Raw genomic sequence first — 483,486 nt, 5'->3', positions numbered from 1 at the left:
CTCCCTCTCGCCTCACCCCACTCACCCTCTCGCCTCACCCCACTCACCCTCTCGCCTCACCCCACTCTCCCTCTCATCTCATCCCACTCTCCCTCTCGCCTCACCCCACTCACCCTCTCCCTCTCGCCTCACCCCACTCTCCCGCTCGCCTCACCCCTCTCACGCTCTCACTCACCCCACTCTCCCTCTCGCCTCACCCCACTCACCCTCTCACTCACCCCACTCTCCCTCTCGCCTCACCCCCTCTCCCTCTCGCCTCACCCCACTCACCCTCTCACTCACCCCACTCTCCCTCTCGCCTCACCCCACTCACCCTCTCGCCTCACCCCACTCACCCGCTCGCCTCACCCCACTCTCCCTCTCGCCTCACCCCACTCTCCCTCTTTACTCACCCCACTCTCCCTCTTGCCTCACCCCACTCACCCTCTCGCCTCACCCCACTCTCCCTCTCGCCTCACCCCACTCTCCCTCTCGCCTCACCCCACTCTCCCTCTCACTCACCCCACTCACCCTCTCACTCACCCCACTCTCGCCTCACCCCACTCTCCCTCTCGCCTCACCCCACTCACCCTCTCGCCTCACCCCACTCACCCTCTCGCCTCACCCCACTCTCCCTCTCATCTCACCCCACTCTCCCTCTCGCCTCACCCCACTCACCCTCTCACTCACCCCACTCTCCCTCTCGCCTCACCCCACTCTCCCGCTCGCCTCACCCCACTCACGCTCTCACTCACCCCACTCTCCCTCTCGCCTCACCCCACTCACCCTCTCACTCACCCCACTCTCCCTCTCGCCTCACCCCACTCTCCCTCTCGCCTCACCCCACTCACCCTCTCACTCACCCCACTCTCCCTCTCGCCTCACCCCACTCACCCTCTCGCCTCACCCCACTCACCCGCTCGCCTCACCCCACTCTCCCTCTCGCCTCACCCCACTCACCCTCTCGCCTCACTCCACTCTCCCTCTCGCCTCACCCCACTCACCCTCTCGCCTCACTCCACTCTGCCTCTCGCCTCACCCCACTCTCCCTCTCGCACTCACCCCACTCTCACTCTCGCCTCACCCCACTCACCCTCTCGCCTCACCTCACTCACCCTCTCACTCACCCCACTCACCCTCTCACTCACCCCACTCACCCTCTCGCCTCACCCCTCTCGCCTCACCCCACTCACCCTCTCGCCTCACCCCACTCACCCTCTCGCCTCACCCCACTCACCCTCTCGCCTCACCCCACTCACCCTCTCACTCACCCTACTCTCCCTCTCGCCTCACCCCACTCTCCCGCTCGCCTCACCCCACTCTGCCTCTCGCCTCACCCCACTCTCCCGCTCGCCTCACCCCACTCTCCCTCTCGCACTCACCCCACTCTCACTCTCGCCTCACCCCACTCACCCTCTCGCCTCACGTCACTCACCCTCTCGCCTCACCCCACTCACCCTCTCGCCTCACCTCACTCACCCTCTCGCCTCACCCCACTCACCCTCTCACTCACCCCACTCACCCTCTCGCCTCACACCACTCACCCTCTCGCCTCACCCCACTCACCCTCTCGCCTCACCTCACTCACCCTCTCACTCACCCCACTCACCCTCTCACTCACCCCACTCACCCTCTCGCCTCACCCCTCTCGCCTCACCCCACTCACGCTCTCGCCTCACCCCACTCACCCTCTCGCCTCACCCCACTCACCCTCTCAGTCACCCCACTCACCCTCTCGCCTCACCCCACTCACCCTCTCGCCTCACCTCACTCACCCTCTCCCTCACTCCACTCACCCTCTCACTCACCCCACTCTCCCTCTCGCCTCACCCCAATCTCCCTCTCGCCTCACCCCACTCAATTCAATTCAATTCAATTCAAATCGCTTTATTGGCATGACAAGTTACATCTTATGTTGCCAAAGCATCGAAAAACATTTATGGTTGAACACATAAACGCAGATCTATCCATACAGTGTATTAACAGATATATCCCTGAGTGTATAAATATACATTCGTATCATTTGTATGTACTCTTTTCTTAGATTTAATGGTTGTCCCTCTGTTTATGGCAAGCTGTAACATAGTGTGCCGCTAAGGTTACACAATTTCTCTGTTCCCCTAGTAGGTATGGGAGTTTTTGGTCGTCATTCAAATTTCTGTATTCAGGGCATATTTTTGTGAATTTTGGGTAGAAATTCTCCCTGATGCCCTGATATTTTCCACAAGCTGTGAGGACGTGCATCTCTGTCTCCACCACTCCCTGACTGCAGTGAGAGCATATCCTGTCCTCTCTTGGCAGCTGGGTCTGTCTGTGTCTGCCCTTTTCGATGGCCAGGCTATGTTCACTAAGTCTGTACATTGTCAAGGTTTTTCTCAGTTTGCTATCATTTACCATGGTCAGGTATTCAGCCATGTTGTATTGTCTGTTTAGGGCCAAATAGCAATTGAGCTTGTTTTGTGTTTTTGTTGTTTCTGCCCAATATGACAGATATTTTTCCTTTTGCTTAGTGACAATTGTGTTGGGTCGAGTTCTCTGTGCTACGATGTCACTGTCCTGGGGCTGGTTATTGTTAGTAGTGTTAGTAGTGACTTCACTGAGTCCCAGGACTAGTTGACTTAGGGTATTCTTCTTTATGGTCCTCTCTTGGCATTTCAGGGCTTCGTAATGATAGCAGTGGGGGTTGCTCATTTTTAGGTGTTTCCAAAATTTGGTGGCTCTTTTTTGGATAGTAATTATTAATGGAAATTGGCCTAGTTCTGCCCTGCATGCATTGTTTACGGTTTTCCTTTGAGTCCGGAGGATACTTTTACAGAATTCTACATGTAGGATCTCAATTGGGTGTTTGTCCCATTTTGCAAATTCTTATTGTGTTAGCGGTCCCCACACTTCACTGCCATAGAGTGCAATTGGTTCAATTACTGATTAAAACATTTTGAGCCAAATGCTAATTGGGATTTCTATTTGGATTGATTTTTCAATGGCATAGAAAGCCCTTCTAGCTTTCTCTTTCAGTTCATTCACAGCCAGATGAAAATTTCCCGTAGAACTGATTTTTAAGCCCAAGTATGTGTAGTTAGTGGTTTGTTCAATTTTAGTTGTTCCTTGTGTGAAATTTATTCTGGGTCCCTGATGTCTGGATCTTTGCTGGAACACAAGGACTTTGGTTTTTTGGGGGTTTATTGTCAGGGCCCAAGTCTGACAGAACGACTCTAGCAGATCCAGGTTCTGCTGTAGACCCTCCTTAGTTGGTGACAGCAGAACCAGGTCATCTGCATAGAGGAGGAATTTAACCTTGGATTCATATAGGGTGAGGCCGGGTGCTGTAGATTGTTCAAGTAGTTTTGCCAGTTCATTTATGTAAATATTAAAGAGTGTCAGTGAGATGGGCGAGCCCTGCGTCACACCATGCCCCTGTGGGAAGTATTTTGTTTGTTTGTCTCCAATTTTAACTGCACATTTATTGTTGGTATACATTGATTTAATTACATCATATGTTTTTCCCCCTACACCACTTTCAATAAGTTTCAAGAATAGACCGTTGTGCCAGATGGAATCGAAAGCCTTCTGGAAATCTATAAAGCAGGCAAAAATTTTGTTTTTATTTTGATGAACATGTTTGTCAATTAGGGTCTGTAGGGTGAAGATATGATCTGATGTTCTATAATTTGGTAGGAATCCAATTTGGCTTTTACTCAAGACATTGTGCTCCTCAAGGAAGTTTATAAGTCTTTTGTTTATGATACTACAGAATACCTTCCCCAGGTTACTGTTTACACAGATGCCTCGATAGTTATTTGGGTCAGCTTTGTCTCCACTTTTGTATATGGGCATTATGAGTCCTTTGTTCCAGATATCAGGGAAGTAACCGACACTCAGAACCAAGTTGAAGAGTTTTAGGATAGCCAATTTCATTTTATCGTCTGTGTGTTTAATCATTTCGCTTAGGATGCCGTCTGCACCGCAAGTTTTTCCTGGTCGCAGGTCCTTGGGTTTTTCAAATAGCTCTTTTACAGTTATTATGGGGTCGAGCGGGTTTTGGTTATCTTTTATGGCCAATTCGAGCTTTTCCAGTTTTTTGCATATTTGGTATTGCTCTGGGCTTAGTGTGTTTTTCTGGTATAATTTTTCAAAATGGTTTTCCCACGTGTCTCCGTTTTGAATGTCCTCTCACTCACCCCACTCTCCCTCTCGCCTCACCCCACTCACCCTCTCGCCTCACCCCACTCACCCTCTCGCCCCACCCCACTTACCCTCTCGCTCACCCCACTCTCCCTCTCGCCTCACCCCACTCTCCCTCTCGCCTCACCCCACTCTCCCTCTCGCCTCACCCCACTCTCCCTCTCGCCTCACCCCACTCTCCCTCTCGCCTCACCCCACTCTCCCTCTCGCCTCACCCCACACACCCTCTCGCCTCACCCCACTCACCCTCTCGCCTCACCCCACTCACCCTCTCGCCTCACCCCACTCACCCTCTCACTCACCCCACTCACCCTCTCACTCACCCCAGTCTCCATCTCGCCTCACCCCACTCACCCTCTCGCCTCACCCCACTCACCCTCTCGCCTCATCCCACTCAGTCTCTCGCCTCACCACACTCTTCCTCTCACTCACCCCACTCAGCTTCTCGCCTCACCCCACTCACCCTCTCACTCACCCCACTCTCCCTCACACACACCCCACTCACCCTCTCGCCTCACCCCACTCTCCCTCTCGCCTCACCCCACTCACCCTCTCGCCCCACCCCACTTACCCTCTCGCTCACCCCACTCTCCCTCTCGCCTCACCCCACTCTCCCTCTCGCCTGACCCCACTCACCCTCTCGCCTCACCCCACTCTCCCTCTCGCCTCACCCCACTCACCCTCTCGCCTCACCACACTCACCCTCTCGCCTCACCCCACTCTCCCTCTCGCCTCACCCCACTCTCCCTCTCACTCACCCCACTCTCCCTCTTGACTCACCCCACTCTCCCTCTCGCCTCACCCCACTCACCCTCTCGCGTCACCCCACTCACCCTCTCGCCTCACTCCACTCACCCTCTCGCCTCACCCCACTCTCCCTCTCACTCACCCCACTCACCCTCTCGCCTCACCCCACTCTCCCTCTCACTCACCCCACTCACCCTCTCGCCTCACCCCACTCACCCTCTCGCTCACCCCACTCACCCTCTCGCCTCACCCCACTCACCCTCTCGCCTCACCCCACTCACCCTCTCGCTCACCCCACTCACCCTCTCACCTCACCCCACTCACCCTCTCGACTCACCCCACTCACCCTCTCACCTCACCCCACTCACTCTCTCACCTCACCCCACTCTCCCTGTCGCCTCACTCCACTCACCCTCTCGCCTCACCCCACTCACCCTCTCGCTCACCCCACTCATCCTCTCACCTCACCCCACTCACCCTCTCGACTCACCCCACTCACCCTCTCACCTCACCACATTCACTCTCTCACCTCACCCCACTCTCCCTTTCGCCTCACTCCACTCACCCTCTCGCCTCACCCCACTCTCCCTCTCGCCTCACCCCACTCACGATCTCGCCTCACCCCACTCACCCTCTCGCCTCACCCCACTCTCCCTCTCGCCTCACCCCACTCTCCCTCTCGCATCACCCCACTCTCCCTCTCGCCTCACCCCACACACCCTCTCGCCTCACCCCACTCACCCTCTCGCCTCACCCCACTCACCCTCTCGCCTCACCCCACTCACCCTCTCACTCACCCCACTCACCCTGTCACTCACCCCACTCTCCATCTCGCCTCACCCCACTCACCCTCTCGCCTCACCACACTCACCCTCTCGCCTCACCCCACTCTCCCTCTCGCCTCACCCCACTCTCCCTCTCACTCACCCCACTCTCCATCTCGCCTCACCCCACTCACCCTCTCGCCTCACCACACTCACCGTCTCGCCTCACCCCACTCTCCCTCTCGCCGCACCCCTCTCTCCCTCTCACTCACCCCACTCTCCCTCTTGACTCACGCCACTCTCCCTCTCGCCTCACCCCACTCACCCTCTCGCCTCACCCCACTCACCCTCTCGCCTCACTCCACTCACCCTCTCGCCTCACCCCACTCTCCCTCTCACTCACCCCACTCACCCTCTCGCCTCACCCCACTCTCCCTCTCACTCACCCCACTCACCCTCTCGCCTCATCCCACTCACCCTCTCACTCACTCCACTCACCCTCACGCCTCACCCCACTCACCCTCTCACCTCACCCCACTCACCCTCTCGCTCACTCCACTCACCCTCTCACCTCACCCCACTCACCCTCTCGACTCACCCCACTCTCCCTCTCACTCACCCCACTCACCCTCTCGCCTCACCCCACTCTCCCTCTCACTCACACCACTCACCCTCTCGCCTCATCCCACTCACCCTCTCACTCACTCCACTCACCCTCTCGCCTCACCCCACTCACCCTCTCACCTCACCCCACTCTCCATCTCGCCTCACCCCAATCACCCTCTCGCCTCACCCCACTCAGCCTCTCGCCTCACTCCACTCACCCTCTCACTCACCCCACTCTCCCTCTCACACACCCCACTCACCCTCTCGCCTCACCCCACTCTCCCTCTCGCCTCACCCCACTCTCCCTCTCGCCTCACACCACTCACCCTCTCGCCTCACCCCACTCACCCTCTCGCCTCACCCCACTCACCCTCTCGCCTCAGCCCACTCTCCCTCTCGCCTCACCCCACTCACCCTCTCACTCACCCCACTCTCCCTCTCGCCTCACCCCACTCACCCTCTCGCCTCACCCCACTCTCGCCCTCTCGCCTCACCCCACTCTCCCGCTCGCCTCAGCCCACTCTCCCTCTCGCCTTACCCCACTCACCCTCTCGCCTCACCCCACTCTCCCTCTCGCCTCACCCCAGTCACCCTCTCGCCTCACCCCACTCTCCCTCTCACTCACCCCACTCTCCCTCTCACTCACCCCACTCTCCCTCTCACTCACCCCACTCTCCCTCTCGCCTCACCCCGCTCTCACTCTCACTCACCCCACTCTCCCTCTCGCCTCACCCCACTCACCCTCTCGCCTCACCCCACTCACCCTCTCGCCTCACCCCACTCACCCTCTCACTCACCCCACTCACCCTGTCACTCACCCCACTCTCCATCTCGCCTCACCCCACTCACCCTCTCGCCTCACCACACTCACCCTCTCGCCTCACCCCACTCTCCCTCTCGCCTCACCCCACTCTCCCTCTCACTCACCCCACTCTCCATCTCGCCTCACCCCACTCACCCTCTCGCCTCACCACACTCACCCTCTCGCCTCACCCCACTCTCCCTCTCGCCGCACCCCTCTCTCCCTCTCACTCACCCCACTCTCCCTCTTGACTCACGCCACTCTCCCTCTCGCCTCACCCCACTCACCCTCTCGCCTCACCCCACTCACCCTCTCGCCTCACTCCACTCACCCTCTCGCCTCACCCCACTCTCCCTCTCACTCACCCCACTCACCCTCTCGCCTCACCCCACTCTCCCTCTCACTCACCCCACTCACCCTCTCGCCTCATCCCACTCACCCTCTCACTCACTCCACTCACCCTCTCGCCTCACCCCACTCACCCTCTCACCTCACCCCACTCACCCTCTCGCTCACCCCACTCACCCTCTCACCTCACCCCACTCACCCTCTCGACTCACCCCACTCTCCCTCTCACTCACCCCACTCACCCTCTCGCCTCACCCCACTCTCCCTCTCACTCACACCACTCACCCTCTCGCCTCATCCCACTCACCCTCTCACTCACTCCACTCACCCTCTCGCCTCACCCCACTCACCCTCTCACCTCACCCCACTCTCCATCTCGCCTCACCCCAATCACCCTCTCGCCTCACCCCACTCAGCCTCTCGCCTCAACCCACTCACCCTCTCACTCACCCCACTCTCCCTCTCACACACCCCACTCACCCTCTCGCCTCACCCCACTCTCCCTCTCGCCTCACCCCACTCTCCCTCTCGCCTCACACCACTCACCCTCTCGCCTCACCCCACTCACCCTCTCGCCTCACCCCACTCACCCTCTCGCCTCAGCCCACTCTCCCTCTCGCCTCACCCCACTCACCCTCTCACTCACCCCACTCTCCCTCTCGCCTCACCCCACTCACCCTCTCGCCTCACCCCACTCTCGCCCTCTCGCCTCACCCCACTCTCCCGCTCGCCTCACCCCACTCTCCCTCTCGCCTTACCCCACTCACCCTCTCGCCTCACCCCACTCTCCCTCTCGCCTCACCCCAGTCACCCTCTCGCCTCACCCCACTCTCCCTCTCACTCACCCCACTCTCCCTCTCACTCACCCCACTCTCCCTCTCACTCACCCCACTCTCCCTCTCGCCTCACCCCGCTCTCACTCTCACTCACCCCACTCTCCCTCTCGCCTCACCCCACTCACCCTCTCGCCTCACCCCACTCACCCTCTCGCCTCAGCCCACTCTCCCTCTCGCCTCACCCCACTCATCCTCTCACTCACCCCACTCTCCCTCTCGCCTCACCCCACTCACCCTCTCGCCTCACCCCACTCTCCCTCTCACTCACCCTCTCGCCTCACCCCACTCTCCCTCTCGCCTCACCCCACTATCCCTCTCGCCTTACCCCACTCACCCTCTCGCCTCACCCCACTCTCCCACTCGCCTCACCCCACTCACCCTCTCGCCTCACCCCACTCTCCCTCTCACTCACCCCACTCTCCCTCTCACTCACCCCACTCTCCCTCTCACTCACCCCACTCTCCCTCTCGCCTCACACCACTCTCCCTCTCACTCACCCCACTCTCCCTCTCGCCTCACCCCACTCTCCCTCTCGCCTCCCCCCACTCTCCCTCTCACTCCCCCCACTCACCCTCTCGCCTCACCCCACTCACCCTCTCGCCTCACCCCACTCTCCCTCTCGCCTTACCCCACTCACCCTCTCACCTCACCCCACTCTCCCTCTCGCCTCACCCCACTCACCCTCTCGCCTCACCCCACTCTCCCTCTCACTCACCCCACTCTCCCTCTCACCTCACACCACTCTCCCTCTCACTCACCCCACTCTCCCTCTCGCCTCACCCCACTCTCCCTCTCGCCTCCCCCCACTCTCCCTCTCACTCCCCCCACTCACCCTCTCGCCTCACCCCACTCACCCTCTCGCCTCACCCCACTCACCCTCTCGCCTCACCCCACTATCCCTCTCGCCTCACCCCACTCTCCCTCTCGCCTCACCCGACTCTCCCTCTCTCCTCACCCCACTCTCCCTCTCGCCTCACCCCAATCACCCTTTCCCCTCACCCCACTCTCCCTCTCGCCGCACCCCACTCTCCCTCTCGCCTCACCCCACTCACCCTCTCACTCACCCCACTCACCCACTCGCCTCACCCCACTCACCCTCTCACCTCACCCCACTCACACTCTCGCCTCACCCCACTCACCCTCTCGCCTCACCCCACTCACCCTCTCGCCTCATCCCACTCACCCTCTCGCCTCACACCACTCACCCTCTCACTCACCCCACTCACCCTCTCGCCTCACCCCACTCACCCTCTCGCCTCACCCCACTCACCCTCTCGCCTCACCCCACTCACCCTCTCGCCTCACCCCACTCACCCTCTCGCCTCACCCCACTCACCCTCTCGTCACCCCACTCACCCTCTCGCCTCACCCCACTCACCCTCTCGCCTCACCCCACTCACCCTCTCCCTCACTCCACTCACCCTCTCGCCTCACCCCACTCTCCCTCTCGCCTCACCCCACTCTCCCTCTCGCCTCACCCCACTCTCCCTCTCACCTCACTCCACTCTCCCTCTCGCCTCACCCCACTCACCCTCTCACCTCACCCCACTCTCCCTCTCGCCTCACCCCATACTCCCTCGCGCCTCACCCCACTCACCCTCTCGCCTCACCCCACTCACCCTCTCGCCTCACACCACTCACCCTCTCGCTCACCCCACTCACCCTCTCGCCTCTCCCCACTCACCCTCTCGCCTCACCCCACTCTCCCTCTCCCTCACTCCACTCACCCTCTCGCCTCACCCCACTCTCCCTCTCGCCTCACCCCACTCTCCCTCTCGCCTCACCACACTCTCCCTCACATCTCACTCCCCTCTCCCTCTTCCCTCACCCCACTCTCCCTCTCACTCACCCCACTCTCCCTCTCGCCTCACCCCACTCACCCTCTCACCTCACCCCACTCTCCCTCTCGCCTCACCCCATACTCCCTCGCGCCTCACCCCACTCACCCTCTCGCCTCACCCCACACTCCCTCTCGCCTCACCCCACTCACCCTCTCGCCTCACCCCACTCTCCCTCTCACTCACCCCACTCTCCCTCTCGCCTCACCCCACTCTCCCTCTTGACTCACCCCACTCTCCCTCTTGCCTCACCCCGCTCACCCTGTCGCCTCACCCCACTCTCCCTCTCTCCTCACCCCACTCTCCCTCTCGCCTCACCCCACTCTCCCTCTCACTCACCCCACTCTCCCTCTCGCCTCACCCCACTCTCCCTCTCACTCACCCCACTCTCCCTCTCGCCTCACCCCACTTACCCTCTCGCCTCACCCCACTCTCCCTCTCGCCTCACCCCACTCACCCCCTCACTCACCCCACTCTCGCCTCACCCCACTCTCCCTCTCGCCTCACCCCACTCACCCTCTCGCCTCACCCCACTCACCCTCTCGCCTCACCCCACTCTCCCTCTCATCTCATCCCACTCTCCCTCTCGCCTCACCCCACTCACCCTCTCACTCATCCCACTCTCCCTCTCGCCTCACCCCACTCTGCCGCTCGCCTCACCCCACTCACGCTCTCACTCACCCCACTCTCCCTCTCGCCTCACACCACTCTCCCTCTCGCCTCACCCCTCTCTCCCTCTCACTCACCCCACTCTCCCTCTTGACTCACCCCACTCTCCCTCTCGCCTCACCCCACTCACCCTCTCGCCTCACCCCACTCACCCTCTCGCCTCACTCCACTCACCCTCTCGCCTCACCCCACTCGCCCTCTCACTCACCCCACTCACCCTCTCGCCTCTCCCCACTCTCCCTCTCACTCACCCCACTCACCATCTCGCCTCATCCCACTCACCCTCTCACTCACCCCACTCACCCTCTCGCCTCACCCCACTCACCCTCTCGCCTCACCCCACTCACCCTCTCGCTCACCCCACTCAGCCTCTCACCTCACCCCACTCACACTCTCGACTCACCCCACTCACCCTCTCACCTCACCCCACTCGCTCTCTCACCTCACCCCACTCTCCCTGTCGCCTCACTCCACTCACCCTCTCGCCTCACCCCACTCTCCCTCTCGCCTCACCCCACTCACCCTCTCGCCTCACCCCACTCACCCTCTCGCCTCACCCCACTCACCCTCTCGCCTCACCCCACTCTCCCTCTCACTTCACCCCACTCTCCCTCTCGCCTCACCCCACTCTCCCTCTCGCCTCACCCCACACACCCTCTCGCCTCACCCCACTCACCCTCTCGCCTCACCCCACTCACCCTCTCCCTCACCCCACTCACCCTCTCACTCACCCCACTCTCCATCTCGCCTCACCCCACTCACCCTCTCGCCTCACGCCACTCACCCTCTCGCCTCACCCCACTCACCCTCTCGCCTCACCCCACTCTCCCTCTCACTCACCCCACTCAGCCTCTCGCCTCACCCCACTCACCCTCTCACTCACCCCACTCTCCCTCTCACACACCCCACTCACCCTCTCGCCTCACCCCACTCTCCCTCTCGCCTCACCCCACTCTCCCTCTCGCCTCACCCCACTCTCCCTCTCGCCTCACCCCACTCACCCTCTCGCCTCACCCCACTTACCCTCTCGCCTCACCCCACTCACCCTCTCGCCTCAGCCCACTCTCCCTCTCGCCTCACCCCACTCACCCCCTCACTCACCCCACTCTCCCTCTCGCCTCACCCCACTCACCCTCTCGCCTCACCCCACGCTACCTCTCACTCACCCTCTCGCCTCACCCCACTCTCCCGCTCGCCTCACCGCACTCTCCCTCTCGCCTCACCCCACTCACCCTCTCGCCTCACCCCACTCTCCCTCTCACTCACTCCACTCTCCCTCTCACTCACCCCACTCTCCCTCTCACTCACCCCACTCTCCCTCTCGCCTCACCCCGCTCTCCCTCTCATTCATCCCACTCTCCCTCTCGCCTCACCCCACTCACCCTCTCGCCTCACCCCACTCACCCTCTCGCCTCAGCCCACTCTCCCTCTCGCCTCACCCCACTCACCCACTCACTCACCCCACTCTCCCTCTCGCCTCACCCCACTCACCCTCTCGCCTCACCCCACTCACCCTCTCGCCTCACCCCACTCTCCCTCTCACTCACCCTCTCGCCTCACCCCACTCTCCCTCTCGCCTCACCCCGCTCTCCCTCTCGCCTCACCCCACTCAATTCACAATTCAAATCGCTTTATTGGCATGATAAGTTACATCTTATGTTGCCAAAGCATCAAAATACATTTATGGTTTAGCACATAAACGCAGTTCCATTCATACAGTGTATAAACAGATATATCCCTGAGTGTATAAATATACATTCGCATTGTTTATATATATTCTTTTCTTAGTTTACTGGTTGTCCCTCTGTTCATGGCAAGCTGTAACATAGTGTGCCGCCAGTGTTATACAGCTTCTCTCCTCTCCCAGTAGGAATGGGAGTTTTTGGTTGTCATTCAGATTTCTGAAATCAGGGCATATTTGTGAGAATTTTTGGTAGAAATTCTCCCTGATGCCCTGATATTTTCCACAAGCTGTGAGGAAGTGCATCTCTGTCTCCACCACTCCCTGACTGCAGTGAGAGCATATCCTGTCCTCTCTTGGCAGCCTGGTCTGCCTGTGTCTGCCTTTTTCTCACTCTCCCTCTCGCCTCACCCCACTCACCATCTCGCCTCACCCCACTCTCCCTCTCACTCACCCCACTCTCCCTCTCACTCACCCCACTCTCCCTCTCACTCACCCCACTCTCCCTCTCGCCTCACACCACTCTCCCTCTCATTCACCCCACTCTCCCTCTCGCCTCACCCCACTCTCCCTCTCGCCTCACCCCACTCTCCCTCTCGCCTCACCCCACTCTCCCTCTCACTCACCCCACTCATCCTCGCGCCTCACCCCACTCACCCTCTCGCCTCACCCCACTCACCCTCTCGCCTCACCGCACTCTCCGTCTCGCCTCACCCCACTCTCCCTCTCGGCTCACCCGACTCTCCCTCTCTCCTCACCCCACTCTACCTCTCGCCTCACCCCATTCTCCCTCTCGCCTCACCCCACTCACCCTCTCCCCTCTCCCCACTCTCCCTCTCGCCTCACCCCACTCTCCCTCTCGCCTCACCCCACTCTCCCTCTCGCCTCACCCCACTCACCCTCACTCACCCCACTCACCCCCTCGCCTCACCCCACTCACTTTCTCGCCTCACCCCACTCACCCTCTCGCCTCACCCCACTCACACTCTCGCCTCACCCCACTCACCCTCTCGCCTCACCCCACTCACCCTCTCGCCTCACACCACTCACCCTCTCGCTCACCCCACTCACCCTCTCGCCTCACCCCACTCACCCTCTCGCCTCACCCCACTCACCCTCTCGCCTCACCCCACTCATTCTCTCGCCTCACCCCACTCACCCTCTTGCTCACCCCACTCAGCCTCTCGCCTCACCCCACTCACCCTCTCGCCTCACCCCACTCACCCTCTCCCTCACTCCACTCACCCTCTCGCCTCACCCCACTCTCCCTCTCGCCTCACCCCACTCTCCCTCTCGCCTCACCCCACTCTCCCTCTCGCCTCACTCCACTCTCCCTCTCGCCTCACCCCACTCTCCCTCTCACTCACCCCACTCTCCCTCTCGCCTCACCCCACTCACCCTCTCGCCTCACCCCACTCACCCTCTCGCCTCACCCCACTCTCCCTCTCACCTCACCCCACTCTCCCTCTCGCCTCACCCCACTCTCCCTCTCGCCTCACCCCACTCACCCTCTCACTCACCCCACTCTCGCCTCACCCCACTCTCCCTCTCGCCTCACCCCACTCACCCTCTCGCCTCACCCCACTCACCCTCTCGCCTCACCCCACTCTCCCTCTCATCTCATCCCACTCTCCCTCTCGCCTCACCCCACTCACCCTCTCCCTCTCGCCTCACCCCACTCTCCCGCTCGCCTCACCCCTCTCACGCTCTCACTCACCCCACTCTCCCTCTCGCCTCACCCCACTCACCCTCTCACTCACCCCACTCTCCCTCTCGCCTCACCCCCTCTCCCTCTCGCCTCACCCCACTCACCCTCTCACTCACCCCACTCTCCCTCTCGCCTCACCCCACTCACCCTCTCGCCTCACCCCACTCACCCGCTCGCCTCACCCCACTCTCCCTCTCGCCTCACCCCACTCTCCCTCTTGACTCACCCCACTCTCCCTCTTGCCTCACCCCACTCACCCTCTCGCCTCACCCCACTCTCCCTCTCGCCTCACCCCACTCTCCCTCTCGCCTCACCCCACTCTCCCTCTCACTCACCCCACTCACCCTCTCACTCACCCCACTCTCGCCTCACCCCACTCTCCCTCTCGCCTCACCCCACTCACCCTCTCGCCTCACCCCACTCACCCTCTCGCCTCACCCCACTCTCCCTCTCATCTCACCCCACTCTCCCTCTCGCCTCACCCCACTCACCCTCTCACTCACCCCACTCTCCCTCTCGCCTCACCCCACTCTCCCGCTCGCCTCACCCCACTCACGCTCTCACTCACCCCACTCTCCCTCTCGCCTCACCCCACTCACCCTCTCACTCACCCCACTCTCCCTCTCGCCTCACCCCACTCTCCCTCTCGCCTCACCCCACTCACCCTCTCACTCATCCCACTCTCCCTCTCGCCTCACCCCACTCACCCTCTCGCCTCACCCCACTCACCCGCTCGCCTCACCCCACTCTCCCTCTCGCCTCACCCCACTCACCCTCTCGCCTCACTCCACTCTCCCTCTCGCCTCACCCCACTCACCCTCTCGCCTCACTCCACTCTGCCTCTCGCCTCACCCCACTCTCCCTCTCGCACTCACCCCACTCTCACTCTCGCCTCACCCCACTCACCCTCTCGCCTCACCTCACTCACCCTCTCACTCACCCCACTCACCCTCTCACTCACCCCACTCACCCTCTCGCCTCACCCCTCTCGCCTCACCCCACTCACCCTCTCGCCTCACCCCACTCACCCTCTCGCCTCACCCCACTCACCCTCTGAGTCACCCCACTCACCCTCTCGCCTCACCCCACTCACCCTCTCGCCTCACCTCACTCACCCTCTCCCTCACTCCACTCACCCTCTGACTCACCCCACTCTCCCTCTCCCCTCACCCCAATCACCCTCTCGCCTCACCCCACTCAATTCAATTCAATTCAATTCAAATCGCTTTATTGGCATGACAAGTTACATCTTATGTTGCCAAAGCATCGAAAAACATTTATGGTTGAACACATAAATGCAGATCTATCCATACAGTGTATTAACAGATATATCCCTGAGTGTATAAATATACATTCGTATCATTTGTATATACTCTTTTCTTAGATTTAATGGTTGTCCCTCTGTTTATGGCAAGCTGTAACATAGTGTGCCGCTAAGGTTACACAATTTCTCTGTTCCCCTAGTAGGTATGGGAGTTTTTGGTCGTCATTCAAATTTCTGAATTCAGGGCATATTTTTGTGAATTTTGGGTAGAAATTCTCCCTGATGCCCTGATATTTTCCACAAGCTGTGAGGACGTGCATCTCTGTCTCCACCACTCCCTGACTGCAGTGAGAGCATATCCTGTCCTCTCTTGGCAGCTGGGTCTGTCTGTGTCTGCCTTTTTCGATGGCCAGGCTATGTTCACTAAGTCTGTACATTGTCAAGGTTTTTCTCAGTTTGCTATCCTTTACCATGGTTAGGTATTCAGCCATGTTGTATTGTCTGTTTAGGGCCAAGTAGCAATTGAGCTTGTTTTGTGTTTTTGTTGTTTCTGCCCAATATGACAGATATTTTTCCTTTTGCTTAGTGACAATTGTGTTGGGTCGAGTTCTCTGCGCTACGATGTCACTGTCCTGGGGCTGGTTATTGTTAGTAGTGTTAGTAGTGACTTCACTGAGTCCCAGGACTAGTTGACTTAGGGTATTCTTCTTTATGGTCCTCTCTTGGCATTTCAGGGCTTCGTAATGATAGCAGTGGGGGTTGCTCATTTTTTGGTGTTTCCAAAATTTGGTGGCTCTTTTTTGGATAGTAATTATTAATGGAAATTGGCCTAGTTCTGCCCTGCATGCATTGTTTACGGTTTTCCTTTGAGTCCGGAGGATACTTTTACAGAATTCTACATGTAGGATCTCAATTGGGTGTTTGTCCCATTTTGCAAATTCTTATTGTGTTAGCGGTCCCCACACTTCACTGCCATAGAGTGCAATTGGTTCAATTACTGATTGAAACATTTTGAGCCAAATGCTAATTGGGATTTCTATTTGGATTGATTTTTCAATGGCATAGAAAGCCCTTCTAGCTTTCTCTTTCAGTTCATTCACAGCCAGATGAAAATTTCCCGTAGAACTGATTTTTAAGCCCAAGTATGTGTAGTTAGTGGTTTGTTCAATTTTAGTTGTTCCTTGTGTGAAATTTATTCTGGGTCCCTGATGTCTGGATCTTTGCTGGAACACAAGGACTTTGGTTTTTTGGGGGTTTATTGTCAGGGCCCAAGTCTGACAGAACGACTCTAGCAGATCCAGGTTCTGCTGTAGACCCTCCTTAGTTGGTGACAGCAGAACCAGGTCATCTGCATAGAGGAGGAATTTAACCTTGGATTCATATAGGGTGAGGCCGGGTGCTGTAGATTGTTCAAGTAGTTTTGCCAGTTCATTTATGTAAATATTAAAGAGTGTCAGTGAGATGGGCGAGCCCTGCGTCACACCATGCCCCTGTGGGAAGTATTTTGTTTGTTTGTCTCCAATTTTAACTGCACATTTATTGTTTGTATACATTGATTTAATTACATCATATGTTTTTCCCCCTACACCACTTTCAATAAGTTTCAAGAATAGACCGTTGTGCCAGATGGAATCGAAAGCCTTCTGGAAATCTATAAAGCAGGCAAAAATTTTGTTTTTGTTTTGATGAACATGTTTGTCAATTAGGGTCTGTAGGGTGAAGATATGATCTGATGTTCTATAATTTGGTAGGAATCCAATTTGGCTTTTACTCAAGACATTGTGCTCCTCAAGGAAGTTTATAAGTCTTTTGTTTATGATACTACAGAATACCTTCCCCAGGTTACTGTTTACACAGATGCCTCGATAGTTATTTGGGTCAGCTTTGTCTCCACTTTTGTATATGGGCATTATGAGTCCTTTGTTCCAGATATCAGGGAAGTAACCGACACTCAGAACCAAGTTGAAGAGTTTTAGGATAGCCAATTTCATTTTATCATCCGTGTGTCTAATCATTTCGCTTAGGATGCCGTCTGCACCGCAAGTTTTTCCTGGTCGCAGGTCCTTGAGTTTTTCAAATAGCTCTTTTACAGTTATTATGGGGTCGAGCGGGTTTTGGTTATCTTTTATGGCCAATTCGAGCTTTTCCAGTTTTTTGCATATTTGGTATTGCTCTGGGCTTAGTGTGTTTTTCTGGTATAATTTTTCAAAATGGTTTTCCCACGTGTCTCCGTTTTGAATGTCCTCTCACTCACCCCACTCTCCCTCTCGCCTCACCCCACTCACCCTCTCACTCACCCCACTCTCCCTCTCGCCTCACCCCACTCACCCTCTCGCCTCACCCCGCTCACCCTCTCGCCTCACCCCGCTCACCCTCTCGCCTCACCCCGCTCACCCTCTCGCTCACCCCACTCTCCCTCTCGCCTCACCCCACTCTCCCTCTCGCCTCACCCCACTCACCCTCTCGCCTCACCCCACTCTCCCCTCACCCCACTCACCCTCTCGCCTCACCCCACTCACCCTCTCGCCTCACCCCACTCTCCCTCTCACTCACCCCACTCACCCTCTCGCCTCACCCCACTCACCCTCTCGCCTCACCCCACTCACCCTCTCGCCTCACCCCACTCACCCACTCGCCTCACCCCACTCACCCTCTCGCCTCACCCCACTCACCCTCTCGCCTCACCCCACTCACCCTCTCGCCTCACCCCACTCACCCTCTCGCCTCACCCCACTCACCCTCTCGCCTCACCCCACTCACCCTCTCGCCTCACCCCACTCACCCTCTCGCCTCACCCCACTCACCCTCTCGCCTCACCCCACTCAGCCTCTCGCCTCACCCCACTCAGCCTCTCGCCTCACCCCACTCACCCTCTCACTCACCCCACTCTCCCTCTCACACACCCCACTCACCCTCTCGCCTCACCCCACTCTCCCTCTCGCCTCGCCCCACTCTCCCTCTCGCCTCGCCCCACTCTCCCTCTCGCCTCGCCCCACTCTCCCTCTCGCCTCGCCCCACTCACCCTCTCGCCTCGCCCCACTCACCCTCTCGCCTCGCCCCACTCACCCTCTCGCCTCGCCCCACTCACCCTCTCGCCTCGCCCCACTCACCCTCTCGCCTCGCCCCACTCACCCTCTCGCCTCGCCCCACTCACCCTCTCGCCTCGCCCCACTCTCCCTCTCACACACCCCACTCTCCCTCTCGCCTCACCCCACTCTCCCTCTCGCCTCACCCCACTCTCCCTCTCGCCTCGCCCCACTCACCCTCTCGCCTCGCCCCACTCTCCCTCTCACACACCCCACTCTCCCTCTCGCCTCACCCCACTCTCCCTCTCGCCTCACCCCACTCACCCTCTCGCCTCACCCCACTCACCCTCTCGCCTCACCCCACTCACCCTCTCACTCACCCCACTCTCCCTCTCGCCTCACCCCACTCACCCTCTCGCCTCACCCCACTCTCGCTCTCGCCTCACCCCACTCACCCTCTCGCCTCACCCCACTCACCCTCTCGCCTCACCCCACTCACCCTCTCGCCTCACCCCACTCTCCCTCTCGCCTCACCCCACTCTCCCGCTCACCCACTTCACTCTCCCTCTCACTCACCTGCTCACACACCCTCTTACCTCACCCACCTCACTCTCCCTCTCACCCACACCGTTTGCAAACATGCCTTTTCATGAGTGCGCATGTGTGGACTTGACACCTGGTAGTATTTAGCTCAATTGTCTAGTAAAATATAAGAGCTCCAAACCAAACCTTTGCCTAAGGTCACTTGCTTAGTAGATTTACTGTGGGACGTACCCTAACCACTGCACCTTCAGGAGGAGGAGAAAACATTGGCAAAATCAAAAGATGCCTCTAAATGAACGCAAGTCCGTCTCAGTCTGCATGACCCTGTATAAGGAACTTGCAGAAATAAATAGAGTGGCCATAAGGCACAGCCGCTCTAAATTTATTTTTAGTGTTTAATCTTGCTGGCTTCACTTCTGCAAGGAAACCAGAACAGCTGGGCATCACGAGAAAGAGAGCGAGCGAGCGAGAGAGAGGGGCAAGGATCAAGGCAGGAGCATTTAACAGACATCTCCCAACAAGTGGATGCATTTTTTGATTTTTAGTTTAATTATTGAACCAAAACCTGAGGAAGGTTGACTCTGATGATAGAAAACAATCTTTACTGCAGCCTTGTGGGGAACCTGGAACCAAAACTTGTTTAAAGTCCCTTGCGCCACTTGAAAGTGGTGTTCGGTGAAGCAGCCTATCAAACGGTTTATATCTTATTATTATTGGTGGATACTCGTCCTCGGAGAAACTGCTTGAAATGTTTTGATTCTGTTTATAAGCTGCAAAAGCAACCAGCTAATCTATTTTCCTCTTTTATGAAATGGAATGCAGTTTCTTTCCTGTCTCTGTGGTCTGTAACTTTTTTTTTCTTATTTATAGATTTTTTTTGTCTCCGTTGTGAAACCCTATGATTGTCATCATGCCTCATGTTACCAACTGTATGCAGGAATCACCGGCAGTCAAGAGCCCACCCGCAGCGGTCAGCAAAGCTGGCCTGCTTCCCATCATCAGTCGCAACAAAAATCTGATCAAAGCCAAGAGCGAGGTCTTTCAGCAGCTGAAGGACGATTGCCTGAGAAAAGGTGTCTTGTTTGAAGATGAGCTATTCCCTGCCGACGACTCCTCCCTTTTTTACACCCAGGATCTGCCCTTCAAGCTGGAGTGGAAAAGACCCCCGGTGAGTGACATGCTGTTTCTTGGACGTACTCCAGTAGCACGGTCTGTGGTTAACTGTGTACCGAGCCTGTTGCAGTGCGCAGTCGTGGGTGCTTTATATTGGATTGCAATGTTTCTCTGGTGAAAGGTCCATTTGTTCGGATATTATTTACTCTTGTTCTAGGATTCCATAGGATATACAGCACAGAAACAGGCCATTCGGTCCAGCTGGTGTTTATGCTCCACACGGGTCTTTCCTCATCTAAATCTATCAGCATAACCCTCTATTCCCTTCTCCCTTATATGCTTGTCTAGCCTCCCCTTAAATGCAATTATACTATTCGCTTCAACCACTCCCTGTGGTAGCGAGTTCCACATTCTCACCACTCTTTGGGTAAAGAAGTTTCTTCTGAATTCCCTATTGGATTTCTTGGTGACTATCTTATATTGATGGCCTCTCGTTATGCTCTTCCCCACAAGTGGAAACACTCACTCTGTATCCACTCTATCAAAAATTTTCATAATTTTAAAGACCTCTATTAGGTCACTCCTCAACCTTTTTTCAAGAGAAAAGAGACCCAGCTTGTTCATCGTTTCCTGATAGGTATACCCTCGCATTTCTGGTATCATCCTTGTAAATCTTCTCTGCACCCTCTCCAGTGCCTCTATATCCTTTTTATAATATGGTGACCAGAATTGTACGCAGTACTCCAAGTGTGGTCTAACCAAGGTTCGATACAGGTTTAGCATAACTTCCCTACTTTTCAATTCTAACCCTCTAGAAATAAACCCTAGTGCTTGGTTTGCATTTTTTATGGCCTTGCTAACCTACGTCGCAACTTTTAGTGATGTTGATGACTTGAGGTCATCCAAAACTCACACCAAGTCCCATTCGCCTTCACCCCTATGCTCGCTGACCTACATTGGCTCCCGGTTAAGCAGTGCCTTGATTTTTAAATTCTTATCCTTGTTTTCAAATCCCTCCATGGCCTCAGCCCTCCCTATCTCTGTAATCTCCTTCAGCCCCACAACCCCCGAGATATCTGCGCTCCTCTAATTCTGCCCTCTTGAGCATCCCTGATTATAATCGCTCAACCATTGGTGGCCGTGCCTTCTGTTGCCTAGGCCCTAAGCTCTGGAATTCCCTGCCTAAACCTCTCCGTCTCGCTACCTCTCTTTCCTCCTTTAAGGCACTCCTTAAAACCTACCTCTTTCCTGACCTAATTCCTCCTGATGTGGCTCGGTGTCAAATTTTTTGTCTTATAATACTCCTGTGCAGTGCCTTGGGACGTTTTACTGCGTTAAAGGCGCTATATAAATACAAATTGTTGTTGTTCTCTTCCTCTCGATGTTTTAACATTTACTCGGTATTTGGGGGGTCTGCAGTATGTTGGCAGTGAGGTTAGATGCAGTTCTCCACCTGCAATCGCCCACATTGTTAGTTCTAGATCTTACCCGTCAGACTGTTTGGCTCTGATATTGGTGGGGAGGGTGAGGGGAATGTGGAGGCACTACCGATCTTAACACTAGGACCTCATTAGCATATTGTAAGGCCACCTCCCGGCTAGCAGCCAGACAGAGTGACAGCCTGGCCGGCAGGCGGGAGGATTCACTGACGGCTGAAAGGCTGCAGCCGGGAACTGTCCCCAAGGGGAAGAGAGTATCAGCTTCGGGCGGTGAGCAGGAGGTCTGGAGGGAGGCTGTCGATCGGGGTGAGGGCGGGTGGTGGTGGAGGCTGGAGATCGGGGCTGGGGCAAGTCAATGGATTCCTTGAGGGGCCTGGGGGGAAGCACTCCTAGCCCACAAGGAATGCTGAAAGAGACAGTTACCTTGGGGAACCAGCAGCTCCTGTCTTGGCTCAGCTATTTTTAAAATTCGTTTTATGGGATGTGGGTGTCGCTGGCAAGGCCAGCATTTATTGCCCATCCCTAGTTGCCCTTGAGAAGGTGGTGGTGAGCCGCCGCCTTGAACCGCTGCAGTCCGTGTGGTGATGGTACTCCCACAGTGCTGTTAGGTAGGAAGTTCCAGGATTTTGTCCCAGCGACGATGAAGGATCGGCGATATACTTCTAAGTCAGGATGGTGTGTGACTTGGAGGGGAACTTGGAGGTGGTGGTGTTCCCATGCGCCTGCTGCCCTTGTCCTTCTAGGTGGAAGAGGTCGCGGGTTTGGGAGGTGCTGCCGAAGGAGCCTTGGCGAGTTGCTGCAGTGCATCTTGTAGATGGTACACACTGCAGCCACGGTACGCCGGTGGTGGAGGGAGTGAATATTTAAGGTGGTGGATGGGGTGCCAATCAATCGGGCTGCTTTGTCCTGGATGGTGTCAAGCTTCTTGAGTGTTGTTCGAGCTGCACTCATCCAGGCAAGTGGAGAGTATTCCATCACACTCCTGACTTGAGCTGCTGAGAATCCCACAGTTCGGGCCTCCCCCTCACTTTCTGTGAAATTTAAGTATATTAATTAGGCCCCTCCTGCCTTTTACGGGAGCATCATCCATCGCCCGATTTTCTGCCTTTTAAAATTGAAAGGGGTGGGAATGGGCTCGGGTTGGGGATGGGTTGCCCAATCATGATATTTTAATCCCTCCCCCAACCTTCTCCCGCCCGTCGGGGAGGCGGGGGTTAAAATCGAGGCCTTTGTGTTTTTTTTATAAACTGGAGACCGAGACATCACAAAGCTATCTACTGGCACCTGATGGATTCCTGTCTAACAGGGAATAAACTCTCCACAATTGTTTATTGCCATTCCATCCTCCAAAAAATGTTTCCCTACTAAATGAAGGAGTTGAAATAAGTATGTGATAGCAGGCAGATTCAGTTATTTTGAGGAGATGGTGCATAGAGCAGATACATCTTGGATCTTTCTTGCTGAGAAAGTGCTGCAATTGAAATATTCACTGGTTTGGTGTTTTGTATCCTTAAGTATAATTATATGCTAATTGCTGCGGTACAATAGAGCTCTGGGTATTAAACTTACAGAATTTTGAGTCCGTTTTTTTTGTGTACATGACAAAATTAAGCAGTATCATTGAAATATAATATGTTGTGATATGCTTTGCTTCACTATTAATTCAGTGTGTAAGCATTCTAACAGGTCTATTTCTTCATACATGCACCTATCCCTATAATCACCAATCCCATCCCCAACCAGATATTTAATCTATAATGATTACATGGCAGCATTTGCAGGGATGAGTTGCTGATCTCCCCAAAAAACAACAAAGAAATCTCCCCCTTCCAGAGCTGTAAATGCAGGGGGTGCACTCTGAGCAGAAAAGGTCCACAAACTGAGAGATGGTAAGAAATATTCACTATAGCGATATTAATAATCAGAGTATTTACAGCACCCAAACAGGCCATTCGGCCCAAGAGATATTTACAAAATTCCTTCGCCTGCCATTTTAAAGAAGGCTTTCACCCATTTATTTCAGCCCTGGAGAGGCATTTGTAGAATTTTCCCCCTCCTGTTCCAAAGACGCTGACTCTTCCTGGTGTACAGATCCGCAGACACTGGCAGTCTGTACCCAAGGGCCATTCTTCAAGGCTGAGCTCAGGCAGCAGGTGCCAGCAGACTAATTAAATGTGGAGGCCATCGCAGCAGAGTCTAATTCTGTCCGATGTCTACACATGTACACACGGTACCTACCGCTTGTAAGAGGTGATCTCTGCCCCGGCCAGAAACAGGTCCAGCTTTCGCTTGATGGAATTAATCTTTACTCCATATACTTGCTATGGTAGTATGGCACATGCCACCATTTTTGTTCTCCTCCCTTTAGAGAATCATAGAATCATAAAATGGTTACAGCACGGAAGGAAGCCAATAGGCCCATCAAGCCCGTGCCAGCTCTCTGCAAGAGCACATCAGCTAGCCCCACTCCCCAGCCCTTTTCCCGTAGCCCTGATTTAAAATGGGATCTGGGCGTCGCTGGCAAGGCCAGCATTTATTGCCCATCCCTAGTTGTCCTTGAGATGAGCCGAAAAGCACTATATCAAGACAAGGTGCAACTTCAAACCAACAGCTAGTTATTCATGCAGTACATGAATGAATAGCATACCGTGTTCACAGTGAAATTGGAATATCTGCTATGTTTCTTGGTTATGAAAAATAATGAAGATGCAACTTTACTACCTCTTAAATGTAGGCTTGCTTTTCTAGCTAAGCTATTGAAAGCTAGCTGGTCCAGACTTTTAAAAGTTAGTAACTTCATATTGCTGCCCGCTAGGGCATAGCTCATCTGCTATCTGAGAGTCAGAGAGACAGAAACCAAGAGAACTCCCTTAAGTCTGTGAGACGGGGAGGGGCTCGTCCCACCAAGCTGTCAATCACAGTTGACATGTAAGCAGGAGGATCCCAAATGTCTGCCCAGCTATTCAAATGGAAAGGGATGTTATTTGACCACTCATGCATTGTAAAGAGTGTTCCACCTAAAATGGCCAGAAATATTTGCGATTGTACACAATGGCTCAAAATTTGCGATTGGAGGCTTCCCGTGGGCGGATGCCTCTGGCCTGTTAAAAAAAAAAAAAAAAAAAAAAAAAAAATCTTTGCATTTACCTGGTGGCCCGGGAGGTATGGAGACTGGCGATCCTAGAAACATAGAAACATAGAAGATAGGAGCAGGAGTAGGCCATTCAGCCCCTCGATCCTGCTCTGCCATTCAATGCGATCATGGCTGATCATCCAAATTCAGTACCCGGTCCCTGCTTTCTCCCCACACCCCTTGATCCTGGGCCTCTCCGGGTCCGCGCGGGCAGAGGCCCACGTATCCCAGGGACGCAGGCGGTTCGCAAGCACCCTTGTGACCACATGGGCCAGCCCAACCAATAAAAGAAGGGAATCCCCATTCATACTTATGGGGACTTTTTTGGTGCATTTTATCCCTAACTGCAAGTTCAAGCTGCAAGGTTAAAGTTACCTGAGCCCACGGCCCATCTCCCGACCATACCTGTTCTTTGTTCTCAGTGAGCTCTGGCTCTTCACTTAAACTTAGCTCCCAAATTCCCAGACCTCTCTGCTGTCAAGACTACGCTTCTCCACTAGACTAGTGATCTAGTGACTAGTGGATCGCGAGTGGAGCTCGGGACCAGGGATCGCGAGAATATCAGTGCTAATTTGATCCTGTGAGAGACAACATCATTCATGTCCGAGGCCGGGACCCAGGAGTGAGGACGAGCCTAGCAGCGAGGTCAAGGCCCAGGAGTGGCGCAGCGTGGACCAGCCGCGGGGTCGGGGCCCAGGGAAAGTGCGGCATGGGCCAACAGCGAGGTCAGGAGGACCACAATGCATCCTACGAAACGCAAGCAGAGAGGACCTGCAGGAAGGAGGGAGGAGGACAGTAGCAGTATGTTTGTGTGTGTGTGTGCTAGGCCGCTGTAGCAGAGCCTGGTCTCCAATCATCTTGGATCCCCTTGCCATTGGACCAAGACCTTCCTCTGTCAAGCCCATGTGGTAGCTGGTGTGCAATGGCCACCCCACGTTAAAATAATTCACACACAGGCATCTTCCACCCTTTAGCATCGAAGCTTTGAACACGCTCAATCAGCTCCGATGGACGGGTTACATTGTCCTCATGCCCAATACTCTGAGCTCCGACACGGCAAGAGAGCCCCAGTTGGGCAGAGGAAACGCTTCAAGGACACCCTCAAAGCCTCCTTGAAAAAGTGTAACATCCCCACCGACACCTGGGAATCCCTGGCCCAAGACCGCACAAAGTGGAGGAGAAGCATCTGGGAAGGTGCCGAACACCTCGAGTCTCTTTCCTGGGAGCAAGCGGAAGCCAAGCACAGGTAGCCAAGGAGCGCACGTCAACCCAAGCACCCCACCCACCTGCCCCTTCAACCACCGTCTGCCCACCTGCGACAGAGGCTGTAGGTTCCGCATTGGACTCATCAGTCACCTGCGAACTCATTTTTAATGTGGAAGCAAGTCATCCTCGGTTCCGAGGGACTGCCTAAGAAGAGTATGGGGATTCCAATAAGTATGAATGGAAATACACGAACACATGAAATACATTTTTAAAAATTTATTAAAATGCCATTTAATTAAATATGTTAAACAAAAATTTAATTTTTTGAATTTTTTTAAATATGTTTTAATGGGGCTAAAAATAAACTTACCTTATTGGACAGGGTTTTTAATGTATAAATGAGTGATAAAATTTTACTTTTCTATTTTTTAAAACTCTTATGCTGGTAAAAGCTTTTACCAGGCGTAAGAATTTCACAGGCATTCAGCGGGCGGAAGTTGGGCAAATAGCGCAACTCTCCACCTGCAGCCCGGGGATTCTTGACAGATCGCAAGTTCCGGGTTTTAGCGCATACACTTCGCATGCCTAAACCCGGAACTTGCACGGTCCTTACGGGCGCGTGCGCACCCGAAGGGGTTGCAAAATACATCCCTTCTGAATAGCTAATTAATACTCCAAATCACTCTGGTTACAAGCTGCTGGGTTCTTGTTGAGAGGACATTCTGAATTTAACATTACATAAGTATTAGAAGTTGAAAAATCCAGCTTAAGCAATGCAGGCAGTATCTCAATGGTATCCTGGATAAATGAAGAGAAGAGAATACCAATAACAGCTGCGCAGAACTGGAAGGAGTGGATAGTCCAATCACAGCCAAATCTTTCAGAATGCCCCCGTGGGGGAGGGAGAATGGGAGCTCATGTCCAGCTGCCACAAGATCCAAAAGATGTGATTAGACTCCTCGCCACTGTGAGACAAGGGCATCTTGGTTGCCATCTCTTAGGTCTCCCAATGCCATGCACAGATGCGGGACTTGTCCAGTGTTAATGTTACGAATTCAGGTTTGCTGTACATACCTTCTCACATTTAGTAGCATCAGTCACGCTCTTAAGTGATCTGAGAATCTTACTTTTATAGGAGTTGACGCGCATTGTCCTATATGTACTTGTACAATAGCATAACCATAGGGGCTGTAACAATGGAATTCCCTTGTAATCTGGACTGGTTACTTGTGTATTTTTTCAATTTCTCCTAATGCAGTCTGAGCAAATACTTGGTGAGATGAATTTTGATATAAATCATTAAACTGTTCTATTTCCTATCAGGCAAACATACAGAACAATAGTTATGATGAGATTAATTTATTTCCATCAATGCAACCTATATATGTGTAATAATATAAAAATAATGAACACGCTACTCGACCCTACTTCAGTGGGTCATTATGTTTGATTTACAGCTAGTTTAAGCTCCACATGTATTCCACCCTTCTCACAGACTCTTGCTTTATGACTGCCTCTACCTTTTGCAGCTTTATTTTCTTTAAAAACACAACTCTACTGTTAGCTTTTAGTCAAACTGACTCCCCCCCCCCCCCCCCCCCCCCCCCCGCTGAGCAGAATCCAAAGACCTAACTTGATAATGACCACTCCTGAGTTCAAATGAATAGAGTCTGCGCAGCAGCAATGAGTGTGAGTGATGACTGGGAATGTCAAACTATCTTTCATTGTCTCCAATATGCTGGGTCAGGCAATCCTTCTGCAACCTGATGTATACCTGCCAGCCCTGCTGTCCTGTGAATTTAACCCTTTGAGTGCTAAGTTTAGCTCTGTAGTAGCATTTTAAACATATATTACACCAAGGTAGCATATGGTAGGTAGCATATAACAAGGTAGTACATGGTAGCATAGTCTGAAATACTGAAACATAACAATCATGTTACAAAATATTCTTATATTGTATCTTTTCATATGCACTTTTAGCTGGGCCAGGGCACTAGGAATTTTAAAATGCAAGCCAGAAGATTGCATTAGTCCTTTTGACTTGAGAACCTATATGTAGAGTGAATACACAATTCTGTCTGGAGATATTACATGTTAATGGCACAAGTATTCTCTCCAAAATAACAACAGAAAATGCTGGAAAAACTCAGCAGGCCAGGCAACATCCGTGGAGAGAAAATAGAGTCAACGTTTTGGGTAAAAACCCTTTGTCAAGACTAAAGAAGCGCAGGAAATGAAATAGATTAAGAGGCCAGGCTGGGAGAGAACAAAAGAGAAGAAGAGACATTAAGAGGTATTCAAAATGAGACGAGATGGTGATAGGACTAGTGGAGACAAAAGACGGCTCTAGATTAGGTGTGAAATGCACTGGCAGAATGGGAGACAGCTGCCATGTGGGAGAGAGGAAAAAAAGAAAGAAAGGGGGGGGGGGTGGGGAAAGGCCAAAACAAAGGTGTGGATAAAAAATATAAGTAAAAATGTAATAGGGGCCGAGGTTATGACCTGAAATTGTTGAACTCGATATTGAGTCCGGAAGGCTGTAAAGTGCCTAATCGGAAGATGAGGTGCTGTTCCTCGAGTTTATGGTGAGCTTCCATGGAACAATGCAAGAGGCCGAGGACGGTGAGAACCAAGTGGGAATGGGGTGGTGAATTAAAATTACAGGCGACCGGAAGCTCGGGGTCACCCTTACGGACTGAACGGAGGTGTTCCGCAAAGCGTATTCTCTCCAGTCTGTGTGACATTTGATGGCACACAATGGATTATCAAAATATAGCATTGCACCAAGAGGGGTGGCCTGCCCTAACATAAAATCCCATTGGGCTTTGTCTTGAGGCTAACTTTAGCTACTTTTATATTGTGCAAGCCCCATTCTCATGTCACAAGCTCCCAATACGCAGGTCTCACACAGCTGCTTCCAGTCCAAAGGTAAATTTGCCAGGATTTACTCTTCGGTTATAACAACAGAAAATGCTGGAAAAACTCAGCAGGCCAGGCAACATCCATGGAGAGAGAAACAGAGTTAACGTTTCAGGGCGAAACCCTTCTTCAGAACTGAGGGGAAAAAAAGCAGGAAATGAGACAGATTGAAAAGCGGGTTTGGGGGCTGGGAAATGGGGGAGGGGATGAAAGAACAAAAGGGAAGGTCTGAGAGGTGAAGAGACATTAAGAGATATTCAAGGCGAGACGAGATGGTAATAGGACAGGTAAAGAGACAAAGGATGGCTCTAGATGAGGTGTGAAATGCGCTGGCAGAATGAAAGACAGCTGCCATGTGGGAGAGAAAAAAAAAGGAAAAGGCACAAACAAGAAGTGTGGATAAAAAATATATAATAAAAATGTAATAGGGGCCGAAGTTATGATCTGAAATTGTTGAACTCGACATTAAGTCCGGAAGGCTTTCCAGCGTTTTCTGTTGTTATTTCGGATTTCCAGCATCCGCAGTATTTTACTATCGATTTACTCTTCGGTTGCCAGCAGCTTTGAGAAACCCACATGTCAGAAGCTGGCGCTACTTATACCAGTCTAGGTCATGGTGTGGAGATGCCAGTGTTGGACTGGGGTGGACAAATGTAAGAAGTCACACAACACCAGGTTCAACACCAGGTTATAGTCCAACAGTTTTATTTGAAATCACAAGCTTTCGGAGCACTTCACCTGACGAAGGAGCAGCACTCCGAAAGCTTGTGATTTCAAATAAAACTGTTGGACTATAACCTGGTGTTGTGTGACTTCTTACAGTCTAGGTCAGGTTAAAAGCAGCTGTAGTAAGCAGGTCCTTTAGATGGCTTTGCATTTGCTGTCCACCAAGGGTAATAGAAATAATTAATAATGATTACCGAATAGTTGAGAAAGAGTTGAGTCTTCGAGGACACTTGCCTTTGTGGCAGGTCTGCATTTGACCTCGAACTATCAGAAACAGCCGAGAAAAGGCAGCTATACTGCAGCATTTCAACCCTCTAGCTGTACATTGTAGTACTGAGGACACAACTCCATGGAGCTAAGCACCCAAGTTATGGCTGTGTGGGGTATGAGTTAAAGGACTCTGAAAAAGGACTCAAATTTTGAAAGGCTTTGTTATTTTGGTCTCAGAAAAATAAAGTACCATTGAAAGTTAATTGCTGTGTTGCTCTTAGTTTGCGGTGTTATTTTGCTTCTAAATTTATAAATTACAATAAAATGCCTTTTGTAGTTTAGCTTGAAATGTATGGTACATCAGCATAGGGTTTTTCCTTGGCGCAAGCAGTGGTTTGGGGGGGAAGGGGTAGGGTGAGCATACCATACCTCTGTGCAGTATGTAATTTGAAATAAAGGGAATTGTTAGTGCTGTGGGCATTCTGACCTTTTCATTCCATGCATGGGGTGTAACCAGCTTCAGTTCATAGGCGATGCAGTGCTGCTATTGAAACTGGCCTGTTTCTGTAAGCACAAATGCTGAGCATTGGGAGAAGCCTGAATTGTAATAGGTTTAATCAACGAGAACAAGAGAAAAGTTTTTACAAAAACACAGACCTCTGACTCTATCCAGGGATTGAGAGGTGAGTGGATTGGAACTATGGGGAGAAATACAGTATCACCTGAGGTCACAAGCTCGACAACAGCCCCAGCCAGGGCCACAAGACCAACAGTCAATAGGCCTGTGTCTCTGTCGAAGCCTATAGTGTGTCACACACACAGCCCATTGAATGCAGCTTTAAACTTCAATGCCATTTGCTGAGGCAGACTGGGCCTCTTTCAGTTCTTTGGATACAAAAAAAAGGATGTTTATCTCTCTTTTTCTTTCTATTCTTCATCAATGTTATCAAAGCAACCGCTCTGACTGTTGTAACTCGGCAGTCCCTCGGCATGTAGGTTTTGTTCTTTCTCCATTGTACCTCGGCCAATGGCCTGAAGGAGATCGTTTTTTTTTTTACTTTAATCCACAGGTGTGACGTTGTTTGAAACCCATCCAATCAGGAATGAACAGCCTGGATTTATGCCAGGAGTTTGTGTCCTCTGAAGGTATTGTAACTTGCTGACTGACATCACCTGCTCCTGGGTGGGGTAGTTGCTGCCTTGCTAGCCCTCTAACTGCTGATAGAGATCGAAGTGAACATCTTTTGCTGGAAGCCATGCCATACACAGCATCGGGGCACTTCTGTGACCGTCTGGTGCGCGAGAGACAGAGGCGGGATGGGCAAGGGTCGATTCACATGCCCATCAAATTTTGTGAGCAGAACTTTGCGACGCTGAAGCAGGAGTGCCTGCACAAAAAGATTCTGTTTGAAGATGATATTTTTCCAGCCACGATCGAGTCCCTCGGGTATAAGGAACTAGGACAAAAGTCCACAAAAGTGAAGAACATATCGTGGAAAAGACCAAAGGTAGGGGATCCAAACAGAAGCTGTTTTCTAGTAGGTCTCCTGGCTAAAATGGATGGTGGGGCCCCTAAAATTACTGTAAGTGAAGGGCAATCTGTGCTCTGTGATAGGTGGGTGAGGGTGGGAGTAGTCGCATTTATTGTAAGTGAAGGGCAATCTGTGCTCTGTGATAGGTGGGTGAGGGTGGGAGTAGTCGCATTTATTGTAAGTGAAGGGCAATCTGTGCGCTGTGATAGGAGGGTGAGGGTGGGAGTACGCGCAGTTACTGTACGTAAAAACAACAGAAAATGCTGGAAAAACTCAGCAGGCCAGGCAACATCCGTGGAGAGAGAAATAGAGTCAATGTTTCGGGTCGAAGACCCTTCATCAGGACTGAGAAAAAAGCAGGAAATGAAACAGATTAAGAAGCAAGTTTGGGGGCTGGAAAATGGGGGAGGGGGGTGAAAGAACAAAAGGGAAGGTCTGGGGGGGGTGAAGAGACATTAAGAGATATTCAAGGCGAGACGAGATGGTAATAGGACAAGTAAAGAGTCAAAGGATGGCTCTAGATGAAGTGTGAAATGCGCTGGCAGGATGAAAGACAGCTGCCATGTGGGAGAGAAAAAAAAGGAAAAGGCGCAAACCAAAGGCGTGGATAAAAAATATATAAAAATATGATAGGAGCCGAGGTTATGATCTGAAATTGTTGAACTCGATATTGAGTCCGGAAGGCTGTAAAGTGCCTAATCGATTTTAACGCCCTGAAAAAGTTAGCGCCCCCATGCCCGAAATTGAATGGTAGCTCCCCAAGCAGGAGGCGGGGCGCTACTGGAAGTGCTCCCCTCCCTCTTGGGGCACTCCCATTGAATATTGCATGCTACAGGCAGCAGCATCTCGTGCGTTGACATGTGGCGCCGCGGTACTGCAGGCCTCCCTCCCCTGAGTAAAGGGGAGGGGCCTAGCGCAGCGCACACCAGGGCCCTGCTGGACCACCAGGGAGCGGGGTGTTGGCAAAAGAGCCCAGCACTCAAGAGGAGTGCCGGGCTGACTGATTGCGGCTGGCACCCCGCAGGAGGAGGCGAGAGGGGGCAGGTGCTGGCTGCTCGCCCAGAAAAAATGGCATCCCGGCACCTGCCCTTTAATTTGTGCCGCCCCAGCCACAAAAACGCCACCCGGACCCTGTCGGCTATAGCGTCCGGTGGTAGGTCAAGGGGCACGAGCCATGTTTGTGGCCGGGGGCGTGAGCGGGGCACCGTGCACGGTGATGACGTTATCGCCAGAGGTGGAGTGCCGCGGGGTGCTACCAGCTACTGCCACCGCTAACATCCCGCTGAATTTCATGGGAGGCGTTAACGGTGCCGCGCTCTGGTGCTAGGTGCTTTGCACCCCGTTAGTGCCCCCTCGGGGCGCTAATGGGAGGCGCAAAGGAACCATATTTTTCCCCCAAAATCTCTCTGCTCCACCACAGTTCCTAGATTTTTACTATTTATAAAATACTCTGATCTATTTTCTTAGGTCCAAGGTGAATGACCTCACACTTCCCCACATTGAGCTCCATCTGCTATAACTTTGCCCACTCACTGAATCTATCAATGTCCCTTTGAAACTTTCTGCACTATCTACTGTGCCACCTAACTTAGTGTTATCAGCAAACCTGGATATACAGCTCTCTATTCCTTTATCTAAGCCATTGATAAATATAGTGAAAAGCTGTGGCCCCTGTAAAGATCCCTGGGGGACACCGTTAGTCATATCCTGCCAATTTGAGTACATACCTATTATGGAAAAGCTTTTTTACGCAGCGAGTGGTGAGGACCTGGAACTCGCTGCCGACAGAAGTGGTGGAAGCGGACACACTTAATGTTTTCAAGGGGAGACTGGATAGGCACTTGAGGGAAATAAACTTGCAGGGCTACGGGGATAGAGCAGGGGAATGGGACTGACTCGATTGCTCTGCAAAGAGCCGGCATGGACTCGATGGGCCGAATGGCCTCCTTCTGTGCCGTTATGACTCTATGGGGGAGAAATTGGGTGAGTAGCGCCACTTGTTAGTGCCTAAAGAGGCAGGCAGTGGCTGTAGCGCCACTGGCTGCGCCTCCCGCGATATTGAGTTGGGGCGATAATGGTGGCGTTAGCCTTTTGCGCTGCGCCGCCACTGATGACGTCATCGGTGTGCGCAGCGCCCCATTCGCGATATTTGGTAGCGAATGCCGCAGTTGCGCCGTTCACTACCCGCGCCCAGTTCACGGGGCCTTACTGTGCCGGCAGCGGCACAAGTTAAGGTGGAGGTGCGGGGCGGCCGCCTTTTTCGGCGGCCGCCTGCCAGCACCTCCGTCCCCGGCCTCCTGACCCCCCCCCCCCCCCCCCCCCCCGTGGCATTGCCGGCTGTTTCCCGAGAACCCGGCACTTCTCAGTGCCGGGCTCTTTTGCCGGCACTCGCGAGCGGGGATCGCGCTGTTGCAGGCACCTCCCCCTTAACAGTGGGAGGAAGGCCTGCAGTACCGCAGCGTGCCGTACCGCAGCGTGTGGTGCTGCGGCACGTTGCGCTGCGATATTCAGTTTCAGCACCCTAAGAGGGACGCGGAGCGCCTCCAGCCTCGCCCCGTGTCCCTCGAGGGGCAATGAAACTGAATATCTGACGATCGCTAAAGCCTCGAACGCTGCGCTAAATCCTGCGCTCAGGCGACTTTTGCGCCACTTTGGCGCCCCAACCCAATTTCTAGGCCTATGACCCTTACACTCTGTCTCCTACCCCGAACCTATTCCCTACCCATGCCAATAGACTGCCTCCAATTCCATGTGCTCTAATTTTTGCTAACCGTCATTTATGCAGACCTTGGGCCAGAAATTCGTGACCAAATGCGTGAGTACGGTCTGGGTACTCGCGCATCTGGCCGTTGGAAATGCCGGCGTTCAGCATGCACAGCGCATGCGGGGAACGCCGGCATTTCCAGACCTCGGAACGAAGGGGTTCATAGGCACAGCGCGTGCGACTGCACAGGCAGCGCTTGCGCAGTGAACTTCGTCGATTTTATTCATGGATTCAGTGAGGGTAAGTCCTTACAAGTTACACTTGAAAAAAGCATGTGTAAAGTTGTTCCAAGGCTGCAGAGGAAGATATATTTTATCGTGGAGCTTCTGAAAGGCAATATTTTTGTTTGGGAAAGGGAGGGAAGTTATTTTAAGAAATTTTAAGTAAGTTTTAAAGTTTAAATTTTTTTTTTTAAACGGGTTTTCAGAACGGTAGGTAGAAGGAGCAATTGTGGCTGTGTGAATTGAATGTGAAAATGAGTGTTCTAAATTGAGTAATGTAACATTTCCAGCACTTTTAAGAAAGAAACTTTTCATCAGTAATAAGTAATTATGTATGTATGTTCGCATATATTCCTTTAAGTATATGTATGTATGTTTTATATTCCTTTACTTATGTGTATGAATGTATGTTTTTAATTATGATTTTCCAATAAGTTACTTTCTCTGAAAGTCATAATTAAATAATACATTCATACACATAAGTAAAGGAATATATACATAACACGCAAAGGAATATATACAGACATACATACTTTCAGAAGCTCCACGATAAGAAATATCTTCCTCCGCAGCCTCTGGAGCAACTGTACCCATGCTTTTTTCATGTGTAAGTTGTAAGGACTTGACCTCACTGAAAGCATGAATGAAAGCGGCGAATTTTACTGCGCACGCGCTGCCTGTGCAGTCGCACGCGTTCTGCCTCTGAACCCCTTCGTTCAGAGGACAGGAAATGCCGGTTTTCCCCACATGCACTGTGCATGCTGAAAACCGGCATTTCCTCTGGCCAGACGCGTAAGTACCCCGACCGTACTCGCACATTTGGAAGGGAATTACTGGGCCAACATTTTACATGTCAATAAAATGAAAAATTTAACAATTGCACGATTTGCCCCCTCGCATCTGCGACTGAGGGTCCAAGGAGGTGCATTGCGCAGGAGGTCATCGTCGTACGTATCCTCACACTGTTCCCTTTCGGGAACTGTATGAAGTGGTGGAAGGATTTATGGCCGTGATTAACGCTCATTCCGTGACCGTAACCATCTTTGAACCAGCCATTAGGGTGGTTAGTCCTATGGCGTGAGGGTTTTACGGGCTCCCACAACCCATCTGAGGGGGGGGGGCCACCCACAACCATGGACGCAAGTATCCCGCTGGATGTCCACCCAGAATTTATAGTTGGAGCGCCGACTCCACTTGCCGGGACTGTCTGGAGTGGGGTTCGAAACCCTACTCCTTCTGGCCCAGCGGCGGGGATGCTTACTGCTACGCAAAAGGCCCACTCCGCACAAAAGGTGACACCCATACGTTTCCTGCGCCTTTTCCCTCCCCGTGACTGGAGCCCTATGCTGCCACTTGAAAGGCCAAGCTATCATCTGCCCTTTTTGCGGCGCCTTTGACTTCTCATTACCAATGATGAGCAGGCGCTGCGCCTCCACCTCCTTGAGGAGATTGCTGAGGTCATCATCAGTTCAATTGTGAGTTCTTTTAATGCCGTGAATTGTGCTCATTCCAGCCATTTCACGTTGCTAATCGGATTGGGCCTTTGGCATAGCGGTAGGATCCCCGCCGCTGGGCCAGATCAGGGTAGGGTTTCGAACCCCGCTCCAGACAGTCCCGGCAAGTGGAGTCGGAGCTCCGGCTCTAAATTCTGGGTTGACATCCAGTGGGATATTTGCGTCCGTGGGTGTGGGTGGCCCCCCCTCCTTGTATAGCTTGTGGGAGCCCGTAAAACCCTCCCGCCATAGGACTAACCGCCCTAATGGCTGGTTCAAAGATGGTTACGGTCACGGAATGAGCGTTAATCATGGCCATAAATCCTTCCACCACTTCATACAGTTCCCCAAAGGGAACAGTGTGAAGACAAGTATGACGACGACATTGCTAAATAAATAAATGGAATTAAAAAAAATCTTTTAGGGCTTTTAAAAGTCTTTAAATTGCTTTAATTCTGTTTAAAACTACTTCAGATTCTTCAAAATAATGTAAACGTTTTTAAAAGTTTATAAAAGTTACCAAAAGCTTCAAAAAACTTCCAAAAACCTATTTAAACTGCTGCTTTGCATGTAAAAATGCTTAGCAGCTTGGCAGAAACATTGGGGGCGTGTCCTGTTAAACTGAGACCTCAAGGGGCGTGTCTCAGTTGCACAGCGCGCTCCAGGCTTCGCGCTGGCTGCACTCCTGGGCGGCGTGACGTCAAACGCTGCCCGGGATTCTTCAGATTCAAAATGGAATTCTAGGCGTCCCTGGAGGTGATCGGCAGGCGCGTCGGGTAAGTGCAAATCGGGACCTTGCACGCGCGGCAAGCCCCGTTCACGAATTTCTGGCCCCTTATCTGATGCCTTCTGGAAGTCCATATAAATAATGGCCCACAAATTCGGGTCGGGGGGCTTCCCGCGGGTGCAAGCCTCCGACCTGCACTTACCTTGCGCGCTGGCCGTTGAGCTGTGGGCCCCCTTGGAATTGCGATCCTGGGCCTCCTCCAACTGCCGGTGCGCAGTGCTAGCGTATCCCAGGGGCGCAGTTAGTTCGATGCATCCCCTGGGATCACGTGGGCCATGGAGAGCCAATGGTAGCAGGGAATGCTTCATTCATAAGTTTGACAGGAAGACCTGTCAAACCTATAAATACTATAAGCCCCAAAACATCACTAAATCTTCAAATAATTTTTTTTTTAAATCACATTTTTAAAATAAACTATAAATTACATGAAATAACTATTTTAAACAATAATTTAAATTTTTGAATTTTTTTTAATTTTCTAACGCGGCTAAAAATAAACTTACCTTTCTTTAAAGTATTTAAAAATAATAAACCTGTGGAAATTTTTTTTAAATTTTAATTAATTCACCACTTTGCTTGTAAAAAGCAGGCCTTGCAACTGCTTTTTACATGTCTAACTTCTGGAGACTTACCATCCCGGGAAAACCTGCAAAAAAAAGTAAGTTCGATGCGCACGCGCTGCCTCTCCTGCGCACGCGTTCCACCTCTTAATCCCTTCTTTCAGGGGAACGGAAGTGCCGGTTTCCTGCGCATGCGCAGTGCATGCACGAAACCGGTACTTCCATTGGGCTTACGGTTGAGTACCCCGTGCGTACTCACCCGTGGAGACCCGAATTTCTGGGCCAATATCCATAGACACTCCCTTGTCTACCATGTTAGGAACCTCCTCAAAAGATTCAACTAGGTTATTCAGACATGAGTTATCCGTAACAAATCCATGCTGGCTCTCTCTGATCAGTTCATATTTGTCCAAATACTCAGTCACTCTGACCCCTAATAACAGATTCTAGTAACTTCCCCACAATTGACGTTAAACTAATAGGTCTATAATTTCTCGGTTTTTCTCTCCCACACTTCTAAAATAATGGGGTAACATTGGCAATTTTCCAATTCAAGGGGAAAATTCCTGAATCAAGAGTTTTGGAAGATTGTACTCTGGAAAAACTGCACTCTGCACCTTGTTCTTCAGTGACGCTGAACCCCATGTCAGCTGTGGCTCATTGGGTAGCACTCTCGCCTCTGAGTCAGAAGGTTGTGTGTTCAAGTCCCACTCCAGAGACTTGAGCACAAAAATCTAGGCTGACAGTGCAGGACTGAGGGAATGCTGCACTGTCTGGGTGCCGTCTTTCGGATGAGATGTTAAACCGAGGCCCCATCTGCTCTCTCAGGTGGACGTAAAAGATCCCATGGCACTATTTCGAAGAAGAGCAGGGGTGTTATCCCCGGTGTCCTGGCCAATATTTATCCCTCAGTTATTATCACTAAATCACATTGCTGTTTGTGGGAGCTTGCTGTGCGCAAATTGGCTCTCCAGTTTCCTACATTACAATAGTGACTACACTTCAAAAGTATTTCATTGGCTGTAAAGCACTTTGGGATGTCCTAAAGTCATGAAAGGCGCTGTATAAATGCAAGTCTTTCTTTCTTTGTGCCTCATTCTTCAGTAATGCTGTATTATGCAACTCATTCTTCAGTATGACTGTTGTGAGCATTGTTCTTCAGTGAGTCTGCATTATGAACCCCATTCTTCACTGACACGATGGTATACCTCGTCCTTCAGTATCATTCTACTGTGTGCCTCATTCATCAGTGAGACTGTACCATGCGTCTCATTCTTCAGTAAGACCATACTATGCACCTAATTTTTCCAAAGATGCTGTAGCATGCATCATATTCTTTGATAAGACTCTATTGTGCTAGTTTAAATTGTAATGTTGGATAGTGTCTTTTTTTATTATTCATTCTCGGGGTGTGTGCATCGCTGGCAAGGCCGATATTTATTGTCCATTGCCCTTGAGAAGGTGGTGATGGGCCTTCTTCTTGTACCACATCAGTCTTTGTGGTGAAGGTGTCCCCACAATGCTGTTGGGTAGGGAGATTCAAAATTTTGAACCAGCAACAATGTAGGAATGGCAATATCTGTCAAAGTTGGGATGGTGTGTGACTTGGAGGGGAACTTGGAGGTGATGGTGTTCCCATGCAACTGCTGCTAATGTCCTGCTCGGTGGTAGAGGTCATGGCTGTCGAAGAAGTCTTGGCAAGTTGCTACAGTGCATTCTGTAGATAGTACAAGTGGCAACCAGGGTACATCGATGGTGGAAAGAGTGATTGCTTAAGCCAATGGATGGTGTGCTGATCAAGCAGGCTGCTTTGTCCTGGATGGTGTTGTGCTCCTTGAGTGTTGTTGGAGCTGCACTCATCCAGGCAAGTGGACAGTAGTCCATCACACTCCTGACTTCTGCCTTGTAGATGGTGGAGAGACTTTGGGGAGGCAGGAGGTGAGACACTCGCCGCAGAATACCCAGCCTCTGACCTGGTCTAGTAGCCACAATATTTATGTGGCTGTTCCAGTTAAGTTTCTGGTCAATGGTGATCCCCAGAATGTTGATGGTGAGGGACTCGGTGATGGTAATGCCATTGAATGTCATGGGGAGATGGTTATGCTCTCTCTTAGAGATTGCCATTGCCTGGTATTTATGTGACGCAAATGTTACTTGCCAGTTATGTTGTCCAGGTTTTGTTGCACACAGGCATGGACTGCTTCATTATCTGAGGAATTATGAATGGAACTGAACACTGTGCAATCATCAGTGAACACTTCTGGAAGAAGGTCATTGATGAAGCAGCTGAAGATAGTTGGACATAGGGCGCTGTTAGAAGGATCTTCTACAGCAATGTCCTGGGGCTGAGATAATTGGCCTGCAATGACCACAATCATCTTCCTTTGTGCTAGATATGTCTCCAGCCTATGGAGAGTTACTCCCTGATCCCTACTGACTTCAGTTTTACTAGGACTCCTTGGTGCTACACTCAGTCGATATCAAGGGCAGTATCACCTCACCTCTGGAATCAGCTCTGTTGTCCATGTTTGAGCCGAGGCTGTAATGAATCTGGAGCCTCATTGAACCAGAATTGGTCATTTGGCTTGAAGGTGATGGAGGAACGAGGGATCTGCCGGGTCATGAGGTTACAGCTTGTGGTGGTATACAATATGTTGAGTTACTCACCTTCCCCAAGAGATTAAATAAATACACTGGAGGGTCTGTGCTCAATGAGCTGAATGGCCTTGATTGTTTTGATATTTTCCTACATTCTAACATTGTTAAAATTTTGGATGTGGAAAGGAAAGGACAAGCTGGACTAACGTATGTTCATCGTGAGCTTGGTTCTGTTGAGCACATTATCTGTTCCTCATCCATTTTGTCCCTTTCCTTCCCTAGCCTTGAGCCTGTGACCTATAGGCCCCGGGTCAGTTCACCAGCCTGTGCAATTGTAATGTTACAGCAGGAGGCTGCTACTACCACATAATTATTTTGCATAGATTTTATACTTTTATTCACCTGTTAGGTCTGACTGAGATTCACTGTAATTAATGCCGAAATACAAGTCAATATTTGAGATAAATCAGGTTATTATATGGAAACACAAAGATGCAACAGAAAAGCTTAGATGTGCATCGTTTTAGGACAGGTAGGAGCCTGAAACTCCCTCATTCTATGTGCCACTGTCCAGCATTAATTTGAACGTTATACTCATTGCTAATCATGGCATGGACTTGTTAATGTTTGGTAAAATTTGTGTTTTTATTTGAACAGAAGTGGGTTGTGGTACCCTCTTCTGTCACAGCACAGACCTGGGTATGAATCCAGCTGTGGCTTCAGGTGGTCTCATCAACCACATTCTCAACCATGGATTTATTTTTGGGTCTGACTTTGGTTCATCACTTGTGGTCATTGCTAAATTACTGAATACTGGCTAATTGTAGTTTCCTTTAATGGGTACACATAAATCTCTTTGGCACTGAATTTCTTTGATGAGACCAATTGAAATTATCTGTTGAGTACAACAAGGTTGGTCTGTTTGGTAGGATCAGTAACATTCATCTACATGGCATCACCAATAGTATTGGTCTAGTCACTGATTCCAGTGGTATTAGTCTCATTAGTGAGTTATTAGTCTATTCTATAACATGAGTGGCATTCATCGTTAACACCAATCATATTGTTCTACTTGGTGACTCTAAGGGTATTGGTAAACAGTGCCAATAGCGGTCTTCAGATATAGCATTTGACATTTTAAATGATAATCTCAATGCCAGTAAGACCTAAGGCACACGAAAGTAGTGTAAAGAACAGGAGAAAGTAATTTGGTGGCCATGTTATTAATAGGGATGAATATTTTGCCAGAGCGGAGAGTGAAATGTTTGAGTAAAGAAAATATTTTCAGTTACTTTCAGGCCCAGCTAATTGTGTTTTGTTTTCTTGTCAGGAAATCTGTGAGAATCCAAAGTTCATCATTGGTGGAGCCTCAAGAACTGATATCTGTCAAGGAGATTTGGGTAAGCTCTTTCTTTAACTTATCTAAGCCTAGAAATTATTTGGGAGATAGTATGGGATCCATACTCAATGGCTTCTGCAACATAATTCATCTGCTATTTTAACTTGAACTGGTTAAGAACTTGGTTAGAATAGTGAACAGAAGAATATCATATGAATGCATTAAGACTGCCTCAGCTAATATCACCAGCAGTACTTGCTAGTCTCTAGTTGGTTGGTACTATCAGGGATCCAGTGTGCCAACCAGCCACCACCCAAAAGAAGGATTTTCATACGTGGGGAGCATATATGAGGTGCACTAAAAAGAATGACACTGCCTGAAAGTATAAAGAGATCCAGTGAGAAGGAAAGCCTTCCTTATTAATGTGGGGATGGCAGATTCAATCAAGATGGCCGTAGCAGTCAGATTGAAGAATCCTCTCTCAATGGTTTCCACGTGTAGCTCAGTTACCAAGTATTTCTGTAGAGACAGAAAAAAATGCAAAAGTTAGTTAGACATCACAAAGATAACCTGTTATGTTAAAGTGCGCATTATTCATATGTAGCTATTGAAAGGCAGGTAATTACATACATAAAGCAGGCAATTACAGATAACAGTTTTTTTTAATATTCATTCCTGGGATGTGGACGTTGTTAGCAAAGCCAACATTTATTGCTCATTCCTAATTGCCCTTGTGAAATATTATTCAGCTGTGGTATAAAATATCAGATGGAAAGGAAGACACTTACTGATTCATTGGCTGATGTGACTATTTTGGCCTCAGTCTCCATTCGGCAGACTTGGGTCCCCTAAGGTTTGTTAATTCTTATGGCCTAACCAACTGCAGTCCTCTTCACGTTGTAGTGAAGGTGGGGTTTTTGCTGTGTGATCTGTATGACTTTGTGGAATCAATTCTTCCCCTTTTTCTAGATTATAGAATCATAGAAATTTATGGTGCAGAAGGAGGCCATTCGACCCATTTTGTCTGTGCCGGCCAAAAAAGAGCTAATCCCACTTTCCAGTTCTTGGTCCGTAGCCTTGTAAATTCCAGCACTTCAAGTGCATATCGAAGTACTTTTTAAATGTGGTGAGCGTTTCTGCCTTTACCACCCTTTCAGGCAGTGAGTTCCAGACCCCCACCACCCTCTGGGTGAAAAAAGTTCTCCTCAACTCCCCTCTAATCCTGCTACCAATTACTTTAAATCTATGCCCCCTGGTTATTGATCTCTCTGCTAAGGGAAATAGGTCCTTCCTATTCACTCTATCTAGACCCCTCATAATTTTATACACCTCAATTAACTCTCTCCTCAGCCTCCTCGGTTCCAAAGAAAACAACCCCAGCCTATCCAAACTTTCCTCATAGCTAAAATTCTCCAGTTCTGGCAACATCCTCATAAATCTCCTCTGTACCCTCTCTAGTGCAATCACAACTTTCCTGTAATGTGGTGACCAGAAGATGGTGGGGAATTTTGTCCAGCTGATCTTCTCCCAAGCTTTCTTCCTGGCTTGTGGAATTGGGCAGGGGGAGGGAGTATTTCTGCCCTGAAAACATCTCCCTCCTCCTGGCCAACAACTCCTATGCAATGAAGAACGTTTCCATATCCATGAAATATCCATGCTGAGATTAGCTCCCAAGTTTCCGATCAGCATATCTAGATTACTGCACAGATGGCTTCTTACAGAGTTCTCTTCCTGCTGAGCTTACATTCCAGAGTAGCAGGTATTGTGTTGTTACGGCAGAAAGCTGTAGTTGCTATTCGGAAGAGAGAGAAGACATTAGGCCCAGAAAATCCTTCGCTTAGATTATTCCTACTTTCCCCTTTCTCGCCATATTCCTCAACTCTTTCTCTTCAGAAATGCATCTAATTGTTTCCTGAATCCACTTATATCCTCCATTTCAATAGCCTTCCCTGGTAACTTCTATAAGACTATTATCCTTTGAAGAAAAACATTGTGTCTGACTTCTCTTCTCCCTCCACAAATGGCGATCTATTGGTGGAGGCAGAAGGCATGGCTGAGGTACTAAATGAGCACTTTGCATTGGTGTTTACCAAGGAAGAGGACTATTGTAAATGAGAAGGTTGCCAGGATACTGGTTGAGATAAAAATAGATCAAGAGGAGGCTAGCAGTACTTAAAATGGATAATTCACTTGGTCCGGATGGGATACATCCTAGGTTGCTGAGGGAAGTAAGGGTAGAAATTGTGGAGGTGCTGGCCACCATCTTCCAATCCTCCTTGGATACAGGCCAGTCAGTGGCGGGGAAGCTTTTGGAAACAATAACCCGGGAGAAAATTAACAGCCTCCTGGACAAGCATGGACTAATAAAGGAGAGTCTGCATGGATTTGTTAAGGGCAAATTGTGTTTGACTAACTTGATTGGGTTTTTTGATGAGGTAACAGAGAGGGTGGATGAGGGCAGTGCAGTTGATGTTGTGTATATGGACTTTCAAAAGGCGTTTGATAAAGTACCACATGTTAGGTTTGCTAACAAAATTGAAATCTATGGGATTTATTATTGTTTCGTATGACGGGAAAAGCTTATACAGTAATGGGATGGTTAGTCTGGCTATCCATTCGATGGCCTCCTGAAATGCCAAGTGGAGAAATGATGTGCCTTCCACAACAGATCTTAGTGGGCAGGTTGATGTGATGTGTTCCATGGTCTAGGACTTTGCGTCGTCCCTCATCTTCCACTTGTGGAGCAGGTGGCCACATCGTCCATGCACTGTGCGGATTTGGTTGAGCGCTGTCCACTGTCTTCGAGGGAGTCCATGGGATAAAAGGGGCAGTAGCAGCATGGATACAAAATTGGCTAAGGGATAGAAAACAGAGAGTTGTGTGAATGGCTGTTTTGTGGACTGGAGGGAGGTATACAGGGGAGTTCCCCAAGGTTCAGTACTAGGACCACTGCTGTTTTTGATATACATTAATGACTTGGACTTGGGGATACAGTGCACAATTTTGAAATTTACAGAAGATACAAAACTTGGAAGTGTAATAAACAGTGAGGAAGATAGTAATAGACTTAAGAGGACATAGACAGGCTGATGGAATGGGCAGACACATGGCAGATGAAATTCAATGCAGAAAAGTGTGAGGTGATAGATTTTGGTAGGAAGAATGAGGAGAGACAATGCAGACTAAATGGTACAATTTTAAAGGGGTGCAAGAAGACAGAGACCTGGGGGTCTTTGTGCACAATTCTTTGAAGGTGGCAGGACAGGTTAGCAAAGCAGTTAATAAAGCATTTGGGATCCTGGGCTTTATAAATAGCGGTGCAGAGTACAAAAGCCTGGAAGTTATACTAAACCTTTATAAAACATGACTTCGACCCCAGGTGGAGTATTGTGTCCAATTCCGGGCATCACACTTTAGGAAGGACTTGTAGACTTGAAGGGGGTACAGAAGAGATTTACTAGAATGGTTCCAGGGATGAGGGTTTAAAGTTATGTGGATAGACTGGAGAAGCTTATGTAGTATCTGTCCCAGTTTCCTTTATCTCAGTACCTGCCCAAGTTTATCCCTTATTTTTTGCAGCACCTGCCCAAGGTCTCTGCTTGATATGTTGTGTTAAGAGACCACAGAAATGGGATCAAACCACTTTCATGACTCACACATGAGAACTGGCCAGTGGTGCCTGTGCAGCAGTATCTCAGTGCGAGTCACGAGAGATAGGAAAATTAAGGAAAAGTAGCACGGCTCTTGGAGGGTTAATAAGTGATAGAAGAGCAGAGGGTTTCTTCCATTCTCCATAGAACAATTGGTGGAGCTACTGTCTGCTGATGAGCATAAAATAACATTGTGTGAGCTAGGTGCTGGGCCTCGGGTCAGTGCTTTGGAACAATGCCCATTAGACGCAGCACTCCCGCAAGCTGCCGATCTTTGTAGGGGCTATTGTTTCAGCGAACCATGCCCTAACCATCAGACAATGTGCTGCTAGTTAGATTCTCTGTTCACACCAGCGATTGTGAATGAATCGCCCTTCAAAGCTGAGCATGCTCTGTACCATCAGCGGCAAAATGTAGTGCTTGTGTGTGGATGTGGAGTGAGAGCAAAATCGTGCTCGGGTGTGATTCCCCTCTCATAAGAAAGATTTACATTTATACTCACAACCTCAGGACATCTCCATCCGCTTTACACCCAGTGAAGTACTTTTGAAGTGTAGTCACTGACATGAATCTTGCCATTCATGTGAAAATGACTTATGTAATAACACTGGGCTGCCTGCTGGTGGCGCTGTCCAGGGAGAGTATAAATACTCAGGCATGGGCCCAGCTTGTGCAGGACATTCTTTAACAGGAACTAGTGAAGGACACAACTAGATCTCCATCTCTGAATGTCAAGATGGCGGCCAGCTCTCGCCGCTCGCTCCCGCAACCGGAGCGAAGTGTTCGGCGAGTCGGGCAGAGGCAGCGCAGTGCGGCGAGCAGCAGCAGCAGCCACGACGACCCGCTGGAGCACGTCGGCCGGCAGCTCCTCGGCGGGAAGCCATTCCTACTGGGAGGAGGGGAGCCGAGCATGGCGGCCAGAGGCCGAACCGTGAGAGGGAGAAGCAGGCCCTGGGCCATCGGACCGTGGAGCTGGCGACGGTGAGGAGGAGGCCGCGGCGACCGGAGCATTCACATCCCGACGATGTGTTCGGCGAGTCGGGCGGCGGCAGCACAGCGCAATGAGTAGCAGCAGCAGCCACGACGACCCGCTGCAGCACGTCGGCCGGCAGCTCCATGGCGGGAAGCTCGCAGTCCGACTGGGAGGAGGGGAGCCGGGCATGGCGGCCAGAGGTCGGATCGTGAGTGGGAGAAGCAGGCCACCACTTGGAGCCGGGAACAGTGAGGAGGAGGCCGCGGTGACGAGGGGGACGGAGCGGCTGAGGGACATCGTGCTCCCACTGCCACTGGAAGCCATTGTATTGACTTTCTGAACACGGCGCTGTAAGAATAGCTGACGTGTCCCTACGGGGAGTAAGCATTCCATTGTAATTGTACTTGTACTGGTTACATATGGCAAATTGAATTGAATTGAATTGAATGTTGAAAAACAGTTGATTAAAGCCTTGTTTAATACTCCGACCAAGTGCCTAGTAGTTTTCTTACGTCAGTCACAGTTGTAATGTAGGAAACACAACAGCTAATCTGCGCACAGCAAGGTCCCACAAACAGCAGTGTGATAATGACCAGAAAATCTGTTTTAGTGATGTTGGTTGAGGGATATATATTGGCCAGGAGACCGGAGAGAACTCCCCAGCTCTTCTTCCAGTAGTGCCATGGGATCTTTTAGTGAGGTACAAGAAAGGAGCGCAGTTGGTGTCCATGGAACTCTACCCCCAGCAAGATTCAGTGCCTGCAGAAGGGGAAGAAATTTGCAACAATAAAAACATATTTTAAAATAAATTTACTGTGGTCTGCTGGCCTAGTGGGTGAATAGGTACCATCTGGTACTGAACCATACAGACCAGGAAAGTCCCTGGTTCAATTCCTGGCCTATGCTGAGTCAGGTGATCTTACCTGGGGCAGGGGGTAACTACAGTTGATCTTGGTGCTCCGAGGTTTGAGAAGGGAAAAATCAACCAGGATTTCCGCATCTTGCGGCCGGGGTTCCTGCACCTGTTGCTAAGCAACAGGGAAGCCTGGCTCTGTTGCTGTGTACGGGGCTCTCGTACCTTTTACTATACCTCTCTGTAATCCAGACTTTATGATAAATCGGCACCATGCCGGTCCCGTCGGTGCCGGATAAAAAAAGAGTTTCCTGCAGCCTGCCAGCACTTACTGACAGGGCGTGCACGTGGCCACTTGGGCAAGGTGCTGGTGGACAGCTTTCCCTGTAGAACTGTGCTGCAGCATGAGTGAGTGCCTGCAGGAGAGGAGTGGGAAAAATTTAGGGGATTATATAGGGGCATGAGTTTCCATATTAAACCAAACGAAAAATAAACCAAGGCCCCTTCTGCCTGTTCAGGCGAATGTTAAAGATCCTGCAACACTTTTCAAAGAGGTACTGGATAATTATTTAAAGAACAAAATGACGTGGGGAGAAAGCAGGAACATTTAACTGAGCTGGGTCTAAATGTCTGAGGTAGGATTTCTGCGGCGGTTCTCCTGATTTCCCACCATAACTTCAAAGGAAGATTGTTGGAAACCCTGGAGAAACAGCATATACGGCCATTTCTCCGATCTTCCGCTGAAGTTACAATGGGAGAGTGGGAGAACCCCTGCGAAAATTCTGCCCTCTATATTTCAGTAGGAGTAGGGCATTCTCCCGTTAAACTGGCCAACATTCTTCCCTCCAGCACCAACAAAAAACAAATCAAATTAACTGACCATTCATTTCATTGCTCGTTGTTGGATCGTGCTGTGTGCAAACTGGCTGTTGCCCTTGCCTACATAACAACCGTGACTGAACTTCAAAAAGTAATTTGTGTGACGTGCTGAGACATTTCTCTGAGTTGTAATAAGTTGCTTTATTAATACAAGGCTTCCTTCCTTTTCTGCCGATACCACACTTCAGTGGCATCAAGTCTCTGCTTATTTTTTAAAGCATTGATTTGAATGTTTGCTTCTGTTAAATTTTTACACCTTGACACCTGTTTGATGCTGACATTTTATCCTATAATTCTACACGCTGAAATCTGATGGGATTATTTTCTGGAATGCCAATCCTCCAGAGACAGCTTTGATTTGCTGGCTGCTTTGTCCAAGGAATTGACCTTGTCGAGTTGCAGGAATTGTGACAAATTATGGGCTGGTGATGATATGAACCTGCTTATACTTCTGGAGCACTGAATTCAACATCAACAAAACCAGACAACAGGATATTAGTGTCCTGGTAAGTTGTAAAAGATAGAGACAGACAGCTGGGCTCTTTCACTTGCAGGACTGGTAATAACTCCGAAACATTGCTCTACACGAGGGGTGCTATGTAGTTTTTAATTGTTGAATGAGCTTTTGAAAACGGTGTGTTGTTTGAACATATTATTCAATAACCCAGGGTAAAACCCAGGATGTTAAAGCAATAGAGAGGGTACAGTGCAGATTCACTAGGATGCTGCCTGCTTTGAGGAAATATAAATACAGGAAACTTTCGTTTAACCGGAGGTTAAATGTCCGGAAAGCTCTATCTACCGGCAAAATTCAGGAGCCGTTTCCTATGAGTTTTTTTACTTCTCGATGCTTTTTTTTTCCAGTCAGGCTCTGCAAGGTCTAGCTGAAGCTGTTGCTTAGCTACAGAGATGCTTTTAAGCTGCGGCCGACTGTTTTGAAGCTGTTGCTAAGCAACAGGGTTTGTTGATTCACACGGAGCTCAAAAGCTCCATATGTTTTAACATTAGCGCTGGTTTCTACAGCAGTTTTGATGGTACAGCACCAGCTCGGTCCCGTCAGTGCCGGATACCAGAAAGTTTCCTGTACAAGGAAAACTTGAAAAAGCGAGACAGTTTTCATTCAAATGGAGGAGAACAATGGGAGTTTTGATAGCTGTTTAAAATTACAAAGATATGGGACAGAGTAGATAGAAACAGACTATTAACAGTAATTGAGGGGTCTAGAACAAGGGGACATAGATATAAGATTAAATATAAAAGGATTAGGACAGAGAGCAGGAGTTTTTTTATGCAGAGCTTGTGAGGCTGGGGAATGCACGGGTTAACGATTGAAGCAGATACCATGCCAACATTTAAGAATAAGTTAGAGAGGTGGCTGAAAGAAAAGGGAATACATGATTATGAGAACAGGACAGGTACTTGGGATTAGAACTGTTGCTTGTGTGGAGGATAAACACCAACACGGATGGTTGGGCTGAACAGCCTGTTTCTGTATTGTAACTTCTATGTAATGTAAAACAAAATACTCGGATTTCTGTCTCTGGCAATGGCCAAGACTTCCTAAAAATCACTCATTCTGTCCGAGACTCAAAACAGCTCACACATTCATTTTATCCTTTCGCTCTCTGTGCTAGCCTATCTCATGTTGTTTCTAATATTAGGAGAATGATCAGCCTTGCAAAGTCCAACAGATGAGATGTTAGTGCTGACTTTAAATGTCACAGCAATTCAAAGGCAGGGTGTCCTGTTTCTCTCACTTGGCGCAAGATGTTCGATAGTAGCCTTTAACTGGTTGTGGGGTAAATCTAAAGATGTGAAATCACTCTCCCGCTGGTTTGGTTTCACACTTCCATTTCAATGTTGAGAGCCTTCACCAAGCTCAGAATTTAACAAATTAAATTGATCCCTTACAGTTTCTCTCTTTCTATTGAAGGCCTTAACACCTGGAATACGGTTCCATGACTAATGAACGCCTTCCTGCATCTTATCTAAGTGGCCATTCTTCATGTGTGAGCCCAGACAATGAGTATCAGCATATTGTTTTACTGTGGGGGGTGCATGACATCTGAGCCCCATCCTTCCCTTATCCAATGTCAGCACATACAGGACTGGGATCGAAGCCAGCACAGAGAGGCACTTACCCAACGGCTCCCACCAGACTCTCCAGGAGGAATCGCTAGAATCATACAGCACAGGAGGAGGCCATTCGCCCATCGTGCCGGTACTGGCTTTCTGAAAGAGTTACCAATTAGTCCCACTTCCTTTTTAAGTATATATCCAATTCCCTTTTGAAAGTTACTATTGAATCTGTTTCCACCACCCTTTCAGGCAACGCATTCCAGATCATCATAACTTGCTGAGTAAAAAAATTCTCCTCATCTCCCTCCTGGTTCTTTTGCCAATTAACTTAAATCTGTGTCCTCTGGTTACCGACCCTCCTGGCAGTGGAAAGTTTCTCCCGATGTACTCTATCAAAACTCCTTATAATTTTGAACACCTCTATTAAATCTCCTCTTAAACCTTCTTTTCCCTAAGGAAAACAATCCCAGCTTCTCTAGTCTCTCCACATAATTGAAGTCCCTCATCCCTGGTACCATTCTAATATGACTAGATAATGATCAGGTGCTGGAATCCTGGGGTGAATTCTCTTCCCTGATCCAAGGGTGCCAATAGCAATTGTAGCACCCCGAATGTCATTCTTGCTGAGATCAGCTAACTCAAGCACAGACTGGCATCAAACCTCTGAGCTTTCTCATCCATGTTAAGGGTTCAATCCCCACTGTTTCTCTAATGAAACAAATAAAATAAACTTTAAAGGAAGTGTAATTTTTCTGCAAAAGTGATCCTCATAGCCTTTAACTTAAATGACCAATCCAGTGTTAATTGATTTCTAACAAAGTTTAGAGATCTCCTACAAAAGCAAAATACTGCGGATGCTGGAAATCTGAAATAAAAACAGAAAATGCTGGAAATACTCAGCAGGTCAGGCAGCATCCGTGGAGAGAGAAACAGAGTCAACGTTTCAGGTCGATGACGCTTCGTCAGAACTGGAAAGAGCTGGAGATGGAACAGGTTTTTAAGCAAGGGCAGGGAAAGGGGGGAGGGGAGGAAAGAACAAAAGGGAAGGTCTGTGATAGGATGGAAGGCCGGAGAGATTCAGAGACAAAAGGGATGATGGTGCAAGGGAAAAGGAGATGGTAATGGGACTAGTTAAGAAACAAAAGATGATTCTAGATGAAGTGTAAATGGCTCTGGCAGAAGGAGACACAGCTGCCATGTGAGAGAGAGAAAAGAAAATGGAAAAAAAAAGATTGGGGCAGAGGTTATGGCCTGAAATTGTTGAACTCGATGTGGAGTCCAGAAGGCGGTAAAGTGCCTAATCGAAAGATGAGGTGCTGTTCCTCGAGCTTGCGTTTAGCTTCATTGGAACAGTGTAAGAGGCTGAGGACGGTGAGGTCTGAGTGGGAGTGGAGCGGAGAATCAAAGTGACAGGCGACCGGAAGCTCGGAGTCACGCTTACGGACTGAACAGAGGTGTTCCACAAAACGGTCACCCAATCTGCGTCTCCCCAATGTAGAGGAGACCACATTGTGAGCAGCGAATACAGTATACTAAATTGCAAGAAGTACAAGTAAATCGCTGTTTCACCTGGAAGGTGTGTTTGGGGCCCTGGACAGTGGGACGGGAGGAGGTAAAAGGACACACTTCAGATAAGATACCGCAAAGAGCCAAGACTATTAAAGAAACAGCGGAAAACCCATTCCAGCTGTTTCTTTCCTGACATGCATCAGAAATTTACAAGGACTTTCAACCTACAAATTTCCCTCATCAAGCAACAATTAAACTCTGAATGGTTGTGAGCTACATATACTTACTGTAATTAATGATGTTGTATGGCCACTTAGTGCCCCCTCAGGGTAGTTCTTATCCATCTGTCTTCCTTCCCAGTGAAAGTGGAGGTGATAGAGCTCCCTGAAGGGGATCTGTAAACAAACGCACAGAGTCCCACCAAAGAGAGACACTTGCACAATGAGCACATCACACATTACTCAAAGTTGAAGTTATGGCACCTTGTCTAAGCAGAGTTGAGGTCGTTTTACCTTACTTCTACAATTTTCACCTGGCTTGATGGTAATGGTAGAGTGAGGGATATTGTTAAATCCGTGAATCTTGATGTATGGTGTCCTTCAATAAATAGACAGAGACTGCAGAGGAACAATCAACAGGTGTTTACTGGATGAGGGTTACTCTAAAACTAACAGTACAGATCCCTACTCAGGGTTTATATATATATGGTGTGGTCACTGCCGGTACTACAGTACACAGGAGCTGTAAAAAGTAGTTCTCCCCTTAAAGGTACATACACTACAATTCCTCCCCTTTTAGATTAACAGTACCATAACATTCATTTAACAATTAACACTTTTAACATGCAACATTAACTGAAAATAGTCCATTTATAAATTCAGTCTTTGGGGCGACTTCCTGATCCTTTCTGGATGAAAATGCTGGCAACAGTGAGTCGCCATGTGTTGGCCATCCCTTCACCGTCAAGTCATATACCCGAGACAGTGTCGGGTCATTTCGGGTCTCCTTCTCTATATCTGCGTTAGTTACTGGCAAGCGTTCAATTATAGTCGAATAAAATATTTCGACAGGGTCCACTGCTGGTGCTTCCTCCGCAGTAGGCAGTGGCAGGCGTGATAGCCCATCAGCGTTTCCATGCTGTTTCGTGCCCTTATACTCTATTTCATATTGGTTCGCCCCTAGAAAAAGGGACCATCTTTGTAGCCATTGCGCAGTCATCACCGGAACGCCCTTCTTTGGATTAAAGATGGAGACAAGTGGTTGGTGGTCAGTCAGCAAGGTGAACTTCTGCCCGTGCAGATAGTGGTTGAACTTTTTCACTCCCCACACTAGGCTGAGGGCCTCCCTGTCAATCTGGGTGTAGTTACGCTCAGCTGAGGTTAGTGACCGAGACACAAAGGCTACTGGCCTCTCCGAGCTGTCCGGGAATTTGTGCGACAGCACCGCTCCAATACCATAGGGTGATGCATCACACGCCAACCGAATTGGTAGTGCTGGGTTGAAATGAGCCAACACCTCTTTTGATGTGATCAATTCTTTGCACTTCTGGAAAGCTTGTTTACATTCGTCATTCCACTTCCATGGTACCCCCGTTTGCAGTAGGGTGTTCAGTGGGTGTAGTACTGTAGACAAATTCAGCAAGAACTTATGGTAGTAGTTCACCAGCCCGAGGAACGACCTCAGTTGTGACACATTTTCCGGTGCTGGAGCCTTGACTACTGCCTCAATCTTTTCAGGGGACTTATGTAACCCCTCTTCATCAATAACGTGGCCACAATACGAGATCTGCTTCTGGAAAAACTCGCATTTGTGGCGATTAGCTCGGAGCCCATATTCCTTCAATCTAGTGAGCACCTGCTCCAGGTTGGCGAGGTGATCACTGTAATTTTTGCCCGTGACCAGGATGTCGTCCAAATAACACTGGGTCCCTGGAATCCCTTGCAGGACTTGATCCATTGCCCTTTGCCAAATAGCCGGAGCTGATGCTACCCCGAACACCAGCCAGTTGTATTGGTAGAGACCTTTTATGAGTGTTGATCGTGAGGTACTGTTTCGAGGCTTCTTCTACCTCCATTTGCAGGAACGCCTGGGCCAGATCAATCTTAGTGAAGCGTTTTCCTCCAGATAGCGAGGCGAAAATATCTTCAATCCGCGAAAGCGGATATTGTACCATGTGAAGGACTGGGTTCACTGTCACCTTAAAGTCCCCACAGATGCAAACCTTCTTTGGTTCCCCAGGCGTATTACTCAACGGCCTCTTCATTACAGGAACGATGGGTATAGCCCACTCGCTCCAGTCCACTTTGGCAGTACTCCTGAACATTCCAAACCTTCCAGCTCTGCTTCGACGGCTGGGCGGATCGCATAAGGCACAGGTCTGGCCTTAAAAAACTTTGGGCTTGCATTTTCCTCTATTTTGATCGTTGCTGTTATGCCTTTTAGTGTTCTGAGTCCCTGCTGGAACACTTCTTGTGCATCAGTTAGCATTTTTGACAGTCGTCCAGGTGTGACGTCGTCATCCTTTTTGGCATCTACAGTCAGTGCTTGTATGGAATGCCAATCTAGCTGTATCTTCCGGATCCATTCACGTCCTAGTAGTGGTGGTCCTCCATCTGGCAATACATATAGGTCCATTTTTGGTGTTTCCTTGCCGTTATATATAACGTTCACCCTTATTTTTCCTTTGGGGTAGACTTTTTGCCCCATGTACATCTTCAAGACAATCTTTGTATCTCTCAAGGGTATATGTGAGAATAGCCGCTTGTAGTCCCTTCGGTTTATGACTGTTACGGCTGATCCTGTGTCCAATTCCATTTTCACTTGGACTCAGGCTATCTTGAGCGTGACCCAGATAGTTTGATGATCCTCCATTTTGATCACATTATGTAGTTTCAGACAACCCAGCTCCTTGCTTCCAGAGTCTGTATCACTTTTCTGTTCATCTGCACTACTCTCCGTCACCTTATGTACCTTCTTGTACTTCTCCTGTGGGGATTTCTTGCTGCTGGTTTTCTTTTCCGACCGGCAGACTCTTGCTATGTGTCCTAATTTTCCACACTGTCTGCACACTTGGTCCTTGAACCAGCAATCCTTATGGTCGTGTGTTGTTCTGCCGCAGCGATAGCACTTCACTGTTCCGTATGACATTTCATTTGTGCCATATTCTTGCGGTCTCCGTTGTATCTCTGCCGCGCCCCGTGCTGCTGCTTCGTGTGATACTGCCATGCTGAAAGCCTTGTCCAGCGTAAGATCCTTTTCTGATAGAAGCCGTTTCTGGGTTCCTTCACTTTGAAGCCCACACACAAACTTGTCCCTTAAAGTATCTGCTAGTCCCGTTCCAAACTGGCAGTGTTTTGATAGCTTGTGCAGTTCCGTTAAATACTCAGCATTACTTTCGTCTTTATGCTGGTTCCTTTTGTGAAACTTAAACCTTTCTGCTATCAGCAGCGGTGTGGGGTTTAAGTGGTCCTGTAGGATTGCCACTATGCTTTTAAGATCCTTTTCCACTGGCTTCTCTGGGGTTACTAGGTTTCGCAGTAAGCCATACGTTTTTGCACCCATGGAATTCAACAATACCAGTGCTTTCCTGGCATCTGGCACTTCATTCACCTTGCAGTACACTTCTATGCGTTCTACATATGTCGCCCAATCTTCGACTTCATTGTCGAACGCTGCGACACTGCCACTCTTCGGCATCCCTGGGTGTGGTTAGACTGGCTAAAAATGGCATCTCCCGCGCTCTCCCATCTTCTCCGCTAGTTCAAAATGTCGTCTCCCACGCTTTCCCTTCTTCTCCGCTGCGGCTCAAAAATGGCGTCTCCCGCGCTCTCCCTTCTTCTCCGCTGTGGCTCAAATGGCGTCTCCCGCGCTTTCGTTTCTTCCCCCACGGACGCTGCTCAGCCCTTAAACACCGACCGCGCTCTGCGCATTTTCCTGCGCACCTCTCTCGTTGACGCCGCTCGGTCCTGAACCCCGGCTGCGCCCTGTGCGCTTTACCCTCTTTTTTTTCCGTCGACACCGCTCGGTCTTCAACCCCGGCTGCGCCCTGTGCACTTTACCCTCTCTCTTACCCCGTCGGCGCTGCTCGGCCTTTTTCTGTGCCGTCGGTCGGCTCCAGCCGCCGCTGTCCGGGAAGGGTCTGCACCGTACCTGTTGCCAGCCCGTCTCGTTGGAGTCTCCGATGGATGGTCGACGCCCGTGCCTCTGGAATCGGCCTTCTTCTGCAGTGTTGCAGGTAGGTTCGAATCGACTCGTCGCCAATGTTAAATCCGTGAATCTTGATGTATGGTGTCCTTCAATAAATAGACAGAGACTGCAGAGGAACAATCAACAGGTGTTTACTGGATGAGGGTTACTCTAAAACTAACAGTACAGATCCCTACTCAGGGTTTATATACAGGTGTGGTCACTGCCGGTACTACAGTATACAGGAGCTGTAAAAAGTAGTTCTCCCCTTAAAGGTATATACACTATAGATATGCCAGGCCATGAGGTTACAGATTGTGGTGGTATACAATTCTGTTGCTGCTGATAGCCCACAGCGCCTCATGGATGCCCAGTTTTGTGCTGCTAGATCTGTTTTTAATCGATCCCATTTAGCACGGTGGTAGAAGCACACAACACGATGGAGGGTGTCCTCAGTGTAAAGATGGGACTTGGTCTCCACAAGGACTGTGCGGTGTTCACTCCTACCAGTACTGTCGTGGACTGATGCATCAGGGTTGACTGGGCTGGGTGTGCCTTCGTCGTGTCCTAACTCGATGGCTAGATCACAGCCGAGTGGTCCATACAGTTTTATTCTTCTTATTCTTTGTAGCGGTTTGATATAACTGAGAGGCCATTTCAGAGGGCAATTAAAAGCTAACCACGTTGGTGTGGGACTTGAGTCACAGATAGGCCAGACCAGGTACGGACGGCAGGTTTCCTTCCCTAAAAGACATTAGGAAATCTGTCTAACCTATTCTGAAATGTTAACATGGGAGTGTTTATTAGAACAGTAATTGATGGAAGATTTACGCTGCAACGAACCCATTCTGTACCTCACTTGGGAGTGCTTCATGATACAGTGTAGTAGCAGCTTAACAGTGGGCCGTATATTCCGATCCCTACGGGTGGGTACGCGCTGTGTACATACCCGTAGGGACATCGGAAATGCCAGCTTCAGGCATGCCAAGCGCATGCGCTGAAAACCGGCATTTCCGATCTGTCAAGAATGCTCTTGACAGATTGGATGCCTGCCCTGGAGAAGGGCCTCTGCGGGCGGATAGTTCCGCTCTTTGGAGAACGTCCGCCCGCAGAAAACCCTTAGAAATCTTACGTCTGGTAAAAGCAGGCATAAGGTCTGCTTTTACCAGCATAAGATTTTAAAAAGTTAAAAAAAAAAATTTCAATCATTTAAAAATACTTTTAAAAAAGTAAGTTTATTTTTAGCCCCGTAAAAAACTTTATTTTTTTCAAAAAATTAAATTTTTGTTTAAAATATTTAATTTATTGTAATTTCAACTCATTTTAAAAATGCGATTTAAAAAAAAAAAATGTATTTAATGTTTTACAGTGTTTTGGGGGTGATCTCCATTCATACACTTGACAGATAGACCTGTCAAATCTTTGATTGGCTCCCCACGGTCCACGTGATCCCACGGACGCTTGCGAACCGCATGCGACCCTGCGATACGTGGGCCCTGTGCACTTGGAGTTGGAGAGGCCCAGGAGCGGAAGTGTCCGGACCTCGGGAGCCCTCCGGTAAGTCTAGATTTTTTCCAGATCGGAGGCATCCGCACGCAGGACGCCTCCGATCGGAATATACGGCTCAGTGTATTTAACCTGCTCTGCACCTCATCTGAGAGTGCTTGACACACTAACAGTGAGTGTAAAAGGGAAGAAGTGATAATGTCCCATTCACAGCATTGACACTCCTCATTTTGTTAAGCACAATAAGTACCCTAAATGTGCATATTAAAAACCCATATTGCAGAATTCTTTCACTCCTCCATGTTATGTTCATTAATAACTAGTCGTTTTTATTAAGAACAGCTAGCTTTTGCTAGACACTTTATTGAGCACATGTGGACTAGGTACAGTATCTGTAGAGGTCTCCATCTTGACTGCTGCCTTGTGGGTAGCCTGGTGCATCGTGGGTAGCCCACTCTTATATACATACAGCACCACCTAGTGTACCATTCCAGAATGACAGGTTACTGATCATTACATCCCCCTTTCTTCGAGGTTAAACAAAATCAGTATCAATCAATAACATCATAAACATCTTCAACAGTCAATACATTTTCAATGTAGTTTTCTTTGTACTCAAAGATTAAATCTATCAGGCTTTTTTACTTCACGTGTGGATCTTCTCAGCACAGGTAAGTCTGATGTGTTTGCATGAGAGCCTGTATGTGTGTTTGTGTTAGATTGTTCTGGTGGTGAGTGACAAGATTCAGTTGCGGCATTGTCATCGATTTGCTCTTGGATAGTTTCTTGTGTTTTCAGGAGGGAACGGCGGTTCCTCCTGAGAATCTGTCCTTCCTCAGTTCTAACAGTGTATGACCTTGGTCCTACTTCCTCAAGAACTGTAGCTTTCCTGTTCCATGCATTTGGATCCTCACTCCTGACAACATCATCCCTTGTCAATGGTTTCAGAGTTTTGGATGACTTGTCATAGTATGATTTCTGTTTCAGCTTTAACAGTTGAAGTCTCTGTCTCAGTTCCTTACTCTGCTTTTCTTTTGCACAGCAGGGTAGCGTGGTACACAACTTGCGACCCATTAGGAGTTCAGCAGGTGAAGAACCAGAGTCTAACGGTGAGGCTCGGTAGCTCAGCAGGGCGAGATAAGGATCAGACTTGCTTTCTGTCGCTTTCTTCAGTAGCTGCTTGAGAACTTGAACACCTTTCTCTGCCTTACCATTTGACTGAGCATACAAAGGACTGGATGTGATGTGTTGAAAGTCATAATGTGCTGCAAACTGTTGCCACCCCTTACAGTTGAAGCACAGACCATTGTCGCTAATGGCAATCCTGGGAATTCCATGTCTGGCGAAGATGGATTTCACATGCATTATGACACTGCTTGCTGTGGTGCTTGAGAGCAGCGCCATCTCAGGATAGTTAGAATAGTAGTCAATCACTATTAGATAGTCTTTACCATTTAAATGAAAAAGGTCCATACCAACGTTTTGCCATGGTGCTGTTGGTATGTCAGCTACTATCATTGGTTCCTTTGCTTGTTTGTTTTGGTGTTTCTGACATGTCTCACACATTTGCCTATCATGTTCTCAATGTCCTGATTTATGCCAGGCCAATAAACAGTGTCTCTTGCTCTTTTGCATTTTTCAATTCCGAGGTGTCCCTCATGAATCCTTTTGAGCATGTCTTGACGTAGAGCCTGTGGAATGACTATTCTGTTCTGTTTTAGTAACAGTTCACTTGCGACACTCAATTCTGACCTTATGTGAAAATATTTTGGACAGGAACCTTTTGGCCAACCATGATTAATGTTCTCTATTACTGTTTGTAATACTGTATCTTTTACTGTTTCTTCTGCTATTTGCTTTGATTTTGTGTCTGACACGGGCAGCGCAGCAGTGACCATACTCACATGAACATCCACATCTTCTTCAGTAGAGCTCACATGACTCATTGTGGGTGCTCGGGATAGTGCATCTGCTAACACTATGTATTTGCCTGGTGTGTAGATCAGTTCAAAGTCATATCTTTGCAGCTTCATCATGAGTCGTTGAATCCTTGGAGACATCTCATTCAGGTTCTTTTTTATGATGGCAACCAGTGGGCTGTGGTCTGTCTCAACTGTGAAGGTGGGAAGTCCATATATGTAGCCATGAAACTTTTCTAGTCCAACTACCAAACCTAGACATTCCTTTTCAATCTGGGCGTATCGACACTCGGTATCAGTCATAGACCTGGAGGCATAGGCAACAGGCTTCCAATCTTCACCCACTGCTTGTAGCAAGACCGCACCTAGGCCATCTTTTGATGCATCCGTTGACACTTTGATTCTTTTTGTTGGGTCAAAGAAGGTGAGTACAGGTGTGGTTGTCAGCACTGTTTTGAGGTTTATCCACTCTTGTTCATGTCTTTCTGTCCATGCGAACTCATTTGTTTTACGTAGCAGGTCTCGCAGACAGGCTGTCTTGGCTGACAAGTTAGGAATGAACTTTCCAATGAAGTTTATCATCCCCATGATGCGTAGCACTCCTTTTTTGTCAGTGGGTCGGGGCATTTTGAGTATGGCGTTTACTTTTTCCATATCTGGCTCTATTCCTTTACCAGATAGATTATCTCCTAGGAAAGTGACTTCCTGGATGCCAAACTGACACTTGGCTTTGTTGAGCTTCAGTCCATTCCGGCGTATGCTCTGTCGCACTTTAGTCAGTCTCTCATTGTGTTCTTTCAATGTGGAGCCCCAGATGATGATGTCATCAACATAGACCCAAACTCCTTCCAGACCTTCAATTATGTGTTCCATCGCTCTATGAAAGATTTCAGATGCAGATATTATCCCGAAAGGCATTCTGAGGAAACAATACCTGCCAAATGGTGTGTTGAAGGTACAGTATTTGGTGCTCTCTTCATCCAGTTTTAGTTGCCAAAATCCTTGTGAGGCATCGAGCTTTGTGAAGTATCTGGCACCTGACATTTCACTGGTGATTTCTTCTCGCTTGGGAATCTGGTAGTGTTCACGTTTTATGTTTGCATTTAAGTCCTTTGGATCCATGCATATTCTTAGGTCATTGTTCTTTTTCTTTACACATACCATGGAGTTAACCCAGTCTGTTGGCTCTTCGACTTTCCTGATGACACCTAGTGTGGTCATTCTGTCCAGTTCTTTCTTGAGCCGGTCATGCAGGGGTGCTGGAACTCTTCGTGGAGCATGTACCACTGGCTGAGCATCCTCCTTTAGCTGGATCTTGTAAGTGAATGGTAGAACTCCAAATCCTTTGAACACATCCTGGAAATTACTCACTACAGAATCCACCGAGTCATCTGGTCTGCTTATGGCACAGTTTATACAGTAGACTCTCTTGACCAGTTCCAAGTCCTCACAAGCTTTGTCACCCAGTAGTGAATCAAGTCCTTCAGCCACAACAGAAAACATGAGATGATGCACTTTGTCTTTGACTGTCACTTTAAGTCTGCATACACCTAAGCTATCTATTTTCTGTCCATTATTGTCCTTCAGTAGTACTGACTTTTTCTGTATTTTGGGCTTTTCTTTCATATTTTTAATGTCACTCATACTGATTAAGTTTGCTTTTGCCCCAGTGTCTAGTTTCAATGTAACTAATGCTCCATTTACCTGCAGTGGGATCATCCATTTGTCCTCTTTTACTGCATTAACTTTATGTTCAGCATTGTTAATTCCTGAGGGCTGCACATTTTCTGTATCCTTTTTGATATTGTCACATGACACCATTCCTACAAAACATGTCTCACTTAAATCCGTGTCCTCAATTACATTAACTCGTTGCTCTTTCTTAGTTTTTACTTTTGAAAAGCATTGTTTGGCAAAGTGATTCTTTCCATGACATTTTGTGCACATTTTTCCAAACGCTGGACATTGTTTAACTGGTGTTTGTAACCACAGCGTTTACAATTAAAAATTCCTTCCTCCGATTGCTTTTCACTTCTGTTCTGCCCATGTTTCATCCCCTTGTAGGACACAGCACCGACAGCAGCACTTGCTGCAATCGCATCATCATTGATTTCACTGAAAGTCTTAGCATGCTTTTGAGCTAGCTCGCTAGCTTGGCATATTTTCACAGCAATTTCCAATGTTAGTTCGGTTTCTCTCAACAGACGTTCCCTGACTTTTTTTTATCATGAATACCAAACACAATCTGGTCATGAATCATGGATGCTTTCAGCTCAGAGAAATTACATGTCTGTGCTTTCAGTTTCAGATCAGTCAAAAAGCTATCAAAAGTCTCATTTTGCTGCTGTGTCCGAGAATGGAAGATGTACCTCTCATAGGTTTCATTCTTTTTGGTGGAACAATGTGTATCAAACTTCTTTAGCACATCGTCTAATTTTTCTCTGTTCTCCTCTGGATTAAATACAAATGTATTAAATACCTCTATCACCTGTGGGCCTGCAACCGTGAGCAGCAACGCTATTTTCCTTGTGTCTGGCTTCGTACCGTACCCGATGGCAGCAATGTAGAGTTCGAATTGTTGTTTAAAAGTCTGCCAATTGTAGTCGACATTTCCTGTGAGTTTCAAACGCTCTGGTGGCTTCAAATTCTCCATGTCGCATTGCACAATATTCAGCAGATCTTACCAATCCTGGTACCATGTTATGTTCATTAATAACTAGTCATTTTTATTAAGAACAGCTAGCTTTTGCTAGACACTTTATTGAGCACATGTGGACTAGGTACAGTATCTGTAGAGGCCTCCATCTTGACTGCTGCCTTGTGGGTAGCCTGGTGCATCGTGGGTAGCCCACTCTTATATACATACAGCACCACCTAGTGTACCATTCCAGAATGACAGGTTACTGATCATTACACTCCAGTTCAGTAAAGTTAGTGTTAAGTTCCATTCCCTTGCAGCTGCTGGTTCTGGGATGAGGTGCCTGACTCCCTGCGTCACTCATCACTGGGCAGGATCCTGCATGTGAAGGACCTGGCAGCCAGACATCACTGATTATTCATTACACTGAAGTTTCAGGGAAGACAGCTGGCACATTCTTGAACTGAGACCAAGAATGAGCCAATGGATATTTTTACAATGTAGGATAGAAGCCCTGGAAGGATTTCATGCCATCTAGAGCAAGAATGTAATGTCTTGGAAGAAGGGAGTGACTGATCTTGGAAGCATTGTTGCTGTATCATGGAATCTGGAGAGCAGGGGCAGTCTGCTCTGAATCCCATGTTACAACCCTACTGGGAAATGTTGCTGGTTTTAGAGGGTGCTGTTTCTTGCAACAAACCCACATATCGCTCTAATGTGGCTTTCACAAATAGCTTCGTGTCTTTAATTAAATCTTGAATTTCTGAATGGTTTGTTGGTACCGACAGGTGGAACACGTTCAGCATTCGATACGGTGCCACATAAAAGGTTGCTACACAAGATAAGGGCTCGTGTGGTTGGGGGTAATATATCAGCATGGATAGAGGATTGGTTAACGGACAAAAAACAGAGAGTAGGGTGAGAATAAAGGGAGGAGAGAAGGAGGTAAAAATGTCTTGATTGTGCATCATCCTTAAGTTATACAACTAAAAAATAAACCTCTGATTCTTTTGCCCAATTTCCTGGGACAGTGTAAAGGATGCATGAGTAATGGGACAGTGTAGAGGGTGCATGAGCAATGGGACAGTGTAGAGGGTGCATGAGTAATGGGACAGTGTAGAGGGTGCATGAGTAATGGGACAGTGTAGAGGGTGCATGAGTAATGGGACAGTGCAGAGGGCACAGGATTAATGGCACAGCATAAAGGGTACACAAGTAATGAAACTGTTTATAAGGTACACGTATACTAGAACAGTGTAGAGGGTACACTAGTATTAGGACAGTGTAGACAGTACATGAGTAATGAGACAGTGTAAAGGTACACAACTAATGAGACAATGTAAAGAGTACACAAGTAATTACATAGAATTACATAGAATATACAGCACAGAAACAGGCCATTCGGCCCAACTAGTGCATGCCAGCATTTATGCTCCACTCGAGCTAACTCTATCAGCATAACCCTCTATTCCCTTCTCCCTCATATGCTTATCTAACCGCCCCTTAAATGCATCTATACTATTCATTTCAACTACTCCTTGTGGTAGCGAGTTCCACATTCTCACCATCCTCTGGATAAAGAAGTTCCTTCTGAATTCCCTACTTGATTTCTTGGTGACGATCTTATATTGATGGCCTCTAGTTTTTCTCTTCCCCACAAGTGGAACACATTCAGTATTCAATAAGGTGCCACATAAAAGGTTGTTACTCAAGATAAGGGCTCATGGTGTTGGGGGTAATATATCAGCATGGATAGAGGATTGGTTAATGGACAGAAAACAGAGAGTAGGGATAAATGGGTAATTTTCAGATTGGCAGGCTGTAACTAGTGGGGTGCTGCAAGGATCAGCTATTTACAATTTATATTAATGACTTAGATGAAGGGACTGAGTGCAATGTATCCAAGTTTGTTGATGATAGCTGGGAAAGTAAGCTGTGAGGAGGAAACAGAGAGCCTGCAAAGGGATATAGACAAGTTAAGTGCATGGACAATAAGGTGGCAGATAGAGTATAATGTGGGGAAATGTGAGGTTATTCACTTTGGTAGGAAGAATAGAAAAACATAATTTTTTTAATGGTGAGAAACTATTAAATGCTGGTGTTCAAGAGAGATTTAGGTGTCCTCGTACAGCAAACATAGAGGCCGGAATTTTCGTTACCTTGGCGGATCTGGTGCGGACGGCGGCCACATCGGATCCTGACCCCGCTGCTGTCTCGATCCCGCTTTTGAAAATGAACTTATCTTAATGGGGCCTATTAAGCCTGCCAGCGCATTACCCAGCCCAATGAGATGGAGTGGGTCTGGTGACGTCATTCATGACGTGTTTTCAGCCGGGATCTTTAAAGGGTCCATGGCCACATTACATTTGAAGTTTCATCTAACATAGTGCTGTCAGTGTACGACAGCATTGGAGTGCTGCAAACACTGATGATGACTGCACAGAGGCAGAAGGCTAGAGACAGAGGGCTGCACCCAGGTTCTCCGATGACTCCCTGCAATATGCTCCATATGCAGGGAGGTCCTCTTCCCTTCCAATGGGCGGAAGAGACCTCCCCAGGAGACCAAGACAACCTGGTTGCAGATTGTAGAGGAAGTCACAAGCAGGGGTGTGGTCGGGAGGACCTGGGTGCAGTGCCACAAACGTTTAATGATCTCATTAGAGCAGGAAACGTTAGTACAGAGCCATACTCAACTGCATCCTGCTGTGCCTCTCATCACATCCCCATCACTCTGCCTTCCCTACCCTACTCCTGCACGTCCTTGCTCACACCAACATACCTTGCACCTCCACCTATCTCTCTCTCTTTATCAACATTACCACTTCCCCATCTCACTAGCCACCCCTCACACTCACCCTCATCCTAGTGCAATCATACCAACTAACAATACACCAGGGTAGCCACTTGGGTGTTTTATGTAATGTTTATATAAAGTTTCTATTAATGTGGTGTCAAACATCAAAATCTTTATTTTCAACACTTTCTGGTCTTGGACAGATTTGTGTGCACCTTTGGACGTGGGTTAGTGAGTTGCTGTGAATGGTGAGACATAATGGTACCCCATGCAATGGTGTTGAGCATGAAAGGAATGACTTGGTCATTGTAGGGATGCTTTATTGGGTTAGTGTGGGGTGGTACCAACCTGGTGCATCATGTGGCAGCCATATGGGTATACAGCATAAAGTTAACTAAATCTGGCCATGATGAGGCCATCCCTGGCCTCCCGGGCAGCAGTGTGCTCGGGTGCTGATGCCCTGTGTCCCGTGCAGCATCAGGTGATTGCGGAGAAGGTTGGTGTTGTTGTTGATGCTGCTGGTGTTGGGGCTCATCGTGGTCCGATTCTGCGGACCATGGTGAGACAGTATAAATGGCACCCATATTGATGGAATAGATGGCAGGTGAAGTACAGATGACTGAAGAATTCTGTCAATGGTAAGAGAGCTCTTCTAATTAGGTGAGACTGGATGGAGACTTTGCTGGAAGCACTTGCAGCCTGCAGAATCTGTGCTGGAAATGGACTGAGCTACAGCTTCTGCCTGAGGAAAGTGAACATCTGTCAGGTGGGAACTTTCACTGAACATTTCATGCTGTCAACTGGAGCAATGGCCACTGAACTTCCGCCTTAGGTTGACAGACGCGGTTCCCGAGCTGCATGAATCCCGTGGCCATGCAGGGAAATTTAAAAAGTAAGTGAAAAAAGGCTCTTAAGGGCCTGTTAAGTAACTGATAATCATCCCAATTGGATCCCCTGCCGCTGCCGGTCGGGTCGGCTCCACGATGACAGACGCGCCTGGAGGAAAGGCACATGGGAGCGAGATGACCGTGGGTTCCCGACCCGCTGTCAGAAATAACAACTTTCCCACCCGACCCGCCGCCGATTGCACCCGCTACCGACCCGGAAAATTCCGGCCAGAGAGTTAGCATGCAGGTACAGCAAGCAATTAGGAAAACAAATTGCATGTTGGCCTTTATTGCAAGGGGATTGGAGTACAAGATTAAGGAAGTCTTGCTACAATTGTACAGGGCTTTCGTGAGACCACGCCTGGAGTAGTGTGCACAGTTTTGGTCTCCTTATCTAAGGAAGGATATACTTGCCTTAGAGGCGGTGCAATGAAGGTTCACTAGGTTGATTCCTGGGATGAGAGGGTTGTTCTCTGATGAGAGATTGAGTAGATTGGGCCTATACTCTCTCGAGTTTAGAAGAATGAGAGGTGATCTCATTGAAACATGTAAGATTCTGAGGGGGATTGACAGGGTAGATGCTGAGAGGTTGTTTCCCCAGGCTGGAGAGTCTGGAACTAGGGGGCATCGTCTCCGGATAAGGGGTCGGCCATTTAAGACTGAAATGAGGAGGAATTTCTTTACTCAGAGGGTTGTGAATCTTTGGAATTCTCTACTCCAGAGGGTTGTGGATGCTGAATCATTGAGTATATGCAAGGCTGAGATAGATAGATTTTTGGACTCTAGGGGAATCAAGGGATATGGAGATCGGACAGGAAAGTGGAATTGAAGTCGAAGATCAACCATGGTCTTATTGAATGGCGGAGCAGGCTCGAAGGGCCATATGGCCTATTCTTGCTCCTAATTCTTATGTTCTCTCTGTGTCTTCTCTATATAAAGACCTCTATTAGGTCACCCCTCAGCCTTCTTTTGTCAAGAGAAAAGAGACACGGGCTGTTCATCCTTTCCTAATAGGTGTAACCTTGCAGTTCTAGTATCATCCTTGTAAATCTCTTTTTGCACCCCCTACAGTGCCTCTGTATCCTTTTTATAATATGGTGACCAGAACTGTACTCAGTACTCCCAAGTGTGGTCTAACCAAGGTTTGATACAAGTTTAGTATAACTTCTCTACTTCAATTCTATCCCTCTAGAAATAAACTCTAGTGTTTGGTTTGCTTTTGTTATGGCCTTATTGACCTGCATTACAACTTTTAGTGATTTGTGTATTTGTTCTCCAAGATCCCTTTGTTCCTCTACCCCCATTTAGATTCCTATTTTCCAAATAATATGTGACATCCTTATTTTTCTTACCAATATGTAATACCTCACACTTATCTATGTTGAAATTCATTTGCCAATTATATGCTCACTCTGCAAGTTTATTAATGAAACAGTTTAGAGGGTACACAAATAATGAGAGAGTGTAGACGGTACGCAAGTATTAGGACAGAGTAAGGAGTACATGAGTAATAGGACAGTGTAGAGGGTACACGATTCATGGACCCTTTACATTGTCCCATTAATCAAGTACCATCCACCTACTGAGCGATTGGAGATGCCTCAAACCAATGACATTCTAACAATAACAGTGCTCTTTGGCAATGGCCTTTCCATAAATGAGCCACTCCAACTTGTGTAGGATGGATGTTTGCCTTAACTTTCTCTTTCGCATTTGATGCAGACATAGATAAGCATACACAGGCTTGTACACAGTAATTGCTGTTTAAAGACTGGCAGACACATGATAGGGTTTCACTGTACATCTGCATATATCAGCAATATTGGAAGCACACTGTGGCTACTCCCCTCACATTCCCAGGTCCGAAGAATCATTCCATGGAAACACTTAGCATTCTCCTGTAACCAGACTCCAATCTGTCTGGTTCAGCTCACTGTCACCCATCAACTACATGTCTCGCCAGTGGTAGGCATTTTCTTCCTATATTTTGTGGGTGTGCATCAATCTTTATCTTATTTTCGCCCCATTTTTCTCCTGTCCTCTCCTTAAGGAACTGAACTCTTTATGGAGTACAGTTCCACAGGTACCTGTGTGAATCTAGCAGACACGTGTACAATCCAAGGCCTCCAAACCTCTGATCATTATAAATTACTGAACTGTAAAGGTTCACCATGTTGGCAGCTGCTTGGTGCCAGTGCCAGTATGTGTCGGAGGCTCAGTGGATTCCTGATCATGGCAGTCGGTGCATCTGTCTCTCTGCCCCTGACTCCTCTCTGCACCTTCCTCTAAATCCAAACATGCGCAATAAAACAGTGCTTAAAAATAAGATGTACATAATGTCATGCTCTGTCTCTAACACTATCCAACTTTTATTGGTGTCCTGCTTGTATAAATTGCACCATGGGATCTTTAATGTGCACCTGAAAAAGCTGATTGGTTTAACATTTCATCCAAAGGATGTGCATCTCAGTACTGTACTCGAAGGTCAGCCTATATTATGTGCTCAAGTCCTGCAGTAGTGCATGAATCCACTATGACAAATATGAAGTATTTGGGTCAAAGATTTAGCATGGTATTAGCTTCTTAATTCCTGTCACAGTACACAAGGGGTAAAAACCAACTTTACTCACAGAAAGAAGTCCTAGTTTATTCTGATGTAACAGTTGCAACAAATAGTCATTTTGTCTTAGCCAATTGGCTGAGGGAGGGGCCAAGCCATTCAATTCAAATGCAAACATTTGTGCAATTGATTCAAATATATATTTCCTTGGCTGTTCTTTAGAAAGAAAAAAAGACTTGCATTTATATAGCGCCTTTCATGACCTCAGGACGTCGCAAAGCGCTTTACAGCCAATGACATACTTTTAACGTGTAGTCACTGTTGTAATGTTACAGACAGTTATTTACCTTGACTTGGTCCTGGTCATTTTCTGGAAAGAATTTCTCAGCCTGACTGATTCTGGTTCAAATGGGAGAGTAAGCCTGAAGCCTTTGGAGAAATTTGGTAATGCCAAGTAGCTTCTGTGGATAGGCCATTGCTCTCCTGGCCAGCCTCTCACCTTCCACCCTCCGTAAACCTCAGCTCATCCAAAACTCTGCTGCCCGTATCCTAACTCACACCGTCCTACTCACCCATCACCCCTGTGCTCGCAGACCTACATTGGCTCCCAGTCCAACAACACCTCAAATTTTAAATTTTCATCCTTGTGTTCAAATTCCTTCTTATCTCTGTAATCTCCTCCAGCCTTATAACTGTCTGAGATCTCTGCGTTCCTGCAATTCTGGCCTCTTGAGCATCCCTGATTACCAACATCCCACCATTGGCAGCCGTGCCTTCAGCTGCCTAAGCCCCAAGCTCTGGAATTTCCTCCCTAAACCTTTCTGCCTCTCCACCTCTCTTTCTTCCTTAAAACCTAACTCTTTGACCAAGCTTTTGGTCACCTGTCATATCTCTTTATAGAATCATCGAAATTTACAGCACAGAAGGAGGTCATTCGATCCATCGTATCTGTGCCGGCCGAAAAAGAGCTATCCAGTCTAATCCCACTTTCCAGCTCTTGGTCCGTAGCCTTGTAGATTGTGGCACTTTAAGTGCATATCCAAGTAATTCTTAAATGTGGTGAGGGTCTCTGCCTCTACCACCCTTTCGGGCAGTGAGTTCCAGACCCCCACCACCCTCTGGGTGAAAAAGGTTCTCCTCAACTCCCCTCTAATCCTTCTACCAATTACTTTTAATCTATGCCCCTGGTTATTGACCCCTCTTCTAAGGGAAAATATGTCATTCCTATCCACTCTATCTAGGCCCCTCATAATTTTATACACCTCAATCAAGTCTCCCCTCAACCTCCTCGGTTCCAAAGAAAACAACCCCAGCCTATCCAGTCTTTCCTCATAGCTAAAATTCTCCAGACCTGGTAACATCCTTGTATATCTCCTTCTACCCTCTCTAGTGTAATCACATCTTTCCTGTAATATGGTGACCAGAATTGTACACAGTACTCTAGCTGTGGCCTAACTAGTGTTTTGGACAGTTCAAGCATAACCTCCCTGCTCTTATATTCTATGCCTCAGCTAATAAAGGAAAGTATCCCATATGCCTTCTTAACCACCTTATCTACCTTTAGGGATCTGTGAACATGCACGCCGAGGTTCCTCTGTTCCTCTACACTTCTCAGTGTCCTACCATTTATTGTGTATTCCCTTGCCTTGTTAGCCCTCCCCAAATGCATTACCTTGTAGGAATTGACGAATTCCTAACTAATAACTGAGGTCGACTCAGGAGATCAATCAAACAGGTCTTTAATGTAAAACTAAACGAGTTCAAACAGTTTGATGAGATCGATACAGGAGAGCCACGAAAACAGGTCTTAACAAGATGGAGATTCCACGAGGACTGCCTTGGCAGTCACGTGGTTTGTGACGTGACGTCATCGTGTTTGCCCGCGTTTTCCCGCGCTCTTAAAGGGGCCACGTCCCGTGCATACAAACACTATATACAAAACAAAGTAATGTCCAACACAATGGTACAGGCTTAGGCTGGTGTTAGAACATCGTTAAAGGGAATTATGTACAGTTGCCCAGAGTCATTCAGTGGCTCCGCCACATGCGCCCCCCCAGAATTCGATTTAACGGACAAAGTCAAACAGTGAGGGGGTCTGATGAGCCTGTCAGAACGACTCCTGTACTCCTGAGGTGGAGGCTGCTGGGCGGCTGGCGGTCTGGCGGGCGGTTGCGCTTGGTCTGCCGTAACGGCGATGGGTGGCCGACCTCGTCTTGGCGGTTGTGCTGTCTTGACGGGGCGGTCGAGGTCCAGATGTGCCGGCTTTAATCGATCGACTGAACTGTGGTCCGGTTTACCACCGACATCTACCTTGAAGGTTTTGTCCCCTGCCTCCAACACGCGGAAGGGACCAGTATATGGGGCCTTGAGTGGATCACTATGAGCACCGTGGCGAATAAAGACGGATTCTGCCTTGTGAAGCTCCGTTGGAACGTGTGAACTCTGCAGCCCGTGGTGCGAAGTGGGCACCGGTGCAAAACATCTGGCCGCCTCTTGGTGACTAGTAAGCTGGTCAGACGCAGACCAAGGCTTCGTCGATTCTGGTAGGAATCCCCTGGGACTCGCAGCGGTTGACCGTATACCAGCTCCACGGATGACGAGTGAAGGTCTTCTTTGGGGGCCGTGCGAAGGCCCAACAGGACCCACGGTAGCTTGTCTGCCCATCCAGCGTCCTGGAGGCTGGCCCTCAGGGCGGCTTTCAGTGACCAGTGGAAATGTTCAGAGACCATTCGCCTGTGGGTGGTAGGCTGTGGTGCGGTGTAATTTGACACCGAGTCCTTGGGCCACTGCATTCCAGAGTTCAGAGGAAAACTGTGGTCCTCTGTCTGAAGAAATATCAGCGGGCACTCCGAACCGGGCAACCCAGGTGGAAATGAACGCCCTGGCCACGTCCGCCAAAGTAGTGGATGATAGGGGAACCGCCTCTGGCCATCTGGTGGTGCGGTCAACCATGGTCAGGATGTGTGAAAAACCATGGGAGGGTGGGAGTGGACCCACCAAGTCCACATTGACATGGTCAAACCGTCGCTCCGGAACTGTGAAGGTGGCCAACGGAGCTTTGATGTGACGCTGTACTTTGGCTTTTTGGCAGACCGCGCAGGTGTTGGTCCAGTCGCAGACATCCTTGTGCAGGCTGTGCCATACGAATTTCGCTGACATCAGCTTCTGAGAGGCCTTCATTCCTGGGTGTGACAACCCATGTATGGCGTCAAACACTTTGCGGCGCCAGACAGCCGGTACGACAGGGCGAGGGTCCCGTACGGAGACGTCACACAAGAGCGTGGTACCTGCCGCATGGAACTTGACGTCGGCCAACTGGAGGCCAGTGACGGTGGTTCTGTAGGCCTGGACTTCTGGGTCCGAGGCTTGATCCGCTGCCATGAGGGTGTAATCGATGCCTAAATGAACCGTATTGACGGTCGCGCGGGAGAGGCAGTTGGCCACCAGGTTGTCCTTATCGGCCACGTGCTGTATAGCCGTGGTGAACTCGGATATGTAGGTCAGTTGACGTTGCTGTCGGAATGACCACGTGTCGGCGGTCTTGGCCATGGTGAAGGTGAGTGGCTTATGGTCCACGAAGGCGGTGAAGTGATGTCCTTCCAGGAGGAAGTGAAAATGGCGGATGGCCAGAAAAAGTGCGAGCGACTCCCGGTCAAACGTGCTATACGCTCTCATTCTGCCGTAGTTGATGGCTGAAGAATGCCAATGGCTGCCACGTCCCGTTCACCCACTGCTCTTGCACGGCGCCGATTGCGTAGTCTGACGCGTCGGTGGTGAGGGCGATGGTGGCTCCTGGCAGCGGGTGCGCCAGCATAGTCGCATTGGCCAAGGCGCTTTTGGTGTCGGCGAATGGCCGGGCCATGTCAACCGTCCAGTCTACCGTATCTTTGCCAGTCTTGCCCTTGAGGGCCTCGTACAAGGGTTGCATGAGTAGTGCTGCCTTAGGCACGAAACGGTGGTAAAAGTTTACCATGCCTAGGAATTCCTGCAGGGCCTTAATGGTTTGCGGGCATGGAAAGGACGTCAGCGCCTCGACCTTTGCTTGTAAAGGAACCGCTCCCTCTGAAATGATGCGATGCCCCAGGAAATCAATTTGTTGCAGGCCAAACTGACACTTGGCCGGGTTGATAATCAGGCCGTGTTGGCTGAGACATCGAAAAAGAGTGTGAAGGTGACAGATGTGTTCTTCTTTAGTGGGACTGGCAATGAGAATATCATCCAGGTAGACGAAGAGGAACTTGAGGTCCCACAGCACGGAGTCTATCAGCCGTTGGAAAGCCTGGGCGGCGTTCTTTAACCCAAACGGCATTCCTAAAAACTCAAAAAGGCCGAATGGGGTGATGACTGCAGTCTTCTGGACGTCTTGGGAATGAACGGGGCCCTAGTGGTAGCCCCGAACGAGGTCGACTTTCGAGAAGAGAGTGTTCCCTGCCAAATGGGCGGAGAAATCCTGGATGTGGGGGATCGGGTACCAATCAGGAGTGGTGGCGTCGTTTAGGCGTCGCTAGTCGCCGCATGGCCGCCATCCGCCGCCAGGCTTCGGGACGATGTGGAGGGGTGAAGACCAGGGACTATTCGACCGGCGAATAATCCCTAACTGTTCCATGGTCGCAAACTCCGCTTTTGCGACTGCCAGCTTGCCAGGCTCCAGGCGCCGGGCCCGCACGTAGACCGGGGTCCGTTGGTGGTGATGTGGTGTTCCATACCATGTTTTGTGGCTGTGGAGGAGAACGTGGGTCTGGTCAGGTCGGGGAATTCACCGAGCAGGCGAGCGAACTCACCCGGAGCCGGAAAAGCACAGGCGACGGTGCGCGACATAGTGTTACTGCGGTAACAAGGGATAGAATGAAAAGTTGCCACGTTGATCAACCGTCGGTTCCTCACGTCAACCAGGAGGCTGTTGGCGCACAGGAAATCCGCGCCGAGAATGTGTTGCGAAGCCTTGGCCGTCACAAACTCCCAGTAAAAACGTTGGCCCCCGAAACCCGCCGTCTGCCGAAGGTCCGTATCGCTCCGCCATTGGCCGCTTCAAGGGCGAGGCCGTGAATCCCGGTCTGCACATTGAGGGCGGACGCGGGTAATATGCTGCACTGTGCCCCGGTGTCGCACAGAAAACGACGCCCGGAGAGAGTATCGGTGATAAACAGCAACTTGCCCGCATTGCCGATTGTCATTGCGGCCACGGGGCGCCCGTTAGACCCGTTCCTCGGTGGTCGTAGTTTTTTTTGGGGGGAAGCTGCAGGGAGGGCGGCAATGTCTCGCTTTCGCGCCGAACTGCGCATGGTAGAAACACAGCCCAGCAGGCTGATGAGCTGGGGCTGCATCTGTGGGGGATGGGCGCCTCGTGGTGGCGCAGTTCTGCTGAGTAACCGTGAAAATTTTGTCCGCCTCTGCCGCGAGTGCTGCGCAGTCCTCCACTTTGGATCTGGCCAGGGCGGCTTGCACCTGTTCCGGTAGCTGGCTGAGGAATATTTCACGGAATAGGAAGCATTCCGGTTCGGAGCCAAGGAGTGTGAGCATTTGGCTCATTAACTCTGAATGCTTGGAGTCCCCGAGCCTGAGCATAGCGAGCAATCGACGGGCGCGCTCCGCTTTAGTGAGCCCGAAAACTTGCAGCAACCGCGCCTTGAGGGTTTCATACTTGCGCTCCATTGGAGGGTTCTCGAGGAGGCTGATGATCCACGAGGCGGTAGAGCTGTCAAGTGTGGAGACCACATAGAGATATTTGGTCTGATCCGCAGCGATGTCCCTCAGGGCGAATTGGGCCTCGACCTGAATGAACCATGAGGTCGCTTGCTGCTCCCAGAACTGCGGTAGCTTCAGCGAAACGGCGTTGGCCTCCATGCTGTGTCCTTTTCGTGAAAAACGTTGACAAAAAACGGGGTCACCAATGTAGGAATTGACGAATTCCTAACTAATAACTGAGGTCGACTCAGGAGATCAATCAAACAGGTCTTTAATGTAAAACTAAACGAGTTCAAACAGTTTGATGAGATCGATACAGGAGAGCCACGAAAACAGGTCTTAACAAGATGGAGATTCCACGAGGACTGCCTTGGCAGTCACGTGGTTTGTGACGTGACGTCATCGTGTTTGCCCGCGTTTTCCCGCGCTCTTAAAGGGGCCACGTCCCGTGCATACAAACACTATATACAAAACAAAGTAATGTCTAACAATGGTACAGGCTTAGGCTGGTGTTAGAACATCGTTAAAGGGAATTATGTACAGTTGCCCAGAGTCATTCAGTGGCTCCGCCACAACCTCACACTTCTCCAGATTGAATTCCATTTGCCACTTTTCTGCCCACCTGACCAGCCTATTGATATCTTCCTGCAGTCTACAGCTTTCTTGCTCATTATCAACCACACGACCAATTTTTGTATCACCTATAAACTTCCTAATCATGCCCCCCTACATTGAAGTTTAAATCATTGATGTATACCATAAAAAGGAACCTAGCACTGAGCTCTGTGGAACCCCACTAGAAACAGCTTTCCAGTCACAAAAACATCTGTCGACCATTACCCTTTGCTTCCTGCCACTGAACCAATTTTGCCACTTTCCCTTGGATCCCATGGGCCTTTACTTTTATGATCAGTCTGCCATGTGGGACCTTGTCAAAAGCCTTGCTAAAATCCATGTAGACTAGATCAAATGCACTACCCTCATCCACCCTCCATGTTACCACCTCAAAAAATTCAATCAAGTTAGCAGACACGACCTTCCCTTAACAAATCCATGCTAACTGTCCTTGATTAATCTGTGCCTTTCTAAATGGCGATTAATACCTCAGAATTTTTCCCAACAATTTGCCCACCACCGAAGTTAGGCTGACTGTTCTGTAATTACTCAGTCTATCCCTTTCTCCATTTTTGAACAATGGTACAACGTTAGCAGTCTTCCAGTCCTCTGGCACCACACCTGTAGCCAGAGAGGATTGTAAAATGATGGTCAGAGCCTCTGCTATTTCCTCCTTCGCTTCTCTTAACAGTTTGGGATACATTTCATCCAGACCTGGCGATGGATCTACTTTCAAAGAGGCTAAACCCCTTAATACTTCCTCTCTCACTATGTTTATCTCATCTAATATTTCACACTCCTCCTCCTTAACTACAATGTTTGTATTGTCCCTCTCTTTCTTTTGTGAAGACAGACACAAAGGGCAGGATTTTCATTGGGCCGTGGAGGCGGGATTGGAGGCGTGTGGGGGGGTTAAAATCCCAAAATCAGGGGGCACGAATCCATCCCGCCCCCAACCCGCCTCCATGCCAGTTTCAAAGGAGGCGGATACCTGACCTGTACTGGGACCCGCCTCCCCGAGGCAGGAAGGGGATTAGTGCCAATTAACTGCCTGTTAACAGGTAGTTAACGGGCAGTTTTTAGCTTAATCCCTATTTTCATTGTTGAAATGTGGGATTCCCGACGGTTCCAAACCACGCCAAGTTAGCGAGGCGGGCCATCGGGATGAAGGGCTTGGAGGGGTCGAGATGTCCGATGTTCAGGTGAGTGATGGGTGCATGAGTGCAGAGGTAAGTGTGTTTGGTGTGTTTAAAGTGTTTAAATAAGTTTTACTTACATTTACATACCTTTACAGCCTTACTTCCCTCAGGTCTTGGGAGTCCCTCATCTCATCGGCACAGAAAGCAGAATGGCCGCGATCTGTCAAAAGTTCCAGCATTCAGCTTTCTGTTCTGGGGAGCTCTCTAAATCATCCTGACAGGCAGGAATTAACTTGGAGTACAGATTGCCAGTGTTTGACCGCTTCAAACAGCTGTGAAACGCTAATATTTCATCTGTCAAAAGGTCTTGACAGATGAAATATCAATCTGTGACGTCACCTGTTGCCGGGTGGCCCTTAATTGGCCTGCTGAGCCCACTGGGTGGGCTCAACAAGGTCAATCAAGTCAAAATCGCGTGGGTTGGCTAGAACTAGATGGAGGCGGGACTACAACCCCGAAAGTTGTAGTCCTGCCTCCTACCCGACGACTCAATGAAAATCCAGCCCAAAGTATTTATTAAGAACCATACCCATGTCTTCCGGCTCCACACACAAGTTTCCTTTTTGGTCTCTCATCGGTCCTACTCTTTCTTTAGTTATCCTCTTGCTCTTTATGTAGCTCAGTGTCAAATTTTGTCTGATGCTGCTCCTGTGAAGCATCTTGGGTCATTTTTCTATATTAAAGGCACTATATAAATGCAAGTTGTTGTTGTGAGAGATAAAAAAAGAACTGTCACAAATTACCATGCAGTTTAGTGCAGCAGTCATCGCTGTTTATTATTTGCTAACTACTCAAGGAGATAGTTAATCTTAATAACTACTGTAAAATCTATGTAATGTTATAGCTGCTATTTATTTGTTCCTTTTCTGTTTAATATATTTGTTTGGCATTTAAAGCCTAAGTCACAGTTTAGTGCAATGTTACTCTGCCAACTTTCATTAACAAGCAAGATCATGTGATAAAAACAGTAAGCCGAACGAAGGTGAAGAGATTCATTTGTTTGATCCCTGGGCACGACACAAATTTACCTAGATATCCGAGCAAGTGAAGGCACTCTCTGGAACATAGGAAGCTGTCTGAGATGCTGACCCCCCATAAAAAACCTAGAGTAGAGAAAGTGATCCCCCCCACCCCGCAATAAAAACATAACGCCCACAACCTTCTGATTTAGAGATGAGGGTGCTACTAACTGAGACAAGCTGACTCATAAGCAGTGCTAATACTTACACCACATGTAGGTAACTAAGTAGCTGGAAGATAGTATAACTCAACTCATCATTAACTCCATGGAAATTTGATAAGCTGGTGTTATGATGTTATCCCCAAATTAGGAACAGTGTGGCTGTGATTATTATACAGTATTGTTATTTTAAACGAGGTTATGCAGTCATCAGTCTAAAAGATGGTAGTTTTGGAGTGGACAAAACTTTTCCAGTGTCCGCATCAAACAGGTTATTACGGTATGGGTTAGATGTTGGATACACTGGTCCGTCTAATAGACCCAGGTCTCGGGTTGGTGAGCCTGGGCCAACAGCGACCCGCAGTATTTTTGTGGAGCCAGGATTACTGCACAGAAATGAAACTATAATTAAGTTACTTACCTTGTGGGCAGACCCCACAAGATAAGGACCACTGGTTGGGCCACTCTAGACCTAGAAAAACTGAGTGGACGCTGTAATGATCAGTAACATGTCATTCTAGAATGGTACACTAGGTGGAACTGTATGTTTAGTAGTGGGCTACCCACAAGGCTGTAGTCAAGATGGATGCCTATACACTAGTCCACATGGCTGAATAAATGACTAGCTCAAGCTAGCTGTTCATAATGAAAACGTCTACTTATTTATGAACATAACATGGTACCAGGATTGGTAATATCTGCTGAATATTGTGAAACGCAACATGGAGAATTTGAAGCCATGGGAGGGTTTAAAACTCACGGGGAATGTCGACTGCAATTGGCGGATTTTCAAACAACAATTCGAACTCTACATTGCTGTCATTGGGTTTGGTACGAAGCCAGACGCAAGGAAAATAGCGTTGCTGCTCACGGTTGCAGGCCCACAGGCGGTAGAGGTATTTAATACATTTGTATTTGATCAAGAGGAGGACAGAGAAAAAATGGACGACGTGCTAAAGAAGTTTGATAAACATTGTTCTCCCAAAAAGAACGAGACCTATGAGAGGTACGTGTTTTGTTCACGGACATAGCAGCAAAATGAGACTTTTGATAGCTTTGTGACCGATCTGAAACTGAAAGCAGAGACATGTAATTTCTCTGAACTGAAATCATCCATGATTCATGACCAGATTGTGTTTGGTATTCATGATAAAAAGGTCAGGGAATGTTTGTTGCGAGAAACTGAACTAACATTGGAGAAAGCTGTGAAAATATGCCATGCCAGTGAGCTAGCTCAACAGCACACAAAGACTTTCAGTGAAATTAAAAATAATATGACTGTAATGAGTGACTGTGCTGCTGTCGGTGCTGTGTCCTACAAGGGGAAGAAACATGGGCAGAACAGAAATGCAAAGCAATCGGAGGATGGAATTTTTAATTGTAAATGCTGTGGTAACCAGCACCAGTCAAGACAATGCCCAGCGTTTGGGAAAATGTGCACAAAATGTAATGGAAAGAATCACTTTGCCAAACAATGCTTTTCAAAAGTAAAAACAAAGAAAGAACATAAAGATAATGCAGTAAAAGAGGACACTGATTTTTTGTAGGAATGGTGTCATGTGACAATATTGAAAAGGATACAGAAAATGTGCAGCCCTCAGGAATGGACAATGCTGAACATAAAGTTAATGCAGTAAAAGAGGACAAATGGATAATGCCACTGCAGGTAAATGGAGCATTAGTTACATTGAAACTAGACACTGGGGCAAAAGCAAACTTAATCAGTATGAGTGACATTAAAAATATGAAAGAAAAGCCCAAAATACAGAAAAAGTCAGTACTACTGAAGAACTATAATGGACAGAAAATAGATAGCTTAGGTGTATGCAGACTTAAAGTGACAGTCAAAGACAAAGTGCATCATCTCATGTTTTCTGTTGTGGCTGAAGGACTTGATTCACTACTAGGTGACAAAGCTTGTGAGGACTTAGAACTGGTCAAGAGAGTCTACCGTATAAACTGTGCCATAAGCAGACCAGATGACTCAGTGGATTCTGTAGTGAGTAATTTCCAGGATGTGTTCAAAGGATTTGGAGTTCTACCATTCACTTACAAGTTCCAGCTAAAGGAGGATGCTCAGCCAGTGGTACATGCTCCACGAAGAGTTCCAGCACCCCTGCATGACCGGCTCAAGAAAGAACTGGACAGAATGACCACACTAGGAGTCATCAGGAAAGTCGAAGAGCCAACAGACTGGGTTAACTCCATGGTATGTGTAAAGAAAAAGAACAATGATCTAAGAGTATGCATGGATCCAAAGGACTTAAATGCAAACATAAAACGTGAACACTACCAGATTCCCAAGCGAGAAGAAATCACCAGTGAAATGTCAGGTGCCAGATACTTCACAAAGCTCGATGCCTCAAGGATTTTGGCAACTAAAACTGGATGAAGAGAGCACCAAATACTGTACCTTCAACACACCATTTGGCAGGTATTGTTTCCTCAGAATGCCTTTCGGGATAATATCTGCATCTGAAATCTTTCATAGAGCGATGGAACACATAATTGAAAGTCTGGAAGGAGTTCGGGTCTATGCTGATGACATCATCATCTGGGGCTCCACACTGAAAGAACACAATGAGAGACTGTTACAGAGCATACGCCAGAATGGACTGAAGCTCAACAAAGCCAAGTGTCAGTTTTGCATCCAGGAAGTCACTTTCCTAGGAGATAATCTATCTGGTAAAGGAATAGAGCCAGATATGGAAAAAGTAAACGCCATACTCAACATGCCCCGACCCACTGACAAAAAAGGAGTGCTACGCATCATGGGGATGATAAACTTCATTGGAAAATTCATTCCTAACTTGTCAGCCAAGACAGCCTGTCTGCGAGACCTGCTACATAAAACAAATGAGTTAGCATGGACAGAAAGACATGAACAAGAGTGGATGAACCTCAAAACAGTGCTGACAACTACACCTGTACTCACCTTCTTTGACCCAACAAAGAGAATCAAAGTGTCAACGGATGCATCAAAAGATGGCCTTGGCGCGGTCTTGCTACAAGCAGAGCGTGAAGATTGGAAGCCTGTTGCCTATGCTTCCAGGTCTATGACTGATACTGAGTGTCGATATGCCCAGATTGAAAAGGAATTTCTAGGCTTGGTAGTTGGACTAGAAAAGTTCCATGGCTACATATATGGACTTCCCACCTTCACAGTTGAGACAGACCACTGCCCACTGGTTGCCATCATAAAAAAGAATCTGAATGAGATGTCTCCAAGGATTCAACGACTCATGATGAAGCTGCAAAGATATGACTTTGAACTGATCTACACACCAGGCAAACACATAATGTTAGCAGATGCACTATCCCGAGCACCCACAATTAGTCAATTGAGCTCTACTGAGGAAGACGTGGATGTTCATATGAGTATGGTCACTGCTGCACTGCCCATGTCAGACACAAAATCAAAGCAAATAGCAGAAGAAACAGTAAAAGATACAGGCCTAGAAATTCAGTATAGCCACTTTTGGGGCGGTAAAGTCGGGCGGGCGCTAAAGTTTGCGCCCGGCGCAAAGTCGATGGCACTTCGCCGATATTCAGTAGCTTCGCCCTAAGAGGTTGCTTGAGCGCTAAAACTGGCGATGCACGCCTATCTTTAGGCGCTAAGCCGGCGGTGCTGAGGGATAGCGCCGAGGCCGGGCGCAGTGCAGGTGCGGTCATTTCTTGATTGACAGCAGACACCGTGGCGCCAGCCAGCTCTTAAAGGGGGAAGGGTCGACTTGCTCTGCTGCAACGGCTTGCACACTGCAGCCTTCCAGCTAGGCCTGAACACTGCTGGTGATCAGAAGGAGCCATGGCAACGGTACAGAAGGCCCGTGAGCGTGCCCTGCGCTTCTCAGCCCATGACTTGAAGGTGATGGTGAGGGCCTTGGAGAAGAGACAGCACATCTTGTTCCCGGACACTGGCAGGAAGCCTCCCACCAGCGTCTATAGGAAAGCCTGGAGGGAGGTCGCCCGCTGGGTGTCGGCCACCGGCGATGTCCCCAGGGACAATGTCCAATGCCGGAAGAAGTTTAATGACCTGACCAGGATTGTCAGGGTGAGTACCCTGTCCAGTCTCCTCCTCATCCTTGCATGTACACCTGACATGATGGGCAAAGGGACCTGAAAGCCCTAATGGCCAGCCCTCAGCCAACAGCTATGGGACAGTCATGAACATCAATTGCACATTCTGCACTTTACACCATGGGAGGCAGTGCACACCACATCAGGGCTACACACTGGCCAAGCTATTCCACCATGGGAGGCAGCGCACACCACATCAGGGCTACACACTGGCCAAGCTATTCCACCATGGGAGGCAGCGCACACCACATCAGGGCTACACACCGTACTTACAGGCCGTCCTTTCTCTTGCAGGCAAAACTTGCCAACAACCGAAGGCACCAGGAGCAGACCGGGGGAGGCCACCCCCAGATCCAGGAGCTCACTCCCCTGGAGGAGCGCGTGAGTCGCCTCATGGGACCCTGGGTGATTGGGCCCGTCGCCTGTGGAGATGCCGACCCTCTTCTGGGCCACAATGGTATGGACATCACCTTTTGGACCTCTCTCGTCGCACTTGCGCATCCGATCTACCTCCTTTGCCATTGTCCGACCAATGCACTGAATGCCACCAGTCATGCCTCCCTCGCCGACGCCCTCTCCTCACTCTAAAGCTACTCTTGTGCCTTCCTGCTTTCAGCTGGTGACGAGGAGCTCCCTGAAGCTGCCAGTGACAGCCCCTCCGAGGAGGAGGAGGAACAGGAAGGTGGACCATCAGGGCAGCAGTCAGGTGTGGCTGCAGATGCCGAAGTAGTGGACACGTCTTCCCTGGAGGAGAGCCTGGAGGAAGTGTTGGAGGGGAGTGGAGCTGCTGGGACCAGTGGCGTCCAGCAACCCAGGAGGGCTGCGGTTGGTCCGCGGCCTTCCCCCCCAGAGGGGGGAAGGATCGGAGGGGAGTGCAGTTGCTGGGCCCAGTCGCCGCCGGCAACGTGGCAAGGCTCGGCCAGCTCTGCCCCCTGCTCCCCAGCGGGAGAGTCCGGACTCCAGTCCGGCCACATTCAACTCAGAGGAGGCGCGCCACCTCGATCAAATGGCCCAGGATTCGGATCGACGGCACACCGAGCTGATGGGGGTAGTGGCACGGATGCCTGAGGCCATCGAGTCCCTGGCTAGTAGTGTGCGCGAGTTCGGGGCCTCACATGCCGCGAGTGGCCGGCTGATCAGTGATGCCGTCCAGACAGTGGCTGCTCTGTTGCGGTCGCAGACCAGGGCAACAGGGGCACTGACTTCCGCCACACGCGCTGCGTCAGCCAGGCATCGCCTGGACACCCGCCGCGCTGCAGCAGCACAGCGGGCTGCCCTTCGGCAGATTGGTGCGCATGCTGCAGTGCAGGCCCGGGCGAGTGCCAGAGTGCCACATCACCAGCCAGGGCCGACCATCCGCCAGATTGCACACATTCCTCCAGCCGTCACCACCACTCCCCCAGTGGCGCCTCAACGGCAAGCGGCTGCGAATGATGTTGGCCAGGCACAGCTGCGCCAATCACCAGCCGGCCCCTCGAGGGGCAAACCCCGTCTAGGCCGCCCCCCAAGGGCATCTGCCGGAAGGACATCTGACCCTCAGGAGCCTTTCCCCAGCCTCACAGCAGCCACTGGGCAGAGCTTGCGGAGGAGCAGCAGGCCGGGCAGGGGCCCCAAAAGGCTCGACAAGGTCTCACCCTCGCGGCCCAATAAGTAGACTGTGTGGCCAAGTGTTATTTTATATGGCGATGCCTATGTTTCTTTTGGGGATGGTTGTTATGTTTCTGGGGATGTTTTTTGGGTTAAGGCCGAGGATGAAGGCCATTTTTGAACAAATGTTCAGTTATTCCTCCCCAGGTTGTGGGAGTGAGTCATTTGATGTACTGTTTTTTGGGGCCGTTGAATGTTTCTGGGTTTCATGTGGGAAGGGGTTTCATTGGTCTAAAATAAAGATTTCTCTTTATTCAGAGAGTGTCCATGTTTGTTGCTGTAAGTGTTTGTTGCCTTCGCCGGCTGAGGGCTTGCGGAGCGACTGCGTTCATGTTCCTTCATGGTCACAAGGCATTCCCTGACAGGGGGCTTAGAAGTGACGTTCAATAAGCCGCTGACGGACGGCCCTTGGACCTTCTCGCTCCCTCCTGGGATGGTACTCCTCCTCCTCCTCATGCTCCTCCTCCTGAGGTGGTGGTCCAACGTGAGGTGGCCGTGCCTGAGTCCTGCGGAGAGCCAGGTTGTGCAGCATGCAGCAAACAACGATGAATTGGGACACTTGGTCCGGGGAATACTGCAGAGATCCGCCGGAACGATCCAGGCAGCGGAACCGCTGCTTGAGGACGCCAATTGTTTGCTCGATTATGTTCCTGCTCGCTTGATGACTCTCGTTGTATGCCTCTTCAGCAGGGGTCCTGGGCGCGCGGAGCGGGGTCATGAGCCAGGTACACAAAGGATAGCCTTTGTCCCCGAGAAGCCATCCTCTTGGGGGAGGCTGTGCCTCGAACATGTCACGCACAGTTGTCTGCCGCAGGATAAAGGCATCGTGGCTGCTGCCTGGAAAGCGGGCATTGACAGCTAGGATGTGCTGCTTGTGGTCACACACCAGCTGCACATTGAGGGAATGGTAGCCCTTCCGGTTGCGGTAATCCTCGGCATGCTCCACAGGTGCCCGCAAAGCCACATGCGTACAGTCAATGGCACCCTGCACCAAGGGGAAGGCCGCGAATTTTGCAAATCCCAGTGCACGCTGATGCTGCCTCTCCAGGGCCATGGGGAAGGAGATGAATTGGCGTCTCCTTCTGAAAAGGGCATCAGTCACCTGGCGGATGCAGCAATGCACGGCGAACTGGGATCTGTTAGCAATGTCCCCAGCAGCGGATTGGAAGGAGCCGGTGGCATAGAAGTTCAAGGCCACCGTTACCTTCGCCTCCACCGACAGAGACGTCCTGCTCCTGAGCTTTGGACGCAGAGCTCTGCGAAGCAGATGGCAGATCTCTGCAACCACCTCCTTTCGGAATCTCAGCCTTTTTACACATCGCGCGCCACTCATGTTGAGGTAGGAGCGCTGCTGACGGTATGCCCTGACTGGGTAAGGCCTATGTTGCCGACGCCTGTTGCCCCCTCTGCGTCTAGCCAGGGCTGCCCCTCTCACACCGCGTCTGCGAGCCCTACGGACATGACGCTGAAACTCAGCGTTGGCACCCCATGCAGCCCCCATAATATGCTGCCAAACAGTCAAATATCCAAGAGGCCACTTGCAACGCTCTGGCCTGAAGCCAAAAATACCTGAGCTAGTGTTGACCCAAACCAGAAAGCTGTCTTCCTTGGTCTCTCTCCAGAAATCCGTTGCACAAGAGTGTTTGCTGCAAAATGCCTGCCCTTTATAGTGCAGGGTAAGTGCCCTTTAATTTATGCTCCCCGGGGCCCGCGTCGGCTCTGTTGCGTTCCACTAAACAAGCGTGCGGGCCGCCGGCCGCACAATGGGGCGGTCCCACTGAAGTTCTGGATCGGGGCGCGCAAAGGGCGTTGCACGAGGATATGACGTCATTTTCTGCGCGTGCAGGTGAGCGCGCGCTAAACTTTGCGCCGGCGCTAAATGTCTACTTAATTTGGGGCGAGGCGCAGATCATGCTGCGCCCGGACGCTACACGCATAGCGCCCGAAATTCACTTCTCTTAAGGCGCTAACGGCTGGCGCAAGCAACTGAATTTCTAGGCCACAGTGTTACAAACAGTAATAGAGAACATTCATCATGGTTGGCCAAAAGGTTCCTGTCCAAAGTACTATCACATCAGGTCAGAGTTAAGTGTCGCAAGTGGACTATTACTAAAACAGAACAGAATAGTCATTCCACAGGCTCTACGTCAAGACATGCTCAAAAGGATTCATGAGGGACACCTTGGAATTGAAAAATGCAAAAGGAGAGCAAGGGACACTGTTTATTGGCCTGGCATAAATAAGGACATTGAGAACATGATAGGCGAATGTGAGACATGTCAGAAACACCAAAACAAACAAGCAAAGGAACCAATGATAGTAGCTGACTTACCAACAGCACCATGGCAAAAGGTTGGTATGGACCTTTTTCATTTGAATGGTAAAGACTATCTAATAGTGATTGACTACTATTCTAACTATCCTGAGATGGCGCTGCTCTCAAGCACATCAGCAAGCAGTGTCATAATGCATGTTAAATCCATCTTCGCCAGATATGGAATTCCCAGGATTGCCGTTAGCGACAATGGTCCGTGCTTCAACTGTAAGGAGTGGCAACAGTTTGCAGCACATTATGACTTTCAGCACATCACATCCAGTCCTCTGTATGCTCAGTCGAATGGTAAGGCAGAGAAAGGTGTTCAAGTTCTCAAACAGCTACTGAAGAAAGCGACAGAAAGCAAGTCTGATCCTTATCTCGCCCTGCTGAGCTACCGAGCCTCCCCTTTAGACTGTGGTTCTTCACCTGCTGAACTCCTAATGAGTCGCAAGTTGCGCACCACACTACCCTGCTGTGCAAAATAAAAGCAGAGTAAGGAACTGAGACAGAGACTTCAACTGTTAAAGCTGAAACAGAAATCACACTATGACAAGTCATCCAAAACTCTGAAACCTTTGACAAGGGATGATGTTGTCAGGAGTGAGGATCCAAATGCATGGAACAGGAAAGCTACAGTTCTTGAGGAAGTAGGACCAAGGTCATACACTGTTAGAACTGAGGAAGGACAGATTCTCAGGAGGAACCGCCGTTCCCTCCTGAAAACACAAGAAACTATCCAAGAGCAAATCGATGACAATGCCGCAACTGAATCTTGTCACTCACCACCAGAACAATCTAACACAAACACACATACAGGCTCTCATGCAAACACATCAGACTTACCTGTGCTGAGAAGATCCACATATGAAGTAAAAAAGCCTGATAGACTTAATCTTTGAGTACAAAGAAAACTATAATAAAAGAATGAAAAGCTTAGAGTTCATAAAGTAAAGCTTTGAAAATGTGTTGACTGTTGTGAAGATGTTTATGTCGTTATGATTGATTGATATTGATTTTGTTTAACCTCTTAAGGAAGGGGGATGTAATGATCAGTAACATGTCATTCTAGAATGGTACACTAGGTGGAGCTGTATGTTTAGTAGTGGGCTACCCACAAGGCAGTAGTCAAGATGGATGCCTGTACACTAGTCCACATGGCTGAATAAATGACTAGCTCAAGCTAACTGTTCATAATGAAAACATCTACTTATTTATGAACATAACAGATGCCAGTTGCTAACAAATTTCCAAAGCAAGATGACTTGCCTATTACAGGCACCTAATGCCTGTTTCAGGTGGGTGCCCTGGACAATTGCAAGTTGCCAGGTTCCAATTTGGCAGCTGACATACTTCCGGGTAAGATCTGGCTTGAGAGATCATGACCTGAAATTCGTTCCAACTCTCTTTTTCTGCTCAAAAAAATAGGCACGATCATGTCTAATTTGTCCCCCATATCTTTCAGCATGTCTTCTAATACTCTATTCACAATTGATGCCAGGCTCGTTAACCTGTTGTTGGAGATGCTCGAGAGAAAAGCTTGGAGCTGTTGTCGCTGTGCCTGAAATAAGAGTTCTAGACGCAACGTCTTTCTCTCATAGATTTATTAGAGGGAATGATACTCACAGACAACACAAGCGATGATGCAAAGGCTGCGGAAGACCTCACGGTACAGTTGCTGAGCTCAATAGTAGGGTGGCCAATACTCGATCTTCCCGCTCAAACTGCCTAACTTCACATTACAATGGCACGGTTATTATACCTGCAGCTAAAGGCCATTACATCACCTATCTTTCATGACATTTACCCTTGGCTTACATAACTCTCATTAGGTCAGCATTCCAAAGACTTGTTGTCTCAGTGGTATCTGTGGGAGAAAGCTAATATGAACCATGCAAAGCAGTGAACAGCTGATTTGACTTTGGACATGTTCCAGATATTGCTCGTTTCAGCAGTTTCTGCAGAAACTGTCTTTCAGCCACAAAACGGAGTCCTTGATATGAGATGGAATCTAAACACAATCTCACATAGCATAGCTTCTCTAACATCTTCCCCACCTTATGTTCCTGGGTGGAGGGGTGGGGGCGGGGTCCACTCGCACTAGTTTGTTGACATCATATACCGATTTTTATCCATCCTTCCAGCGGCTTTTGCTTCATAGAGTCATAGATTCATAACAGCACAGAGGAGGCCATTCGGCCCATCGAGTCCCTGCCAGCTCTCTCTAGAGCAATCCAGTCAGTCCCATTCCCCCGCTCTATCCCCGTAGTCCTGCAAGTTTATTTCCCTCAAGTGCCTATTCAGTCTCCCCTTGAAAACATCGAGTGTGTCCGCTTCCATCGGAAGCGAATTCCAGGTCATCACCACTCGCTGTGTAAAAAAGTCTTTCCTCACATCTTCCCCTGTCTCTCTTGCCCAAAAACTTAAATCTGTGTCCCATAGTCCTTGTACCATCAACTAATGGGAACAGCCTTTCCCCGTCTAGCCCATCCAAACCCGTCATAATCTTGTACACCTCTATCAAATCACCCCTCAACCTCCTTTGCTCTAATGAAAACAAATCCAGCTTCTCCAACCTGTCCTTGTAGCTAAGATCCCCCATCCCCAGAACTATTCTGGTAAATCACCTCTGCACCCTCCCAAGGGCCTTCACATCCTTCCTAAAGTGTGATGACCAGAATTGGACACAATGGGCTAGATTTTCCTGGAGCCGTCAGGCAGGGTTTCAGGTGTGTGGGGGGGGGGGGAAATCCTGAATTCGGGGGTCCCGCCACCATCCTGCCCAAAACCCTGCCCCACGCAACTTTCGGGGTGGCGGGTACCCGCCCCGCACTGGGACCTGCCGAAACCAGGCGGGAAGGGATTAGTGCCAATTAACTGCCTGTTAACAGGTAGCTAACAGGCAATTTTAGCCTAATCCCTATTTTGAGGGGTTTGGTGTGGGATTCCCAACGGCTCCAAACCACGCCAGGTTAGAGCAGGCAGGCCGTCGGGTTGAAGGAGTTGGAGGGGTTGCGATGTCGGTGCTCAGGTGAGTGATGGGTGCATGAGTGCAAAGGTAAGTGTGTTTGGTGTGTCTAAAGTTTGTAAAGAACTTTTACTTACCTGTACTTACCTTAACAGCCTTTCTTCCTGTAGCCGTCGGGAGCCCATCACTCAGACAGAACTTAAAGCTGAACGGCTGCGATCTGTGAAAAGCGACAGCCTTCAGCTTTGAGTGCTGCTGAGATTTCTAACTGAGTCTGTGCAGAAGGACTCATGTTAGAAGTCAGACTGTCAGTGTTTCACAGCTTCAAATAGTTGTGAAATGCTGATATTTCATCTGTCAAGAACTCTTGACAGATGAAATTGCAGTCTGTGACGTCACCTGTTGCTGGGTGGCCCTTAATTGGCCTGCTGAGCCCACGTGGATTGGCCGGACGTTGAAGTAGGCGGGTCTAAAACCCAAAAGTTGAAGTCCCGCCTTCTTCCCGACAGGTTCGGGAAAATCGACCCCAATATTCCAGTTGTGGCCGAACCAGCACTTTATAAACGTTTAGCATAAACTTCTCTACTTTTGTACTCAATACCTCTATTTATGAAGCCCAAGATCCCATATGCTTTGCTCACCACTCTCTCAGTATGTCCCGCCACCTTCAGGGGCCTATGCACATTAACTCTCAGGTCCCTCTGTCCCTGCACACTCTTTAAAACTGTACCATTAAGTGTATATTGCCTCTCCCTGTTCCTTCTGTCAAAATGCATCACCTCACACTTCTCTGTATTAATTTCCATCTGCCACTTGTCTGCCCATTCTGCTAGCCTTTCTATGTTCTGTTGCAGTCGATTGGTATCATCCTCACTGTTTGCCACACCCCCAAGTTTGGTGTCATCGGCAAATTTAGAAATTCTACTTTATATTCCAATATCCAGGTCATTTATATATATCAAAAAAAGCAGTGGCCCCAGCACTGACCCTTGGGGAACACCACTGTCTACCGTCCTCCAGTCTGAAAAACAGCCATTTACCACAACTCGCTGTTTTCTGTCCTTGAGCCAATTCCTTATCCAAGCTGCCACTGACCCAACTATTCCATGAGCCTCAATTTTGTTAACCAGCCTTCTATGTGGTACTTTGTCAAATGCCTTCCTAAAATCCATGTAGACAACATCCATTGCATTCCATTCATCAATCCTCCCTGTTACTTCATCAAAAAATTCAATTAGATTAGTCAAACACGATCTGCCTTTTACAAATCCATGTTGGCTCTCCTTAATTAGCTTAAACCTCTCCAAGTGCCGGTTAATTTTTTCCTTGATTATTGTTCCTAAAACTTTATCTACCACTGATGTTAAACTGACCGGCCTGTAGTTACTAGGATTGTCCTTGCACCCTTTCTTGAACATTGGTGTCACATTTGCCATTTTCCAATCCTCAGGCACTTCCCCCGCATCTAGGGGAGATTGGAAAATTATGGCAAGCCCTTCCGCTGCCTCCTCCCCAATTCCCTTAGCAACCTTGTATTGCAAGCCATCTGGACCAGTCGACTTATCCTCTCCAAGCTTACCCAGCCTTTCTAGTACATCTGTCTATCAATTTTCATCCCTTCCATTGCTTCTACCTTTTCCACTTCTACCGATATTTTGTCAGCATCCACCTTCTTAGTAAACACCGATACAAAGTACTCATTGAGTATTCAAGCCGTGCCCTGTGCCTCTAAGCATATATCACTTTCTTTGTCCCTAATAGGCCCTACCATGCCCCTTACTTCCAGCTTACTGTTTACATGCCGGTTGAAGATTTTTGGGTTCCCTTTTATGTTAACTGCCATTCTACTCTCATATTCTCTCTTTGCCAGTCTTATTTTCATCTTCACTTCCCCTCTCAACTTATTGTATTTGGTCTGGTTCTCCCTTGAAGAATTTACCTGACATTCAGCATACACCCTCTCTTTTTTGTTTCATCACCTTCTCTATCTCCCTCGTCATCCAAGGAGCCCTTGCTTTGGTACCCTTACCCTTCCATCTTGTTGGAATGTACCTAGCCTGTACTTGGAACATCTCCTCCTTAAAGATCACACATTGTTCCGTTACAGTTTTTCCTGTCAGTCTTTGGTTCCATTTTACCCTGGCTAGATCCTTTCGCATCCCATTGAAGTTAGCCCTATTCCAGTTTAGAAGTTCCACTCTAGATTGTTCCTTGCTTCTTTCCATTGCCAATCTAAATCTTATGATACGATGACCACTCGTACCCAAGTGTTCTCCCACAGAGGCTTGGTCGACCTGGCCCACCTCATTCCCTAGCACCAGATCCAGCAATGCCTCCTTCCTAGTTGGGCCAAGAACATACTGGTCAAGGAAATTCTCCTGAACACATTTCAGAAATTCCTCACCCTCCTTTCCCTTTACCCTGTAGCATTATCCCAATCGATATTTGGGTAATTAAAGTCCCCCAATATCACCACTCTATAGCTCTTGCATATCTCTGTGATTTCCCTGCAGATTTGCTCCTCTACCTCCCTCACTATTTGGAGGCCTATAGAATACTCCCAATAGTGTGATCCAACCCTTTTTGCTCCCCAACTCTAACCAAATGGATTCTGTCCTTGTCCCCTCAAGAACATCCTCCCTTTCCAACACTACAGTGTCTTCCTTAATCAGCACTGCCACCCCACCTCCCTTTTTTCCTTCTCTAGCTTTTCTGAACACCTTGTACCCTTGAATATTAAGTGCCCAGTCTTCACTGTTTTTAAGCCACGTTTCCGTTATTGCCACAACATCATATTGCCACATGGCTAATTGTGCTTGTAGCTCACCAACCTTATTCACCACACTTTGTGCGTTTATGTACATGCATTCTAAACCCATTTTTGAATTTTTCATAGTCTTTCTTAGTCTGCTCCTATCTAATATGATACTACTTCCGCCTCTAGTACAGGTAGACTATCCTTTATCCGAAAACCTCGGGACCAGCCAAGTTTCGGATAAAGGAGAATTTCGGATTTCGGAAGGTGGGTCGGTGGGGGGTCATGCGCACGACTTACGCTGACGCTCAGCGTAAGTCAGTCGGGGTCGGCGGGGGTCGGGGCCGGCAGGGTACGCGGGGGGGGTCGGCGGTTGTCAGGGCTGGCGGGGTCCGCGGGGGGGTCGGCGGTTGTCGGGGCTGGCAGGGTCCGCGGGGGGGGTCGGCGGTTGTCGGGGCTGGCGGGGTCCGCGGGGGGGGTCGGTGGTTGTCGGGGCTGGCGGGGTCGGCGGTTGTCGGGGCTGGCGGGGTCCGCGGGGGGGTCGGCGGTTGTCGGGGCCGGCGGGGTCCGCGGGGGGGTCGGCGGTTGTCGGGGCCGGCGGGGTCCGCGGGGGGGTCGGCGGTTGTCGGGGCCGGCGGGGTCCGCGGGGGGGGTCGGCGGTTGTCGGGGCCGGCGGGGTCCGCGGGGGGGTCGGCGGTTGTCGGGGCTGGCGGGGTCGGCGGCTGGCGGTTGTCGGGGCTGGCGGGGGGGTCGGCGGGGGGTCGTGCGCACGAATTACCCTTTATCCGAACTTCCGCAACCGGAACCCTCTAAAAACCGAAGGTTTTTTCGTTCAGCGTAAGTCGTACGCACGACTTACGCTGAACGAAAAAACCTTCGGTTTTTAGAGGGTTTCGGTTTTCGGAAGTCCGGATAAAGGGTAGTCTACCTGTACTACTTTCTTCTCTAGTACTATCCAACACACACTCTGATGCACCTTATTCCTCTTTTCTACTTCTATATGCTGGTGCCCATCCCCCTGCCAAGCTGGTTTAAGCCCTCCCCAACAGCACTAGCAAACCTCCCCACGAGAATATTGGTCCCGGCTCTGTTGAGGTGTAACCCGTCCGGCTTATACAGGTCCCACCTTCCCCAGAAATGGTCCCAATGCCTCCGGAATCTAAAGCCCTCCCTCCTGCACTATCTGTTCTATCCTCCTATTCCTGTACTCACTAGCATGTGGCACTGGGAGTAATCTGGAGATTACTACCTTTGAGGTTCTGCTTTTTTATCTCTTTCCGAGCTCCCTATAGTCTGCCTGCAGGACCTCATCCCTCTTTCTGCCTATGTCGGTGGTGCCGATATGGACAATGACCTCTGGATGTTCACCCTCCCCCCTCAGAGTGTCCTGCAGCTACTCAGTGACATCTTTGACCCTGGCACCAGGGAGGCAACATACCATCCTGGAGTCACGTCTGCGTCCACAGAAACGCCTATCTGTTTCCCTAACCAATGAATCCCCTATCACTATTGCTCTTCCACTCTTCTTCCCCTCCCCCCTGTGCAGCTGATCCACCCGTGGTGCTGTGGCCTTGGCTCTGGCTGCTCTCCCCAGAGGAGCCATCACCCCCACCAGTTTCCAGAACTGTGAACTGGTTAGTGAGTGAGATGCACTCTAGGGATTTCTCTGTCTGGTGGTCACCCATTCCCTCTGCCTGCACATTCTGAGGCTGCGGGGTGACCACTTCTAGAAACATGCTTTCCAAGTATTTCTCAGCCTCACGGCTGTAGCGACTCCAGCTGCCGTTCAAGCTCCAAAATCCGGTGCTCGAGTTGCTGCAGTCGGCGACACCTACGGCACACGTGGTCGTCCAGGCTGCAAGAAGCATCCAGGATTTCCCACATGGCACAGGATGTGCAAATCACGGGACTGAGCTGCCCTGCCATGCCTCTATTTACCAAACTATGGAGGTAACTTAGCAGAAATAAGCATAAAACATAACAAGAAACAATCAACAGCTACCTACCAATCAGCACTTCCCTCTATTAGATAGGCTATGAACTACTTAGCAGAAATATACTCAAAACAGAACCAAAAAAAACTGACCACAAATACTCACCCTATACTCTGCTCTCAGCTCCCTTGTGCCAGCGACACCTGTGAATTCTGACACCACTCCTTCGTTGTGTCACTTGCCGACTGTTTCCCTCGCAGGTAGTCCGCTCACTCAGACTCCCAGGCCTCTGCTCCGCGCTGCTTTTATCCCCGGTCTCCGACTCCGTTCCTCACGCAGGACATGCTTTCCAAGTATTTCTCAGCCTCACAGATGCACTGTAGCGACTCCAGCTGCCGTTTAAGCTCCAAAATCCGGTGCTCGAGTTGCTGCAGTCGGCGACACTTACGGCACACGTGGTTGTCCAGGCTGCAAGAAGCGTCCAGGATTTCCCACATGGCACAGGATGTGCAAATCACGGGACTGAGCTGCCCTGTGATGTCACACCTTATTTTTTGGAAATCGTGGAAGACCCCGCCACCATAGCTGCTGTCAGCAATTAGGTCCTCGCTATTTAAAGTACTCTGCCGCTCTGGCTCTCCACTCCCACTCTGTTTAAAGTACTCTGCCGCTCTGTCTCTCCACTCCCGCTCTGTTTAAAGTACTCTGCCGCTCTGGCTCTCCACTCCCACTCTGTTTAAAGTACTCTGCCACTCTGTCTCTCCACTCCCGCTCTGTTTAAAGTACTCTGCCGCTCTGTCTCTCCACTCCCGCTCTGTTTAAAGTACTCTGCCGCTCTGTCTCTCCACTCCCACTCTGTTTAAAGTACTCTGCCACTCTGTCTCTCCACTCCCGCTCTGTTTAAAGTACTCTGCCGCTCTGGCTCTCTGTTTAAAGTACTCTGCTGATCTGGCTCTCCACTCGCGCTCTGTTTAAAGTACTCTGCCGCTCTGTCTCTCCACTCCCGCTCTCTTTAAAGTACTCTGGCTCTCTGCTCCCGCTCTGTTTAAAGTACTCTGCCGCTCTGGCTCTCCACTCCCACTCTGTTTAAAGTACTCTGCTGCTCTGGCTCCTTGCTCCCACTCTGTTTAAAGTACTCTGCCGCTCTGGCTCTCTGCTCCCGCTCTGTTTAAAGTACTCTGCCGCTCTGGCTCTTACGCTGTTTAAAGTAGAAATTCGTTTTGAAGCTAATTTCTACAAATCCTACCATATATCAAGAAATCGCCCCTAGGAATTATAAGATCCTCCAGCACTCCAGTTACTATTATCCATCTCGTGGATAATTCTGACTAAGTATTATATATTCCTAGCCCTCAACTGTTCCAATTTGGAACCCTGAATTTGGAATTTTTATTTCTATATTTTTCTCTACTTTCATTTCAATTCTTCTGATGGGTACCAATGTGTTTAACTCTATCCTGGTTGTTTCATTAATTTGTATGTAGAATATCGGTTTCTGTATGAAGCATTTGTAAGAGCCTTGCGTAATAAGTTTAAATTAGTAACGATGCAGTATATATTCTCACTCACCTGAGCCACATTTACCATTCCATATAGTGATGTCAGTGTGACTGAGCATATCTGGGACACATTCCATGGTGCATCTCTGTCATGCCTTCCACATACTGGTTGCCTCACCTGCAGCACATCACATATGCACACACAGTGGTATCCCCAGATCATGCCACACGAGACATCAGATACAAGCCATTCCTGACTTTCTGGCCTGTATATTAAAAGATCGGGTGGGGGAAGGGTAGATGGCCTGGGGGTATTTGATTAAAATCTCTTCCATTGTCGGGTAGTGGCCAGGTTGTGAAATATATTCTCCTCATTATTATAGACAAGGACTCAACCATCGCCGAGAACCATCTCTGAGAAAGCTATCAACGAACTATTCTTAACTGCACTGCCCTGACTTGCGTGCCTTGGGACGTTTTGCTACGTTAAAGGCGCTATATAAATGCAAGTTGTTGTTGTTGTAGATTGTATATTAATTGTAGATTGGTACCTTTTAGCGGGTCGTGCCCACATGTCCTTTTCCCTGATCCCTCATTTGGCACGGGTATGGTAGTGTCGTGGTTCTGTTACTCGACTAATAATCCACAGGCCTGGACTACTAATCTAGCAGTTCAAATCCCACCATTGAGAATTTGAATTCATTGTAAACATTTTGAAGTAAAAACCTAATATCAGTGAAAAGTGACTGAAGCTGTTGAATTGTCATAAAAACCCAATTGGTTCACTAATGTCCTTTAGGGAAGAAAACCTACCGGCCTTACCTGACCTGGGCTTTAGGTGACTCCAATTCCACACTAACACGGTTGACTCTTAACTGCTTCTCTGAAGTAGTTTACCAAGCCACTGAGTTGTATCACTACCTTTGCAGGGCAACTAAGGATGGGCATTAAATGCCAACCTTGGCAACAGTGCCCACATTTGAGAATGAATAAAAATTAATTTACAAATATCACCCGTGATCACTTAGAGTGCTGATTTTAGACCCCAGTTTTGTGATGCAATTTTCTTGCTTCCACCACATATCCTCACCAACTTCCGATGTCTAATTGACATGTACTATAGTACCACCTTATCATCTCATTTACAATAAGCTATATACAGCTAGTTATTGTAACTCCCATTAAAACACAGACCAGTAGTTTCATCACACTTTGGTCCTATGCATCATTAATACTTTTACTGAGTTTATTAAACCCTTCTTGGATCGCTTTATATTGTAGCACATTGACTATAGTCAGTATTGAATGAAGTCAGTCCTTTTCTTTTCTTGAGTGTGTGGGTGGCCTTCTCCTTACATTTTGCACAGGTCATATTGTAAGTCTGAGAGACCATTGTGTTCTTTAAGTACCCGTACAACTGTACATCCCTGATTTGGCATTGCTTACAAACAAGTGATGTCCAGGCTGAGGGGATTGACAGTGGAGGAAAAAGGGATTGTACTTGCATTCAGAGGTAACCGCCATGGCTCCCCCATCTTGAGCACTTGGTTATGGAAGCTGAGATAGGACACTGAGTGGGTTAAACCTGAGCCATTGAGAGGAGAAGCTTGACTCCACCTTGTGACCATGCTGTGAAAAGACATGACGCTTGGTGACGTTCCTCTGGTGTTTCTGTGGAACAATCGTTAGCACTCTAAACTGGAGTCCTAAAACCTAAAAAAACTAACCTAAAACATGATTTTTTTTTTTTACACATAGCACTGTAACCTAGCAAAAAGATCTTAAATTCTTAATTACTAGGGTAATAAAGGAATTAGAATCATGCCACCTAAAGGGGTTAATTACTCCTTAAAAATATAATTGGGGTGGAGTCAGCCATCCCAAAAGGACTTGCTGTACGCAAGCACATTTAAAGAAGCACTGCAGTGAATTGAAAAGTTCCAATTGATTTAAATCTCAATTTTCATCTACATAAGACGAGGCATGATTCTGTAATTCTCAAAATTCACTTTACTCTTTGATATGCCATCAATAACTCAAAGACAAGGATTCAACTGAAGGCTTTTAATCACTAAGAACATTGCAGCATTGCAGGTCTTCCTACATCGGGTTCGTCTGGTAGGAATGACTCATACAGCTCTTGAGACCTTTATATGGCAAAAGACAGGGGCGTAGCCAATACATACAATAGGAACAAAAGGGGGCGGTTCACACAATACAAGCAGGTAAAACACATGGGCTGATGAAGGCATATATTTCATCACACTCTTTGTGCATTTAATGGTGGTATAATGCTGTGGATTCATAAAATCTGCTGCAATCAATATAATGTAAATAAGCTTGAACAGAGATCACAGTACCCTAAAGTCACAGGTATGATTTGTCCAATCAATGTGTATATAAATTCTGCCAAATAAATTTCAGGCTAAATGGATCTAGGTTGCTTATCTTTAATTTGAAGTGTAGGGCCAATTTTCAAGCATTGTATTAGTAAAGGCACAGAAGTCCCAATTTCTAGAATTGCTACCTTAAGTGACAGTACCACAGGTATGCTGTATATAATTATACAAGAGAGGGGCACCAAAATGAAAGAAATGACATCCGTAGGATATAGAAACCTGATGAAAAGAAGCTATTAATTAGTTCATTAACTCTTGGACCATTAGACCTTTTTTTCCTTTTAGACTCCTCTCAAATCTGCTCTTCCACTTTGGATTTTTCTTTAGTTATCTGTCAATTGGCTTCACGATATTCATCGAACCTCTTGGTTACTCTCTCTGTAGACATCAATAGTCCCTGTACTATGAATCCATTAATTAGGCCTTTATATTTCTTAATTATTAGTTTTCTTTATATGTCTTCTTTAAAACCGTTTTAAAATAGGAGAGTAGCAGTCAGTTTCAGCAGTAGGCTCGAAGCACTTCCCCCTGCCTTTTTAATACTTTGAGGAAATGCTTTTCTCAAAAAGGCCCCACAGTGTGTGGAGAGTTTGAGTCGTGATTTCTGCAGCTGGGAATGTCTTTTCTGCACCAATGTTTTTGCCGTTCTGCCAACACAGACCTGGACTTGCTGCTCACTACGTCTGAGAGTGCGAGACCACCAGGAGGTTTTCAACCCTCCCCCACCCACAGCAAGGGATTCTCAGGAGCCGGTTTGGCCATTCCCTATGGGCATCCCCTTATATGCCATTGCCATACAGGAGGAGGGGCAGCACATGGTGGAACAAAGGAGAGTCAGGCAGCATTGAAGGAGGAAGTAACACACCAGATATCAGCCCCCCCCGCCCCCATTGAATATAGAAGTGACAAGTCATATGAGGATCTTACTGAGCAGATGTGTATGAGAAAAGTGTGCAGGAAATAGGGCAGCTCTGGCACGACTGCATGAGGACCTGCAGTCGAGGTCATCTGCCCACACTGCTCCCTCTGTGGCTATGAAGGTGACCACAGCACTCAACTTTTGTTGCACAGGCTCATTTCAGTGGTATCTCAGTAATATCAGCCAGGCTATAGTATCGGCACACATTCATCAGGTGACTGATGCAGGAGGGCTGGGGAATTGATTTGACACCACAACTTATCTCCTTCTCCCCCACTTTCCTGTTGTTTTCCTATTCTAATATTTCTCCTCGGTGCAAACTGCGGGCCAGTATCAGGAGAGGTGGTTGGCTGCTCATGATCTATAAAAGGCTCTTGGGACTTTGCTCCTGGCATGGAGCCACTGCTGGGGCATCGCTATAGCTTGTTTCCGGACAGTCTGGTGTCACCTCCTATGTTACACTGGTGAGGGAAAAGGATAGAGGCCTGGCATATGCTGCTGTGCTGAGAGATGGCAGTAGACAGGTTAACTCCAGCTGTCAGCATTCCACAAAGCCCTGGATCTGTGTTCCCACTGATCAGTGGGATGGCGAGTCTAATTGTAGCTATCAGACCTTTGAGAGCTAGCAGCTGTGAGGGTTTGGAATCTGTTATCCGGGTGCTGTCTCTCCTCTCCTCTATTTCCACCAGAGCTTTGGTCAGTGCCTCTGTGGAGGAGGAGGAGCACACTGGTCCTTGGCCATCATTACAGCCTTGGTCCAAACATGGGATAGATTCAGAACAGATCTAGCAGCTCGAAACTGGGCATCCATGAGGCGCTGTGGGCCATCAGCAGCAACAGAATTGTATTCCACCACAATTTGTAACGTCATGGCTCGACATATCCCTCATTCTACCATTAACATCAAGCCAAGGGACTAACCCTGGTTCAATGAAGTGTGTAGAAAAGCATGCCAGGAGCAGCACCAGGCGTACTTAAAAATGAGGTGCCAACCTGGTGAAGCTACAACACAGGACTACATGCATGCTAAACAGTGGAAGCAGCATGCTATGGACAAAGCAAAGCGATCCCACAACCAACAGATCAGATCAAAGCTCTCCTGTCCCACCATATCATGAATGGTGGTGGACAATTAAACAACTATCGGAGGAGAAGGCTCTATGAACATCCCCATCCTTAATGATGGTGGATACCCAGCATGTCAGTGCAAAAGACAAAGCTGAAGTGTTTGCAACCATCTTCAGCCAGAAGTGCCAAGTGGATGATCCATATCAGCCTCCTCCTGAGGTCCCCACCATCACAGAAACCAGTCTTCAGCCAATTCGATTCACTCCATGTGATAAAGAAACGGCTGAGCGCACTGGATACAGCAAAGGCTATGGGCCTCGCCAACATCCCGGCGGTAGTGCTGAAGACTTGTGCTCCAGAACTTGCCGTGCCTCTAGCCAAGCTGTTCCAGTATAGCTACAACATTGTCATCTACCTGACAAAGTGGAAAATTGGTCAGGTATGTCCTGTCCACGAAAAGCAGGATAAATCCAATCTGGCCAATTACTGCCCCATCAGCCTACTCTCAATCATCAGCAAAGTGAAAGAAGGTGTCGTCAATAGTGCTATTAAGAGGCACTTACTCACCAAAAACCTGCTCACCGATGCTCAGTTTGGGTTCCACCAGGACCACTCGGCTCCAGACCTCATTACAGCTTTGGTCCAAGCATGGATGAAAGAGCTGAATTCTAGAGGTGAGGTAAGAGTGACTGAGCTTGACATCAAGGCAGCATTTGACTGAGTGTGGCATCAAGGAGCCCCAATAAAATTGAAGTGAATGGAAATCGCTCCACTGGCTGGAGTCATATCTAGCCCAAAGGTAGTTATTGGAAGCCAATCACCACAGCCCCAGGAGATGGCTGCAGAAGTTCCTCAGGGCAGTGTCCAAGGCCTACCCATCTTCAGCTGCTTTAGCAATGACCTTCCCTCCATCATAAGGTCAGAAGTGGGGATGTTCGCTGATGATTACACAGTGTCCTGACTCCCTAAAGCCTTTCCACCATCTACAAGGCACAAGTCAGGAGTGTGATGGAATACTCTCCACTTGCCTGGATGAGTGCAGCTCCAACAACACTCAAGAAGCTCAACGCCATCCAGGACAATGCAGCCCACTTGATTGGCACCCCATCCACCACCTTAAACAGTCACTCCCTCCACCACCGGCGCACCGTGGCTGCAATGTGTACCATGTACAAGATGCACTGCAGCAACTCGCCAAGGGTTCTTCGACAGCACCTCCCAAACCCTAAACCTCTACCATCTGGAAGGTCAAGGGCCGCAGGTGCATGGGAAAACCACCACCTCCATGTTCCCCTCAAAGTCACATACAACCCTGACTTGGAAATATATCGCTGTTTTTTCATTGTCGCTGGGTCAAAATCCTGGAACTCCCTCCCTAACAGCACTGCAGGAGTACCTTCCCCTCACGGACTGCAGCAGTTTAAGAAGGCGGCTCACCACCGCCTTCTCAGTGCCTCGCCAGCGACGCCCACATCCCATGAATGAATAAAAAGCAAATGGACAAAAGAGCTGACTTCCAGAGGTGAGGTGATGACTACCCTTGACATCAAGGCAGCACTTGACAGAGTGTGGCACCAAGGAGCCCTAGGATAATTGAAGCCAATGGGGATCAAGGGGAAACCTCTCCACTGGCTGGAGTAGAGATGTTCGCTGGTGATTGCACAGTGTTCAGTCCCATGCGCAAGTCCTCAGATAATGAAGCAGTCCATGCCCGCATGCAGCAAGACCTGGACGACATTCAGGCTTGGACTGATGAGTGGTAAGTAACATTCGTGGCACACAAGTGCCAGGCAATGACCATCTCCAACAAGAGAGAGTCTAACCACCTCCCCATGACATTCAATGGCATTACCATCATCGAATCTTCCACCGTCAACATCCTGGGGATCACCATTGACCAGAAACTTAGCTGCACCAGCCACATAAATAATGTGGCTTCAAGAGCAGGTCAGAGGCTGGGTATTCTGTGATGAGTGACTCACATCCAGACTCCCCAAAGTATTTCCACGGCCTACAAGTCACAAGTCAGCAGTGTGATAGAATACTCCACTTTCTTGGATGAGTGCAGCTCCAACAACACTCAAGAAGCAGGACAAAGCAGCCCGCTTGATTGGCATCCATCCAACACCTTAAATATTCACTCCCTCCATCTCTGGCGCAATGTGGCTGCAGTGTGTAACATCTACAAGATGCAATGCAGCAACTCGCCAAGACTTCATCAACAGCACCTCCCAACCCGTGACCTCTACCACCTAGGAGGACAAGGGTAACAGGCACATGGGAACACCATCACTTCCAAGTTCCCTTTCAAGCCACACACCATCCTGGCTTGGAAATATATTGATGTTCCTTCATCGTCGTTGGGTCAAAATTCTGGAACTCTCTACTTAACAGCACTGTGGGAGTACCTTCACCCCAAGGACTGCGGCTCACCGCCTTCTCGAGGGCAATTAGGGACGGGCAATAAATGCTGGCCTTGCCAGCGATGCCCACATCCCGTAAAATAAACAACATTTCTTTGGTGGGGTGCTACTGCAGATTCCAGTAAACTTGCCATATGCTCCACTAATATCTGCAATGAGGAAAAAGCTTCCCTGATATTACTGAAAATGAGAGCTTAAGAGCCACGCCTGTCAGTTGCCACACATCCTCGGAGACTGACCTCAGAGTCATAAGAACATAAGACATAGGAGCAGAAGTGGGCCATTCGGCCCCTCGAGCCTGCTCCGCCATTCAATGAGATCATGGCTGATCTGATCTTGGCCTCAATTCCGCTTTTCTGCCTGTTTCCCATAATCCTTGACTCTTGTCGTTCAAAAATTTGTCTACCTCCGCCTTGAATATATTCAATGACTCAGCATCCACAGCTCTCTGGGGTAGAACCGACATTACCGAAACGGCTCTCATCAGAATAATAAAAAAAAAACGGCTGTCAAAGTCACAAATTACATCCTTTGTGACTGTGACAAAGGTAAACTATCCCTCCTCGTCCTTCTTGACTTGTCTGCCGCCTTTGACACGATTGACCACTCCATCCTTCTCCAACGCTTCTCCACTGTCGTCCAGCTGGGTGGGACTGCACTCGCCTGGTTCCATTCTTATCTATCTAATCATAGCCAGAGAATCACCTGCAACGGCTTCTCTTCCCGCTCCTGCACAGTTACCTCTGGTGTCCCCCAAGGATCTATCCTTGGCCCCCTCCTATTTCTCATCTACAGGTTGCCCCTTGGTGTCATCATCTGAAAACACAGTGTCAGTTTCCACATGTACGCTGACAACACCCAGCTCTACCTCATTACCTCTCAACCCCTCCACTGTCTCTAATTTGTCAGACTGCTTGTCCGACATCCAGTTCTGGATGAGCAAACATTTTCTCCAGTTAAATATTTGGAAGACCGAAGCCATTGTTTTCAGTCCCCGCCACAAACTCCGTTCCCTATCCACTGACTCCATCCCTCTCCCGAACATCTGTCTGAGGCTGAACCACACTGTTCGCAACCTTGGTGTCATATTTGACCCTGAAATGAGATTCCGACCACATATCTGCAGCATAACAAAGACCGCCTACTTCCACCTCTGTAACATCGCCAGTCTCTGCCCTTGCCTCAGCTCATCCGCTGCTGAAACCCTCATCCATGCCTTGGTTACCTCTAGACTTGGCTATTCCAACGCACTCTTGGCTGTCCTCCCACATTCCACCCTACGTAAACTTGAGGTCATCCAAAACTTGGCTGCCTGTGTCCTAACTCACACCAAGTCCCATTCGCCCATCACCCCAGTGCTCGCTGACCTACATTGGCTCCCGGTTAAGCAGCGCCTCGACTTAAAAATTCTCATCCTTGTTTTCAAATCCTTCCATGGCCTCGCCACTTCCTATCTCTGTAATCTCCTTCAGCCCCACAACCCCGCTGAGATTTCTGCCTTCTTGAGCATCCCTGATTATAATCGCTCAACCTTTGGTGGCCATGCCTTCTATTGCCTAGGCCCTAAGCTCTGGAATTCCCTGCCTAAACCTCTCCGTCTCGCTACCTCTCTTTCTTCCTTTAAGACGCTCCTTAAAACCTACCTCTTTGACCAAGCTTTTGGTCACCTGTCCTAATTTATCCTTATGTGGCTCGGTGTCAAATTTTTTGTCTTAAAATACTCCTGTGCAGCGCCTTGGGATGTTTTACTATGTTAAAGGCGCTATATAAATACAAGTTGTTGTTGTTGTAGAGAATTCCAAAGATTTACGACCCTCAGAGAAGAAATTCCTCCTCATCTCCATCTTAAATGGGCAACCCCTTATTCTGAAACTATGCCCCCTAGTTCTAGATTCCCCCACGAGGGGAAACATCCTCTCAGCATCCACCCTGTCAAGTCCCCTCAGAATCTTATGTTTCAATAAGAACATCTCTCATTCTTCTAAACCCCAATGAGTATAGGCCCAATCTGCTCAACCTTTCCTCATAAGACAACCCCTTCATCCCAGGAATTAACCTAGTGAACCTTCTCTGAACTGCCTCCAATGCAAGTATATCTCTCCTTAAATAAGGAGACCAAAACTGTTCACAGTACTCCAGATGTGGTCTCACCAACGCCCTGTACAGTTGTAGCAAGACTTCGCTACTTTTATACTCCATCCCCCTTGCAATAAAGGCCAATATTCCATTTGCCTTCCTAATTATTTGCTGTACCTGCATGCTAATTTTTTGTGTATCATGTACGAGGACACCCAAATCCCTCTGTACCGCAGCATTCTGTAGTCCCCCTCCATTTAAATAATATTTAACTTTTCTATTCTTCCTACCAAAGTGGATAACCTCACATTTTACTCCATCTGCCAAATTTTTGCCCACTCACTTAACCTATCTAAATTCCTTTGCAGACTCTTTGTGTTCTCCTCACAACTTGCTTTCCCACCTAGCTTTGTATCCCCCTGGAGTGGGAATTGAACCACACAACATTCGAACTTAGAGGCGAGTGTGCTACCAACTGAGCCACAGCTGACTCCCTTAGATTAACACTTAAAATTCCCTAACACACCAAATTACCGAGTTTAGTATTCTGTAGAAGCAGTACTCCGTAGAACTGGACTCTGTGCTACTTACTTCCATGTGTTAGCGAAAGCCACTTGGTTTTTATACCAGCAGAAATGCCAAAGCCCTGAGTCAGTCCCTGCTGACAGTAATTACCAGGTAGACAGTCCTAGCTAGCCACGTAATTAACTGTGCAACTGCCACTAGCAGGCAGCTTGATTACCACTGTGAAAGAAACTACAAGTTAAGGTTAAAGTTAAGTTAAATGTCAAATGTTAAATGCAAAACTTTACTAAATTTTAGAAAGAGATCCACCCTTAAACTTCCCTCACTCACCAAATTCCCAAGTTGAGTATTTAGAGGCAAGTCCAATCTTTCTGTCTAATCGTCACACTTCAGAGTATCACACTTTGTGGCACATGCAAATTTTTGTGTCCCAACAACAGAAAATACCTTCGAATTGACATCAGCATTCAAGATGTCCACAAGAGCAATTAACCTCTAACTGCCCTCAGCATTCAGGATGTCCCCAAGAGCAATTAACCTCTAACTGACCTCCGCACTCAGGATATTCCCAATAGCAATTAACCTCTAACTGTCCTCCGCATTCAGGATAGTCCCAAGAGCAATTAACCTCTTACTGACCTCAGCATTCAGGATATTCCCAGTAGTAATTAACTAGCCTCAGGACATTACAGAAATTGGACGTTAAAACGACAGGCCAGGTGGCATACAACTCCACTTTGACAGAGGAATAAAACACTGTGCATTACAATATATGGCTATCCTGTCCACATAAAACAGCAAATCCTCCAACTTACCATGAGCAGTGCTACAGGAGATCTGCCAGCTCCAAATATGTTGGCTAGAATGTGGATCTGTGGTTCAGTGATCAGAATGATGCATGTTAAAATCAGGGAATCTCCTCCCCCACCCCAACCCCATCTCCGCCATTAAAAAACTACAGAATATCGAAGCGCTAAGTCAGTGGCGAACTCAGAGTTGGATTGGAACATTAGAAGAAAGACCAAGGTCCATCTGGTTCATCTACCATCCTGGTAGTCGCATGATACAACGATAATGGAGTTGTTGACTAATCACAGCCATCAATGTCTATCAATGAGTCTACAACAGACCCAGACATGAGGTGAGGAAAACCTCAGTGGTGGAGAACTTTGGGAACCATAGGTCCAAAGTCACCTGTTCCTCCCAAACATGCTACACTTACCACACGTCATGTCTCAAATTACTCACATATTGTAGCGCTAAATGTTGGGATTGGAGTGATTGGAAGCTGATGATTTCTATTTTTAAACAGGTGACTGCTGGTTCCTGGCTGCCATTGCTTGTCTAACTCTAAATGAGAAACTGCTGTACCGGGTCATCCCTAGAGATCAACACTTCACAGAAAACTATGCTGGGATCTTCCATTTCCAGGTAGTCATTCTCCATGAAGAGTATCGGTTACAGAAGCAGCCGGGTTATGCTCAGGGTCGGGGGAGCAGTGTGTTACAGCACCGTCTGCCGGCTCCGCTACTGCCAGCTGTCTAGTCTGTGCTACTTGTGTATCCTTCATTCCGCAGCATGCAGCGGAAATCTGAAACTCTCTTCCCCAAAATGCTGATGAGGCTGGGGTCTATTGAACATTTCAAAACTGAGGTTGACAGATTTTGTTTAGTAAGAGTTTCAAGGGTTATGAAACCAAGGCAGGTAGATGGCCTTAAGATACAGATCAGCCATTATCTCAGTGAGTGGCGGGACAGGCTCGAGGGGCCGAATGGGCTCCTCCTGTTCCTATGTATTTCTGAATGGCACTGTCCTTTAGTATGAGGAGAATTTCATGGGTTAAAAATTATGTTCTGCCCCTACTCTGAGCTGCTGCCAGCACTTTAAAGGGCAAGACCTGTGACAACACATTGGGCAAATCGCTTCTGTTTCGGGGGTGGCAGAGAAGAGACCAGTCAGTGACGTCAGATGCTGTCTCGAATTGTCCTTCTGCATGGTGCAGTCCCGCCCTGTTACACTTCCACCTGCCGCCCTGCCACACTTCCACCTCTCGCCCTGTTACACTTCCACCTCTCGCCCTGTTACACTTCCACCTCTCGCCCTGTTACACTTCCACCTCTCGCCCTGTTACACTTCCACCTCCCGCCCTGTTACACTTCCACCTCTCGCCCTGTTACACTTCCACCTCTCGCCCTGTTACACTTCCACCTCTCGCCCTGTTACACTTCCGCCTCTCGCCCTGTTACGCTTCCGCCTCTCGCCATGTTACGCTTCCGCCTCTCGCCCTGTCACGCTTCGCCTCCCGCCCTGTCACGCTTCCACCTCCCGCCCTGTCACGCTTCCACCTCCCGCCCTGTCACGCTTCCACCTCCCGCCCTGTCACGCTTCCACCTCCCGCCCTGTCACGCTTCCACCTCCCGCCCTGTCACGCTTCCACCTCCCGCCCTGTCACGCTTCCACCTCCCGCCCTGTCACGCTTCCACCTCCCGCCCTGTCACGCTTCCACCTCCCGCCCTGTCACGCTTCCACCTCCCGCCCTGTCACGCTTCCACCTCCCGCCCTGTCACGCTTCCACCTCCCGCCCTGTCACGCTTCCACCTCCCGCCCTGTCAAACTTCCACCTCCCGCCCTGTCACGCTTCCACCTCCCGCCCTGTCACGCTTCCACCTCCCGCCCTGTCACGCTTCCACCTCCCGCCCTGTCACGCTTCCACCTCCCGCCCTGTCACGCTTCCACCTCCCGCCCTGTCACGCTTCCACCTCCCGCCCTGTCACGCTTCCACCTCCCGCCCTGTCACGCTTCCACCTCCCGCCCTGTCACGCTTCCACCTCCCGCCCTGTCACGCTTCCACCTCCCGCCCTGTCACGCTTCCACCTCCCGCCCTGTCACGCTTCCACCTCCCGCCCTGTCACGCTTCCACCTCCCGCCCTGTCACGCTTCCACCTCCCGCCCTGTCACGCTTCCACCTCCCGCCCTGTCACGCTTCCACCTCCCGCCCTGTCACGCTTCCACCTCCCGCCCTGTCACACTTCCACCTCCCGCCCTGTTACACTTCCACCTCTCGTCCTGTTACACTTCCACCTCCCGCCCTGTTAAACTTCCACCTCCCGCAATGTTACATTTCCACCTCCCGCCCTGCCACACTTCCACCTCCCGCCCTGTTACACTTCCACCTCTCGCCCTGTTACACTTCCACCTCTCGCCCTGTTACACTTACACCTCCCACCCTGTTACACTTCCACCCTTCGCCCTGTTACACTTCCACCTCTCGCCCTGCCACACTTCCACCTCTCGCCCTGTTACACTTCCACTTCATGCCCTGTTACACTTCCACCTCCCGCCCTGCCACACTTCCACCTCCCGCCCTGTTACACTTCCAGCTCCCGCTCTGTTACACTTCAACCTCTCGCCCTGTTACACTTCTACCTCTTGCCCTCTTACACTTCCACCTCTCGTCCTGTTACACTTCGACATCTCGCCCTGCCACACTTCCACCTCTCGCCCTGTTACACTTCCACCTCCCGCCCTGTTACACTTCCACCTCCCGCTCTGTTACACTTCAACCTCTCGCCCTGTTACACTTCTACCTCTCGCCCTGTTACACTTCCACCTCCCGCCCTGTTACACTTCCACCTCTCGCCCTGCCACACTTCCACCTCCCGCCCTGTTACACTTCCAACCCTCGCCCTGCCACACTTCCACCTTCCGCTCTGTTACACTTCCACCTCCTGCCCTGCCACACTTCCACCTCCCGCCCTGTTACACTTCCACCTCTCGCCCTGTTACACTTCCGCCTCTCGCCCTGTCACACTTCCACCTCTCGCCCTGTTACACTTCCACCTCTCGCCCTGTTACACTTCCGCCTCTCGCCCTGTTACACTTCCGCCTCTCGCCCTGTTACGCTTCCGCCTCTCGCCCTGTTACGCTTCCGCCTCTCGCCCTGTTACGCTTCCGCCTCTCGCCCTGTTACGCTTCCGCCTCTCGCCCTGTCACGCTTCGCCTCCCGCCCTGTCACGCTTCGCCTCCCGCCCTGTCACGCTTCCACCTCCCGCCCTGTCACGCTTCCACCTCCCGCCCTGTCACGCTTCCACCTCCCGCCCTGTCACGCTTCCACCTCCCGCCCTGTCACGCTTCCACCTCCCGCCCTGTCACGCTTCCACCTCCCGCCCTGTCACGCTTCCACCTCCCGCCCTGTCACGCTTCCACCTCCCGCCCTGTCACGCTTCCACCTCCCGCCCTGTCACGCTTCCACCTCCCGCCCTGTCACGCTTCCACCTCCCGCCCTGTCACGCTTCCACCTCCCGCCCTGTCACGCTTCCACCTCCCGCCCTGTCAAGCTTCCACCTCCCGCCCTGTCACGCTTCCACCTCCCGCCCTGTCACGCTTCCACCTCCCGCCCTGTCACGCTTCCACCTCCCGCCCTGTCACGCTTCCACCTCCCGCCCTGTCACGCTTCCACCTCCCGCCCTGTCACGCTTCCACCTCCCGCCCTGTCACGCTTCCACCTCCCGCCCTGTCACGCTTCCACCTCCCGCCCTGTCACGCTTCCACCTCCCGCCCTGTCACGCTTCCACCTCCCGCCCTGTCACGCTTCCACCTCCCGCCCTGTCACGCTTCCACCTCCCGCCCTGTCACGCTTCCACCTCCCGCCCTGTCACGCTTCCACCTCCCGCCCTGTCACACTTCCACCTCCCGCCCTGTCACACTTCCACCTCCCGCCCTGTCACACTTCCACCTCCCGCCCTGTAACACTTCCACCTCTCGCCCTGTAACACTTCCACCTCTCGCCCTGCCACACTTCCACCTCTCGCCCTGTTACACTTCCACCTCTCGCCCTGTTACACTTCCACCTCTCGCCCTGTAACACTTCCACCTCTCGCCCTGTTACACTTCCACCACTCGCCCTGCCACACTTCCACCTCTCCCTCTGCCACACTTCCACCTCTCGTCCTGTTACACTTCCACCTCCCGCCCTGTTACACTTCCACATCTCGCCCTGTTACACTTCCACCTCCCGCCCTGTTACACTTCCAACTCCCGCTCTCATACACTTCCACCTCCCGCCCTGTCACACTTCCACCTCCCGCCCTGTCACACTTCCACCTCCCGCCCTGTAACACTTCCACCTCTCGCCCTGTAACACTTCCACCTCTCGCCCTGCCACACTTCCACCTCTCGCCCTGTTACACTTCCACCTCTCGCCCTGTTACACTTCCACCTCTCGCCCTGTAACACTTCCACCTCTCGCCCTGTTACACTTCCACCACTCGCCCTGCCACACTTCCACCTCTCCCTCTGCCACACTTCCACCTCTCGTCCTGTTACACTTCCACCTCCCGCCCTGTTACACTTCCACATCTCGCCCTGTTACACTTCCACCTCCCGCCCTGTTACACTTCCAACTCCCGCTCTCATACACTTCCACCTCTCGCCCTGTTACACTTCCACCTCCCGCCCTGCCACACTTCCACCTCCCGCCCTGTTACACTTCCACCACTCGCCCTGTTACACTTCCACCTCCCACTCTGTTACACTTCCATCTCTCGCCCTGTTACACTTCCACCTCCCGCCCTGTTACACTTCCACCTCCCGCTCTGTTACACTTCCACCTCTCGCCCTTACACTTCCACCTCCCGCCCTGTTACACTTCCACCTCCCGCCCTGTTACACTTCCACCTCTCGCCCTGTTACACTTCCACATCTCGCCCTGTTACATTTCCACCTCTCGCCCTGTTACACTTCCACCTCCCGCCCTGTTACACTTCCACCTCTCGCCCTGTTACACTACCACCTCCCGCCCTGCTACACTTCCACCTCCCGCCCTGCTACACTTCCACCTCTCGCCCTGTTAAACTTCCACCTCCCGCAATGTTACATTTCCACCTCCCGCCCTGCCACACTTCCACCTCCCGCCCTGTTACACTTCCACCTCTCGCCCTGTTACACTTACACCTCCCACCCTGTTACACTTCCACCCTTCGCCCTGTTACACTTCCACCTCTCGCCCTGCCACACTTCCACCTCTCGCCCTGTTACACTTCCACTTCATGCCCTGTTACACTTCCACCTCCCGCCCTGCCACACTTCCACCTCCCGCCCTGTTACACTTCCAGCTCCCGCTCTGTTACACTTCAACCTCTCGCCCTGTTACACTTCTACCTCTTGCCCTCTTACACTTCCACCTCTCGTCCTGTTACACTTCGACATCTCGCCCTGCCACACTTCCACCTCTCGCCCTGTTACACTTCCACCTCCCGCCCTGTTACACTTCCACCTCCCGCCCTGTTACACTTCAACCTCTCGCCCTGTTACACTTCTACCTCTCGCCCTGTTACACTTCCACCTCCCGCCCTGTTACACTTCCACCTCTCGCCCTGCCACACTTCCACCTTCCGCTCTGTTACACTTCCACCTCCTGCCCTGCCACACTTCCACCTCCCGCCCTGTTACACTTCCACCTCTCACCCTGTTACACTTTCACCTCCCGCCCTGTTACACTTCCACCTCTCGCCCTGTTAGACTTCCACCTCTCGCCCTGTTACACTTCCACTTTCCGCCCTGTTACACTTCCACCTCCCGCTCTGTTACACTTCCACCTCTCGCCATTTTACACGTCCACCTCCCGCCCTGTTACACTTCCACCTCCCGCTATGTTGCACTTCCACCTCTCGCCCTGTTACACTTCCACCTCCCGCTCTGTTACACTTCCACCTCCTGCCCTGTTACAGTTCCACCTCCCGCTCTGTTACACTTCCATCTCTCGCCCTGTTACACTTCCACCTCCCGCCCTGTTACACTTCCACCTCCCGCTCTATTACACTTCCACCTCTCGCCCTGTTACACTTCCACGTCCCGCTCTGTTACACTTCCACCTCTCGCCCTGTTACACTTCCACATCTCTCCCTGTTACATTTCCACCTCTTGAGCTGTTACACTTCCACGTCTCACCCTGTTACACTTCCACCTCCCGTCCTGTTATACTTCCACCTCTTGCCCTGTTACACTTCCTCCTCTCGCCCTGCCACACTTCCACCTCCCGCCCTTTTACACTTCCACCTCCCGCCCTTTTACACTTCCACCTCCCGCCCCGTTACACTTCCACCTCTCGCCCTGCCACATTTCCACCTCCCGCCCTGTTACACTTCCACCTCTCGCCCTGTTACACTTCCACCTCTTGCTCTGTTACACTTCTACCTCCCGCCCTGCCACACTTCCACCTCTCACCCTGTTACACTTCCACCTCCCGCCCTGTTACACTTCCACCTCCTGCCCTGTTACACTTCCCTCCCTCACCCTGCCAGATTTCCACCTCCCGCCCTGCCACACTTCCACCTCCTGCCCTGTTACACTTCCCCCCCTCACCCTGCCGCATTTCCACCTCCCGCCCTGTTATACTTCCACCTCCTGCCCTGCCACACTTCCACCTCCCGCCCTGCCACACTTCCACCTCCCGCCCTGCCACACTTCCACCTCCCGCCCTGTTACACTTCCATCTCTCGCTCTGTTACACTTCCACCTCCCGCCCTGCCACACTTCCACCTCCCGCCCTGCCACACTTCCACCTCTCACCCTGTTACACTTCCATCTCTCGCTCTGTTACACTTCCACCTCCCGCCCTGCCACACTTCCGCCTCCCACCCTGTTACACTTCCACCTCTCGCCCTGTTACACTTCCACCTCTCGCCCTGCCACACTTCCACCTCCCGCCCTGTTACACTTCCACCTCCCGCCCTTTTACACTTCCACCTCTCGCCCTGTTACACTTCCACCTCCCGCCCTGTTACACTTCCACCTCCCGCCCTGTTACACTTCCACCTCCCGCCCTGTTACACTTCCACCTCCCGCCCTGTTACACTTCCACCTCTCGCCCTGTTACACTTCCACCTCCCGCCCTGTTACACTTCCACCTCTCGCCCTGTTACACTTCCACCTCTCGCCCTGTTACACTTCCACCTCTCGCCCTGTTACACTTCCACCTCTCGCCCTGTTACACTTCCACCTCTCGCCCTGTTACACTTCCACCTCTCGCCCTGTTACACTTCCACCTCTCGCCCTGTTACACTTCCACCTCTCGCCCTGTTACACTTCCACCTCTCGCCCTGTTACACTTCCACCTCTCGCCCTGTTACACTTCCACCTCTCGCCCTGTTACACTTCCACCTCCCGCCCTGTTACACTCCCAGCTCTCGCCCTGTTACACTTCCACCTCCCGCCCTGTTACACTTCCTCCTCTCGCCCTGTTACACTTCCACCTCTCGCCCTGTTACACTTCCACCTCCCGCCCTGCTACACTTCCACCTCCCGCCCTGCCACACTTCCGCCTCCCGCCCGTTACACTCCCAGCTCTCGCCCTGTTACACTTCCACCACCCGCACTGTTAAACTTCCACCTCCCGCACTTTTACACTTCCACCTCCTGCCCTGTTACACTTCCACCTCCCGCCCTGTTACACTTCCGCCTCCCGCCCTGTTACACTTCCGCCTCCCGCCCTGTTACACTTCCACCTCCCGCCCTGTTACACTTCCACCTCTCGCCCTGTTACACTTCCACCTCCCGCCCTGCCACACTTCCACCTCCCGCCCTGTTACACTTCCACCTCTCGCCCTGTTACACTTCCACCACCCGCCCTGTTACACTTCCACCTCCCGCCCTGTTACACTTCCTCCTCTCGCCCTGTTACACTTCCACCTCTCGCCCTGTTACACTTCCACCACCCGCCCTGCCACACTTCCACCTCCCGCCCTGTCACACCTCCTCCACTCGCCCTGTTACACTTCCACCTCTCGCCCTGTCACACTTCCTCCTCTCGCCCTGTTACACTTCCACCTCTCGCCCTGTCACACTTCCTCCTCTCGCCCTGTTACACTTCCACCTCTCGCCCTGCCACACTTCCACCTCCCGCCCTGTTACACTTCCACCTCCCACCCTGTTACACTTCCACCTCCCGCCCTGCCACACTTCCACCTCTCGCCCTGTTACACTTCCACCTCTCGCCCTGTTACACTTCCACCTCTCGCCCTGTTACACTTCCACCTCTCGCCCTGTTACACTTCCACCACTCGCCCTGTTACAGTTCCATCTCCTGCCCTGTTACACTTCCACCTCCCGCCCTGCCACACTTCCACCTCCTGCCCTGTTACACTTCCCCCCTCACCCTGCCGCATTTCCACCTCTCGCCCTGTTACACTTCCTCCTCTCGCCCTGTTACACTTCCTCCTCTCGCCCTGTCACACTTCCACCTCTCGCCCTGTTACACTTCCACCTCTCGCCCTGTTACACTTCCACCTCTCGCACTGTTACACTTCCTCCTCTCGCCCTGTTACTTCCACCTCTCGCCCTGTTACACTTCCACCTCTCGCCCTGTTACACTTCCACCTCTCGCCCTGTTACACTTCCACCTCTCGCCCTGTTACACTTCCACCTCTCGCACTGTTACACTTCCTCCTCTCGCCCTGTTACACTTCCACCTCTCGCCCTGTTACACTTCCACCACCCGCCCTGTTACACTTCCACCTCCCGCCCTGTTACACTTCCACCTCTCGCCCTGTTACACTTCCACCTCCCGCCCTGTTACACTTCCACCTCCCGCCCTGCCACACTTCCACCTCCCGCCCTTTTACACTTCCACCTCCCGCCCTGTTACACTTCCACCTCTCGCCCTGCCACACTTCCACCTCCCGCTCTGTTACACTTCCACCACTCGCCCTGTTACAGTTCCACCTCCCGCCCTGCCACACTTCCACCTCCCGCCCTGCCACACTTCCACCTCCCGCTCTGTTACACTTCCACCTCTCGCCCTGTTACACTTCCACCTCTCGCCCTGTTACACTTCCACCTCTCGCCCTGTTACACTTCCACCACTCGCCCTGTTACAGTTCCATCTCCTGCCCTGTTACACTTCCACCTCCCGCCCTGCCACACTTCCACCTCCTGCCCTGTTACACTTCCCCCCTCACCCTGCCGCATTTCCACCTCTCGCCCTGTTACACTTCCTCCTCTCGCCCTGTTACACTTCCTCCTCTCGCCCTGTCACACTTCCACCTCTCGCCCTGTTACACTTCCACCTCTCGCCCTGTTACACTTCCACCTCTCGCCCTGTTACACTTCCACCTCTCGCACTGTTACACTTCCTCCTCTCGCCCTGTTACTTCCACCTCTCGCCCTGTTACACTTCCACCTCTCGCCCTGTTACACTTCCACCTCTCGCCCTGTTACACTTCCACCTCTCGCCCTGTTACACTTCCACCTCTCGCACTGTTACACTTCCTCCTCTCGCCCTGTTACACTTCCACCTCTCGCCCTGTTACACTTCCACCACCCGCCCTGTTACACTTCCACCTCCCGCCCTGTTACACTTCCACCTCTCGCCCTGTTACACTTCCACCTCCCGCCCTGTTACACTTCCACCTCCCGCCCTGTTACACTTCCACCTCCCGCCCTGTTACACTTCCACCTCCCGCCCTGTTACACTTCCACCTCCCGCCCTGTTACACTTCCACCTCTCGCCCTGTTACACTTCCACCACCCGCCCTGTTACACTTCCACCTCCCGCCCTGTTACACTTCCACCTCCCGCCCTGTTACACTTCCACCTCCCGCCCTGTTACACTTCCACCTCCCGCCCTGTTACACTTCCACCTCCCGCCCTGTTACACTTCCACCTCCCGCCCTGTTACACTTCCACCTCTCGCCCTGTTACACTTCCACCTCTCGCCCTGTTACACTTCCACCACCCGCCCTGTTACACTTCCACCTCCCGCCCTGTTACACTTCCACCTCTCGCCCTGTTACACTTCCACCACCCGCCCTGTTACACTTCCACCTCCCGCCCTGTTACACTTCCACCTCTCGCCCTGTTACACTTCCACCACCCGCCCTGTTACACTTCCACCTCCCGCCCTGTTACACTTCCACCTCTCGCCCTGTTACACTTCCACCTCCCGCCCTGTTACACTTCCACCTCTCGCCCTGTTACACTTCCACCTCTCGCCCTGTTACACTTCCACCTCTCGCCCTGTTACACTTCCACCTCTCGCCCTGTTACACTTCCACCTCTCGCCCTGTTACACTTCCACCTCTCGCCCTGCCACACTTCCACCTCTCCCTCTGCCACACTTCCACCTCTCGCCCTGTTACACTTCCACGTCTCAGCCGGTTACACTTCCACCACCCGCCCTGTTACTTCCACCTCCCGCACTTTTACACTTCCACCTCTCGCCCTGCCACACTTCCACCTCTCGCCCTGTTACACTTCCCCCCCTCACCCTGCCAGATTTCCACCTCCCACCCTGTTACACTTCCACCACCCGCTCTGTTACACTTCCACCTCTCGCCCTGTTACACTTCCACCTCTCGCCCTGTTACACTTCCACCTCCCGCCCTGTTACACTTCCACCTCTTGCCCTGTTACACTTCCACCTCCCGCCCTGTTACACTTCCACCTCCCGCCCTGTTACACTTCCTCCTCTCGCCCTGTTACACTTCCACCTCTCGCCCTGTTACACTTCCACCTCTCGCCCTTACACTTCCACCTCCTGCCCTGTTACACTTCCACCTCCCGCCCTGTTACACTTCCACCTCTCGCCCTGTTACACTTCCACCTCCCGCCCTGTTACACTTCCACCTCCTGCACTTTTACACTTCCACCTCTCGCCCTGCCACACTTCCACCTCCCGCCCTGTTACACTTCCACGTCTCGCCCTGTTACACTTCCACCTCCTGCCCTGCCACACTTCCACCTCCCGCCCTGTTACACTTCCACCTCTCGCCCTGTTACACTTCTACCTCCCGCCCTGCCACACTTCCACCTCCCGCCCTGTTACACTTCCACCTCTCGCCCTGTTACACTTCCACCTCCCGCCCTGTTACACTTCCACCTCTCGCCCTGTTACACTTCCACCTCTCGCCCTGTTACACTTCCACCTCCCGCCCTGCCACACTTCCACCTCCCGCCCTGCCACACTTCCACCTCCCGCCCTGTTACACTTCCACCTCTCGCCCTGTTACACTTCCACCTCCCGCCCTGCCACACTTCCACCTCCCGCCCTGTTACACTTCCACCTCTCGCCCTGTTTCACTTCCACCTCCCGCCCTGCCTCACTGCTATCGGTTGGAACTCCCGTTCTGCCGCACCTTTAAGAGCCGAGTCGAAATCTGGGTGTGGATCTTCTTAAGCCTCAGTTGGAACCTGAAGTCTGAAAAAAATCGAATTTCTCTGCTGTTTGGTTAAGTGTCCTATTTATTAAACATTCTATTGAAATCCACCCTTAACCTTTACACAACTGCAGGACAATTACCTGCTCCATGGACAATTTTCAACAACCTTCAGCTCACATCTGATAAAACCCAGACTGCTCCAGTAAGCCTCATGGGTTGGTTTTCATCCTACCCCCGGGCATAAAGCAGGCATTGTGGATCAGCCACCCATTATAGAAACTGCCTGATTATCATAGCCGGCAGGGGTAAAATGGGACTTAGTGCCTTATTTGCTTTAACCGCCCAGGTATAGACAGGCGCTTCCCCGACTGCCGGAAATGGTGCATACGCTAAAGTCTGCTGGAAAGAACACCCACCCATTTTCCACTGCCGGCCACTCAATTTCCACCACTGCAATGCGTGGGTGGGAGGGGACAATTCGGGCTTCACTGACGTGGCTACTGAGGCACCTGTGGAACCGCATCCTGTCCAGTAGCTGGAGGGGAGGAACGGACGCAGCCTGACAGGTCTGTGCCGGTGTTTATGCTCCACACGAGCCTCCTCCCATCCCTCTTCAGTTCACCCGATCAACATGCCCTTCTATTCCTTTCTCCCTTATGTGTCTATCTAGATTCCCCTTAAATGCACCCTGCGCTATTCACTGCAACCACTCCCTGTGGTAGCGAGTTCCACATTCTCACCACTCTCTGGGCAAAGAAGTTTCTCCTGAATTTCCCATTGGATTTTTTTAGTGACTATCTTATATATTTATATTTCCTTTTGTGCATTCTGAATGCACTCGCTGGTGGTTGCAGTGGAGCAGCTTGGCATCACACCACACAACTAATGATGCTCAGGAGTAAGAGTGCTATCTCATGCTGTCAGACTATTAAATCTCTTTATTCCTGTTCTCACTTCACTGTTCATTGCAGTTCTGGCGTTTCGGTGACTGGGTGGACGTGACTATTGACGACCGAATTCCCACCTTCAACAACCAGTTGGTTTTCACTAAATCTGCCGAGCGGAATGAATTCTGGAGTGCACTGTTGGAGAAGGCCTATGCCAAGTGAGTACATGCTGTTGGGGTGAGCTCCACTCTCATGCCACTGGGTGCTATTTAGACTGGCTGGGTTGGAATACCTGACACTTGTATTGCTTGTTAAAACTCCCAGAGTGATTCAGTTAAACCCACGGCTCCATTGCTGTTCCTGAATTTCCAGGAACGTTGCTGGCTTTCCAGGATTTCACCCTGGTTCTCCACAATGTTGACTTTCAGATAAATCGGGTGAGCCCCCAATTGCATACAACCCACAGCAAAAACAAGCATCCTGTGCTGAAACTGAGGTTTAATACAACATGAACCAGGAATTCGGGGCAGCTTGTCTGAAATGAAAAGAATCAGGCTCAGCTGTGATACTGCCCAGAGACAATAGTCTATCTACACTCAGTCTCTGGAAGAACGGGTAAGGTTCTGGAGGGCGGAGGCTGCTTGTGGAACCCTATCCCAGCAAGGAGTCAGTCTGAGCAGGAGAGCAGAGGTAACTGTCCAAGAAGAAAATTGGCCTGTGCTTTCATCCACTGCCCTATTCACTCAGGCTGCATGGATCCTACGAAGCACTGAAGGGCGGCAGCACCACGGAGGCCATGGAGGATTTCACCGGTGGAGTTACCGAATTCTTTGAGATGAAGGGGGCCCCCAAGGATCTATTCAAGATCATGAAAAAGGCAACAGAGAGAGGTTCTCTCATGGGCTGCTCCATTGATGTAAGTGCGCCCTCCAGTGGCAAAACATTGGCATGCCAGCTCTTGACTGAATTATTTGAAGGAAATAGAATGACAAGTTACATTACATATACATATCTAAATGTTCATTCAAACTGGATAATGCCTACTCAGACAAGTGTTTCATACAAACTGCTCGAAATAGACAGATTGAAAAACATGGTGGGGCGTGACACCAGTCAGTGTACTGATATCATCCCATGGAGCAACTGAGAGACACCAGTTGGTACATTGATGTATCGTTGAGGGAAAGGGACTGAGGGACAGTAGTCAGTGTACAGATATCTCACTGATTAGAGAGTTAGGGAGGAGCAGTTTCCTCCCTGTGTTAGACCACTGACCCTGTAGCCTTGCCCATGTGAAATATCAGAACCTCCTCCCGTCCCCGTGTGATATCACACACCCTTCCGTCCCCGTGTGATATCACACACCCTCCTTCCGTCCCCGTGTGATATCACACACCCTCCCCCCTCCCCGTGTGATATCACACACGCTCCCTCTCCCCATGTGATATCACAGACCCCTCCCTCTCCCCGTGTGATATCACACACCCTCCTCCCCTCCCCGTGTGATATCACACATCCTCCCCCCTCCCCGTGTGACATCACAGACCCTCTCCCCCCTCGCCGTGTGATATCACACACCCCCCTCCCCGTGTGATATCACAGACCCTCTCCCCCCTCCCCATGTGATATCCCGTGTGATATCTCACACCCTACCCCCTCCCCGTGTGATATCACTCACGCTCCCCTCTCCCCATGTGATATCACACACCCTCCCCGTGTGATATCACACACCCTCCCCTCTCCCCGTGTGATATCACACACCCCTCTCCGTGTGATATCACACACCCTCCTCCCATTCCCGTGTGATATCACACACCCTCCCCCCTCCCTGTGTGATATCACACACCCTCCACTCTCCCCGTGTGATATCACACACACTCCCCTCTCCCTGTGTGATATCACGCACCCTCCCCCTCCCCGTGTGACATCACACACCCTCCCCTCTCCCTGTGTGATATCACACACCCTCCCCTCTCCCCGTGTGATATCACACACCCTCCCCTCTCCCCGTGTGATATCACACACCCTGCCCTCTCCCCATGTGCTTTCACACACCCTCTTCCCCTCCACGTGTGAAATCACAGACCCTCTCCCCCCTCCCCATGTGATATCACACACCATCCCCTCTCCCCGTGTGATATCACACACCCTGCCCCCTCCCCGTGTGATATCACCGACCCTCCCCTCCCCCCGTCTGATATCACACACCCTCCCCGTGTGATATCACACACCCTCCCCTCTCCTGGTCTGATATCACACACCCTCCCCCCTTCCCGTGTGATATCACACACCCTCCCCCCTTCCGGTGTGATATCACACACCCTCCCCTTTCCCCATGTGATATCACAGACCCTCCCCCCTCCCCGTGTGATATCACACACCCTCCCCCCTCTCCCCGTGTGATGTCACACACCCTCCCCCCTCCCCTCTCCCCGTGTGATATCACTGACCCACCCCTCTCCCCGTGTGATATCACTGACCCTCCCCTCTCCCCGTGTGATATCACACACCCTCCCCTCTCCCCGTGTGATATCACACACCCTCCCCTCTCCCCATGTGATATCACACACCCTCCCCTCTCCCCGTGTGATATCACACACCCTCCCCTCTCCCCGTGTGATATCACACACCTTCCCCTCTCCCTGTGTGATATCACACACCTTCCCCTCTCCCTGTGTGATATCACACACCCTCCCCCCTCCCCGTGTGATATCACGCACGCGCCCCCCTCCCCTCTTCCCGTGTGATATCACGCATCCTCCCCTCTCCCCGTGTGATAACACACACCCTCCCCTCTCCCCGTGTGATATCACTGACCCTCCCCTCTCCCCGTGTGAAATCACACACCCTCACCCCTCCCCGTGTGATATCACACACCCTCCCCCCTCCCTGTGTGACCCTCCCCTCTCCTCGTGTGATATCACACGCCCTCCCCTCTCCCCGTGTGATATCACACACCCTCCCCTCTCCCCGTGTGATATCACACACCCTCCCCTCTCCCCGTGTGATATCACACATCCTCCCCTCTCCCCGGGTGAGATCACACACCCTCCCATCTCCCCGTGTGAGATCACACACCCTCCCCTCTCCCCGTGTGAGATCACACACCCTCCCCTCTCCCCGTGTGATATCACATACCCTCCCCCCTCCCCGTGTGATATCACGCACCCTCCCCTCTCCCCGTGTGATATCACACACCCTCCCCTCTCCCCGTGTGAGATCACAGACCCTCACCCCTCCCCGTGTGATATCACACACCCTCCCCTCTCCCCGTGTGATATCACACACCCTCCCCTCTCCCCGTGTGATATCACACACCCTCCCCTCTCCCCGTGTGATATCACACACCCTCCCCTCTCCCCGTGTGATATCACACACCCTCCCCTCTCCCCCTGTGATATCGCACCCCCTCCCCCTCCCCGTGTGATATCACACACCCTCCCCTCTCACTGTGTGATATCACACACCCTCCCCTCTCCCCGTGTGATATCACACACCCTCCCCTCTCCCCGTGTGATATCACACACCCTCCCCCCTCCCCATGTGATATCACAAACCCTCCCCTCTCCCCGCGTGATATCACACACCCTCCCCCCCGTGTGATATCACCGACCCTCCCCTCTCCCCGTGTGCTATCACACACCCTCCCCTCTCCCCGTGTGATATCACACACCCTCCCCTCTCACCGTGTGATATCACACACCCTCCCCTCTCCCCGTGTGATATCACACACCCTCCCCTCTCCCCGTGTGATATCACACACCCTCCCCCCCTCCCCGTGTGATATCACAAACCCTCCCCTCTCCCCGCGTGATATCACACACCCTCCCCCCCCGTGTGATATCACACACCCTCCCCTCTCCCCGTGTGATATCACACACCCTCCCCTCTCCCCGTGTGATATCACGCACCCTCCCCTCTCCCCGTGTGATATCACGCACCCTCCCCTCTCCCCCTGTGATATCACGCCCCCTCCCCCTCCCCGTGTGATATCACACACCCTCCCCTCTCACCGTGTGATATCACACACCCTCCCCTCTCCCCGTGTGATATCACACACCCTCCCCTCTCCCCGTGTGATATCACACACCCTCCCCTCTCACCGTGTGATATCACACACCCTCCCCTCTCCCCGTGTGATATCACACACCCTCCCCTCTCCCCGTGTGATATCACACCCCCTCCCCCTCCCCGTGTGATATCACACACCCTCCCCCCTCCCCATGTGATATCACACACCCTCCCCCCCTCCCCGTCTGATATCACACACCCTCCCCTCTCCCCGTGTGATATCACACACCCTCCCCCTCCCTTCTCCCCGTGTGATATCACACACCCTCCCCTCGCCCTGTGTGACATCACACACCCTCACCCTCCCCATGTGATGTCACAGACCCTCCCATCTCCCCGTGTGATATCACAGAACCCTCTCCCCGTGTGATATCACAGAACCCTCTCCCCGTGTGATATCACATACCCTCCCCTCTCCCCATGTAATATCACAGACTCCTCCCCCCTCCCTTTCTGATATCACACACCCTCCCCCCTCCCCGTGTGATATCACAGCCTGTTATTTCTGCCACATTGTATATAAGAAACCACGTTTTGGTAAATGCTTGGTAATTACTGTTGGCGGACGAACACTTAGGGATTTCACCTGACAGCTTTCTGTGCACCATTTTAACACAGAAATGAACATGGTTTTAAATAGGTTAGCATCGCCTCTAGAAGTGTGGATATAGCGTTATGATACAAAGCTGGTCAGTGACCATCTAGTGAGGCCAGCAGCTCCTGTAAGTTTAAATATCTGATCCCTGCCTGTACCATTTATTCAGACCAATAATGAGACAGCTGTTGGAAGCAGTGGATTATGGGATTGATAATGATAATGCAAAGGCAGGCACCCAACGCGATTCGCTAGCTTTAATATTGGGCGTGGTTACTTTACAGTAGCCGAGGCGCCCAGTGTCCCGAGGGCTGGCGGTCAGGGCAAAAGACACTGCCACCCTGCACACAAGACTTATTTGGTCCCCCGACGTCTACCTAAATAATTGGCGGTCACATAACATGACTCCAGCAACACGGCACAGTCTTGAAACTGGTGCTGAAAGGGGAGGCCGTACTTGAACAAACCCTGATGTTCCTATCCTGTGGCTCCCTGCTGTCCCCACCCCCTGCTTTCCATCGCATGCCCGAAAATCACCTGGTGCTGAGTGGGCGGCCGGTATCTCCTGCCCGGCACCGGGCACTCCCAGCAAATCATGGGTCCAGAGCATCATAAAATGATGGGAATCAGCTGATGACACCAGGGTCAGCTCATTCACACAGCACCTGGCAGGGCCTGACCGGGGGCTGTTATCAGCCCCTATTATGTATCTATTTATAAAACTGGTTTATCTCTTTCTCTAACATCTTCTTTTAATTCTCCACCTTTTTCTCTTTCCAAGTCCCACTTGCACTCCTTCCCTCTTCTCTCTTTACCTATTTCTTTTTCTCTCTCTCATTCTCTTCTTCCTCCTCACTGACCTATAATCGCTCTCATGGTTTCTTTTCCTTTCTTGCGTCTCTTTCTCTTTTTCTCATACTCTTTTACTTTCACTGTCTATAACAGGTCGTACTAAGACTGACTTTCGTTCTGTCTCTCACTCTCTCATGTTATCTCTCTCTCACACTCTTTTGCTGTGTCACACTCGTGTGTTAGCTCTCGCCCTCATTCTCATGCTATCTCTCTCACACTTCCTCATGCTCTCTTTCACTCATGCTCACTCACTCTTCCTCTCTTTCTTCTTTCCCTCTCTTTCACTTATCCCATCTCACTCTCTTCTGGTGCCTCTTTCTCCCACTCCTGCTCTCTCCCTCACCAATGCTATCTCACTCTCACGTGCTTTATCTGTCTCTCTCCCATGCTACCTCTTTCTCTCAATTCAATTCAATTCAAATTGCTTTATTGGCATAACAAGATACGTCTTATGTTGGCAAAGCACAGAAATACATGTATGATTGATCACATAAACACCGATCTAGACATACAGTGTATAGACAAGTATACCCATGTATACATAGAAGATATGTGCACATATAATATGCATATAATCTTTTCTTAGATTTAATGTGTCACTGGTTGTCCCTCTGCTTGTGGCAAGCTGTAACATAGTTTGCCGCTATAGTTACACATTTTCTCTGTTCCCCCAATAGATATGGGAGTTTTTGGAGGTCATTCAAATTTTTGAATTCAGGGCATATTTTTGTGAATTTTGGGTAGAAATTCTCCCTCATGTCCTGATAGTTTCCGCAAGTTGTGAGGAAGTGCATCTCTGTCTCCACCACTCCCTGACTGCAGTGAGAGCATATCCTGTCCTCTCTTGGCAGCCGGGTCTGCCTGTGTCTGCCTTTTTCGATGGCCAGGCTATGCTCACTAAGTCTGTACATTGTCAAGGTTTTTCTCAGTTTGCTATCCTTTACCATGGTCAGGTATTCAGCTATGGTGTATTGTCTGTTTAGGGCCAAATAGCAATTGAGTTTGTTTTGGGATTTTGTTGTTTGTTTCTGTCCAATAGGTCAAGTATTTTTCCTTTTGTTTAGTGATAATTGTGTTGGGTTGAATTCTCTGTGCTAGGGTGTCACTGTCCTGGGGCTGGTTATTGTTATTAGTGTTGGTAGTTACTTCCAATGCTGCCTGTCTCTCTTTCTGTCTCTCTTGTGATCACTCTATTTCACTTCGGTGTTATCTCTCCCTGCCTTTCTTGTCCTGTTTTTCTCTCTCTCACATTCTTGTGTGCTGTCTCTCTCTCTCTCTCTCTCTCTCTCATACTGGCTCTCTCTTGTGTTGTCTCTCTCTCTCTCTCACTCTCTCACTCTCTCTCTCTCTCTCTCTGGCTATCTCTCTCTCTTTGTCTCTCTCTTTCACTCTCTGACTCTGTCTCTCTCTTTCTGTCTCTCTGCTGTTGCTCACTGCTCTCCTGCTGTGTGATATCCTGTGACGTTGTCTGATATTCCAGGATGGTATGTTTCATGGGACTGGTGTTATGGCGAAAGCACAGATCCAACAGTTTCTGTCTCGTGCTTCAGTTGTTCCGGATGAATCTAAGGCCAAAGTTGGTGATCAGAGCAAGAATGTGGATGACCTTCCTGTCAGGGTTTGTATGGCAATAGGGGGAGTGATGATTTGAGGCAACTAATGATTGCATTTGCAATGCATGCTGGCTAACTGGCGTGGCTAACTGTCCTGAATAATCAGGGACTCTGTACAGTTACACAACAAGCAACCCTCACCCTGCTGAATAAACAGGGTCTCTGTACAATTAAATAGTGAGTAATCCTTACCCTGCTGAATAATCAGGGACGCTGTACAGTTTCACAGCGAGTAGCCCTTACCCTGCTGAATAATCAGGAACTGTACAGTTACACAGTGAGTAACATTTACCCTGCTGAATAAGCAAGTGGATATAATTTCTCCATCCTCCGCCTGCTTCACGACGACATGCAAGCCGTCATCCTGACCAACGGTTCCACCACAGACCCAATTCATGTACGGACCAGGGTCAAGCAAGGCTGTGTCATCGCAACAATGCTCTTCTCGATCTTCCTTGCTGCATTGCTCCATCTCACCCTCAGTAAGCTTCCTGCTGGAGTGGAGCTAATTTACAGAACAAACGGGAAACTGTTCAACCTCCGTTGCCTCCAGTCCAAATCCAAGGTCGTCCCATCCTCTGTCATTGAATTACAGTATACAGACGACGCTTGCGTCTGCGCACACTTGGAGGTCGAACACCAAACCATTGTCAACACCTTCACAGAAGCGTACGAGAGTATGGGCCTTACACTAAACATCCGTAAGACAAAGGTCCTCTACCAATCCCTGCCACACAGTACTGTCCCTCGATTATCAAAATCCACAACAAGGCCTTGGACAACGTGGACCACTTTCCATACCTCTGGAGCCTACTGTCAACAAGGGCAGACGTCGATGACGAAGTCCAACACCGTCTTCAGTGTGCCAGTGCAGCCTTCGGTCGCCTGAGGAAGAGAGTGTTTGAAGACCAGGACCTCAAACCCGGCACCAAGCTCATGATCTACAGAACAGTAGTAATATCCGCCCTGCTGTATGCCTCAGAGACATGGACCATGTACAGCAGGCACCTCAAAGCACTGGAGAGATACCACCAACACTGCCTCCGCAAGATCCTGCAAATCCATTGGCAGGATAGGCGCACCAATGTCAGTGTTCTTGCTCAGGCCAACATCCCCAGCTTTGACCACGCTCAATCAGCTCCGATGGACGGGTCACATTGTCCGCATGCCCGATACGAGACTCCCAAAACAGGCGCTCTACTCGGAACTCCGACACAGGAAATGCTTCAATGACACCTTCAAAGCCTCCTTGAAAAAGTGCAATATCCCCACCCACACTGGGAATCCCTGGCCCAAGGGTGCAGGAACGGGAGGGCAAATTATTATTTAAATGGCAATAGATTGGGAGAGGGGGAAGTACAGAGAGACCTGGGTGTTCTTGTACACCAGTCACTGAAGGCGAGCATGCAGGTGCAACAGGCGGTCAAGAAGGCAAACGGTATGCTGGCCTTCATAGCAAAAGGGTTAGAATACAGGAACAGGGATACCTTGCTGCAGCTGTACAGGGCACTGGTGAGACCACACCTCGAGTACTGTGTACAGTTTTGGTCGCCTCATCTGAGGAAGGATGTTCTTGCCATGGAGGGGGTGCAGCGGCGATTCACCAGGCTGATACCAGGAATGGCGGGAATGACCTATGAGGAGAGACTATGTAGTTTAGGGATGTACACACTGGAGTTTAGAAGATTGAGAGGGGACCTCATAGAAGTGTATAAAATTCTGACAGGTCTAGACAGACTGGATGCAGAAGGAATGTTTCCCTTGGCGGGTGAGAACAGAACTAGAGGACATAATTTAAGGATAAGGGCTAAACCATTTAGGACAGAGATGAGGGGGAATTTCTTCACTCAGAGAGTGGTGAACCTGTGGAACTCATTGCCACAGAGGGCAGTGTACGCCAGCTCATTAAATATATTTAAGAGGGAATTAGATATATTTCTACGGGCAAAAGGGGTTAAGGGTTACGGAGAGAAGGCGGGGACGGGATACTGAATTAAAGGATCAGCCATGATCTCATTAAATGGCGGAGCAGGCACGAAGGGCCGAATGGCCTACTCCTGCTCCTATCTTCTATGTATCTATGTAAGACTGCACAAAGTGGAGGAGAAGCATCCGGGAAGGTGCCGAATACCTCGAGTTTCTTCGCTGGGAGCAAGCGAAAGCCAAGCGCAAGGAGCGCATGTCAACCCAAGCACCCCACCCACCCGCCCCTTCAACCACCGTCTGCCCCACCTGTGACAGAGACTGTAGGTCCCGCATTGGACCCATCAGTCACCTGAGAACTCATTTTCAGTGTGGAAGCAAGTCATCCTCGGTTCCGAGGGACTGCCTAAGAAGAAGACTGAATAAGTAAGTGGATAGAATTTCTTCCGCGGTTGTTCCAATCTAACGGCATAACTTCGGTGTAAGTTCAATGGAACCCCAGAGGAGTATCGGAAATGGCTAAAGTTATGACTGGAGATTGGGCGAACCCGTGTGGAAATTCTACCCCAGAAGCCCTGCACCGTTATACAGAAAGCACCGTGACCAATGCTTACAACTCAAATGTGTGGTGCTTTCTAAAATATTTGATCTGCAAAAATCATGGCTAGATCCTGAGCAGTTATTTAGATGCAAGATGATGGTGGTGGTATTCCAAATCGGTCTGGAACTGGAACATCGAAATGCCGTGCTGATACTGAGTGGGCACACAACTGGTGACAATTCAGTGCGTCTAATGAATCCCAATTAACGGCATTTTCTAACATGCATAAGATGACAGAGCCCCTTTAATCCTGCCAGCTAGTTTTACTTTGCCCCCCATTTTGACCGGGACATCTTGCAGCTGCGCCAGGCCCATTCGCATACAGCATGACAGCAGAAGCCTCCAACTCTGACAGCTGGCAGCTTGAGCTCTCGGCTGGGGTGGGCTAACCTTGCAAAGCACACACTCTCGCCCAAATACTGCTAAAGATGCGAATGCAATATTTACATCTGTCAACCTGCGCCGAGTTGCCATTTTATGCCTCACCTGGTTGGAGGCCTGTGCTGAGATATTTGAGGTAATCATTAACTCCATCAACCACTCGATTAAAATGATTGCCTTAGAATCTGACAGGGATTTGGGAGGAGACGTGGTGGATGGCCGATATATGTGCCTGTATTCACTGAGATTCCTGCGCAACAATGGGAATACCCGCATGCCAGCGCGATGCACGTTGCTTTCCTGCATGCAGGCTGCCTGATATAAATCACTGTGCTGTGAGAGAGTGTCTGAGTACTGTGTACTCACGCAGCACTTCAATGCAGTTATATGATTGGTGACGTAATAAAACTCACTACGCACTTGGTTTGAGCATAAAGCAAGGCTTTAATCAACTTGTTTCAGAACATGGAGGTCTAGTTGTACTTCACTAGTTCCTTGTCTTACAAAATGTCCCTGGAAAGCTGGGGCCGACGCCCGAGTATTTATACTCCTTCGACGGCGCCACCAGCTGGCCGTCCAGCGTTATTTCACGAGTAGTTTCTTGATGAATGATGAGATTTATAACAATTGGTTACTATTTAGTCTTGTTCCCTCGCACCCACCCCCCCATCCCAGACAAATTCAGAGTTGGTAGATTGGGGGGGGGGGTGGTTGCAGAAGCCAGGTGGGATCAGAGAAAAACTATGTCTCCTCCATGTTTCTCTTGCCCTTGCGCAGGGTGCTGACTCGCACTGACAAGGGGTACAGGTCCATGGGCACTGGCAGTTCAGATACAGGTCGATGGACACTGGTAGTTGGGGTACAGATTCATGGACACTGGCAGTTGGGGTGCGAGTCGTTGGGCGCTGGGGTACGGGTCCATTGACAGTGGCAATTGGGGTACAGATCCATGGGCGCTAGCAGCTGTGGTGCGAGTTGTTGGGTGCTAGCAGTTGGGGTACATATCCTTAGACACTGGCAGTTGGGGTGCGAGTTGTTGGGTGCTAGCAGTTGGGGTATGGGTCTATGGACACTGGCAGTTCAGATACGGGTCAATGGACACTGGTAGTTGAGGTACAGATGCATGGACACTGGCAGTTGGGGTGCAAGTCGTTGGGTGCTGGGGTACGGGTCCATTAACAGTGGCAATTGGGGTACAGACCATGGGCGCTAGCAGTTGGGGTGCGAGTTGTTGGGTGCTAGCAGTTGGGGTACATATCCTTAGACACTGGCATTTGGGGTGCGAGTCGTTGGGTGCTAGCAGTTGGGGTATGGGTCTATGGACACTGGCAGTTCTCTGGGAACTTGTCCAAGTGGATGTTTTACATGTATGGGCATAGACAGTGAAAGGCGGCTGGTTATTGAACTACGGGAGCATTTCAAACCAGTCCACCCCTGTCCTGACCTGACGTCCACATGTTATTGGGTAGCATTCAGAATCAGGAACCCTGGCTGATGCTTCCTGTCACTAACCCAGGGGCACTGAGACCGAATGGGAGCGGCCTGATCCTGTTCCAGCTGACATCAACTAACTCCATGCAGGGCAAGGATCAATATCGGCTCTCCTGGCTTGTACGGCCCAACTGCTTGTTGTATAAACTCCATGAGCAGTTTGGGGAGGAGGGGAGGGATGAAATTCCTGGAAAGGATGGGCAGTTCATACTGACTTTCTGTCATTACCCAAAAATGAGTTCATAGGCAGGGGGGCATAAGCCATGCCGCATCGCAAAAAGACTTTATCGCCCATCCTCTGCGGCAGCTAACTGTTAAGCAGTGCCATACCACCAGCACTGTCTCACTGACTGTCTTCTGTTTTGACAGTCATTCGTACCCCTCAAGTTTGAGACACGGACATCCAGCGGCTTGGTCAAAGGTCACGCTTACTCTGTAACCAGCGTGGACGAGGTAAGGTTCAAAACCTGGCCATTAAGCAATTTGAAATGAAAATTAATGGAGCATAACAGAGAGACTGACACAAGAGTAACAAGGGAAGAATTGCTGGACGGAGGCTGGAGTACAGGAAGTGATTGTGGGGGGATATTGGGATACAGAGAGTGATTACCGGGAGAATCATTGGATACAGGGAGTGATTACAGGGAATACTGGGATACAGCAAGTGATTACGGGGGAATCATGGGATACAGGGAGTGATTACAGGGAATACTGGGATACAGGGAGTGATTACAGGGAATACTGGGATACAGGGAGTGATTACAGGGGAATCATGGGATACAGGGAGTAATTACTGGGATACAGGGCATGATTACAGGGGAATACTGGGATCATTAGTCCAGTCCCCTGGATTACTAGTCCAGTAACATAAACACTATGCTACCATACTGGGACACATAGAGTGATTACAGGGAAAACTGGGATACAGGGATTAATTACAGGGATTACTGGGATATATGGAGTGATAAAAGTGAATAATGGGATACAGGGAATTATTACAAGGGGAATGCTGGGATACATTGTATTATTACAAGGGAATACTGGGATGCAGGGAGTGATTACAGGGAATACTGGGATGTATGTAGTGATAACAGGGGGAATCATGGGATACAGGGAGTGATTACTGGGACCAGCGTCCTGGCAAATCGAATACTAGGGTTGTAGATAGGGCTTTAAACTAAAAAAAGGGGGGTGGGAGGGGTCAGGTGAGGGAAAATTTAGAAATCTAAAGAGAAAGGTCAAGGCAATAGAGCAATCTAGCAATTTGGGTAAAATAAGCAGAGTGTGACAGGAAGGGACAGAAAGTTTAATGGTAGCAGTGCAGCAGAAAATAAGGTAAAAGCAGGGAATAATGGTAAAAGATTTAAATTAAAGGCTCTTTATCTGAATGCACAAAGCATTCGTAACAAGATAGATGAACTAGTGGCACAAATAGAGATAATGGGTTTGATCTAATAGCCATTACAGAGACATGGTTGCAAGGTGGCCAAGGTTGGGAACTAAATGTTCCAGGGTACTTGATGATTTGAAAAGACAGGCAGAGTGGAAAAGGAGGGGGAGTAGCCCTGATAATAAAGGATGACATAAGGACAGTAGCAAGAAATGATCTTGGCTCAGAAGATCAGGAAGTAGAATCAGTATGGGTGGCGATAAGGACTAACAAGGGGCAGAAAACACTGCTAGGAGTAATATATAGGCCCCCTAACAGTAGCTATATCAAGAAAAAGTAGGAGCTTGCAACAAAGGTAATACAATAATCTTGGGGGACTTTAATCTTCATATAGACAGGACAAACCAAATTGGCAAAGGTAGTCTGGAGGACGAGTTCATGGAATGCATTCGGGACAGTTTCCTAAAACAATGGCCTAGAAATTGGGTTTTGGCTTAGCCAGGGCTTTAGCGCTGGAAGTTAGTGCCGGCGCTAAGTCCCCCTGCGCGCGCCAAAAATTCAGTAGCGCCGCGCCCAAACGGCTGCCGGCGCTACTGAAGGGTCTTAGCGCCTGGAAAAGGGCGCTAACTGCCATTTAGCGCCGCAATTCCGGCGCTGCGGCACCCGATGCGGTGCGGCAGGCTGGGGAAGTGCAGGCCTCCTCCTTCCGTTAAGGAGGAGCTGCCTGCACCCGGCCGCGGCCCGCGTAAATCTGTTTAAAAATGAGCCCGGCACCTCGGACAAGTGCCGGGCTTGCATCTGTTCCGGGGGGGGGGCGGGGGGAGAAGTCCGGGGAGGGAGCTGCGGGCAGGCGGCCGGCGGGAAAGCGGCCGGCCGCCGCGGGGCCTTTAATGCGCCGGCGCAAACACATGTTGGACTCTGTTGCCAGAGTCTTAGTTGCGGCTGCCACGGGCGAGGCGGCCGCAACTGAATTTCGGCGCTGGGGCCCGTCGGCATGGCAACCGGGACGCTGCGCACACCCATGACGTCATCGGTGCCGGCGCAGCGCTACCGGTGCAACGCCGCTTTAGGGCCCCAGGGAATTTTTCAACTGGCCATAACTCTGGCGCTAGTCCCTCTAGCGCCTAAAAAGCGGCGCTAAGGCTAGTGAATTTCTAGGCCACTACGTCATGGAACCAACCAGGGAACAGGCTATTTTAGATTTTGTACTGTGTAATGAGACAGGGTTAATTAACAATTTCATAGTAAAGGATCCTCTGGGGCAGAGTGATCATAATATGATAGAATTTTACATTAATTTTGAGAGCGACTTGCCTAAGTCCAAAACTAGAGTCTTAAACTTAAATAAAGCCAATTACATAGGTATGAGGGGTGAGTTGGCTGTGGTAGATTGAAAAAATAGATTAAAAGCTATGGTGGTAGATAAGCAGTGGCTAGCATTTAAAGAAATATTTCATAATTCTCAACAAAAATACATTCCATTGAGAAACAAAAACTCCATGGGAAAAATGATCCAACCGTGGTTAACTAAAGAAGTTAAGGATAGCATTAGATTGAAAGAAGAAGCTTATAATGTTGCAAAGAATAATAGTGAGCCTGAGGATTGGGAGAGTTTCAGAAACCAGCAAAAGTTGATGACAAAATTGATAAAAAGGGAAAAAATAGAATGAGAGAAAACTAGCAAGAAATATAAAAGGTTGTAAGAGTTTCTACAAGTATGTAAAAAGGAAAAGGGTAGCAAAAGTAAACGGTTCCTTAGAGGCTGAGACAGGAGAAATTATTATGGGGAATAAGGAAATGGCAGAAACGTTAAACAAATATTTTGTATCTGTCTTCACAGTGGAAGACATAAAAAGCATACCAAAAATGGTGGGGAACCAAGTGTCTAATGAGGGTGAGGAACTTAACGTAATTAATATAAGTTGAGGAAAAAGTACTAGAGAAACTAATGGGACGAAAAGCCAACAAATCCCCTGGACCTGACTGGCTATATCCTAGGGTTCTAAAAGAGGTGGCTGAAGAGATAGTGGATACACTGGTTTTGATCTTCCAAAATTCCCTAGATTCTGGAATGGTCCCAACGGATTGGAAGGTCGCAAATGTAACACCGCTGTTCAAGAAAGGAAGGAGAGAAAAAACAAGGAACTACAAGCCAGTTAGCCTGACATCAGTCGTAGGGAAAATGCTGGAATCCATTGTTAAGGAAGTGGTATCAAGTCACTTAGAAAATCATAACATGATTAGGCAGAGTCAACATGGTTTTATGAAAGGGAAATCGTGTTTGACAAATTTATTAGAGTTTTTTGAGGATGTAACGAGTAGGGTAGATAAAGGGGAACCAATGGATGTAGTATATTTGGATTTCCAAAAGGCATTTGATAAGGTGCCACATAAAAAGGTTATTATACAAGATTAGGGCTCATGGGGTTGGGGGTAATAGAGTAGCATGGATAGAGGATTGGTTAACGGACAGAAAACAGAGAGTAGGGATAAATGGATTTTTTCAGGTTGGCAGGCTGTAACTAGTGGGGTGCCACAAGGATCAGTGTTGGGGCCTCAGCTATTTACAATCTATATTAATGACCTAGATGAAGGGACCGAGTGTAATGTATCCAAGTTTGCTGATGATACAAAGCTAGGTGGGACAGTAAGCTGTGAGGAGAACACAAGAGTCTGCAAAGGGATATAGATAGACTAAGTGAGTGGGCAGTAAGGTGGTTGATGGAGTATAATGTGAGGTTATTCACTTTGGTAGGAAGAATATAAAAACAGAATATTTTTTAAATGGTGAGCAACTTTCAAATGTAGGTGTTCAGAGAGATTTGGGTGTCCTCGTGCAAGAAACACAGAAAGCTAGCATGCAGGTACAGCAAGCAGTAAGGAAGGCAAATGGCATGTTGGCCTTTATTGCAAGGGGGTTGGAGTATAAGAGTAAGGAAGTCTTGCTACAATTGTACAGGGCCTTGGTGAGACCACACCTGGAGTACTGTGCACAGTTTTGGTCTCCTTATCTAAGGAAGGGCATACTTGCCTTGGAGGCGGTACAATGAAGGTTCACTAGACAGATGGGACGAGAGGGCTGTCCTATGATGCGAGATTGTGTAGAATGGGCCTATACTCTCTGGAGTTTAGAACAATGAGAGGTGATCTCATTGAAGCACAATATTCTGAGGGGGGTTGACAGGGTAGATGCTGAGAGGTTGTTTCCCCTGGCTGGTGTATCTAGAACTAGGGGGCGTAGCCTCAGGATAAGGGGTTGCCCATTTAAGACCGAGATGAGGAAGAATTTCTTCACTCAGCGGGTTGTGAATCTTTGGAATTTTCTGCCTCAGAGGGCTGTGAATGTTGAGTCTCTGAGTATATTCAACACTGAGATAGATAGATTTTTGAACTCTAGGGGAATCAAGGGATATGGAGATCGGGCGGGAAAGTGGAGTTGAGGTCGATGATCAGCCATGATCTTATTGAATGGCGGAGCAGGCTTGAGGGACCATATGGCCTACTCCTGCTCTTATTTCTTTTTTATGTTCTGATTACAGGGAAGACTGGGGCACAGGGAGTGATTACAGGGAACACTGGGATACAGGGATCGATTACAGGGCAAAACTGGGGTACAGGGAGTGATTACAGGGAACACTGGGATACAGGGATTGGTTACAGGGCAAAACTGGGGTACAGGGAGTGATTACAGGGAACACTGGGATACAGGGATTGGTTACAGGGCAAAACTGGGGTACAGGGAGTGATTACAGGGAACACTGGGATACAGGGATTGATTACAGGGCAAAACTGGGGTACAGGGAGTGATTACAGGGGAATACTGGGTTACAGGAAGTGACTACAGGGAATACCGGAATACAGGAGTGATTGCAGGGGAAAACTGGGATACAGGATTGAATCTAGGGGAATACTGGGATACAGGAAGTGATTACAGGGGAATACTGAGATACAGGGAGTGATTACAGGGAACTCTGGGATACAGGGAGCACTGGAATACAGAGGGGGATTACTGGGGAGTACAGGGAGTGATTATTGTGAATACTGAGATACCTGGAGTGAGTATGTGTTTGTATGTTTGTGTACAGTGTGCGTCTCTCAACATTGCGACCAGATTTTCAGGCACAGCAGGAAAGAAAGTCATTTTTCTGGTCTTTTAATTGCAATATTTTGAGTGTTTTAAAAAAAAAAATCTTCTCTGAGACTTGCTCTGTATTTTCTGTTTCTTTGAATGGTTTTCTATGGCAAAGTATAAGCCACATTAAATATTGAAAAGCTTCGCCGATTGCTGATTCTTAAACATGCTGTGCCTGATGTGCACGGATGATGGTTAAATGAGTTGAAACTTCAATTTTAAGACTCAAAAGAAGAAATATACGGTGTGGGTTTGGCGTTTCCTTGGGCCCTGATTGTTTGCGCATATTCTTTCCCATTTTAAGTTCGATGTATTCTAATGAGATTGGGAGGGTACTTGGGAGTAACATTAAATCGGCAAAATGGGCGCATTTTTGGGTCTAAATTCTGTCTTGTGCCCATGGAGGGACTGCCAGGCGACTGTGGTGATTAGTGTACTATTTGGGTTTGTATGTTTGTGTTTATTAATGTGTGTTTGTGTGTGATTTTTATCTATCAATAACAATGGTAATTTTGACAACAGGTCGCTTATAAAAGTCAGAAAGTGAAGTTGCTCCGTTTGAGGAATCCATGGGGCGCGGTGGAGTGGAATGGGTCCTGGAGTGACAAGTATGTTTTCCTTTTTCTAAACATTTAGAAATGTGCATATTGTGGGCCAGTTCGGCCCTTTTGTCTGTAATTAAAGCAATCGCTTTGCCCGACACCACTGTACCCAGGACTCCCAGGAGCTGACGTGTAATCTGTTCCCAGCTCAATGCCGATATACCGTTTCCTTGTAGCGTTGCCATCCATCTCCCTTCCTGTTGTGTATGTACCTTTAAGAGAAGAACTGATTCTATACTGCAGTACCGGCAGTGACCACCCCTGTATAAAAAGCCATAGCAGGCTTCTGTACTTCAGTCTTAAGTTACCCTCTGTTCAGTTTGCACAGCATTGTTGGCTGTGCAGCTGCAAGCACGAGCAGAGGGAGCAGCCAGACTTTGGAGAGTGGATTAAAGTGGTGGTCCCCTGACCAGGAAGAGGAGGAGAACGTTGGACCACCACCACCAACTCCACCATCATTACATCAACTGAGGTGCCTGGAGAGAGAGGACAGAGGAGGAGAAGGAGAAAGGAGGCCTACATCAACATCAACCAGGGGAGAGGCCTTTCTATCACTGCCTCCCCAATTTGGCCTCCACTTCAGGAGAGGGAGAGAGGGGAGAGAAACCAACTGCTTGAAAGGAGGGAAGAAAACTTCATCCGGAACATCTACAGGTGGGTGTTATTTGGGGCACTCTCCCAAGACTTTGTATTTTAGGTGGGGGGAGAAAAGAAGAAGCAAGGCCGGATCATCAAGGGGTGTAGTGTGTGTGTGTGTGTGCTCTTGTTAAAAGCTAGGCCACACACACCACTAATTAGCATCCCTTCTATTGCCTGCCCTGGGAGAGCTTGGAGCTGCCCAAGGTGAAGTCCTTAATTTAATTTAATTACATCGTTAAGACCTGTTGCAGGACTAAGCCTGGGCTTCTCCAGCTTTTCCAGGTGAAGACGTCTTCTCCCCCTGCCAGAAGACCACCATCACCAAAGACTTTTTCCATCGGAGAGTGCAACCCTGCCTACACCCACCCACCATCCTGAGTGGCAACACTGCCCTTTGCGGCCTCCCTCCTTCCCACCCCCCCACCTCTCTCTCTCTCTTTGTCTCTCTCTGCCTGTCTTTCTAAGGCACCTTAGTTTCATCTATTTTATTAATTGCCAATTGAGCAGAGGGGCGAGGGCTCCTCTCCCAATTTAAATCAATAAGGAGAGAGGTGTGTCCTCATTTTAATCAGCTCCCTCTGCTCAATAGAGGACAAAAAAAATATATATATATATACACCGAGGCCATTAACACCTTCAGGCCTGTGACTTGGGGTGAGGGTAGCCCTTAAAAAAAGCACCCCAGAATGGCGCCTGCATCTTCGCCGGTGGCGGGGCCAGCCGGGACCTATGCGAGAGTGGTAGCCACAGCCACAGCTGCTCCCGCTGTTCCTGCTGCCCCGTCACCTTTTCGATTAATAACGAAAAAGCTTGGGGTGAAGAGCGACACTCACCCCACTATGACCATCGAGGCCTGCGTTAAGGCCATGGCTGGGGTTGTCGGCCCCTCAGCCATCGTCGCGGCCTCGAAAATGTATGGGAAGGCTGTGTTCTTCCTGGGGTCGGAGCGGGCGGTGTCCCTGGCTGTCGCCAAGGGGCTCACCGTGGGCGGGACCTTCCTGCCGGTGGATCCTCTCGAGGCCACCGCGCAGAGGATCATTATTTCCAACGTCCCGCCCTATGTTCCTGGTGAGCTCCTCCTTCCCCATTTGCGACAACTTGGGGAGGTGAGGTCGGGGATCACGCCCATCCCGCTCGGCTTCCGGGAGGCCAGCCTTCGCCACGTCTTCTCCTTCCGGCGCCAACTGTTTATCCAGCTGGCGCGGGAGGAGGACACTGAAGGGGCGTTCGTCGTCCTCCACGAGGGGACCGCCTACCGCGCCTTTTGGACGTCGGACGGTGTGAGGTGCCATGCCTGCAGGGAGGTGGGGCACATCAGGAGGAACTGCCCTGCCTCCAAGGCCGCCGGATCATCTCGTGCGGCCGAGGCTGGCGCCGCCGCCGCCGCCCTTCCCCCCGGATCTGCCCGCGCGTCAAGTACGTCTGATGCGCGGTTGACGTCGGGGGCCGATGCCACCAAGGCCTCCGGCGGGGGGGAGGGAGCGTGTCCGGCCGGAAAGAAGGCGCGGGGAAAAAAGAAGCACCTTGGGGCAGGCCCCCCCGTGGATGGTGAGCCCTTGCCCCTTGAGCCCCTTACACCCGCGCTCCTCGCGGAGTTGATCAGGGCAGATGTGAGCGGGAGGGGCCCCGTGCCCGAGCCTGTGGCCGCAACCGCCGCAGCGGTAATGCCAATACCTGCGGCCGGGCTCGGGCCCGAGGAACCCGACAAACCTGCTCCGCCGGAGGGAGTCGAGGAGGAGGCCTTTGCAGACATGGAGGTCTCCCTCGCTCCCTCCGTGCTAAAAAGAAGGCGCGACCCCCTGGATGAGGAGGAGGACCGGGAGGAGGAAGGTCCCTCCGAGCAGGGGGAGTCGTCGCCCGCCGCGGGTACTGCGCCCCCCCGCCCCCCCAGCGCTGTCGTCATCACCAGCGATCGGCAGGGGTCGCCTGTCCCTCGGGAGGCTGAGGCAGATGTGTCTGTCCAGCACGTGCCTCCCGGGGATGGGGATGAGACCCTGCCCATGGGGGGGGTTGCGGAACAACCCGCGGCAGTAATTGAAGTTGACCTTTTATCGGTGTCGTTACCTCTCGCCGGGTCGGGCAGCCTGGGGGCTGGGTCGGGCGAGCTCGAGGATAATGAGCTCGCCCAATGCGACCCGGACGTCTCCCAGGGGATGCTCGTCCTGGTAGAGCTTTTAATTCAAAACCCCCCCGTCCGCTGGGTCGGAGGTTGGTGGCGGGGAGGAGGATGGCCCCCTGGCTGCGTCTCTGGTGCCGGACGTACTGGAGGAGCTGGAAATTGTTCTCTCCCCGGTTTCTCCGGTCGTTCCGGCGTCTGAGGCGGAGGGGAGCTCTGAACCGCCGCCGTCTTCTGGCCCGGCACCCCTAGAGGAGCCCAGGGAGAAATCCTCTGCCGCCGATCCTGGGGGTGGGATCCGGGCGGAGGCGGGGCTGGCTGGCGCGGCCGAGTCGTTCGCTTCGCACTGCGCGGCGGACGGGTCGGCCGCTGGTGACGACCCCCTGGAGGAGGATGGGGACTCGGTGATGGGCACGGAGGACGATTCGGACTCCAGCGCCGACGTGGCGATGGATGACCTCGTGCCCCTTGCCGAGTCTCCCCTCATTTCCGTAAGGGAACTCCGGGATTTTATGGCCACGTGCCTGGGTCAGCGCAATAAGGTCCGGCTGGCCCTCGACAGGTGGTCGGAGCTGGCGCTGCTCATCGATTCCGTCCGCGCCGCCGTTAAGATCTTGGGCGCGGACGAGGGTGTGAACCCGCTCGAGCTGCGTCGGCTCACAACGTTTCTCACTGGGCTGCTGAGGAAGTGGCGGCGGACCAGCGGCTGCGCTTCCTCGCCCCGTTAGGTGTAGGTAGAGGTTGCACTATGCTTCTGACATGAAGATAACCATAGCCAGCCTCAACATCAACGGCAGCAGGGAGGCGCGCCGCAGATTCAATAACTTCTCGGTCCTTCGGGACGGGAAGTATGCGGTGTGCTTCCTGCAAGAAACCCACACCGTTCCGGGAGACGAAGCCACGTGGCTCCTGGAGTGGCAAGGAGGGGTCAGCATGAGTCACCTCTCCAACAATTCCAGCGGGGTGGCTATCTTGCTGGCCCCGCATTTTCAGCCGGAGATCTTGGGGGTTAAGGAGCACGTGCCGGGCCGCTTGCTCCATGTCACTGTTCGCCTGGGGGGCGTGCCGCTCCATCTAGTGAACGTGTACGCCCCTCAGACCAGTGCGCAGCAAGTGCGCTTCTTCGAAGAAGTGTCCGCTCTCTTGGGCTCCATCGACGTGGGCGAGTGCGTCATCCTCGGGGGGGATTTTAACTGCACCCTCGAGGCGAGGGACCGTTCGGGTCCCCCGCGAAGCCCGGCGGCGATGGAGAAGTTGAGGGACCTGGTTGGGTCCTTCGACTTGGTGGACGTCTGGCGAAATCTCCACCCCGACTCCAGCGCCTTCACTAGCGTGAGGTCTGGGGGAGGAAGGTCCAGAATCGACCGCCTCTACATTTCCCGGGCGTTCGTCTCCTGCGTTCCGGCAGCTTCCATGCGGCCGGTGCCGTGCACGGACCACCACCTGGTGTGGGCGGAGCTCGCTCCGCTGCGCGTGCGGGGGGGGTCCGTGTACTGGCATTTTAACAACCTGCTGCTGGAGGACGCACGGTTCCGGGATTCGTTTCGTCGATTCTGGGCCGACTGGAGAAGGAAGCAGGGGGGCTTCCCCTCCTTGAGGCTATGGTGGGATGTGGGCAAGGCTCACATCCGTCTCTTCTGTCAGGAGTACGCGAAGGGGTCGACCAAGAGGCGGGAGGCCCGGGTCGGGCGGTTGGAGAAGGAGGTGCTCGACCTGGAGTCCCGTCTCGGTCAGGTCGTCGAGGACCCGGCCCTGCGGAAGGTGTACGAAGAGAAGAAGGGCGCGCTGAAGGACCTGCAGCTCGTCGGGTCCCGAGGCGCGTACGTGAGGTCGCGGATCCAGCTCCTGCGGGACCTGGACCGCGGCTCCCCCTTCTTCTACTCGCTGGAAAAAAGACGGGGGGTCCGTAAGCAGCTCTTGGGGCTGCTGGCCGACGACGGATCTCTGGTCTCGGATCCGGAGGGAATCAGCGCGGAGACCCGCGCCTATTACGGGGCTCTGTTCTCTCCGGATCCGTCCAGCGAGGATGCGCGCAGAGTTTTGTGGGAGGACCTGACGAAGGTTGGCCCGGAGGGCGCCGAAAAATTGGACGCTCCGCTAAGTCTGGCGGAGCTGACCGGCGCCCTCCGCCAGCTCTCTAGGGGAAAGTCCCCGGGGCTGGACGGGCTGACCGTGGAGTTCCACAGGGCGTTCTGGGACGTCTTGGGGGGCGACTACGCGCGGGTCCTGGGGGAAAGTTTGGCGACCGGGGAGATGCCCCTCTCTTGGCGCAGGGCGGTCATTGTCCTGCTGCCTAAGAAGGGCGATCTCCGCCTCCTTAAGAACTGGCGCCCGGTCTCCCTCCTCAGCACGGACTATAAAATCTTTGCCAGGGCCATGTCTGCTCGCCTTGGCACCGTGCTGGCCCACATGATCCACCCCGACCAGTCCTACATGGTCCCGGGCCGGACCATCCACGATAACATCCATCTGGTCCGGGACCTGGTCCACCACTCCCAGAGGGCTGGTCTGTCGGTCGCCTTCCTTTCCCTGGATCAGGAGAAGGCGTTCGACAGGGTGGATCACGAGTATCTCTTCGGGACTCTGCGCGCATTCGGGTTCGGGACGCATTTCGTCGCCCGGATCCGACTTCTGTACGCCGCCGCAGAGTGTCTGATTAAAGTTAACGGGTCCTTGACGGCGCCCCTTCGCTTCGGGAGGGGGGTGCGTCAGGGATGCCCCATGTCCGGTCAGTTATATGCCATTTGCGTGGAGCCTTTCCTGCGCCTCTTGCGGAAGAGGTTGACGGGACTGGCTCTGCAAGGGCCGGGCGTGGAGGTGGTCCTCTCGGCTTATGCCGATGACGTGCTCCTCACGGTCACGGATCCCGCTGACTTGCGGAGGATGCGGGAATGCCAGCAGATTTACTCGGACGCATCCTCCGCCAAGATCAACTGGGAGAAATGTTCCGGACTCCTGGTGGGTCAGTGGCGGGTGGACTCCCTGCCGGAGGAGTTCAGGCCTTTCGCCTGGAGCACCATGCACCTCCTCTATTTGGGAGTCTACCTTAGCCCTGCCGAGGACGCTTGGCCGGCGAACTGGCAAGAGCTGGAGGCCAAAGTCACCGCTCGCCTAGGACGCTGGACAGGACTGCTCCGAGTGTTGTCCTACAGGGGTCGAGCGCTGGTCATAAACCAGCTGGTGGCCGCCATGTTGTGGTACCGGTTGGTCACTTTGATCCCTCCCCCTGCGTTTGTCGCCAAGATTCAGAAGAAGCTCATCGACTTCTTCTGGGACAAAAGGAAGCACTGGGTCTCTGCCGCGGTTCTGTGTCTCCCGCTTAGGGAGGGCGGTCAGGCGCTGGTGTGCCTTCGCACCCAGGCTGCGACTTTCCGTCTTCAGACGCTGCAGAGATACCTGTACGTCGAGAATCCTCCGAGATGGTGTGCGCTGGCGACGTTTTTCTTCCGCCAGCTGCATGGCCTCAATTACGACACGCAGCTCCTGTTTGCGAAAGTGGGCAGCAGGCGTGCCGGCCTGCGGGAGCTGCCTGTCTTCTACCAGGAACTACTATGGGTTTGGAACTACGTCGCTTCCAGGCGGAGCTCTCCCCCGTCAGGAGCGGCGGCTCTCCTTCGGGAGCCGCTGCTCAGGAATCCGCACCTCCACGAACACGGGTTCGGGCGGCTGGCGGAGGGTAGGGCTGTGGCTGGCAAGGTGACCAGAGTCGGGGACCTGCTCGATGGCGGAGGAGCAGGCTGGATGGCGCCGGAGGAGCTGGCGCGGCGCCTGTCCTGGGCCAACGTCCAGCTCGCGGTCGAAACCATCGAATCGGTAAAAGCGGCACTGGGCCCCGACTCCACTAGGTGTATCGAGGCGGCTCAAGCACGTGGGGCGATCCCGTCCGAGCTTACCCCCGTTCGGACGGAATTCCTCATCGGCGCCCGGCCCCGAAACTCCCCTCGGGAACCGGCGCCTCACAACTTGAGCCGTCTCGAGGAAATACCCTCCGTGCCTTTTCATTCTGCGCGGAGGGGTTTCCTGTACGGGCTGCTCCTGCACACTCTCCACTTTGCCATCTTCGTCTACCGTCCGGACACGCCTTGGCGTGGCATTTTGCCGACCGGCGGTAGCGGAGGTCCCCAATGGAGGGCTCTCTATGCGGGAGTCCTCCCTTGTTCCATCGGGGACTTGGCCTGGAGGGTGTTGCATGGAGCGGTCCCGTGCAATAAGATTTTAAGTAGGTTCACGGACTCCCAGGCCGCCTGCATTTTTTGCGGCCTGGAGGAGTCCGTGTTTCACGTTTATATGGATTGTGAGAGGTTGCAGCCCCTCTTTCACTACTTGAAGGGGCTGCTCCTCGATTTTTGGTTGCACTTCAGTCCCACGCTCTTGATCTACGGTCACCCGGTGCGGAGGGGAGCGGACAGGTTGGAGGACCTCCTTGTGGGCCTGCTCCTGGGCCTGGCTAAAAGAGCCATCAATTGGTCCAGGCAGCGGGCGGTCGAGGGGGTCGTCCAGCCGGATTGCCTGCATCTCTTCCGCGGCCATGTTCGCGCCCGGGTGGCCCTGGAGATGGAGCACGCGGTGTCCGCCGGTGCGCTTGAGTATTTCCGCGACCGGTGGGCGCCGCGGGGACTGGAGTGCATCATCAACACGGAAAACCTAATTTTAATTTGATTTGTTAAGCTTTAGTTGAACTTTTGTTTATTTACAGTCGAATTGGTTTTTTTTTGGGTCCAAATAAAAGAGTACCCTCTGTTCAGTTTGCACAGCATTGTTGGCTGTGCAGCTGCAAGCACGAGCAGAGGGAGCAGCCAGACTTTGGAGAGTGGATTAAAGTGGTGGTCCCCTGACCAGGAAGAGGAGGAGAACGTTGGACCACCACCACCACCACCAACTCCACCATCATTACATCAACTGAGGTGCCTGGAGAGAGAGGACAGAGGAGGAGAAGGAGAAAGGAGGCCTACATCAACATCAACCAGGGGAGAGGCCTTTCTATCACTGCCTCCCCAAATTGGCCTCCACTTCAGGAGAGGGAGAGAAACCAACTGCTTGAAAGGAGGGAAGAAAACTTCATCCGGAACATCTACAGGTGGGTGTTATTTGGGGCACTCTCCCAAGATTTTGTATTTTAGGTGGGGGGAGAAAAGAAGAAGCAAGGCCGGATCATCAAGGGGTGTAGTGTGTGTGTGTGTGCTCTTGTTAAAAGCAAGGCCACACACACCACTAATTAGCATCCCTTCTATTGCCTGCCCTGGGAGAGCTTGGAGCTGCCCAAGGTGAAGTCCTTAATTTAATTTAATTACATCGTTAAGACCTGTTGCAGGACTAAGCCTGGGCTTCTCCAGCTTTTCCAGGTGAAGACGTCTTCTCCCCCTGCCAGAAGACCACCATCACCAAAGACTTTTTCCATCGGAGAGTGCAACCCTGCCAACACCCACCCACCATCCTGAGTGGCAACACTGCCCTTTGCGGCCTCCCTCCTTCCCACCCCCCCACCTCTCTCTCTCTCTCTTTGTCTCTCTCTGCCTGTCTTTCTAAGGCACCTTAGTTTCATCTATTTTATTAATTGCCAATTGAGCAGAGGGGAGAGGGCTCCTCTCCCAATTTAAATCAATAAGGAGAGAGGTGTGTCCTCATTTTAATCAGCTCCCTCTGCTCAATAGAGGACAAAAAAATATATATATACACCGAGGCCATTAACACCTTCAGGCCTGTGACTTGGGGTGAGTGTAGCCCTTAAAAAAAAAAAAAAAAAAAGCACCCCAGAATGGCGACTGCGTCTTCGCCGGTGGCGGGGCCAGCCGGGACCTATGTGAGAGTGGTAGCCACAGCCACAGCTGCTCCCGCTGTTCCTGCTGCCCCGTCACCTTTTCGATTAATAACAAAAAAGCTTGGGGTGAAGAGCTACACTCACCCCACTATGACCATCGAGGCCTGCGTCAAGGCCATGGCTGGGGTTGTCGGCCCCTCAGCCATTGTCGCGGCCTCGAAAATGTATGGGAAGGCTGTGTTCTTCCTGGGGTCGGAGCGGGCGGTGTCCCTGGCTGTCGCCAAGGGGCTCACCGTGGGCGGGACCTTCCTGCCGGTGGATCCTCTCGAGGCCACCGTGCAGAGGATCATTATTTCCAACGTCCCGCCCTATGTTCCTGGTGAGCTCCTCCTTCCCCATTTGCGACAACTTGGGGAGGTGAGGTCGGGGATCACACCCATCCCGCTCGGCTTCCGGGAGGCCAGCCTTCGCCACGTCTTCTCCTTCCGGCGCCAGCTGTTTATCCAGCTGGCGCGGGAGGAGGACACTGAAGGGGCGTTCGTCGTCCTCCACGAGGGGACCACCTACCGTGCCTTTTGGACGTCGGACGGTGTGAGGTGCCATGCCTGCAGGGAGGTGGGGCACATCAGGAGGAACTGCCCTGCCTCCAAGGCCGCCGGATCATCTCGTGCGGCCGAGGCTGGCGCCGCCGCCGCCGCCCTTCCCCCCGGATCTGCCCACGCGTCAAGTACGTCTGATGCGCGGTTGACGTCGGGGGCCGATGCCACCAAGGCCTCCGGCGGGGGGGAGGGAGCGTGTCCGGCCGGAAAGAAGGTGCGGGGAAAAAAGAAGCACCTTAGGGCAGGTCCCCCCGTGGATGGTGAGCCCTTGCCCCTTGAGCCCCTTACACCCGCGCTCCTCGCGGAGTTGATCAGGGCAGATGTGAGTGGGAGGGGCCTCGTGCCCGAGCCTGTGGCCGCAACTGCCGCAGCGGTAATGCCAATACCTGCGGCCGGGCTCGGGCCCGAGGAACCCGACAAACCTGCTCCGCCGGAGGGAGTCGAGGAGGAGGCCTTTGCAGACATGGAGGTCTCCCTCGCTCCCTCCGTGCTAAAAAGAAGGCGCGACCCCCTGGATGAGGAGGAGGACCGGGAGGAGGAAGGTCCCTCCGAGCAGGGGGAGTCGTCGCCCGCCGCGGGTACTGCGCCCCCCCCCCCCAGCGCTGTCGTCATCACCAGCGATCGGCAGGGGTCGCCTGTCCCTCGGGAGGCTGAGGCAGATGTGTCTGTCCAGCACATGCCTCCCGGGGATGGGGATGAGACCCTGCCCGTGGGGGGGGTTGCGGAACAACCCGCGGCAGTAATTGAAATTGACCTTTTATCGGTGCCGTTACCCCTCGCCGGGTCGGGCAACCTGGGGGCTGGGTCGGGCGAGCTCGAGGATAATGAGCTCGCCCAATGCGACCCGGATGTCTCCCAGGGGATGCTCGTCCTGGTAGAGCTTTTAATTCAAAACCCCCCGTCCGCTGGGTCGGAGGTTGGTGGCGGGGAGGAGGATGGCCCCCTGGCTGCGTCTCTGGTGCCGGACGTACTGGAGGAGCTGGAAATTGTTCTCTCCCCGGTTTCTCCGGTCGTTCCGGCGTCTGAGGCGGAGGGGAGCTCTGAACCGCAGCCGTCTTCTGGCCCGGCACCCCTAGAGGAGCCCAGGGAGAAATCCTCTGCCGCCGATCCTGGGGGTGGGATCCGGGCGGAGGCGGGGCTGGCTGGTGTGACCGAGCCGTTTGCTTCGCACTGCGCGGCGGACGGGTCGGCCGCTGGTGACGACCCCCTGGAGGAGGATGGGGACTCGGTGATGGGCACGGAGGACGATTCGGACTCCAGCGCCGACGTGGCGATGGATGACCTCGTGCCCCTTGCCGAGTCTCCCCTCATTTCCGTAAGGGAACTCCGGGATTTTATGGCCACGTGCCTGGGTCAGCGCAATAAGGTCCGGCTGGCCCTCGACAGGTGGTCGGAGCTGGCGCTGCTCATCGATTCCGTCCGCGCCGCCGTTAAGATCATGGGCGCGGACGAGGGTGTGAACCCGCTCGAGCTGCGTCGGCTCACAACATTTCTCACTGGGCTGCTGAGGAAGTGGCGGCTGACCAGCGGCTGCGCTTCCTCCCCCCGTTAGGTGTAGGTAGAGGTTGCACTATGCTTCTGACATGAAGATAACCATAGCCAGCCTCAACATCAACGGCAGCAGGGAGGCGCGCCGCAGATTCAATAACTTCTCGGTCCTTCGGGACGGGAAGTATGCGGTGTGCTTCCTGCAAGAAACCCACACCGTTCCGGGAGACGAAGCCATGTGGCTCCTGGAGTGGCAAGGAGGGGTCAGCATGAGTCACCTCTCCAACAATTCCAGCGGGGTGGCTATCTTGCTGGCCCCGCATTTTCAGCCGGAGATCTTGGGGGTCAAGGAGCACGTGCCGGGCCGCTTGCTCCATGTCACTGTTCGCCTGGGGGGCGTGCCGCTCCATCTAGTGAACGTGTACGCCCCTCAGACCAGTGCGCAGCAAGTGCGCTTCTTCGAAGAAGTGTCCGCTCTCTTGGGCTCCATCGACGTGGGCGAGTGCGTTATCCTCGGGGGGGATTTTAACTGCACCCTCGAGGCGAGGGACCGTTCGGGTCCCCCGCGAAGCCCGGCGGCGATGGAGAAGTTGAGGGACCTGGTTGGGTCCTTCGACTTGGTGGACGTCTGGCGAAATCTCCACCCCGACTCCAGCGCCTTCACTAGCGTGAGGTCTGGGGGAGGAAGGTCCAGAATCGACCGCCTCTACATTTCCCGGGCGTACGTCTCCTGCGTTCCGGCAGCTTCCATGCGGCCGGTGCCGTGCACGGACCACCACCTGGTGTGGGCGGAGCTCGCTCCGCTGCACGCGCGGGGGCGGTTCATGTACTGGCATTTTAACAACCTGCTGCTGGAGGACGCACGGTTCCGGGATTCGTTTCGTCGATTCTGGTCCGACTGGAGAAGGAAGCAGGGGGGCTTCCCCTCCTTGAGGCTATGGTGGGATGTGGGCAAGGCTCACATCCGTCTCTTCTGTCAGGAGTACGCGAAGGGGTCGACCAAGAGGCGGGAGGCCCGGGTCGGGCGGTTGGAGAAGGAGGTGCTCGACCTGGAGTCCCGTCTCGGTCAGGTCGTCGAGGACCCGGCCCTGCGGAAGGTGTACGAAGAGAAGAAGGGCGCGCTGAAGGACCTGCAGCTCGTCGGGTCCCGAGACGCGTACGTGAGGTCGCGGATCCAGCTCCTGCGGGACCTGGACCGCGGCTCCCCCTTCTTCTACTCGCTGGAAAAAAGACGGGGGGTCCGTAAGCAGCTCTTGGGGCTGCTGGCCGACGACGGATCTCTGGTCTCGGATCCGGAGGGAATCAGCGCGGAGACCCGTGCCTATTACGGGGCTCTGTTCTCTCCGGATCCGTCCAGCGAGGATGCGCGCAGAGTTTTGTGGGAGGACCTGACGAAGGTTGGCCCGGAGGGCGCCGAAAAATTGGACGCTCCGCTAAGTCTGGCGGAGCTGACCGGCGCCCTCCGCCAGCTCTCTAGGGGAAAGTCCCCGGGGCTGGACGGGCTGACCGTGGAGTTCCACAGGGCGTTCTGGGACGTCTTGGGGGGCGACTACGTGCGGGTCCTGGGGGAAAGTTTGGCGACCGAGGAGATGCCCCTCTCTTGGCGCATGGCGGTCATTGTCCTGCTGCCTAAGAAGGGCGATCTCCGCCTCCTTAAGAACTGGCGCCCGGTCTCTCTCCTCAGCACGGACTATAAAATCTTTGCCAGGGCCATGTCTGCTCGCCTTGGCACCGTGCTGGCCCACATGATCCACCCCGACCAGTCCTACACGGTCCCGGGCCGGACCATCCACGATAACATCCATCTGGTCCGGGACCTGGTCCACCACTCCCAGAGGGCTGGTCTGTCGGTCGCCTTCCTTTCCCTGGATCAGGAGAAGGCGTTCGACAGGGTGGATCACGAGTATCTCTTCGGGACTCTGCGCGCATTCGGGTTCGGGACGCATTTCGTCACCCGGATCCGACTTCTGTACGCCGCCGCGGAGTGTCTGATTAAAGTTAACGGGTCCTTGACGGCGCCCCTTCGCTTCGGGAGGGGGGTGCGTCAGGGATGCCCCATGTCCGGTCAGTTATATGCCATTTGCGTGGAGCCTTTCCTGCGCCTCTTGCGGAAGAGGTTGACGGGACTGGCTCTGCAAGGGCCGGGTGTGGAGGTGGTCCTCTCGGCTTACGCCGATGACGTGCTCCTCATGGTCACGGATCCCGCTGACTTGCGGAGGATGCGGGAATGCCAGCAGATTTACTCGGACGCATCCTCCGCCAAGATCAACTGGGAGAAATGTTCCGGACTCCTGGTGGGTCAGTGGCGGGTGGACTCCCTGCCGGAGGAGTTCAGGCCTTTCGCCTGGAGCACCACGCACCTCCTCTATTTGGGAGTCTACCTTAGCCCTGCCGAGGACGCTTGGCCGGCAAACTGGCAAGAGCTGGAGGCCAAAGTCACCGCTCGCCTAGGACGCTGGACAGGACTGCTCCGAGTGTTGTCCTACAGGGATCGAGCGCTGGTCATAAACCAGCTGGTGGCCGCCATGTTGTGGTACCGGTTGGTAACTTTGCTCCCTCCCCCTGCGTTTGTCGCCAAGATTCAGAAGAAGCTCATCGACTTCTTCTGGGACAAAAGGAAGCACTGGGTCTCTGCCGCAGTTCTGTGTCTCCCGCTTAGGGAGGGCGGTCAGGCGCTGGTGTGCCTTCGCACCCAGGCTGCGACTTTCCGTCTTCAGACGCTGCAGAGATACCTGTACGTCGAGAATCCTCCGAGATGGTGTGCGCTGGCGACGTTTTTCTTCCGCCAGCTGCATGGCCTCAATTACGACATGCAGCTCCTGTTTGCGAAAGTGGGCAGCAGGCATGCCGGCCTGCGGGAGCTGCCTGTCTTCTACCAGGAACTACTATGGGTTTGGAACTACGTCGCTTCCAGGCGGAGCTCTCCCCCGTCAGGAGCGGCGGCTCTCCTTCGGGAGCCGCTGCTCAGGAATCCGCACCTCCACGAACACGGGTTCGGGCGGCTGGCGGAGGGTAGGGCTGTGGCTGGCAAGGTGACCAGAGTCGGGGACCTGCTCGATGGCGGAGGAGCGGGCTGGATGGCGCCGGAGGAGCTGGCGCGGCGCCTGTCCTGGGCCAACGTTCGGCTCGCGGTCGAAACCATCGAATCGGTAAAAGCGGCACTGGGCCCCAACTCCACTAGGTGTATCGAGGCGGCTCAAGCACGTGGGGCAATCCCGTCCGAGCTTACCCCCGTTCGGACAGAATTCCTCATCGGCGCCCGGCCCCGAAACTCCCCTCGGGAACCGGCGCCTCACAACTTGAGCCGTCTCGAGGAAATACCCTCCGTGCCTTTTCATTCTGCGCGGAGGGGTTTCCTGTACGGGCTGCTCCTGCACACTCTCCACTTTGCCATCTTCGTCTACCGTCCGGACACGCCTTGGCGTGGCGTTTTGCCGACCGGCGGTAGCGGAGGTCCCCAATGGAGGGCTCTCTATGCGGGAGTCCTCCCTTGTTCCATCGGGGACTTGGCCTGGAGGGTGTTGCACGGAGCGGTCCCGTGCAATAAGGTTTTAAGTAGGTTCACGGACTCCCAGGCCGCCTGCATTTTTTGCGGCCTGGAGGAGTCCGTGTTTCACGTTTATATGGATTGTGAGAGGTTGCAGCCCCTCTTTCACTACTTGAAGGGGCTGCTCCTCTATTTTTGGTTGCACTTCAGTCCCACGCTCTTGATCTACGGTCACCCGGTGCGGAGGGGAGCGGACAGGTTGGAGGACCTCCTTGTGGGCCTGCTCCTGGGCCTGGCTAAAAGAGCCATCAATTGGTCCAGGCAGCGGGCGGTCGAGGGGGTCGTCCAGCCGGATTGCCTGCATCTCTTCCGCGGCCATGTTCATGCCCGGGTGGCCCTGGAGATGGAGCACGCGGTGTCCGCCGCTGCGCTTGAGTATTTCCGCGACCGATGGGCGCCGCGGGGACTGGAGTGCATCATCAACACAGAAAACCAAATTTTAATTTGATTTGTTAAGCTTTAGTTGAACTTTTGTTTATTTACAGTTGAATTGGGTTTTTTTTTTGGGTCCAAATAAAAGAGTACCCTCTGTTCAGTAAATACCTGTTGTTATTGTTCTCCTGCTGTCCGTGTATTATTGATACTCGGACACTACACTTCCCAGTTGCTCCCTCAGGCTGAACCAAATGACATGCAATCTAGGTGTCCATTCAACTCCGAACTGAGCTTCACACCCCATGTCCTATCTGTCCCCGAGACCCTAGCCCATAGTTTAATTATCTCCAGACTCCAATGGCCTCCAGAGCTTCACCTGACACCAACTCCAACTTGTCTAAAACTATGCTACCTGCAACCTGTTTCACAAATAGTCCTGTTCATTCAGCATAACTCTATTGGTGCGCTGTCCCCAAATGCCTGGTATTCCTCATTTACAAATCCCCCCCATGGCCACTGCTCCACACTGCCTCTGCATCCTCCTCCAGCTCCAGGTATCCGTTTGTCCCTCTGGACTCTGGCCTCGGTCTGCTTCGCCCTTGGTGACCGTGCCTTAAGTCACCTTGGACCTACTTTCTGGATCTCCCTCTCTAAACCCCTCCACCTTACGACTTCTCTCCATTACTGTAAAACCCCCCTCAAAATCCATCTCTCCAATTGTGCTTCCGGTCACCTCTCCTGCTCTTCTATTGCTGATTAAGATGCATTTCTCCTCTGTGAAGAACCTGGGGGTGTTTCCTGGGTTAAAGGTGTTGTTGTTAAATGCTAGTTGTTGTTTGCCAGAAACTGCCCAGGGAGGAATTCCCCTGCCTTTTCTGGGAAACATTACAGGCTACATTCAGTGTCCTCCTCCCTATTGCAGCTCAGATCAGGAGTCTGCATTCGCCCTCTCTCTACATTCAGTGCCCTCCTGCCTATTGCAGCTCAGATCAGGAGTCTGCATTCGCCCTCTCTCTATATTCAGTGTCCTCCTGCCTATTGTAGCTCAGATCAGGAGTCTGCATTCGCCCTCTCTCTATTGGCATGGCTCAGTAGTTCGCTCTTGCTCAATGCCACCGTGTCATCCCTGTTGAGTATTTTCCAGTCCCTCACTGCCAATCACAGTTGAAGCAATGAATGGAGGTGCTCCTTTGTGTAACTACACCATGCAAGTTTTGTACTGATGATGCAGACCAGGAAAGTCCCAGGCTTGATCCCCGGCCTATGCTGAGCCAGCTGACACCAGCAAGAATGGCAGTAGAAGCGCTACATTTGGCATCAGCCAGAGTTCCTGCTTCAGATCATTTTCCAGTGACCCCTGTGGAAATAGGACAGTAGAACCACAGAGGTTTACAGCACAGAAGGAGGCCATCGGGGAAGTGGAGAAAATTCCTAAAGGAAATTCATGCGGGCTCCTCCGCTGGCTCTGAGAGTTTATCCAGTAAGCAGCTGAGCCACACAGTCCAAGAAGGTCTCCGGTTCCGAGTTAGCTGATCTCAGCTGGGCCGCTAGGGATCTCAGCTGGGCTGCTAGGGATCTCAGCTGGGCCGCTAGGGATCTCAGCACCCCAGGTTAAGTTTGGGGTGGATGCAATAGATCGGTAGATCTCCCACTTCTGATCCGGTATTAGTAGCCCCTCCTGTGTGGATATCACCAGCAATAGCTTTTTCTTTGACAATTTCTGGTAAATAGGAAGAACACATGCAGGAAATTCAGGGTACACCCTGCCAATGAACACAATCCTATCTCGAAACACTGCAAGGAGGTGAATGGAGTAAATACTTCACCAGTTGGGACAAAACAGGACCTTGGAAAGTAGTAATGCAGTTATAAATCTAGGGTCTGTGCCTCTATGCAGTAGACCCCAGATAGCGTCCCTGCATTGCTGTCCTTTCAGTTTGTTGTGTGCATAGAAGACCTAAAGTGGAACTGGTTCTGCACTACCACATGTTCAGAAGATCTCTATGAGTAATATTTGGTTTTGAGTATGTGAGTAATATTTAACAGGATCTGAGATTAGTATTTAAACAAGATCTGAAATGAATATTAAACAGGATTTGAGAATATCTGAGTGAGTAAATTTAAACAGAGTCTGACTATCTGTGTATAATATTTAAACAGGGATAGACAGTATCATATTACAGAGTGTGACAGTATCTGTGAGTAATATTTAAACAGGGTCTTGACAGTATCTGTGAGCAATGTTTAAACAGGATCTGACAGTATCTGAGTGATATTTAAACACGGTCTGACAATATCTGTCATATTACAGAGTGCGACAATACCTGTGAGTAATATTTGAGCAGAGTCTGACAGTATCTGTGAGTAATATTTACAGGGTATGACTGTATGTGATTAATACTTAAAACAGAATATCAGAGTATATGCTTTCTGGCCTCAGAATAGGCAACAAACACTCTAAAACATTAATTCCAGGTATTGTAACATGAAAATAATTCTCTAGAGTAGTATTGGTAATTTAATGTTACAAATACTGTTTGTAGGGTAGTAGCTGTGTGTTACAATTGGCCGCATTGTCCCTGGGCTAGGGATGGGAAAAGCCAGGGTTGGCTGTCCAGTACCCATGTCCGTGCTTGAAAGTACATGATGTAATAAAACTCACTACGCACTTGGTTTGAGCATAAAGCAAGGCTTTAATCAACTTGTTTCAGAACATGGAGGTCTAGTTGTATTTCACTAGTTCCTTGTCTTACAAAATGTCCCTGGCAAGCTGGGGCCCACGCCCGAGTATTTATACTCCTTGGACGGCGCCACCAGCTGGCCGTCCAGCGTTATTTCATAAGCAGTTTCTTGATGATGTGATTTACAACAGTACATGTGTATGTTTTTTGGGGAAGGACATAATCAGGCTCATCTGTGATGCCCCCACATGGTTGTTAACACTCACTGTATGCACGTGGGTAATATACACCTCGCGCACATGAAACCATGCCCCAGCATGAGTTGTCGAGGAACGCAGAACATTACAATGGCAGTTCCTGGTTCCCATTTCCACGGAGGGAGGTGGAACAAGTGGAGGCAATGATTGGGTGCGTTTGCGGGATTTTCCCAGTTTGATGAAGGAATTTCCTTTCCGTCCCAGGGCCCGGGAGTGGTCCGAGATTGAGAAAACGCAAAGGCAGCGGCTGCAGCATCAAATGAAGGAAGACGGAGAGTTCTGGTGAGGATAAGTATCCTGCTTCCTGATTTTGAAATACTCTGGCGGGGAATCTCCTCGGAATGGCTCCCGCTCCCAACCCCCGCCACACCCCCCCCACCATAATTTCACTGAAAGCGAGGTGGAAACCCCATTAACGGGTAAACAGAGCTTTTGCCAAAGTTGCGTGAGTAGCTCCGAGGAAATTCCTGGCTTCTGTCACTTGTCGTGTTATATCTCCATTTAAGGCTCATAGATTTTGACGTTTCTCATTGTGTTGGCCCATTATGCTGGCATCTGGATGCTCCTCCCAATGATGGATTTCCAGTGGACTGGGACTTCTGTCCGCCCCTCTGATACCACCGCAACCCAGCGGGTCGAGGTTTTGCACCCACGCATGGCTGATTCCCGGCAGGACACCCACCACCCAGCCCATAAAGTCCTGGCTGTGCTGTAGGGGGCATTTAAGGGGGCAGAAGACCTCTGAAGGTCGGGGAATCAGCAGCCTTGTAGGCCTCAGTAGATTAATGGAAGTCCAGATTGCAGGGAGAGGAGGCCACTACAGGATCCCCTCCCTCCATTGGGGGGTCCTAATGGTCGTTACTGCTGCTTCCCGAGGCCTCCCACCATAGTTCACATGATGACCCTGGGAAACGTTATTAACATTGATCAATACCAGGAAGGTTTACAGGGGACTTGGGCCCTGCTCCCTCCTGCCATTTGCATGGGACAGGGGTGGCCAGCGGCAGCCCCAGCTGGGGCAGGGTGAGGGAAATTGAGATCAGGGCATGAGGCAGCGGTAGGCCACACTGCCTGCGTTTTCTTCCCATTGCTGCCGCTATGCCACCCGATTTCTAGCAGGATAGCGGAGGAAAATCCAGCCTCTGGTAGCGACATGCGTCATTCCCCACCACTGATCAACACAAAATATTAAACTTAACTCAGACTTTTATCATTCAATGCTTAAAATATTTTTAAAAAGTCAGGAATATGAGTGATTCCCAATGAATGATGGGATTTTCAACCATTGGACTGTACTTTCTTTGTGTTGCTGCCTGTAGGATGTCTTTCGATGATTTCAAGAAGAATTTCACAAAGCTGGAGATTTGTAACCTGACGCCAGATGCACTGGATGATGACAAGCTCCATAAGTGGACTGTGTCCCTCAATGAAGGACGGTGGGTTAGAGGCTGTTCAGCTGGGGGCTGCCGCAACTATCCAGGTGGGTCCTACCCCCCTCTATTGCCAATAGCGCTTCTTCGCTTCCATCTTTCTCTATCCCTTCTGTTTTATTCGTTCTCACTTTCTCCGTCTTCTTTCTCGCTCTGGTTTCTTTCTTTTTAAAATTTGTTCTTGGGATGTGGGGTGATATTGTCAAGATCGCATTTACTGCCCAGCCTTGGTTGCCCTGAGAAGGTGCTGCCACGATCATGTTTAATAGTGAATCTTCTTATTGCTGAACTTCATAGCAATTGAAAGAATTGGAAGGAAAGAGATATTAAGGGGAACTGATAGGGTAGATAGAGAGAAACTATTTCTGCTTGTTGGTGAGTCTAGGACTAAAAATTCAGGTGTGAAGTTAGGAAGCAGTTCTACACTCAAAGGGTGGTAGATGTTTGGAACTCTCTTCCGCAAATGACAATTGGTGCTAGGTCAATTGTGAATTTTAAATCTGAGACGGATAGATTTTTGTTAACCAGGGGTATTAAGGGATATGGTGCAAAGGCGGGTATATGGAGTTACGTCACTGATCAGCCATGAACAAATAGAATGGTGGAACAGGCTCAAGGGGATTAATGGCATACTTTGGTTCCTATGATTGTATACAACTGGGTACTTGCTAGGCCACTTCAGAGGGCATTAAGAAGCAACCACATAGTGTGCGACTGGCATCACTTGTAGGCCATACCTGGTAGGGGTGGCATGAAAATGTTGTGTTTTTACGACAATCTGAAGCTTTCATGGTTATTTTTCTGGTGCCAGCCCACAAATTACCAGGTTTATTACTTCTCGCTTTTGCTTTCTTCCTCCCTCCCTCTTTAATTTTTATTCTTTGTGTTCTTTCTCGGTCTCTTGTTCTCTCAATTTCTTTATTCCTTCTTTCCCTTCCTTTTCTTTAACTCTGTCTTTCTCTCCTTTCTAATAATACGGTAATCATGGGGAACTTTAATCTACATAGAGACTGGGCATACCAAATTTGCAGTAATAGTGTGGAGGACGAATTCATGGAATGTATGCAAAATAGTTTTCTAGATCAGTATGTTGAGGAACCAACTAGGGAACAGGCTATTTTAGATCTAGTATTGTGCAATGAGAAAGGGTTACTTAATAACCTTGTAGTAAAGGGGCCTTTAGGGAAGAGTGACCATAATATGATAGAATTTTATATTGAGTTTGAAAGTGATTTAGTTAAATCCGAAACTAGGGTCTTAAATCTAAACAAAGCAAACTATGTAGGTATGAGGGGCGAGTTGGCTAAGGTAGATTGGGAAACTACATTAAAAGGTATGACGGTAGAGAAGCAATGGCTAGCATTAAAAAAATTAATACATAATTTACAACAAATATGCATTCCTTTAAGGCACAAAAACCCCATAGTGGTCCAACTGTGGCTAACAAGAGAAGGTAAAGGTAGTATTAGATCAAAGAAAGAGGCTTATAATGTTGCCAAAAAGAATAGTAAGCCTGAGGATTGGGAGGATTTTAGAATTTAGCAGAGGAGGACCAAGAAATTGATAAAGGGAAAATAGAATATGAGAGTAAACTAGTGAGACATTAAAAACAGACAGTAAAAGCTTCTATAGGTATGTAAAAAGGAAAAGATGAGCGAAAGTAAATGTGGGTCCCTTACAGGCTGAGACAGGAGAAATGATAATGGGGAATAAAGAAATGGCAGAGAAATTAAACAAATACTTTGGGCTCAATTTTCCAACCTCGAGGAGGCGGGTTTGGAGGTGGGAGTGGTGGGAAAATTGCAGAATCGGGGGCAGGAACACATCCCGCCCCCAACCTGCCTCTGTGCCAATGTCCCAGGAGGCGGGTACCCGACCTGTGCAGGGAGCCGGCTCCCCGAGGCGGGAAGGGGATTAGTGCCAATTAACTGCCTGTTAACAGGTAGTTAACAGGCAGTTTTTTGCCTAATCCCTATTTTTAGCCCTGAAGTGTGGGCTGTCCGACGGCTCTGAACCACGCCAAGTTGGCGAGGCGGACCGTCGGTCTGAAGGGGTTGGAGGGGTCGAGATGTCCGTTGTGCAGGTGAGTGATGGGTGCATGTGTGCAGAGGTAAGTGTGTGAGGTAAGTGTAAAGTGTTTTAATAAGTTTTACTTACCTTTACTTTCTCCTGCAGGCTTCCTTCCTTCAGTTCTCGGGAGTCCCTCAGCTCACCGGCACAGAAAGCAGAATGGCCGCTGAACTGTCAAAAGCTGCAGCCTCTGCTTTCTGGTCTGGCGAGCTCTCTAACTGAGTCTGAGTAGAAGGACTCAAGTTAGAAGACAGATTGTCAGCGTTTGAGCTTCACAGAGCTGTCAAACGCTGATTTTTCATCTGTCAAAAGCTCTTGACAGATGAAATGTCAATCGCTGATGTCACCAGTAACCAGGTGTCCCTTAATTGGCCTGCTGAGCCTGCTGGGCAGGCTTAACAAAGTCAATCAAGGGAAAATAGCATGGGTTGGCCACAAGTCGATGCAGGCGGGACTACAACCCAAAAAGTGGGAGTCCCGCCTCCAAGAACTCCCCATTGACAAAATCGAGCCCTTTGTGTCTGTCTTCATGGAAGAAGACACAAAAAACTTCCTGGAAATAGTGGAGAACCAAGGTTCTAGCAAGAATGAGGAACTGAAAGAAATTAGTATTAGTAAAAAAAATAGCACTGGAGAAATTAATGGGACTGAAAGCCAATAAATCCCCTGGACCTGATGGCCTACATCCTAGGGTTTTGAAAGAGGTGACTATAGAGATAGTGGATGCATTGGTTTCCACTTTCCAAAATTCCATAAATTCTAGAACGGTTCCTGCAGATTGGTAGGTAGCAAATATAACTTCACTATTTAAGAAAGGCGGGAGAGAGAAAATGGGGAACTACAGACCAGTTAGTCTGACATCAGTAGTAGGGAAAATGCTAGAATATATTATTAAGGACATGGTAACAGGGCACTTAGAAACTAATAATAGGATTGGGCAGAGTCAACACGGATTTATGAAAGGGAAATCTTGTTTGACAAATTTGTTAGAGTTTTTTGAGGTTGTAACTAGCAGCATAGATAAGGGGGAACCAGTGGATGTGGTGTATTTGGATTTTCAGAAGGCATTCGATAAGGTGCCACAGAAGAGGTTATTAAACAAAGTTAGGGCTCATGGGATTGGGGATAATATACTAGCATGGATTGAGGATTGGTAATGGACAGAAAACAGAGTAGGATTGGCAGGCTGTAACTAGTTGGGTACTGCAAGGATCAGTGCTTGGGCCTCAGCTATTCACAACCTACATCAATGATTTGGATGAGGGGACCAAATGTAATATATCCAAGTTTGCTGATGATACAAAGCTGTGTGGGAATGTAAGTTGTGAGGTGAAGGTTTCAAGGGGATATAGACAGGCTAAGTGAGTGGGCAAAATCATGGCAAATAGAATATAATGTGGAGAAATGTGAAGTTACCCACTTTGGTAGGAAAAATAGAAAAGCAGAGTATTTTTTAAATGGTGAGAGATTGGGAAATGTTAGTGTTCAGAGGGACCTGGGTGTCCTTGTACACGAATCACTGAAAGTTAACATGCAGGTACAGCAAGCAATTAAGAAAGCAAATGGTACGTTGGCCTTTATTACAAGAGGATTTGAGTATAAGATTAAAGACGTCTTACTGCAATTATATAGGGCTTTGGTGAGACCACACCTGGAGTACTGTGTACAGTTTTGGTCTCCTTACCTAAGAAAGGATATACAGGAAACTTTCGATTTACCGGCACCTAAATAACCGGAAATCTCGGTTAACTGGCAAAATTCAGGAGTAGGTTCAGGTAAGTTTTACTTCTGCCTTCCTCGATCTGTTGCTGTGCAAGGGTGTGGCTGCAGCTGTTGCTAAGCTACAGATACGCTTGGAACTTGTGGCCATTGTTCTGAACCTGTTGCTAAGCAACAGGGTTTGTTGCTTTATACAGAGCTCTCAGCTCTCGTATCTTTTACTGTAGCTTTCGGTTATCCGGAATTTTTGATGAACCGGCACCACGTCGGTCCCGTCGGTGCCGGATTAAAAAAAAGTTTCCTGTACCTGCCATAGAGGGGGTGCAACGAAGGTTCACCAGACTGGTTCCTGGGATGGGGGGATTGTCCTATGAGGAGAGATTGAGTAGACTAGGCCTATATTCTCTAGAGTTTAGAAAAATGAGAGGTGATCTCATTGAAACATACAAAATTCTTAGAGGACTTGACAGGATAAATGCAGGGAGGATGATTTGCTTGGCTGGGGAGTCTAGAACCAGGGGTCACAGTCTCAGAATAAGGAGTTGGCTATTTAGGACTGAGATGAGGAGAAATTTCTTCACTCAGAGGTTGGTGAATCTTTGGAATTCTCTGCCCCAGAGGGCTGTGGATGCTCAGTCGTTGATTATATTCAAGATAGAGATCAATAGACTTTTGAATATTAAGGGAATCAAACGATATGGGGATAGCGCAGGAAAGTCGAGATGAGGTAGAAGATTAGCCATGATCTTATTGAATGGCGGAGGAGGCTCGAAGGGCCAAATGGCCGACTCCTGCTCCTATTTTTTATGTTCTTATGTTCTCTCGCTCTTCTCTCTCTGTGCTTACTTTCTCTCTTCCTTCTTTCTGTCTGTTTTTGCCTCTCTCTATCCCTTTGTTTTCTTTCTTTTTCTTTACTTTTAGACTCTGTAAGTACAGATCAGCCAAAGACAAATCTCTTTCCCTCCCATTCTTTCAATTAAGACACATTCTGGACAAACCCGCAGTACCGTCTGAAACTCTTTGAGGAGGATGATGATCCTGATGATGACAGCGTCCTCTGCACATTTGTCGTTGCTCTGATGCAAATGAATCGTCGGAAGGACCGCAAGATTGGGGTCAGCTTCCATACCATCGGATTTGCTATTTATGAGGTAAATTCTGAAGACAAGATTTGGGAAATTTGCAAAGCATTTGGAGATTGGGCTATGAAACACTAGTAACATTATGTCAGAGCACCGACCAAGTCATAATTTGACAATAATTAGGTAATTTCGGGCAGAAAGAGGAAGACAATGGCTGTTGTGCTCACATCTGTGTAGTAAGAAAGAAGTTACATTTATATCTCACTTTTCACTGTATGCCCTAAAGTCCTTAAAAACCAGTGAAGTACTTTTGAAGTGCAGTCACTGTTGTAGGGAAACGTAGCAGCCTATTTGCCACAAAGCAAGGTCCCACAAACAGCAACAAGATAAGTAACCTGATAATCTGTTTTAGTGATGTTGGCTGAGGGATAAGTGTTGGTCAGAACACAGGGAGATCTCAAAAAGTGCCATGGGTTTTCAAAGATCCACCAGAGAGGGTAGCTGGGACCTCAGTTTAACGTCTCATCTGAAAGACATCACTCCTGACAGTGCAGCATTCTGTCAGTGATGTGTGGTGTGCACTGAAGCGTCAGCCTAGATTATGTGCTCAAATCCCTGAACCCAGGACTTTCTGATGCAGAGGCGAGTGCTACCAAGGAAACCAAGGTTGACACCCAGTAGGAGGTAGTTGGCTTAAGGAAGGCGCATTGCAGGGCAAAATCTTGATTGTATATGGCCTGTGCTGTATGTGAAAGAGTATCAGATGTGGGTAGTACCAGCTGCCTCTAGGCCTTCGGCTACAGCAGTAGCAGGAAGACGATGTGCAGTATTTCTTGGGCCAGCGTGCAGTGGTCAGGAGCCTTGAAAAAGCACGCTCTGCCTGCAGTGGCCATGGTGAGTGGGAGGGCCCAACCTCAGGCATAGCGCTGTCAATGAGAGCGACGGCAGAGAGAGGCGTGGGAACAACCTCCAGCAATGGGTTGGGTTGCAGCTTGCCTGACAGCGTTTAAAGCATCACTTCAGCTCTTGGAGTGTACAGGAGACAATGGTTGTCGCTGCTGAGTGGGAGCGAAGAGGTTTCTGCTGTCCTTGCAAACTACCGCTTAATCTCCAACCTCCCTTTCCACTCCAACGTTCTTGAACGTGTTGCTGCCTTCAAAATCTGTACCATGTCTCCCGCAACTCCATGTTTGAACCCCTCCAATCAGGTTTTTGCCCCACCACAGCACTGAAACGGCCCTTAACAAAGTCACAAATGACATCCTCTGTGACTGTGGTAAACTATCCCTCTTCATCCTTCTTGACCTGTCTGCAGCCTTTGACACAGTTGACCACACCATCCTCCTCCAAAGCCTTTTCTCAGTTGTCCAGCTGGGTGGGACTGCCCTCGCCAGGTTCCACTCCTATCTATCCAGTCGTAGCCAGAGAATCTTCTACAATGGCTTCTCTTCCCTTACCCGCACTGTTACCTCTGGAGGTCCCCAAGGATCTATCCTTGGCCACCTCCTATTTCTCATCTACATGCTGCCCCTGGGCGACATCATCTGAAAATACATCATCAGATTCCATACGTACGCTGATGACACCCAGCTCTACCTCACCACCACCTCTTTCAACCCCTCCACTGCCTCTGATGAGCAGAAATTTCCTCTAATTAAACATTGGGAAGACCGAAGCTATTGTCTTCAGCCCCCGTCACAAACTTCTTTCCCTAGCTACCAATTCCATCCTCCTCCCTGGGCACTGTCTGAGGCAGAACCAGGCTATTCACAATCTACTATCTGACCCTGAGCTGAGCTTCATATCCTCTCCATCCTCTCCATCACCAAGACTGCCGACCTCCACCTCCATAATATCGCCCATCTCTGCCCCTGCCTCATATGCTGCTGAAACTCTCATCCCATGCCTTTGTTACCTCCAGACTTGACTATTCCAATGCACTCCTAGCCAGCCTCCATAAACCTGAGCTCATCCAAAACTCTGCTGCTCACATCCTGACTCACGCCAAGTTCTCCTCACTCATCACCCCTGTGCTTGCTGACCTACATTGGCTCCCGGTCCACCCTCAATTTTTTTTTATTCATGGGATGTGGGTGTCGCTGGCATTTTTTGCCCATCCCTAATTGCCCTTGAGAAGGTGGTGGTGAGCCGCCTTCTTGAAACGACTGAGTAGCTTGCTAGGCCACTTGAGAGAGCAGTTAAGAGTCAACCACATTGCTGTGGGTTTGGTGTCTCATATAGGCCAGACTGGGTAAGGACTGCAGATTTCTTTCCCGAAAGGACATTAGTGAAACAAATTGGTTTTTCCCACAATCTGATAGTTACGTGGTCACCATACTAGCTTTTTTTATTCCAGATTTATTTAATTAACTGAATTTAAATTCCGGATTATTAGTCCAGCCCTCTGGATTACTAGTCCAGTAACATAACCACTATGCTACTGTTTCCTCATTTCAAAATTCTCACCCTTGTGTTGAAATCCCTCCATGGCCTCACCCCTCCTTATCTCTGTAACCTCCTCCAGCCCTACAACCCTTTGAGATCTGTGCTCCTCCAATTCTGGCCTCTTGCGGATCTCTTATTTTCATCGCCCCACCATTGCCGGCTGTACCTTCAGCTGCCTAGACTCTAAGCTCTCGAATTCCCTCCCTAAATCTCTACCTCTCTCTCCTCCTTTAAGACGCTCATTAAAACCTACCTCTTTGACCAAGCTTTTGGTTACCAGTCCTAATATCTCCTTATGTGGTTCGGTGTCAAGTTTCATTTGATAATGCTCCTGTGAAGCGCCTTGGTACGTTTTATTATGTTAAAGGCGCTATATAAATGCGAGGTGTTGTTGTAACCAAAGATATCTGCCAAACAGAGACGGGAAGGACAGGAAGATAGAGTCTAAATTTAGTGCAAAGGGAATTAGCTTAGCAAAACTCTAAAGATACATAGACCAAACTATTCAGTTCAAAGAACAAGATATCATGGAAGCGTGCTACAGCGAACAAAAAACTGGCCTGTAGAGTAGAGTGAGGGCGTCAGTGGGCTGAACAAGCTTATTTCAGTTCAGCCTAGGATAAATTTTGATCTTCACTGCACAGGCGGTAATCTGGTGGAGTGGATCTCACTCCCGTTCCCAAGCCCACCTGATTTCCTTTCCATTGAGACCAGTGGTGAGTTCTACAATGGGCAGGTGATTCGCTCCACCACATTACCTCCCGTACAGTGCAGATGAAAATTTACTCCAGCAGACAGGGCAGATCTTTATCCCCTCTGGGCTGGATTTGAACCCATGCACCATCCAATATCTATCTTCTGCCTTATTCAAAGTGTTGAAAATCTTGGAGCCTTGGCGACCAATCTATAACACATATCATCTTATTTCTAGTTTTCTCTCCTGAAGGTGCTGACTTTTGCCGGGGTACATAAACCTATAGGCACTCCTGGTAACTTAGCCAAGGCCCGTTCCTCACATGTGAGCCTAGAGTGTGTCAGGAGGCAAAACCACTGTGGGGCTGGGGCATCACAGCTCAGCTTGATTCCGCCCTCACCCGGCATCTGCACATGTGCACCTTCTGACTGCGGTCACTGGATGGTGATCAGGAGTGGAGACTGAGCAATTTTATCTTGCTGAAACGATGCAGACACATAGTTGATTGACAAGTTGCTATCAATGCATGAATGTGTTGGTTTGTTTGGAGTTTGCTCTTTTAACAATTTTCTTTTCTTTGTAAAGGTGCCCAAAGAGGTAAATAAGGAAGCAGAGGATGGCCATGGATTGCCGTAACATGTTGTAATATTGGCTGTTACAAGTTTACTATACCATGTTTATTGTAATGTTTGCTGTGACTCATTTGCATTAAAACGTTTGCTGTGTCTTGTTTGCTGTGTACTGTCCTGTTCTGAAAGGGCTGCTCAGTGTTTTTTGCCATTACAATCTGGTTGGGCTTCAGCTACACAAACCTGCCCTGGTTGGAGATTATATTCCTGTTTTTGCTCCCCACTTTGGTTACTCTTTTGTGATCATTCTTCTGTGGAGCTGCCTGGAGAAATCCTGCTGTATAATTTTACATGGCGGACAGCAAATTATTCCTCTCAATAGGTCAATAATTTTGTTAACTTCATCATTGGTGCAGCTAAATGTAAAAATACAATTATATATGGACAGTCACAGAAACAGAGGTAGCAGCAGGAGATTAGCAGAATGTTTTAGAATGGTGATGCAGTTGGGCAGACACATGCAAAATGAAATTCAACTCTGATAAATGGGGACAGTATTGTACTGAGAAGTGAGCATCATAAGGAGACAATTGGGCTGAAATGACAGAAGGAGAGTTAGGAAGGGCTCTGGGATTGATGGTAGACTCAACACTTTGAATGTCTAGACCAGAGACAGATTAACCCTCAGACTACTAAAATACTGTCAGAGTCATCAGATTCGATACAATATAAATACTGACACTTGCAGCTGCAGTTCACAAGTTACAAAATATTTATTTATTCAGATATAAGGAACCTTAGAAGCAAAGCTAAGAAGAATCTTTAATAAACATAAATGCTCTCCACAGAAAAGAATACTCCAACGCCTTATTTCTTCGTGTATGTGCTACACGTTTGTGTTTTAATGTGTGGGATGGATTGTATTGAGCATGTGCAGGGGCCCCAACTGCCACTAGACTTCTTAATCTGGCTCTGATCTAGACAATGCAGTGCAGCAATTATCAAAACATATACAGGAAACTCTCGTTTAACCGCACCTAAATATCCGGAATTCTCTTTTAACCGGCAAAATTCATACTCTGAAAACAACACCTCAGAAATGTTGCTGAGACCGAGTCTCCCGCGGTGGCCGTGTTAGTCAGTGGGGGTAGTTCTCCAAACTGCCACTATTCGGCTTCTTGGTGCTGTCGGAAGTCCGAACACCTCAATAACAGGAGTCTGACTCTCCCGCGCTGCTGGTAGGCTCTTCCGATCCGCCATTTTTCTGTTTACTGCACATTTCTTGATTTTTTACATTTTTGTTTGTTAAAAATAGCCTCGGTAGATAACCCTCTCCGTCATCCGGAATTTTTAATCAACCGGCACCATCCCGGTCCCGTCGATGCCGGATACCAAAGAGTTTCCTGTAGTATGCCAGGACATGTTTAGCCAGGACAGTGGAGGACTCTTGAGAGGTTATGCTGAGGTTTTACAATTGACTGATCAGCTCAGAGTTGGAGTACTGTGTTCAGTTCTGGTCACCAAGCCATAACATCAAATTACATACATTTGGGTGGCAGAATTGGGAATGAGACCAATCCCAAGTGTAAAAAGGATGAGTTGTGAGGAAAGATCAAGGCAGCTTAATGTCTACAGTTGAGAGAGAAGGTTAGGGGAGGAAACCCTGAATATTATTGTAATATACCCCTATAACCATGAGCAATCCCTTCTCATCCTTTATATAAATCCATATGGATTCTGTTTGCATCTTAATATTAGTTATGTCCTTTTCTACTGCTATTATGTTATCTCGAATTATTACAGATAGCCCACCCCCTTATTCCTTCCTTACCCTTCCTAAATAAGTTATATCCTGCATTATGTAACTTCGAGTCTTGTTCTTTATGTAACCATGTTTCAGGTATTCCTACTACATCTGGTTCCTCTCCACAAATTATTGCTTCCTGTTCCCCCGTTTTGTTTCAGATGCTGTGCACATTGCTGTACAGGCAATTTAATTTGTTTTTAGTAATCGTCCCTCCCTCTTTATTTTTTAATTATGTTTTATAACTTTATTTTTTCCCTGACCGTTTATGTTCCCCTTATTCCTTTCCTTGGTCTGATCTTTACATAAGAACATAAGAAATAGGAGCAGGAATAGGCCACTCGGCCCCTCGAGCCTGCTCTGCCATTCAATAAGATCATGGCTGATCTTGGGCTCAAAGCCACTTCCCTGCCCGCTCCCCATAACCCTTCACTCCCTTATCTTGCAAAAATCTGTCTATCTCCACTTTAAATGTATTTAATGACCCAGCCTCCACGGCTCTCTGGGGCAGAGAATTCCACAGATTTACGACCCTCTGAGAGAAGAAATTCCTCCTCATCTCAGTTCTAAAAGTGCGACCCTTTATTCTGAAACTATGTCCCCGAGTTCTAGATTTCCCCACGAGGGGAAACATCCTCTCTGCATCTACCTTGTCGAGCCCCCTCAGTATCTTATATGTTTCAATAAGATCACCTCTCATTCTTCTAAATTCCAATGAGTATAGGCCCAACCTGCTCAACCTTTCTTCATAAGTCAACCCCCTCATCTCCGGAATCAACCAAGTGAATCGTCTCTGAGCTTTCTTCTCATCTCTTATTTTCTTTTATCTTCAGGCTATTTCTACGAGATCTCTCCCCCCATCTTCCTAGTTTAAAGTCCTATCCACAGCCCTGTTTATCCTTTCTGCTAGGACACTGGTCCCACTCTGGTTCAGGGGGAGCCCATCCCAGCTCCTTCCTGTTCCAGTGTCCCATGAAATGGAACCCCTCCTCCCCACACCTGTCTTTCAGCCATGCATTCACCATTTGAACTGTCTATCCCTATGCCAATTAGCACGTGACTTGGGTAGTCACTCGCGGGGTCCTGCTTTTTAATTTAGTTCCTAGCTCCTGATACCCCTTTATTAAATCTTCCTTTTAAACTCCCTGACTCCATCTATGGCCTTTAGCGGAAGTGCGTTCACATTCTTACAACCCGCTGTGTGAAGAACTTTTTCCTCGATTCGCTTTTAATTGGCTCAGTTTAAAGATTCTGTCCCCTTTTTCTTGTTTCTCCTGCCAGTGGGAAGAGTCATTCCCTATCCAACCCTGACAGTCCTCCCAGAACCCATGTACATTGTCCAGAATGGGAATGTTTGATTTTACTACGGGAACCGAGACGTATATAAGTTTATTCACTTGTTTCTTTTTCCTAGATGCAAGGCAATAAGCAACACCTTCCCAAAGATTTCTTCCTCTACAAGGCCTCTAAGTGCAGGTCTAAGTCGTATATTAACCTGCGGGAGGTATCGCAGCGTTTCAGCCTTCCCCCGGGGGAATACGTCATCGTCCCTTCCACGTACGATCCACACCAAGAGGGCGAGTTTGTCCTCAGGGTCTTCTCAGAAAAGCAGAACATATCAGAGTAAGTCGTCTCTCACTGGGTACGGGTGCAGATGGAGATCAGGGTAGTAAGCAGTGTGATAGTGAGTGAGAGCTACCTTGTCAGCAGTCCCCTCCTTGTGTTTAGCTGAAGTCCCCTCGGCCTGCTCAGACCGATATAAGAGAGCTCATTGCACTGTTCAAAAGAAGAGCAGGGAGTTTTCCCGATGTCCTGGCAAACATTCCTCCTTCAACCAACACCACCCAAAAATAAAAGATTAACTGGTTATTCATCTCTCTGCTGCTCTTGGGGTCTTGCTGTGCGCAGAATGGCTGCCATGTCTGCCTACATGAAAGCAGTCAGTGCACTTCAAAGCAGTTCATCATTTGTGAAGCAGATTGAGGCGTTTCTGAGATATGATACAGCATTCTATAAACGCAAATTTTAATTTCATTTAAATTTCTCTTTGCCGCTCTGTGTCCCTTTGGCAAAACATAAGTTACACATCGCCAGAATTATTCTCAAGGTGTCTTAAAGGGACGCTCTCACCATCAGTACCTCCTTTAAGAATTAGGCTGGTTTTTCTTTCCCTGTTAATTTTTAAATTATTATTAAACAGTGAGCCACAGCTACCCCTCATGGCTCAGTTGCTATAGGCTGTGAGCTGTATAAATCCAGAAGGTTTGTGGTTTAATCCCAGTCTCTGCTGAGTTACCAGATCTAAGCCGGACTAACAGCAGAGGCACAGTAAGTGGGCTCAGTTCCGCTGAACTAGAAATGGGAAAATTCAGCCAAGTCCCTGCTGCTGATCACTATCCAGTGACCCTGCTGCGAAGTGCCTATGTGTGCAAGTTGGTTGATCACAAGATTAGGCTCCACTGTGATGCCCACCACAATGGAATAGCCTGCGGACACTCACTATCGATGCTTACACATGAGGAATGGCCGCTTGGCTGTGGTCCTGGAGGAGGATGGCACTATGCTGCAGCGAGGAGTATATACAGGGCCCTGGTGAGAACACACTTGGAGTACTGTGTACAGTTTACCTAAGGAAGGATATACTTGCATTAGAGGGGGTGCATTGAAGATTTACTAGATTGATTCCTGGGAGCAGAGGGCTGTCCTCTGAGGAGAGATTAAGTAGAATGGGCCTATATTCTCTGGAGTTTAGAAGAATGAGAGGTGATCTCATTGAAATGTATGAAATTCTTACAGGGCTTGACAGGGTAGATACTGAGAGGTTGTTTGCCCTGGCTGGAGAGTCTAGAACCAGGGGTCATAGTCTCAGGAAAAGGGATCGGCCATTTAGGACTGAGATGAGGAGGAATTTTTTCAGTTAGAGGATTGAGAATCTTTGGAATTCTCTATCCTAGAGGGCTGTGGATGCTGAGTTGTTGAGTATATTCAAGACCGAGATCGTTAGATTTTTGGACTCTAGGGGAATCAAAGGATATGAGGATAGGGCGGGAAGTGGAGTTGAGGTAGAAGATCAGCCATGATCTTGTTGAATGGCGGAGAAGGCTCGAAGGCCCGTATGGCCTACTCCTGCTCCTATTTCTTATGTTCTTATGAGTCAGGGCCTTCAGGAAAGGTGAAATTGGAAGTGCAGGGCCAAAAGGAAATAAACAAGGGTAAATATAGTGCTGCCAGTGGGAACAGGAGTTGTAGAATCGACACTATGGTGTTCTAGCCCTGTCTCCAAACCGCTCATCCCTTCGAATGAGACTCCCTGCCAAGGGCACCCGTTTGGTGGATTTACCCCAGTGGATCTTGATGATCTCACAGTGGGCGGGTGGGGGGAACACAGTGGAGATTAGACTGGAGGGTTTTATAAATGCCGATAGTGTAAAGCAGCTGCGGGTTGTATCAGTAACTGGGAGCGTTTGAGCCGCGTGTGTTAATTCAGCTGCCTCACACATCCAGCTCAGGATCTTCTGCAAGGTAATTCCTCCAAGGTGCTCCTCATTGGCTCTGATGGATGTTGAGAGTAGAATTGACTAAAGTGGACTGGGAAAACAGATTAAAGTGTAAGACAGTACAAGAGCAGTGGTCTACATTCAAGGAGATATTTCACATCTTTCAAGAAAAATATATTCCACTGAGGAAAAAGGGGAGTAAAAGAAAAGACAGCCATCCGTGGCTTAGTAAAGTAATAAAGGATAGTACAAGGGCATAAAAAGTAGCCAAATCTAGTGGGAGGATAGAAGTTTGGGAAGCATTTAAAAGCCAGCAAAGAATAACTAAAAGATTAATTAAGAAAGGGAAGATAGATTATGAAAGTAAACTAGCAAAAAATATAAAAACAGATAGCAAGAGTTTCTACAGCTATATAAAAAGAAAAAGGGTGGCTAAAGTGAACATTGGTCCCTTAGAGGATGAGACCGGGAAACTAGTGGTGGGGAACATGGAGATGGCAAAGACGCTGAACAAATATTTTGTATCAGCCTTTACAGTAGAGGACACTAAAAATATCCCAACACTGGACAAACAGGGGGCAATGGGGGGGAGGAGCTAAACACGATTAAAATCACTAAGGAGGTGGTACTCGGTAAAATAATGGGACTAAAGGCAGATAAATCCCCCGGACCTGATGGCCTACATCCTAGGGTCTTGAGAGAAGTGGCGGTAGGGATTGTGGATGCATTGGTGATTATTTTCCAAAACTCCCTGGACTCAGGAAAGGTCCCGGCAGATTGGAAAACTGCTAATGTAACACCCTTATTTAAGAAGGGAAGTAGACAAAAAGCTGGAAACTATAGACCAGTTAGCCTAACATCTGTGGTTGGCAAAATGTTGGAGTCCATTATTAAGGAAACAGTAACAGAGCATTTGGATAAACATAATTTAATAGGACAGAGTCAGCATGGTTTTATGAAGGGGAAGTCATGTTTGACAAATTTGCTTGAATTCTTTGAGGACGTAACATACAGGGTGGATAAAGGGGAACTAGTGGATGTTCTGTATTTGGACTTCCAAAAGGCATTTGACAAGGTTCCACGCAAAAGATTACTGATCAAGATAAAAAATCACGGGATTGGGGGTAATATACTGGCATGGGTGGAAGATTGGCTATCTAACAGAAAACAAAGAGTTGGGATAAATGGTTCATTCTCGGGCTGGCAATCAGTAACTAGTGGTGTTCCGCAGGGGTCAATGCTGGGACCCCAACTCTTTACAATCTATATTAATGATTTGGAGGAAGGGACCGAGTGCAACATATCCAAGTTTGCCGACGATACAAAGATGGGAGGGAAAGCAGTGAGTGAGGAGGACATAAAAAACCTGCAAAAGGACATAGCCAGGCTAAGTGAGTAGGCAGAGATTTGGCAGATGCAATATAATATTGGAAAGTGTGAGGTTATGCACTTTGGCAGAAAAAATCAAAGAGCAAGTTATTATCTAAATGGAGAGAAACTGCAAAGTGCTACAGTACAAAGGGATCTGGGGGTCCTGGTGCATGAAACACAAAAAGTTAGTATGCAGGTGCAGCAGGTGATCAGGAAGGCCAATGGAATCTTGGCTTTTATTGCAAGGGGGATGGAGTATAAAAACAGGGAAGTTTTGCTGCAGTTATACAGGGTATTGGTGAGGCCACACCTGGAATACTGCGTGCAGTTTTGGTTTCCATATTTAAGAAAAGATATACTTGCTCTCGAGGCGGTTCAGAGAAGGTTCACTCGGTTGATTCCGGAGATGAGGGGGTTGACGTATGAGGAAAGGTTGAGTAGGTTGGGCCTCTACTCATTGGAATTCAGAAGAATGAGAGGCGATCTTATCGAAACATATAAGATTGTGAGGGGGATTGATCGGGTGGATGCGGTGAGGATGTTTCCACTGATGTGTGAGACTAGAACTAGGGGGCATAATCTTAGAATAAGGGGCTGCCCTTTCAAAACTGAGATGAGGAGAAACTTCTTCACTCAGAGGGTAGTAAATCTATGGAATTTGCTACCCCAGAGAGCTGTGGAAGCTGCAACATTAAATAGATTTAAAACGGAGATAGACAGTTTCCTAGCAGATAAGGGAATTAGGGGTTACGGGGAGAGGGCAGGGAAGTGGATGTGAGTCTAGGTTCGGATCAGCCATGATCCTATTGAATGGCGGAGCAGGCCCGAGGGGCCGTATGGCCTTCTCCTGCTTCTACTTCTTATGTTCTTATGTTCAAAATATTTTTTTAAATACATAAATCTGTAAAAAAAAAAAAAGCTCTCGGCCTCAAAAGAAAGATTAACTATAGTATTAAGTAAAGGTTTAAAGGTGTTTTAACTTATAATTCTGCTATATTGAAAAGTACTTCTTCACCTCTCTCTCCCCTGTACCACATCTGGTCTCCCCAGACAGCACGTCACCCAGGGGCTGGTCACCATGAGGCACATAGGATTGGCTCCCATTGGAAAAAACCCACTCTGCGGGCTTTCTGGTGGCGTGGCTGAAGTCAGCCTTGTGCTGCGGCACGGGCACAGGTGGCACTGGATCTGCCTGCCAAATAGTGCCTTTCGAAAGCATAAAATAGTTTAAATAAAAACCAAATCCGTGTGTCACTGCCTCTATTCTCAAACCACGCCACACGTAAACATGACGCCATCTGTGTTCAGGGCTGCACATTCAGAGATGTGTCCCACCTGGTCGCCAATCATGTGGAAAAAATGCCCACCAAGCCCCTCAAAGTAGAGCCAGGCCTTCCCATTTCACACTAATACAAAAGCAAAAATACTGCAGACGCTGGAAATTTGAAATCAAAACAGAAAATGCTGGAAATACTCAGCAGGTCAGGCAGCATCTGTAGAGAGAGAAACAGAGTTAACGAAGGGTCAATGACCTGAAACGTTAACTCTGTTTCTCTCTGCACAGATGCTGCCTGACCTGCTGCGTATTTCCAGCATTTTCTGCTTTTACTTCCCATTTCATAGCCTGGAGAATCAGGAGACGAGTTCCCAAAGATACAACAGGAGACAAAATGATAGAATTCAACGGTCTGAAATACTGATAGACAATATAAATCACTACCTGTAGAGTTTGATGATTGAAATGCTCGCTACTTGGATTGGTATGCTGCGTAAATAGAGTTCACACATTCAGTAGGGTTGCCAACTCTGGTGGGACGTATTCCTGGAGGATTCAACACATGACCACCTGCCTCCAGCCACCCTTCCCCCACATTCCTGCCATTGGTCGCCCAATACATCCATCCTTGTGGTCCGCCACCTTCCCACACCAATTGAAAAGTGAATGGATTCTTCATTACCCAATTGGATGGTTCTTGGCTGTCGGTCAAATGGCCCCTTTTCCCATGTCCATTATTTTTACAACTAATAGACAAAAGTGTCCAAAGAAAATTTAAAAAAACATAATTTTTTGATTGCCCCGATGATTCTTCTCCCGGGTTTGCTCGCAGCAGTGTCCTGAAGATTAATCTTTAATTCCTGGAGACTCCAGGGCAATCCTGGAGGGTTGGCAACCCTGCCATTCAGTAATGCTGCAGTCTTGTCATGTGTCAAGCTTGAGGCTTGAAGATTCTGTGACAGACCTCCCTGTTTAGCACTGATATCACCACTAGACCTTCGTAATTTATGTTGTCACCAGGTTTTTTTTTGTCTAAGCCGGGTTATCACAAAAGGCTTCCTGTCTTCAGAAATTTCTAGTAGCCAGTTTCACAATCACATGCTCTGGTTCAAAGCCTATTTTAAATTTGGATTCGGGCCTTCTTGTGAAAACTGGGAACATTCGCAAGCCTTCAGGATGTGACTAGTGGTGTCCTCCAGGGATCTGTACTGGGGCCACAGCTTTTCACTATATTTATAAATGACTTAGATGAAGGAATAGAGAGCCGTATATCCAAGCACTGATGAGACCAAGTTAGGTGGCACAGTAAATAGTGTAGATGGGAGCAGAAAGTTGCAAAGGGTCATTGATAGATTAAGTGAGTGGGCAAAACTGCGGCAGATGGAGTTCAATGTGAGGTGATGTGAGGTTATCCACTCTGGATCTAAGAAAGATAGTTTTGAGTATTTTCTAGATGGCGAGAAGCTATGAACTGTGGATGAGCAGAGAGATTTAGGGTCCAAGTACAGAAATCACTAAAAGCTAGTGGACAGGTACAAAAGAAATACAAAGGGATGGAAGTTATGTTACAGCTGCACAGGCCTCTGGTTAGACCCATCTGGAGCACTGCGTTCAGTTCTGGGCACCGCACCTCCAGAAGGATATACTGTATTGGCCTTGGAGGGGGTGCAGCACAGATTCACCAGAATGATACCGGGGCTAAAAAGGTTAAATTATGAGGACAGGCTGCACAGACTAGGCTTGTAATCCCTTGAGTATGGAAGTGTATGGAAGAGGTGATCTAATTGAGGTGTTTAAGATGATTAAAGAATTTGATAGAGGTAGATAGAGAGAAACTATTTGCATTTAGGGGTGATATCAGGAAGCACTTCTTCACACAAAGTGTAGTGTAAAACTAGAACTCTCTCCCTAAAAGGCTGTTGAGGCTGGGGATCAATTGAAAATTTCAAAACTGAGATTGATAGATTTTAGTTCGACAAGGGTATTAAGGGTTACAAAATCAAGGCGGGTAGATGGGGTTAAGGTACAGATTAGCCATGATCTAATTGAGTGGCAGGACAGGCTTGAGGGGCTGAATGGCCTATTCCTGTTCCAATGTCCAGCTTCAGTCCTTCCTGTGATTGTTCTGAAGCCTCTTGTTTAAATTAGGGTGGTCATCAGGCATTCCAACTTAAACTGGGATTCGAGCTTTCTTGTTTAAACTGGGATTGTCTTAATTATTTATATTTATTATATTTGTTCTGGGGATGTAGGTGACACTGGCAAGGCCTTGTTTATTGCCCATCCCTAGTTGCTCTAAGAAGATGGTGGGCCTTCTCCTATGAACATATTTTATTTGCACAACTGAGTGGCTTGCTAGACCACTTCAGAGAGCATTAAGAGTCAAACAGATACTGTGGGATTGGAGTCACATGTAGGCCAGACTGAGTAATGGTGCGAAGTTCCTTTCCCCGAAGGACATTAATAAACCAGTTGAGTCTTTATGACTATCCGGCAGCTTTCATAGTCAGTTATTCTGGTGCTAGCCCCCACATTGTCAGATTTATTACATTTAATTTCACAACTTGCCATGGTGGGATTTGAACCCACGACCTCTGGCATGCTAGTCCAGTACCATAACCGCGCCCAGTTAAACTGGGATTGTTAGCAAGTATTTCTGTTTACACATCTTCACATTTACACAAACTCATGTTTGCAAACTGGAGAAACCATTAGACAGCACAACCACTTCTCACCAGGCCTTCCAGGGACAACCTGAAGTTAAGTACAATGTACAATCGAAGGAATTTAGAAGAAAAAGTTTCATTTCCTATAATAAATGTTTGTGTGATTTATTTATTTCAGGGAAACTGCGAACCAGATCATAGCGAACAACCCTGAGGTTTGTACCATCTTTAATTCTCTTCACCTTTTTACTTTTGAGCACATTTATTATCATTTTTTATCTGTTAAGGTTTTACAAGAACCCTTCCAGCGCAACCTCTGCTCCTGAGAGGCTTAGTGACAGATCATGTTCTGATAAGTTCTGCCCCCTTTTTACTTCTGGAGTTATAGCCAGGAACTCCTTTGGGGCTTTTTCTGCTCCACTGTTTGAGTGGAATGTGGTTTCCAAAGTTACAGTGGCGGAGCGGGAGAAGCCCTAGGAAATTGTTGTGGTTAAGTGGCTTGTTTACTTCCCACGCGTGACACATTGCTGAATGGCAACTCTCCTGTAGTAGCTACACCTTCATACCCTCTTCATACTAAACAGGGTACTTGTAGTGTATGTGCCTTTAAGAGCCCCCTGTGTACTGTAATGCCGGTAATGGCCACTTGGGCTATATAAGCCTGTATATTGTGTTGTATCAGTTAGTTCCCCTCCAGACTTTGTTCAGTAAACACCTGTGAAACCAACTCCTGTCTTCAGTGTCTCTATTAACACACGGACACAACAGTGGCGACGAATTGGAAACGGACTTACCTGCAATTCGGCAGCACCTCAAGGACATCGATTCCTCTGACATCCAAAGTCGAAGCAAGGAAAAGAAAAAGCTGTGGTTTCACCAGCTAGCCGAGCTGGTGGCAGGTACTGCAATAATCCTTCCTGGGCGTCGGGCTGGGGCTCCAGCGGTTGGCTCTGCAGCGAAGGCAGAGGCAAGCAGTAACAGACGGGGAGGGAGCACTCGGGAGACGGCCGGCGCTGCAAGCAGGTCGGCGTTCAGACCTAGCAGAGAGAGTCCGGCGGGAACGAGTCTCCACCTGTAAATAAATAAAAAATAAAAATAAAAAAAACACGGAAAACAGCGTTGTCATCGGCAGCAGCGGCGGGGAAGCACGGGAAGCGCCATATCTTTTCTGCAGAAAAGAAAGAAAAGCGCAGGAAGCGCCATTTTTTTTCCAGGATGCCTAAGGCTGGCAATATTGATGCTTTTGATAACGATATAGAGGATTGGACCACATGTGTGGAAAGAGTGGAGGTATATTGTACCGCAAATGGAAGAGAAAATGATAAAAAAGCGTCAGTACTTCTAAATCTAATGGGCGCAAAGACATATGGGCTGTTACGAAACTTAATCACTCCAGCCAAACCAAAGGACAAGAATTTTAAAGAAATTGTTGATACCCTACAGGAGCACTTAAACCCAACACCGCTGCTGATAGCGGAACGATTCAAATTCTTCAGAAGGAATCAACACAAAAATGAAAGTAACGCTGATTACCTCACCGAATTAAGAAAGCTATCAAAGCACTGCCAATTCGGGGCAGGACTAGCAGATTACCTTCGAGACAAATTCGTCTGCGGTCTCCTAAGTGAAGGAACACAGAAAAGGCTGCTTTCTGAGAAAGATTTAACACTGGACAAGGCTTTCAGTATGGCTGTATCATACGAAGCAGCCGCAAGAGGAGCTGCAGAGATACAACAAAAGACACAAGACTTCGGCACCCATGAAATGACACAGGGTTTCGAGAGATGTTATCGCTGCGGCAGATCCACCCATGACCAGAGGGACTGCTGGTTCAAGGACAAAGCATGCAGGCAATGCGGAAAGATTGGACACATTGCACGGGTATGCCGATCTAGACAAAAAAAATCCACGGACAGGAAGAAAAAAATCAATAAAGAAAAGTACAGAAAGGTACAAATGATGACGGACAGTAGCTCCGAAGACCAGAAGAGCAATAGCGACTCCGAAAACAAGAGACTAAGCTGTCTCAAATTACATAATGTAATTGCCAAAGAAGATTACCAGACCATTTCGGTTACCCTCACGATAGCAGGGTCCCCAGTTAAAATGGAGCTAGATACAGGATCAGCTCTGACTGTCATAAATCGACGGGATTACGAGCGGCTATTTCCGCATATACCTTTAAAAGACACATCCATTATCTTGAAAACATATACGGGGCAGAAAGTATACCCCAAAGGAAAAATAAGGGTGCCTGTTGTATACAACGGCAAGGAAATACCAAAGTTGTATTTATACGTTCTACAAGATGGTGGTCCACCGCTGTTGGGCCGTGAATGGATCAGGAAAATACGTTTAGACTGGCACTCCATTCAAGCACTGACGGTGACCAGTAAGGAAAAAAATGATGATAACGTTATACCTGAACGATTAAAAGACATCTTGGCCAACGCCAAAGAAGTGTTTCAAGAGAAACTAGGAACCTTGAAAGGCATCACCGCCTCAATAAAAGTGGAAGATGCGGCAATTCCCAAATTTTTTAAGGCAAGACCGGTGCCATACGCAATTCGTCCAGCAGTCGAGGCAGAGCTGGAGAATTTGGAAAAGGCAGGCGTATTATCCAAAATAGATTGGAGCGAGTGGGCAACACCCATTGTCCCAGTCATGAAGAAAACTTTGAATAATGATAAATCTGAAGAACAGAGAAAAATTCGCATCTGTGGAGACTTCAAGGTGACTGTAAGCCCGGTCCTTCACATGGTACAGTATCCTCTTCTGAGGATAGAAGATATTTTCGCCTCACTATCCGGAGGGAAACGTTTCACCAAAATTGACTTGGCACAGGCATATCTACAGATGGAGGTTGAAGAGGCCTCTAAAAAGTATCTCACGATAAATACACACAAAGTCCTTTACCAGTACAATCGACTGGTTTTCGGAGTAGCATCCGCTCCAGCTGTCTGGCAAAGAGCTATGGAACAAGTCCTCCAAGGGATTCCGGGGACTCAATGCTACCTAGACGACATCCTTGTAACAGAAGAAAACGACAATGAGCTCCTTGCCAATTTGGAGCAGGTGTTCACTAGGCTGAGAGAACGGGGCCTACAAGCAAATCGCCCCAAGTGCGAATTTTTCCAGAATCAAATATCATATTGTGGCCACATTATTAATAAGGAAGGGTTGCATAAGTCACCTGAAAAAATTGAAGCGGCCATAAAAGCCCCAGCACCTGAAAATGTTTCACAATTAAGGTCGTTCCTGGGATTAATAAATTACTATCATAAATTTTTACCGAACTTATAAACTCTTCTGCACCCTCTTAATGAACTGCTACAAACAGGAGTAATTTGGAAATGGAGCAAAGACTGTAAACGTGCCTTCCATAAATGCAAAGACTTAATCACGTCCAAAGAAGTTTTGGCTCTTTACAACCCATCACTGCCAAGCAGACTGGCGTGCGATGCATCCCCTTACGGCGTAGGAGCGGTATTATCGCATAAATTCCCTGATGGCTCGGAACGGCCGATAGCTTTTGCGTCACGCTCATTGAACTCAGCTGAGCGTAACTATGCCCAAATCGACAGGGAAGCACTCAGCCTGGTATGGGGAGTGAAGAAATTCAACCATTACCTACACGGACAAAAATTTACCTTGTTGACTGACCATTAACCCCTCATCTCCATATTCAACCCTAAAAAGGGTGTTCCCATTATGACAGCGCAAAGGCTACAGAGGTGGTCCCTTTTTCTAGGGGCACACCAATATAACATAGAATACAAAGGATCAAAACAGCATGGGAATGCTGACGGTTTATCGCGCCTACCGTTGCCAACGGTAGAAGAGGCACCTACCGTAGACCCAGTGGAAATTTTCCACTCTACCATCGTCGAATGTCTACCAGTAACAAATTCTGCCATTGAAAGGGAAACTAGAAATGACCCGACTCTCTCACGAGTCTACGATTTAACAATGAAGGGATGGCCAGCACATGGCGAACCACTGTTGCCAGCATTCTCGCAAAGAAGAGAACAGCTGTCAGTGTGCCAAGGAACCTTGATGTGTGGATCCAGAGTGGTGATTCCACCCAAACTCCAGGATAAAGTGCTAAAGGAGCTTCACGAGGGGCATCTGGGTGGAGTGAAAATGAAGAACCTAGCCAGGGTGTTTGTATGGTGGCCAGGTATCGATGGAGACATCGAAGAAATGACCAAGAGCTGCCTAGGATGCCAGAAGGTCCAAAACGCTCCACCACAAGCCCCTCTACATCCATGGGAGTGGCCCTCATCTCCATGGCAAAGGGTACACATCGACTTTGCTGGTCCATTTATGGACTCAATGTTCTTAATCGCGGTTGATGCACGCTCCAAGTGGCCGGAGGTAATAAAGATGTCCTCCACCACCACGGAAAAAACCATCACAGTATTAAGGACCATATTTGCCAGGAATGGGCTGCCTGAACAGATGTGTTCTGATAATGGACCGCAATTTGTGTCTGAAGAATTCAGGAAGTTCTTAAAAAAACAATGGGGTTAAGCACTACACGTCCGCCCCATACCATCCCGCCACCAATGGTTTGGCTGAAAGGTTTGTCCAGACCTTCAAGAAGGCCATAAAGGACATGGGTAATGAAGACATAAAACTTCAGCATAAGGTGGATAACTTCTTGTTTGCGTACAGGAATGCAACACATGTGGTTACTGTTGTGTATGTAATATGTGTGCTACTTTGAACCTATGGACAGGACTGCACTACTTGTTGGGCGTAGTGATACGCAGTACCACTCCTGGCCATAGGGGTATAAATAGTACTGTGGGTACTGATCCCCCTCAGTTCCCGCCTGTGGGCATGAAGTAAAGAGCTACGTGTAGTCCCTACCTCCAACCAGTAAAGACCTGTTTTATTGTTACTGATTAAGTCTCAGTATTAATTACTTGAACAACTCACAGACTTAACACTGGCGACGAGTCTGATTCGGACCCTGCGGCAGTCACTCCACGGCAGCTTCGTCCACAGCCAGGACGTTGCAGAGAGGTTTCCACCCTCTCCACCCCACTGGAAGACATCCTGACCTCGGAGCCTCCATCGGCGACCGTCAGCTTCTTCTCCAGCTTGGTGGTGGGTAAGCCGTTGTCTGAGCCGGGCAGCGACGCGACAGGCAGTCGACCGCGTTGGCCGCACGAACGGGGCTGGGGGAGCTGGAGGAATAGGGCGTGAGAGCCGCTTCGAGCGGGAGGCGTTTCAACAGAGCGATCGCATCTCCTGATAAGAGCCGAGAGCCGCTTCGCGATCCAGCGATCGCATCCGCTGATAAGGGCAGCGCTCGTGCGATCGCGGCGAAGATAAGGGCCGCACTCGAGGGCTGAAGGGAGACGGCGTCGGGGGACGGGTGAAGACCGCCAAGCGCGGGAAAACCGCCATTTTGTGGGCGGAGGACGACGGCAAGAGCGGGAAGCCGCCATCTTGGATAGCAGTAAAAAAAAAAAAAAAAAAAATCTGAGAAATTGCAAATCTACAATGCCTAAACACGGGAATATTAGCACCTTTGATAGTGACCTCGAAGATTGGGCCATATATGTTGAAAGAGTAAAAAATTATTGTAAGGCCAATAAAATTCGTGACCAAGATAAAGCTCTAACATTATTAAATTTAATGGGTGCGAAGACATACGGGCAATTGAAACACCTGTTATCACCAGATGAACCGGCGGATAAGACGTTCGATGAGATTGTTACTGTCCTGAAAGATCATCTAAACCCCACGCCGCTGATGCTAGCGGAACGATTTAAATTTTACGACAGAAGGCAGCTACAGCATGAAAGCAATGCTGATTATTTGCTGGAATTGCGTAAATTAGCGAAATATTGCCAGTTTGGAACAGGACTGACAGAGGCACTTCGAGACAAATTTGTGTGTGGTTTATTTAAACAGGATACACAAAAGCGACTGCTCGAGGAGAATGAGCTGACGCTTGAGAAGGTGGTCACTATGGCAGCAGCACACGAAGCCGCAGCGAGAGGCACGGCAGTAATGCAGCTACGGTCACCGGAGCTCAGTGCACACAAATTGGGTGTGAGTTCTGGCAAATGTTATCGTTGTGGAAAGACAACGCATGATCAGAACCAGTGTTGGTTTAAAAACCAAGAATGTAGAACTTGTGGTAGGCTTGAACATATAGCTAGAGCATGCAGGTCAGGGAAGAAGACCAGCAACAAGAAGTCACCGCAAGGAAAATACGCAAAGGTACACAAGGTGACCGAACAGGAGTCCGATTCAGACGCTAGCAGTAATGAACTGGCTAGCTTAAGCTGTAATGAACTGGCTAGCTTAAGAGTACTCAACGCTGGTAAGGGTGCAGACCTCCAGACAATTTGGGTCACTCTTCAGATAGAAGGAGTCCAAGTAAAACTGGAATTGGACACTGGATCGGCATTGACGGTCATAAATAAGAAAGATTACGGAAAGTTATTCCAACATATTCCCCTACAGGATACGGGGATTATATTGAAAACATACACGGGGCAAAGAGTGTACCCCATCGGGCAAATAGAGGTTGCAGTGGTCCACAAGGGCGAAGACAGTCAAATAATGGACTTATATGTGATATCTGAAGGAGGTTCTCCACTACTAGGACGGGAGTGGATTAGGAAAATGAATATGGACTGGCATTTCCTACAAACAATAACGAGTGAGAACTCGGTGAAGATAGTCGGCCCAGACTCTGGAACGGATGATGGTAAGCCCAACTCAGGTGCAAAAGACAAAGTTTCAGCACAGAATTCCACTGAGCAACAACAACATAGTTTAACTGTGGATTCTGAGTCTGGCAAGTCTACTGATGTGCCCATTTCTGAGGGACACCGGGCTCGAACTCAACTCCATTTCAAACTACAACAGCAATTAGAACAAATGCTTCGCCGTTGTGAGCAAGAGTTGAATGCAACGAAAGAGTTCTTTGATATAGAGTTGGAGAATCTGGAAAGACAACAGAAGCAGCTGATGGAGAAAATGGAGCAGGAGCACACAAAACGTCTGATGTCAGAGGAGTTAACGGTCAGCCAACTCCTGCATATGCTGAAGGACAGGACTCTGAAATGGGAAAAACTTGAACACGAACTTCAATATTCAAACGAAACGGGTTCGGAGCTCTCAAAGGTTATTGGAAGAGCTGAGGTGGCAACACAGACTGAGATGACTGCAACAGAGCAGCCCTTGGATGCCAAAAGTACGCTGACTCACGTCAACGTAGAACAACAGACCGCTGAAACAGCTGCTCCGGTAGAGGGATTGAATAGTCCGATCAATCAATCTCCAAAAGAAGTTGAAGTAGTAAAATCTCAAATGAGGTCATTAGTAAACGACTTGCTGAAAGCCCAGAAAAAGCTGGATGAAGAGGTACGCATGAAGAAGTCTCTTCAGGAAAGATGTCTGGACTTGGAACAAAAGCTGGCTAACGCCCAGCTGGGTATGGAGGAAATAGAAGACCCTCTCGCTGGCCTAGATCAGGACGACACCGAATATTACTATGTCCTGTCCTGCCCAACTTGTAACTTCGACTCCCACCATACAGAAATCATGGAGGAGCACCGAAAGTCTACGGAACATCGGGAGAAGGTGGCTCTACTACGGAAAAAGGAGGGAGAGAAGGAGGAACTGCGCATGCAGCTGGCAGCTGACAGTGGAGCCCAGAGAGTCTCCAAGAAGCAGAAAAGGAAAAGTCGAAACAGAAGATGACCCATCTGAACCATTATTACCTCTACCAGATCACACACGTGGTCCCTCCGAACGGAGCCAATTCAGTTCGGAAGTTCAAACTGTTAAATCCATGGAAGGACTATTGAATGAGTCACTCCAGCAACGTGAACCGACTCCACCACAGAGATTGAATCTGTGAACTGTTTTCCGCAGAGACTGAATCTGTGATCTGTTTTGACATGAAGTTATCTATGTATCTATGTTATTCTGTTATGTAAACCTGAAGTTATATATGTATATATGTTATTACGTTATGTTAAATGGGGAGATGACTGTAAAGCTAGGAAGGGAGGAATGTTGTGTATGTAATATGTGTGCTACTTTGAACCTATGGACAGGACTGCACTACTTGTTGGGCGTAGTGATACGCAGTACCACTCCTGGCCATAGGGGTATAAATAGTACTGTGGGTACTGATCTCCCCTCAGTTCCCGCCTGTGGGCATGAAGTAAAGAGCTACGTGTAGTCCCTACCTCCAACCAGTAAAGACCTGTTTTATTGTTACTGATTAAGTCTCAGTATTAATTACTTGAACAACTCACAGACTTAACAGTTACAAACCAAACTCCCGCCATGATGTTCTTCAATAGAAGCCTAAGATGCCGGCTGGATTTCATCAAGCCAAACATCAGAAGGGACGTGGAGAACCGGCAATTTCAAGGCATGAATGAAAGGCCAACTAGAACCTTCCAGATAGGTCAACAAGTTTTGGCCCGGGACTACCGTACCGAGAAATGGCAGCCTGGAACTATCTGCACATGACTAGGACCGCTGATGTATACTGTGGACATTGGAGAAAGCATAATAAGGCGCCATGCTGACCAAATCATAGAGTCATCCGAAAAGGGACAACCTACACCACAACTCTATACGCCTAATGATGAAGTAGAAATACCCATAGTATCTACCTCCGATCCGGTGATACTGGAACCAGATGAACCCGACACTAGCATTCAAGCCGAATCAGCCTTGCCAAAAGAACCTACTACACCACCAGAAACTACTACACCACCGAGGCGTTATCCGGACCGAGTCGGGAAGCCTCCAGAGAGACTGACTTATAATTGATTAACTGCAGCAATGTGTAGATTATTTTTCTTGTACATGTAATTAATGATTACTTAAAATATATGTACTGGTTGGCTAAAAGGGGAGGAATTGTGGTGTATGTGCCTTTAAGAGCCCCCTGTGTACTGTAATGCCGGTAATGGCCACTTGGGCTATATAAGCCTGTATATTGTGTTGTATCAGTTAGTTCCCCTCCCGACTTTGTTCAGTAAACACCTGTGAAACCAACTCCTGTCTTCAGTGTCTCTATTAACACATGGACACAACAGTACTGAGTGGCGTAGCGGATTAAAACTGTCCTTCCCTGTCTGGGATCTGGGTTTGACTGCAGCCCAAACTGATGGGATGAAAATCCCCTCTGTTTTCTGGCTGTGAGGACCCTATGTGACATGCGTTTGAGTAGCCACAACCCAGAATGGGCCTATGGCACATAGTTCACCGCTAGTTGCCTATCCCACCTCAGCAAAGCCACAGCACATCTGCTGTGGAAAGTGGAAGTGCTGTATAGTACACCTGGGGATTGAGGCATATTGTTGGGGCAGAGTTGAACCATTCTAACCATGTTATAGCTGATCTGGGAGCTTGATGTTGACATTGGATGCCAAAACAGAAAGGGCCCCATTCCCCAGCACCAACATCTCTCAACTTGATGAACACAAGGGGGAAGGGGGGACATTATAAACTCTTCCTGCTTGGAGAATGGAGCGGACGAGCAGTTAAATTGAAGCGGCTTCATTTCCCGCTCCGTTTTCACCAATTTCTAATTTAATGCCACTGGTTTTGGTGGTGGATGAGGCGCCCACTGGACTCAGATGGGAGCCTCATGCATAAATGCTAATCAGGGTCCTACGATGTCAATAGGACCATGATGGTATTTTAACTCCCTCCTGAGGCAGTGGAGGCTTTCCAAGATAAGTAAAATACTTTCCTTAGTGGGGCCAGGAGGAGCAGAGTTTTGGGCGAGCAGCTGACTAGCGGCATGTAGATGAGGCCTGGGAGTTAAAAAAAAACCCAGGCCTGGAATTTATGCCAGTGTCTGTGTTTCGCACTACCCTGCCACCCGCTGCCTGAAACCTGTTCCAGGCTAAAATATACCCCAAAATTCACAGGAAGTATTCAGGCTGCTCAGGATTTGTGTCAGTGCTGAAAGTGTTAATGTTTAACTGCCTCATCCTCTTCCTGTTACTTCCCATGTTCTGAGTAACTAATCTTTCTATCCCCTCTGCCCAACCATCTTCTGTCGGTTCAGCTGAAGGTACGTGAGCTCTGCTGTTGCCTGTTTATTGCGCTTTCTCAGTGCATGGTGTCTGAAAGCACTTGGACAATTGTGGTTCACTCAGAGGGGAATGCTGTCAGTTATTTACCTGAATGAGAGGGCACAGAAGATCATGTGGGTGAGGGTGCCACTTCACAAGTGGGAAAGATGCCTTTAACTCACGAGCACCTACAGGGCACATTCCGGTGTGAGGGTCTTCTTCTGCAGTGCTAGAGTGCCTGGAACGAATGTGCCATCAGCATTGTAATATGCTTGGGATTAAAGTATAGAGTGCAACAGACTGCCTCCGATCTCCAGGCAATGAACTTATCTCACATCCATGGAAGGCATTTTTGGACTTTGTGATCTGAAGCAGCTTCTTTAATCACAACCAGCCTCTCCCTTTGATAATAAAATAGATGCCCTACAGAACCCATCAACATGCGATAAGAATACAGTAATTTGACTTTTTCCACCCCTGAAAACTGAGTGGGGTAGATATCTTGACTTTGTGCGATAGTGTAAAATGGCTGATAATTTTTTTTCCATTGACTTCAATGGGGAGAGATGTAAAATTGTCTACTGGCTCGCTATTATCCGTTTTTCACTATCGAACAAAGTCAAGATCTAAACCACTGTGTCCGATATGCAGACTAACCCAGAATTAGTGACCTATGCCTGTTTCCCAGATGGACTGTGTGTCTCACACCCAATCTGCATGTTTCAGTGTGCGTGGATTCTGTCCTACTTGGTGGTTCTGATGAACTAATCCTGGAGCTCATGGGGCTTTTGTCAGTCCATGGTGTGGGTGCCTGGAGTCAATGGTTATTTTCCAGGTTCTAAACTTCCTACAGACCTCCCCCAAACAGGGTCGTACTCCTTCAAACACTGACTCATCCCCCAGCTATCGGTTTACAGACCCCTCTCTCCCCAACTGCCAGCCTACAGGCTCCTGTCACCCAGCTATAAGCTTACTGGCCTCTCCCCCTCCCACTACAAGCACAGTATCCTCTGTCCCCATCGACCGTCCAACAGGCCTCTGTCCCCGCTTTTCCAGCCTAGTGGCATCCCTCTTTCTTACTATAAGCCCAAAGACCCCTCTCTCCAACTACAGATTCCTCAACCCCAAAAACCCAGGTTATGGGCCACGTTTTCCCCCCATCTCTCAAAATACTAAAGCCCAGACTTTCTTCCTCAAATACCGTTCTGTGAACTATCCAAATACTGACCCACAGATCTCACTTCTGCCCACATACCAGTTGGACCCTCAATGGCAACTTACTGTCCCTTTGCCTCCCAGAAACACCCCTCCGCCGATGCTGGCTGGCCTGGCTAATTTTGGACTTGTTGCTTCCCAACAAACATTTCTGGTACTGTCCCTGGGTAGTGCACAGTTCCACATTGCCAGGATGTGGGATCATAGCTGGTATGCTCACCCAACTGGCTCTCCTTCTTGTCAGACCTTAGACGGTGATCGTCCGCAGATAATCCAACTGTACAGACAGCACAGCCGAGCCTCCATCTGTCCTCAAATGTGCAGGAATCAGGATTGGGAACCCTGTCTCATTGATTTTGCCCTCTCTAACTGAGGGGTGCTTAGGTCATTTGTAGCATCCCTACTACTGTCTTGGCTGAGATCAGTTGACTGAGCACAGAGCAGGTATCAAACCTGGGATCCATCTGGTCTTTATGGCTCAGTACCACATTGCATTCACCTATGACCATCGGACAATTTTCATCCTTTTCTCTCTCTGGTGACATGGCTCAACTCACAAACTCACAATTTTCAATCAAGACAGGAGAGAGCAGGAGAAAAATACTAAAAGCTAGTTTAGGCCTGGTTTATAAATAGTTTTGGGCTGGCTTCATTCCAGATTTGGACTGTTTCATTTTATACCAATTTAATGCTCCAGTTGGTTGTTGGTCAGGACCACCTCTTAATACATAATTATGTATTTTTCTTTCTTGAAAGTTTAAGTGAAATAGCTGGATTTTGCAGATTTACAATCATTTATTGTTCAGTTTATGTTTCAAATCAAGATCCTTATTATGTCCCCTTTGTAACACATCCCTTCCTCATGATACCCCCTTTATAATAGGCACCTAGCTGATAATACCCCCCTTTATAACAGGCCCCTCCCTCATGATACCCACTTTATAATAGGCACCTACCTGATAATACCCCCTTTATAACAGACCCCTCCATACAACACTCCATTATAACATCCCCTCTCCTTATAAAACTACTTTTTATATACTTTCTCTGTTAATGACACTTCTTTGATAACACATACTTTCCTTATAACACTCAACAACAAGTTCCTGTTCCTATAGCATTCTTCACATACAGAAAGACATCTAACAATGCTTTACAAAGTGCAGGGAAATAATGGATAACAAATAGGAGGGAGAGAAACTGAGTGGGCAGGGAACTGAAAGCACTGTTGAAAAAAAGAGTTCTTAGGAGCCTGTTGAAAATGGGCAGTGAAGGCTGAAGGTGGAGGGATTGAGGGCAGGAGTTCCAGCTTGGCTGAAAGAATGGCCACTGAAGGTGGAACGGAGGGAGTGGGGAGCAGGGAGTAAACTGCCGTTGGGGGAGTGAAGGTCATCACTGAGGTAGGGTGGGGCGAGCCCATGGTAGTGGGGGTGGGGTGGGTGGGAGTGGAATTTAAAAGTGGAGTCACGGATCTCAAAATTAATTGGCTGTGGCATGCAGAGCCAATGGAGCTTTCCAAGAACAGGGCTGATGGGAAAGTGGAACGTTGTGAGGTTGAGGATGCGGCCTGAAGCATTTCAAATGAGTTGTGACTTTGAAATTGAGTCTCAAGGTAATAGAGATGCAAGCTAGGATATTGCAATGGGGACGAGGTAGAGATGGGGGATGTTTCTAGGTAAGGGAAGGGTAGCTCAGTCTGGGGTTCACCAGGACGGTAAGGTTCTGTACCTGCAGATTTACCCCGAGGTGGTAGCGGGGAGGTTGAGGGAATTGAAACCAGAGGCATGCAAGTGCTGGCGAGAGCTAAAGAGGGTGGCTTCAGTTTTACTGACACAAGACTGAAGGAAACCTCAGCTCATCCAAGCCGGCCTGGCAGTTCCAGAGTGGAGTAACAGCCTGGGGATTGAGGCGGGAGGTGGAGGGGCAAAGCTGGGTGTCTTTGGTGTACGTGTGGAATCTCATCCCTATGATTCCCTGGTGGCAAGGGACAATGTATCAGCGATGATACAGGAGGAGGGGACCAAGGATGGAGACCTGGAGTAGCATGGAGTTGACTGTGCAAGCAGAGGAAAAGCTATTGTAGAGATGTGAGGGGTAATTTTACAATTCTGCACTGCCACTAGGGAACAAATATCAGTGGAAATCAGGAAGTGGGTGAGACTCCCTGCCCGCATTGAAGGCTCATAAATATCTTTGTTTTATAAAATGCACCTCCTTACAAAACCTCATCTATAATACCCCGCTCCTCCTATAACATCCCTACTTTTGTATCAAGTGGCGGCTCCTCCAAAGCAGCTTTCTAATGGGCCTGAGACTCTTGATGCTAAGCAATGCTCGCAGAGTGCTAGAATCTGGGTTCTTCCCTGGGAGGGAGAGACACTGTAGCTGAATGTAGGGAGGCAGGAGGTGAGGAAGACTCTGCAAATACTTTCAAATTGTCCAGCCCTTCCCCCACCCCAAAAGTAACGCATCCTGACTGAGCTGAAATATGGTGATCTATAAATTAAATGAATAAATGTACCTTATTTTCACGTCATCATTTTTTCTGCCACTTTTGTTTTCTGCACTTTGCTGTGGTTCAGGTCCCACTGGTATCAGGTGCCTTCCGCTACCTCGCCAATGTGAGTTTAGATGGTGGGGGTTGGCGGGCTGATTTTCCCTTCCCCTAACCTACTGGGTTTTTAAAATATTCGTTCATGGGATGTGGGCGTCACTGGCAAGGCCAGCATTTATTGCCCATCCATAATTGCCCTCGAGAAGGTGGTGGTGAGCCACCTTCTTGAACTGCTGCAGTCCATGTGGTGAAGGTCAATGTCAACTGTAGCACAGCCTGGCTGAGGACAACTAGCTCAGCAGAGTGACCGGAGATGGGACCTTCCTGCTCTGTATAGCTCACCTGCCCATTCCATTAAGCCACCTGAGCCAATTGGGTGGAACTTGAGTAATTGTACTTTCAAGGCACCTGTCAAACCCACACCGCGTTACCATTTCATAATTTCTAACGACTCCCTCTCTCCTCTAGCCAATCATCTTTGTTTCTGATAGAACTAGGAACACTGTAGACTCGGAGAAGGAAGAAAAGAAAAAAATGGAAGACAAGAAAAAGACCAAGGTTTCTTCATGTGCTAGCATGGCTCGGACTGCTGTAGCCTGCAATCAGTGAAATTCGCTCTGCACAGCTCTTTCCCACCCACAAGGGACCTAAAATAACAGGCAGATGCTGCCACTGAAAAGCCTGACGCTTCTAGATTGGAAAGGGTTAAGAGTATGACAGGGTTCAAGAGCACCAGAGCAATAGCATGTTTCTGAGCTCCTTGTTAGGATAGAAATCTGGCTCCGGTTCAAGATGAGGCTTTCCCAATGCAGCTGGGAATGAACCACTGGGAGAGCACTAAAAGGTGTCTGGGATATGGGAGGAAAGAAGGGCTGGAAATTAATTCATCTCACCAAGAGGACCTGACTCTCAGACAGTCTCACCAACAGGACCTGACTCCCAGACAGTCTCACCAACAGGGCCTGACTCCCAGACAGTCTCACCAACAGGACCTGACTCCCAGAAAGTCTCACCAACAGGACCTGACTCCCAGAGAGTCTCACCAACAGGACCTGACACCCAAACAGTCTCACCAACAGGGCCTGACTCCCAGGCAGTCTCACCAACAGGACCTGACTCCTAGACAGTCTCACCAACAGGGCCTGACTCCCAGACAGTCTCACCAACAGGACCTGACTCCGAGACAGTCTCACCATAGGAACTGACTCCCAGACAGTCTCACCAACAGGACCTGACTCCCAGACAGTCTCACCAAAAGGACCTGACTCCTAGACAGTCTCACCAAAAGGACCTGACTCCCAGACAGTCTCACCAACAGGGCCTGACTCCCAGACAGTCTCACCAACAGGACCTGACTCCTAGACAGTCTCACCAAGACGACCTGATTCCCAGACAGTCTCACCAACAGGGCCTGACTCCCAGACAGTCTCACCAACAGGACCTGACTACCAGACAGTCTCACCAACAGGACCTGACTCACAGACAGTTTCACCAACAGGGCCTGACTCCCAGACAGTCTCAACAACAGGACCTGAATCCCAGACAGTCTCACCAACAGGATCTGACTCCCAGACAGTCTCACCATAGGAACTGACTCCCAGACAGTCTCACCAACAGGACCTGACTCCCAGTCAGTCTCACCAACAGGACCTGACTCCGAGACAGTCTCACCAACAGGACCTGATCCCAGACAGTCTCACCAAGAGGACCTGATTCCCAGACAGTCTCACCAACAGGGCCTGACTCCCAGAAAGTCTCAGCAAAAGGACCTGACTCACAGACAGTCTCACCAACAGGACCTGAATCCCAGACAGTCTCACCAACAGGGCCTGATTCCCAGACAGTCTCACCAGAGGACCTGACTCCCAGACAATCTCACCAACAGGTCCTGACACCCAGACAGTCTCACCAACAGGACCTGATCCCAGACAGTCTCACCAACAGGACCTGATTCCCAGACAGTCTCACCACAGGACCTGACTCACAGACAGTCTCACCAACAGGACCTGACTCCCAGACAGTCTCACCAACAGGACCTGATTCCCAGACAGTCTCACCAGAGGAACTGATTCCCAGACAGTCTCACCAACAGGACCTGACTCCCAGACAGTCTCACCAGAGGACCTGACTCCCAGACAGTCTCACCAACAGGGCCTGACTCCCAGACAGTCTCACCAACAGGACCTGAATCCCAGACAGTCTCACCAACAGGGCCTGACTCCCAGACAGTCTCACCAACAGGACCTGACTCCCAGACAGTCTCACCAACAGGACCTGACTCCCAGACAGTCTCACCAACAGGACCTGACCCCCAGACAGTCTCACCAACAGGGCCTGACTCCCAGACAGTCTCACCAACAGGACCTGACTCCTAGACAGTCTCACCATAGGAACTGACTCCCAGAGAGTCTCACCAACAGGACCTGACTCCCAGACAGTCTCACCAACAGGACCTGACCCCCAGACAGTCTCACCAACAAGGCCTGACTCCCAGACAGTCTCACCAACAGGACCTGACTCCCAGACAGTCTCACCAACAGGGCCTGACTCCCAGAGAGTCTCACCAACAGGACCTGACTCCCAGACAGTCTCAACAACAGGACCTGACTCCGAGACAGTCTCACCAACAGGACCTGACTCCCAGACAGTCTCACCAACAGGGCCTGACTCCCAGACAGTCTCACCAACAGGACCTGACTCCTAGACAGTCTCACCAAGAGGACCTGATTCCCAGACAGTCTCAACAACAGGGCCTGACTCCCAGACAGTCTCACCAACAGGACCTGACTCCCAGACAGTCTCACCAACAGGATCTGACTCCCAGACAGTCTCACCAACAGGACCTGACTCACAGACAGTCTCACCAACAGGGCCTGACTCCCAGACAGTCTCACCAACAGGACCTGAATCCCAGACAGTCTCACCAACAGGATCTGACTCCCAGACAGTCTCACCATAGGAACTGACTCCCAGACAGTCTCACCAACAGGACCTGATCCCAGACAGTCTCACCAAGAGGACCTGATTCCCAGACAGTCTCACCAACAGGGCCTGACTCCCAGACAGTCTCACCAACAGGACCTGATCCCAGACAGTCTCACCAACAGGACCTGACTCCCAGACAGTCTCACCACAGGACCTGACTCACAGACAGTCTCACCAACAGGACCTGACTCCCAGACAGTCTCACCAACAGGACCTGATTCCCAGACAGTCTCACCAGAGGACCTGATTCCCAGACAGTCTCACCAACAGGACCTGACTCCCAGACAGTCTCACCAGAGGACCTGACTCCCAGACAGTCTCACCAGAGGACCTGACTCCCAGACAGTCTCACCAGAGGGCCTGACTCCCAGACAGTCTCACCAACAGGGCCTGACTCCCAGACAGTCTCACCAACAGGACCTGATCCCAGTCAGTCTCACCAACAGGACCTGACTCCTAGACAGTCTCACCAACAGGGCCTGACTCCCAGACAGTCTCACCAACAGGACCTGAATCCCAGACAGTCTCACCAACAGGGCCTGACTCCCAGACAGTCTCACCAACAGGACCTGACTCACAGACAGTCTCACCAACAGGACCAGACTCCCAGACAGTCTCACCAACAGGACCAGATTCCCAGACAGTCTCACCAGAGGACCTGATTCCCAGACAGTCTCACCAACAGGACCTGACTCCCAGACAGTCTCACCAACAGGACCTGACTCCCAGACAGTCTCACCAGAGGACCTGACTCCCAGACAGTCTCACCAGAGGACCTGACTCCCAGACAGTCTCAGCAACAGGACCTGACTCCCAGACAGTGTCACCAACAGGGCCTGACTCCCAGACAGTCTCACCAACAAGGCCTGACTCCCAGACAGTCTCACCAACAGGACCTGACTCCCAGACAGTCTCACCAACAGGACCTGACTCCCAGACAGTCTCACCACAGGGCCTGACTCCCAGAACGTCTCACCAACAGGACCTGACTCCCAGACAGTCTCACCAACAGGACCTCACTCCCAGACAGTCTCACCAACAGGACCTGACTCCCAGACAGTCTCACCAACAGGGCCTGAATCCTAGACAGTCTCAACAACAGGACCTGACTCCCAGACAGTCTCACCAACAGGACCTGACTCCCAGACAGTCTCACCAACAGCACCTGACTCCCAGACAGTCTCACCAACAGGGCCTGAGTCCCAGACAGTCTCACCAACAAGGCCTGACTCCCAGAGAGTGTCACCAACAGGACCTGACTCCCAGACAGTGTCACCAACAGGACCTGATTCCCAAACCGTCTCACCAGAGGACCTGATTCCCAGACAGTCTCACCAACAGGACCTGACTCCCAGACAGTTTCACCAGATGACCTGACACCCAGACAGTCTCACCAGAGGACCTGACTCCCAGACAGTCTCACCAACAGGACCTGACTCCCAGACAGTGTCACGAACAGGGCCTGACTCCCAGACAGACTCACCAACAGGGCCTGACTCCCAGACAGTCTCACCAACAGGACCTGACTCCCAGACAGTCTCACCAACAGGACCTGACTCCCAGTCTCACCACAGGGCCTGACTCCCAGACAGTCTCACTAACAGGACCTGACTCCCAGACAGTCTCACCAACAGGACCTGATGCCCAGACAGTCTCACCAACAGGACCTGACTCCCATACAGTCTCACCAACAGGACCTGATGCCCAGACAGTCTCACCAACAGGACCTGACTCCCAGACAGTCTCACCAACAGGACCTGACTCCCAGACAGTCTCACCAACAGGGCCTGACTCCCAGACAGTCTCAGCAACAGGGCCTGACTCCCAGACAGTCTCACCAACAGGGCCCGACTCCCAGACAGTCTCACCAACAGGGCCTGACTCCCAGACAGTCTCACCACAGGGCCTGATTCCCAGACAGTCTCACCAACAGGGCCTGAATCCCAGACAGTCTCACCAACAGGACCTGACTCCCAGACAGTGTCACCAACAGGGCCTGACTCCCAGACAGTCTCACCAACAGGGCCTGACTCCCAGACAGTCTCACCAACAGGACCTGACTCCCAGACAGTCTCACCAACAGGACCTGACTCCCAGACAATCTCACCACAGGGCCTGACTCCCAGACAGTCTCACCATCAGGACCTGACTCCCAGACAGTCTCACCAACAGGGCCTGACTCCCAGACAGTCTCAGCAACAGGACCTGACTCCCAGACAGTCTCACCAGAGGACCTGACTCCCAGACAGTCTCACCAGAGGGCCTGACTCCCAGACAGTCTCACCAACAGGGCCTGACTCCCAGACAGTCTCACCAACAGGACCTGACTCCCAGACAGTCTCAGCAACAGGACCTGACTCCCAGACAGTGTCACCAACAAGGCCTGACTCCCAGACAGTCTCACCAACAGGGCCTGACTCCCAGACAGTCTCACCAACAGGACCTGACTCCCAGACAGTCTCACCAACAGGACCTGACTCCCAGACAATCTCACCACAGGGCCTGACTCCCAGACAGTCTCACCAACAGGACCTGACTCCCAGACAGTCTCAACAACAGGACCTCATTCGCAGACAGTCTCACCAACAGGACCTGACTCCCAGACAGTCTCACCAACAGGGCCTGAATCCTAGACAGTCTCAACAACAGGACCTGACTCCCAGACAGTCTCACCAACAGGACCTGACTCCCAGACAGTCTCACCAACAGCACCTGACTCCCAGACAGTCTCACCAACAGGGCCTGACTCCCAGATAGTCTCACCAACAAGGCCTGACTCTCAGACAGTGTCACCAACAGGACCTGATTCCCAAACCGTCTCACCAGAGGACCTGATTCCCAGAGAGTCTCACCAACAGGACCTGATTCCCAGACAGTCTCGCCAGAGGACCTGATTCCCAGTCAGTCTCACCAACATGACCTGACTCCCAGACAGTCTCACCAGAGGACCTGACTCCCAGACAGTCTCACCAGAGGACCTGACACCCAGACAGTCTCACCAGAGGACCTGACTCCCAGACAGTCTCACCAACAGGACCTGACTCCCAGACAGTGTCACCAACAGGGCCTGACTCCCAGACAGACTCACCAACAGGGCCTGACTCCCAGACAGTCTCACGAAGAGGACCTGATTCCCAGACAGTCTCACCAACAGGGCCTGACTCCCAGAAAGACTCACCAAAAGGACCTGACTCACAGACAGTCTCACCAACAGGACCTGAATCCCAGACAGTCTCACCAACAGGGCCTGACTCCCAGACAGTCTCACCAACAGGACCTGACTCACAGACAGTCTCACCAACAGGACCTGACTCCCAGACAGTCTCACCAACAGGACCTGATTCCCAGACAGTCTCACCAGAGGACCTGATTCCCAGACAGTCTCACCAACAGGACCTGACTCCCAGACAGTCTCACCAACAGGACCTGACTCCCAGACAGTCTCACCAGAGGACCTGACTCCCAGACAGTCTCACCAGAGGACCTGACTCCCAGACAGTCTCACCAGAGGGCCTGACTCCCAGACAGTCTCACCAACAGGGCCTGACTCCCAGACAGTCTCACCAACAGGACCTGACTCCCAGACAGTCTCAGCAACAGGACCTGACTCCCAGACAGTGTCACCAACAGGGCCTGACTCCCAGACAGTCTCACCAACAGGGCCTGACTCCCAGACAGTCTCACGAACAGGACCTGACTCCCAGACAGTCTCACCAACAGGACCTGACTCCCAGGCAGTCTCACCACAGGGCCTGACTCCCAGACAGTCTCACCAACAGGACCTGACTCCCAGACAGTCTCACCAACAGGACCTCACTCCCAGACAGTCTCACCAACAGGACCTGACTCCCAGACAGTCTCACCAACAGGGCCTGAATCCTAGACAGTCTCAACAACAGGACCTGACTCCCAGACAGTCTCACCAACAGGACCTGACTCCCAGACAGTCTCACCAACAGCACCTGACTCCCAGACAGTCTCACCAACAGGGCCTGACTCCCAGACAGTCTCACCAACAAGGCCTGACTCCCAGAGAGTCTCACCAGAGGAACTGATTCCCAGACAGTCTCACCACAGGACCTGACTCACAGACAGTCTCACCAACAGGACCTGATTCCCAGACAGTCTCACCAGAGGAACTGATTCCCAGACAGTCTCACCAACAGGACCTGACTCCCAGACAGTCTCACCAGAGAACCTGACTCCCAGACAGTCTCACCAACAGGGCCTGACTCCCAGACAGTCTCACCAACAGGACCTGAATCCCAGACAGTCTCACCAACAGGGCCTGACTCCCAGACAGTCTCACCAACAGGACCTGACTCCCAGACAGTCTCACCAACAGGACCTGACTCCCAGACAGTCTCACCAACAGGACCTGACCCCCAGACAGTCTCACCAACAGGGCCTGACTCCCAGACAGTCTCACCAACAGGACCTGACTCCTAGACAGTCTCACCATAGGAACTGACTCCCAGAGAGTCTCACCAACAGGACCTGACTCCCAGGCAGTCTCACCAACAGGACCTGACCCCCAGACAGTCTCACCAACAAGGCCTGACTCCCAGACAGTCTCACCAACAGGACCTGACTCCCAGACAGTCTCACCAACAGGGCCTGACTCCCAGAGAGTCTCACCAACAGGACCTGACTCCCAGACAGTCTCAACAACAGGACCTGACTCCTAGACAGTCTCACCAACAGGACCTGACTCCCAGACAGTCTCACCAACAGGGCCTGACTCCCAGACAGTCTCACCAACAGGACCTGACTCCTAGACAGTCTCACCAAGAGGACCTGATTCCCAGACAGTCTCACCAACAGGGCCTGACTCCCAGACAGTCTCACCAACAGGACCTGACTCCCAGACAGTCTCACCAACAGGATCTGACTCCCAGACAGTCTCACCAACAGGACCTGACTCACAGACAGTCTCACCAACAGGGCCTGACTCCCAGACAGTCTCACCAACAGGACCTGAATCCCAGACAGTCTCACCAACAGGATCTGACTCCCAGACAGTCTCACCATAGGAACTGACTCCCAGACAGTCTCACCAACAGGACCTGATCCCAGACAGTCTCACCAAGAGGACCTGATTCCCAGACAGTCTCACCAACAGGGCCTGGCTCCCAGAAAGTCTCACCAAAAGGACCTGATTCACAGACAGTCTCACCAACAGGACCTGAATCCCATACAGTCTCACCAACAGGGCCTGACTCCCAGACAGTCTCACCAACAGGACCTGACTCCCAGACAGTCTCACCACAGGACCTGACTCACAGACAGTCTCACCAACAGGACCTGACTCCCAGACAGTCTCACCAACAGGACCTGATCCCAGAAAGACTCACCAAAAGGACCTGACTCCCAGACAGTCTCACCAAAAGGACCTGACTCCCAGACAGTCTCACCAACAGGACCTGATCCCAGACAGTCTCACCAACAGGACCTGACTCCCAGAAAGACTCACCAAAAGGACCTGACTCCCAGACAGTCTCACCAACAGGACCTGATCCCAGACAGTCTCACCAACAGGACCTGACTCCCAGACAGTCTCACCACAGGACCTGACTCACAGACAGTCTCACCAACAGGACCTGACTCCCAGACAGTCTCACCAACAGGACCTGATTCCCAGACAGTCTCACCAGAGGACCTGATTCCCAGACAGTCTCACCAACAGGACCTGACTCCCAGAGAGTCTCACCAGAGGACCTGACTCCCAGACAGTCTCACCAGAGGACCTGACTCCCAGACAGTCTCACCAGAGGGCCTGACTCCCAGACAGTCTCACCAACAGGGCCTGACTCCCAGACAGTCTCACCAACAGGACCTGATCCCAGTCAGTCTCACCAACAGGACCTGACTCCTAGACAGTCTCACCAACAGGACCTGATCCCAGACATTCTCACCAACAGGACCTGACTCCCAGACCGTCTCACCAACAGGACCTGATCCCAGACAGTCTCACCAACAGGACCTGACTCCCAGAAAGACTCACCAAAAGGACCTGACTCCCAGACAGTCTCACCAACAGGACCTGATCCCAGACAGTCTCACCAACAGGACCTGACTCCCAGACAGTCTCACCACAGGACCTGACTCACAGACAGTCTCACCAACAGGACCTGACTCCCAGACAGTCTCACCAACAGGACCTGATTCCCAGACAGTCTCACCAGAGGACCTGATTCCCAGACAGTCTCACCAACAGGACCTGACTCCCAGAGAGTCTCACCAGAGGACCTGACTCCCAGACAGTCTCACCAGAGGACCTGACTCCCAGACAGTCTCACCAGAGGGCCTGACTCCCAGACAGTCTCACCAACAGGGCCTGACTCCCAGACAGTCTCACCAACAGGACCTGATCCCAGACATTCTCACCAAGAGGACCTGATTCCCAGACAGTCTCACCAACAGGGCCTGACTCCCAGAAAGTCTCACCAAAAGGACCTGACTCACAGACAGTCTCACCAACAGGGCCTGACTCCCAGACAGTCTCACCAACCGGACCTGAAACCCAGACAGTCTCACCAACAGGGCCTGACTCCCAGACAGTCTCACCAACAGGACCTGACTCCCAGACAGTCTCACCAACAGGACCTGATTCCCAGACAGTCTCACCAGAGGACCTGATTCCCAGACAGTCTCACCAACAGGACCTGACTCCCAGACAGTCTCACCAACAGGACCTGACTCCCAGACAGTCTCACCAGAGGACCTGACTCCCAGACAGTCTCACCAGAGGACCTGACTCCCAGACAGTCTCACCAGAGGGCCTGACTCCCAGACAGTCTCACCAACAGGGCCTGACTCCCAGACAGTCTCACCAACAGGACCTGACTCCCAGACAGTCTCAGCAACAGGACCTGACTCCCAGACAGTGTCACCAACAGGGCCTGACTCCCAGACAGTCTCACCAACAGGGCCTGACTCCCAGACAGTCTCACCAACAGGACCTGACTCCCAGACAGTCTCACCAACAGGACCTGACTCCCAGACAGTCTCACCACAGGGCCTGACTCCCAGAACGTCTCACCAACAGGACCTGACTCCCAGACAGTCTCACCAACAGGACCTCACTCCCAGACAGTCTCACCAACAGGACCTGACTCCCAGACAGTCTCACCAACAGGGCCTGAATCCTAGACAGTCTCAACAACAGGACCTGACTCCCAGACAGTCTCACCAACAGGACCTGACTCCCAGACAGTCTCCCCAACAGCACCTGACTCCCAGACAGTCTCACCAACAGTGCCTGACTCCCAGACAGTCTCACCAACAAGGCCTGACTCCCAGAGAGTGTCACCAACAGGACCTGACTCCCAGACAGTGTCACCAACAGGACCTGATTCCCAAACCGTCTCACCAGAGGACCTGATTCCCAGACAGTCTCACCAACAGGACCTGATTCCCAGACAGTCTCGCCAGAGGACCTGATTCCCAGTCAGTCTCACCAACATGACCTGACTCCCAGACAGTCTCACCAGAGGACCTGACTCCCAGACAGTCTCACCAGAGGACCTGACACCCAGACAGTCTCACCAGAGGACCTGACTCCCAGACAGTCTCACCAACAGGACCTGACTCCCAGACAGTGTCACGAACAGGGCCTGACTCCCAGACAGACTCACCAACAGGGCCTGACTCCCAGACAGTCTCACCAACAGGACCTGACTCCCAGACAGTCTCACCAACAGCACCTGACTCCCAGACAGTCTCACCACAGGGCCTGACTCCCAGACAGTCTCACCAACAGGGCCTGACTCCCAGACAGTCTCACCAACAGGGCCTGACTCCCAGACAGTCTCACCAACAAGGCCTGACTCCCAGACAGTCTCACCAACAGGGCCTGACTCCCAGACAGTCTCACCAACAGGGCCTGACTCCCAGACAGTCTCACCAACAGGGCCTGACTCCCAGACAGTCTCACCAACAAGGCCTGACTCCCAGAGAGTGTCACCAACAGGACCTGACTCCCAGACAGTGTCACCAACAGGACCTGATTCCCAAACCGTCTCACCAGAGGACCTGATTCCCAGACAGTCTCACCAACAGGACCTGATTCCCAGACAGTCTCGCCAGAGGACCTGATTCCCAATCAGTCTCACCAACATGACCTGATTCCCAGACAGTCTCACCAGAGGACCTGACTCCCAGACAGTTTCACCAGAGGACCTGACACCCAGACAGTCTCACCAGAGGACCTGACTCCCAGACAGTCTCACCAACAGGAACTGACTCCCAGACAGTCTCACCAACAGGACCTGACTCCCAGTCTCACCACAGGGCCTGACTCCCAGACAGTCTCACTAACAGGACCTGACTCCCAGACAGTCTCACCAACAGGACCTGATGCCCAGACAGTCTCACCAACAGGACCTGACTCCCAGACTGTCTCACCAACAGGGCCTGACTCCCAGACAGTCTCACCAACAGGACCTGACTCCCAGACAGTCTCACCAACAGGACCTGACTCCCAGACAGTCTCACCAACAGGACCTGACTCCCAGACAGACTCACCAACAGGGCCTGACTCCCAGACAGTCTCACAAACAGGACCTGACTCCCAGACAGTCTCACCAACAGGACCTGACTCCCAGTCTCACCACAGGGCCTGACTCCCAGACAGTCTCACTAACAGGACCTGACTCCCAGACAGTCTCACCAACAGGACCTGATGCCCAGACAGTCTCACCAACAGGACCTGACTCCCAGACAGTCTCACCAACAGGACCTGACTCCCAGACAGTCTCACCAACAGGACCTGACTCCCAGACAGTCTCACCAACAGGACCTGACTCCCAGACAGTCTCACCAACAGGACCTGACTCCCAGACAGTCTCACCAACAGGACCTGACTGCCAGACAGTCTCACCAACAGGACCTGACTCCCAGACAGTCTCACCAACAGGACCTGACTCCCAGACAGTCTCACCAACAGGACCTGATGCCCAGACAGTCTCACCAACAGGACCTGACTCCCATACAGTCTCACCAACAGGACCTGACTCCCAGACAGTCTCACCAACAGGACCTGACTCCCAGACAGTCTCACCAACAGGGCCTGACTCCCAGACAGTCTCAGCAACAGGGCCTGACTCCCAGACAGTCTCACCAACAGGGCCCGACTCCCAGACAGTCTCACCAACAGGGCCTGACTCCCAGACAGTCTCACCAACAGGGCCTGAATCCCAGACAGTCTCAGCAACAGGACCTGATTCCTAGACAGTCTCACCAACAGGACCTGACTCCCAGACAGTCTCACCAACAGGGCCTGACTCCCAGACAGTCTCACCAACAGGGCCTGACTCCCAGACAGACTCACCAACAGTGCCTGACTCCCAGACAGTCTCACCAACAGTGCCTGACTCCCAGACAGTCTCACCAACAGGACCTGACTCCCAGACAGTCTCACCAACAGGACCTGACTCCCAGACAGTCTCACCAACAGGGCCTGACTCCCAGACAGTCTCACCAACAGGGCCTGACTCCCAGACAGTCTCACCAACAGGGCCTGATTCCCAGACTGTCTCACCAACAGGGCCCGACTCCCAGACAGTCTCACCAAGAGGTCCTGACTCCCAGACAGTCTCACCAACAGGGCCTGACTCCCAGACAGTCTCACCAGAGGACCTGACTCCCAGACAGTCTCACCAGAGGACCTGACTCCCAGACAGTCTCACCAGAGGGCCTGACTCCCAGACAGTCTCACCAACAGGACCTGACTCCCAGACAGTCTCACCAACAGGACCTGACTCCCAGACAGTCTCACCAACAGGACCTGACTCCCAGACAGTGTCACCAACAAGGCCTGACTCCCAGACAGTCTCACCAACAGGGCCTGACTCCCAGACAGTCTCACCAACAGGACCTGACTCCCAGACAGTCTCAGCAACAGGACCTGACTCCCAGACAGTGTCACCAACAAGGCCTGACTCCCAGACAGTCTCACCAACAGGGCCTGACTCCCAGACAGTCTCACCAACAGGACCTGACTCCCAGACAGTCTCACCAACAGGACCTGACTCCCAGACAGTCTCACCACAGGGCCTGACTCCCAGACAGTCTCACCAACAGGACCTGACTCCCAGACAGTCTCACCAACAGGACCTCATTCGCAGACAGTCTCACCAACAGGACCTGACTCCCAGACAGTCTCACCAACAGGGCCTGAATCCTAGACAGTCTCAACAACAGGACCTGACTCCCAGACAGTCTCACCAACAGGACCTGACTCCCAGACAGTCTCACCAACAGCACCTGACTCCCAGACAGTCTCACCAACAGGGCCTGACTCACAGACAGTCTCACCAACAAGGCCTGACTCCCAGAGAGTGTCACCAACAGGACCTGATTCCCAGAGAGTCTCACCAACAGGACCTGCTTCCCAGACAGTCTCGCCAGAGGACCTGATTCCCAGTCAGTCTCACCAACATGACCTGACTCCCAGACAGTCTCACCAGAGGACCTGACTCCCAGACAGTCTCACCAGAGGACCTGACACCCAGACAGTCTCACCAGAGGACCTGACTCCCCGACAGTCTCACCAACAGGACCTGACTCCCAGACAGTGTCACCAACAGGGCCTGACTCCCAGACAGACTCACCAACAGGGCCTGACTCCCAGACAGTCTCACCAAGAGGACCTGATTCCCAGACAGTCTCACCAACAGGGCCTGACTCCCAGAAAGACTCACCAAAAGGACCTGACTCACAGACAGTCTCACCAACAGGACCTGAATCCCAGACAGTCTCACCAACAGGGCCTGACTCCCAGACAGTCTCACCAACAGGACCTGACTCACAGAGAGTCTCACCAACAGGACCTGACTCCCAGACAGTCTCACCAACAGGACCTGATTCCCAGACAGTCTCACCAGAGGACCTGATTCCCAGACAGTCTCACCAACAGGACCTGACTCCCAGTAAGTCTCACCAACAGGACCTGACTCCCAGACAGTCTCAACAGAGGACCTGACTCCCAGACAGTCTCACCAGAGGACCTGACTCCCAGACAGTCTCACCAGAGGGCCTGACTCCCAGACAGTCTCACCAACAGGGCCTGACTCCCAGACAGTCTCACCAACCGGACCTGACTCCCAGAAAGTCTCACCAAAAGGACCTGACTCACAGACAGTCTCACCAACAGGGCCTGACTCCCAGACAGTCTCACCAACAGGACCTGAATCCCAGACAGTCTCACCAACAGGGCCTGACTCCCAGACAGTCTCACCAACAGGACCTGACTCCCAGACAGTCTCACCAACAGGACCTGATTCCCAGACAGTCTCACCAGAGGACCTGACTCCCAGACAGTCTCACCAGAGGACCTGACTCCCAGACAGTCTCACCAGAGGGCCTGACTCCCAGACAGTCTCACCAACAGGGCCTGACTCCCAGACAGTCTCACCAACAGGACCTGACTCCCAGACAGTCTCAGCAACAGGACCTGACTCCCAGACAGTGTCACCAACAGGGCCTGACTCCCAGACAGTCTCACCAACAGGGCCTGACTCCCAGACAGTCTCACCAACAGGACCTGACTCCCAGACAGTCTCACCAACAGGACCTGACTCCCAGACAGTCTCACCACAGGGCCTGACTCCCAGAACGTCTCACCAACAGGACCTGACTCCCAGACAGTCTCACCAACAGGACCTCACTCCCAGACAGTCTCACCAACAGGACCTGACTCCCAGACAGTCTCACCAACAGGGCCTGAATCCTAGACAGTCTCAACAACAGGACCTGACTCCCAGACAGTCTCACCAACAGGACCTGACTCCCAGACAGTCTCCCCAACAGCACCTGACTCCCAGACAGTCTCACCAACAGGGCCTGACTCCCAGACAGTCTCACCAACAAGGCCTGACTCCCAGAGAGTGTCACCAACAGGACCTGACTCCCAGACAGTGTCACCAACAGGACCTGATACCCAAACCGTCTCACCAGAGGACCTGATTCCCAGACAGTCTCACCAACAGGACCTGATTCCCAGACAGTCTCGCCAGAGGACCTGATTCCCAGTCAGTCTCACCAACATGACCTGACTCCCAGACAGTCTCACCAGAGGACCTGACTCCCAGACAGTCTCACCAGAGGACCTGACACCCAGACAGTCTCACCAGAGGACCTGACTCCCAGACCGTCTCACCAACAGGACCTGACTCCCAGACAGTGTCACGAACAGGGCCTGACTCCCAGACAGACTCACCAACAGGGCCTGACTCCCAGACAGTCTCACCAACAGGACCTGACTCCCAGACAGTCTCACCAACAGCACCTGACTCCCAGACAGTCTCACCACAGGGCCTGACTCCCAGACAGTCTCACCAACAGGGCCTGACTCCCAGACAGTCTCACCAACAGGGCCTGACTCCCAGACAGTCTCACCAACAAGGCCTGACTCCCAGACAGTCTCACCAACAGGGCCTGACTCCCAGACAGTCTCACCAACAGGGCCTGACTCCCAGACAGTCTCACCAACAGGGCCTGACTCCCAGACAGTCTCACCAACAAGGCCTGACTCCCAGAGAGTGTCACCAACAGGACCTGACTCCCAGACAGTGTCACCAACAGGACCTGATTCCCAAACCGTCTCACCAGAGGACCTGATTCCCAGACAGTCTCACCAACAGGACCTGATTCCCAGACAGTCTCGCCAGAGGACCTGATTCCCAATCAGTCTCACCAACATGACCTGATTCCCAGACAGTCTCACCAGAGGACCTGACTCCCAGACAGTTTCACCAGAGGACCTGACTCCCAGACAGTCTCACCAACAGGACCTGACTCCCAGACAGTCTCACCAACAGGACCTGACTCCCAGTCTCACCACAGGGCCTGACTCCCAGACAGTCTCACTAACAGGACCTGACTCCCAGACAGTCTCACCAACAGGACCTGATGCCCAGACAGTCTCACCAACAGGACCTGACTCCCAGACAGTCTCACCAACAGGACCTGACTCCCAGACAGTCTCACCAACAGGACCTGACTCCCAGACAGTCTCACCAACAGGACCTGACTCCCAGACAGTCTCACCAACAGGACCTGACTCCCAGACAGACTCACCAACAGGGCCTGACTCCCAGACAGTCTCACCAACAGGACCTGACTCCCAGACAGTCTCACCAACAGGACCTGACTCCCAGTCTCACCACAGGGCCTGACTCCCAGACAGTCTCACTAACAGGACCTGACTCCCAGACAGTCTCACCAGAGGACCTGATTCCCAGACAGTCTCACCAACAGGACCTGACTCCCAGACAGTCTCACCAACAGGACCTGACTGCCAGACAGTCTCACCAGAGGACCTGACTCCCAGACAGTCTCACCAGAGGACCTGACTCCCAGACAGTCTCACCAGAGGGCCTGACTCCCAGACAGTCTCACCAACAGGGCCTGACTCCCAGACAGTCTCACCAACAGGACCTGACTCCCAGACAGTCTCAGCAACAGGACCTGACTCCCAGACAGTGTCACCAACAGGGCCTGACTCCCAGACAGTCTCACCAACAGGGCCTGACTCCCAGACAGTCTCACCAACAGGACCTGACTCCCAGACAGTCTCACCAACAGGACCTGACTCCCAGACAGTCTCACCACAGGGCCTGACTCCCAGAACGTCTCACCAACAGGACCTGACTCCCAGACAGTCTCACCAACAGGACCTCACTCCCAGACAGTCTCACCAACAGGACCTGACTCCCAGACAGTCTCACCAACAGGGCCTGACTCCCAGACAGTCTCACCAACAGGGCCTGACTCCCAGACAGTCTCACCAACAAGGCCTGACTCCCAGACAGTCTCACCAACAGGGCCTGACTCCCAGACAGTCTCACCAACAGGGCCTGACTCCCAGACAGTCTCACCAACAGGGCCTGACTCCCAGACAGTCTCACCAACAAGGCCTGACTCCCAGAGAGTGTCACCAACAGGACCTGACTCCCAGACAGTGTCACCAACAGGACCTGATTCCCAAACCGTCTCACCAGAGGACCTGATTCCCAGACAGTCTCACCAACAGGACCTGATTCCCAGACAGTCTCGCCAGAGGACCTGATTCCCAATCAGTCTCACCAACATGACCTGATTCCCAGACAGTCTCACCAGAGGACCTGACTCCCAGACAGTTTCACCAGAGGACCTGACACCCAGACAGTCTCACCAGAGGACCTGACTCCCAGACAGTCTCACCAACAGGACCTGACTCCCAGACAGTCTCACCAACAGGACCTGACTCCCAGTCTCACCACAGGGCCTGACTCCCAGACAGTCTCACTAACAGGACCTGACTCCCAGACAGTCTCACCAACAGGACCTGATGCCCAGACAGTCTCACCAACAGGACCTGACTCCCAGACAGTCTCACCAACAGGACCTGACTCCCAGACAGTCTCACCAACAGGACCTGACTCCCAGACAGTCTCACCAACAGGACCTGACTCCCAGACAGTCTCACCAACAGGACCTGACTCCCAGACAGACTCACCAACAGGGCCTGACTCCCAGACAGTCTCACCAACAGGACCTGACTCCCAGACAGTCTCACCAACAGGACCTGACTCCCAGTCTCACCACAGGGCCTGACTCCCAGACAGTCTCACTAACAGGACCTGACTCCCAGACAGTCTCACCAACAGGACCTGATGCCCAGACAGTCTCACCAACAGGACCTGACTCCCAGACAGTCTCACCAACAGGACCTGACTCCCAGACAGTCTCACCAACAGGACCTGACTCCCAGACAGTCTCACCAACAGGACCTGACTCCCAGACAGTCTCACCAACAGGACCTGACTCCCAGACAGTCTCACCAACAGGACCTGACTCCCAGACAGTCTCACCAACAGGACCTGACTCCCAGACAGTCTCACCAACAGGACCTGACTCCCAGACAGTCTCACCAACAGGACCTGATGCCCAGACAGTCTCACCAACAGGACCTGACTCCCATACAGTCTCACCAACAGGACCTGACTCCCAGACAGTCTCACCAACAGGACCTGACTCCCAGACAGTCTCACCAACAGGGCCTGACTCCCAGACAGTCTCAGCAACAGGGCCTGACTCCCAGACAGTCTCACCAACAGGGCCCGACTCCCAGACAGTCTCACCTACAGGGCCTGACTCCCAGACAGTCTCACCAACAGGGCCTGAATCCCAGACAGTCTCAGCAACAGGACCTGATTCCTAGACAGTCTCACCAACAGGACCTGACTCCCAGACAGTCTCACCAACAGGGCCTGACTCCCAGACAGTCTCACCAACAGGGCCTGACTCCCAGACAGACTCACCAACAGTGCCTGACTCCCAGACAGTCTCACCAACAGTGCCTGACTCCCAGACAGTCTTACCAACAGGACCTGACTCCCAGACAGTCTCACCAACAGGACCTGACTCCCAGACAGTCTCACCAACAGGGCCTGACTCCCAGACAGTCTCACCAACAGGGCCTGACTCCCAGACAGTCTCACCAACAGGGCCTGATTCCCAGACTGTCTCACCAACAGGGCCCGACTCCCAGACAGTCTCACCAAGAGGTCCTGACTCCCAGACATTCTCACCAACAGGGCCTGACTCCCAGACAGTCTCACCAAGAGGTCCTGACTCCCAGACAGTCTCACCAACAGGGCCTGACTCCCAGACAGTCTCACCAACAGGGCCTGACTCCCAGACAGTCTCACCAACAAGGCCTGACTCCCAGAGAGTGTCACCAACAGGACCTGACTCCCAGACAGTGTCACCAACAGGACCTGATTCCCAAACCGTCTCACCAGAGGACCTGATTCCCAGACAGTCTCACCAACAGGACCTGATTCCCAGACAGTCTCGCCAGAGGACCTGATTCCCAATCAGTCTCACCAACATGACCTGATTCCCAGACAGTCTCACCAGAGGACCTGACTCCCAGACAGTTTCACCAGAGGACCTGACTCCCAGACAGTCTCACCAACAGGACCTGACTCCCAGACAGTCTCACCAACAGGACCTGACTCCCAGTCTCACCACAGGGCCTGACTCCCAGACAGTCTCACTAACAGGACCTGACTCCCAGACAGTCTCACCAACAGGACCTGATGCCCAGACAGTCTCACCAACAGGACCTGACTCCCAGACAGTCTCACCAACAGGACCTGACTCCCAGACAGTCTCACCAACAGGACCTGACTCCCAGACAGTCTCACCAACAGGACCTGACTCCCAGACAGTCTCACCAACAGGACCTGACTCCCAGACAGACTCACCAACAGGGCCTGACTCCCAGACAGTCTCACCAACAGGACCTGACTCCCAGACAGTCTCACCAACAGGACCTGACTCCCAGTCTCACCACAGGGCCTGACTCCCAGACAGTCTCACTAACAGGACCTGACTCCCAGACAGTCTCACCAGAGGACCTGATTCCCAGACAGTCTCACCAACAGGACCTGACTCCCAGACAGTCTCACCAACAGGACCTGACTGCCAGACAGTCTCACCAGAGGACCTGACTCCCAGACAGTCTCACCAGAGGACCTGACTCCCAGACAGTCTCACCAGAGGGCCTGACTCCCAGACAGTCTCACCAACAGGGCCTGACTCCCAGACAGTCTCACCAACAGGACCTGACTCCCAGACAGTCTCAGCAACAGGACCTGACTCCCAGACAGTGTCACCAACAGGGCCTGACTCCCAGACAGTCTCACCAACAGGGCCTGACTCCCAGACAGTCTCACCAACAGGACCTGACTCCCAGACAGTCTCACCAACAGGACCTGACTCCCAGACAGTCTCACCACAGGGCCTGACTCCCAGAACGTCTCACCAACAGGACCTGACTCCCAGACAGTCTCACCAACAGGACCTCACTCCCAGACAGTCTCACCAACAGGACCTGACTCCCAGACAGTCTCACCAACAGGGCCTGACTCCCAGACAGTCTCACCAACAGGGCCTGACTCCCAGACAGTCTCACCAACAAGGCCTGACTCCCAGACAGTCTCACCAACAGGGCCTGACTCCCAGACAGTCTCACCAACAGGGCCTGACTCCCAGACAGTCTCACCAACAGGGCCTGACTCCCAGACAGTCTCACCAACAAGGCCTGACTCCCAGAGAGTGTCACCAACAGGACCTGACTCCCAGACAGTGTCACCAACAGGACCTGATTCCCAAACCGTCTCACCAGAGGACCTGATTCCCAGACAGTCTCACCAACAGGACCTGATTCCCAGACAGTCTCGCCAGAGGACCTGATTCCCAATCAGTCTCACCAACATGACCTGATTCCCAGACAGTCTCACCAGAGGACCTGACTCCCAGACAGTTTCACCAGAGGACCTGACACCCAGACAGTCTCACCAGAGGACCTGACTCCCAGACAGTCTCACCAACAGGACCTGACTCCCAGACAGTCTCACCAACAGGACCTGACTCCCAGTCTCACCACAGGGCCTGACTCCCAGACAGTCTCACTAACAGGACCTGACTCCCAGACAGTCTCACCAACAGGACCTGATGCCCAGACAGTCTCACCAACAGGACCTGACTCCCAGACAGTCTCACCAACAGGACCTGACTCCCAGACAGTCTCACCAACAGGACCTGACTCCCAGACAGTCTCACCAACAGGACCTGACTCCCAGACAGTCTCACCAACAGGACCTGACTCCCAGACAGACTCACCAACAGGGCCTGACTCCCAGACAGTCTCACCAACAGGACCTGACTCCCAGACAGTCTCACCAACAGGACCTGACTCCCAGTCTCACCACAGGGCCTGACTCCCAGACAGTCTCACTAACAGGACCTGACTCCCAGACAGTCTCACCAACAGGACCTGATGCCCAGACAGTCTCACCAACAGGACCTGACTCCCAGACAGTCTCACCAACAGGACCTGACTCCCAGACAGTCTCACCAACAGGACCTGACTCCCAGACAGTCTCACCAACAGGACCTGACTCCCAGACAGTCTCACCAACAGGACCTGACTCCCAGACAGTCTCACCAACAGGACCTGACTCCCAGACAGTCTCACCAACAGGACCTGACTCCCAGACAGTCTCACCAACAGGACCTGACTCCCAGACAGTCTCACCAACAGGACCTGATGCCCAGACAGTCTCACCAACAGGACCTGACTCCCATACAGTCTCACCAACAGGACCTGACTCCCAGACAGTCTCACCAACAGGACCTGACTCCCAGACAGTCTCACCAACAGGGCCTGACTCCCAGACAGTCTCAGCAACAGGGCCTGACTCCCAGACAGTCTCACCAACAGGGCCCGACTCCCAGACAGTCTCACCTACAGGGCCTGACTCCCAGACAGTCTCACCAACAGGGCCTGAATCCCAGACAGTCTCAGCAACAGGACCTGATTCCTAGACAGTCTCACCAACAGGACCTGACTCCCAGACAGTCTCACCAACAGGGCCTGACTCCCAGACAGTCTCACCAACAGGGCCTGACTCCCAGACAGACTCACCAACAGTGCCTGACTCCCAGACAGTCTCACCAACAGTGCCTGACTCCCAGACAGTCTTACCAACAGGACCTGACTCCCAGACAGTCTCACCAACAGGACCTGACTCCCAGACAGTCTCACCAACAGGGCCTGACTCCCAGACAGTCTCACCAACAGGGCCTGACTCCCAGACAGTCTCACCAACAGGGCCTGATTCCCAGACTGTCTCACCAACAGGGCCCGACTCCCAGACAGTCTCACCAAGAGGTCCTGACTCCCAGACATTCTCACCAACAGGGCCTGACTCCCAGACAGTCTCACCAAGAGGTCCTGACTCCCAGACAGTCTCACCAACAGGACCTGACTCCCAGACAGTCTCACCAGAGGACCTGACTCCCAGACAGTCTCACCAGAGGACCTGACTCCCAGACAGTCTCACCAGAGGGCCTGACTCCCAGACAATCTCACCAACAGGACCTGACTCCCAGACAGTCTCACCAACAGGACCTGACTCCCAGACAGTGTCACCAACAAGGCCTGACTCCCAGACAGTCTCACCAACAGGGCCTGACTCCCAGACAGTCTCAACAACAGGACCTGACTCCCAGACAGTCTCAGCAACAGGACCTGACTCCCAGACAGTGTCACCAACAAGGCCTGACTCCCAGACAGTCTCACCAACAGGGCCTGACTCCCAGACAGTCTCACCAACAGGACCTGACTCCCAGACAGTCTCACCAACAGGACCTGACTCCCAGACAGTCTCACCCAGGGCCTGACTCCCAGACAGTCTCACCAACAGGACCTGACTCCCAGACAGTCTCACCAACAGGACCTCATTCGCAGACAGTCTCACCAACAGGACCTGACTCCCAGACAGTCTCACCAACAGGGCCTGAATCCTAGACAGTCTCAACAACAGGACCTGACTCCCAGACAGTCTCACCAACAGGACCTGACTCCCAGACAGTCTCACCAACAGCACCTGACTCCCAGACAGTCTCACCAACAGGGCCTGACTCACAGACAGTCTCACCAACAAGGCCTGACTCCCAGAGAGTGTCACCAACAGGACCTGACTCCCAGACAGTGTCACCAACAGGGCCTGACTCCCAGACAGTCTCACCAACAGGACCTGATTCCCAAACCGTCTCACCAGAGGACCTGATTCCCAGAGAGTCTCACCAACAGGACCTGATTCCCAGACAGTCTCGCCAGAGGACCTGATTCCCAGTCAGTCTCACCAACATGACCTGACTCCCAGACAGTCTCACCAGAGGACCTGACCCCCAGACAGTCTCACCAGAGGACCTGACACCCAGACAGTCTCACCAGAGGACCTGACTCCCAGACAGTCTCACCAACAGGACCTGACTCCCAGACAGTGTCACCAACAGGGCCTGACTCCCAGACAGACTCACCAACAGGGCCTGACTCCCAGACAGTCTCACCAAGAGGACCTGATTCCCAGACAGTCTCACCAACAGGGCCTGACTCCCAGAAAGACTCACCAAAAGGACCTGACTCACAGACAGTGTCACCAACAGGACCTGAATCCCAGACAGTCTCACCAACAGGGCCTGACTCCCAGACAGTCTCACCAACAGGACCTGACTCACAGACAGTCTCACCAACAGGACCTGACTCCCAGACAGTCTCACCAACAGGACCTGATTCCCAGACAGTCTCACCAGAGGACCTGATTCCCAGACAGTCTCACCAACAGGACCTGACTCCCAGACAGTCTCACCAACAGGACCTGACTCCCAGACAGTCTCACCAGAGGACCTGACTCCCAGACAGTCTCACCAGAGGACCTGACTCCCAGACAGTCTCACCAGAGGGCCTGACTCCCAGACAGTCTCACCAACAGGGCCTGACTCCCAGACAGTCTCACCAACAGGACCTGACTCCCAGACAGTCTCAGCAACAGGACCTGACTCCCAGACAGCGTCACCAACAGGGCCTGACTCCCAGACAGTCTCACCAACAGGGCCTGACTCCCAGACAGTCTCACCAACAGGACCTGACTCCCAGACAGTCTCACCAACAGGACCTGACTCCCAGACAGTCTCACCACAGGGCCTGACTTCCAGACAGTCTCACCAACAGGACCTGACTCCCAGACAGTCTCACCAACAGGACCTCACTCCCAGACAGTCTCACCAACAGGACCTGACTCCCAGACAGTCTCACCAACAGGGCCTGAATCCTAGACAGTCTCAACAACAGGACCTGACTCCCAGACAGTCTCAACAACAGGACCTGACTCCCAGACAGTCTCACCAACAGCACCTGACTCCCAGACAGTCTCACCAACAGGGCCTGACTCCCAGACAGTCTCACCAACAAGGCCTGACTCCCAGAGAGTCTCACCAGAGGAACTGATTCCCAGACAGTCTCACCACAGGACCTGACTCACAGACAGTCTCACCAACAGGACCTGACTCCCAGACAGTCTCACCAACAGGACCTGATTCCCAGACAGTCTCACCAGAGGAACTGATTCCCAGACAGTCTCACCAACAGGACCTGACTCCCAGACAGTCTCACCAGAGGACCTGACTCCCAGACAGTCTCACCAACAGGGCCTGACTCCCAGACAGTCTCACCAACAGGACCTGAATCCCAGACAGTCTCACCAACAGGGCCTGACTCCCAGACAGTCTCACCAACAGGACCTGACTCCCAGACAGTCTCACCAACAGGACCTGACTCCCAGACAGTCTCACCAACAGGACCTGACCCCCAGACAGTCTCACCAACAGGGCCTGACTCCCAGACAGTCTCACCAACAGGACCTGACTCCTAGACAGTCTCACCATAGGAACTGACTCCCAGAGAGTCTCACCAACAGGACCTGACTCCCAGACAGTCTCACCAACAGGACCTGACCCCCAGACAGTCTCACCAACAAGGCCTGACTCCCAGACAGTCTCACCAACAGGACCTGACTCCCAGACAGTCTCACCAACAGGGCCTGACTCCCAGAGAGTCTCACCAACAGGACCTGACTCCCAGACAGTCTCAACAACAGGACCTGATTCCTAGACAGTCTCACCAACAGGACCTGACTCCCAGACAGTCTCACCACTGGGCCTGACTCCCAGACAGTCTCACCAACAGGACCTGACTCCTAGACAGTCTCACCAAGAGGACCTGATTCCCAGACAGTCTCACCAACAGGGCCTGACTCCCAGACAGTCTCACCAACAGGACCTGACTCCCAGACAGTCTCACCAACAGGATCTGACTCCCAGACAGTCTCACCAACAGGACCTGACTCACAGACAGTCTCACCAACAGGGCCTGACTCCCAGACAGTCTCACCAACAGGACCTGAATCCCAGACAGTCTCACCAACAGGATCTGACTCCCAGACAGTCTCACCATAGGAACTGACTCCCAGACAGTCTCACCAACAGGACCTGATCCCAGACAGTCTCACCAAGAGGACCTGATTCCCAGACAGTCTCACCAACAGGGCCTGGCTCCCAGACAGTCTCACCAACAGGACCTGATCCCAGACAGTCTCACCAACAGGACCTGACTACCAGACAGTCTCACCACAGGACCTGACTCACAGACAGTCTCACCAACAGGACCTGACTCCCAGACAGTCTCACCAACAGGACCTGATTCCCAGACAGTCTCACCAGAGGACCTGATTCCCAGACAGTCTCACCAACAGGACCTGACTCCCAGACAGTCTCACCAGAGGACCTGACTCCCAGACAGTCTCACCAGAGGACCTGACTCCCAGACAGTCTCACCAGAGGGCCTGACTCCCAGACAGTCTCACCAACAGGGCCTGACTCCCAGACAGTCTCACCAACAGGACCTGATCCCAGTCAGTCTCACCAACAGGACCTGACTCCTAGACAGTCTCACCAACAGGACCTGATCCCAGACAGTCTCACCAAGAGGACCTGATTCCCAGACAGTCTCACCAACAGGGCCTGACTCCCAGAAAGTCTCACCAAAAGGACCTGACTCACAGACAGTCTCACCAACAGGGCCTGACTCCCAGACAGTCTCACCAACAGGACCTGATTCCCAGAAAGTCTCACCAAAAGGACCTGACTCACAGACAGTCTCACCAACAGGACCTGACTCCCAGACAGTCTCACCAACAGGACCTGATGCCCAGAGAGTCTCACCAACAGGACCTGACTCCCATACAGTCTCACCAACAGGACCTGACTCCCAGACAGTCTGACCAACAGGACCTGACTCCCAGACAGTCTCACCAACAGGGCCTGACTCCCAGACAGTCTCAGCAACAGGGCCTGACTCCCAGACAGTCTCACCAACAGGGCCCGACTCCCAGACAGTCTCACCAACAGGGCCTGACTCCCAGACAGTCTCACCAACAGGGCCTGAATCCCAGACAGTCTCAGCAACAGGACCTGATTCCTAGACAGTCTCACCAACAGGACCTGACTCCCAGACAGTCTCACCAACAGGGCCTGACTCCCAGACAGTCTCACCAACAGGGCCTGACTCCCAGACAGACTCACCAACAGTGCCTGACTCCCAGACAGTCTCACCAACAGGACCTGACTCCCAGACAGTCTCACCAACAGGACCTGACTCCCAGACAGTCTCACCAACAGGGCCTGACTCCCAGACAGTCTCACCAACAGGGCCTGTCTCCCAGACAGTCTCACCAACAGGGCCTGATTCCCAGAATGTCTCACCAACAGGGCCCGACTCCCAGACAGTCTCACCAAGAGGTCCTGACTCGCAGACATTCTCACCAACAGGGCCTGACTCCCAGACAGTCTCACCAAGAGGTCCTGACTCCCAGACAGTCTCACCAACAGGGCCTGACTCCCAGACAGTCTCACCAGAGGACCTGACTCCCAGACAGTCTCACCAGAGGACCTGACTCCCAGACAGTCTCACCAGAGGGCCTGACTCCCAGACAGTCTCACCAACAGGACCTGACTCCCAGACAGTCTCACCAACAGGACCTGACTCCCAGACAGTGTCACCAACAAGGCCTGACTCCCAGACAGTCTCACCAACAGGGCCTGACTCCCAGACAGTCTCACCAACAGGACCTGACTCCCAGACAGTCTCAGCAACAGGACCTGACTCCCAGAGAGTGTCACCAACAAGGCCTGACTCCCAGACAGTCTCACCAACAGGGCCTGACTCCCAGACAGTCTCACCAACAGGACCTGACTCCCAGACAGTCTCACCAACAGGACCTGACTCCCAGACAGTCTCACCACAGGGCCTGACTCCCAGACAGTCTCACCAACAGGACCTGACTCCCAGACAGTCTCACCAACAGGACCTCATTCGCAGACAGTCTCACCAACAGGACCTGACTCCCAGACAGTCTCACCAACAGGGCCTGAATCCTAGACAGTCTCAACAGCAGGACCTGACTCCCAGACAGTCTCACCAACAGGACCTGACTCCCAGACAGTCTCACCAACAGCACCTGACTCCCAGACAGTCTCACCAACAGGGCCTGACTCACAGACAGTCTCACCAACAAGGCCTGACTCCCAGAGAGTGTCACCAACAGGACCTGACTCCCAGACAGTGTCACCAACAGGGCCTGACTCCCAGACAGTCTCACCAACAGGACCTGATTCCCAAACCGTCTCACCAGAGAACCTGATTCCCAGAGAGTCTCACCAACAGGACCTGATTCCCAGACAGTCTCGCCAGAGGACCTGATTCCCAGTCAGTCTCACCAACATGACCTGACTCCCAGACAGTCTCACCAGAGGACCTGACTCCCAGACAGTCTCACCAGAGGACCTGACACCCAGACAGTCTCACCAGAGGACCTGACTCCCAGACAGTCTCACCAACAGGACCTGACTCCCAGACAGTGTCACCAACAGGGCCTGACTCCCAGACAGACTCACCAACAGGGCCTGACTCCCAGACAGTCTCACCAAGAGGACCTGATTCCCAGACAGTCTCACCAACAGGGCCTGACTCCCAGAAAGACTCACCAAAAGGACCTGACTCACAGACAGTCTCACCAACAGGACCTGAATCCCAGACAGTCTCACCAACAGGGCCTGACTCCCAGACAGTCTCACCAACAGGACCTGACTCACAGACAGTCTCACCAACAGGACCTGACTCCCAGACAGTCTCACCAACAGGACCTGATTCCCAGACAGTCTCACCAGAGGACCTGATTCCCAGACAGTCTCACCAACAGGACCTGACTCCCAGACAGTCTCACCAACAGGACCTGACTCCCAGACAGTCTCACCAGAGGACCTGACTCCCAGACAGTCTCACCAGAGGACCTGACTCCCAGACAGTCTCACCAGAGGGCCTGACTCCCAGACAGTCTCACCAACAGGGCCTGACTCCCAGACAGTCTCACCAACAGGACCTGACTCCCAGACAGTCTCAGCAACAGGACCTGACTCCCAGACAGTGTCACCAACAGGGCCTGACTCCCAGACAGTCTCACCAACAGGGCCTGACTCCCAGACAGTCTCACCAACAGGACCTGACTCCCAGACAGTCTCACCAACAGGACCTGACTCCCAGACAGTCTCACCACAGGGCCTGACTCCCAGACAGTCTCACCAACAGGACCTGACTCCCAGACAGTCTCACCAACAGGACCTCACTCCCAGACAGTCTCACCAACAGGACCTGACTCCCAGACAGTCTCACCAACAGGGCCTGAATCCTAGACAGTCTCAACAACAGGACCTGACTCCCAGACAGTCTCACCAACAGGACCTGACTCCCAGACAGTCTCACCAACAGCACCTGACTCCCAGACAGTCTCACCAACAGGGCCTGACTCCCAGACAGTCTCACCAACAAGGCCTGACTCCCAGAGAGTCTCACCAGAGGAACTGATTCCCAGACAGTCTCAGCACAGGACCTGACTCCCAGACAGTCTCACCAACAGGACCTGACTCCCAGACAGTCTCACCAACAGGACCTGATTCCCAGACAGTCTCACCAGAGGAACTGATTCCCAGACAGTCTCACCAACAGGACCTGACTCCCAGACAGTCTCACCAGAGGACCTGACTCCCAGACAGTCTCACCAACAGGGCCTGACTCCCAGACAGTCTCACCAACAGGACCTGAATCCCAGACAGTCTCACCAACAGGGCCTGACTCCCAGACAGTCTCACCAACAGGACCTGACTCCCAGACAGTCTCACCAACAGGACCTGACTCCCAGACAGTCTCACCAACAGGACCTGACCCCCAGACAGTCTCACCAACAGGGCCTGACTCCCAGACAGTCTCACCAACAGGACCTGACTCCTAGACAGTCTCACCATAGGAACTGACTCCCAGAGAGTCTCACCAACAGGACCTGACTCCCAGACAGTCTCACCAACAGGACCTGACCCCCAGACAGTCTCACCAACAAGGCCTGACTCCCAGACAGTCTCACCAACAGGACCTGACTCCCAGACAGTCTCACCAACAGGGCCTGACTCCCAGAGAGTCTCACCAACAGGACCTGACTCCCAGACAGTCTCAACAACAGGACCTGATTCCTAGACAGTCTCACCAACAGGACCTGACTCCCAGACAGTCTCACCAACAGGGCCTGACTCCCAGACAGTCTCACCAACAGGACCTGACTCCCAGACAGTCTCACCAACAGGATCTGACTCCCAGACAGTCTCACCAACAGGACCTGACTCACAGACAGTCTCACCAACAGGGCCTGACTCCCAGACAGTCTCACCAACAGGACCTGAATCCCAGACAGTCTCACCAACAGGATCTGACTCCCAGACAGTCTCACCATAGGAACTGACTCCCAGACAGTCTCACCAACAGGACCTGATCCCAGACAGTCTCACCAAGAGGACCTGATTCCCAGACAGTCTCACCAACAGGGCCTGGCTCCCAGAAAGTCTCACCAAAAGGACCTGACTCACAGACAGTCTCACCAACAGGACCTGAATCCCATACAGTCTCACCAACAGGGCCTGACTCCCAGACAGTCTCACCAACAGGACCTGATCCCAGACAGTCTCACCAACAGGACCTGACTACCAGACAGTCTCACCACAGGAGCTGACTCACAGACAGTCTCACCAACAGGACCTGACTCCCAGACAGTCTCACCAACAGGACCTGATTCCCAGACAGTCTCACCAGAGGACCTGATTCCCAGACAGTCTCACCAACAGGACCTGACTCCCAGACAGTCTCACCAGAGGACCTGACTCCCAGACAGTCTCACCAGAGGACCTGACTCCCAGACAGTCTCACCAGAGGGCCTGACTCCCAGACAGTCTCACCAACAGGGCCTGACTCCCAGACAGTCTCACCAACAGGACCTGATCCCAGTCAGTCTCACCAACAGGACCTGACTCCTAGACAGTCTCACCAACAGGACCTGATCCCAGACAGTCTCACCAAGAGGACCTGATTCCCAGACAGTCTCACCAACAGGGCCTGACTCCCAGAAAGTCTCACCAAAAGGACCTGACTCACAGACAGTCTCACCAACAGGGCCTGACTCCCAGACAGTCTCACCAACAGGACCTGAATCCCAGACAGTCTCACCAACAGGGCCTGACTCCCAGACAGTCTCACCAACAGGACCTGACTCACAGACAGTCTCACCAACAGGACCTGACTCCCAGACTGTCTCACCAACAGGACCTGATTCCCAGACAGTCTCACCAGAGGACCTGATTCCCAGACAGTCTCACCAACAGGACCTGACTCCCAGACAGTCTCACCAACAGGACCTGACTCCCAGACAGTCTCACCAGAGGACCTGACTCCCAGACAGTCTCACCAGAGGACCTGACTCCCAGAAAGTCTCACCAGAGGGCCTGACTCCCAGACAGTCTCACCAACAGGGCCTGACTCCCAGACAGTCTCACCAACAGGACCTGACTCCCAGACAGTCTCAGCAACAGGACCTGACTCCCAGACAGTGTCACCAACAGGGCCTGACTCCCAGACAGTCTCACCAACAGGGCCTGACTCCCAGACAGTCTCACCAACAGGACCTGACTCCCAGACAGTCTCACCAACAGGACCTGACTCCCAGACAGTCTCACCACAGGGCCTGACTCCCAGAACGTCTCACCAACAGGACCTGACTCCCAGACAGTCTCACCAACAGGACCTCACTCCCAGACAGTCTCCCCAACAGGACCTGACTCCCAGACAGTCTCACCAACAGGGCCTGAATCCTAGACAGTCTCAACAACAGGACCTGACTCCCAGACAGTCTCACCAACAGGACCTGACTCCCAGACAGTCTCCCCAACAGCACCTGACTCCCAGACAGTCTCACCAACAGGGACTGACTCCCAGACAGTCTCACCAACAAGGCCTGACTCCCAGAGAGTGTCACCAACAGGACCTGACTCCCAGACAGTGTCACCAACAGGACCTGATTCCCAAACCGTCTCACCAGAGGACCTGATTCCCAGACAGTCTCACCAACAGGACCTGATTCCCAGACAGTCTCGCCAGAGGACCTGATTCCCAGTCAGTCTCACCAACATGACCTGACTCCCAGACAGTCTCACCAGAGGACCTGACTCCCAGACAGTCTCACCAGAGGACCTGACACCCAGACAGTCTCACCAGAGGACCTGACTCCCAGACAGTCTCACCAACAGGACCTGACTCCCAGACAGTGTCACGAACAGGGCCTGACTCCCAGACAGACTCACCAACAGGGCCTGACTCCCAGACAGTCTCACCAACAGGACCTGACTCCCAGACAGTCTCACCAACAGAACCTGACTCCCAGACAGTCTCACCACAGGGCCTGACTCCCAGACAGTCTCACTAACAGGACCTGACTCCCAGACAGTCTCACCAACAGGACCTGATGCCCAGACAGTCTCACCAACAGGACCTGACTCCCATACAGTCTCACCAACAGGACCTGATGCCCAGACAGTCTCACCAACAGGACCTGACTCCCATACAGTCTCACCAACAGGACCTGACTCCCAGACAGTCTCACCAACAGGACCTGACTCCCAGACAGTCTCACCAACAGGGCCTGACTCCCAGACAGTCTCAGCAACAGGGCCTGACTCCCAGACAGTCTCACCAACAGGGCCCGAATCCCAGACAGTCTCACCAACAGGGCCTGACTCCCAGACAGTCTCACCATAGGGCCTGATTCCCAGACAGTCTCACCAACAGGGCCTGAATCCCAGACAGTCTCACCAACAGGGCCTGACTCCCAGACAGTCTCACCAACAGGACCTGACTCCCATACAGTCTCACCAACAGGGCCTGACTCCCAGACAGTCTCACCAACAGGGCCTGACTCCCAGACAGTCTCACCAACAGGGCCTGACTCCCAGACATTCTCACCAACAGGGCCTGACTCCCAGACAGTCTCACCAACAGGGCCTGACTCCCAGACAGTCTGACCAGAGGACCTGACTCCCAGACAGTCTCACCAGAGGACCTGACTCCCAGACAGTCTCACCAGAGGGCCTGACTCCCAGACAGTCTCACCAACAGGGCCTGACTCCCAGACAGTCTCACCAACAGGACCTGACTCCCAGACAGTCTCAGCAACAGGACCTGACTCCCAGACAGTGTCACCAACAAGGCCTGACTCCCAGACAGTCTCACCAACAGGGCCTGACTCCCAGACAGTCTCACCAACAGGACCTGACTCCCAGACAGTCTCGCCAGAGGACCTGATTCCCAGACAGTCTCACCAACAGGACCTGACTCCCAGACAGTCTCACCAACAGGACCTGACTCCCAGACAGTCTCACCAGAGGACCTGACTCCCAGACAGTCTCACCAGAGGACCTGACTCCCAGACAGTCTCACCAGAGGGCCTGACTCCCAGACAGTCTCACCAACAGGGCCTGACTCCCAGACAGTCTCACCAACAGGACCTGACTCCCAGACAGTCTCAGCAACAGGACCTGACTCCCAGACAGTCTCACCAACAGGACCTGACTCCCAGACAGTCTCACCAACAGGACCTGACTCCCAGACAGTCTCACGACAGGGCCTGACTCCCAGACAGTCTCACCAACAGGACCTGACTCCCAGACAGTCTCACCAACAGGACCTCACTCCCAGACAGTCTCACCAACAGGACCTGACTCCCAGACAGTCTCACCAACAGGGCCTGAATCCTAGACAGTCTCAACAACAGGACCTGACTCCCAGACAGTCTCACCAACAGGACCTGACTCCCAGACAGTCTCACCAACAGCACCTGACTCCCAGACAGTCTCACCAACAGGGCCTGACTCCCAGACAGTCTCACCAACAAGGCCTGACTCCCAGAGAGTGTCACCAACAGGACCTGACTCCCAGACAGTCTCACCAACAGGGCCTGACTCCCAGACAGTCTCACCACAGGACCTGACTCCCAGACAGTCTCACCAACAGGGCCTGATTCCCAGACTGTCTCACCAACAGGGCCTGACTCCCAGACAGTCTCACCAAGAGGTCCTGACTCCCAGACAGTCTCACCAACAGGGCCTGACTCCCAGACAGTCTCACCAACAGGGCCTGACTCCCAGACAGTCTCACCAACAGGACCTGACTCCCATACAGTCTCACCAACAGGGCCTGACTCCCAGACAGTCTCACCAACAGGACCTGACTCCCAGACAGTCTCACCAACAGGACCTGACTCCCAGACAGTCTCACCAACAGGGCCTGACTCCCAGACAGTCTCACCAAGAGGTGCTGACTCCCAGACAGTCTCACCAACAGGGCCTGACTCCCAGACAGTCTCACCAAGAGGTCCTGACTCCCAGACAGTCTCACCAACAGGGCCTGACTCCCAGACAGTCTCACCAAGACGTCCTGACTACCAGACAGTCTCACCATCAGGGCCTGACTCCCAGCCAATTTCACCAACAAGACTTGAATTACAAAGGCATTCATACTAAACAGCAAGTGCAGTTAAATTAGAATTTTTAAAGGGCTGATTACCGTATCTCTCACTATAAAGTGTCCTGATTATGAGGCCAGCTCATCAAAGGGGATTTTGATGGCGATTTTCCCCACCTAGAAGTGGTCCTCTGTCCTTCAGTCCTTCTGTCTGAATTTACCCAGGTCAGAAGTGAATGGGAACACCCATATTAAGCTTCTCCTGTGGCTGGAGAGATGGATTGCAATGAATAAAATAGAAGTTTCAGGCAGTGCTACTCAGGCACTAGGCGATGAAACAGTGAGTCTGCTAGGGCAGCCCTGCTTGTGCATTTTGGGGAGGGAGCTACATAATTGTTTATACTTTCACTTCGAGAAAAACAAAGCTGTCACGCACACAGGACGAATGATGGCTTGAGGCTGATGTGCAGCATCACCTGGATTTTCGTCGCCAGCAGAATGAAAAGCATATTTAGGAGCAGCTGAAGTGAGCACAGGTTTTGGTTGGTTTGGAGCATTAACTGAAGTAGCCTTACACTGCAAGGAGTGCTTTATGGCAGATTACAAATGTGCTTCTAACTGCTTAAGGCTAGCGCTACACAAAACTATTGGATAGAACTGACAGTGGTCTTTTGTGGTTCAGAGTCCTATTGGCATGCTGACCATCAGCATTTGGCAGAGCTGACCATCGGTGGCCTGTTGACAGGATGACCATCAGAGGCCTTTTGGAAGAACCAACAATTGGAGGCCTGTTGTCAGGGCACACTGAAGGCCTGTCACAAAAATAGAATCATCCCCTTACTGATGTCAGCTGCTGTCAGAGGCCTGGTGTTGGGCTTTGACTTTTTAGACTTATTATCTCGATTGGCTTTTGGCGCAAATGTCTTTTCTGAGATGCTACGAGATCTATTCTTGACACTTTGTCCATCAGCAACTTTGATTTAATTTCTTTCCATGGTCAGCCTTCACCAACAACAGCCAGGGAGGAGAATGAGGAGGACCTGCAGTTCCGCCATATTTTCGAACAGATTGCAGGAGAAGTAAGTATTACTAACTCCTACTAATGATTCCTTCTCAGCGAGGTTGGATATTGGAAAGATTCTTTCAAAGATATTATTGGATATTTCTATCATCTCATCTCATTAAAAAAAATGGAATCCCAAAATGGGAGTGGTGCCAGAGGACTGGAGGATTGCAAATATTATTCAAAAAGGGGAGTGGGATGAACCCAGCAACTACAGGCCAGTCAGCCTAACGTCGGAGGTGGGGAAATGTAAAGACAAAATTTCCAAGACAAAATTAATTATCACTTGGAAAAATATGGGTTAATAAATGATAGCCAGCATAGATTTGTTAAAGGCAAATTGGCTAAGAGACAGAAAGCAGAGAATAGTGGTGAACAGTTGATTTTCAGACTACAGGGAAGTATATGGTGGTGTCCCCCAGGGCCAGTATTAGGACCATTGCTCTTTTTAATATATATTACTGACCCGGACTTGGGTATACAGGGCATAAATTCAAAGTTTGCAGATGACACGAAACTTGGAAATTTAGTAAACAGTGAGCAGGATTGTAGACTTCAGGAGGACACAGACAGACTGGTGAAATGAGCAGACAAATGGCAGATGCACTTTAACACAGAGATGTGAAGTGATGTATTTGGTAGGAATAATGAGGAAAGGCAATATAAACTAAATGGTACAATTTTAAAGGGGTTGCAGGAACAGAGTGTTACTCCTGATGTCAGTTGCTGCTACTGATGGTGTTACTCCTGATGTCAGTTGCTGCTACTGATGGTATTACTCCTGATGTCAGTTGCTGCTACTGATGGTGTTACTCCCGGTGTCAGTTGCTGCTACTGATGGTGTTACTCCTGATGTCAGTTGCTGCTACTGATGGTGTTACTCCTGATGTCAGTTGCTGCTACTGATTGTGTTACTCCTGGTGTCAGGTGATCGATACTCAGGCCCTTATCTGGATGGAATTACTGGATATTCACACCACCTGAAGCAAAAGCTGACAAATGGATGACTCCACTCATTTCCTCCAAATTAACGGTGTTGCTATGGGTACCCGCATGGGTCCTAGCTATGCCTGCCTTTCGTGGGCTATGTGGAACATTCTTTCTTCCAGTCCTACTCAGGTCCCTTCCCTCACCTCTTTTTCTGGTACATTGATGACTGTATTGGTGCCGTTTCCTGTTCTCGCCCTGAACTAGACAATTTCATTCACTTTGCCTCCAATTTCCACCCTTCCCTCACCTTCACATGGTCCACCCCTGACTCTTCCCTTCCCTTCCTCGACTTCTCTGTCTCCATCTCTGGGGATAGTTTATTGACCAACATTCACTACAAGCCCACTGACTCCCACAGCTACCTGGACTACACTTCCTCCCACCCCACTTCCTGTAAGGACTCTAGTCCATTCTCCCAGCTTCTCCATCTCCGCCGCATCTGCTTTGACGATGCCACCTTCCACACCAGTGCTTCCGACATGTCTTCCTTTTTCCTCAACTGAGGATTCCCTTCTACCGTGGTTGACACAACCCTCGACCGTGTCCGTTCTATCTCCCGCACTTCAGCCCTCACCCCTGCCCCTCCCACCCAGAACCACAATAGGGTTCCCCTTGTCCTCACCTTTCACCCCATCAGCCTCCACATTCAATGGATCATCCTCCGCCATTTCCGCCACCTCCAACGTGATCCCACCACCAAATGCATCTTTCCCTCGCCTCCCCTTTCAGCATTCCGTAGGGACCGCTCCCTCCGAGACACCCTAGTCCACTCCTCTATCACACCCAGCTCCCCTTCCCCTTTGCCCGGCACCTTCCCGTGTAAGCGCAGGAGATGCAACACCTGCCCTTATACCTCTCCCCTTCCCACTGTCCAGGGCCCCAAACACCCCTTCCAGGTGAAACCGCGATTTACTTGTACTTCTTGCAATCTAGTATACTGTATTCGCTGCTCACAATGTGGTCTCCTCTACATTGGGGAGACCAAACGCAGATTGGGTGACTGCTTTGCGGAACACCTCCGTTCAGTCTGTAAGGATGACTCCGAGCTTCCGGTCGCCTGTCATTTCAATTCACCGCTCCATTCCCACTCAGACCTCACCGTCTGCGGCCTCTTGCATTGTTCCACAGAAGCTCAGTGTAAGCTCGAGGAACAGCACCTCATCTTCCGATTAGGCACTTTATAGCCTTCCGGACTTAATATCGAGTTCAACTATTTCAAATCATAACCTCGGCCCCTATTATATTTTTATATATTTTTTATCCACACCTTTGTTTTGTGCCTTTTCCTTTTTTTCTCTCCCACATGGCAGCTGTCTCTCATTCTGCCAGCGCATTTCACGCTTCATCTAGAGCCGTCTTTTGTCTCTTTCCCTGTCCTATTACCATCTCGTTTCATCTTGAATATCTCTTAATGTCTCTTCACCTCTCAGACCTTCCCTTTTGTTCTTTCATCCCCTCCCCCATTTCCCAGCCCCCAAACTGGCCTTTTAATCTGTTTCATTTCCTGCTTTTTTCTCAGTTCTGAAGAAGGGTTTCGACCTGAAACGTTAACTCTGTTTCTCTCTCCAAGGATGTTGCCTGGCCTGCTGAGTTTTTCCAGCATTTTCTGTTGTTATTTCAGATAATGCTCATTGCTTTGACAGCCCTAAAGGACAGGTGTGCGTGCATCAGAGCGACAACAAGTGACTGCTGTGTTAAAGTGGAAGGAAAGGTAAACTTGGGCAAAGTCTGTAACAAACTAAGTCTTTTCCTTTGTTCACCACAGGACATGCAGATCACTGCAGCTGAACTGATGAACATCCTCAACCGTGTTGTTAAAAAACGTAAGTACCGATTAAACAAGAAACTTTATGGCCCAGAAATTTGGGTCGGGGGCTTCCTGCGGGTGTAAGCCCCCAACCTGCACTTACCTTGCGCGTCGGCCGTTGAGCTGTGGGCCCAGTGGAATTCCGATCCTGGGCCTGCTCCAACTGCCGGCGCACAGTGCTTGCGTATCCCAGGGCGCAGTTAGTTCGATGCGTCCCCTGGGATCATGTGGGCCATGGGGAGCCAATCGGAGCAGGGAATGCTTCATTCATATGTTTGACAGGAAGTGCTGTCAAACTTAGAAATACTACGAGCCCCAAAACATCACTAAATCTTCAAATAATTTTTTTTTTAAATCACATTTTTTAAATAAACTATAAATTACATGAAATAATAATTTAAATTTTTGAAATTTTTTTTAAATTTTCTAACGGGGCTAAAAATAAACTTACCTTTCTTTAAAGTATTTAAAAATAATAAACTGTGGAAAAAATGTTTTAATTTTAATTAATTCACCACTTACCTTGTAAAAAGCAGGCCTTACGCCTGCTTTTTAAATGTGTAAATTCTGGAGACTTACCCTCCCGGGAAAACCAGCAAAAAAAACGCAAGTTCAATGCGCACGCGCTCTCTCTCCTGCGCACGTGTTCCACCTCTGAACCCCTTCTTTCAGGGGAACGGAAGTGCCGGTTTCCCGCGCATGCGCAGTGCATGCAGGAAACCGGCACTTCCATTGGGCCTACGGGTGAGTACCTCGTGCGTACTCACCCGTGGAGACTCGAATTTCTGGGCCAATACCATCCCTCACCAGTACAATAAGGTCATGCGAGATAATGTCCAGCACCTGCACCATTACCTCTGGAGTCGCCCATGGGTGTCCTCCGTCCCATCTATATGCTGCCCTTGGTGACATCAACCAAAGGGTCCCAATCCCTACCCCAACCCATCACTGCTCCTTTGCCTTCCTGCTCTCCTGTTACTATCCCTGGCTTGTATCCCTTTTGGATAAGCCCACAGCTATCTTCCGTGCTTCTCTTGGCATTCTCCGAAGGGCCCATCGAGGCACCCGTTGCTGTCTCCCTACGAGGAGCAACACCAATTGTCGCATCCTTCTCTATCGCTGACTTTCCCGCCCAGCGCGTCTGCTGGGTGCTAACCCTGTCAACCTCTTTTTTGTCCCTCTCATCCCAGTCACCTCACACACCACTGCCCCCTTGAACTGTACCAGTGGATCAATCGCCACCCCGCTCTGCGTTTCCCTCCAGCATGTCTGTTTACTCGTGAACAAGGCCCTTGCTATCCATAATCTTATTGTAGATAATTGCATTGACATTCTGGCTTTGACTGAAATGTGGCTCATGGGTGGTGACACCTTGTCCCTTACTGAAGCTTCCCTGCCTACCTATACTTTTCACCACCTGCACCAGCCAAACCACCGTGGTGATGGTGTGGCCCTTACCACCAAATTACAGCTTGGTCTCTCCCCCTACTCCTCCAGTACTTTCTTCTCCTTTGAACACTTGTTCCACCCCTCCCACTTCTTCTTTAAAATCCTTGTTGACTATCGCCCCCAAGTTTCTCACTGAGATATCCTCTCTCCTTTCCTCCTTCAGTCTCTGCACTGTGACTCCTCATCCCCAGTGATTTCAATCTTTATCTCAGCTCCACTCACCCTCTCTCCTCTGAATTCACTAACTTCCTATCCTCCCTTTACCTCTCCCTCCGTATAACCTCTCCTACCCAGACTCACTGACACCCCTCAAACCTACCATCTCTCATGGCCTCTCTACTCCCATAGTCTGCATCATAGACCAGACCGGCTCCAAACACTTCCTTATATCCCTCACCACTCAGATCTCCACTTCCTTACATGTCCATACCTGGAAAAGAATTCTCTCCCAAATCACTGACAACTGCACTTTCTACTTCCCAACTGCCTAGCCTTTGGCCCTCCATTCACCATAATACTTTTACAGCTGTCAATCTGCTTAACCACTCCATCATATTTACCTTTGATGCCCATGTCCCCAGTAAAACCTTTAGGGGGAGAAATTCGGTATCGCCCCGTTTGGGGCGCAATTATCGACTGGGTGCAAAGTTTAGCACCTGCTGCTAATTATCGCCTCCAATTGCAAACTTGGCTTCTATCGCCCCTAGAGGTGATTGGAGCGCTAAATCAGGTGCTACCGCCGAGGAGCGAGGCGCTACCTCAGAGCGCTGGCGAAGCTCATGTGATGTCAGTCAGCAATGGAACACAGACACACTGGCGCCGGCCAGTTCTTAAAGGGGAGGGTCGATCTTGTTCTCCATCCACACCCTGCTCATTGCAGCCTTGAATCTCGGCCTGGAGAGACCTGTACATCAATTCTGCTGAAACAACAATGGAGAGGACCAGGGAAAGAGCTCAGAGTGCAGCCCCCACAGTCTCTGCTAAATCGATGCAAGGAAGGGCAAATCAAAATGAACCTGCAAAGTGCTGCTCAGTACCCAAAACTCCTTCACACAGCGTTGAATCTCTCCAGAAGTCTCCCTCTCTCTCTCTCAGAATGCGTGGTGCAAAAATGTCGCCAACAAAAAAAGGCAGGAAGCGGTCACCTTTAAATGGCGCTCCCCCAGTCTCTTCCCGACTGCAAAACGTTCCCCTCAACCTGTCGTTGCTAGCGCAGGCGGAAATGCAGGGGGTGCCACTCAATATCCGGTCCGGGGCGCTACCGGGGCGTTGCATGCTCGACTGACGTCATGATCTGCAGGCGCAGGAGATAGTGGCGGTAGTGTTTAGCGCCGCCGCAAAATGACTGGTCAATTTCGCGAGTGGCGAAAACATCGCCCTCTTAGGGCGCTAATGGGAGGCGCAAACCAACTGAATTTTCCCCCCTTACTCTTTCCCATCCCAGTTGTTCCCCCTAGTATGGCCCCCATCTTCGATCCCTCAAGGCCAACTAATTTGCATCCATCACAAGATCTGGCTGTATCACATCAAGCAATAATCGGTCCTCTCTCAAAACCACCCACTACTCCAGGATCACCCTGGAGAGCTTCTTTTCTCCACCACTGACCGTCTCCTTAAACCCCTCTCCTCTGCCGTCTCCACCCTCACCTCCAAAACAAGTGCGAGGAGTTCATTAACTTCTTTATCACTAAATTTGATACCACCCGTTCAGCTGCTTCTGCTGCTTTCCCTCTTCCCCTTGTCCACCAAGCCAAACCTCTCCCCTGCTCTCCCTGGCCTACCCCTGAGCCTGCATCTTCCTCCAATTTCTCTCTTATCTCGCATCATGCTTTCTCCAAACTCAACTTGTCCATTAGATCCACCTCCTTCCCCCTTCACCCCACACCCACGAAACTGCTGACCACCCAATTTCCCTTCCTGGCCCCCATGCTAGCTGGTGTTGCATGTGGTTCTCTTTCCTCAGGTACTGTCCCACTTGCTTTTAAAATTGCTTTAAGCATTATCCTCAGTAAACCCACCCTCAATCCTTCTGTCCCTTTCCTCTCCAAAGTTCTTGAATGCGTTGTTTCATCCCAAATCCGTGCCCACCTTTCCTACAACACCATGCTTGAATCTCTTCAATCAGGTTACCATCCCTGCCGCAGCACTGAAACAGCCCTAATAAAAGTCAAAAATAACAATCTCTGACTGTGACCGTGATCATGATGCACTATCCCTCCTCGTCCTCCTTGACCTCTCTGTATCCTTTGATATGATCGACCACACCATCCTCCACCAACGCCTCTCCTTTGTTGTCCAGCTCAGTAGGATTGCCCTTACTTGGTTCCATTCTTACCTATCTGATCATAGTCAAAGCATCTCCAGCAATGGCTTCTCTTCCTGCCCACTGCACCGTTAACTCCAGAGTCCCCCAAGGATCTGTCCTTGGCCTGCTTCTCTTCCTATCTATATGCTGCTCCTTGGCGACATCATCCACAGATGTGGGGTCAGCTTGCATGTGTACGCTGATGACACAGAGTTGTACCTCTCCACCACCTCTCTTGACCCATGAACTGTCTCTGTGTCCTCAGACTGCTTGTCTGATATCTTGTCTTGGATTAGCCACAATTTCCTCCAGTTCAACACTGGGGAGACTGAAGGTACCTTCAGTCCCTGCCAAAAGCTCCATACTCTTGCCATGATTCTGTACTACCTTGTCATTGACTCAGGCTGAACTAGATTGTTTGCAATCTCAGCATCCTATTCGACCTCGAGCTGAGATTCCAACCCCATATCCTCTTCGTCAAAAAGACTTCCTTGTTACACCTCCATAACATTGGCAACCTCCACCCCACCTCATCCCATCTGTTCCTGAAACCCTCATCCATGCCATTGTCACCTTCAGAATCGATTATTCCAAAGACACCTGGCTGGTCTCCCATTCTCCACCCTCCACAAACTTCAGCTCATCCAAAATTCTGTATCCTATCCACTACCAAGTCCTGCTTACCCATCACTCTTGGTCCCGAACCCCCAACACCTCAGATTTTAAATTCTCATCCTTGAGTTTAAAGCCCTCCATGCCCTCGTCCCTCCCTACCTCTGTAACCTCTTCCAACCCTACAACCCTCTGAGAGCTCTACATTCCTCCAACTCTGGCCTCTTGTGCGACCGCACTCCCTTTTCCCCACCATTGCTGGCCTTGCCTTCAGCTGTCTCGGCCATAAGCTTTGGAACACCCTTCCTAAACCTCTCCACCTCTCCTTTAAAAGTATCCTTGAATCCCACCTCTTTGACCAAGTTGCTCTGTCAGCCTTGGCTCAGTGGGGAGCACTCACAGCTCTGAGTCAGAAGGTTGTGGACTCGTAACCCACTCCAGAGACTTGAACACAAAATCTAGGCTGACACTCCAGTGCAGTAATGATGGAGTGCTACACTGTCAGAGATGCCATCTTTCGGATGAGATGTTAAACCTGAGTCTCCTTCTCGGGTGGACATAAAAGATCTCCTGGCACTAATTTGAAGCAGAACAGGGGAGTTCTCCCCCCCCCATGTCCTGCCAATATTTATTCCTCAACCAACATCAGTAAAAAACTGATTATATGATCATTATCTCATTTTTTGACGTACATTGGCTCGTGGTCTGGCAATGCCCCATTTTAAAATTTCTCATCCTCTGTGAAGCTCCTTGGGATGTATTTCTGCTTTAAAAGGCTCTATGTAATTGTTATTTTTGTTGAGTACATACTGGTTAATGGGACCCCCCCCCAGAGTGTGTGAGATTCTTAGTACAGTACACATGGTTAATAGGACCCCCCCAGACTGTGTGTGAGATTCTTAGTACAGTACAAACTGGTTAATGGGACCCCCAGACTGTGTGAGAGGCGGTTTCCACTCCTAGTGCTGTCGGAGATAATTTTCTGTTTCTTTTCCCCTCCGTTCTTTGCCTTCACACAATGTTTAAAAAGTTTATTCCTTCACAAAGTGATGCAGTGATTCTGAATATTAACTGTTTTTTCTCCTCACAGACAAGATGAAAACTGAAGGGTTCGCCCTCGAGTCTTGTCGCAGTATGGTTGCCCTCATGGATGTATCCTTTCCTCTTCTCCATTACATTCATTATTCTTTCAGAGGCACTTGTTTAATGGTCGTGCAGTGGGTTAGAGAAATGCCTTTTCACTCAGGATCCCTGTTTTTAATCCAGGCCCAACTGAAAGTGGCTTGAGGATTCAATGATGCAGTTGGTTAGAAGTGTGTCACTGACTCTGCCAAAGGCTGAGGGGAGCAGTGCATTGCTGGCATGAAACTGAGTCAAACAGTCCGGGAAGATCCCATATTGGATCCCTGGCCTATGCTGAGATAGCTGGCCTCAGGCTGGACAGTAGTAGGAGCAGTACAATTGCCCTCATTACCCTTTCATTTGGGAGAGAAAAAATCAGCTGATCCCATAATTGTGTGATTTCCAAAAGTTTTACCTGTTTTATGCAATTGCACAATGTCAGGATCTACCATATGGTATCATAATTACAAACTAAGTACAGAAGTGAACATAAAGGAACTGCTGTTAATTCCAGGCTGCAGAGGCTATTTTCTGATCAACAATGTACTGTACATTGATTTGGGATATAATATTGGCATTGCCCCCTCACAGGGCAGGGGATTGTAATCATATTACCAGCCTGCTGGACTTCCGCACTATTATCTCATATTACCTCTTACTATCTCTTCCTTAACATAGCTAACTGCAGACGGATGGATCCGGAAAGCTTAATTTGATGGAATTTAGACATCTCTGGGGCAAGATTAAGCAATGGCAGGTAGGAGCGTTGGAGGGTTTAGGTCAATTATGTCACAGGGAGTGTGACTGTGTTTGAATTATAGTGGGTTCAACGCCTGGATAATTAATGTATGGCAAACAGTGCTGAAGCCAGGATTCAGTCGTCCCCTCTCAGATCATCAAGACTGGTAGAGAGGTTAATTTAGAGTCTGACAGGCTTTAGTCAAGAATGGTGTAACTATCTGAAATCATCAGTCATTGCTGTCCATTTCCCTGGTGCATTTCACCTGATGTATCTGTTTACCTGGTCAGCTCGTCAATGGAGGAGCCAGTGAGGGTTTAGGGAATCATGATCTTTCCCCCGCCACCCCTCTCCTCCCTCCCAGTCACTGAGGTCGGACGGCTTTATAGGTCAGGACTCTGTCAAAACGGATTGCAAATAATTTACTCCCTTAATTCTGAGTCTGATGCAACACAGGGCTGTCCGTGAGAGTCATCTGATGTCCTACTGGTGTTTGTTCATCCCCCTCTCATGCTGGGGCACTATTCCACAGGCACCAGCAGGCCACCAGTGCCCCCACAAGGTGTCTATTCAGCATATATGAGTCTGGTGTTGTGTATCATTGCCAGGGGGAGGTACTATCACAGCCGCGCCAGATCCTGTATTCACACATACTTTCCAGCAAGGTGATACTGGATAGTAAACAGGACCAGAAGCTGTGGCACCTTCACCAGCCACGAACATCGAGGCCAATAGTTACACCTACAACGTTGCCCCAGCTAAAGTCAGCACAGATCAGGGATTGAACCTGCAACCTGCTAAGTCTCGATGGGGCAGCGTGACACTTTGTAGTGCAGTTACTCACTGAGCCATTGGGTGTGTTGTCTGTCTGAGATGTCTGTTTCACATATAGTCTGTACATTTTAAAACCCCGGGATTGAAAGAATTGAAATGTTAAGGCCTTGGCTGCTTATGGAACAGCCTGTTCAGTTATAGCAAAGAATCTGTCAGAAATCGAATCCCCTTTCTTTACAGCACACACTTTCAGGTACAGCACATTAGTGCTTCAGTGTACAGCATCACTACAAATTATCATTGCTTTCGAACATTTCATTAGTAGGATCACCACTTAAAACCACCCAGGAATGAAAAAGGGACAGAGGTCACCTGACGGTGGTCAGAGGGGCTAACTTGGATCTGAACTCTGACTGTCCCATAGGATGGTGAATACCCCACTTAGGTTCCCTGACCTCAATCTCAGCATATATTCTTCCCCCAGTCCCTCAGACATGAACCTGTAACTACAGCCTGGCCTCAGTCCCTCAGACATGAACCTGTAACTACAGCCTGGCCTCAGTCCCTCAGACATGAACCTGTAACTACAGCCTGGCCTCAGTCCCTCAGACACGAACCTGTAACTACAGCCTGGCCTCAGTCCCTAGGACATGAACCTGTAACTAGAGCCTGGCCTCAGTCCCTCAGACATGAACCTGTAACTACAGCCTGGCCTCAGTCCCTCAGACACGAACCTGTAACTACAGCCTGGCTTCAGTCCCTCAGACACGAACCTGTAACTACAGCCTGGCCTCAGTCCCTAGGACATGAACCTGTAACTACAGCCTGGCCTCAGTCCCTCAGACATGAACCTGTAACTACAGCGTGGCCTCAGTCCCTCAGACATGAACCTGTAACTACAGCCTGGACTCAGTCCCTCAGACACGAACCTATAACTACAGTCTGGCCTCAGTCCCTCAGACATGAACCTGTAACTACAGCCTGGCCTCAGTCCCTCGGACATGAACCTGTAACTACAGCCTGGCCTCAGTCCCTCAGACACGAACCTGTAACTACAGCCTGGCCTCAGTCCCTCAGACATGAACCTGTAACTACAGCCTGGCCTCAGTCCCAGCCAAATATATTCTCATTGTCATTTCCTGTTTTTTGCAGGCAATCTTTAAGGAATATGACAAGGATAATTCCGGAGTGATTGACAGCTATGAAATGCGCAGCGCTGTGAATGATGCAGGTGAGTGGGAATGGGTCAGGAGTGGCTGTAGATGGGAGTTAGACTGTGATACAGGTGAGTGGGAATGGGTCAGGAGTGGCTGTAGATGGGAGTTAGACTGTGATACAGGTGAGTGGGAATGGGTCAGGAGTGGCTGTAGATGGGAGTTAGACTGTGATACAGGTGAGTGGGAATGGGTCAGGAGTGGCTGTAGATGGGAGTTAGACTGTGATACAGGTGAGTGGGAATGGGTCAGGAGTGGCTGTAGATGGGAGTTAGACTGTGATGCAGGTGAGTGGGAATGGGCAGGAGTGGCTGTAGATGGGAGTTAGACTGTGATGCAGGTGAGTGGGAATGAGTCAGGAGTGGCTGTAGGTGGGAGTTAGACTGTGATGCAGGTGAGTGGGAATGGGCAGGAGTGGCTGTAGATGGGAGTTAGACTGTGATACAGGTGAGTGGGAATGGGTCAGGAGTGGCTGTAGATGGGAGTTAGACTGTGATACAGGTGAGTGGGAATGGGCAGGAGTGGCTGTAGATGGGAGTTAGACTGTGATGCAGGTGAGTGGGAATGGGCAGGAGTGGCTGTAGATGGGAGTTAGACTGTGATACAGGTGAGTGGGAATGGGTCAGGAGTGGCTGTAGATGGGAGTTAGACTGTGATACAGGTGAGTGGGAATGAGTCAGGAGTGGCTGTAGGTGGGAGTTAGACTGTGATACAGGTGAGTGGGAATGGGTCAGGTGTGGCTGTAGATGGGAGTTAGACTGTGATACAGGTGAGTGGGAATGGGTCATGTGTGGCTGTAGATGGGAGTTAGACTGTGATACAGGTGAGTGGGAATGGGTCAGGAGTGGCTGTAGGTGGGAGTTAGACTGTGATACAGGTGAGTGGGAATGGGCAGGAGTGGCTGTAGGTGGGAGTTAGACTGTGATACAGGTGAGTGGGAATGGGTCAGGTGTGGCTGTAGATGGGAGTTTGACTGTGATACAGGTGAGTGGGAATGGGCAGGAGTAGCTGTAGATGGGAGTTAGACTGTGATACAGGTGAGTGGGAATGGGTCAGGAGTGGCTGTAGATGGGAGTTAGACTGTGATACAGGTGAGTGGGAATGGGTCAGGTGTGGCTGTAGATGGGAGTTAGACTGTGATACAGGTGAGTGGGAATGGGCAGGAGTAGCTGTAGATGGGAGTTAGACTGTGATACAGGTGAGTGGGAATGGGTCAGGTGTGGCTGTAGATGGGAGTTAGACTGTGATGCAGGTGAGTGGGAATGGGTCAGGAGTAGCTGTAGATGGGAGTTAGACTGTGATACAGGTGAGTGGGAATGGGTCAGGAGTGGCTGTAGATGGGAGTTAGACTGTGATACAGGTGAGTGGGAATGGGTCAGGAGTGGCTGTAGATGGGAGTTAGACTGTGATACAGGTGAGTGGGAATGGGTCAGGAGTGGCTGTAGATGGGAGTTAGACTGTGATACAGGTGAGTGGGAATGGGCAGGAGTGGCTGTAGATGGGAGTTAGACTGTGATACAGGTGAGTGGGAATGGGTCAGGAGTGGCTGTAGATGGGAGTTAGACTGTGATGCAGGTGAGTGGGAATGGGCAGGAGTGGCTGTAGATGGGAGTTAGACTGTGATGCAGGTGAGTGGGAATGAGTCAGGAGTGGCTGTAGGTGGGAGTTAGACTGTGATACAGGTGAGTGGGAATGGGTCAGGAGTGGCTGTAGGTGGGAGTTAGACTGTGATGCAGGTGAGTGGGAATGGGCAGGAGTGGCTGTAGATGGGAGTTAGACTGTGATACAGGTGAGTGGGAATGAGTCAGGAGTGGCTGTAGGTGGGAGTTAGACTGTGATACAGGTGAGTGGGAATGGGTCAGGTGTGGCTGTAGATGGGAGTTAGACTGTGATACAGGTGAGTGGGAATGGGTCATGTGTGGCTGTAGATGGGAGTTAGACTGTGATACAGGTGAGTGGGAATGGGTCAGGAGTGGCTGTAGGTGGGAGTTAGACTGTGATACAGGTGAGTGGGAATGGGCAGGAGTGGCTGTAGGTGGGAGTTAGACTGTGATACAGGTGAGTGGGAATGGGTCAGGTGTGGCTGTAGATGGGAGTTTGACTGTGATACAGGTGAGTGGGAATGGGCAGGAGTAGCTGTAGATGGGAGTTAGACTGTGATACAGGTGAGTGGGAATGGGTCAGGAGTGGCTGTAGATGGGAGTTAGACTGTGATACAGGTGGGTGGGAATGGGTCAGGTGTGGCTGTAGATGGGAGTTAGACTGTGATACAGGTGAGTGGGAATGGGTCAGGTGTGGCTGTAGATGGGAGTTTGACTGTGATGCAGGTGAGTGGGAATGGGCAGGTGTGGCTGTAGATGGGAGTTAGACTGTGATACAGGTGAGTGGGAATGGGTCAGGAGTGGCTGTAGATGGGAGTTTGACTGTGATACAGGTGAGTGGGAATGGGCAGGAGTGGCTGTAGATGGGAGTTAGACTGTGATACAGGTGAGTGGGAATGGGTCAGGTGTGGCTGTAGATGGGAGTTAGACTGTGATGCAGGTGAGTGGGAATGGGTCAGGAGTGGCTGTAGATGGGAGTTAGACTGTGATGCAGGTGAGTGGGAATGGGTCAGGAGTGGCTGTAGATGGGAGTTAGACTGTGATACAGGTGAGTGGGAATGGGTCAGGAGTGGCTGTAGATGGGGCCGTGTGTACTGATATCAGTGAATACCTGAACAGTTGGTCTTGAAAAGATTTATTTCCAATTCTTGAAGATTCAGCTGCTCCAACGATGAAGCCACTGGGCTAGGAGGTTTTCAGACAAAGTCTCTCCCAGGAGGAGGTCTGTTAATGTCAGTGGAGGGTTCCCATCTCAGGATCACAGCACGTCCCCCTGTATCTGCTGCAGTGTCCGCTTCTTCAGCAGAACGTTGAGACTTTTTTCTTCCAGGCCTTCCCTTCCTGTCACAAGATCCGTGGGTTCGTATTCGGTTTACGGATGTAATTGATTTCCAAGTGCATCAGAGCGCTAGAATGGCAAAGGCAGATCTTCTGGGATCATGCTCATTTCATTGATTGTTGGTAGGGGTCTTTCTGCAGCACTTGAGCCTGCCTCGTGAGGTGAGGGAAGGGAGGTGGCTGAAAAATGTTTACATTTCGTGACTTGCCGAGCGCGGTCTAGCGATTTGTTCTGATTATTGCACCAGTCAAGGCATCCCTCTCAATTTTAACCTCCCCTTTCTGCGTTCCTGATGCCCGACGCTCTTCGCTGGTAATGACAGGAAACATGTCGGATAAGCTATTCCTGTCATTAACTTATTTTTTGAATACCCACCGCCACTTCCGGAAGAAAATCCTGCAAGTGGTGCAGGAACGCCAGAGAGCCACATTTCCCAATCCTGGTCGCCGTGTGGAAAATCCAGTTTCTTTTTCCTTCGGGTGAATTCCAATTTCTTATTCCTGAGCAAATTACAGGGAAACCTCAGGGCCCTGTGGGCATTATGTTAACTTATCCTCCTGCAAAAGTGCAGGAAAACCATAGGTAACCCCTCTTCTGAACAGTCCTCAAAACCCTAGCCCCCAAGATTCCTCAGGCTGGAGCACTGCAAAACCGGTTCAGGCCACCTGATGCCAATTTTGGGCTGGTGATGCAGAAGCTCTGCCAGCTATGATTGCCACGGTCATGTCTATGCCACATTCTCTCAGGTACCTCCAGACTGTGTGCGGTATTACGTGAGGGTGATGAGTTGGTGCAATGTTTACAGGGCACTGCAGTCCCAGTATCAAAGTGTCACATGCTACGAAATGTTAGTCGCAGTATCACAGCAGAAACATAGAAACATAGAAGATAGGAGCAGGAGTAGGCCATTCGGCCCTTTGAGCCTGCTCCGCCATTCAATGAGATCATGGCTGATCATCCAAATTCAGTACCCTGTCCCTGCCTTCTCCCCATATCCCTTGATCCCTTTAGCCTTAAGAAATATATCCAACTCTTTTTTGAATATATTTAATGAACTGGCCTCCACCGCCCGCTGTGGCAGAGAATTCCACAGGTTCACCACTCTCTGGGTGAAGAAATTCCTCCTCATTTTAGTCCTAAATGGCTTATCCCTTATTCTTAGACTATGACCCCTGGTTCTGGACTCCCCGGCCATCATAAACATCCTTCCTGCATCTAGTCTGTCCAGGCCTGACAGAATTTTATAAGTTTCGATGAGATCCCCTCTCAATCTTCTAAACTCCAGTGAGTATAAGCCCAATCGACACAATCTCTCCTCATACGTCATTCCTGCCATCCCAGGTATCAGCCTGATGAATCTTCGCTACACTCCTTCCATGGCAAGAACGTCCTTCCTCAGGTAAGGCGACCAAAACTGCACACAGTACTCAAGGTGCGGTCTCACCAAGACCCTGTACAACTGTAGCAAGACATCCTTGTTCCTGTACTCGAACCCTCTTGCTACGAAGGCCAACATACCATTTGCCTTCTTAACCGCCTGCTGCACCTGCATACTTACCTTCAGCGACTGGTGAACAAGAACACCCAGGTCTCTTTGCACTTCCCCTTCTCCCAATCTATTGCCATTCAAATAATAATCTGCCTTCCTGTTTTTGCCACCAAAGTGGATAACCTCACATTTATCCACATTATAGTGCATTTGCCATGTTTCTGCCCAATCACCCATTCTGTCCAAATCGTACTGGAGTTTCACGACATCCTCCTCACAGCTTACCCTCCCACCCAGCTTTGTGTCATCTGCAAATTTGGAGATATTACATCCAATTCCCTCGTCCAGATCATTAATATATATTGTGACCAGCTGGGGTCCTAGGACCAATCCTTGCGGTACCCCACTAGTCACTACCTGCCACTCGGAAAACGACCCGTTTATTCCAACTCTTTGCTTTCTGTCCGCCAACCAGTTCTCTATCCAAGTCAATACCTTGCCCCCAATCCCATGTGCCTTAATTTTGCACGCTAATCTCTTATGTGGGACCTTATCGAAAGCCTTCTGAAAGTCCAAATACACCACATCCACTGGTTCTCCCTTATCTATTTTACCAGTAGATTAGTCAAGCATGATTTACCTTTTGTAAATCCATGTTGACTTTGTCCGATCCTGTCACTGCTTACCAAGTGCTCTGCTATTACATCTTTTATAATAGATTCTAGCATTTTCCCCACTACCGATGTCAGGCTTACCGGTCTATAATTCCCCGCTTTTTCTCGACCACCTTTTTTGAATAGTGGGGTAACATTAGCTACCCTCCAATCCATGGGTACTGTTCCAGAGTCTATCGAGTTCTGGAAGATGACCAGCAATGCATCTACTATTTCCAGGGCCACTTCCTTAAGTACCCTGGGATGTAGATTATCAGGCCCTGGGGATTTATCGGCCTTTAGTCCCATCAATTTTCCTAACACCATTTCCCTACAAATACTGATTTCTTTCAGTTCCACCCTTTCATCAGGCCCTATGTTCCCCGGCATCTCTGGGAGGTTATTTGTGTCCTCCTTTGTGAAGACAGAACCAAAGTATGAATTTAGTTGGTCTGCCATTTCTTTGTTTCCCATTATAAATTCCCCTGATTCTGACTGTAAGGGACCTACGCTTGACTTCGCCAATCTTTTTCTCTTCACATATCTATAAAAGCTTTTACAGTCAGTTTTTATGTTCCCTGCAAGCTTACTCTCATATTCTATTTTCCCTTTCTTAATTAATGCCTTTGTCCTCCTTTGTTGAATCCTAAACTGCTCCCAATCCTCAGGATTATTGCTTTTTCTGGCCAATTTATATGTCGTCTCCTTGGATCTTATGCTATCCCTAATTTCCCTTGTTAGCCACGGTTGAGTCACCTTTTTTGTTTTATTTTTATGCCAAACTGGGATGAACAAATTCTGTAGCTCATCCATTCGGTCTTTGAATGTTTGCCATTGCCTATCCACCATCAACCCTTTGAGTGCCATTCCCCAATCAATCCTACCCAACTCACTCCTCAGACCATCGTAGTTTCCTTTATTTAAATTGAGGACCCTAGTCTCTGAGTCAACTACTTCATTCTCCATCTTAATGAAGAATTCGATCATATTATGATCGCTCAGACCCAAGGGGCCTCGTACAACAAGATTGCTAATTAATCCTTTGTCGTTACATAATACCCAGTCTAAGATGGCCTGATCTCTGGTTGGTTCCTCGACATATTGGTCCAGAAAACCATCCCATAAACACTCCAGGAATTCCTCCTCCACAGTATTGTTACTGATTTGGTTGGCCCAATCTTTATGTAGATTAAAGTCACCCATGATGACTGCTGTGCCCTTATTGCACGCTTCTTTAATTTCCCTTTTAATGCCATCCCCAACCTCCGCCTTACTGTTGGGAGGTCTATATACCACTCCCACTAATGTTTTTTTCCCCTTAGTATTTCTCAATTCTACCCATACAGATTCCACATCATCAGAGCTAATATCCTTCATTACAATTGTATTAATCCCTTCTTTAACCAGTAATGCTACCCCACCTCCCTTTCCTTTTTGCCTATCTTTCCTGAATATTGAATACCCCTGGATGTTGAGTTCCCAGTCTTGGCCATCCTTGAGCCACGTTTCCGTAATCCCAACCAAATCATATTCGTTTACCTCTATTTACGCAGCCAATTCGTCCACCTTATTACAAATGCTCCTTGCATTAAGACACAAAGCCTTCAGGCTTGTTTTTTTAACGCTCTTAGACCGATTAGAGTTATTATTTACTGTGGCCACGTTTGATTTAAACCGTTGATTTCTCTGACTGCCACTTTTGTTTTTCTCATTCCTATCTTTTGCTTTTATCCCTGTTTCCCTTTCCTCTGTCTCCCTGCTCAGGTTCCCAACCCCCTGCCATTTTAGTTTAAACCCCCCCGAACAGTGCCAGCAAACCTCCCCGCAAGGATATTTGTCCCGCTCTGGTTCAGGTGCAACCTGTCCGACTTGTACAAGTCCCACCTTTCCCAGAAGCAGGCCCAGTGATCCAGGAAACTAAAGCCCTCCCTCCTGCACCAACTCTTTAGCCACGCATTCATCTGCTCTATCCTCCTATTCCTATACTCACTAGCACGTGGCACCAGGAGTAATCTAGAGATTACAACCTTTGAGGTCCTGCTCTTTAATCTGCTACCTAGCTCCCTAAATTCTTGCTGCAGGACCTCACCCCTCTTCCTACCCATGTCATTGGTCCCAATGTGAACCACGACCTCTGACTGTTCACCCTCCCCCTTCAGAATGCCCTGCAGCCGTTCAGTGACATCCTTGACCCTGGCACCAGGGAGGCAACAAACCATCCTGGAGTCACGTCTACGGCCACAGAAATGCCTATCTGTACCTCTTACGATAGAATCCCCTACCACTATTGCTCTCCCACTCTTTTTCCTCCCTTCCTGAGCAGCAGAAGCACCCCTGGTGCCAGGAAGTTGGCTGCTGCTGCCTTCCTCTGGTAAGACATCCCCCTCAACAGTATCCAAATCGGTATACCTGTTTGAGAGGGGGATGGCCACAGGGGTTCCCTGCACTACCTGCCTGCCTCTACTGCTCTGCCTGATGGTCACCCATTTCCCTTCTGCCTGTGCAGCCCTTACCTGCGGTGTGACCAACTCACTAAACGTGTTATCCACGACCCTCTCAGCATCGTGAATGCTCCAGAGCACATCCATCCGCAGCTTCAGCGCCGCAATGCGGTCTGCTAGTAGCCGCAGCTGGATGCATTTCTGGCACACGTGGTCATCAGGGACACCGGCAGTGTCCCTGAATTCCCACATAGAGCAAGAGGAGCATAACACGGGGCTGGGCTCTCCTGGCATGACTTACCCTTTAATTAATTTAAATTAATTCACTATCACCAATTAAAGATAACTCTAAGGCGCTTGTATGGTTTACCAACAGTCCCTGCTACACCAGAAAATACCTTAGTAACTATAAACTACAGAGTTAAAGTTTAAAAAAGAGAAATACTCACCAACCAATCACTTACCTGCTCCCTGGTGATGTCACACTCTGATTAATTTTTACCTCTCTCCCCGCTGCTGAGTTAGTCGGGCCTCGCCTCTCTCCTCCTTTTATACTGCCGTCTCGGTGCTCTCCTGGTCCGATCTGGTCGGGCCTCGCCTCGCTCCTCCTTTTATACTGCCACCTCGGTGCTCTCCTGGTCCGATCTGGTCGGGCCTCGCCTCTCTCCTCCTTTTATACTGCCGCCTCGGTGCTCTCCTGGTCCGATCTGGTCGGGCCTCGCCTCGCTCCTCCTTTTGTACTGCCGCCTCGGTGCTCTCCTGGTCCGATCTGGTCGGGCCTCGCCTCGCTCCTCCTTTTATACTGCCGCCTCGGTGCTCTCCTGGTCCGATCTGGTCAGGCCTCGCCTCTCTCCTCCTTTTGTACTGCCGCCTCGGTGCTCTCCTGGTCCGATCTGGTCGGGCCTCGCCTCGCTCCTCCTTTTGTACTGCCGCCTCGGTGCTCTCCTGGTCCGATCTGGTCGGGCCTCGCCTCTCTCCTCCTTTTGTACTGCCGCCTCGGTGCTCTCCTGGTCCGATCTGGTCGGGCCTCGCCTCTCTCCTCCTTTTGTACTGCCGCCTCGGTGCTCTCCTGGTCCGATCTGGTCGGGCCTCGCCTCTCTCCTCCTTTTGTACTGCCGCCTCAGTGCTCTCCTGGTCCGATCTGGTCGGGCCTCGCCTCGCTCCTCCTTTTATACTGCCGCTTCGGTGCTCTCCTGGTCCGATCTGGTCGGGCCTCGCCTCTCTCCTCCTTTTGTACTGCCGCCTCGGAGCTCTCCTGGTGCGATCTGGTTGGGCCTCGCCTCGCTCCTCCTTTTATACTGCCGCCTCGGTGCTCTCCTGGTCCGACTGTGAGTGGTGTTATCACAGAGGACTGTGAGTGGTGTTATCACAGCGGACTGTGAACAATGTTATCACAGCGGACTGTGAATGGTGTTATCACAGCGGACTGTGAGTGGTGTTATCACAGTGGACGGTGAGTGGTGTTATCACAGAGGACTGTGAACAACGTTACCACAGCGGACTGTGAGTGGTGTTATCACAGCGGACTGTGAGTGGTGTTATCACAGCGGACTGTGAGTGGTGTTATCACAGCGGACTGTGAGTGGTGTTATCACAGTGGACTGTGAGTGGTGTTATCACAGCGGACTGTGAACAATGTTATCACAGCGGACTGTGAGTGGTGTTATCACAGAGGACTGTGAGTGGTGTTATCACAGCGGACTGTGAGTGGTGTTATCACAGCGGACTGTGAGTGGTGTTATCACAGCGGACTGTGAGTGGTGTTATCACAGAGGACTGTGAGTGGTGTTATCACAGCGGACTGTGAGTGGTGTTATCACAGCGGACTGTGTGTGGTGTTATCACAGTGGACTGTGAGTGGTGTTATCACAGAGGACTGTGAGTGGTGTTATCACAGCGGACTGTGAGTGGTGTTATCACAGCGGACTGTGAGTGGTGTTATCACAGCGGACTGTGAGTGGTGTTATCACAGCGGACTGTGAGTGGTGTTATCACAGTGGACTGTGAGTGGTGTTATCACAGCGGACTGTGGACAATGTTATCACAGCGGACTGTGAATGGTGTTATCACAGAGGACTGTGAGTGGTGTTATCACAGTGGACTGTGAACGATGTTATCACAGCGGACTGTGAGTGGTGTTATCACAGCGGACTGTGAGTGGTGTTATCACAGCGGACTGTGAACGATGTTATCACAGTGAAGTATGGTGAAGAGGGGACACAAGTCAGCTGTGCCAATTGCCCGCCACATCTAAATTTCTCCCTCAGACCACATGGGTTACGATGTCAGTTGAGCCTGTCGGAGTGCTGTATTAGATGATACGATATGGCTGTCTGATCTCCTATGTCCGTTACACACTTCGTTGCAGTATACCAGAGGTGGTTGGATTGCAGGGCTTTGTTATACTGGAACTAGTGGGAAGTGTTGGTGAGACTATCTAAGAAGTAGTAAGTACCCTTATTTCTTGTTCTTCAGGTTTCCATCTGAACAGCCAGCTCTACGAGATCATCTCCATGCGTTATGCCGATGAAAATATGAACCTGGACTTTGACAGCTTCATCTGCTGTATTGTGAGACTGGAGGGGATGTTCAGTAAGTGCAATACCGTTCACAGTGTCCTTTTCTCCACAATGGAGTCTTTGAAGCCTGTGGTGCACTTATGCGCCCAGACAGATGGGGTGAAGGCCCCTTCTCTCAGGATCCATAAAATGAATTTAGGACAGGACTGAATCTACTTTTTACGAGCATGGTCCCATCACTTGAAATGGTCTCTGATTTAGCATTAAATTATTCCAGGCAGTGACTCGCCCCCCCATTCCTGGAGGTGGCAATTTTAACCTGTTCTTTTGAGCAGGCAGAGGGACACATGACAGAAGGCAGTGGGGTCCTTTTTTAAATATGCAGTGCCATTCACAACTCCTCAGATAATGAAGCTTTCCATGCCTGCATGCAGCAAGACCTGGACGACATTCAGGCTTGGGCTGATAAGTGGCAGGTAACATTCGCGCCACGCAAGTGCCAGGCAATGACTATCTCCAACAAGCGAGCATCTAATCACCGCCCCTTGACAGTCAGCGGCATTACCATCACCGAATCCCCCACCATCAATATTCTGGGGGGCCACCATTGACTAGAAATTAAACTGGACCAGCCACATAAATACTGTGGCAACAAGAGCAGGTCACAGGCTGGGTATTCCATGGCGAGTGTCTCACCTCCTAACGCCCCAAAGCCTTTCCACCATCTACAAGGCACAAGTCAGGAGTGTGATGGAATACTCTCCACTTGCCTGGATGAGTGCAGCTCCAACAACATTCAAGAAACTTGACACCATCCAGGACAAAGCAGCCAGTTTGATTGGCACCCCATCCACCACCTTAAACATTCACTCCCTCCACCACCGGCGCACCATGGCTGCAGTGTGTACCATCTACAAGATGCACTGCAGCAACTCGCCAAGGCTTCTTCGACAGCATCTCCCAAACCCGCGACCACTACCACCTAGACGGACAAGGGCAGCAAGTGCATGGGAACACCATCACCTCCAAGTTCCCCTCCAAGTCACACACCATCCTGACTTGGAAGTATATCGCCGATCCTTCATCGTCACTGGGTCAAAATCCTGGAACTCCCTCCCTAACAGCACTGTGGGAGCACCTTCACCACAGGGACTGCAGCGGTTCAAGAAAGCGGCTCACCACCACCTTCTCGAGGGCAATTAGGGATCGGCAATAAATTCTGGCCTTGCCAGCGACGCCCACATCCCATAATAATAAAAAGATTGCTCTTTGATGACGTCATTGGGATCCGACTGCAATTTTGAGGCCAGCTGGTACAGCTTCCATATCAGGTCAAACTGGTGGCAAGATGAGCCAGGGCCAGAAGGGACCCAGAAGGATAAGTGAATTTTAATTATTTTTTCTTTCCCTGTCGGTCAGGCGTAGCAGGAGTGCTCCTCCTGGCCTCGCAAGTCAACTTTGTGCCTCCTGTGCCCAAGGCTCCCCCACTTCCCTGTGCTCTCTCCCAACCACATGCCTGATTGTTGGGGGCCATTTGTTCAACTCGCTGCAGTGGCATCCTGCACCCAAAACCCTGCTCACTCCCAGCCAGCACTTCCCACCAGGTTCGGGCAGGAGACTGATGAGGCCTTTACAACTGATGCCCGGGATCAAAAATCCCATGGCCCTCACACTGCCGTTTGCCACCGCTTCAGCCTCTGTCCAAACAACACTGGCCGGGTGTTAAAATTGGCTCTTAATTGCCTGAAATGGAAAAATAATCCATTCACCACAATCTCCAGCAACAACGTCCCTCATATTGATCAACACAAACATTCACAGAAAGAAAAATTGGATCCTTAAACTGCAGTGACTGGAAATTGGGATCTTCCAAACCAGACAATGGGAATACGCATTGATATTTCTGTTAAGTATCACATAAGGAAAGGAGGCATCAGCTGGATAGTGAGCACAGCTTGTGCTGGTTGGCATGGTTCCACTGAGTGCGAATCAGAATCGTTCAAAACTACTCCATGGCCTTCATGAACAGAAATAGTTTTCACTGGATTAATGATCAGGTGGTAGATGACCACAGAAACATCACCATGGCCATTATGCAGGAAGCAGATGCAAAGTCTTCACTGTGATGCAGTCCATAGTTCCTGAATTATTTGAAGAGGGACAAACACGGGTCTCAGAAGATTGTGTCCATCTATGGCTGCTGACTCCACTTAGAAACCCGTGCAATTGCACAGTACAAATGCCGCCCCTTCCTTCAGCAAGGGTCACTGGGTAGCAAGCAGGAGTGGGAGCCCTGGTCAATTTTCCCCTCCTAACCCAGGGACCCTAAGGGCAATTGTAGTGCTCCTACTGGCATGCTTGCTGAGGCCAGATAACTGAACACAGAGGAGGAAACACGACACTCTCTGGGCTGAAGCTTAATGGGCGGTTTGGGCTTGGGTTAAATTTCAAAAAATCTGAAACAGGAATCCAGCCCGCCTCCAGCCCGCCCACTTCTGGTTTTGTCAGAGGTGGGATGAGGGGCGGGCGACTTATCCACTGGCGGGAAGCGAGTTGGTCATTTAAATATTATAATGAGGCTGCCTGCCTTCATTTTAACTCATTCTATTTTGAACTCATGCCGGCCGGGTTTCCCAGGCCTCAGGAAACCTGGCAGATGAAAGGAGGTGAGAAGGGCTGAATCCATGAGTTAAGTGCCTTTACAGTACTGCTTGTGGGCCAGGAGAAGCAGGAGTGTTTCCTCCAGGCTCAACAAGCTTACCCTGTAAACCCCCCCACCCACCCGTGATCTGTCTGCTCTCTTCCGCCCCCCCCCGCCCATCCAACCCACCCTGACCACCATCCAACCACCCCCGACCACCATCTGACCCACCCCGACCACCATCAGACCCCTCCGCAATCAGGAACCACTCGCGCTCAGGACCCCCCAGTGTGATCGGGACCCCCACGATCTCTCCCACCCACCCCCCACTAGACCTACCCACTCTCCTCACCTGTGGCCTTGTGCTGTTGGCTTTCCTGCCCAACAGGCCTCTAGCCTATCAATCAGGCTGCCTGTCGGTGGGAAACTGGCAGAAAAATTTAAAGGAGCCCTGCAGTTAAAAATTGCCGGACATTTGGGAAACCCGTTCTTCCGGGCTTCCTGACCTCAAAACAGCACCCCCCCCCCCGCCTGCATGGAACACACCTCCAGACTAAAATCCAGGCCGCTAAGTCTGTATGGCTCAGCTACTAACTGTGTACACACTCCTAAGCCACCAGGGAATAGCACATAGTTTCTGATCTTAGTAACAAAGAGTAGAGAGATGGAAACTTGGAAGTTTTATTCCTGGTTCAGAGTGGCGCAGGCAAAAGCTTGAGAGAGGGCAGGTGTGGCCTTCTCAGTTCGGGACTGGTATATGACCCAGAGAAGGATGGGTACAAAGTGGGGAGGTGGAGCTAGAGCTAAGTGTTGTCAGCAACAGGCAGTAGGCCATTTGCAACTGTCCTGTACAGGAAACTCTTTTTTATCCGGCACCGACGGGACCGGCGTGGTGCCGGTTTATCAAAAAGTCCGGATTACAGAGAGGTATAGTTAAAAGGTACGAGAGCTCCATACACAGCAACAAATCCAGGCTTCCCTGTTGCTTAGCAACAGGTGCAGGAAGCCCCGGCCACAGACCAAGCGTCCCTGTTGCTTAGCAACAAGTGCAGGAACCCTGTTTACACAGCCACAGATCCAGGAATGGCCACTAATATGAAGTGAAACTTACCTGAACCTACACCTGAATTTTGCCGGTTAATAGAGATTTCCGGTTATTTCGGTGCCAGTAAATCGAGAGTTTCCTGTACTATACTGATTCTGGGGGGCTCCCCAATTACTCAGTTGGTAAGTGTGGAACTGAGCCAATAAATTAGGTAGGCTCGAGGATCGGTCCCTGGCCTCTGCTGAGTTAGTTGAACTCGGCTAGGTGACTGTAGGGTTAGATATAATTACGTAGAAGTTACAACATGGAAGGAGGCTGTCCGGCCCAACCAGTCCATGTTGGTGTTTATCCTCCACATGAGCAGTAATCTTAATCCCTTTTGCCCACCCTGATCCCATTTCCCTTTATCCCCTCCCGTGGGTGAGGACAGGATTGGGATTTAGCTGTGATGACCACTTCCCAGTGTTCAATAAAGGAACAGCCTGCCAACAGTCCAGTGTCTAAGCTTACACATGGGTGTGAAGTACTTGCAGGCGACTCGCACTTGTGGAACCGTATCCCAGCCTGAGTCAGAGGAGGAAATTAGAGAGCGGACGAAAGTTATGACTGTACACACCCAAAGAGAAGATTTTGTTTTACACCTTTCAAAGCTTTAATTGCTGGTGTCTATAATGGGCCTTGCTCTCCATCATCGAATATAAAGGCTAAGGTTAGTTGAAGGATAAAGACAAAGCAAGATCTGGATGATGCAGCAAGCAGGATGGGCACAGTTCCTTTACTAGTGTCTGGATTCTTGCTGTGTTCTCAGAATTACTGTACATTACCAGTGTTAAAATCAGTTTCTACCTTTGTGTGTGTATTTTGAGAGGAGGCACTGTCTTCATTGTCCCCCTTTTTGTTCTGCAGGAGCCTTCCATGCCTTTGATAAAGATGGAGATGGAATCATTAAACTCAGTGTTCTGGAGGTAGGTGCAACTGTCACTCATGTGACTGAGCCATATTTCCTATCTGAGCACTCAAGGAGCACATGTGGTATAAAGCAAAGTCCTAGGTGGACATTAAAAGGAACTGTGTCTTTCAAGGGCCTTTTAAATCCTGGCGTAAATGTACAGATTTCAAGATCTTTCAGATATTATTATTGACTGTCTTTCTTTCCCTTTAATGTTCATCACAAGGGATGGTGTGGGGATAGCACCTGTGTGAAGCTGCCCTCAGAACACAGCAGCTGCGGGATTCATTGCACACCACGATCTTTGCTCGGGAAAAACATTGATCTGGTAGATTTCTATTCACGTGTTCCCCTTCTTTTATTATTCCCCCCAAAGCCAGTCTCTAGCGCGTGGCCATCCTCCTCGTTTGGGGAGCAGAGGCCCAACCTGCAGACACTACTCCTTGTTAAAATTGCCGTGACAGGTTGGAATCCAACTGAAACCGCTGGTGTCCTGCCAGAAACCCGCTGGCAGTTAAAATCCTCCTCGCCAATGTGTCAAACACCTTATACAGTCGTGCTGATGGGGCCAAGGTTGTGGAATGTGACTGGTTAGTTTTAAGGACTGATTCCAGAGGTCGGATTAATACTCATTAGAATGTCTTTGGACGTTGGGGAGAAAGTCCATAGGACTTTATTTTCTTGGTGGTTTAACTGTGATATGTTGTCTCCTTGAGTTAGGTTTGTCTATGACAGTGCATGACATAATAACAATTAGTTTTATGTATTTCAGAACATCTTAGAATACTTCACATAATGGATTGTTTTTTATTGAAGTGCAGCCAATGTTGTTTAGTGAAGGGAAAGGCTGGATGGAGCAAATGATGTTTTCTCGTTCCTCATGTTCTTAGCAGATTTGACCTGCATTTGAACGCACTGTATTCCTTACTGATGGGATTAATGTTTATGGTGTTCTTATTTCCACAGTGGTTGCAACTCACCATATATGCTTAAGAGTCTCGGGACTCTGTGTTCCTGGTGGCTCACGTGCCTGGCTATTACCTCAAACTCAACGCCCAAACCTCAACAGCATCATATGCAAAAGCAACCTTTTCTACCCATGATATTCAACAGTACTTCAGGAAGCCAGGTGTAAAGCGGTTGACTCCATGACAGCCTGTTGCATACTGTCAGATCAGCATGTCTTACTGCAACTGTGTGAACCTTTGCGATTAGGAACACCTGAAGCCAGGATAAAAGCACAAGTTTTCTTTATTGCTCTTGTATGATTCTACAATAAACTCCCCTACTCTAAGCTCTGTCTTTGGTGGCCTAGTGGGTAAATGCATTGCCTGATATAACATTGAGTAGAAGATCCCAGGTTCAATGTTTGGTTTGGGATGAGTTAGCAGATCTCACAGCCAGTTGAGTCACTGCAGCTGGTTTCAGTACCCCAGAGCCAGGGGGGGGAATTATCATCCAGGACCATATTCCGTCAGCCCTGCTGGATCGCTGCATGTTTGGACTGCTGCAGCCAAATAACCTGTGCCAAGCCAATAAATATCAGTTGACTGCTTGAGGGACTGTCACTTAAATCACTTGCCAGCTTCCACACTCATGTATTGACCAGCAGGGAAGTGATCAGTAATTTCCCCCCTCCTCTTTCCCTATCCCAGTGGTGTTCATACCGCTGCCCTGCCTGAGATCAATGAAGTCAGTACTGACAATGGATTACATAAAAATACACTCCCACATCAAAGTGCCCTCTGAAGTGATCCAGCGAGCCACTCAATTGTATGAAACAGCTCAGTGGTTCAAGAAGAAGGCTCACCACAACCTTCTCAGGGCAACCATGGATGGACAACAAATGCTGGTCTGCCCAACGATATCCGGAACCCGAGAGAGAATTTAAAAAAAACAGCGGTTACAACACAGAAACAGGCCATTTGGCCTGTGTCAGCGGTTACCCTTCGTGCGAGCACATAGCACTAATCATATTTACCCATCCTGTTCCCAACCCTTTCAAACCCTTTTCCTTCATCCACCTGTCCAATCTAATTTTGAATGTTGACTATGGGCCAGAAATTGCTGCAATGGTGGGTTTGGCGGCGGACAACATTGATTGGACTTTTCTGCTCACTGGTGACATTGCACTATATTTCCGCCGCAAGTTACTGGAACGTCGATCTGATAATGGCACAGCGATGTCAATGTCGCATCTGGGACCTCATGAACATCGTGCCCAGTGGTCTATCTCCTTAACCAATGAAGGAAAAGGATAGAGAAAGAAACAGAGCGAACAACGGAGAAGGAAATAGGGTGAATTAGAGTCAAATTAATATAGAGACAGAAAGAGGAATCCAGAGAGAGAAAGAAAGAATGGATTAAAAGAAAGAGAAAAAAGAGAACGAAAAAGTAAGAAAAAATTGAAAAGAGCAAGCAGAAGAACAGGACATTGCAACTCAGTTGTGTTAGTGAATTGCTGTATTGGTCCTTGAGAAGTTAATGAGTAAATGGCAGGGTAGGCGTGCGAAATGTACAAACACTCTCGACGGAGTATAGAACCAGCAGCTCCGTCCATCATGCTCAGAAACTGTGAAACTGTCATTGCACAGCTTTCATAGGAACATAGGAATCGCTAGACGAAAAAATTCCAAGGTCCATCTAGTGTGCCTTCTATCATCCTGGTAGTCACATGATGCAACAATAATGGAGTTGTTGACTAATCACAGCAATCAATCTCTATCAATGAGTCTACAACAGACCCAGACATGAGGTGAGGAAAACCCCAGTGGTGGAGAGCTTTGGGAACCATAGGTCCAAAGTCACCGGTTCCTCCCAAGCATACTGCATTTACCACACATCATGTCTCAGATTACTCAGATACTGGATCTGAAAATTTTATTTTCTGAAAGAAATCTATCTAATATGCAATTCAAAGTGTTGAAACAGCGTTGAATCCTCAAATCTATTGCCTTCCGACACTAACAAAGGTGTGGATGGCAAGACTGGCACAAAAGACTGCCAAGACAAATAAAAAGGATTAAACGTCCTCTCGGAACAATTCACTACCTGCTGGAGTAAGACTCCACAGCTTCATTGGTTCCTTTAAAGATCTCCAAGGTTCAATGCCATGTCGGGACCATAAATCACGTCATTATCAGGGTCCTGTGCGACATTGATATACAGCCCTAAATGGCTGCGGCAGGAATAATTCGTACTGACATCGTAATTCATGACTGTCATTAAGTTCAATGGGGAGCCTCATGGTGAGAAGTGATTTTATAGGCTTTGGTGAAGCTACCAGCGGTGTGGAGCAAATCGTCCAGCAATTTGTGAAGAATCGGAACTCATGGCATATTTCTTTTACTCTGCAAATTTTTTACAAATTAATAATGGCATGTAACCTTAATGCGTCATTATAATCCCAGCAATTTCTGGCCCATAGTTTCTGCCTTGGACACCAACCCTGGATGTAAATTTAACAGCTTCACAACTCTGTGTGAAGAAATTTATCTTACCCGCTGTTTTAAATCTCTTACATTTACCTGATGCGGTTCAGTACAACCCTGGCAGTGTCTTTACCCACCAGCCCATTGGAACAGCTCGAAGAAATCATTTATCAAGTTTGAATGTAGATTAGTTGCAGGAAATGTTTGGTTTTGTGCCTCTGTTTGTAAATCAAGGAGACACATTGCGGTCATGTCAATACACAACAGATAAAATGCATGGCCAGGAGGTGCCTGCAGTGATGGACCTGGGCAGATCGAAGGTGTCAGTATCACAGTTTCCATGATGGTTGAAGGAGGTGCAGCAGAGAAGTAGTGATGGACCATGGCATCGTCTCACTACTGAGCATGCACACAGTCATGTTGTGGCCTATGTATTTGATTTATTTAGGCTCCCCTATCTCCTGTGTGCTTTTAGTATATTAAAGTTCTGTGTGAGGGCTGTACATTTTATTTATTTATAAATGCACGGGGACAAACACAGTGAACTTGAAAATAGAATCACTGGCAACTGATCAAGAGCGGGAACCCTGGTTGAATTTTCCCTTCTCTGGGCCAGCGAGACTGAGTCTAATAGCTAAGATAAGCTAAGATAACTAAGCACAGCCGAGGGATTGAAGCTGGGACCTCCCACCTCTATGTGGCTTTGTACTACACCAGGCCATCCAGGCCCACCACCACCTACTCAGGCCCCACTATCAGTGAAAGGTGACCCTGAAGCCGTCGGATTTTCATAAAAGACCAATTGGTTCATTAGGGAAGGAAACCTGCCATCCTTATCCAGTGTGGTCTGTGTGTGATTACAGTTCCATACTACAGTGGTTGACTCTTAACTGTCCTCTGAGGTGGCCCAGCAAGCCACTCAGTTAGAAAGCCCACCACCACCTTCTCAGGGCAATTAGGGATGGTCAATAAATGCCATGAATTCAATAAATGAATGAAAGATACCCCAGAGGTTTATGCATGTAATCTAGGCTGACACTGGATTACGATAATGGGGCACTTTTAAGCGAAGCAATTGAGAGAAACAATTCATCCTAAAAAGAAATTTGTTTTCGGAGCACTTCCAGCTCACTCCTTTCATTGACCACCATAGTTAGTGGTGAAAGTTGGTCAGATCTAATGGTGTGTCAACCTCACTGGGATTTGGCAGTTTAAAACTTGAGGACAAGTTTGTGCTTGTGGCGGGGACACTGCATGGAGTTAATGTGAGCTTCACATCATTGGGCTTTTCCTGCTTAGCGTGTGAGCAGCCATTCTTCATTCCTCTCTTGCTTTCCACCTGCCCTGGTGTGCCAGTTGCATTGTTCTCTTGCCCGTCTCCCCCATGGAGCCTCTGTTACAGCCTGATTGGAACAGGTTTGACCTGACCAGTTTGTGGCTGCACTGAAATGGGTTAAAAGCTGCGGAGAATTTAAATAGAACACACACAACGATAATTTCCCCTCTTTTGTTGCCTACCCCGGTAGACCTCTCTTCTGGCCCCTTTTTACGTGCTCTTCCTCTAGCTGAGGGAATGCTGCACGGTCACAGGTGCCGTCTTTCAGATGAGACCTTAAACCGAGGCCCCGCCTGCTCTCTCAGGTGGAAGTAAAAGATTCCATGGCACTATTTTGAAGAAGAGCCGGTGTCCTGGCCAATATTTATCCCTCAACCAACATCGCTAAAAATAGATTATCTGGTCATTTACCCCCTTGCTGTTTGTGGGACCTTGCCGTGTGCAAATTGGCTGCCGCGTTTCCTACATTACAACAGTGATTGCACTTCAGAAGTACTTCATTTGCTGTGAAGCACTTAGGAAGGCCATGAAATGTGCTATATAAATGTAAGTTCTCCTTTTGACTCTATTCTCTACCCCAAATGTCTTTTTTTCCTCCCCTCTCAATTGTGCCCCAACCAAGATCAGACAATTTAGCACAGTACAGAGGCCGAACCAGTCTGTTTGATTTATAAGTGATTTAACTCAGAGAATATTACAGGAGGTGGTACAAAGGCTGATCTACTCAGGAGAAGATGCAGTTAAAGGTGGAAAGGTGGAGCTAACATGCAAACCACTTTTAACTGTGAGGTGACCCCCCCATAATGACCACCAGTGTATCTTTGCAATAACTTAAACTGGACTGAAAAAAGAGTGTGTTGTAAACATTTGAACCTGAACAATAAATATGTGTTTTATTTTGCATAAATCATTCCTGGTCTGTTAGCTTTGTGCAGTAATTTCCCTCTTGGAGTCCAATCTGAATGGTACTTTTTTGCTCAGAAAAATGTAAAAATGGCCAAAATGCAAAATTCAAAGAGGCAGGATTGAGGAGAGAGTGAGTGCCTTGTACTATTGAATTGGAGAAAACGCCAGTGTACGGACAAAAGGTGCAATATGATGTAATTCTTTAATTTGGGGAAGTGCCATTTTTCCCCCACACAGTTAACTTTATATTTAACTCAGTGGGCTCTTTTTCCTAAAGAAACTTTAGGTATAAATCATGGCTATGTAAAGAAAACAACCATTTATTATACACTTGAAAAAAAATCAACATTAGAATTAAACAACATCTTCAGTTAATGCACAATTTAGAATTGCTTTAACAACAATGGCCCAGACATTTGGGTTGGGGGCTTCCCGCGGGTGCAAGCCCCCGACCTGCACTTATCTTGCGCGCCGGCAGTTGAGCTCTGGGCTCCCGTGGAATTCCGCTCCGGGGCCTGGCCCAGCTGCCGGTGCGCTGTGCTTGCGTGTCCCAGGGGCGTAGTTAGTGCGATGCATCCCCTGGGATCACGTGAGCCATGGACAGCCAATCGGAGGAGGGAAAAGCCCATTCATAAGATTGACAGGAAGACCTGTCAAAACTTATAAATACTACGGGCCCCAAAATAGCAGTAAACCTTTAAATAATTTTTTTTTAAAAATCACACTTTTTAAATAAACTATAAATTACATTAAATAACAATTTTAAACATTAATTTAAATTTTTGAAAAAAAAATTATATTCTAACGGGGCTAAAAATAAACTTACCTTGCTTTAAAGTATTTAAAAATAATGGGGCAGTAATTCCTCCCCAAACGCGTGAGTACGGAAGGGGTACTCACGCGTCTGGCCGGAGAAAATGCCGGTTTTCAGCATGCACAGCGCATGCGCTGAAAACCGGCATTTCCTCTACTCTAACCCAAGAGGTGAAGAGGCTAGCGCGTGCGCTGTAGGGGGCAGCGCGTGCGTCTTGGATTTCCTCTGTTTTGGGGGATTTGTGCATGTGTAGGGGGATTAAATACGTGGGGTTACGGGGATAGGGTGGGATATGTGTTGGTGTAGGGGTTACGGGGATCGGGTGGGATATGTGTCGGTGCAGGCTCGATGGGCCGAAATGGCCTCTATCTGCACTGTGGGGTTTCTGTGATTCTGTGATTCTGTAAAGGCCTCCGGTCTTTACGCTTGTAAAAAGCACACGTAAGTATTTATTTTTACAGGTAAGTGGTGTTTTAGTGCAATTTAGAATTTTTTTTTCCACAGGTTTATTATTTTAAAGAATCTACAATAAGGTAAGTTTAGTTTTAGGCCCTTTTTATTAAAAATTTATTTTTTTCAAGAAAAAAATTATTGTTTAAATTATTTTTTAAAACTTATTTATACTTAATTTAATGATTGGGATGTTTTTTTAAATTTTATTTAAAGTTTAAGTAGTGTTTTGGGGTGCAGTACTTCTCATGAGTTTGACAGTTCTTACTCTCAAACTTATGAATGAAGTTTCCCCTCCCCTGATTGACTGAACAGTGCTCGCCTGATCCCAGCCGACACATCGCACTAACTACGCCGCTGGGTCAGGTTAGCACAGCGCGCCACTGACAGGAAATCCACTGCGGGCCAGGTTTCAGATGTCGGCGCGCCGGGTAAGTGCACATCGGGGGCTTGCACGCACGGCAAGCCCCTGACACCAAGTTCTGGGCCAATAAACCTGTGGAAAAAATGTTTTAATTTTAATTAATTGACCACTTACCTTGTAAAAAGCAGGCGTAAATCCTGCAGGCTTAACCTCGCGTGAAAACCTGCAAAAAAAAACTAAGTTCAAAGCGCTCGCGCAGCCTCCCCTGCACGCGCGTTCGACCTCTGAACCCCTTCGTTCAGAGGATCGGAAGTGCCGGTTTCCTGCGCATGCGCAGTGCATGCAGGAAACCAACACTTCCATTCGGCCTACGGGTAAGTACCCCGTGCGTACTCCCCAACATGTTTACCCTTTTGGAAAACTAAGGTCTAGCCTAGATTAACCCCTTAATGAAAGTTTCTATACTAATGGTTGGCTCAGGTTTACCATGGCCCTCTAAATATCTTGATGCACACGGGTTGTGGTGTAGCACATGGTTTTCTCTCGTGGTGAGATCAGCTGTTCCAGAGGCAATCAGCAAGAAGCAGCGAGGTAGAGAATCCCTTTCCTCCACATCTTTGGGGATTTTAGCCTTTATTTTTGATCCACACCTCTGAGGCGGTTGCTCAAGCGCAACCCCAGGATTGATTGACACCAATGTTCCCGCTAAGCTGCGCAGCGCTGGAGGTCCTGTGCAGGCTTTTCACCGACTTTTCAATAGTCTCATTGAATGGCGGAGCAGGCTCGAAGGGCCGTATGGCCTACTCCTGCTCCTATTTCTTATGTTCTTAAGCTACCCACAGCAACTTGGTTCAGTTGGTAGTACTCTTGTCCTTGAATCAGAGGGTTGTTGTATAAAGCCCCACTCTAGCACAATAGCACATAATCTAGGCTGATACTTCAGTACAGTATTGAGGGATTGTCGTGTTGCTAAGTTGAGGCCCTGTCTGTTCAGTTGGACATAAAAGATCCTGTTGTATTATTATAATAATTCTCCCGGTGTCCTGGCCAACATCCTTCTGTCAACCAACAGCAGCAAAACAGATAATCTGGTATTTATTTCATTTGCAGTTTGTGGGATTTTGCTGTCCGTGAATTAGCTTCTGCCTTTATCCCCCTAGTAGATCAACTCTGATTTGTTGGATGTGGAGTGTTCTTTGGGACATTGGTGCTTTATTGGTGCATATTATTCCTTTACTAGGACCAACAATTGAAGCAAAATGTACTTGGGTTATGTGACAAATAGATGCTTGCTCTGGAGAGAAAAAGGATGAGCGGATATGATGGTCCTACTCACTTTTATGGGGGGGGGGGCGAGTAAATGTGTCTCAGGATGTTCTGGATTTCTAGAGAATTGGGATTGGTTTGGGGGTAAGCCAGGGTGCTATAAAACAACAAGAACTAGCATTGATATAGCGCCTTTAATGTAGAAAAGCACCCCAATGTGCTTTACAGACCATAATCAGAGAAAAATGGATGCCAAGGCAGTAAAACAAATGTTAGGAGCGGTGATTAAAAGTTTGGTCAAAGAGATGGGTTTTAAGAAGGATTTTAAAGGAAATGAGGGGGAGGGGCTTGGGGAAGAAATTCCAGAGCTTAAGGCAGAGGTGGCTGATGGCACAGCCACCAGTGGTGGGGTGAAGGGAATGAGGGTTATACAAGAGGCCAGAGTCTGAGTAACAACAGTATTTTGGGGGAGCGAGTTCCAGAGTTCCACTACCCTTTGTGAGGAGGAAAGCTTCCTGACATCACCCTAAAGGCCTAGCTCTCCGTTTAAGGTTATGCCAATTGCTCTGGACTCCCCCACTGGAAGAAATAAATTCTCTCCATCTACCCTATCCAATACACCTCAATTAGGTCACCCTTAATCTTCTATACTCAGGGGAATACAAGCCGAGCCTACGCAACCTGTCCTCATAATATTACACTGGTATTATTCTGGTGAATCTGTGCTATACCCTCTCCAAGGCCAATATATCCTTCCTAAGGTGCAGTGCCTGGAATAGAAGCATAGAAACATAGAAGATAGGAGCAGGAGTAGGCCATTTGGCCCCTCGAGCCTGCTCTGCCATTCAATGAGATCATGGCTGATCATCCAAATTCAGTACCCTGTCCCTGCTTTCTCCCCATATCCCTTGATCCCTTTAGCCTTAAGAAATATATCCAACTCCTTCTTGAATATATTTAATGAATTGGCCTCTACTGCCTTCTGTGGCAGAGAATTCCACAGGTTCACCACACTCTGGGTGAAGAAATTCCTCCTCATCTCTGTCCTAAATGGCTTACCCCTTATCCTTAGACTGTGACCCCTGGTTCTGGACTCCCCGACCATCGGGAACATCCTTCCTGCATCTAGTCTGTCCAGTCCTGTCAGAATTTTATAAGTTTCAATGAGATCCCCTCTCATTCTTCTAAACTCCAGCGAGTATAAGCCCAGTCGACCCAATCTCTCCTCATACGTCATTCCTGCCATCCCAAGTATCAGCCTGGTGAATCTTCGCTGCATTCCCTCCATGGCAAGAACATCCTTCCTCAGATAAGGCGACCAAAACTGCACACAATACTGAAGATGTGGTCTCACCAAGGCCCTGTACAACTGCAGCAAGACATCTTTGTTCCTGTACTCAAACCCTCTCGCTACGAAGGCCAAAATACCATTTGCCTTCTTAACCGCCTGCTGCACCTGCATGCTTACCTTCAGCAACTGGTGCACAAGGACACCCAGGTCTCATTGCACTTCCCCTTCTCCCAATCTATTGCCATTCAGATAATAATCTGCCTTGCTGTTTTTGCCACCAATGTGGATAACCTCGCATTTATCCACGTTATATTGCATCTGCCATGCTTCTGCCCAATCACCCAACCTGTCCAAATCATACTGGAGTTTCTCGGCATCCTCCTCACAGCACACACGCCCACCCAGCTTTGTGTCGTCTGCAAACTTGGAGATATTACATCTAGTTCTCTCGTCTAGGTCATTAATATATGCTGTGAATAGCTGGGGTCCAAGGACCGATCCCTGCGGTACCCCACTAGTCACTGCCTGCCACTCAGAAAAAGACCCGTTTATTCCAACTCTTTGCTTTCTGTCTGCCAACCAGTTCTCTATCCAAGTTGTTGTATCCGTGTGTTAATGGAGACACGGAATGCAGGAGTTGGTTTAACAGGTGTTTACTGAACAAAGTCTGGAGGTGAACTAAAAGATACAAGACGCTATACAGGCTTATATACCCGAGTGGTCACTACCGGTATTACAGTACACAGGGGCTCTTAAAGGTACATACACTACAATTCCTCCCCTTTTAGATAATTAGTACATAACATTTTAAGTAATCATTAATTAACATGTTTACAAGAACAATAATCTACACATTTGCTGCAGTTAATCAATTATAAGTCAGTCTCTCTGGAGGCTTCCTGACTCGGCCCGGATAACGCCTCGGTGGTGTAGTAGTTTTCGGTGGTGTAGTAGGTTCTTTTGGCAAGGTCGATTCGGCTTGAATGCCAGTGTCGGGTTCATCTGGTTCCAGTATCACCGGATCGGAGGTAGATAATATGTGTATCTCTGCTTCATCCTTAGGCGTATAGAGTTGTGGTGCAGGTTGTCCCTTTTTGGATGACTCTATGATCTGGTCAGCATGGTGCCTTATTATGCTTTCAACAATGTCCACGGTATACATCAGCGGTCCTAGTCATGTGCAAATAGTTCCAGGCTGCCATTTCTCGGTACGGTAGTCCCGGGCCAAAACTTGTTGACCTATCTGGAAGGTTCTAGTTGGCCTTTCATTCATGCCTTGAAATTGCCGGTTCTCTACGTCCCTTCTGATGTTTGGCTTGATCAAATCCAGCCGGCATCTTAGTCTTCTATTGAAAAACATCATGGCGGGAGTTTGGTTTGTAACCACATGTGTTGCATTCCTGTATGCAAACAAGAAGTTATCTACCTTATGTTGTAGATTTATGTCTTCATTACCCATGGCCTTTATGGCCTTCTTGAAGGTCTGGACAAACCTTTCAGCTAATCCATTGGTGGCGGGATGGTATGGGGCGGACGTGTAGTGCTTAACCCCATTGTTTTTTAAGAACTTCCTGAATTCTTTGGACACAAATTGCGGTCCATTATCAGAACAGATCTGTTCAGGCAGTGCGTTAAGAGGGTGCAGAACAGTTGAGAAGTTCGGTAAAAATTTATGATAGTAATTTATCAATCCCAGGAACGACCTTAATTGTGAGACATTTTCAGGTGCTGGGGCTTTTATGACCGCTTCAATTTTTTCAGGTGACTTATGCAACCCTTCTTCATTAATTATATGGCCACAATATGATATTTGTTTCTGCAAAAATTCGCACTTGGGGCGATTTGCTCATAGGCCCCGTTCTCTCAGCCTAGTGAGCACCTGCTCCAAATTGGCAAGGTGCTCGTTGTCGTTTTCTCCTGTTACAAGAATGTCGTCTAGGTAGCATTGAGTCCCCGGAATCCCTTGCAGGACTTGCTCCATAGCTCTTTGCCAGATAGCTGGAGCTGATGCTACTCCAAAAACCAGTCGATTGTACTGGTACAGGCCTTTGTGTGTGTTTATCGTGAGATACTTTTTAGAGGCCTCCTCAGCCTCCATCTGTAGATATGCCTGTGCCAAGTCAATTTTGGTGAAATGTTTCCCTCCGGATAGTGAGGCGAAAATATCTTCTATCCTTGGAAGAGGATACTGTATCGTGTGAAGGACCGGGTTTACAGTCACCTTGAAGTCCCCACAGATGCGAATTTTTCTCTGTTCTTCAGATTTATCATTATTCAACGTTTTCTTCATGACCGGGATGATGGGTGTTGCCCACTCGCTCCAACCTACCTTGGATAACACGCCTGCTTTTTCCAAATTCTCCAGCTCTGCCTCGACTGCTGGACGAATTGCGTATGGGACCGGCCTTGCCTTAAAAAACTTGGAAATTGCCGCATCTTCCACTTTTATTGAGGCGGTGACGCCTTTCAAGGTTCCTAGTTCCTGTTGAAACACTTCTTTGGCGTTAGCCAAGATGTCTTTTAATCGTTCAGGTATGACGTCATCTTCATTTTTTTCTTACTGGTCACCGTCAGTGCCTGAATGGAGTGCCAGTCTAAACGTATCTTCCTGATCCATTCAAGTCCCAACAACGGTGGACCACCATCTTGCAGAACGTATAAATACAACTTCTGTATTTCCTTGCCGTTGTATACAACAGGCACCTTTATTTTCCCTCTGGGGTACACTTTCTGCCCCGTATATGTCTTCAAGATAATGGATGTGTCTTTCAAAGGTATATGCGGAAATAGCCGCTCGTAATCCCGTTGACTTATGACGGTCAGAGCTGATCCTGTATCTAGCTCCATTTTAACTGGGGACCCCGCTATCGTGAGGGTAACCCAAATGGTCTGGTAATCTTCTTTGGCAATTACATTATGTAATTTGAGACAGCTTAGTCTCTTGTTTCCGGAGTCGCAATCGCTCTTCTGGTCTTCGGAGTTACTGTCCGTCATCATTTGTACCTTTCTGTACTTTTCCTTATTGATTTTTTTCCTGTCAGTGGATTTTTGTTTCCAGATCAGCATACACGTGCAATGTGTCCCATCTTTCCTCATTGCCTGCATGCTTTGTCCTTCAACCAGCAGTCCCTCTGGTCATGGGTGGATCTGCCGCAGCGATAACATCTCTTGAAACCCCGTGTCATTTCATGGGTGCCAAAGTCCTGTGGCTTTTGCTGTATCTCTGCAGCTCCTCTTGCTGCTGCTTCGTATGATACAGCCACACTGAAAGCCTTGTCCAGTGTCAAATCTTTCTCAGAAAGTAGCCTTTTCTGTGTTCCTTCACTTAGGAGACCACAGACGAATTTGTCTCATAGAGAATCTGCCAGTCCTGCCCCGAATTGGCAGTGCTTTGACAGCTTTCTTAATTCGGTGAGGTAATCAGCGTTACTTTCATTCTTGTGCTGATTCCTCCTGAAGAATTTTAATCATTCCGCTATCAGCAGTGGTGTTGGGTTTAAGTGCTCCTGTAGGGTATCAACAATCTCCTTAAAATTCTTGTCCATCGGTTTGGCTGGAGTGATTAAGTTTTGTAACAGCCCGTATGTCCTTGCGCCCATCAGATTTAGAAGTACCGATGCCTTTTTATCATCTTCTACTTCATTCGCTGTGCAATATACCTCCACTCTTTCCACATATGTGGTCCAATCCTCTATATCACTATCGAAAGCAGTAATATTGCTAGTCTTAGGCATCCTGAAAATCAAAAATGGTGCCTCCCGCACTTTCCTTTCTTCCCTGCCAAGAAAAAATGGCACCTCCCGCGCTTTCCCGCCGCTGCCGCTGCTGACAACGCTGTTCTCCGCGGTTTTTTATTTACACAGATATTTTTAATAGTTGGAGACTCGTTCCCTCCCTCTGCTTGGTCCGAATGCTGACCTGCTTTGCAGCGCCGGCCGTCTCCCGAGTGCTCCACCCTCCGTCTCTGTTTGCCTCCGCCTTCCGACTCGCTGCTCGGCCCCGCTGCAGAGCCACCCGATCGAGCCCCAGCCCGCCGCCCAGGAAGGATTAGTGCAGTAACTGCCACCAGCCCGGCTAGCTGGTGAAACCACAGTTCTTTTTTTTCTTCTTTGACCTTCATCTGAGGAATCGATCTCCTTGAGGTGCTGCCGAATTGCAGGTAAGTCCGTTTCCAATTTGTCGCCACTGTTGTATCCGTGTGTTAATGGAGACACAGAATGCAGGAGTTGGTTTAACAGGTGTTTACTGAACAAAGTCTGGAGGTGAACTAAAAGATACAAGACGCTATACAGGCTTATATACCCGAGTGGTCACTACTGGTATTACAGTACACAGGGACTCTTAAAGGTACATACACTACACAAGTCAATACCTTGCCCCCAGTCCCATGTGCCTTAACTTTACACGCTAATCTCTTATGCGGGACCTTATCGAAAGCCTTTTGAACGTCCAAATACACCACACCCACTGGTTTTCCTTATCTATTTTACCAGTTACATCCTCAAAAAATTCCAGTAGATTAGTCAAGCACGATTTACCTTTTGTAAACCCATGCTGACTTTGTCTGATCCTGTCACTGTTTTCCAAGTGCCCTGCTATTACATCTCTTATAATGGAATCTAGCATTTTCCACACTACCGATGTCAGGTTGTAATTCCCCGTTTTCTCTCTACCACCTTTTTTGAATAGTGGGGTAACATTAGCTACCCTCCAATCCATGGGTACTGTTCCAGATTCTATCGAATGTTGGAAGATGATCAGCAATGCATCTACTATTTCTAGGGCCACTTCCTTAAATACCCTAGGATGTAGATTATCAGGCCCTGGGGATTTATCGGCCTTCAATCCCATCAATTTCCCTAACACAATTTCCCTACAAATACTGATTTCTTACAGTTCCTCCCTTTCATCAGACCCTATGTTCCCCGACATCTCTGAGAGGTTATTTGTGTCCTCCTTTGTGAAGACAGAACCAAAAAATGTATTTAATTGGCCTGCCATGTCTTTGTTCCCCATTATAAATTCCCCTGATTCTGACTGCAAGGGACCTACGCTTGACTTCACCAATCTTTTTCTCTTCACATATCTATAAAAGCTTTTACAGTCAGTTTTTATGTTCCCTGAAAGCTTACTCTCATACTCTATTTTCCCCTTCTTAATGAATCCCTTTGTCCTCCTTTGTTGAATCCTAAACTGCTCCCAATCCTCAGGTTTACTGCTTTTTCTGGCCAATTTATATGTCCTCTCCTTGGATCTTATGCTATCCCTAGTTTCCCTTGTTAGCCACGGTTGAGTCACCTTTTTTGTTTTATTTTTATGCCAAACTGGGATGAACAAATTCTGCAGTTCATCCATGCAGTCTTTGAATATTTGCCATTGCCTATCCAATGTCAACCCTTTGAGTGACATTCCCCAATCAATCCTACCCAACTCGCGCCTCATACCATCATAATTTCCTTTATTTAAATTCAGGACCCAAGTCTCTGAGTCAACTACTTCACTCTCCATCTTAATGAAGAATTCTATCATATTATGATCGCTCCGACCCAAGGGGTCTCGCACAACAAGATTGCTAATTAATCCTTTCTCATTACATAATACCCAGTCTAAGATGGCCTGATCTCTAGTTGGTTCCTCAACATATTAGTCCAGGAAACCATCCCGTATACAATCCAGGAATTCCTCCTCCACAGTATTTTTACTAATTTGGTTAGCCCAATCTATATGTTCATTAAAGTCACCAATGATAATGGCTGTGCCCTTATTGCACGCTTCTCTAATTTCCCTTTTAATGCCATCCCCAACCTCTGCATTACTGTTTGGAGGTCTATATACCACTCCTACTAACATTTTCTGAATGGAACGCAGTGCTCCAGAAGCCATCTAACTATTATAACTTCTACCCCTTTGTATTCCAAGCCTCTTGAGATACAGGCTAACGTCCCACTAGCCATTTAATTTTTTTGGACCTGTCCACTAGTTTTTAGTGACTTCTGTGCATAGACACCTTAATCTCTCTGCTCTTGCACTTTTGCTAGATTCTTACCATTTATAAAATACTCTGATCTATTTTTCTTAGGTCCAAAGTGACCTCACACTTTCCCACATTGAACTCCATTTGCCACAGTTTTGCACTCACTTAATCTATCAATGTCCCTTTCTAAATTCTGCTCCCATTTACACTACTTTTTTTCAGGAGAGGAGAGAAAGATTTTTTTTAAAACTCTTGTCTTGTGTGACCTATTTACACTCAGCAGCATCACCACAGGAATCAAACTGATCAGCATAGAGATTGGTGGGATTCAAGAAACCCTGTATTTGTGTTGCCACACTAATGAGAAACGATGCAAAAACATTATTATAGAATGACCCGGGAAGCATTCAATGGAAGATTGTTAAGGTTTAATTATTAAATCTACGTGAATATTAGACACAGATGGCAGAGAAAGGATCCAAGCCGGGAATCTGCCAATAGGAGGCAGCGGACCTGAGCAAGATCGGAGCTGGGAGCAAGAGCAAGATAAAGAGCACGGCAGCGGAGGCCTTAGAGCAGAGGCAGTGGATCTGAGCGGTACCGGAGCTGAGAGCAAGTCAACACAGGCAGAATTTGAAAGAGTGACGTCAGAGTAAAAACCCTAAAGTGACATCAGCACAAGGGAAGAAGCTGATTGGTGAGTAGCTGGTGAGTGTTTTTCTTTAAGTTCTAAGTTTATTTCTGCTAAGTTAATTAATTGTCTATTAAATAGAGGCATGACAAGGTACCTCAGCCCTGTGGAATGCACACCTTGTGCCATTTGGGAAACCAAGGATGCTTCCACTGTCCTGGACAACCACATGTGCAGGAAATGTTGTCAGCTGGAGGAGCTCGAGCTCTGGGCATTGGAGCTTGAGCAGCAGCTGACGTCATTGTGGTGCATCCATGAGGCTGAGAGTTATGTGGATAGTACCTTTCAGGAGGTGGTCACCCCACATTTTAAGAGTGTGCAGTCAGAGAGGGAATGGGTGATCACCAAAAAGAAAAGGAGGACCAGGCAGGTAGTGCAGGAGTCCCTTGAGTGCATCTCACTCTCTAACCGGTGCGGTGAGGGCGATGGTTCCTCTGGGGAGTACAGCCAGAGACAAGTCCAAGGCAGTACAGATGGCTCAGCTGTACAGCGGGGCAGGAGAACATAAGAAATAAGAGCAGGAGTAGGCCATATAGCCCCTCGAGCCTGCTCCGCCATTCAATAAGATCATGGCTGATCATCGACCTCAACTCCACTTTCCCGCCCGATCTCCATATCCCTTGATGCCCCTAGAGTCCAAAAATCTATCTATCTCAGCCTTGAATATACTCAAAGGCTCATCATTAACAGCCCTCTGAGGCAGAGATTTCCAAACATTCACAATCCTCTGAGTGAATAAATTCCTTCTCATCTCAGTCTTAAATGGCCTACCCCTTATCCTGAGACTATGCCCCCTAGTTCTAAACACTCCAGCCAGGGGAAACAAACTCTCAGCATCTACCCTGTCAATCCCTTTCAGAATCTTGTATGTTTCAATGAGATCACCTCTCATTGTTCTAAACTCCAGAAAGTATAGGCCGATTTTACACAATCTCTCATCATAGGACAGCCCTCTCATCCCAGGAATCAATCTAGTAAACCTTTGTTGCACCGCCTCCAAGGCAAGTATATCCTTTCTTATATAAGGAGACCAAAACTGTGCACAGTACTCCAGGTGTGGTCTCACCAAAGCCCTGTACAATTGCAGCAAGATGTCCTTACTCTTATACTCCAACCCCCTTGCAGTAAAGGCCAACATGTCATTTGCCTTTCTTATTGCTTGCTGTACCTGCATGCTAGCTTTCTGTGTTTCTTGCATGAGGACACCCAAATCTCTCTGAACACCAACATTTGAAAGTTTCTCACCATTTAAAAAATATTGTATTTTTCTATTCTTCCTATGAAAGTGAATAACCTCACATTTCCCAACATTATACTCGATCTTCCACCTTACTGCACACTCACTTAATCTATCTCTATCCCTTTGCAGACTCTTTGGCCTAGAAATTCAGTGGGCTGCACCACCAGCTAGCGCCTAAAGAGGGCACTCAGTGGCTTTAGCGCCACTGGCCATGCCTCCCGCGATATTTAGCGGGGCGCTAATGGCGGCGTTAGCCTGTAGCACTGCGCCGCCACCGATGATGTCATTGGTGTGCGCAGCGCCCCGCTACCGCCCCGATCGCGATATTTGGTCGCGCCCGCCTCTGTAACGCCGGTCGCAAATCGCGCCCGGTTCATGGGGCCTACCTGTGGCGGTAGTGGCGCAAATTAAGGTGGAGGTGCGGGGCGGCCATTTTTTTCGGTGGCCGCCTGCCAGCACCTCTGTCCCCGGCCTCCTGATCCCCGCCCCGGGCAGTGCCAGCTGTGTCCCAATAGCCCGGCACTTCTCCTCGGTGCTGGGCTCTTTTGCCGGCACTCGCGATCGGTCATCGCGCTGGTGCAGGCCCCTCCCCCTTAAGAAGGGGATGAAGGCCTGCAGTACCGCAGCTGTGGCACGTTGTGCTGCGATATTCAGTTTCAGCGCCCTAAGAGGGACGCGGGGCGCCTCGAGCAGCGCCCCGCGTCCCTCTTGGGGCGCTCAAACTGAATTTCCGGTGGGCGCAACGGCTCCGATCGCAGCGGTAATTCCTCCGCCCAGGCGAGCTTAGCACCCCGTTTGGGGCGCCACCGACTTTCTAGGCCTTTGTGTTCTCCTCACAGCTCACTGTCCCACCTAGCTTTTTATCATCAGCAAACTTGGATACATTACACTCGGTCCCTTCATCTAGGTCATTAATATAGATTGTAAATAGCTGAGGCCCCAAAAATGATCCTTGCGGCACCCCACTAGTTACAGCCTGCCAACCTGAACAAGATCCGTTTATCCCTACTCTCTGTTTTCAGTCCGTTAACCCATCCTCTATCCATGCTACTATATTACCCCCAACCCCATGAACCCTAATCTTATGTAATAACCGTTTATGTGGCACCTTTTTTATTAATCACTTATGGGATCTGGGCATCGCTGGCAAGGCCAGCATTTATTGCCCACCCCTAGTTGCCCTTGAGAAGGTGGTGGTGAACTGCCTTCTTGAACCGCTGCAGTCTGTGTGCTGAAGGTACTCCCACAGTGCTGTTGGGTAGGGAGTTCCAGGATTTTGACCTAGCGACGATGAAGGATCGGCGATATACTTCTAAGCCAGGATGGTGTGTGACTTGGAGGGGAACTTGGAGGTGGTGGTGTTCCCATGTGCCTGCTGCCCTTGTCCTTCTAGGTGGAAGAGGTCGCGGGTTTGAGAGGTGCTGCCGAAGAAGCCTTGGCGAGTTGCTGCAGTGCATCTTGTAGATGGTACACACTGCAGCCACGGTACGCCGGTGTTGGAGGGAGTGAATGTCTAAGGTGGTGAATGAGGTGCCAATCAAACAGGCTGCTTTTTCCTGGATGGTGTCGAGCTTCTTGAGTGTTGTTGGTGCTGAACTCATCCAGGCAAGTGGAGAGTATTCCATCACACTCCTGACTTGTGCCTTGTAGATGGTGGAAAGGCTTTGGGGAGTCAGGAGGTGAGACACTCACCGCAGAATACCCAGCCTCTGACCTGCTCTTGTTGTCACAGTATTTATGTGGCTGGTCCAGTTAAGTTTCTGGTTAATGGTGACCCAGAGGATGTTGATGGTGGGGATTCAGCAATGGTAATGCCGTTGAATGTCAAGTGGTAACCACCACTTGATTGTTGGAGATAGTCATTGCCTGACACTTCTGTGGCGCAAATGTTACCTGCCACTTCTCAGCCCAAGCCTGAACATCGTCCAGGTCTTGTTGCATGCGGGCATGGACTGCTTCATTATCTGAGGAGTTGTTAATGGTGCTGAACACTGTGCAGTCATCAGCGAACATCCCCATTTCTGACCTTACGTTGGAGGGACAGTCATTGATGAAGCAGCTGAAGATGGTTGGGCCTGGGACACTGCCCTGAGGAACTCCTGCAGCAATGTCCTGGGGCTGTGATGATTGATCTTCAACCGCCTCAACCATCATCCTTTGTGCTAGGTATGACTCCAGCCAGTGGAGCGTTTTCCCCCTGATTCCCATTGACTTCAGTTTTACTAGGGCTCCTTGATGCCACACTCAGTCAAATGCTGCCTTGATGTCAAGGGCAGTCACTCTCACCTCACCTCTGGAATTCAGCTCCTTTGTCCATGTTTGGACCAAGGCTGTAATGAGGTTTGGAGCCGAGTGGTCTTGGTGGAACCCAAACTGGGCATCAGTGAGCAGGTTATTGGTGAGTAAGTGTCACTTGATAGCACTGTCAATGACACCTTCTGATGATTGAGAGTAGACTGATGGGGCGGTAATTGGCCGGGTTGGATTTGTCCTGCTTTTTGTGGACAGGACATACCTGGGCAGTTTTCCACATTGTCAGGTAGATGCCAGTGTTGTAGCTGTACTGGAACAGCTTGACTGGAGGCGCGGCTATTTCTGGAGCACAAGTCTTCAGCATGACAGCTAGGATGCTGTCGGGGCCCACAGCCTTTGCTGCATCCAGTGCGCTCAGCCGTTCCTTGATATCACGTGGAGTGAATTGAATTGGCTGAAGATTGGCTTCTGTGATGGTGGGGACCTCAGGAGGAGGCCGATATGGATCATCCACTCGGCACTTCTGGCTGAAGATGATTGCAAACGTTTCAGTCTTGTCTTTTGCACTCACGTGCTGGGCTCCATCATCATTGAGGATGGGGATATTCTTGGAGCCTCCTCCTCCCGTTAGTTGTTTAATGGTCCACCACCATTCACGACTGGGTGTGGCAGGACTGCAGAGCTTTGATCTGATCCGTTGATTGTGGGATCGCTTAGCCTTGTCTATAGCATGCTGCTTTCACTTTTTAGCATGCATGTAGTCCTGTGTTGCAGCTTCCCCGGGATGGCACCTCATTTTTAGGTATGCCTGGTGCTGGTCCTGGATTGCTCTTCTACACTCCTTGTTGAACAGGGTTGGTCCCCTGGCTTGGTGGTAATGGTAGAATGAGGGATATGTTGGGCCATGAGGTTACAGATTGTGGTGGAATACAATTCTGCTGCTGCTGATGGCCCACAGCGCCTCATGGAGGCCCAGTTTTGAGCTGCTAGATCTGTTCTGAATCTATCCCATTTAGCACGGTGGTAGTGCCACACAAGACGATGGAGGGTGTTCTCAGTGTGAGGACAGGACTTCGTCTCCACAATGACTGTGCAATAGTTGCTGCTACCAATGCTGTCATGGACAGATGCATCTGCGACAGGTAGATTGCTGAAGATGAGGTCAAGTAGGTTTTTCTCTCGTGTTGGTTCTCTCACCACCTGTCGCAGGCCCAGACTGGCAGTTATGTCCTTCAGGTCAGTTCAGTCAGTAGTGGTGCTACCGAGTCACTCTTGGTGATGGATATTGAACTCCCCCACCCAGAGTACATTCTTGCTACTCTCAATGCTTCTTCCAAGTGGTGTTCAACATGGAGGAGTACTGATTCATCAGTTGTGGGAGGGCGGTAGGTGTTAATCAGCAGGAGGTTTCCTTCCCCATGCTTGACCTGAGGCCATGAGACTTCATGGGATCTGGAGGCAATGTTGAGGACTCCCAGGGCCAGTCCTTCCTGACTGTATACCACTGTGCCACCACCTCTGGTGGGTCTGTCCTGCCGGTGGGATGGTCATAGAGTCATAGAGTTATACAGCACAGAAAGAGGCCATTCAGCCCATCGTGTCCGCACCGGTCATCAAGCCCTATCTATTCTAATCCCATTTTCCAGCACTTAGTCCATAGCCTTGTATGCTATGGCGTTTCAAGTGCTCATCTAAACGCTTCTTGAATGTTGTGAGGGTTCCTGCCTCTACCACCCTTTCAGGCAGTGAGTTCCAGATTCCAACCACCCTCTGGGTGAAAAAGTTTTACTTCAAATCCCCTCTAAACCTCCTGCCCCTTACCTTGAAACTATGTGTGGTAAACCACTGTTTGTATTCCACTGTGTACATGTCTGTACATGCCTCGGCTGACTCCTCCCATGAGTCCAGGTATAAAGGTGACTGCTCCACAGTCCCTCTGCATTCTGGACCGGTCGACCACTCGAGGCACACCTTCATTCTCTTGTTAATAAAAGCCTGTTAGTTACTCGCTTAACCTCAGTCTTTTGAGTAATTGATAGCGCATCAATTTTATTAACAAGATTTTTATAATGGAGAAGATCCTCACACCAGCATGCCTGGACTTAGACCATCGGGAGGCGGACGCATCCACCAAGTTTACTCACTGGCTTAGGTGCTTTGAAAAATTCCTGATCGCCTCCGCTGCAACGGTCAAATCGGACGAGGACAAACTGGATGTCCTGACCTCCAAAGTGAACCACCGAGCGTACTCGGTCATCCAGGACGCGACCTCATACGTGGATGCTATCAAGCTCCTCAAGGACCAGTACACGCGCCCAGTGAAAGAGGTGTACGCCAGGCACCTCCTGGGGAGTCGTAAACAACAACCTGGGGAATCGACCGAGGAATACCTTCAGGCACTGTCTGTGCTTGGCCTGGCTGTAAGGATGTAAAGGCCGCCGTGTACACAGAGGAACTTATCCGGGACGTTTTTGTAGCGGGCCACAGGTCCAATTACACCCGACAGCGACTGTTGGAGCAGAGTGACCTCGACCTCAACAAGGCCTCTGAACTCGCACTATCATTGGACGCAGCCTACTGGGGCATGGATGCCTACTCCTCTGCACCGTGGACGCTGCGGGGAACGACAGCCTTGGACACAGTAGGACCGTCTCATAGTGCCGTGCCACCCCAGCCACATCCCAGCAACGGCCCAACTACCGCAGCAGTGCCCCAAGGCCAGACAGCAGTGTCCCAAGGCCAGAAATGCTACTTCTGTGGCCAGGCCAAACACCCCAGAGTGCGCTGCCCGGCGAAAAATGCAATCTGCTCGGGCTGCGGGAAGAAGGGACACTACGCCAGCGTCTGCAGAGCCAAAGCCACCCCGAACCCCAGCAGCGCCGCGTGTGGGCTGTGCGGGCCGCCATCTTGGGCCTCCCCAGCCATGTGCGAACCACCGGAACAGCAGCCATTTTGGATGCCTCCAGCCACATGGGGATCATGGACGCCGCCATCTTGGACGACAGCCGGGACGCAGCAGGCCCCCAACACCGCCTCATCTGATACCCGCAGCGACACACCGACCCCTACGCTGGCCTCCGTTACGCTGGACCAAGCGAGACCGCACCAACTGGCCCGGTCCACAATGGACATTAAGGTAAATGGTCACGAAACAATCTGCCTTTTTGACTCTGGGAGCATGGAGAGCTTCATCCACCCCGACACGGTGCGGCGTTGCTCTCTCCCAGTCCTGCCTGCGCACCAGCGGATTTCTATGGCATCCGAGTCCCAGTCGGCGGACATTGGCGGCTACTGCGTGGTGACACTCTTAGTAGACGGGACTGTGTACGATAATTTTAAACTTCTGGTCCTGCCCCACCTCTGCGCTGCCGTCCTACTGGGGTTAGATTTTCAGTGCCACCTTAAAAGTGTTACGATGGCGTACGGTGGACCCCTACCCCCACTCACAGTCCGCAGCCAGCAGCTTCAAAATTGCCCGCCGTGCACCAGGTGCAACCTCTCCACACTCAGAGTCACCCCCCCGCCACTGTTTGCTAACCTCACCCCCGACTGTAAGCCCATCGCCACAAAGAGCAGGCGATACAGTGCCGGGGACAGGGTGTTCATTAAAACCGAAGTGGAGCGGCTCCTGAAGGAGGGGATTATTGAGGGCAGCACCAGCCCCTGGTGAGCCCAGGTTGTGGTCGTTAAGACCGGCGAGAAGCAGCGCCTGGTCATCGACTACAGCCAGACAATAAATCGCTACACCCTGCTGGACGCTTACCCACTCCCCCGCATAGCTGATATGGTCAACCAGATCGCGCAGTACCGCGTCTTCTCGACCATTGACCTGAAATCAGCGTACCACCAGCTCCCTATCCGCCCTGAGGACCGCCAGTATACTGCCTTTGAGGCAAACGGCTGCCTCTACCACTTCCTTAGGGTTCCCTTCGGCGTCACCAACGGGGTCTCCGTCTTCCAAAGGGAGATGGACCGGATGGTCGATCAAAATGCGTTGCAGGCCACTTTCCCATATCTGGACAATGTGACCATCTGTGGCCATGACTTGCAGGGCCATGACACAAACCTCGAAAACTTCCTCTGCACCGCCCAACTCCTGAACCTGACGTATAACAAGGAGAAGTGCATATTCCGCACAACCCGCCTCGCCATCCTTGGCTGTGTTGTGGAACACGGAGTCATCGGTCCCGACCCCGACTGGATGCGTCCCCTTATGGAACTCCCACTGCCCCACTGCCTCAAGGCCCTGAAGAGGTGCCTAGGGTTTTTCTCCTATTACGCCCAGTGGGTCCCCTACTATGCGGACAAGGCCCGTCCGCTGATCAAGTCCACCTCTTTTCCCGTGATGGCAGAGGCCCGCTTAGCCTTCCACCGTATCAAGGAAGACATTGCCAAAGCCACCATGCACGCAGTGGACGAATCCATCCCCTTCCAGGTGGAAAGCGACGCGTCCGACTTTGCCCTGGCCGCTACCCTTAATCAGGCGGGGAGACCCGTGGCCTTCTTTTCACGAACCCTCCAGGGCCCGGAGACCAGACACTCCGCTGTTGAGAAGGAGGCCCAGGCTATTGTGGAGGCTGTGCGTCATTGGAGGCACTGCCTGGCCGGAAAACGATTTACCCTGCTCACTGACCAGCGTTCAGTTGCTTTTATGTTTAACAACAAGCAGAGGGGCAAAATCAAAAACGACAAGATCTTGAGGTGGAGAATCGAACTTTCCACCTACAATTACGAGATCTTGTACCGGCCCGGGAAGCTCAATGAACCCCCGGATGCTCTATCGCGTGGCACCTGCGCCAGCGCGCAGATCGATAGACTGCGGGCCCTCCACAATGACCTCTGCCACCCGGGGGTCACCAGGTTCTTCCACTTCATCAAGGCCCGCAACCTGCCTTACTCCATTGAGGAGGTCAGGACCATGACCAGGAACTGCCAAGTCTGCGCTGAGTGCAAACCGCACTTCTATAGACCAGACAGGGCTCACCTGATAAAAGCCACTCGCCCCTTCGAGCGCCTGAGCGTTGATTTTAAAGGGCCTCTCCCCTCCTCCGACCGCAATGTGTACTTCCTCAACATTATTGATGAGTACTCCCATTTCCCGTTCGCCATCCCCTGCCCGGACATGACCAGTGCCACGGTCATTAAATGTCTGAACGACCTCTTCACCCTGTTCGGTTTCCCCAGCTATATCCATAGCGACCGGGGCTCATCGTTTATGAGCGACGAACTCCGCCAGTACCTGCTCGCTAGGGGTATTGCCACAAGCAGGACCACCAGTTACAACCCCCGGGGGAACGGACAGGTGGAAAGAGAGAATGTGACAGTTTGGAAGGCCGCCCTGCTAGCCTTAAAGTCTAGGGCCCTTCCGACCTCCCACTGGCAGGATGTGCTCCCCGATGCGCTCCACTCTATTCGGTCACTGCTCTGCACTGCCACTAACACCACCCCTCATGAGAAAATGTTTGTCTTCCCAAGGAAGTCCACATCGGGGACATCGCTACCGCCATGGCTGACGTCCCCAGGGCTGGTCCTACTGAGAAGACACGTGAGGACCCATAAAATGGACCCCCTGGTCGAGAGGGTCGACCTCCTCCACGCCAACCCCCAGTATGCTTAAATTGCGTACCCGGACGGGCGGGAGGACACAGTCTCCATACGAGACCTCGCACCCTCGGGGGCCGCAGTAACCCACTACCCACTACCACCCCCCCCCACGACCCAATATCCAGCCCCAGCAGACGGCACGCCTGGGCCCCGCGACCCGCTCGACACCCACGAGGACTACACACCAGTGCCCCAGCCTACGCGGGACTCGACACCGGAAGCTTCACTACCCCTGCCGTCGCCACGTCGATCACAGTGGCAGACAAGACCTCCGGAGAGACTCCAATACACTAACTTTTAATACACTTCACCCCGCCGGACTCATTTTTAAACAAGGGGTGAATGTGGTAAACCACTGTTTGTATTCCACTGTGTACATGTCTGTACATGCCTCGGCTGACTCCTCCCACGAGTCCAGGTATAAAGGTGACTGCTCCACAGTCCCTCTGCATTCTGGACTGGTCGACCACTCGAGGCACACCTTCATTCTCTTGTTAATAAAAGCCTGTTAGTTACTCGCTTAACCTCAGTCTTTTGAGTAATTGATAGCGCATCACTATGCCCCCAGGTTATTGACCCCTCTACTAAGGGGAAAAGTTCCCTTCTATCTACCCTATCTATGCCTCTCATAATTTTGTACACCTCAATCAGGTCCCTCTAATTAACCCTGTCTCATTACACAATTCAAGATCTAAAATAACCTGTTCCCTGGTTGGTTCCATGACATTGTTCTAGGAAACTGTCCCAAATGCATTCCATGAACTCGTCCTCCAGACTACCTTTGCCAATTTGATTTGTCCAGTCTTTATGAAGATTAAAGTCCCCAAGATTATTGCGTTACCTTTGTTGCAAACTACTACTATTTCTTGATTAATATTCTGGCCAACGGTATAGCTACTGTTAGGGGGCCTATATACTACTCCTAGCAGTGTTTTCTGCCCCTTGTTAGTCCTTATCTCCACCCATACTGATTCTACTTCCTGGTCTTCAGAGCCGAGATCCTTTCTCGCTACTGTCCTTATGTCATCCTTTATTATCAGTGCTACTCCTCCTCCTTTTCCATTCTGCCTGTATTTTCAAAACATCAAGTACCCTGGAACATTTAGTTCCCAACCTTGGCCACCTTACAACCATGTCTGTAATGGCTATTAGATCAAACCCATTTATCTCTATTTGTGCCATTAGTTCATCTATCTTGTTATGAATGCTTCGTGCATTCAGATAAAGAGCCCTTAATTTAATTTTTTTTACCATTATTTCCTGCTTTGACTTTATTCTCTGCTGCACTGCTACCATCAAACTCTCTGTCCCTTCCTGTCACACTACATGACTCTATTGCCTTGACCTTTCTCTTTGGATTTCTAAATTTCCCCTCACCTGACCCCTCAGGAGGGAGATCAGGAAAGTGATAGTGATAGGGGATTCAATAGTATGGGGAACAGGCAAGTGTTTCTGCGGCCGTAGAGATGATTCAAGGATTTTATGTTGCCTCTCTGGTGCCAGGGTCAAGGATGTCACTGAGCAGCTGCAGAACACTCTGAAGGGGCAGGGTCAACTATATCAACTATACAGGGCAGAGGTCGTGAAGTATATCGGTATCAACGACTTAGGTAGAAAGAGGGATGAGGTCCTGCAGGCAGATTTTAGGGAGCTAGGAAAGTAATTAATAAGCAGACCTCAAAGGTAGTAATCTCTGGATTACTCCCGATACCACGAATTAGTGAGTATAGAAATAGAAGGATAGAGCAAATTAATGTGTGGCTGGAGCGCTGGTGCAGAAGGGAGGGCTTTAGATTCCTGGGTCATTGGGACTGGTTCTGGGGGAGGCGGGACCTTGACGGGTTGCACCTCAACAGAGCCCGGACCAACATCCTAGTGGAGGGGGAATGGGGGGGGGGTTTGCTAGTGCTGCTGGGGAGGGTTTAAACTATTTGGCAGGGGGGTGGGGACCAGGGTGCAGCATTAGAAAGGAGAAATATGGTACACAAAAGAGTGGTAGATACAGATAGCACTAGAGTAAGTGATGGTATGGTATTAAGTGGGGTCAGACGAAGAGAAAATACAAGAAGGTCTAAGATAGCTTTACAGTGCATGTATATAAACACATGAAGTGTGTTAAATAAGGTCAGGGCGCTGCAGGCACAAATAACCAGCTGGGAATATGATGTTGTGGCAATAACAGAGACCTGACTCAAAAAAGGGCAGGATTGGGTACTAAATATTCCAGGATATAAGGTGTTCAGGAACGATAGGGAAGGAAAGAAAGGAGGTGGGGTGGCATTATTGATTAAGGAGAATGTTACAGTGCTGGAGAGAAAGGATGTCCTGGAGGGATCAAGGACAGAATCTATTTGGTTAGAGTTAAGAAACAATAGAGGTGCTGTTATGCTACTAGGTGTATTCTATAGGCCGCCAACTAGTGGGAGGATATAGAGGAGCAAATTTGCAGGGAATTTACAGAGAGGTGCAAGAACGATAGAGTAGTGATAATGGGAGACTTCAACTATCCTAATATAGACTGGGATAGTAATAGTGTAAAGGGCAGAGAGGGGGAAGAATTTCTGAAGTGTGTTCAGGAGAACTTTCTTGATCAGTACATTTCCTTCCCAAAGAGCAAGGAGGCATTGCTGGATCTGGTTCTGGGGAATGAGGTGGGTCAGGTGGATCAAGTTTCAGTAGGGGAACATTTAGGGAACAGTGATCACAGTATCATAAGGTTCACGTTAGCTATGGAAAAGGACAGAGAGCGATCTAAAGTCAAAGGGGGAAAAATTCCGTTGGTTAGTGCCTCCAGTTAGCGCCTGGCAGGAGCACTGATGGGGTGCTGATGCAGTAGCACCGGGGCGAGGCAAATCCAGCGATGCATGCCAAATCCGGCCCCGCCGTAACACCGCCACTACGAGTTACCGCCGGGGACATCAGTGCCAGGCAGATCGTGACGTCAGTGAGCATGCAATGTTCACCGGGCGCCTGATCTGCAAAATTCATTGTTGCCCCCTGCCTTAGTGCCTCACCTCGACAATGACAGGGAGGGGAGTCATCAAGCAGGTGGATGCCAGCTCCAGGGTGCTACTTAAAGGCAAATCAGTAATGAGTCACAGCTATTAGGTTAGTGGTGTTTCCCTGCATCCTTGTCAGTTTGACATTGTAAAACCGAGTCATTCAGTTGTTTAAAGGTTGTTTAGTATCAGGAGTGTTTTGGCTACTAAAAATTAGTTACATTTATTCTGACAACATACCAAAGAGCTACACTTGGTTGCATTAATGGGGGCTGTACTGGCAGTCGACCTTGCCCACCAGGATCTACGGTGGAGGGCGCAGAGGCAGCGAGTATGATTGGAACATGTGGCCTGAGGGAGGAGAAGGGCCATGAGTGCTCTCAACAGGAGGCCTTACCCTCCAAGGGTATTCCGAGAACACTTCTCCTACCTCCAATTAAGTGAGGAGCAGTGTATTAGAAGGTTCTGCTTCAGCAAGGAGGTGGTCACAGAAATCTGCCACCTCCTGCAACCAGACCTCCAGCCACCAGACCTCCAGCCTCAGATTAGGGTTACCACGGCTCTCTCAGTGGCCATCAAGGTCACCATCGCCCTCAATTTCTTCACCAGTGGATCCTTCCAGTCTGCAACAGGAGATATAGCTAACATCTCGCAGTTCGCCGTCCAGCACTGCTTCCAGGAGGTCACAGAGGCTCTCTACATCACCAGAGAGAAGCAGGACGAACGTGCATGTGGCTTTGCCAGGATAGTGGGCTTCCCCATGGTGCAGGGCAACATTGACTGCACCCACATGACTTTGCGGGCACCGCATAACAATCCTGAGATCTTCTGTAACCACAAGGGCTACCACTCACTTAATGTGCAGTTGGTGTGTGACCACAGATGGCGAATCCTCAATGGGAATGGCCGCTATCCTGGCAGCAGCCACGATGCCTTCATCCTGCGCCAGACCGGTGTGCCAGCACTCTTCCGGCCACCACGTCAAACTTGTGGCTGGCTGGTCAGAGATGAGGGCTATCCACCAGGCTCATGACTCCCCTCCGCAACCCAACACTCCTGCCCAGCACTCATATAATGAGAGCCATGCCACCACCAGGAACATCATTGAGCAGACCATCGGGGTGCTCAAGCAATGGTTCCACTGCCTTGACCGCTCGGGAGGAGCCCTCCAGTACTCAGCTGAGGAGGTGTCCCACTTCGTCGTTGTCTGCTGCATGCACCACAACTTGGCCATCATGAGGGCCCAGCCCTTGACACCTGGGATTGTGGGACCACCTCAGGAGGACAAGGAAGATGAGGGGGAAGAGGAAGATGAGGAGGAGGAGGAAGAGGAAGATGAGGAGGAGGCGCAGGAGGAACAGAAGTGAGGGAGGAGGCAGCCACTCAATTGGCCTTCCAGAAGGAAGGTCCATGACCGCCTCATCAGACTGCAGTTTCAATAAATTAAACCCCAGACTCCCGTTGGTCACCACATCCCCATCATTCCATCCCTGTCACAGGCCATATCACAGCGCAAAGCTGAAATGAGAGACACCACAAAATAATCCAAACTGAATGAATAAATTAATCAATAATCAGTGAACACATATTTACAGCAACATTACTACCTATTCACCCTTGTGTGATCCCTTAATGCCTCTTGTTACTGTGCCTTTGCCTAACCTAGTGCTCCTAAGAAGTGTTGGCCCAGTGGCTGCAGCACAGCTGGTGGAAGGCTACAGAGTGTCCATGCGGGAGACTTCAGATGGCCTTGCAGGATGCCCTTGACCAGCTCTGGGCCTGGAAGGTGCAGCTGTAGGCTGCGCCACCTTGGCATAGGCAGCAGCAGTCTGGGCTGGCTGGATGAAAGGCAGCGACAAGGACAATGGCGGACTGCCAGTGGTGGGAGCAGGAATGCTATCATTGAAAGGACAGCAGATTCCTGCTTCACTGACCCACTACCACTCCACCGGGGCAGCACCTCAGCATCCCTGGCAGTCTGTTGCAGCACAGATTGCTGGCCTGCTGCAACATCGTGAAATCCCTGGTCGATGGTGATAGACCCAGCCATGATGGCAGCAGTCAGAGCTTGCGTTGTATCAAGAGCAGTCTGAGATTGGATGCCACCAAGCATAGACTGCATTACAGCACTAAGATGTTGTGTCGCTTCCGTCTGTGCTGCAATGGAAGTGGCAAGATCGCCCATCACATGGGTCTGGGTTAGCACGGTCTCTCTGGGAGTCTACCATCCTCTGCAGACTGGAAATGATGGGCTACATAGTGCGCACAGAGCTCTGTGCAATGTTGGAGGTGGACTCCTCCATGTTCCTTACCATTGAAGAGAGGCTCTCGGGCACCCTTGCCATTGCACGTATCATCTCTATGTGCATGCCCATCGCCTTTCTTCTAAAGGCCTCCCCATCGAGGTCCTCATCTGAGTCCTGTGCAGCAGAACTTGCCCGCGAACTCGCCCTCTCAGGAGCTGGCTCCCAAGCTACCCTTTCCCCCGGCCTTGCTGCAGCCCGCTCATCCCCAGTGCATCACCCTGTACAGATCCCGCTACTATACCAGCCTCTAAAGAACGCGTAGTGCCAGCATCTGAACTGGTGCCTGCGGGTGAGAGATGCAGTGACACAGTGTGTTCTTCCTCCTCGCTCTCTACGGTGCCCTCAGGGACAGGCTGCTCAGGTGTTTGCTCATTATCTGAAAGCATAAAGGCACAAGAGTCGGGTTAAGGTGAGGGGAGAGGGGCAGGAAGGGAGAAATGCATTCAAACAGTATGATTAGCTGGGAAGTGCGAAATGCTTGTGAGCTGAGGAGGAAGTGGGATGTGAGAAGAAGGAGTAGGGATGAACATACTGTTGTTGTCCCCAAGGGGGTCAATGTCGCCAGTGGCCACGGCGCCCACCACCTGGCGCCCAATGATCTGCAGCACTTGAGTCTCTAGCTCAGACAGTGGTTGGGTGTCGGCTTGTCACCCGCCTGTGTGCACCTGCTCTCTCCTGTTGTGAGCCACCTTGACCAGCAAGAGAAAATGTGTGAGTGAGTGTGGAGCAATGTGTCTAGTTTATGTGCCTGCCATAGTTGAATAGCCGTCATTGTGTGCAAGGTGTGAGATGTGGGTGTGAGTGTTGGTAGGTAGAGATTGTTGGTGTGTGAGTGCTGGGGGTGTGGTGCTTTGGTCAGTTTGTGCAGACTGTGGTCTAGATGGTGATATCTAGCATTTGTTGAAGCATTGACTTACCCTGACCACCCGAGTGAGGTCATTAAATTTCTTCCTGCACTGTGTATGGGTCCTGGGGACCACAGTGCTGCCTGAGACATGCTGGGTACTCCCTCCCACAAGGTGCGGAAGACTTGTAGCGAGGGCCTCCTGTCACTTGCCGTGTAGAGCACCGCCCTCCATCTTGCAAAGTGAACACCAATGCCTCCAATGCTTGATTGCAGAATCTGCGGGCCCTCTGACTGGGTGTGGATCTCCCATCATTAGGGCTGCTTGAGTTGTCCGGCTCCTTCTCTTTGACCTGCTGCTGCTGGCTGAGATGGCTGCACAGCCAGCAATGGTGAGAATGAGGTTCTGCAGCATCAATGAACCTCCCCTTTAAGAACTGGAAAAAGCCTGTGGCAATGATGCCTTGTGATTAGACTGCACCTGATATTGGTCAGTGCTTCGACTTTAATGCCACTGACCTCGGCCATTAATGCTTGATTTAGCACTCCAATCCTTTCTTTGTGCAATGAGACTGAATTTTGCATGCAGTCTGAAGCATTAGCGCCTGGCGCTAATTCTCAAACTTTTCAAAAGTTACTACTGTGGTGTATGTGCCTTTAAGAGCCCCTGTGTACTGTAATGCCGGTAATGGCCACTCGGGCTATATAAGCCTGTATAGTGTCTTGTATCTGTTAGTTCACCTCCAGACTTTGTTCAGTAAACACCTGTGAAACCAACTCCTGCATTCCATGTCTCCATTAACACACGGATACAACAGTGGTGACGAATTGGAAACGGACTTACCTGCAATTCAGCAGCACCTCAAGGAGATCGATTCCTCAGACGAAAGTCGAAGAAAAACAAGAAAGAAAAAAAAAAACTGTGGTTTCACCAGCTAGCCGAGCTGGTGGCAGGTACTGCAATAATCCTTCCTGGGCGGTGGGCTGGGGCTCCATCGGCTGGCTCTGCAGCGGGGCCGAGCAGCGAAGGCGGAGGCAAACGGAGACAGAGGGTGGAGCACTCAGGAGACGGCCGGCGCTGCAAAGCAGGTCGGCGTTCGGACCAAGCACAGGGAAGGAAAAGTCCCAGAGAGTCCGGCGGGAATGAGTCTCCACCGATTAAAAATACCTATATAAATAAAAACCGCGGAGAACAGCGTTGTCAGCAGCGGCAGCGGCGGGAAAGCGTGGGAGGCGCCATTTTTTTTTCTGCGGGGAAGAAAGGAAAGCGCGGGAGGCGCCATTTTATTCAGGATGCCTAAGACTGGCAATATTACTGCTTTCGATAGCGATATAGAGGATTGGACCACATATGTGGAAAGAGTGGAGGTATATTGCACAGCAAATGAAATAGAGGATGATAAAAAGGCATCAGTACTTCTAAATCTAATGGGCGCAAGGACATACAGGCTGTTATGAAACTTAATCACTCCAGCCAAACCGAAGGACAAGAATTTTAAGGAAATTGTTGATACCCTACAGGAGCACTTAAACCCAACACCGCTGCTGATAGCGGAACGATTCAAATTCTTCAGGAGGAATCAGCACAAGAATGAAAGTAATGCTGATTACCTCACCGAATTAAGGAAGCTGTCAAAGCACTGCCAATTCGGGGCAGGACTGGCAGATTCTTTTCGAGACAAATTCGTCTGCGGTCTCCTAAGTGAAGGAACACAGAAAAGGCTACTTTCTGAGAAAGATTTGACACTGGACAAGGCTTTCAGTGTGGCTGTATCATACGAAGCAGCCACAAGAGGAGCTGCAGAGATACAGCAAAAGCCACAGGACTTCGGCACCCATGAAATGACACAGGGTTTTGAGAGATGTTATCGCTGCGGCAGATCCACCCATGACCAGAGGGACTGCTGGTTCAAGGACAAAGCATGCAGGCAATGCGGACAGATTGGACACATTGCACGTGTATGCCGATCTGGAAACAAAAAATCCACGGACAGGAAAAAAATCAATAAGGAAAAGTACAGAAAGGTACAAATGATGACGGACAGTAGCTCCGAAGACCAGAAGAGTGATTGCGACTCCGGAAACAAGAGACTAAGCTGTCTCAAATTACATAATGTAATTGCCAAAGAAGATTACCAGACCATTTGGGTTACCCTCACGATAGCGGGGTCCCCAGTTAAAATGGAGCTAGATACAGGATCAGCTCTGACCGTCATAAGTCGATGGGATTACAAGCGGCTATTTCCGCATATACCTTTGAAAGACACATCCATTATCTTGAAAACATATACGGGGCAAAATGTATAACCCAAAGGGAAAAGAAGGGTGCCTGTTGTATACAACGGCAAGGAAATACAGAAGTTGTATTTATACGTTCTGCAAGATGGTGGTCCACCGCTGTTGGGACATGAATGGATCAGGAAGATACGTTTAGACTGGCACTCCATTCAGGCATTGACAGTGACCAGTAAGAAAAAAAATTATGATGACGTCATACCTGAACGATTAAAAGACATCTTGGCCAATGCCAAGGAAATGTTTCAACAGGAACTAGGAACCTTGAAAGGCATCACCGCCTCAATAAAAGTGGAAGATGCGGCAATTCCCAAGTTTTTTAAGGCAAGGCAGGTGCCATACGCAATTCGTCCAGCAGTCGAGGCAGAGCTGGAGAATTTGGAAAAGGCAGGCGTATTATCCAAGATAGATTGGAGCGAGTGGGCAACACCCATCATCCCGGTCATGAAGAAAACGTTGAATAATGATAATTCTGAAGAACAGAGAAAAATTCACATCTGTGGGGACTTCAAGGTGACTGTAAACCCAGTCCTTCACACGGTACAGTATCCTCTTCCGAGGATAGAAGATATTTTCGCCTCACTATCTGGAGGGAAACGTTTCACCAAAATTGACTTGGCACAGGCATATCTACAGATGGAGGTTGAAGAGGCCTCTAAAACGTATCTCACGATAAGTACACACAAAGGCCTGTACCAGTACAATCGACTGGTTTTCGGAGTAGCATCAGCTCCAGCTATCTGGCAAAGAGCTATGGAGCAAGTCCTGCAAGGGATTCCGGGGACTCAATGCTACCTAGACGACATCCTTATAACAGGAGAAAACGACAACGAGCACCTTGCCAATTTGGAGCAGGTGCTCACTAGGCTGAGAGAACGGGGCCTACGAGCAAATCGCCCGAAGTGTGAATTTTTCCAGAAACAAATATCATATTGTGGCCACATAATTAACGAGGAAAGGTTGCATAAGTCACCTGAAAAAATTGAAGCGGTCATAAAAGCCCCAGCACCTGAAAATGTCTCACAATTAAGGTCGTTCCTGGGATTGATAAATTACTATCATAAATTTTTACAGAACTTGTCAACTCTTCTGCACCCTCTTGACGAACTGCTACAAACGGGAGTAATTTGGAAATGGAGCGAAGACTGTAAACGTGCCTTCCATAAATGCAAAGGCTTGATCACGTCCAAGGAAGTTTTGGCTCATTAGAACCCATCACTGCCAATCAGACAGGCGTGCGATGCATCCCCTTACGGCATAGGAGCGGTATTATCGCATAGATTCCCTGATGGCTCGGAGCGGCCGATAGCTTTTGCGTCACGCTCATTGAACTCAGCTGAGCGTAACTATGCCCAGATCGACAGGGAAGCACTCAGCCTGGTATGGGGAGTGAAGAAATTCAACCATTACCTACACGGACAAAAATTTACCTTGTTGACTGACCATCAACCCCTCGTCTCCATATTCAACTCTAAAAAGAGTGTTCCCATTATAACAGCGCAAAGGCTACAGAGGTGGTCCCTTTTCCTAGGGGCGCACCAATATGACATAGAATACAAAGGATCAAAACAGCATGGGAATGCTGATGGTTTATCACGCCTACCATTGCCAATGGTAGAAGAGGCACCTACGGTGGACCCAGTGGAGATGTTCCACTCAACCATAGTGGAATGTCTACCAGTAACAAATTCTGCCATTGAAAAGGAAACGAGAAATGACCCGACTCTCACGAGTCTACGATTTAACGGTGAAGGGATGGCCAGCACATGGCGAACCACTGTTGCCAGCATTCTCGCAAAGAAGAGAACAGCTGTCAGTGTGCCGAGGAACCTTGATGTGTGGATCCAGAGTGGTGATTCCACCCAAACTCCAGGATAAAGTGCTAAAGGAGCTTCACGAGGGGCATCTGGGTGGAGTGAAAATGAAGAACCTAGCCAGAGCGTTTGTGTGGTGGCCAGGTATCGATGGAGACATCGAAGAAATGACCAAGAGCTGCCTAGGATGCCAGAAGGTCCAAAACGCCCCACCACAAGCCCCTCTACATCCATGGGAGTGGCCCTCATCTCCATGGCAAAGTGTACACATCGACTTTGCTGGTCCATTTATGGACTCAATGTTCTTAATCGCGGTTGATGCACACTCCAAGTGGCCGGAGGTAATAAAGATGTCCTCCACCACCACGGAAAAAACCATCACAGTATTAAGGACCATATTTGCCAGGAATGGGCTGCCTGAGCAGATCTGTTCTGATAATGGACCGCAATTTGTGTCCGAAGAATTCAGGAAGTTCTTAAAAAACAATGAGGTTAAGCACTACACGTCCGCCCCATACCATCCCGCCACCAATGGATTGGCTGAAAGGTTTGTCCAGACCTTCAAGAAGGCCATAAAGGCCATGGGTAATGAAGACATAAATCTACAGCATAAGGTAGATAATGTCTTGTTTGCATACAGGAATGCAACACATGTGGTTACAAACCAAACTCCCGCCATGATGTTCTTCAATAGAAGCCTAAGGTGCTGGCTGGATTTGATCAAGCCAAACATCAGAAGGGACATAGAGAACCGGCAATTTCAAGGCATGAATGAAAGGCCAACTAGAACCTTCCAGATAGGTCAACAAGTTTTGGCCCGGGACTACCGTACCGAGAAATGGCAGCCTGGAACTATTTGCACACGACTAGGACCGCTGATGTATACCGTGGACATTGTTGAAAGCATAATAAGGCGCCATGCTGACCAGATCATAGAGTCATCCGAAAAGGGACAGCCTACACCACAACTCTATACACCTAATGATGAAGCAGAGATACCCATGGTATCTACCTCCAATCCGGTGATACTGGTACCAGATGAACCCGACACTGGCATTCAAGCCGAATCGACCTTGCCAAAAGAACCTACTACACCACCAAAAACTACTACACCACCGAGGCATTATCCGGACCGAGTCAGGAAGCCTCCAGAGAGACTGACTTATAATTGATTAACTGCAGCAAATGTGTAGATTATTGTTCTTGTAACATGTTAATTAATGATTAATGTTGGGTAAGTTGAGGGGACTGAAGGCCGACAAATCCCCGGGGCCTGATAAACTACATCCTAGGGTACTTAAGGAGGTGGCCCTGGAGATAGCAGATGCTCTAAGGATCATCTTCCGGAACTCCATTGACTCGGGAACAGTACCCGTGGATTGGAGGGTAGCTAATGTTACCCCAATATTTAAAAAGGGGGGTAGAGAGAAAGCAGGGAATTATAGACCAGTAAGCCTTACATCGGTTGTGGGCAAAATGCTAGAGTCCATTATTAAGGATAAAATAGCGGAGCACTTGACAAATGGGGAAAGGATCGGACAGAGTCAACATGGATTTACAAAGGGTAAATCGTGTTTGACTAATCTGCTGGAATTTTTTGAGGAAGTAACTGGTAAAATAGATGGGGGAGAGCCAGTGGATGTGGTGTACCTTGACTTCCAGAAAGCCTTCGATAAGGTTCCACACAAAAGATTATCATGCAAAATTAAGGCTCATGGGATTGGGGGCAAAGTATTAACGTGGATAGAGAACTGGCTGGCGGATAGAAAACAGAGAGTTGGAATAAACGGCTCGTTTTTGGAGTGGCAGGCAGTGACCAGCGGGGTGCCGCAAGGATCTGTCCTGGGACCCCAGCTGTTCACAATATATATAAATGATCTGGATCAGGGAATTGGATGCAATATTTCCAAATTCGCTGACGACACTAAACTAGGAGGAGGGGTGGGCTCTGATGAGGATGTCAGGAGGCTACAGTGCGATTTGGACAGGTTGGGGGAATGGGCGGATACGTGGCAGATGCACTATAATGTGGATAAATGCGAGGTTATCCACTTTGGGGGTAAAAACAGGAGGGTAGATTATTATCTAAATGGCAATAGATTGGGAGATGGGGAAGTGCAGAGGGACCTGGGTGTTCTTGTGCACCAGTCACTGAAGGAGAGCATGCAGGTGCAACAGGCGATTAAGAAGGCAAATGGTATGTTGGCCTTCATATCAAGGGGGTTCGAGTATAGGAATAGGGATACCTTACTACAGCTGTACAAGGTGCTGGTGAGACCGCATCTGGAGTATTGTGTACAGTTTTGGTCGCCCCATCTGCGGAAGGATGTTCTTGCCATGGAAAGAGTGCAGCGGCGATTCACCAGGCTGATACCTGGAATGGCGGGAATGACCTACGAGGAGAGATTGAATAGTTTGGGCTTGTACTCACTGGAGTTTAGAAGATTGAGAGGGGATCTCATCGAAACATATAAAATTATGGCAGGCCTGGACAGGCTGAATTCAGAGAGAATGTTTCCAATGGCAGGGGAGCACAGAACCAGGGGCCACAGTCTAAAAATAGCGGGCAAATCATTTAAAACAGAGATGAGGAAGAATTTCTTCACTCAAAGAGTGGTGAGCCTGTGGAATTCCCTGCCACAGAGGGCTGTGAAGGCTAATTCAATAAATATTTTCAAGAGAGAATTGGATATATTTCTGAAGGCTAAGGGGATTAAGGGTTACGGAGAAAAGGCGGGGACGGGGTACTGAACTGGTAAGATCAGCTAAGATCTCAGACGAAGATCAGCCATGATCTCATTGAATGGCGGAGCAGGCTCGAAGGGCCGAATGGCCTACTCCTGTTCCTATCTCTATGTTTCTATGTTTCTATGTTATGTACTGGTTGTCTAAGAGGGGAGGAATTGTGGTGTATGTGCCTTTAAGAGCCCCTGTCTACTGTAATGCCGGTAATGGCCACTCGGGCTATATAAGCCTGTATAGTGTCTTGTATCTGTTAGTTCACCTCCAGACTTTGTTCAGTAAACACCTGTGAAACCAACTCCTGCATTCCGTGTCTCCATTAACACATGGATACAACAACTACCTATTCCTGGGCTATAATGAATTTCTTCCCCAAAATACTTAACTGGAGGAGGACCAATTTCAGTGGGTTGAGAATGGCTCTGGCTCAGTTAAGTTGCAATCCAAAATTGGCAGGCAAAACTGTAATTGAACAACAGGCTGCCTTTAAAGAGGAGATAGTTTGGGTACAGTCGAGGTACATTCCCATGAGGGGGAAAGGTTGGGCAACCAAAGCCAGAGCTCCGTGGATGACAAACGCGATAGAGAGTAAGATAACGCAGAAAAAAGGGTGTATGACAGATGTCAGGTTGAGAATACAAGTGAGAACCAGGTTGAATGCAGAAAGTTCAGAGGGTAAGTGAAAAAGAAAATAAATGGGGCAACGAGCGAGTATGAGAATAGACTGGCTGCTAACATAAAAAGATATCTAAAAGTTTTCTATAGGCGTATAAATAGTAAACGGGTAGTGAGAAGAGGAGTGGGAATGATTAGTGTCCAAAAAGGAGTCCTATGCATGGAGGCAGAGGGCATGGCTGAGGTAATATTGAGTACTTTACATCTGTCTTTACCAAGGAAGAAGATGCTGCCAAAGTCATAGTGAAAGAGGAGGTAGTTGAGATATTGGATGGGATAAAATTTGATAAAGAGGAGGTACCAGAAAGGCTGGCTGTACTTAAAGTAGATAAGTCACCAGAACCAGATGGGATGCATCCTTCATAGCTGAGGGAAGTAAAGGTGGAAATTGCGGAGGTACTGGCCATAATCTTCCAATCCTCCTTTGATATGGGGGTGGAGCCAGAGGACTGGAGAATTGCAAATGTTATACCCTTGTTCAAAAAAGGGTGTAAGGATAAACCCAGTAATTACAGGTGAGTCAGCTTAACCTCGGTGGTGGGGAAGCTTTTAGAAATGGTAATCCGGGACAAAATTAGCAGTCACTTGGACAATTGTGGATTAATTAAGGGAAGCCAGCACGGATTTGTTAAAGGCAAATCGTGTTTAACTAACTTGATTGAATTTTTTGATGTGGTAACAGAGAGGGTTGATGAGAGCAATGTGGTTGATGTGGTGTACATGGACTTCCAAAAGGCATTTGATAAAGTGCCATGTAATAGGCTTGCCAGCAAAGTTGAAGCCCATGGAATAAAAGGGACAATGGCAGCATGGCTACAAAATTGGCTAAGTGACAGGAAACAGAGAGTAGTGATGAACGGTTGTTTTTTGGACTGGAGGAAGGTATACAGTGGTATTCCCCAGGAGTCAGTACTAGGACCACTGCTTTTCTTGATACAAATTAATGATTTGGACTTGGGTGTACAGGGTACTATTTCACAATTTGCAGATGACACAAAAGTTGGAAGTATAGTGAACAGTGAGGAGGATAGGGATAGACTTCAAGAGAACATAGACAGGCTGTTGGAATAGTCAGACAAGTGGCAGATGAAGTTTAATGCAGAAAAGTGCGAAGTGATACATTTTGGTAGGAAGAACGAGGAGAGGCAATATAAACTAAAGGATACAATTCTAAAGGGGCTGCAGGAACAGAGAGACCTTGGGATATATGTACACAAATCGTTGAAGGTGGCAGGACAGGTTGAGAAAGCAGTTAAAAAAGCACATGGGATTCTGAGATTTATAAATAGAGGCATAGAGTACAAAAGCAAGGAAGTTATGATGAACCTTTATAAAACACTAGTTCAGCCACAACTGGAGTATTGTGTCCAATTCTGGGCACCGCACTTTAGGAAAGATGTGAAGGCCTTAGAGAGGGTGCAGAAAAGATTTACAATAATATTTCCAGGGATGAGGGACTTCAGTTACGTGGATGGACTGGAGAAGCTGTGTTTGTTCTCCTGATAGCAGAGAAGGTTGAGAGGAGATTTGATAGAGGTGTCTAGACAGAGTAGATAGAGAGAAACTGTCCCCATTGGCAGAAGGGTCAAAAACCAACAGACACAGATTTAAGGTGATTGGCAGAAGGTCCAAAGGCGACATGAGGAAAAACTTCTTCATGCAGCGAGTGGTTATGATCTGGAATGCATTGCATGAAAAAGTGGTGGAGACAGATTCAATCATGGCTTTCAAAAGGGAATTAGATAAGTACCTTAAAGAAATAAATTACAGGGCTATGGGGAAAGGGCAGGGGAGTGGGACTAGTGGAAGTGCTCTTGCAGAGAGTTGGCATGGGCTCAACGGGCCAAATGGCCGCCTTCTATGCTGTAACCATTTGATGATTCTGTGATGGAATTTGAAGTTCCTGTTAGATTGATGTTCCGCCACTAGATGTCACTAGCACATTCACTCATTGCTGCCCTGTACCCCAACCCATGGGACGTCATCGGAGTTAAATATTGTTGTGCCAAATTTACCTAACCGGCTGGTCTCAGATTCTGAATATTTGATCAGTTGTTTCAGTGATCTTAAGAATTTCCACCGCATCACTCACTGGTACTTAAAGTATGCTTTTTAATAAAAAGTTACATTAATGAACAAGTGCTAACAGGAATGCGGGTCCAGGTTCTCAATATGTTCATGTCCATTTTATTCTGTTTGCTTGATAAGAATCATTGGATTAGCCAAGACTAAGGTAATACATGTGTTTAAAAGCTGGGCATCTATTTTTTTTTAGCACCGAAAAAGATTTCTCAATAAACAGAAAATACTTTGAACAATGCATTGTGGAACCAACCAGGGAACAGGCTATTTTAGATCTGGTAATGTGTAAAGAGACAGGATTGATTAATGATATCACAGTAAAGGATCCTCTAGGGAAGAGTGATCATAACATGTTGAATTTCACATTCAGCTTGAGGGTGAGAAACTTGGGTCTGAAACTAGTGTCTTAAACTTAAATAAAGGCAATTACAAAGATATAAAGACAGAGTTGGCTAAAGTGGCCTGGGAAAAGAGATTAAATAGTAAGATGGTAGATAAGCAGTGACAGACGTTTAAGGAGATATTTCATAACTCTCAACAAAGATATATTCCAGTGAGAAAGAAAGACTCTATGGGATGAACCATTCGTGGCTAACTACGAAAGATAAGGATGGTATCAAATTGAAAGAAAAGACATACAATGTTGTGAAGGTTAATGGTAGACCAGAAGATTGGGAACATTTTATAAACTTGCAAAGGGTGACAAAAAATTAATGAAGAGGGAGAAAATAGATTGAGAGTAAACTAGCAAGAAATATAAAAACAGACAGTAAGAGCATCTTCAAGTATATAAAAAGGAAGAGAGTCGCTAAAGTAAACGTTGGTCCCTTAGAGGATGAGACTGGGGAATTAATAATGGGAAACAAGGAAATGGCAGAGATTTTAAATAAATATTTTATATCTGTCTTCATGGTAGAAGACGCTAAAAGCATCCCAATAATAGTGGAAAATCAAGAGGCAAAAGGGAGGGAGGAACTTAAAACAATCACTATCACTAGAGAAAAATTACTAGGCAAACTAAGTAGAGAAGTCTTGCTACAACTGTACAGGGCATTGGTGAGACCACACCTAGAGTACTGTGTACAGTTTTGGTCTCCTTATTTAAGGACGGATATACTTGCATTGGAGGCAGTTCATACAAGCGGCAATAACTGTATTTACAATGTGACCAAAAAGTCCCAGGCGATGAGCAATAGTTCCTGATGCAGAGACGGAGTGACAACGGTCTATTTTTCACTTTACATCATTGTGGGGATTCACCAGGTTTACCAAACTTTTTTCAAAAGTCAGTTTGAATAAAAATCTTGAGTTTTTCCCTCTTGTCTCTTCCTTTTCCAAGATCCTTCCCTGGCTCACCCAAACATTGGTGATTTATGCTGGCAGATTACATTAACATGTGCGCTTGTCTTTAGAGCAGGTCAATAATTAATGGTTCATCCAGCGTTTATATATGTGAAAGCCCATCAAGGAGTTACTTTGAGGCGTTGCTTTTCTGGCCACCCAGAAACTCACATATTCACCCCATGGACAGGCACAGAGTTTAAATGTTAACGTTATTGAGTCACACTAACAATATAAGATCTCAGGGTAGACGTTATTCGGTTCGGTATCAGTGATGAACGTGTGTCTGTCTCTTATTTACAATGGGCTTAACTCTTTAAAATAAATGGGCTAAACCCCTCGTTAAATAGCGCACAAGGGAATTTCATACAGGCAGCAATTTATTTGTTATCAATATTGTCAAGGGCATTTTAACCCTCCAATATTTATTCATTTCCGGACATTCACTGAACAAATAAGTTTCAAACTGCTTCAGTTTCGATTATTTCAATTTTATTCTCACTCTGGGGATGTTTCCAACAGTCATCGCCCCTGATCTGCAATGGCTCTGCCCGGCTCCTCCATCTCTGGCCTTAAATGCAGCTCTCCCATTTCCTCCATGGCGAATTCTGATTGCAAGATGCTCAGTTTACAGGTGCCGAACCCTCAGGTACCCCCACCAGCTGTTATGGCCAGAATTCCATCTCTCTGGGAGTTTGAATGACCTGAGTGAAGGTGCAACTGAAAAGCCAATTCGATGCCTGCAATAGAGCTGCGCAGGTTAATCCGCTAACGATGCGTTTAACGAACGGAAATCCGCAATTTCTTTATAATAGTGCTGCTCAGTGAGCATGCGCCTGGTGTCTTTTCTTCTCAGTTCCTTTGCTGAATCCTGGGGAATCGCAATGTCGCGGGTTTAACTCTACAAAGGCGAACCTTCTGCTTTCTTGCAAATAGACCATTGTAGCTGGTGTTAAAATTATAATTTGCGGCCCTTTCTATTTATTGGACAAGTACCGCTCACCCCAGTGTATACATTTCCCAACTATTGGAACGTTTTATTTTTCATTTAGAGAAGTAAATCACAACACCACACACTGTTCGCAGTGAAAGCTTTTGGTCTATAATGTTAAGTCTGTGAGTTGTTCAAGTAATTAATACTCAGACTTAATCAGTAACAATAAAACAGGTCTTTACTGGTTGGAGGTAGGGACTACACTGAATACAAGATTACTGCACAGTGCTTATATACCGGTGTGTTCACCCCCGGTATTACGTCTACAGCAGCCTGAGAAAGTAGTACATCTCTTAAGGTGGAACAGGCTTAAGCTCTCTTAAGGTGGAACAGGTTACATACACAACACTCCCCCCTTCTTAGCTTTATAGTCATCCCCCCCATTTAACATAACGTAATAACATATATACATATATAACTTCATGTTTAACGTAACATATCACAGATTCAGTCTCTGCGGAAAACAGTTCACAGATTCAATCTCTGTGGTGTAGTTGGTTCACGTTACTCATTCAATAGTCCTTTCATGGATTTAACAGCTTGAACTTCCGAACTGATTTGGCTCCGTTCGGAGGGACCACGTGTGTGATCTGGTAGAGGTGATAATGGTTCAGATGGGTCATCTTCTGTTTTTACTTTTCCTTTTCTGCTTCTTGGAGACTCTCTGGGCTCCATTGTCAGCTGCCACAGCTGCCAGCTGCATGCGCAGTTCCTCCTTCTCTTCCTCCTTTTTTCGTAGTAGAGCCACCTTCTCCCGATGTTCCGTAGACTTTCGGTGCTCCTCCATGATTTCTGTATGGTGGGAGTCGAAGTTACAAGTTGGGCAGGACAGGACATAGTAATATTCGGAGTCGTCCGACAGGTCAGCGAGAGGGTCGTCTATTTCCTCCATACCCAGCTGGACGTTAGCCAGCTCTTGTTCCAAATCCAGATATCTTTCCTGAAGAGACTTCTTCATGTGTACCTCTGCATCCAGCTTTTTCTGGGCTTTCAGCAAGTCGTTTACTAGTGACCTCATTTGTGATTTTAATACTTCAACTTCCTTTGGAGATTGATTGATCAGACTATGCAATCCCTCTGCCGGAGCAGCTGTTTCAGCGGTCTGTTGTTCTACATTGACATGAGTCAGCGTACTTTTGGCATCCAATGGCTGCTCTGTTGCAGTCGTTTCAGTCTGTGTCGTCACATCAGCCATCTCAATGACTTTTGAGAGCTCCGAACCCTTTTCCTTTGAAGATCGCAGCTCGTGTTCAAGTTTTTCCCATTTCAGAGTCTTGTCCCTCAGCATATGAAGGAGTTGGCTGACCGTTAACTCTTCTGACACCAGATTATGGCACGCACCTTCAGAACCTGAATCAGCTTTGATTCGTTCGGCCTCCTCGCGCAGATGGTTGGTGTGCTCCTGCTCCATTTTCTCCATCAGTTGCTTCTGTTGCCTTTCCAGATTCTCCCACTCTGTAACAAAGAACTTTTTTATTTCATTCATCTCTTGCTCAAAACGGCGAATCATTTGTTCTAATTGCTGTTGTAGTTTGAAATGGAGTTGAGTTTGAGCCCAGTGTCCCTCAAAAATGTGCATATCAGTAGACTTGACAGACTCAGAATTCTCTGTTAAACTATGTTGTTGTTGCTCAGTGGAATTCTGTGCTGAAACTTTGTCTTTTGCACATGGGTTGGTCTTACCATCATCAGTTCTAGAGTCTGGGCTGATTATCTGCACCGAGTTCTCACTCTTTATGGCTTTTAGCGAATGCCAGTCCATATTTATGTTTCTAAACCACTCCCGGCCTAGTAGTGGTGGACCTCCCTCCGGTAGCACATATAAGTCCATTATTTGACTTCCTTCGCCCTTGTTGGCCACTGCAACCTTTATTGTCCCGATGGGGTACACTCTCTGCCCCGTGTAGGTTGTCAATATAATCTCCGTATCCTGTAGGGGAATATGTTGGAATAACCTTCTGTAATCTTTCTTATTCATGACCGACAATGCCGATCCAGTGTCCAATTCCATTTTTACTTGGACTCCTTCTATCTGAAGAGTAACCCAAATTGTCTGGAGGTCTGCACCCTTACCAACGTTGAGTACCCTTAAGCTAGCCAGTTCAATACTGCTTAAGCCAACCAGTTCATTGCTGCTAGCGTCTGAATCGGACTCCTGTTCGGCCACCTTGTGTACTTTTGCGTATTTTCCTTGCGGTGACTTCTTGTTGCTGGTCTTCTTCCCTGACCTGCATACTCTAGCTATATGTCCAAGCCTACCACAAGTTCTACATTCTTGGTTTTTAAACCAACACTGGTTCTGATCATGCGTTGTCTTTCCACAACGATAACATTTGCCAGAACTCACACCCAATTTGTGTGCACTGAGCTCCGGTGACCGTAGCTGCATTACTGCCATGCCTCTCGCTGCGGCTTCGTGTGCTGCTGCCATAGTGACCGCCTTCTCAAGCGTCAGCTCATTCTCCTCGAGCAGTCGCTTTTGTGTATCCTGTTTAAATAAACCACACACAAATTTGTCTCGTAGTGCATCTGTCAGTCCCGTTCCAAACTGGCAATATTTCGCTAATTTACGCAATTCCAGCAAATATTCAGCATTGCTTTCATGCTGTAGCTGCCTTCTGTCGTAAAATTTAAATCGTTCCGCTAGCATCAGCGGCGTGGGGTTTAGATGATCTTTCAGGACAGTAACAATCTCATCGAACGTCTTATCCGCCGGTTCATCTGGTGATAACAGGTGTTTCAATTGCCCGTATGTCTTCGCACCCATTAAATTTAATAATGTTAGTGCTTTATCAGCCTCACGAATTTTATTGGCCTTACAATAATTTTTAACTCGTTCAACATATATGGCCCAATCTTCGATGTCACTATCAAAGTTGCTAATATTCCCGTGTTTAGGCATTGTAGTACTTTATCAGATTTGCAATTTCTCAGATTTTTTTTTTTTACTACTATCCAAGATGGCGGCTTCCCGCTCTTGCCGTCGTCCTCCGCCCACAAAATGGCGGTTTTCCCGCACTTGGCGGTCTTCACCCGACGCCGTCTCCCTTCAGCCCCGAGTGCGGCCCTTATCTCCGCCGCGATCGATGGCCCGCGCTTTTCACCGCGGCTCTCGCGCCTTCAGTGTCTGCCGACGCTGCGCCTTTCAGCCCGAGTGCAGCCCTTATCAGGGATTGCGATCGATGGCCCTTCTACCTCCAACTTCCCCCCAGCCCTGTCTTTGCAGCCAACGCTGCTCGGCTTACCCACCACCGAGGTTGAAAAAGAAGCTGCAGGATGTCTTCTGTCCTCCAGTTTTCAGTCGCTGATGGAGGCTTCAGGGTCCTAATGCCTGTCGCTTCCAGTGGGGTGGTGAGATTTGAAACCTCTCTTCAACGTCCTGTCTGTGGACGAAGCCGCCGTGGAATAACTGCCGCAGGGTAAGAACCTAACTCGTCGCCAGTGTTAAGTCTGTGAGTTGTTCAAGTAATTAATACTCAGACTTAATCAGTAACAATAAAACAGGTCTTTACTGGTTGGAGGTAGGGACTACACTGAATACAAGATTACTGCACAGTGCTTATATACCGGTGTGTTCACCCCCGGTATTACGTCTACAGCAGCCTGAGAAAGTAGTACATCTCTTAAGGTGGAACAGGCTTAAGCTCTCTTAAGGTGGAACAGGTTACATACACAACATATAACACAGTACAATTCAGTTGTGCCTCAGATGTTGGAAATATGTGAACAGCTCCTGTCTGGTGTATATTCATTATGTCTATAAGGTTAATTACTTTGTACCGCAAGCAATAAAAAGGCAGTAAAGCTTGAACTTGTTTCAGTACTTGAATGGAACTGGTAGTGCAGAATAAATAATCACTGCTTTGTTTTTGTTTTTCCAAAATAATGTGGCTTCAGATAGAACTACTGTGTAGCAAAACATGAATAATAATAAATTATGTTTTTCAGCTTACAGCCTGAAATCACAAAGTGTGGATCATTTTTTGCATGCCCTTACAACAACAACAACAGCAACTTGTATTTATACAGCGCCTTTAACATTGTAAAACATTGCAAGGCGCTTCACAGGAGTATTATCAAACAAAGTTTGACACCGAGCCACATAAAGGCCCGTAATTTCCGATAGGAGGCTTCCTGCATGCAGATGCCTCCTATCGGGAAAAAATCTCCGCCCTTACCTGAGGGTTCCTGAGGTCCTGACTCTTCCGTTCCTGGGCATCTCCTGGTGCGCACACGCAGAGGCCCAGGTATCCCAGGGATCACATTGGCCAGGCGAGCCAAAGGGAGAAGGGAGAATGTGGGTGACTGAAAAAAGACACTACAACATTAAATACATTTTAAAAAATCATCACGTTTTAAAAATGAGTTAAAATTACACTAAATTAAATATTTTAAACAAAAATTTAATTTTTTGAGAAGAAGAATTAAAGATTTTTACGGGGCTAAAATAAACTTACCCTTTTTAAAAGTAGTTTTAAATTATAGATGAGTGAAATTTTTTTGAAAAACTTTTTAAAACTCTTCTGCTGGTAAAAGCAGGACTTACGTCTCTAATGTTAAAACACCGTGTAAACCACCTAGCCTGGGAATCACTTGTTTCTGAAATGGAATTGATAAGATAAATTGATAGAAATGAAATTGAACATTGACAATACCTGTCAATTCAACAATACTGTTGTTTGGATTTTGGGATAATTTTGAAATAACAAAATGGACTCAGGCACTATATAATGGGTTACTTCTGGGAAAATAAAAGATCCTCTAAAATATTAATAAATAAAAAGTGTTAATAATCTTAAATATTGTACTGGACAGTAAAGTTCCTCCAGGGCTCATGAATGAGATATGAATAGTAATTAATGGGATGTGTAAAATGGAGAGAGTAAGTGATTGAGGGTGTAAGATAGAAACAGGAAAATTACACTACTGAATGGGAATTTTTCAAACTTTCTAGTGAAAGTCAGGGAAGTGTAGCTAAGAATAGTAAATTGATAGTTTTGTCTTGGAGACATTTGTGTCCCTGCCTATAATGAACCTTTTAAGAAAACTGATTTTGATCGTCTGGCCACTACCCAAGACATCAGGACCATGCAGAGGAAGATGAGCAAAGATCTCCAGATGACTACAATCTTTTGATAAGATACCTGAAAGCCAGAGAATGGCTTGTATCAGATGGCATGTGTGACATGATATGGAGATACCGATATGAGTGTGCAAATGTGATTTGTTATGTATGAAGCAATTACCATCCAGAAATGCGTGGTGAGTTTGTACAAAGAACGGGTCTCAGACATGCTCAGTTACTTGACAACAGCAAGACATGAAATGATTAATGTGGCTCAGGAGAGTGAGACAACTTTTAAAGCATTGACACATACTCCATTGAGAAACTATCTAATTAATGAAACAATCAGAATAGAGTTAAACACACTGGTACCTGTTAGAGGGATTGAAATTGAAGTTTAAGTGGAGAGTTACATGGAAGTTGGATTGGGACAATTGAGGGCTAAGGAGAAATCATGTTTAGCAAGAGTTATCCACAAGATGGATATGCGTAAGAGAGATCTGGAGAATCTTTTAAGTCCATGATTTGTTGATTAGATGTTAAACTGTAATGTCACATGAAATGATTGTAAGACTGAATTATAACTTGTAACTGTAATAATTGTGTTTTGTAGATAACAGAGCATGGGAAAAACCAGTATGAATCCAGTATGAGGTGATTTTGGTGGTGCCTCCTGTGTCACTACGACCGCAACTACCATGCTTTCGGGTCTAACAGGACCTGTCCCATCAACCAACACATTTTACTCAATATCAAAGCCTGTGCTCAAGTGAAACTGACAGTAAATGAGATATTTAAGTATGAGCTGCACAATTATGTGGCACAATTCGGATACTACATTCTGCTGTTGTCTGAGGGCTTCAGTGAGCTCAAGATACAACTGAACTCCTCCCTAAAGCATTTTTATGTTTTGAAGCAAGACAACTCGAGAATAGATATTGAAATTGACAGCATAGAGGACAACTCACACTGGTGGGATATTGGGCTTAATATATCAGCACGCCCTTAGGTTCATATTATTTCCAACTTGTAATGATAGTGTATTTGATATATGTATACCCTATGTAGTAAGACTTTGATACATAAGCCAATTGTGTACTCATGCCTATGACTAACCAGCACCAACAAATTAATTGAGCACACCGAAAGAGAAGATCTGAAGCAATGTAGAGCAGACCCCAGGTGGGTTAAGATCAGGAAAGATAGAAGAAACAGAGGAGACCCCAGGCTAGGCAGAATTGGAACACCGGAACAGTGAATTGAATTTGAGTAAGGGGTCAGAGGTTGTTCCTCTCCCTCAAAGGAATGGACTGTAAGAGAGGGGGAAATCTTCATTTCTGAGTCTCCCTACTAACTAACACCCAAGTTGACAAAGCAATAAGTAAATTAGGGGTGGGGAGTAGCCTATAATGTCAGCCAGCATCTCTGGGCACGAATGATATCAGCAGGCCTAGTGATTGCCCAGTGTCTGGTCTTAATAGTCCTTATTATGGTGTCTTGCTATTAGAAACGTCTGACCCTCAAATTGAACCATCGAACTAACAATTTAGAGCTGGCCCAATGTATGCAAAATCAAAAGTGAGAGGTTGAAATAGAGTTTTCTCCCTCTCAAGGTGGGGAGTATGTTAGAAATCAGGGGTGTTCAAAATGTACATGGTTTTGCGGATAGAACTGTAACACAAGTAATGTTGTATTTACCTGATTGTATTAGAACTAGAGACAGAAAGTCTCTCAGACTAGTCTTAGAATAATTAGATAGATGTGTAGAATCTGCCAGTGTTTTGGTTCCCTGTGGATGTTACAGCATTTTGCAGTGTGATGGTCACAAATAATCTTGTTTTCAAGTTAGGATTTCAACCTGGTTTATGTTTCTCTAATTTGACCAACCAAGGCCCAACGTTATATTTCTTCCATTACTACTAATAACCATATTATAATGCTAAGTTAGGATTTTGACTTTGTTTAACAAAATTGCTTTAAAATACGTAAGTTAACCAGTGTATGAGAATAGAATAGAAGATATCTTTGGTAATTTAATGATTAATTCCATGGTACAATAGTCTGATAATGAAATAGTTAGTTTTGCATAGCTAAAGCTGTATGAACAGCATGAACATAAATAACTGATAACAAGCAGTTACGAACATCTGATGGCCAAGAATGGCATGTCCGACTCCAAACTAGGGACAAGAGAGATACGACACGAATTCCAAAGGAAGAACTTTCAGAAAGATTAAACAATAAAACAAATTGAATGAGGTAATGAGATCCCCTTTTGGGTAGGGCTTTCATCCAACAACCAAGACAAAAAACTTGAGCTGTCATTGGTTAATGAGGTTAAATGGTCATGTCAATAACTTGGCCTCAGGCCCACCCCTAAAAAGAGAATAAAAGTAGCACCCTGAGTGCTTGTCCACACAGATGGTGGAGGGGAGAACCAGACAGAAGTTGGGCTGGTCGACCGCTCTTTTGAGAGTGATCCCACACTCACCAACTCAAAGGCCAGAGAGAGAGAGAGAGAGAGGCCGGAAGCTATAGAACTGTTCACGCATGCCAGCCGTCTATCCGATTGGAACCGATACCAGCTGTTTGTCACAGTCGAATGTTTTTGCTGTATAACCAGTGTATTATATTCTGCCTTAAACTCTGATTAAACACAATATACCCACCATATTGGTTTGCAGTCGATCCTGATTGTTTGAAAGACTAGAGATAAGCCACTAATTGGCCGAATCTCAACAAATTTATTTTTTTACTTTTTGAAACTCTTGTGCTGGTAAAAGCAGGACTTATGCCTGCTTTTACCAGGTGTATGATTTTAAAGGGTTTTCAGTGGGCGGAGGTTCTGCCGAAAATGGAACACTCCACCCGCAGAGGCCCTTCTCTTGTCCAGGCGCAGGATCTGTCAAGAGGATTCTTGACAGAGCAGAAGTGCTGGTTTTCAGTGCATGTGCTTCGCATGCCTGAAACCGTCACTTGCGAGGTCCCTATGGGTGTGTATACAGCTCGTACACACCCGTAGGCATTGGAAATTACGGGCCATTGAGATATTAGGACAGGTAACCAAAAGCTTAAAGGAGGAAAGAGAGGTAGAGAGGTGGAAAGGTTTAGGGAGGGAATTCCAGAGCTTAGGGCCTTGGCAGCTGGTGGAGTGATTAAGATCAGGGATGCTCAGGAGGCCAGAATTGGAAGAGCGCAGATATCTCCAAGGTTTGTAGTAGGGTTGGAGGAGGCTAAAGAGATAGGGAGCATAAGGGCCATGGAGGTATCTGAAAACAAGGATGAGAATTTAAAAATTGAGGCGTTGCTTAACTGGGAGCCAATGTATGTCAGCAAGACAGGGTTGATGGGTGAACCAGCTCTTATTACTGAGCCGACTCATAGAATCTCTAAAAGAATATCATGATGTCAAGTATATTCTTATTTCAGATATGAGAATAAATATCACCATGCACAATGAGTGGGCAAGCTGGTGGCAGATGGAGTTCAACATGAGGAAATGTGAGGATATCCAGTTTGGTCCAAAGAAATATAGATCAGGCAATCTTCAAATGGTGAGAAGTTAGGAAATGTGGCGGAGCAGAGGGATTCAGGTTTCATGTACTGAAATCATATAAAACTAGTGGACAAGTACAAAAAATAATTTGAAAGGCTAATGGAATGTTAGTCTTCATCTCAATGGGTTGGGAATACAAATCGGTGAACGTTATTATAGTTGTCTAAAGCTGTGGTTAGACCACATCTGGACCACTGCATTCAGTTCTGGGCCCTGCACCACAGGAAGGACATTCAGGCCTTGGACTGCATGCAACACAAATGCTACTGAGAGTCTGGCACTCTCTTCTTCCAATAGCTGTCAAGGTTCAGCCAATTGATAATTTCAAAACTGAAATTGATATATTTTTGTTAGGCAAATGTTTTAAGGGATTTGGAATGAGGGTGGGTAGATTGAGTTTAGAGACAGTTCAGCCATGATCTAAAAGAATGGAATAACAGTCACAAGGGGCTGAACGGCTTGCTCCTGTTCCTATGTTCCAATTATACAACTGTATACTTCCCTCCAGTGTTAAAAGGAAACGTTCACCACTGTTCTCTGCTTTATGTCTCTTAGCCAATTTTTAACATTCCTTATCCTTTAAAATTATTTTTCGTACCTGTTCACAAGTTTTAAGTGGGGCACTGTAACATAGTGGTTATATTAGTGGACAAGTAATCCACAGGCCTGGACTAAGAAATGAGAAACGTGCGTTTAAATGACAACAACAACAATTTGTAGTTATAAAGCGCCTTTAACGTAGTAAAATATCCCAAGGTGATTCACAGGAGTGTTGTGAGACAAAAAAATGTTACACCAAGCCACATAAGGAGAAATTAGGGCAGATGACCACAAACTTGGTCATAGAGGTAGGTTTTAAGACGCATCTTAACAGTGGAAAGCGAGGTAGTGAGGTGGAGAGGGCTAGGAAGGGATTTCCAGAGCTTAGTGCCTAGGGATCTGAAGGAACAGCCACCAATGGTTGAGTGATTTAAATCAGGGATACTCACCAGCAGCAGCAGCAGCGAGAGCGGCCCTGCATGGAGACTGAGCACGGAGACTGAGGATTTAAGGAGCAGGGAGAGAGTGGCCCAGACTCACCAGTGGCAGCAGCGAGGGCAGCCCTGGGTGGAGACTGAGCGCGGAGACCGAGGAGTTAAAGAGCGGGGAGAGAGAGAGCAGCCCAGACTCACTGGCGGCAGCAGCGAGAGTGGTCCTGGATGGAGACTGAGCACGGAGACTGAGGATTTAAGGAGTGGGGAGAGAGAGAGCGGCCCAGTCTCACCGGCGGCAGCAGTGAGAGTGGCCCTGGGTGGAGACTGAGCGTGGAGACCGAGGATTTAAGGAGTGGGGAGAGAGAGAGCAGCCCAGACTCACCGGCGGCAGCAGCAAGAGAGGCCCTGGGTGGAGACTGAGCGCGGAGACCAAGGATTTAAAGAGCGGTGATAGAGAGCAGCCCAGACTCACCAGTGGCAGCAGCGAGAGTGGTCCTGGATGGAGACTGAGCGCGGAGACTGAGGATTTAAGGAGTGGGGAGAGAGAGAGCGGCCCAGACTCACCGGCGGCAGCAGCGAGAGCGGCCCAGGGTGGAGACTGAGCGCGGAGACCGAGGATTTAAGGAGTGGGGAGAGAGAGCAGCCCAGACTCACCGGCGGCAGCAGCGAGGGCGGCCCTGGGTGGAGACTGAGCGCGGAGACCGAGGAGTTAAAGAGCGGGGAGAGAGAGAGGCCCAGACTCACCGGCAGCAGCAGCGAGGGCGGCCCTGGGTGGAGACTGAGCACGGAGACCGAGGAGTTAAAGAGCGGGGAGAGAGAGCGGCCCAGACTCACCGGCGGCAGCAGCGAGGGCGGCCCAGGGTGGAGACTGAGCGCGGAGACCAAGGAGTTAAAGAGCGGGGAGAGAGAGAGGCCCAGACTCACCGGCGGCAGCAGCGAGGGCGGCCCAGGGTGGAGACTGAGCGCGGAGACCAAGGAGTTAAAGAGCGGGGAGAGAGAGCGGCCCAGACTCACCGGCGGCAGCAGCGAGGGCGGCCCAGGGTGGAGACTGAGCGCGGAGACCAAGGAGTTAAAGAGCGGGGAGAGAGAGAGGCCCAGACTCACCGGCGGCAGCAGCGAGGGCGGCCCTGGGTGGAGACTGAGCGCGGAGACCGAGGAGTTAAAGAGCGGGGAGAGAGAGAGCAGCCCAGACTCACCGGCGGCAGCAGCGAGGGCGGCCCTGGGTGGAGACTGAGCGCGGAGACCGAGGAGTTAAAGAGCGGGGAGAGAGAGTGGCCCAGACTCACCGGCGGCAGCAGCGAGGGCGGCCCAGGGTGGAGACTGAGCGCGGAGACCGAGGAGTTAAAGAGCGGGGAGAGAGAGAGGCCCAGACTCACCGGCAGCAGCAGCGAGGGCGGCCCTGGGTGGAGACTGAGCGCGGAGACCGAGGAGTTAAAGAGCAGGGAGAGAGAGGCCCAGACTCACCGGCGGCAGCAGCGAGGGCGGCCCAGGGTGGAGACTGAGCGCGGAGACCGAGGAGTTAAAGAGCGGGGAGAGAGAGAGGCCCAGACTCACCGGCAGCAGCAGCGAGGGCGGCCCTGGGTGGAGACTGAGCGCGGAGACCGAGGAGTTAAAGAGCGGGGAGAGAGAGGCCCAGACTCACCGGCAGCAGCAGCGAGGGCGGCCCTGGGTGGAGACTGAGCGCGGAGACCGAGGAGTTAAAGAGCAGGGAGAGAGAGCGGCCCAGACTCACCGGCAGCAGCAGCGAGAAGTAAAAAGTAATCGAAGTGTGACATCACCAGAAAGCAGGTAAGTGATTGGTTGGTGAGTATTTCTCTCTTTCTCTCTTTTTTCCAAACTTAATTTTTGTGGTTTATAGTTTCTAGGGACTCTGTTGTGTAGCGGGGATGTGCTAGTAAACAAGGGCTCTTGAGCATATCATTTAATTGTAGTGTAATTAGTGGTATTGATTTGATGTAATTTAATTTGAATTAATTAAAGGGTAAGTCATGGCAGTGATAAGCTAAGCAAATCACATACTGCCTTACAAATGCCTTGCAAAGCATGATGGACTAGTTGACATGGGTTAAAAGTTTAAATGTAAAAAAACTGATGCAGGACTATGGGAATGCAGTAGAAGTAGATAAGAAGGAACAGAAGGAGCAGCATGTTCTGCTCCCTAACCACACTCAAGGAGACATAAGATAACTGGTGTAGCAGTCTCATGGTCACTATTTGTTGAAAGTTAAATGTGAAACTTAAGCAAAACTCTGTAAAAAACAAGTGACTCGTGGAGCGCATGATCGCCTAGTTTTCTGTTTTCCATGAATTGCAATTTATGAAAATGTATAAATATTGTAGCCCCGTGAGTCTCGGGGATCACTCTTTGGGAGGCATACTTGTGTGTAGACACAAAGGGTTTCTCAGAGTGAAGTCCAGGTACCTTAATAAAACTTTACTTATTTTACAGTTTCTGACTTTGTGTATTACTGAGAAAGTGATAGACTGACCGGCGTGTTTAGTCTCCTAAAGCAGCGAACCCTGATCCCCCAAGTTAGGGGTAGATCCTCCTCACAGAAGCGAGGGGTTAACAATTCTGGCGACGAGGATGGGATTCCAAAGCACTTCGGTCCAAATCACAGCGGTCTAGGATGACGAGTCGCTTTCGGATGACTGAGCAACTAAGTGGCCACAGGTAAGATTTTTACCTTTTTGCTCTGTCTGTTACGAAGTGACTTGGCGCATTCGCTGTGATCCTGGCCTTGTGCCGACAGAATCCTTTAGGTAAGAATTCGAGTGATCACACTTTCTCAAAGTCAGATATGTTAGGTTAAAGAGGTTATATACCTTTGGGTGAAAGTCCCATAAAGTGTTAGGTTACAGAGGTTATGTTCCTTTGGGTGAAAGTCCCATAAAGTGTTAGGTTACAGAGGTTATATTCCTTTGGGTGAAAGTCCCATAAAGTGTTAGGTTACAGAGGTTATGTTCCTTTGGGTGAAAGTCCCATAAAGTGTTAGGTTACAGAGGTTATATTCCTTTGGGTGAAAGTCCCATAAAGTGTTAGGTTACAGAGGTTATATTCCTTTGGGTGAAAGTCCCATAAAGTGTTAGGGGAAAGAGGTTATATTCCTTTGGGTGCGAGTCCCATAAAGTGGGGAAAGGGTTAAGCGCATTAAACTGGTTAAATCAAGAACGTACAAAAAAAATTGGAAAAAAAATCAAGTACGTACAAAAATTGGAAAATGGGGGCAGGAATAGTAAATTGACGGAGATCGGGGGGTTCGAACTCCGTTGGATATAATAATTGAACAAAATAAGAAAAAAAGGGGAAAAAAGATAAACTTAAAGTTTTACCAACATGGAAGTTATTAACATCTGTGCCGAGACAAACAAAATACAAGATTTGCTGAGTGAAAGGAACCTTAAAAAAAATGCTGGAATTTCAGTTTGTGTGAAAGTGTGAATGTTTTCCTGGCTATGATTGTTTAAGATGTTACAGTATTTCTTTTGTCTGAAAAGTCTGTCTTTAAAAGAAAGATTCTGTTATGTGTGTTTTAGCTCCACCCACTTCTCTGTGTTAAAAGCGTTTAAATCTTTTGTCTTGTCTTGGATTTTGGAGGTTTTGAGAGTGTGCGAGTGGGATTGTGGCCCAGGAGTTGGAAAAAATCTTTGAACTACAATTTAAATTGGGTTGGTGTGTGAAAGCTGAGAAGAACAGCAGGGAGTTTGTTTGGTGAAAGGTTGGGTTTCAGTCTGGGATTTGGCCTTGGAGTCGCGTTGCTATGGTGAAATCTTCCAAAGCAGTTTGATTTGATGTGTTTAAATGTGAAAAACTAATTTTCTCCAGTGATATTCAATGTTTTTACAGTATTTTGGAAAGACACCTGAAGAAAGGACAATAAGAAAATATGACGTAATTTACTGTTTTCGGCAAGAATGTGCTATTTTGTTTTGTTTGTCTGTTCATAGTTTTACAAAAGATAAGCTTCTGCCTTAAAGTTACAGTTGCCAATGTGCTTGGAAGAAAATTAATTTGAATGTTTACAAGATCTGGATTAAATTGGAGTTATGAGGTTAATTAACCTATTAAAACCAGACTTTCATTGTGGCCACGGTGAAATTCTGGTTGGTGTAAATTTGTGTAGACCGCTTTGAATAAGATAACTCCGCTCCGTGAGAATATCCGATAGTTGTAGAGTCCCTTACAAAGACTTACTTAGCTTGTGAATTTTGCTCAATCGCGTCTTTGTCCATATTACCTCCGTGTTCATGTTTAGTTAAAGTGTGAAAACACAACTGTCTTTCGATAGGGAAAGTTCTTTTTGATTTACGTGAATTGAAGCAGTTGCGGGCATTTGATAATGTTTTGCTCCACCTTCTTAGAATCCTGCAAAGGAGTTAACCCTTCCCACTGACAGCTGTTTAAGTTCACCAAGCAACAACTTTAGTATGAAGTTTAAAGATATTGGACATTAAATAATTTAAGCTTCTTAATTTTAAGTTAATATTTCCCCACAGTGACAGAAGGAATTTATGATTTGCTAAAAATTGGAAATGGAGGATAAATTGATAGAAATGAAATTGAACATTGACAAAACCTGCCGGTACAATAATACTGCTATTGTAATAACAAAATGGACTCAGGCACTATATATTGGGTTACTTTTGGGAAAATAAAATATCCTCTAAAATAATGATAAATAAAAAAGTGTTAATAACTTGGATCAAGTGAGAACGTTTGATCTATGTTTTCAATATTAAATGTTGTACTGGACAGTAAAGTTTCTCCAGGACTCATGAATGAGATGGTAATTAAAGGAAAGTGATTGAGAGTGTAAGATTGAAACAGGAGAATTACACCAATGAATGGGAATTTTCAAAATTTTCAAGTGAAAGTCAGAAAAATGTAGTTAAGAATATTAAAAAACTGCCGAGTGTATGCTCATTCATCTTCAGTGTACTGTCCCTTTAAAAGCCTGTGCTTCCCTCTTCAAGGTCACAGGCTGCGCGCTTTCTCTCTTTCTCCCTCTCTCTCGCGATCGTGACTGTGGCTAGAAGTTGTGATTGAAGTTGCATGGTGCGTGTGTGTGTCAACTAATGTGTAATGTGTGATGAATTATGAAATGAGAATGTACCCGATGGCTGAGAAATTGGCTAAAGACACGAAGGCAGCTGCGGATAAGGTAGAGCAGGATATGTTAACTACGAAACAAGCTTTTGGACAATTGCCATACGATGAAGCATCAGAGGATGATGAGATTATCACTCAAACAAAATTAGGCCTTTTTAGTAGGTACCGGTGCCACATACTCATCCATCTCAGGAAACGATTTGGATGTCCCTGGTACAGGAAAAGTTAAAAATCTTTGGGGATTCTCAGGAACTATGGTTACTAATGAAATCTCAAAAGAAGTAAAGGTGGAAGCAGCAGGCATCGTCACCCCCCACCAATTCCTAAAAACAAAGGATATAGAATTTAATGTCCTCGGCCGGGACCTATTGTGTAAAGGGAATTAGCCATAGTAAAATGCCAGGCACACACATGGTTACATACACAGATTGCCAAGGGGAATAGAATGGCAGACGAAGCAGCAAAATATGCCGCTATGTATGAGGACCAAAAACAAATGCCCCAGTTGGAACAAAAGGAGGGAGGGAAGTATCCTTCTTGTGCGCCATCATTGGAAGATGTACAAAAGCACCAGGAGGACGCTCCTGGAAATGAAAAACATTGTAAAAAGGATCCTTTGACACAACTATATACCGACCCGAAGGGAAGGATAGTTGCTCCAAATTCTATACTCCCCTGGGTAGTGCATACGTGTCACACACTATTCCATGGAGGAAAGTACCCTATGGTAAAACAATTGGAAAATTCTTGGTACAACCCAAATTGGGGAAAAGTGGCACAGCAGACAATTGATCACTGTCTGATATGCCAGTAACACAACCCGGGAAAAGCCATACCAACCATAATAGCAACAACTCCTATCCCAGACGGTCCTTTTCAAATACTACAGTTAGATTTTGTACAATTAGAATCAGCTTACGGATATAAATATGTACTAGTTATTATTGATGTATTTAGTAAATGGATAGAAGCCTTTCCAACAAGGAAAAATACCGCAAAGACTGTGTGCAAAATAATACTGAAGGATATCGTGCCAAGGTTCGGAGTGCCAATACAATTAAGTTCTGATAACGGACCACACTTTGTTGCAGAAATTAATGCTGAACTTTGCAATGTTCTCAATATTAGACAACATTTACATTGCCCACTCCATCCACAATCAGCAGGACTAGTGGAAAGGGCTAATGGAGCCCTAAAACTAAAATTGGCCAAACTCTGTGTAGAAACCAAATTAAAATGGCCAGAAGTATTACCAATCGCATTATATGCTATGAGGACCAATCCTGCCCGAAAGACAGGATTGTCACCAGCAGAAATTATCTTCGGAAGACCTTTAAGAACCCCGTTCTCAGCTCCCATCCAAGACGACAGACAAATAGATATTCATGTAATGGACAATCAGATGATGTCTTATTGTATGTCACTAACCTCTGCTTTAAAGTTGTCTCATCAACAGGTGACAGCCGTAACTAAACTAACACCAGAGGATGCCTGTCATCGACTCAAACCGGGTGATATCTTCGTAAAGAACTTCTATCGGAAAGGATTAGAATCCAGGTGGAAGGGACCCTATCAAGTACTGTTAACCACGCATACTGCAGTGAAGGTCGAAGGAAAGTCAAAATGGATTCAGGCTTCGCACTGCAAGTTGTCATCACTGCTCTTGTCATAATGGGCATAACCTCAACAGCGACAGAGGGACAATGCATCAATCGCTGCTCCAAACAGCATGGGTGCACTGAATTTTCTTGCAGATGTAAAAATACAACTATATGCCCACTTGATCCCTTTCAGGTGGTGTTATCACATTTTACAGGCCAGATGTGTGTAAATGTACCGGGAACACACTGGTGTCTATGTAATTTTACCGAACACTCTTTAAATAAAACTGGAAACCACGAAGGCCAGTATGATAGCCGATGTAACATCACTGTACATAAACCAAGATGGGAAAATTCTTATAATTTCCCAGGATGGCAGAATATGTATGATCCCGGAAGAAATTGGTCCCATAAGGATGTATACGTTTATGATCAAACCCACGTAAATGAGTGCTGTCATGGTCAGAATCGAGTACAGTTATCGGCATTAATAGATATAAACGGTGCCCTCATAAAAACAGGAGGAAGGAAACTCCTGGCATCTCAAGGAGAAAATCTATACCAGAAGTGGCTCGAGAGGATACAATCTCTCTACACAAAGGCACAAAATACTGAAAACCACCCATGGAAGAATAAATCAAAATTATGCACTCCGAGGCCAGTAGGAATGGCGGGAGGTTTTCCATTGATGGCAGTCACATCTGATGACTGTCTGATATGCGACTTAATGCATAAACAAGCCAAACTTACATATGCTTCTGATAAAAAGTGCAACTTGACAAGGCACAGAATACGACCCTGGTCCAAAGAACATTGCACCGGAACCAATAACTGCAAGAAATGTACCAAAGTAGAAGGTATACCAATAACAATCGTACCGCATTTTGAATGGTGTATAGAATCAAAAATTGGTGAAGTGGAGGTAGGGGCGCTTTTCCCCATATTTTGTGACACCATCATCTCCATAAATGGAAAAAGAGAGGGACAACACAATGAAACTATGTGGCCTACCAAACCCCATGATAAATCAAAAGGAACTACTAATTGTCTGCAAACTTCAGAATGGGATCTAGAGAACCTAGCCAGACGATCATACCAGTGTTCTCTAACAGCACTTGAAGGGACTATGTGGGCGTGGGTACCCATATTTACCAAATAACTTTAAAGGAAGATGTGCTTTAGCATTTATCGTCCCAGCCTTCAGACTTGAAGATGAGATTCCGAGTGAAGACCCAACCTACAGTCAATGGAAAAAAAGAAATTATGGAACTAATTTCGCCATGCGCAAACTCTTGGGCTCGGATCCTTTCAAAACACACCACCAAACCTGGTGGAACCAACTCCTAGGAGCTTTAATACCATCTTATGGAGTAATGATGGCATTAGATGAAATAAGAAATTTGGCACAGGATGTGGAAGATATTGCCAATGACATAGCCATGGCTTTGAAACTGATCAATAAGGAAATGGGCCAAATAAGAATGTTTGCCCTACAAAACAGAATGGCATGCTCAAGGAGGAGCATGTGCAGTTATTGGAGCAGAATGTTGTACGGACATCAGTGATTTCTCAAAGCAAATCCAAAACGAAATTAATGAAATTGACAGAAAGGGAAAGGAGGCCGGAGACATTGACCATACAATGGGAAATTGTGGATGGGGGCCGTTGTGTCTACTAGATGGACTATTTGGAGGACTGTTTAGAACAATATTGGAATGGGTCATTTGTCTGGTTGTCTCATACATACTAGTCTCGGTGATAATTAACAGACTGATTAAGTGTGGATCAGGAGGTGAAAAGCAGATGATTATAATCAATAAACCTCAAGGAAGTGTCAATGTCACACAGGACTGGACTAGGATTAACATGGACGAGCTGCAAGAATTAGAGGAAGGTGATAGCATTTACGAAGACTCGGCATAGTACTAGGATAAAATGGGACCCCTCCAACCCCTGGACATTGATGACGGGTTACCTTTGCTTGATTGTATGCTTATATTGTACATTGCATTTAACTCCCAACTGAAATATGGCGACTGACTCGGATTACCATATATGCTGTATATGTTCAGAGGAAACTATAAATGATAAAAATATAATCTTTGAATATGTAATGTATGTATGGAATAGTTGACACCCTGTCCAGCATGTAGAGAAAAAGGTCGAGGTTATCATGTAATGATAAAAGGAGGGAATGATAAGCTAAGCAAATCACATACTGCCTTACAAATGCCTTGCAAAGCATGATGGACTAGTTGACATGGGTTAAAAGTTTAAATCTAAAAAAACTGATGCAGGACTATGGGAATGCCGTAGAAGTAGATAAGAAGGAACAGAAGGAGCAGTATGTTCTACTCCCTAACCACACTCAAGGAGACATAAGATAACTGGTGTAGCAGTCTCATGGTCACTATTTGTTGAAAGTTAAATGTGAAACTTAAGCAAAACTCTGTAAAAAACAATTGACTCATGGAGCGCATGATCGCCTAGTTTTCTGTTTTCCATGACTTGCAATTTATGAAAATGTATAAATATTGTAGCCCCGTGAGTCTCGGGGATCACTCTTTGGGAGGCATACTTGTGTGTAGACACAAATGGTTTCTCAGAGTGAAGTCCAGGTACCTTAATAAAACTTTACTTATTTTACAGTTTCTGACTTTGTGTATTACTGAGAAAGTGATAGACTGACCGGCGTGTTTAGTCTCCTAAAGCAGCGAACCCTGATCCCCCAAGTTAGGGGTAGATCCTCCTCACAGAAGCGAGGGCTTAACAGCAGCATAGCTCGGCCCTGTGGTATGCTCCTCCTGCACTATGTGTGAAATCAGGGACACTTCCTGTGTCCCTGATGACCATGTGTGCGGGAAGTGTATCCAGCTGCAGCTACTGACAGACTGCATTGCGGCGTTGGAGCTGCAAATGGATACATATTGGAGCATTTGCGATGCTGAGGACATTGTGGATAGCACTTTTAGGGAGTTGGCCACACCGCAGGTAAAGGCTGTACAGGCAGAAAGGGAATGGGTGACCACCAGGCAGAGCAGTAGGTGCAGGCAGGTAGTGCAGGGTTCCCCTGTGACCATCCCCCTCTCAAACAGACATACCAATTTGGATATTGTTGAGGGAGATGGCTTATCAGGGGAAGGCAGCAGCAGCCAACTTCCTGGCACCATGGGTGGTGCTGCTGCACAGAACAGGAGGAAAAAGACCGGGAGAGCTATACTGATAGGGGATTCTACAGTAAGAGGAATAGATAGGCGTTTCTGCGGCCACAAACGAGACTCCAGGATGGTATGTTGCCTCCCTGGTGCAAGGGTCAAGGATGTCTCGGGGCAGCTGCAGGGCATTCTGGAGGGGGAGGGTGAACAGCCAGTTGTTGTGGTGCATATAGGTACCAACGATATAGGTAAAAAACAGGATGAGGTCCTAAAAGCTGAATATAGGGAGTTAGGAGGTAAATTACAAAATAGGACCTCAAAGGTAGTAATCTCAGGATTGCTACCAGTGCCACGTGCTAGTCAGAGTAAAAATAGAAGGATATTTCAGCTGAATATGCGGCTAGAGGAATGGTGCAAGGGCGAGGGATTCAAATGCCTGGGACATTGGAACTGGTTCTGAGGGAGGTGGGACCAGTACAAACTGCATGGTTTGCATCTGGGCAGGACTGGAGCTGATGTCCTAGGGGGAGTGTTTGCTAGTGCTGTTGGGGAGGGTTTAAACTAAAATGGCAGGGGGTTGGGAACCTGTGCAGGGAGACAGAGGAAAGGGAAGCAAGGATAGAAACAAAAGACAGGAAGGAGAAAAGCAAAAGTGGAAGGCAGAGAAATCAAGGGTGTAAATCAAACAGGGCCACAGTAAATAATAATTCTAAAAGGTCTAAGAGCATTAAAAAACCAAGCCTGAAGGCTTTGTGTCTTAATGCGAGGAGCATTCGTAATAAGGTGGATGAATTAGCTGCGCAAATAGATGTAAATTGATATGATATAATTGGGATTATGGAGACATGGCTCCAGGGTGACCAAGACTGGGAATTCAACATCCAGGGGTATTCAATATTCAGGAAGGACAGGGAAAAAGGAAAAGGAGGTGGGGTAGCATTGCTGGTTAAAGAGGAGATTAACACAATAGTAAGGAAGGATATTAGCTCTGATGATGTGGAATCTGTATGGGTAGAGCTGAGAAATACCAAGGGGCAGAAAACGTTAGTGGGAGTTGTATACAGACCCCCAAACAGTAATGCTGAGGTTGGGGATGGCATTAAATGGGAAATTAGAGATGCGTGCAATAAGGGCACAGCAGTTATCATGGGTGACTTTAAAATACCTATAGATTGGGCTAACCAAATTAGTAACAATACTGTGGAGGAGGAATTCCTAGAGTGTTAAGACACAAAGCCTTCAGGCTTGTTTTTTTAACACTCTTAGACCTTTTAGAATTATTATTTACTGTTTGATTTAAACCCTTGATTTCTCTGACTGCCACTTTTGCTTTTATCCTTCCTGTCTTTTGCTTCTATCCTTGCTTCCCTTTCCTCTGTCTCCCTGCACAGGTTCCCAACCCCCTGCCATTTTAGTTTAAACCCTCCCCAACAGCACTAGCAAACACTCCCCCTAGGACACTGTTCTCAGTCCTACCCAGGTGCAAACCATCCAGTTTGTACTGGTCCAACCTCCCCCAGATCCGGTTCAATTGACGACCTTACAAACAATGAGGTGTGACATCAATATACGACTGACATTACATAGCTGAAGTAGGATGAGCACGGAACCCTGCGTGATAAGGAGAATGCTGATTTTTCATTCTCTGGATCAGAGATCGCTGCGTTCCTCCGAGTCTGGCCTCTTGAGCATCCCCGATTTTAATCACTCAACCATTGGTGGCCGTGCCTTCAGCTGCCGAGGCCCTAAGCTCTGGAATTCCCTCCCTAAACCGCCCTGCCTCTCTACCTCTTTTCCCTCCTTTAAGATGCTGTTTAAAACCTACCTCTTTGACCAAGCTTTGGCCTGTCCTAATATCTCCTTATGTGGCTTGGTGTTAAATTCTGTATGATAACGCCCCCGTGAGGCACCTTGGGACGTTTTACTACGTTAAAGGTGCTACATAAATACAAGCTGTTGTTGTTGTTGCTCAGCAATCCACCAACACCTCACACTCATTCTGTTGGGAGTTCCCTTTTGCCTGAGAATAAAAAGCCGTTCGCTCTGTTTCAGGAATGATGTGCGAAGAGTCTGGTCCAGCATAGGGCAAGAGCGGAGTCAGGGTTTAAAGAAAATGCTACATAGTCAGGTCCATCATAGGGCTGCAAGAAGATTAGTATTCCAGAGAGTAGTGAGAAGCTATTTGGATTAACAAGTTAGCTGACCCACAAAGACAAGTTGAACTGATTAAACGACGTAAATCTGACTATAATTGATGAAGTTGTGCACACTCACTGTGAAATCCAGGAGCTTGAGAATTCGCACCGCTCTTCTTAACACGTGATTTCTCGGTCCACCTTTGCAGAAGCACAGGCGTGAAAGAGACAGATGTCCCGGTCAGATCACTATGGTATTCCATTGTTACACACCTGGGTTATATTTTTAGTTATATATTCGTCATTAGGAGCTCACCCTTGTGCGTAACATGCTTCGACCACTTACAGGAGCCACTATTACCACTGTACCCGAGACAATGTCTAAGTTAGGACCCTAAACCCGTGTGTTAAACACGACCCGAGGTAAACAAACGCTAGGCTGGATTTTAAGGGTATTCGAACACATGTCAAAGCAATCTATTCTAATATTTTATAGTTCTGGCATAAGACCAAATTTTAGACCAAACTGATGCCAGAATGTCATTCCATGCTATAATATGTAATGGATATGTTGTACATAATATATACGGTGCCAAATATGAGGATTACAGAGCCACTCAGCTCAGTGCACTTTCCATTTACCCCCAACCCTACTTCAATGTCAACTGTGTCACAAATCAGCGCGGTTATACCAGCGGGCGCAGTAACCGCTCCAAACCCGTCCCCCGAAATGTCATTAACAGGGACTTGCTGAACATGTGTATTTAAAAAAACCCAAAATTATGTTAAAATAGTAAAGTTATTTCTGTTTCCTGGTGACTTATTCATTTATCTAATCAGCGATTGATTCCAACAGTTATTTTAACACGAGATCATACAGGGTGAGAACAATCCTGGGGTGATAACTTCAATTAAAATATTTTGATGTTATTACAGGCGGTGGGACTCGGATTTAACAGTGAGCCCCGGCGAGAGCCAAGGGAAGCTTGAGACGTTTTCTAAGATTGTGAAAGGAAAGTCAGGGCGGCGGTTCCAGTTTATCACCGGGAGAGACTGAACTGACTGGCCGCTCGGTCAATAATGGGGAATTAGTTCTAGGGATTTAGTTCAGGAAAATAAATTGTCCCTCCCCCACTCCCACTCCCAAGAAACACGTCAGACTGCTCTGTCAACACTTCCAATTCACGCTTTTTTTCTCATTGGTCCACAGTTGTCATCTTGCGATATAAAACCTGGCTGTTTAAAACTGGCGAGATTGTGACAGGTTAAAACCGGAGCACAAGTTCACTGTGCGCTGTTCCAGTGCTCCTCGGGTCAGTGTGGGAGGGACGTGGGCTGAAACAAAGATAATTAAAGATCACTGCGGGAACAGTGAGGCCTCTTTAAGTGAGTTTGTCGTCTTATTGTGTTTAATTTTGAATGATATTCTTTTGCTCGATTTCCCCTGCGCTGCTGTATCTCTGGAGTGCTCAATAATTACTGAGACTGAGAGAGCTGCGAGGCCATCTTCTCCATGAAATAATATTTAATGAAAGTATTTAATTAGTAGTATAACTAAATAATTGATATATATATTATTTGTAGTGTTAGAAGTGTTAGAAGCAGTAAATGTAAACGTTTTATTATTAGCATTATCGGGAACATTTATAACATTAGTAGTATTGAAATGACTATAAAATATATTATTATATTATTAGGATATAAGGATAATATTAGTAGTATAAGGATTAGAAAGAAAATTAATAGTTTCATTATTAGTATTATCGGAATGATTATTAATGCTATTATTGGGATAATTCTCAGTGAGAATCTCCTTCCTTCGAGTAATATACTTATTATATCTGAGGATCAACATTTCACAATTAACTTCTTTTAACAAAGATCTTGCCTCGTAATAACTCATCTATTAAGACTGGGGGAGGCGGACAATATATTTGAAACCTTGTTTATAAAGAAAGGAAACTGTCACATTAGGATGTGCACAACGAGGTGAAGTTTGGAATTCACCACTTTTGATTCACGGATTGGAAAGTAAAAGGTGGAATTGTTAGCTTATATTTAAAACTTAACTTCCTTGTTATCAGAATGTGGGCTCTGACTGGAGCAGATGCGTTTTAAATTAAGATTATTATTGGAATCCTTCCTGTACCCAGGACCGCAGCTCAAATCACCCAGCTGCCGTTGACGGATTTCCGTTACAGTTTTGAAATGGATTCAGTATTTGTGACCTCACTGGTCAAGATCGCAGTTTGTTCTTCCATTTCTCCCTTTCCATTTCTTTCTTTATGCTATTTCTCCTTCTATTTCTCCACCTTTATAATTAAAGGCTTTGCACCTGCCGTGTTTCTGACTTGTCTGGAGGGCAACATTTCAGCGGGGATAAAGTCTGTGGGCATCATTTCTCGGGTTTGGAAAGTGCCTGGTGTGTAGGCGGAACACAAATTGTCTGAAATTTAACCCGATTAAACCGCTATCAGTAAATCCAACGTATTTTAAAGACATTTGCATTCGCTGCAAAACAAACACCGAACAACCACAGTAATTAATATAATCTCTTAAGAAAACCAAGGGGGTAATTGTAACCCCCAAAATGGGTGGGTTTTGGGTCAGGTGAGAAGTTAAAATCTAAAAAATTTCAAACCGGCCTCGAACCGTCCCACTGCCGGTTTTAATAGCGGTGAGCGACCAATGCATTCTCAGGAGCTGGGTCCTCCATAAAAGCTTTGAAGGAGGTTTGGTGCCTCCTTTTTAACAAGATATTTATTTCTAACCCATTCTGGCCGGGATTCCCGGGCCTCATGAAACCCGGCAGGTAAATAGAGACGAGAAAAGCCAGATTCGTAAGGTAAGTGTCTTACTTGGTTATCCCCGGTGAACTGGCTGTGATGAAATATTCCATTCATCACTGCCTGTGACTGTGGTTGGTTTCAGGTTCCCCCTTACCATTGTATTGCCTGTGACTGTGGTTGGTTTCAGGTTTCTCCTCACCATTGTATTGTGTATTGGAATGTATGGAATGTGTTGTGTGTAGGGCTCCGCCCATACCTGGCCTCTATGTAAGCCAGCTCAGTCTGGCCTCACAGCCAGTACTGCAGACCTCCAGGGAAGATACCTCTCTCCACTGCGTGTTATCTTCTAAGTTAATAAAAGCCTTGTTTTGTTTCGCTAACATCGAGTCTCGGGATTATTGAGGCACATCACTGGCCAATATTTATCCCTCGACCAACATACAAAAAAAGATTATCTGGTCAGTATCTCATTGCTGTTTGTGGGACTTGCTGTGCACAATTTGGCTGCCGCGTTTCCCACATTACAGCAGTGACACAGTACAGGGCCGTGGTGAGACCACACCTGGAGTACTGTGCACAGTTTTGGTCTCCTTATCTAAGGAAGGATATACTTGACTTGGAGGCGGTGCATTGAAGGTTCACTCGATTGATTCCTGGGATAAGAGAACTTTCCTATGATGAGAGATTGTGTAGAATGGGCCTATACTCTCTGGAGTTTAGAAGAATGAGAGGTGATCTCTTTGAAACATACAAGATTCTGAAGGGGATTGACAGGGTAAATGCTGAGAGGTTGTTTCCCTTGGCTGGAGTGTCTAGAACTAGGGGGCATAGTCTCAGGATAAGGGGTAGGCCATTTAAGACCGATGAGGAGGGGTTTCTTCACTCAGAGGGTTGTGAATCTCAGGAATTCTCTGCCCCAGAGGACTGTGAATGCTGAGTCTTTGAGTATATTCAATGCTGAGATGCAATAATTTTTGGACTCTAGGGGAATGAAGGGATATAGCGATCCAGCAGGAAAGTGGAGTTGGGGTCGATGATTAGCCATGATCTTATTGAATGGCGGAGCAGGCTCTAGGGGCCATATGGCCAACTCCTGCTCTTACTTCTTATTTTCTTATGTTCTTAATGACGCCACTTAAAATGTACTTCATTGGCTGTAAAGCGCTTTGAGACTTCCGGTGGTTATGAAAGGCGCTATATAAATGCCAGTCTTTCTTTAACAGCCTTAACGGTCCTTTAGTTGAATCTATCTCGGTCTCTCTGAATATTTCTATTTAATTTCCCCAGTTTGCAAATTATACTCTCGCCCCCTCACTCAATTTCAGATCAAATTCTTTCTTCTCTTGTTCTTTCTCTCCTGTACTTTGGGTGTGGCTACTTTCTCTCCCGCGCTCCACACCTGCTCCTTGTCCCTCCACAGCCCAATAGAAACATAGAAACATAGGAGCAGGAGTAGGCCATTCGGCCCCTTGGGGCTGCTCCGCCATTCAATGCGATCATGGCTGATCATCCAAATTCAGTACCCTGTCCCTGCTTTCTCCCCATACCCCTTGATCCCTTTAGCCTTAAGAAATATATCCAATACGTTTCATGGAGCACCACACAGGGACCTGGAGTGCGAAGCTGACCAATAGATAAAGGTTTGTTTATGTATGTAATGGTGTCTCCATTTAAACAGCGCTGCTCCTTGTTGGGTTCAACGGGCACTGTTGGGTTTATGCTGAATCTGGTGAATTATTTTATTTAACAGTTGTATCCATTTTATAGTAAAAGAAGATCTCTTGTGCTTTGCTGTGGGTCTTCCTGTGATAGTCTGAGATTTAAAACACAATTAAATGCCGCGCTGCCTTTCTACATTACAGGTTCCTTTAACTTCTTTCTTTAATCGAGATAAAATCTTGGAGTGGACACGTGGGGCTGAAACTGACAGAAATCCACATCCGGGACCGGAAGGAATCTTCTTGGAGATCGAAGAGAGTCTGTTTGAAATCAGAGAGAATGAGCAGCACCGAGGATGAGAATCTCCCCAAGGAGTTGGAGGAGAAGGAGTATGAGTTTAGTGGACACCCTTTAAAGATCACGATGTTTAAAGGAGCTTTCTTAGGCGTTTCTGCTTTTGTCTGGGGACCTGTAAGTCTAGTGGTCTTTCACAAATGTATTGTTTGAGTTTAAAAGTAAACTCCCGACTTATTTATCGTTGCAGTTTTGGCTACACTCGCATGGATTGGGAGCGGGTGTAGGTAGGTGCACATCTCCAGAGTCAGCTCCCGGTCTGATTCCGAGACAGAATGGTACCAGCCCCTCAATGGAGAGTGATGTCCCAACTCTTGGCTTGGCAACACGGATCTCCTGGGCGCTGTGTAGTAATGATTTAATCTGGGATTTCTAAACTGGCTTCCTTGCGATCTGAATGTGCACATCTTGGACCCCAAAGCTCCTTGTTAGCACGTGTCATTTTACAGTAACGCTGTGCTCTAGATTTCTGAAGGATTTCAACATGTCTGATTAACCCGATGGCGGGCGTGTCACAGTCTGCACCTGACCGTTGGCGGCATAATTACTATTTACACGATTTACTTGAAAAGCAAAAAAAAATCTGCTCAGTTTAGGGCACACGAAACACAATAGGCACAAAACATAATAGGCACAAAACAATATCGAAAGATTGTTTTTATTTATATAGCGCCTTGAAAATCAAAGGACACCGTAATGCGCTCTCCAAGCGGTGAAATACTTCTGAAGCTTTGACACTGTTGTCATGTAAGGGAAACCTGGCAGGCCCCACAAACAGCAATGAGATAAGACCAGCTAAGTGTTCCTGGTGATGGCTGAGGGATAAATGTTGGTCAGGACAACGCCTCTGCTCTTCATTGAATGGCGTCATGCAACCGTTTGCATCTGCCTGAGAGGGCGGACGTTGAACGGCTCATCCGAAATCTGGCCTCTGACTCTCCGCAGCGGCCCTCGGTGCTGTATTGAAGGGTCTGGCTGAATTTCGTTCTCAAGTCCTCATAAGAGCACAACAGATAGGAGCAGGAGTAGGCCATACGACCCCTCGAGCCTGCTCCCCAGTCAATAAGATCATGGCTGATCATCGACCTCAACTCCACTTTCCCGCCCGATCTCCATAGCTTTTGATTCCCCTAAGAGTCCAAAAATCTATTTCAAACTTGAATACACTCAAAGACTCAGCATTCGTAGCCCTCTGAGGCAGAATATTCCAAAGATTCACAACCCACTGAGTGAAAAACTTCCTCCTCATCTCGGTCTTAAATGGCCTACCACTTATCCTGAGACTATGCCCCCTAGTTCTGGACACTCCAGCCAGGGGAAGCAACCTCTCATCATCTACCCTGTCAATCCCCTTCAGTTTCAATGAGATCACCTCTCATTTTTCTAAACTCCAGAGAGTATAGACCCATTCTACACAATCTCTCATCATAGGAAAGCACTCTTATCCCAGGAATCAATCTAGTGAACCTTCAATGCACCGCCTACAAGGAAAATATATCCTTCCTTAGAAAAGGAGACCAAAACTGTGCTCCAGGTGTGGTCTCACCAAGGCCCTGTACAATTGCAGCAAGACTTCTTTACTCTTATACTCCAACCCCCTTGCAATAAAGGCCAACATGCCATTTGCCTTCCTTATTGCTTGCTGTACCTGCATGCTAGCTTTCTGTGTTTCTTTGAATACCAACATTTGAAAATTTCTCTCCATTTAAAGAATATTCTGTTTTTCTATTCTCCCTATCAAAGTGAATAACCTCAGATTTCCCTACATTATACTCCATCTGCCACCTTACTGCCCACACACTTAGTCTATCTATATCCTTTTGCAGACCTTGTGTTCTCCTCACAGCTTACTGGCCCACCCAGTTTTGTATCGTCAGCAAACTTGGATACATTACACTCAGTCCCTTCATCGAGGTCATTAACATAGATTGTAAATAGCTGAGGCCGATAGATTGATCCTTGTGGCATCCCACTAGTTACTGGCTGCCAACCTGAAAAAGATTCGTTTAATCCTACTCTCTGTTTTCTGTCTGTTAACCAATCCTCAATCCATGCTATTATATTACCCCAACCCCATGAGCCCTAATCTTGTATAATAACCTCATCGAATGCCTTTTGGAAACCAGCAAATGATGACTAGAAAAACAATAAAGAGGGAGAAGATAGATTATGAAAGTAAACTAGCAAAAAGTATAAAAACAGACAGTAAGAGCTTCTACAGGCATATAAAAAAGTAAAGTGTAGCTAAAGTAAACGTTGGTCCCTCAGAGGATGAGACTGGGGAATTAATAATGGGAAGCAGCAGAGACTTTGAACAAATATTTTGTATCGGACTTCACGGTAGAATACACTAAAAGCATCCCAATAATAATTGATAGCCAAGGGGCTATAGTGAGGGAGGAACTTAAAACAATGACTATCACTAGAGAAAAAGTACTAGGCAAATTAATGGGACTAAAGTCTAACAAGTCCCCTGGACCTGATGGCCTACATCCTAGGGTCTTAAAATAAGTGGCTGCAGAGATAGTGGCTGCATTGGTTCTAATCTACCAAAATTCCCTAGGTTCTGGAGAGGTCCCAGCGGATTGGAAAACCGCAAATGTAACGCCACTATTCAGGAAAGGAGGGATGCAGAAAGCCGGAACCTATAGGCCAGTTTGCCCAACATCTGTAATTCAGAAAATGCTGGAATCCATTATTAAGTAAGTAATAGCAGGACATTTAGAAAATCATAATACAATCAAGCAGTGTCAACGTGGTTTTATGAAAGGGAAATCATGTTTGACAAATTTACTAGAGTTCTTTGAGGATGTAACGAGCTGATTGGATAAAGGGGAACCAGTAGATGTAGTGTATTTGGATTTCCAGAAGGCATTTGATAAGGTGCCACATAAAAGGTTACTGCACAACATAAGAGCTCACAAGGTTGGGGTAATATATTAGCATGGATAGAGGATTGGCTAACTAACATAAAACAGAGAGTCGGGATAAATGAGTCATTTTCAGGTTGGCAAACTTTAACAAGTGGGGTGGCACAGGGATCAGTGCTGGGGCCTCAGCTATTTACAATATATATTAATGACTTGGATGAAACGACCGTGTGTACTGTAGCCAAATTTGCTAATGATACAAAGATAGGTGGGAAATCAAGTTGTGAGGAGGACACAGGTCTGCAAAGGGATGTAGATAGGTTAAGTGAGTGGGCAAAAATTTGGCAGATGGAGTATAATATGGGATAATGTGAGATTATCCACTTTGGTAGCAAAAATAAAAAAGTAAATTTTTATTTAAATAGAGAAAGACTACAAAATGCTGCGGTACAGAGGGATCTGGGGTTCCTCGTACAGGAAACACAAAAAGTTAGGGAAGTCTTTCTACAACTGTACAGGGCACTGGCGAGACCACACCTGGAGTACTGCATGCCGTTTTGGTCTCCTTATTTAAGGAGGGATATACTTGCATTGGAGGCAGATCAGAGAAGGTTCACTAGGTTAATTCCTGAGATGAACAGGTTGTCTTATGAAGAAAGGTTGAGCAGGTTGGGCCTATACGTATTGGAGTTTAGAAGAATGAGAGGTGATCTTATTGAAACATATAAGATTCTGAAGGGGCATGACAGGGTAATGCAGGGAGGATGTTGCCCCTCATGGGGGAATCTAGAACTAGGGGGCATAGTTTCAGGATAAGGGATCGCCCATTTAAGACGAAGATGAGGAGAAATTTCTTCTCTCAGAGGGTCATGAATCTTTGGAATTCTCTACCCCAGAGAGCGTGGAGGCGGAGTCATTGTATGTATTCAAGGCAGAGATAGACATGTATCTGAGCTACAGGGTACTCAAGGGTTATGGGGAGCAGGCGGGAAAGTGGTGTTGAGGCCTAGATTATATCAGCCATGATCTCATTGAATGGCAGGACAGGCTCAAGGGGCCAAATGGCCTACTCCTGCTCCTATTTCTTATGTTCTTATGAAATCCAAATATACTACATCCACTGGTTCCCCTTTATCTACCCTGCTAGTTACATCCTCAAAAAACGCTAACAAATTTGTCAAACACGATTTCCCTTTTATAAAACCATGTTGACTCTGCCTAATCATGTTATGATTTTCTAAGTGCCCTGTTGCCACTTCCTTAACAATTGATTCCAGCATTTTCCCGACGACTGATGTCAGACTAACTGGCCTGTAGTTTGCTGTTTTCTCTCTCCCTCTTTTCTTGAGTAGCAGTGTTACATTTGTGATCTTCCGATCCGCTGGGACCATTCTAGAATCTAGGGAATTTTGGAAACTCAAAACCAGTGTATCCACTATCTCTTCAGCGACCTCTTTTAGAACCCTAGGATGTACGCTGTCAGGTCCAGGGGTCTTGTCAGCTTTTAGTCCCATTAGTTTCTCTAGTACTTTTTCTCCACTTATATTAATTACCTGAAGTTTCTCAGCCTCATTAGACCCTTGGTTCCCCACCATTTTTGGTATGCTTTTTGTGTCTTCTGCTGTGAAGACTGATACAAAATATTTGATTAACGTTTCTGCCGTTTCATTATTCTGCATAATAACTTAGTACCCAACCTTGGTCACCTTGCAACCATATCTCTGTATTGGCTATTAAATCAAACCTATGTATCTCTATTTGTGCCACTAGTTCATCTGTCTTGTTATGAATGCTTCACGCATTCAGATAAAGAGCCTTTAATTTAATTGTTTTACTAATATTCCCTGCTTTGACCTTATTCTCTGCTGCACTGCTACCATTAAACTCTCTCGCCTAGAAATTCAGTTTGGGCCCGCCAGCTGGCTTGCGCCCAAAAGTTAGCGCTGCGTGCGGAGCCAGTTGCGCCCGTGAGATATTCAGTTTTTGCGCCCCAAGTCGGAACCGGGCGCTGTTCCAGGGTGTGGCTGCCCCCGCTTGGGGCGCTGAAACTGAATTTCAGTGCTCTACGTGCCGCTGCGCCACCCGATGCGGTGCGGCAGGCTGCGGTACTGCAGGCCTCCTCCTTCTCCTAAGGTGGAGGTGCCTGCAACGGGGAGATCGCCGCTGGATTGTGCCGGCAAATGAGCCCGGCACCACGGAGAAGTGCCGGGCTCGCGGAAAGCAGCCGGCAATGCCGCGGGGGGGGTGGTGGTGGAGGAGGCCGGGGAAGGAGGTGCAAGCAGGCGGCCGCCGAAAAAGCGGCCGGCCGCACCTCCACCTTTATGCGCCCCACTAAGGCTGCAGTAAGGCCCTGGTCTCCGGATGTTAGTAGCGGCCGCCATGGAGGAGGCGCCGGCAACTGAATATGGGGGTTGGGCCGGCATCGGGGCGGAAACGGGGCACTGCGCACACCGATGACATCATCGGTGCCGGCGCAGTGCTACCGGCTACTGCCGCCATAACCGCCGAGCTCAATATCAGCGCAACCTCCTCTACTGGTGCAGAGGCCCTCTTTGGGCATAACTGGGCGCAAAGCCCACTGAATTTCTAGGCCTCTGTCCCTTCCTGTCACACTCTGCTTATTTTCACCTAAATTGCTACACTGCTCTATTGCCTTGACCTTTCTATTTGGATTTCTAAATTTTCCCTCACCTGACACCTCCCCCCTTTTTTAGTTTAAAGCCCTATCTACAGCCCTAGTTATTCGATTCGCCAGGACACTGGTCCCAGTCTGGTTTAAGTGAAGTCCATCCCGAAGGAACAGTTCCCTCTTTCCCCAGTACTGGTGCCAGTGCCCCTTGAATTGAATCCCCTTCTTCTCACACCATGCTCTGAGCCACACATTTAACTCTCTGATCTGTTTGACCCTATGCCAATTTGCAGGTGGCTCAGGTAGTAAGCCAGAGATTAATACCCTTGAGGTTCTGCTTATTAATTTAGACCCTAGCTCCTGAAGCTCCCTCAGCAGAACCTCATTCTCAGTTCTATCTATGTCGCTGGCTCCTATATGGACCACAACAACTGGATCCTCCCCTCCAACTCCAGGTTTTTCTCCAGCCACGAGGAGAAATCCTTAACCTGGCACCGGGCAGGCAACACAGCCATCGGGACTCTCTTTCGCGGCTGCAGAGAATAATATCTATCCCCATGACTATACTGTCCCCTACTACTACCACATTCCTTCCTTCTCCCCCTACTTGGAAGGCCCCCTGTATCATGGTGCCTGGGTAGTTTGCCCATCCTCCCTGCAGTCCTGTTCGTCATCCATACAGGTAGTAAATACCTCGTATCTGTTGGACCAGATCCAGGACTGAGGCTCTGCCGTCATTACATATCTGAGAACCCATACCTTCCTGATTCACGGTCACACCCACCTGTCCCTGACCACTGACGAACTCTAAAGTGCTACTTGTCCTAAAGGGTGTGACTGCCTCCTGGAACAGACTGTCCAGGTAACTCTCCCCCTCCCTGATGTATCGCAATATCTGCAGCTCGTACTCCAGTTCAACAATTGTGAGCCGAAGTTCCTCAAGTTGCAGACACTTACTGCAGATGTGGTTGCTCAGGATAGTAATGCTCTCCACAAACTCCCAGATGCTGCAGTTATGACACACCACCTGCCCTGCCATCTCTAAGCTTGCTTTATTTATTAATTAATTAGATAAAGCTTTTATTCAATTGATATTTTAGTTTTATTGTTTGATCATTTTATCTAGGTTAAGTTAATTTAATAAGTACATGCAAGTTACAAATTTTCAGCTCTTAATTTAACCCCCTTCCCTAAACTAGAGAGCAAAAAAAGCTGTAATACTCACCAACCAATCACCTACCAGCTCTCCTGTGAAGTCACTCGCTTTTTGGTGTTTTTGAATCGGAGCCTCAACGCTCCCCGCTGCTATAATTCAGGTCCGCTCTCGGCCGCTCTTTATCCTCTCCCCGCTGCTATAATTCAGGTCCGCTCTCGGCCGCTCTTTATCCTTTCCCCGCTGCTGTAATTCAGATCCGCTCTCGGCCGCTCTTTATCCTCTCCCCGCTGCTTTAATTCAGGCACGCTCTTGGGCCGCCCTTTATCCTCTCTCCGCTGCCGCTGCTTTAATTCAGGTCCACTCTCGGCCGCTCTTTATCCTCACAGCGCTGCCGCTGCTTTAATTCAGGTCCGCTCTCGGCCGCTCTTTATCGTCTCGCAGCTGCCACTGCTTTAATTCAGGTCCGCTCTCGGCCGCTCTTTATCCGCTCACTGCTGCCACTGCTTAGTGACACTTATTAACCGCAAACCTTCTGACTCACTGACCAGAGGTTTTTATTTGGTGGCCAAGGCTGCCAGCAAATAAGCCACTTTCGCCACCGAGTATATAAAGCCAATTAAAGGGGCAGCCCGCAATGACCACTTTCCTTCAGTAGAAAGTAACCTTTTGACGTTGAATGACACAAATAGTCCAACATGCTGTCGACCAGTGATGTCTTTCATTCCATTAGATCATGTCACGCGAACTGTGTGCCATTGACGGCAGTGTCCTGCTTCTACTGTTCTTTCGCTGCACATTCAGAGTCTACTTCCATCGCCTCAGACCGGCAATACAGGATAACTGCAGTCTAACTCTTTATCTGGAAATTCTAATTGCTCTTTGCTCGGATACCGACACTGTTCTCACAGTGAACCCAGCTGTGAAAGATGGATATATTATTTGTAAATACGTAAGGGGACGAGTGGCGATAGTCGGATTGGATCACTCCGCTTTCCATTATATAGCTCTCCTTTCCTTGATTCTGCGTAGATCCACTCCTCACTAAACCCGAGAGGTTGGGAAGAGGACCTGCTTGCAGCACTCTGTCAAGGTTGCTCCGACCTTCCAACACGAAGGTGCCTGATTGGCCTTTGAACAATTTCCGCACCAATCATCCTTCCCTCCCTCTTCCAAAATTGTCCTCGTGCTTTGTGTACCTTGTAAATAATTATCTTTATATGAGTGTGTTTTTTCAGGGTCTTGTCCTTTGTCAGTACTTTCACGATGAGAAGATTAATTTTACTGGGAAGAAGGTGCTTGAACTGGGATCTGGCACCGGGATTGTGGGCATTTTAGCGGTGCTGCTGGGTAAGTTAATTCTGCAGTCACTATTCAGAGTATTTATCCCTCTACTTACTAATTAAAGCGCAGATCCCTATAGTTATATTTCATGCACCTTACTACAATAGTTAATGCTCACAATACCTACCCACTTATGTAATATTCGTAGTGCTTAACATTCCACATATTGTTCATGGGGCTTACCCCTCGAGTTACTGTATTAATCTATAGGTACAGTTATAGAGCTGATCACAATACTTACTATTATTCGTGCATATCCCTATAGTTACCTTTCATAGTGGTTACTCCTACAGTAATTATTTGTAGTGCATTGTGCTATAACAACTATTCATAGTTGTTACTCCTATTATTATTATTTGTCTTTTTTTCCTCTCTAATTATTTTGTGAAGTGCATACTTCCCCTTCAAGATGTTTACCCATAGAGTGACAATTAGGACTATAGGAACAGGATTAGGTCAGTTAGCCCTCGAGTCTGTTCCTCCATTCAATTAGATCATAGCTGATCTATATTTTAACACCAATAATCCGCATTGGTTCCATAGCCCTTAATATCCTTTCCTAAGCAAAATTTATCAATCTCAGTTTTGAAATTTTCAATTGACCCCTGGCCTCAGCTGTCTATTGGGGGAGCGAATTTTAGATTTCCACTAGCATCCTTGTGAAGAATTGCTTCCTGACATCACCCCTGAACGCCCTAGCTCTCAGTCTAAGGTTATGCTCCTTGGTCTGGACTCCTCCACCAGAAGAAATAAATGACCTCTATCTACCCTATCCAATTCTTTAATGCTAACACCTCAATTAGCTCACCCCTTAATCTTCATACTCAGGGGAATACAAGACTAGTCTATGTACCCTGTCATCATGATGTAACACTGGCATTATCCTGGTGAATCTGTGCTGTACCCTCTCCAAGTCCAATATAGCCTTCCTGAGGTGCGGTTCCCAGAATGGAATGCAGTGCTCCAGGAGCTCTCTAACCAGAGCTTTATACAACTCAGGCATAAATAACTTTTTGTACCTGTCCACCACTTTTCAGTGATTTCTGTGTAGGGACCCCTGAATCTCTCTGCTCTTCCACAGTTCCCAGCTTCTTGTCATTTATAAAATACTCTGATCTATCTTTCATAGGTCCAAAGTGACCTCAGACTTCCCCACGTTGAATTCCATTTGCCACAATTCTGCACTCATTAAATCTATCAATGTCCCTTTGCTACTTTCTCCTCCCTTTAAACTATTTGTTTTCAGGAAACGTGGGAAAGACTTTTAAACTCTTGTCTTGTTCCACCTTTCTGAACTCAGTGGGTCTCCACACTCAGCAGCACCACCACAGGATTCAAGCTGATCAGCATAGAGATTGGTGGGATTCAAGAAATCCGGCACTCGTGCTGCCACAGTAACAAGAGAAACGATGCAAAAACATTATTCTATAATGACCAGGGAAGCATTCACTGGACGATTGTTGAAGTTTAATGATTAAATCTACGTGAATATTAGACCCAGACGGCAGAGAAAGGATCCAATCCGGGAATCTGCCAATAGGGTGGAATTTGAAATTGCTGTTAGATTGATGCTCCGCCACTAGATGTCACTAGCACCTTCACTCATTGCTGCACTGCACCCTAATCCATGGGACGTCATCTGAGTTAAATATTGTTGCGCCCAATCTATCCAACCGGCTGGTCTTAGATTCCGAATATATTGATCGGTTGTTTCAATTATGTTAAGAATTTTCCACAATATATGCTTGTTTAAAAATTACATTCATGAAAAAGTACTTACAGGAACGCGGGTGCAGGTTCTGAATATGTTCCTGTCCATTTTATTCTATTTGCTTGATAAGAATCATTGGATTAGCCAAGAATAAGGCATTACTCGTGTTTAAAAGCTGGGCATCTGCTTTTTTTTTGTACCGAACAAGAATTCTCTATAAATGCCAATGGTGTTTGCGGAGTTAAGTTACCTACCGCAGTATTCACTTTCTGTCTTCAAAGGACACACTTAGGCTCAATCGGCTTGAGCCGGCCTGCAATGGCAGACTGATGAACTCTAATATTATAACACTCTCTGTAAAGTGCTCACCGGCCTAATTATTTCCACATGATCAGACGCTGGAGAAAATTCTTGCTACAATAACGCGACGGTTGCTTGCCCAACAGAATAGCAGCGGCATTAAAAGGAAATAGACAGGCGCGATTAGAGAAGGATTGCGGCTCCCCGTCATATTTTTAAATGGAATATGATTTTTTAAAGATCTGATTTCACTTGATCTTCTTGTGAAACCTGCATTGCAGCCAACGCTTGTAGAGCAGGCGCGCGTTGGGTGATCTCAATTTCCCGAATCCGGTTCAGGACATGTGCTCCAAACTCGATGGGCCATTCTGCTTCTGATTGGCTCAAGGGCACCCGCACCGAATTGCGCAGATAGTTTCCTTTTCTTTACAGAATTCTACTTTATTTCTCTCTTCCTGTGACCAGAATGTATGTTGCAACTCCTGCTGCCGGGAAACGATAGAATAATTATGTTGTTATTTTATTCTCAGCGATGCTGAGAGGGTCGTTGATAACACATTTAGTGAGTTGGTCACACCGCAGGTAAGGGCTGCACAGGCAGAAGGGAAGTGGGTGACCATTAGGTGGAGCAGTAGAAGCAGGCAGGTAGTGCAGGGGACCCCTGTGGCCACCCCCTCTCAAACAGGTATACCGGTCTGGATACTGTTGAGGGGGATGACTTACCAGGGGAAGGCAGCAGCAGCCAACTTCCTGGCACCAGGGGTGCTTCTGCTGCTCAGGAAGGGAGGAAAAAGAGTGGGAGAGCAATAGTGGTAGGGGATTCTATCATAAGGGGAACAGATAGATGTTTCTGTGGCCATAGATGTGACTCCAGGATGGTTTGTTGCCTCCCTGGTGCCAGGGTCAAGGATGTCACTGAACGGCTGCAGGGCATTCTGAAGGGGGAGGGTGAACAGTCAGAGGTCGTGGTTCACATTGGGACCAACGACATGGGTAGGAAGAGGGATGAGGTCCTGCAGCAAGAATTTAGGGAGCTAGGTAGCAGATTAAAGAGCAGGACCTCAAAGGTTGTAATCTCTGGATTACTCCCGGTGCCACGTGCTAGTGAGTATAGGAATAGGAGGATAGAGCAGATGAATGCGTGGCTAAAGAGTTGGTGCAGGAGGGAGGGCTTTAGTTTCCTGGATCACTGGGTCTGCTTCTGGGGAAGGTGGGACTTGTACAAGTCGGACGGGTTGCACCTGAACCAGAACGGGACAAATATCCTTGCGGGGAGGTTTGCAAGCACTGTTGGGGGGGGGGGTTAAACTAACTTGGCAGGGGGATGGGATACAGAGTGGAGCTATAATAGGGGGTGATGTACAGGCAAATATAGAGGAAAAAACAAGTCAGCTTGGAAGGCAGAGCAAATATGTAACAGCACAAGGGAGTAGGGCAAGGCTGGATGGCATTTATTTTAATGCAAGGAGTCTTGCAAATAAGATGGATGAACTGAAGGTGTTGATGAACACATGGGAGTAAGATATTGTTGCTATCATGGAGACATGGTTGAGGGAGGGGCAAGACTGTCAGCTCAGTGTTCCGGGGTACAGAATCTTCAGGCGAGATGGGGGGGGGGTGGTAAAAGAGGAGGGGGTGTCGCAATATTAATTAAGGAGTCAATTACTGCTGTAAGGAGGGATGATATATTAACAGGTTCCTCTAATGAGGCCATATGGGTAGAACTTAAAAACAAAAAGGGGGCAAGCACTTTGCTGGGAGTGTACTATAGGCCCCCAAACAGTCAGGGGGAGATAGGGGAACAGATATGCAGGCAAATCTCAGAGAAGTGTGCAAATAATAGGGTAATAATAGTGGGGGATTTCAACTTCATGACTAATCTACTGGAATTTTTTGAGGATGTAACTGGTAAAATAGATAAGGGAGAACCAGTGGATGTGGTGTATTTGGACTTTCAGAAGGCTTTCGATAAGGTCCCGCATAAGAGATTAGCGTGCAAAATTAAGGCACATGGGATTGGGGGCAAGGTATTGACTTGGATAGAGAACTGGTTGGCGGACAGAAAGCAAAGAGTTGGAATAAACGGGTCGCTTTCCGAGTGGCAGGCAGTGACTAGTGGGGTACCGCAAGGATCGGTCCTAGGACCCCAGCTGTTCACAATATATATTCATGATCTGGACGAGGGAATTGGATGTAATATCTCCAAATTTGCAGATGACACAAAGCTGGGTGGGAGGGTATGCTGCGAGGAGGATGTCATGAAACTCCAGTACGATTTGGACAGGTTAGGTGATTGGGCAGAAACATGGCAAATACACTATAATGTGGATAAATGTGAGGTTATCCACTTTGGTGGCAAAAACAGGAAGGCACATTATTATTTGAATGGCAATAGATTGGGAGAAGGGGAAGTGCAAAGAGACCTGGGTGTTCTTGTACACCAGTCGCTGAAGGTAAGCATGCAGGTGCAGCAGGCGGTTAAGAAGGCAAATGGTATGTTGGCCTTCGTAGCAAGAGGGTTCGAGTACAGCAACAAGGATGTCTTGCTACAGTTGTACAGGGCCTTGGTGAGACCGCACCTTGAGTATTGTGTGCAGTTTTGGTCGCCTTATCTGAGGAAGCACGTTCTTACCATGGAAGGATTGCAGCGAAGATTCACCAGGCTGATACCTGGGATGGCAGGAATGACGTATGAGGAGAGATTGTGTCGATTGGGCTTATACTCACTGGAGTTTAGAAGATTGAGAGGGGATCTCATCGAAACCTATAAAATTCTGTCAGGCCTGGACAGACTAAATGCTGGAAGGATGTTCCCGATGATCAGGGAGTCCAGAACCAGGGGTCATAGTCTAAGGATAAGGGGTAGGACATTTAGGACTGAAATGAGGAGGAATTTCTTCACCCAGGGAGTGGTGAACCTGTGGAATTCTCTGCCACAGAGGGCGGTGGAGGCCAGTTCATTAAATATATTCAAGAAAGAGTTGGATATATTTCTTAAGGCTAAAGGGATCAAGGGATATGGGGAGAAGGCAGGGACAGGGTACTGAATTTGAATGATCAGCCATGATCTCATTGAATGGCGGAGCAGGCTCGAAGGGCCGAATGGCCTACTCCTGCTCCTATCTTCTATGTTTCTATGTTTCTTCCCCAATATTAACTGGGATAGTCAGAGTGTGAAAGGCTTAGAGGGTGCAGAATTCTTAAAGTGCATGCAGGAGAGCTTTTTGAGCCAGCATGTAGAAAGTCCTACAAGAACGGGGGCGATACTGGACCTAATTCTAGGAAATGTGGCCGGGCAAGTGGTAGAAGTGTTAGTAGGTGAGCACTTTGGTGACAGTGACCATAATTCGGTGAGATTTAAGGTAGTCATGGAAAAGGACAGAGATGGACCGGAAATAAAGGTTCTAAATTGGGGGAAGGCCGATTTTAATGATAAGGCAGGATCTGGCCAAAGTGGACTGGGATCAGCTACTTGTAGGAAAATCCACATTGGAGCAATGGAAGTCTTTCAGAAAGGAAATTGAGAGAGTACAATGGCAACATGTTCCCGTAAAGGTCAAGGGTGGGACCAACAAGCCCAGGGAACCTTGGATGTCAAGGGATATACGAGAATGGATTAGGAAAAAAAGGGGGGCTTTTGGCAGATACAAAGGACGAAAGACAGAGGAAGCCCTAGAGGAGTATAGAAAGTGCAGGGGGATACTTAAAAAAGAAATTAGGAGAGCGAGGAGGGGCCATGAAATAACACTGGCGAGCAAAATAAAGGAAAATCCTAAGGTGTTTTATAAGTATATTAAGGGCAAGAGGATAACTAAGGAAAGAGTAGGGCCCATTAGGAACCAAAGTGGCAATCTGTGTGTGGAGCCAGAAGATGTAGGTGGGGTTTTAAATGAATTTTTTGCATCTGTGTTCATTATGGAGAAGGGCGATGTAGACATAGAAATAGGGCAGGGGGACTGTAATATACTTGAACATATTAGCATCGAGAGGGAGGAGGTACTAGTGGTTTTAGCAGGCTTAAAAGTGAATAAATCCCCAGGCCCGGACGAGATGTATCCCAGGCTGCTGTGTGAGGCAAAGGAGGAGATTGCAGGGGCTCTGACACAAATTTTCCAAACCTCTCTGGCCACAGGGGATGTGCCAGAGGACTGGAGAACAGCCAACATAGTACCATTATTCAAGAAGTGTAGTAGGGATAAACTAGGGAATTACAGGCCAGTGAGCCTAACATCAGTGGTAGGGAAATTATTGGAAAAAATTCTGAGGGACAGAATTAGTCTCCACTTGGAGAGGCAAGGATTAATCAGGAATAGTCAGCATGGCTTTGTCAAGGGAAGATGGAATATCATGTCTGACCAATTTTATTGAATTTTTCGAGGGGGTGACTAGGTGTGTGGATGAGGGTAGTGCAGTGGATGCGGTATACATGGATTTCAGTAAGGCTTTCGATAAAGTCCCGCACTGGTCAAGAAGGTAAGAGCCCATGGGATCCAGGGTGCCTTGGCACATTGGATCCAAAACTGGCTTAGTGGCAGAAGGCAGAGGGTGATGGTCGAAGGTTGTTTTTGTGACTGGAAGCCTGTGTCCAGTGGGGTGCCGCAGGGATCGGTGCTGGGTCCCTTGCTGTTTGTGGTCCACATTAATGATTTGGAAGTGAATGTAAACGGTATGATCAGTAAGTTCGCAGATGACTCAAATATTGGTGGGGTGGTAAATAGCGAGGAGGGTAGCCTCAGTCTGCAGGATGATATAGATGGGTTGGTCAGATGGGCGGAACAGTGGCAAATGGAATTTAACCCTGAAAAGTGTGAGGTGATGCATTTTGGAGGGTCTAACAAGGCAAGGGAATACACAATGAATGGTAAGACCCTAGGAAAGACAGAGGATCAGAGGGACCTTGGTGTGCATGTACGTAGATCCCTGCAGGCAGCAGAACAGGTGGATAAGGTGGTTAAAAAGGCATATGGGATACTTGCCTTCATTAGCCGAGGCATAGAATATAAGAGCAGGGAGGTTATGATGGAGCTGTACAAAACGCTGGTTAGGCCACAGCTGGAATACTGTGTGCAGTTCTGGTCGCCACACTATAGGAAGGATGTGATTGCTTTAGAGAGGGTGCAGAGGAGATTCACCAGGATGTTAGCTGGGCTGGAGTGCTTCAGCTATGAAGAAAAACTGGACAGGCTGGGGCTGTTTTTCTTGGAGCAGAGAAGGCTGAGGGGGGACCTGATTGAGGTGTACAAAATTATGAGGGGCATAGATAGGGTAGATAGAAAGGAACTTGTTCCCTTAGTAGAGGGGTCAATAACAAGGGGGCATAGATTAAAGGTAAGGGGCAGGAGGTTTAGAGGGGATTTGAGGAAGAACTTCTTCACCCAGAGGGTGGTTGCAATCTGGAACTCACTGCCTGAAAGGGTGGTAGAGGCAGGGACCCTCACAACATTCAAGAAGCATTTGGATGAGCACTTGAAATGCCATAGCATACAAGGCTACGGACCAAATACTGGAAAATGGGATTAGATTAGACAAGGCTTGATGGCCGGCGCGGACGCGATGGGCCGAATGGCCTCTTTCTGTGCTGTATAACTCTATGACTCTATGACTATTCTTTTTGCCAGGTGGAGATGTCACTATGACGGACAGACCGGACATTTTGAAGCAAATAGAATACAACGTCTCTGCTAACATTCCAGTCAGCTGCAGACGCCGTTCAAAAGTCTGTGCCCTTGCTTGGGGTCAGGATCAGGAAAAATTTACAGCCGACTATGATTTCATCCTGGGGTCGGACATTGTCTACAGCCCATCGCAATTTCCAAGTCTTTTACAGACGTTGCTGCATCTCTGTAACGAAAACACCACAATTTACCTGTCTTCTAATGTGAAGTACAGAGAGGGGGCCGCTAAATTCCACAATGAGTTGCTGCCCGAGCAGTTTAACAGCAAGCTCATTCATACAAGCGGCCATAACCGTATTTACAATGTGACCAAAAAGTCCCAGGCGATGAACACTAGTTTCTGATGCAGAGAGCGAGTGACAACAGTCTATTTTTCACTTTACATCGTTGTGAGATCTCGCCAGGTTTACCAAACCTTTTCAAAAGTCAGTTTGAATACAAATCTTGAGTTTTACCCTCTTGTCTCCTCCTTTTCCAAGATCCTTCCCTGGCTCACCCAAACATTGGTGATTTATACTGACAGATTACATTAACATATGCGCTGGCCCTTAGAGCAGGTCAAGAATTAATGGCTCATCCAGCGTTTATATACGTGAAAGCCCATCAAGGAGTTACTTTGAGACGTTACTTTTCCGGCCGCCGAGAAACTCACATACTCACCCCATGGACAGGCACAGAGTTTAAATGTTAACGTTATTGAATCACAGTAAAAATATAAGATCTCAGGGTAGAAGTTATTCGGTTCGCTATCAGTGATGAACGTGTGTCTATCTCTTATTTACAATGGGCTTAACTCTTTAAAATAAATGGGCTAAACCCCTCGTTAAATAGCGCACAAGGGAATTTCATACGGGCAGCAATTTATTTGTTAGCAATATTGTGAAGTGCATTTTAACCCTCCAATATTTATTCAATTCTGGACATTCACTGAACAAATAAGTTTCAAACTGCTTCAGTTTCGATTATTTCAATTTTGTTCTCTTTGTGGATGTTTCCAACAGTCATCGCCCCTGATCTCCAATGGCTCCGCCCAGCTCCCCCATCTCTGGCCTTATATGCAGCGCTCACATTTCCTCCATGGCGAATTCTGAATCCAAGTTTTTCGGTTTACAGGTGCCGAGCTCTCAGGTACCCCCACCAGCTGTTATGGCCGGGATTCCATCTCTCTGGCTAAAATAGGGGCCGATTACTGTTAATTCCCGTGAATTATAACCCACACGCTATAACCTGCTGATTTACTCGCTTGGATTTATGGGAGCTTGAATAAACTGAGTGAAGGTGCAACTGAAAAGCCAATCCGATGCCTGCAATAAAGCTGCGCAGGTTATTCCGCTAACGATACGTTTAACGAACGGAAATCCGCAAATTCTTCATAATAGTGCTGCACAGTGAGCATGCGCCTGGTGGCTTTGCTTCTCAGTTCCTTTGCTGAACCCTGGGGAATCGCAATGTCGCGGGTTTAACTCTACAAAGGCGAACCTTCTGCTTTTTTGCAAATAGACCGGTGTTAAAATTATAATTTGCGGCCCTTTCTATTTATTGGACAAGTATCATTAGCTCCAGTGTATACATTTCCCAACTATTGGAACTCTTTATTTTTCATTTAGAGAAGTAAATCACAACACCACACTGTGTTCGCAGTGAAAGCTTTTGGTCTATAACACAGTACAATTCAGTTGTGTCTCAGATGTTGGAAATATGCGAACAGCTCCTGTCTGGTGTATATTCATTATGTCTATAATGTTAATTACTTTGTACCACAAGAAGTAAAGCTTGAACTTGTTCCAGTACTTGAATGGAACTGGTATTGCAGCATAAAGAATCACTGCTTTGCTTTTATTTTTCCAATACAAGGTGACTTTAGATAGAACTACTGTGCAGCAAAACATGAATAATAATAGATTACGTTGTTCAGCTTACAGCCCAATATCACAAAGTGCGGATCACTTTTTGCATGCCCTTACAACAACAACAACCTGCATTTATTCAGCGTCTTTAACATAGTAAAACATCGCAAGGTGCTTCACAGGAGTATTATCAAACAAAGTTTTACACCAAGCCACATAAGGAGATATTAGGACAGGTAACCAAAAGTTTAAAGGAGGAAAGAGAGGTAGAGAGGTGGAAAGGTTTAGGGAGGGATTTTCCAGAGGTTAGGGCCTTGGCAGCTGATGGAGTGATTAAGATCAGGGATGCTCAAGAGGCCAGAATTGGAAGATTGCATATATCTCCGAGGGTTGTAGTAGGGGTGGAGGAGATTAAAGAGATAGGGAGCATAAATGCCATGGAGGTATCTGAAAACAAGGATGAGAATTTTAAAATTGAGGCGTTGTTTAACTGGGAGCCAATGTATGTCAGCGAGACAGGGTTGATGGGTGAACCAGCTCTTGTTACTGAGCCGACTCATAGAATCTCTATAAAGATTATCATGATGTCAAGTATATTCTTATTTCAGATATGAGAGTAAATATCACCATGCACAATGAGTGGGCAAGCTGGTGGCAGATGGAGTTCAACATGGGGAAATGTGAGGATACTCAATTTGGTCCAAAGAAATATAGATCAGATAATTTTTCAAATGGTGAGATATTAGGAAATGTGGAGGAGCAGAGAGATTCGGTTTCATGTACATAAATCACAGAAAACTAGTGGACAAGTTCAAAAAATAATTTGAAAGGCTAATGGAATGTTAGTCTTCATGTCAACGGGTTGGGAATACAAATCGGTGAACGTTATTATATAGTTGTATAAAGCTGTGGTTAGACCACATCTGGACCACTGCATTCAGTTCTGGGCCCTGCATCACAGGAAGGCGATACGGGCCTTGGACTGTGTGCAATGCAAATGCTACTGAGCGTCTGGCACTCTTTTCTTCAAATAGCTATCAAGGCTCAGCCAATTAATAAGTTCAAATCTAAATTGATATATCTTTGTTAGGAAAATGTTTTAAGAGAAATGGAACGAGGGTAGGTAGATTGAGTTTAGAGACAGATCAGCCATGAAAGAATGGTGGAACAGACTCAAGGGGCTGAATGGTTTACTCCTGTTCCTATGTTCCAATTATACAACTGTATACTTCCCTCCAGTGTTAAAAGGAACCGTTCACCACTGTTCTCTGCTTTATGTCTCATAGCCAATTTTTAACATTCCTTATCATTTAAAATTATTTTTTGTATCTGTAAACTACTTTTAAGTGAGGCACGGTAATATAGTGATTATATTAATGGACAAGCAATCCACAGGCCTGGAGTAGAAAACCAGAAGCCTGTGTTTAAATAACAACAACAATTTGTAGTTATAAAGCGCCTTTAATGTAATAAAATATCCCAAGGTGCTTCACAGAAGTATCGGCCCAGAAATTCGGGTCGGGGGCTTCCCGGGGTGCAAGCCCCCGACCTGCACTTACCTTGTGCGCCGGCCGCTGAGCTGTGGGCCCGCGTGGGATTCTGATCCTGGGCCTCCTCCAACAAGCCGGTGCGCAGTGCTTGCGTATCCCAGGGGCGCAGTTAGTTCAAAGCATTCCCTGGGATCACATGGTCATGGGGAGCCAATGGTGGCAGTGAATGCTTCATTCATAAATTTGACAGGAAGAGCTGTCAAACCTATAAATACTATAAGCCCCAAAACATAACCAAAACTTCAAATAAATTTTTAAAAAATCACATTTTTAAAATAACTATATATGAAATAACTATTTTAAACAATAATTTAAATTTTTGAAAAACTTAATTACATTTTCTAATGGGGCTAAAAATAAACTTACCTTTCTTTAAAGTATTTAAAAATAATAAACCTGTGGAAAAAATGTTTTAATTTTAATTAATTCACCACTTACCTTGTTAAAAGCAGGCCTTGCGGCTGTTTTTCAAAGTGTAACTGCTGGAGACATACCCTCCCGGAGAAACCTGCAATAAAAACGTAAGTTTGATGCGCAAGCGCTGCCTCTCCGGCGCATGGGTTCCACCTGTCAACCCCTTCTTTCAAGGGAACGGAAGTTCCGGTTTCCCGCACATGCACAGTGCATGCATGAAACTGGCACTTTCATTGGGCCTACGCTTGAGTACCCAGGGCATACTCACGCGTGGGGACCTGAATTTCTGGGCCATTATAAGACAAACAATGTGACACCGAACCATATAAGGAGAAATTTGGGCAGATGACCCAAAGCTTGGTCATAGAGGTAGGGTTTAAGGAGCATCTTAAAGGTGGAATTAGAGGTAGTGAGCTGGAGAGGTTTAGGAATGGAATTCCAGAGCTTAGTACCTAGGGATCTGAAGGAACAGCCACCAATGGTTGAGCGATTGAAATCAGGGATGCTCAAGAGGGCAGAATTAGAGGAGTGCAGATATCTCAAGGGGTTGTGGGACTGGAGGAGATTACAGAGATAGGGAGGGGAGAGGCCATGGAGGGATTTGAAAACAATGGTGAGAACTTTAAAATCGAGGCATTGCTTAACTGGTAGCCAATGTAGGTCAGCGAGTACAGAGGTGATGGGTGAATGGGACTTGGTGCGAGTTAGGACACGGGTAGCCGAGTTTTGGGTGACCTCAAGTAGGGTAGAATGTGTGAGGCTTGCCAGGTAACAAAGGCATGGATGAGGTTTTCAGCAGCAGATGAGCTGAAGCGGGGTGGGGATGGGCAATGTTGCGGAGGTGGAAATAGGCGGTTTTCATTGTGGCATAGATATGTGGTCGGAAGCTCATTTCAGCGTCAAATATGACACCAAGGTTGCGAACAGTCTGGTTCAGCCTCAGACAGATGCTAGGGAGAGGGATGGAGTTGGTAGCTAGAGACCAAAGACAATGGTTTTGGTCTTCCCAATATTTATATAGGATTACATAGGATATAGAGTAAAGAAACAGGCCATTCGGCCCAACCAGTCCATGCCGGCGCTTATGCTCCACTTGAGCCTCCTCCTGTCTTTCCTCATCTAACTGTATCAGCATAACCCTCTATTCCCTTCTCCCTCATATGTTATCTAGCCTCCCCTTAAATGTATCTATAATATTCACTTCAACCTCTTTCTCAGCACTTTCTGGATATAGGAATTCCTTCTGAATTCCCTATTTTTTTTCTTGGTGACTATCAAGGATAGTCAGCATGGCTTTGTCAGGGGGAGAACCTGCCTAACCAATTTGATTGAATTTTTCGAGTGGGTGAGTAGATGTGCGGATGAGGGTCGTGCAGTTGATGTAGTCCCCATGGACTTCAGTAAAACTTTTGACATAGTCCCACATGGGAGCCTCATCAAGAAGGTAAGAGCCCATGGGATCCAGAGCAATTTGACATATTGTATCCAAAATTGGCTTAGTGGCAGGAGGCAGAGGGTGATGGTTGAAAGTTGTTTTTGTGACTGGAAGCCTGTGTCCAGAGATGTACTGCAGGGATCGGTGCTGGGTCCTTTGCTGTTTGTACTGTACATTAATGATTTCGATATGAATGTAGGAGGTATGATCAGTAATTTCGCAGATGACACAAAAACTGCTGGAGTGGTAAATAGCGAAGAGGGAAGCCTTAGGCTACAGGACGATATAGATGGGTTGGTTAGATGGGCAGAACAGTGGCAAATGGAATTTAACCCTAAAAAGTGTGAGGTGATGCATTTTGGGAGGACCAACAAGGCAAGGGAATACACAATGAATGGTAGGACCCTAGGAAGGGCAGAGGATCAGAGGGACCTTGGTGTGCATGTACATAGATCCCTGAAGGCAGCAGGACAGGTAGATAAGGTGGTTAAAAAGGCATATGGGATATTTGCCTTCATTAGCCGAGGCATAGAATATAAGAGCAGGGAGGTTATGATGGAGCTGTACAAAACGCTAGTGCCATGAATCTTGTCATTCATGCGGAAATGACTTATGTAATAATCCTGGGCTGGTGGCGCTGTCCAGGGAGAGTATAAATACTCGGGCATGGGCCCAGCTTGCTCAGGACATTCTATAACAGGAACTAGTGAAGGACACAACTAGATCTCCATGTTGAAAAACAATTGATTAAAGTCTTGTTTAGTACTCAGACCAAGTGCCTAGTAGTTTTCTTACACCAGCGAGTTAGGCCACAGCTGGAATACTGTGTGCAGTTCTGGTCGCCACATTATAGGAAGGATGTGATTGCATTGGAGAGGGTGCAGAGGAGATTTGCCAGGATGTTACCTGGGCTGGAGCACTTCAGCTATGAAGAGACACTGGACAGGCTGGGGTTGTTTTCCTTAGAGCAGAGAAGGCTGAGGGGGTACCTGATTGAGGTGTACAAAATTATGAGGGGCATAGATGGTGTAGATAGAAAGGAACCTTTCCCCTTAGTAGAGGGCTCAATAACCAGGGGGCATAGTTTCAAGATAAGGGGCAGGAGGTTTAGAGCGGATTTGAGGAAAACCTTTTTCACCCAGAGAGTGGTTGGAATCTGGAACTCACTGCTTGAAAGGGTGGTAGAGGCAGGAACCCTCTCAACATTGAAGAAGCATTTAGATGAGCAATTGAAACGCCATAGCATACAAGGCTACGAGCCAAGTGCTGGAAACTGGGATTAGAATAAATAGGGCTTGGTGGCTTGTGCTGTATAACTCTATGACTCTATTGATGGCCTTTAGTTTTGCTCTTCCCCACAAGTGGAATCTCTCTCTGTAGCCACTCTATCAAAACCTTTCATAATTTTGAATTTTAAATACCACTGTTAGGCCACCCCTCAGCCTTCTCTTTTCAAGAGAATAGAGACCCAGACTGTTCATCCTTTCCTGACAGGTATACCCTCGCATTTCTGGTGTCATCCTTGTAAATCTTTTTGTAAGCTCTCCAGTGCCTCTATATCCTTTTTATAAGATGATGACCAGAATTGTACGCAGTACTCCAAGTGTGGTGTAAACAAGGTTCGATACAACTTCAGCCTAACTTCTCTACTTTTCAATTAAATCCCTCTAGAAATAAATGCTGGTGGTTGATTTGCTATTTTATGGCCTTTTGTGTCACTACTTTCAGTGATTTGTGTATTTGTCCTCCGAGATCTCTTTGCTCTTCATGGAAATAATGTCTTCTCATCGAATACTGGATGTCAAACAGCAGTATGGCAATTTAGAGATCGTGGAATGGTCTTGAAGGCACAGCATATAGATGAGAAATAGCAGGAGGCCAAGGATAGGTCCTTGCAGGACACCAGGGGTAACAATGGGGGAGGGGGAAGAGAAGCCATTGCAGGTGATTCTATGATTATGATGAGATGGATAAGAATGGAATCAGGTGAGTGCAGTCCCACCCAGTTGGAACAGGGTGGAGAGGTGTTGGAGGAGGATGGCGTGGTCAACAGTGCCAAAGGCTGCAGACAGGTTGAGAAGGACGAGGAGAGATAGTTTATCTTTTTCACAGTCACAAAAGATGTCATTTGTGACTTTGATGAGAACCATTTCGATACTATGGCATGGGTGAATACCTGATTGGAAGGATTGAAACATGGAGTTCCCAGGAAGATGGGCACGGATTTGGGAGGCGAGAACAAGTTCAAGAAATTTGGAGAGGAAAGGGAGGTCGGAGATTGGACAGTAGTTTGCAAGGACGGAGCGATCAATGGTTGTTTTTTTGTGGAGAGGGGCAATTATGGCCGTTTTGGGGGTAGAGCGGGATAGTTCCTGAGGAGAGAGAACCGTTTACTATGTCAGCTAGCAGGGGAGCCAGAAAAGGAAGTTGGGTGGTCAACAGTTTAGTGGGAATAGGGTCGAGGGAGCAGTAAGTGTGTCTCCTGGACAGTATGAGTGCAGTGAGTTAATGGGGGGAGATCAGAGAGAAACTGGAGAAAATGCGAGCTCAGGGCTAGAGGAAATTTGATCCAGTGGGCTGGGAAGGAAGGGAAGTGGCAGAGGCAGCTGATCCGATGGTCTCAATACTGGAGGCAAAGTAGTCCATGAGCTCCACTCACTTGTTATTCGAAGTGGAGGTGGAGGAGACAGGGGAGAGGGGTTTAAAAATATGGTTAGTAGTAGAGAATAGAAGCCGGGGGTAGTTGGTAATTTGAATTCAGTTAATTAAATAAAGCTGGAATAAAATGCTAGTATCATTAATGGTAATCATGAACCTACCGGAATTTCATAAAAGCTCATCTGGTTCAAGAATGCCCTTTAGAGAAGCAAACCTGCTGTCTCTACCCAGTCTGGTCTACATGTGACTCCAGACCCACAGCAATGTCATTGACTCTTAACTGCCCTCTGAAATGGCTGAGCAAGCTACTCATATAGATCAAACTGCTGCAACAAAGTATATAAGAATATAACGGAACTGATTGCCCGGTATTGATCTAGGCATGCGATTCGGACACGACACAGGCACACCCAGACCAGTCAACCCTGCAAAGTCCTTCTCACTAAGACCTGGGGACTTGTGCCAAAATTGTTAGAGTTGTCCCACAGACTAGTCAAGCAACAGCCGGACATAGTCATACTCACAGAATCATTCTTATCAACCAATGTCCCAGACTTCTCCATCACCATCCCCGGGTATGTCCTGTCCCACCAGCAGGACAGACTCACCAGAGGTGGTGGCACAGTGGTATATAGACTGGAGGGAGTGGCCCTTGGAGTCCTCAACATTGACTCTGGATCGCATGATGTCTCGTGGAATCCGGTCAAACATGGACAAGGAAACCTCCTGCTGATTTCCACCTATCACAATACCTCAGCTGATGAATCAGTACTCCTCCATGTTGAGAACCACTTGGAACAAGCACTGAGGGTAGCAAGGGCACAGAGTGCACTCTGAGTGGCGGACTTTAATGTCCATCATTAAGAGTGGCTCGGTAGCACCACTACTGACCGAGCCCTGAAGGACATAGCATCCAGACTAGGCTTGTGACACGTGATGAGATAAACAACACGAGATTAAAAAAAACCTACTTGACAGTGTCCTCACCAATCTACCTGTCGCAGATGCATCTGTCCATGACAGTATTGGTAGGAGTGGCCACCGCACAGTCCTTGTGGAGACGAAGTGCAACCTTCACACTGAGGATAGAGTCCATCGTGTTGTATGACACTACCGCCGTGCCAAATGTGATAGATTCAGAACAGGTTTAGCAGCTCAAAACTGGGCATCCATGACGTTCTGTGGGCCATCTGCAGCAGCAGAACTGTATTCCACCACAGTCTGTAACCTCATTGCCCGGCATATCCCTCACTCTACCATTACCCTCAAGCCAGGTGACCAACCCTGGTTCAATGAGGAGTGTAGAAGTGCAAGCCAGGGACAGCACCAGGCATACCTGAAATTGAGGAGCCAACCTGGGGAAGCTACAACACTGAAGGAGGTCGTGCACCATTGTGCCATCTGCCGGCTGTTTGAAAGTGCTATCCAAATGAGTTCCACTCCCCTGCTCTTTCCCCATAGCCCTGCAATTTCCTTTTCAAGTATATAATCAATTCCCGTTTGAAAGGTACTATTGAATCTGCTTCCACCATCCTTTCAGGCATTATAACAAAAATATCTCCTAATTTTCCCCCTGGTTCATCTCCCAGTTGTCTTAAGTCTGTGTCCTCTTGTTACCGACCCCTCTGCCAGTGGAAATAGTTTCTCCCCCATCTACTCTGTTATAAGAACAGAAGAGCACAAGAAATAGGAGTAGGAATAGACCACTTGGCCCCTCGAGCCTGCTCCGCCATTCAATAAGATCATGGCTGATCTTGGGCTCAAAGCCACTTCCCCGCTCACTCTCCATAACCTTTCACTCCCTTATCTTGCAAAAATCTGTCTATCGCCACCTTAAATGTATTTAATGACCCAGCCTCCATGGCTCTCTGGGGCAGAGAATTCCACAGATTTACGACCCTCTGAGAGAAGAAATTCCTCCTCATGTCAGTTCAAAAAGGGTCCATTTATTCTACAACTGTGACCCGCATTCTAGATTTCCCCATGAGGGGAAACATCCTCGCTGCATCTACCTTGTTGAGCCCCTTCGGTATCTTATATGTTTCAATAAAATCACCTCTCATTCTTCTAAATTCCAATGAGTATAGGCCCAGTCTGCTCAACCTTCCCTCATCTCTGGAATTAAAATCGTCTCTGAACTGCCTCCAATACAAATATATCCTTCCTTAAATAAGGAGACCAAAACTGTACGCAGTGCTCAAGGTGTGGTCTCACCAATACCTTGTACAGTTGTAGCAGGACTTCCCTGCTTTTATACTCCAACCCCTTTGAAATAAAGACCAACATTCCATTTGCCTTTTGATTACTTGCTGTACCTGCATGCTAACTTTTTGTGTTTCGTGCAGAAGGACCCCCAGGTCCCTCTGAATTGTAGCATATTGTAATCTCTCTCCATTTAAATAATAATTTGCTTTTTTATTTTTCCTGCCAAAGTGTGTAGCCTCGCACTTTCCCACATTATACTCCATCTGCCGAATGTTTGCCCACTCACCTAGTCTGGCTATAACCCTTTGCAAGTTCTTTGAGTCCTCTGCACAACTTGCTTTCCCACCCATCTTTGTATCATCCGCAAACTTGGCTACATTACACTTGGTCCCTTCATCCAAATCATTAATGTAGATTGTAAATTGTTGAGACTCGAGCACCGATCCCTGTGGCACCCCACTAGTTACCTTTTGCCAACTGGAAAATGACCCATTTATCCTGACTCTCTGCCTTCTGCTAGTTAGCCAATTCTCTATCCGTGCTAATATATTACCCCCAATTCCGTGAGCTCTTATCTTATGCAGTAACCTTTTATGTGACATCTTATCGAATGCGTTCTGGAAATACAAATACATTACATCTACTGGTTCACCTTTGTCCACCATGCTCGTTACCTCCTCAAAGAACTCCAGTAAATTTGTTAAACATGATTTCCCTTTCAGAAAATGCTTGACCGCATTATGATTTTCCAAATGCCATGCTACTGCTTCCTTAATGAAGGACTCCAGCAGTTTCCCAATGAGAGATATTAGGCTAACTGGTCTATAGTTTCCTGCTTTCTGTCTCCCTCCTTTCTTAAATAGGCGTATTACATTTGCGGATTTCCAATCCACTGGGACCTCTCCAGAGTCCAGGGAATGTTGGTATATTGCAACCAATGCATCCACTATCTCTGCAGCTTCTTCTTTTAAGACCCTAGGATGCAGGCCATCTGATCCAGGGGACTTGTCACCTTTTAGTCCCATTATTTTACTAAGTATTAAGTCCTTAATGATAGTGATTGACTTTAGTTCACCCTCCCTGTGGCCCCTTGATTATCCATTATTGGGATGTTGTTAGTGTCTTCTACCATGAAGGCAGATACAAAATATTTGTTCAGAGTCGCTGCCATTTCCTCGTTCCCCATTATTAATTCCCCAGTCTCATCCTCTAAGGGACCAACATTTACTTTAGCTACCCACTACCCCGTCAAAATCCCTCATAATTTTAAACAGCTCTATCTAATCTCCCCTTAACATTCTCTGTTCTAAGGAGAACACTCCTAGCTTCTTAGTCTCTCCACATAACTGAAGTCCTTTATCCTTATTAATATTATAGTAATTATTCTGTGCACCCTCACCAAGGCATTGACATCCTTCCTAAACTGTGGTGCCCAGAATTGGACACAATATTCCAGCTGAGGCCTAACCAGTGATTTATAAAGCTTTAGCATAACTTCCTTGCTATTGTACACTATGCCTCTATTTATAAATCTCAGGATTCAGTATTTCTTTAACAGCGTTATCGACTTGTTCTGCCACCTTCAAAGAAATCCAACAAATTAATCAAGTATAAGCCCGCCTCCCCACTCCGACTGTCCAGGATTGCCTCATGCCCCTCTAGATGCTCCCTTATGTTATCCTTCATAATACTTTCAAAACTGTTTACTGTTTACTGCCGATCACTTCATTTCCATTGTTAGCAGTAGTAAAAGATAAGCTGTCACATCAGAACATTTCAGAATAAGTTCACCGGCATTACAGCCACTTTCAATGACTGAGATGTGCAACTACAGCGAACAAAATCATCACAGATATTTGTGGAATAACAACAGAAAATGCTGGAAAATCTCAGCAGCTCAGGCAACATCCGTGGACAGAAATTTGAGTTGACGTTTCGGGTCGAACCCTTCTTCAAAACTGGAAAGAAAAGATGGATCGGAGGCAGGGCTGTGATCGGACAAAAGAATAAAAGAAACAAAAGAAGTAAAAAAGAGACAATGAAAGGTGTTAGAAGCTAGATGAGATGGTAATAGGCTGAGATTGGGTGTAAAGTGTACTGGCAGGGCAAGGGATAGCAGCCAGGTGTGAGAGCGAAACAAAAGGAAAGGGGGGGGGGAAAGGAGTGGAAAAATTACAAGAAAAAATGAAATAGGGGCCGAGGTTATGATCTGAAATTGTTGAACTCGATATTGAGTCCGGAAGGCTGCAGAGTGCCTAATTGGAAGATGAGGTGCTGTTCCTCGAGTTTACATTGAGCTTCCGTGGAACAATACAAGAGGCCAAGGATGGTGAGGTCCGAGTGGGAATGGAGCATTGAATTAAAATGACAGGCAACCGGAAGCTCGGGGTCACCCTTACGGACTGAACGGAGGTGTTCTGCAAAGCGGTCACCCAATCTGTGTTTGGTCTCCCCAATGTAGAGGAGACCGCATCGTGAGCAGCGAATGCAGTATACTAGATTGCAAGAAGTACAAGTAAATCGCTGTTTCACCTGGAAGGGGTGTTTGGGGCCCTGGACAGTGGGAAGGGGGGAGGTATAGGGGCAGGTGTTACATCTCCTCCGCTTGCACGGGAAGGTGCCAGGCGAAGGGGAAGGGCTGTTTGGGGTGATAGAGGAGTGGACTAGGGTGTCTCGGAGGGAGCGGTGCCTGCGGAATGCTGAAAGGGGAGGGGAGGGGAAGATACATTTGGTGGTGGGATCACTTTGGAGGTAGCGGAAATGCCAGAGGATGATCTGTTGAATGTGGAGGCTGGTGGGGTGAAAGGTGAGGACAAGGGGAACCCTATCGTGGTTCCGGGAGGGAGGGGCAGGGGTGAGGGCAGAAGTGCGGGAGATAGAACTGACACAGTCGAGGGCAGTGTCAATCACGGTAGAGGGGAATCCTCAGTTGCGGGAAAAGGAAGACATGTCTGAAGCACTGGTGTGGAAGGTGGCATCGTCGGAGCAGATATGGCAGAGACGGAGAAACTGGGAGAATGGAATAGAGTCCTTACAGGAAGCGGGGTGGGAGGAAGTGTAGTCCAGGTAGCTGTGGGAGTCAGTGGGCTTGTAGTGAATATTGTTCGATAACCTATCCCCAGAGATGGAGACGGAGAAGTCGAGGAAGGGAAGGGAAGAGTCAGAGATGGACCATGTGAAGGTGAGGGAAGGGTGGAAATTGGAGGCAAAGTGAATGAAATGGGGCATTAGTTCTAGGGATTTAGTTCAGGAAAATAAACTGTCCCTCCCCCACCCCCAATCCCAAGAAACACGTCAGACTGCTCTGTCAACACTTCCAATTCACGCATTTTTTCTCATTGGTCCACAGTTGGCATCTTATATAAAACCTGGCTGTTTAAAACTCTGGCGAGATTTTGACAGGTTAAAAACGGAGCACAAGTTCACTGTGCGCTGTTCCAGTGCTCCTCGGGTCAGTGTGGGAGGGACGTGGGCTGAAACAACGAGAATTAAAGATCACTGCGGGAACAGTGAGGCCTCTTTAAGTGAGTTTTTCGTCTTCTTTATTGTTGTTTAATTTTGAATGATATTCTTTTGCTCGATTCCCCTGCGCTGCTCTATCTCTGGAGTGCTCAATAATTACTGAGACTGAGAGAGCTGCGAGGCCATCTTCTCCATGAAATAATATTTAATGAAAGTATTTAATTAGTAGTATAACTAAATAATTGATATATATATTATTTGTAGTGTTAGAAGCAGTAAATGTAAACGTTTTATTATTAGCATTATCGGGAACATTTATAACATTAGTAGTATTGAAATGACTATAAAATATATTATTATATTATTAGGATATAAGGATAATATTAGTAGTATAAGGATTAGAAAGAAAATTAATAGTTTCATTATTAGTATTATCGGAATGATTATTAATGCTATTATTGGGATAATTCTCAGTGAGAATCTCCTTCCTTCGAGTAATAAACTTATTATATCTGAGGATCAACATTTCACAATTAACTTCTTTTAACAAAGATCTTGCCTCGTAATAACTCATCTATTAAGACTGGGGGAGGCGGACAATATATTTGAAACCTCGTTTATAAAGAAAGGAAACTGTCACATTAGGATGTGCATAACGAGGTGAAGTTTGGAATTCACCACTTTTGATTCACGGATTGGAAAGTAAAAGGTGGAATTGTTAGCTTATATTTAAAACTTAACTTCCTTGTTATCAGAATGTGGGCTCTGACTGGAGCAGATGCGTTTTAAATTAAGAGAAATCACCAGATTATTATTGGAATCCTTCCTGTACCCAGGACCGCAGCTCAAATCACCCAGCTGCCGTTGACGGATTTCCGTTACAGTTTTGAAATGGATTCAGTATTTGTGACCTCACTGGTCAAGATCGCAGTTTGTTCTTCCATTTCTCCCTTTCCATTTCTTTCTTTATGCTAGTTCTCCTTCTATTTCTCCCCCTTTATAATTAAAGGCTTTGCACCTGCCGTGTTTCTGACTTGTCTGGAGGGCAACATTTCAGCGGGGATAAAGTCTGTGGGCATCATTTCTCGGGTTTGGAAAGTGCCTGGTGTGTAGGCGGAACACAAATTGTCTGAAATTTAACCCGATGAAACTGCTATCAGTAAATCCAATACGTTTTCACCAACGTATTTTAAAGACATTTGTATTCGCTGCAAAACAAACACCGAACAACCACAGTAATTAATATAACCCCTTAAGAAAACCAAGGGAGTAATTTTAACCCCCAAAATGGGTGGATTTTGGGTCGGGTGTGAAGTTCAAATCTAACAAATTTCAAACCGGCCTCGAACCGTCCCGCTGCCGGTTTTAATAGCGGTGAGCGGCCAATGCATTCTCAGGAGCCGGGTCCTCCATAAAAGCTTTGAAGGAGTTTTGGTGCCTCCTTTTTAACAAGATATTTATTTCTAACCCATTCTGGCCGGGATTCCCGGGCCTCATGAAACCCGGCAGGTAAATAGAGAGGAGAAGGGCCAGATTCGTAAGGTAAGTGCCTTACTGGGTTATCCCCGGTGAACTGGCCAATATTTATCCCTCGACCAAGATAACAACAAAAGATTATCTGGTCAGTATCACATTGCTGTTTGTGGGACTTGCTGTGCACAAATTGGCTGCCGCGTTTCCCACATTACAGCAGTGACATAGTACAGGGCCTTGGTGAGACCACACCTGGAGTACTGTGCACAGTTTTGGTCCCCTTATCTAAGGAAGGATGTGTTTGACTTGGAGGCGGTACAATGAAGATTCACTAGATTGATTCCTGGGATAAGAGAGCTCTCCTATGATGAGAGATTGTGTAGAATGTGCCGATACTCTCTGGAGTTTAGAAGAATGAGAGGTGATCTCTTTGAAACATACAAGATTCTGAAGGGGATTGACAAGGTAGATGCTGAGAGGTTGTTTCCCCTGGCTGGAGTGTCTAGAAGTAGGGGGCATAGTCTCAGGATAAGGGGTAGGCCATTTAAGACCGAGATGAGGAGGAATTTCTTCACTCAGAGGTTTGTGAATCTTAGGAATTCTCTGCCCCAGGGAGCTGTGGATTCTGAGTCTTTGAGTATATTCAAGGCTGAGATAGATGGATTTTTGGACTCTAGGGGAATCAAGGGATATAGAGATCCGGCAGGAAAGTGGAGTTGAGGTCGATGATCAGCCATGATCTTATTGAATGGCGGAGCAGGCTCTAGGGGCTGTATGGCCCACTCCTGCTCTTACTTCTTATGTTCTTATGTTCTTAATGACTCCACTTCAAAAGTACTTCATTGGCTGTAAAGTGCTTTGAGACTTCTGGTGGTCGTGAAAGGCGCTATATAAATGCCAGTCTTTCTTTAACAGCCTTAACGGTCCTTTAGTTGAATCTATGTCGGTCTCTCTGAATATTTCTATTTAATTTCCCTGGTTTGCAAATTATACTCCTGCCCACTCACTCAACTTCAGCTCAACTTCTTCTGTTGTTCTTTCTCTCCTGTACTTTGGGTGTGGCTACTTTCCCTCCCGCGCTCTACACCTACTCCTTGTCCCTCCGCAACTGACCAGTAGATAAAGGTTTGTTTAGGTATGTAATGGTGTCTCCATTTAAACAGCGCTGCTCCTTGTTGGGTTCAACGGGCACTGTTGGGTTTATGCTGAATCTGGTGAATTCTTTTATTTAACAGTTGTATCCATTTTGTATCCATTTTATAGTAAAAGGAGACCCCTTGTGCTTTGCTGTGGGTCTTCCTGTGATAGTCTGAGATTTAAAACACAATTAAATGTCGCGCTGCCTTTCTACATTACAGGTTTCTTTAACGTCTTTTTAAAATCGAGATAACATCTTGGAGTGGACACGTGGGGCTGAAACTGACCGAAATCCACATCCGGGACCGGAAGGAATCTTCTTGGAGATCGAAGAGAGTCCGTTTGAAATCAGAGAGAATGAGCAGCACCGAGGACGAGAATCTCCCCAAGGAGTTGGAGGAGAAGGAGTATGAGTTTAGTGGACACCCTTTAAAGATCACGATGTTTAAAGGAGCTTTCATAGGCGTTTCTGCTTTTGTCTGGGGACCTGTAAGTCTAGTGGACTTTTACAAATGTATTGTTCGGGGTTAAATGTAAACTCCCGACTTATTTATCGTTGCAGTTTTGGCTACACTCGCATGGATTGGAAGCGGGTGTAGGTAGGTGCATGTCTCCAGAGTCAGCTCCCGGTCTGATTCCGAGACAGAATGGTACCAGCCCCTCAATGGAGAGTGATGTCCCAACTCTTGGCTTGGCAACGCGGATCTCCTGGGCGCTGTGTAGTAATGATTTAATCTGGGATTTCTAAACTGGCTTCCTTGCGATCTGAGTGTACACATCTTAGACCCCACAGCTTCTTGTTAGCACTTGTCTTTTTGCAGTAACGCTGTGCTCTAGATTTCTGAAGGATTTCCACATGTCTGATCAACCCGAAGGCGGGCGTGTCACAGTCTGCATCTGACCGTTGGCGGCATAATTACTATTTACACGATTTACTTGAAAAGCAAAAAAATATCTCCTCAGATTAGGGCACACGAAACACAATAGGCACAAAGCAATATCGAAAGATTGTTTTTATTTATATAGCGCCTTGCACGATCAAAGGACACCGCAATCTGATCTCCAAGCGGTGAAATACTTCTGAAGCGTTGACACTGTTGTCATGTAGGGAAACCCGGCAGGCCCCACAAACAGCAATGAGATAAAAGACCAGCTCAGTGTTCGTAATGATGGCTGAGGGATAAATGTTGGCCAGGGCAACTCCTCTGCTCGTCATTGAATGGCGCCATGCAGCCGATTGCATCCGCCTGAGAGGGCGGACGTTGAACGTCTCATCCGAAATCTGGCCTCTGACCCTCCGCAGCGGCCCTCGGTGCTGTATTGAAGGGTCTGGCTGAATTACGTTCTCAAGTCCTCATAAGAGCATAACAAATAGGAGCAGGAGTAGGCCATACGGCCCCTCGAGCCTGCTCCACCAGTCAATAAGATCATGGTTGATCATCGATCTCAACTCCACTTACCCGCCCGAGCTCCATATCCCTTGATTCCCCTAGAGTTCAAAAATCTATCTATTTCAGTCTTGAATATACTCAGAGACTCAGCATTCACAGCCCTCTGAGGCAGAAAATTCCAAAGACTCACAACCCTCTGAGTGAAAAACTTCCTCCTCATCTCGGTCTTAAATGGCCTACCCCTTATTCTGAGACTATGCCCCCTAGTTCTAGACACTCCAGCCAGGGGAAACAACCTCTCATCATCTATCCTGTCAATCCCCTTCAGAATCTTGCATGTTTCAATGAGATCACCTCTCATTGTTCTAAACTCCAGAGAGTATAGACCCATTCTACATAATCTCTCATCATAGTAGAGCCCTCTCAACTCACGAATCAATCTAGTGAACCTTCATTGTACCGCCTCCAAGGCAAATATATCTTCCTTAGAAAAGGAGACCATAACTGTGCACAGTACTCCAGGTTTGGTCTCACCAAGGCCCTGTACATTTGCAGCAAGACTTCCTTACTCTTATATTCCAACCCCCTTGCAATAAAGGCCAACATGCCATTTCCTGCCTAATTGCTTGCTGTACCTGCAAGCTAGCTTTCTGTGTTTCTGAGAGCACCAACATTTGAAGATTTCTCTCCATTCAAAGAATATGCTGTTTTTCTATTCTCCCTATCAAAATGAATAACCTCACATTTTCCTACATTATACTCTATCTGCCACCTTACTGCCCACTCACTTAGTCTATCTATATCCCTTTGCAGACTTTGTGTTCTCCTCACAACCTACTGTCCCACCTAGCTTTGTATCATCAGCAATCTTGGATACATTACACTCACTCCCTTCATCTGGTCATTAACATAGATTGTAATTAGCTGAGGCCCCAAGATTGATGATTGCGGCACCCCACTAGTTACTGCCTACCAACCTGAAAAAGATTTGTTTAATCCTACTCTCTGTTTTCTGTCTATTAACCAATCCTCAATCCATGCTACTATATTACCCCAACCCCATGAGCCCTAATCTTGTATAATAACCTTTTATGTGGCACCTTATCGAATGCCTTTTGGAAACCAGCAAATGATGACTACAAAAACAATAATGAGGGAGAAGATAGATTGCGAAAGTAAACTAGCAAAAATTATAAAAACAGAGAGTAAGAGCTTCCACAGGTTTATAAAAAGTAAGAGAGCAGCTAAAGTTAACTTTGGTCCCTCAGAGGATGAGACTGGGGAATTAATAATGGGAAGCAGCAGAGGCTTTGAACAAATATTTTGTATTGGTCTTGATGGTTGAACATGGCATCCCAATAATAATTGATAATCAAGGGGCTATACTGAGGGAGGAACTTAAAACAATAACTATCACTAGAGAAAAAGTACTAGTTAAACTAATGGGACAAAAGGCTGACAAGTCCCCTGGACCTGATGGCCTACATCCTAGGGTCTTAAAAGATGTGGCTGCAGAGATAGTGGATGCGTTGGTTGTAATCTACGAAAATTCCCTAGGTTCTGGAGAGGTTCCAGCAGATTGGAAAACCGCAAATGTAACTCCCCTATTCAGGAAAGGAGGGATGCAGAAAGCAGGAAAATATAAACCAGTTTGCCCAATGTCTGTCATTCGGAACATGCTGGAATCCATTATTAAGGAAGTAATAGCAGGAGATTTAGAAAATCATAATACAATCAAGCAGTGTCAACATGGTTTTATGAAAGGGAAATCGTGTTTGACAAATTTACTAGACCTCTTTGAGGATGTATCGAGCAGGGTGGATAAAGGGGAACCAGTAGATGTAGTATGTTTGGATTTCCAGAAGGCATTCGATAAGGTGCCACATAAAAGGTTACTGCACAAGATAAGAGCTCACAGGGTTGGGGTAATATATCAGCATGGATAGAGGATTGGCTAACTAACATAAAACAGAGAGTCGGGATAAATGAGTCATTTTCAGGTTGGCAAACTGTAACAAGTATGGTGCCACAGGGATCAGTGCTGGGGCCTCAACTACTTACAATATATATTAATGACTTGGATGAAGGGACCGTGTGTACTGTAGCCAAATTTGCTAATGATACAAAGAGAGGTGGGAAATCAAGTTGTGAGGAGGACAAAAGTCTGCAAAGGGATGCAGATACGTTAAGTGAGTGGGTAAAAATTTGGCAGATGGAGTATAATGTGGGATAATGTGAGATTATCCAGTTTGGTAGCAAAAATAAAAAATAAATTATTATTTAAATAGAGGGAGACTACAAAATGCTGTGGTACAGAGGGATCTTGGGGGTCCTCGTACAGGAAACACAAAGAGTTAGGGAAGTCTTGCTACAACTGTACAGGGCGCTGGCGAGTCCACACCTGGAGTATTGTGTGCAGTTTTGGTCTCCTTATTTTAGGAGGGATATACTTGCATTGGAGGCAGGGCAGAGAAGGTTCACTAGGTTAATTCCTGAGATGTAGGGCTTGTCTTATGAAGAAAGGTTGAGCAGGTTGGGCCTATACTCATTGGAGTTTAGACGAATGAGAGGGGATCTTATTGAAACATATAAGATTCTGAGGGGGCTTGACAGGATAATGCAGGGAGGATGTTACCCCTCGTGGGAGAATCTAGAACTAGGGAGCATAGTTTCAGGATAAGGGGTCACCCATTTATGATGGAGATGAGGAGGAATTTCTTCTCTCAGAGGGTCATGAATCTTTGGAATTCTCTACCCCAGAGAGTTGTGCAGGCGGAGTCATTGAATGCATTCAAGGTGGAGATAGACATATATTTGAGCTACAGGTGAATCAAGGGTTATGGGGAGTGGGCGGGAAAGTGGCGTTGAGGCCAAGTTCATATCAGCCATGATGTAATTGAATGGCAGGGCAGGCTCGAGGGGCCAAATGGCCTATTCCTGCTCCTATTTCTTATGTTCTTACGTTCTTACTGAAATCCAAATATACTACATCCACTGGTTCCCCTTTACCTACCCTGCTAGTTACATCCTCAAAATACGCTAACAAATTTGTCAAACAAGATTTCCCTTTTATAAAACCATGTTGACTCTGCCTAATCATGTTATGATTTTCTAAGTGCCCTGATACCACTTCCTTAACAATGGATTCCAGCATTTTCCCGATGACTGATGTCAGGCTAATTGGCCTGTAGTTCGCTGTTTTCTCTCTCCCTCCTTTCTTGACTAGCAGTGTTACATTTGTGATCCTCCAATCCGCTGGGACCATTCAAGAATCTAAGGAATATTGGAAACTCAAAACCTGTGTATCCACTATCTCTTCAGCCACCTCTTTTAGAACCCTAGGATGTAGGCCATTAGGTCCAGGGGACTTGTCAGCTTTTAGTCCCATTAGTTTCTCTAGTACTTTTTCTCCACTTACATTAATTACCTGAAGTTCCTCACCCTCATTAGACCCTTCATTCCCCACCATTTTTGGTATGCTTCTTGTGTCTTCTGCTGTGAAGACAGATACAAAATATTTGTTTAACATATTTGCCGTTTCATTATTCCACATAATAATTTAGTTCCCAACCTTGGTCACCTTGCAACCACATCTCTGTACTGGCTATTGTAGTGTATGTGCCTTTAAGAGCCCCAGGTGTGCTGTAATGCCGGTAATGGCCATTCGGGCTATATAAGCTTGTATATTGTGTATATCCGTTAGAAGCCCCCCCAGACTTTGCTTAGTAAACACCTATGAACCAACTCTTGTCTTCAGTGTCTTTATCAACACACGGACACTACAGTGGCGACGAAGTGGAAACGGACTTACCTGCAATTTGGCAGCACCTCCAGGACATCGATTCCTCGGGCGTCCAGAAGACTCAAGAAAGTGAGAGAAGCTGTGGTTTCACCAGCTGGCCAAGCTGGTGGCAGGTACTGCGCTAATCCTTCCTGGGCATCAGGCTGGGGCTCCAGCGGCTGGCTCTACAGCTGAGACAGGCAGCAAAATCGGAGGCAAGCAATAACGGACTGGGAGGGAGCACTCGGGAGATGGCCGGCGCGGCAAGCAGGTCAGCATTCAGAACTGCAGAGAAAGTCCGGCGGGAACGAGTCTCCAACAGTAAACAAATAAAAAAACAAAGAACGGAAACCGCGGGCAACAGCGTTGTCATCGGCAGCAGCGGCGGGAAAGTGCTGGAAGCGCCATATCTTTTCTGAAATGCCTAAGTCTGGCAATATTGATGCTTTTGATAGCAAAATAGAGGATTGGATCACATACGTGGAAAGAGTAGAGGTATATTGCACTGCAAATGGAATAGAAGATGAAAAAAAAGTTTCAGTACTGCTGAACCTTATGGGTGCAAAGGCATATGGGCTGTTACAAAATTTAATCACTCCAGCTAAACCAAAGGACAAGAATTTTAAAGAAATAGTTGATACCCTGCAGGAGCACTTAAACCCAACACCGCTGCTGAAAGCGGAACGATTCAAATTCTTCAAGAGAAATCAACACAAGAATGAAAGTAACACTGATTACCTAACCGAATTAAGAAAGCTATCAAAGTACTGCCAATTCGGGGCAGGACTAGCAGATTATCTTCGAGACAAATTCGTTTGCAGTCTCTTAAGTGAAGGAACACAAAAAAGGCTGCTTTCTGAAAAAGATTTAACATTGGACAAAGCTTTCAGTATGGCTGTATCCTACGAAGCAGCAGCAAGAGGAGCTGCAGAGATACAACAAAAGACACAGAACTTCGGCACCCATGAAATGACACAGGGTTTCAAAAGATGTTATAGCTGCGGCAGATCCACCCATAACCAGAAGGACTGCTGGTTCAAGGACAAAGCATGCAGGCAATGCGGAAAGATTGGACACATTGCACGGGTATGCCGATCTGGACAAGAAAAATCCACAGACAGAAAAAAATCAATAAAGGAAAGTACAGGAAGGTACAAATGATGACGGACAGTAGCTCCGAAGACCAGAAGAGTGATAGCGACTCCGAAAACAAGAGACTAAGCTGTCTCAAATTACATAATGTACTTGCCAAAGATGATTACCAAACCATTTGGGTTACCCTCACGATAGCAGTGTCCCCTGTTAAAATGGAGCTAGATACAGGATCAGCTCTAACCGTAATAAATCGACGGGATTAGGAGAGGCTATTTTTGCATATACCTCTAAAAGACACATCCATTATCTTAAAAACATATACGGGGCAGAAAGTATACCCCAAAGGAAAAATAAGGGTGCCTGTTGTATACAACGGCAAAGAAATACAAAAGTTGTATTTATACATTCTACAAGATGGTGGTCCACCGTTGTTGGGACGTGAATGGATCAGAAAGATACATTTAGACTGGCACTCCATTCAGGCACTGAAGGTGACCAGTAAGAAAATAAACAATGATGGCATCATACCTGAACGGTTAAAAGACATCTTGGCCAACGCCAAAGAAGTGTTTCAAGAGAAACTAGGAACCTTGAAAGGCAACACCGCCTCAATAAAAGTGGAAGATGCAGCAATTCTCAAATTTTTTAAGGCAAGACCGGTGCCATACGCAATTCGTCCAGCAGTCGAGGCACAGCTGGAGAATTTGGAAAAGGCAGGCGTATTATCCAAAATAGATTGGAGCGAGTGGGCAACACCCATCGTTCCAGTCATGGAAAAAGCATTAAATAATGATAAATCTGAAGAACAGAGAAAAATTTGCATCTGTGGAGACTTCAAGGTGATTGTAAACCCGGTCCTTCACACAGTACAGTATCCTCTTCCGAGGATAGAAGATATTTTCGCCTCACTATCCGGAGGGAAACGTTTCACCAAAATTGACTTGGCACAGGCATATCTACAGATGCAGGTTGAGGAGGCCTCTAAAAAGTATCTCACGATAAACACACACAAAGGCCTGTACCAGTACAATCAACTGGTTTTTGGAGTAGCATCAGCTCCAGCTATCTGGCAAAGAGCTATGGAGCAAGGCCTGCAAGGGATTCCGGGGACTCAATGCTACCTAGACGACATCCTTGTAACAGGATAAAATGACAACGAGCACCTTGCCAATTTGGAGCAGGTGCTCACTAGGCTGAAAGAACGGGGCCTACGAGCAAATCACCCCAAGTGCGAATTTTTCCAAAATCAGATATCATATTGTGGCCACATAATTAATAATGAAGGGTTGCATAAGTCACCTGAAAAAATTGAAGCGGTCATAAAAGCCCCAGCACCTGAAAATGTTTCACAATTAAGGTCGTTCCTGGGATTAATAAATTACTATCATAAATTTTTACCGAACTTATCAACTCTTCTACACCCTCTTAATGAACTTCTACAAACAGGAGTGATTTGGGAATGGAACGAAGACTGTAAACGTGCCTTCCATAAATGCAAAGACTTAATCACATCCGAAGAAGTTTTGGCTCATTACAACCCATCACTGCCAATCAGACTGGCGTGCGATGCATCCCCTTACGGCATAGGAGCAGTATTATCCCATAAATTTCCTGATGGCTCAGAATGGCCGATAGCTTTTGCGTCACGCTCATTAAACTCAGCTGAGCATAACTATGCCCAAATCGACAGGGAAGCATTCAGCCTGGTATGGGGAGTGAAGAAATTCCGCCATTACCTACACGGACAAAAATTTACCTTGTAATCTCCATATTCAACCCTAAAAAGGGTGTTCCCATTATGACAGCACAAAGGCTACAGAGGTGGTCCCTTTTTCTAGGGGCACACCAATACAACATAGAATACAAAGGATCAAAACAGCATGGGAATGCTGACGGTTTATCGCACCTACCGTTGCCAACAGTAGAAGAGGCACCTACAGTAGACCCAGTAGAGATGTTCCACTCTACCATAGTGGAATGTCTACCAGTAACAAATTCTGCCATTGAAAGGGAGACGAGAAATGAACCGACTCTCTCACGGGTCTATGATTTAACAGTGAAGGGATGGCCAGCACATGGCAAACCACTGTTGCCAGCATTCTCGCAAAGAAGAGAACAGTTGTCAGTGTGCCAAGGAACCTTGATGTGTGGATCCAGAGTGGTGATTCCACCCAAACTCCAGGATAAAGTGCTAAAGGAGCTTCACGAGGGGCATCTGGGTGGAGTGAAAATGAAGAACCTAGCTAGGGCGTTTGTATGGTGGCCAGGTATCGATGGAGACATCGAAGAAATGACCAAGAGCTGCCTAGGATGCCAGAAGGTCCAAAACGCTCCACCACAAGCCCCTCTACATCCATGGGAGTGGCCCTCATCTCCCTGGCAAAGGGTGCACATCGACTTTGCTGGTCCATTTATGGACTCAATGTTCTTAATCGCGGTTGATGCACACTCCAAGTGGCCAGAGGTAATAAAGATGTCCTCCACCACCGCGGAAAAAACCATCACAGTATTAAGGACCATATTTGCCAGGAATGGGCTGTCGGAACAGATGTGTTCTGATAATGGACCGCAATTTGTGTCTGAAGAATTCAGAAAGTTCTTAAAAAACAATGGGGTTAAGCACTACACATCCGCCCCATACCATCCCGCCACCAATGGATTGGCTGAAAGGTTTGTCCAGACCTTCAAGAAGGCCATAAAGGCCATGGGTAATGAAGACATAAAACTTCAGCACAAGGTGGATAACTTCTTATTCGCATACAGGAATGCAACACATATGGTTACCAACCAAACTCCCGCCATGATGTTCTTCAATAGAAACCTAAGATGCCGGCTGGATTTGGTCAAGCCCAACATCAGAAGGGACGTGGAGAACCGGCAGTTTCAAGGCATGAATGAAAGGCCAACTAGAACCTTCCAGCTAGGTCAACAAGTTTTGGCCCGGGACTACCGTACCGAGAAATGGCAGCCTGGAACTATCTGCACACGACTAGGACCACTGATGTATACCGTGGACATCGGAGAAAGCATAATAAGGCGCCATGCTGACCAAATCATAAAGTCATCCAAAAAGGGACAACCTACACCACAACTCTATACGTCTAATGATGAAGTAGAGATACCCATATCTACCTCTGATCCGGTGGTACTGGAACCCGATGAACCCGACACTGGCATTCAAGCCGAATCAGCCTTGCCAAAAGAACCTACTACACCACCAGAAACTACTACACCCCCGAGGCATTATCCGGACCGAGTCAGGAAGCCTCCTGAGAGACTGACTTATAATTAATTAACTACCGCAATGTGTATATTATTTTTCTTATAACATGTAATTAATAATTACTTAAAATATGATGTACTGGTTAACTAAAAGGGGAGGAATTGTAGTGTATGTGCCTTTAAGAGCCCCAGGTGTGCTGTAATGCCGGTAATGGCCACTCGGGCTATATAAGCCTGTATATTGTGTATATCCGTTAGAACACCCCCCCAGACTTTGCTTAGTAAACACCTATGAACCAACTCCTGTCTTCAGTATCTTTATCAACACACGGACACTACAGCTATCAGATCGAACCTATGTATCTCTATTTGTGCCACTAGTTCATCTATCTTGTTATGAATGCTTCATGCTTTCAGATAAAGAGCTTTTAATTTAATTTGTTTACTATTGGTCCCTGCTTTGATCTTATTCTCTGCTGCACTGCTGCTTTTAAACTCTCTGTCCCTTCCTGCCACACTCTGCTTATTTTCACCCAAATCGCTGCACTGCTCTATTGCCTTGACCTTTCTCTTTGGATTTCTAAATTTTCCCTCATCTCTCCCCTCCCCCCTTTTTTAGTTTAAAGCCCTATGTACAGCCCTAGTTATTTGATTCGCCAGGACACTGGTCCCAGTCCGGTTTAAGTGAAGTCCATCCCACAGGAACAGCTCCCTCTTTCCCCAGTACTGGTGCCAGTGCCCCTTGAATTGAAACCCCTTCTTCCCACACCATGCTTTGAGCCACACATTTAACTCTCTGATCTGCTTGACCCTATGCCAGTTTGCACGTGGCTCAGGTAGTAATCCAGAGATTAATACCCTTGAGGTTCTGCTTATTAATTTAGACCCTAGCTCCTGAAGCTCCCTCAGCAGTACCTCATTCTTAGTTCTATCTATGTCATTGTCTCCTATATGGACCACGACAACTGGATCCTCCCTTCCCTCTCCAGGTTCTTCTCCAGCCACGAGGAGCACTCCTTAGCCCTGGCATCAGGCAGGCAACACAGCCTTCGGGACTCTCTTTCAAGGCTGCAGAGAATAATATCTATCCCCCTGACTATACTGTCCCCTACTGCTACCAAATTCCTTCCTTCTCCCCCTACTTGGAAGGCCCCCTGTATCATGGTGCCTGGGTAGTTTGCCCATCCTCCCTGCCGTCCTGTTCCTCATCCATACAGGTAGCAAGTACCTCATAGCGGTTGGACCAGATCCAGGGCTGAGGCTCTGCCATCATTACATATCTGAGAACCCATACCTTCCTGATTCACGGTCACACCCGCCTTGACCACTGACGAACTCTAAAGTGCTACTTGTCCTAAAGGGTGTGACTGCCCCCTGGAACAAAATGTCCAGGTAACTCTCCCCCCTCCCTGATGTATCGCAATATCTGCAGCTCGTACTCCAGCTCAACAATTGTGAGCTGAAGTTCCTCCAGTTGCAGACACTTACTGCAGATGTGGTTGCTCAGGATCGTGATGCTCTCCACAAACTCCCACATGCTGTTGGTCCCTTAGAGGACGAGACCCGGAAATTAGTGGTGGGGAACATGGAGTTGGCAGAAACGCTGAACAAATATTTTGTATCAGTCTTTACAGTAGAAGACACTAAAAATATCCCAACACTGGGCAAACAGGGGGCTATGGGGGGGGGGAGGAGCTAAACACGATTAAAATCACTAAGAAGATGGTACTCGGTAAGATAATGGGACTTAAGGTGGATAAAACCCCTGGACCTGATGGCTTACATCCTAGGGTCTTGAGAGAAGTAGCGGTAGGAATTGCGGATGCATTGGTGGTAATTTTCCAAAACTCCGTGGATTCAGGAAAGGTCCCAGCAGATTGGAAAACTGCTAATGTAACGCCCTTATTTAAAAAGGGAGGTAGACAAAAGGCTGGAAACTATGGACCAGTTAGCTTAACATCTGTGGTTGCTAAAATGTTACAGTCCATTATTAAGGAAGCAGTAGCAGGACATTTGGATAAGCATAATTTAATCGTACAGAGTTTTATGAAGGGGAAGTCATGTTTGACAAATTTGCTCGAATTCTTTGAGGATGTAACAAACAGGGTGGATAAAGGGGAACCAGTGGATGTGGTGTATTTGGACTTCCAAAAGGCATTTGACAAGATGCCACACAAAAGATGCCTGCACAAGATAAAAAAATCACGGGATGGGGGTAATATACTGGCATGGGTGGAAGGTTGGCTATCTAACAGAAAACAAAGAGTTGGGATAAATGGTTCATTCTCGGGTTGGCCATCAGTGACTAGTGGTGTTCCGCAGGGGTCAGTGCTGGGACCCGAACTCTTTACAATCTATATTAATGATTTGGAGGAGGGGACTGAGTGCAACGTATCCAAGTTTGCCGACGATACAAAGATGGGGGTGAAAGCAGTGAGTGAGGAGGACATAAAAAAACTGCAAAAGGACATAGACAGGCTAAGTGAGTGGGCAGAAATTTGGCAGATGGAATATAATGTTGGAAAGTGTGAGGTTATGCACTTTGACAGAAAAAATCAAAGAGCAAGTTATTATCTAAATGGAGAGAAACTGCAAAGTGCTACAGTACAAGCGGATCTGGGGGTCCTGGTTCATGAAACACAGAAGGTTAGTATGCAGGTACAGCAGGTGATCAGGAAGGCCAATGGAATCTTGGCTTTTATTGCAAGGGGGATGGAGTATAAAAACAGGGAAGTCTTGCTTCAGTTATACAGGTTACTGGTGAGGCCCACACCTGGAATATTGCCTACAGTTTTGGTTTCCATATTTAAGAAAAGATATACTTGCTCTCGAGGCAGTTCAGAGAAGGTTCACTCGGCTGATTCCGGAGATTTAAGGTGGTCATGGAAAAAGACAAAGACGGCCCGGAAATAAGGGTTCTAAATTGGGGGAAGGCCGATTTTAATATGATAAGGCAGGATCTGGCCAAAGTGGACTGGGAGCAGCTGCTTATAGGAAAATCCACATCAAAACAGTGGGAGACTTTCAGAAGGGAAATAGAGAGAGTACAACGCCAACATGTTCCTGTAAAGGTCAAGGGTGGGACCAACAAGCAAAGGGAACCTTGGATGACAAGGGATATACAAAAATGCATTAGAAATAAGAGGGGGGCTTTTGGCAGTTACAAAAGACTAAAGACAGAAGAAGCCCTAGAGGAGTATAAAAAGTGCAGGGGCATACTTAAAAAAGAAATTAGGAGGGCGAGGAGGGGCCATGAAATAACACTGGCAAGCAAAATAAAGGAAAATCCTAAGATGTTTTATAAGTATATTAAGGGCAAGAGGATAACCAGGGAAAGGGTAGGGCCCATTAGGGACCAAAGTGGCAATCTGTGTGTAGAGCCAGAGGATGTAGGCGGGGTTTTAAATGAATTTTTTGCATCTGTGTTCACTATGGAGAAAGACGATGCAGACATAGAAATCGGGCAAGGGGACTGTGACATACTTGAACATATTAGCATCGAGAGGGAGGAGGTGCTAGCGGTTTTACCGGGCCAAAAAGTGGATAAATCCCCAGGCCCGGACGAGATGTATCCCAGGCTGCTGTGGGAGGCAAGGGAGGAGATTGCAGGGGCTCTGACACTAATTTTCAGAACCTCTCTGGCCACAGGGGATGTACCAGAGGACTGGAGAACAGCTAACGTAGTACCATTATTCAAGAAGGGTAGCAGGGATAAACCAGGGAATTACAGGCCAGTGAGTCTAACATCTGTGGTGGGGAAATTATTGGAAAAAATTCTGAGGGACAAAATTAATCTCCACTTGGAGAGGCAAGGATTAATCGGGGATAGTCAGCATGGCTTTGTCAAGGGTAAATCATGTCTAACAAATCTGATCGAATTTTTCGAGGGGGTGACTAGTGGGGTGGATGAGGGAAATGCTGTGGATGTGGTGTACATGGACTTCAGTAAAGCTTTTGACAAAGTCCCACATAGGAGACTGGTCAAGAAGGTAAGAGCCCATGGGATCCAGGGTGCCTTGGCGCGTTGGATCCTAAACTGGCTGAGTGGCAGGAGGCAGAGGGTGATGGTCGAAGGTTGCTTTTGTGACTGGAAGCCTGTGTCCAGTGGGGTACCTCAGGGATCGGTGCTGGGTCCCTTATTGTTTGTGATCTACATAAATGATTTGGATGAAAATGTAAAAGGTATGATCAGTAAGTTCGCAGATGACACGAAAATTGGTGGGGTGGTAAATTGCGAGGAGGAAAGCCTCCGGCTACAGGATGATATAAACGGGTTGGTCAGATGGGCGGAAAAGTGGCAAATGGAATTTAACCCTGAAAAGTGCGAGGTGATGCATTTTGGACGGACAAATAAGGCAAGGGAATACACAATGAGTGGTAGGACCCTAGGAAGTACAGAGGGTCAGAGGGACCTTGGTGTACATGTACATAGATCCCTGAAGGCAGCGGAGCAGGTAGATAAGGTGGTTAAAAAGGCATATGGGATACTTGCCTTCATTAGCCGAGGCATAGAATATAAGAGCAGGGAGGTTATGATGGAGCTGTACAAAACGCTGGTGAGGCCACAGCTGGAGTACTGTGTGCAGTTCTGGTCGCCTCACTATAGGAAGGATGTGATTGCTTTGGAGAGGGTGCAGAGAAGATTCACCAGGATGTTACCTGGGATGGAGCGCCTCAGCTATGAAGAGAGGCTGGACAGGCTGGAGTTGTTTTCCTTGGAGCAGAGAAGGCTGAGGGGGGACCTGATTGAGGTGTACAAAATAATGAGGGGCATAGATAGGGTAGATAAAGAGGAACTTTTCCCCTTAGTGGGGGGGTCAATAACAAGGGGGCATAGATTCAGGGTAAGGGGCAGGAGATTTAGAGGGGATTTGAGGAGGAACTTTTTCACCCAGAGGGTGGTTGGAATGTGGAACTCAATGCCTGAAAGGGTGGTGGAGGCAGGAACCCTCACAACATTCAAGAAGCATTTGGATGAGCACTTGAAATGCCATTGCATACAAGGCTATGGACCAAATGCTGGAAAATGGGATTAGACTGGACAGGGATGGATGGGCGGCGCAGACACGATGGGCCGAAGGGCCTCTTTCTGTGCTGTAAAACTCTATGACTCTATGACTCTATGAGGGGGTTCACTTATGAGGAAAGGTTGAGTAGGTTGGGCCTCTACTCATTAGAATTCAGAAGAATGAGAGGCGATCTTATCGAAACATATAAGATTGTGAGGGGCCTTGATCGGGTGGATGCGGTGAGGATGTTTCCACTGATGGGTGAGACTAGAACTTGGGGGCATAATCTTAGAATAAGGGGCTGCCGTTTCAAAACTGAGATGAGGAGAAACTTCTTCACTCAGAGGGTGGTAAATCTATGGAATTTGCTACCTCAGAGAGCTGTGGAAGCTGCGACATTAAATAAATTTAAAACGGAGATAGACAGTTTCCTAGCAGATAAGGGAATAAGGGGTTACGGGGAGAGGGCAGGGAAGTGGACGTGAGTCTAGATTTGGATCAGCCATGATCCTATTGAATGGCGGAGCAGGCCCAAGGGGCCGTTTGGCCTACTACTGCTCCTACTTCTTATGTTCTTATGTTCTTATGCTGCAGTTATGACACACCACCTGCCCTACCATCGCTAACCTTGTTTTATTTATTAATTAATTAGTTAAAGCTTTTATTTAATCGATATTTTAGTTTTATCATTTGATTATTTTATCTAGTTTAAGTTATTTATTTAATAAGTACTAGCAAGTTACAAATTCTCAACTCTTAATTTAACCCACTTCCCTAAATTAGAGAGCAGAAAAAGCTGTAATACTCACCAACCAATCACCTACCAGCTCTCCTGTGAAGTAACTCCCTTTTTGTTGTTTATGAATCGGCGTGCCACCGCTGCCGCTGCTTTAATTCATGTCCGCTCTCAGCCGCTCTTTATCCTCTCTCCGCTGCCACGGCTTTAATTCAGGTCCGCTCTCGGCCGCTCTTTATCCTCTCACCATTGCCGTTGCTTAGTGGCAGTTCCAGTGGGATATTAACCAGAATCCTTCTGACTCACTGACCAGAGGGTTTTACCTTGGTGGCCAAGGCTGCCAGCAAATAAGCCACTTTCGCCACCGAGTATATAAATCCAATTAAAGGGGCAGCCCGCAATGACCACTTTCCTTCAGTAGAAAGTAACCTTTTGATGTTGAATGACACAAATAGTCCAACACGCTGTCGACCAGCGATGTCCTTCATTCCATTAGATCATGTCACGTGAACTGTGTGCCGTTGATGGCAGTGTCCTGCTTCTACTGTTCTTTCGCTGCACATTCAGAGTCTACTTCCATCGCCTCAGACCGGCAATACAGGATAACTGCAGTCTAACTCTTTATCTGGAAATTCTAATTGCTCTTTCCTCGGACACCCACACTGCTCCCACAGTGAACACAGCTGTGTAAGATGGATATATTATTTGTAAATACCTCAGGGGAGGAGTGGCGATAGTCGGATTGGATCACTCCGCTTTCCATTATATATCTCTCCTTTCCTTGATTCTGCGTAGATCCACTCCCCACTAAACCCGAGAGGTTGGGAAGAGGACCTGCTTGCAGGACTCTGCCGAGTTTGCTCCGACCTTCCAACACGAAGGTGCCTGATTGGCCTTTGAACAATTTCCGCACCAATCATCCTTACCTCCCTCTTCCAAAATTGTCCTCGTGCTTTGTGTACCTTGTAAATAATTATCTTTATATGAGTGTGTTTTTTCAGGGTCTTGTCCTTTGTCAGTACTTTCACGATGAGAAGATTAATTTTACTGGGAAGAAGGTGCTTGAACTGGGATCTGGCACCGGGATTGTGGGCATTTTAGCGGTGCTGCTGGGTAAGTTAATTCTGCAGTCACTATTCAGAGTATTTATCCCTCTACTTACTAATTAAAGCGCAGATCCCTATAGTTATATTTCATGCACCTTACTACAATAGTTAATGCTCACAATACCTACCCACTTATTTACTATTCACAGTGCTTAACATTCCACATATTGTTCATAGAGCTTACCCCTCGAGTTACTGTATTAATCTATAGGTACAGTTATAGAGCTGATCGCAATACTTACTATTATTCGTGCATGTCCCTATAGTTAGCTATCCTAGTCGTTACTCCTACAGTAATTATTTGTAGTGCATTGCGCTATAACAACTATTCGTAGTCGTTACTCCTATTATTATTATTCGTCTTTTTTTCCTCTCTAATTATTTTGCGAAGTGCATACTTCCCCTTCAAGGTGTTTACCCATAGAGTGACAATAAGGACTATAGGAACAGGATTAGGTCAGTTAGCCCTCGAGTCTGTTCCTCCATTCAATTAGATCACAGCTGATCTATATTTTAACACCAGTAATCCACATTGGTTCCATAGCCCTTAATATCCTTGCCTAAGCAAAATCTATCAATCTCAGTTTTGAAATTTTCAATTGACCCCTGGCCTCAGCTGTCTATTGGGGGAGCGAATTTTAGATTTCCACTAACATCCTTGTGAAGAATTGCTTCCTGACATCATCCCTGAATGCCCTAGCTCTCAGTCTAAGGTTATGCTCCTTGGTCTGGACTCCTCCACCAGAAGAAATAAATGACCTCTATCTACCCTATCCAATTCTTTAATGCTAACACCTCAATTAGCTCACCCCTTAATCTTCATACTCAGGGGAATATAAGACTAGTCTATGTACCCTGTCATCATAATGTAACACTGGCATTATCCTGGTGAATCTGTGCTGTACCCTCTCCAAGTCCAATATAGCCTTCCTGAGGTGCGGTTCCCAGAATGGAATGCAGTGCTCCAGGAGCTGTCTAACCAGAGCTTTATACAACTGCAGCATAACTTCTATCCCTTCGTGTTTCAATCCTCTTGAGATACAGGATAACATTCCACTCGCCAGTTAAATAATTTTTTGTACCTGTCCTCCAATTTTCAGTGATTTCTGTGTATGGACCCCTGAATGTCTCTGCTCTACAACAGTTGCCAGCTTCTTGTCACTTATAAAATACTCTGATCTATCTTTCATAGGTCCAAAGTGGCCTCAGATTTCCCCACGTTGAATTCCATTTGCCACAGTTCTGCACTCATTAAATCTATCAATGCCCCTTTGCTACTTTCTCCTCCCTTTAAACTATTTGTTTTCAGGAAAGGTGGGAAAGATTTTTAAACTCTTGTCTTGTTCCACCTTTGTGAACTCGGTGGATCTCCACACTCAGCAGCACCACCATAGGATTCAAGCTGATCAGCATAGACATTGGAGGGATTCAAGAAATCCGGCACTCGTGCTGCCACAGTAACAAAAGAAACGATGCAAAAACATTATTCTATAATGACCCGGGAAGCATTCACTGGACGATTGTTGAAGTTTAATGATTAAATCTACGTGAATATTGACCCAGACGGCAGAGAAAGGATTCAATCCGGGAATCTGCCAATAGGGTGGTATTTGAAGTTCCTGTTAGATTGATGCCCCGCCACTAGATGTCACTAGCACCTTCACTCATTGCTGCACTGCACCCTAATCCATGGGACGTCATCTGAGTTAAATATTGTTGCGCCAAATCTACTTAACCGGATTCCGAATATATTGATCGGTTGTTTCAATGATGTTAAGAATTTTCCGCGCAGCACTCAATAGTACTCAATATGTGCTTGTTTAAAAGTTACATTCATGAAAAAGTACTTACAGGAACGCGGGTGCAGGTTCTGAATATGTTCCTGTCCATTTTATTCTATTTGCTTGATGAGAATCATTGGATTAGCCAAGACTAAGCCATTACTCGTGTTTAAAAGCTGGGCATCTGGTTGTTTTTCGTACCGAACAAGAATTCTCTATAAATGCCAGTGGAATTGCGGAGTTAAGTTACCTACCGCAGTACTCACTTTCTGTCTTCAAAGGACACACTTAGGCTCAATCGGCTTGAGCCGGCCTGCAATGGCAGACTGATGTACTCTAATATTATAACACTCTCTGTAAAGTGCTCGCAGACCTGATTATTTCCACATGATCAGACGCTGGAGAAAATTCTTGCTAAAATAACGCGACGGTTGCTTGCCCAACAGACTAACAGCGGCATTAAATGGAAACCGACAGGCGCGATTAGAGAAGGATTGCTGCTCCCTGTCATATTTTTAAATGGATATGATTTTTCAAAGATCTGATTTCACTTGATCTTCTTGTGAAACCTGCATTGCAGCCAACGCTTGTAGAGCAGGCGCGCTTTGGGTGATCTCAATTTCCCGAATCCAGTTCAGAACATGTGTTCCGAACTCGATGGGCCATTCTGCTTCTGACTGGCTCAAGGGCATTCGCACCGAATTGCCCAGATAGTTTCCTTTTCTTTACAGAATTCTACTTTTCTTTCCCTTCCCGTGACCAGAATGTATGTTGCAACTCCTGCTACAGGGAAACGATGGGATAATGATATTGTTATTTTATTCTTTTTGCCAGGTGGCGATGTCACCATGACGGACAGACCGGACATTTTGAAGCAAATAGAATACTCTGCTAACATTCCAGTCAGCTCCAGACCCCGTTCAAAAGTCTGTGCCCTTACTTGGGGTCACGATCAGAGAAACTTTCCAGCCGACTATGATTTCATCCTGGGGTCGGATATTGTGTACAGCCCATCGCAATTTCCAAGTCTTTTACAGACGCTGCTGCATCTCTGTAACGAAAACACCACAATTTACCTGTCTTCTAATGTGAAGTACAGAGAGGGGGCCGCTAAATTCCACAATGAGTTGCTGCCCGAGCAGTTTAACAGCAAGCTCATTCATACAAGTGGCAATAACTGTATTTACAATGTGACCAAAAAGCCCCAGGCGACGAGCAATAGTTCCTGATGCAGAGACGGAGTGACAACGGTCTATTTTTCACTTTACATCGTTGTGGGATCTCGCCAGGTTTACCAAACTTTTTCAAAAGTCAGTTTGAATAAAAATCTTGAGCTTTACCCTCTTGTCTCCTCCTTTTCCAAGATCCTTCCCTGGCTCACCCAAGCATTTGTGATTTATACTGACAGATTACATTAACATGTGCGCTTGCCCTTAGAGCAGATGAAGAATTAATGGTTCATCCAGCGTTTATATACGTGAAAGCCCATCAAAGAGTTACGTTGAGGCGTTACTTTTCCGGCCACCCAGAAACTCACATACTCACCCCATGGACAGGCACAGAGTTTAAATGTTAACGTTATTGAGTCACTGTAACAATATAAGATCTCAGGGTAGAAGTTATTCGGTATCAGTGATGAGCGTGTGTCTGTCTCTTATTTACAATTTGCTTAACTCTTTAAAATAAATGGGCTAAGCCCCTCGTTAAATAGCGCACAAGGGAATTTCATACGGGCAGCAATTTATTTGTTATCAATATTGTCAAGGGCATTTTAACCCTCCAATATTTATTCAATTCTGGACATTCACTGAACGTATAAGTTTCAATCTGCTTCAGTTTCGATTATTTCAATTTTGTTCTCACTCTGTGGCTGTTTCCAACAGTCATCGCCCCTGATCTCCAATGGCTCCGCCCAGCTCCTCCATCTCTGGCCTTAAATGCAGCTCTCACATTTCCGCCATGGCGAATTCTGATTCCAAGTTTTTCGGTTTACAGGTGACGAACCCTCAGGTACCCTCACCAGCTGTTATGTCCGGGGTTCCATCTCTCTGGCTAAAATAGGGGCCGATTACGGTTAATTCCCATGAATTATAACCCGCTGCTGATTTACTCGCTTGGATTTATGGGAGCTTGAATAAACTGAGTGAAGGTGCAACTGAAAAGCCAATCCGATGCCTGCAATAAAGCTGCGCAGGTTAATCCGCTACCGATACGTTTAACGAACGGAATTCCGCAATTTCTTCATAATAGTGCTGCACAGTGAGCATGCGCCTGGTGGCTTTGCTTCTCCGTTCCTTTGCTGAACCCTGGGGAATCGCAATGTCGCGGGTTTAACTCTACAACGGCGAACCTTCTGCTTTTTTGCAAATAGACCGGTGTTAAAATTATAATTTGCTGCCATTTCTATTTATTGGACAAGTATCATTCGCTCCAGTCTATACATTTCCCGACTATTGGAACTTTTTATTTTTCATTTAGAGAAGGAAATCACAACACCACACTGTGTTCGCAGTCTATAACACAGTACAATTCAGTTGTGCCTCAGATGTCGGAAATATGTGAACAGCTCCTGTCTATAATGTTAATTACTTTGTACCACAAGAAATAAAAAGGCAGTAAAGCTTGAAATTGTTCGAGTACTTGAATGGAACTGATAGTGCAGAATAAAGAATCACGGCTTTGCTTTTATTTTTCCAATAGAAAGTGACTTCAGATAGAACTACTGTGTAGCAAAACATGAATAATAATAAATTACGTTTTTCAGCTTACAGCCTGATATCACAAAGTGTGGATCATTTTTTGCATGCCCTTACAACAACAACAACAACCTGCATTTATACAGCGTCTTTAACATAGTAAAACTTCCCAAGGCGCTTCACAGGAGTATTATCAAACAAAATTTTACACCGAGCCACATAAGGTGATATTAGGACACGTAACCAAAAGCTTAAAGGAGGAAAGAGAGGTAGAGAGGTGGAACGGCTTAGGGAGGGATTTTTCAGAGGTAAGGGCCTTGGCAGCTGGTGGAGTGATTAAGATCAGGGATGCTCAGGAGGCCAGAATTGGAAGAGTGCAGATATCTCCGAGGGTTGTATTAGGGTTGGAGGAGATTAAAGAGATAGGGAGCATAAATGCCAGGGAGGTACCTGAAAACAAGGATGAGAATTTTAAAATTGAGGCGTTGCTTAACTGGGAGCCAATGTATGTCAGCGACACAGGGTTGATGGGTAAACCATCTCTTATTCATGAGCCGACTCATAGAGTCTCTATAAAGATTATCATGATGTCAAGTATATTCTTATTTTAGATATGAGAGTAAATATCACCATGCACAATGAGTGGGCAAGCTGGTGGCAGATGAAGTTCAACATGGGGAAATGTGAGGATACTCAATTTGGTCCAAAGAAATATAGATCAGATAATTTTTCAAATGGTGAGATGTTAGGAAATGTGGAGGAGCAGAGAGATTCAGGTTTCTTGTACATAAATCACAGAAAACTAGTGGACAAGTACAAGAAATAATTTGAAAGGCTAATGGAATGCTAGTCTTCATATCAACGGGTCGGGAATACTAATCGGTGAACTTTATTATATAGTTGTATAAAGCTGTGGTTAGCCACATCTGGACCACTGCATTCAGTTCTGGGCCCTGCAGCACAGGAAGGCCATACGGGCCTTGGACTGCATGCAACACAAATGCTAGTGGGAGTCTGGCACTCTCTTCTTCAAATAGCTGTCGAGGCTCAGCCAATTGATAATTTCAAATCTAAATTGATATATTTTTGTCAGGAAAATGTTTTAAGGGAAATGGAACGAGGGTGGGTAGATTGAGTTTAGAGACAGATCAGCCATGATCTAAAAGAATGGCGGAACAGGCTCAAGGGTTTGAACGGCTTACGCTTGATCCTATGTACCAATTATACAACTGTATATTTCCCTCCAGTGTTAAAAGGAACCGTTCACCACTGTTCTCTGCTTTATGTCTCTTAGCCAATTTTTAACATTCCTTATCCTTTAAAATTACTTTTTTACCTGTAAACTACTTTTAAGTGGGGCACGGTAACATAGTGATTATATTAGTGGACAAGCAATCCACAGGCCTGGACTAAGAAATCGGAAACCTGTGTTTAAATAACAACAACAACAATTTGTAGTTATAAAGCACCTTTAAAGTAGTAAAATATCCCAAGTTGCTTCACAGAAACATTGGCCCAGAAATTCGGGTCGGGGGCTTCCTGCGGGTGCAAGCCCCCGACCTGCACTTACCTTGTGCGCCGGCCGCTGAGCTGTGGGCCCGCATGGGATTCCGATCCTGGGCCTCTTCCAACTGCCGGCGCGCAGTGCTTGTGTATCCCAGGGGCGCAGTTAGTTCGAAGCATCCCCTGGGATCACGTGGTCATGGAGAATCAATGGTAACAGGGAATGCTTCATTCATAAATTTGACAGGAAGAGCTGTCAACCCTATAAATACTATAAGCCCCAAATCATAACTAAAACTTCAAATAAATTTTTAAAAATCACATTTTTAAAATAACTATAAATTACAGGAAATAACTACTTTAAACAATAATTTAAATTTTTGAAAAAATTTATTACATTTTCTAACGGGGCTAAAAACAAACTTACCTTTCTTTAAAGTATTTAAAAGTAATAAACCTGTGGAAAAAATGTTTAAATATTAGTTAATTCACCACTTACCTTGTTAAAAGCAGGCCTTGCGCCTGCTTTTTAAATGTGTAACTGTTGGAGACTTACCCTCCTGGAGAAACCTGCAAAGAAACCGTAAGTTCGATGCACACGCGCTGCCTCTCCGGCGCACGCGTTCCACCTGTCAACCCCTTCTTTCAAGGGAACGGAAGTTCTGGTTTCCCACGCATGTGCAATGCATGCACGAAACCGACACTTTCGTTGGGCCTACGCGTGAGTACCCAGCGCGTACTCACGTGTGGGGACCTGAATTTCTGAGCCATTATAAGACAAAAAATGTGACCCCGAACCACATCAGGAGAAATTAGGGCAGATGACCAAAAGCTTGGTCATAGAGGTAGATTTTAAGGAGCATCTTAAAGGTGGAAAGGGAGGTAGTGAGCTGGAGAGGTTTAGGAATGGAATTCCAGAGCTTAGTGCCTAGGGATCTGAAGGAACAGCCACCAATTGTTGAGCGATTAAAGTCAGGGATGCTCAAGAGGGCAGAATTAGAGGAGCACAGATATCTCAAGGGGTTGTGGGACTGGAGGAGATTACAGAGATAGGGAGGGGAGAGGCCATGGAGGGATTTGAAAACACGGGTGAGAACTTTAAAATCGAGGCATTGCTTAACTGGGAGCCAATGTAGGACAGCGAGTACAGCAGTGATGGGTGAATGGGACTTGCTGTGAGTTAGGACATGGGGGCCGAGTTTTGGGTGACCTCAAGTAGGGTAGAATGTGCGAGGCTAGCCAGGTAACAAAGCCATGGATGAGGTTTTCAGCAGCAGATGAGCTGAAGCGGGGTGGGAATGGGCAATGTTACGGAGGTGGAAATAGGCGGTTTTCATTATGGCATAGATATGTGGTCGGAAGCTCATTTCAGGGTCAAATCTGACACCAAGGTTGTGAACAGTCTGGTTCAGCCTCAGACAGATGTTAGGGAGAGGGATGGAGTCGGTAGCTAGAGAACAAAGACAATGGTTTTGGTCTTCCCAATATTTATATAGGATTACATATGATATAGAATAAGGAAACAGGCCATTCGGCCCAACCAGTCCACACGAGCCTCCTCCTGTCTTTCCTCATCTAACTGTATCAGCATAACCCTCTATTCCCTTCTCCCTCATATGTTATCTAGCCTTCCCTTAAATGTATCTATAATATTCACTTCAACCACTTTCTCAGCACTTTCTGGATAAAGAAGTTCCTTCTGAATTCCCTATTTGATTTCTTGGGGACTATCAAGGATAGTCAGCATGGCTTTGTCAAGGGGAGATCATGTCTAACTAATTTGAGTGAATTTTGCGAGGGGGTGACTAGGTGTACGGATGAGGGTAGTGCAGTTGATGTAGTCTACATGGACTTCAGTAAGGCTTTTAACAAAGTCCCGCATGAGAGGCTGGTCAAGAAGGTAAGAGCCCATGGGATCCAGGGCAATTTGGCACATTGGATCCAAAATTGGCTTAGTGGCAGGAGGCAGAGGGTGATGGTCGAAGGTTGTTTTTGTGATTGGAAGCCTGTGTCCAGAGGTGTACTGCAGGGATCGGTGCTGGGTCCTTTGCTGATTGTAGTGTACATTAATGATTTAGATATGAATGTAGGAGGTGTGATCAGTAATTTCGCAGATGACACGAAAATTGGTGGAATGGTAAATAGCGAGGAGGGAAGCCTTAGGCTACAGGATGATATAGATGGGTTGGTTAGATGGGCAGAACAGTAGCAAATTGAATTTAACCCTGAAAAGTGTGAGGAGATGCATTTTGGGAGGACTAACAAAGCAAGGGAATACACAATGAATGGTAGGACCCTAGGAAGGACAGAGGATCAGAGGGACCTTGGTGTGCAAGTACATAGATCCCTGAAGGCAGCAGGACAGGTAGATAAGGTGGTTAAGAAGGCATATGGGATACTTGCCTTCATTAGCCGAGGCTTAGGGTATAAGAGCAGGGAGGTTATGATGGAGCTGTACAAATCGCTAGTGACATGAATCTTGTCATTCATGTGGAACATAAGAACATAAGAAATAGGAGCAGGAGTAGGCCAATCGGACCTCAAGCCTGCTCTGCCATTCAATAAGATCATGGCTGATCTGATCCTAACCGCCAATCCACTATCACAGATAAGAACTTATGGAATAATACTGGGTGGCCTGCTGGTGGCACTGTCCAGGGAGAGTATAAGTACTCCGGCATGGCCCCAGCCTGCCCAGGACATTCTTTAACAGGAACTAGTGAAGGACACAACTAGATCTCCATGTTGAAATACAGTTGAATAAAGCCTTGTTTAATACTCAGACCAAGTGCCTAGTAGTTTTCTTACATCAGCTAGTTAGGCCACAGCTGGAATACTGTGTGCAGTTCTGGTCGCCACACCATAGGGAGGATGTGATTGCATTGGAGAGGGTGCAGAGGAGATTCACCAGGATGTTACCTGGGCTGGAGCGTTTCAGCTATGAAGAGAGACTGAACAGGCTGGGGTTGTTTTCCTTAGTGCAGAGAAGGCTGAGGGGGGACCTGATTGAGGTGTACAAAATTATGAGGGGCATAGATGGGGTAGATAGAAATGAACTTTTCCCCTTAGTAGAGGGCTCAATAACCAGGGGGCATAGTTTCAAGATAAGGGGCAGGAGGTTCAGAGGGGAGTTGAGGAAAACCTTTTTCACCCAGAGAGTGGTTGGAATCTGGAACTCACTGCCTGAAAGGGTGGTAGAGGGAGGAACCCTCACAAATTCAAGAAGCATTTAGATGAGCACTTGAAATGCCATAGCATACAAGTCTACGAGCCAAGTGCTGGAAATGGGATTAGGATAAACAGGGCTTGATGGCCGGCGCAGACCTCTTTCTGTACTGTATAACTCTATGACTCTATGACTCTATTGATGGCCTTTAGTTTTGCTCTTCCCCACAAGTGGAATCTCTCTCTGTATCCACTCTATCAAAGCCTTTCATAATTTTGAATTTTAAATACCACTATTAGGCCACCCCTCAGCCTTCTCTTTTCAAGAGATTAGAGACCCTTGCAGTCAGAAGCAGGGGAAGTTATAATGGGGAAGAAAGAAATGGCAGACCAATTAAATGCATATTTTGGTTCTGTCTTCACAAAGGAGGACACAAATAACCTCCCAGAGATGTTGGAGAACATAGGTTCTGATGAGAGGGAGGAACTGAAAGAAATCAGTATTTGTAGGGAAATGGTGCTAGGGAAATTGACGGGATTGAAGGCCGATAAATCCCCAGGGCCTGATAATCTACATCCTAGGGTACTTAAGGAGGTGGCCCTAGAAATAGTAGATGCATTGCTGATCATCTTCCAAAATTCGCTGGAATCTGGAACTGTACCCATGGATTGGAGTGTAGCTAATGTTACCCCACTATTCAAAAAGGGTGGTAGAGAGAAAGCGGGGAATTACAGACCGGTAAGCCTGACATCGGTAGTGGGGAAAATGCTAGTGTCCATTATAAAGGATGTAATAGCTGAGCACTTGGAAAACAGTGACAGGATCGGACAAAGTCAACACGGATTTACAAAAGGTAAATCGTGCTTGACTAATCTACTGGAATTTTTTGAGGATGTAACTGGGAAAATAGATAAGTGAGAACCAGTAGATGTGGTGTATTTGGACTTTCAAAAGGCTTTCAATAAGGTCCCGCATAAGAGATTAGCGTGTAAAGTTAAGGCACATGGGATTGGGGGCAAGGTATTGACTTGGATAGAGAACTGGTTGGCGGACAGAAAGCAGAGAGTAGGAATTAACGGGTCTTTTTCCGAGTGGCAGGCAGTGACTAGTGGGGTACTGCAGGGGTCGGTCCTTGGACCCCAGCTATTCACAATATACATTAATGATCTAGATAAGGGAACTAGATGTAATATCTCCAAGTTTGCAGATGACACAAAGCTGGTTGGGCATGTGTGCTGCGAGGAGGATACCGAGAAACTCCAGGATGATTTGGACAGGTTGGGTGAATGGGCAGAAGCGTGGCAGATGCAATATAACGTGGATAAATGCGAAGTTATCCACTTTGGTGTCAAAAACAGAAAGGCAGACTATTATCTGAATGGCAATAGATTGGGAGAAGGGGAAGTGCAACGAGACCTGGATGTGCTTGTGCACCAGTCACTGAAGGTAAGCATGCAGGTGCAGCAGGCGGTGAAGAAGGCAAATGGTATGTTGGCCTTCATAGCGAAAGGGTTTGAGTACAGGAGCAAGGATGTCCTGCTGCAGTTGTACAGGGCCTTGGTGAGACCACACCTTGAGTACTGTGTGCAGTTTTGGTCACCTTATCTGAGGAAGGATGTTCTTGCCATGGAAGGAGTTCAGGGAAGATTCACAAGGCTGATCCCTGGGATGGCAGGAATGACGTTTGAGGAGAGATTGGGTCGATTGGCATTATACTCGCTGGAGTTTAGAAGAATGAGAGGGGATCTCATCGAAACTTATAACATTCTGACAGGTCTGGACAAACTAGATGCAGATAGAATGTTCCCGATGGTCGGAGAGTCCAGAACCAGGGGTCATATTCTAAGGATAAGGGGTAAGCCATTTAGGACAGAGATGAGGAAGAATTTCTTCACCCAGAGAGTGGTGAACCTGTGGAATTCTCTACCACAGAAGGCGGTTGAGGCCAAGTCTTTAAATATATTCAAGAAGGAGTTAGATATATTTCTTAGAGCTAAAGGTATCAAGGGATATTGGGAGAAGGCAGGTATGGGGTACTGAGTTTGGATGATCATCCATGATCTCATCGAATGGCGGAGCAGGATCGAGGGGCCGAATGGCCTACTCCTGCTCCTATCTTCTATGTTTCTATGTTTCTATGTTCATCCTTTCCTGACAGGTATACCCTCGCATTTCTGGTGTCATCCTCATAAATCTTTTTGTAAACTCTCCAGTGCCTCTATATCCTTTTTATAATATGACGACCAGAATTGTACGCAGTACTCCAAGTGTGGTGTAAACAAGGTTCGATACAACTTCAGCCTAACTTCTCTACTTATCAATTCAATCCCTCTAGTAATAAATGCTGGTGCTTGGTTTGCTATTTAATGGCCTTTTGTGTCACTACTTACAGTGATTTGTGTATTTGTCCTCTGAGATCTCTTTGCTCTTCGTGGAAAAAATGTCTTCTCATCCAATACTGGATGTCGGACAGCAGTCTGGCAACTTAGAGACCGTGGAATGGTCCTGAAGGGGCAGCATATAGATGAGAAATAGCAGGGGGCCAAGAATAAGTCCTTGCGGGACACCAGGGGTAATAATGGGGGAGGGGGAAGAGAAGCCATTGCAGGTGATTCTATGATTATGATGAGATGGATAAGAATGGAATCAGATGAGTGCAGGTCCACCCAGTTGGAACAGGGTGGAGAAGTGTTGGAGGAGGATGGCGTGGTCAACAGTGTCAAAGGCTGCAGACAGGTCGAGAAGGACGAGGAGAGATAGTTTATCTTTATCGCAGTCACAAAAGATGTCATTTGTGACTTTGATGAGAAGCATTTCGATACTGTGGCATGGATGAATACCTGATTGGAGGGATTGAAACATGGAGTTCCCAGAAAGATGGGCACGGATTTGGGAGGCGAGAACAAGTTCAAGGACTTTGGAGAAGAAAGGGAGGTCGGAGATTGGACGGTAGTTTGCAAGGACGGAGGGATCAATGGTTGTTTTTTTGAGGAGAGGGGAAATTATGGCAGATTTGAAGGAGAGGGAGGAACAGTACCTGAGGAGAGAGAACCGTTTACAATGTCAGCTAGCAGGGGAGCCAGAAAAGGAATTTGGGTGGTCAACAGCTTAGTTGGAATAGGGTCAAGGGAGCAGTAAGTGTGTCTCGTGGACAGTGTGAGTGCAGTGAGTTAATGAGGGAGATCAGAGACAAACTGGAGAAAGATGCGAGTTCAGGGCTAGGGCAGGGGGAACCTGAGAGGAAGTTTGGTCCAGTGGGCTGGGGAAGGAAGGGAAGTGGCAGAAGTGGCTGATCCGATGGTCTCAATATTGGAGGCAAGGAAGTCCATGAGCTCCTCTCACTTGTTATTCGAAGTGGAGGTGGAGGAGACAGGGGAGAGCGGTTTAAATATATGGTTAGTAGTAGAGAATAGAAGCAGGGGGTAGTTGGTAATTTGAATTCAGTTAATTAAATAAAGCTGGAATAAAATGCTAGTATCATTAATGGTAATCATGATCCTACCGGGATTTCATAAAAGCTCATCTGGTTCACGAATGCCCTTTAGAGAAGCAAACGTGCTGTCTCTACCCACTCTGGCCTAGATGTGACTCCAGACCCACAGCAATGTCATTGACTCTTAACTGCCCTCTGAAATGGCCGAGCAAGCTGCTCATATGGATCAAACTGCTGCAACAAAGTTTAAGAATATAATGGGACTGATTGCCCGGTATTGATCTAGGCATGCGATTCGGACACGACACAGACACACACAGACCACTCAACCCTGCAAAGTCTTCTCACTAACATCTGGGGACTTGTGCCAAAATTGTTAGAGTTGTCCCACAGACTAGTCAAGCAACAGCGTGACATAGTCATACTCACAGAATCATTCCTATCAACCAACGTCCCAGACTTCTCCATCACCATCCCTGGGTATGTCCGGTCCCACCAGCAGGACAGACTCACCAGAGGTGGTGGCACAGTATATAGTCTGGGGGGAGTGGCCCTTGGAGACCTCAACATTGACTCTGGATCTCATGATGTCTCGTGGAATCAGGTCAATCATGGACAAGGAAATTTCCTGCTGATTGCCTCCTATCACAATACCTCAGCTGATGAATCAGTACTCCTCCAACAAGTAACAAGCACTGAGGGTAGCAAGGGCACAGAGTGCACTCTGAGTGGCGGACTTTAATGTCCATCATTAAGAGTGGCTCGGTAGCACCACGACTGACTGAGCCCTGAAGGACATAGCGTCCAGACTAGGCTTGTGACACGCGATGAGATAAACAACACGAGGGGAAAAAAAACTACTTAACAGTGTCCTCACCAATCTACCTGTCGCAGATGCATCTGTCCATGACAGTATTGGTTGAAGTGGCCGCCGAACAGTCCTTGTGGTGATGAAGTCCAACCTTCACACTGAGGATAGACGCCATCGTGTTGTATGACACTACCGCCGTGCCAACTTGGATAAATTCAGAACAGGTTTAGCAGCTCAAACCTGGGCATCCATGACATTCTGTGGGCCATCAGCAGCAGCAGAACTGTATTCCACCACAATCTATAACCTCATGGCCCGGCATATCTCTCACTCTGCCATTACCATCAAGCCAGGGGACCAACCCTGGTTCAATGAGGAGTGTAGAAGTGCAAGCCAGGGACAGCACCAGGCATACCTGAAATTGAGGTGCCAACCTGGGGAAGCTACAACACTGAAGGAGGTCATGAACCATTGTGCCGTCTGCCGGCTGTTTGAAAGAGCTATCCAAATTAGTCCCATTCCCCTGCTCTTTCCCCATAGCCCTGCAATTTTTGCTTTTCCAGTATATAATCAATTCCCGTTTGAAAGATACTATTGAATCTGCTTCCACCACCCTTTCAGGCATCATAACAAAAATATCTCCTAATGTTCCTCCTGGTTCTTTTCGCAATTGTCTTAAGCCTGTGTCCTCTGGTTACCAACCGCCCTGCCAGTGGAAATATTTTCTCCCCCATCTACTCTGTCATAAGAACAGAAGAACATAAGAAATAGGAGTAGGAATAGACCACTTGGCCCCTCGAGCCTGCTCTGCCATTCAATAAGATCATGGCTGATCTTGGGCTCAAAGCCACTTCCCCGCTCACTCTCCATAACCCTTCACCCCCTTATCTTGCAAAAACCTGTCTATCGCCACCTTAAATGTATTTAATGACCCAGCCTCCACAGCTCCCTGGGGCAGAGAATTCCACAGATTTACGACCCTCTGAGAGAAGAAATTCCTCCTCATCTCAGTTTTAAAAGGGCGGACATTTATTCTACAACTGTGCCCCGCATTCTAGATTTCCCCATGAGGGGAAACATCCTCTCTGCATCTACCTTGTTGAGCCCCCTCAGTATCTTATATGTTTCAATAAAATCACCTCTCATTCTTCTCAATTCCAATGAGTATAGGCCCAGCCTGCTCAACCTTTCCTTATAAGTCAACCCCCTCATCCCTGGAAGTAACCTAGTGAATCGTTTCTGAACTGCCTCCAATACAAGTATATCCTTCCTTAAATAAGGAGACCAAAACTGTATGCGGTACTCGAGGTGCGGTCTCACCAATACCCTGTACAGTTGTAGCAGGACTTCCCTGCTTTTATACTCCAACCCCTTTGAAATAAAGGCCAACATTCCATTTGCCTTTTTGATTACTTGCTGTACCTGCATGCTAACTTTTTGTGTTTAATGCACAAGGACCCCAGGTTCTTCTGAACTGTAGCATTTTGTAATACCTCTCCATTTAAATAATAATTTGCTTTTTTATTTTTCCTGCCAAAGTGTGTAGCCTCACACTTTCCCACATTATACTCCATCTGCCGGATGTTTGCCACTCACTTAGCCTGTCTATATCCCTTTGCAGGTTCTTTGAGTCCCCTGCAGAACTTGCTTTCCCACCCATCTTTGTATCATCCGAAAACTTGGCTACATTACACTCGGTCCCTTCATCCAAATTTTTAATGTAGATTGTAAATAGTTGAGGCTCGAGCACCGATCCCTGTGGCACCCCTTTTGCCAACTGGAAAATGACCAATTTATCCCGACTCTCTGCTTGCTGTTAGTTAGCCAATTCTCTATCCACGCTAATATATTACCCCCAATTCCGTGAGCCCTTATCTTATGCAGTAACCTTTTCTATGGCACCTTATCGAATGCCTTCTGGAAATCCAAATGCACCACATCCACTGGTTCACCTTTATCCACCCTGCTCGTTACCTCCTCAAAGAACTCCAGCAAGTTTGTTAAACATGATTTCCCTTTCAGAAAACCATGCTGACTCTGCTTGACTGCATTCTGATTTCCAAATGCCTTGCTACTGCTTCCTTAATGAAGGACTCCAGCATTTTCCCAACGACAGATGTTAGGCTAACTGATCTATAGTTTCCTGCTCTCTGTCTCCCTCCTTTCTTAAATAGGGGTTTTACATTTGCGGTTTTCCAATCCGCTGGGACTTCTCCAGAGTCCAGGGCATTATGGTATATTGCAACCAATGCATCCACTATCTCTACAACCACTTATTTTAAGACCCTAGGATGCAGGCCATCTGATCCAGGGGACTTGTCACCTTTTAGTCCCGTTATTTTACCAACTACTATCTCCTTAATGATAGTGATTGACTTTAGTTCCCCCCTCCCTGTGGCCCCTAGATTATCCACTATTGGGATGTTGTTATTGTCTTCTACCGTGAAGAGAGATACAAAATATTTGTTCAGAGTCTCTGTCATTTCCCCATTCCCCATTATTAATTCCCCAGTCTCATCCTCTAAGGGACCAACGTTTACTTTAGCTACCCTCTACCCTGTCAAAACCCCTCATAATTTTAAACAGCTCTATCTAATCTCCCCTTAACCTTCTCTGTTCTATGGAGAACAATCCTAGCTTCTTAGTCTCTCCACATAACTGAAGTCCCTTATCCTTATTAATATTATATTAATTATCATGTGCACCCTCGCCAAGGCTTTGACATCCTTCCTAAACTGCGGTGCCCAGAATTGGACACAATATTCCAGCTGAGGCCTAACCAGTGATTTATAAAGCTTTAGCATAACTTCCTTGCTATTGTACACTATGCCTCTATTTATAAATCTCAGGATTCAGTATTTCTTTAATAGCGTTATCGACTTGTTCTGCCACCTTCAAAGAAATCCAGCAAATGAATCAAGTATAAGCCCAGCTCCCCACTCCGACTGTCCAGGATTGCCTTATGCTCCTCAAGATGCTCCCTTATGTTATCCTTCATAATACTTTCAAACACTGTTTACTGTTTACTGCCGATCACTTCATTTCCATTGTTAAAGGTAGCAAAAGATAAGCTGTCACATCAGAACATTTCAGAATAAGTTCACCGGCATTACAGCCACTTTCAATGACTGGGATGTGCAGCTACAGCGAACAACATGATCACAGATATTTGTGGGACGTTGAATTGGTAAATCCCAAGTGAACACTTCGTTGAACAAGAACAAATTGGACACACGCACTGTGGAACCTTAGAACCTGGAACAACAAGTGCTGGAAACACAGAACAGCACTTCGTGACCTCAGTTTGTTAAATTGCTCAATGCCACGCGTCACTCACAAAATGACGACGTACAAACTGCGAGGCGTGACTTCAATATACGACGGACCTTTCGGTCGCTTTTCCTGATAAATCGAGTCCTTTGTTCAAGAAACTGACATTACATAGCTGAAGTAGAATGAGCACGGAACCCCGCGTGATAAGGAGAATGCTGATTTTTCGCTCTCTGGATCAGAGATCTCTGCGTTCCTCCGAGTCTGGCCTCTTGAGCATCCCCGATTTTAATCACTCGACCATCCGCGGCCGTGCCTTCAGCTGCCGAGGCCCTAAGCTCTGGAATCCCCTCCCTAAACCTCTCCGCCTCTCTACCTCTCTTCCCTCCTTCAAGACGCTGCTTAAAACCTACTTCTTTGACCAAGCTTTTGGTCACCTGTCCTAATATCTCTTATGTGGCTTGATGTTAAATTCTGTGTGATAACGTTCCCGCGAGGCGCCTTGGGACGTTTTACTACGTTAAAGGCGCTATATAAATACAAGCTGTTGTTGTTGTTTCTTAGCAATCCATCAAAACCTCACACTCACTCTGTTGGGAGGTCCCTTTTGCCTAAGAATAAAAAGCCAGACCCAGACAGCCGTCCGCGCTGTTTCAGGAATGCTGTGCGAACAGTCTGGTCCAACATTGGGGAGGAGCGGAGTCAGCATTTTAAGAAAATGCTACAAACATAGTCAGGCCCAGCAAAGGCTGCAAGAAAATTAGTATTCCAGAGAGTAGTTAGAAGCTATTTGGATTACCAAGTAAGATGACCCACAAAGACGAGTTGAACTGATTAAACGAAGTAAATCTGACTATAATTGATGAACTTGTGCGCACTCACTGTGAAATCCAGGAGCTTGAGAATTCGCACCTCTCGGCTTAACAAGTGAATTCTTGGTCCGCCTTTGCAGAAGTACAGGCGGGAAAGAAAAAGTGCCCCGGTCAGATCACGATGGTATTCCATTGTTACACATCTGGGTTATATTTTTAGTTATATATTCGTCAATGGGAGCTCACACTTCTGCGCGACATGGTTACAGGAGCCACTATTACCACTGTACCTGAGACAATATCTAAGTTAGGACGTAAACCCATGTGTTAAACACGACCCGAGGTAAACAAACGCCAGGCTGGATTTTAAGGGCATTCGAGCACAAGTCAAAGCAAGCTATTCTAATATTATATAATTTCTGGGATAAGACCAAATTTTAGACCAAACTGATGTCAGAATGTAGTTCTACATAATATGCATGGTGCCAAATATGAGGATTACAGAGCCACTCAGCTCAGTGCACTTTCCATTTAACCCAACTCTACTTCAATGTCAACTGTGTCACAAATCAGCGCGGTTATACAAGCGGGCGCAGTAACCGCTCCAAACCCGTCCCCCGAAATGTCATTAACACGGACTTGCTGAACATGTGTATTTAAAATACCTCAAATTATGTTAAAATAGTAAAGTTATTTCTGTTTCCTGGTGACTTATTCATTTATCTAATCAGCGATTGATTCCAACAGTTATTTTAACACGGGATCATTCAGGGTGAGAACAATCCTGGGGTGATAACTTCAATTAAAATATTTTGATGTTATTACAGGGCGGTGGGACTCGGATTTAACAGTGAGATCCGGGGAGAGCCAATTGAAGCTTGAGACGTTTTAAAGAGTGTGAAAGGAAAGTCAGGGCGCGGCTTATCTCTGATCGGCGGTTCCAGTTTATCACCGGGAGATTAGTAGTATAAGGATTAGAAAGAAAATTAATAGTTTCATTATTAGTATTATCGGAATGATTATTAATGCTATTATTGGGATAATTCTCAGTGAGAATCTTCTTCCTTCGAGTAATATACTTATTATATCTGAGGATCAACATTTCACAATTAACTTCTTTTAACAAAGATCTTGCCTCGTAATAACTCATCTATTAAGACTGGGGGAGGCGGACAATATATTTGAATTCTCATTTATAAAGAAAATAAACTGTCACATTAGGATGTGCATAAAGAGGTGAAGGTTGGAATTCACCACTTTTAATTCACGGATTGGAAAGTGAAAGGTGAAATTTTTAGATTATATTTAAAGCTTACCTTCCTTGTTATCAGAATGTGGGCTATGACTGGAGCAGATGCGTTTTAAATTAAGAGAAATCACCAGCTTATTATTGGAATCCTTCCTGTACCCAGGACCGCAGCTCAAATCACCCAGCTGCCGTTGACGGATTTCCTGTACAGTTTTTGAAATGGATTCAGTATTTGTGGCCTCACTGGTCAAGTTCGCAGTTTGTTCTTCCATTCTCCCTTTCCATTTCTTTCTTTATGCTATTTCTCCTTCTATTTCTCCACCTTTATAATTAAATGCTTTGCATCTGGCGTGTTTCTGACTTGTCTGGAGGGCCACATTTCAGCGGGGATAAAGTCTGTGGGCATCATTTCTCGGGTTTGGAAAGTGCCTGGTGTGTAGGCGGAACACAAATTGTCTGAAATTTAACCCGATGAAACTGCTATCAGCAAAACCAATACGTTTTCACCAACGTATTTTAAAGACATTTGTATTCGCTGCAAAACAAACATCGAACAACCACAGTAATTAATATAATCTCTTAAGAAAACCATTTAACCCCCAAAATGGGTAGGTTTGGGTCAGGTGAGAAGTTAAAATCTAAAAAATTTCAAACCGGCCTCGAACCGGCCCACTGCCGGTTTTAATAGCGGTGAGCGACCAATGCATTCTCAGGAGCTGGGTCCTCCATAAAAGCTTTGAAGGAGGTTTGGTGCCTCCTTTTTAACAAGATATTTATTTCTAACCCATTCTGGTCGGGATTCCCGGGCCTCATGAAACCCGGCAGGTAAATAGAGATGAGAAGGGCCAGATTCGTAAGGTAAGTGCCTAACTGGGTTATCCCCGGTGAACTGGCCAATACTTATCCCTCGACCAACATAACAACAAAAGATTATCTGGTCAGTATCACATTGCTGTTGGTGGGACTTTCTGTGCACAAATTGGCTGCCGCATTTCCCATATTACAGCAGTGACTCAGTACAGGGCCTTGGTGAGACCACACCTTGAGTACTGTGCACAGTTTTGGTCTCCTTATTTAAGGAAGGATATACTTGCCTTGGAGGCGGTGCACTGAAGGTTCACTAGATTGATTCCTGAGATGAGAGGGCTTTCCTATGATGAGAGATTGTGTAGAATGGGCCTATACTCTCTGGAGTTTAGAAGAATGAGAGGTAATCTCTTTGAAACATACAAGATGCTGAAGGGGATTTGCAGGGTAAATGCTGAGAGGTTGTTTCCCCTGGCTGGAGTGTCTAGAACTAGGGGGCATAGTCTCAGGATAAGGGGTAGGCCATTTAAGACCGAGATGAGGAGGAATTTCTTCACTCAGAGGGTTGTGAATCTCAGGAATTCTCTGCCCGAGAGGACTGTGAATGCTGAGCCTTTGATTATATTCAATGCTGAGGTGCAATGATTTTTGGACTCTAGTGGAATCAAGGGATATAGAGATCTGGCAGGAAAGTGGTGTTGAGGTCGGTGATCAGCCATGATCTTATTGAATGGCAGAGCAGGCTCTAGGAGCCATATGGCCCACTCCTGCTCCAATTCTTATGTTCTTATGTTCTTAATGACTCCACTTCAACAGTACTTCATTGGCTTTGAGACTTCCGGTGGTCGTTAAAGGCGCTATATAAATGCCAGTCTTTCTTTAACAGCCTTAAAAACGGTCCTTTAGTTGAATCTATCTCGGTCTCTCTAAATATTTCTATTTAATTTCCTCGGTTTACAAATTATACTCTCGCCCCCTCACTCAATTTCAGATCAACTTCTCTTGTTCTTTCTCTCCTGTACTTTGGGTTTGGCTACTTTCCCTCCCGCCCTCTACACCTGCTCCTTGTCCCTCAGCAGCCCCATGAGCACCACACGGGGACCTGGAGTGCGAAGCTGACCAATAGATAAAGGTTTGTTTATGTATGTAATGGTGTCTCCACTTAAACAGCGCTGCTCCTTGTTGGGTTCAACGGGCACTGTTGGGTTTATGCAGAATCTGGTGAATTCTTTTATTTAACAGTTGTATCCATTTTATAGTAAAAGGAGCTCTCCTGTGCTTTGCTGTGGGTCTTCCTGTGATAGTCTGAGATTTAAAACACAATTAAATGTCGCGCTGCCTTTCTACATTACAGGTTTCTTTAACGTCTTTCTTTAATCCGAGATAAAATCTTGGAGTGGACACGTGGGGCTGAAACTGACAGAAATCCACATCCGGGACCGGAAGGAATCTTCTTGGAGATCGAAGAGAGTCTGTTTGAAATCAGAGAGAATGAGCAGCACCGAGGATGAGAATCTCCCCAAGGAGTTGGAGGAGAAGGAGTATGAGTTTAGTGGACACCCTTTAAAGATCACGATGTTTAAAGGAGCTTTCTTAGGCGTTTCTGCTTTTGTCTGGGGACCTGTAAGTCTAGTGGTCTTTTACAAATGTCTTGTTCGGGGTTAAAAGTAAACTCCCGACGTATTTATCGTTGCAGTTTTGGCTACACTCGCATGGATTGGAAGCGGGTGTAGGTAGGTGCATATCTCCAGAGTCAGCTCCCGGTCTGATTCCGAAACAGAATGGTACCAGCCCCTGAATGGAGAGTGATGTCCCAACTCTTGGCTTGGCAACGCGGATCTCCTGGGCGCTGTGTAGTAATGATTTAATCTGGGATTTCTAAACTGGCTTCCTTGCGATCTGAGTGTACACATCTTAGACCCCACAACTCCTTGTTAGTACGTACCTTTTTACAGTAACGCTGTGCTCTAGATTTCTGAAGGATTTCCATATGTCTGATCAACCCGAAGGCGGGCGTGTCATCGTCTGTATCAGAGCGTTGGCGGCATAATTACTATTTACACGATTTACTTGAAAAGCAAAAAAATATCTGCTCAGTTTAGGGCACACGATAAACAATAGGCACGAAACAATAAGATTGCTTTTATTTATATAGCGCCTTGCAGGATCAAAGGACACCGCAATGCGATCTCCAAGTGGTGAAATACCTTTGAAGCGTTGACATTGTTGTTATGTAGGGAAACCGGGCAGGCCCCACAGACAGCAATGTGATAAAAGGCCAGCTAAGTGTTCGTGGTGATGGCTGAAGGATAAATGTTGGTCAGGACAACGCCTCTGCTTTTCATTGAATGGCGTCATGCAACCGTTTGCATCCGCTAGAGAGAGCGGGCGTTGAACGTCTCATCCGAAATCTGGCCTCTGGCTCTCCGCAGCGGCCCTCGGTCCTGTATTGAAGGGTCTCGCTGAATTTCGTTCTCAAGTCCTCATAAGAACATAACAAATAGGAGCAGGAGTAGGCAATACGGCCCCTCGAGCCTGCTCCGCCATTCAATAAGATCATGGCTGATCATCGACCTCAACTCCATTTTCCCGCCCGATCTCCATATCCCTTGAATCTCCTAGAGTCCAAAAATCTACCAATTTCTGACTTGAATATACTCAGAGACTCAGCATTCACAGCCATCTGAGGCAGAACATTCCAAAGATTCACAACCCTCTGAGTGAAAACCTTCCTCCTCATCTCGGTCTTAAATGGCCTACTCCTTATCCTGAGACTATGCCCCCTAGTTCTAGACACTCCAGCCAGGGGAAACAACCTCTCAGCATCTACCCTGTCAATCCCCTTCAGAATCTTCTATGTTTCAATGAGATCACTTCTCATTTTTCTAAACTCCAGAGAGTATAGACCCATTCTACACAATCTCTCATCGTAGTACAGCCCTCTCATCTCAGGAATCAATCTAGTGAATCTTCATTGTAACGCCTCCAAGGCAAATATATCCTTCCTTAGATAAGGAGACCAAAACTGTGCACAGTACTCCAGGTGTGGTCTCACCAAGGCCCTGTACAATTGCAGCAAGACTTCCTTACTCTTATACTCCAACCCCCTTGCAACATGCCAGTTGCCTACCTTATTGCTTGCTGTACCTGAATGCCAGCTTTCTGTGTTTCTCTGAACACCAACATTTGAAAATTTCTCTCCATTTAAAGAATATGCTGTTTTTCTATTCTCCCTATCAAAGTGAATAACCTCACATTTCCCTACATTATACTCCATCTGCCACCTTACTGTCCACTCACTTAGTCTATCTATATCCCTTTGCAGACTTTTGTTCTCCTCACAGCTTACTGTCCCACCTAGCTTTGTATCGTCAGCAAACTTGGATACATTACACTCACTCCCTTCATCTAGGTCATTAACATAGATTGTAAATAGCTGAGGCCCCAAGATGGATCCTTGCGGCACCCCACTAGTTACTGCCTGCCAACCTGAAAAAGATTTGTTTAATCCTACTCTCTGTTTTCTGTCTGTTAACCAATCCTCAATCCATGCTACTATATTACCCCAACCCCATGAGTCCTAATCTTCTATAATAACCTTTTATGTGGCAGCTTATTGAATGCCTTTTGGAAACCAGCAAAGGATGACTACAAAAGCAATAATGAGGGAGAAGCTAGATTGTGAAAGTAAACTAGCAAAAAATATAAAAGCAGAGAGTAAGAGCTTCTACAGGTATATAAAAAGGAAGAGAGTAGCTAAAGTAAACTTTGGTCCCTCAGAGGATAAGACTGGGGAATTAATAATGGGAAGCAGCAGAGACTTTGAACAAATATTTTGTAGCGGTCTTTACGGTAGAATACACCAACAGCATCCCAATAATAATTGATAATCAAGGGGCTATACTGAGGGAGGAACTTAGAACAATGACTATAACTAGAGAAAAAGTACTAGTTAAACTAATGGGACAAAAGGCTGACAAGTCCCTGGACCTGATGGCCTGCATCCTAGGGTCTCAAAAGATGTGGCTGCAGAGATAGTGGATGCGTTGATTGTAATCTACCAAAATTTCCTAGGTTCTGGAGAGGTCCCAGCAGATTGGAAAACCGCAAATGTAACGCCCCTATTCAGGAAAGGAGGGATGCAGAAAGCAGGAAACTATAGGCCAGTTTGCCCAACGTCTGTCATTTGGAAAATGCTGGAATCCATTATTAAGGAAGTAATAGCAGGACAGTTGGAATATTATAATACAATCAAACAGTGTCAACATGGTTATGTGAAAGGGAAATCGTGTTTGGCAAATTTACTAGAGCTCTTTGAGAATGTAACGAGCAGAGTGGACAAAGGGGAACCAGTAGATGTAGTGTATTTGGATTTCCAGAAGGCATTCGATAAGGTGACACATAAAGGTTACTGCACAAGATAAGAGCTCACAGGGTTGGGGTAATATATTAGCATGGATAGAGGATTGGCTAACTAACATAAAACAGAGAGTCGGGATAAATGGGTCATTTTCAGGTTGGCAAACTGTAACAAGTGCGGTGCCACGTGGACCAGTGCTGGGGCCTCAACTACTTACAATATATATTAATGACTTGGATGAAGGGACTGTGAGTTCTGTAGCCAAATTTGCTTATGATACAAAGATAGGTGGGAAATCAAGTTGTGAGGAGGACACAAGTCTGCAAAGGGATGCAGATACGTTAAGTGAGTGGGCAAAGATTTGGCAGATGGAGTATAATGTGGGATAATGTGAGATTATCCAGTTTGGTAGCAAAAATAAAAAAGTAAATTATTATTTAAATAGAGAGAGACTACAAAATGCTGCGGTGCAGTGGGATCTGTGGGTCCTCGGAGAGGAAACACAAAACGTTAGGGAAGTCTTGCTACAACTGTACAGGGTGCAGGCCGGACCACACCTGGAGTACTGCGTGTAGTTTTGGTTTCCTTATTTAAGGAGGGATATACTTGCATTGGAGGCAGATCAGAGAATGTTCACAAGGTTAATTCCTGAGATGTAGGGGTTGTCTTATGAAGAAAGGTTGAGCAGGTTGGGCCTATGTGCATTGGAGTTTAGAAGAATGAGAGGTGATCTTATTGAAACATATAAGATTCTGAGGGGGCTTCACAGGTTAATGTAGGGAGGATGTTACCCCTCGTGGAGGAATCTAGAACTAGGGAGCATAGTTTTAGGATAAGGGGTCGCCCATTTAAGATGGAGATGAGGAGGATTTTCTTCACTCAGAGGGTCGTGAATCTTTGGAATTCTCTACCCCAGAGAGCTGTGGAGGTGGAGCCATTGAATGTATTCAAGGCAGAGATAGACATATATTTGAGCTACAGGGGAATCAAGGGTTATGGGGAGCGGGCGGGCAAGTGGCGTGGAGGCCAAGATCATATCAGCCATGATCTCATTGAATGGCAGGGCAGGCTCTAGAGGCCAAATGGCCTATTCCTGCTCCTATTTCTTATGTTCTTATGAAATCCAAATATACTACATCCACTGATTCCTCTTTATCTACCCTGCTAGTTACATCCTCAAAAAACTCTAACAAATTTGTGAAACACGATTTCCGTTTTATAAAACCATGTTGACTCTGCCTAATCATGTTATGATTTTCTAAGTGCCCTGATACTACCACTTCCTTAACAATGGATTCCAGCATTTTCCTGACGACTGATGTCAGGCTAACTTGCCTGTAGTTCCCTGTTTTCTCTCCCTCCTTTCTTGAACACCAGTGTTACATTTGCGATCTTCCAATCTGCTGGGACCATTCTAGAATCTAGGGAACCTTGGAAACTCAAAACCAGTGTATCCACTATCTCTTCAGTGACCTCTTTCAGATCTGTAGGATATTGGCCGTCAGGTCCAGGGGACTTGTCAGCTTTTTGTCCCATTAGTTTCTCTAGTACATTTTCTCCACTTAAATTAATTACCTGAAGTTCCTCACCCTCATTAGACCCTTCGTTCCCCACCATTTTTGGTATGCTTTTTGTGTCTTCTGCTGTGAAGACAGATACAATATATTTGTTTAACGTTTCTGCCATTTCATTATTCCCCATAATAATTTAGTTCCCAACATTGGTCACCTTGCATCCACATCTCTGTACTGGCTATTAGATCACGCCTATGTATCTCTATTCGTGCCACTAGTTCATCTATCTTGTTATGAATGCTTCACGCATTCAGATAAAGAGCCTTTAATTTAATTTTTTTACTATTATTCCTTGTTTTGACCTTATTCTCTGCTGCACTGCTAATTTTAAACTCTCAGTCCCTTCCTGTCACACTCTGCTTAATTTTACCCAAATTGCTACATTGCTCTACTGCCTTGACCTTTCTCTTTGGATTTCTGAATTTTCCTTCTCCTGACACCTCACCCCCTTTTTTAGTTTATAGCCCTAACTACAGCCCTAGTTATTCAATTCACCAGGACACTGGTCCCAGTCTGGTTTAACTGAAGTCCATCCCGAAGGAACAGCTCCCTCTTTCCCCAGTACTGGTGCCAGTGCCCCTTGAATTGAATCCCCTTCTTCCCACACCACGCTTTGAGCCACTCATTTAACGCTCTGATCTGTTTGACCCTATGGCAATTTGCGCGTGGCTCAGGTAGTAAGCCAAAGATTATTACCCTTGAGGTTCTGCTTATTAATTTAGACCCTAGCACCTGAAGCTCCCTCAGCAGAACCTCATTCTCAGTTCTATCTATGTCGTTGGCTCCTATATGGACCACAACAACTGGATCCTCCCCTCCCAATCCAGGTTCTTCTCCAGCCGCGAGGAGAAACATAGAAACATAGAAGATAGGAGCAGGAGTAGGCCATTCGGCCCCTTGAGACTGCTCTGCCATTCAATGAGATGATGGCTAAGCATCCAAACTCAGTACCCTGCCCCTGCCTTCTCCCAATATCCCTTGATCCCTTTAGTTAAAAAATATATCTAACTCCTTCTTGAATATATTTAATGAATTGGCCTCAACTGCCTTCTGTGGTAGAGAATTCCGCAGGTTGGCCACTCTCTGGGTGAAGAAATTCCTCCTCATCTTTGTCCTAAATGGCTAACCCCTTATCTTTAGACTGTGACCCCTGTTTGGACTCCCCTGCCACCGGGAACATCCTTCCTGCATCTAGTCTGTCAAGACCTGTTAGAATTTTATAAGTTTCAATGAGATCCCCTCTCATTCTTCTAAACTCCAGGAGAACTCCTTAACCCTGGCACCGGGCAGGCAACACAGCCTTTGGGACTCTCTTTCACGGCTGCAGAGAATAATATCTATCCCCCTGACTATACTGTCCCCTACTACTACCACATTCCTTCCTTCTCCCCCTACTCGGAAGGCCTCCTGTATCATGGTGCCTGGGTAGTTTGCCCATCCTCCCTGCAGTCCTGTTCCTCATCCATACAGGTAGAAAGTACCTCGTACCTGTTGGACCAGATCCAGGGCTGAGGCTCTGCCATCATTACATATCTGAGAACCCATACCTTGCTGACTCGCAGTCACACCCGCCTGCCCCTGACCACTGATGAACTCTAAATGCTACTTGTCCTAAAGGGTGTGACTGCCCCCTGGAACAAAGTGTCCAGGTAACTCTCCCCCTCCCTGGTGCATCGCAATATCTGCAGCTCATACTCCAGCTCAACAATTGTGAGCCGAATTTCCTCGAGTTGCAGACACTTACTGCAGATGTGGTTGCTCAGGATTGCGATGCTCTCCACAAACTCCCACATGCTGCAGTTATAACACTCCACCTGCCCTGCCATCTCTAACCTTGTTTTATTTATTAATTAATTAGTTAAAGCTTTTATTCAATCGATATTGCAGTTTTATTGTTTGATTATTTTAGCTAGTTTATGTTATTAATTTAATAAGTACTAGCCAGTTACAAATTCTCAGCTTTCAATTTAACCCCCTTCCCTAAATTAGAGAGCAAAAAAGCGGTAATACTCACCAACCAATCACCTACCAGCTCTCCTGTGAAGTCACTCTGAGTTTTTTGTTGTTTTTGAATCGGAGCCTCAGCGCTGCCACTGCTATAATTCAGGTCCGCTCTCGGGCCGCTCTTTATCCTCTCGTCACTGCCGCTACTTTAATTCAGGTCCACTCTCGGCCGCTCTTTATCCTCTCGCCACTGCCATTGCTTTAATTCGGGTCCGCTCTCGGGCCGCTCTTTATCTTCTCTCAGCTGCCACTGCTTTAATTCAGGTCCACTCTCGGGCCGCTCTTTATCCTCTCGCCACTGCCACTGCTTTAATTCAGGTCCGCTCTCGGCCGCTCTTTATCCTCTCGCCACTGCCGCTGCTTTAATTCAGGTCCGCTCTCGGGCCGCTCTTTATTCTCTCACCGCTCCCGCTGCTTTAATTCAGGTCCGCTCTTGGCCGCTCTTTATCCTCTCGCCGCTGCCGCTGCTTTAATTCAGGTCCGCTCTCGGCCGCTCTTTATCCTCTCTCAGCTGCCACTGCTTTAATTCAGGTCCGCTCTCGGCCGCTCTTTATCCTCTCACCGCTGCCGCTGCTTTAATTCAGGTCCACTCTCAGCCGCTCTTTATCCTCTCACCGCTGCCACTGCTTTAATTCAGGTCCGCTCTCCGGCCGCTCTTTATCCTCTCTCCGCTGCCGCTGCTTTAATTCAGCTCCGCTCTCGGCCGCTCTTTATCCGCTCTCCATTGCCGCTGCTTAGTGACACTTTCAGTGGGATATTAACCAGAATCCTTCTGACTCACTGACCAGAGGGTTTTACCTTGGTGGCCAAGGCTGCCAGCAAATAAGCCACTTTTGCCACCGAGTATATAAAGCCAATTAAAGGGGCAGCCCGCAATGACCACTTTCCTTCAGTAGAAAGTAACCTTTTGATGTTGAATGACACAAATAGTCCAACACGCTGTCGACCAGCGATGTCTTTCATTCCACTAGATCACGTCAGGTGAACTGTGTGCCATTGACGGCAGTGTCCTGCTTCTACTGTTCTTTCGCTGCACATTCAGAGTCTACTTCCATCGCCTCAGACCGGCAATACAGGATAACTGCAGTCTAACTCTTTATCTGGAAACTCTAATTGCTCTTTCCTCGGACACCCACACTGTTCTCACAGTGAACACAGCTGTGAAAGATGGATATATTATTTGTAAATACCTAAGGGGACGAGTGGCGATAGTCGGATTGGATCACTTCGCTTTCCATTATATATTTCTCCTTTCCTTGATTCTGCGTAGATCCAATCCCGACTAAACTTGAGAGGTTGGGAAGAGGACCTGCTTGCAGGACTCTGTCGAGTTCGCTCTGACCTTCCAACACGAAGGCGCCTCATTGGTTTTTTTAACAATTTCCGCACCAATCATCCTTCCCTCCCTCTTCCAACATTGTCCTCGTGCATTGTGCACCTTGTAAATCATTATCTTTACATGAGTGTGTTTTTTCAGGGTCTTGTCCTTTGTCAGTACTTTCACGATGAGAAGATTAATTTTACTGGGAAGAAGGTGCTTAAAGTGGGATCTGGCACTGGGATTGTGGGCATTTTAGCGATGCTGCTGGGTAAGTTAATTCTGCAGTCATTATTCATAGTATTTATCCCTCTACTTACTAATTAAAGCGCATATCCCTATAGTTATATTTCATGCACCTTACTACAATAGTTAATGCTCACAATACCTACCCACTTATTTGCTATTCGTAGTGCTTAACATTCCACATATTGTTCATAGAGCTTACCCCTCGAGTTACTGTATTAATCTATAGGTACAGATATAGAGCTGATCGCAATACTTACTATTATTCGTGCATATCCCTATAGTTACCTTTCATAGTGCTTACTCCTACAGTAATTATTTGTAGTACATTGCGCTTTAACAACTATTCGTAGTTGTTACTCCTATTCTTATTATTCATCTTTTTTCCTCTCTAATTATTTTGCGAACTGCATACTTCCCCTTCAAGATGTTTTCCCATAGAGTGACAATTAGGAATACCGGAACAGGAGTAGGTCAGTTAGCCCTCGAGTCTGTTCCTCCGTTCAATTAGATCACGGCTGATCTATATTTTAACACCAATAATCCGCATTGGTTCCATAGCTCTTAATATCCTTGCCTAAGCAAAATCTATCAATCTCAGTTTTGAAATTTTTAATTGACCCCTGGCCTCAACCCGCTATTGGGGGAGCGAATTGTAGATCTCCACTAGCATCCTTGTGAAGAATTGCTTTCTGACATCATCCCTGAACGCCCTAGCTCTCAGTCTAAGGTCGTGCCCTTTGGTCTGGTTTCCTCCACCAGAACAAATAAATTACCTCTATCTACCCTATCCAATTCTTTAATGCTAACACCTCAATTAGCTCACCCCTTAATCTTCATACTCAGGGGAATACAAGACTAGTCTATGTACCCTGTCCTCATAATGTAACACTGGCATTATCCTGGTGAATCTGTGCTGTACCCTCTCCAAGGCCTGTATACGCTTCCTGAGGTGCGGTTCCCAGAATGGAATGCAGTGCTCCAGGAGCTGTCTAACCAGAGCTTTATACAACTCAGGCATAACGTCTACCCCTTTGTGTTTCAATCCTCTTGAGATACAGGATAACATTCCACTCGCCAGTTAAATAATTTTTTATACCTGTCCTCCACTTTTTAGTGATTTCTGTGTATGGACCACTGAATCACTCTGCTCTTCCACAGTTCCCAGCTTCTTATCATTTATAAAATACTCTGATCTATCTTTCATAGGTCCAAAGTGGCCTCAGATTTCCCCACGTTGAAATCCATTTTCCACAGTTCTGCACTCATTAAATCTATCAATGCCCCTTTGCTACTTTCTCCTCCCTTTAAACTATTTGTTTTCAGGAAAGGTGGGAAAGATTTTTAAACTCTTGTCTTGTTCCACCTTTGTGAACTCAGTGGATCTCCACACTCAGCAGCATTACCACAGGATTCAAGCTGATCAGCATAGACATTGGAGGGATTCAAGAAATCCGGCACTCGTGTTGCCACAGTAACAAGAGAAACGATGCAAAAATATTACTCTATAATGTCCCGGGAAGCATTCACTGGACGATTGTTGATGTTTAATGCTCAAATCTACGTAAATATTAAGTCCAGACGGCAGAGAAAGGATCCAATCCGGGAATCTGCCAATAGGGTAGTATTTGAAGTTGCTGATAAATTGATGCTCCGGCACTGGATGTCACTAGCACCTTCACTCATTGCTGCACCGAACCCTAATCCATGGGACGTCATCTGAGTTAAATATTGTTGCGCCAAATCTATCTAACCGGCTGGTTTCAGATTACGAATATATTGATCGGTTGTTTCAATTATGTTATGAATTTTCCACGCAGCACTCAATAGTACTCAATATATGCTTGTTCAAAAGTTATATTCATGAAAAAGTACTTACAGGAACGCGGGTGCAAGTTCTCAATATGTTTCTGTCCATTTTATTCTATTTTCTTGATAAGAATCATTGGATTAGCCAAGACTAAGGCATTACTCGTGCTTAAAAGCTGGGCATCTATTTTTTATGTACCGAACAAGAATTCTCTATAAATGCCAGTGGAATTGCGGAGTTAAGTTACCTACCGCAGTACTCACTTTCTGTCTTCAAAGGACACACTTAGGCTCAATCGGCTTGAGCCGGCCTGCAATGGCAGACTGATGAACTCTAATATTATAACACTCTCTGTAAAGTGCTCACCGGCCTGATTATTTCCACATGATCAGACGCTGGAGAAAATTCTTGCTAAAATAACGCGACGGTTGCTTGCCCAACAGACTAACAGCGGCATTAAAAGGAAACCGACAGGTGCGATTAGAGAAGGATTGCTGCTCCCTGTCATATTTTTAAATGGAATATGATTTTTCAAAGATCTGATTTCACTTGATCTTGTGAAACCTGCATTGCAGCCAACGCGTGTAGAGCAGGCGCGCGTTGGGTGATCTCAATTTCCCGAATCCGGTTCAGGACATGTGCTTCGAACTCGATGGGTCATTCTGCTTCTGACTGGCTCAAGGGCCTTCGCACCGAATTGCCCAGATAGTTTCTGTGGTGTATGTAACCTGTTCCACCTTAAGAGAACTTAAGCCTGTTCCACCTTAAGAGATGTACTACTTTCTCTGGCTGCTGTATACGTAATACCGGTGGTGACCACACCGGTATATAAGCACTGTGTAGTAATATTGTATTCAATATAGTCCCGACCTCCAACCAGTAAAGACCTGTTGAATTTACTCTCTTAGTCTGTGTAGTAATTATCACTATAACACACAGACTTAACAGTGGCGACGAGTCCGATTCTTACCCTGCGGCAGTTATTTCCACGGCGGTTTTGTCCACAGACAGGACGTCGAAGAGAGGTTTCCACCCTCATCACCCTACTGGAAGACACGTCGAGCGGCAGGCATTGAGAAACCGGAGTGCAGAAGACATCCTGACCTCAAAGCCTCCATCAGCGACTGTCAGCTTTCTTCTTCTACCTCGGTGGTGGGTAAGCCGGGCAGCGACGCGACAGAAAGTCAACCGCGTTGGCTGTACAGACGGGGCTGGGAAGACGGAGGAATAAGGGTGGTGAGATCGATCGCGACCGGAGATAAGGGCCGGGCCGCTTTCGAGCGAGAGGCGCAGTGCGGGGACGTCGATCGCGACCGGAGATAAGGGCCGCATTCGGGCAAAAAGGCGCAGCGTCTGGGGAAACTGAAGGCGCGAGAGCCGTGGTGAAGCGGAGACAGCGTCGGGGGATGGTTGAAGACCGCCAAGCGCGGAAAAACCGCCATTTTGTGGGCAGAGGACGACGACAAAGAGCGGGAAGCCGCCATCTTGGATAACATAAAAATACAATAAATTGCAACGATGCCTAAACATGGGAACATTAATACCTTTGATAGTGACATCGAAGATTGGGCCATGTATGTAGAACGCATACAAAATTATTGTAAGGCAAATAAAATTCCTGATGCAGATAAAGCACTAACATTATTAAATTTAATGGGTGCGAAGACATACGGGCAATTGAAACACCTGTTATCACCAGATGAACCGGCGGATAAGACGTTCGATGAGATTGTTACTGTCCTGAAAAATCATCTAAACCCCACGCCGCTGATGCTAGCGGAATGATTTACATTTTACGACAGAAGGCAGCTGCAGAATGAAAGCAATGCTGAATATTTGATGGAATTACGTAAGCTAGCAAAATAGTGTCAGTTTGGAACGGGACTGACAGAGGCACTACGAGATAAATTTGTGTGTGGTTTATTTAAACAGGATACACAAAAGCGACTGCTCGAGGAGAATGAGCTGACGCTTGAGAAGGCGGTCACTATGGCAGCAACACACGAAGCCGCAGCGAGAGGCATGGCAGTAATGCAGCTACGGTCACCGGAACTCGGTACAAACAAATTGGGTTTGAGTTCTGTCAAATGTTATCGTTGTGGAAAGACAACGCACGATCAGAACCAGTGTTGGTTTAAAAACCAAGAATGCAGAACGTGTGGCAGGCTTGGCCACATAGCTAAAGTATGCTGGTCAGGAAAGAAGACCAGCAACAAAAAGTCACCGCAAGGAAAATAGGCAAAGGTACACAAGGTGACAAAGAACAGTTTGACCGAACAGAAGTCAGATTCAGACGCTAGCAGTAATGAACTGGATAGCTTAAGAGTACACAACGTTGGTAAGGATGCAGATCTCCAGACAATTTGGGTCACTCTTCAGATAGCAGGAGTCCAAGTAAAAATGGAATTGGATACTGGATCGGCATTGACGGTCATGAATAAGAAAAATTACAGAAGGTTATTCCAACATATTCCCCTACAGGATACGGAGATTATATTGAAAACATACACGGGGCAAAGAATGTGCCCCATCGGAAAAATAGAGGTAGAAGTGGTCCACAAGGGCGAAGAAAGCCAAGTAATGGACTTATATGTGCTACCTGAAGGAGGTCCACCACTACTAGGGCGGGACTGGATTAGGAAAATGAATATGGACTGGCACTCCTTGAAGGCACTAACGGTAGATTCCGGGGAAACAGATGTCAAACCTAAACGATTGTCCAGAATATTGGATGATGCTAAAGAGGTGTTCCAGCAGGGACTGGGAACACTGAGAGGAATTACGGCAAACATCAAGATTGATGAACATGCACAACCAAAATTTTTTTAAGCCAGACTGGTACCCTATGCAATACGACCTACTGTTGAAGCGGAACTGGAAGCACTAGAACGTTCAGGTGTACTGTCTAAGGTAGATTGGAGTGAGTGGGCTACGCCCATTGTTCCCGTTATGAAACGTCCTGCGAGCAACAAGCCAGGAGATCCAGGGAAGGTTCGCATCTGTGGAGATTTCAAAATCACCGTTAATCCGGTGCTTCACACGGTGCAGTATCCGCTTCCACGGATTGAGGATATTTTCGCTTCATTGTCTGGCGGGAAACACTTCACCAAGATAGACCTGGCGCAGGCATACTTGCAGATGGAGGTTGAGGAAGAGACATGCCAATACCTCACGATCAACACGCATCGAGGGTTGTACCGGTACAATAGGCTGGTTTTTGGAGTGGCATCGGCTCCAGCAATTTGGCAGAGGGCCATGGAGCAGGTATTACAGGGAATTCCAGGCACACAATGTTACCTGGACGATATTCTGATCACAGGTGATGGTGATGAACAACATCTCGCAAACTTGGAACTGGTGCTCAACAGACTGAAAGAGTATGGACTTAGAGTAAATCGGCAGAAATGTGAGTTCTTCCAGAAGCGGATCTCGTACTGTGGCCATGTCATTGACCGGGAGGGGCTTCATAAGTCTCCTGACAAGATTGAGGCCGTTGTAAAGGCTCCCACTCTGGAGAATGTCTCTCAGCTGAGGTCGTTTCTAGGATTAATTAACTATTACCATAAATTTCTGCCAAATCTATCCACGGTACTGCACCCGTTAAACACTCTTTTACAGAAAGGGGTACCATGGGAATGGGGCGAAAACTGTAAGAAGGCATTTCACAAAAGCAAAGAATTGATCACCTCAGAGGAAGTGTTGGCTCACTTCAACCCGACACTGCCTATTCAGTTGGCTTGTGATGCTTCCCCATATGGTATTGGGGCAGTACTCTCACACAAGTTGCCAAATGGCATGGAAAGGCCAGTCGCGTTTGCATCCAGATCATTGACCTCCGCTGAGCGCAACTATGCGCAGATCGATAGGGAGGCTCTTAGCCTTGTATGGGGAGTGAAGAAGTTTAATCATTACCTGCAGGGCCAAAAATTCACACTTCTGACAGACCATCAACCGTTGCTATCCATTTTTAACCCTAAGAAGGGTGTTTCGGTGATGAGAGCGCAGCGTCTCCAGAGATGGTCTCTTTTCCTAGGGGCAGATCAATATCAAATAGAATTCAAAGGTACGAAACAGCATGGCAATGCTGATGGGCTGTTGCGCCTGCCACTACCTGAAGAAGAAGACACAATGAAAGTTGACCCTGTTGAGTTATTTCATTCGACCATCATCGAGTGTTTACCAGTCACCAATGCAAGTATTGAAAGAGGAACCAGGAACGACCCGACACTGTCCAGAGTCTACGAGGTGACAGTGAAAGGATGGGCAACACGGGGTGATCCTCTGTTACCGGCATTTTCGGCAAGGCGAGACCAGCTGTCCGTCTGCCATGGTACCTTGATGTACGGGACAAGAGTGATTATTCCTCCCAAGTTAAGGGAAAGAGTTTTAAACGAACTGCATGAAGGTCATCTGGGGGAAGTTAAAATGAAAAGTCTTGCTAGGGCTTATGTATGGTGGCCGGGTATTGACCAACAGATTGAGGAGTTAACGAAAAGCTGCGCTGGGTGCCAAAAAGTGCAAAATGCACCTCCGATAGCACCGCTACACCCATGGGAATGGCCTTCAGCCCCATGGCAATGCATACACATTGACTTTGCTGGTCCATTCATGGACTCCATGTTCCTAATTGCGGTGGACGCACATTCCAAATGGCCAGAAGTCATCAAGATGAATACCACTACTTCAGAAAAGACAATTGCGGTGTTAAGAACAATATTCGCAAGGAATGGATTGCCAGAACAGATCTGTTCGGACAACGGACCACAGTTTGTATCGGAAGAATTCCGACAATTCTTAAAGAAGAATGGAGTAAAACATTATACCTCTGCCCCATATCATCCGGCGACAAACGGGTTGGCTGAAAGATTTGTCCAGACATTCAAAAAGGCAATTAAGGCCATGAACGATGATCAGATTCTGCTGCAACACAAGGTCGACAAGTTCCTGATGTCATATCGAAACGCCGATCATGCAGTGACTAACCAAAGTCCTGCCATGATGTTTTATAACAGGAGGTTGCGGTCCAAGTTGGACTTGTTAAAACCAAATGTGCGGAGGGAAGTGGAAAACAAACAGTTTCGGCATATTAGCAACAAGACCACTCAAACTTTCGACGTAGGACAACCAGTGTTGGCAAGGGGCTATGGAAACGAAAAATGGCAGTCCGGAACAATTCGGGCCAGACAAGGACCTCTGATGTACACAGTAGATATTGGTCATAATGTGATAAGGCGTCATGCGGATCAACTGGTAGAGTCAAGAGCAAGGGTCGAACCTGTTAAGTCTGTGTGTTCTAGTTATTGTTAATAAGAATCACTGCACACAGACCACAAGAGTAAATTCAACAGGTCTTTACTAGTCGGAGGTCAGGCTGAACTGCCCAATAAATCATTACACAGCACTTATATACCGGTGTGGTCACTCCGGTATTACAGTATACAGCAGCCAAGATAAAGTAGTGCATCTCTTAAAATAGTTCTCTTAAAGGTGGAACGGTTACATACACCACAGAACCCATGGTTGTGACAGAGACAACTGTGGAAGACGTTAATGAACCTGAAGCATCTACCTCAGCAGGGAATGTACTTGATGATGATGACACCCAATACATTGGAAACCAAATAGAGGAGGCACCTCAACAACAAGAATCAGAGCCTACTGAGAGGCGTTATCCAAGCCGCATCAGAAAGCCTCCTGAGAGACTGAACCTTTGAACTGTTATACCTGAAGTTATATATGTATATATGTTATTATGTTATGTTAAATGGGGATATGACTGTTAAGCTAAAAAGGGAGGATTGTGGTGTATGTAACCTGTTCAACCTTAAGAGAACTTAAGCCTGTTCCACCTTAAGAGATGTACTACTTTCTCTGGCTGCTGTATACGTAATACCGGTGGTGACCACACCGATATATAAGCACTGTGTAGTAATATTGTATTCAATATAGTCCCGACCTCCAACCAGTAAAGACCTGTTGAATTTACTCTCTTAGTCTGTGTAGTAATTATCACTATAACACACAGACTTAACAGTTTCCTTTTCTTTACAGAATTCTACTTTAGTTCTCTTCCCGTGACCAGAATGTATGTTGCAACTCCTGCTACCGGGGAAACGATGGGATAATTATGTTGTTATTTTATTCTTTTTGCCAGGTGGCGATGTCACCATGACGGACAGACCGGACATTTTGCAGCAAATAGAATACAACGTCTCTGGTAACATTCCAGTCAGCTCCAGACCCTGTTCAAAGGTCTGTGCCCTTACTTGGGGTAACGATCAGGGAAACTTTCCAGCCGACTATGATTTCATCCTGGGGTCGGACATTGTGTACAGCCCATCGCAATTTCCAAGTCTTTTACAGACGCTGCTGCATCTCTGTAACGAAAACACCACAATTTACCTGTCTTCTAATGTGAAGTACAGAGAGGGGGCCGCTAAATTCCACAATGAGTTGCTGCCCGAGCAGTTTAACAGCAAGCTCATTCATACAAGCGGCAATAACTGTATTTACAATGTGACCAAAAAGTCCCAGGCGACGAGCAATAGTTCCTGATGCAGAGGCGGAGTGACAACGGTTTATTTTTCACTTTACATCGTTGTGGGATCTCGCCAGGTTTACCAAACTTTTTCAAAAGTCAGTTTGAATACAAATCTTGAGTTTTACCCTCTTGTCTCCTCCTTTTCCAAGATCCTTCCCTGGCTCACCCAAACATTGGTGATTTATACTGACAGATTACATTACCATATGCGCTTGCCCTTAGAGTAGGGCAAGAATTAATGGTTCATCCAGCGTTTATATACGTGAAAGCCCTTCAAGGAGTTACTTTGAGGCGTTACTTTTCCGGCCACCCAGAAACTCACATACTCACCCCATGGACAGGCACAGAGTTTAAATGTTAACGTTATTGAGTCACAGTAAAAATATTAGATCTCAGGGTAGAAGTCATTCGGTTCGCTATCAGTGATGAACGTGTTTCTGCTTCTTAATTACAATAGGCTTAACTCCTTAAAATAAATGGGCTAAACCCCTCGTTAAATATCGCAAAAGGGAATTTCATACGGGCAGCAATTTATTTGTTATCAATATTGTCAAGGGCATATTAACCCTCCAATATTTATTCAATTCTGGACATTCACTGAACAAATAAATTTCAAATTGCTTCAGTTTCGATTATTTCAATTTTGTTCCCTTTGTGGATGTTTCCAACAGTCATCGCCCCTGATCTCCAATGGCTCCGCCCAGCTCCTCCGTCTCTGGCCTTAAATGCAGCGCTCACATTTCCTCCATGGCGAATTCTTATTGCAAGATGCTGGGTTTACAGGTGCCGAGCTCTCAGGTACCCCCACCAGCTGTTATGGCAGGGATTCCATCTCTCTGGCTTAAATAGGGGCCGATTACTGTTAATTCCCGTGAATTACAACCCTCACGCTATAACCTGCTGATTTACCCGCTTGGATTTATGGCAGCTTGAATAAACTGAGTGAAGTTGCAACTGAAAAGCCAATCCGATGCCTGCAATAAAGCTGCGCAGGTTAATCCGCTAACGATAGGTTTAACGAACGGAAATCCGATATTTCTTCATAGTAGTGCTGCACAGTGAGCATGCGCCTGGTGGCTTTGCTTCTCAGTTCCTTTGCTGAACCCTGGGGAATCGCAATGTCGCGGGTTTAACTCTACAAAGGCGAACCTTCTGCTTTTTTGCAAATAGACCGGTGTTAAAATTATAATTTGCGGCCCTTTCTATTTATTGGACAAGTATCATTAGCTCCAGTCTATACATTTCCCAACTATTGGAACTCTTTATTTTTCATTTAGAGAAGTAAATCACAACACCACACTGTGTTCGCAGTGAAAGCTTTTGGTCTATAACACAGTACAATTCAGTTGTGCCTCAGATGTTGGAAATACGTGAACAGCTCCTGTCTGGTGTATATTCATTATGTCTATAATGTTAATTACTTTGTACCACAAGAAATAAAAAGGCAGTAAAGCTTGAACTTGTTCCAGTTCTTGAATGGAACTGGTAGTGCAGAATAAATAATCACTGCTTTGCTTTAATTTTTCCAATACAAGGTGACTTAAGATAGAACTACTGTATAGCAAAACATAAATAATGATTAATTACGTTTTTCAGCATACAGCCTGATATCACAAAGTGTGGATCACTTTTTGCATGCCCTTACAAACATAGAAACATAGAAACTTAGAAGATAGGAACAGGAGTAGGCCATTCGGCCCCTCGAGCCTGCTCCGCCATTCAATGCGATCATGGCTGATCATCCAAATTCAGTACCCGGTCCCTGCTTTCTCCCCATACCCCATGATCCCTTTAGCCTTAAGATGGTTAACATGGTTAACCTGCATTTATACAGCTTCTTTAACATAGTAAAACATCCCAAGGCACTTCACAGGGGTATTATCAAACAAAGTTTTACACCGAGCCACATAAGGAGATATTAAGACAGGTAACCAAAAGCTTAAAGGAGGAAAGAGAGGTAGAGAGGTGGAAAGGTTTATGAATCATGAACCTACCGGAATTTCATAAAAGCTCATCTGGTTCACGAATGCCCTTTAGAGAAGCAAACCTGCTGTCTCTACCCAGTCTGGCCTAGATGAGACTCCAGACCCGCAGCAATGTCGTTGACTCTTAACTGCCCTCTGAAATGGCCGAGCAAGCTACTCATATAGATCAAACTGCTGCAACAAAGTATAAGAATATAACGGGACTGAAAGCTTGGTATTGATCTAGGCATGCGATTCGGACACGACACAGGCACACCCAGACCAGTCGACCCTGCAAAGTCCTTCTCACTAACAACTGGGAACTTGTGCCAAAATTGCTAGAGTTGTCCCACAGACTAGTCAAGCAACAGCCTGACATAGTCATACTCACAGAATCATTCCTATAAACCAACTTCACAGACTTCTCCATCACCATCCCTGGGTATGTCCTGTCCCACTAGCAGGACAGACTCACCAGAGGTGGTGGCACAGTATATAGTCTGGAGGGAGTGGCCCTTGGAGTCCTCAACATTGACTCTGGATCCCATGATGTCTCATGGAATCAGGTTAATCACGGACAAGGAAACTACCTGCTGATTACCACCTATCACAATACCTCAGCTGATGAATCAGTACTCCTCCAACAAGTAACAAGCACTGAGGGTAGCAAGGGCACAGAATGCGCTCTGAGTGGCGGACTTTAATATCCATCATTAAGAGTGGCTCGGTAGCACCACTACTGACCGAGCCCTGAAGGACATAGCGTCCAGACTAGGCTTGTGACACGTGATGAGATAAACAACACGAGGGGAAAAAGCTTACTTGACAGTGCCCTCACCAATCTACCTGTCGCAGATGCATCTATCCATGACTTAAGATAGAACTACTGTATAGCAAAACATAAATAATGATAAATTACGTTTTTCAGCATACAGCCTGATAACACAAAGTGTGGATCACTTTTTGCATGCCCACCGCACAGTCCTTGTGGAGACGAAGTCCAACCTTTACACTGAGGATAGACTCCATCGTGTTGTATGACACTACCGCCATGCCAAATGGGATAAATTCAGAACAGGTTTAGCATCTCAAAACTGGGCATCCATGACGTTCAGTGGGCCATCCGCAGCAGCAGAACTGTATTCCACCACAATCTGTAAACTTATGGCCCAGCATATCCCTCACTCTACCATTACCATCAAGCCAGGTGACCAACCCTGGCTCAGTGAGGAGTGTAGAAGTGCAAGCCAGGAGCAGCACCAGGCATACCTGAAATTGAGGTGCCAACCTGGGGAAGCTACAACACTGAAGGAGCTCATGCACCATTGTGCCTGTGCCGGCTGTTTGAAAGTGCTATCCAAATTAGTCCCACTCCCCTGCTTTTTCCCCATAACCCTTCAATTTTTCCTTTTCAAGTATATAATCAATTCCCTTTTGACAGGTACTATTTGATCTGGTCCACCACCCTTTCAGGCATCATAACAAAAATATCTCCTCATTTTCCCCCTGCTTCTTTTCCCAATTGCCTTAAGTCTGTGTCCTCTGGTTACCGACCCCCCTGCCAGTGGAAATAGTTTCTCCCCCAGCTACTCTGTCATAAGTACAGAAGAACACAAGAAATAGGAGAAGGAATAGACTACTTGGCCTCTCGAGCCTGCTCCGCCATTCAATAAGATCATGGCTGATCTTGGGCTCAAAGCCACTTCCCCGCTCACTCTCCATAATCTTTCACTCCCTTATCTTGCAAAATCTGTCTATCGCCACCTTAAATGTATTTAATGACCCAGCCTCCACGGCTCTCTGTGGCAGAGAATTCCACAGATTTACAACCCTCTGAGAGAAGAAATTCCTCCTCATCTCAGTTCTAAAAGGGCTACCCTTTTTTCAAAAACTGTGCCCCCGCATTCTAGATTTCCCCATGAGGGGAAACATCCTCTCTGCATCTACCTTGTCGAGCCCCCTCAGTATCTTATATGTTTCAATAAGATCACCTCTCATTCTTCTAAATTCCAATGAGTATAGGCCCAGCCTGCTCAACCTTTCCTCCTTTCCTCATAAGTTAACCCTCTCATCTCTGGAATTAACCCAGTGAATCGTCTCTGAACTGCCTCCAATGTAAGTATCCCCTTCCTTAAATAAGGAGGCCAAAACTGTACGCGCTACTCGAGGTGTGGTCTCACCAGTACCCTGTACAGTTGTAGCAGGACTTCCCTGCTTTTATACTCCAACCCCCTTGCAATAAAGGCCAAAATTCCATTTGCCTTTTTGATACTTGCTGTACCTGCATGCTAACTTTTCGTGTTTCATGCACAAGGACCCCCAGGTCGCTCTGAGCTGTAGCATTTTGTAATCTCTCTCCATTTAAATAATAATTTGCTTTTTTATTTTTCCTGCAAAAGTGTATAGCCTCGCACTTTCCCACATTAAACTCCATCCGCCGAATGTTTGCCCACTCACTTAGCCTGTCTATATCCCTTTGCAGGTTCTTTGAGTCCTCTGCACAACTTGCTTCCCCACCCATCTTTGTATCATCCGCAGACTTGGCTACATTACACTCGGTCCCTTCATCCAAGTCATTAAAGTAGATTGTAAATAGTTGAGGCTCGAGCGCCGATCCCTGTGGCACCCCACTGGTTACCATTTGCCAACTGGAAAATGACCCATTTATCCCGACTCTCTGCTTTCTGTTAGTTAGCCAATTCTCTATCCATGCTAATATATTACCCCCAATTCCATGAGCTCTTATCTTATGCAGTGACCTTTTATATGGCACCTTACCAAATGCCTTCTGGAAATCCAAATACACCACATACACGGGTTCACCTTTTCCCACCCTGCTCGTTACCTCCTCAAAGAACTCCAGCAAATTTGTTAAACATGATTTCCCTTTCAGAAACCCATGCTGGCTCTGCTTGACTTCATTCTGATTTTCCAAATGCCGTGCTACTGCTTCCTTAATGAAGGATTCCAGTATTTTCCCAACGACAGATGTTAGGCTAACTGGTCTATAGTTCCCTGCTTTCTGCCTCCCTCCTTTCTTAAATAGGGGTGTTAAATTTCTGGTTTTCCAATCCACTGGGACCTCTCCAGAGTCCAGGGAATTTTGGTATATTGTAACCAATGCATCCACTATCTCTGCAGCCACTTCTTTTAAGACCCTGGGATGCAGGCCATCTAATCCAGGGGACTTGTCATCTTTTAGTCCAGTTATTTTACCAAGTACTATCTCCTTAGTGATAGTGATTGTCAATAGTTCCCCCCTCCCTGTGGCCCCTAGATTATCCATTATTGGGATGTTGTTAGTGTCTTCTACCATGAAGACAGATACAAAATATTTGTTCAGAGTCTCTGCCATTTCCCCGTTCCCCATTATTAATTCCCCAGTCTCATCCTCTAAGGGACCAACGTTTACTTTAGCTACCCTCTACCCTGTCAAAACCCCTCATAATTTTAAATAGCTCTATCTAATCTCCCCTTAACCTTCTATGCTCGAAGGAGAACAATCCTAGCTTCTTAAGCTCTCCACATAACTGAAGTCCCTTATCCTTATTAATATTATAGTAATTATCCTGTGCACCCTCGCCAAGGCTTTGACATCCTTCCTAAACTGCGGTGCCCAGAATTGGACACAATATTCCAGCTGAGGCCTAACCAGTGATTTATAAAGTTTCAGCATAACTTCCTTACTATTGTACACTGTGCCTCTATTTATAAATCTCAGGATTCAGTATTTCTTTAACAGCGTTATCGACTTGTTTTGCCACCTTCAAGGAAATCCAACAAATGAATCAAGTATAAGCCCGCCTCCCCACTCCGTCTGTCCAGGATTGCCTCATGCCCCTCAAGATGCTCCCTTATGTTATCCTTCATAATACTTTCAAACACTGTTTACTGCCGATCACTTCATATCCATTGTTAGCGGTAGCAAAAGATAAGCTGTTACATCAGAACATTTCAGAATATGTTCACCGGCATTACAGCCACTTTCAATGACTGGGATGTGCAGCTGCATCGAACAAAATGATCACAGGTATTTGTGGGACGTTGAATTGGTAAATCCCAAGTGAACACTTCATTGGCCAAGAACAAATTGGACACACGCACTGTGGAACCTTAGAAGCTGGAACAACACGTGCTGCAAGCACAGAACGCCCACTGAAGGGAACAGCATTTCGTGACCTCAATGTGAAAAGTTGCGCAATGCCTCGCGTCACTCACAAAATGACAACCGTACAAACTGCGAGGCGTGACGTCAATATACGACGGACCATTCGGTCGCTTTTCCTGATAAATCGAGTCATTTGTTCAAGAAACTGACATTACATAGCTGAAGTAGAATGAGCATGGAACCCTGCGTGATAAGGAGAATGCTGATTTTTCGCTCTCTGGATCTGAGATCTCTGTGTTCCTCCGAGTCTGGCCTCTTGAGCATCCCCGATTTTAATCACTCGACCATTGGCGGCCGTGCCTTCAGCTGACGAGGCGCTAAGCTCTGGAATTCCCTCCCTGAACCTCTCCGCCTCTCTACCTCTCTTCATTCCTTTAAGACACTGTTTACTACCTACCTCTTTGACCAAGCTTTGGCCTGTCCTAATATTTCCTTATGTGGCTTGGTGTTAAATTCTGTATGATAACGCTCCCGTGAGGCGCCTTGGGACGTTTTACTACGTTAAAGGTGCTATATAAATACAAGTTGTTGTTGTTGATTCTCAGCAATCCATCAAAACCTCACACTGATTCTGTTGGGAGGTCCCTTTTGCCTGAGAATAAAAAAACAGATACAGACCGCCGTCCGCTCTGTTTCAGGAATGATGTGCGAACAGTCTGGTGCAGCATAGGGGAGGAGCGGAGTCAGGTTTTAAAGAAAATGCTACAAACATAGTCAGGCCCTACAAAGGCTGCAAGAAAGTTAGTATCTGAGAGTAGTTAGAAGCTATTTGGGTTACCAAGTTAGATGACCCACAAAGACAAGTTGAACTGATTAAACGAAGTAAATCTGACTATAATTGATGAACTTGTGCACACTCACTGTGAAATCCAAGAGCTTGAGAATTCGCACGCCTCATCTTAACAAGGTATTTCTCGGTCCACCTTTGCAGAAGCACAGGCGTGAAAGAGACAGCTGTCCCGGTCAGATCACTATGGTATTCCATTGTTACACACCTGGGTTATATTTTAGTTATATATTCGTCATTCGGCGCTCACCCTTGTGCATAAGATGCTTAGGCAACTGCAGGAGCCACTATCACCACTGTACCCGAGACAATGTCTAAGTTAGGGCCCTAAACCCGTGTGTTAAACACGACCCGAGGTAAACAAACGCCAGGCTGGATTTTAAGGGTATTCGAGCAGAGGTCAAAGCAATCTATTCTAATATTATATAGTACTGTCATAAGACAACATTTTAGACCAAACTGATGCCAGAATGTCATTCCAGGCTATAATATGTAATGGATATGTTCTACATAATATATACGGTGCCAAATATGAGGATTACAGAGCCACTCAGCTCAGTGCACTTTCCATTTAACCCAACCCTACTTCAATGTCAATTGTGTCTCAAATCAGCGCAGTTATACAAGCGGGCGCAGTAACCGCTCCAAACCCATCCCCCAAAATGTCATTTGTAAGAAGTCACACAACACCAGGTTATAGTCCAACAGTTTTATTTGAAATCACAAGCTTTCAGAGCGCTGCTCCTTCGTCAGGTGAAGTGGAGAGATGCATAAAGACAGAGCTTATATAGTCAGAGAATAATGCCAGATGATTACAGGTAATCTTTCTAACTGCCATTTATCACACCTCAGCAGAGAGATAATCACAGCAATCAAAGGTGTGAATGGTGTCCAAACAGGTTAGTCAGGAAAACATTACATCAAAGAACAATGAGGTGGGGTCACAAGGGGTCAAATGTTGCAGATGCTGGGGTCTGTATGAAAAACAAAAAACAGACAAAAAAACATTTTTTTGCTGGAAATCACAGCAGGTCCGGCCGCATCTGTGTAGAGAGAACAAGTCAATGACGACTCGAGCCTGGATGACCCTACGTCAGGTGGGGTTACATGTAGCGTGACATGAACCCAAGATCCCGATTGAGGCCATCCTCATGAGTGCGGAACTTGGCTATCAGTTTCTGCTCTATGATTTTGCGTTGCCGTGTGTCTCGAAGGCCGACTTGCGTCATCGTTGGCTTGTTCTCTCTACACAGATGCCGCCGTACCTGCTGTGATTTCCAGCAAAAAAATGTATTTTGTCTGTTTTTTGTTTTTTATACAGACCCCAGCATCTACAACATTTGACCCCTTGTGACCCCACCTCATTGTTCTTTGATGTAATGTTTTCCTGACTAACCTGTTTGGACACCATTCACACCTTTGATTGCTGTGATTATCTCTCTGCTGAGGTGTGATAAATGGCAGTTAGAAAGATTACCTGTAATCATCTGGCATTATTCTCTGACTATATAAGCTGTGTCTTTATGCATCTCTCCACTTCACCTGACGAAGGAGCAGCGCTCAGAAAGCTTGTGATTTCAAATAAAACTGTTGGACTATAACCTGGTGTTGTGTGACTTCTTACATTTGTCCACCCCAGTCCAACACCGGCATCCCCACACCGAAATGTCATTAACAGGGATTTGCTGAACATGCGTATTTAAAAAAAACCAAGATTATGTTAAAATAGTAAAGTTATTTCTGTTTCCTAGTGACTTATTCATTTATCTAATAAACGATTTATTCCAACAGTTATTTTAACAGGAGATCTCTCAGGGTGAGAAGAATCCTGGGGTGATAACTTCAATTAAAATATTTTGATATTAGAGCAGGGCGGTGGGGCTCGGATTTACCAGGGAGCCTCGGCGAGTGCCAAGGGAAGCTTGAGACGTTTTCTAAGATACTGAAAGGAAAGTCAGGGCGCAGATTATCTCTGGTCGGCAGTTCCAGTTTATCACCGGGAGAGACTGAACTGACTGGCTGCTCGGTCAATAATGGGGAATTAGTTCTATGGATTTAGTTCAGGAAAATAAATTGTCCCTCCCCCACTCCCACTCCCAAGAAACACGTCAGACTGCTCTGTCAACACTTCCAATTCACGGTTTTTTTCTCATTGGTCCACAGTTGTCATCTTGCGATATAAAACCTGGCTGTTTAAAACTGGCGAGATTTTGACAAGTTAAAACCGGAGCACAAGTTCACTGTGCGCTGTTCCAGTGCTCCTCGGGTCTGTGTGGGAGGGACGTGGGCTGAAACAAAGATAATTAAAGACCACTGCGGGAACAGTGAGGCCTCTTTAAGTGAGTTTGTCGTCTTCCTTATTGTGTTTAATTTTGAATGATATTCTTTTGCTCGATTTCCCCTGCGCTGCTGTATCTCTGGAGTGCTCAATAATTACTGAGACTGAGAGAGCTGCGAGGCCACCTTCTCCATGAAATAATATTTAATGAAAGTATTTAATTAGTAGTATAACTAAATAATTGATATATATTATTTGTAGTGTTAGGAGTGTTAGAAGCAGTAAATGTAAACGTTTTATTATTAGCATTATCGGGAGCATTTATAATATTAGCAGCATTGAAATGACTATAAAATATATTATTATATTATTAGGATATATTAATAATATTAGTAGTATAAGGATTAGAAAGAAAATTAATGGTTTCATTATTAGTATTATCGGAATTAGTATTAATACTATTATTGGGATAATTCTCAGTGAGAATCTCCTTCCTTCGAGTAATATACTTATTATATCTGAGGATCAACAGTTCACATTTGGCTTCTTTTAACAAAGATCTTGCCTCGTAATAACTCATCTATTAAGACTGGGGGAGGCGGACAATATATTTGAAACCTCGTTTATAAAGAAAGGAAACTGTCACATTAGGATGTGCACAACGAGGTGAAGTTTGGAATTCACCACTTTTGATTCACGGATTGGAACGTAAAAGTTGACATTGTTAGATTATATTTAAAGCTTAACTTCCTTGTTATCAGAATGTGGGCTCTGACTGGAGCAGATGCTTTTTAAATTAAGATTATTATTGGAATCCTTCCTGTACCCAGGACCGCAGCTCAAATCACCCAGCTGCCGTTGACGGATTTCCGTTACAGTTTTGAAATGGATTCAGTATTTGTGACCTCACTGGTCAAGATCGCAGTTTGTTCTTCCATTTCTCCCTTTCCATTTCTTTCTTTGTGCTATTTCTCCTTCTATTTTTCCACCTGTATAATTAAAGGCTTTGCACCTGCCGTGTTTCTGACTTGTCTGGAGGGCAACATTTCAGCGGGGATAAAGTCTGTGGGCATCATTTCTCGGGTTTGGAAAGTGCCTGGTGTGCAGGCGGAACACAAATTGTCTGAAATTTAACCCGATTAAACCGCTATCAGTAAATCCAACGTATTTTAAAGACATTTGTATTCGCTGCAAAACAAACACCGAACAACCACAGTAATTAATATAATCTCTTAAGAAAACCAAGGGGGTAATTGTAACCCCCAAAATGGCTGGGCTTTGGGTCAGGTGAGAATTTAAAATCTAAAAAATTTCAAACCGGCCTCGAACCGTCCCACTGCCGGTTTTAATAGCGGTGAGCGACCAATGCATTCTCAGGAGCTGGGACCTCCATAAAAGCTTTGAAGGAGGTTTGGTGCCTCCTTTTTAACAAGATATTTATTTCTAACCCATTCTGGCCGGGATTCCCGGGCCTCATGAAACCCGGCAGGTAAATAGAGACGAGAAAAGCCAGATTCGTAAGGTAGGTGTCTTACTGGGTTATCCCCGGTGAACTGGCCAATATTTATCCCTCGACCAACATACAAAAAAAGATTATCTGGTCAGTATCTCATTGCTGTTTGTGGGACTTGCTGTGCACAAATTGGCTGCCGTGTTTCCCACATTACAGCAGTGGCTCAGTACAGGGCCGTGGTGAGACCACACCTGGAGTACTGTGCACAGTTTTGGCCTCCTTATCTAAGGAAGGATATACTTGCCTTGGAGGCGGTGCATTGAAGGTTCGCTAGATTGATTCCTGATTCAAGATTCTGAAGGGGATTGACAGGGTAAATGCTGAGAGGTTGTTTCCCTTGGCTGGAGTGTCTAGAACTAGGGGGCATAGTCTCAGGATAAGGGGTAGGCCATTTAAGACCGATGAGTAGGAGTTTCTTCACTCAGAGGGTTGTGAATCTTAGGAATTCTCTGCCCCAGATGACTGTGGAGGCTAATTCTTTGAGTTTCTTCAATGCTGAGATGCAATTATTTTTGGACTCTAGGTGAATCAAGGGATATAGAGATCCAGCACGAAAGTTGAGTTGAGGTCGACGATCAGCCATGATCTTATTGAATGGCGGAGCATGCGCTAGGGCTGTATGGCCCACTCCTGCTCGTACTTCTTATTTTCTTATGTTCTTAATGACACCACTTCAACAGTACTTCATTGGCTCTAAAGTGCTTTGAGAGTCCTGGTGGTCGTGAAAGGCGCTATATAAATGCCAGCCCTTCTTTAACAGCCTTAACGGTCCTTTAGTTTAATCTATCACGGTCTCTCTGAATATTTCTATTTAATTTCCCCGGTTTGCAAATTATACTCTCACCCCCTCACTCAATTTCAGATCAACTTCTTTATTCTCTTGTTCTTTCTCTCCTGTACTTTGGGTGTGGCTACTTTCTCTCCCGCTCTACAACTGCTCCTTGTCCCTCCGCAACCGAATAGAAACAAAGAAACATAGAAGATAGGAGCAGGAGTAGGCCATTCGGCCCCTCGAGCCTGCTCCGCCATTCAATGCGATCATGGCTGATCATCCAAATTCAGTACCCTGTCCCTGCTTTCTCCCCATACCCCTTGATCCCTTTAGCCTTAAGAAATATATCCAATACATTTCATTGAGCATCACACGGGTACCTGGAGTGCGAAGCTGACCAGTAGATAAAGGCTTGTTTAGGTATGTAATGGTGTCTCCACTTAAACAGCGCTGCTCCTTGTTGGGTTCAACGGGCACTGTTGGGTTTATGCTGAATCTGGTGAATTCTTTTATTTAACAGTTGTATCCATTTTATAGTAAAAGGAGATCTCTTGTGCTTTGCTGTGGGTCTTCCTGTGATAGTCTGAGATTTAAAACACAATTAAATGTCGCGCTGCCTTTCTACATTACAGGTTTCTTTAAAGTCTTTCTTTAATCCGAGATAAAATCTTGGAGTGGACACGTGCGGCTGAAACTGACAGAAATACACATCCGGGACCGGAAGAGATCTTCTTGGAGATCGAAGAGAGTCCGTTTGAAATCAGAGAGAATGAGCAGCACCGAGGACGAGAATCTCCCCAAGGGGTTGGAGGAGAAGGAGTATGAGTTTAGTGGACACCCTTTAAAGATCACGATGTTTAAAGGAGCTTTCTTAGGCGTTTCTGCTTTTGTCTGGGGACCTGTAAGTCAGGTGGTCTTTTACAAATGTATTGTTCGGGGTTAAAAGTAAACTCCCGACTTATTTATCGTTGCAGTTTTAGCTACACTCGCATGGATTGGAAGCGGGTGTAGGTAGGTGCACATCTCCAGAGTCAGCTCCCGGTCTGATTCCGAGACAGAATGGTACCAGCCCTTCAATGGAGAGTGATGTCCCAACTCTTGGCTTGGCAACATTGATCTCCTGGGCGCTGTGTAGTAATGATTTAATCTGGGATTTCTAAACTGGCTTCCTTGCGATCTGAGTGTACACATCTTAGACCCCACAGCTTCTTGTTAGCACGTACCTTTTTACAGTAACGCTGTGCTCTAGATTTCTGATCAACACGAAGGCGGGCGTGTCCCTGTCTTTATATCAACTTTGGCGGCATAATTACTATTTACACGATTTACTTGAAAACCAAAAAAATATCTGCTCAGTGTAGGGCACACGAAACACAACAGGCACAAAACAATATCGAATGATTGTTTTTATTTATATGGCGCCTTGCAGGATCAAAGGACACCGTAATGCAACTCCAAGCGGTGAAATACTTCTGAAGCGTTGACAAGGCCTGTTTCAGAGGCCGGTGCGCTATGCTGGCGTGTCCCAGGAGCGTAGTTAGTGCGAAGCGCCCCCTGGGATCACGTGAGCAACAGGCAGCCAATCGGAGCAGGGAATGCTCCATTCATAAGCCTTGACAGATAGACCTGTCAAAACGTATAAATGCTGAGGCTATAAAACTGTACTTTACCTTCAAATAATTTTTTTTAAATCACACTTTGTAAATAAACTATAAATGACATTAAATAACTTTTTTAAGCAAAAATTTAAATTTTTGAGAAAAATAATTTTATATAAAAACGGGGCTAAAAATAAACTTACCTTGCTTTAAAGTATTTAAAAGTAAAAAAAACTGTGGAAAAAATGTTTTAATTTTAAATAATTGACCACTTACCTTTGAAAATGAAGTCCTTATGGCTGCTTTTTACATTTCTAAAATGTACAGACTTACCCGCACGTTAAAACCTGAAAAAAAAGGAAGTTCAACGTGCAGGCGCAGACTCCCGCGCGCACGCGTTCGACCTCTGAACCCCTTGGTTCAGAGGATCGGGGGTGCCGGTTTCCCGCCCATGCATAGTGCATGCAAGATTCCGGCACTTCCATCGGGTCCACGCGTGAGTACTCCGTCCATACTCACGCGTTGGGACCCGAATTTCTGGGCCATTTGTTATGTAGGGAAACCCGGCAGGCCCCACAAACAGCAATGAGATAAAAGACCAGCTAAGTGTTCGTGATGATGGCTGAGGGATAAATGTTGGCCAGGACAACTCCTCTTCTCTTCATTGAATGGTGTCACGCAACCGTTTGCATCTGCCTGAGAGGGCGGACGTTGAACATCTCATCCGAAATCTGGTCTCTGACTCTCAGCAGCGGCCCTCGGTGCTGTATTGAAGGGTCTGGCTGAATTACGTTTTCAAGTCCTCATAAGAACATAAAAAATAGGAGCAGGAGTAGGCCATACGGCCCCTCGAGCCTGCTCTGCCAGTCAATAAGATCATGGCTGATCATCGACCTCAACTCCACTTTCCCGCCCGATCTCCATATCCCTTGATTCCCCTAGAGTCCAAAAATCTATCTATTTCAGTCTTGAATATAATCAGAGACTCAGCATTCACAGCCCTCTGAGGCAGAAAGTTCCAAAGACTCACAACCCTCTGAATGAAAACCTTCCTCCTCATCTCGGTCTTAAATGGCCTACTCCTTATCCTGAGACTATGCCCCCTAGTTCTAGACACTCCGGCCAGGGGAAACAACTCTCAGCATCTACCCTGTCAATCACCTTCAGAATCTTCTATGCTTCAATGAGATCACCTCTCGTTTTTCTAAACTCCAGAGAGTATAGACCCATTCTACACAATCTCTCATCATAGGGCAGCCCTCTCATCTCAGGAATCAATCTAGTGAACCTTTGTTGCACCGCCTCCAAGGCAAATATATCCTCCCTCAGATAAGGAGACCAAAACTGTGGACAGTACTCCAGGTGTGGTCTCACCAAGGCCTGTACAATTGCAGCAAGACTTCCTTACTCTTATACTTCAACCCCTTGCAAGAAAGGCCAACATGCCATTTGCTTTCCTTATTGCTTGCTGTACCTGCATGCTGGCTTTCTGTATTGCTCTGAACACCAACATTTGAAAATTTCTCTCCATTTAAAGAATATTCTGTTTTTCTATTCTCCCTATCAAAGTGAATAACCACACATTTCCCTACATTATACTCCATCTGCCACCTTACTGCCCACACACTTAGTCTATCTATATCCCTTTGCAGACTTTGTGTTCTCCTCACAGCTTACTGTCCCAACTAGCTTTGTATCATCAGCAAACTTGGATACATTACAATCAGCCCCTTCATCTAGGTCATTAACATAGATTGTAAACAGCTGAGGCCCCAAGATTGACCCTTGCGGCACCCCACTAGTTACTGCCTGCCAACCTGAAAAAGGTTTGTTTAATCCTACTCTCTGTTTTCTGTCTGTTAACCAATCCTCAATCCATGCTACTATATTACCCCAACCCCATGAGCCCTAATCTTGTATAATAATCTTTTATGTGGCACCTTATCGAATGCCTTTTGGAAACCAGCAAAGGATGACTACAAAAGCAATAAAGAGGGGGAAGATAGATTATGAAAGTAACCTAGCAAAAAATATAAAAACAGACAGTAAGAGCTTCTACAGGCATATAAAAAGGAAGAGATTAGCTAAAGTAACCGTTGCTCCCTCATAGGATGAGACTAGGGAATTAATAATGGGAAGCAGCAGAGACTTTGAACAAATATTTCGTATCGGTCTTCACGGTAGAATACACTAAAAGCATCCCAGTAATAATTGATTATCAAGGCGCTATAGTGAGGGAGGAACTTGAAACAATGACTATCACTAGAGAAAAAGTACTTAGCAAACTAATGGGTCTAAAGGCTAACAAGTCCCCTGGACCTGATGGCCTACATCTTAGGGTCTTGAAAGAAGTAGCTGCAGAGATAGTGGATGCGTTGGTTGTAACCTACCAAAATTCCCTAGGTTCTGGAGAGGTTCCAGCAGATTGGAAAACCGCAAATGTAATGCCCCTATTCAGGAAAGGAGGGATGCAGAAAGTAGGAACCTATAGGCCAATTTGACCAACATCTGTCATTCGGAAAATGCTGAAATCCATTATTAAGGAAGTAATAGCAGGACATTCAGAAAATCATAATACAATCAAGCAGTGTCAACATGGTTTTATGAAAGGAAAATCGTGTTTGACAAATTTACTAGAGTTCTTTGAGGATGTAATGAGCAGGGTGGATAAAGGGGAACAAGTAGATGTAGTGTATTTGGATTTCCAGAAGGCATTCGATAAGGTGCCACATAAAAGGTTACTGCACAAGATAAGAGCTCACAGGGTTGGGGTAATATATCAGCATGGATAGAGGATTGGCTAACTAACATAAAACAGAGAGTCGGCATAAATGGGTCATTTTCAGGTTGGCAAACTGTAACAAGTGGGGTGCCACATGGATCAGTGCTGGGGCCTCAACTATTTACAATATATATCAATGATTTGGATGAAGGGACCGTGTGTACTGTAGCCAAATTTGCTAATGATACAAAGATAGGTGGGAAATGAAGTTGTGAGGAGGACACAAATAGTCTGCAAAGGGACGTAGATAGGTTAAGTGAGTGGGCAAACATTTGGCAGATGGAGTATAATGTGAGAATATCCACTTTGGCAGCAAAAATAAAAAAGTAAATTATTTTTTATATAGAGAGAGACTACAAAATGCTGCAGTACAGAGGCATCAGGGGGTCCTCATACAGGAAACAGAAAAAGTTAGAAAAATCTTGCTACAACTGTACAGGGCGCTGGCAAGATCACACCTGGAGTACTGTGTGCAGTTTTGGTCTCCTTATTTAAGGAGGGATATACTTGCATTGGAGGCAGATCAGAGAAGGTTCACTAGGTTAATTCCAGAGATGAATGGCTTGTCTTATGATGAAAGGTTAAGCAGGTTGGGCCTATACTCATTGGAGTTCAGAAGAATGAGAGGTGATCTTATTGAAACATATAAGATCCTGAGGGGGCTTGATAGGGTTAAGCAGGGAGGATGTTTCCCCTCGTGGGGGAATCTAGAACTAGGGGCATAGTTTCAGGACAAGGAGTCGCCCATTTAAGACGGAGATGAGGAGGAATTTCTTCTCTCAGAGGGTCATGAATCTTTGGAATTCTCTACCCCAGAGAGCTGTGGATGTGGAGTCATTGAATATATTCATGGTGGAGATAGACATATATTTGTGTTACGGGGGAATCAAGGGTTATGGGGAGTGGGTGGGAAAGTGGCGTTGAGGCCAAGTTCAAAACTGCCATGATGTCATTGAAAGGAAGGGCAGGCTCGAGGGGCCAAATGGTCTATCCCTGCTCCTATTTCTTATGTTCTTACCAAATCCAGATATACTACATCCACTGGTTCCCTCTGATCTACCCTGCTAGGTACATCCTCAACAAACGCTAACAAATTTGTCAAATACGACTTCCCTTTTATAAAACCATGTTATGATTTTGTAAGTGCCCTGATACCACTTCCTTAACAATGGATTCCAGCACTTTCCCGATGACTGATGTCAGGCTAACTGGCCTGTAGTTTGCTGTTTTCTCTCTCCCTCCTTTCTTGAATAGAGGTTTTACTTTTGCGACCCTCCAATCCGCTGGGACCATTCTAGAATCTAGGGAATTTTGGAAACTCAAAACCAATTTATCCACTATCTCTTCAGTGACCTTGTTTAGAACCCTAGGATGTAGGCCATCAGGTCCAGGGGACTTGTGAGCTTTTAGTCCCATTAGTTTCTCTAGTACCTTTTCTCCACTTATATTAATTACGTGAAGTTCCTCACCCTCATTAGACCCTTGGTTCCCCAGCATTTTTGGTATGCTTTTTGTGTCTTCTGCTCTGAAGACATACAAAATATTTGTTTAATGTTTCTGCCGTTTCATTATTCCCCATAATAATTTATTTCCCAACCTTGGTCACCTAGCAACCACATCTCTGTATTGGATCAAACCTATGTATCTCTATTTGTGCCATTATTTCATCTATCTTGTTATGAATGCTTCACGCATTCAGATAAAGAGCCTTTAATTTAATTGTTTTACTATTATTCCCTGTTTTGACCTTTTTCTCTGCTGCACTGCTACCATGAAACTCTCTGTCCCTTCCTGTCACACTCTGCTTATTTTCACCTAAATCGCTGCACTGCTCTATTGCCTTGACCTTTCTCTTTCGATTTCTAAATGTTCTTTCACCTGACCCCTCCCCCCTTTTTTAGTTTAAAGCCCTATCTAGAGCCCTAGTTACATGATTCGCCAGGATACTGGTCCCAGTCTGGTTTAAGTGAAGTCCATCCCGAAGGAACAGTTCCCTCTTTCCCCAGTACTGGTGCCAGTGCCCCTTGAATTGAATCCCCTTCTTCTCACACCATGCTTTGAGCCACGCATTTAACTCTCTGATTTGTTTGACCCTATGGCTATTTGCGCGTGGCTCAGGTAGTAAGCCAGAGATTATTACCCTTGAGGTTCTGCTTATTAATTTAGACCCTAGCTCCTGAAGCTCCCTCAGCAGAACCTCATTCTCAGTTTTATCTATGTCGTTGGCTCCTATATGGACCACGAGAACTGGATCCTCACCTCCCACTCCAAGTTCTTCTCCAGCCATGAGGAGAAACATAGAAACATAGAAGATAGGAGCAGGAGTTGGCCATTCGGCCCCTTGAGCCTGCTCTGCCATTCAATGAGAGCATGGCTGATCATCCAAACTCAGTACCCTGTCCCTGCCTTCTCCCCATATCCCTTGATCCCTTTAGCCTGAAGAAATATATCTAACTCCTTCTTGAATATATTTAATGAATTGGCCTCTACTGCCTTCTGTGGTAGAGAATTCCACAGGTTCACCACTCTCTGGGTGAAGAAATTCCTCCTCATCTCTGTCCTAAATGGCTTACCCCTTATCTTTAGACTGTGACCCCTGGTTCTGAACTCCCCCGCCATCGGGAACATCCTTCCTGCATCTAGTCTGTTTCGTCCTGTTAGAATTTTATAAGTTTCAATGAGATCCCCTCTCATTCTTCTAAATTCCAGGAGAACTCCTTTGGGACTCTCTTTCGCAGCTGCAGAGAATAATATCTATCCCTCTGACTATACTGTCCCCTAATACTAACACATTCCTTCCTTCTCCCCCTACTTGGAAGACCCCCTGTATCATGGTGCCTGGGTAGTTTGCCCATCCTCCATGCAGTCTTGTTCCTCATCCATACAGGTAGCAAGTACCTCGTACCTGTTGGACCAGATCCAGGGCTGAGGCTCTGCCATCATTACATATCTGAGAACACATACCTTCCTGATTCACGGTCACACCCGCCTGTTCCTGAATACTGATGAACTCTAAAGTGCTACTTGTCCTATAGGGTGTGACTGCCCCCCGGAACAAAGTGTCCAGGTAACTCTCCCCCTCCCTGATGCATCGCAATATCTGCAGCTCGTACTCCAGCTCAACAATTGTGAGCCGAAGTTCCTCGAGTTGCAGACTCTTACTGCAGGTGTGGCTGCTCAGGATCATAATGCTCTCCACAAACTCCCAGATGCTGCAGTTATGACACACCACGTGCCCTGCCATCTCTAACCTTGTTTTATTTATTAATTAATTAGTTAAAGCTTTTATTCAACCGATATTTTAGTTTCATTGTTTGATTATTTTACCTAGTTTAAGTTATTAATTTCATAAGTACTAGCAAGTTACAAATTTTCAGCTCTTAATTTAACCCCCTTCCCTAAATTAGAGAGCAAATAAAGCTGTAATACTCACCAACCAATCACCTACCAGCTCTCCTGTGAAGTCACTCTGAGTTTTTTGTTGTTTTTGAATCACAGCCTCACCGCTGCCGCTGCTTTAATTCAGGTCCGCTCTCGGGCCGCTCTTTATCCTCTCGTCACTGCCGCTACTTTAATTCAGGTCTGCTCTTGGGCTGCTCTTTGTCCTCTCTCCACTGCCGCTGCTTTAATTCAGGTCCACTCTTGGGCTGCTCTTTATCCTCTCTCCACTGCCGCTGCTTTAATTCAGGTCCGCTCTCGGGCCGCTCTTTATCCTCTCACTGCTGCCGCTGCTTTAATTCAGCTCCACTCTCGGGCCGCTCTTCATCCTCTCACCACTGCCGCTGCTTTAATTCAGGTCCGCTCTCGGGCTGCTCTTTATCCTCTCACCGCTGCCACTGCTTTAATTCAGCTCCACTCTCGGGCCGCTCTTCATCCTCTCACCGCTGCCGCTGCTTTAATTCAGGTCCGTTCTTGGGCTGCTCTTCATCCTCTCACCGCTGCTGCTGCTTTAATTCAGGTCCGCTCTCGGGCCGCTCTTTATCCTCTCACCGCTGCTGCTGCTTTAATTAAGGTCCGCTCTCGGCTGCTCTTCATCCTCTCACCACTGCCGCTGCTTTAATTCAGGTCCGCTCTCGGGCCGCTCTTTATCCTCTCACCGCTGCTGCTGCTTTAATTAAGGTCCGCTCTCGGCTGCTCTTCATCCTCTCACCACTGCCGCTGCTTTAATTCAGGTCCACTCTCAGGTCACTCTTTATCCTCACTCCGCTGACCCAGCTTTAATTCAAGTCCGCTCTCGGCCGCTCTTTATCCTCACTCCGCTGCCCCTGCTTTAATTCAGGTCCGCTCTCGGCCGCTCTTTATCCTCACTCCGCTGCCCCTGCTTTAATTCAGGTCCGCTCTCGGGCCGCTCTTCATCCTCTCACCACTGCCGCTGCTTTAATTCAGGTCCGCTCTCGGGCCGCTCTTCATCCTCTCACCACTGCCACTGCTTTAATTCAGGTCCGCTCTCGGGCCGCTCTTTATCCTCTCTCCGCTGCCGCTGCTTTAATTCAGGCCCACTCTCAGGTCACTCTTTATCCTCACTCCGCTGACCCTGCTTTAATTCAGGTCCGCTCTCGGCCGCTCTTTATCCTCTCTCCGCTGCCCCTGTTTTAATTCAGGTTCGCTCTTGGCCACTCTTTATCCTCACTCCGCTGACCCTGCTTTAATTCAGGTCTGCTCTCGGCCGCTCTTTATCCTCACTCCGCTGACCCTGCTTTAATTCAGGTCCGCTCTCGGCCGCTCTTTCTCCGCTCACTGCTGCCACTGCTTAGTGGCACTTCCAGTGGGAAATTAACCAGAATCCTTCTGACTCACTGACCAGAGGGTTTTACCTTGGTGGCCAAGGCTGCCAGCAAATAAGCCACTTTTGCCACCGAGTATATAAAGCCAGTTAAAGGGACAGCCCGCAAGGACCACTTTCCTTCAGTAGAAAGTAACCTTTTGATGTTGAATGACACAAATAGCCCAAAATGCTGTCGACCAGTGATGTCTTTCATTCCATTAGATCACGTCAGGTGAACTGTGTGCCGTTGATGGCAGTGTCCTGCTTCTACTGTTCTTTCGCTGCACATTCAGAGTCTACTTCCATCGCCTCAGACCGGCAATACAGGATAACTGCAGTCTAACTCTTTATCTGGAAATTCTAATTGCTCTTTCCTCGGATACCCACACTGCTCTCACAGTGAACACAGCTGTGAAAGATGGATATATTATTTGTAAATACCTTAGGGGACGAGTGGCGATAGTCGGATTGGATCACTTTGCTTTCCATTATATATCTCTCCTTTCCTTGATTCTGCGTAGATCCACTCCCCACTAAACCCGAGAGGTTGGGAAGAGGACCTACTTGCAGGACTCTGTCAACGTTGCTCCGACCTTCCAACACGAATGTGCGTGATTGGCCTTTGAACAATTTCCGCAGCAATCATCCTTCCCTCCCTCTTCCAACATTGTCCTCGTGCTTTGTGTACCCTGTAAATAATTATCTTTATATGAGTGTGTTTTTTCAGGGTCTTGCCCTTTGTCAGTACTTTCACGATGAGAAGATTAATTTTTCTGGGAAGAAGGTGCTTGAACTGGGATCTGGCACCGGGATTGTGGGCATATTAGCGGTGCTGCTGGGTAAGTTAATTCTGCAGTCACTATTCAGAGTATTTATCCCTCTACTTACTAATTAAAGCGCATATCCCTATAGTTATATTTCATGACCTTACTACAATAGTTAATGCTCACAATACCTACCCACTTATTTACTATTCGTAGTGCTTAACATTCCACATATTGTTCATGGAGCTTACCCCTCGAGTTACTGTATTAATGTATAGGTACAATTATAGAGCTGATCAAAATACTTACTATTATTCGTGCATATCGCTATAGTTAGCTTTCATAGTGGTTACTCCTACAGTAATTATTTGTAGTGAATTGCGCTATAACAACTATTCACAGTTGTTACTCCTATCATTATTATTCGTCTTTTTGTCCTCTCTAATTATTTTGTGAGGTGCATACTTCCCCTTCAAGATGTTTACCCATAGAGTGACAATTAGGAATATCGGTAGATGATTAGGTCAGTTAGCCCTGGGGTCTGTTCCTCCATTCCATTAGATCACAGCGGATCTATATTTCAACACCAATAATCAACATTGGTTACATAGCCCTTAATATCCTTGCCTCAGCAAAATCTATCAATCTCAGTTTTGAAATTTTCAATTGACCCCTGGCCTCAACTGTCTATTGGGGGAGCGAATTTTAGATTTCCACTAACATCCTTGTGAAGAATTGCTTTCTGACATCATCCCTGAATGCCCTAGCTCTCAGTCTAAGGTTATGCTCCTTGGTCTGGACTCCTCCACCAGAAGAAATAAATGACCTCTATCTACCCTATCCAATTCTTTAATGCTAACACCTCAATTAGCTCACCCCTTAATCTTCATACTCAGGGGAATACAAGACTCGCCTATGTACCCTGTCATCATAATGTAACACTGGCATTATCCTGGTGAATCTGTGCTGTACCCTCTCCAAGGCCAATATAGCCTTCCTGAGGTGTGGTTCCCAGAATGGAATGCAGTGCTCCAGGAGCTGTCTAACCAGAGCTTTATACAACTCCAGCATAACTTCTATCCCTTCGTGTTTCAATCCTCTTAAGATACAGGATAACATTCCACTCGCCAGTTAAATAATTTTTTGTACCTGTCCACCACTTTTTAGTGATTTCTGTGTATGGACCCCTGAATCTCTCTGCTCTTCCACAGTTGCCAGCTTCTTATCATTTATAAAATACTCTGATCTCTCTTTCATAGGTCCAAAGTGGCCTCAGATTTCCCCACGTTCAATTCCATTTGTTACAATTCTGCACTCATTAAATCTATCAATGCCCCTTTGCTACTTTCTCCTCCCTTTATACTATTTGTTTTCAGGAAAGGTGGGAAAGATTTTTAAACTCTTGTCTTGTTGCACCTTTGTGCAACTCGGTGGATCTCCACACTCAGCAGCACCACCATAGGATTCAAGCTGATCAGCATAGGCATTGCTGGGATTCAAGAAATCCGGCACTCGTGTTGCCACAGTAACAAGAGAAACGATGCAAAAACATTATTGTACAATGACCCGGGAAGCATTCACGGGACGATTGTTGAGGTTTAATGATTAAATCTACGTGAATATTAGACCCAGACGCCAGAGAAAGGATCCAATCCGGGAATCTGCCAATCGGGTGGTATTTGAAGTTGCTGTTAGATTGATGCTCCGCCACTGGATGTCACTAGCAGCTTCACTCATTGCTCCACTGAACCCTAATCCATGGGACGTCATCTGAGTTAAATATTGTTGCGCCAAATCTATCTAACCGGCTGGTCTCAGATTCCGAATATATTGATCGGTTGTTTCAATTATGTTAAGTATTTTCCACGCAGCACTCAATAGTACTCAATATATGCTTGTTTAAAAGTTACATTCATGAAAAAGTACTTACAGGAACGCGGGTGCAGGTTCTGAATATGTTCCTGTCCATTTTATTGTATTTGCTTGATAAAATCTTTGGATTAGCCAAGACTAAGGCATTACGCGTGTTTAAAAGCTGGGCATCTGTTTTTTTTTGTTCCGAACAAGAATTCTCTATAAATGCCAATGGTGTTTGTGGAGTTAAGTTACATACCGCAGTAGTCACTTTCTGTCTTCAAAGGACACACTTAGGCTCAATCGGCTTGAGCCGGCCTGCAATGGCAGACTGATGAACTCTAATATTATAGCACTCTCTGTAAAGTGCCCACAGACCTGATTATTTCCACATGATCAGGCCCTGGAGAAAATTCTTGCTAAAATAACGCGACGGTTGCTTGCCCAACAGACTAACAGCGGCATTAAAAGGAAACCGACAGGCGCGATTAGAGAAGGATTGCTGCTCCTTGTCATATTTTTAAATGGAATATGATTTTTTAAAGGTCTGATTTCACTTGATCTTCTTGTGAAACCTGCATTGCAGCCAACGCTTTAGAGCAGGCGCGCGTTGGGTGATCTCAATTTCCCGAATCCGGTTCAGGACATGTGCTCCGAACTCGATGAGAGAACTCCGAACTCTGACTGGCTCAAGGGCATTCGCACCGAATTGCCCAGATAGCTTCCTTTTCTTTACAGAATTCGACTTTTCTTTCTCTTCCCGTGACCAGAATGCATGTTGCAACTCCTGCTGCCGGGAAACCATAGGATAATTATGTTATTATTTTATTCTTTTTGCCAGGTGGAGATGTCACCATGACGGACAGACCGGACAATTTGAAGCAAATAGAATACAACGTCTCAGGTAACATTCCAGTCAGCTCCAGACCCGGTTCAAAAGTCTGTGCCCTTACTTGGGGTCACGATCAGAGAAACTTTCCAGCCGACTTTGATTTCATCCTGGGGTCGGGCATTGTCTATAGCCCATCGCAATTTCCAAGCCTTTTACAGACGGTGCTGCATCTCTGTAACGATAACACCACAATTTACCTGTCTTCTAATGTGAAGTACAGAGAGGGGGCCGCTAAATTCCACAATGAGTTGGTGCCCGAGCAGTTTAACAGCCAGCTCATTCATACAAGCGGCAATAACTGTATTTACAACGTGACCAAAAAGTCCCAGGCGACGAGCAATAGTTCCTGATGCAGAGACGGAGTGACAACTGTCTATTTTTCACTTTACATCGTCGTGGGATCTCGCCAGGTTTACCAAACGTTTTCAAAAGTCAGTTTGAATAAAAATCTCAAGTTTTACCCTCTTGTCTCCTCCTTTTCCAAGATCCTTCCCTGGCTCACCCAAACATTGGTGATTTATACTGACAGATTACATTAACATATGCGCTTGCCCTTAGAGCAGGTCAAGAATTAATGGTTCATCCAGCGGTTATATACGCGAAAGCCCATCAAGGAGATACTTTGAGACGTTACTTTCCCGGCCACCCAGAAACTCACATATTCACCCCATGGACAGGCACAGAGTTTAAATGTTAACGTTATTGAGTCACACTAACAATATAAGATCTCAGGGTAGAAGTTATTCGGTTCGCTATCAGTGATGAACGTGTGTCTGTCTCTTATTTACAATGGGCTTAACTCTTTAAAATAAATGGGCTAAACCCCTCGTTAAATAGCGCACAACGGAATTTCATACGGGCAGCAATTTATTTGTTATCAATAGTGTCAAGGGCATTTTAACCCTCCAATATTTATTCAATTCTGGACATTCACTGAAAAAATAAGTTTCAAACTGCTTCAGTTTCGATTATTTCAATTTTGTTCTCTCTGTGGATGTTTCCAACAGTCATCGCCCCTGATCTCCAATGGCTCCGCCCAGCTCCTTCGTCTCTGGCCTTAAATGCAGCTCCTGTCTGGTGTATTATTCATATGTCTATAATGTTAATTACTTTGTACCACAAGCAATAAAAAGGTAATAAAGCTTGAACTTGTTCCAGTACTTGAATGGAACTGGTAGTGCAGAATAAATAATCACTGCTGTGCTTTTGTTTTTCCAAAACAATGTGGCTTCAGAAAGAACTACTGTGTAGCAAAACATGAATAATAATAAATTAAGTTTTTCAGCTTACAGCCAGATATCACAAAAGGTGGATCATTTTTTGCATGCCCTTACAACAACAACAACAAACTGCATTTATACAGCGCCTTTAATATAGTAAAACGTCCCAAGGTGCTTCACAGGAGTATTATGAAACAAAGTTTGACACCGAGTCACATATGCAGATATTAGGGGAGGTAAGGGTTAACGAGGTAGGTGTTAAGGTGCGTCTTCAAGGAGAAAAGAGAGGTGGAGAGGCGAAGAGGTTCAGGGAGGAAATTCCAGAGCTTCGGGCCTTGGCAGCTGAAGGTACAGCCACCAAAGGCGGAACAATTAAAATCAGGGATGCTGGAAAGGCCAGAATTGGAAGAGTGCCGATATTTGCAAGTGTTGTAATAGGACTGCAGGAGGTTGTCGAGATAGGGAGGGGTAAGACCATGGAGGTATTTGAAAACAAGGAGGAGAATTTAAAATTGAAGTATTTGCTTAACCAGGAACTAATGTAGATCAGGAAGCACAGGAGTGATGGGTGAACAGGCTCCTTATTACTGAGCCGACTGTAAAGAATATCAGGATCTCAAGTATATTCTTATTTCAGATATGAACTTAAATATCACCATGCTCATGAGTGGGCAAGCTGGTGGCAGATGAAGTTCAATGTGGTGTAAGAAATAGTGATTCTATAGAATCATAAGAAATAGGCTTCTCTAGTTAAGGGAATTTCTTCAGCAGTCTGCCTGAGCTGACACAGAACAATGTTAATCATGTTATGTAAGTGTTTTCACAAGGGCTCGTTATGAGGCCAAGGACATAATATGTAGGCATGACTGGGCTTGATAAGAGGTTGTGGAAGGAGCCTCATGATCCATGTATCTAAAACAAACTGTCTGGGAGAAGGTAACAAGATGTCCATACAAGAGATAAGTGAAGGAATGATCTCATGAGACTGGAGCCTAGGTTACAAGGGGATCTGGCTTGGGTATCTATTCCCTGTAACTGACCAATGGAATAGGTAAATGTAATTAAATTAATGATTGACGTGAGGTATCCCCCGGCCCCTAAAATAAGGTGTATAAACGGGCAGTCAAGAAGGGGATGAAAAGGGCAGACGGAGGAGAGCTCCCCAAGGTGGATCCATGCTAGCTTCGGCTTAACACCTCAGCCAGCTTGAGAGATGATGGAAGATGAAGAGATCATTACCGGAGGCTGCAAAGATCAAGTCGTCCTGCCTCATCCATCCATCCGTCCGATCTGGGATGGTAAACTGTTCTCACCTGTTACACATTGTATGTCTAATGTGTCTATCTTGATTTCATGTTGTATTTGAACTGTTGCTCCTCAATAAACCACTTGTGATTCCTCAACACTTTTGGGTAATCTGTGACCCTTGATCAAATCTTACAGTGGGGACATGTGAGCTCATCCAGTTTGTAACAAAGAAAGATACATCAGATCATTTTTTAAATGGTGAGAAGTTAGGAGATGTGGCGGAGCAGAGAGATTTAGGGTTCCTGTACAGAAACTGCTTAAAACTAGTGGACAGGTGCAAAAAAGTAATTTAAAAGCCTAATGGAATGTTGGTCTTCATCTCAACAGGTCAGGAATACTAAGTGGTGGAAGCTATTCTATAGTTGTATAAAGCTGTGGTTAGACCACATCTGGAACAATTGGGCATAACCTTAACATTAGATCTATGCTGCTGATGATTGATGTCTGGAAGCATTTCGTTCACACAAATGCTAGTGGGAGTCTGGCACTCTCTTCTTCAAAAAGCTGTCAAGGCTAGGCCAATTGAAAATGTCAAAACTGAGTTTGATATATTCTTGTTAGGCAAGTCTAATAAGGGATATGGAATGAAGGCGTGTAAATGGACTTGAGAGACAGATCAGCTATAATCCAACAGAATGGTGGAACAGACACAAGGGGCTGAACGGCTTACTCCTGTTCCTAAATTCCGATTACACAACTGTATACTTCCCTCCAGTGTTAAAAGCAACCGTTTACCGCTGTTCTCTGCTTTATGTCTCTTTTAGCATTCCGTTAGCCATTAAAATAATTTTTTGTACCTGTCCACTAGTTTAAAGTGGGGCACGGTAACAGTGGTTATAGTACTGGAATAGTAATACAGAGGCCTGGACTATTAATCCCGAAACGCGAGTTTAAGTCCTACCATGGCAGCTGGGGAATTTAAATTCAGATAATTAAATAAAGCTGGAATAAAATGCTACTGTCAGTAATGGTAATGATGATCCTATCAGACTTTCATAAAAACCCATCTAGTTCATTAATGTCCTTTAGGGAAGCAAACTTGCTGTCCCTACCAGGTCTGACCTATATGTGACTCCATACCCACAGCAATGTGGTTGACTCTTAACTGCTCTTTGAAATTGTTGTATCCATGTGTTAATGGAGACACGGAATGCAGGAGTTGGTTTCACAGGTGTTTACTGAACAAAGTCTGGAGGTGAACTAACAGATACAAGACACTATACAGGCTTATATAGCCCGAGTGGCCATTACTGGCATTACAGTGTACAGGGGCTCTTACAGGCACATACACCACAATTCCTCCCCTTTTAGACAACCAGTACATAACATTTTAAGTAATAATTAATGAACATGTTACAAGAACAATAATCTACATATTTGCTGCAGTTAATCAATTATAAGTCAGTCTCTCTGGAGGCTTCCTGACACGGTCCGGATAACGCCTCGGTGGTGTAGTAGTTTTTGGTGGTGTACTAGGTTCTTTTGGCAAGCTCGATTCGGCTTGAATGCCAGTGTCAGGTTCACCTGGTTCCAGTATCACCGGATCGGAGGTAGATACTATGGGTATCTCTGCTTCATCATTAGGCATATAGAGTTGTGGTGTAGGTTGTCCCTTTTCGGATGACTCTATGATCTGGTCAGCATGGCACCTTATTATGCTTTCTCCAATGTCCACGGTATACATCAGCGGTCCTAGTCATGTGCAAATAGTTCCAGGCTGCCATTTCTCGGTACGGTAGTTCCGGGCCAAACCTTGTTGACCTATCTGGAAGGTTCTAGTTGGCCTTTCATTCATGCCTTGAAATTGCCGGTTCTCCACGTCCCTTCTGATGTTTGGCTTGATCAAATCCAGCCAGCATCTTAGGTTTCTATTGAAGAACATCATGGCGGGAGTTTGGTTTGTAACCACATGTGTTGCATTCCTGTATGCAAATAAGAAGTTATCTACCTTATGCTGTAGATTTATGTCTTCATTACCCATGGCCTTCATGGCTTTCTTGAAGGTCTGGACAAACTTTCAGCCAATCCATTGGTGGTGGGATGGTATGGGGCGGACGTGTAGTGCTTAACCCCATTGTTTTTAAGAACATCCTGAATTCTTCGGCCACAAATTGCGGTCCATTATCAGAACAGATCTGTTCAGGCAGCCCATTCCTGGCAAATATGGTGCTTAGTACTGTGATGGTTTTTTCGTGGTGGTGGAGGACATCTTTATTACCTTCGGCCACTTGGAGTGTGCATCAACCGCGATTAAGAACATTGAGTCCATAAATGGACCAGCAAAGTCGATGTGTACCCTTTGCCATGGAGATGAGGGCCACTCCCATGGATGTAGAGGGGCTTGTGGTGGGGCGTTTTGGACCTTCTGGCATCCTAGGCAGCTCTTGGTCATTTCTTCGATGTCTCCAACGATACCTGGCCACCACACAAATGCTCTGGCTAGGTTCTTCATTTTCACTCCACCCAGACGCCCCTCGAGAAGCTCCTTTAGCACTTTATCCTGGAGTTTGGGTGGAATCACCAATCTGGATCCAAACATCAAGGTTCCTCAGCACACTGACAGCTGTTCTCTTCTTTGCGAGAATGCTGGCAACAGTTGTTCACCATGCGCTGGCCATCCCTTCACCGTTAAATTGTAGACTCGTGAGGGAATCGGGTCATTTCTCGTTTCCTTTTCAATGGCAGAATTTGTTACTGGTAGACATTCCACTGTGGTTGAGTGGAACATCTCCACTGGGTCCACTGTAGGTGCCTCTTCTACCGTTAGCAACGGTAGGCGCGATAAACCGTCAGCATTCCCATGCTGTTTTGATCCTTTGTATTCTATGTCATATTGGTGTGCCCCTAGGAAAAGGGACCACCTCTGTAGCCTTTGCGCTGTCATAATGGGAACACCCTTTTTAGGGTTGAATATGGAGACGAGGGGTTGATGGTCAGTCAACAAGGTAAATTTTTGTCCGTGTAGGTAATGGTTGAATTTCTTAACTCCCCATACCAGGCTGAGTGCTTCCCTGTCGATCTGGGCATAGTTACGCTCAGCTGAGTTCATTGAGCGTGACGCAAAAGCTATCGGCCGCTCTGAGCCATCAGGGAATCTATGTGATAATACCACTCCTACGCCATAAGGGGATGCATCGCACGCCAGTCTGATTGGCAGTGATGGGTTGCAATGAGCCAAAACTTCCTTGGACGTGATGAAGCCTTTGCATTTATGGAAGGCACATTTACAGTCTTCGCTCCATTTCCAAATTACTCCCGTTTGTAGCAGTTCGTTAAGAGGGTGCAGAACAGTTGACAAGTTCGGTAAAAATTTATGATAGTAGTTTATCAATCCCAGGAATGACCTTAATTGTGAGACATTTTCAGGTGCTGGGGCTTTTATGACCGCTTCAATTTTTTCAGGTGACTTATGCAACCCTTCCTCGTTAATTATGTGGCCACAATATGATGTTTGTTTCTGGAAAAATTCGCACTTGGGGCGATTTGCTCGTAGGCCCCGTTCTCTAAGCCTAGCGAGCACCTGCTCCAAATTGGCAAGGTGCTCGTTGTCGTTTTCTCCTGTTACAAGGATGTCGTCTAGGTAGCATTTATTCCCCGGAATCCCTTGGAGGGCTTGCTCCATAGCTCTTTGCCAGATAGCTGGAGCTGATGCTACTCCGAAAACCAGTCAATTGTACTGGTACAGGCCTTTGTGTGTGTTTATCATGATATACTTTAGAGATACTTTTAGAGGCCCCTTCAACCTCCATCTGTAGATACAAGCCAAAGTATTTACAGAATTCTACTTTAGTTCTCTTCCCGTGACCAGAATGTATGTTGCAACTCCTGCTACCGGGGAAACGATGGGATAATTATGTTGTTATTTTATTCTTTTTGCCAGGTGGCGATGTCACCATGACGGACAGACCGGACATTTTGCAGCAAATAGAATACAGCGTCTCTGGTAACATTCCAGTCAGCTCCAGACCCTGTTCAAAGGTCTGTGCCCTTACTTGGGGTAACGATCAGGGAAACTTTCCAGCCGACTATGATTTCATCCTGGGGTCGGATATTGTGTACAGCCCATCGCAATTTCCAAGTCTTTTACAGACGCTGCTGCATCTCTGTAACGAAAACACCACAATTTACGTGTCTTCTAATGTGAAGTACAGAGAGGGGGCCGCTAAATTCCACAATGAGTTGCTGCCCGAGCAGTTTAACAGCAAGCTCATTCATACAAGCGGCAATAACTGTATTTACAATGTGACCAAAAAGTCCCAGGCGACGAGCAATAGTTCCTGATGCAGAGGCGGAGTGACAACGGTCTATTTTTCACTTTACATCGTTGTGGGATCTCGCCAGGTTTACCAAACTTTTTCAAAAGTCAGTTTGAATACAAATCTTGAGTTTTACCCTCTTGTCTCCTCCTTTTCCAAGATCCTTCCCTGGCTCACCCAAACATTGGTGATTTATACTGACAGATTACATTACCATATGCGCTTGCCCTTAGAGTAGGGCAAGAATTAATGGTTCATCCAGCGTTTATATACGTGAAAGCCCTTCAAGGAGTTACTTTGAGGCGTTACTTTTCCGGCCACCCAGAAACTCACATACTCACCCCATGGACAGGCACAGAGTTTAAATGTTAACGTTATTGAGTCACAGTAAAAATATTAGATCTCAGGGTAGAAGTCATTCGGTTCGCTATCAGTGATGAACGTGTTTCTGCTTCTTAATTACAATAGGCTTAACTCCTTAAAATAAATGGGCTAAACCCCTCGTTAAATATCGCAAAAGGGAATTTCATACGGGCAGCAATTTATTTGTTATCAATATTGTCAAGGGCATATTAACCCTCCAATATTTATTCAATTCTGGACATTCACTGAACAAATAAATTTCAAATTGCTTCAGTTTCGATTATTTCAATTTTGTTCCCTTTGTGGATGTTTCCAACAGTCATCGCCCCTGATCTCCAATGGCTCCGCCCAGCTCCTCCGTCTCTGGCCTTAAATGCAGCGCTCACATTTCCTCCATGGCGAATTCTTATTGCAAGATGCTGGGTTTACAGGTGCCGAGCTCTCAGGTACCCCCACCAGCTGTTATGGCAGGGATTCCATCTCTCTGGCTTAAATAGGGGCCGATTACTGTTAATTCCCGTGAATTACAACCCTCACGCTATAACCTGCTGATTTACCCGCTTGGATTTATGGCAGCTTGAATAAACTGAGTGAAGTTGCAACTGAAAAGCCAATCCGATGCCTGCAATAAAGCTGCGCAGGTTAATCCGCTAACGATAGGTTTAACGAACGGAAATCCGATATTTCTTCATAGTAGTGCTGCACAGTGAGCATGCGCCTGGTGGCTTTGCTTCTCAGTTCCTTTGCTGAACCCTGGGGAATCGCAATGTCGCGGGTTTAACTCTACAAAGGCGAACCTTCTGCTTTTTTGCAAATAGACCGGTGTTAAAATTATAATTTGCGGCCCTTTCTATTTATTGGACAAGTATCATTAGCTCCAGTCTATACATTTCCCAACTATTGGAACTCTTTATTTTTCATTTAGAGAAGTAAATCACAACACCACACTGTGTTCGCAGTGAAAGCTTTTGGTCTATAACACAGTACAATTCAGTTGTGCCTCAGATGTTGGAAATACGTGAACAGCTCCTGTCTGGTGTATATTCATTATGTCTATAATGTTAATTACTTTGTACCACAAGAAATAAAAAGGCAGTAAAGCTTGAACTTGTTCCAGTTCTTGAATGGAACTGGTAGTGCAGAATAAATAATCACTGCTTTGCTTTAATTTTTCCAATACAAGGTGACTTAAGATAGAACTACTGTATAGCAAAACATAAATAATGATTAATTACGTTTTTCAGCATACAGCCTGATATCACAAAGTGTGGATCACTTTTTGCATGCCCTTACAAACATAGAAACATAGAAACTTAGAAGATAGGAACAGGAGTAGGCCATTCGGCCCCTCGAGCCTGCTCCGCCATTCAATGCGATCATGGCTGATCATCCAAATTCAGTACCCGGTCCCTGCTTTCTCCCCATACCCCATGATCCCTTTAGCCTTAAGATGGTTAACATGGTTAACCTGCATTTATACAGCTTCTTTAACATAGTAAAACATCCCAAGGCACTTCACAGGGGTATTATCAAACAAAGTTTTACACCGAGCCACATAAGGAGATATTAAGACAGGTAACCAAAAGCTTAAAGGAGGAAAGAGAGGTAGAGAGGTGGAAAGGTTTATGAATCATGAACCTACCGGAATTTCATAAAAGCTCATCTGGTTCACGAATGCCCTTTAGAGAAGCAAACCTGCTGTCTCTACCCAGTCTGGCCTAGATGAGACTCCAGACCCGCAGCAATGTCGTTGACTCTTAACTGCCCTCTGAAATGGCCGAGCAAGCTACTCATATAGATCAAACTGCTGCAACAAAGTATAAGAATATAACGGGACTGAAAGCTTGGTATTGATCTAGGCATGCGATTCGGACACGACACAGGCACACCCAGACCAGTCGACCCTGCAAAGTCCTTCTCACTAACAACTGGGAACTTGTGCCAAAATTGCTAGAGTTGTCCCACAGACTAGTCAAGCAACAGCCTGACATAGTCATACTCACAGAATCATTCCTATAAACCAACTTCACAGACTTCTCCATCACCATCCCTGGGTATGTCCTGTCCCACTAGCAGGACAGACTCACCAGAGGTGGTGGCACAGTATATAGTCTGGAGGGAGTGGCCCTTGGAGTCCTCAACATTGACTCTGGATCCCATGATGTCTCATGGAATCAGGTTAATCACGGACAAGGAAACTACCTGCTGATTACCACCTATCACAATACCTCAGCTGATGAATCAGTACTCCTCCAACAAGTAACAAGCACTGAGGGTAGCAAGGGCACAGAATGCGCTCTGAGTGGCGGACTTTAATATCCATCATTAAGAGTGGCTCGGTAGCACCACTACTGACCGAGCCCTGAAGGACATAGCGTCCAGACTAGGCTTGTGACACGTGATGAGATAAACAACACGAGGGGAAAAAGCTTACTTGACAGTGCCCTCACCAATCTACCTGTCGCAGATGCATCTATCCATGACTTAAGATAGAACTACTGTATAGCAAAACATAAATAATGATAAATTACGTTTTTCAGCATACAGCCTGATAACACAAAGTGTGGATCACTTTTTGCATGCCCACCGCACAGTCCTTGTGGAGACGAAGTCCAACCTTTACACTGAGGATAGACTCCATCGTGTTGTATGACACTACCGCCATGCCAAATGGGATAAATTCAGAACAGGTTTAGCATCTCAAAACTGGGCATCCATGACGTTCAGTGGGCCATCCGCAGCAGCAGAACTGTATTCCACCACAATCTGTAAACTTATGGCCCAGCATATCCCTCACTCTACCATTACCATCAAGCCAGGTGACCAACCCTGGCTCAGTGAGGAGTGTAGAAGTGCAAGCCAGGAGCAGCACCAGGCATACCTGAAATTGAGGTGCCAACCTGGGGAAGCTACAACACTGAAGGAGCTCATGCACCATTGTGCCTGTGCCGGCTGTTTGAAAGTGCTATCCAAATTAATCCCACTCCCCTGCTTTTTCCCCATAACCCTTCAATTTTTCCTTTTCAAGTATATAATCAATTCCCTTTTGACAGGTACTATTTGATCTGGTCCACCACCCTTTCAGGCATCATAACAAAAATATCTCCTCATTTTCCCCCTGCTTCTTTTCCCAATTGCCTTAAGTCTGTGTCCTCTGGTTACCGACCCCCCTGCCAGTGGAAATAGTTTCTCCCCCAGCTACTCTGTCATAAGTACAGAAGAACACAAGAAATAGGAGAAGGAATAGACTACTTGGCCTCTCGAGCCTGCTCCGCCATTCAATAAGATCATGGCTGATCTTGGGCTCAAAGCCACTTCCCCGCTCACTCTCCATAATCTTTCACTCCCTTATCTTGCAAAATCTGTCTATCGCCACCTTAAATGTATTTAATGACCCAGCCTCCACGGCTCTCTGTGGCAGAGAATTCCACAGATTTACGACCCTCTGAGAGAAGAAATTCCTCCTCATCTCAGTTCTAAAAGGGCTACCCTTTTTTCAAAAACTGTGCCCCCGCATTCTAGATTTCCCCATGAGGGGAAACATCCTCTCTGCATCTACCTTGTCGAGCCCCCTCAGTATCTTATATGTTTCAATAAGATCACCTCTCATTCTTCTAAATTCCAATGAGTATAGGCCCAGCCTGCTCAACCTTTCCTCCTTTCCTCATAAGTTAACCCTCTCATCTCTGGAATTAACCCAGTGAATCGTCTCTGAACTGCCTCCAATGTAAGTATCCCCTTCCTTAAATAAGGAGGCCAAAACTGTACGCGCTACTCGAGGTGTGGTCTCACCAGTACCCTGTACAGTTGTAGCAGGACTTCCCTGCTTTTATACTCCAACCCCCTTGCAATAAAGGCCAAAATTCCATTTGCCTTTTTGATACTTGCTGTACCTGCATGCTAACTTTTCGTGTTTCATGCACAAGGACCCCCAGGTCGCTCTGAGCTGTAGCATTTTGTAATCTCTCTCCATTTAAATAATAATTTGCTTTTTTATTTTTCCTGCAAAAGTGTATAGCCTCGCACCTTCCCACATTAAACTCCATCCGCCGAATGTTTGCCCACTCACTTAGCCTGTCTATATCCCTTTGCAGGTTCTTTGAGTCCTCTGCACAACTTGCTTTCCCACCCATCTTTGTATCATCCGCAGACTTGGCTACATTACACTCGGTCCCTTCATCCAAGTCATTAAAGTAGATTGTAAATAGTTGAGGCTCGAGCGCCGATCCCTGTGGCACCCCACTGGTTACCATTTGCCAACTGGAAAATGACCCATTTATCCCGACTCTCTGCTTTCTGTTAGTTAGCCAATTCTCTATCCATGCTAATATATTACCCCCAATTCCATGAGCTCTTATCTTATGCAGTGACCTTTTATATGGCACCTTACCAAATGCCTTCTGGAAATCCAAATACACCACATACACGGGTTCACCTTTTCCCACCCTGCTCGTTACCTCCTCAAAGAACTCCAGCAAATTTGTTAAACATGATTTCCCTTTCAGAAACCCATGCTGGCTCTGCTTGACTTCATTCTGATTTTCCAAATGCCGTGCTACTGCTTCCTTAATGAAGGATTCCAGTATTTTCCCAACGACAGATGTTAGGCTAACTGGTCTATAGTTCCCTGCTTTCTGCCTCCCTCCTTTCTTAAATAGGGGTGTTAAATTTCTGGTTTTCCAATCCACTGGGACCTCTCCAGAGTCCAGGGAATTTTGGTATATTGTAACCAATGCATCCACTATCTCTGCAGCCACTTCTTTTAAGACCCTGGGATGCAGGCCATCTAATCCAGGGGACTTGTCATCTTTTAGTCCAGTTATTTTACCAAGTACTATCTCCTTAGTGATAGTGATTGTCAATAGTTCCCCCCTCCCTGTGGCCCCTAGATTATCCATTATTGGGATGTTGTTAGTGTCTTCTACCATGAAGACAGATACAAAATATTTGTTCAGAGTCTCTGCCATTTCCCCGTTCCCCATTATTAATTCCCCAGTCTCATCCTCTAAGGGACCAACGTTTACTTTAGCTACCCTCTACCCTGTCAAAACCCCTCATAATTTTAAATAGCTCTATCTAATCTCCCCTTAACCTTCTATGCTCGAAGGAGAACAATCCTAGCTTCTTAAGCTCTCCACATAACTGAAGTCCCTTATCCTTATTAATATTATAGTAATTATCCTGTGCACCCTCGCCAAGGCTTTGACATCCTTCCTAAACTGCGGTGCCCAGAATTGGACACAATATTCCAGCTGAGGCCTAACCAGTGATTTATAAAGTTTCAGCATAACTTCCTTACTATTGTACACTGTGCCTCTATTTATAAATCTCAGGATTCAGTATTTCTTTAACAGCGTTATCGACTTGTTTTGCCACCTTCAAGGAAATCCAACAAATGAATCAAGTATAAGCCCGCCTCCCCACTCCGTCTGTCCAGGATTGCCTCATGCCCCTCAAGATGCTCCCTTATGTTATCCTTCATAATACTTTCAAACACTGTTTACTGCCGATCACTTCATATCCATTGTTAGCGGTAGCAAAAGATAAGCTGTTACATCAGAACATTTCAGAATATGTTCACCGGCATTACAGCCACTTTCAATGACTGGGATGTGCAGCTGCATCGAACAAAATGATCACAGGTATTTGTGGGACGTTGAATTGGTAAATCCCAAGTGAACACTTCATTGGCCAAGAACAAATTGGACACACGCACTGTGGAACCTTAGAAGCTGGAACAACACGTGCTGCAAGCACAGAACGCCCACTGAAGGGAACAGCATTTCGTGACCTCAATGTGAAAAGTTGCGCAATGCCTCGCGTCACTCACAAAATGACAACCGTACAAACTGCGAGGCGTGACGTCAATATACGACGGACCATTCGGTCGCTTTTCCTGATAAATCGAGTCATTTGTTCAAGAAACTGACATTACATAGCTGAAGTAGAATGAGCATGGAACCCTGCGTGATAAGGAGAATGCTGATTTTTCGCTCTCTGGATCTGAGATCTCTGTGTTCCTCCGAGTCTGGCCTCTTGAGCATCCCCGATTTTAATCACTCGACCATTGGCGGCCGTGCCTTCAGCTGACGAGGCGCTAAGCTCTGGAATTCCCTCCCTGAACCTCTCCGCCTCTCTACCTCTCTTCATTCCTTTAAGACACTGTTTACTACCTACCTCTTTGACCAAGCTTTGGCCTGTCCTAATATTTCCTTATGTGGCTTGGTGTTAAATTCTGTATGATAACGCTCCCGTGAGGCGCCTTGGGACGTTTTACTACGTTAAAGGTGCTATATAAATACAAGTTGTTGTTGTTGATTCTCAGCAATCCATCAAAACCTCACACTGATTCTGTTGGGAGGTCCCTTTTGCCTGAGAATAAAAAAACAGATACAGACCGCCGTCCGCTCTGTTTCAGGAATGATGTGCGAACAGTCTGGTGCAGCATAGGGGAGGAGCGGAGTCAGGTTTTAAAGAAAATGCTACAAACATAGTCAGGCCCTACAAAGGCTGCAAGAAAGTTAGTATCTGAGAGTAGTTAGAAGCTATTTGGGTTACCAAGTTAGATGACCCACAAAGACAAGTTGAACTGATTAAACGAAGTAAATCTGACTATAATTGATGAACTTGTGCACACTCACTGTGAAATCCAAGAGCTTGAGAATTCGCACGCCTCATCTTAACAAGGTATTTCTCGGTCCACCTTTGCAGAAGCACAGGCGTGAAAGAGACAGCTGTCCCGGTCAGATCACTATGGTATTCCATTGTTACACACCTGGGTTATATTTTAGTTATATATTCGTCATTCGGCGCTCACCCTTGTGCATAAGATGCTTAGGCAACTGCAGGAGCCACTATCACCACTGTACCCGAGACAATGTCTAAGTTAGGGCCCTAAACCCGTGTGTTAAACACGACCCGAGGTAAACAAACGCCAGGCTGGATTTTAAGGGTATTCGAGCAGAGGTCAAAGCAATCTATTCTAATATTATATAGTACTGTCATAAGACAACATTTTAGACCAAACTGATGCCAGAATGTCATTCCAGGCTATAATATGTAATGGATATGTTCTACATAATATATACGGTGCCAAATATGAGGATTACAGAGCCACTCAGCTCAGTGCACTTTCCATTTAACCCAACCCTACTTCAATGTCAATTGTGTCTCAAATCAGCGCAGTTATACAAGCGGGCGCAGTAACCGCTCCAAACCCATCCCCCAAAATGTCATTTGTAAGAAGTCACACAACACCAGGTTATAGTCCAACAGTTTTATTTGAAATCACAAGCTTTCAGAGCGCTGCTCCTTCGTCAGGTGAAGTGGAGAGATGCATAAAGACAGAGCTTATATAGTCAGAGAATAATGCCAGATGATTACAGGTAATCTTTCTAACTGCCATTTATCACACCTCAGCAGAGAGATAATCACAGCAATCAAAGGTGTGAATGGTGTCCAAACAGGTTAGTCAGGAAAACATTACATCAAAGAACAATGAGGTGGGGTCACAAGGGGTCAAATGTTGCAGATGCTGGGGTCTGTATGAAAAACAAAAAACAGACAAAAAAACATTTTTTTGCTGGAAATCACAGCAGGTCCGGCCGCATCTGTGTAGAGAGAACAAGTCAATGACGACTCGAGCCTGGATGACCCTACGTCAGGTGGGGTTACATGTAGCGTGACATGAACCCAAGATCCCGATTGAGGCCATCCTCATGAGTGCGGAACTTGGCTATCAGTTTCTGCTCTATGATTTTGCGTTGCCGTGTGTCTCGAAGGCCGACTTGCGTCATCGTTGGCTTGTTCTCTCTACACAGATGCCGCCGTACCTGCTGTGATTTCCAGCAAAAAAATGTATTTTGTCTGTTTTTTGTTTTTTATACAGACCCCAGCATCTACAACATTTGACCCCTTGTGACCCCACCTCATTGTTCTTTGATGTAATGTTTTCCTGACTAACCTGTTTGGACACCATTCACACCTTTGATTGCTGTGATTATCTCTCTGCTGAGGTGTGATAAATGGCAGTTAGAAAGATTACCTGTAATCATCTGGCATTATTCTCTGACTATATAAGCTGTGTCTTTATGCATCTCTCCACTTCACCTGACGAAGGAGCAGCGCTCAGAAAGCTTGTGATTTCAAATAAAACTGTTGGACTATAACCTGGTGTTGTGTGACTTCTTACATTTGTCCACCCCAGTCCAACACCGGCATCCCCACACCGAAATGTCATTAACAGGGATTTGCTGAACATGCGTATTTAAAAAAAACCAAGATTATGTTAAAATAGTAAAGTTATTTCTGTTTCCTAGTGACTTATTCATTTATCTAATAAACGATTTATTCCAACAGTTATTTTAACAGGAGATCTCTCAGGGTGAGAAGAATCCTGGGGTGATAACTTCAATTAAAATATTTTGATATTAGAGCAGGGCGGTGGGGCTCGGATTTACCAGGGAGCCTCGGCGAGTGCCAAGGGAAGCTTGAGACGTTTTCTAAGATACTGAAAGGAAAGTCAGGGCGCAGATTATCTCTGGTCGGCAGTTCCAGTTTATCACCGGGAGAGACTGAACTGACTGGCTGCTCGGTCAATAATGGGGAATTAGTTCTATGGATTTAGTTCAGGAAAATAAATTGTCCCTCCCCCACTCCCACTCCCAAGAAACACGTCAGACTGCTCTGTCAACACTTCCAATTCACGGTTTTTTTCTCATTGGTCCACAGTTGTCATCTTGCGATATAAAACCTGGCTGTTTAAAACTGGCGAGATTTTGACAAGTTAAAACCGGAGCACAAGTTCACTGTGCGCTGTTCCAGTGCTCCTCGGGTCTGTGTGGGAGGGACGTGGGCTGAAACAAAGATAATTAAAGACCACTGCGGGAACAGTGAGGCCTCTTTAAGTGAGTTTGTCGTCTTCCTTATTGTGTTTAATTTTGAATGATATTCTTTTGCTCGATTTCCCCTGCGCTGCTGTATCTCTGGAGTGCTCAATAATTACTGAGACTGAGAGAGCTGCGAGGCCACCTTCTCCATGAAATAATATTTAATGAAAGTATTTAATTAGTAGTATAACTAAATAATTGATATATATTATTTGTAGTGTTAGGAGTGTTAGAAGCAGTAAATGTAAACGTTTTATTATTAGCATTATCGGGAGCATTTATAATATTAGCAGCATTGAAATGACTATAAAATATATTATTATATTATTAGGATATATTAATAATATTAGTAGTATAAGGATTAGAAAGAAAATTAATGGTTTCATTATTAGTATTATCGGAATTAGTATTAATACTATTATTGGGATAATTCTCAGTGAGAATCTCCTTCCTTCGAGTAATATACTTATTATATCTGAGGATCAACAGTTCACATTTGGCTTCTTTTAACAAAGATCTTGCCTCGTAATAACTCATCTATTAAGACTGGGGGAGGCGGACAATATATTTGAAACCTCGTTTATAAAGAAAGGAAACTGTCACATTAGGATGTGCACAACGAGGTGAAGTTTGGAATTCACCACTTTTGATTCACGGATTGGAACGTAAAAGTTGACATTGTTAGATTATATTTAAAGCTTAACTTCCTTGTTATCAGAATGTGGGCTCTGACTGGAGCAGATGCTTTTTAAATTAAGATTATTATTGGAATCCTTCCTGTACCCAGGACCGCAGCTCAAATCACCCAGCTGCCGTTGACGGATTTCCGTTACAGTTTTGAAATGGATTCAGTATTTGTGACCTCACTGGTCAAGATCGCAGTTTGTTCTTCCATTTCTCCCTTTCCATTTCTTTCTTTGTGCTATTTCTCCTTCTATTTTTCCACCTGTATAATTAAAGGCTTTGCACCTGCCGTGTTTCTGACTTGTCTGGAGGGCAACATTTCAGCGGGGATAAAGTCTGTGGGCATCATTTCTCGGGTTTGGAAAGTGCCTGGTGTGCAGGCGGAACACAAATTGTCTGAAATTTAACCCGATTAAACCGCTATCAGTAAATCCAACGTATTTTAAAGACATTTGTATTCGCTGCAAAACAAACACCGAACAACCACAGTAATTAATATAATCTCTTAAGAAAACCAAGGGGGTAATTGTAACCCCCAAAATGGCTGGGCTTTGGGTCAGGTGAGAATTTAAAATCTAAAAAATTTCAAACCGGCCTCGAACCGTCCCACTGCCGGTTTTAATAGCGGTGAGCGACCAATGCATTCTCAGGAGCTGGGACCTCCATAAAAGCTTTGAAGGAGGTTTGGTGCCTCCTTTTTAACAAGATATTTATTTCTAACCCATTCTGGCCGGGATTCCCGGGCCTCATGAAACCCGGCAGGTAAATAGAGACGAGAAAAGCCAGATTCGTAAGGTAGGTGTCTTACTGGGTTATCCCCGGTGAACTGGCCAATATTTATCCCTCGACCAACATACAAAAAAAGATTATCTGGTCAGTATCTCATTGCTGTTTGTGGGACTTGCTGTGCACAAATTGGCTGCCGTGTTTCCCACATTACAGCAGTGGCTCAGTACAGGGCCGTGGTGAGACCACACCTGGAGTACTGTGCACAGTTTTGGCCTCCTTATCTAAGGAAGGATATACTTGCCTTGGAGGCGGTGCATTGAAGGTTCGCTAGATTGATTCCTGATTCAAGATTCTGAAGGGGATTGACAGGGTAAATGCTGAGAGGTTGTTTCCCTTGGCTGGAGTGTCTAGAACTAGGGGGCATAGTCTCAGGATAAGGGGTAGGCCATTTAAGACCGATGAGTAGGAGTTTCTTCACTCAGAGGGTTGTGAATCTTAGGAATTCTCTGCCCCAGATGACTGTGGAGGCTAATTCTTTGAGTTTCTTCAATGCTGAGATGCAATTATTTTTGGACTCTAGGTGAATCAAGGGATATAGAGATCCAGCACGAAAGTTGAGTTGAGGTCGACGATCAGCCATGATCTTATTGAATGGCGGAGCATGCGCTAGGGCTGTATGGCCCACTCCTGCTCGTACTTCTTATTTTCTTATGTTCTTAATGACACCACTTCAACAGTACTTCATTGGCTCTAAAGTGCTTTGAGAGTCCTGGTGGTCGTGAAAGGCGCTATATAAATGCCAGCCCTTCTTTAACAGCCTTAACGGTCCTTTAGTTTAATCTATCACGGTCTCTCTGAATATTTCTATTTAATTTCCCCGGTTTGCAAATTATACTCTCACCCCCTCACTCAATTTCAGATCAACTTCTTTATTCTCTTGTTCTTTCTCTCCTGTACTTTGGGTGTGGCTACTTTCTCTCCCGCTCTACAACTGCTCCTTGTCCCTCCGCAACCGAATAGAAACAAAGAAACATAGAAGATAGGAGCAGGAGTAGGCCATTCGGCCCCTCGAGCCTGCTCCGCCATTCAATGCGATCATGGCTGATCATCCAAATTCAGTACCCTGTCCCTGCTTTCTCCCCATACCCCTTGATCCCTTTAGCCTTAAGAAATATATCCAATACATTTCATTGAGCATCACACGGGTACCTGGAGTGCGAAGCTGACCAGTAGATAAAGGCTTGTTTAGGTATGTAATGGTGTCTCCACTTAAACAGCGCTGCTCCTTGTTGGGTTCAACGGGCACTGTTGGGTTTATGCTGAATCTGGTGAATTCTTTTATTTAACAGTTGTATCCATTTTATAGTAAAAGGAGATCTCTTGTGCTTTGCTGTGGGTCTTCCTGTGATAGTCTGAGATTTAAAACACAATTAAATGTCGCGCTGCCTTTCTACATTACAGGTTTCTTTAAAGTCTTTCTTTAATCCGAGATAAAATCTTGGAGTGGACACGTGCGGCTGAAACTGACAGAAATACACATCCGGGACCGGAAGAGATCTTCTTGGAGATCGAAGAGAGTCCGTTTGAAATCAGAGAGAATGAGCAGCACCGAGGACGAGAATCTCCCCAAGGGGTTGGAGGAGAAGGAGTATGAGTTTAGTGGACACCCTTTAAAGATCACGATGTTTAAAGGAGCTTTCTTAGGCGTTTCTGCTTTTGTCTGGGGACCTGTAAGTCAGGTGGTCTTTTACAAATGTATTGTTCGGGGTTAAAAGTAAACTCCCGACTTATTTATCGTTGCAGTTTTAGCTACACTCGCATGGATTGGAAGCGGGTGTAGGTAGGTGCACATCTCCAGAGTCAGCTCCCGGTCTGATTCCGAGACAGAATGGTACCAGCCCCTCAATGGAGAGTGATGTCCCAACTCTTGGCTTGGCAACATTGATCTCCTGGGCGCTGTGTAGTAATGATTTAATCTGGGATTTCTAAACTGGCTTCCTTGCGATCTGAGTGTACACATCTTAGACCCCACAGCTTCTTGTTAGCACGTACCTTTTTACAGTAACGCTGTGCTCTAGATTTCTGATCAACACGAAGGCGGGCGTGTCCCTGTCTTTATATCAACTTTGGCGGCATAATTACTATTTACACGATTTACTTGAAAACCAAAAAAATATCTGCTCAGTGTAGGGCACACGAAACACAACAGGCACAAAACAATATCGAATGATTGTTTTTATTTATATGGCGCCTTGCAGGATCAAAGGACACCGTAATGCAACTCCAAGCGGTGAAATACTTCTGAAGCGTTGACAAGGCCTGTTTCAGAGGCCGGTGCGCTATGCTGGCGTGTCCCAGGAGCGTAGTTAGTGCGAAGCGCCCCCTGGGATCACGTGAGCAACAGGCAGCCAATCGGAGCAGGGAATGCTCCATTCATAAGCCTTGACAGATAGACCTGTCAAAACGTATAAATGCTGAGGCTATAAAACTGTACTTTACCTTCAAATAATTTTTTTTTAAATCACACTTTGTAAATAAACTATAAATGACATTAAATAACTTTTTTAAGCAAAAATTTAAATTTTTGAGAAAAATAATTTTATATAAAAACGGGGCTAAAAATAAACTTACCTTGCTTTAAAGTATTTAAAAGTAAAAAAAACTGTGGAAAAAATGTTTTAATTTTAAATAATTGACCACTTACCTTTGAAAATGAAGTCCTTATGGCTGCTTTTTACATTTCTAAAATGTACAGACTTACCCGCACGTTAAAACCTGAAAAAAAAGGAAGTTCAACGTGCAGGCGCAGACTCCCGCGCGCACGCGTTCGACCTCTGAACCCCTTGGTTCAGAGGATCGGGGGTGCCGGTTTCCCGCCCATGCATAGTGCATGCAAGATTCCGGCACTTCCATCGGGTCCACGCGTGAGTACTCCGTCCATACTCACGCGTTGGGACCCGAATTTCTGGGCCATTTGTTATGTAGGGAAACCCGGCAGGCCCCACAAACAGCAATGAGATAAAAGACCAGCTAAGTGTTCGTGATGATGGCTGAGGGATAAATGTTGGCCAGGACAACTCCTCTTCTCTTCATTGAATGGTGTCACGCAACCGTTTGCATCTGCCTGAGAGGGCGGACGTTGAACATCTCATCCGAAATCTGGTCTCTGACTCTCAGCAGCGGCCCTCGGTGCTGTATTGAAGGGTCTGGCTGAATTACGTTTTCAAGTCCTCATAAGAACATAAAAAATAGGAGCAGGAGTAGGCCATACGGCCCCTCGAGCCTGCTCTGCCAGTCAATAAGATCATGGCTGATCATCGACCTCAACTCCACTTTCCCGCCCGATCTCCATATCCCTTGATTCCCCTAGAGTCCAAAAATCTATCTATTTCAGTCTTGAATATAATCAGAGACTCAGCATTCACAGCCCTCTGAGGCAGAAAGTTCCAAAGACTCACAACCCTCTGAATGAAAACCTTCCTCCTCATCTCGGTCTTAAATGGCCTACTCCTTATCCTGAGACTATGCCCCCTAGTTCTAGACACTCCGGCCAGGGGAAACAACTCTCAGCATCTACCCTGTCAATCACCTTCAGAATCTTCTATGCTTCAATGAGATCACCTCTCGTTTTTCTAAACTCCAGAGAGTATAGACCCATTCTACACAATCTCTCATCATAGGGCAGCCCTCTCATCTCAGGAATCAATCTAGTGAACCTTTGTTGCACCGCCTCCAAGGCAAATATATCCTCCCTCAGATAAGGAGACCAAAACTGTGGACAGTACTCCAGGTGTGGTCTCACCAAGGCCTGTACAATTGCAGCAAGACTTCCTTACTCTTATACTTCAACCCCTTGCAAGAAAGGCCAACATGCCATTTGCTTTCCTTATTGCTTGCTGTACCTGCATGCTGGCTTTCTGTATTGCTCTGAACACCAACATTTGAAAATTTCTCTCCATTTAAAGAATATTCTGTTTTTCTATTCTCCCTATCAAAGTGAATAACCACACATTTCCCTACATTATACTCCATCTGCCACCTTACTGCCCACACACTTAGTCTATCTATATCCCTTTGCAGACTTTGTGTTCTCCTCACAGCTTACTGTCCCAACTAGCTTTGTATCATCAGCAAACTTGGATACATTACAATCAGCCCCTTCATCTAGGTCATTAACATAGATTGTAAACAGCTGAGGCCCCAAGATTGACCCTTGCGGCACCCCACTAGTTACTGCCTGCCAACCTGAAAAAGGTTTGTTTAATCCTACTCTCTGTTTTCTGTCTGTTAACCAATCCTCAATCCATGCTACTATATTACCCCAACCCCATGAGCCCTAATCTTGTATAATAATCTTTTATGTGGCACCTTATCGAATGCCTTTTGGAAACCAGCAAAGGATGACTACAAAAGCAATAAAGAGGGGGAAGATAGATTATGAAAGTAACCTAGCAAAAAATATAAAAACAGACAGTAAGAGCTTCTACAGGCATATAAAAAGGAAGAGATTAGCTAAAGTAACCGTTGCTCCCTCATAGGATGAGACTAGGGAATTAATAATGGGAAGCAGCAGAGACTTTGAACAAATATTTCGTATCGGTCTTCACGGTAGAATACACTAAAAGCATCCCAGTAATAATTGATTATCAAGGCGCTATAGTGAGGGAGGAACTTGAAACAATGACTATCACTAGAGAAAAAGTACTTAGCAAACTAATGGGTCTAAAGGCTAACAAGTCCCCTGGACCTGATGGCCTACATCTTAGGGTCTTGAAAGAAGTAGCTGCAGAGATAGTGGATGCGTTGGTTGTAACCTACCAAAATTCCCTAGGTTCTGGAGAGGTTCCAGCAGATTGGAAAACCGCAAATGTAATGCCCCTATTCAGGAAAGGAGGGATGCAGAAAGTAGGAACCTATAGGCCAATTTGACCAACATCTGTCATTCGGAAAATGCTGAAATCCATTATTAAGGAAGTAATAGCAGGACATTCAGAAAATCATAATACAATCAAGCAGTGTCAACATGGTTTTATGAAAGGAAAATCGTGTTTGACAAATTTACTAGAGTTCTTTGAGGATGTAATGAGCAGGGTGGATAAAGGGGAACAAGTAGATGTAGTGTATTTGGATTTCCAGAAGGCATTCGATAAGGTGCCACATAAAAGGTTACTGCACAAGATAAGAGCTCACAGGGTTGGGGTAATATATCAGCATGGATAGAGGATTGGCTAACTAACATAAAATAGAGAGTCGGCATAAATGGGTCATTTTCAGGTTGGCAAACTGTAACAAGTGGGGTGCCACATGGATCAGTGCTGGGGCCTCAACTATTTACAATATATATCAATGATTTGGATGAAGGGACCGTGTGTACTGTAGCCAAATTTGCTAATGATACAAAGATAGGTGGGAAATGAAGTTGTGAGGAGGACACAAATAGTCTGCAAAGGGACGTAGATAGGTTAAGTGAGTGGGCAAACATTTGGCAGATGGAGTATAATGTGAGAATATCCACTTTGGCAGCAAAAATAAAAAAGTAAATTATTTTTTATATAGAGAGAGACTACAAAATGCTGCAGTACAGAGGCATCAGGGGGTCCTCATACAGGAAACAGAAAAAGTTAGAAAAATCTTGCTACAACTGTACAGGGCGCTGGCAAGACCACACCTGGAGTACTGTGTGCAGTTTTGGTCTCCTTATTTAAGGAGGGATATACTTGCATTGGAGGCAGATCAGAGAAGGTTCACTAGGTTAATTCCAGAGATGAATGGCTTGTCTTATGATGAAAGGTTAAGCAGGTTGGGCCTATACTCATTGGAGTTCAGAAGAATGAGAGGTGATCTTATTGAAACATATAAGATCCTGAGGGGGCTTGATAGGGTTAAGCAGGGAGGATGTTTCCCCTCGTGGGGGAATCTAGAACTAGGGGCATAGTTTCAGGACAAGGAGTCGCCCATTTAAGACGGAGATGAGGAGGAATTTCTTCTCTCAGAGGGTCATGAATCTTTGGAATTCTCTACCCCAGAGAGCTGTGGATGTGGAGTCATTGAATATATTCATGGTGGAGATAGACATATATTTGCGCTACGGGGGAATCAAGGGTTATGGGGAGTGGGTGGGAAAGTGGCGTTGAGGCCAAGTTCAAAACTGCCATGATGTCATTGAAAGGAAGGGCAGGCTCGAGGGGCCAAATGGTCTATCCCTGCTCCTATTTCTTATGTTCTTACCAAATCCAGATATACTACATCCACTGGTTCCCTCTGATCTACCCTGCTAGGTACATCCTCAACAAACGCTAACAAATTTGTCAAATACGACTTCCCTTTTATAAAACCATGTTATGATTTTGTAAGTGCCCTGATACCACTTCCTTAACAATGGATTCCAGCACTTTCCCGATGACTGATGTCAGGCTAACTGGCCTGTAGTTTGCTGTTTTCTCTCTCCCTCCTTTCTTGAATAGAGGTTTTACTTTTGCGACCCTCCAATCCGCTGGGACCATTCTAGAATCTAGGGAATTTTGGAAACTCAAAACCAATTTATCCACTATCTCTTCAGTGACCTTGTTTAGAACCCTAGGATGTAGGCCATCAGGTCCAGGGGACTTGTGAGCTTTTAGTCCCATTAGTTTCTCTAGTACCTTTTCTCCACTTATATTAATTACGTGAAGTTCCTCACCCTCATTAGACCCTTGGTTCCCCAGCATTTTTGGTATGCTTTTTGTGTCTTCTGCTCTGAAGACATACAAAATATTTGTTTAATGTTTCTGCCGTTTCATTATTCCCCATAATAATTTATTTCCCAACCTTGGTCACCTAGCAACCACATCTCTGTATTGGATCAAACCTATGTATCTCTATTTGTGCCATTATTTCATCTATCTTGTTATGAATGCTTCACGCATTCAGATAAAGAGCCTTTAATTTAATTGTTTTACTATTATTCCCTGTTTTGACCTTTTTCTCTGCTGCACTGCTACCATGAAACTCTCTGTCCCTTCCTGTCACACTCTGCTTATTTTCACCTAAATCGCTGCACTGCTCTATTGCCTTGACCTTTCTCTTTCGATTTCTAAATGTTCTTTCACCTGACCCCTCCCCCCTTTTTTAGTTTAAAGCCCTATCTAGAGCCCTAGTTACATGATTCGCCAGGATACTGGTCCCAGTCTGGTTTAAGTGAAGTCCATCCCGAAGGAACAGTTCCCTCTTTCCCCAGTACTGGTGCCAGTGCCCCTTGAATTGAATCCCCTTCTTCTCACACCATGCTTTGAGCCACGCATTTAACTCTCTGATTTGTTTGACCCTATGGCTATTTGCGCGTGGCTCAGGTAGTAAGCCAGAGATTATTACCCTTGAGGTTCTGCTTATTAATTTAGACCCTAGCTCCTGAAGCTCCCTCAGCAGAACCTCATTCTCAGTTTTATCTATGTCGTTGGCTCCTATATGGACCACGAGAACTGGATCCTCACCTCCCACTCCAAGTTCTTCTCCAGCCATGAGGAGAAACATAGAAACATAGAAGATAGGAGCAGGAGTTGGCCATTCGGCCCCTTGAGCCTGCTCTGCCATTCAATGAGAGCATGGCTGATCATCCAAACTCAGTACCCTGTCCCTGCCTTCTCCCCATATCCCTTGATCCCTTTAGCCTGAAGAAATATATCTAACTCCTTCTTGAATATATTTAATGAATTGGCCTCTACTGCCTTCTGTGGTAGAGAATTCCACAGGTTCACCACTCTCTGGGTGAAGAAATTCCTCCTCATCTCTGTCCTAAATGGCTTACCCCTTATCTTTAGACTGTGACCCCTGGTTCTGAACTCCCCCGCCATCGGGAACATCCTTCCTGCATCTAGTCTGTTTCGTCCTGTTAGAATTTTATAAGTTTCAATGAGATCCCCTCTCATTCTTCTAAATTCCAGGAGAACTCCTTTGGGACTCTCTTTCGCAGCTGCAGAGAATAATATCTATCCCTCTGACTATACTGTCCCCTAATACTAACACATTCCTTCCTTCTCCCCCTACTTGGAAGACCCCCTGTATCATGGTGCCTGGGTAGTTTGCCCATCCTCCATGCAGTCTTGTTCCTCATCCATACAGGTAGCAAGTACCTCGTACCTGTTGGACCAGATCCAGGGCTGAGGCTCTGCCATCATTACATATCTGAGAACACATACCTTTCTGATTCACGGTCACACCCGCCTGTTCCTGAATACTGATGAACTCTAAAGTGCTACTTGTCCTATAGGGTGTGACTGCCCCCCGGAACAAAGTGTCCAGGTAACTCTCCCCCTCCCTGATGCATCGCAATATCTGCAGCTCGTACTCCAGCTCAACAATTGTGAGCCGAAGTTCCTCGAGTTGCAGACTCTTACTGCAGGTGTGGCTGCTCAGGATCATAATGCTCTCCACAAACTCCCAGATGCTGCAGTTATGACACACCACGTGCCCTGCCATCTCTAACCTTGTTTTATTTATTAATTAATTAGTTAAAGCTTTTATTCAACCGATATTTTAGTTTCATTGTTTGATTATTTTACCTAGTTTAAGTTATTAATTTCATAAGTACTAGCAAGTTACAAATTTTCAGCTCTTAATTTAACCCCCTTCCCTAAATTAGAGAGCAAATAAAGCTGTAATACTCACCAACCAATCACCTACCAGCTCTCCTGTGAAGTCACTCTGAGTTTTTTGTTGTTTTTGAATCAGAGCCTCACCGCTGCCGCTGCTTTAATTCAGGTCCGCTCTCGGGCCGCTCTTTATCCTCTCGTCACTGCCGCTACTTTAATTCAGGTCTGCTCTTGGGCTGCTCTTTGTCCTCTCTCCACTGCCGCTGCTTTAATTCAGGTCCACTCTTGGGCTGCTCTTTATCCTCTCTCCACTGCCGCTGCTTTAATTCAGGTCCGCTCTCGGGCCGCTCTTTATCCTCTCACCGCTGCCGCTGCTTTAATTCAGCTCCACTCTCGGGCCGCTCTTCATCCTCTCACCACTGCCGCTGCTTTAATTCAGGTCCGCTCTCGGGCTGCTCTTTATCCTCTCACCGCTGCCACTGCTTTAATTCAGCTCCACTCTCGGGCCGCTCTTCATCCTCTCACCGCTGCCGCTGCTTTAATTCAGGTCCGTTCTTGGGCTGCTCTTCATCCTCTCACCGCTGCTGCTGCTTTAATTCAGGTCCGCTCTCGGGCCGCTCTTTATCCTCTCACCGCTGCTGCTGCTTTAATTAAGGTCCGCTCTCGGCTGCTCTTCATCCTCTCACCACTGCCGCTGCTTTAATTCAGGTCCGCTCTCGGGCCGCTCTTTATCCTCTCACCGCTGCTGCTGCTTTAATTAAGGTCCGCTCTCGGCTGCTCTTCATCCTCTCACCACTGCCGCTGCTTTAATTCAGGTCCACTCTCAGGTCACTCTTTATCCTCACTCCGCTGACCCAGCTTTAATTCAAGTCCGCTCTCGGCTGCTCTTTATCCTCACTCTGCTGCCCCTGCTTTAATTCAGGTCCGCTCTCGGCCGCTCTTTATCCTCACTCCGCTGCCCCTGCTTTAATTCAGGTCCGCTCTCGGGCCGCTCTTCATCCTCTCACCACTGCCGCTGCTTTAATTCAGGTCCGCTCTCGGGCCGCTCTTCATCCTCTCACCACTGCCACTGCTTTAATTCAGGTCCGCTCTCGGGCCGCTCTTTATCCTCTCTCCGCTGCCGCTGCTTTAATTCAGGCCCACTCTCAGGTCACTCTTTATCCTCACTCCGCTGACCCTGCTTTAATTCAGGTCCGCTCTCGGCCGCTCTTTATCCTCACTCCGCTGCCCCTGTTTTAATTCAGGTTCGCTCTCGGCCACTCTTTATCCTCACTCCGCTGACCCTGCTTTAATTCAGGTCTGCTCTCGGCCGCTCTTTATCCTCACTCCGCTGACCCTGCTTTAATTCAGGTCCGCTCTCGGCCGCTCTTTCTCCGCTCACTGCTGCCACTGCTTAGTGGCACTTCCAGTGGGAAATTAACCAGAATCCTTCTGACTCACTGACCAGAGGGTTTTACCTTGGTGGCCAAGGCTGCCAGCAAATAAGCCACTTTTGCCACCGAGTATATAAAGCCAGTTAAAGGGACAGCCCGCAAGGACCACTTTCCTTCAGTAGAAAGTAACCTTTTGATGTTGAATGATACAAATAGCCCAAAATGCTGTCGACCAGTGATGTCTTTCATTCCATTAGATCACGTCAGGTGAACTGTGTGCCGTTGATGGCAGTGTCCTGCTTCTACTGTTCTTTCGCTGCACATTCAGAGTCTACTTCCATCGCCTCAGACCGGCAATACAGGATAACTGCAGTCTAACTCTTTATCTGGAAATTCTAATTGCTCTTTCCTCGGATACCCACACTGCTCTCACAGTGAACACAGCTGTGAAAGATGGATATATTATTTGTAAATACCTTAGGGGACGAGTGGCGATAGTCGGATTGGATCACTTTGCTTTCCATTATATATCTCTCCTTTCCTTGATTCTGCGTAGATCCACTCCCCACTAAACCCGAGAGGTTGGGAAGAGGACCTACTTGCAGGACTCTGTCAACGTTGCTCCGACCTTCCAACACGAATGTGCGTGATTGGCCTTTGAACAATTTCCACAGCAATCATCCTTCCCTCCCTCTTCCAACATTGTCCTCGTGCTTTGTGTACCTTGTAAATAATTATCTTTATATGAGTGTGTTTTTTCAGGGTCTTGCCCTTTGTCAGTACTTTCACGATGAGAAGATTAATTTTTCTGGGAAGAAGGTGCTTGAACTGGGATCTGGCACCGGGATTGTGGGCATATTAGCGGTGCTGCTGGGTAAGTTAATTCTGCAGTCACTATTCAGAGTATTTATCCCTCTACTTACTAATTAAAGCGCATATCCCTATAGTTATATTTCATGACCTTACTACAATAGTTAATGCTCACAATACCTACCCACTTATTTACTATTCGTAGTGCTTAACATTCCACATATTGTTCATGGAGCTTACCCCTCGAGTTACTGTATTAATGTATAGGTACAATTATAGAGCTGATCAAAATACTTACTATTATTCGTGCATATCGCTATAGTTAGCTTTCATAGTGGTTACTCCTACAGTAATTATTTGTAGTGAATTGCGCTATAACAACTATTCACAGTTGTTACTCCTATCATTATTATTCGTCTTTTTGTCCTCTCTAATTATTTTGTGAGGTGCATACTTCCCCTTCAAGATGTTTACCCATAGAGTGACAATTAGGAATATCGGTAGATGATTAGGTCAGTTAGCCCTGGGGTCTGTTCCTCCATTCCATTAGATCACAGCGGATCTATATTTCAACACCAATAATCAACATTGGTTACATAGCCCTTAATATCCTTGCCTCAGCAAAATCTATCAATCTCAGTTTTGAAATTTTCAATTGACCCCTGGCCTCAACTGTCTATTGGGGGAGCGAATTTTAGATTTCCACTAACATCCTTGTGAAGAATTGCTTTCTGACATCATCCCTGAATGCCCTAGCTCTCAGTCTAAGGTTATGCTCCTTGGTCTGGACTCCTCCACCAGAAGAAATAAATGACCTCTATCTACCCTATCCAATTCTTTAATGCTAACACCTCAATTAGCTCACCCCTTAATCTTCATACTCAGGGGAATACAAGACTCGCCTATGTACCCTGTCATCATAATGTAACACTGGCATTATCCTGGTGAATCTGTGCTGTACCCTCTCCAAGGCCAATATAGCCTTCCTGAGGTGTGGTTCCCAGAATGGAATGCAGTGCTCCAGGAGCTGTCTAACCAGAGCTTTATACAACTCCAGCATAACTTCTATCCCTTCGTGTTTCAATCCTCTTAAGATACAGGATAACATTCCACTCGCCAGTTAAATAATTTTTTGTACCTGTCCACCACTTTTTAGTGATTTCTGTGTATGGACCCCTGAATCTCTCTGCTCTTCCACAGTTGCCAGCTTCTTATCATTTATAAAATACTCTGATCTCTCTTTCATAGGTCCAAAGTGGCCTCAGATTTCCCCACGTTCAATTCCATTTGTTACAATTCTGCACTCATTAAATCTATCAATGCCCCTTTGCTACTTTCTCCTCCCTTTATACTATTTGTTTTCAGGAAAGGTGGGAAAGATTTTTAAACTCTTGTCTTGTTGCACCTTTGTGCAACTCGGTGGATCTCCACACTCAGCAGTACCACCATAGGATTCAAGCTGATCAGCATAGGCATTGCTGGGATTCAAGAAATCCGGCACTCGTGTTGCCACAGTAACAAGAGAAACGATGCAAAAACATTATTGTACAATGACCCGGGAAGCATTCACGGGACGATTGTTGAGGTTTAATGATTAAATCTACGTGAATATTAGACCCAGACGCCAGAGAAAGGATCCAATCCGGGAATCTGCCAATCGGGTGGTATTTGAAGTTGCTGTTAGATTGATGCTCCGCCACTGGATGTCACTAGCAGCTTCACTCATTGCTCCACTGAACCCTAATCCATGGGACGTCATCTGAGTTAAATATTGTTGCGCCAAATCTATCTAACCGGCTGGTCTCAGATTCCGAATATATTGATCGGTTGTTTCAATTATGTTAAGTATTTTCCACGCAGCACTCAATAGTACTCAATATATGCTTGTTTAAAAGTTACATTCATGAAAAAGTACTTACAGGAACGCGGGTGCAGGTTCTGAATATGTTCCTGTCCATTTTATTGTATTTGCTTGATAAAATCTTTGGATTAGCCAAGACTAAGGCATTACGCGTGTTTAAAAGCTGGGCATCTGTTTTTTTTTGTTCCGAACAAGAATTCTCTATAAATGCCAATGGTGTTTGTGGAGTTAAGTTACATACCGCAGTAGTCACTTTCTGTCTTCAAAGGACACACTTAGGCTCAATCGGCTTGAGCCGGCCTGCAATGGCAGACTGATGAACTCTAATATTATAGCACTCTCTGTAAAGTGCCCACAGACCTGATTATTTCCACATGATCAGGCCCTGGAGAAAATTCTTGCTAAAATAACGCGACGGTTGCTTGCCCAACAGACTAACAGCGGCATTAAAAGGAAACCGACAGGCGCGATTAGAGAAGGATTGCTGCTCCTTGTCATATTTTTAAATGGAATATGATTTTTTAAAGGTCTGATTTCACTTGATCTTCTTGTGAAACCTGCATTGCAGCCAACGCTTTAGAGCAGGCGCGCGTTGGGTGATCTCAATTTCCCGAATCCGGTTCAGGACATGTGCTCCGAACTCGATGAGAGAACTCCGAACTCTGACTGGCTCAAGGGCATTCGCACCGAATTGCCCAGATAGCTTCCTTTTCTTTACAGAATTCGACTTTTCTTTCTCTTCCCGTGACCAGAATGCATGTTGCAACTCCTGCTGCCGGGAAACCATAGGATAATTATGTTATTATTTTATTCTTTTTGCCAGGTGGAGATGTCACCATGACGGACAGACCGGACAATTTGAAGCAAATAGAATACAACGTCTCAGGTAACATTCCAGTCAGCTCCAGACCCGGTTCAAAAGTCTGTGCCCTTACTTGGGGTCACGATCAGAGAAACTTTCCAGCCGACTTTGATTTCATCCTGGGGTCGGGCATTGTCTATAGCCCATCGCAATTTCCAAGCCTTTTACAGACGGTGCTGCATCTCTGTAACGATAACACCACAATTTACCTGTCTTCTAATGTGAAGTACAGAGAGGGGGCCGCTAAATTCCACAATGAGTTGGTGCCCGAGCAGTTTAACAGCCAGCTCATTCATACAAGCGGCAATAACTGTATTTACAACGTGACCAAAAAGTCCCAGGCGACGAGCAATAGTTCCTGATGCAGAGACGGAGTGACAACTGTCTATTTTTCACTTTACATCGTCGTGGGATCTCGCCAGGTTTACCAAACGTTTTCAAAAGTCAGTTTGAATAAAAATCTCAAGTTTTACCCTCTTGTCTCCTCCTTTTCCAAGATCCTTCCCTGGCTCACCCAAACATTGGTGATTTATACTGACAGATTACATTAACATATGCGCTTGCCCTTAGAGCAGGTCAAGAATTAATGGTTCATCCAGCGGTTATATACGCGAAAGCCCATCAAGGAGATACTTTGAGACGTTACTTTCCCGGCCACCCAGAAACTCACATATTCACCCCATGGACAGGCACAGAGTTTAAATGTTAACGTTATTGAGTCACACTAACAATATAAGATCTCAGGGTAGAAGTTATTCGGTTCGCTATCAGTGATGAACGTGTGTCTGTCTCTTATTTACAATGGGCTTAACTCTTTAAAATAAATGGGCTAAACCCCTCGTTAAATAGCGCACAACGGAATTTCATACGGGCAGCAATTTATTTGTTATCAATAGTGTCAAGGGCATTTTAACCCTCCAATATTTATTCAATTCTGGACATTCACTGAAAAAATAAGTTTCAAACTGCTTCAGTTTCGATTATTTCAATTTTGTTCTCTCTGTGGATGTTTCCAACAGTCATCGCCCCTGATCTCCAATGGCTCCGCCCAGCTCCTTCGTCTCTGGCCTTAAATGCAGCTCCTGTCTGGTGTATTATTCATATGTCTATAATGTTAATTACTTTGTACCACAAGCAATAAAAAGGTAATAAAGCTTGAACTTGTTCCAGTACTTGAATGGAACTGGTAGTGCAGAATAAATAATCACTGCTGTGCTTTTGTTTTTCCAAAACAATGTGGCTTCAGAAAGAACTACTGTGTAGCAAAACATGAATAATAATAAATTAAGTTTTTCAGCTTACAGCCAGATATCACAAAAGGTGGATCATTTTTTGCATGCCCTTACAACAACAACAACAAACTGCATTTATACAGCGCCTTTAATATAGTAAAACGTCCCAAGGTGCTTCACAGGAGTATTATGAAACAAAGTTTGACACCGAGTCACATATGCAGATATTAGGGGAGGTAAGGGTTAACGAGGTAGGTGTTAAGGTGCGTCTTCAAGGAGAAAAGAGAGGTGGAGAGGCGAAGAGGTTCAGGGAGGAAATTCCAGAGCTTCGGGCCTTGGCAGCTGAAGGTACAGCCACCAAAGGCGGAACAATTAAAATCAGGGATGCTGGAAAGGCCAGAATTGGAAGAGTGCCGATATTTGCAAGTGTTGTAATAGGACTGCAGGAGGTTGTCGAGATAGGGAGGGGTAAGACCATGGAGGTATTTGAAAACAAGGAGGAGAATTTAAAATTGAAGTATTTGCTTAACCAGGAACTAATGTAGATCAGGAAGCACAGGAGTGATGGGTGAACAGGCTCCTTATTACTGAGCCGACTGTAAAGAATATCAGGATCTCAAGTATATTCTTATTTCAGATATGAACTTAAATATCACCATGCTCATGAGTGGGCAAGCTGGTGGCAGATGAAGTTCAATGTGGTGTAAGAAATAGTGATTCTATAGAATCATAAGAAATAGGCTTCTCTAGTTAAGGGAATTTCTTCAGCAGTCTGCCTGAGCTGACACAGAACAATGTTAATCATGTTATGTAAGTGTTTTCACAAGGGCTCGTTATGAGGCCAAGGACATAATATGTAGGCATGACTGGGCTTGATAAGAGGTTGTGGAAGGAGCCTCATGATCCATGTATCTAAAACAAACTGTCTGGGAGAAGGTAACAAGATGTCCATACAAGAGATAAGTGAAGGAATGATCTCATGAGACTGGAGCCTAGGTTACAAGGGGATCTGGCTTGGGTATCTATTCCCTGTAACTGACCAATGGAATAGGTAAATGTAATTAAATTAATGATTGACGTGAGGTATCCCCCGGCCCCTAAAATAAGGTGTATAAACGGGCAGTCAAGAAGGGGATGAAAAGGGCAGACGGAGGAGAGCTCCCCAAGGTGGATCCATGCTAGCTTCGGCTTAACACCTCAGCCAGCTTGAGAGATGATGGAAGATGAAGAGATCATTACCGGAGGCTGCAAAGATCAAGTCGTCCTGCCTCATCCATCCATCCGTCCGATCTGGGACGGTAAACTGTTCTCACCTGTTACACATTGTATGTCTAATGTGTCTATCTTGATTTCATGTTGTATTTGAACTGTTGCTCCTCAATAAACCACTTGTGATTCCTCAACACTTTTGGGTAATCTGTGACCCTTGATCAAATCTTACAGTGGGGACATGTGAGCTCATCCAGTTTGTAACAAAGAAAGATACATCAGATCATTTTTTAAATGGTGAGAAGTTAGGAGATGTGGCGGAGCAGAGAGATTTAGGGTTCCTGTACAGAAACTGCTTAAAACTAGTGGACAGGTGCAAAAAAGTAATTTAAAAGCCTAATGGAATGTTGGTCTTCATCTCAACAGGTCAGGAATACTAAGTGGTGGAAGCTATTCTATAGTTGTATAAAGCTGTGGTTAGACCACATCTGGAACAATTGGGCATAACCTTAACATTAGATCTATGCTGCTGATGATTGATGTCTGGAAGCATTTCGTTCACACAAATGCTAGTGGGAGTCTGGCACTCTCTTCTTCAAAAAGCTGTCAAGGCTAGGCCAATTGAAAATGTCAAAACTGAGTTTGATATATTCTTGTTAGGCAAGTCTAATAAGGGATATGGAATGAAGGCGTGTAAATGGACTTGAGAGACAGATCAGCTATAATCCAACAGAATGGTGGAACAGACACAAGGGGCTGAACGGCTTACTCCTGTTCCTAAATTCCGATTACACAACTGTATACTTCCCTCCAGTGTTAAAAGCAACCGTTTACCGCTGTTCTCTGCTTTATGTCTCTTTTAGCATTCCGTTAGCCATTAAAATAATTTTTTGTACCTGTCCACTAGTTTAAAGTGGGGCACGGTAACAGTGGTTATAGTACTGGAATAGTAATACAGAGGCCTGGACTATTAATCCCGAAACGCGAGTTTAAGTCCTACCATGGCAGCTGGGGAATTTAAATTCAGATAATTAAATAAAGCTGGAATAAAATGCTACTGTCAGTAATGGTAATGATGATCCTATCAGACTTTCATAAAAACCCATCTAGTTCATTAATGTCCTTTAGGGAAGCAAACTTGCTGTCCCTACCAGGTCTGACCTATATGTGACTCCATACCCACAGCAATGTGGTTGACTCTTAACTGCTCTTTGAAATTGTTGTATCCATGTGTTAATGGAGACACGGAATGCAGGAGTTGGTTTCACAGGTGTTTACTGAACAAAGTCTGGAGGTGAACTAACAGATACAAGACACTATACAGGCTTATATAGCCCGAGTGGCCATTACTGGCATTACAGTGTACAGGGGCTCTTACAGGCACATACACCACAATTCCTCCCCTTTTAGACAACCAGTACATAACATTTTAAGTAATAATTAATGAACATGTTACAAGAACAATAATCTACATATTTGCTGCAGTTAATCAATTATAAGTCAGTCTCTCTGGAGGCTTCCTGACACGGTCCGGATAACGCCTCGGTGGTGTAGTAGTTTTTGGTGGTGTACTAGGTTCTTTTGGCAAGCTCGATTCGGCTTGAATGCCAGTGTCAGGTTCACCTGGTTCCAGTATCACCGGATCGGAGGTAGATACTATGGGTATCTCTGCTTCATCATTAGGCATATAGAGTTGTGGTGTAGGTTGTCCCTTTTCGGATGACTCTATGATCTGGTCAGCATGGCACCTTATTATGCTTTCTCCAATGTCCACGGTATACATCAGCGGTCCTAGTCATGTGCAAATAGTTCCAGGCTGCCATTTCTCGGTACGGTAGTTCCGGGCCAAACCTTGTTGACCTATCTGGAAGGTTCTAGTTGGCCTTTCATTCATGCCTTGAAATTGCGGGTTCTCCACGTCCCTTCTGATGTTTGGCTTGATCAAATCCAGCCAGCATCTTAGGTTTCTATTGAAGAACATCATGGCGGGAGTTTGGTTTGTAACCACATGTGTTGCATTCCTGTATGCAAATAAGAAGTTATCTACCTTATGCTGTAGATTTATGTCTTCATTACCCATGGCCTTCATGGCTTTCTTGAAGGTCTGGACAAACTTTCAGCCAATCCATTGGTGGTGGGATGGTATGGGGCGGACGTGTAGTGCTTAACCCCATTGTTTTTAAGAACATCCTGAATTCTTCGGCCACAAATTGCGGTCCATTATCAGAACAGATCTGTTCAGGCAGCCCATTCCTGGCAAATATGGTGCTTAGTACTGTGATGGTTTTTTCGTGGTGGTGGAGGACATCTTTATTACCTTCGGCCACTTGGAGTGTGCATCAACCGCGATTAAGAACATTGAGTCCATAAATGGACCAGCAAAGTCGATGTGTACCCTTTGCCATGGAGATGAGGGCCACTCCCATGGATGTAGAGGGGCTTGTGGTGGGGCGTTTTGGACCTTCTGGCATCCTAGGCAGCTCTTGGTCATTTCTTCGATGTCTCCAACGATACCTGGCCACCACACAAATGCTCTGGCTAGGTTCTTCATTTTCACTCCACCCAGACGCCCCTCGAGAAGCTCCTTTAGCACTTTATCCTGGAGTTTGGGTGGAATCACCAATCTGGATCCAAACATCAAGGTTCCTCAGCACACTGACAGCTGTTCTCTTCTTTGCGAGAATGCTGGCAACAGTTGTTCACCATGCACTGGCCATCCCTTCACCGTTAAATCGTAGACTCGTGAGGGAATCGGGTCATTTCTCGTTTCCTTTTCAATGGCAGAATTTGTTACTGGTAGACATTCCACTGTGGTTGAGTGGAACATCTCCACTGGGTCCACTGTAGGTGCCTCTTCTACCGTTAGCAACGGTAGGCGCGATAAACCGTCAGCATTCCCATGCTGTTTTGATCCTTTGTATTCTATGTCATATTGGTGTGCCCCTAGGAAAAGGGACCACCTCTGTAGCCTTTGCGCTGTCATAATGGGAACACCCTTTTTAGGGTTGAATATGGAGACGAGGGGTTGATAGTCAGTCAACAAGGTAAATTTTTGTCCGTGTAGGTAATGGTTGAATTTCTTAACTCCCCATACCAGGCTGAGTGCTTCCCTGTCGATCTGGGCATAGTTACGCTCAGCTGAGTTCATTGAGCGTGACGCAAAAGCTATCGGCCGCTCTGAGCCATCAGGGAATCTATGTGATAATACCACTCCTACGCCATAAGGGGATGCATCGCACGCCAGTCTGATTGGCAGTGATGGGTTGCAATGAGCCAAAACTTCCTTGGACGTGATGAAGCCTTTGCATTTATGGAAGGCACATTTACAGTCTTCGCTCCATTTCCAAATTACTCCCATTTGTAGCAGTTCGTTAAGAGGGTGCAGAACAGTTGACAAGTTCGGTAAAAATTTATGATAGTAGTTTATCAATCCCAGGAATGACCTTAATTGTGAGACATTTTCAGGTGCTGGGGCTTTTATGACCGCTTCAATTTTTTCAGGTGACTTATGCAACCCTTCCTCGTTAATTATGTGGCCACAATATGATGTTTGTTTCTGGAAAAATTCGCACTTGGGGCGATTTGCTCGTAGGCCCCGTTCTCTAAGCCTAGCGAGCACCTGCTCCAAATTGGCAAGGTGCTCGTTGTCGTTTTCTCCTGTTACAAGGATGTCGTCTAGGTAGCATTTATTCCCCGGAATCCCTTGGAGGGCTTGCTCCATAGCTCTTTGCCAGATAGCTGGAGCTGATGCTACTCCGAAAACCAGTCAATTGTACTGGTACAGGCCTTTGTGTGTGTTTATCATGATATACTTTTTAGAGGCCCCTTCAACCTCCATCTGTAGATATGCCTGTGCCAAATCAATTTTGGTGAAACGTTTCCCTCCGGATAGTGAGGCAAAAATATCTTCTATCCTCGGAAGAGGATACTGTACCATGTGAAGGACCGGGATTACAGTCACCTTGAAGTCCCCACAGATGCGAATTTTTCTCTGTTCTTCAGATTTATCATTATTCAACGTTTTCTCCATGACCGGGATGATGGGTGTTGCCCACTCGCTCCAATCTATCTTGGATAATACGCCTGCCTTTTCCAAATTCTCCAGCTCTGCCTCAACTGCTGGACGAATTGCATATGGCACTGGCCTTGCCTTAAAAAACTTGGGAATTGCCGCATCTTCCACTTTTATTGAGGCGGTGACGCCTTTCAATGTTCCTAGTTCCTGTTGAAACACTTCCTTGGCATTGGCCAAGATGTCTTTTAATCATTCAGGTATGACGTCATCATCATTTTTTTTCTTACTGGTCACCGTTAGTGCCTGAATGGAGTGCCAGTCTAAATGTATCTTCCTGATCCATTCACATCCCAACAGCGGTGGACCACCATCTTGCAGAACGTATAAATACAACTTCTGTATTTCCTTGCCGTTGTATACAACAGGCACCCTTATTTTCCCTTTTGGGTATTCTTTCTGCCCCGTATATGTTTTCAAGATAATGGATGTGTCTTTCAAAGGTATATGCAGAAATAGCCGCTCGTAATCCCGTCGACTTATGACGGTCAGAGCTGATCCTGTACCTAGCTCCATTTTAACTTGGGACCCCGCTATCGTGAGGGTAACCCAAATGGTCTGGTAATCTTCTTTGGCAATTACATTATGAAATTTGAGACAGCTTAGTCTCTTGATTCCGGAGTCGCTATCGCTCTTCTGGTCTTCGGAGCTACTGTCCATCATCATTTGTACCTTTCTGTACTTTTCCTTATTGATTTTTTTCCTGTCCGTGGATTTTTTGTTTCTAGATCAGCATACACGTGCAATGTGTCCAATCTTTCCGCAGTGCCTGCATGCTTTGTCCTTGAACCAGCAGTCCCTCTGGTCATGGGTGGATCTGCTGCAGCGATAACATCGCTCGAAACCCTGTGTCATTTCATGGGTGCTGAAGTCCTGTGGCTTTTGCTGTATCTCTGCAGCTCCTCTTGCGGCTGCTTCGTATGATACAGCCACACTGAAAGCCTTGTCCAGTGTCAAATCTTTCTCAGAAAGTAGCCTTTTCTGTGTTCCTTCGCTTAGGAGACCGCAGACGAATTTGTCTCGAAGAGGATCTGCCAGTCTTGCCCCGAATTGGCAGTGCTTTGACAGCTTCCTTAATTCAGTGAGGTAATCAGCGTTACTTTCATTCTTGTGCTGATTCCTCCTGAAGAATTTGAATCGTTCCGCTATCAGCAGCGGTGTTGGGTTTAAGTGCTCCTGTAGGGTATCAACAATCTCCTTAAAATTCTTGTCCCTCTGTTTGGCAGGAGTGATTAAGTTTCATAACAGCCTGTATGTCCTTGCGCCCATTAGATTTAGAAGTACTGATGCCTTTTTATCATCCTCTATTTCATTTGCTGTGCAATATACCTCCACTCTTTCCACATATGTGGTCCAATCCTCTGTATCGCTATCGAAAGCAGTAATATTGCCAGTCTTAGGCATCCTGAAAAAAAAGGTGCCTCCCGCGCTTTCCTTTCTTCCCCGCAGAAAAAAAATGGCGCCTCCCGCGCTTTCCCGCCGCTGCCGATGCTGACAATGCTGTTCTCCGCGGTTTTTATATACACGGGTATTTTTTTTTTAATAGGTGGAGACTCGTTCCCGCCGGACTCTCTGGGACTTTTCCCTCCCTCTGCTTGATCTGAATGCCGACCTGCTTTGCAGAACCGGCCGTCTCCCGAGTGCTCCACCCTCTGTCTCTGTTTGCCTCCACCTTCACTGCTCAGCCCTGCTGCAGAGCCAGCCAATGGAGCCCCAGCCCACCACCCAGGAAGGATTATTGCAGTACATGCCACCAGCTCGGCTAGCTGGTGAAACCACAGTTTTTTTTTCTTGTTTTTCTTCGACTTTCGTCTGAGGAATCGATCTCCTTGAGGTGCTGCCGAATTGCAGGTAAGTCCGTTTCCAATTCGTCGCCACTGTTGTATCCATGTGTTAATGGAGACACGGAATGCAGGAGTTGGTTTCACAGGTGTTTACTGAACAAAGTCTGGAGGTGAACTAACAGATACAAGACACTATACAGGCTTATATAGCCCGAGTGGCCATTACCGGCATTACAGTACACAGGGGCTCTTAAAGGCACATACACCACAATTATGGCCTAGCAAGACACTCAGTTGTATCAAATTGCTACAAAAAGTTATAAGAATAAAACTGGAGCGATCACCCAGCATTGACCTAGACAAGGATTTGAACATGACAGAGGCACACCCAACCCAATCGTCCCTGCAAAGCCCTTTTCACTAATATCTGGGGACTTGTGCCAAGATTGGGAGAGCTGTCCCACAGACTAGTCAAGCAGCAACCTGGCATAGCCATACTCATAGAATCATAACTTTCAGCCAATGTCATAGAGTCCTCCATCACCATCCCATGGTATGTCCTGTCTCACCAGCAGGACTGACACAGCAGAGGTTGCGGCACTGTATTATATAGTTGGGAGGGCATAACTCCAGATCCTATGATGTCTTGTAACATCAGGTCTATGATGGGCAAGGAAACCTGCTGATACCACATATCACCCTAGCTCAGCAGATTAATCAGTACTCTTCCATGTTCATAACCTATTGGGAGAGGCATTGAGGGTAGCAAGACTGCAGAATGTATTCTGGGTGGCGGACTTCAATGTCCATCACTAAGAGTGGCTCAGTAGCATCACTACTGACCGAGCTGGCCGAGTCCTGAAGGATATAGCTGCCAGACTAGGCTTGTGGCACGTGATGTGAGAAACAAACACGAGGGAACAACCTACTTGACCTCATCCCTGCAATTCTACCTGTCGTAGAGCAGATGCATCTTTCCATGACAGTATTGGCAGGAGTGATCAATGCACAGTCCTCATGGAGACGAAGTTCCATCTTCACACTAAGATTACCCTCCATAAAGTTCTGTGGCACTACCACTATGCCGAATGAGACAAATTCAATTCTAGCAGCTCAAAACTTTTCATCCATGTGGGCCATCAACAGCAGAGCTGTATTTTACCACAATTTGCAAACTCATGGCCCGGCATACCCCCCTCTCTACAATTATCATCAAGCCAGGCGACCAACCCTGGTTTAATGAGGAGTGTAGAAGAGCATGCCAGGAGCAGCACCAGGCACACCTGAAAATGAGGTGCCAACCTGGGGAAGCTACAGTGCAGGACTACATGCATGATCAACAATAGAAGCAGCATGCTATAGATAGAGATAAGCGATCCCACAACCAATGGATCAGATCAAAGCTCTGCTGTCCTGCCACATCTAGTCATGAATGGTGGAGAAAGAGGCTCCATGGACATCCCTATCCTCAACTATGGCGGAGCCCAGCACATGGGTGTAAAAGTCAAGTCTGAAGTGTTCACAACAATCTTAGGCCAGATCCTTTCGCCCTCCTCCTGTGGTGCCCACCATCACAGATGCCAGTCTTCAGCCATTTCGATTCACTTATTGTGATATCAAAACCTGGCTGAGCGCATTGGATACAGCAAAGGGTATGGGCCCTGACAACAACCCAGCTGCCATGCTGAAGACTTGTGCTCCAGAACTAACCATGCTTCTACTTGACAAAGTGGAAATTTGCCCAGGTAACTCCTGTCCACAAAAAGCAGGACAATTCCAATTCAGCCAATTGCTGCCCCATCAGTCTACTCTGAATCATCAGCAAAGTGATGAAGGGTGTCATCAAAAGTGCTACCAAGCAGCACTTACTCACGAATAACCTGCTCACTGATGTTTAGTTTGGATTGCGCCCGGACCACTTGGCTTCAGACCTCATTATGGTCTTGGTCCAAACATGGACAATAGAGCTGAATTTCAGAGGTGAGGTGATAATGACTGCCCTTGACATCAAAGTAGCATTTGACAGATTGTGGCAGGAGCCCTAGTAAAACTGAAGTCAATGGGGATCAGGGGGAAAACTTTCCACTGGCTGGAGTCATACCGAGCACAAAAGAAGATGGTTGTGGTTATTGGCAACCAATCATCCCAGCCCCAGGACATCACTGCAGGAGTTCCTCGGGGCAGTGTCCTAGGCCCAATAATCTTCAACTGCATCATCAATGACCCTTCCTTAATCATAAGATTATAAATGGGGATGTTCGCTGATTATTGCACGGTGTTCAGTTTCATTTGCATCTCCTCAAGTAATGAAGCAGTGCGTGCCCATATGCAGCAAGGCCTAGACAACATTGCGACTTTAGCTAATAAGTGGCGAATAAGATTCATGTCACACAAGTGCCAGGCAATGACCATGTCCAACTAGAGATAGTCTAACAATCTCCCCTTGACATCAATGGCATTACTATCGTCGAATCCTCCATCATCAACGTTCTGGGGGTCACCATTGACCAGAAATTTAACTGGACCAGCCACATAAATACTGTGGTTAGAAGAGCAGTTCAATGGTTGGGTATTCTGTGGCAAGTGACTCAGTTTCTGACTCCAAAAAGCCTTTCCACCACCTACAAGGCACAAGTGTGGAGTTTGATGGAATATTCTCCACATGCCTGGATTTGTGCAGCTCCAGCAACATTCAAGAACATTTAGAACATACTTTGATTTATCTTTCTAACACTTCCCCATTTTAAGTCCGTGGGCCTCAATTTTGTTTGATAAGTATATTATGTGGCACTTTATCATATGTCTTCTTAATGTCCATGAACTCAACATCTGTAAGCAGCGAGCAGGGAGCTGAGACAGCATTTTATAACTTGGGTGTGGCTCCAAAGGTATAAAAGTAAACACTATCTGCTGATGCACAGAGTGGTCTGCACAGAGTGATCTTAAATAGAGTGCACTTTAACAGAATGTTAAATTGGGAAATTGGAAAGTGTGGGACTTTGGAGCAGAGGGTAGAAGGAGCTGTTACTTTTGTTTGCACAGGGCAGCAGGTAGGTGATTGGTTGGTGAGTACTACAACATTTTTCTCTAAGCTTGGCAGTGGTTTAAACAGAGAGCTGGGAAACTGTCACTAATACTTTATTAAATTAATAACTTAACTAGATAAATGAATTAATTAATATAACAATACATAATCGTTTGAATAAAAACGTTAACAAATTAAATGAATTAAGGCTATCAATAATCAAATAAATAAAAAAGACTAGAGATGGCAGGGCAGGCTCTGTGTTGGGACTGTCGTATGTGGGGGTTTGTGGACAGTGAGATTGTCCCAGATTCCTAGACTGCAGGAAATGTCTCTGCCTTCAGTCACTCCAGTTTACAAACATTGGCTGGGATTTTGCTCACCTCAGTGGGTCCGTGGCATGCGATGTTGGTGGCAGGTCACGGATGTGCTGCTGGCTCCTTCCCATGCTGTGAAAGGAATTTTCCTTGATATTGCTTGTTAAGCCCACCCAGCGTGTTTCCCGGCCAATTAGAGGAAGTGGGTCTGGTGACGTCATTTAATGACGCGTCATCAGCTGGTTTCCTTAAAGGGACCATGTGCACATTTATTTTGACATTTGTGCTGTCAGTGTTCTATTGCATTGAGGTGCTGCAAACATGACAATGATTGCTTATGGAAGGAGTCACAGCACGTAGGGAGGTCCTCTTTCCTTCCCATGGGCGGAAGAGACCTCCCCAGGAGATCAACACAGCCTGGTTGCACATTGCAGAGGAGAGCATAAGCAGGGATGTGATCAGGAGGACCTGGGTGCCGTGCTGCAAACGTGTCAATGATCTCAGTAGATCATGAAATGTTAGTACAAAGCCACACTCAACCTCATCCTGCTGTGCCTCTCATCACATTCCCATCACTTTGCCTTCCCTGCCTTACTCCTGCACATCTTTACTCACACCAACTTACCTTGGACCTCTACCCATCCCTCTCTATTTATATTATCACATTTCCATCTCACTAGTCACATCTCACACTCACCCTCATCCTAGTGGAATCATACCAACTAACAATGCACAAGGGTAGCCACTTGATTGTTTTATCCAATGTTTATGTGAAGTTTCTATTAATGTGCTGTCAAACATTGAAACCTTTAATTTCAACACTTTGCATTCTTGGACAGATTTGTGTGCACTTTTGGATGTCGTTTAGTGAGTGACAGTGAATGGTGAGACATAACGTTACCCCCCACAATGGTGATGAGTGTGAAAGTAATGGCTGGGCATTGTAGGGATGCTTTATGGTGTTGGCGTGGGATGGTGCCAACCTGGCACAGTATGTGGCAGTCAGGGTGTACAGTGTCAAATGAAGTAAATCTGGCCATGGTGAAGCCATTCCTGGCATCCCGGCAAGCAATGTGGTTCGGGTACTGATGCCCTCTGTCCTGTGCAGCATTAGTTGATTGTGGAGAAGGTTGGTGTTGTTGTTGGTGCTGCTGGTGTGCCTGGTGCTGTTGGTGTTGGGGCTGATCGTAGTGGGATTCTGAGGAACAAGTTAAGAAAGTATAAAGGGCACCCATATTGATGGAACAGATCGCAGGTGAAGTACAGATGACAGAGCAACCTGTCAATGGTGAGAGAGGTTGTTCCAATGAGGTGATACTGGATAGAGAGTTTGCTCCAAACACTTGCAACCTGCATAAAACTCAATCTGCGTTCAAAATGTAGTAAGCAACAGCTTCTGCACTTGGAAAGTGAAGAGTGGTGAGGTGGAAGCTTTTATAGCACATTTCAAGCTGTCAAGTAATCAGCTGATTCAATGGCCATTCATCTCCCGCCTCAGCTTAACAGATGTGATCACCAGGCAGCGAGGACCCCTTGGGCGAGCACATAAAGAAAACTAAAACGTTTTCTTAATAATGTCTAAACAAGGCCATAATGAGCTTAATTGGGTTCCCTGCCTCTGCATGTCGGGTCTGCTCAGCACTGACAGACCCAACATTGGGAAAAGTGCGTGTCGGTGGGTTCACAGCAGGGTCCCGACCTGCAGTGAGAAAGCACACTTTCCAACCCGACCCGCCACCAATCTCGCCCGCTGACCTTCCCCCCTCAAAATTCCAGCCACTGAGCTGGAGTGCGAATTAGACACACTCCGGAACATAAGGAAGGGGGGGGGAATTTCTGGATAGTTTTATCCAGAAAACAGTCTCATCCCAGAGGAAAGCACAGGTTCAGGAAAGGGAGGGTGTGATTCTTAGGGAGACGGGTACTGGGGACGTAGGAGAGGTTGAGAAGGAGGTCATGCAGACACTGGTCCTGTCCAACAAGTACAATGTACTCGCTACCTGTAAGGATAAGGAGAAAGACTGCAGGGAAGACAACCACAACACAGACCAAGGCACCATGGCTCAGAAGGCTGTCCAAGGGATTGGGGGGGGAGCAGAAAAGCAGTTTGGTAGTGATAGGGGATTCAATAATTAAGGGGATAGATTGTGTCCTCGGTAGCCATGAACGAGAATTCCAAAGGGTGTGTTGCCTACCAGGTCCCAGGGTAAGGGATAGCTCAAGGTGGGTGGAGAGGAATTTGGAAAGGGAGGGGGTAAATCCAGTTCTTGTGGTCCATGTCGGAACAAACGACAAATAGGTAGGAACAGGGAGGAGGTCCTTCTGATGGAGTTTCAGTAGTTAGGAGTGAAATCAAAAAGCGGGACCTTGAGGGTAATAATCTCTAGATTTTTGCCCGAGCATCCTGCAAATTGATATAGAAATTGTCAGATCAGGAGAATTAACACGTGGCTAAGGGGCTGATGTGGGAAAGAGAGGTTCCTTTTCATGGGAACTGGCACCAGTTCTGGGACAGGAAGGAGCTATACCGATGGGAAGGGCTCCACCTGAACCGGCATGGGACCTGTGTCCTAGTGGATAGGCTAAATAGGGAAGTGGCAAAGGCTTTAAACTGATAAGATGCGGGGGTGGGGGGGGGGGGCGGGGGCGGGAGGGATCTACAAGAAATGAAATCAGCCTAAATATAAACATAACAGGAAAGGAAAGCATAGGAAACAATGAAGTAGAGGAGGGCATTGACGGCCAGGGAATAAATAGAGTTATAGATCAGGAGTGTAAAAAGCTGGTTAACAATAAAGTGAGAGGAGCTGCTATTAAAAATGAGTTAAACTGTCTGCACAGCAATTCACACAGTGTCCATAATCAAACAGGGGAACTGGAGGCAATAATATGTTGCAAGGAACTAGACATAGTAAGGATTACTGAGACATGGCTACAGAAAATCAAGACTGGGAATTAAACATTGCAGGGTGTCACATATTTAGAAAAGATAGAGAAGGGAAAAGGGGAGGTAGGGTAGCTGTAATTATTAGGGATAACATAATGACAGTAGAAAAAAGTGGCACAGATAATAGCAAGCCAAAAATAGAATCCACTTGAATAGAGATAAAAGATAATAAAAGATCAATCACAGTCTACAGACCACCTAATGTGAAAGGGAGGTGGAGGAAGAAATATGCAAATAAATTAGGGAAATTAGTAAAAAACATAGAATAATAATCATGGGGGATTTCAACTACCCCGATATTAATTGGCCAGAAGAGGTAAGTAAATGAGATAAGGGAATGGAATTCCTACAATGTGTACAGGACTCCTTTCTAACCCAATATGTAAGAAACCCAACAAGGGAGGATTCACTATTAGATCTAGGAATGGGAAATGAACCAGAGCAGATAAAACAAATAAAAGTAGGGGACCATCCAGGCATTAATGACCATCATATAATACATTTAAGATAATAATTGAGAAGGACATAAGTATGAAGAATACCAAGGTAATAAACTGGAGGAAAACAGATTTTGTGGGGCTGAGAATAGAACTTGGGAAAATAAAATGGACAACAATATTGGCAAACAATGATGTAGAATATCAGTGTGAAATTTTTAAAACGGTGTTCAACAGAGTCCGTGAAAAATATTTTCTGCTAAATGTCAAGAACAAGCTGAGACACCATGGATGAATAAAGACATAAGGGAAAAATTGAAAGTAAGGAAAGAGGCATACACTATGTACTTGGAAAGCAGGGGAGAGCATGACGAGAGAATACAAAGAGATTAGGAGATAAGTCCAAAAAAAAAGAACGGCAAAAAGGAACAGTGAAATTAAATGATCAAGGAACATAAAACAAATTAATAAAATATTTTACAGGCATACGAATAAAAAAATAAAGTCGGGATGGGAATAGGGCCACTAAGCAATGGACAGGGTAATATCACAGGCAATGATAGAGAGATGGCAGAAATATTAATTAATTACTTTGCTTCAGTATTTACCAAGGAGACAGAACAGGAGGACATGGCATCGGATGATGAGACTAGAAATGAGGTAACTGCATTTAAAATAAAAAGAGGAGAAATATTAAATAAACTTCTGAAACTCAAAGAAGATAAAACCCCTGCTCTGGACGGATTACATCCGTGCATTTTAAATGAATCTAGGGAAGAGATAGCAGAGGCATTACTACACATATTTAATAAATCATTAGAACAAAGTGTAGTGCCAGAGGACTGGTGGATAGCTAATGCAATATCTATATTTATGAAGGGAGTTAGAACATGTCCAGGGAACTATAGACCAGTCAGCTTAACATTGGTGGTAGGAAAAATAATAGAATCTCTATTAAAGGAGAAAATAGAAGAACATAAAGTAACCAAAAATATAATAATAAACCAGCAGACTGGATTTCAAAAGGGAAAGTCTTGCTTGACCAACCTCATTGAAATTTTTGAAGAGGTAACAGGGAGCGCAGTAGATGTAATTTATTTATATTTTCAAAAGGCCTTCGATAAGGTGCCACATAATAGACTAATGAATAAGGTCTGAGCATGTGGAATCAGGGGACAAGTAGCAGAATGGATAACTAGCTGGCTTCAAGACAGAAAGTGGAGAGTAGGGGTAAAAGGTATCTATTCAGAGTGGCAGAAGGCGAGAAGTTGTGTTCCACAGGATCAGTGCTGGGACCTCTTGTTCACAATTTATATTAACGACTTTGACTTTGGAATCAAAAACACAATTTCTAAATTTGCAGATGACACCAAATTTGGGGGTATAGTCAATACTGAGGAGGACTGCAACAAATTACAATAAGACGTTAATGAACCTGAAGAATGGGCATATAATTGGCAAATGAAATTCAACACAGATAAATGTGAGGTATTACCTTTTGGTAGAACAATAGGGAGGTCACATATTACTTGTAAAATACAAATCTAAGTGGGGTAGAAGGGCAAAGGGATCTGCGAGTACAAATACACAAATCACTGAAAGTAGTGACATATGTTAACAAGGCCATAAAAAAGCAAACCAAGCGCTAGGGTTGATTTCTAGAGTGATTGAACTGAAAAGTAGAGAAATTATGCTGAACTTGCATCGAACCTTAGTTAGACCACACGTGGAGTACTGTGTACAGTTCTGGTCACCATATTATAAAATAGATATAGAGACACTGGGGAGTATGCAGAGAAGATTTACAAGGATGCGGCCAGAAATGCAAGGTCATACCTACCAGGAAAGGATACAGAGGCTGGGTCTCTTTTCTCTTGAAAAGAGAAGGCTGAGGGGTGACCTAATAGAGTTATTTAAAATTATAAAACGTTTTGATAGAGTAGATACAGATAGATTGTTTACAGTTGTGGGGAAGAACTAAGCTAAAGGCCACCAATGTAAGATAGTCACCAAGAAATCAAATAGGGAATTCAGAAGGAACTTCTTTACCCCGAGAGTGGTGAGAAAGTGGAACTCGCTACCACAGGAAGTGGTTGATGCCAATAGTTTAGATGCATTTACGGGGAGGCTAGACAAGCATATCAGGGAGAAGGGAATACGCTGATAGAGTTAGATGAGGAAAGATGGGGAATGGCTCGAGTGGAGCATAAATGCCGGCATGGACTGGTTGGGCCGAATGGTGTGTTTCTGTGCTGTGTATTCTATGTAATTCTGCATAATCAGCCACAGTGCGTTCATCAAACCTCTCGGTTATTTCATTACAGAACGCAATCAAGTTCATCAGACACGATTTGCAGTTAACAAATCTGTGCACATTGTCATTTATTCAGCCATGTTTTTCCAGGTGATAATTAATTTTCTCCCATATTATGTTCCCTAGAAGTTTCCCCACACCGACATTAGTCTGATTGACCTGTAGTTACCAAGTTTTTCCCTCTCCCCTTTTTTTGAACAGGGGTGTAACATTTGCAACCCTTCTGTCCTCTTGCACCACTCCCATATCGAAGGAGGATTGAAAGATTATAGCCAAAGCCTCTGCTATTTACACGCTTACTTCCCTCAGCAACCTAGGGTGCAACCCTTTCCGACCAGACGTATTTTCTACCTTGAGCATTGCCAACCATTTAAGTGCCTCCTCTTTTATCTATTTTCATCCTATCCAATTTCTCGACTACCTCCTCCTTTACTGTGACATTGGAAGCATCCTCTTCGAGAGGGAAGATAAATGCAAATGATCATTTAGTACCTCAGCTATGCACCCTGCTTCCAAAAGAGTTGTTTTTTAGTCCCTAATCAGCCGCGCATTTCCTTTGATTATCCTTTAACGATTTATGTGTTTATATATTTGTATGGGACAGTGTCAAAGGCTTCCTGAAATCCAGGTCGATACCAGCCAACGTTTCTCCCCTATCTACTCGCTCTGTCATCTAGAATCAAAGAATGACACAGCACAGAAGGCGAACATGTGCCCAGCAAGCCTGTGCCGGCTGTTTGAAAGAGCTATCCAATTAGTCCCACTCCCCTGCTCTTTACCCATAGCCCTGCAATTTTCCTTTTCAAGTATATATCCAATTCCCTTTTGAAAGTTAAATCTGCTTCAACCTCCCTTGCAGAGAGTGCATTTCAGGTCATTACAAAAATGCCTCCTGATTTCGTCCCAGGTTCTTTTCCCAATAATCTTAAATCTGTGTCCTCTGGTTAATGACCCTCCTCCTGCCAGTGGAACCAGTTTCTCCTTAGTTACTCTATCAAACCCGTTAACAGCCTTAAAAACCGCTATTAAATCTCCCCTTAACTTTCTCGGCTCTAAGGAGAACAATCCTAGCTTCTCCAGTCTCCACATAAACGAAGTCCTGTTAGCTCGTGCTCTTCAGGCTACTCCCTTATGTTATCCCCCATAATACTTTCAAACACTTTCACAACAACGGAAGTAAGGCTTACGGATCTATAATTTGACGGCTCACTTCTTCCCTTTTGTGAGGAACTATTAGATCTCAGAATTACCCATTTTCCGGAGCCGCCTGATCACGGCACCAGAAAGTGGCTGGTCGGATGAGTGTCTTGGGGTGAATTTTCTTCCTAACTTCGGACTAGCGGGAGAACCCCCGATATTCACAAAGCCCCCAACGTGAGCCCTCTCTTCGGACCAGACTCTTGCGTGGGACTGTTTACTGCCGATCACTTCATTCCCATTCTTACGGGTAGCAACATATAAGCTGTCATATCAGAACATTTCAAAATAAGGTCACAGTATTACAGCCACTTTCAATGACTGGGATGTGCAGCTACAGCGAACAAAATGATCACAGGTATTTGTGGGACGTTGAATTGGTAAATCCCAAGTGAACACTTCATTGACCAAGAACAAATTGGACACACGCACTGTGGAACCTTAGAACTTGGAACAACAAGTGCTGGAAACACAGAACATCTAATGAAGAGAAGAGCACTTAGTGACCTCAGTGTGAAAATTTGCTCAATGCCTCGCATCACTCACAAAATGACGACCGTACAAACGAAGCGTGACGTCCATATATGACTGACCTTGCATTCCAGATAAGTCGAGTCATTTGTTAAAGAAACTGACATATAAGGCGTGTCGAAATTGACATCTCCAAGTACATCTTTCCTTTACCAGAGCGAAATATGTCAATCCGACTTGATCAACACTGCTTTCAGCCGCTGTGGGGACACACTCTGCACGTTTTAAGATTCTCTTGTGCCAAGCATACTTTGCAACCAGTAGCTGGGGGAATCAGGGAAAGAAACCTTAACCTGTCAGCGTGGCTCAGTGTTAGCACTCTCACCTCTGAGTTAGAAGGCGTGGGTTCAAGCTCCACTCCAGGGTGTTGAGCACATAATCTTGGCTAACAATCCTATGCAGTACTGAGAGAGTGCCGTCCTTCGGATGGCATGCTAAACCGAGGCTCCATCCGTTCTCTGAGATATCTGCACCCCTCTAATTCTGGCCTCTTGCACATCCCCGATTTCCATCGCTCCACCATTGAAGCTGTGCTTTCAGCTGCAACCCTAAATCCTCTGGGATTCCCTCTCTACTTCTCATTCCTCCTTTAAGACGCTCCTTAATACCTACCTCCTTGACCAAGCTTTTGGTTACCTGTCTTAATATCTCCATATGTGGCTTGGCGCTAAATTTTGCTTGGTAACGCTTTGTGATGTTTTACTACGTTAAAGGCGTTATATAAATACAAGTTGTTGTTGTATCACAGCAATCCATGAACACCTCACATTCCTTCTGTTGAGAATTTCCATTTGCCTGAGAATAAAAAGCGATGTCAGAGATACAGAGAACTGATCGCTCTGTCAGCTGTGGCTCAGTGGGTAGCACCCTTGCCTCCTGAGTCAGAGGTTGTGGGTTCTCGTCCCACTTTAGAGATTTGAGCATAAAAATCCAGGCTGACACTCCAGTGCAGTACTGAGGGAGTGCAGCACTGTCATAGATACATAGAAGATAGGAGCAGGAATAGGCCATTCAGCCCCTCGAGCCTGCTCCGCCATTCAATGAGATTAAGGCTGATCATCCAAACTCAGTACCCTGTCCCTGCCTTCTCCCCATATCCCTTGATCCATTTAGCCTTAAGAAATATATCCAACTCCTTCTTGAATATGTTTAATGAATTGGCCTCTACTGCCTTCTATGGTGGAGAATTCCACAGGTTCACCACTCTCTGGGTGAAGAAATTCCTCCTCATTTCTGATCTAAATGGCTTACCCCTTATCCTTAGACTGTGACCTCTGGTTCTGGACTCCCCGACCATCGGGAACATCCTTCCAGCATCTAGTCTGTCTGTAGTGTCCGTGTGTAGAATAAGACACTGAAGACAGGTGTCGGTTCATAGGTATTTACTGAGCAAGTCTGGGGGGGGGGGGTTTCTAAAGGATATACACAATACATAGGCTTATATAGCCCAAGTGGTAATTACCGGCATTACGCACACCTGGGGCTCTTAAAGGCACATACACCACAATTCCTCCCCTTTTAGTTAATCAGTACATCATATTTTTGAGTAAATATTAATTACATGTTATAGGCAAAATAATATACATTGCTGTATTAATTAATTATAAGTTAGTCTCTCAGGAGGCTTCCTGACTCGGTCCGGATAACGCCTCGGGGATGTAGTAGTTTCTGGTGGTGTAGTAGGTTCTTCTGGCAAGGCTGATTCGGCTTGAATGCCAGTGTCGGGTTCATCGGGTTCCAGTATCACCGGATCGGAGGTAGATATGGGTACCTCTACTTCATCGGTAGATGTATAGAGTGGTGGTGTAGGTTGTCCCTTTTTGGATGATTTGATGATTTGGTCAGCATGGCGCCTTATTATGCTTTCTCCGATGTCGACGGTATACATCAGTGGTCCTAGTCGTGTGCAGATAGTTCCAGGCTGCCATTTCTCGGTACGGTAGTCCCGGGCCAAAACCGGTTGGCCTATCTGGAAGGCCCTAGTTGGCCTTTCATTCATTCCTTGAAACTGCCGGTTCTCCACGTCCCTTCGGATGTTGGGCTTGACCAAATCCAGCCTGCATCTTAGGTTTCTATTGTAGAACATCATGGCGGGAGTTTGATTGGTAACCATGTGTGTTGCATTCCTATATGCAAATAAGAAGTTATCCACCTTGTGCTGAAGTTTTATGTGTTCGTTACCCATGGCCTTTATGGCCTTCTTGAAGGTCTGGACAAACCTTTCAGCCAATCCATTGGTGGCGGGATGATATGGGGCAGACATGTAGTGCTTTACCCCATTGTTCCTTAAGAACTTTCTGAATTCTTCGGACACAAATTGCGGTCCATTATCAGAACATATCTGTTCCGGCAGCCCATTCCTGGCAAAAATGGTTCGCAATACTGTGATGGTTTTTTCCGTGGTGGTGGAGGACATCTTTATTACCTCCGGCCACTTGGAGTGTGCATCAACTGCGATTAAGAACATTGAGTCCATAAATGGACCAGCAAAGTCGATGTGCACCCTTTGCCAGGGAGATGAGGGCCACTCCCATGGATGTAGAGGGGCCTGTGGCGGAGCATTTTGGACCTTCTGGCATCCTAGGCAGTTTTTGGTCATGTCTTCGATGTCTCCATCGATACCTGGCCACCATACAAACGCCCTAGCTAGGTTCTTCATTTTCACTCCACCCAGATGCCCCTCATGAAGCTCCTTTAGTACTTTATCCTGGAGTTTGGGTGGAATCACCACTCTGGATCCACACATCAAGGTTCCTCGGCACACTGACAGTTGTTCTCTTCTTTGCGAGAATGCTGGCAACAGTGGTTCGCCATGTGCTGGCCATCCCTTCACTGTTAAATCGTAGACCCGTGAGAGAGTAGGGTCATTTCTTGTCTCCCTTTCAATGGCAGCATTTGTCACTGGTAGACATTCCACTATGGTAGAGTGGAATATCTCTACTGGGTCTACTGTAGGTGCCTCTTCTATTGTTGGCAACAGTAGGCACGATAACCCGTCAGCATTCCCATGCTGTTTTGACCCTTTGTATTCAATGTTGTATTGGTGTGCCCCTAGAAAAAGGGACCACCTCTGTAATCTTTGTGCTGTCATAATGGGAACACCTTTTTTTAGGGTTGAATATGGAGATGAGGGGTTGATGGTCAGTCAGCAAGGTAAATTTTTGTCCATGTAGGTAATGGTTGAATTTCTTCACTCCCCATACCAGGCTGAGTGCTTCCCTGTCTATTTGGGCATAGTTACGCTCAGCTGAGTTTAATGAGCGTGACGCAAAAGCTATCGGCCGTTCTGAGCCATCAGGGAATTTATGGGATAATACTGCTCCTATGCCGTAAGGGGATGCATCGCACGCCAGTCTGATTGGTAGTGATGGGTTGTAATGAGCCAAAACTTTCTCGGATGTGATTAAGCCTTTACATTTATGGAAGGCATGTTTACAGTCTTCGTTCCATTTCCAAATCACTCCAGTCTGTAGAAGATCATTAAGAGGGTGTAGAATAGTTGATAAGTTCGGTAAAAATTTATGATAGTAATTTATCAATCCCAGGAATGACCTTAATTGTGAAACATTTTCAGGTGCTGGGGCATTTATAACTACTTCAATTTTTTCAGGTAACTTATGCAACCCTTCCTTATTAATTATGTGGCCACAATATGATATCTGATTTTGGAAAAATTCGCACTTGGGGCGATTTGCTCGTAGGCCCCGTTCTTTCAGCCTAGTGAGCACCTGCTCCAAATTGGCAAGGTGCTCGTTGTCGTTTTCTCCTGTTATAAGGATGTCGTCTAGGTAGCATTGAGTCCCCGGAATCCCTTGCAGGACTTGCTCCATAGCTCTTTGCCAGATAGCTGGAGCTGATGCTACTCCAAAAACCAGTCGATTGTACTGGTACAGGCCTTTGTGTGTGTTTATTGTGAGATACTTTTTAGAGGTCTCCTCAACCTCCATCTGTAGATAGGCCTGTGCCAAGTCAATTTTTGTGAAACGTTTCCCTCCGGATAGTGAGGCGAAAATATCTTCTATCCTCGGAAGAGGATACTGTACCGTGTGAAGGACCAGGTTTACAGTCACCTTAAAGTCCCCACAGATGCGAATTTTTCTCTGTTCCTCAGAGTTATTTTTCAATGCTTTTTTCATGACTGGAACGATGGGTGTTGCCCATTCGCTCCAATCTACTTTGGATAATACGCCTGCCTTTTCCAAATTCTGCAGCTCTGCCTCGACCGCCGGACGTATTGCGTATGGTACCGGTCTTGCCTTAAAATTTTTTGGAATTGCTGCATCGTCCACTTTTATTGAGGCGGTGATGCCTTTCAAGGTTCCTAGTTTCTCTTGAAGCACTTCTTTGGCGTTGGCCAAGATGTCTTTTAATCGTTCAGGTATGATGTCATCATTGTTTTTTTCCTTACTGGTCACCGTCAGTGCCTGAATGGAATGCCAGTCTAAGTGTATCTTCCTTATCCATTCACGTCCCAACAATGGTGGACCACCATCTTGTAGAATGTATAAATACAACTTTTGTATTTCTTTGCCGTTGTATACTACAGGCACCCTTATTTTTCCTTTGGGGTATACTTTCTGCCCCGTATATGTTTTTAAGATAATGGATGTGTCTTTTAGAGGTATATGCGAAAATAGCCTCTCGTAATCTCGTCGATTTATTACGGTTAGAGCTGATCCTGTGTCTAGCTCCATTTTAACTGGGGACCCTGCTATTGTGAGGGTAACCCAAATGGTTTGGTAATCCTCTTTGGCAAGTACATTATGTAATTTGAGACAGCTTAGTCTCTTGTTTCCGGAGTCGCTATCGCTATTCGGGTCTTCGGAGCTATTGTCCGTCATCATTTGTACCTTCCTGTATTTTTCTTTATTGATTTTTTGTTTTCTGTCCGTGGATTTATTTTGTCCAGATTGGCATACCCGTGCAATGTGTCCAATCTTACTGCATTGCCTGCAAGCTTTGCTCTTGAACCAGCAGTCCCTCTGGTTATGGGTGGATCTGCCGCAGCGATAACATCTTCCGAACTCCTGTGTCATTTCATGGGTGCTGAAGTCCTGTGTCTTTTGTTGTATCTCTGCAGCTCCTTTTGCTGCTGCTTCGTATGATACAGCCATACTGAAAGCTTTGTCCAATGTTAAATCTTTTTCAGAAAGCAGTCTTTTTTGTGTTCCTTCACTTAAGAGACCGCAAACGAATTTGTCTCGAAGATAATCCGATAGTCCTGCTCCGAATTGGCAGTACTTTGATAGCTTTCTTAATTCGGTTAGGTAATCAGCGTTACTTTCATTCTTGTGTTGATTTCTCTTGAAGAACTTGAATCGTTCCGCTATCAGCAGCGGTGTTGGGTTTAAATGCTCCTGCAGTGTATCCACAATTTCTTTAAAATTCTTGTCCTTTGGTTTGGCTGGAGTGATTAAGTTTCGTAACAGCCCATATGTCTTCGCGCCCATTAAGTTCAGAAGTACTGAAGCTTTTTTTTCATCTGCTATTCCATTTGCAGTGCAATAAACCTCTACTCTTTCCACGTATGTGGTCCAATCTTCTATTTCGCCATCAAAGGCATCAATATTACCAGATTTAGGCATTTTAGAAAAGATATGGTGCTTACTGCGCTTTTCTTTCTCTCTGTAGCAACGATATGGCGCTTCCCGCGCTTTCCCGCCGCTGCTACCGATAACAACGCTGTTTTACTGTGGTTTCCGTTTATTTACTGTTGGAGACTCGTTCCCGATGGAGGTCTAAACGCTGACCTGCTTGCCGCGCCGGCCATCTCCCGAGTACTCCCTCCCAGTCCGTTATTGCTTGCCTCCGATTTCGCTGCCTGTCTCAGCTGTAGCCCCAGCCTGACGCCCAGGAAGGATTAGCGCAGTACCTGACACCAGCTTGGCCAGCTGGTGAAACCACAGTTTCTGTTACTTCCTTGAGTTTTCTGGACGCTGGAGGAATCGATGTCCTTGAGGTGCTGCCGAATTGCAGGTAAGTCCGTTTCCACTTCGTCGCCACTGTAGTGTCCGTGTGTAGAATAAGACACTGAAGACAGGAGTCGGTTCATAGGTATTTACTGAGCAAGTCTGGGTTTTTTTTCTAAAGGATATACACAATACATAGGCTTATATAGCCCAAGTGGTAATTACCGGCATTACGCACACCTGGGGCTCTTAAAGGCACATACACCACAATTGCTCTTAAAGGCACATACACCACACTGTCCAGTCCTGTCAGAATTTTATAAGTTTCAATGAGATCCCCTCTCATTCTTCCCAATCGACCCAATCTCTCCTCATACGTCATTCCTGCCATCCCAGGTATCAGCCTGTCAGAGGTGCTGTCTTTCGGATGAGATGTTAATCCGAGGCCCTGTCTGCTCTCTCAGATGGATGTAAAATGTATCATGGTACTCTTTAGAAGAAGAGCAAGGGAGTTCTCCCGGTGACATGCCGAATATTTATCCCTCAATCACTAAAACAGATTATCTGGTCATTATCACATTGCTGTTTGTGGGAGCTGGCTGTGCGCAAATTGGCTGCAGCGTTTCCTACATTACAACAGCGACTACATTTCAAAAGTGCATTGGCTGTGAAGTGCTTTGTGACGACCGCTGGCCATGAAAGGCGCTATATAAATGCAATTCTTTCTTTCTCTTTCAGGAGTGATGTGCGAACAGTCTGGTCCAGCATAGGGTAAGAGTGGAGTCAGGGTTTAAAGAAAATGCTACAAACACAGTCAGGTCCAACAAAGGCCCAGGGAAAACGGGTGGGTTTGGGTCAGTTGTGAAATTCAAGAGCTTGAGAATTCGAACCCCTCGTCTAAACAAGTGAATTCTCGGTCCACTTTTGAAGAAGCACAGGCGGGAAAGGGACAGATGTCCCGGTCAGATCACTATGGTATTCCATTGTTACACACCTGGGTTATACTTTTAGTTATATATTAGTCATTAGGAGCTCACCCTTGAGCGTAGCAAGCTTAGACCACTTACAGGAGCAACTATCACCACTGTACCTGAGACAATGCCTAAGTTAGGACCCTAAACCCGTGTGTTAAACACGACCCGAGGTAAACAAACGCTCGGCTGGATTTTAAGGGTATTCGAGCACAAAGCAAAGCAATCTATTCTAATATTATATAATTCTGGGATAAGACCAAATTTTAGACGAAACCGATGCCAGAATGTCATTCCATACTATAATATGTAATGGATATGTTCTACATAATATATACGGTGCCAAATATGAGGATTACAGAGCCACTCAGCTCAGTGCACTTTCCATTCAAACCAACTTTTTTTCTCATTGGCCTACAGTTGTCATCTTGCGATATAAAACCTGGCTGTTTAAAAATCTGGCGAGATTTTGACAGATTAAAACCGGAGCACAAGTTCACTGTGCACTGTTCAAGTGAACCTCTGGTCAGTGTGTGAGGGACGTGGGCTGAAACAACGAGAATTAAAGATCGTTGCGGGAACAGTGAGGCCTCTTTAAGTGAGTTTTTCATCTTCCTTATTGTTATTTAATTTTGAATGATATTCTTTTGCTCGATTTTCCCCTGCGCTGCTGTATCTCCGGAGTGCTCAATAATTACTGAGACTGAGAGACCCGAGACTCCCGCGAGGCCACCGTAGTATCACTATAGAATTGATATTTATTACGTGTAGTTTTAGGAGCATAAAAAGTAGTAAATTTAAAGTTTTATTATTAGCATCATCGGGAGCATTTATAATATTAGTAGTATTTAAATGACTATAACATTTAATATTGTAGTTAGTATTATTAGGATATATGAATAATATTAGTAGTATAAGGAATTGAAAGAAACTTAATAGTTTCATTATTAGTATTATCAGAATTAGTATAAATACAATTATTGGGATAATTCTCAGTGAGAATCTCCTTCCTTCGAGTAATATACTTATTATAGCTGAGGATCAACAGTTCACAATTAACTCCTTTTAACAAAGATCTTGCCTCGTAATAACTCATCTATTAAGACTGGGGGAGGCGTACAATATATTTGAAACCTCGTTTATAAAGAAAGGAAACTGTCACATTAGGATATGCATAACGAGGAGAAGGTTGAAATTCACCAATTTTCATTCACGGATTGGAAAGTGAAAGGTGAAATTGTTAGATTATATTTAAAGCTTATCTTCCTTGTTATCAGAATGTGGGCTATGACTGGAGCAGTTGCGTTTTGAATTAAGACAAATCACCAGATTATTATTGGAACATTTGAATTCACTACCAAACATCGAGCACGCACTACAATTGATATAATCTCTTA

The 483,486-nt window shown here is 47.6% G+C and overlaps 6 protein-coding genes and 2 pseudogenes across 11 annotated transcripts; all 8 read left to right on the top strand.

Annotated features, from left to right (window-relative positions):
- Window positions 1-19,204: 19,204 nt before the first annotated feature.
- Window positions 19,205-249,326, top strand: capn3a (calpain 3a, (p94)). Of its 6 annotated transcripts, none has more exons than XM_086003742.1 (24): window positions 19,206-19,483; window positions 19,864-20,161; window positions 41,025-41,094; window positions 104,061-104,179; window positions 115,875-116,008; window positions 116,538-116,706; window positions 122,789-122,926; window positions 127,687-127,770; window positions 133,362-133,447; window positions 151,106-151,183; window positions 152,221-152,381; window positions 157,102-157,271; window positions 160,927-160,938; window positions 164,129-164,337; window positions 171,703-171,739; window positions 185,838-185,927; window positions 219,642-219,719; window positions 222,459-222,516; window positions 227,957-228,018; window positions 228,677-228,745; window positions 230,654-230,732; window positions 240,714-240,830; window positions 245,350-245,408; window positions 246,359-249,326. In XM_086003742.1, the coding sequence occupies exons 2-24, from the start codon at window positions 19,892-19,894 to the stop codon at window positions 246,383-246,385; spliced, it is 2,376 nt and encodes a 791-aa protein (XP_085859868.1). In that variant the 5' UTR covers window positions 19,206-19,483; window positions 19,864-19,891; the 3' UTR covers window positions 246,386-249,326. The 6 variants fall into 6 exon arrangements, with proteins under 6 accessions (XP_085859871.1, XP_085859872.1, XP_085859868.1 ...); XM_086003741.1 differs by having other exon boundaries at window positions 19,207-19,688; XM_086003745.1 differs by lacking the exon at window positions 122,789-122,926 and having other exon boundaries at window positions 19,205-19,688.
- A 47,393-nt stretch (window positions 249,327-296,719) lies between these two features.
- LOC147109665 (uncharacterized) lies at window positions 296,720-309,130 on the top strand (annotated as a pseudogene).
- Window positions 309,131-320,874: 11,744 nt separating this feature from the next.
- Window positions 320,875-332,993, top strand: LOC147109664 (EEF1A lysine methyltransferase 3-like). The gene is made up of 2 exons (XM_086003740.1): window positions 320,875-323,504; window positions 331,128-332,993. Exons 1-2 carry the CDS (start codon window positions 323,375-323,377, stop codon window positions 331,526-331,528), a joined length of 531 nt encoding a protein of 176 aa, XP_085859866.1. The 5' UTR covers window positions 320,875-323,374; the 3' UTR covers window positions 331,529-332,993.
- A 14,729-nt stretch (window positions 332,994-347,722) lies between these two features.
- LOC147109663 (EEF1A lysine methyltransferase 3-like) lies at window positions 347,723-366,715 on the top strand. Its single transcript, XM_086002345.1, has 3 exons — window positions 347,723-347,854; window positions 363,601-363,712; window positions 366,321-366,715. The coding sequence occupies exons 1-3, from the start codon at window positions 347,723-347,725 to the stop codon at window positions 366,713-366,715; spliced, it is 639 nt and encodes a 212-aa protein (XP_085858471.1).
- Window positions 366,716-384,622: 17,907 nt separating this feature from the next.
- LOC147109662 (EEF1A lysine methyltransferase 3-like) lies at window positions 384,623-401,100 on the top strand. The gene is made up of 3 exons (XM_086002344.1): window positions 384,623-384,856; window positions 392,649-392,760; window positions 400,700-401,100. Exons 1-3 carry the CDS (start codon window positions 384,725-384,727, stop codon window positions 401,098-401,100), a joined length of 645 nt encoding a protein of 214 aa, XP_085858470.1. The 5' UTR covers window positions 384,623-384,724.
- Window positions 401,101-413,337: 12,237 nt separating this feature from the next.
- Window positions 413,338-425,573, top strand: LOC147109661 (EEF1A lysine methyltransferase 3-like). Its single transcript, XM_086002343.1, has 3 exons — window positions 413,338-413,469; window positions 422,441-422,552; window positions 425,173-425,573. The coding sequence occupies exons 1-3, from the start codon at window positions 413,338-413,340 to the stop codon at window positions 425,571-425,573; spliced, it is 645 nt and encodes a 214-aa protein (XP_085858469.1).
- Window positions 425,574-431,645: 6,072 nt separating this feature from the next.
- LOC147109660 (EEF1A lysine methyltransferase 3 pseudogene) lies at window positions 431,646-432,032 on the top strand (annotated as a pseudogene).
- Window positions 432,033-444,269: 12,237 nt separating this feature from the next.
- On the top strand, window positions 444,270-456,506 carry LOC147109659 (EEF1A lysine methyltransferase 3-like). The gene is made up of 3 exons (XM_086002342.1): window positions 444,270-444,401; window positions 453,374-453,485; window positions 456,106-456,506. Exons 1-3 carry the CDS (start codon window positions 444,270-444,272, stop codon window positions 456,504-456,506), a joined length of 645 nt encoding a protein of 214 aa, XP_085858468.1.
- The last annotated feature ends 26,980 nt before the right edge of the window (window positions 456,507-483,486 follow it).

Source organism: Somniosus microcephalus, chromosome 12, assembly GCF_052327205.1.
Source record: "Somniosus microcephalus isolate GS21.2 chromosome 12, FLI_Smic_1.0, whole genome shotgun sequence".
Lineage (NCBI taxonomy): Eukaryota > Metazoa > Chordata > Chondrichthyes > Squaliformes > Somniosidae > Somniosus > Somniosus microcephalus.
This window is presented reverse-complemented; position numbering and strand designations above follow the sequence as displayed.

Coding starts and splice junctions, on each gene's coding strand:
- capn3a (XM_086003742.1), top strand. CDS start 19,892: ATGATTGTCATCATGCCTCATGTTACCAACTGTATGCAGGAATCACCG. Junction 116,707..122,788: donor TCATGGGCTGCTCCATTGAT/GTAAGTGCGCCC, acceptor CTGATATTCCAG/GATGGTATGTTTCATGGGAC. Junction 171,740..185,837: donor TCATAGCGAACAACCCTGAG/GTTTGTACCATC, acceptor TCTCTCCTCTAG/CCAATCATCTTTGTTTCTGA.
- LOC147109664 (XM_086003740.1), top strand. CDS start 323,375: ATGAGTGTGTTTTTTCAGGGTCTTGTCCTTTGTCAGTACTTTCACGAT. Junction 323,505..331,127: donor CATTTTAGCGGTGCTGCTGG/GTAAGTTAATTC, acceptor TCTTTTTGCCAG/GTGGAGATGTCACTATGACG.
- LOC147109663 (XM_086002345.1), top strand. CDS start 347,723: ATGAGCAGCACCGAGGACGAGAATCTCCCCAAGGAGTTGGAGGAGAAG. Junction 347,855..363,600: donor CTGCTTTTGTCTGGGGACCT/GTAAGTCTAGTG, acceptor GTGTTTTTTCAG/GGTCTTGTCCTTTGTCAGTA. Junction 363,713..366,320: donor CATTTTAGCGGTGCTGCTGG/GTAAGTTAATTC, acceptor TCTTTTTGCCAG/GTGGCGATGTCACCATGACG.
- LOC147109662 (XM_086002344.1), top strand. CDS start 384,725: ATGAGCAGCACCGAGGATGAGAATCTCCCCAAGGAGTTGGAGGAGAAG. Junction 384,857..392,648: donor CTGCTTTTGTCTGGGGACCT/GTAAGTCTAGTG, acceptor GTGTTTTTTCAG/GGTCTTGTCCTTTGTCAGTA. Junction 392,761..400,699: donor CATTTTAGCGATGCTGCTGG/GTAAGTTAATTC, acceptor TCTTTTTGCCAG/GTGGCGATGTCACCATGACG.
- LOC147109661 (XM_086002343.1), top strand. CDS start 413,338: ATGAGCAGCACCGAGGACGAGAATCTCCCCAAGGGGTTGGAGGAGAAG. Junction 413,470..422,440: donor CTGCTTTTGTCTGGGGACCT/GTAAGTCAGGTG, acceptor GTGTTTTTTCAG/GGTCTTGCCCTTTGTCAGTA. Junction 422,553..425,172: donor CATATTAGCGGTGCTGCTGG/GTAAGTTAATTC, acceptor TCTTTTTGCCAG/GTGGAGATGTCACCATGACG.
- LOC147109659 (XM_086002342.1), top strand. CDS start 444,270: ATGAGCAGCACCGAGGACGAGAATCTCCCCAAGGGGTTGGAGGAGAAG. Junction 444,402..453,373: donor CTGCTTTTGTCTGGGGACCT/GTAAGTCAGGTG, acceptor GTGTTTTTTCAG/GGTCTTGCCCTTTGTCAGTA. Junction 453,486..456,105: donor CATATTAGCGGTGCTGCTGG/GTAAGTTAATTC, acceptor TCTTTTTGCCAG/GTGGAGATGTCACCATGACG.